Source organism: Myxocyprinus asiaticus, chromosome 3, assembly GCF_019703515.2.
Source record: "Myxocyprinus asiaticus isolate MX2 ecotype Aquarium Trade chromosome 3, UBuf_Myxa_2, whole genome shotgun sequence".
In the NCBI taxonomy this organism is placed as follows: Eukaryota; Metazoa; Chordata; class Actinopteri; order Cypriniformes; family Catostomidae; genus Myxocyprinus; species Myxocyprinus asiaticus.
In genome coordinates this window covers 54,869,848-55,390,345 of record NC_059346.1, presented here as the reverse complement: position 1 = coordinate 55,390,345, position 520,498 = coordinate 54,869,848, and the positions used below count along the sequence as shown (strand labels likewise).

The following is a 520,498-nucleotide window of genomic DNA, read 5'->3' as shown; positions in this document are numbered from 1 at the left end:
GATCACTATCCTTAAATAAAAGACAGTTTTTTTTGCATGATCAGTCATATTTTCAAAATCAATGCCAAAATTTCACAATTTCTGCCAGGGTATGCAAACTTTTGAGCACAACTGTAATTGGGCAGTTCACGTGTGAGGTTTTCTTTGTTAAAATCCCCAAGAATAATAATAGCTGAGTCCGGGTATTGTTGTTCCGTGTCTGTGATTTGATCAGCTGTTGCAGCACTGCATTCAAACACGCATTTGGTGCCATGTGAACATTCACCAGAATAAACGAGGAAAACTCCCGCGGCGGGTAGAAAAGCTTACAGTTAAAAAAGAACGCTTCCAAATTATGACAGCACATCCTCTTTAACATTGTTACATCTATACACCAACTTTCATTGATGGAAAAGCATGTACCACCGCCTCTCGTTTTCCCCGTTAACTCCGCAATGTGATCCGCTCTGAATAGCTGAAAGCCCGGCAGATGTAAAGCGCTGTCCGGAATGGCTTCACTCAGCCAGGTTTCTGTGAAGCACAAGGCAGTAGAGGTTGAAAAGTCCTTGTTTCAACACTAATTTGCCTCGTAGTTCAGCTACCATTTCTGGATGTTATAGGATAAGTCAGTAAGCATCAATTTGGAGTGTTTTGATTGGTTGCTTGAGTGATCTGGTACTGTTCTCTCACGTTGCGTCATCTGTGGTGATCGGTGGTTATTTCTAATGCATTCTCTCCTGGAAACCAACCCCTCTTTCTGTCAGAGGCATGCCTTCATACCAACCTTGAAGAGCAGAATGAAAATAGAAATCAACTTTAGTGACAGTTTTGGGTATATTTGCACTTTCAAATATATATATATATATATATATATATATATATATATATATATATATATAATCAAATCTTTGAAAGTGATTATATTTTAACTGAAAGGCTTTACCTTCACTGGTTTTGCACAGGACATTGATGACATCAGATGGATCCAAGCTAAGCTTATCTGCCTGTTTTGCTGTATATTGACTGATGCACTGTACCTGAGGACAGTCTATTATACACACACAAAAGTTAAGTATAGTGCACACCATAATATATATATATTGTGTACTACAGAGATCCAGGATATCATCAGGGAAGCTTTATATAAAGTGTCAGTCTAAAGAGATACTTGACTTGATATTTGAAAAACAATCATATCTATCTATCTATCTATCTATCTATCTATCTATATATATATATATATATATATATATATATATATATATATATATATATATATTGCCTATTTTTAAGATTTACCCATTTCAATTTCATAACAAAATTCCATCAAATTGAATTGTGTAATTTTTTACTAAATTAAAACTTCAAATATTAACGATTTTTATTTTGTTAAAGATTACTGAATTCAATTTGATGGAATTTTGTTATGAAATTAAAATGCGTAAAAGTTAACTCATATCGATAACTTGGAATGAGATCGGAGGCTGACAGCCTCAGGTTTGGAGCTACTGGCCGCCAACCACTTTCATCGAATGTAAAGGATCAGCTTGGACATTATGTTAAATAACTCTTTTGTGTTTCATGGTAAAAGAAAAATCACAGCTTTTTAACTGCAAATGGCAAGTAAATGACAATGTAAATTTTGGGGGGTTGCTGAAATATTCTTTTAAAAAATTCTTTAGCAGACACCTCTGGTCTCTGGGAGGTACCAATGAAATTAAAGCTCACCCCAATCATAATACATTTTCTCCTCTTCAAGTGCTACATTGATAGAGGAGAAAGCAGCTATCCACCTGTGCATATCTGACCTGTGGGAAGGGTGTTAAAAAGAGTATTAGAGGTGAGATGACAGCACAGAAAAACATACTGGAAGCCTGTACTTGAAAACACAAATTGCACTTTTGGTGGACCAAATGTTGGGATGTTTAGGATGCTCAAATAAACAAAGCAATATTTTGATTATGACAAAGAGACACAATGTTTACACTTTTCAGAGATATTAACCAACAAATGGCTTACTTATAGTTGTCTGGGATAAGAGAAAGTATTTTAACATAAAAAAAAAGCTTCACACCTTCATCACCTTTTAGCTCAGTTTCAAAATCAAGCTGCTTCTAACCTCTTCTTTGTGGTGATAATGAGGAGATCATTAAAGAGGAACATGTATAGAGGGGTGCATTTGTTACGGAGGCTTAAGAGAGACCCTCTATTACTCAGCTCTTGTAGTTCTCCCCGTTCCTTTAGACAGTGTCTTTTAGAGACAATAGGAATAGCCTGTGGATATCAAGGAACATATTATTTGTTTTTATTTGTTCTAACTTATTCTATCTCTCCTGCAAAAAAATAAATAAAAATCCTTTAATGCTGAAATAATATACTGCACGATCTGCCTCCATGTGCAGTCCAAGGAAACAAGGAACAAGCTGTGGAGATGAATTTGCTACAAGATGTTTTAACATGCTGTGTATAAAATAATTGAAACCTATCTAACCTTTACCATAAAAAAATAATAATAAAAAAAACTCTTTATTTTTTATTTATTTATTATTTATCTGGTATATATATATTTTATAATTTATTTTATTTTATTCTATTATAGACCTAGATCTAATTTAGTATGACTTTGAAGTATCTGATATAAATACTTGAATATAATGCTGTGTTTTTACTTGGAAAAAAATGTGACCTTATAAACTAATAAATTCTACACTGTAAAACCATTTTGTTGTTTCAACTTAAAAAAGTAAGTGTTAGTGCTAGCTTAAAATTTTAAGTTGCGTCAATCCCTTAAACTCTGTTGGACCCGCCGGTGGGTCCAAAGGGGGGCACTATATCGTGAAAAAAGTTTAAGCTTAAACGTTAAAGTCCCCGTGTACATAAGTCAGGCATATGAGGTATCCTTTGAAAGCTTAGAATCTGTAGAATCTAACTTGTCAGAGATGACCATCATTTATGTTACTTAAAATAACAAAATAAGGCCTCAAAACATTTGCGTCGCAAATTAGCGCCCCCTAGAGGTAATGGGGTAGAAATATTTATATGAAAATGAAAGTTATTCACATAGCACCTAAATGGACAACTCATATAGCTAATGAAAGCTCTCATTCTCAGCACCAAGTAGCCAAAAACTTTTATATCTGCTCTTACTTTAAGCAGTTTTCTAAAAAAATTGGCCATTTATTTTTTCATGTCTGTGAGCTTGCTTGGCTGAATAATCTAATATTATATCTTAGATGCCCAGAACAAAATATGCCAGCAGGAACAGCATGCTAAACAAATTATCACAAAAGCATGTTTTTGACTATTGATGATAAAATGTTATATATCATCGCAAACGGGATCTCAGTTTTCTAATGACACATAGATTGAGCTTCTAGTCCACTCAGAGGCCGAGATATTCAATGAAACAATGGGGGTGATGCATGAACTGAAAATTAGACTGAATATCTATTGACGAGCACATCTGTGAGGGCTAAAATGCATTATAGCGCCATCTACATTTCACATCTGCATTTTGTGACGAAAGGTGATGTATAGGGACAATTATTTTTTCAAGTGCTTGCTGCCCTCTAGTTGAATGAAATTAAACTTTTCAAAGTGAGGTTTTTCTCAAAAATGAGACCAATTTATTGCAATTAGTCCACAGTGTGTGTGAATTGTGAGCTATATATTTGAGTGTGTAAATGGTTAAGTTGACTTGTATCAATATCACTTGTTGAATGAGCTTATTGTCTTTTTAAGCAAACTTGACTTTCTATATTCAATCGATTTCATTTTAGATAAATTCAAAGTGAATAAAGAAGTTCAGTTTGCATTAAAAGAATTGGTAACCATAGTAGTTAGTGCTATCCTATTGTCAGAGGGAAAACAAACTACCATTTGATGGTAAATGGCCTGTCAATGATCAGAACCCTACATCTGATCCCTCTATTTTCCTTCAGACTTAACCAAAGAGACATGCCTTATGCTCAACCCTTTACACGCAAATCACGATAATAGTGACAATCAGCAAACACAAAAAAAGATGAGCCTTGAATTATTGCTACATGACAAATAACTAAAAGTGACAACAAACACATGCATAAATAAAAGCAGCAAACAGACAAAAACGTAAGAGAGTAACAATGCAATCTGCATAATTCATGCCGCAGTGCACGCAGGGAATCCGAATATGTGAGCGTAATGTGCGTAGTTCTCTTGACTTATATATTGTATGTCAGCTGAATAGTTTTTCTAAGTTTATTAATCACAAGTTTAGCCAACAAATACATGGGTAATTGAGTTATCTCAACAAGATCAATCCAGTGAAGTTATGCTAACTCTATATTTTTAAGCTATGATAAAAGGCAAAACATTTTTACAGTGTATAAAATATTTCCCCTTAATGAAAAAGTTCATTTCCGACACTGTTGCCAAACAATGTAACAACATGGCACGTTAATATAGAAGTGCAATCACAGGTATGTATATCGGCTGTAAATGTGGCTCATTCAATCAGATTTGTAGTAATGTTCAAGAGGTCATGCTATATTGTTAATATAGTCACAGCAAAAGGGTTTTGTTTAGTTTGGTTAGTTTAAAGCAAATGCTTTAAGTGTCATCTTTCTGCTAGAAGATAGAGTTCTTGACATGTAAACTAAGATTAATATTTGGTCTCTCTGGGTGCTGCACAGTCATAGCTGTTACTATATCATGTATTTTAAAACGGTTGTAATTCTGTATTGACCAATCAGCATCCAGGACCAGAACTCTCCAACTTACAATGTTGACTTTACCTCAGACACTGAAGCCAGGGCTCTGGAAGCAGTTTCCTCCTCTTTAATGTCCTTTGCAGTCCTCTTTAGAATATTCAAAAAAAAAAAAAAGAAAAAAAAAAAAAAAAAAGGTTGTAATAAATCCAAGTACTGGTATCTGATCATTTCATATTTATTGGGATAAATTACAGTAGTTATATTTTGAGAACATTAACTCTGTATGTCTGACCTGTATACGTATTTTGATGCGTGTGATTGACTGGAAGGGTAGCCGTTTGTAGAGTGTAGATGACTCCAGATGTTTCATCACGACTGAAAAATCTCTGTTACTCTCCCTGCCATTACCACACATACACATACACACATGAACAATATGCCGAATAACACTACATTTAATCACTTACAAAATAATTCCATGTAGTAATATGATTATATTCTTTGAAGCATCTTGGAAACCATGTAAATACAATGGTATAGGGACATCATAATAATTTAGTACCATGGTATGGTTAAGTTTCATGGTATTACCATGTGATACCATGTGATTTTTTAAGGGATCATACAGGCAGTATAACTCATGAAATTTTCTTTTCAGAAACAAACTGTAATTATGAACTACTGTAGGTTTTTACATTTTCTGAGGAAAATGTCGCTGTCACGATGCGAGTGTTGTGGGTAGTTGCCAGGGTGTTGCTATGCAGTTTCTAAGGTATTCTGAGTTATTATTTTTTTTAGCACATTGTGATTGCTAGGGTGTTCTGTGTGGTTGCTAGGTGTTTCTATATATGGCCCGGGTCCCTCCTTTAATGTAAGTCAAGAGGATTTTTTTTACCCATTCTATCCAGGTTTTGATTTATTTAGGATTTTTTTAGTCACAACATAATTCCCATATTTCCATTTCTATTATTCCATAGTTGTGATGACTTTACTATTATTCTAAAATGTGAAAAAAAAAATAAAAATAAATAAATAAATAAAGAATGAGTAAGTGACCCTAAACTTTTGAACAGTAGTGTATGTCTGAAGAACAAATGGTGCAGGCCAAAGTTGAATACATAGAGTTAAAGGGTTGTTCAAATCCCAAACTCTAAGTGTGAACCATTATTATAGAGATGGTTACTAGTAAACACCACTAACTGTATGTTTTCTATGGACCTGTATTTGTGAGCAGGTCAAATGTAGCCAGTGGCGATTTTGGCTTTAATACTACACGGGATCACGGCTTCCCCTAGAATTAGCAAATATATACCTGTCAGCAAATGAGCTGAGAATGGGATGTGCGTTTGTGGCTTTCATAGAATTGAACTTTTAAAATGAAGTTGAAAGTTTTACCAGGAATGGTTCTTCTGTGTTTGTGGTATAGGTTCTCTTGTGCTATAGGTGTGTGAGAAAGCACATGTGACTCACATTAGTCACTGTAGGTCTTTTCTTGATACTACTGATTTCGGATGTAGTCAGTAAAGACAAAGAAATACTTCTCTGAGTGCTCATAAATTATGTCACACACGTCAGATGTCACCACACTCTCATCTAATCGCTTCCACAGATCACCTTTAAACCTTAGAAAGTCAGGCAAGTAAATTAACGCAGTGTTCCCACAGTCATGGAAAACCTGGAAATATCAGGGAATTTTTCAAATTGTGTTCTCCAGGCATAGAAAAGTCATGAAAATGTCTATAGTGAATATACAATTTCTAGTTTTCCTCTTCTCTAAAATATTTAATCCACTAGATATTGCTCTTGTTGTGTAAATCTAGTTTGCAAGCCATAGTGATGTCTTATTTGTGAGTGAATTGCAAGTCAGTTCTTTTCAACAAATTATATGAAACAAATCGGTCTTCATCAGTGGTTCTCAGTTTTTTTGGTCACACCCCCCTTTGAAACAAGAGCAAACATTTCTTTCAACTTTGTGTCACGGAAAAGTTTTATTGAAAAAATACAGTGAAAACTGAAAGAATGGGTTATTTTGCTGATTATTGAAAAGTTACACTTTATGGAAAAAATAATCTGAAATAATCTAAATGAATTTGTCACAAGGCCTACATTGTTCTGCTATTTTCTGTATACTTTGTTGCATAAATACATAAAACATTTTAATTATGCATATACAGTATACTTGTAAAACATCCAAAAATAAAATAAATAAAAAGTGATACTGCTTACAAAATCTGTATCCCTCAATCTCAAATGATTGGAAAGGTCATGGAAAAGTCATGGAATTTGATTATGTTCTTATCGAGCATGGTCAAAAAGGGTGGAAAACTTGTTTATGTCTGCTCTTGAAGTGGTAGCTTAATGTTTAAAGATCTAGGTTTGTAATCCAAAGTGTTTCTGGTTCAAATCCCCAGAAGATACAATACACGGACTGGAGAATTATTGGATCTTAACATGCCAGTTCTTTATTCCTTTTGTCATGTTTTCTTAAGGAGTATTCCGGGTTCAGTACAAGTTAAGCTCAATCAACAGCATTTGTTGCATAATGTTGATTACCACAAAAAATAATTTCAACTCGTCCCTCCTTTTCTTTAAAAACTCTCACGAGTTTACAGTGAGGCACTTAGAATAGAAGTGAATGGAGCCAATTTTTTTGGATGGTTTAAAGGCAGAAATGTGAAGCTTATAATTTTCTAAAAGCACTTACATTAATTCTTCTGTTAAAACTCATGTATTATTTGAGCTGTAAAGTTGTTTAAATTGACATTTTTAGGGTTGTCATGGCAACTGTAACGTCTGAATGAAGTCACGAGAGCAGGATCTAGATGCAGCTGGTAAAGGAGGCAGGGCAAAGGAGGCAGGTAAAGGAGGCAGGGCAAAGATGGAGCCGGAGACCAAAGAGGCCAGAGCAGATCAGGCAAAAGGCCGGGAGACCAAGGAGACCAGAGCAGATCAGACAGATGGCCAGGGGACCCAGGAGACCAGAGCAGATCAGGCGGACAGCCAGGAGACCAAGGAGATCAGGGCAGATCAGGCAGATGGCCAGGAGACCCAGAAGACCAGAGCAGATCAGGCGGATGGCCATGAGACCAGAGTAGATCAGGTGGACAGCCAGGAGACCCTGAAGACCAGAGCAGATCAGGCAGATAGCCAGGGGACCCAGGAGACCAGAGCAGATCAGGCGGATGGCCAGGAGACCCAGAAGACCAGAGCAGATCAGGCGGATGATCAGGGGACCCAGGAGACCACCTCAGGGTAGGGACTGGATCAGGAGGCCTGGTTGGTGGCAACAGGGCTGAAACAGGGTCAGGAGGCCTGGGAGGCGGCCACAGACTAGAGACTGGAGCCGTGGAAGGCGGAGCTGTAGGAGGCTCGAGGGGTGAAGCCGTGACATGAGGAGCCTTCGGAGGCTCAAGACTAAGAGTCCTGGATGACTGTGAAATTACCTCCATGGTCGCAAACATGAGCAGAGAATCAGGAACGACTTCTGTGGTCGTGGGCACAGGCAGAGACTTGGGAACGACCTCTGTGGTCGTGGGCACGGGCAGAGACTTGGGAGCAGAAGCCCTTCTCCTCCTCCGCTTCCGGGTGAACATGTACACTGGCTCTGGGACGGACGAGCCTGGCAACGCTGGCTCTGGGATGGACGAGGCTTCAAGCTCGGTGGCCGTGGCAGGCGCGGGTGTTGGCTCTGTGGCCGTGGCAGGTGTGGAGCAAGGAGCCGCGGGAGGCATGGCTGTGACATGGCGTGGAGCAGACTCAGGCGTGGCTGTGACATGGCGTGGAGCGGACTCAGGCATGGAAGGCTTGGAAGCCGGGATCAGGGTAGGGAGAGGAGGATCCTCTGAAGCGAGAGTTTCTAATGTTAGCTTCACATATTCCTCCCAAGTGTAGTCTCCTGTCTCCTGCAATTCCCTCCAGTGGTGAGCTGTGAGTCTGATCTGGTAAATAGATTTCAGGTGGGAATCAGCAAAACCTGTGTAGCTGGCAACTGTGCTAAAAAGATGGGAGTATTCCCTTATGGGTAAATCTGCCTGGCTCAATTGAATGAAATACACCGCTAGATACATTTGGTCAGTTGTTCTGTAATGTCTGAATGGAGTCACGAGAGCAGGATCTAGATGCAGCTAATATTTAATAAGAATTGTCCAAAGTACAAAACAGGGTAAACACTGGAACACGGCAAGACTAGGAAACTGGGATCTTAAAAAAATGTTACATCAAACAGGAGCAAAACACACAACAACTGTCAAAGACTGAACAGAAATCAGGGCATTATATACACAAGGACTAACGAGGGAATGGAACACAGGTGAGAACAATTGGGAACAACTGACAGAGATGAGGGCAGTGCATTTTGGGAAGTGTAGTCCAAGGAAAACAGAAGACAGAGGATAAACACAAGGCAACACAACAGTGAATCATGGCAGAACCCCCCCCCCCCCAATGGGCGGCTCCTGACGCCCAAGGAAGGCTGGTTAAGGAGGCAGGGCAAAGATGGAGCCGGAAACCACCTGCGCACATCCCCGTAAATGCCCGGCCAACAGAAATGGGCTATTATACGGTTCAATGTTTTTACCTTTCCCAAGTGTCCCACCATCGGATTATATTGAGCCGCCTGGAATAACATTTCCCGACGGCTCTTTGGTACTAACAACTGGGTTGTATTTTCCTTTGTCTGAGTGTCCTGTGTCACTTGATACAACCGATCCTTAATGATTACAAAATACGGATATGCGAGAGCAATGTCTGGCTGGAGGCGGTGACCATCAATCACATTCACCTGATCAAACGCGTGCCTAAGAGTCCTGTCTCGCATCTGCTTCAGAGGGAAATTCCCTGCAGGGAATACTCTAAGGGCTGGGGAAGCCGGCACTTCCCCCTCCCTTACGTCATTCTGACGTGGAGCTGATGTAGATGGCCCTAGCTCCACCTCCCCAGCCAGTGAATTGCAAACCACACACCGAGACACTTTGTTACAGGACCCATTCACACAAATTCCCCTCAATAAAGCAGTAAATGCCAGCCAATTCGTACCCAATATTAGTGGATGGGTGAGGCGGGGACTAACCGCAGCCTCAAATCTATGCTTTTTCCTCCAGAATTTAATGATGAGGGTAACCAAAGGATAATCATTAACATCCCCATGCACACACCTTACCTTCACCCTCCTATCTGTGCCCAATGCCTCGTTTTGAATCAAACGTTGGTGAATTGTGGTTTGATTACAACCAGAATCCACCAATGCTTGATATGTACCTCCCTTAATACTCATAGGTATTATGTATGCTCTGGCTCGATCGAGGGCAGCCTGCGGCAAGTCAGGAACCTGGACCAATATTTCCAGCTCCATTACTGGGCATTGGTCCCAGAATTGCCCAGGGTTCCTGCGTCTCTGGCAGGCCGGCCTAGATGTTACACCTGCACTCACGGCGGCAGGTTCCACAACCTGGGGGGGAGAGCCTAGAGAGAGAGGGGTTAGTGGTAGTTGGGCAGACTCCCGGAGCCGGGCTGCCGGCATCGGAGGGGGAATTCCCCTTATCCTGGGTGCAGGAATAGGGTGAAAGGAAGGGGTAGGATGGGAAAAAGGGACAGAGCGAGAGAGAGAGTAACAGCGAGAGTGTGTGGGATCTTCTCTTCAGTATGCCGATATATGGTCCTCAGCCAGTTGGACGGCCTCCTCCAGCGATGCCGGGCGGTGGCACTGGACCCACTCCGCCGTTAATTTTGGTAGACGATGGATAAACTGCTCCAGCACCACTAGAATGACGACTTCCTCGTCATCATGGTCCTCAGCCAACAGCCATTTCCGGCATCACGGAGCTGTTGAGCGAATGCGAGATTTGCAGCTGGCAGATGTTGGGTCGCGAGTTGAGCTTCCTCGGACAACAGTGGAAGGAGCCTGGCCGCCCACTGGGCACTCGGCCACTTTCAGATCTCAGCAGTCTTTTCGAACAAGTCCAGAAAAGCCTCCGGTTCATCTTCTGCCCCCATTTTCATGAGGGTGACCGGAGGCACGGTGGCGGCTGTGTCCGGGGATGTGGTCGTGGCTTTCTCCTAGCATAGTTAGCTCTGGATCGCTTGCCAGTCCTCTGTTTGAGCCTGGAGAATCTTGTGGAAGTGACGATGCTGAACTTTACAAAGCTCAAGCAGGGCTTGATGTTGGGTATGCTGCATGATGGTGAGGTATTGGATGACTCTGACCAATGGCGAGGATTCCATATCAGCGTGCACTTCCTCCAAAAATCCCAGGTTTTGGCACCAGTGTAACAAGGTTCTAAATATGTTGTCAAGGAGGAAGTGGGGGACGGAAACTTCAACTCAAATGATGGGTTTTATATTCACACTAAATAATAAATACTGCTTTTCAGCACAGTCTTCCCAAACACATTAACACATTGATACACACAGGACCTGAGTGCCAGTCTCTCTCTCTCTCCGTCTCTGCTGTTCTCTCCCTCTTTATAGCTCTCCCCAGCATATCTGCAAAGAGATACAGCTGTTAATCATCAAGAGTGCTCTCAGGTGTGAACCTTACCGCTCTCTCTCTCTCCGGACGAACGCTTAACCATGCCCCAACCTCCACAAAGTACAGTAATACTAGATCCAGGACATAAGATGAGAGTGCAGAGAGAGTTTGGGTAATTGCATGATCAAAAAACTAATTAGCCAATGTCCACAAAGTGTTTATGTGTGCATAAACACAAGCTTCTTGACTAGCTTAACCAGCAAGACTTAACCAGAAAAATCTTGTAGACCAACTTCACCAGCATAGTTATAATAATTCCATTAATCCATTTCCATAGAATTTTTTTTAATGATAGTAGTTTTTTTTTTTTTTTTTTTTTTTTTTTTAGACTGAAAGACATAACTGGTACACTCTGTTTAAGGTACAAGGCCATCACTGGAGTGGTACTCTTGTCAGTAGTAGTGTTGTTAACCACCACTCAAATTGATAATTAAAATGTTTTTAACTTTTAATTGTTGCTTCCGCCCACCGCTGTATTTCTGTTTGAAATGTCCTAACTCTCACTTGCCGTTCGTTCCTCTGTTGTATACAAAGCTCACTTCTTGTGTGAACGCGCCATTGCACATACGTCACGCGACAGCTCCGTGATGGGTCGACTGGTAGCAGGAAGCGTTTTTTTAAAGTTAATAAAGTTTTAATTATCTATTTATTTTTTACTCAAACCTATCAATTTGCTTCAGAAGACATTCATTGATCGACTGTTGTTTGGATTACCTTTATGCTGCCTAAATATGACTTCTGGACTGTCAAACAGACAGCAGACTGATGGCACCCATGCGCTTTCATTGTATGGACAAGCAGAGCTGAAATGTGCTTTTAAAAATCTTCATTTCATTTCTACTGAAGAAGGAAAGACATACACATCTGGGATGGCTTAAAGGTGAGTAAATCATGAGAGAATTATAGTTTTTGGGTGAACTAATCCTTTAAACAGTACAGTTTGTATATTGTTAGTTCATGTTCGTTTAAAATGCATGAACTAATGTAAACTAAACTTTTAATTTAAAAAAGTAGTAGTATAAAATGTAGTAGTATAAAATGTTGAAATTAACATTAAACAATATTTATAAATACTGTAAAAGTATTGTTCATTCGTAGAATATTCAGACTGTTCATGTTAAACTGCATTAACTAACATTAATATGTACAACCACAAAGGGATAGTTCACCCAAAAATGTAAATAATCTCTCATAATTTTCTCACTTTCATGCCATCCCAGATGAATACGATGTTCTTCTGTTGAACACAAACAAAGATTTTTAGAAGAATATCTCAGCTCTGTAGGTCCATACAATGCAAGTGAATGGTGGCCAGAACTTTGAAGCTCCAAAAATCACATGAAGGCAGCATAAATGTAATCCATATGATTCCAGTGGTTTAATACATGTCTTCTAAAGCAATGCAATCACTTTGGGTGAGAAATAGATCAATACTTAAATCCTTTTTTATTATTTCAAAACTATTTTTATTATTACACCTATTATATTGCTTCTGAAGACATGTATTTAACCACTGGAGTCGTATGGATTATTTGTATGCTGCTTTCATGTGATTTTTGGAGCTTTAAAGGTCTGGTCACCATTCACTTGCATTGTATGAACCTACAAAGCTGAGATATTCTTTTAAAAATCTTCGTTTGTGTTCAGCAGAAGAAAGTTGTACACATCTGAGATGGCATAAGGGTGAGTAAATGATGAATTTTTATTTTTGGGTGAATTATCCCTTTAATGTAAAGTGTTGCTTAATAACTTGACTATACATCTAGTTCATATATTGTACAAAAAAGATTCCATGAGTAATACACTAATTTTTTACTCTTAAAAATACCCTTCTCCATTGTCTTTCTGTTGTCTCACAATGTGTCACTTACACCTTTGCACTAGCACATATTTTTTTTTTTTATTTTTTTTTTGCAATTTTGGAACTTTGTATTGCAGCATGTCTTATATCACTGTATCGCTAGGACGAATCACTTTTTATGTATTCCTCATTTGCAGGCTTAGGAATATTGCAGAATGTATTCTTGGCTGATTTTTGGGCAAAATCTGTGGGATAGACTTAAACATGTAAAATGCGTTAAGTACTGCACTCATATTGGTAGCTAAATTACACCAACTCTCTGTTCCCACGTCTATCTGTCAGTGGATAACCAGCTTTCTGACAGACAGGCAGCAGCTTGTGAGACAGGGTTAATTCACTTCCAGCACCTGTACAATCAGCACTGGTGCCCCCCAGGGATGTGTGCTCTCCCAACTACTCTTCTCTCTCTACACCAACGACTGCATCGCCAAGGACCCCTCTGTCAAGCTCCTGAAATCTGCAGATGACACCACTGTCATCGGCCTCATCCGAGATGATGATGAGTCTGCATACAGAAGGGAGGTTGAACAGCTGGCTGTCTGGTGCAGTCAAAACAACCTGGAGCTGAACACACTCAAAACAGTGGAGATGATAGTGGACTTTAGGAGGAACACCCTGAATGACCCCCCTCACCATTCTAAACAGCACTGTGGCAACAGTGGAATCATTCAGGTTCCTGGGCACTACCATCTCACAGGACCTGAAGTGGGAGACACACATCGACTCCATTGTGAAAAAGGCCCAGCAGAGGTTGTACTTCCTCCGCCAGTTGAGGAAGTTCAACCTGCCACAGGCTGCTGATACAGTTTTACTCAGCAGTCATTGAGTCTGTCCTCTGCACTTCTATAACTGTCTGTTTTGGTGCAGCTATGAAATCGGATATCAGAAGACTACAAAGGACAGTTTGGACTGCTGAGAGGATTATTGGTTGCCCCCTGCCCCCCCCCCCCCCTTCAAGAACTATACACTTCCAGAGTGAGGAAAAAGGCTGAAAAAATCACTCTGGACCCCACTCACCCTGCCCACTACCTTTTTGAACTGTTGCCTTCTGGCCGACGCTTCAGAGCTCTGAGCACCAGAACCGTCAGGCACAGGAACAGTTTTTTCCCCCAGGCTATCCATCTCATGAACAGTTAAAACTGCCCCTTTGAGCAATAATTAATGTGCAATACACAGCTTAGTCTTTTTATATTATCCAACACATCCAACCTCTTCTGCCATTACATTCCCTTGCACTGTATATAACCAATTTGTATTTAGATTTGCACTACGTATGTGTATGTGTGTGTGTATGTATTTATGTATGTATATGTATGTATATATATTCATATATATGTATGTGTGTGTGTGTATGTATGTGTGTGTGTGTGTGTGTGTGTGTATATATATATATTGTCTATTGTGTATTCTATATATACTTTTTTCTTTTCAATATTTATCTATTTTTTATTCAATTTTAATTATTTTTTAAAAGTCTTGCTGCTGTTTTTGTATTGTTGTGTACTTGAAGCTCCTGTCACCAAGACAAATTCCTTGCACTTGGCAATAAAGCTCACTTTGATTCTGATTCTGAAAGCATAATCAAATTAGCCAAAGTATCTGATAAATAAACACATGAGGTTCAGGAGATGCACAACTGACATTCTAAATTAAAATGTAAAAAAGACATCAATGCTGTACATTAGAGAGAGAGAGAGAGAAAAAAAGACAGTGACTGCTCTTTATCCAAATGATTTAGTACAATGAGGAACTTAAATGCCACTGAAGTGCCTAAATTTCCATCCAGAACATCTTGCTTGTAGCTACAACAAATGAAAACTCCAAGTTCAACATTTCAGCAAAGCAGTTCATTCCAGACTCCCCATAAAAAACACAGGACTAAATTTTCCTACATACAAATATTTTATTAATATTATCAACTTTATAATGAGACCGCTATGCATAGCTTTGCATATCATAAATCCAAAATCAGTGTGTTGACAAATAGTAAAGATAGTATCTTTTCAAATGACTAGAAAAATATATTTTAACCATAAAGTAAACAAACATAGTAAACTTTATATAAGCCGATACATGTTACTTTTCGGATCCTTCATTTAACATTTACTATATTTTGATTCCTCTTTTATGCTAACATCCTCCATGACCATTGGTAAACTGTAAGTGTACAAACACAAATAACATTATGTATAACAATGTTACCTTATGTACTGTATGTACTTTACAATAGCACCCAAAAAAAAAAAAAAAAAAAAATCATTGTAATATTTACAGAAAGTCAGTAAACTTGGTATGGTACTGTTTAATGTATAGTTCACATATGTCCCAGTAGAGTACATATTGTACAGTACATTTGGATTCCAAATGATTAGTTGAGCAGAACAGATTATCCTACACAACACCCCCTCTATCTCTCATACGTTGTAATCATGTATTACACGGCTTTCTGGAATACTTGATTCTGATTGGTCAATCCAGTCATTCTGTTGTCAAATATTTTTGTATAATGTTCACAAAACTGTATATTTGACTGCTGTCCTGGGAAACCAATGACCTACTCTGTGCTAAATTCATGTCTCTTGTATCAGTCTCTGTTGTCTTTATATTTCGTGCATAATAATAATAATAAAAAAATTAAATCAATATTTAATGTCCACATATTATTTATTTGGTAAATATAATAAGTGCGATAATGGCCAGCTGACTGTACATTACGCAAAATAAACCCCTTCGGAATGATACAAGACACGGTTGATACTTTTGGGGTATATTTTTTGCTATAACGACCGGCTGACTGTTTATTATACCTTACATAATTCATGCTTTTGTTATTCACTGTGAATCACTGTCAGTAATTTCCTTTGCTGCCCTGAGTTCTCTCTTTCACTTTCTGTTTGTAACTCTCGGCTTCACAGCAGCACACATCCACCGCCTTTCGCTTCCACATAGTTGGGATCCAGATCATTCGGCAGTTTTCCATTTGGTGCCCAGACGTTAAGCTCCCCGAACATCCCTGTCTCAATCATCTCATCCTGCCATGGAATCGGAACATTCCCGGTTGCAAATTCGCCATAGAATTCATTGTCTTTGTTGTCAATCACAACACCTTTGATGGTGCTGAATGCTCCCACATCATCAATGTCCTTGGCGTAGACCATCTTTGGATCCGGCACAAAGGGAGGAGGAAGCATACCTGAGTGAAATAGAGAAACAAATTGACATTTGAGATGTTCAAATCTTCGACTAGTTAAAACATTTTTTAAATCAAAATGGGATTTTTGTGGCTTGGAATCTAATAGCTTTGAGGTCACCTATAAGCTACTGTACTCCTAATAACTGAAAAATATACTGATTCTGTCGATAGGAACTATGTCAACACATAAAAGAAATCTATGCTCGTCAAGCAATTTTAATGGGTCTTTAAATAAAAAAATAGTTATTAGTTATGCATGTACCTTACAAAACCATACTGTAGAAGTACCATGATACAGTGATGGCATTAGATTGTTAATACTTTGATATACACCATAGTACTATAATTTCCATATTCAAATACCACAGTACACTTACACAAAAAAAGGTACTGTTTAAGTTACAATGTGTTAACTAATGTAAACTAAACTCTTAATTAAACATTTTTTAGAATAAAATGTTGAAATTAACATTAAACAATATTTATAAATACCGTAAAACCATATTGTTCATTGGTTGAATATTCAGACTGTTCATGTTAAATTGCACTAACCAACATTAAAGGGATAGTACTCCCAAAAATTAAATTCTCTCATAATTTTCTCACTTTCATACCATCCCAGATGTGTACGACTTTCTTACTTCTGTTGAGCACAACATTTTTTTTTAGAAGAATATCTCAGCTCTGTAGGTCCTTTCAATGCAAGTGAATGGTGGCCAGACATTTGAAGCTCCTAAAATCACATGAAAGCAGAATAAAAGTAATCCATACGACTTCAGTGGTTTAATATATGTCTTTTGAAGCAATGCAATCACTTTGAGTGAGAAACAGATCAAAATTTCAATCCTTTTTTATTGTAAAACTCCATTTTCACTTTCAGGAAAGAATGTGAAAGTGGAGATTTATAGTAAGAAAGAACTTAAATATTGATCTGTTTCTCACCCACACCTATAACATTGCTTCTGAAGACATGTATTTAACCACTGGTGTCATATGGATTATTTTTATCCTGCCTTCATGTGATTTTTGGAGCTTCAAAGGTCTGGCCACCATTCACTTGAACTGTATGGACTGACAGAGCTAAGATATTCGAAATATTTCAGCGTTACTCAAAGAACACTTTTTAGTGGTTTATGTTGTATATTCTAACTATCATTCCAATGAATCATACCAGCCTCCAATCGGCCTCAGTTGAGCTCTTTAAAGAAGGACTGCTTCTTCAGCTCAGCACACTCGTTGTTCTTAAAGCCAAGTCTTTTATCTGGATCTTTCTACATTAGTCCTTCACAGATGTCTTTGAACTCCTGGCTGAAGGTTGGGGGGTGTGAGACAGGGTCATTCAGGATACGCCGTGTCACTTCACTATTCTCCACCTGTGGTACAGGAAAAAGAGAAGGGGTGAAAGTTTGTACAGAAGAAAGAAGTCACACCATACATTGTTTTATTTTTTATTTTATGGGGTGGCAAGGGGATGTTATGATGACTATGAGGGGTGGCAACACCCAAGCAAGCTCCTATGTATAGTTCTTATAGATTAAGATACCAAGCTTGAATGCAACAAATACTGCTTCATTTATTGAAGTCACTATCAAATTACAAATGTCAATAAATTTGCAATACAATTATATTTCCACAGAGGAACCAAATAGTAATCATATTGCTGATGATCTCCTAACATTAAAGAAAATGTTTACATTAAAGGCTTTATATATATATATATATATATATATATATATATATATATATATATATATATATATAGTTGACCATATAACAATACAAAATAAATATCAAAATATCTGTCTCCAGAGCACCAAGACATTGAAAACATCAGCAGATTCTAAATGTTCCTTAGCTTGACATAATATCACGGCCCTGCTGTGACTGTGCTGTCAATTTTGTCTTGTTTTCCTGTTTCCAACTGTTTCTCCATTTTTTTTCATGTTTTCCAGGTGCCACATTGATCATCTCAGCCCCGTTGCCCTGGTGACGTGATTACCTAAATAGCTGATCATCTGTGACACCTGCCTCCCTCGTTACCCTCCTGATTTCTCTCCCTATTTTAGCTCCCTTCAGTCTTCAGTTCTTCAGTCATGTGCTTGATTGTTTTGTGTGTTAGTCTGAGTTGCTGCTGTTTGCCTTAGTCAGTTCCTGTTCTTGTGTTCAGTCTTGTTTGGTTAGTTTTCTCACAAGGGAGAGTTTCTGTTGCACTTTGTTATTTTATTTAATAAAACCCTTTGACTGCCTGTTGCATTTGGGTCCTATCTACAATTCCATGACTAAACAATCAAGCCAATTCTTGACCCAGCAGAGGTACAATGGCCATTTTTTTTCACCCAGCTCCTGTTATGAAGAAGCAGGTCTCATGACATCACCCAAGAAAAGATTTGGGTGATCCTTTCACTGGCCCAAGGACCCCACAGGTGGTGTTGGTTGTCGGGCTTAGATCAGCCGTTTTGTGCTGAGGAGTTGGGTGAGGTGTTTTTTTATTTTTATTTTTATTTTATTTTTTTTTGGCCCTACTGGGATTTGGTGGACCACATCGTTTGGCTCGTAGAGGCTGTCCTGTTCCCTGTGGCCATCGATGAGCCATTCAGTTCCTTAAGGCTGTTAACGAACCTGTAGACAGCCACAGAAAACTGAACAAGTCCGTCTAGTTCTCTGAGGCTATCAACAAGCCTGTCCAGGGTCCGCAGTGTTTTTGTGGTGATGTGCTTGCTAATGATAGCATTAAACCCTGTAAATTAAAGTGGCATTTGAAAACCAAACAACCAGCCCTAAAAGATAGGTCCCTTGACTTTTTTTTTTAAACAATAGCTTGATGGCCTTAAACAGCAAAGATTGACCATTAACAGACACACAACTGTCCCAATTAAATGCCTTTAAGCTTAATTCGCGGTCTAGCAAGGCATTGCTAAACTTGGAAAACCTCACACCATTGGTGAGACATTGGTTTTGCTTGCTGCCAAAGACTTGCAGAATCATGTTCGTAGAAAGCTTTGCAGTGCAATTCAATTCCCCTTTCAAACAACACCATCAGTAGCCGAATACTGATCTTGCCAATGATGTTAAACAGTTACTAGACTTTGTTAGGAAGAGCCCATACTCTGCAATAGAGCTGGATGAGAGCACCGATCTTTCTGGCAAGCACAATTACTCATTTACGTATGTTTTGTGAACAGCCAGAATATTGAGAAAAATCATGCTACACATCTGGCAAAGTGATTTTTAGTGTCTTGGATCATTTCATTCAAGATGCAAAAGTGAGCTGAGAGAAAGGTGTCGGGGTATGTACTGATGTGGTTCGTGCAATGATTGGGAGGTTGAGTATGTTGGTAATGCTTGTTCAGCAGGTGGCTACTCTGGCAAAATGGATCCATTGCATGATTTATTGTGAATCACTGGCAGCCAAACAAATCTGCAGTAAGCTGTACATATAATTAATTTTATCAAGGCATGATCATTGAACTCATGCTTGCTTGCTTTAATGTGCCAGGAAATGGGGTCTGAACATGAGCAGCTTCTCATGCACATGGATATCTGCTTGCTCTCAAGAGGGTGAGTGCTGCAGCGTCATTATGAACTTCGCAAAGAAGTGAAATAGTTTTTAATTAATGCTAATTCAGAGTTTGCAAAGCACTTTGACAACACTCAATGATTAGCCTTTCTGTCATACCTCTCATGATGCAAACCTTATGCTTCTTGCTGACAAAATCAATACTTTCATTCAAAAAAATGGACATTTGGCACGATCGTCTGATGAAAAAGATGATCATTTCATGTAGAGCGCCTCTGCATGTCCGCCCATAAAATAATAATTAAAAGTAAAAATTACTAATTGGTTATCAAGACACAACTATTGATTGATGATGTTGACACAACTGCGGTTACTAACTGACAACATCACAAAATTACATTGTGGCAACAAAACCAGAAATTTAACTTTTCTGGTTTTCACAACATTTTGTCTGTTGCCATGACAAAAGCTTAGTCATCAAATTACGGTGCAGTAACAATCATGTATTTTGGCTAGCAGGGTAGTCCTATCTATCCAGGTTTTTTTTTTAAATCCCAAGGACCCCCAAATATGATGATCCCTTTGTGAGTGACCCTCTTCCTAAAATATAAAGGCAGCTACATATTTTCATGAGTAAAGACCCATTAATAATCCCTGAGAAACATTTAATGTCAATGTGTTATTTTTATTGCCTTAAACATATTAAATTTGTATCTTAAGTTGGCACGTTGACTTTGACAGCCCTTAAAATACACTCTAACACTCCCCTGCGGCCCTCTGGTCCCCAGACCCCAGTTTAAAAAACTCTAATATATCCTACTTGTCTTGAATACCTCACCATGATGGACGTCAGTATGTTGCAGAAGTTTGGAACAAGCTGTTTTTGCTGCTTAAGTTGCAATTAATTATCTTTTTTAAATGAGTTCTGTAACTTACAGTATTTTTTTATAATACATTAAACTCGTATTTAAAATTGTCAAGAAAAATTCCATTTCTCATTATATGACCCTTTTACATTATTTGCAGTATAAAAGATGAATGTACAGTATATGCTTCCTGAAAAACTGTGTATGCGTGACTACAGTACATGTACCTGCTCTCCACGACACCTGAAAGGTCCCTTGGCGGCAACCATCTCATATATAGTCACCCTGAGAGTGAAGTAGTCTACAGTGTAATCATATTCTTTCTTCTGCAGCAATTCTGGAGCCATGAAACCTGAGGAGACACATCTGTTACTAAATTCTAACTAAGGCTTTATGCAATGCTTGTGTTAAAGCAAATAAATGACCTACCAATTTTTCCACACTCTTGTATGGAACTATGGCTGGTTCATAATAAAATGAAAATGTTTTGACGACCGCCCAAGTGAAATTTTGGTCTGCCGAATCAAATGTCATGATATTTATTTGCCGTTCATAAAATATGCTTCTCATCTAAAAGGCACATTTGCACAGTGCAATTAAAGCCTGGTTTCACGCCACTGTGGTGCAAGCCATTATAGAACCACTCATGCATCAAGTGATTCGCTCCGCTCTATCCTACTTTATCACTGGAGCGTGCATGTATCAACTGGGCTTACCTCGATGTCGCAGTGCAGATTACAAAACATATTTGACCCATTTGAAATCTAGTGAGAATTTTTTTTTCCCTTTCAAGAAGGTGACTTTGACGCAGCATTAGAAGCTGACTCTATGTGAGCACCCTACAAGGGGCATTGACATTGACAATTTTATTGGCTGGTGAAGCTTGACGCTCCGCCTATGCTGACGTCACCGTGAGCATATAAGTTGGAGCCCAGTGTCGCACAATAAGAATTTTCCTTCTTTCAGGGCAGCTTTGACATTTCTTGTGCTCTGGAACCCTACACCAAAGCTTCGCTGTTGATCTGCACCCCATCAGCAAGAACGAGTTCTCTTCTTCTCCCTGCTGTGTTCCAGCAAAGAAGCACCTCTTCAAAACTCTTCCAGGTTTGTAGAGTTTACATTGCACTCCTAAGAGTATATTGAAATAAACTAAAAGAGTCACTTGCTGAAAAGAAGGGGATATAGAGCGCAGAGATTTTTGGAGGGTTTGTTGCAGGCTCAAGCCTTACGTGCCTCCTTTTTCTTCATATTAAGCAGTTTGCCTGTCCAGTACGAGCACTGTATATAGCCTGGGCTAAGCCCTTGCTAACACAGAGCTCTCTGAGATTTACTGTTTATGGCAAACACATGAAACTCAACATGCTTTGCTCTCGGCTAAATGCTTTTGTTCTGAAAGCAGAAGCCATGTTCAGCAGGGATGTTCAACTTGAGACTGAGTTGCCTGAAGTTCTCACTTGAGCCCTAAAAACAGAGTCAACTGAACAAAGAATGTGTTGGTGCCCAACCAGTAATTTTCCTTCCTAGGAATAAAACTTGTCTCGGTTGCCATGTTGGCACACATGACAAGGTTCAAGCTTGAGAGAACCCAGCCATTTAAAAAAAGGCTCTTTGGTTCACCTGCCTTTGCAGTGCTTATGGAAAAACTCCATGCCACGAATTGGCACCCCGGTAACCAAGATCTCTTCCCAAGAAATTGTCAGGTCTATGGGCGACCTGGAGCCAGTGGAATGACACGCCTGGCTAAAATTGTCAGAAATTCGTTCTCGCTTTCCCTGCCATTGTGAGCCGTGAACGAGAATGTAACACAGGACGGTTAGCCCTGTTTTCACTGTTGCTGATGTCATGCCAGAAGATGACTGTGTCACAACACAGAGATTTTAGGTGTCATTCCCTGCTGTTGCAAGCCGGGAACATGTTTGTGGCATCACACAGATCATTTCGATATCTGTTTTTACTGTGTTGATGTCATGCCAGAGAACTGCCATGTCACAGCACAAACTTAAATCGTCATTGAGAGGCAGATATGCTGAATAGACCCTGTTGAGCAGTTTCTTCCATATTCCCAGGACAATGCTTCCACTTTCCCTGCCGTTGTATGCTGGGAACAAGAACACTATTTTCAGTCTTTGCTGTTGACGGTATGCCAGAAGTCTGCTATTCCCTAGTACAACTGACAGACCTTGTAGTGGCTGCACGAGGCACAAACATGTTCAGAAAAGTGCACCCCCTGATGGTGGGTGGAGTTCAGCCACCGGCAGCCACATTGAGCACAGTCGAAAACAAGGCTATGTGCTTTGGTTCATAACCTCACCTCAATGGCGTTTTGTCCTTTACCGTAAGGTGAGGGAGTCACCAATTTTACTCTCAGAGGTACAATATCTCCTCACCAAAAATGTGATGGTGGAAGTACCAGCATGCAAGGGACAGAGCGGCTTATACGGCTGTTAATTTTTTGGTCGCCAAATATGGGCTGTGGCCCATACTGGACTTGACGAGCTTGAATTGGACACTTGTGTAAGTCTCCATTTAAGGTAGTTACTCAGAGACAGATTGTCTCCTGTCCATCCACTGGACTGGTTTGTGTCAAGCGATTTGCAGACGCATATGTGCAGATATCCCCTTGCTGCAGGCCATTCTTGAGATTTACCTTCAAGGAGACTGCATTCCAGTTCAAGGTCCTACCCTTCGGGATGACCATGGCCCTTTGTACAAGTAAGAAATGTGGAGATGCGGCACTTGCTCCACTTAGGCAGAGCGATGTCTGTGTTACTTCAACAATTGGATGCTGATAGCTCAGTTGGAGGTACAAGTACAGAGATCTTTGAAGAAGAACTGAGTTTTATTGGAAAGATGTGGCACTCACCAAGATGGTCAGATGCCAAAGTTGTCACCAGAGACGTGTCCAACACAGGCTGGGGAGCCCTGTGCAATAGTCGTCCGGCATTTGGCTCCTGGAAAGGTGCACAAACAGTGCAGTCCTCTTGGCTCTGAGAGCCTTTTGGTCAGACCTCAAAATTCATGTTCTGATTCTTATGGACCGTAGTGCAGTTGTGGCGTATATAAAATGCCAAGGACGAGTACGGTCACATCCAATGTTGAACCTGGCGAGCCAAATTCTCCTCTGGAATGAGTCATGTCTCCTACCTGCGATGCACGTCTCCAGCCACCTGAACAGCAGAGCAGGTTTACTCTAGCATCAGGGTGCCAGACGGGGGAATGGAGACACCATCCTCAATTAGTTCAGAGGTATTTGGGAGGCCGAGGTGAATCTTCTTGCCTCCCTGGAGACCACACATAGTCGTTTGTGGTGACTCTTTGCTGATTGGTACTCCTCTCGGGGTGAGGATCCAAAGCATTGCCCTGTGCAGACAATACTCTCCTTCCTGCAAGAGCATTTGGATGTAGGACTCACTCACTCCATCCATGCTGTTCTGATAACACAGATGTCCTGTAAAGGATAGATGATCTGAGCAGCGTAAAAACAAACTGATCATCTCCACCTCCTGAGATGATTGCGGTCCTTTGGAGTGTGCAGGGCACTGTTAAAGACCTTTTATGACACTGTGGTAGCTTCTGTAATCATGTATGCTGTGGTCTGCTGGGGTGGAGACATCTTGGAGAGGGACTGAAAGAGACTTAATAAAGTGATAAGGAGGCTAGTTTTGTCCTGGGGTGTCCCTTGGGCACCATCGATGATACAGGAGATAAAAGAATAGTGACTAAGTTGTCATTCATCCAAAACAACACCTCTCATCCTCTCCATGAGACAGTGAGGGCCCTGGGCAGCACATTCAGTGGCAGACTCGTTCACTCTCGCTGCTCAAATAGAGCATTATCATATGTCCTGTCTTCCATCTGCCATAAGATTGTTCAACCAACATCACACATGATTTCTAGAGTGTTTTTTTTTGTTTGTTTTTTTTACTTCATGTGCAATATCTATTTATTTATTATTAATGTAATTGTGCAATATTTTAGTGCAAGACTAAATTGGTGCATTACTGTTTGCTTGTACTTATTACTTTGTGTATAATTTTTCTTTATAGTTTATCTTTTAACTAAGTGCTGTTGTAACATGGGAATTTCCCCTCAAGGGGATCAAAGGGGAAGTTTTCAATTAAAATTTCAATTCACTCATGAACTTGTCTTTGCCTATTCTGCTGACGGAAACTCCTTGTTGATGAGAGAGGTCTACGAAGAATGGCCAGACTGGTTCAAGCTGACATAAAGGCTACATTAACTCCGATAACCCCTCTGAACAATTTTAATGAGCATAATAGAAACTCAGAATGCATAACTCATCAAACTTTGATGCAGACGGGCTACAACAGCAGAAGACCACGTTGGGTTCCACTTCTGTCAGCCAAGAACCGAGAGCTGCCTCAGCTTTGGCTAGTGAAAAAATATGTATTTAAATGCAAAAATATGTGTATTTATTTATGTATTTGTCTTATTTATTAATTTTGCAGGTTTTGTCCTCCATATGGGCTGCCCACAGTCCGCTCAGTGCCAGTCTATACAAAAGGCTTCCAGTATGGGATGTCTTAAATTCTACCAAAATATGGGACATCCCGACTACTACGTGGCAGATGGCAGCCCTAATTAAATACAAAACTGGCAGCACTCTGACAAGTTCTAATCCGACTGGTTGGCCATAATAAGCTTCAATGTGGAGCAGACCTCATGCTGTTAGTCAAAGATCTAACTACCGGAGACTAACTGAAACATCCCCCTCCCTAACTTCATGACACTTACAGGTACACCTCTTTTGAACTCTCTGTCCTCCTTGTCCACGATCTTGAACATGCAGTTTTAGCAGTCCAGAAAAGGTAGCTAAGGTTCAGCTGGGAGCAGATCTGTTCAGTTCAGTGTAGTGCTACAAAACCTTTTGCAATAGTGTTTAATAGGTACAGTATGCATGCATCTTCATGCAGTATTTTAATTGTCATGTGTCCTGAATTTCCTGTGGTTTGATGCAGAATCTACTTACTGCCTACAGCCGACTATATGTAATCGGAACTTTTAACTGACGCCCCATGGTGACTGGAGAGGGAATGCTACATCCACCTAAACACCTGTGGTTGCAATCGTATTAGTGTTCTTATTAGAACTTGGGATTTAGTCTAGGTACCTGACTTGCCCGCTTAGGTAACACAGTCACAAACATGGAAGTGTCTTAAAGGCACATTTCTCTCACACTTTCATTATTTCAAGGGATACCACTATTTCTATAATAATAACAATTATGAAATATTGTAATTCTATTGAAATATATAATTCTAATATTTATTTTAATTATGTTTATTTGAAAAAGTGTACTGCCCCTGGGTAATATAATGGTTTCATTAGTATAGACTTGAATTATTTATTCTACTAATATCAGGATACTTATTGTATAACATTTTTGCTGTATTGCATTAATTACTATTGGTATCATTTTAGTCAAATCATTTGTTTTTTTTTTTCCATCCTCCAATTTTCTTTCGGATCCACTTTTTTTTTAATCATTTTTTAAGAAATTAAGCAATAGGTGGAAAAGGAGGTTTATGGTTATTCCTTACTTTTGTCAACACAAAGATTTATTTTTTTTATGTAGCTTGCGGTATATTTTTAAGTACGCATGCATGAATACACAAATGGTTTAAGTGTGTACAAATGAAAATTTCTCTGACCTGGGGTCCCAGCATATCCCTGTGCTTTGTCCTTCCCTGGTGGTAGTTCAACAGCCAAACCCAGATCAGACAGATGCACATGTCCTAAAACAGAGATATTTCTGAGGGACTTTATTAATCGCAAAGGATTAAGTCTTTGTGTATGAGCCTGAAGTTAAAGGAGCAGGCCTGAGCAGGAGAGGCAGGCAATTATAAGTATTTTTCTCACCTGCATCATCCAGCAGCACATTTTCAGGTTTGAGGTCTCTGTACACAATCCTGTGCTGGTGCAAATGCTCAAGTCCACAGATGATCTGAGCAGTGTAAAAACAAGCTCTAACCTCATTAAATCCTGGATTCTTCTCATCCACATTATACATATGGTACCTAAAGTAAAGAGCAAGGGAGGGAGTTAGTTTTACCCATAGAATGGTTAAAAATGATGTAATGTTTGCAGAATTCCAGCTTATAAAAGTTTTCTGTCTTTTTCTTGAAACCCTGCTGGAAAATCCAGCTGATGTTTTAGTGTTTTTTCAGATGCTTTCTCCTATCCCAGGTTAATATGCAGAGACAACAATAAGTAAGCTAAGTTGTAAATATAAAGTGTCAACACTGTGGCACTATAAAAACATTGTTCTGCATGTTTGAGCATCCCAACCCGCCTGATAAGGACACTGGCTCAACCAGTGGTGTGAGTTTGGGGCAGTACTATCTGTTTGCCTAGAACCAATGGAAGAGAGGAGGAGTGCTTGGGAAATCTTTTTGAAAACTTTTTCACCTTTAAGATGGTTGCTATATTTGGAACATGGTTGCTGTTTTCTAGCTGGTCCATTAGCTTGTAAAAACTGATTAGGAGGCTGACCAGCAAACTACCAATGAGGGTAAATGGCCATGTAGGGAAAAACAGGGTGTATTAATTTATGGTGGTCTGATTGAATGAATATTATGTGACTCCCTACCCTAAACCTTAATCCTTACAGATACTGTCATAAAAAGCAATTGTGAAATGAAAAACAGATGAGATTTTTTTGGTTAACGTCTTATAGAGCGCAACAGTCTGGTTCCGGAAGTAAAAATCCCATTCATTTATTATCCCATAGACTAACTGATTTTCAACGATAACTTACAAACCTTTAAAGACAGACCTACAGCGAGCTACGAAATAGTTCCTCGATGGTATATGCTTCCGTTGAAGCCATCCGTTTGCGTTATTTCAACTTAAAAATCATATTTGATTGCGTAATTCATGGTTAACAACTACATTACCCATGGTACAGCAGTGAAAGATCCACCAATCAGAAAACCACGGCCAACGAAACCTGCGAAACCTGCCTCGGAGCCACCGCCACGTAATTGAGTCGGTCTCCCTTCACCATTAGACTACTTGTATATTTGTATATATCAGAATATTTTGCAATAAAAGTCAAATATATTCTTTCTCTACTTATAATCAACAACCTAAAATCAAAAGTTTTATATATTTCCATAGTTTTTTATTCAATGATATAATTCGCAGTGCTTCATGGGATTGTAATTTTTGCCCTTATGAAAGATTGTAAGGACACAGACTTTTTCCTTTTTCTTTGTCCGATTTTCAAAACTTTTTAGCCTCAAAACAAAGTTTGTGATGTTGTGATTCACCTTGGAGCTAGCTAGTTTGTTTGATGGCTTATAACTCTTTTATGAAGGATTTTATAAAAAGTCTATGGAAGAAATGAATGGGGAAAAACTTCCAGAACCCAGATGGCTGAAAAAGTGGGCGGGCACTGTTGCGCTCTATAGAGTTTTAAATCAACAAAACTTACCTCTCTACCCTAAACTTAAACTTAAACCTAACCGATAGGGTCAGAAAAAGTAAATGTGGCATGAAACGTGCAATTACTTAAGCAACCAAGTCATTTTGTGAACTTTCTGGAGTTTTTCAGGAGTCCATTGCATAAGGTGCTGCACAATTTAATCATGCATGAACAAGCTTGTAAATGTAGTTGGCTATATTATGCCAATGTTAAAATGTATACTTTCCAAGTCGTGCTGTAGTAAAAGTTTTTTTAAGGTCATAATATAGATTTGTGTGAGGAACAAGGTGAAAAGAATAATTTGCCGTTTCACTCATGATTTGTGTGAAAGTAAATTAAAGTAATTTTTATTGTAGTTATTGTTGATTCTAATTAATCTATCAGCTCAGCCAGCTGATAAACCACATAAACCATCTAGGGCCAGCTAATGACGAGCTAGAAACCAATTGCCATGTTCCAAAAACACAGCTACCACTTTAAAATTGTATGTTGATGGATACTGCAAATGTGGTTTAAACCTGAGAAGTAACTTGTACTTCAGGTGATGACTGGGTGTATATTAAAGTACATACAAAGTTTTTCCCATTTCGATTTGTTTTGAATGGAGAATGTAATCAAAGAATGTTAACCTTGTATGTGTGCATGACCCACTGGCCTTGTGAGCCAAACCCAGTGAAATCGGTTTGTAAAGCAAAATGCTGCCACTCAGATAATCTCAACAGATTATGCTGGATTAGAAGGAAAGATGCTATAATTCTTACAGACACACCACCTGCATTCTGTACAAACACATTAAATGCAATTTTAAATGTTGCTTTTTCACTCTTACATAAGTGCAATGGTATTACTATAGAATTCTTTAAAGTACCTTGGAGTACCATGTAAATGATACATAAACATAGTAAACATGATTTAACTCACTAATAAAAAAGCACCATGGTATTACCAATGCATTTTAAAGTACCTTGGAGTACATGAATGGTACATACATATGGTAAGTGTTCAGTACTGTGGTATATCCAATTAGCATGGAATTACCATCTGATTTCATCACTATCATGGTATGACTACTGCACTTTATTGTATGTGCATTCATAGAAAGTGCTTGTAGAATGCCAAAACAAAAATTGCTATGCTAACAACATCCTGCCCTGATAGCACATGTACATCACTTATACATCTGTTTGATGTTTGTGTTTTCATCTGGAAGTTGTATTTTTATGTTGTTTGCTCATCTGCAATACATCTAAGACATACAGTATGTCCATAAGTATTCCTTGGATGTCAATGAGACATTCAGCAGATGTCTTTGAGATGTTTGTGATTTAGAATGTTTGTAAATCTGATCTTTTTAAGATGTTTATCAGATGTTAATTAGATTGTGATGCTTTCCAGATGAAAAGATCTAAAAAAGACATCTCGGAGATGTACATGTGCTATCTGGGTAACTTCTGCTACTAAGCTATGGTATCTTCTCTGAACTATTCAAAAGGAATACACAAATACTATGTGCAAACATGGACATGTAAGTAACACCTGAGGTCTCCTCCATTCATGATGGTCATGACCAGGCAGAGGTCTGTTTTGGTCTGGAAAGCGTAGGCCAGAGTCACAATGAAATGACTGTGCACTTTAGCCAGGATGCGCTTCTCAATAATAGCACCCTTTGAGACAAAATGGGATCAAAAGTTAAAACAGACAAGGTAAAACAAAGTAAAAGAGAAACATTATGGTACTATTGTGAAAAGTTCTTGGGATGGGTTGCTACTAGACTAAGTGTCAGGATGTACTAATATTCAGGCCCTAATGCCTCTTGATACAAAGACCCACTGCAAAGGCCAAAACAGAGAATTAGCTTGTGTCCTTCATAATTAGATCTTGTGCAAACACTTATTCTCTCTTCCTAAAGTCAATCCTTAGAGAGGTGCTTGTTAACCACATACCTTGCTTTTCTAAGGTATTTCAACTGTATTTTTCATCCACCTTTACATTTCTGCACATGGGAAACTAGGAAATCTACAATTCTTAATTTGTTGATTCAAAACTTGGGAAAGACAAAAAAATTCTCATTTCCCTATCTGTCACTCTCTCGAAGTTGTGTCGGTGTAGTGACACAAGGGGTCACTCTTGGGAGCCCCAAACACCTCTGCTTTTTGAAAAAAGGCCAATGGGAGTTGGCGAGTGGAATTTGCATACCACTCCCCCGGACATACGGGTATAAAAGGAGCTGGTATGCACCCACTCATTCAGATTTTCTCTTTGGAGCCGAGCGGTTGCATTCAGTGCTCTGAATTCAATTCTCCCTACCAATCACCTCAAACTTCTTGATTTTACAGCGCATTTCAGCGGCTTCTCCCCCTCTGCACTCGTGGAGTGCAGAGAACAGCCCTGGGTGCTTCGGCAGAACAACAAAAAGAGTATATTCTAAAAAGAGTATATTTTCAATTCTAAAAGAGTGGCACACACGGAACGTCTTTTTAAAGATGCCTTTCCGTTTGTGTGTTATTCCTGGTTGAGGTCATTATCTCTCCACTTCTGAAGGCCATGATCGCTGTCTTACGTGTCTGGGCACTGCCCACGCGGAGACTTCGTTCGTGGATGGGTCTTGTCCTCATTGCGAGAACATGACCATGGCAATGTTGCGGTTGCGGCTTGCCTTTGTAAGAAAGCAAGCCACCCCAGCGGCTCCCCACCTCGGTCCTTCTACCTACAGGTATGAGGCGCGTCGGTTAGCACTGGTGGCGATTTGGGGACTCCAATGGGACCACCTCTGCCGGGTAACCCCCCACGGACCTCCCATTCCTCAGCATGCTCACTTGCCCTGATCGGGCTCTCGGATGAGACCACCGGCTCGTCTCAGGGCGAGTTCGACCTCTTATTCGGGGCCCGGGAAGACGATGAGCTATCGAGCACAGCATCGGAGAGTGGGCTCGTCCACTCTGACGCGGAGGCTTTGGCTGGGCTCGATGGTGGGGCGGCCAAGGGGTATTCGGTGATCCGAAGGTGCCCGAAGCTCCCATTCAGGGCCTGTATGTTTACGTCATCTCTGATGGCTAAGGCCTACGGTGCCGCTGGACAAGCCGCCTCCACACTGCACGCCGTGGCTCTCCTACAGGTACACCAAGCTAAGGCACTAAAAGAGCTGCACGAGGGTAGTTCTGACCCGGGATTGATGCAGGAACTGCGCTCGGCGACCGATCTCGCTCTCCAGGCGACGAAGGTCATGGTGTGGTCTCTCAGGCAGGTTATGTCCACCCTGGTGGTTCAGGAACACCACTTTTGGTTAACCTGGTCGACACGAGAGAGGCTGACAAGGCACGGTTCCTTGATGCCCCCATCTCCCAGGTTGGCCTGTTCGGTGACACCGTCGAGGACTTTGCCCAGCAGTTCTCGGTGGTGACACAGCAGACGGAGGCCATCCAACACATCCTGCCCGGCGCGGCTCAAGACCCTGCACCCTGTCTGCTCGTCGCCAAGGGTGTCCTCCTGCAGCAACAGCACCGGCTCCGCCACAGCCCGCCCCCACAGCCCAGCACTGGCATGGAGCCCACCGCAGGAACCAGACGCCACCCGTCTCATGGCCGGCCGCCAAGAACCCGAAGAAGGCTTTGAAGTTCCCCTGAGATGGGCAACCCAGGGATGAGGGGACCCGCTTCTACGGAGCTGGTAGACAGACCACTCCATCCCCTGGTGGAGGGCCGGGAGGAGAATCTTTTGTTTCATTTTTTTCACCACATGCCCAAGAGGCTGCGGTACACAAAACTTCAAGAAAAGAGTGGTTTCCTTGTTCTCTGGGTCACATGTCAGGTGCGCATGGCTGTCGTCACGACCACCGTCCACCGTCCCATTTTGGCAGGTTTGGTGCTCCAGCGGCGGACCCCCTGCCTTTGCGCGCCCAGCTGTGGCACAAACATGCCCACACCGGGTTGGTTCCGACGGACTGCAGGGATGATGTTCCTCCTCCCCCCTCCTCGATCAATCTTATGGTGGGTGTCAGGAGCCAAGTAAGTGCTTCGATGTCTCTGGACTCAGCACGACCATGGGGTTCGAGCCCCCTCGACATGGCGCCTCGGGCTCCGCTCTGTCCCGCCGCGAGGCCCCACTCGCCGGTACGTCCGACGTGATTATCCCCTTGGTCCCCCTCGCCCGGAGTTTGGACGCGTGGCTCGCGCTTTCCAACCCGTCGCGATGGCTGACCCGGACCATCCGATTTGGCTACGCGATTCAGTTCACCAGGCATCCGCCCAGGTTCAGCAGCGTCCGCTTCACCTTGGTGAAGGGCGAGAATGCCGCTGCCTTGCGTGCGGAGATCGCTACTCTTCTACGGAAGGGTGCGATAGAGCCTGTCCCTCCGGCCTCCGGATGAAGGGGTTTTACAGCTCCTACTTCATCGTACCGAAGAAAGGCGGTGGGTTGTGGCCAATCTTGGACCTGCGAGTACTGAACCAGGTCTTACACAGACTCCCGTTCAAGATGTTGATGCAAAAATGCATTTTAGCGAGCACCCATCATCAAGATTGGTTCGACCTGAAGACCTGAAGGACGCGTACTTCACATCTCGGTCTTACCTCGACACAGACCCTTCCTGCGGTTTGCTTTCGAGGGCCGGGCATACCAGTACAAGGTCCTCCCCTTTGGCCTGTCCTTGTCTCCTCGTGTCTTCACGAAGATTGCAGAGGCAGCCCTTGCCTTGCACAGGGTCTGTACAAGTAGGCTCACTGATGGAAATGCGTATTTGCGTAATCCCGGGGGCCAGCTGTGTGCCAGCCCATCTATACTGAGGGATGCCTCGGTCAGGGCGTACCAAAGCGGGCAGTGGGAGGATTCCCGGGAAGCAAACAGGTCTACCTGTGCTTGACCGAATTGACTCCAAATCAGCTGGACCACCTGGGGGTGGAGTCTCCACTCTCACCTGAGCGTAACCTGTCATGACAGCACGTCCGCTGCGTTGTTGAGGTCACCCGGGATGTGACTGGCTCGTAGCGACTTGAGGTGCTGGTGACTCCAGAGGAGGAGACAGCGGGCGAGTTGTGACATGCAATGGGAGCGTAGACCGCCTTGATGGTTGATGTATGCTACCATTGCCGTGTTGTCTGTTCGGACCAACACATGCTTGCCCTGGATCAATGGCCGGAACCTCCGCAGGGTGAGCAGTACTGTCAACAACTCGAGGCAGTTGATGTGCCAACGCAGCCGCAGGCCAGTCCAGGAGCCTGCGGCTGTGTGACTACTGCATACAGCGCCCCAGCCCATCTTGGACCTGCTCTAGGGGAACCCCTGCCCATAGAAATGCAAGGTCAGTCCAAGGGCTGAAGAGGCAGCGACAGATTTGGCGTGATGACCACGCAATGTGTCCCGCAGCGTCATGCCCATCTCGGGACGCGAGTCTGAAACCAGTGCTGAAGCAGTCTCATATGCATCAACCCGAGCGGTGTGGCCACCGCTGAGGATGCCATATGCCCATGGAGCCACTGAAAAAGTTTCAGTGGAACCGCTGTCTTCCATCTGAACGCCTTCAGACAGTTCAGCACCGATTGTGCACGCTCGTTTGTGAGGCACGCCGTCATCGAGACTGAGTCCAACTCCAAGCCGAGAAAAGTAAGTTCCGGGACAGCTGGCCGGGTGTACCACTTGCGCATAGTGCCCTTCCCCTCCCATGAGGTGAAGACCTGCGCTTTTGACTCCCAGTCGTGTTCACAAGCTGTGATACCTGGATGACTTTCCTCCTTAGCCCTGTGGCAGATGAGTTTGTGGAGAAACTCGCTGCTGGCCCATTACGTGTGCTAATTAGGCCCTGTACTGAGGTAGGTGCTCCACATGTGCTGGTTCCCCATAGGTGACCCCATGTGATATCTTCCGCTAAATCGTTTCCCTGTTGGTAAACTGCATCTTCCTTGGGTAGAGGCCCCTCTGCCCCCGGTCACCATGTTTATAGAAACTCCTCCCCCCTCGGGTGGGACCTACCTTGGGACTTCTCTACATGACATACTTCTGACAAGACTCGGTAAGACCATGTGATGTATTTCCACTCAAAATACCCCCCCCCAGGCGGGGTGTGGTCTCCATGGTGTCTTCCTCTTGGGAGTGACACCACCCCGACATAGACATTTATGGCCCCCAGTCGGTTAAAAAATTCCACTCTTTTTGGGGAGAAAAAAAAGAGGAAAAGAGGCCACAGCTGGGCTAGCCTGTCCTTATTTTTTGGGCAGTCGACTTGTTCCCGAAGGACCATTCGATGCTCATAAGAGTGTTGGGGGAGTTTACGTTACTACCTGGTGCGCTGGCTTTTGAGGCACACAGCGGTCTGCCCATCTCGCACCGCCAGTCCACGTAACACAGTTCAGCTAGTTGTGGCATTTTGTATAGGGACCCCTAGTGTCACTACATCGACACAACGTTGAGTGAGTGACAGATAGGGAACGTTATCTGGTTACTTTCGGAACCTCCATTCCCTGACGGAGGGAATGAGACGTTGTGTCCTTCTCTGTTGCTGTTGAGCTGCTTTGTGGAGTATCAAGCAGAGCTTACAAGCTTATTTGCACTGAGCCAATACACTATGATTAGAGCTGCTTAATTCCATGTTCTCAGGTTAATCTAATCTCATGTCTCTACTGTATGTGTCTCTTTCCTTTTCTCTCAATTGTTCTTTTCCCTTCTATGTGGTGTAGTGGAGGGATTGCTCCACTAGCAGGTTTTTGTGAAATGCATACTTAACAGCACATGATGTTTGCAGTTCAGTAATCACAAGAGCTTCCTGTACAAAGTCTAAGGCTGTTTTCAGACCTGTAGTTAATTTACTTTGTTCAGAAATGGAATAAAATTAGAGGCTTTTCCACCATGTGGACAAATAGTAACCATTGCCAAACTATGCTGTTCGGTATCAATCCGGGTTTGTTGACACGGTTACATTTCTTTTTTCATTGTGGTGCTGCAAAATCAGGATTGGAATTAACTGACTGGTCAAGTGACCAATCATGAGTCTCCACGTTGCTAATGCTGTTCTACCAGCATGGTTCTCCTGTAGCTAACCTCGCTGATAAATCAGGGTTTGAGAACGGTTTGTAATTGTACCGTGCCGGACTGTATTCACGTGGAAATGCTACTGGAACCATTACTCACTGTGCACAGAACCATTCGGCCTGATGGTGGATAAGCATCTACTGGTACAATGTTGCATTTTCTCCTTGATTCGTTTTGCTTTCATAAAGTCGTGATCACATTTACCTTCGCATGGCAAAATTCTGCAAGTGAAGAAGGCGTAGATTGTTTAAAGCATGTGTGGAACCAGCAAAAAAACGGTTTAGCTTCTTTTTAATGTTGCATTTTATACTCTGGGAGAGTGAAGTTAAAAAGTAATTCACTGCTAAAATTGTCTTCGTCCAACAGCAACTTCCTGTTTGTCGGCGAATTCGTTTGTCAAAGTTCACCAAACTTGAACTCCATGCAAAATCCGTAAGGAAAAATTCTTGCCCACCGGAAGTCCATTGTGCGAAATTCCCAATCGTGTGGATTCCCATTGAGATGACTGTATTGCACCTGTGGAATTTTGCTGTGTGAAAGTAAATGTGACCACAACTTAAGGCAACATTTCCAAAGACAGCAGATTGTCCCCTCATTGGTCAGATTGTTTGCACACTTTTTAGAGGTTTAGCCTACCTAGTCTCATTAAAAATACATGATATGGACCCCCCCATAAGACTAAAAACATTTACATTTGGGGGTCCCCAGGTGTTTCATAAAAGCTAGAAAACCAGAAATATTATAATAATTATTATTATTATAAACAAATTATTGCCAAGTCACAATGCGACATCATCCATTATCTGTTCCAGTTTTCATAAGTAATTAAAATTAGATTTTTCCGTCTGAAAATTTTAAACACGCAGAAGTGCGCCACGTGTAGTCGGTTTTAAGGGGACCCTCCAAGAGTTCTGACACAATTCAAACACTGATAAAAAATCGCTAAAATCTATTTCTATTTGTAGATATATTCTGGTTTTTAACCGTTTTATTGTAAAGTCTAATCTCTCGTGGGGAAATTAGAATTTGTCTGTTGCGGTTATGCAAAATGCCACTGCATGGTACATTGAAGTGTGTGTTCCAATCAGAGGTTGTGCTATAAATAAATATTATCGGTTATTATTAGTTACTTTTGCATTGTTTCTGCATTAAATTATATATTATATAATTTAAAGATTTAAAAAAAAAGATTATATCTAGTAGAGAGTCGGCAAAAAGGTTTCAAGTATTTAATAGAAGGCAAAATCCACATTTTGATTATGAATTACAATAATGTGCTCCGCCACAGATTTCTTCTTCAAAGATCCATCAAGTATACTCATTGTTATCATGGGGATATGGTTTGGTTCTTTTGTCCGACGCATTCTCACAACATTTGAACCATTCCTGAGTTCACTTGAAACCAGAAATCTGTCTGATTGTTTTGGTGTGGATGCAAGAGCATAAAGTGCATGCCTAAACGAAACAAACAGAGGAAGAAAATTCACCAGGTTCCGAATCAAAAGCTCCAAATGAACTAGGTGTGAAAATGGCTCTGGGCAATGGATGAAACCAAATTTGGTTTGTATAGAGGCTCTACTGATAAACTAGCCCTCTCCCTTACATCATAACCTTTTCATTTCTTCAACCTCTTCTTGTTCAATTTCTTGTTAGCGTACATCTTCCCTGTTGCCTTCATTTGGCAAGCATGGACCTCACCAAACCCGCCTTTTCCAAGCACTCTGAAATCCATGAACCAATCCTCAGTAACAGGCTGACTCTCCAGCCATTTAAACTGTACATAACGCAGAAAGTACATGCTGTCCTTGAAGCCATTCAGTGCTTTAGCTTCCAGGTGGGCAAGGAGCTGATGTTCGCTCTCTTTAAACAGATCCCCCGGAATGTTCTTGTGATCCTCCTTCACCCTGCTTAATGCTTTATCTGGCAGGAAGTTGCAAAAGTTATTGGAGGATGACTCGTAGTATTTGTTGATCATCTTTTGTGTTTTCTGAGCTCTATCATTTTCTTGTGCAACATTGTAGTCTTCAATATCTTTCCAGAGGTCTACAGCATCCTTGTGAGCAGCTTCACTTTCGAGATATTGCTGAAAGAGCCATTTACCAATTTGCTGGCGTACGCACATGCTGTCAAATGCAGAATCGACTGTAGACTTAATGTGTTCGCATTGTCTTATGTGTGGAAGATTGAGCTTAGCACGGTATTTTTTGTCACGCATAGTTGCCGCGGCTGCTCCATCTATACTCCCACGTGCTGACACGTAGGCCGAGTTGGCCACCACAGTTTCCAAACCTCCAATATCCATGTCTGAGAGATAGAAAGATAAAGAGAGAGGGAGGCTGAGATTAAACAATGACTTATGAATCCTGCACTTATACTCTTGCTTGTACCTTTTAAGTATTGCTGAATTCCTAGATTAGCTTGTTCATGTGTGTTTGATTAGGGTTGCAGCTAAACTCTGCAGGATGGTGGCTCTCAAGTATTGGATTTAAATAGCCCTGGCCTATGCCCTTGTTCTGCTATATAATGTGTGTCAATAAATTGCGTATTTGTTGTAATTTCTTGCTAATTATCTTTCAATTTTCTGTAGCGCCATGGTTTCCTGTTCTGAGGTCTAAGGTACTTGCAAGATGGCCTCAGGCTTTATGTCAAGTAGGGATCAACCACTAACTTAAGAGTTACTGAGATCCAACTCCTGCCCATTGACCTTAAGCTGCGGTTGAGAGCAAGGCTTGTAACCCCCAGGTTCCTTGGAGTCTTCACAAATGGTTATCTACACACAGTAATCATTTTCATTTTTTCTACTCATACTTGGAAGTTCTGTGAAGTGCTGCCTTTAAAGAAACTTAAGATCCATCAACACCATCGGTGGCATGCTGTCGATTTCCACAGAAAATTACTTGCACTTACAAAAAAGTATATGAGGTGAATGTACCAGAGAGTTTAAAGGCAGAATTGCAAAATGTTAATGAAGAAATGTAAAGCTCATATTTTTGTTAAATAATTTACATGAGTTATTCAGTGAAAATGTTTATTATTTCATTTGTAAAGTTGTCTGAATTTTCCTTTTGAGGTGGAACTACTTTTCGGTTATGCATAACCAATGTAATTACTGTTTTGCTATATTAAACAGTCTGGTCATTCCCATTCAAATACCATTTGTCCAACATAGTTTGCAAAATTAGTGCATCTCTAATCATAGTGTTAAAAACTGTTTGCCAAAAAGGTACCTGGATTATATACTTTTACAACTTTTTAAAGTTGAAGAAAAGTAATTAGGAAGGCCAAGCTGAAGCTGACACAGCAGTTTTTAGTTGTGCAAACCTAAAATTTAGTAGTAATCAATTAATTTAACTAGATGCTAAAGGGGGTCGCACACCGAACACATCTGGCGGACGACACTGAGCGTTCTAAAATTCGAAACAGTCGTTTTCTATGAATGTACGCACACCGCTGCGGCCCGGCATCTGTCTGCGGTGCCCAACTACGTCTCCGGAGTCTGCTCAAATTTCTGCAGCACCACTGAGCGCAACTTGCATATTTTCCAATAAATTAGACCCAAATCATTATCAAAGGACATAGATTATTTAATCTAGCCTTGTTCATTCTTGAAAATGGGTAAGACCTTGGTAACTTTTGTGTGTACTCTCTGCCACCTGAACTGCATCGACGTGCCCTGTGTTTGATACCTGTGCCATTTGCTAGGCGCAGCGCGACGTATGGCGCTTCTCGTCTGGTGTGCGACCGCCTTAATGCTTGCATGCAAATTCAAAACAGCACGTGACAGAAGTATGTATTTCTACATACTGAAAGCGATATACTTTACTGTTACTAGTAAATAGCATACTTTTAGTGCATAGCACACTGTGTAATAGATGATGTAGAACACAGCCAGTGCTTTACCGATACAGTGCTCTTACTCTTGATATCTTTGCACTTATATCATGCAAAAGTTGCAAGGTGTATTGACTTTGCATAGTCATGGCATGAGTTAAAAGATTGGATTACAACTAATACGTGTAATGTACATGAAATGTTAAGGTTTTACAGTTACTGTATACTTTCAGAACAGTGTTTCATATTCTAAATGTTTATTAGTGGTACATTCACCCCATTGACTTCTATTGTAAAAGCATTACTGTGCACACATTTGTCTTTTGTTTTCACAACCTAAGGGGGGTTTCAAAGTTATTTTTTGTGGTAATCGACAGCATGCCGCATACTGTATTTTGTCCATATGCAGAGCTTATAGGTGAAGCGTGTAATTTTTTTTTTCAGTGCTCAAAGACAATTGTACCACTTTAATATTCAGAAAAAACTATAAGCAAGCCATTCATAATTACCCTGTCAACACATAATTACCCTGTGACCCTTTAGTACTACTAAAATGTGGCATCATGCCATTGGTTTAGGATTGTTGGTAATCTGTGATCCTTGTTCACAGTGATAGGGCTAAATAATGGGTCTGTTGTTGACTTTCTCAATGACCCTGATTCTTTCTCATCCAATTAATGCTCACCTTTAATGTCGCTGCTGAACTATAAAGCTGTGAATGCAGTGTCAGCCTACGAGGCATGAAATGGGTCAAATCAGCCATTGCTGACATAATTTTTACTAAAATAACATACTCTGTCACATTCAGGCTCTGCCCTTGGTCCTTATAAAGATATTACTTTTTCTTTCTGTGCGATGCTTTACAAACAACAGTTAAAATGTACTATAAATTTGTCTGTGTAATTAGTTTACATGTAGGTATTGTGAATTGATTTCATTTGGCTGTTAAAATCCAGTTTAATTTCTTTGTCAATTATTGCAATATCTAATTAAAATTAAACACTGATCACAAATCACAAAACCCTTTATGTCAGTGCTGCCCATTTTCTAATTAATTACATTGCATATTCCTTCCTTATTTTTCCAATGCCATATCATTCCAACAAACAGCAATAACTGCAAACTGAATGGGCCGCAAATAATTGTCCATTAAAATTCAATGTATGCTTTTTACAACTGAGTTTTGTCTCTGGAAATTATCACAATAAAAACAGGGTGGTTAAATCTTTATTATCCAATATAATTATTATATATCAATTTAAATACATTCACTAAATATTAGGGAGGTTGACGTTAAATACTTGAGATGCCCTCTGGTGTGACATGCTACACTGTACATCTAAATACATCTAAAAAATTGTTAAACAGCATTTTGCAATTTGTTTTATAATTATTACGCATGCAGTTTTTATGACCATATTAATTAAGAGACTACATGAAATACCTATTTGTACTTTTAAAAATTAATTTGTCACTCCACAGGATCATTTAAAATGAACTTTTGAAGGCAAAAAGTTGATTAAAAATGGTGAAAAACTTAAGAGAAATGCCGACCAGTCATAGCATGACAAATATACACTTTCTCTTGTATATTCATCTAAATTTTAACCTAAAATCTTGATGTTAATTAAAAAAAATTCACACACGTGTTTTGCATGAACTACCCATTAATTATACATAAGAAATATGTGAAAAAGCATCCATATGTGAAAAATACACACACATATTTTATACACACACACACATACACACACACACACATATATATATATATATATATATATATATATATATATTCTATCATACATCACTAATGTCCCTACCTTTGTCTTTGTAACTCTCTCTTTTGTAGGATCCCCGTGGCAAAGGAAATCAATTGTGGTTTAAAAATCCCCCTAAATCAAATCCAAAGCATTGGCCCCTCAGTCTTAGAACTCCATTGACAAGGTAAAAGCCTCTCTACTCCAGCAAGCATTATAAAACTCTGATAGCCCACTGTTATGGTTGCCCTCCAGTCAACATCATTCAATGGCTTGCCTCATTCTCTCTTTCTCTCCCCAGCTTCACTATCACTCTGGTTGAGAATAAGTGGGGAGACTGAGTTGGAGCTTATGGTCCATCTGAAATCCAAACTGATAGTTCATTAGCTTGTGTGGATTATGGTCTGTGGATTAGGGTGGAAAGGGACTTGTCAGAGTTTATTAGTGTAAGTCTGCTGTGGGTCAGATCAGTTACCAAGAAGGCACTGCAATGCCCCTGCTCAGGATGCTTTAATTCCTGTCAAGCTTTCTCTTGCTCCTTTTTATTCTGTAAAAAATCAACCACATTAGCATCTAGCTAAGTTCATTTCCTTAAATATGATTATTACTAAACTTTTCAGAATCAGAATGAGCTTTATTGCCAAGTATGCTTACACATACAAGGGATTTGTCTTGGTGACAGGAGCTTCCAGTGTACAACAATACAAAAACAATACAACAACAGCAGCAAGACATAGATAATAATAAAAAAATAAAAATAATAATTATACACATACGTACAGACACACACATACATACATACACACATACACATACGTAGTGCAAATCTAATACAATCTGTTATCTGTTATGTACAGTGCAAATACAAATCTGTTATGTACAGTACAAATGTTTGTTTTGTTTTTTGTTTTTTATTCTCTCTCAGAGGAATGAAATGGCAGAAGAGGTTGGATGTGTTGGTTAATTATAAAAAAGACTAAGCTGTGTATTGCACATAGTTATTGCTCAATGGGTCAATTTAACAGTTCATGAGATGGATAGCCTGAGGGAAAAAACTGTTCCTGTGCCTGACGGTTCTGGTGCTCAGAGCTCTGAAGCGTCGGCCAGAAGGCAACAGTTCAGAAAGGTAGTGGGCAGGGTGAGTGTGGTCCAGAGTGATTTTTCCAGCCTTTTTCCTCACTCTGGAAGTGTATAGTTCTTGAGGCGGGGCAACCAATAATCCTCTCAGCAGTCCAAACTGTCCTTTGAAGTCTTCTGATGTCTGATTTCGTAGCTGAACCAAACCAGACAGTTATTGAAGTGCAGAGGACAGACTCAATGACTGCTGAGTAGAACTGTATCAGCAGCGCCTGTGGCAGGTTGAATTTCCTCAGCTGGCGAAGAAAGTACAACCTCTGCTGGGCCTTTTTCACAATGGAGTCAATGTGGGTCTCCCACTTCAGGTCCTGTGAGATGGTAGTGCCCAGGAACCTGAATGACTCCACTGCTGCCACAGTGCTGTTTAGAATGGTGAGGGGGGTCAATGTCAGGGTGTTCCTCCTAAAGTCCATAATAATCTCCACCGTTTTGAGCATGTTCAACTCAAGGTTGTTTTGACTGCACCAGACAGCCAGCTGTTCAACCTCCTTTCTGTATACAGACTCATCATCTTTGGACCGATTTCAAATGGACCATAAACTTTTAGGTTTTTACAACTAAAAACAGCTGTGACAGCATCAGCTTGGCTTTCCTTGTTACTTTTCTGATCACATTCCTGATCTTTACATTATAGTAAGTTTCAAAATGTTAAAACCAGTAAAATAGACTTGATTAACTATCAGTGGGCCTGACAGATCTGAAAATTAGGGTAAAAATGTTTAATGCATGTTAATGCAATGTTATAAACAATAATAAAGAAATGATGGACTGAAATATACACTCACCGACCACTTTATTAGCTACACCTGTGCACCTACTTATTCATGTGATTATCTAATCAGCCAAACTTGTGGCAGCAGTGCAATGCATAAAATCATGCAGTCAGAGTCAGGAGCTTCAGTTAATGTTCACATCAACCATCAGAATGGGGGAAAAAATGTGATCTCAGTTATTTAGACCATGGCATGATTGTTTGTGCCAGATGGGCTGGTTTGAGTATTTCTGTAACAGAAAGCTGAGGCTGCAGTGGGCCTACCATCTGTGTACCTCAGCAGAAATCAAGATACATCAGACCAGGCTATGTTTTTCCAGTCTTTAGCTGTCCAGTTTTGGTGAGCCTGTGCCCACTGCAGCCTCTGCTTTCTGTTCTTGGCTGACAGAAGTGGAATCCGACGTGGCCTTCTGCTGTTGTAGCCCATTCGCCTCAGGGTTCGACATGTTTTGCATTCTGAGATGATATTCTGCTCACTACCGTAGCCTTTCTGTCATCTCGAACCAGTATGGCCATTCTCCGATGACCTCTCTCATCAACAAGGCATTTCCGTCCCCAGAACTGCCGCTCACTGGATGTTTTTGGCACTAATCTGAATAGAGAATGTTGTGCGTGAAAATCCCAGGAGATCAACAGTTACACAAATACTCAAACCAGCACATCTGGCACCAACAATCATGCCACGGTAGAAATCACTGAGATCAATTTTTTTCCCCATTCTGATGGTAGATGTTCACATTAACTGAAGCTCCTGACCCGTATCTGCATGATTTTATGCATCACACTTCTGCCACACTATTGGCTGATTACATAATCGGATGAATAAATGGGTGTACAGGTGTTCCTAATAAAGTGCTCAGTGAGTGTATAAACTGTATATCCAGTGTTGAGAGGGTTACTTTTGAAATGTATTCCACTACAGATTGCAGAATACATGCTGTAAAATGTAATTTGTAATGTATTCCGTTAGATTACTCAAGGTCAGTAACGTATTCTAAATACTTTGGATTACTTCTTCAGCACCGGTAGATTTTTTCACTTGTTTTGACTATAAAAACTCTGCCAGTACAGTAAGACAAAATACACATGTTAAAAATACATTCTCTGAAAAACCTAAATATCTTATGCAGTGTTGTTTCTAAAACAAGATAATCAAATTGATCTTGTTTTAAGGATTTTTAGATATTTTTAAAGGACCAAAAGTAGCCTTCAGGATTTGTTTCCTGTCACAGCAGGTAAGCCCAGGGCAGTCTCATAAGGGAGGTGTCACTGTTAATGTTTGGACTGCAATATGTTTTATAATACTTATAAATATGTATATTATTGTAATTACATTATATAATCTAATATATATTTTAGATCCCCTAACTCAACACAATTATTTGATTTACATTACACTATTATGTAGATATTTTTGAGCACCTAACCCCACCCCTTTGCCAAAGCCTAACTAATTCTCAACAATATAAAAGACATAAGCAGATACAAGTACAGTCAAAATAACTGTGTGAGGAACAGAGTGAAACTGAAGTTTTTACATTTGGCAGACGCTTTTATCCAAAGTGATATACAGTGCCCTTATTACAGGGACAATCCCCCTGGAGCAACCTGGAGTTAAGTGCCTTGCCCACACAAGGACACAATGGTGGTGGCTGTGGGGATTGAACCAACAACCTTCTGCTTACCAGTTCAGTGCTTTAGTCCACTACACTGGTGTTGTGTTTTTAATCACTGAAAATCTTCCTCCTCTGTGAAGGCCGTCACATCCATTCAAATGGTACATCCTAACTTGAGCTTGCCACATTTGGTTACGAGACACGCGAGAGCCAATGGCATTTGACATTGGTGACGTCAAACCTGTGTCATAAATATTTCTTGAGGTGGAATTTTTTTTTTCCATGTTAAAATGAGTGCAGGATTTGTTAAGGCTGACACCAGTGGACCATGAATGTTGAATAAAGACTTGAGTCTGTTCTTCACACAAAGCCATCGGAAGACTTGGAATTCACCCTGAAAGAAACAGGCCACAACAGCAGAGCAGAATACTGTATGTACAGAAAACAATGGATTAAACATTAACCACCGCAAACTAGTAAATGTTGCTGATTAAACTTTAACCACTGTGAATAAACGTTGCTAAGTACAAATGAAATAAAAACCATACCCCCAACCTATCATATCACGATGACCAAATTGTACCCCAACCCCAATGCCCTTCGTGTCAGTCTATCGACGCCAAAGGTTTCTCCCTGAAACCAATGCACTTGTTGGCCGTGTTGGGAAACAGACAGCAAAGGCTGCTTTTGGCTTCTACATATTGACATGCTGGGTTCTTGCACAAGCATCAGTATTTGACACCTTCAAAAGTGAGAACGTGTTGATATATCTTACGTCTTACATGGCTGATATTCTGACATTTTTAAATCATTAGCATTGGACCACTTGACTGATTTACAGAAGTTATAGCTTCCCCTTTTCCCTAAACCAACTTAAAGCATACGCTAAAATTAAGCGGAATTTTAGGGACCTCCTAAGACATGTGCCCAGGGGCCGTGTGGGGCCTGATCTGGCCTTAAAGAGCTTTATTAATGGATAAAATGTGTGAAGTTTTAGTCAATTTATCTCAACACACAAAATTCATAATTTTTTAGCAATATAGTGTACTGTATGTCTCATTTGTTTAATTAAATGGTATTATGCGTATATCTTCCTTATATTGGCCACCATGCTCTCTAAATATGGACATGAAAATCACATACTGATCGACTAAAAGTGTTGAAAGCTGCAAAAAATAAGCTTTGTTAAGAAAGTCACTTTCCAAAATGAACTGTCAAGACATATTAGCACAGGAACATTGAGGTAAGCTTAGATTTAAAGCACTGGTTAATTCATATCTGTAAAATCTGAGTAACTGCTCACAAAATACAAGCTCAGCTAAACAATACTAAATAATACTACTTCTAAGTGTTTTCAGATAGGATTTTGTGAAACTTGCTGGAATGAAAGAATTGCTGGTAACATATTCTAAAGACATTATATGTACTGTTATGAAAAACATGAGCAAAAGCTATGGCAGAGAAAGTGAAAGACAGGCCTAATAGACCTTATTCACGGTAGCGCCATCTTTGACTTTTAATGGGAATGACAACGAGGCTGTGAGGGATAGACTTACCATCTCTTCGATGGCACACATGACATAAAGTTGTAAAAAGCTCCTAGATCACATCTGATTTTCCACAACTCATGTTGTCTGGAGTTTATTATCAGCTGAATGTTCTTGGAAAGATGTTTATTTTTTTAATGTTTTGTCAGCGGTACGATCCAAAAACACTTTAAACTGCAGTACAGCCCACTGAAAAGACTGTATGTCTATCCCTCACAACCTCGTTGTCATTCCCGTCACAAATCAAAGATGGCGCTGCTGTGAATAAGGTCTTGTCCAGTCCTCCAGATCTCCATCCTCTTGTATGGGAAGAACTTCACACAAGAGTCATAGCATAACTACCCACAAGTATTCAACATCAGTAGAAACTGCTACACTATTTCAAATTATTTCTAGCAAGTCAGTCCACTGGCGACAACTTTGGAATGCTCTCATGCAGCAATATTTCTATGTAAACAAGTGGCATACAAGAGCAGCTCCTATCAACTTGAATGGGGAAAGATTGAAATCTCCAAAACACTTGGTCAGGATTATGATCAAATGACATATTTCAAATCAGCAGTAAAATATGAATCATAAACACTGGAATCATAAATTGTGCTACTTTACCTCAGATTACACACACACACACACAAACAATTCCCAGCTTATATAGCTAATGCACATGTGCGTTCTCGAGTTAATTGACAGGCGATGTCTGTATCTAAAAGGTGATTGGTTCTTTTACCTGTAAAGCGGGACTTCCTTTCGACAAACGTTGACCGTTGTGCATTCCAGTTTCTCCCATTAATTTTAATTTTAATAGAAGTGGCCTGTCTCTGCTAAATAGTCTCTGCTATTTTGAGAAGTCCAATATTTTGAGGTTCAGTGCTGTTGAACATTGCTTTAAAATGCTTTGTTGTGTACACTATAACATGTTTTTGTTCTCAAATCATTCACTTTTACAGGTTAAGTAATGTAAGATGGTACATTATGAAATAAATGTAATTTTAAGAATGTAATTACTGAAATGTTCAAAATATACATAAACTGGAAGGTTTTTGTGCATAAATGATTTAGACTAAACTTTTGCAAAATACAGTAGAGTCTGAACAGAAGGTCTAACAAGATTTTTTACATTTTAAATGGAGAAGAGATATTATGTGGTTGGATATATTAATGCTCTATATAATTAGGAGAGGAAGAATGCATTGTGGACTAAATGGATTGAAAAATGTCACAATACAGGGTGAAGCAGAACCGCACAGATGCAGATCACTCATTGCCTTGACTGACCTTAATGGTTTGCCAGAAGACAGCACTTGCAAAACATAATAAGCAAGGTAGGAGGGATCAGCAACTGAACTCTGCTGCAGTGCAATAAGGATATATTACTCTTTCTTATGCAGTATTACTCGTCAGCCAAATCCAAACATTTAGGGGTTGTATAGCTTGAGCAACCATTAAAATGTATACCTAAAGGTTTAGGATAAAATGTCGGCCAAATCCAAACATTTGGGGGTTGTATAGCTTGATGAAATGTATACCTAAAAATTTTAGTTTTTGAAATATGGTAACATACAGTTCCAAAAGTCTGAAACCACTAGTGAAAATGCTTCTATTTCCCTTTTTTTATTTTCACTTTTCATTACAAATGACATGATCAGCATAACAATCTGAGTGAAATGTTTAAACATTTACAATTTTCCTAATTCTTTTACAATTTGGAATGTCCTTCATTTACTTTTAACTCCACAAGTTTGTGCAAAACCTGATGATCCATATTCTCCAGCATGATTTTTAAGAATGTTCCTGTTCCAGATTGTTCAGGTCAAACCAATTTTCAAGTTATCAGGTTAACCCAGTCAGTAACTGTTACTAGCTGGTAAAACCGGATTTAGCACATGTTCTTTAAGAGGGTCAGGGAGCTATCTTATTGTGGAGAGAGAGAGAGAGAGAGAGAGAGAGAGAGAGAGAGAGAGAGAGAGAGAGAGAGAGAGAGAGAGAGAGAGAGAGAGAGAGAGAGAGAGAGAGAGAGAGAGAGAGAGAGAGAGAGAGAGAGAGAGAGAGAGAGAGAGAGAGAGAGCAGAAGATAAAGATGGATAATTAGGGGGCCTGGGTAGCTCAGTGGTAAAAGACGCTGGCTACCACCCCTGGAGTTCGCTAGTTCGCTAGTTCGAATCCCAGGGCGTGCTGAGTGACTCCAGCCAGGTCTCCTAAGCAACCAAATTGGCCCGGTTGCTAGGGAGGGTAGAGTCACATGGGGTAACCTCCTCATGGTCGCTATAATGTGGTTTGTTCTCGGTGGGGCACATGGTGAATTGAGCGCGGATGCCGCGGTGGATGGCGTGAAGCCTCCACATGCGCTATGTCTCCGTGGCAACGCGCTCAACAAGCCACGTGATAAGATGTGTGGGCTGACTGTCTCAGACGCGGAGGCAACTGGAACCTGAATGACTCCACTGCTGCCACAGTTCTGTTTAGAATGGTGAGGGGGGTCAATGTCAGGGTGTTCCTCCTAAAGTCCATAATAATCTCCACCGTTTTGAGCATGTTCAACTCAAGGTTGTTTTGACTGCACCAGACAGCCAGCTGTTCAACCTCCTTTCTGTATACAGACTCATCATCTTTGGACCGATTTCAAATGGACCATAAACTTTTAGGTTTTTACAACTAAAAACAGCTGTGACAGCATCAGCTTGGCTTTCCTTGTTACTTTTCTGATCACATTCCTGATCTTTACATTATAGCAAGTTTCAAAATGTTAAAACCAGTAAAATAGACTTGATTAACTATCAGTGGGCCTGACAGATCTGAAAATTAGGGTAAAAATGTTTAATGCATGTTAATGCAATGTTATAAACAATAATAAAGAAATGATGGACTGAAATATACACTCACCGACCACTTTATTAGCTACACCTGTGCACCTACTTATTCATGTGATTATCTAATCAGCCAAACTTGTGGCAGCAGTGCAATGCATAAAATCATGCAGTCAGAGTCAGGAGCTTCAGTTAATGTTCACATCAACCATCAGAATGGGGGAAAAAATGTGATCTCAGTTATTTAGACCATGGCATGATTGTTTGTGCCAGATGGGCTGGTTTGAGTATTTCTGTAACAGAAAGCTGAGGCTGCAGTGGGCCTACCATCTGTGTACCTCAGCAGAAATCAAGATACATCAGACCAGGCTATGTTTTTCCAGTCTTTAGCTGTCCAGTTTTGGTGAGCCTGTGCCCACTGCAGCCTCTGCTTTCTGTTCTTGGCTGACAGAAGTGGAATCCGACGTGGCCTTCTGCTGTTGTAGCCCATTCGCCTCAGGGTTCGACATGTTTTGCATTCTGAGATGATATTCTGCTCACTACCGTAGCCTTTCTGTCATCTCGAACCAGTATGGCCATTCTCCGATGACCTCTCTCATCAACAAGGCATTTCCGTCCCCAGAACTGCCGCTCACTGGATGTTTTTGGCACTAATCTGAATAGAGAATGTTGTGCGTGAAAATCCCAGGAGATCAACAGTTACACAAATACTCAAACCAGCACATCTGGCACCAACAATCATGCCACGGTAGAAATCACTGAGATCAATTTTTTTCCCCATTCTGATGGTAGATGTTCACATTAACTGAAGCTCCTGACCCGTATCTGCATGATTTTATGCATCACACTTCTGCCACACTATTGGCTGATTACATAATCGGATGAATAAATGGGTGTACAGGTGTTCCTAATAAAGTGCTCAGTGAGTGTATAAACTGTATATCCAGTGTTGAGAGGGTTACTTTTGAAATGTATTCCACTACAGATTGCAGAATACATGCTGTAAAATGTAATTTGTAATGTATTCCGTTAGATTACTCAAGGTCAGTAACGTATTCTAAATACTTTGGATTACTTCTTCAGCACTGGTAGATTTTTTCACTTGTTTTGACTATAAAAACTCTGCCAGTACAGTAAGACAAAATACACATGTTAAAAATACATTCTCTGAAAAACCTAAATATCTTATGTAGTGTTGTTTCTAAAACAAGATAATCAAATTGATCTTGTTTTAAGGATTTTTAGATATTTTTAAAGGACCAAAAGTAGCCTTCAGGATTTGTTTCCTGTCACGGCAGGTAAGCCCAGGGCAGTCTCATAAGGGAGGTGTCACTGTTAATGTTTGGACTGCAATATGTTTTATAATACTTATAAATATGTATATTATTGTAATTACATTATATAATCTAATATATATTTTAGATCCCCTAACTCAACACAATTATTTGATTTACATTGCACTATTATGTAGATATTTTTGAGCACCTAACCCCATCCCTTTGCCAAAGCCTAACTAATTCTCAACAATATAAAAGACAGAAGCAGATACAAGTACAGTCAAAATAACTGTGTGAGGAACAGAGTGAAACTGAAGTTTTTACATTTGGCAGACGCTTTTATCCAAAGTGATATACAGTGTCCTTATTACAGGGACAATCCCCCTGGAGCAACCTGGAGTTAAGTGCCTTGCCCACACAAGGACACAATGGTGGTGGCTGTGGGGATTGAACCAACAACCTTCTGCTTACCAGTTCAGTGCTTTAGTCCACTACACTGGTGTTGTGTTTTTAATCACTGAAAATCTTCCTCCTCTGTGAAGGCCGTCACATCCATTCAAATGGTACATCCTAACTTGAGCTTGCCACATTTGGTTACGAGACACGCGAGAGCCAATGGCATTTGACATTGGTGACGTCAAACCTGTGTCATAAATATTTCTTGAGGTGGAATTTTTTTTTTTCCATGTTAAAATGAGTGCCGGATTTGTTAAGGCTGACACCAGTGGACCATGAACGTTGAATAAAGACTTGAGTCTGTTCTTCACACAAAGCCATCGGAAGACTTGGAATTCACCCTGAAAGAAACAGGCCACAACAGCAGAGCAGAATACTGTATGTACAGAAAACAATGGATTAAACATTAACCACCGCAAACTAGTAAATGTTGCTGATTAAACTTTAACCACTGTGAATAAATGTTGCTAAGTACAAATGAAATAAAAACCATACCCCCAACCTATCATATCACGATGACCAAATTGTACCCCAACCCCAATGCCCTTCGTGTCAGTCTATCGACGCCAAAGGTTTCTCCCTGAAACCAATGCACTTGTTGGCCGTGTTGGGAAACAGACAGCAAAGGCTGCTTTTGGCTTCTACATATTGACATGCTGGGTTCTTGCACAAGCATCAGTATTTGACACCTTCAAAAGTGAGAACGTGTTGATATATCTTACGTCTTACATGGCTGATATTCTGACATTTTTAAATCATTAGCATTGGACCACTTGACTGATTTACAGAAGTTATAGCTTCCCCTTTTCCCTAAACCAACTTAAAGCATACGCTAAAATTAAGCGGAATTTTAGGGACCTCCTAAGACATGTGCCCAGGGGCCGTGTGGGGCCTGATCTGGCCTTAAAGAGCTTTATTAATGGATAAAATGTGTGAAGTTTTAGTCAATTTATCTCAACACACAAAATTCATAATTTTTTAGCAATATAGTGTACTGTATGTCTCATTTGTTTAATTAAATGGTATTATGCGTATATCTTCCTTATATTGGCCACCATGCTCTCTAAATATGGACATGAAAATCACATACTGATCGACTAAAAGTGTTGAAAGCTGCAAAAAATAAGCTTTGTTAAGAAAGTCACTTTCCAAAATGAACTGTCAAGACATATTAGCACAGGAACATTGAGGTAAGCTTAGATTTAAAGCACTGGTTAATTCATATCTGTAAAATCTGAGTAACTGCTCACAAAATACAAGCTCAGCTAAACAATACTAAATAATACTACTTCTAAGTGTTTTCAGATAGGATTTTGTGAAACTTGCTGGAATGAAAGAATTGCTGGTAACATATTCTAAAGACATTATATGTACTGTTATGAAAAACATGAGCAAAAGCTATGGCAGAGAAAGTGAAAGACAGGCCTAATAGACCTTATTCACGGTAGCGCCATCTTTGACTTTTAATGGGAATGACAACGAGGCTGTGAGGGATAGACTTACCATCTCTTCGATGGCACACATGGCATAAAGTTGTAAAAAGCTCCTAGATCACATCTGATTTTCCACAACTCATGTTGTCTGGAGTTTATTATCAGCTGAATGTTCTTGGAAAGATGTTTATTTTTTTAATGTTTTGTCAGCGGTACGATCCAAAAACACTTTAAACTGCAGTACAGCCCACTGAAAAGACTGTATGTCTATCCCTCACAACCTCGTTGTCATTCCCATCACAAATCAAAGATGGCGCTGCTGTGAATAAGGTCTTGTCCAGTCCTCCAGATCTCCATCCTCTTGTATGGGAAGAACTTCACACAAGAGTCATAGCATAACTACCCACAAGTATTCAACATCAGTAGAAACTGCTACACTATTTCAAATTATTTCTAGCAAGTCAGTCCACTGGCGACAACTTTGGAATGCTCTCATGCAGCAATATTTCTATGTAAACAAGTGGCATACAAGAGCAGCTCCTATCAACTTGAATGGGGAAAGATTGAAATCTCCAAAACACTTGGTCAGGATTATGATCAAATGACATATTTCAAATCAGCAGTAAAATATGAATCATAAACACTGGAATCATAAATTGTGCTACATTACCTCAGATTACACACACACACACAAACAATTCCCAGCTTATATAGCTAATGCACATGTGCGTTCTCGAGTTAATTGACAGGCGATGTCTGTCTCTAAAAGGTGATTGGTTCTTTTACCTGTAAAGCGGGACTTCCTTTCGACAAACGTTGACCGTTGTGCATTCCAGTTTCTCCCATTCATTTTAATAGAAGTGGCCTGTCTCTGCTAAATAGTCTCTGCTATTTTGAGAAGTCCAATATTTTGAGGTTCAGTGCTGTTGAACATTGCTTTAAAATGCTTTGTTGTGTACACTATAACATGTTTTTGTTCTCAAATCATTCACTTTTACAGGTTAAGTAATGTAAGATGGTACATTATGAAATAAATGTAATTTTAAGAATGTAATTACTGAAATGTTCAAAATATACATAAACTGGAAGGTTTTTGTGCATAAATGATTTAGACTAAACTTTTGCAAAATACAGTAGAGTCTGAACAGAAGGTCTAACAAGATTTTTTACATTTTAAATGGAGAAGAGATATTATGTGGTTGGATATATTAATGCTCTATATAATTAGGAGAGGAAGAATGCATTGTGGACTAAATGGATTGAAAAATGTCACAATACAGGGTGAAGCAGAACCGCACAGATGCAGATCACTCATTGCCTTGACTGACCTTAATGGTTTGCCAGAAGACAGCACTTGCAAAACATAATAAGCAAGGTAGGAGGGATCAGCAACTGAACTCTGCTGCAGTGCAATAAGGATATATTACTCTTTCTTATGCAGTATTACTCGTCAGCCAAATCCAAACATTTAGGGGTTGTATAGCTTGAGCAACCATTAAAATGTATACCTAAAGGTTTAGGATAAAATGTCGGCCAAATCCAAACATTTGGGGGTTGTATAGCTTGATGAAATGTATACCTAAAAATTTTAGTTTTTGAAATATGGTAATATACAGTTCCAAAAGTCTGAAACCACTAGTGAAAATGCTTCTATTTCCCTTTTTTTATTTTCACTTTTCATTACAAATGACATGATCAGCATAACAATCTGAGTGAAATGTTTAAACATTTACAATTTTCCTAATTTTTTTACAATTTGGAATGTCCTTCATTTACTTTTAACTCCACAAGTTTGTGCAAAACCTGATGATCCATATTCTCCAGCATGATTTTTAAGAATGTTCCTGTTCCAGATTGTTCAGGTCAAACCAATTTTCAAGTTATCAGGTTAACCCAGTCAGTAACTGTTACTAGCTGGTAAAACCGGATTTAGCACATGTTCTTTAAGAGGGTCAGGGAGCTATCTTATTGTGGCGAGAGAGCGAGAGAGAGAGCGAGAGAGAGAGCGAGAGAGAGAGAGAGAGAGAGAGAGAGAGAGAGAGAGAGAGAGAGAGAGAGAGAGAGAGAGAGAGAGAGAGAGAGAGAGAGAGAGAGAGAGAGAGAGAGAGAGAGCGCAGAAGATAAAGATGGATAATTAGGGGGCCTGGGTAGCTCAGTGGTAAAAGACGCTGGCTACCACCCCTGGAGTTCACTAGTTCGAATCCCAGGGCGTGCTGAGTGACTCCAGCCAGGTCTCCTAAGCAACCAAATTGGCCCGGTTGCTAGGGAGGGTAGAGTCACATGGGGTAACCTCCTCATGGTCGCTATAATGTGGTTTGTTCTCGGTGGGGCACATGGTGAATTGAGCGCGGATGCCGCGGTGGATGGCGTGAAGCCTCCACATGCGCTATGTCTCCGTGGCAACGCGCTCAACAAGCCACGTGACAAGATGTGTGGGCTGACTGTCTCAGACGCGGAGGCAACTGGGATTCATCCTCCGCCACCCGGACTGAGCAAATCACTATGCGACCACCAGGACTTAGAGTTGGACTCCAAATTGTGAGAAATCCCTCCCCAAAAAAAAAAAAAAAAAGATGGATAATTAGGCTAAGTGAGGTTTGACCTGTGACATAGATTCAAGAAAGGGTTTGGTGAAAAACCGTTATCTGTGCTAGAAAACAAAGATAATGACTTAACTGTCCACTAGGCACACCTGGAAATTTGGGCTGTTTCATTTCAACTGAAGCATTTGACACAGACAGAATTAAACTTATCTACACCTTTCACCATTGTGTGTGGTGTACATTTGTGAATGTGTAGGCAGGCCATTAAAGAACATTGTTTGGTGTAAAATGTTTGATGTTTGGTCCTATAATCTGGCTTAAACTTTCTAATAGATCAAATGGACTAACTAAGCACAGTTAGCTTCTTACACAGATAAACATGCGTACACATAAGCACCTTCCTCTGGTAATCAGACAACGATTCCACTGTGTACTGCACAGTCCAGAGAAACTACCTATAATATTTTACTAAGATGACTTTCATGTCCCCATCATATATGTTTGAATATAATGGATAAAATATATATATTTTTTAAATTGAAGATGGAAATCTTATTAGCTTGTTTTCCTTTATCACAGTTTCACTAAAGTAAAGTAAACAAGGGGGTGAATTTAAATTATTTCACTACTGAGCAGGTGTAATTTTTGCTATGTCCCCAGTGCTATGCAGTTCTTCTAACAAAATATTTTTTTCCTTTGTCCTCAATATCACTTTCCATCCTATTGGTCTTTTGGAATATCCCTTTGACTAACAAAAGCCAGGTCCTTAATGACAGGATCCGAACCCGGGTCTCTGAAAAGCCAGGTCCGTGATGAGAAGATCCGAACCCAGGTCTCCCTCGCTACTGACACAAAACACTTCGGGTCGTGCCACAAGGGAAGGTTAACAAACTGGAGCCGATGCAAAAATGTCTGATAGGAGATGCCGCTTGTCAGTGAGTCAGCATAATGTGGCCGATCCTAGGGTACTGGAACTGTCGGAAATAACATGTTGACGTCCCGAGGGAAAATGTTGTATGATGTTAGGATACTCTGACATAAAATGTTTTAGCCAGTCACAAAGTTCTGAATCAGCTGACGCAATTACTCCACACTGTTTAGTTGTAAGCCTGTTGTTGTAGGAAAGAATTGTCATTAAATTAGACAGACACTGAAATGAAAGAGCTTCTTTTCATCTGAGTGCATGAAGAAATTAGCAGATTACTGGAACATTTAGAGATTCAGTTAGAGATTCTTATGGTAAATATAGCTGTAAGCAGCGATGACTGGCCCGAGCACCATGGTCCATTCCCACCCGGTGACTTTCAGAAAACAATGCAAGGTGGACACATGCATTTGGCATTTGACATTATTCTAAAGACTTTTGAAGCAATTTGGGTAAATATAAGAGGACTATTTTAAAGTCTGTTGTAAAAGCCACACTTCCTGCTGCCAGGTGGTGGTGCTATGACCGTAACCCAAAATAGTCACATCCATGTGATTATCCCCAAGACTAAACATACATCTCAAGTTTGATCTAAATCACACATTGCACACAGACGATAGGAGACACTTCCTGTTTCCCATTTTTCGCAATTAATTTAATTCCTCACCATGTCAACACCATTTGATATACTGTATTAAAAATCTGTTCACAATTTAGCATCTTCAATGTCTTGTCATAATATTGTCTAAATGTGGTGACAGTCTCATGAATCCCCTAGGAGGAGTATTTTAAAGTTCAGAGCTTGCGATGTTCAGAAAATCCAAAATGGCCGACTTCCTGTTGGGTGGAGCTAAAGAATATAATTATGAAAGTTGTCCCCCTGCAACTTTGCCCAGCCCTAATGGTCGACGACTCTGATGTGTGGCAAAATTTCAAGAGTTTTCACGCATGTTAAGTACCCCTAAAGTACAGAAAACCTTGAAATAATAATAATAATAATAAATATAGCTGCAAGCAGTGATGACGGGCCCAAGCACAACTGGTCCATTCCCACCCGGTGGCTTTCAGAAAACAATGCAAGGTGGACACATACATATGGCATTTGACATTATTCTCACCAGTTTTGAAGCAATCTGATTAAATATAAGAGGACTATTTTAAAGTCTGTTGTAAGAGCCACACTTCCTGCTGCAATGTGGTGGCACTATGACCGTGACCCAAAATAGTCAAATCCATGTGATTAGCCCCCAAGACTAAACATACATCTCAATTTTGATCTAAATCACACATTGCACACAGAATAAATAAGATACTTCCTGTTTCACATTTTTCGCCATTAATTTAATGCCTCGCCATGGCAACACTATTCGATATATCAAAATCTGTTCGCAATTTAGCATCTTCAATTTCTTGACATAATTTTGTCTAAATGTGTTGACAGTCTCATGAATCACCTAGGATGAGTATTTAAAAGTTCAGAGAAGCAATATTCAAAAAAATACAAAATGGCTGTCTTTCTGTTGGGTGGACCTAATGATTATAATTATGAAAGTTGTCCGGCTTGATGAGAACTATATATGTACCAATTTTGGTGACTGTAGATGAAAATGGGGGTCCTACAGAGGCCGTCATACACATCCATTTTAAAGGGGACGATACAGAGCCCCCCTACACGCCTATATGTGAACTTTTGCCTAGACCTAATGGCTGATGACTCTGATGTGTGTGGAAAATGTCATGAAATTTTAAGCATGCCAAGTGCCTCAAAAACACCAAATATAGGAAGAAAGGAATAATAACAATTAATATGTTGTCATGGCAACATTATTTAAGATATCAAATATCCCTTTACAAATTTACATCGGCAGTGTCTTGACATTATTCTAAAAAAAATTTAAGCAATTCATGTAAACATACAGTAAAAGGGCTATTTCAAAGTCTGTTAAAAGTGCCATACTTCCTGCTGCCAGTTGGTAGCACTATGACCGTGACCCATAATAGTCACATCAATGTGATCAGCCCCCATTACCGAACATACAGCAGAATTTTCATCAAAGTCACACATTGCACACAGAAGATATAAGGCACTTCCTATTTCCCATTTTTCACTATGTTGACATCGTTTAAAATATCAAAAATCTGTTCATAATTTAGCATCTACAATGTCTTGGCATGATGTTGCACAAATTTGGTGCCAGTCACATGAATCCCCTAGGAGGAGTATTTAAAAGTTCAGAGTCTGCGATTTTCAGAAAATCCAAAATGGCTGACTTTCTGTTGGGCAGAGCTAATGACTATGAGCATGAAAGTTGTTCAGCTTGATGAGAAGTATATATGCACCAATTTTGGTGACTGTAGGGGGAAATGGGGGTGCTACAGAGCCTCCCTTACATGCCCATTTTCAAGGGGGCACTACATAGGTTTGTAATTCCTGGGGTCACATCTTATCTGCGTACAGGTGGTAGGCATGCCCCCAGAATTGGTCAGAATTCCTCTAAATTCTCAAAACTGTGTTATCATGTATTTTACAGTTAAGGTAATGAGACCTTTGCACCAGACACACTGAGACCTTTTCAATTATATGAAACATGAATAGCCAGACATATACTGTAATTAGACATTTGTTACCTAAAAGATTTGTGTGTTTTTAGGTGATTTTGAGCTGAGAGGGACACGAGGGGGAGGAGGACAGAGAACAGATGTCAAAGACAACAATGAGGCAATTCTTGCTCAGTTGGGTGTGAGATGGTATCTTTGCAAGAAAGTTTCTATGCTTATTTTCTCAGAGATCATACAGTTGCTGTTTGCCTCCCTGGGGAGTTCTGTCCTTTGAATGCAAACTCATTGGCACCCATTTTTTTAATTTTCTGCTACTTTGCATAATACATCAGAAACATACATATTGCAGCCCTCAGAAAAACACTCGGTACACGCATGGTCATAGTATTAGCAGCTCATTCATCAGTTCTCTGCATTTCAGACATGTCTGAAGGAGACGGTTCTCAGTTCAGTACTGTTGACAGTGAACTGTTGCGACTGGATTGTTTAGTCTGATTTGCGAAATTGCAAACTAGTTGAACGGTTCATTGCAGAAAAGAGGACTAGGAGCTAGTAAGGATGAACCGGACATTACTAGCTCACACACAGTTGAAAGCTAGAAGAGAGTCCAGACACACTTGTGGAGCTTTCAGTTCTGGATGATGCCCTTTTGGAGGAAAGGTATTGTAAGACAAATCTATAGCCTGAGACTGTGCTGAATCTATAGACTGTGCTGTGCTAGAGATGCTGACCACATACAGCACTGATTAATGTGTAAGGATGTCAGACTGGTTAGTGTCTGATATGGAAAGCTTTTGGTTTTAAATTTAAGTGGTCATGAATTAATATAGGAACGTAATGCAAGTAAGGGAGGGTGGTTGCCTTTACAGAGTGTGTTAAATTGTTTAATGCTCACCTAGACATGGATTACCCCGCTTTTACCATGGTCACTTCTCAGTCATTGAAAAGTTAAAGCTGTCATTAATTTTTGCGGCGCCAATTTCGATTGGAATAATGGAAATGGCGGTTAACTTAACTTTTGTTAGTTATTTTATCTGTAGGTTATTAGATCTAGAATTCTGCCTGTTCTAATTCAGACAGTAATAGAGTAGTGCAATAAGATTACATTTATTTGAATAAATAAAAAAAAATAAAATAAATTATGAATAATTAGAAAGCACATTAGTTTTCCAACCATCCATCCATCTTCTATAGCCGCTTGTCCTATGTAGGGTCACGGGTAGTGCTGGAGCCTATCCCAGCTGCCAGACCCTGCAGAAGTGTAGCTAGCTTATGATAATTTATTATTAGCCCCTGCTAAATGGGAGAGCCTTGTTTGTGCAATATCTTTGCAGAAGAGTAAACAATGCTTGTGAATGAGCCTTTGCTTTGTGATTGAGCCCTTGCGAAAAGGCCAGGCATAGTTTGTGCAATACCCCTGCAAAAACAAATAACGTTTGCATTGAGCCCTACGATAAGGGTGATGTTGTTTATACAAAGCAAACAATGTTCTGCATTTGAACCATACAATAAGGGTGGCGTTGCTTGTGCATACCCTGCAAAAGGACAAACAATGTTGCGTTCGAGCGCTACAATAAGGGCGATGTTGTTTGTGCATACCCTTGCAAGGAAACAGCATTTTGCATTTGAGCCCTACGATAAGGGCGAGCATTGTGATAAGGGAAAGCACTGTTTGTGCAATACCCCTGCAAAGATAAACAATGCTTTACCATGTGAAGGGAGAATAAATTGTTTATTTATCAATCACATTTGCAATGTCAAAAGACATGCCACAGTTGCATCACCTAGACAGCACATTTGCACTGCTTAGGAGATGGATTGAGCCACTAGTAGAAACACACCACAGTTGCAGTACCTGGACAGCACATTTGTGCTGCTTAGGAGATAGATTGAGACGATAGCAGAAAACACGCCACAGTTGAGGCACCTGGACAGCACATTTGCGCTGGTTAGGGGATGGATAGAACCAGTAGCAGGAGCACTGCAGTTATGGTGAAGCATAGACAAAAAGCTTTATGATTGCATTGCATATGGCCTTTTCAAAAAGGGTGAGCATGGATGCACTTACCAGAGAAACAAAGGAAAAATGACATGTGAACTGTAATATAGAGTGATGTACCAGAAGAAGGGGGAAAAAATTAAATTCCAGGCAATTACTATGATATAGTATGAAACGTAAACAACAGGCCAGTGCATATCAATCATTAATGAAGTTAAGGAATGGAAAATGCCTTTAAATGTTTCTTAGTATTTGAAATCTCCTTACTCTTTGAGATCTTAGATGGCTGAAAGGGACTGACGAATGCCATAAGATGCAGATCAAAAGGCAAATATGTAAATGTGAATAATGATGTGATGTTTGATACCGAGGCTTCAGTTGAAGCCTGCGTCAAACCAACAACATCTATGCATAATCCATTATGTGTGAAGCTTCAGTTTATTTAATATTTGGTATATGCTTGAAAACAAGAAGCGTTAATCCAGCACAGGTTTTATCCCAAAAAGTAATGCAAATACTTACCTGCTACTAAATGTTACAGCCCCCACCACAAACATTTATTGTATGGACCAAAATGTTCAAATTGCATATGTAACATAAAATAAATATGATGTTGTTAGCTAAAGCAGAGGAGCTTTAATGGGAGTTTTTGTTGACCAGCAGATGCAGAAAATGTAACTATATGCGAAAACTTGAGTAAAGATGCCTTGGAATTTCAAATGTTTGTTATAAAGCCCCATTGTTAGGAAGCTTCAAGTCCTATTACTAATTAAAAGGTTACAGTAACCCATGATATTGCAAATCTCTACACTGAAAGATGCCATAATGACTCTAATAAAACAGAACATGTAACATAACTGTAAATAGGAATTAGTACCTCCTTGTTTTGATTTTATTATTTTTTGGTATTAGAGCAGCAAATGCATTGTGCTGTTAATGAAATAGGAATGTAATGAGCAATGCCTACTGTTACAGCCCTGGGCGTTGATGCTATTTTTGTTCACCAGATGGCGTTGTCACTTCCAGGTTTTCTGAAGGAGCAGGTGTTCTGAATTGCCTGAGACTAGAGCTGGAATGAGCAGCCCATAAAAAGGCCCTTCTCCCCAGTGTGTTGGCCTCCCCTCACCAGCACCTTGAGATGTTTGCTTTGGTTTTCCCTGATTTTTTTTGTTCTTTATTTTTCTTTTCTTTTCATTTCTTTTTCTTATTACATATTTTGATTATGTTACTTTGACTTTAAAATAAATAATATTTTCTGTTTAAATCTTATCCACGTGTGGCCTCGCCTTCATGTTACTCTGCCTTGTGCTGTGTGGTTTGTAACATATGGGGGCTCGTCGTCCGAGATTGTAGCTGGGATCAGGTCAGTAATACCCTTAGGAATATTTTTCACAACACACTACGTGAGATGTATTGTGTTAAAATCTGGGTTACAGTATGAATGGGGCCAATCCGTAAATGTTAAAATAATCAATACAAAAGTATAGCCACAAGACTCAAACAACACACGTGTTAACATGATTTCAGTGATATAAAATCTCTGTTTAATATGTTTTTTTTTTTTTTTTTGTGATGAAATCTTGGCAACAAAGTTGTTATATTGGAAATGTAACTTCACAAATATGTTTAGTAAGTATTTTATCAAACTAAAATCATAGAGGGAGCTTTTTTTTAATTTTGAGATTGATTACATTGTGATTTTGAGGGGTACATTGATTGTCAGAGATGTCTCATTGCAATCAAACTGATAAACTATGCTGCAATGCTATCCTTATGATCATCAAAAGAGAGTGAAATTAACCGTGTTTTGAACACCTGTCTCTGCAAAATGTTTGCTAAACACGTTTTATTATCATTTAATGTAAGAACTTTGACTCGTTAATGGATATTATTTAATAAAATTTAATGTTTGTCACAGACTGTATACATCCCTTCCCTTGGTGCTGACATGTTTGCGTGAAGTAGCGCATACCTGCATCTCGAAGAAATGGGAGTTAAAGATTTCTGCATGAGTTTCCATGTTAGAAGTCAGATATAAACTGTCATTCCCAGTTGAAATGTGGAAATTCCGACTCTCCGAGTTGAATGGAACGCTTCATGAATAATCACAGCAACAACAATACGGAGCATCGTGGCTTTCCCCACATGAGCAAACACTTGGGGAGACATACACACACACATACACACCAGGCGTGTGGCAGTGGACTCAATGCTCTGCGAGTGTTTCAAATAGCTAGACAGAGCGTAGCTAAATGGAACAGAATGCAGCGTCTTCAAAACTGAACTTCAACTTAACAGGCATATTAAAAATGCAATGGTTATGGCGTCTCCTGTTAAGCCAACCGCGACAGTCACTTCAAAAACTGGTGCGCGCTTATTAAGATTACTATGGTAACGGAAGAACAGACAGACGCGCATTGTGTACATTCTTTCATTGAGTTGGGCAGCGTAACTTCACATAATGACAAAACATGATGCATTATATTTTGATTATGCAATCATTTGTACATTTTGTAACATTATTTTATAACAGCCTATAATAATGAATAGATGATACACTGAAACAACAAGATGCAATGCAGCAGCCAAAGACATTTGTCAGACATGTTATTATATATACAGTTATGTACATGTAATTTCCCCTTGAGTACCGTCCGAGTACTCAAATAGACAAAATGACCAAAATGCCCATCCCTAGTAATGACAGTGCCATGGGCAACCGTACTTCAGATAGTCATACCAGCTGGCTTGCGTGACTTGGTATTACGAATCGCTCGAGGTGATTTAACTGGACATTTAGGGGTTAAGAAAAACTATGATAGAGTGACGCGCTATTTCTTTTGGCCTCACTTAATGAGAGATGTGGCTAGTTTTCTTCAAACATGTCATACCTGTCAACTAACTTGCAAACCTTATCAGGTCATAGCGCCTGCGACATTATGAGTCCGTCTAAGGCGGGTTCCACATACCTTTTGACTGTCACGTGTCAGGCGACACGTTATCCGGCTGCAAATCCGTTATGACCCATTAACACCAAGTCAGTTGTGAAAGCGTTAACCAAATTCATTTCAATTTTTGGTATTCCAAAAACTATCCAAAGTGACGGGGTCAAATTTTACATCCCGAGTGTTCGCTCAAATATTGCAGCAGTTACCGGTTAACCATCAACAAAAGTGTTGATGAATTTTCCGGTGAAAATTTGGGTTAGGCCAAATCAAAAATTAAAACCTGGTTTGATCGTAGGGCTGAACGTAGAGAATTTTGCCCTGGTTATCAAGTGCTTGTGTTGTTAGTTATGTTACTTTGACTTTAAAAGAAATAATATTTTTGTTTAAATCTTTTCCATGTGTGGACTCCTTTTCATGTTACTCTGCCTTGAGCTGGGTGGTTTGTAACACTACCACTAGGTGCGGAACGCACGATATGATTGGTGAGAACCGAGTACTGTAGCAAAATGAAATATTGCCACTTGAAAATCGATATTGATGCAGACCATTTACTATTTACTACCTCACCACATATCACAAATGTTCCCTTTTCCTACTTTCTCACTTCTGTACACCCCACTTCTCATCCTTCTTTCTTAACCATAACCTCTCGGCTGTTCCTTTCGGTAAGCGGCTGACGAACTGCTCCAGTACCACAAGGTCGATGACAGCTTCGGCGTCGTGATCTTCTGCCAGCAGCCACCTCTGACAGGTATCACGGAGCTGCTGGGCAAAGGCAAACGGGTGACCACATTCGTGGTACGGCAGCGTATGGAAGCGCTGCCAGTATTTTTCAGGGTTATAGCCGACCCGCTGCAAGATGGCCCGATTTTGGTCGGCATACTCCTTCGCATTAGCAACAGAAGTTGTTTTCGAACTGCCAACCTTTGCGATTAGTGGCCAACCTGCTCTACCACCTGAGCCACAGCCGCCCGATGTGGGAGAGGGAAAGTGGTGGGGAGGAATTAACTCTGCTGACCCACTTGGTCTTATCCTGGGGTTTCTGGAGAGGGATTGAATGGGGAGGTGAAACCATGCCAAGCTAGCTGTTGGAGGGCCGGCTGCCACAGTTTTGCAGCTCGCCTCTCAAATTGCCTACATAATCTGCATTTACAAATGCACTGTCTTCTTTAGTTGGCAGTTAATTTATTGTCTTTGTATTCCATTTTAAGTGCGTGTAGTCCATCCTTTGACCAAGATGATGCAGGCAGAGGTCAGTGAGGGGCATCACAGTCTATATACAGTATACTGTTTATTTAATATATCAGTGGTTCCCAATCCTGTTCCTGGAGACCACCCAACACTGCACATTTTGTATATCTTTCTTTTCTGACACACCCATTTCAGGTCTGATTAATGTGTAAGGATGTCAGACTGGTTAGTGTCTGATATGGAAAGCTTTTGGTTTTAAATTTAAGTGGTCATGAATTAATATAGGAACGTAATGCAAGTAAGGGAGGGTGGTTGCCTTTACAGAGTGTGTTAAATTGTTTAATGCTCACCTAGACATGGATTACCCCGCTTTTACCATGGTCACTTCTCAGTCATTGAAAAGTTAAAGCTGTCATTAATTTTTGCGGCGCCAATTTCGATTGGAATAATGGAAATGGCGGTTAACTTAACTTTTGTTAGTTATTTTATCTGTAGGTTATTAGATCTAGAATTCTGCCTGTTCTAATTCAGACAGTAATAGAGTAGTGCAATAAGATTACATTTATTTGAATAAATAAAAAAAAATAAAATAAATTATGAATAATTAGAAAGCACATTAGTTTTCCAACCATCCATCCATCTTCTATAGCCGCTTGTCCTATGTAGGGTCACGGGTAGTGCTGGAGCCTATCCCAGCTGCCAGACCCTGCAGAAGTGTAGCTAGCTTATGATAATTTATTATTAGCCCCTGCTAAATGGGAGAGCCTTGTTTGTGCAATATCTTTGCAGAAGAGTAAACAATGCTTGTGAATGAGCCTTTGCTTTGTGATTGAGCCCTTGCGAAAAGGCCAGGCATAGTTTGTGCAATACCCCTGCAAAAACAAATAACGTTTGCATTGAGCCCTACGATAAGGGTGATGTTGTTTATACAAAGCAAACAATGTTCTGCATTTGAACCATACAATAAGGGTGGCGTTGCTTGTGCATACCCTGCAAAAGGACAAACAATGTTGCGTTCGAGCGCTACAATAAGGGCGATGTTGTTTGTGCATACCCTTGCAAGGAAACAGCATTTTGCATTTGAGCCCTACGATAAGGGCGAGCATTGTGATAAGGGAAAGCACTGTTTGTGCAATACCCCTGCAAAGATAAACAATGCTTTACCATGTGAAGGGAGAATAAATTGTTTATTTATCAATCACATTTGCAATGTCAAAAGACATGCCACAGTTGCATCACCTAGACAGCACATTTGCACTGCTTAGGAGATGGATTGAGCCACTAGTAGAAACACACCACAGTTGCAGTACCTGGACAGCACATTTGTGCTGCTTAGGAGATAGATTGAGACGATAGCAGAAAACACGCCACAGTTGAGGCACCTGGACAGCACATTTGCGCTGGTTAGGGGATGGATAGAACCAGTAGCAGGAGCACTGCAGTTATGGTGAAGCATAGACAAAAAGCTTTATGATTGCATTGCATATGGCCTTTTCAAAAAGGGTGAGCATGGATGCACTTACCAGAGAAACAAAGGAAAAATGACATGTGAACTGTAATATAGAGTGATGTACCAGAAGAAGGGGGAAAAAATTAAATTCCAGGCAATTACTATGATATAGTATGAAACGTAAACAACAGGCCAGTGCATATCAATCATTAATGAAGTTAAGGAATGGAAAATGCCTTTAAATGTTTCTTAGTATTTGAAATCTCCTTACTCTTTGAGATCTTAGATGGCTGAAAGGCAAATATGTAAATGTGAATAATGATGTGATGTTTGATACCGAGGCTTCAGTTGAAGCCTGCGTCAAACCAACAACATCTATGCATAATCCATTATGTGTGAAGCTTCAGTTTATTTAATATTTGGTATATGCTTGAAAACAAGAAGCGTTAATCCAGCACAGGTTTTATCCCAAAAAGTAATGCAAATACTTACCTGCTACTAAATGTTACAGCCCCCACCACAAACATTTATTGTATGGACCAAAATGTTCAAATTGCATATGTAACATAAAATAAATATGATGTTGTTAGCTAAAGCAGAGGAGCTTTAATGGGAGTTTTTGTTGACCAGCAGATGCAGAAAATGTAACTATATGCGAAAACTTGAGTAAAGATGCCTTGGAATTTCAAATGTTTGTTATAAAGCCCCATTGTTAGGAAGCTTCAAGTCCTATTACTAATTAAAAGGTTACAGTAACCCATGATATTGCAAATCTCTACACTGAAAGATGCCATAATGACTCTAATAAAACAGAACATGTAACATAACTGTAAATAGGAATTAGTACCTCCTTGTTTTGATTTTATTATTTTTTGGTATTAGAGCAGCAAATGCATTGTGCTGTTAATGAAATAGGAATGTAATGAGCAATGCCTACTGTTACAGCCCTGGGCGTTGATGCTATTTTTGTTCACCAGATGGCGTTGTCACTTCCAGGTTTTCTGAAGGAGCAGGTGTTCTGAATTGCCTGAGACTAGAGCTGGAATGAGCAGCCCATAAAAAGGCCCTTCTCCCCAGTGTGTTGGCCTCCCCTCACCAGCACCTTGAGATGTTTGCTTTGGTTTTCCCTGATTTTTTTTGTTCTTTATTTTTCTTTTCTTTTCATTTCTTTTTCTTATTACATATTTTGATTATGTTACTTTGACTTTAAAATAAATAATATTTTCTGTTTAAATCTTATCCACGTGTGGCCTCGCCTTCATGTTACTCTGCCTTGTGCTGTGTGGTTTGTAACATATGGGGGCTCGTCGTCCGAGATTGTAGCTGGGATCAGGTCAGTAATACCCTTAGGAATATTTTTCACAACACACTACGTGAGATGTATTGTGTTAAAATCTGGGTTACAGTATGAATGGGGCCAATCCGTAAATGTTAAAATAATCAATACAAAAGTATAGCCACAAGACTCAAACAACACACGTGTTAACATGATTTCAGTGATATAAAATCTCTGTTTAATATGTTTTTTTTTTTTTTTTTGTGATGAAATCTTGGCAACAAAGTTGTTATATTGGAAATGTAACTTCACAAATATGTTTAGTAAGTATTTTATCAAACTAAAATCATAGAGGGAGCTTTTTTTTAATTTTGAGATTGATTACATTGTGATTTTGAGGGGTACATTGATTGTCAGAGATGTCTCATTGCAATCAAACTGATAAACTATGCTGCAATGCTATCCTTATGATCATCAAAAGAGAGTGAAATTAACCGTGTTTTGAACACCTGTCTCTGCAAAATGTTTGCTAAACACGTTTTATTATCATTTAATGTAAGAACTTTGACTCGTTAATGGATATTATTTAATAAAATTTAATGTTTGTCACAGACTGTATACATCCCTTCCCTTGGTGCTGACATGTTTGCGTGAAGTAGCGCATACCTGCATCTCGAAGAAATGGGAGTTAAAGATTTCTGCATGAGTTTCCATGTTAGAAGTCAGATATAAACTGTCATTCCCAGTTGAAATGTGGAAATTCCGACTCTCCGAGTTGAATGGAACGCTTCATGAATAATCACAGCAACAACAATACGGAGCATCGTGGCTTTCCCCACATGAGCAAACACTTGGGGAGACATACACACACACATACACACCAGGCGTGTGGCAGTGGACTCAATGCTCTGCGAGTGTTTCAAATAGCTAGACAGAGCGTAGCTAAATGGAACAGAATGCAGCGTCTTCAAAACTGAACTTCAACTTAACAGGCATATTAAAAATGCAATGGTTATGGCGTCTCCTGTTAAGCCAACCGCGACAGTCACTTCAAAAACTGGTGCGCGCTTATTAAGATTACTATGGTAACGGAAGAACAGACAGACGCGCATTGTGTACATTCTTTCATTGAGTTGGGCAGCGTAACTTCACATAATGACAAAACATGATGCATTATATTTTGATTATGCAATCATTTGTACATTTTGTAACATTATTTTATAACAGCCTATAATAATGAATAGATGATACACTGAAACAACAAGATGCAATGCAGCAGCCAAAGACATTTGTCAGACATGTTATTATATATACAGTTATGTACATGTAATTTCCCCTTGAGTACCGTCCGAGTACTCAAATAGACAAAATGACCAAAATGCCCATCCCTAGTAATGACAGTGCCATGGGCAACCGTACTTCAGATAGTCATACCAGCTGGCTTGCGTGACTTGGTATTACGAATCGCTCGAGGTGATTTAACTGGACATTTAGGGGTTAAGAAAAACTATGATAGAGTGACGCGCTATTTCTTTTGGCCTCACTTAATGAGAGATGTGGCTAGTTTTCTTCAAACATGTCATACCTGTCAACTAACTTGCAAACCTTATCAGGTCATAGCGCCTGCGACATTATGAGTCCGTCTAAGGCGGGTTCCACATACCTTTTGACTGTCACGTGTCAGGCGACACGTTATCCGGCTGCAAATCCGTTATGACCCATTAACACCAAGTCAGTTGTGAAAGCGTTAACCAAATTCATTTCAATTTTTGGTATTCCAAAAACTATCCAAAGTGACGGGGTCAAATTTTACATCCCGAGTGTTCGCTCAAATATTGCAGCAGTTACCGGTTAACCATCAACAACAGTGTTGATGAATTTTCCGGTGAAAATTTGGGTTAGGCCAAATCAAAAATTAAAACCTGGTTTGATCGTAGGGCTGAACGTAGAGAATTTTGCCCTGGTTATCAAGTGCTTGTGTTGTTAGTTATGTTACTTTGACTTTAAAAGAAATAATATTTTTGTTTAAATCTTTTCCATGTGTGGACTCCTTTTCATGTTACTCTGCCTTGAGCTGGGTGGTTTGTAACACTACCACTAGGTGCGGAACGCACGATATGATTGGTGAGAACCGAGTACTGTAGCAAAATGAAATATTGCCACTTGAAAATCGATATTGATGCAGACCATTTACTATTTACTACCTCACCACATATCACAAATGTTCCCTTTTCCTACTTTCTCACTTCTGTACACCCCACTTCTCATCCTTCTTTCTTAACCATAACCTCTCGGCTGTTCCTTTCGGTAAGCGGCTGACGAACTGCTCCAGTACCACAAGGTCGATGACAGCTTCGGCGTCGTGATCTTCTGCCAGCAGCCACCTCTGACAGGTATCACGGAGCTGCTGGGCAAAGGCAAACGGGTGACCGCATTCGTGGTACGGCAGCGTATGGAAGCGCTGCCAGTATTTTTCAGGGTTATAGCCGACCCGCTGCAAGATGGCCCGATTTTGGTCGGCATACTCCTTCGCATTAGCAACAGAAGTTGTTTTCGAACTGCCAACCTTTGCGATTAGTGGCCAACCTGCTCTACCACCTGAGCCACAGCCGCCCGATGTGGGAGAGGGAAAGTGGTGGGGAGGAATTAACTCTGCTGACCCACTTGGTCTTATCCTGGGGTTTCTGGAGAGGGATTGAATGGGGAGGTGAAACCATGCCAAGCTAGCTGTTGGAGGGCCGGCTGCCACAGTTTTGCAGCTCGCCTCTCAAATTGCCTACATAATCTGCATTTACAAATGCACTGTCTTCTTTAGTTGGCAGTTAATTTATTGTCTTTGTATTCCATTTTAAGTGCGTGTAGTCCATCCTTTGACCAAGATGATGCAGGCAGAGGTCAGTGAGGGGCATCACAGTCTATATACAGTATACTGTTTATTTAATATATCAGTGGTTCCCAATCCTGTTCCTGGAGACCACCCAACACTGCACATTTTGTATATCTTTCTTTTCTGACACACCCATTTCAGGTCTGATTAATGTGTAAGGATGTCAGACTGGTTAGTGTCTGATATGGAAAGCTTTTGGTTTTAAATTTAAGTGGTCATGAATTAATATAGGAACGTAATGCAAGTAAGGGAGGGTGGTTGCCTTTACAGAGTGTGTTAAATTGTTTAATGCTCACCTAGACATGGATTACCCCGCTTTTACCATGGTCACTTCTCAGTCATTGAAAAGTTAAAGCTGTCATTAATTTTTGCGGCGCCAATTTCGATTGGAATAATGGAAATGGCGGTTAACTTAACTTTTGTTAGTTATTTTATCTGTAGGTTATTAGATCTAGAATTCTGCCTGTTCTAATTCAGACAGTAATAGAGTAGTGCAATAAGATTACATTTATTTGAATAAATAAAAAAAAATAAAATAAATTATGAATAATTAGAAAGCACATTAGTTTTCCAACCATCCATCCATCTTCTATAGCCGCTTGTCCTATGTAGGGTCACGGGTAGTGCTGGAGCCTATCCCAGCTGCCAGACCCTGCAGAAGTGTAGCTAGCTTATGATAATTTATTATTAGCCCCTGCTAAATGGGAGAGCCTTGTTTGTGCAATATCTTTGCAGAAGAGTAAACAATGCTTGTGAATGAGCCTTTGCTTTGTGATTGAGCCCTTGCGAAAAGGCCAGGCATAGTTTGTGCAATACCCCTGCAAAAACAAATAACGTTTGCATTGAGCCCTACGATAAGGGTGATGTTGTTTATACAAAGCAAACAATGTTCTGCATTTGAACCATACAATAAGGGTGGCGTTGCTTGTGCATACCCTGCAAAAGGACAAACAATGTTGCGTTCGAGCGCTACAATAAGGGCGATGTTGTTTGTGCATACCCTTGCAAGGAAACAGCATTTTGCATTTGAGCCCTACGATAAGGGCGAGCATTGTGATAAGGGAAAGCACTGTTTGTGCAATACCCCTGCAAAGATAAACAATGCTTTACCATGTGAAGGGAGAATAAATTGTTTATTTATCAATCACATTTGCAATGTCAAAAGACATGCCACAGTTGCATCACCTAGACAGCACATTTGCACTGCTTAGGAGATGGATTGAGCCACTAGTAGAAACACACCACAGTTGCAGTACCTGGACAGCACATTTGTGCTGCTTAGGAGATAGATTGAGACGATAGCAGAAAACACGCCACAGTTGAGGCACCTGGACAGCACATTTGCGCTGGTTAGGGGATGGATAGAACCAGTAGCAGGAGCACTGCAGTTATAGTGAAGCATAGACAAAAAGCTTTATGATTGCATTGCATATGGCCTTTTCAAAAAGGGTGAGCATGGATGCACTTACCAGAGAAACAAAGGGAAAATGACATGTGAACTGTAATATAGAGTGATGTACCAGAAGAAGGGGGAAAAAATTAAATTCCAGGCAATTACTATGATATAGTATGAAACGTAAACAACAGGCCAGTGCATATCAATCATTAATGAAGTTAAGGAATGGAAAATGCCTTTAAATGTTTCTTAGTATTTGAAATCTCCTTACTCTTTGAGATCTTAGATGGCTGAAAGGGACTGACGAATGCCATAAGATGCAGATCAAAAGGCAAATATGTAAATGTGAATAATGATGTGATGTTTGATACCGAGGCTTCAGTTGAAGCCTGCGTCAAACCAACAACATCTATGCATAATCCATTATGTGTGAAGCTTCAGTTTATTTAATATTTGGTATATGCTTGAAAACAAGAAGCGTTAATCCAGCACAGGTTTTATCCCAAAAAGTAATGCAAATACTTACCTGCTACTAAATGTTACAGCCCCCACCACAAACATTTATTGTATGGACCAAAATGTTCAAATTGCATATGTAACATAAAATAAATATGATGTTGTTAGCTAAAGCAGAGGAGCTTTAATGGGAGTTTTTGTTGACCAGCAGATGCAGAAAATGTAACTATATGCGAAAACTTGAGTAAAGATGCCTTGGAATTTCAAATGTTTGTTATAAAGCCCCATTGTTAGGAAGCTTCAAGTCCTATTACTAATTAAAAGGTTACAGTAACCCATGATATTGCAAATCTCTACACTGAAAGATGCCATAATGACTCTAATAAAACAGAACATGTAACATAACTGTAAATAGGAATTAGTACCTCCTTGTTTTGATTTTATTATTTTTTGGTATTAGAGCAGCAAATGCATTGTGCTGTTAATGAAATAGGAATGTAATGAGCAATGCCTACTGTTACAGCCCTGGGCGTTGATGCTATTTTTGTTCACCAGATGGCGTTGTCACTTCCAGGTTTTCTGAAGGAGCAGGTGTTCTGAATTGCCTGAGACTAGAGCTGGAATGAGCAGCCCATAAAAAGGCCCTTCTCCCCAGTGTGTTGGCCTCCCCTCACCAGCACCTTGAGATGTTTGCTTTGGTTTTCCCTGATTTTTTTTGTTCTTTATTTTTCTTTTCTTTTCATTTCTTTTTCTTATTACATATTTTGATTATGTTACTTTGACTTTAAAATAAATAATATTTTCTGTTTAAATCTTATCCACGTGTGGCCTCGCCTTCATGTTACTCTGCCTTGTGCTGGGTGGTTTGTAACATATGGGGGCTCGTCGTCCGAGATTGTAGCTGGGATCAGGTCAGTAATACCCTTAGGAATATTTTTCACAACACACTACGTGAGATGTATTGTGTTAAAATCTGGGTTACAGTATGAATGGGGCCAATCCGTAAATGTTAAAATAATCAATACAAAAGTATAGCCACAAGACTCAAACAACACACGTGTTAACATGATTTCAGTGATATAAAATCTCTGTTTAATATGTTTTTTTTTTTTTTTTTTGTGATGAAATCTTGGCAACAAAGTTGTTATATTGGAAATGTAACTTCACAAATATGTTTAAGTATTTTATCAAACTAAAATCATAGAGGGAGCTTTTTTTTAATTTTGAGATTGATTACATTGTGATTTTGAGGGGTACATTGATTGTCAGAGATGTCTCATTGCAATCAAACTGATAAACTATGCTGCAATGCTATCCTTATGATCATCAAAAGAGAGTGAAATTAACCGTGTTTTGAACACCTGTCTCTGCAAAATGTTTGCTAAACACGTTTTATTATCATTTAATGTAAGAACTTTGACTCGTTAATGGATATTATTTAATAAAATTTAATGTTTGTCACAGACTGTATACATCCCTTCCCTTGGTGCTGACATGTTTGCGTGAAGTAGCGCATACCTGCATCTCGAAGAAATGGGAGTTAAAGATTTCTGCATGAGTTTCCATGTTAGAAGTCAGATATAAACTGTCATTCCCAGTTGAAATGTGGAAATTCCGACTCTCCGAGTTGAATGGAACGCTTCATGAATAATCACAGCAACAACAATACGGAGCATCGTGGCTTTCCCCACATGAGCAAACACTTGGGGAGACATACACACACATATACACACCAGGCGTGTGGCAGTGGACTCAATGCTCTGCGAGTGTTTCAAATAGCTAGACAGAGCGTAGCTAAATGGAACAGAATGCAGCGTCTTCAAAACTGAACTTCAACTTAACAGGCATATTAAAAATGCAATGGTTATGGCGTCTCCTGTTAAGCCAACCGCGACAGTCACTTCAAAAACTGGTGCGCGCTTATTAAGATTACTATGGTAACGGAAGAACAGACAGACGCGCATTGTGTACATTCTTTCATTGAGTTGGGCAGCGTATCTTCACATAATGACAAAACATGATGCATTATATTTTGATTATGCAATCATTTGTACATTTTGTAACATTATTTTATAACAGCCTATAATAATGAATAGATGATACACTGAAACAACAAGATGCAATGCAGCAGCCAAAGACATTTGTCAGACATGTTATTATATATACAGTTATGTACATGTAATTTCCCCTTGAGTACCGTCCGAGTACTCAAATAGACAAAATGACCAAAATGCCCATCCCTAGTAATGACAGTGCCATGGGCAACCGTACTTCAGATAGTCATACCAGCTGGCTTGCGTGACTTGGTATTACGAATCGCTCGAGGTGATTTAACTGGACATTTAGGGGTTAAGAAAAACTATGATAGAGTGATGCGTTATTTCTTTTGGCCTCACTTAATGAGAGATGTGGTTAGTTTTCTTCAAACATGTCATACCTGTCAACTAACTTGCAAACCTTATCAGGTCATAGCGCCTGCGACATTATGAGTCCGTCTAAGGCGGGTTCCACATACCTTTTGACTGTCACGTGTCAGGCGACACGTTATCCGGCTGCAAATCCGTTATGACCCATTAACACCAAGTCAGTTGTGAAAGCGTTAACCAAATTCATTTCAATTTTTGGTATTCCAAAAACTATCCAAAGTGACGGGGTCAAATTTTACATCCCGAGTGTTCGCTCAAATATTGCAGCAGTTACCGGTTAACCATCAACAAAAGTGTTGATGAATTTTCCGGTGAAAATTTGGGTTAGGCCAAATCAAAAATTAAAACCTGGTTTGATCGTAGGGCTGAACGTAGAGAATTTTGCCCTGGTTATCAAGTGCTTGTGTTGTTAGTTATGTTACTTTGACTTTAAAAGAAATAATATTTTTGTTTAAATCTTTTCCATGTGTGGACTCCTTTTCATGTTACTCTGCCTTGAGCTGGGTGGTTTGTAACACTACCACTAGGTGCGGAACGCACGATATGATCGGTGAGAACCGAGTACTGTAGCAAAATGAAATATTGCCACTTGAAAATCGATATTGATGCAGACCATTTACTATTTACTACCTCACCACATATCACAAATGTTCCCTTTTCCTACTTTCTCACTTCTGTACACCCCACTTCTCATCCTTCTTTCTTAACCATAACCTCTCGGCTGTTCCTTTCGGTAAGCGGCTGACGAACTGCTCCAGTACCACAAGGTCGATGACAGCTTCGGCGTCGTGATCTTCTGCCAGCAGCCACCTCTGACAGGTATCACGGAGCTGCTGGGCAAAGGCAAACGGGTGACCGCATTCGTGGTACGGCAGCGTATGGAAGCGCTGCCAGTATTTTTCAGGGTTATAGCCGACCCGCTGCAAGATGGCCCGATTTTGGTCGGCATACTCCTTCGCATTAGCAACAGAAGTTGTTTTCGAACTGCCAACCTTTGCGATTAGTGGCCAACCTGCTCTACCACCTGAGCCACAGCCGCCCGATGTGGGAGAGGGAAAGTGGTGGGGAGGAATTAACTCTGCTGACCCACTTGGTCTTATCCTGGGGTTTCTGGAGAGGGATTGAATGGGGAGGTGAAACCATGCCAAGCTAGCTGTTGGAGGGCCGGCTGCCACAGTTTTGCAGCTCGCCTCTCAAATTGCCTACATAATCTGCATTTACAAATGCACTGTCTTCTTTAGTTGGCAGTTAATTTATTGTCTTTGTATTCCATTTTAAGTGCGTGTAGTCCATCCTTTGACCAAGATGATGCAGGCAGAGGTCAGTGAGGGGCATCACAGTCTATATACAGTATACTGTATATATACTGTATATATCAGTGGTTCCCAATCCTGTTCCTGGAGACCACCCAACACTGCACATTTTGTATATCTTTCTTTTCTGACACACCCATTTCAGGTCTTGGAGTCTTTACTAATGAGCTGATTAGTTGAATCATATGTGTTTGATTATGGAGATATCCAAAATGTGTAGTGTTGTGGGGCCTCCAGGAACAGAGCTGGGAACCACTAATATATATATAGTGAGTTCCACTATGCCTAAAAACAGCCCTGGTGCATACCATGTGAATGTTAGTGTTGTTGTAAGTTCAACTTTAAATCTGTTGTATACTGTGTTGGGTAAATTACTTTTGAAATACAGTCATACAAATGACATAACTAAAACTGTAATCAGTAATGTTTGTGTCGATCGGCTTGAAAGATGCATAATTTCATGTGCAGATAGCCCCTTGTCACAGGCTATTCTTGAGATTCGTCTTAGAGGGCACCACATATCAGTATCTGCCCTTCGGTTTGTCCCTAGCTCCTCGCACTAAATGTGTTGATGCAGCGCTCACTCTGCTGATGCTGAGCAGCATCTGTGTTCTGAATTACTTCGACGACTGTTTGCTTGTAGCGCAGTCAGAGGCAAAAGCATTCAAGCATGAATAAATGTAAAAGTAAATGAGCACAGGGACCTATTGCTCACACATTTGGAGTGGTTGGGTCTCAAAGTCAATTGTGTGAAGAGTGTATTGGTCCCCAGTCATCAAGTTTCCCTCTTGGAATGAAACTTGAGTCGATGACCATGTCAGCACATCTGACCGACAAACACACTCAGTCTATTCTCCAGTGCAAAGTCACCATCACCACATGGGGTTTGTTATGTATGAGGCCTCTCCAGTGCTGTGTCAACTTGAGAGGGCCACGTCATTCTTGACGACATGGTCGCTTGTGTCTTGTAGTGATGCTCTGCTGACTAGCCATGCTAACTATTTGCATGCTAACAGCTCCGTTTTATCTGAAAGTTGTTTGATCAGCCAAGAAGTGGCCAGACTCAAAGTTATCATGATGGACATGTCCAACATAGCGGGTGAGCCCTGTGCGACGGTCATCCAACCTTCAGAGTGGTGTACAGCTGTTGGAGTTGGTTGAGCCAACTTTTCTCTTCCATTTATATCAGATGAGGCACAGAAACAGCTCATGCTCTGTCCAGTGAGGGTGCTACACAAATACGTTGACCGTACAAGTCAGTTTATGCTCACAGATCAGCTCTTTGTCTGCTTTGGAAGCTGTTCAAAAGGTTTTGGTGTCTCCAAGCAATGACTTTCTCACTGGGTTGTCAATGCTATTGCGCTCACATATGATTCGCAAGGCGTGCAATGTTCCATGGGTGTTAAGGCTCACTCTACCAGGAGCATGGCCTCATCCTGTGGTTCAGCTAAGGGTGTGTCCTTCGAGGACATCTGTCTGGCTGCAGGCTGGGCTTTCCATAGCACCTTTGCCAGGTTTTATACAGCAACTTGAATATCTCTTCCAACTCTTCCCAGGTCCTTACTGCAAAGGAGGGCTGATTTCTCAGTGTTCACTACCTTGCTAGCTAGTGCATTGTATTCCGACTATCGGTCTCATGACTGTGTCATTCTTGGCTCTTTCCAGCCTGAAAAGTAATGTTTAATGTCTTACTACTCTGTTGGCTAGTAGCGTTTTTGTCAATTTGTCAGCTGTGGACTGCTCTGACCTTTTTCCCCACCATGGTGTGGATGGCTATGGTTGCACAGTGCTTTACTACCTGGTTTGTCTAGTGTCATTGTTGTATTGTTTGCCTTAAATGGTTGAATTCTATCTCCCTTTTCCTTCCTATTTGTCTACAGTATATGAAGAGGAGACTCTGTCGATGCCTTTTAACTACACTACTTGCTTATTGGCATTGCTTTGTGTGTGAATCATTAGCACGATGTGATGGTATATGATTCCCATGATGTCAGCAACTGATGCAGTGTCGAAGAGACCGACTTGAAAGGGAACGGTATGGTTACGACTGTAACCATGGTTCCCTGAAAGGAGGAAATGAGACACTGCGAACGCTTGCCGCACTTCTCATTTCTCGCTGTTAAGGGTTCGAGAGATGCGCTGTCTTCCCTTCAGTTGAAAATCCTGATGAAATGGCACCATGCGGTGATGCACGCATCTGGGGCAGAGCATCAAGCTCCATCTGCCAATAAATTGATGCAGTGTCCTGTTCCCTTCTTGGGAACCATGGTTACAGTCATAAGCATACCGTTAACTATGTTTTTTTTTTCCGATAACGTTGCAACATGCACTTTTAAGATTATCTTAACTAACATTGTACGTTATTTTACGACGGTGTAACGACTGTTTTGCAAACCATTACATAATGTAGATTGCTTGTTATTAAGTAGATCTTAAGTGCTTTGTTATGGGAGCTGTCCATTCAAAAAGGTGCTGAACTAAGGCAGAAACTTTTGCCAATATGTCCAGGAGTTTGTCTTCTCAACATGAAAATAATGCAGAAATACTGCCATAATTGGCTATGTATCTAGTCGAGACGACAAAAGTTATTAAATAAAACCAAATTTAACAAAAGAAAAACCTGATGGCTTCAGACGGGATTGCAGATGTAATGATGCTCAACTTCAAAATGAAAGTGACACAAGAAAATGCATAGAATGTTATTGCACGTGACGTGGCTGAAATTTTAACAGATGCACACAGATCAGGATTATAATGATGGTAATCAGTATTGGAATAGCTATTCCAGGCCTATCTCAATATAGAGAGACAATAAATAGAGGTCTAGGCTGTACATTTTCCTGCCATCAAGCAACATGCAATGTAAGATTGCGACGTAAAGAGATTAGGCTACTGGAACAGATTTGAACCAACCATTGGAGAAAGGATGGAGAGAGGGAGAGAGAGAGAGAGAGAGAGAGAGAGAGAGAAGGAATTGCTGATTGCACTTGTAACCCAGATGTAAAATCAGAGTAAATTATATTCTAAATTATAAGCTTAAAACTAACTAAAGTGCATATTTAACTAAAATATGTGAAGAAACTAAAGACAAGTAACTAGAAACAGAATGAAAACCAGAAGAAAAATATGCAAAATTGTATATTTATTATTAATACTTGCAAATATATGTAAAACATATTGCAGATAAACTTGACCAATAAGGGTCTGGATCAGCGCTGCAAATGTGATTCAGCCAATCTTGCTGTAGCCGTTGACTCCACCCTAGAGTTAACGCAGACAGACACAGAACAGAGGAAGAAGCGAAGAGCAACAAGATGCCGATCAACTGCGCTGTTAGGTATTTATAGCAGCAAAAGTCTGAAAAATAGAAAAGATTAGTTTAATCTTAAACTAATCTTAAATCTTCAACGAGGATAGTGGACATTTCATCATGGATGTTTCTGCACGAACTTTCTGGAAAGTTTGATGGCGAGCCAAAAACCCAAGAATCTTATTTGAACTGTGAATATTATCTGTTCGTGGATTTCCGAATAATCATCAATTCATCTCTACTTTCAATTCATTCGACTACCAATACATCCTTAACATTTAAAGTTGTAGAGATTAACATTAGTTAATGCTTACTTGAACTAGCAATGAACAAAAGTATATTTATTAACTAACATTAACCAAGATTAATAAATGCTTTAAAAATGGCTTGTTCATTAGTCCTATTTCATGATACTAATCAGAGTTGTCAAACCCATTCAAGAGCTTGTGGATTTTGAATGGATTAGCCATTTATGTATGTAATTGTGAAATATGTATGTCAGCCAATTAGGAATCAAGCAAGCATCTGGGTTAGGGAAGACAGGTGAATGGGTAATCAGGGAAGCACACAGGTTTTGAGGATGGCGTGTAAACGGGAGACATGATGTGTGATACATGTGTTGGAATGTTGGACTATAGAAAACATGAAACTGAATGTGCTGTTACACGGTACGTATGCTTAAACATAAATTCAGTCAAGTGTTGCTCCGTATATATCTAGCCTATGCACATTCTTGGGATCTATATTACTTTTAGATATTTTAAACCTCCCTGAATGTAGTCATTTGACTTGTTTGAAATAGAATTGATGTAACAAGCTAAATAATTGCTATTCTGTAACAGTCACAAATGTATGATATTGTCTATAAATGTATTCCAATACACACACAGGTCTAAAATATGTTACATTTTTTGATGTTTTGTGGTTTTACACCACTAGAGGGTACACTTGATTTCATTTGAGGTCACATCCGGTTCTGGCAGATGATAGGAAATCGACGCACGCTGAAATTGATAATTATAAAATAGATAAGTAGAAATGTTTATCTTACTTGGTGTTGAAATTACATTGAAATTTACAGATGAAACATATTCCATTGATGTTCCACATTCTGGACTTAAGATATTGTTAGGTTCTTCGACAGCACATGGAAGTCAATCTACAGTATTCCATCCATCCAGCTTCTATAGCAACTTGTCCTATATAGGGTCGCTGGTAGTGTTGGAGCCTATCCCAGCTGTCTCGGGCCAAAGGCAGGGAAACACCCTGGACAAGTGGCCAGTCCATCACAGGGCTAACACACAGACAGCCACATTCACACTCTCACTCACACCTATGGGCAATTCACTTAACCTGCATGTTTTGGACTGTGGGGGAAACCAGAGCACCTGGAGAAAACCCACACGAACACAGTGAGAACATGCAAACTCGAACTGGGACCTTCTTGCTGTGAGGCGACAGTGCTACCCACTGAGTCACCATGCCCCCATACATTACTGACTTTAATATTTTTTTTTACATTAGTTTGTTTTTATCATATAATAAGCTATTAACTTATAGCTATTAAGTTTAAGCTTCTTAAGTAGCCTATATTCTAGAAGATAAAATAATAACTGAAATTAAACACACTGTCCTGTTTAAAAGTTTACATAACCCTTGGTTCTTAATATTGTGTGTTGCTTTAATGAGTGGCAAAGCTGGATCTCAACATCATTGCACCACTATGGGGAAAACTTTAAATACATGCAAAGAAACTTAAGAACTTTCAGTATCGTGGCACCATGCAAGGGTCGGACGTGTGAATGATGAGCTCTGTGCACTTTGCTCATTTTTAATTATTTTTGTATCATAAACCGGTGAGATTCGATAGACCCTGCTACATAACTGTTCTAAGAAGTCAACATGTCAAAGAATTAAAACTCCTCGGGCTCTGCAGATATTAAAAGACACTTATGTGCTCAAGCTGATACCTCAGACAGGGCTGCAGACCAGGGACTTGGTTTGCATGGTGCAGTGGGAGCAATTCAGCGGCAACTGGCGAGCATGTCTGTAATGCTGGCAAAAGTCGTAGCAGACCTGGAGAATCTTGCTGTAATACTTCGATCGAAATTCTCTGAGTTGGTTACAAGAATCAGGGATGTCGAGAGACGGATCAATTATCTGGAGTCATCGGAGACTGAATTAGCTGCTAATCCGCTAGCGATCAAGATAGACTTGGAACGCGTTTGGGAAAAACTGGAGGATTTTGAGAATCGTAATCGGCGGAACAACGTCCGAGTTGTTGGAATTCCTGAGCATAAGAAAGGCAGAGATATGGTGAAATTCCTAGATGAGCTCTTTCCGAGTCTGCTTGACATAACAGGCCATAAGCTGGAAATCGAGAAAGCTCACAGTCCCGGCTTGCAAATCCGCTGAGGGAGACATGCCCCGATAAATTCTTGCCAAATTTCTGAGATCATCTGATAAAGATCTTTTGTTATGCGAGGCGAGGAGTAAAGGAAGGCTTTCTTGGAAAAACCACAGCATTTTCTTGTTCCCAGACTTGGAATTCGACGAGAGAAACGCGATGACTCAAGGAATGTAAGAAACTCTTACATCAACGGAAGGTCGCATTTGCACTGATGTTTCTGGCCAAACTGAGAATAGTTAATAAGGATGGCTGCAAAATATTTGCATGCCCACAGCAAGCGATGTCTTTCATAGAGACAATGGGGTGAGTAAGCCATTTGGTGATTTTCATGGTGCCCCCAAGTGAGCTTGTCTCACTGAACATACACTTGACTGTCTGAAGAAACTAGGTGCCTTTTTGTTTCTTTTTGAGTTGGTTCTGCCTAGCGGCTGGAGTTTGCTTTGTGGAATAACACTCCTTCAAGAAACTTTTGCATCGACGGAGGGTCGCTTTTGCACTGATGTTCCCGGCCAAATTGAGAATGGATACTAAGGATGGCCGCAAAATATTTGCATGCCCACAGCAAGCGATGTCTTTCATAAAATCGATGGACTGAGGAGGTCATGCTGTGTTTCTCACATTGCCTCCAAGTAAGCGCCTGTTTTGTTTCTTTTTGTGCTTGTTCGGCCTAGCGGCTGGAGATTTCTTTGTGGAATAACACTCCTTCGGGACAGTTATGGATGAATCTGCATGTTCCTTGTGTTTATGCCTCCTATTGGTTGAAGTTTGTTTTGTGGAGTATTTTTTGCAGGACACTGGAAGGATTAGGTCATCTGCTTCACTCATGAACAGCCGGCTCACTGAATATTCGTTTGACTGTCGTGTTTTTTTTTTTTTGTTTTTGTTTTTTTGTGCTGGTTCCGCTAGAGGCTGGAGTTTGTTTTTTTGGAGGAACATGCCTTCATTACAGTTTTGTGAATTAATCTACACGTTCTTTGGTTTATTCTGCCTGTTGGTTGGAGTTTGTTTTATAGATTATTTTCTGTTACGTAATTCTGTCTCACAAAATATGTATAGAAGCAGCGGACTTGAGCAATCCGATGGCAGAGTTGTTGCGGGGGCTCTCGTAGGCGTACATGGACTGTTTGAGTTTAGAGGGATGGACGCTGGTTGGCGCTGTCGTGCGCGGGGTTAATGTGCACATTTTTCTTTTTTCTGTTTTGTTCTGGGGAAAGTTCAGGGGTTGATTGGTGCACCAATGTGGAATGTGGTCTTTATAATTTTATTTTTGACACACAATCTAATTTTTCTAATGTCAAAATGTCAAATGTTAATATGAGTGGATTGTCTCTCTCCACATGGAATGTGAATGGGTTGGGGCACCCCATAAAAAGAAGGAAGGCTATTTCTTTTCTTAAACGTAAGAAATATGATGTAGTGTTTCTTCAAAAATGCATCTTTCCCCTCAGAAAGCTGAAAAATTTGTGAAGATATGGGGTGGACATGTTTTCTTTAGTGCTGACTCAAGTAAGAGCAAGGGAGTCATTACACATCTACAATTCAAATGTCTCAAACAGATTAAAAGATAAATTAAAAGTCATTATTGTTTTAGCAGAAATTCAGGGGCAAAGGTTGATTTTGGCTAATATTTATGCACCTAACGCTGATGATCAGGACTTTTTTTATAAATGTTGAAGGGATGTTGCAAGCCGCTAGCACCCCTCACCCCTCAAGTCCCTCATTTCATCTGTTGTTGATTGCTCAGTTGGAAACATCTTAGTCTCAGATCACGCCCTGGTGAGTTTAGAGGTGTTGCCACATTTGGAGAAAAAGAAATCATATAGCTGGCACTTTAATTGGACTCAAGATGGCGGCGAGTATGGCTGCTGTGTTGCGAGCTCCGACACAACACTGCAATTTTTTGTTTGTTTTGTTTACAATTCTATGTTTTTTTTGTCTGCCTTATTGTCTATGACAGACAAAACATTTTGGCCATTGGTTCTGCAATAGCACACCAAAAACCGGACTTTAAATACCTCAATGCCGACCCGCTGTTTACAAACACGCCAGCGGAGCCCTTTGTCTGGGCAGCCCGGCCGCGGAAACACAGAAGGAAAAGGGGAAATGGAGCCGGCGTTCTCATCAGAGTAAGACGTTGCGCAAATCGACCCCCGCTACCCAGTATTCTACTGGCAAATGTTCAGTCTCTGGACAACAAGCTCTGCAAGCTGAGAGCGCAAATCTCTTTCCAACGAGAGACGAGGGACTACTGCATTATCTGCCTAATAGAAACTTGGATGTCTGCTGAGATTCCAGATTCAGCCATCGAACCCACGGGGTTCTCCGTGCACCGAGCAGATGGAGCGAAAGACCTCTCAGTTAAAAGCAGAGGTGGTGGTGTATGTTTTATGATCAACAAATCCTGGTGTGATCAGAGGAACGTACATTCTATCAAGTCTTTCTGCTTTCCTGATCTGGAATTTCTCATGCTTCTGTGTCGACCATTCTGGCTACCGAGGGAATTCACAGCGGTCATTATCACTGCTGTGTACATCCCGCCACAAGCCGCCACAGACCAGGCACTCAAGGAACTGTATGGGAGTATAAGTGAGCAGGAAACAGCGCACCCTGAGGCCACGTTCATTGTGACCAGGGACTTTAACAAAGCCAATTTTAAATCAATTGCACCAAAATACCACCAACACATCAGTTTCAACACACGAGGGGACCGGGTTTTGGACCATTACTACTCTCCCTTCCGGGATGGCTACAAATCCCTCCCCTGCCCACCATTTGGCAAATCGGACCACTCTTCCATTCTACTACTGCCTGCTTACAGGCAGAAACTGAAACAGGAAGCACCCACTCTCAGGACAATCCAGTGCTGGTCAGACCAATCAGATTCCACGGTACAAGACTGTTTTGATCATGCAGATTGGGAGATGTTTCCGGTCCGCCTCTGATGAAGACATCGAGAGTTATGCTGATAGCGTAACGTGTTTCATCAGAAAGTGCGTAGAGGATGTTGTTCCAACCAAAACAACATGGATCTACCCCAACCAGGAGCCATGGATAAATAGCGATGTTTGCGCTGCTCTGGATGTGCAGACCTCCTTTTAATTCCGGGAATGTGGAGGAGCGTAAACAAGCCAGTTATGCACTCCGCAAACCTATCAGAGCAGCCAAATGCCAGTACAGGGACAAGATTGAAGGACAGTTTAACCACCAACTCTATAAGCATGTGGCAGGGAATTAATATCATCACGGACTTTAAAGGGAATAAAAACTCCGTGAACGCCGCTGCCTCTCTCCCGGATGAGCTAAATACTTTTTATGCTCATTTCGAGGGAAATAACACTGCCCTCGCAGAGAGAGCTCTCGCGGCTGAAGCTACAGAGGTTAGTTCACTCTCCGTCTCTGCAGCGGATGTAACCCAATCCTTCCAACGGGTGAATATCCGTAAAGCCGCGGGTCCAGACGGCATTCCGGGCCGCATCATCAGAGCGTGCGCGAACCAACTGGCTGGTGTTTTTATGGACATTTTCGACCTTTCCCTCTCCTTGTCTGTAGTCTCCACATGCTTCAAAACGTCCACCATTGTGCCTGTACCAAAGCAATCCAAAATCACTTGCTTAAATGACTGGTGTCCTGTTGCTCTGACCCCCATCATCAGCAAATGCTTTGAGAGACTAATCAGAGATTACATCTGCTCTGTGCTGCCTCCATCACTCGACCCATTGCAGTTTGCTTACCGCAACAACCGCTCCACTGATGATGCCATTGCATCTACAATACACACTACTCTCTCCCACCTGGAAAAAAGGAACACTTATGTGAGAATGCTGTTTATAGACTACAGCTCCGCATTCAACACCATAGTGCCCTCCAAGCTTGATGTGAAACTCCGGGCTCTGGGCTTAAACAGCTCGCTGTGCAGCTGGATCCTGGACTTCCTGTCAAGCAGACGCCAGGTGGTTAGAATGGGCAGCAACATCTCCTCATCACTGACCCTCAACACTGGAGCTCCGCAGGGCTGTGTTCTCTGCCCACTCCTGTATTCCCTGTACACACATGACTGTGTGGCAACACACAGCTCCAATGCCATCATTAAGTTTGCTGATGATACGACGGTGGTAGGTCTGATCACTGACAATGATGAAACGGCCTACAGAGAGGAGGTGCACACTCTGACATGCTGGTGTCAGGAGCACAGCCTTTTCCTCAGATGGGAACACAGTCCCATCAGTGGAGCACCGGTGGAGAGAGTCAGCAGCTTCAAGTTCCTCAGTGTCCACATCACTGAGGAACTCGCATGGTCCGTCCACACTGAGGCTGTTGTGAAGAAGGCTCATCAGCGCCTCTTCTTCCTGAGACTGTAGAGAGCATCCTGACTGACTGCATCACTGCCTGGTACGGCAATAGCACCGCCCACAACTGCAATGCCCTGCAAAGGGTGGTGCAAACTGCCAGACACATCATCAGAGGTGAGCTTCCCTCCCTCTGGGACAAATATACCAGGCGGTGTGTGAAAAAAGCTCGGAGGATCATCAGAGACTCCAGCCACCCAAGCCATGGGCTGCTCTCACTGCTACCATCAGGCAGGCGGTATCGCAGCATCAGGACTCACACCAGCCAACTTCATGACAGCTTCTTCCCCCAAGCAATCAGACTTCTGAACTCTTGATCTCTCACGATCAATATACATCAGCACTGCACTTTATTAATCTTATTATCTCACACTGGACTGTCATAAATTATATTCTCTCTTAACAACACACTGGCAACTGACTATCAACCAACAGCCTGAATGTCAATACAGTACAATACAACCTACTGTATATTTTATATATATACTATTTTTATTGCATAATGTGTATTCTATATTGTGTGTATGTGTATTCTATATTGTGTATATTGTATACTGTACAAAATTCTATATTGTGTTTTGTATACTGTACATTGCATATTATTATTTGTATATTGTGTTGTGTGTAATTATGTGTATATTAGATATGTAAATTGTGATATGTTTATTGTAAATTGGTATATGTCTCATCACTGTCATGACCGCTATGTTGCTCAGAACTGCACCCAAGACTTTCACCCACTATTGCACTTGTGTATATGGTTGTGTGACAATAAAAGTGATTTGATTAATGTATCCTTTTTGCAAAATCCTGATTTCCAACAAATGTTAAAGGCTGAAATCAATGTTTATATGGAGACCAACTGGTCTTCAGTATCCACTGTGGGTGTGGCTTGGGAGGCACTTAAGGCGGTTCTTAGGGGTCGGATCATACAGTGTGCCTCATTCATCAAAAAACCCAAAGCACGAGATCTCGTGGTGTTGGAAGGGAATATTAAAAGTGCCGAGGCAGAGCTGAAGCACTGAATGTCGTCTGATGGCCTCAGTGAATTGACCCGATTGAAATTCAGATATAATACTATTTTGTCGCAGAAGGTGGAGTTTTGGTTATTCAGGGCAAGACAATCATATTTTGAGTCGGGTGACAAAGCAGGGAAGCTTTTGGCTAAATATATAAAGCAGAGAGAGTCTTTTTCTACCATTCCCTCAGTGAAATCTGCTGGTGGTGGAATTTTTACCTCGGCCATTGATATTAATAATGCTTTTAAAGAATTCTATCCTGATCTCTATAGTTCCATGTCTTCATCTACTGATGAAAAATATTAGAAATTTTGTGGAACCATTAGAACTCCCTAAACTGACGACTGAGCAAAAAAATTCTCTTTATCCTGAGATAACCTTGGAGGAGCTCAGCGAGGTAATTAGGGCCTTGCCTACAGGCGCTGAATTTTTTAGATCTTAAGATACAGAACTGGCTCCACTTTTATTAGAAGTTTATACGGAATCATTAAAGAATGGAAGCTTCTGCCAACCATGACACAGGCTCGGATCAGTCCGATTCTTAAAAAGGACAAAGATCCAAGTGAGTGTAAGAGTTACAGTCCAATGCTAACTGATTAAGAAAAGTTATGACATCTCTTATACATATAGATCATGTAGGGTTTATTCGGGGCCACAGCTCTTCTGATAACATCAGGCGTCTCATCAGTATCATGTGGTCAGTGGCGAATGATCAGACTCCGGTCACTGCCATCTCATTTGATGCCGAAAAGGCGTTTGATATGGTAGAATGGGATTATCTTTTTAAGATTTTGGAAATGTATGGGTTTGGGAGTATGTTTATTGGATGGATTAAGTTGATTAATAGACACCTGGTAGCGGTGGTACAAACAAATGTATTAATTCTAGTTATTTTACTCTGGATAGGGGCACAATTAATCATTCACAAAATTATTAATTCCTTCTCTAAGTTCGCTTCCACCTGAGAGAGCCCCTCACTGGTTTTGTATTGAACAGGAAGTTCTTGCCCCTATTTTGCCATTGCAAAGCCTTTCTATTAAACTAACCGGAGTAGTTAAGTCACACCCTGTTATCTCGCATTTGCACTCGGTATGGACAAAAGTGTCCAGAGTGTTTAATTCAGACATTTATTTAAATGTTGCCTCAAGCATATGGATGAACCCAAAATTATGTATTGATAAGTCCCCTTTCTGTTGGTCAGAGTGGATTGTGAGGGAGGTTAATACGCACGGTGACCTATATGAGAGTGGAGTGTTGAGATCTTTTGAAAATTTGGTTCAACCTTGGCCATCTGCTCTGTATTGTTTTTGGGAGTATCTTACACCCTCCTAAAGTGGCAGATATTCTGGAAGTGGTGATTACTGCCTTTGGAAAAGGTCATGAGGCATCAGTGTATTATTCCCTGTTAATTCAGAGTCTGGGGGATGGAGCTTCAACTTCTCAAGTGAGTATAAGAGAAAGATTTAAACTTGGTATTGGAGGAGGGAGTGTGGGCTAGGATTCTAAAAAAGTCTACATCTAGAGATGCAAGGGTGCGTCTGATACAATTTAAGATTTTACATTGATTCTATTGGACCCCCTATAGATTGTATAGACTTGGTCTCAAAGACGCACCCACCTGCTGGCGATGCCAATCAGAAGATGGGGACACAACCCATGTTTTTTGGGGGTGTGTTAAGATTCAAGAATTTTGGTTGACGGTTCATAATTTTATTTGTGATGTGTCGGGTGCTCGGGTGTTTTCATTTTGCCCCAGGCTCTGTGTTCCAGGCGATGGTATGGTTATTGATGTAGGGGATGGGGTCATGATCGGAAGGCAGGTCATTCTTAGGGGATGGAGATCAGCTGGAGAGCCCTCATTTCTGGAGTGGTGCACGGAGTTGGGTAGGGTGGCGGCTTTTGAGGGGATGGTTTGTAGAAGGCTGGGCAACATGAGATTATTTAATAAAAAATGGGGTAGGTATTTGGATTTTTTGGAGGGCTTTCGGGGGACACGGTGGAGGGAGATGGGCAATATTGAATGTGTGTGTGCATTCTTATTGTTTTTTGTTGTTTTTTTCTGAATACTTTCTGTTGATTTTGTTTATTTGTGTGTAATTGTTGGTTTGCTCTCGGGCCACTGGGGTGTGTGTTTGTGTCGGGTGGTGGGGGTGGATGTTCAGAGGGAAGGGTTTAGGTTCATGTAGTTTGATTCCGTATTTCCTGTTATGTTTGTTTGATTTGTCATTGGAATCAATAAAAATTGTTAATAACAAAAAAATAACTTTCAGAACCAGGAGGATTTTTTATCAAGAAGAACAGACAGCTTTACTGCAGAGGACAAACCAGGGACTCCTAACCAACACAAAATGCTACAAACAGTGATTTGATGCAACACACAATATTATGAACTAAAGGTATTTAAACTTTTGAAGAGGACAATTTGTGTATACATACATATTTATTCATACAAATTTATAAAATAGTTCTGGCTCTAAATTATGATGGAACTAGCTGTGCTTGCTCAAAGCTGTTATACAAGTGCTGATACACACCTGTAATCACACATCAGTTGATTTCTATATATTAAGCTGCCTGACTTCTCCCCTACCTAGACCAGTCTCTTCTCTGTTAAGTTCTCCTTGGACATTTGTTCCCTTTTTTAATATTTTATGTTCTTTTTTTAATAAATAACCATCTGTCTGAGGCCTGATACTACACCCATTGTATATTTTTGCTCACATGGGATAGGGATGGGGAGAAGAGTGGAGGATGGGGATTGGAAAATGTTAAAAGGTGAATTCCAATTGATGTTCTCCGTGAAAAATTAAAAACATTTTTACACTTTTCTCTACACAACTTCTCTGACATTGATGTAATTCTTTTAGGGATGCACCAATACAACGTTTTCTTTCCCAATCCGATTCTGATACATGAACTCACGATATCGGCCGATTCTGATCTGGATCTGGAGCCGATTCCAGTTTTCTTTTTTCTTAATCAGTTTAGAGTATCTATGCCTCACTGTGTGGAATTGATTAGGAGTAGGGTAAGTGTGCCTGTTAAGCCCACCAAAATCGTAATAGTTTACCAGAAAGAAAAAAAAAAAAAAAAAAACATAAATAACATTTTATATTAATCTCTCATTTATAGTTTTATATGTAAATTTTAAACAAAAATGAAATACAAATATTTCATGAAATATGTGAAAAGTCTGAAATGGCCCATTTAAGCCCATGGTTATACCAATTCTGCCCACTTAAAAATATCAATAGTTTATTGTTTACAATTGGTAAAAAATATCCAACATGACTGGTAAACATATAGTACTTTAACATATTATTTACAGCAAGACAAGAATTCCTTTTATACTATGTAAAATACATCAGTAGGGGAACAGAAAATGTACTTCTAAACTAAATACATTCGTCACCACTTAAAACATTTAAGTTGTTTTTTCGTTTTTTTTACTTCTCAATGAACAGCGGACATCTAATGAACAAGGAACATCAAATAAAGAAATAAGCCACAAGAGGATGGTGCAGTGTTCCAGGTGCAGTGTTAAGTTTCTCTGTCACAAGAACTCTCTCTCTCTCTCTCTCTCTCTCTCTCTCTCTCTCTCTCTCTTAAAGAGATAATAAACATTATTGTTACTTTATCAAAATCAGCAAAGATTTCACTTCAAAAAGACATGTGCATAAAAATATGAAACACGAAAAACCCATCTATAATGATTCTAAGGTCATTTTGAGATATTCCTCCAACGACGCGCACAACAGCACCTCTGCTGAAAAAAAATCCTAAAGTCATTTTACAAGGACTTTGAACGCGGCTCATCCAATCAGAATTCAGGGTCAGAATTATCCTTTTTTTATATATACAAATTAACGTATTTTGAATTTACCTCAATCTAACAGCAGACAAAAGATAAAGAATACAGAATACAAAAAAAAACATGTTGATGAATTAGCTATTGGCATAAGTACAGCAAAAAGTTATTAAAAATGATATACAAGAAATGCCCCATTGAAGTACACTGAGCATAGTGGGATTAAATGGTACGGCATTGATTTCTGTCTTAAAAGACATAATAGTAGCTGAGGATATCCACACGAGTTTCCAAGCTGGAAGTCTGACTTCAAGTGATTTTCCATTGCACTTTTCCTAGTGAAAAGCTGGAATCAAAAAACGAATCTTTCCATTTCAAAATTAAGGGTAATTATTTTCAGTTATATTTCATAGCATGCATAGATCAAACCAGGAATCTCTTCATTTCACAAAGTATGCATAATTAACAAATAATTGATTGGAAATAGATGAAATATGTGTTAATTCGCTTGTCCTCTTCACACCAACTTTTTTCTGCCACTTCTTGTGTGGTCACTAGGAAGTGCTTGCACAAAGGCAAACCTAACTCAATTTTCGTTCATCTGATTAGCTTGCAATGAAAATAACACTAAAGTGACAAATATACTTATTCATATATAAAAAAGCAAAAAGAAATGAGGATTTCTTTTAATTTTATTTAACCTCAAAGTTGAACGTGGGCTTAAAGGGTACATGTGCTTAATGGGTGCACCCAGCTCTTTATGTGCAAAGAAACTCAAACCTATAACTATACATTATTTCATTATAAAATACACATAAACGTGTAGCCTAAGAAAAACTTTATTGTTAACTAGTACTGGATAATGCAGCAGCGTATTTAGCAGTTATTCCAGTTAAAGTTTTCAGTAGAAAAGAGGCCAGTTCTTGTTGAACATCTTTTTCCAACTTGCATCTGGACTCTGGAATGGATCTAGAGCTCCTTTTCTTTTAGTTGTAATAGGATACCAGTCCACTTTTCATTTACAGTTATTTTTTGGAACCCAGTCAACTTAAAGGGATAGTTCACCCAAAAATAAAAATTCTCATTATTCACTTACCCTGATGCCATTCCAGATGTGTATGACTGTCTTTCTTCAGCAGAACACAAATGAAGATTTTTAGAAGAATATTTCAGCTCTGTAGGTCCATACAATGATAGTGGATGGTGATCAGCACTTTAAAGCTCCAAAAAGCACAGACAGTCGTAATAATAGTAATCCATACAACTCCAGTGGTAAATGTCTTAAGCGAAATGATCGTTTTGGGTGAGAAACAGATCAATATTTAAGTCTCAGATGCACGTCCACGATGGGACTCAGTTCACACAGCCTCTCATGTGTCGCAAGCGCGTTGGCATAATAATCCATTTTTAGTCCACATGCCACTTATTAATAGTCACTCCAATATGTATAGAAATTTAATCTGCATTTATTCTGGAATACCCGTAGAGTGTCAGCATTCATAGACTTGCGCAATTAAAACCTCACAATTCAAAATAACTCAAAACCACCCATTGAAAACGTGTAATTCACTACTGATTGATGAGGATATTTACAAGTCCATAAGAATTGTAAACCAAGACAGAAGTGGCTCTTAATATAGTGTTAGTTAAGGGATTATTTTTTTGTATTTGAATTTAATAAATGAACATGGAAACCAAACATGACATCCATGTACTAAAGTCTTGTTTTTCCAGGTTTTTTCACATCTCTGTTTACACCTGGTCGCTCAAATGCGTCTCCTGTGACCACTTGTGTTCGGATTTGGATGGGAGGGTCTCTGATTTCATGACGAAATATGCTTTTTTTTTTTCTTCTTCTTCTTTTTTTGCTACTTCCATATGTGGTTTTTGTGATCAGATCACAAACCTTTTTGGACCCCCTTACACCTGTATTAAGCGCTGATCATTTGTGATCGGATAACCAAAAACGCATCTTAATACCAGATAAACGAGGTCATTGACACAATCCAGTCCCAATTGTAAAAAGCCTTAAAAACTACATTTTATAAGATAAACTGCTGTGTTGCTTAATCTAAAGTAAGTTTAAAACCGGTATTTACACAAACATATAACTGTTTCACACATCAGTAGCAATTCTCTGGAATTTAACGAGTGTATCAAAGCTCATTGTCTTCATTATTCAGATTCAAACATCTCTATCACTTCACCCCTAAACTAATGTTTAACAACTTCACTGCAAATAGACTGTTTAAAGTCAGGTTTATCCTCAACTCTGAAATGTAACACACTTCACCCCATTTATCTTAAACTTCCAAATGATTTGAAGGACTTAAACACTTTTTAGGATATTCATTTTTGACTATGTACAGTGGCCCCAAAAAGTAGTTGGACACTTGACACACAATTAGATGGCTGTTTGTCATCAATGCATTAAAGATTAAAATATGAAACCAAATGCCATGTATTTTAAAGAAAGATAGAACACTTTTCAATCAAAACATTTCACATAAAGAAGTTTGGGTTGCACTTTATTTTACAGTACATGTACTTTCAGTGTACTTACCCAAGAAAGTACTGAGTAATGTTAGGTAACTACATGTTCTTAATATGGGTTAAGGTTAGGTTTTGGGTTAGTACCTAGTAATTACTATAGTTGTTGTCATTATATAGTACGTAAATGTAGAAAAGTACTGTAAACAGTATACAGTAATAGCATATGGAAGAATCATTCTTTTTAAAAATAAAAGTTGTACATTGTCATGTTACACACCCCAAAATTGTTACTCCTAGTCATTTAAATTCAGAGTCTCCTAAGTAATTAGTTAATTTAATACAATAAGTTACATTCATTTCTCTAAAGCCTCAAACAGTGCTACACATTCAGTTAAAGCACCTTTAATGTAAGGCAAACAGTGACAGCTTTGTCCTATTATTCACTGCAAATATCTATGGCATTTATTGCCACATTAGAAAAAGCCCTTTATAAATATGACATGAAACATGACCAGCAGTTTAAACTGCTGTGTTGCTTAATCTAAAGTTAGTTTAAAACCGGTATTTACACAAACATATAACTGTTTCACACATCAGCAGCAGTTCTCTGGAATTTAACGAGTGTATCAAAGCTCATTGTCTTCATTATTCAGATTCAAACATCTCTATCACTTCAACCCTAAACTAATGTTTAACAACTTCACTGGAAATATTAAGAGATCAAGAACTGGCAATTGGATAACCAAAGGTGGCAGGATTATGCTTTGTTACTAATTTATTAATGTTCTGGCAACAAAGCGAATAGAAATAAATGAGAAAACCTTACATTAAAAGGCATCGACAAATATTAAGACAAAACAGACTGTTAGAAAAAGTAAATAAATGAATGTATTACTGTTTGATGTTACTGTGTTTTAACCACTCAGTTTGAGCGCAGTTTCATTCTGTTTAAAATAAGTCACATTTTATTCCTTCCTAACATGATTAACAATTAGCAGCATGAATGTTACAGCTGTCATAATTTAAAGTCATAGATCAGAGAACACAAATGAAAATATTTTTTGATCCAGTCATTCTATAACATTTTCCATGTGAAATTTACACATTTACAGTGAGCACAGTAGATCATTTGATTCATACTATCGTTACTATAAAAGTTGGCAAAACAGTTTAACCATCTGATGTTGATGCAATGTCTTGGGAAGGGTTTAAAAAAAAAAAAAAGCATGTTTACAGCTCACAAATTGTTGACAATGACCATGTGTTGTGGAAACATTATGGAAAAATATATTTGCATTAAAGGAATATTCTGGGTTCAATACAAGTTAAGCTCAATCGACAGCATTTGTGACAATGTTGATTACCACAAAAAATAATTTTGTCCTGTCCCTACTTTTCTTTTTAAAAAGCAAAAATTTAGGTTAAAGTGAGGCACTTACAATGGATGTAAATGGGGCCAATTTTTGGAGAGTTTAAAGGCAGAAATGTGAAGCTTATAATTTTGCAAAAGCACTTACATTAATTATTCTGTTAAAACTCATATTATTTGAGCTGTAAAGCTGCTTAAATCATAATTTATACTGTCATTTTAAGGTTTTAGAAGTTTACAGTGTTATGTCGTCAAGGCAACACTGTAAAATTGGATATAACTTTACACAGAAAAGGATAGTAAGCAATTTTATCACACCAAAATCATGTTAACACGCATATTGTTTATGTCTTGTGGCTATACTTTTGAAACAGCCAATATTTAAACGTTTACGGATTGGCCCCATTCACTTCCATTGTAAGTGCCTCACTGTAACCCAGATTTTTGCTTTTTTTTTTTACAAAAAGGTGGAACAAGACAAATTCGATTTTTGTGGTAATCAACATTACGCCACAAGTGCTGTCGATTGAGCTGAACTTGTATTGAACCCGGAATATTCCTTTTAACCTTTTGTTTAGCTTGTTCTAGTAACTCTTATTTAACAACTGAGCGTAGATATGATCTCTTTCCATTAAATCTCTTACAAAACATTGCTGGAGTGTAAAGTATTCAATCTTTTTGTATACAGTACATTCTAATTGAGATTTTATTGGTACTATTTAACCAGTGTTCACAAAGCACGACTGTATTAATATTCCACAAAAATCTATTTTTTTTTTTTACTAGTGTTGTTTGTTTAGGCACCCATCAACACTACTACTGCTCATACTTAACAGTCTGAAAAAAGTACTAAACTGTGGTGGGATTTGATTTTCAGGGGCATTTTTACCTTTATGAGGGCATAATTTTTCCGAACTATTTAAAACAAACTGTGTCTCATCCATTTACGTCAAACACTTCCATTTAATCGATTTACTGATACAAAGCCCCACTTACCCTAAGAATTAAATCAATATTAATTTATATTTTATTCTGTAATATGTATAACTAAGACTACTATAATAGAATATTAAGAACTGGCCATTTTTTGCCCCACATGTTTAATTTCGGGGGCATTTTTTATGCCACTCTGGTCCGAGCCCACATAAATTTCTAACCATTTGTGTAACTCATCCTGCACCATTTGTAACAAGGGCATGAAAGATACCTTCCATTGTTTGGCTTATTGAAGACCAATGTACTTACATTGAAGAAGGGACCAAAGAAATATCTAGGTATCAGAATACAATATATGACCAAAGGTTTGTGGACACCATCTTTTAATGAACATGATTGGCTATTCCATTAATTCAAGTGAAGATAAATCTTAATAAGAATTTTGTGCTTCCAACTTTGTGGTAACAGTTTGAAACATTTTCTGTTCCAGCATGACAATGCCCCTGTGCACAAAGTGAAGTCCATAAAGAAATAACATACTGAGTCTGATGTGGCAGAACTTGACTGGCCTGCACAAAGCCCAGACCTGAACCCCACTGTACACCTTAGGGATAAATTGGATGGCGACTGCGTGTCAGCGTCTATCACCCAACATCAGCGTCTGACCTCATTGATGCTTTTGTGTCTGAATGGGAGTAAATCCATTCAGCTACACTCCAACATCAAGTGGAAAGCTTTTCCAGAAGAGTGGAAGATTATAGCAAGTTGAAGTTGAAGAGTTGAATTAATCCCTGTGGTTTTGAAATTGAATGTTCAACAAGTACAAACTTGTCCACAAACCTTTGGACATTTATGGGACTTTTCCACTGCACGGCTCGACTCGACTCTGCTCGCTTTTTGGGGGTTTTCCACTGTGGATAGTGCCTGGTACTTTTTTTAGTACCGCCTCGGTCGAGGTTCCAAGCGAGCCGAGCAGATACTAAATGTGAGGTCAAAATCCTGCAGATCACTGATTGGTCAGAGAGAATCTATAAACTAGATGGCAGGTTAGCTTACCCTCGTGTGTCGTCTTTGAGCTAACACAGTGATGTCCTCGTCTGCGCTTTGGTGTATGATTTCCCAAACTCTCTTGTTTTTGTTTTTTTTTGCTGTATTTTGTCTTGCTGCCGTCACCCTCTTTTGAAACAAAGTTTGTCGTCTTGCTGTGAAAAACAGCCACATACCGAGAATCAAGAACACCATTCCTTTGATATCCTCCATTGCTCCTTTGTTGTGTGTTTGTGTCGCGTTTAAGATGATGTCACGGCAGTAGAGACGGCGCAACTATGACAATCAGCCTATAATCCCACCCACGTTGAGGCTGCACTAAACTGCAGTGGAAAAGCAAGCTCAGAAAAGTCAAGCGAGCAGAGTTGAACTGTAACGTGCAGTGGAAAGTGCCAGTAGTGTATTATGATTTGGAGGTGAGCTGTTTTGACTTGGACCAGTAAGCTATCACCTAGCAACTGCTCAGAACAGCCCAGCAACAACATGGAAACCATTTGGAAACATGTGAAAAAATCCATAATACACTACACCTTAGCAACAGCATAACAATGCCCTAGCAACCACTTAGAACACCCTACCATTGTGAAAGTGACTTTTGCAAGGGCAAGCATCTTCAAAAAAAAATTATTTCTTCATGAAAATTTTCTGCAGTTCGGCTCAAACTGCTTAACGTACAGACTCCATTCAAACTTTTTTTTGTAGAAGATATGTGTGTTATCCATTTTTGTTACCTTTGTACTTTTAAAGAAAATTAAGGTTAAAATTTAAAAAAAAATCTCCCATTGACTTCCCCACCTTCCCAATCGCTATTTAAAATCATACCACCAACAATGATGTCACTGTAATATTTGCATACTGGATTGCGATTGGTCTTTCTTAAATTTATTTGCATGCTGCAATTGTGATTGGTCTTTTCTTTCAAACATCTGTTTAACCATCTATACAGCGTATTAATGTCAATCTCTCTTTCCCTCTACCTATATTTGGGTTAACAACTATCATTTTACTTAGTACTAGGGATGCACCAATGTATCGGCCACCGATATTTATTAAAGGATTAGTTCACCCAAAAAGAATAATTCTCTCATGATTTACTCACCTCAAAGCCATCCCAGATGTGTATGTCTTTCCTTCTTCAGCAGAACCGAAATGAAGATTTTTATAAGCACATTTCAGCTCTGTTTGTCCATACAATGAAAGTGAATGGGTGCCATGATGCTGCTGGCAGTCTAAAAGGTATACTTAGGCAGCATAAAAGTAATCCAAATGCTTCCAGTTAATCAATTAATATCTTCTGAAGCAAATCGATAGGTTTGTGTAAGAAACAAATTGATAATTAAAATGTTTTTTAACTTTAAATCGTTGCTTATGCCCACCACTGTATTTCTGTTTGAAATGTCCTAACTCTCGCTTGACATTCGTTCCTCTGTTGTATACAAAGCATACACTTCCGACTTCTCGCATGAACGCGCCATTGCACTTGCGTCACGCGACAGCTCCGTAATGGGTCGACTGGTAGCAGGGAGCGTTTTTTAAAAGGGAATAAAGTTTTAATTATCTATTTATTTTTTACACAAACCTATCGAATTGCTTCAAAAGACATTCATTGATCAACTGTCGTTTGGATTACTTTTATGCTGCCTAAATATGACTTCTGGACCGTCAAACAGACAGCAGACGGATGGCAGCCATACGCTTTCATTGTATGGACAAAAAGAGCTGAAATGTGCTTATAAAAATCTTCATTTAGGTTCTCCTGAAGAAGGAAAGAAACATCTGGGATGGCTTAAAGGTGAGTAAATCATGAAAGAATTATCATTTTTGGGTGAACTAATCTTTTAACGAGTTATTGACCAAATTAAAACCATCGGCAGTGATAAGCATGAAAATAAGGTAAAATGTTTGTTAAAATCAGTATCAGCCAAAAAAAAAAAAAATAAATAAAAAAAAAAAGATTATGGGTGCACCTACTTAAAACGTTTACCCTATTCTTTTCCTGCCTAGTAAGCACTTGCATGTCCTTCAGGAAATGTCTAAACCAAGTTCTTACAGTATTAGTTATCAATCTCCTCTTAAGGCTGTCTGTAAAACCTTGTTCTTTTTGGGTGTCTTTCAAGTTCTAGCTGATCAGATAAGATATTCCACCTTTTAAAAAAGTTTGTCTAGAGCTTAATAAAATATTAAACATTAATATCTAAAATATTGGATAAGGCTCTAACCTTAAAGAACAATCTTAAAGAGCACCTATTATGGTTTTTCATATATTACCTTTCATGTAGTGTGTTATATAGCTGTTTGTGAATGTAAAAAAGTCTGCAAAGTTTCAAAAATCAAAGTGCACGAAATATGGAGTTACTGACACGATTCTGAACACCTGAAACGAGTCGTTAGTAATTCCAGAATTACTTTCTGTACTAACCAACGTAATTTGGTAACAAAAAACCCACCTCTGGTCTGTTTACATGTACAGCCAGTGCAGGCTGTTAGCCTGTTAGCTGTTAGCCTCTGCTAACCGGCTAACTCACGTTATTGTCAAACTACACATAAACTTACCACAAAGAAACGTCCTGTTCTCGTCGTGCTTACAATGGTGGTTCGGGTTATCGGACTCGGGCTCAAATTAGTAAGGTAAAACAGACATTTTTTTCAGACGGAGCTGAAACTCGGATATGGTAGTGGGCGTTTCCTTTCCGACACGCGCTGTAAGCATTAGACCAATCACAACAGACTGGGACATTTGACCAATCAGAGCAGAGTAGGCTCTCTGAAAGGAGGAGTTTAGAATGAATCCTTTAGAACGGATCATTGAACGAGTCGTTTTTGACACTGGGAAAAAAAGGTAATGCTGCAATTTAAATTATGAGCAAATTAAAGTGTATTTTGACCTTGGATGCGTGTAAATCTATTGTATGAGACCTTTAAAACATAATAGGTGCACTTAAAAATGACTTTAACCAGCAAATCAGGGATACATTATAGAGATAATGCTTTGCTGACTGGCATGCCCACATCAGGCTGTCGTGAGACGCTAGCTGTAATTGTGGTATAAAGTGCGCAGCTCGTTCCAGAAGAGCAGGGAAAGGATGGTATGAGGACCAAGCCGGAAGTATGAAGCTCCGAGACCTTTATATAGACCAGTCATACCTTCCTTCTTCAGTGTCTTAGAGAAACAATCCGCAAAACCTCTGTATAATACACCCTGCAGGGAAAAAGGACAAACAGTGAGCATAAATACCTTTCTGATGGTTTTATAATATAACTATCAACAGTCTGTGCATTAAAGTGCTAATGACACTGTATGGCTAAAACAAAGATCTTTACTCAGATTGCTGAATGTTGTGGAAAGATCACCTTGCCAAGATGGTCTACAGGCTGGTTGTAGAGGCGTGTGCTGACCACATCAAACGGCGTCATAGCTAATACAACCACTACACTACTGATCATACCAGCACTCAGAGCTATTAACCAACTGCCCTTAGAGAATATCTACAGATACAGGGAAAAGAAAAAAGAGAAATAAGCATTAATATCCAATATTACTTCCCCCTCTTCCCTGAGAATATATTTGTTCATTTCAGTTCAACTTTATTGAGAGTATTTTCTTCAACAGTTAAAAGGGATAGTTCTCCCAAAAGTGAAAATTCTCTCATCATCTACCAACCCTCTTGACACTTGTCTTCTGTCTAGCTCTCAAATTTAGGTCATTTAGAAGTAGCACGTTCACAATGCACGTGAGCAACTATGACGTTTTTGTGTAGTTCCTTCATTTACTTCACACTGATCACACTGACTACCCTCCGGTCGCAGATACAGGACTTTAAGGAAATTAGCTCGCTTTGGCAGAAGTTTGTCCCATCGCCGATGGGACAAAACTTCTGCCAAAGCAAGCTCATTTCCTTAAATGAAAAACCATTGCTGCTCTGAACAAATTAGCTCGATAGCACTAATCATTTGTATGCATGTACACGGGTTGGGGCAGGGGAATTTATTTTATATGTCATATGATGTAATGTGGGTATCTGTATGTTTTGTGTTTGTGGGGCAGACTGGTGAAAAACATTTCCCTCTGGGACAATAAAGACCATCTGTCTATCTTGATGGAATTATGGAATTAAGAGTGCTGTGTTTCAGGATGTAAGAAAACAAAGAAGCTCTCGCGTGAATCATTAATGTGCCAGATGTGAACAAGCAAAAGTTTCAGTGCATAATAACTTGTAGAGTGCACATGTAATATGGACCACTTTTTTAGGGCAAAGAGCAGTGTCAACAATCTGAGCAACAAGCTTCTCCTTTCGAGGTACACTATTAAAAAATGTTATGAGGTTAAAGACTGATGGCGCTCTGAATTCAGTGACAGGAGGTCGAAAGTTCTGCTGCTGAAATCTGTCTGTGCTTAGCGAAATTTGAACCACTGTCCCCAGTGGCTGAAGCTGGAAGTGATGTTGAGGTGAAATGTCCACACGGTGGCGCCAAAAGCAAGTTGTATTTTTAGTTGTAAATTATGTAATACAGTCAACAGGAATGCATGTTTTACTAACTCTACTCCCTATCCCAAACCTAAATCTAACCGTCAGTAGCGTGAAAATGTAATTTAAAGGCCTGTTCACACCAAATTTGTGACGATAATGCGAGACAAAAAAAGCCCCCACATTCTAAACGGCACTGACAAAGAGAACAGGAGAAAACATAAATTAGAAGGCTTTTAAATTCTCAGATCACAACACTTACAAAAATTTACCATGGATTTACTATAGTATCACTAACTGTATTAACCGTGGTATTTGTGGCAGAAAAAGTCTCTAAATGTATTAAGTTTTTCATAACAAAAATGCCATGTAGTGAGGAGCCATGCATGGTTTTACCTATGTTTACAATGAACTTATTACAAATATAATGGTTAAAAATATGGATATTATGGAAGAAATATGGTAAATTTTCATAATTATGATGGACCAAGCTATAAGTTTAAAATCTGTTTTCTAATGCTCTCTGATTGTAGGAAAATGTAAGTTGTTTTATTTTCTTCAGAAATTCCAAGAGATGACTGTAGTTTAATCAGTAGGAGCCTGATGAAAGTAATGTGTAAAGGAGAACTTAGTCACACTGTCAGAATATTTCAATTTATAAAAAATTAGGTGTTAATTTTTTTCCACCGATGTTACTGTTGTTAATATTAAAAAATTTACATCTGCATCCTAACCTCAAAATCAATGCGATACTGTCAAATGTGCATCTCAGTGCATAAAATATGCAATATTATTGGTAGTTGCATGGGTGCTACCAAAGCAGGTGCTGGTGCCACATTCCAAACATAAACCTAACCATCAGTAGCGTGAAAATATAATTTATCGTGTGGTTGTGCTGGAGGTGAAGCAAAAGAAGAGGGAATAAATGATGATAAAATGTTCATTTTTGGATGAACTACTATTAAATTTGCTTATTCATTATACTGAAACATACATTAGTCATTCTGTTGTCCTACAATAATATTTGAGTTTCCTTGATTGAAAAACAGATTAATTTCATAATTTACAGCGAGTCACATTATAACTCAAATACCCTTGAGCCAATGTAAGACTCTTCCTATGCAATCATTATACTACATTTTACATTTCTATGCATTTGGTAGATGCTTTTATCCAAAGCCACTTGCAGTGCATTCAAGGTTTTCATTTTAACAGTTTGTGTGAACCCATGATCTTGGTGTTGCTTGTGACTTGCTCAACCAGTTGAGCTACAGATACCCCTAGTGTTTTGCAGTAACATTTGTATGTAGGCAAACATCACACAATGTTCTCTGGATTGTTGATGCAACTGTACTATCAGGGGCTGTTAATTGCTGATTTATAATAAAAACTGAATAGTTCTTCAGATCTGAGGACTCTTAAATCCCACCAATAATTGTATATATTAATACATAGTATAGAAAAACCTTCACAGTTTCTCATGATTTGTGAGTACAACACCAATATCATCTAATCATTTGTTGGTCTTTGGCACAACAATGACATGACACCTTAAAAATCCTAAAGATCATCCTTCACTGTGTAATTTGTCTGTGCATAACTGAACATGGAAATGGATATTTCTCGTTTTCACGAAAAATTATATATGGTGTCTAACCTGAATGAGGTCTATAGTTGGTGACAAGCAGTAAATTAACTAACACTGACAAACTCAGAGACTGTCTGGTGTTTTACAGTTGAAGTCAGAAGTTTACATACACTTAGGTTGAAGTCATTAAAAAAAATTTTTTTAACCACTCCACAGATTGAATATTAGCAAACTATAGTTTTAGCAAGTCATTTAGGACATCTACTTTGTGCATGACACAAGTCATTTTTCCAACAATAATTTACAGACAGATTGTTTCACTTTTCATTGACTACATCACAATTCCAGTGGGTCAGAAGTTTACAAACACTAAGTTAACTGTGCCTTTAAGCAGCTTGGAAAATTCCAGAAAATGATGTCAAGCTTTAGACAATTAGCCAATTAGCTTCTGATAGGAGGTGTACTGAATTGGAGGTGTACCTGTGGATGTATTTTAAGGCCTACCTTCAAACTCAGTGCCTCTTTGTTTGACATCATGGGAAAATCAAAAGAAATCCAAGACCTCAGAAAAAAAAGTCTGGTTCATCCTTGGGAACAATTTCCAAATGCCTGAAGGTACTATTTTCATCTGTACAAACAATAGTATGCAATTATAAACACCATGGGACCACGCATCATACTGCACAGGAAGGAGACGCATTCTGTCTCCGAGAGATGAACGTAGTTTGGTGCGAAAAGTGCAAATCAATCCCAGAACAACAGCAAAGGACCTTGTGAAGATGGTGGAGGAAACAAGTAGACAAGTATCTATATCCACAGTAAAACGAGTCCTATATTGATATAAAATGAAAGGCTGCTCCGCAAGGAAGAAGCCACTGCTCCAAAACCTCCATAAAAAAGCCAGACTACAGTTTGCAAGTGCACATGGGGACAAAGATCTTTGGAGACATGTCCTCTGGTGTAATGAAACAAAAACTGAACTGTTTGGCCATAAAGACCATCATTATGTTTGGAGGAAAAAGGGTGAGGCTTGCAAACCGAAGAACACCATCCCAACCGTGAAGCATGGGGGTGGCAGCATCATGTTGTGGGGGTGCTTTGCTGCAGGAGGAACTGGTGCACTTCATAAAATAGATGGCATCATGAGGAAGGAAAATTATGTGGATATATTGAATCAAAATCTCAAGACATCAGCCAGGAAGTTAAAGCTCAGTTGCAAATGGTCTTCCAAATGGACAATGACCCCAAGCATACCTCCAAAGTTGTGGCACAATGGCTTAAGGACAACAATGTCAAGGTATTGGAGTGGCCATCACAAAGCCCTGACCTCAATCTGATAGAAAATTTGTGGGCAGAACTGAAAAAGCGTGTGCGAGCAAGGAGGCCTACAAACCTGACTCAGCCAAAATTCCAGCAACTTATTGTGAGAAGCTTGTGGAAGGCTATCCAAAACATTTGACCCAAGTTAAACAATTTAAAGGCAATGCTACAAAATACTAACAAAGTGTATGTAAACTTCTGAAGGGCAACAGCTCCTCTCCAGGAAGGTAGGGGAGTAAGTCATGGCGGAGGTTTCCCCAGTCTGAATCAGGCAGTGGAGGAGTATGACGAGGCGGAGGGTGTGGCTGGGCCGTGAGGATGCACGGCCGGCTCTGAGTCACCTAATCAGCCAGGAGGAGGATAAAGACAAGCTGGGGGTGCCAGTTCGAGAGAGAGAGAGAGAGAGACATACGAGGCCACTGTGTGTGTGCATCTATGTGTTTTATGTTATGTTTCAGTTCTTTTATGTCATTAAAGTTATATTGACTCTTCTGCCGGTTCCCACTTCCTCCTTGCCCATCCTGAACCCGTTACATATATATTCTGAAATACTTGGTGCTTTTATAGTGTAGAAAGCAAATATGACAAATCTTGTAAAATCCTGTAAAGTTAGTTTCCTACTTCCCTGTAAATTCCCTGTGCTTTATATAGAACTGAAACAAAAAATGTCCTTTTGTAACACTGTGCTTCGCAATACTGGACAGCATGAGGAAAGAGGGGTGTCAAATTACAGTACATCCACATCTAAGTCACAACACAGCAAACTTTGCTACTTGCTAATGCTTGTCAGTGGCAGGGGAAGGACATTCTCATTCTAGAGAGCATTTTATTAAACAACAGTTTGTACATGCCCCTAAAACAAGATGTGTCATCAATATTTTTGGCATGTTTTCCTGGAATTTTAAATGCATATACATGATATAGGTTTATTTTGTGAACTTTTAGGAGTTCAATAGCATATAGTAGCTAGCATTTACAGTACAGATGGCCTCAAAACTAATATAAAAAAGGATTAAAAAATGGTGGAAATAATAATTTAATAATTTTTATTTAATGGGGTTTTTAAAGCAAGCTAGAAATGTTGAGCTTGCATTGCTATCTACAGTGTTAAGAAATGTTAACAAATAATTGTATAATTTATATCTCGAAAGTCAAGAAAAAAAACTTACTAACAAAAATACTGACCTCTGTATTCTATGCAGTTACAACATACCAATCTTCTTCCCTTCCCAACTTATTTCTACTTTAAGTTAAACATCTTATGCAGTCTCACTTTATATTATGTAGTCTTTAACTACTATGTACTAACATTTAAATACGTACAATAGTGTATTTATTGTGTAAGTACATGTTGTTCTGCAAATTCACACAAGATTCACATTTGCTGCTATTGAGGTTGAGGTATGGCATATTTAGGGGTTTAGAGTCAGGGTTAGGTTTAGGTTTAGGATTAGGGATAAAGTTAATGTCATGAGGAATATAATTTTCCTTGATACTGTGACATATAAGAGGTCATTCTACTATAAAAAAAAACATACTGTAAATTTCAGAACTCAATACATATAAACGCATTTATTGAAACCAAGCTGCAAAATGCCTCATTCTCTACTTCTGCGACTTCACTTCATCACAAAGGGGACCATTAATTCATGACCACCTCTACAGCAACAACATCAACGACTACTTTACGTCATTGCACCCTTGGCCCCACCCACTGGGGCTTAGTTCGTAAACAGAGAGAGAGCAAGACAGACAGGCCTAGTGTGGTCTTCTAACTATTTCTGAACACCAAAGGTGACCCATCTGAACTATTCTGAATTATTTTTGTATATAAACATGCACAGACAGACATGTTTGACCGCTTGATACATGCGCTGCTTTTAAAAGATGCGGTGTCAAGTTACAACTCTGAAAATGTTATTGAAGGATGGGGCAAAGGGTTCGTACAGATGCTTCAAAGTTAAATTCAAGGACTTTTCAAGCACATTTTTATTTGTTTTAAAGGACTATGCTCAAGATTTCATTAAAACTAATTATTTATTTGTTAATTTTAAATAAAAATATTTTATTCATTCAGTTTATTTATTTTTTAAAACACCACTTATTACCAGTACAACATTTGACTCATTTCAATTCCCCAAAACCATATCAATTTTCTTATTTGAACTAAAAACAATTGTCTAACTACATTTTCTTTTCTTTTTTCTTTTTAATAATTTTTTCCCATTTTTCTCCCCAATTTGGCATGCCCAATGCCCACTACTCACTAGGTCCTCATGGTGGCGCAGTTACTCACCTCAATCCGGGTGGCGGAGGACAAGTCTCAGTTGCCTCCGCTTCTGAGACAGTCAATCCACGCATCTTATCACGTGGCTCGCTGTGCATGACACCGCGGAGACTCACGGCATGTGGAGGCTCATGCTACTCTCTGCGATCCACTCACAACTTAACACGCGCCCCATTGAGAGCCAGAACCACTAATCGTGACCACAAGGAGGTTTCCTCATGTGACTACCCTCCCTAGTAACCAGGCCAATTTGGTTGCTTAGGAGACCTGGCTGGAGTCACTCAGCACGCCCTGGATTCGAACTCGCGACTCCAGGGGTGGTAGTCAGTGTCAATATTCGTTGAGCTACCCAGGCCCCCTCTAACTACATTTTCTAACAGGAATATGATGATTATCATGTGAGCTATTGTGCATGCGAAACTGCAGTTTATTTTTATTTGCAAACTATTAGTATATTCTGGCAGATGTGACTGGGTGGACCAGCCATCAGTCTGGGTGGACCAGTGCTGCTCGTCATAGTAACATCAATATATTTGTGCATAACTTTATAAACATTTGTAATTTACCTCCCTGGAAATGTTTAAAGACATATTCATCCTAATTAACGACATAATTACATTCTGTTTTGCAATAGTTTTGTGCAGAACGATTGGGTATTTCTTTTAGACAATCAATGCTTTTGTGTGTGCATTTAAGTGCATTTGTAATGTTTATTTTTCACAAATTGTTCTGTGGTTCAAGATGAAAGCTTCCAGGATCAATGAACACAGTGGAGGCCGTATAGTCCTGCCAATGACATTAATTGATTATAACTCATCTTGTTATTGTGGAGAGCCAAACAAGGAGACATGTGGAACTTGCACTTTAGGGACATTCACCAATCAAGAGGTCTGCTCTTTACTCCTAGAGGTGATAACGGTGACAGAAAAGAGGTGCTGCACAACGCGTGGTGCGGGCCAGAGCGCCCTTGGGTGTCAGAAAGGAAGAGGAGATGATGAAAAAAAAGTCACTGGCATTTTATTTTATCTATTTATTTTATTATTTATATATATATATTTTATGCATTACTATTATTATTATTATTATTAACCTTGGCTGGGTTTCCTGATGCACTAAGTAGAATGTTAGCAGCACTTAAGTAGTACTTAATTTCTAAGGTGCGTTTCCCAAAAGCATCGTTATCTAAGTAGCTCATTAAAACGTTCGTAAATTAATGCTCTTGAACTGCTCTTAAGTCCATTAAGTGCAACTTAAACATATCTTTCTGGCATCTTTCACAGTTTATCAAAGACAATGGGACATTTAATAAATTGTTTTAATATATTTTGAGCCATTGTAAATTATTTCAGAGGATAAAAAAAGTGTTGAAAAAATCACTATGAAATCAATAGGCAGTCTCCACAGTCTGTACATGCGACATAATAGGTCTAAATTTACAAGACACGTAATACAGTACAACATTATATTAGCCTTCATTGATGGGCATAATTGTAATGGCAACAGAAAGAGGACATGATCTTATTAAACAGATTATTTAAGAAGACGTCTGTGAGTAATGTGACCACGCAGTTTAAAAATTAAATAAATATGCCTTAATAAATTATTTTAATATGGTTAACAGAGGAGAATAGAGTGAGAGTGTGCAATGAGAGATTCCCCCCCCTCTCTCTCTCTTCCTCCTCCTCTTCTTCCTTCCTCCAATGGCTGGTTCCAATTGGCCCGCCTGTAGTCTTTTTACAAGGCAGTAACAAATTGCATGATGCATAATGATGCCTAATTTCTCTAATTAAATTCTGTAATAGTTAGGTAATAATTTTTTGTGCCTCGACAAGGTTACAAACAACTGCATGTTTGTCAGTATTTCCACCTTATTTTCATGTTGAGAAGACAAACTCCTGGACATTCTGGCCAAAGTGATCCGCACCTTTGGACTGGACAGCTTCCGTAACGATGCACTTAAGTTCAACTTTATAACGAGCGATATACGTGCTGGTTTGGGAAACAGGCATTATTCTATCGTAAAATAATGAGCGACATCAGTTAAGATGATCGTTAAAACCTAAGTTGCAACGTTATCGGGAAACCCAGCCCTTGTCTATTAAGATGCCCTTAGCTCTGTGGCATTACTCCAGAGCACTCGTAAATCTATGAGCATTTTCAAGTACTACTTAAGTTATGATGGCTTTGGGAAACAGGAGGCAAAACTAAGATGAATCGTAAGATGTATTCTACGAGTTAATTTGGTCAATGCTAAGGGTTAGTGTCAGTCTCAGACAGCAGGAAATGACAACAGACCATTCATAGCAAGCATGATGTAAATTGCAGCATAAATTGCAAGAGCTGTCAGACAATCCATTCTGATTGGCTGGCAGCTCTCATGAGGTGCACAGGTTTTTATCACTTTATCAGGTAACAAAATGTTGTTTAGAAGTTACCAGGTTACAACAATAGGCACCTCTGTGGAAAACTATAGTCGAAAACTACTTGACTTTTGATTAGATTTGACAAAGTAAAAAAAAAAAAAAAAAAAAAAGTTAAGAGTACTGCTTTAAACAGATTTCTAAGCGATTATTTGAATGAGCTACCACTATGCTGCATGTCATGCCACATTAAATAATAAAAAAAAAACATTTGGGGTGCCTCCAAAGAAATTGCCTAAGGCCTCTCAATGTCTAGAACCGGCCCTGAATCACTGACTGCTGTGTAGGTAGACATAGGTATAATAAAGTAGGGTGATCAGAGTTTATTAAATTAATATGTAAGATGCAATTATTCCATTCATATGATTTGCTGGAACATATATTTTTTTTTTATTTAACATTGTACCATGGTGAAAACTGAGCCTTGTTTATATATTTATTTATTTATTTGCATTACGTCAATATCTGTGTATTAATGTCCGGTGCTGAAGTAAATAATTCCAAAAAACCAAAGACTTCTACATTGTCGAGGATTTTTAAAATCAGAAATGTAATTGACAGACATATAAAATGTAATAAAAATTCAAATAATTTTATCTAGGCTAACAGTATATTAATTTCTAGCACAGACATATCTGCCTATCTTCATTTGTAAAAGTCAAAGTTCAGTTTTCAGCTTTTCTAATGTTAGATAAAAAAAAAAAAAAAATTCCTGGGATAGGCTCCAGTACATTCACAACTTTACATAGGATATGTGGGAATAAATTAATATGTATTATTTACAAAAACAAAAAAATATTTTATATATATATATATATATATATATATATATATATATATATATATATATATATATACATGTGAATGTAATATAATATATATATATATATATATATATATATATATATATATATATATATATATATATATATATATATTACATTCACATGTATATATATATATACACACACACTGCTGTTCAAAAGTTTTGAAACACTTGACTGAAATGTTTCTCATGATCTTAAAAATTTTTTGATCTGAAGGCGTATACTTAAAAGTTTTTTTAAATGGATGACTTTGACCGAATAATAAAGAAAAGCAGCCAATAAGTGCCCAACATAGATGGGAACTCCTTCAATACTGTTTAAAAAGCATCCCAGGGTGATACCTCAAGAAGTTGGTTGAGAAAATGTCAAGTAAATTAAAGCAAATTCTTGGCAAAGGGTGACTACTTTGAAGATGCTAAAATATAACACAGTTTTGATTTATTTTGGACTTTTATAGTCAAAACATTATTCCCAGTTCCATTTCTGTTATTCCATAGTTGTGATGACTTTACTATTATTCTAAAATGTGAAAAAATTAAATAAAATAAAGAATAAGTAAGTGACCCTAAACTTTTGACCGGTAGTGTATGTGTGTGTGTGTGTGTGTGTGTGTGTGTGTGTGTGTGTGTGTGTGTATATATATATATATATATATATATATATATATATATATATATATATATATACACTATATTGCCAAAAGTATTCGCTCATCTGCCTTTAGATGCATATGAACTTAAGTGACATCCCATTCTTAATCCATAGGGTTTAATATGATGTCGGCCCACCCTTTGCAGCTATAACAGCTTCAACTCTTCTGGGAAGGCTTTCCACAAGGTTTAGGAGTGTGTTTATGGGAATTTTTGACCATTCTTCCAGAAGCGCATTTGTGAGGTCAGACACTGATGTTGGACGAGAAGGCCTGGCTCGCAGTCTTCGCTCTAATTCATTCAAGGTGCTCTATCGGGTTGAGGTCAGGACTCTGTGCAGGCCAGTCAAGTTCTTCCACACCAAACTCGCTCATCCATGTCATTATGGACCTTGCTTTGTGCACTGGTGCGCAGTCATGTTGGAACAGGAAGGGGCCATCCCCAAACTGTTCCCACAAAGTTGGGAGCATGGAATTGTCCAAAATCTCTTGGTATGCTGAAGCATTCAGAGTTCCTTTCACTGGAACTAAGGGGCCAAGCCCAGCTCCTGAAAAACAACCCCACACCATAATCCCCCCTCCACCAAACTTCACAGTTGGCACAATGCAGCCAGACAAGTACCGTTCTCCTGGCAACTGCCAAACCCATACTCGTCCATCAGATTGCCAGATGGAGAAGCGTGATTCGTCACTCCAGAGAACGCGTCTCCACTGCTCTAGAGTCCAGTGGCGGTGTGCTTTAAACCACTGCATCTGACGCTTTGCATTGCACTTGGTGATGTATGGCTTGGATGCAGCTGCTCGGCCATGGAAACCCATTCCATGAAGCTCTCTACGCACTGTTCTTGAGCTAATCTGAAGGCCACATGAACTTTGGAGGTCTGTAGCGATTGACTCTGCAGAAATTTGGCGACCTCTGCGCACTATGTGCCTCAGCATCCGCTGACCCCGCTCTGTCATTTTACGTGGCCTACCACTTCGTGGCTGAGCTGCTGTCATTCCCAATCGCTTCCACTTTGTTATAATACCACTGACAGTTGACTGTGGAGTATTTAGTAGCGAGGAAATTTTACGACTGGACTTGTTGCACAGGTGGCATCCTATCACAGTACCACGCTGGAATTCACTGAGCTCCTGAGAGTGGCCCATTCTTTCACAAATGTTTGTAGAAGCAGTCTGCATGCCTAGGTGCTTCATTTTATACACCTGTGGTCATGGAAGTGATTGGAACACCTGAATTCAATTATTTGGATGGGTGAGCGAATACTTTTGGCAATATAGTGTATATATATATATATATATATATATATATATATATATATATATATATATATATATATATATATGCTGCAACTTAAACTTTTATGATCAACTTAATTAACGCTGCTCGTTATTTTACATAGAGAACGCCTGTTTCCCAAAACAACACTTAAATTGCATGTTATAAAGTAGAACTTAAATGCTTCGTTACCGTAGCTGTCCGGTCCAACACTGAAACCTTGGCCAGTATGTCCAGGAGTTTGTCTTCTCAACATGACAATAATACGGAAATACCGACAAGCATGGAAATTATATGTAACCTTGTCGAAATGCAGAAAGTTAATGACGATCACAGCATTTAATTAAATAAATAATGATGACTTTGGTAAGATGAGGTTTCAGATTGATTGACAACTTTATAGAGATTAATGATAGAAATGTATGTATGTGAACGCGTGCAATGTGAATCATAATAAGGGTCTCTAATGTTGTCAAAAGTTTGTTTCTTTTGCTGGAAACTGAATGCACACGGTATTGTCATTTTTCTATTTCATAAAATGCATCACACATTTCTTTCTTTTCCTACATGAAGTTTTTGAATCAGTGAATGTAAAACCTGGTGTAGTACTTTTTGTCAATTAGTGCAAACTGTTCCTTCATTTACCTGTGCATTTGTCTTCTGGATTTTGGAAAATAATTATGTAACATTCTAAAATAATTTAATCACATTTTATGAATAATATTAAGCCTAATATTTGGATATTTACATTTACGCATTTGGCAGACGCTTTTATCCAAAGCGACTTACAGTGCCCTTATTGCAGGGACAATCCCCCTGGAGCAACCTGGAGTTAAGTGACTTGCTCAAGGACACAATGGTGGCGGCTGTGGGGATTGAACCAACAACCTTTTGCTTACCAGTTCAGTGCTTTAGTCCACTATGCCGCCACCACCACTCCATATATTAACAGGCCTACCAACTCCATTGATAAAAGTGTCATTAATTTGTTTACGCTAATAAATTCATTATAATGTAACATGGGGCTAAACAGAAAAGAAATTTAACGCTAAAAATTTTACATTTGTGAATGGCAATTGTTGTTAAAGTTACAAAAAAATGTCACTTTTTTGTGCTTCAGTTCTTAAACACAGTTTTCCCTTGGTACACTCAAAGCCTTGTTTCTGGCTTTGGCTTTCCAGTGATCCAAATATATAAATACAAGTTATTACACATTCATTATTCTCTGATAAACTGTGAAAATGAGAGAAAGATACATTTAAATTGCAGTTTTAGAGTGGTTCAAAGCCCTCTTTAATTTACGAAGTTTTTACTTTACTACTTTACTACTAATTCAGTGCATTTATTTTTTCGATTAGAGCAATTCACCATGCTTTTATGCTTCAAAGACTTTAGTCATGAATTTAGCTCCATAAGTTCAGACTTGCGCTAATGCTTGTATTAAAAATAAGTACAAAATAAATACATAAATAACTTTACATGTCATAGAAGTGGTGTACCAGATGAAGGGGACAAGTATTTTTTTCAGGCAATTGACAATTTCAAATATATATTTTCATTTAATATTTTTTTTTATATTTTAATATTTATACCTTTTTTAATTAATTCATTTTTTTTGCTATTTTAAAGCTTTTTCATGACTATAAAAGCCAAGGGACATCATATTTTGATACTGACCCAAATGTTGTCAGAAATAACCTATTTTGTGAGACACTAAGCTGTCTTTACACAAGGGGGCACTAGACGGCTCTCAAAAATGAATCCTCCATTGATCTGCATTGAAATCTCAGAATGTTTTACATCTCATATAATTTTTTCACTCTGGAGAGTAATCTTTAATTAAAACTGAGAGTTGAAAAGATTCATACTTGTTAAATCTGCCACAGCAGTATCTATAAAATATATTTTTGAAATCCTCCAGTAACAATTGATTGTGATTGGCCCATTCTGAACAGCGCTGCCAAAAGTAACAGGTGCCACGTGACAGCGGCGTCTGTGCACTGCTTCAGCAGTGGTCTACTGGTCTGTCGTCATGTTTTTCCAAAAATAAATACATTTCATTTATTAAAAAATGGCTATTTTCAAGGGTTTTCCAGGACTTAAATTTGAAAAAGCCAAATTCAAGTACTTCAAGCACCTTGTATGAACCCTGGGGTTCATTTAAAAACACTATTGGGTCTGATCACAAAATTGTAAGTAAACAGTTTCATTCATGAATATTTCATATGTCATTACTGTTCAATAATTTATTGTGCTGCTGTGCTTGAGTGAAAAGTTTAATCTATTCTGATGTAATGTGTTGGATATGCGTTATGTGTAAATCCTGAAATGTAATTTTATAATGTTGTGGAGCTTGTTCATTCTCTTCCGATTGAGTTTTAAATATGTCTGATTTCGAGGGGCTGCATGTTGTTAGCCAATCAGAACAGTGGGCTTTTACACTGAAGTTTTAAGGAGGTGCTGAGGCCAAAACCGAGCATTTCAGTCAGAGGGCTAGAGACAGTGTGGAAAATTATTATATGTTACTAAATTATGACTGTTTTGGTGCAACAAAAAAACCTTTACTAACATTATCAGTGAACCTCAGGGAAGATAATAAAATTATTAAGAGTATGTCATGACCCCTTTAACAGTGTAACTACAGATGTTATTAAATGCAGATACCTTAAATGTAGGTACAATGCAACAACACATATGTACATAATAAGTACACTGTATCAAATGCTTAAGTACATAGTAGTTGAAGACACCAATTTTAAAGTGGGCCCTCTTATGCTTACCTGTGTGTCAGTGATCAGCTCTTTAGAGGAAGAGAAAGTGGACAGTTGAGCAGCTGACCCCACGCTGACTCTTGGGACTGCTGCACTTGCCCCTCTCCACAAACCCAGAATGCCATGCTGTCTGTGGATGGCCAACAGTGCATGCATCATTCCCTAACAGCAAAAGAAAAACTTTTCAAAAGAGTCATACAACATAAACAATCACTATGTTTACATCATAACAGTGCTGTCTGATATTCAGACCGGTTTATGTCACCATGGATGCACAAATCTGCCTTTGAAAACAGAATATAATAACTCAAAGTTCTACAACATCAGCAGAATGGAAGATGAAACTACTAACTTCACATTCAAAGAAACTAATTAAAATCTGTCATGTGTAGTCATGTTTAGATGTTGAACATTAACTCACCCGATGCTTATACTGGTGTCCCACTGCAATTGAGGAAGTGGATTGACTCTGTAAATGTGTCTTTACCTGAGGTAAAGAAAAGAGACAGAAGGTAAACAGATGGTAAACTTGATAAACTAAAACAATAAGACACTCAAGGCCATGTATAACAGTGATTTTACCACAAGTATTGGGTGTTGGCATGACACAAAGAGAAGAATACCCCCTTAAAGAAATCATTTACCCAAGGAAAGAAAATGTTGTCATCATAAACAAACCCTAATGTCGCAACAGTATCTTTCTTCCCTGAGAACAAAGGGAGATGTTTGACAATGTCTGAACTGGCATTTTCCTTGTGACAAATGGTCAATTATACTGGCAAGCTCCAAAAAAGGGCAAAAAAGCACCATACATTTATGCATTTTTTACATTTACATTTATGCATTTGGCAGACGCTTTTATCCAAAGCGACTTACAGTGCCCTTATTACAGGGACAATCCCCCTGGAGCAACCTGGAGTTAAGTGCCTTGCTCAAGGACATAATGGGGGCCTTCAAACCAACGGCCTTCTGCTTACCAGTTCAGTGCTTTAGTCCACTACGCCACCACCACACCATACTATATTATAAGTCTTCTGACTCTATCTATATGATAGTTTTGTGTGAGGAACAGACCAAAACGTATGCTTTTATTCACTGACGATCTCCTCTCTGCTGCAGACTATGATGCTTTTTGGCAGTATAAATATCCATCCACTTTCAATGAATGACAAACTGAAGCTTGGAAATTCTGCCTCAAATTTTGTATTTCACAAAGGAAATTAAATAATATGGGGCTGGAATGACATTGTGTGAATGACGTTTTTGGGTGAACTATTTCTAGTAAACCCAGCCTGTTTCTATTTATTTTCCCTCTTAAAATTGGATATGAGCAGCAATAGCGAATGACACCGGTTATTTTAAGGTAAAGTTACACGATGTCTCTAAATTACACTAATTTGAACAGTACTAAAAGTGCACTTTATAATAGCAGGAGTTTATATTTTCATGTCATACAATTTAAAAACTCATAAGAGAAAATAAAAACTTAATTTAGTGTGTGATAAAATGGCAATCTTCACAGGGCCATCGCCAGAACATATGGAATAGGAAACACTATTATCTTACATGTACGGGTAAGCTAGTGATATTTTTCAAAGCAGTAACCACACCAAAATATCTTAATTAAACCCTCTGCTATTTAATCTGTTGAGGTCGAGACTGTTCAGTTTAAAAAGCTGCCGTTTTTAAATTTTAGCAACATTCCATAAAACATTTATTTCACGAACCATACTGTACGTTCCATTAAAAACAACGGTTCATATTAGTGATTATCTTCCTGTTTGATTACGTCTCCATACTATGCTTATTGATATTTATTGAAGTGAATCAAGCAAGAAAAAATACGCGTTTGTTTTTCCATCGGCATGGAAGCCATGTAGAGTCCCGTCCCACTAACAGTTAGGGTTATGATTTGAGTAGGAGAAACTGACCAGAGTTACAGAAAACTTCAAATCACGGAGCAGCAATCGGACACAGTCAGCAATCGATTAAGCGAGCTATATACGATTGAAAATGAATGATGATTTTTATAATTCCATTGATTTTCTACTCATGCCTGACAAGCAATTTTGGTGGGTGAAAATATGTAACTTGGGAAGGCACTACCCATTAATGGCCACTCCTGTTGACGGCCCTGAATTTTGACACAATCCTGATTAAAAATAAATGGAGTCGAGGAGTCGATTCCATTGACTCCAACAGCTGGAGTTGGGAATCGGAGTCGACTCCAAAAAACTTGAAATCGAACCCCCTTAATTTTAGATATCAACAAATTGGAGAGTAATTAAAGATATCTAAAAAGGCATTTTTTTTACTAGTTACAATCAGATATCAGAAATTAACATTGCCACTAGTGAAAACCAAATTTATGATATCCAAAATTAGCATTTTTACTAGTTGTAATTCAGTTGTTAATATCAGGAATGAACATTTGCACTAGTAACAATGTAATTATTGATATAAAAAATGTATCGTTTATACTAGTCAGAAGTGCATTGCTGATAATTGGAATTTCAACTTGTAAGAAATTAATTTTAGATATCCGTAATTACGTTTTGAACAGGAGTGAATGACAGATCATTGTTAACTTCTACTAGTAAAAATGCAATTACAGAACTCAAGAATGACAGTTTTTACTAGCTGTAATTTAAAAAAAATATATACATCAAGAATGTGTATTTCTGAGTGATGACCCATTTTCATATAAAGAAGTCTTTACTAGTGCAAATGTAATTACTGATATAAAAATGAGCATTTACAATAATAGTGATTACATGAAAACACGCTGCATGATTCCGCATCTGCTGGAATGCAGATGCGGAATTTCATATGAATAAAACAGAAGTTGCAATGAAAGTGAATGGTGACTGAGTTTAATCTACCTAACATCTCCTTTTGTACTCCATAGAATTTTTAACTGTGAAAGTTGTAATTAAAGGTTTATAAACATGTTTAAGCTGTTCGTTTTTCATGATAAACAATAATTATTTTTAAAAACACTATCAACATTAGCCTATCCACAGTAATGGTCTGACCTGTGCTTACGGCCTTATTTCAAATGCCACTGTTAAAAAAAAAAAATGGAAAACTTTCATAAAATACTGAGTGGCTAGTGACTTTGGAATACCACTAGCCACAGTGGCCAGTGAGCCATAAAGTTAATGTCAGATCCTAATTTTCACTAGTGAAAATGTAACCGTTTATAACAACAATTCACATCCTGCGCATGAATAAAAGTCAATTCGGCTTGCCATATTCCTGCACGTGATTCAATGTTGAAAAGGCTTGCCATAGATCATTTGTGCAGTTGCCCTTTTTTAAAGCTGCGTGCACCCTGTGCACCCTTTTATGTTCACCGCCAAACCAGTTGTCATTCAACAAGTGCCTAATACTTCGGTAACTAGTCAGAAACACACCCAGTCCATTTACTCACCAGGTAAATCGGGCTTCCCATGACAGCACCCACGACACCGGCAACGGCCCCGGCCAGAGTGCTCTTCGCAGCGGAGACCCTTCCGTCCGTGTGAATGTATCCCAAGGACTCGATGATGGCGAAAGAGCCCAGCCGGACCCCATTCATGCACAACTGATACACCAGCCCGGGTACCAAACCTTTCTGTAGACCAGTCAGTCCATCAATTTTACCTATCGTGTAAAACGCGTGAAATACATTCCTATAATAAACTTGATAGGTTCCTCGGCTCTTCAGCTCTCCTTGCAATTGCATCCGAGTTTTCACAACCTCCAACGGGTTTGTGAATAAGCAAGCACCGCACGCAGCCACGCCGCCGAGAACGAAATCCATGATTAAATCGCCCGGTGTACAAATGATGATGGGCACGTTGTCCGGGGGAATTTTTGGCTGACTTTGGATGATATTCTCAAGCGATGGACAAAACGAATAAATCAAAATGTTAAGATAACTGACTGAATCCCATTTTTAAATTTCATGTACAGCAAGTGGTAGACACGCATCCTCTGTAATCCTCCTCCATGTCATTGTGCGATTGCGTTCACCAGGGCGCGTCCATAGATGACGCCGGCCTCTTAACCAATCACAATACAGACATCGCCCAACCTTTCTTACGCAACCTCTGATTGGACGGTTGTAAACACAACGTCAAACGCCACCTCCACGCGGTGGACGCGCACGCCAGAAATAATCTATTCAAAGAAAATACATTATTTTGTTACGTAACCTCAAAACAAAGACTGTGTTGGTCGTAGGCCTTTTTTATTTTTATATATAAATAATAATAATAATAATAAAAAAAAAAAAAACACATTTGTTCAGACTCGCTTAACATGTTTTCCCATTAAATGTGGAAAGTTCAAGTTTAATAAGCCTGGTGAAGTAGCCAGCTTGTATTTTGGATTCACTCATTCTTCGTTATTACTATTTTCCACATTTTAGAATGATAATAAATTCATCGAAACAATGTAATAACACAAATGGGATTACCAGCTCAACCATTTAAAAATAGTTTTCTTAAGAAATACACATTTGTCTAAGATCTAATCTCCAGCATTTAATAAAATGCCTTGAAAGGTCTTTAAGATTTGTGAGAAACACATTCAGCCAAGTGTGTCCTGGTAGTACAGAGGAATCTACCATTATCACTGTTTAATGGATAGTATTACATTTTAAATGACAACAGGGACAGTAGGCTATTTGTGACAGAATGGGTCACATTGCTTGGATTTCTGTTCACTGAAAAGGGCTCACTGTACAAAAAGAGCTCTAATGCAAGATGCTCTTCAGCTTTTAGCACACCCTTCTTTTGTCCCTCCACCCTTCTCGACTTTCTGTGACCTGTTCAGATTTTGCCAGCCCACTCTCCGAGTAAAAGGAACCTCTGTGTACCTAAGATGGATCAAACACTTGCCATGCTGGTGGTACACTTTTGGGTGCAGAATTGTTCCAAATGCACTGAAAATAAATAAATAAATAATTTTTTTTTTTTTTTTTGGGGGTCAAGTAAATATTGCAGAAATGATTAAGTACTTTCTACATTGACTGAGTTAATTTCAGCATAAACTTAAAATTATTAAGTAAATTCCCTTGCTTATAAGTAAATATTATTTATGAATGTTTGTTTTCTTCACAATGCATCATCATGTTTTAATCCTAAAGTACAAAAACTTAAAATATATATTCTTCGCTAATTTTATTAAATTTCACTGGTAAATAAAATAAGTAAATTTTACTTAACTTTTCAAAGCTGGTGTTACCAGTTGAATAATTCATGAGCTTGCATGGTTTCACTGTTTGAAGCCATATCAACCTGTAGCTCAAGACTGGTTGCCCACTGAAGCTAAGCAGGGCTGATCCTGGTCAGTACCTGGATGGGAGACCTCCTGGGGAAAATGAAGGTTGCTGCTGGAAGTGGTATTAGGGAGGCCAGCAGGGGGTGCTCACCCTGCAGTCTCTGTGGGTCCTAATGCCCCAGTATAATGATGGGGACACTATACTGTAAAAAGGCACTGTCCTTTGGATGAGATGTTAAACTGAGGCCCTGACTCTCTGTGGTCATTAAAAATCCCAGGGCACTTCTTGTAAAAGAGTAGGGGTGTAACCCCTGGCCAAATTCCCCCCATTGGCCTCCTAATAATCCCTGCTGCTAATGTCTTGGTGCCAGATACTGCAGGACACCTTCGGGGGTCTTGCAGAGTCCATGCCTCGGCCGGTCGGTGCTGTTTTGGCGCCACACGGAGGACCAACAGCATATTAGGCAGGTGGTCATAATGTTTTAGCTCATCAGTGTATTTTATTTTAAACATTATATATAGCCTATAAATTAGGAGTGTAACCGTTACATTTTCTCAAGGTTTGGTTTTAATTTCTCAAAAAGCCTTTTTTTTTTTACCTTATTCATTGCAATATAGAAAACAGATATGATCAATTCTGCTGCCACTAAGACATTGTCAACTAATAAACACCATGACTGTTCAACATCACATACACCAGAGATGCCTTCAAAAACAAGATAAATATATACAATATTATACAACAGTTAGTTCAGGTCCTCAAATCTGATTGGACGAAAGGCATTCCAAGAGTGCTGATAGCTCAGACCATCAGCAAAGGGACGCTTTAATGTTTGTATCACTCCGCTTGTGTTCGTGTCATTCCAAACTAACGTGTAATCGTGTGTAAATGGCTCATTGCGACATCAAAATGAAAACGTCACAAAACAAATCATAATGCAAAAATATCACAGAAAAGGCTGAATATCCATTTTAAGATACAAAAATATGTCTAAAAATGGCATGGTCTCAGAAATACAATTATCATCTTAGAAATGGGTTTTGTTTCAATATTTCCTTATTTTGCTGAAACAGAAATTAAAAGCAATACTCACATCCTGTATCATCGACAACCTTCTCCACACAACGTAAAATTGCCTACCTTTTAACCACATTGTTGAACATGCTCAAACTGACCGCCGCTCACGTGTAACATCAGCCATACTCAAATACTCTTTGTTGATTATTTAATTCGTTACATCCTTTTGCAGTTTATTTCCCTCTCTAACTGTGCTGTTTCAGCAATACAGAGAACTGTCGTAAATACTTTTGAAAATAAACCCGGAACAATCTTTTAATAAAGAAGCCACTTCTGATATAACAAAAGTGGCTTAATAAAAGTGTGAAAACACGGCTATATTTTGCTTCATCTATTACTATGTATTTATTTAATGCACCTCCAGAAAATCAGATCATCAAAACATGCTCCAAATCTGACTCACAACAGACAAATGAGTGTTCTACTCATGACACCTAGTGGTTGTCTTATGGTTAAGGCTCTGGTCTGCTACCACAAAGACAAAAGAGGTTTGCTGCTTAACTGGTGTATGTTTACTGCCACTTAATTTACACGAATAGTGTATGCAAAATTTTATTTTAGCCCTATCATGCTAGCTGACTGTACATTCATTGGGGAGTTTCAGAAACATTTCAAGGGACAGGTGATTATGTAATCCAGATGAAAAAAATAAAAAATCTAAAGATGTTTGAGTTAAATCCACAATTTATTGACACATGTTTTAAAGAAGAAAAAAAAATGCAGTTTCATAAACAGAACTTTTTGTACACATTTAGTTCAGCAAGGCCAAACATTCTCGTGAAGTCATGACCCAGTCAATTCAAATAATTTTTTTAATTTTTTTATTGGCCATTCAGAGTGTTACACTAAAGGTAAAAGTCACCACCTTTACATTTATTCCAGCACATCTCCATACTGGGTGGCTTTGGGCTCTGCTGATGTTGTGACAATTGGAGTCTCCTCCTCTAGATAAAGAATAAAGAAAAAATTGGTCAGGTTTTTCCATTATAAAAGCCCAGTATTCAGAGGAGAAAACAAGCAACCACAATACATGAAACACTACATATAAAGCTCCATTCAAATGTATAAAGTGTCAAAAATAGCCACTTTTCCACCATCGGGCCGAACGGTTCTGAGCACGGTGGGGAATGGTTCCAGTAGCATTTCCACTTGACCACGGTTCGGCATGGCACAATTACAAAACATTCTCAGCCCGGATTTTTCTGCACGGTGCTTAATCGTGGTGGTGGTATGGCTTCAGTGCGTGGCGACTCACAATTGTCAATTTTCCAACGCTAGCTGGCAAAGTTTGCTATGATTAGGTTAATAAAATTGTATTTAAAAAAATAGTGTATGTTTAGTGTTTCTTCGTGATTTTACAATGATGGTTTAACTAGTACATTATTTTTTTTACACTGAAAAAAAAAATGCTTTGAATTTACATGATTTCATGTACATTGGTTCCACTTGAATCAATTACGTTACATTGACATATTTTTCCTCTTGATTTAGCTCATTAATTCTTTGTCAGAAAACATAATTTGTTCACATAATTTCAACATAATGAAGTTATTTTGAAATGACCCTCAAAGTAATTTTATTTGTCCCTAACATGATTAATTTCTTCAGTTTTACATAAGATTTTTGTCACATTACTGACTTATGTTATAAAGTTATGCTAGTTAGCTAACTTTTAGCTAGCAATAAAATACATCAGCATGCTAAATGCTAAATAGTATTTGCTACTTGAGTAAAGCAACATAGAGCATGGTGTTTGTGTACCTGTCCTCAACCTAAGCAAAAGCTCAGGTTCTAAATCCCAAAATAACATTATAAAAGGGATAGTTCATCCTACAAAAAATGAAAATTCTCTCATCATTTACTCACTCTCATGCCATCCCAGATGTGTATCACTTTCGTTCTTCTGCTGAACACAAACAAATATTTTTTGAAGAATATTTCAGCTCTGTAGGTCCATACAATGCAAGTGAATTGTGACCAGAACTTTGAAGCTCCAAAATGCACATAAATGCAGCATAAAAGTAATCCATACGACTCCAGTGGTTAAATCCATATATTAAGCAGCGATATGATAGGTGTGGGTGACAAAATGGTCAATATTTAAGTTTGTTTTTACCATAAATTCTCCTTCCTGCCCAGTAGGTGGAGATATGCACAAAAAAATGCAAATCTTAAAAAGTGAAGATTTATAGTAAAATAGGACTTAAATATTGATCTGTTTCTCACCCACACTTATCACATCGATTATGAAGATATGGATTAAACTACTGGAGTCTTATGGATTACTTTTATGCTGCATTTATGTGCATTTTGGAGCTTCAAAGTTCTGATCACCATTCACTTGCAATGTATGGACCTACAGAGCTGAGATATTCTTATAAAAATCTTTGTTTGTGCAGAAGAAATAAAGTCATACACATCTGGGATGGCATGAGGGTGAGTAAATAATGAGAGAATTTTCATTTTTGGGTGAACTTTCCTTAAACACTATTAAGTCTCCCCCTTTTCTTTTTGTCAATAATGTTCTAGTCTGGTCAGCCTTTACCTTTCAATGATTTTGTGTCCGGTGGCATGCACAACCTCTCAACGTATGATGTTAAACCTCTTGACTTTATCTCTTTGCTTTTTTTCCCTGACATGGGCTGTGTCTTTCCTGTACTCTAGCAGAGTAAATCCAGGGGGGAAAGCAGTCCTAAAAACTGGAAAATGCATTCATCCTCCAAAGCGTACTCGCTCCAATGTTTACCTCTCACGCCGTAGCCAACTGACATACTGTATCTGTCACAGACATTCAAGCATCACAGTGGAAAAAGAAACCATAACAGAATTTTTTCGCAATGAGAACCGTTCGGCCAGATGGTGGAAAAGCGGTTAATGTAAAGTGTAAAAAAAAAAAAAAAAGAAAGACGATTAGCCTAGTGGTACATTACAATATAGAAGAATCAATTATGACCATCACAAACTTTCTCCCAAATGAGATTGGAATTGCACTCAACATTAAAGGTGGAGTGTTTAATCTTTTCAATGTTAAAACTCTTTCTCTTATACCAGCTTAATAAGTAAGCCATCTGTTGGGAGATTCCCCTGACAACTTGAGCATCATGACCAGCACGATACTGTAACATTGGTTCAGCCAGTGTGGTGAGTTTGAGGCAGAACTATATGTTTAACTGACCAACAGCATATGGAGTGACTATCTGGAAAAAAGTCACTATTTTTGCAATTTCGTTTAGTGACACTAGTGGCAGAGAAACTACACACTTCATTGTTAATCAATCTCTTTATGCTGCTTTATCATTAAAAAAGCAACAAGCATGCAACTATGCACTTACTCTGAGAGTTTCTGTCAGGAACTTTTCCTGTCTCAAGGAATAACCACAAGTCCGAGCACCTCATGGTTTCCCAGCGTGTTACTGAATAGCTGAATACTGACGAGGCAACTGCAGACCAGAGGAAATATGAGTATCACCCAACTGTTTAAAATTGTGTGCATGGACTGTGTGTAAACAGTCTTCTCTTGCATGATGTTCTGCATCTGACTTACCAATAGACACTAGAAGGTTCCACTGTAGGGGATATGGGATTTTCTTCTGAAGTACTCGCTGTGCAAAAAATAAGCCAGCTGTGCCTGATAAATTGTGATATTAGAGATCTCATTTGTGATTTTTCTTTGCTATGAGTATTACAAACTGTTCATAATGATCAGATACAACTTTATTAACATCACTGTTACACTAACCGAGTATGAAGCTTGCCGTGCCTTTCATAAAAGCATAAGACTGACAAGCGGCATATTGCTGCAAACCCTGAGGTGGATGACAGTGAAATATTAGCACCATAGAATTATTATTATTATTATTATTATTATTATAGGGGAGACTGGGGTTAGTTGTCACACTGGTTGCATTCAACGAGTAAATGTTTTAAGCAATGTTTGTTTCAAACACCTAGTTTAAAACTGTCTTAAATTAATTTCTTATCATGTGAATTCAACCCACCAAACTAAACATCTAATTTCATAATTTAAAGAATTTAAATAGCTAGTCAAGACTTCAAAGTCTATAAACTGACAAAAAATATACCTCCCCTGAGGAATACTCCCATGAGTGAAAAGTGTGACAACTAGCCCCTGTGAATCACATGTGCATTAACACATTTAAGACTTTATGATTTAGGCTATTTTAGTACATAATGGTATCGTTCAGAATACAGTAATTAATTAACATTTATTTAAGGCATTAAAAAACAACATAGTATAATACTAATACATGTTACGTTGTAATATCAAATTATGAATGATAAATAAATATTTACGCACCGGATGCTTCGCTACAATCGCATCATCAACTTTAGTGAGTCCGAGGTTGACCATCACGCAAAAATGTATTTATTTATTTACAATTATGGGCTGTAACCTCCAAATTGCTCTGACAGCTTATTCAACTCCACTGTGTTGTTATCTAACTTCCGCATGTGCAGCGAGGAAATGATACGGCTCATAATACAGCGACGCCAAATGGACTGGAGTAGCTAATGCATTTGGTGTATAAACTAAAGCACACTGACAACGTGTCAATACAACAAAAATCACACAGTATTTATTCAGTTTTATTTATTAAACATCTGAAATGTATTATCTTAAATCTATGGGGGAGTTGTGGTGTTGTAGAGACCCTCCATTTGTTATGTGAGTTTGGTGTGTGATGGGTCATGTCTTCGTTTTTGTTGACTTTGGACCTTCAAAATGGTATTATTTCTGATAAAAAAAAAATAATAATTTAAAATTAAAAAAAGGAAAATTAATAAATCTAATTATGCAATTAACTTATTTTTATAGTAAATTGGCAAACACTATATAAAGTTATAAAAGTTTGCTTGAAAGTTATATGAAATCATTTTCAATCATTCACAGCAGTACACGATTAGCTTTGTTCTATAGTATGAAAATAGTTATTTAAGTTCTGATTATAAAAATGTATCAATAATTCAGATCATACTGGATAAAATGACATTCTTTTTGAAAAAAAAAAAAAAAATGGAATTTCAGTTTATCCAGAAGGATCTTATTTGATTTTTGGAGGATTCTTATTTGATCCCATTAAAGGAATATTCCGGGTTCAATACCAGTTCAGCTCAATCGACAGCATTTATGGCATATTGTTAATTACTACAAAAATTTATTTTGACTCATCCCTCCTTTTCTTTAAAAAAAGCAAAAATCTGTGTTACAGTGAGGCACTTACAATGGAAGTGAATGGGGCCGATATGTAAAAATGAAAATACTCACTGTTTCAAAAGTATAACCACAAGATGTAAACAATATGCATGTTAATATGATCAGGCCTGGTTCCAGATCAAAATCGCTGAGGGTGCTTCAGAAAATAGTTGGGGTGCTCTGTATAAAGTTGAGAATGTAATACATTTTTTTGTAGATAATGTTTTTTTTTTTTTTTTTTTAGAAAACCCTTAATATTTAATCCACGAAGTACACTGCCTTTTTTTAAACACACAGTCACATTTAAGTTTTCTCTGCACACATACAGTGTTGAAATGAAAGATAAATGACATAAGTAATGAAATTAAATATATTGGAGTGTATTTTACCTTATCCCAACAACTCACATATTTAAAAGATTGTTTCTCTTTCATGGTCATTATGGATGAAAGATATTACAAACTACATCTCTTTTAAAGAGAAAATATATGGCTTTGACTTCATAGTTTTACACTTGTGCACATCTTCTAATGATTTGAGAGATTTCAGAAGACATGACGATGTTTCTGTTAAGGGAACGTTGTGAGCAATGATGCTTCCTGCTTTTTACGGTGCATTCTGGGAATTTTTAGGGAGCGAATCTTTCAGTGCACTGGAATGATTTCATGATTGGGACAGCCCTAGAAATGGCTGACTCCCTGATCAGTTCCCTAACTACTGAACTAGAGAGCTGACTGAAACGCACTTTTGTATTGAACCTGGATTATTCCTTACTGTGGTTTTAAATTAAGTTAGAAATTTTATAAACTAATCCTGTAACCTTTGGGATTTTTTTTTTTTTTTTAAGTAGTTGTACAATTCATACTTGTCCCTTTGTCCTTTGTTTTGATGTTGCCTTGTCCATTCCAGATTAGACCAACTGAATGAGACAGGTTGGAGCAATCTCACATCCTCAGCTGGATTGAAACAGAAACATTAGCTAGCATATTCAATAATGGAATAATATGCCAGTGTAATTTTTACATCAAAACAGTACAACTTCTTAAGCCTGCACACAACTAATCAGAAAACGTATCAAGAAGACAAACTCACAATTTTGTTTGCTGATGCATGGAAGTTTTTCTCGGTCAGTGGGAACTTTTCTGCCTGAGCTCCATTGTAGCCGCCTGGCTATAGGGTCAACATTGAAGATACATTAGCATATTTGAATAAACATTTATTTACCCTCATGTCAATCTAAACCAATATGACTTTCTCGTTCTCTACTTCTGCAACTTCAATATGTCACTAGGGGGCTCATTAATTCATGACCACACCTACAGCAACAACATCAATGCCTACTTTAAATCAACGCACCCTTGGCCCCACCCATTGGTACTCAGTTCGTAAACAGAGAAAGAGCAGGACAGATGGGCCTAGTGTGGTCTACTAACTATTCCTGTACACCAAAGGGGACCGATCTGGACTATTTTGAATTATTTATGTATATAAACATGCACAAGATAGATGTCTTTGATCATTGTCATGTATCTCGTGATGCTTTTAAAAGATGCGGCGTCAAGTTACTACTCTGAAATGGAGACGCCACTGTTTCATCAGCTGCTCTGCCTCTTGTTGTTTTGAGCACAAAAATAGTGCTCAAAACAGGGTGCTCAAACAGTGCTCAACCTGGATGCTTTCTTGCATGTATCTGCACAATTTTTAATTGTTGTTGTATGTAAATATGCACTAGATGGATGTCTTTGACCGTTTTGATGTGTTTCCGGCGATGTGCACCATTGTGCACGATAATACTCTACAGTATGTGTGCGTCTTGTTTCATCGTACTTTTGTATGTACATGCGATTTTTTTTTTCGGCTCATATCAGTGTGGATTGCATTTTTTTTTTTTTTGGCTCATATCAGCGTAGATTGCTTTTGAATCAGTCATAATACAATTTAAGCTTTGCAAAGGAACAGTTATTGAAGGATGGGGCAGTTAAAAACAATATTGGACCCGATCGCAAAACCGTAAGTAAACAGATTCACTCATGAATATTTCAGATGTCATAACTGTTTGATAGTTTATGGTGCTGCTGTGCTTGATTGAAAGTTGAACAGTTGCAATGTGCAAAGATGCAATGTGTTGGAAGTGTAAATGCTGAAATTTAGTTTTATAATGTTGTGGAGCTTGTTCATTCTCTTCTGACTGAGTTTCAAATATGGCTGTATTCGAGAGGCTGCACGATGTTAGCCAATCATAACAGTGGGCATTTACACTGAAGTTTCAAGGAGACACTTGGGCCAAAACTGAGTGTTTCAGTCAGAGCGCTAGAGACAGGGTGAAAAATTATCATATATTACTAAATTATGACTGTTTTGGTGCAAAAAAAACTTTATTAACATTATCAGTGGACCTCAGGGAAGATAATAAAATGATAAAAAAAAAAAAAAAGAGTATGTCATGACCCCTTTAATATGCGCAAATGAGATTTGAAAGCCGTGGCGAATGGAAAGATTTTCAGAAGATGAATAACAACTTACATTTTAATTTGTTTCTTGCACAATTTTTGCGAGCCCATGATCACTGTATGCTTTCATTGTATGGTAAAAAGTTGCCTCGACATTCAGCTAAACTTCTCCTTTGTGTTCCACGGAAGAAATAAAGTGATTTAGGTTTGGAACGATATGAGGGTGAGTAAATGATGACAGAATGTTTATTTTTGGGTGAACTATCTCTTTACATAAAGACAAGGCAGTTGTTTATTATTACAGGTGCATCTCAATAAATTAGAATGTCGTGGAAAAGTTCATTTATTTCAGTAATTCAACTCAAATTGTGAAACTCGTGTATTAAATAAATTCAGTGCACACAGACTGAAGTAGTTTAAGTCTTTGGTTCTTTTAATTGTGATGATTTTGGCTCACATTTAATAAAAACCCACCAATTCACCATCTCAAAAAATTAGAATACATCATAAGACCAATAAAAAAAACATTTTTAGTGAATTGTTGGCCTTCTGGAAAGTATGTTCATTTACTGTATATGTACTCAGTACTTGGTAGGGGCTCCTTTTGCTTTAATTACTGCCTCAATTCGGCGTGGCATGGAGGTGATCAGTTTGTGGCACTGCTGAAGTGGTATGGAAGCCCAGGTTTCTTTGACAGTGGCCTTCAGCTCATCTGCATTTTTTGGTCTCTTGTTTCTCATTTTCCTCTTGACAATACCCCATAGATTCTTTATGGGGTTCAGGTCTGGTGAGTTTGCTGGCCAGTCAAGCACACCAACACCATGGTCATTTAACCAACTTTTGGTGCTTTTGGCAGTGTGGGCAGGTGCCAAATCCTGCTGGAAAATGAAATCAGCATCTTTAAAAAGCTGGTCAGCAGAAGGAAGCATGAAGTGCTCCAAAATTTCTTGGTAAACGGGTGCAGTGACTTTGGTTTTCAAAAAACACAATGGACCAACACCAGCAGATGACATTGCACCTCAAATCATCACAGACTGTGGAAACTTAACACTGGACTTCAAGCAACTTGGGCTATGAGCTTCTCCACCCTTCCTCCAGACTCTAGGACCTTGGTTTCCAAATGAAATACAAAACTTGCTCTCATCTGAAAACAGGACTTTGGACCACTGGGCAACAGTCCAGTTCTTCTTCTCCTTAGCCCAGGTAAGACGCCTCTGACATTGTCTGTGGTTCAGGAGTGGCTTAACAAGAAGACTACGACAACTGTAGCCAAATTCCTTGACACGTCTGTGTGTGGTGGCTCTTGATGCCTTGACCCCAGCCTCAGTCCATTCCTTGTGAAGTTCACCGAAATTCTTGAATCGATTTTGCTTGACAATCCTCATAAGGCTGCGGTTCTCTCGGTTGGTTGTGCATCTTTTTCTTCCACACTTTTCCCTTCCACTCAACTTTCTGTTAACATGCTTGGATACAGCACTCTGTGAACAGCCAGCTTCTTTGGCAATGAATGTTTGTGGCTTACCCTCCTTGTGAGGGGTGTCAATGATTGTCTTCTGGACAACTGTCAGATCAGCAGATTATGTAGCCTAGTGAACCAAACTGGGAGACCATTTTGAAGGCTCAGGAAACCTTTGCAGGTGTTTTGAGTTGATTAGCTGATTGGCATGTCACCATATTCTAATTTTTTGAGATAGTGAATTGGTGGGTTTTTGTTAAATGTGAGCCAAAATCATCACAATTAAAAGAACCAAAGACTTAAACTACTTCAGTCTGTGTGCACTGAATTTATTTAATACACGAGTTTCACAATTTGAGTTGAATTACTGAAATAAATGAACTTTTCCACGACATTCTAATTTATTGAGATGCACCTGTATATTTGTTTTGCATGCTGTAGCTCATTTGCTTTTATTTTCTGTATCTTTTTATTAGGTTTCTGTTCATAGTTCTTGTCACATAATTCAAACAATGATCTACCTTGGGTGATCATGACCTTCGGGTGTGTGAGGTCCCCTGGGGTGGATGACTGGGTCTGGGACCGGTGTGTGCTCTCAGATTGTTCCCGGTGAGAAACCATGAGATGGTCATTAGAGCTCACAGGAAACACAACAGCTGGACTCTCTTTGTCAGTCTTGAGCAAAACATTGAAATCACATCCTGTGCCAATTCCTACTGGGTCCTAAGAAGATACAATCAAAACCTCAACACCTCTACTAACACATTAATTTTTTTTGTAAAAATGCAACACAATAGGAATGACCCTTGATTGCACCTAGAAAGTCCATGAGTAACAAGGAGACGCCCTAAAAGGTTATAGTAAGTTATTATAATACCTTTGATGTGCGATTGGAAGATTTGTTTAGTTTTGGAATATGTATCTGGATGGATGATCGCCTTTCAAACACAACCAAGACAAATTGCACTGCTTAAGCAAGGAAGAAGAATAGTGATTGGTATAGTATCCAAAACAATTACAATAGTTGTTTATCATGTGCTACAACCTGTGCATGTGTTTTCTGAGGTCAAATGCTCTGTGCTGGCCTGTGCTGGAGTGAACTGTAGGTTTATGTCCAAGTATAGCTGGTGAATTCGTGGCCTTCTTTCTGACCTCACTTCTCTCTTGGCTGCTTGGAGAAGGAGTGGGGGTTTTTGAGTAAGTCTGATGGGTAGGGGAATGCAAATACCTGGGAAAATTACACAGACATCACAGGATAAACATGTGGAAAGAGATAATTCAGGGTTATTTATCACTTTTTTTGTATTAACTTTTGTATTTTTCGTATTAACCAATATTCTGCTAAATGACTGTAAATGTAAACTTGAACACTTTCCATGAATAAAAGGTGCAATAAATTCACAAGTCCCATGTTCTTTGGAGAGAGAACTATTATTAGATGTTAGATAAACAACTAGTATACTATTACTATTATTACGGATGCAAATGCAGGCAGAAGCTTTACGATGAATAACATTGATTCTGGGTTAAATTTCAGTCTGTTCCCCACACAACACTATCGTATGGCTTCAGAAGACTTGGAATGTAGACTTTTTTGTAATTTTCGGAGCTTGACAGTTGTGGTCACAATCAACTGTTGTTGTTGCAAAAGCTGCACTTCCCTTTTCAAATATTTCTAATTTTGTGTTCCACTGAAAAAATACAGTAACAGCATATGGGTTTGGAATGACATGATGGTTAGTAAATATTGACAGAATTTAAATTTTTGGGTGAATTGTTTCTTTAACTTTGGCCACCTAAATGACCCTCGTCAGGGTAGAGGCCATTTCTGGGCCACTGACTAATTGTCTGAGGTGATAAAAATTAGAAATCTTAAAAAAAAAAAAAATCTAGTTTAAAATCACACGTCAAGTTAATACAAACGTCATCTTGGTGTCTATGTTGGTTTCATTTTAAAAATAAATAAATAAATAAATAAAATTAAAATAAAAATCTAGAATTTAAAAGCATTTTCTAAAAATGTCGGTTACGCCATCTGACTGATGTGGTGAACAGAAGTTTTTCAAATACCAATATTTTAAAACAAAATTCAGTTTTACTGCTTTTTTTTTTCTTTAGGAATAATAATATAGGACTATTCCACACTACGTAAGCCAGTATTTGAGAAATATATATATATAAATGAGTATGAGACATATACGTATATGAGACTTTTATTTATTTTAACTGTCCAGACTGTTATACCACGTAGGTATTTTTTATTTTAAGCCCCAGAAAAAATGTCAAAATCACTTTGAACTCAGAAATTGAAAATAAGTTTATCATAGTAGAGGTGTATTCAATCAATTTTTTTCCGTGAATTGCATTTTTTATGTATTTTTTAATAATTTAATAGATCCGGACAAAAACATAAGCATCACATTGACCCATTGAATTTTTTGCAAATAAAAACAAAAAAAAACAAAAAAAAAAACAAACAAGGCTGTAAAGGAATAGATGCACAATCTGTTCAATGGGTTGTCCCGCTAAATACCTTGGTGTCAGTCATTCAGCAAAAGAAACTGGAAATCCATTAGATAAAAAACTCAACATCTATCTCTCACAGCCTTGTTTTCAATCAATTTAATACAGTGTCTACTCTAAATAAGATCCATAGTAAGCATTCAAAACAAAGAGAACAGGATTATTTTGCCCTTTTGTGATGTTGTTTTCGTGCACTCAGTAACTTTAGTCATTGTGCCATCTTGGACTTACACTGACACCGAGCCGCTTGGATGCAGCATCATTCAAATGCAATAGTTTTCATTTTCAGATGACATTGTAGAAATGTAGTATTCCCAGTCAGTCATGATTACTTTAATCAATGAGGGAAAGTGTCAAATAACAGGATGGATACTGAGATTAAGTAGTATTCAGCTGGTCATGTGATGTAACATGGCAGCCCCCATGTGAGGACCCTCTCCATGTAGAATAAAACAGCTTTTATAAGGTTACTGATATGACTGGAGTCTTCATTTTAATGTGAGTGGTCATGATTTCCTACATAGATTAAAAAATTACAATTCATGTCTTTAGGAGTTAAACTTTTTTAATGAGGAATAAATTACCGAGTACACCTTTAATTCACCTGTTTGAGTGCATGTATTCATCCCGAGCTGTCTTCTTAGTGACTGGTCTGCTCTGACAGCGCCCTCTGGAGGTAATGGCTGTTATAATGCAGGTGTAGGCTGTATTAGCGGACAAACGGCGGGCAGTGTATGCCCGCTCTGTGCCCAGGTATACCACACATCCATTCAGACTGAGCTCATATTTGAAGAGTCTCCCTAAAGGTACGACTGGAGCTCTCCAGTTGATCTGTATTTCATGACGTCCCAGGACAGCTATGGTCAGACTGGATGGAGCATGATCCTGATCGTCCGCTGTCCTCACCTCAGATCCTGCTCTAGGACTCTGTGTGTCTCCTGGACCAAGGGAACTCACGCTAAGCTGGTAGGAGGTACTAGGAGATAAACCGCTCACTACAGCCCTGTCAGACAAAATACAGTGAAGACACTTCTACTGAGTATACACTCTCACCAAAACTGCATGAAATTATCATTACAAAATAAGATTATAGTGATTATGTGAATCACAACATAATAGAGCGCAACTGTACCCGCCCACATTTGCTAGCTGGTTGCGCTCTATAAACAATACCAGCTTGCAATACACAAAAGTCTTTATGAATATTACTAAATTGCATTATTTTGTTATGAAATGAACAATGCTCCTTAAAGGTGAAGTGTGTAATTTAAATGTCAAAAAAACTCTATCCCAGTTTAAGTAAAGTTGATTGGATTGTGGAAATTGGGTGTTTCATACAATGGAACAATGCTAAGATATCTATTTGACTATTGGTTAACATTATCCAATAGCCCACGCAACCTTAGGTGATGTCAGGTGAAAAGGAAAGTTGGTTCAAAAATTATAATTATATTTTAGTGAAAGATTACGAAGACTAAATAAAATTTCTGTAAAAACATACATTGGTGAATCTTATACTGTACAATAAGACCAGGAAGTGTATTAAGAAAGTAAATAGTCAATTTTTATTGTTGACTTTATTGTGCAGAGATAACTAAAAGTAAGCCATTCATAGGTTGACTTCCTGAAGTGTGTAAACACTGTGGCTCTGAGGTGCTTTTAGAACATTTGTCTGAACGATGGGCGAGGTGTAACAAGCCAGTAGGAATGTCTGGGAAACCTGTTCAGATACAATAATTATTTTTGCAATTCCATTTGGTGCTGCTAGTGGTGCATAAATTACACACTTGACCTTTAATATGTTATTATGAAAGATTTATTTGACCTACCCTTGCAGAGTAGTGGTCTTCACCAGTGTGTCATTACAATAGATTCGGTATGATTTGGGTTTGACCTCTCCCTCCGGCTCTAACCAGCGTAGGTGTACTTGTGTAGCTGTGCAGCCAATCACACAGAGCTCCCGTGGAGGTCTGATTTTAGCGTCCAGCTGCTCCAGAGTAACATCCACAGCTTCACTGAAGGGACTGATGTCACCATCAGGTGTAGAGAGGTGGAGGCGTAGAGAGAGGGAATTCTTTGATTGGTTGGTAGAAACAGGTAAGGTCGCCTGACACATTGGGCCACGGTACAGCATGACATCTCTGTCAAAGAGACTACAGAAACCCAAAGACAAAATTATGGATATTTAATTATGTGAATATAAAATTATGGAGTTAATCTGAGCAAAGTGCATTCTAATAGAGTCAGTGAAGTTTTTTGTGCCAAAAACTATGGTAATGGTTTTTATGAAAACGTATTTTCTACCAACTCTCTCACTCTTAGAATTAAACAGGCTAATTTTTTCTACTGTCCTTTTAAAGGCCGGTTTACACATCTGTGTCAAGCCCATGCCGTAGGCTCCGCGTCGTGGTCTGTGGTGGTTTGCATTTATAGTTCTGCATTGGTGTGTCTGCATCATTCTCCGAGTACACATCCAAAATGCTATTATATTGAGAGAAAATGCCTTCATTTCTGAAATACACATTTCATTAATAAACAAAAGCAATGTCATTTGTGGATTTAAACATGTTTATTAAATTATTGTAGCATAAAAAATGAGTTCATCAAAGTATGTTGAGATTTAGATCCATACTGTATTTATTATACTTGTTTGCTATTCAGATAGAAAATAAATTAGGCATATACTGTATGCTTGCTCTTGAGTCACTTAAACAGTAATAAATCAATATTTTGGCATATTTTGACACATGAAAAAAATAAATTAAACAAATGAGTGAATTAATTAATTAATAACCACTCACTTGTTCAATACAAAATGGGTGTTGTTTTAAAGCTTAGAAGATGGATTTTACAATTCATATATTTTACAATGCATGGTTATATAAAATGCAATATAACCAACCCTTAATGGGTGCCTTTTAGTTTGTTGACCAATTAGGAGTGTTACGTTTTCATGACTTATGAAATATGATTATTTAACTGTCAAACATATGATCAAAACATCATACAGATTGGAAAGGTCTCGATTAGTATACAACAAATATTGTTTCACTCACATACTAAATATATATTGAGTAAAAGCACAGAGGAAAAAAGCACAGAGTTTAAAGTTGTAAACAGCTGTCTTTTTGTCATGTTTCCACTGTTCATGAAACATAAACAGTAAATTAAAACAGAAGATGCTCCCAATTAAAATGAGTCCAAATACAATGTGATATGATGCATAGATCTTAAAATAGTCTTGGAAAAAATGCGACGCTACCTCAGATATTTTTTTATTTTATTATCCTGGTCCCAGTCTCTGGTTACAATGCAGACCAATCCTAGCTGTTGTAGTCTGCATTGAAGTGACACATAGTTACATTTTTGGAGAAGTGCACATCAAGCTACAGCGTAGCTTTGACGCAGAATTATAAATCAGCCTTAATACTTCTATGTAAACACTTTCTGTTATGATTGCCTACAATCTTCAAATGTGGAATGAGTAACAATTATTACTTGAAGGCTGCGGGTTTGCTGTCGGGTCTAATATAGGCTGCGTCCAAAAGCTTAGGCAGCTGCATTGATGCCTCACTTCCCAGTCAGTCAATGACTTCACAGTCAGCGATTTGCACATGAAGGCACCTCATATGGACGCTGGTTTTCGGACACGGTCATGTCTAATGATCTTAAACTATTTCAAGTGAGCTTTAGACATACCCAGGCAAATATTTCGAAACTACAATGCTTATTTCTTGCTAGAAATGGAGTCATAAGTTGAAAAAATGTGGGGATTTGGGGATATCAAAGGCAGCAAAGTTTGAATATATACTGCCTTAAAAAAACGACCAGATGAAGGTACTCAGTAGACAGGAGTGATGCAAATACTGGATTTGGACGTGTCTTGATGCCTACTTACCTCCATATAAAGCCTCTGAAGGCTGCAATTTTCAGCTTTCAGATGCAGCCATAGTTTGCACTGCCCATCATTCAGTAACAGCCTTTTTGCAAAGTCTACATTACATTATGACAGGTTTGCAAAACAATCTGCACTGAAATGCAGTCTGTAAAGATATGACTGAAATGATACCTTGTTCCTTGTTTTTTCTGATTAACAATTTTATTGATTCATATATTAAACACAGAAAAACAAAACATATATACACAGAATCAATATTTAACCCTCACCATTACCCATCCCCCTCCCCAAACCCACCCTGGCCCTCAACAACATCCCAGTGGTCATACAAAAATAAAATATAATAATCACACATATTCACAACTACACCTCTCTCTCCACAGCCTCTCCCAGAGAGCCCTCCAAAAACGCCAGATATCTGCCCCATTTCCCCACAAATGAGTCCAATTTCCCCAGTCTTCTAGATGACCCTTCTTCAAAAGCTCCCCATCTCCGAGCACCACTCCTGAAATGGGGGCACTCCAGCCAACCTCGATCCCCTTAAAACTACCTGTCTGGCGATTATAACACTGGTTAAGAACTAACTCTTTATATGTCTATTCTCTACATCGATGACCACCCCATCGCACAAAATACAGAGTCTGGGGCAAAATGAAACCCGAGTGCCCAATATAGCACACACAAAACTATGAACCTTCAACCAAAATTCTTGGAACTTAACACAGCACCAAAAGACATGGGTTGTGTCTCCATCCTCTGATTGGCATCACCAGCAGATGGGTGTGTCCTTAAGACCAAGCCTATACAATCTAGAGAGGGTCCAATAGAATCGATTTAAAATCTTGAATTGCATAAGGCGCACCCTTGCATCTCTAGATGCAGACTTGACATTTTATAGAATCCTAGCCCACACTCCCTCCTCCAATACCAAGTTTAAATCTTTCTCCCATAATCTTTTAATAGCAGTTAAAGCTCCGTCCCCCAGACTCTAAATTAGCAGGGAGAAACACACTGATGCCTCATGACCTTTTCAAAAGCAGTAATCACCACTCCCAGAGTGTTAGCTGCTTTAGAGGGGTATATGCTATTCCCAAAAACAGTACAGAGCAGGTGGTGCAGCTGTAAATGCCTAAAAACCTGAGATATGGGAATCCCAAAATGTTGAACCAAATTTTCAAAGGATCTCAACACTCCACTCTCATATAGGTTACTGAGTGTAGTAACCTCCCTTACAATCCACTCTGACCCGCAGAAAGGGGACTTATTAATACATAATTTTGGGTTCAGCCATATGCTCGAGGCAACATTTAAATAAATGTCTGAATTAAACACTCTAGACACTTTTGTCCATACCGAGTGCAAATGTGAGATAACGGGGTGTAACTTAACTTCTCCGGTTAGTTTGAAGGCTTTGCAATGGCGAAATATGGGCAAGAACTTCCTGTTCAATACAAAACCAGGGAGGGGCTCTCTCAGGTGGAAGCGACCAATGAGCCAAATGTCTGAGACCAAACGCGTAATAATAAAACAAAATCTTGGGTAGGCCTAGCCCACCTTTGTCAATCGGCCTATGCAGCTTCAAACGAAGGACTTTGCTATGCTATCAAATTGCTTGAAATAAGAGAGGAGGACATCTATAAGGTGAGACTGTAGTAGGTAGTTGAATTTTGGAATACAATTCATTTTAATAACATTAACCTTCCCAATCATAGATAAATGTAATGAAGCCCACCTGCCACATCGCTCGAAAACCTTTTTATTAAAGGGTCAAAATTTACTTTTACTTTTAAATTTTACAAATAAATTTGCTGGGAATAAAATACCCAAATACTTAATGCCCTGTTTGGGCCACTGAATGGCGCCCACCTGAAAAGCCGTTACTGGGCAGTATGCTGTCAGAGCCAAAGCTTCGGATTTATACCAATTAACTCTGTATCCCGAGAACTTAGAAAAGGAATGAATAATTCTGTGGAGGCAAGGCATAGATCTACTAGGGTCGGAGATGAATAATAAAATATCATCTGCATAAAGCAAAAGCTTATGCACCACACCTCCCGCCATCACCCCTGGAAAATCATCCTCCTTTCTAATCACGGCTGCTAATGTTTCCAGGGCAAGACAGAACAATAATGGGGAAAGAGGGCAACCCTGCCGGGTGCCCCTATCCAGAGCAAAATAATCAGAAAATAATCCATCTGTTTGTACCGCAGCTCCCGGGTGCCTATAAAGTACCTTAATCTACCCAATAAACATATTCCTAAACCCGTACATTTCCAAAATCTTAAAAAGATAATTCCATTCTACCATATCAAATGCCTTTTCGGTGTCAAGTGAGATGGCAGCGACCGGAGTCTGATAATTCGCCACTGACCACATGATATTGATGAAATGCCTTATGTTATCAGAAGAGCTACGGCCCCGAATAAACCCCACCTGATCTATATGTATAAGAGATGTCATAACTTTACTTAATCGGTTAGCCAAAATTTTTGACAATATTTTAACGTCTAGCTGGATCAAGGAAATTGGTCAGTAACTCTTACACTCGCTTGTATTTTGTCCTTTTTAAGAATCAGACTGATCCGGGCTTGCGTCATGGTTGGCGGAAGCTTTCCATTCTTTAATGATTCTGTACAAACTTCTAGCAAAAGTGGAGCCAATTCTGTAGCATAAGATCTAAAAAAAACTTAGTGGCAAAGCCATCTGGCCCCAGAGCCTTGCATGTAGGCAAGGCCTTAATTACCTCGCCAAGCTCCTCCAAGGTTATCTCAGAATCAAGAGAATTTTTTTGCTCATTCGTCAGTTTAGGGTGTTCTAATGGTTCCACAAAGTTTTTAATATCTTCATCAATAGACGAAGATGTGGAACTATAGAGATCAAGATAGAATTCTTTAAAAGCATTATTAATATCAATGGCTGAGGTAAATATTTCACCACCAGTAGATTTCACTGAGGGAATTGTAGAAAAAAACTCTCTCTGTTTTATCTGTATAGCCAGAAGTTTTCCTTCATTGTCCCCTGACTTAAAGTATGACTGTCTTGCCCTAAATAGCCAAAACTCCACCTTCCGTGACAAAATAGTATTATAACTGTATTTCAATCGGGTCAATTCTTTGAGGCCATCAGACGACATTTGGCGCTTCAGCTCTGCCTCGGTACTTTTAATATACCCTTCCAACTCCACGAGTTCTCGTGCTTTGGATTTCTTGGTGAATGAGGTGTACTATATGATCCGGCCCCTAAGAACCGCCTTAAGTCTCTCCCAAGCCATGCCCACAGAGGACACTGAGGACCAATTGGTCTCCATATAAACATTGATTTCAACCTTTAACATTTGTTGGAATTCAGGATTTTGCAAAAGGGATACATTAAAGCGCCAACTAAATTATTTCCTTTTCTCCATATGTGGCAACACCTCTAAACTCACCAGGGCATGATCTGAGACTAAAATGTTTCCAGTTGAGCAATCAACAACAGATTTGTGAGCAATCACAAAATGAGAGACTTAGATATATTTTAAAAAATCCATTCTAGAATCAATCTTATGGACTGATGAAAAAAATGTATAGTCCCTTCCAGATGGGTTCAAAAGTCTCCAAATATCTGTAAGACCAAGATTTTTACACATCCTGTGAAGTGTCAGTGTTGCTCTAGGGGGCTTACACACTTTTGCTTCACTATGATCAAGGACTGAGTCCATCAAAAGATTAAAGTCTCCTCCCAATATTATATCATGAGGGGTACCCGCGACTTGCAACATCCCTTCAAGATCTATAAAAAAGGTCTGATCATCAATGGTAGGTGTGTAAATATTAGCCAAAATAAGACTATGCCCCTGAATTTTTGCTAAAACCATAATGACTCTTCCTAATTTATCTTTAATCTGTTTGAGATATTAGAATTGTAGATGTTTACTTATCAGTGTAATAACTCCCCTGCTCTTACTTGAGCCAGCACTAAAGAAAACATGTCCACCCCATATCTTCCCATATTTTTCAGCTTCCTGCGGGGAAAGATGCATTTCTTGAAGAAACACTATATCATATTTCTTACATTTAAGAAGAGAAATAACCTTCCTTCTTTTTATGGGGTGCCCCAACCCATTCACATTCCATGTGGAGAGAGACAATCCACTCATATTACCATTTGACATTTTGACATATTAGAAAAAATAGATTGTGTCAAAAATAAAATTATAAAGACCACATTCCAACATTAGTGCAACAATCAAACCCCAAACTTCCCCCCGAACCAAACAAACAGAAAAAAGAAAAACATGCTCATTAACCCCGAGCATGACAGCGCCAATTGGCATCCATCCCTCTAAACTCAAAAAGTCCATGTATGCCTACGAAAGCCCCTGTGACAACTTTGCCGTCAGATTGCTCAAGTCCAGTGTTTCTATACAAATTTTGTGACACAAAATTACACAACAGAAGATAATTTATAATGCAAACACCATCCAATAGGCAAAATAAACACAAAGAATGTGTAAATCCATCCACATAACTGTCCCGAGGGTTTGTTCCTCCACAAAACAAACTCCAGCCGCTAGCGGAACCAGCACAAAAAAAATATAAATAAAATAAAAAGGCCGTTCAGTTTCCTCGGACAGTCAAACGAATGTTCAGTGAGCCGGCCCATTCGACTGTTACATGAGTGCAACAAATGACCTAATCACTCCAGTGTCTTGCAAGAAATACTCCACAAAACAAACTCCAACCAATAGGAGGCATAAGCACAAAGAACGTGAAGATTCATCCACAATTCTGTCCCGAAGGAGTGTTACTGCACAAAACAAACTCCAGCCGCTAGGCGGAACCATCACAAAAAGAAACAAAAAAGGCTCAGTTTCCTCGGACGGTCAAGTGAATGTTCAGTGAGTTGGTCCACTTGGCTGCAATGTGAGTACCACAAAATAACTTACTCAGTTCACTGACTTTATGAAGACATCACTTGTTGGGACATGTAAATATTTTACAGCCATCCTTAGCATCTATTCTCAATTTGGCCAGGAACATCAGTGCACCAGAAAGTGACCTTCCATTGATGTAAGAGTTTCTTGCATTCCTTGAAACAATCACATTTCTCTCTTGTCGAATTCGCAAAGTCTGGGAACAAGAAAATGCTGTGGTTCTTCCAAGAAAGCCTTCCTTTACTCCTCGCCTTGTGTAACACAACATCTTTATCGGATGACCTCCAAAATTTGGCCAGAATTGATCGGGCCTGTCTCCCTCAGTGGATCGCCGAGTTGGAACCCTGTGAGCTTGCTCGATTTCCATCTTATGGCCTGTTATGTTGAGCAGACTCAGAAGGAGCCCATCCAGGAATTTCAATATATCCCAACCTTTTTCGGCCTCAGGAATTCCAACAATCTAGACTGCAAATCCGCAACTACGATTTTCCATATCCTCCAACTTTTCCCAGATGTGCTCCAAATCCGCCTTGGTTGCTAGCGGATTAGCAGCTAATTCCCTCTCCGATGACTCCAGATAATCTATCTGTTTCTCGACATCTCCCACTCTTTTAAACACCTCAGAGAATTTAGTCTCCATGCCAGTGATCAATTGACGTATTACAGCAAGATCCTCCAAGTCAGCAATGACCTTTGTCAGCATTGCCGACAAGTTCAACAATTCTCGCCGAATTTCCCTCACTTCTCCAGCCAAATCGGCTCCCTGGTACGCAGCCTTGTCAGGGGCGTCATCTTGAGCACGTAAGTGTTTTTTAGTGTCTCCAGAGCCTAAGGATTTTGAATTGTTTGACATATTATCTTCCTAGAACAGTTAAGGATCAGGGTGTATCGAATCTCACCGGTTTATGACATAAAAAGTATTAAAACCAGCAAAGTGCGTAGAGCTTGTGGTTCACACGTCCGACCCTCGCATGGCGTCACGTGACTCCGATCAAGTACCTTGTTAAAATCAAACATGCAAAGGGGTATGCAGAGCAGCAGGTGTGTGGCATGGGGGAGAGCAGTAAGGCTCATCACCTGGCTCATAATTATCTCTAACACCTGTCTCTCATTATAGTGATGGTGGAGGGAGACCTAAAAGGCACGCCAGAGCATCAGAGAGGAGAGAGAGAGAGTGACCCCGCCCCCCATGCCACAAGGTGCTACACACAGCCATGGGCAACACAAGGTTTGGAGAATTTTCTCATACTTCACTCTTATTGTTAAGTTCTCCTAGTATTTAGGAATAATTTTTTTATGTATATAGTATATACTAAGACTAATAATATAATCTATCCTACTTCCTTCTTATTGCTTCACCACAACTGGACAGTCAAGCAAAAAAACAAAACAAAAAAAAAAGGAACATTTTTGTTCCTGCTTCGGTTCAATATGTTTATTTTTGGACTGGAGAGGAAGTTTTATTTTAAAAGATGGAAAATTCTTGCTGTAAATATGTCACCTGTATATGACCTCCAGGCCGCTCTCAGGCTCACACCTGTCCCATGATACAGTGCAGACCGTTGATGACAGGTTTGTAACTGTTACTGATGCTGGTTTGGGCAAACGCTCCAGTCTCCTGAGGCACATGCTGACTTCCTCCTGCAGTTCTGGCCCAGTGGATGAGGACATCGAGAGCAACTGACAGCAAAGTGAATAACAGAGAAGCATCTAGTGAATATGTTATAAATGTAATTAATCTTATAAAACTGATAGTTTTGACCCTAAATTCTGATTCAATGAGCCTTGTTTAAAGCTGATGTAAATTGCACATGAATGAAGACATGGGACCATACATTCTATGGCCACATCCACACTAGGGCTAGATAATGCCAAACACCTCAATACGAGATTTATCACGATACATATGTAACGATTCAATATATTGCAATTGTGGCAGTGGGGGCGTGGTCAAGTGTCCGTCTGGAAAGAGAAAAAGCGGTAAGGGCGCTTAGACCTGAGCTAAATTATGTCTAACACCTGTCTCTAATTACAGTGAGCATGGGGAGAGCAGCATAAAAGAGCCACACTGTCAGCAGACCAAAAAGAGAGTCTTGAAGCTCTTCGTGAAGCTACAGTCTTGTTGGGAAGCTAAAGTCTATATTGTGAAGCTAAAGAGTATCATGAAAGTGTGAAGCTGACGTGTTGTGGCAAAAAAAACAAGTTATTCCATTAAAGAAACTCTTACCTGAGTGGATGAAACCTGGTTTCCCCTGTACTCCGAGTTAAAGTCGTTTACACTGGTGCCGAAACCCGGGAACCGTTGAAGATGGAAGGGAGTCACCCCTTAGAGTCCTCCCAGTTGGCGGAGATCCTCCAATCCCTCACTGGTCTACACCAGGCCCACCAACAAACCCTGCTTGAGCTCCGGCAAGACCAAGATCATCATATTTTTGAGATCCTACAGGCTCAAGCAGAGGACCGGCATGCGATCCGGAGCCTCCTTAGCCAGGAGACCGCCCCAGTCGTGACCCCAGACACCACCGCCCCTTTTCTCCCACCCACATTGCAGAAGATGGGGCGGCGGACGACCCAGAAGAGTTCCTGGACCTCTTCGAACACACCGCCGAGATCTGGGGCTGGCCGCCCGGCCAAGTCCGGAAAAGAATCACCAACTATTCCGGAGCCTGCAGCTGGAGAAGTCTGACCACCCGTTTGCCTTCACCCAATGGCTTCGAGACACCTGCCGGAGATGGCTGCTAGTGGGGGACCATGACATCGAGGGGATCATCGACCAGATGGTACTGGAACAGCTGGTGCATTGACTGCCAAAAGGGATGGTGGAGTGGGTCCAGCGCCACTGCCCGACGTTGCTGAAGGAAGCCGTCCGGCTTGGGGAGGACCACATGGCGGCGGTCCCGAGGGCAGAAGAGCCCTCCTACTCCCTCTCTCCTTCCTCTGTGTTTTCCCCTGTCTCTGTCCACTCCCCTCTCTTTCCTCTCATTCTGCTCTCTCCCCAGGGTCAGTTCCTGCCCCACGCAGGTGAGGAGGACTTCCGCCGCCAAAACCAGCTCCCAGGGTGTGAGGGACGAAACCTTCCCCGATGCCCCGCCACTCTTCCCCTCAGGTGGAGGCGTCCACCGACGCAGGTGTGGGTGTAGTGCCTGGGCCAGCGTGCTGGAGGTGCGGATACCTGGGCCACTTCCGGGATCAGTGCCCTCTGATGGAGCTGGGGACGGTGGTACGGGTCTCCGACATCCCGCAGGCTGCCCCCGACTGGTCCGGAGCGTGTCGGATACCGGTAAGTGTCAAGGGGGGCACTCACCGAGCATTGGTGGACACCGGTTGTAATCAAACCACTATCCACCAATGCTTGGTTCAACCCGAGGCTTTGGACACAGCTAAAACAGTGAGGGTGAAGTGTGTGCATGGGGATATTCACCAGTATCCTGTGGTGACCCTTGTGATTAAATTTCGGGGGAAATTGCATAGAGTGGAGGCCGCACCCGCTGATTTTGTGGACTGATTGGCCTGATTTTAGAAATTTGTTAAAGGGAAATTGTGCGGATGGGTCCTGCACTGAAATAAGGAGATGTGAAATATGTGATGCTCTGGCAGGGGAAGCGGAGCTGAGGCTGTCCTCGTTAGCTCCACGTCAGAATGACGAGAGGGGGGAGAGGCTGCAGCCCCTCCCATCCTCAGGGAGTTCCCCGAGGGGGATTTCCCTTTGGAGCAGTCGTGGGACAAAACCCTCAAGCATGCCTTTAACCAAGTGAAAGTGATCGATGGTCAACAACTCCAGCCGAATGTCGCACTTTCATATCCCTATTTTGCAATTATAAATGAGCGGTTGTATAGAGTGACGCAGGACGCTCAAACAAAAGAAGATACAACCAAGCTCTTGATACCGCAGAACCATCGGGAAATGGTGATCCAGATGGCTCATTATAATCCTATGGCGGGTCATTTAGGAGAAAGAAAAACACTGAACCGCCTAATAACCCGTTTTTCTTGGCCGGGCATTGGCAGCGATGTCTGCAGATGGTGTGCGGGATGCAGCGAATGTCAGCTGGTTAATCCACCGGCCACCCCAAAAGCGCCTTTGCGCCCCCTTCCGTTGACCGAGGTCCCCTTTGAAAGAATTGGAATGGACCTCGTTGGGCCATTAGAGCGGTCAGCACGCAGACATCGCTTTGTACTAGTCCTAGTGGACTATGCAACGTGATATCCGGAAGCAGTGCCTCTTCGCAACATCTCAGCACGCAGTGTTCCGGAGGCACTCTTCAAAATAGTCTCCCGGGTGGGGATTCCGAAAGAAATCCTCACCGGTTAGGGCACCACATTTATGTCACGGACATTACGCGAGCTGTAAGAATTACTGGGCATTAAATCGATTCGCACTAGCGTGTACCATCCACAAACGGATGGCCTGGAACAGTTTAATAAAACCCTTAAAAACATGATTCGGAAGTTTGTGCACGAAGACGCAAGAAATTGGGATAAATGGCTCGACCCCCTGTTATTTGCAGTACGGGAGGTCCCGCAAGCCTCCACTGGCTTTTCCCAGTTCGAGCTGCTGTATGGGCGGCGCCCGCGTGGTGTGCTAGATGTCTTACGCGAAGCCTGGGAGGAGGGACCTTCAAATAGTAAGAATGAAATTCAATACGTTCTCGATCTTTGAGCAAAACTTCACACTTTGGGGCAACTAACACAGGAGAATTTGCTCCAAGCTCAAGAATGACAGTGCCAACAGGGGAACTCAGTTAAGGGAATTTGCACCGGGAGATAAAGTGCTCGTATTGCTTCCCACATCAAGCTCTAAATTACTCGCCAAGTGGCAAGAACCCTTTGAGGTCACACGAGTGGGGGATCTCGATTATGAGGTTAAACGAACTGATAGAGGGGCGCACGTCAAATATACCACCTCAACCTCCTGAAATTATGGAGGGAGGCGGTCCCTGTGACATTGGCTATGATAGTTCTGGAGAGTACGGAGCTAGGGCCAGAGGTGGATTCAATACATAATCATTTCACTCCGGTCACTTGCGGAGACCACCTCTCACCATATCAACTCACAGAGGTTGCCAAGTTGCAGAAGGAGTTTGCAAACGTGTTTTCCCCTCTACCGGGTCGTACGAACCTCATACAACACCACATCGAGACCGAGCTGGGGGTGGTGGTACGTAACCGTCCCTACTGATTGCCCGAACACAAAAAGAAAATTGTCCGAGAAGAATTGGATGCTGTGCTCCATATGGGGGTAATAGAGGAATCCCACAGCAATTGGTCCAGCCCGGTTGTTCAAGTTCCTAAGAGCAACAGGTCTGTACGATTCTGTGTGGATTATAGAAAAGTCAATGTGGTGTCTAAATTTGACGCATACCCAATGCCTCGCGTTGATTAGTTGCTTGATCGGTTGGGCACTGCTCGATTTTATTCGACACTGGATTTGACAAAGGGTTATTAGCAGATCCCCTTGACACCAATTTCCCGTGAAAAAACAGCTTTCACCACACCGTTCGGATTATACCAATTTGTGACACTTCCGTTTGGTTTGTTTGGAGCCCCGGCTATGTTTCAGTGTCTCATGGACCGAACCCTCAGACCGCATTCAGCTTACGCCGCATGCAACATCCGAGGGTGGTTCTGAGATCGCTGCGACGGGCCGGACTCACGACAAACCCCAAGAAGTGCGCGATTGGGTGGGTGGAGGTACGGTATCTGGGGTTCCACTTGGGCCACGGGCAGGTGCGTCCCCAAATTGACAAGGCAGCGGCGATTACGGCCTGCCCGAGGCCCAAGACCAAAAAGGGGGTAAGACATTTCCTGGGGCTGGCTGGCTATTACAGGAGGTTTGTGCCTAATTATTCTGATGTCACCAGCCCGCTGACTGATCTCAATAAAAAGGGAGCTCCAGACCCGGTCCAGTGGACGGAGCAGTGTCAACAGGCGTTTATGCAAGTGAAAGCCACACTTTGCGGTGGGCCACTTTTACATTCACCCAATTTCTCTCTCCCTTTTGTCTTGCAGATGGACGCTTCAGACAGAGGGCTGGGGGCCGTACTCTCGAAGGTGGTGGAGGGGGAGGAGCGCCCGGTGCTGTACATTAGCCGTAAGCTCTCGCTGAGGGAAACTAAATACAGCACCGTAGAAAAAGATGTCTTGCCATCAAGTGGGCGGTCCTCACTCTCCGATACTACCTGTTGGGGCGGGCCTTCACCCTCTGTTCGGATCACGCCCCGCTCCAATGGCTCCACCGCATGAAAGATTACACACTCAGATTACCCATTGGTATTTGGATCTTCAGCCGTTTAAGTTCAAGGTGGTCCACAGACCGGGAGCGCAGATGGCTGCTGCCGACTTCCTTTCCAGAAATTGGGGGGAGTGGTAGGCAGGCCGGAGTCGGGCAGTGGGGATATGTGGCAGCGGGGGTATGGTCAAGTGTCCGTCTGGAGAGAGAGAAAGCGGTAAGGGCGCTTGCACCTGAGCTAAATTATGTCAATCACCTGTCTCTAATTACAGTGAGCACGGGGAGAGCGGCATAAAAGAGCCACACCGTCAGCAGACCAAAAAGAGAGTCTGGGTCTTGAAGCTCTCCATGAAGCTACAGTCTTGTTGTGAAGCTAAAGTCTTGTTGTGAAGCTAAAGTCTATATTGTGAAGCTAAAGAGTATCATGAAAGTGTGAAGCTGACATGTTGTGGCATCTCTGAAAAAAACCCAAGTTATTCCATTAAAGAAACTCTTACCTGAGTGGAAGAAACCTGGTTTCCCCTGTACTCCCTGTGAAAGTCGTTTACAGCAATATATTACCTAGCCATTAAATGTTCACCCCTTTGCTAAAAACTTGGGAGTGATCTTTGACACGGCTCTAAATTTTGAAAAACAAATAAGTGCTGTGGCAGCTTTTTCCAACTCAACTAAATTAAAATCATTCTCTCATTTAAGGATTTGGAGATAGTTATTCATGCCTTCATCTCATCCAGACTTGACTATTGTAATGCACTGTACATGGGTCTTAGTCATTCATCTCTGTATCGCTTGCAGTTAGTCCAAAATGCAGCTGCTATGTTGCTGACTGGAACAATGAAGAGGGAAAGTATTTAACCTGTTCTAGCATCTCTTCACTGGTTACCAGTCCAATACAGGATTCATTTTAAGATTTAGTTATTTGTTTTTAAAACTATTAATGGTTTAGTCCCATCTTATCTCTAAGAACTTCTTAGTCATCAACAATCCTCCAGGACTCACAGATCCTGTGATAAACTTCTCCTGCATACAGCACACTCATGCTTGAAGTTTAAAGGGGATCGTGCCTTCTCCGTAGTCGGCCCCAGACTATGGAATAACATACCTCTGGACATTAGATCTGCTCCTACGCTTCACATTTTTAAATCGCGTCTGAAGATGTATCTATATTCTTTGGCTATTGCATTAATGTATATTGTATTGTTTATTGTTTTTAATGTCAATTTTGTTTTTTATTTCCCCTTAATTCATTGATTTATTTGCCCATGTACAGCACTTTGGTATACACTTGTTGTCTTTAAATGTGCTCTATAAATAAATTGACCTTGACCTTGACCTACTGCGATACATTACAGTATAATTATTGGATGGTGATTAAACTGCGCTAAACACATCAGAGAGACTCAACACGTCCAAGAATGAGAGCGAATGTACGTTTTCAAGTTCACATTAGCGCCTTTGAACGCACCAAGATATTGTCAAACATAGAGTTTGACCATATTTAGACAATCTGTTGCCTTATTATTAAAAAGATATGAATACACAAAGAGATGAATAAAAATATCAATACAGGGATTGAAAGCATTGATACAATATCAGTGGCAAAGACCTAGTCCTCACTAATACTGTTAATACACTAATTTCTGTTGAAAACTCCTTTTCCGTTTCCTAACATCATAATTTTCCAATATGGTACTAGAGAGAGTGTTTTCAAATAATAATGTCCAAATTCGCGAATGAATACTCAAACCAGCCCGTCTGGCACCAACAATCATGCCACGGCCCAAATCACTGAGATCACTTTTTTTACTCATTCTGATGGTTGATGTGAACATTAACTGAAGCTCTTGACCCATATCTGCATGATTTTATACAATTCACTGCTGTCACACGATTGGCTGATTAGATAATCGCATGGATGATTGTTGGTGCAGACAGGCTGGTTTGAGTATTTCTGTAACTGCTGATCTCCTGGGATTTTCACACACAACAGTCTCTAGAATTTACTCAGAATGGTGCCAAAAACAAAAAATATCCAGTGACGGGCAGTTCTTCAGATGGAAATGCCTTGTTGATGAGAGAGGTCAACAGAGAATGGCCAGACTGGTTCAAACTGACAAAGTCTACAGTAACTCAGATAACCACTCTGCACAATTGTAGTGAGAAGAATATCATCTCAGAATGCTATTCTGAGATGCGGGTTGACGCTGTTTTGGTGGCACAAGGGGGAGCTACACAATATTAGGCAGGTGGTTTTAATGTTGTGGCTGATCAGTGTATCTAATGCGCATACACGTTCCTCAGTTGACTGACAAGCGATGTCTTTATCTTAAAGAATGACTTTCTTTTGTACATCCGCCATTTTGGGCATTCCAATTTCTCCCATTTATTTTAATACAAATGCTCCATCTCAGGCTAAATAGTCTCTGCTAATAGTGAGAATACTGTGATTAACAGCAATTTTACTAAATGGAGTTTCATAACAAAGTTCGGGAGGAGCATGTTCATTTAATCCGACCAGTCACATGCCAGAGTAAGCATACAGTTGTGCTCAAACGTTTGCATACCCTTGGAGAATTGGTAATATATGTACCATTTTTAAAGAAAACATGAGTGAGCAGACAAAACACATTTCTTTTATTTCTTATGGGATTCATATTCAACTGTAGGTTATAACAGAATGGCACAATCATAAAACTAAATGTGGCAACAAAGAAAAAAATGAAATGACCCCTGTTCAAAAGTCTGCATAGTACTGTGTATTGCCCCCTTTAGCATCAATGACAGCGTGCAGTCTTTTGTAATAGTTGTCTATGAGGCCCCAAATTCTTGCAGGTGGTATAGCTGCCCATTTGTCTTGGCAAAATGCCTCCAGGTCATGCAAAGTCTTTGGTCGTCATGCATGAACCGCATGTTTCAGATCTCCCCAGAGTGGCTCGATTATATTAAGGTCAGCAGACTGTGATGGCCACTCCAGAACCATGTGCAGCTTTCGTGCAGAAGAATGCAAATTGTCTGCCAGTATTTTCTGATAACATGCTGCATTCATCTTGCCATCAATTTTCACAAGATTCCCCATGCCTTTAGAGCTCACACACCCCCAAAACATCAGTGAGCCACCACCATGCTTCACAGTGGGGATGGTATTCTTTTCACTATAGGCCTTGTTGACCCCTCTCCAAACAAAGCGCTTATGGTTGTGACCATAAAGCTCTATTTTGGTCTCGTCACTCCAAATTACAGTGTGCCAGGATCTGTGAGGCGTGTCAAGGTGTTGTCGGGCATATTGTAACTGGGCTTTTTTGTGGCATTGGTGCAGTAAAGGCTTCTTTCTGGCAACTCGACCACACAGCTCATTTTTGTTCAAGTATCGTCATTTTGTGCTCCTTGAAACAACCACACCGTCTTTTTCCAGAGCAGCCTGTATTTCTCCTGAGGTTACCTGTGGGTTTTTCTTTGTATCCCGAACAATTCTTCTGGCAGTTATGGCTGAAAACATTTCTGGGTCTACCTGACCTTGGCTTGGTATCAAGTGATTGAACAGTACTGACTGGCATTTTCAAGGCTTTGGATATATTTTAATATCCTTTTCCATCTTTATAAAGTTCCATTACCTTATTACGCAGGTCTTTTGACAGTTCTTTTCTGCTCTCCATGGCTCAGTATCTAGCCTGCTCAGTGCATCCACATGAGAGCTAACAAACTCATTGACTATTTATACACAGACACTAATTGCAATTTAAAAAGCCACAGGTGTGGGAAATGAACCTTTAATTGCCATTTAAATCTGTGTGTGTCACCTTGTGTGGCCAAACATTCAAGGGTATGTAAACTTTTGATCAGGGCCATTTGGGTGATTTCTGTTATCATTATGATTTAAAAAGGAGCCAAACAACTATGTGATAATAAATGGCTTCATATGATCACTATCCTTAAATAACAGACTTTTTTTTTTTTGCATGATCAGTCATATTTTCACAATCAATGCCAAAATGTCACAATTTCTGCCAGGGTATGCAAATGTTTGAGCACAACTGTATATAAACAACTGCTTACATCCATGCTGTGATGATTCCTCCAGCATGTGGCTCTGCCCACTTACCCACGACAGATCCATGCAACAGTTTTGGATGACACACTACTCTGCGCAAAGCATTTGCCCTCATCAGATAAGCTCTTCCATCGCAATCGTTACGTTATTCACCAAGCTGCCGCAGCAGCCACAATTAATATTTCGTGGCAATGCTGGCTGCCAACTTAACCGTTGTCTTTCTTTTATTCTCATCTTTTCTCACCGAAGCAGACCTGGCGTCGAGGCTGCCTCCTATGACAACCCCCTATGGCTGTACACAAGTCCTCTCATCTTATTTTTCTGCCTGGAGTGGTTCCGATAGTGTGTGGCTGCCTCTGCGAATGGGCGCTGCTCCGGCTTCACGACACTTGAGCTCAATTACAACTTTAATTTAACGCGAGGGAATCAAAAGTTGAACAATTTAATTCAAACATTATTCCAATGCACTCCAGCGTTTCAATCCGGTTCTCCCGCACAGGTGATTCCTGTTAGACTGATTACCTCACCGTGCAGCTCATTAAGGGCGTGTTCCATTCAGTGATCGTTCCCATGCCCTATTACCTTCGAAGACTTTACCATCAACCGTGAGATATTTGGAGGACTAAGAAGTGGGGGGTCAAAAAATTCGGAACTCACTTTTAGGCCTTTATTATCAGAAATTCTGTTTTAAGTTGTCTTCCGACATACATGTTCTCCCTTCAGAGTGTCTTTCGGTGTGTGATTTATTCCATTTGGAACACAGGGGCAATTATGCTACAAGCAAACTTCCTTTCAAACGACCGCTACTGTAATTACAAACATCTTTCCAAATCAGTGCAGACATTTTAGCGCGAGCTCACTGCCACAACAACATCCACTCTGACCCTGCTACAGCTCACTAGGGCTATATACAGCTTCTGTCCGAACAGACCCGAGCCGAATTCGGCTCCGCAAGTGGCGGGTCGCACTCCGCGTCACAACTCGTTCAGGAATCATTCCGCTAACGTGTCTCGCCTCCTCGCAGCATTCGAGCTCGCCGCGCAGCTCCGATAACTATGAAGCAATCACTTCTGCAAACTTCTATTCATCTCTAGACTATAACATGACTTTCTCTCCTCCCGCCCTGGACAAACGTTTCATGCAGGTGAAATCAATCCATCATTTTAATTTCACAGACAAGTCTTCTCTACTTTTGTCTGAATCATTGGATTACAAACTCTTAACAAGCTTGGCCATAGAACCTATTTGCTGAATGACTTTAAAGTGTTTCAACAATCTGTCATAATCTTGTGCTCCACTCGAGCTTAAAATAACAAGTTGAAATCGCCGCCAGATGATTCGGCTTCACATTTTGCTTCATCCTCACAATATTTTAGTTTTTCTGTAGAATTTATTACAGGTTTCAATATAATAAGTCGTATTTATTCACCAAACTACTGCAAACGGCGCCCATATTATATTAAATCCAATTCTCAGGCACAAACTCCAAATGATTTCGTACGTCCTCATCAAAACGAGACGAGTCACCCTGTGCCAATAATACAGAGTTAATTGAATTACTCGCATTATGTTGGAGAACAATCTACAAAGCTACAAACCATACACTTAAGTTAAATACATATCAGACTACGGTATTCATCACCGCAAATCCTCACTTCAGGCAATGCGCTTAAGCTTGGTGACACTGCAACCACAACGCCCCTGCTATTGGCTCAATACATCTCTGAAGCAGCACAAATACATCCTTCACGTGCCACAACCGCGGCATGTCTTTCAGGCCATGCGTCTAAGCATCCATGGCTCCTTAACCGTGACGTGTTTTTTCTGTTTAATCATCCCATATTATGCCACTCATACCAAATGAACCATAACCCACCTAGTGACTGACAAAAATCAGGCTGTTTTAGGTCTTCCCTAAATAGTTCACCATAAGCCTGCATCTCTGCATCAATCAATTTCATTCAAATATAGCCTACAAAACGCCCTCCCATCGAGTGCCATGCTTGACGACTCAGGCCATTCGTATTGCAGAGTGAGTTCTCATAAACTTTTCACATGAAAACACAGACTCTTCCTGTTAAACGCCTTGTGGTCCCGTGCTTGAGGATTCAGCCCATTCATTTCACATAGGGAGTTATTTTAAAATGCAGCATATATCACTTTCATAAGAATCAAGTGTTTGTGGCAGAACTCTGCCTTTCTATGAAAGGAGGAAGTGGGAGCCAGGTGAATAATCCAACGTACGATTTTATTCTTCACACTACCACAACACTTTTCAGTGTCATCATATCATAACACCTTGCTTTTCAGCAGTACCAGTACACAAAACATACACACAGACAGTTTCGTTCGTCACTCTCTCCCGTCCGCCGCTGTCTCCTCTCCTTAAATACTCCCACTGATCCTCACTGGATCATGAGACCGGTGTGGCGCACAGGAGGAACTTATCTCCCTGGACGCCCTGCTCGCCACAGTGTTCTATCGTTGAATGCTGTGCATCAGCCTTGTCCGTACACATGGAAAGCATTCCCATTCGGATGTTGCGAGGACCCCCCCGGCTAGACCGGAAGCCCTCCCGTTTGTACCACTGTGAAGGCCCTCCCACTTACATGAATTCAAGGTCTCTCCCGTTCGGATCGCAGTGAGGGTTCTCCCGTGCGAATGCTGTGTGAGCTAACTCATGTTTATTTGTATCGTGGGCTCTCCCGTTCGTACCGCTGTGAGGACTTCCCTGTTCTAATACATTGAGGGCCCCTGTCCAATCGCAGGGTGGACTCGCCCGCACAAGTGGCAGCCGAGCCACACACCCGTGGGGTTAGTCCGTTTGCTGCATGGGCCCCTCCCGTCGAATGACTTGCGTCTGGAGGTGGCATAAGGTTGAGTCAGGGACGGGGTGGGCCCACCTAAGGTGGTAGGGGCCTGCTCTCACCACGGGCAGACCTGCCTGGGTGGTGGGAGGTTTACCCCCCTTCCTCCAGAGGGGCTGGGGCGGGTGGCCTTCCAGCCACGGGCATTGCAGAGCCCTCCAGTGCAACAGCAACTCCTGTGAGAGCTCATTGGCAGCAACCGCCACTGTTTCCATAGTGTTTCCGCCTATTTTCACTCTATTCATCCTCTACCAGTCTTGTAGCTCTCAGTTTCCTATCCCCCAAGCAGACCCTAGTGTGAGGCTGCCTCTGCAAGTGACAACTGCATGTTCTATCATCTGTGGCACTTCTGCCCCCCCCCCGCCATCGAAAGCCTCGTAGGTATCGTAGTGGCTGTCGTTCAGCATCTCAATATTCCTACCCAAACACTTTGCTTTCCGTGTTTCACAAGACTCCGACACTAGCGACTGGCTGCCCTGTCTTGGCTTCTTTTGGGGGGGTATTTGAGCTCGGGTCAGGTCTCGAGCCTTGAGCCCTCCTCCAGGGACAGCGAGCCAAACTCATTTACACTATCCTCATGGGAGGATTACATTAACTTGCGAACTACTGGAACAGATTAGACATTAAATGCTGTACTGGGACTTCTGAGAAAACTTTTGAGTGATGACTCAGTTGTGAATCGTTTTTTGAACTGGTTTAATAAGCAGTCCGAATGAACTAATTTGCAAAAAAGTAAATCAGACTTTCAAACACTATTTTCAAAATTTTTGGTGGAGGAAAACATCATTTCAGAGTGGATAAGGCATAAACTTAGCAAAATCAATGCGTTTTCAAAAATGTATTAGTGTGAAAGTGGTTATTTATTGAACATTGATATCTTTTATCATATTGCTGTTGTTGCTGTTTTATAAAATCAATAAGCCACTCAAGTACATAAGTTATAGTGGTTTTATTGTGGGTGAAGGGGTTACCTACTTCACATTGTACCAAAGATCCCCTTACTAATAATATTATTACTGTATCACACAGCCTCTCACTGCTTATTTCTTTAATAATCATATGCAATACATGCCAAAAAGTTTTAGAAAAATCAGGCAATTACAATTATAATTGGTGTCATGACAAACCATGTGTTTGTCTTTAGAGAATTATACATTACCTTCAGCTGCGCTTGTAGAGGACAGTGCGTTCTGATTAGCACCACTCCCCTTGGCCGGGACACCAACACTCTTATTGTCCTGAAGAGAAAGCAAGACAAAATTAAGGTAGAAGCACTTCTTAGATCAAAAGTAAAGTTTCTGTGCAGAAAAGTAAAACCTTTTTTGGTTTTCATATATGGGTGTTTCTTCAACTTCTGGCCATCAGATTTAAACTTTTTTCTTTATATAGTATATTGTTATACACTCACGACCACGTTATTAGGCACACCTGTACACCTACTTAATCATGCGATTATCTAATCAGCCAATTGTGTGGCAGCAGTGCAATGCCTAAAATCATGCAAATACGGGCTAGGAGCTTCAGTTAATGTTCACATTAACCATAAGAATGGGGAAAAATGTGATCTCAGTGATTTTGAGTGTGGCATGATTGTTGGTGCCAGACAGGCTGGTTTGAGTATTTCTGTACCTGCTGATCTCCTGGAATTTTCACGCACAACAGTCTTTAGAGTTTACTCAGAATGGTGCCAAAACCTGGTCCTGACCCGTATCTGCCTGATTTTATGCATTACGCTGCTGCCACACGATTGGCTGATTAAATAATCACATGAATAAGTACTGTAGTTGTTCAGGTGTATCAAATAAAATGGTCAGTGAGTGTATACAGGTCTCATTAAAACTCAACTGGACACTTTTTACCACAACCTTTACTTTTGGTTCTTTTCAGATACCTTATATGTAAATATTTTAGTCTTGTAGCCCTGTTCCAGACCCAGACTTTCAATATTAAACTATAAAAATCCATTATAAAAATATAAATTACATGTTCAAAACTATGAAAGTGAAATAAACAAAAACAATTTCAATATTTATTGTGTAAAAATTATTTCTATGAATTTTCAAAACTTAAAACTGTCCCACAGCCGTGAAGTCCTTTCCACCACACTGAACAATTTTGCCCCTATGTTTTTTTAAAAGTTAGTATACTTTACCAAGTTGACAAAAGTGTCAGTGAAGAGCATACTTGAGATGAAATATGGAGCAAGTGATGTTTGAATAAAACTCAAAATTCAAGGTAAATATCACTTGTGAGCAGAGAATTTTTTTTGGTTGTCCTTTTAAATCAAGCTGTAATTTTGCCAATTTACGCAAAAAGTGTCAAAATATAATTTAATTGTGTTTTAGGAGACATACATTTTTAGCTATTTTAGCTATGAAATTAGCCTTAGCAAGACAAAGGATTTGGCCATTTTATTTAATAAACGTTAAAAATGTCATTTCCACCACTAAATTCTGTTAAACACAGTACAGAATTTGAGATGTGCTGGAAATGACACTATTGTGGGAATTTTTTATGACTTTCAGAAAAAAATACATAAATCTCCTGTGATACATGCATGTACATACACTGTTGGACATTGTTATAAAATGTTTATATATATCAAATGAAAAATATTTTAAATGGGTCAAAAACATACTGTATGTTTCAGAACTCAAAACTTCCTCCTCACTGCAAAAATAGTATTTTTTTAAACTTAGCTGCCAAAACAGCTCATTCTCTACTTTCTCCACATTGTGATGTCATACTGTGGTAGACATTTGCTTCTGACCATCTCCACAACAACAAATCAACACCTACTTTACCTTATCACTTCCGTAACATGCCCAGTAGTGGTTAGCAGTGAGATGGCAAGGAGAGAGAGCAGGCCAGTCAAGAGCAGAGAGCCAAATATAACAGTGGGTTTTTACTGTCAAGTCTTATATGAGAAGCAGCACCAAAACAGAGCATTTCTGATAGAGGGTCAGAATGAAGGTGGAAAATGTGCACAAAAAAAACCCAACAACTTTACTAATATTATAAAATAACCTCAAGGAACATATTAAAATAATAAAAAAGGCATGTCATGACCCCTTTAATGAGACATTACTTTTTAGAAGTCTAAAAGTTCTAAAAGTGCTCGAAGTTAAAGAATCTCCCATGTATTTTTGCATATGGGCCTAAAACTTGTCTGCTATGCTGATGTGCTTATGGCAGAGATAAAAGCAGAATTCCCATTTTTGTTACATGATCTGTTACTGCTACCTCCTGAAATTATATCCTTACATACACAATCTGAGGTATAAAATACAGTTAATCAAAATCAAACAAATGACCCACATAGCAGCAAACCAGACAGTGTCTGGGTCTGTACTACGCAGCAGTTGTAAAAGACCATCCAGCACAGCAGTACATGAGGTGCTCTCCATCAATAGAGCATGACCATCTTCATCATTTGCTAAGCAACTCATTCCAAAACATGCTGTTTGTCCCATCTCAACTCCTGACCTGGTAGATATCAGAGCCTGCAGTCTGCTAACCTTGTGACAAATGAAAAAATAATGATTGTCATTGATATTTTATTGATTAAGTAATTAGAGCTATGGAGAGAATGCATGAGATTTTTCTTACCAGCTCATGATCTTTGGCTTCTCTCAGAATGAGGCTCTTGTTCTGTCCACTCTCACACAGAAGACCAACAGCAAATGCTGCATTCATTGCTGTGTCTGCAATCAGATGAAAAAAAAAATGTATTTGGTGTTTTAGATGGAGTCTAACAATTGGACTTACATTGAACCCTAGTCATATATAGGAACCAGAATACTTTGTGGGTGGGATCTATTGACTTGGGCCAGTAAGCATCCACATAGCAACACCACAGCAACACCCTGGCAACCACCCATAACACCCTGTCATCAAGGCAGCAACTTTTGTACTGGCAAGCACCACTCACATTGTCCTCAGAAAATATACACATTTTGGATGACATTGACCTTTGTGGCCGCATGATAGGCACTTTACTAAATGTCTGAAGGTCCTGGAGGCAGACGGGTGGGATAAAATCTTCTGACAGGCCTCTTCACACAGGGAAAGTCGCGCAAGGATAAGTGCTGCAGAGTTCACTGTATTCTCCCTCTCATTTGTCAGAAGAATGGATAAGCTCTCAAGGACCTGAGAGAACACATTTTGGCTCTGAAGCAACCATTGCCGCCCTGAAAAAGTATCAACCTAAAACATAAGAACACACAAGGCCTTTAAGAAACTGTTGATGCCTCTGTTGTAATAAATTGATGCAAGTTTTTTTCCTATTTTGAGTGCGGCCTCATTATTTTTTCACTCAGAACATTTAAATAAACATTCAAAATGCTGTACAATGCAGCATACATTATATTGGTATGCAGCCATACCAAAGAGGCTATGGCTCCAGTAGCATTCATCACACTATCAGGTTCATCTTTAGTCAGGATCTCAACAAAAGAACATATCAGACCATTGTCCCCTTCAGTCCACTTCTGAAGTTTTAGCACCATGGATTCATTTTCCAGCAGTACTGCAAAGATACAAGCTGCAGTACTTCTCAGCCTGTATGAACATACAAATGAACAAAAACATTAACAAATGTTCCACACAGAAATAAAGACTTTACCAAGCATAACTTGGTCATGTCACCCACTTTAAAAAAGCAAAAAGTCTTGCTAATTTTTGGAAAACTCCTATAAAAAAATATGTACAGGTAAATATCCTAATAGTAACTTGAAATACTTCAAATTACAAATCATCAGATTATTAGGGCTCAAGCACTGAATGTGTGGAGACCCTATTGTTCTTCTAAGAATTATTATTAGGGCCCAAGCACTGAAAGTGCAGAGACCCTATTGTTCTTCTAAGGATTATTAGGGCCTAGCACTGAAAGTGCGGAGGTCCTATTGTTCTTCTAAGGATTATTATTAGGGCCCAAGCACTGAAAGTATGGAGGTCCTATTGTTCTACTAAGGATTATAATTATTTTTTTTTTCAAGGTTTCGGGGGCTGTTGGGGCACTTAACATGCTCAAAAATTCATGAACTTTTGCACATGCGTCAGAGTCGTCGGCCATTAGGGCTTGGCAAATGTTCATACATGGGCATGTAGAGGGGTCTCTGTAGCACCACCTAAAAGATGGGCATGTTCGGGGGGCTCTGTAGCACATCCCTTTTGAGCTACAGTCACCAATCTTTGTACATATTTAGATCTCATCAAGCTGGATAACTTTCATGCAGACAGTCATAAGCTCCACCCAACAAGAAGTCAGCCATTTTGGATTGTTTGAAAAATGCATGCTCTGGAATTTGAAATACTCCTAGGGGATTCATGTTACAGGTACCAAATGTGGGCGACATCATGCCAAGACATTGACGATGCTAAAATGCGAATGAATTTTTGATATATCGAATGGTGTTGCCATTGCGACGCGATAAATTAATGTCAAAAAATGGGAAACAGGAAGTGTGTCTTATCTTTTGCATGCATCGTGTGATTTACATCAAAAGTGAGCCATATGTTTGGCCTTGCGGGCTGATCACATTGATGTGGCTATTGTGGGTCACGGTCATAGCACCACCAACTGACAGAAGGAAGTGTGGCACTTTTAACAGATTTTGAAATATCCCTCTTATGTTTACCTGAATTGCTTACATTTTTTTAGAATAATGTCAAGAGGGATTTTTGATATCTTAAATAGTGTTGTCATAGCAACGCATTAAATGTCATTATTCCTTTTTATGTAAATTCACATGTTTTTAAGGTACTTGGCATGCTTGAATTTTCATGATATTTTGCACACACATCAGAGTTGTTGGCCATTAGGCCTGGGCAAAAGTTAACACATGGGCATGGCTGGGGAGCTCTGTAGCACCACCTTTTGACAAAAGTGGTGGGGTCAGTTTCTTCTACGATCACCAAACTTGCTACATATATTGTTCTCATCAAGCCAGACAACTTTCAGAAATACAGTCATTAGCTCCGCCCAGCAGGAAGTCTATGGGCAGTCTAAAAGAACTATGGGCAGTGGTGGGTCACTGGTTAAGGCTCTCGATTACTAACCAGAAGGTTGGGGGTTTAAGCCCCAGCACTGCCAAGATGCCCTTGAGCAAGGCCCTTGACCCTATCTGCTCCAGGGACACTGTATCATGGTGTATCATCAATTTCACTGTATATATACAATGTGTGTGACAAAAATAAAGGCTTCTTCTTCTATCCAGGAGAGCAGAAGTAGACAGTGAATGGGGATCACAGCAAATATCTTTTATGCTCACCCATTTGCTCCAACAGCAAAATAAATAATCAACAATTAGGCTTTTACAGCATTGTAAAAGAAGATAAAAATATACAGCACTGGATAACAGCAGTAAGAAAAGAGAAACAGGCCAAATTTTCTGTCACTCCCTCAGCAGCTGTGTAAGAAGCCTCATCGCAGCTATGGTAACTGATTTTTTTTTACTTATTCCAGGGTAATATAACACAAAGTAAAATGTTTTCAATTTACACGTAATATTTAAAAAATTGTAAATATAAAAAAGTTTGCTACATTTACTTTCTTAAAGAAGGCAGAAATGCGTCATAACAGGTCTGTGAAAAGGGTCCATAGTATCCCTTGCGGCAACGTTGAGAATGCAATGCATACTTGCGTTGGGTTAAATGTTGCTCTCATACATTTTAGAATGCAAAGATGCGTGAAATCAAGCTGCGTTCATGTACTTGTGTAGATTATGTTTTGGCCCTAAAGTCTCTTCAATGGTATCCGCTGTATAAAGCTGTATAAAGCTCCTCAATCACAACAATTTTTCCACAACTCATGTTTTCTGCCGTTTTTTGTCAACTAAAATTTCTTGGAAAGATTAGGGTTAGGGTTAGATCCAAAATGATCCAAAAACACTTTAAACAACTGTAAAAGCCATTGAAGAGACTGGACGTCTATCCCTCACCTTGTTGTCATTCTTGTCAAAATTCAAAGATAGCTCTGCTGTGAAAATGTACACTCAACACTAAGTGTAAATAGCAACAAAAAGCAGCTTCTTTTCACTAGGTGCAAATAGTATTAGATGCTATTTACACCACCATGCTACAAATAATGGCAGATACTTTTTATTATATTATTTTAAAACTATTTATTATTTAACCATGGTTTTACTACAGTAATCATAGTACCACATTGGTAAGTTTGTAGTAAAATCTTAGTAAGCACAAAATTAAACATGGTTACTATATTAACACCATATTTCTGTAGTAACACCATGGTTAATTGCATTAAAACTATGGCTTCCACAAAAGGGACAAAAGGCGGAATCGAACCCGGCTCATCTGCATAAAAAAAGCACATCCATCCTGTCTTTACAACCCAAGCCACTGCAGCAACACAGGGGCTGCAGTTTGTCCACAATTTTTGTGTTTCCACCAGACTATTGAAGTGCAAATAACGGTGCTGTGTGGCAGGTGCTATTTTACACCTAGTGCTAGTAGTCACTCCATTATTTTATTGTAAAAAAATAAAAAACATTAAAAAACAATGGTCAGTGGTGTTATGGCAACACAAAACACAAAAGAAGGGTTTTGTAAAGCACTTTATTGCAGTGGGGGATATAGAATAACCACATGATGATGACTGTCTGCATGCTTTTCCTTTTATTAAATTTCACTTAAAATTGTCATTTTTGAAGGGGCCTTTTTAAATGTAAGCTATATTATGTTGATAAATAAATTAGAATATATTTACTTAGCAAAATTTCTTCAATAGTCAAATAGCCTTTTTCAAAATGTACCCTCACTTAAACCAACCTAATCATGAATTTGTCAGTGATTCCATTAACGTAACACCATTGACAAAAGAGCATGTCAGTCAATGGTCAAAATCCTACTAATTATTAAGGGTGACCTTGTGTGGAATGAGAAAGAAGGTTGTTCACCCTTGAGTTGAGTTCACTGTGAGGACACTGCCTCAACAGTAAAAGCAAAAGCCAGTCCCTCAGTGCCTTTAATCATTTTGGCCTTTCGGCAGAAAGACCTTTCAGAGGACTGTATTTATAAGAGGTCAAAGGAGACCCATTGAACTAAATGACTCCCATAAATCGAACATTATGAGCCCAACGCAATAGGCCATCACTGTTGCTGAGACAACAGTTTTGCAACGACCTGAGCACTCTTTTCAGGTTGGAGGGTTTCCAGATCGTATTTTGCCAAGTATTTTATCCTAAATGCCGAGATGATATGAGAGGAAGGGAAAGAGTATTTAAAATGGCAAACATGATATGTTTTAAATAATCTAATTTAAATGAAAGCAAACAACTTCCAAGCTAAAGTGTGTACTTTTTGCACTACTAGCAGCCTACTAAGGGCTTACTTATAGTTGTCCCCGCATATTAAGCCAGGATAGGTGAAAGTGTGGCCACCAGCTGCATTAAGTACTGCAGTGCATCTCCTCCTCATGGACTGCACCAGATTTGCCAGTTCTTGCTGTGAGATGTTACCCCACACTTCCACCAAGGCAGTTGCAAGTTCCTGGACATTTCTGGGGGGAATGACCCTAGCCCTCACCCTCCGATCCAACAGGTCCCAGACATGCTCAGTGGGATTGAATTCCGGGCTCTTCGCTGGCCATGTCAGAACACTGACATTTACATTTACATTTATGCATTTGGCAGACGCTTTTATACAAAGTGACTTACAGTGCACTTATTACAGGGACAATTCCCCTGGAGCAACCTGGAGTTAAGTGCCTTGCTCAAGGACACAATGGTGGTGGCTGTGGGGATTGGACCAGCAACCTTCTGATTACCAGTTATGTGCTTTAGCCCACTAAGCCATCACCACTGACATTCCTGTCTTGCAGGAAATCACGCAGAGAATGAGCAGTATGGCTGGTGGCATTGTCATGCTGGAGGGTCATTTCAGGATGAGCCTGCAGGAAGGGTACCACGTGAGGGAGAAGGATGTCTTCCCTGTAATGCACAGCATTGAGATTGCCTGCAATGACAACAAGCTCAGTCCGATGATGCTGAGACACACCGCCCCAGACCATGATGGACCCTCCACCTCCAAATAAATTCCGCTCCACAGTACAGGCCTCAGTGTAACGCTCATTCCTTCGATGATAAACGTGAGTCCGACCATCACCCATGGTGAGACAAAACCGCGACTCGTCAGTGAAGAGCACTTTTTGCCAGTCCTGTCTGGTCCAGCGAAGGAGGGTTTGTGCCCATAGGTGACATTGTTTCCGGTGATGTCTGGTAAGTACCTGCCTTACAACAGGCCTAGAAACTCTCAGTCCAGCCTCTCTCAGCCCATTGCGGACAGTCTGAGCACTGATGGAGGGATTGTGTGATCCTGGTGTAACTCGGGCAGTTGTTGTTGCCATCCTGTACCTGTCCCGCAGGTGTGATTTTCGGATGTACCGATCCTGTACAGGTGTTGTTACACGTGGTCTGCCACTGCGAGGACGATCAGCTGTCCTTCCTGTCTCCCTGTAGCGCTGTCTTAGGCGTCTCACAGTACGGACATTGCAATTTATTGCCCTGGCCACATCTGCAGTCCTCATGCCTCCAAGCAGCATGCCTAAGGCATGTTCACGCAGATGAGCAGGGACCCTGGGCATCTTTCTTTTGGTGTCAGTAAGCTGTTAGTGTCTTAACGACCATTCCACAGGTGCATGTTCGTTAATTGTTTATGGTTCATTGAAAAAGCATGGAAAACATTGTTTAAACCCTTTACAATAAAGATCTATAAAGTTATTTGGATTTTTAAAAAAAATTTGCTGAGTTTATGAAAATACACAGAAATATTAGTTCACACTTTAAATATATCTTATACAAAATATGTCAGAATTTTCAAAGCTTTTTTTTTTTCAGAATTGTTTATTTATTTATTTTTTTGGTGGGCATGAATGGAATGTGATGGTGATTGAGAGATACACCTCAAAAGCCTGATGAATCATATTTGATTTATGGATTTCAATAAAATAATATACAAAATTTAAACCAAGCACAAGCTGCTTATATTCCAGCAAATACTCATTTTAAAATATCAGTAACAATATAATCATTACTGTCACTTTTACTTTATTAAAATCAGCAAAGATTTCACATAGAGTGAATGCAGTACAAAAGTGGACATTTTTGGAAAAATTTTACAAATATTTTTCCATCAAGAAATGCCTGGAAACTTCCACCAGGTGGCAGAAGACATCTAATACATTGCAGGCAAATATCACATTTGATACTGGCAGTGTTCTAGGGTTTAGGTGAAAGAAATGGTTAAGGAATAGTAGATCTCTCTCATGTTTCTGTGTATGTGATGGAACTACTAAACCAACAAACTGTGTGGCTATCTGAGGACTGCAAACTATTGATTAACTCCCCTATAACTCCTTGACTATTATGAGCTCTTGATTTATAACATCAGTGATATGAGAGTTCACGTTTATAGCATCCATGACTACACAAAATAATTATGAATCGCCAGTAGAAGTATCGTTAATTCTCCTAACTATATCAATTATGAGATGTGTAGAACCAAGACATTTGTATAAAATGTATCTCTAACATGATATATTTAAGCTTATAAATGAGGTACTGACCATGAGGCAGATGAATTGAGTAGTTTTTGCAGTGCATAAATACAGGCTTCAGGGTTGCATTGCTGAAGAACCTTTTCAACAAGTTCACCTTTTCTCTCCTGAGCGAGCTCATTCAGAGTTTGCAATGCGGTGGATACATGATCAATACCTGGACACAGAAGCCAGGTCAAGGCATTTCCTTTATGGCAAGGGGCTGGACAGCAAGCTGTTGAGGTCATTTTTCAATAGACCTTTGTATAATGGAAACAAGACAACATAAAGAAAAAAGAATACATTACAATGGGAGGAAAGTAACCATTTTCATGCACTAGTTGGCTTCCCGTTAAAAACAGAGTACTGTGGTGGTATCATGGCAAGTTGATGGTATCAGATGGTAAACCATGGTACTTTGATACAGTACTATTATACTGAAGGAAATCAATATGGTATTAATATGGTACTATAAGGTTCTTTAAAGTATAACATGGTATTACAGCCAAAACAATGATGTTACCATGGAACAGCTTTAAAAACTTGTTAGTAAACTTGCCATGAGACCATGTCCAAAACCCATTGTACTTGTTTAGTCATTTTATAACTTTTTACAGGATATTTATCTCACTTACCAGATAATAAGAAGTTATGTCTTCTAATCAAAATTGATTTTAATTCAAACAAAAATCCGCACAAAATAAATAATATCACTCACTTCAAACAGTCCATCCTTCCAGACTTCATTCACCGCATGCAAACATTGTTTTGGTGGAGGTGGATGTGGGCAGGAAAATGCCATATTACGTTTACAGTGCATTGAAAGAGGAGTAGAGTGGTCTGTTAGCTGGAGATTTGGCTAATGCAAGTCCCACCCCTCCAGCCTGGTCCCTATGGAAACGTTTGGGTAAAGGTTATTCATGCATCCTATTTCAACACACATTAAACTGACACGCACTGCTTGGTTTGAGAAGATTTGTACGTTTTGCATGTAGAGTTCAAACCGAGTCACATATGGCCTTAGCTATGACGCTTAATTTATGTCTTTGGAGACTTTGAAAAAACTGGCCTTAAATACTTAAACATAAAGTGGCCCAAAGAGAATTTAAACACCATACTATATATATTAATGTCATTGCCTTAGTTAACACAATTTCAAAAGACCTGATAGGGACGATGTAGGACAATCACAACTTTCAAGCAAAACATTCCACAAAAAGAAGTTTGTTAAAACTGAGGCCTTCTGTTAAATTTAAGATGGATATTTCTGGTTGTCAAGCTTAGTGAAACTTGCACCTATCTGTTGCTGTGTAAGCATTTTTTTTTTTAATACCACACACAAAAATGTCCCTACTACTTGACACAATTTACTGAAGTAGGCATCCTGAAAAATCAGACTTGTCCATGGTATAATACATAGATAAATACGTAAATAAATCAAATACTCATTTTAAAATATCAGTAACAATATAATCATTACTGTCACTTTTACTTGATTAAAATAAGCTGTAATCTATCCCAACATAAGAGTCACTTTTCAGGCAAGACCGCCACCATTTTAAATAGATCGATATAAACATTGAAACCACTTTTTTCTTCTTCTCACAAATAACCACTAGAGGGAGCCATAAACAAGTGAAAATTACCACAGGTTGTTTGGCTAGTTGGCTTCAACAGAGAGTGAAACAGGAGCCGTCAAACATACATCTGATATTTGAAATGTATCATATTTGATACACATGGCTTTATAGGGTTAAAATACGGTCTTTCAAACTATTTGATACCAAGGACCCCCAAATATGATGACCTCGTTCTTTAGATATAAAGGCAGCTATATATTTTCATGTATAAAAAAAACATACTGTGTGAAAAAATAGCCAGCATCATATGCAAGACATGTTTCCTAAATTTTTCCAAATAATATAATTGGCCTTATATTGTTATTGTATTAAAACCAAAACAGATTTCAAACAGACCCCAGTTTGAAAACCCTTGTATTAAAAGTAATGGCTATGAAAATTGCTAAGCATCTCACAGCAAATTGCTGAGAAAAAGTGCAGCATAATTTAAGATGCCATTGGTTTAATATTATTTTATTTTTATCTACTGCAATGACATTCAAACATGTTTAAGTGTTTTTCTGGGCCACTATAAATGCTTTGAATGTTTTAATGCAAGGCAATTGTGCATGCCCACATGCAAAGTAAGATATGTGGCTTTTGACTCTTTAAGAACTTTCAATTATAACCATTTTATCAAAATTGTTAAACTTGTGCACAACTTCAACAGAAAGAAACAGTAGGACAATAGTTCTAGCCTCAAATGAGAACATAAGTACAGGCAAAACAGACACTTTTGCAACTAAACTTTACACATTTCTGATTTTATTTAATTACTTTATTCTTATATTTTACAGTGACAAGAAGATGGTCAATTATCATAAACTTTGTCCATTCACATATTTATATGGTAATAGCTTAGAAAAAAAAATTAAAAAAAATAACAGACACCCAAAACTGCCTTAGACTCCCACTTCTCTGCAAAGCTCATGGATCAAAGTGAGGATATTCAGTGCACAGTGTTCTACCCCAACCAGATAAATAAATTATGCGGAATACGCACACAGACAAAACTAACATGTATGTATCTGCGATACTTGCTTAATTGTATGTGTACGTCACAGTTTGGTAGAGATGCCCTTGACATAAAAGGAAGACACACTTGGAACTTGTGTGCACATTATTCTTTTTTTTTTAAGCTGATAAAAAAAAAAAAAAAGTTCTACTCACTTTGACAGTAAGATCATTAAGACAAAAGACTAATCATTAAATGACTGGGACCCAAATTACAACTTTAGACAAGTACATGTTGACAACATGAATAGACTTTCCATGTGGGTTTTCAAGTTTTTCCCAGGACATCCCTCTAAAATGAGTGCTTGTTATGGAAAGCGAAATTAAACATAACATAAGTGGGAAGAGTACATAGGATTGTAATGCTTTTGAAAAACACAATATGGGTACACAAAAAGTGAAACTGCCCCCAAAGTAGGCATATTCCCCAATACCGCCCCCAAAAACTTCCCATTGACAAATAAAGCAAAAATTAAAATAAAAAACACAGACAAACATTCAACCACTTCATCCATGTCCTTCAGTCAATAATGGCATTGCACACACAATACTGGTGGTGTGGTTTTGCACAGCTATCGGCTGTATACTTGAAGGTATGGCAGGTGGGTGACTATGTGATTAGTTATGTGCACAAGTCCAATCGGGAGAGGAAGAGGAGGAGGAAGGGTAGTACAGTGAAGAGGTCCGTTTTCCATCCTATTATCAGTCGTACAGCAGTTCTGTCCTTTGATACCAGCAGCTAATACTTCATGACAGGAGGGTTTATGGAAGGAGTGCATGACAGTCAATACTCAAATGCAGTCCACAGAAAAAGAGTTATGACGGCATGGTGTTTGTCTTCATTAAACACGCATCCATAGCAGCAAGTGGAGCCTTCGAGACCTCCCTCCAAACAATAAAAAACTTAATTTCCCGTAATCCCCATAGGCTGTGGAGATGTGAAAGTTCTGGGTAGTTTTTATTTTTCCCCCCAAGAGGCCTTTCCAAGCCAACAATATTGTCCCCTATCAGTCAGTTTTTGCAAACTCGAATGTCTCAGCCCACATACTTGAATTTGGGGTTTTGGTTGAGGAGGATCATCGCTCAGGCTCTGACTCCATTGCCAGAACCCGTTTGCGTTCGCGGCACTGCTTCTTATGGGCTGGCCAATCTCTCTGTTGACACTGCGAGCCACAGTAGCGTGCCACCTGACATCGGCCGCAGATGTTGAACTCTCTCAGCTGAAAAGGTACACAGAGACATTTCAGAGGTTTTCTTAACACAAATGAGCAAAATCATCACAGCAAACAGCATAATGTTGGAGGAATAGTTAACCCAGAAATTATAATCCACCATTTACTTGCCACTTTTTCCATCTCAAGTTTATATGACTTACTTTCTTCTGTGGAACACAAAGATATTTTAATGCCGATAAGATGTGTTTATATCCATACAATGCAAGTTAATGGCATCCTTCACTTTCAAGCTCCAAAAAAGACATGAAGGCAGCATAAAATTAATCCACACAACTCAAGTGGTTTAATCCATGTCTTCTGAAGCACCAGTTTTGGGTGAGAAACAGATCAAAATGTAACCAAAATTACACTTCCTCACGCTTCACGAGCACCTGGGCAGAGTGCCTGTTGAGCTCCAAATCAACATCGTGCCTAAAGAGTTTTAGTGGAAAAAGAAGTTACATTTTGATCTGTTCTTGCCCAAAACCAATTGAATCGCTTCAAAAGACATGGATTAAACACTGGAGTTGGATGGATTACCTTTATGCTGCCTGTATGTCCTTTTTGGAGATTTTAAGGGTTGGACACCATTGACTTGCATTGTATGTTACATTGTCAATTAAAATATATTTGTTTGTGTTCCGTAGAAGAAAGAAAGCCATACGAGTTTGAGACGGCATAAGGGTGGATAAATAATGAGAGAATTGTCATTTTTGGATGAAAGCCATATTGCAATGACAACTGTTCAAGGTTTCCACCCTTTCTGACCAATGAAAAGCTCTACACAAGAGCAATATCTAGCTGAAAACAATTTTTTTTTTTTTTTTTTTTAAAGAGCAGAGCCAAACTAGAAAATGTTTTAAAATGTAATTAATTTCCATGACTTTTCCAGGCCTGGAAAACACTATTTTAGAATTCCCTGATACAGTGCATTCAGAAAGTATTCAGACCCCTTCATTTTTTTCACATTTTATGCTAAAATGCTTTAAATAATTTTTTTCCCCACATCAATCTACACTTCATACCCCATAATGACAAAGCAAAAAACAGATTTTTGATTACTGCAAATTTATTAAAAAGAAAAAAAATTAAATATCACATAAGTATTCAGACCCTTAACTCAGTACTTAGTTGAAGCACCTTTGGCAGCGATTATAGCCTAAAGTCTTTTTGGGTATGATGTGACGAGCTTTGCACACCTGGATTTGGGGATTTTCTGCCATTCTTCTCTGCAGATCCTCTCAAGCTCTGTCAGGATGGATGGGGATCGTCAGTGGACAGCCATTTCAGGTCTCCACAGATGTTCGATTGGGTTCAATCCAGGCTCTAGCTGGGCCACTCAAGGACATTCACAGAGTTGTCCCTAAGCCACTCTTACGTTGTCTTGGCTGTGTGCTTAGGGTCACTGTCCTGTTGGAAGGTGAACCTTCGGCCCAGTCTGAGGTCCTGAACGCTCTGGACCAGGTTTTCATTAAGGATATCTCTGTATTTTGCTGCATTCAGCTTTCCTTCAACCCTGACCAGTCCCCCAGTCCCTGCCGCTGAAAAACACCCCCACAGCATGATGCTACCACCACCATGCTTCAACGTAGGGATGGTATTGCGCAGGTGATGAGCGATGCCTGGTTTTCTCCAGACATGATGCTTGGAATTGAAGCCAAACAGTTCAATCTTCATTTCATCAGACCAGAGAATCTTGTTTCTCACAGTCAAGGAGTCCTTTAGGTACATTTTTATGTGTCTTGCACTGAGGAGAGGCTTCCGTTTGGCCACTCTGCCATAAAGCCCAGATCGGTGGAGTGCTGCAGTGATGGTTGTCCTTCTGCAAGTTTCTCCCATCTCCACAAATGATCGCTGGAGCTCAACCAGAGTGACCATCGGGTTCTTGGTCACCTCTCTTACCAGGCTACCAGCTCTAGGAAGAGTCCTGGTTGTTCCAAACTTCTTCCATTTAAGAATTATTGAGGCCACTGTGCTCTTGGGAACCTTCAATACAGTCAAAAACATTTTCAGCCTTCCCCAGATCTGTGCCTTGACACAGTCCTGTCTCTGAGCTCTGCAGGCAGTTCCTCTGATCTCATGGTTTGGTTTTTGCTCTGATATGCATTTTCAGCTGTGAGAGCTTATATAGACAGGTGTGTGCCTTTCCAAATCATGTCCAATCAATTGAATTTGCCACCGTTGGACTCCGATCAAAGTGTAGAAATATCTCAAAGATGATCCAGAGGAATGGGATACACCTGAGCTAAATTTCAAGTGTCATAGCAAAGGGTCTGAATACTTATGTCAATGTGATATTTCAGTTTTTTCTTTTTAATAAATTTGCAAAGTTATCAAAAATCTGTTTTTTGCTTTGACATTATGGGGTATGGAGTGTAGATTCATGTGAAAAAAAGCATTTTAGCATTAGGGCTGAAACGATTAGTCGACATTATCGACAACTTTGACAATAAAAAAATTGTCGACAAAAATGTCCGTTGTCGAATAGTCGTTTGATCTCATTTAACTCAACATGAGATCATTTGAAACTCTCATGATGCAGCACTTCAACTAGCGCTTGATTGAGGAGAGGACAAATGAACAGCTCACAGTTCAGACACACTCCAAACTTCCCAAACAGATTAAGGTGATGTAGATTGCAAAGTATGAGGGAATTATAATACAAAAATAAAAAATAAGAAAATATAGAATCAGCCTTGAAGTGAAATAAAACGGAGCCGTACCTGCTGTTCCGCTTGAGCTAAGGAAGCGGGTTGTATAATTAAGCACAAACTCCGAAATTGGCATTTCTCTGTGCGGTCAGAGGCGCTTATCTGAGTCACATGAAAAACAGCACGAGAGAGTTTCAAACTTCTCCTGGCTAATACACCGTCTTGCGTGGAGACGCTCATCACTGGCACACGCTTGCTGCAGTTAGATTATAACATGATGCATTGCGACGTAGTGAATCATAATATGTTTCACAGTGGGTATGTTATCGTGAAGAAAATCTGCAATTCAAGCTCTATTAAGAAGAGGGAGTTTGTTTTTTGTGAGTTAAAGATGAAGTGACCAAAAAAGTGAGTGTAGTCTTATCTCATTATACAATGCAAAAAAAAAAAAAAAAAACATTTTTTTAGATTTGTCTTTTTTGGTTTGTTTTCCAAAATAAATATCTAAAACTCCTTATGTACATTTAATTCAGGAGCTATACTGCAGAAAAAAACATTTATCGGAGAATGTTGAATATAATATTTAATATTTATATATCTTAAAATATCTAAAAATCCTTAATACAATATTCATTTACCTGTGAAGCAACATATAAGATATTTAGACTTGCTTTTAGAGGATAGATCTTGAATATAAGTATATTTTGTCTTGGCAGAAGTATAAACAAGTGAAAATATACACATATACAAAATACACTTATATTCAAGATACATTCTCTAAAAACAAGTCTAAATATCTTATGTTGCTTCTCAAGTAAATGCATCTTGTTTTAAGGATTTTTAGACCATTTTAAATGGAAAACAAGAAAAAACTTGATAACAATAGGATATTTTGCAATTAATTTTTTTTCATGAATTAAACCATAAAAATCCAAGTATTTTTTTCCCCTTTAATTCAGTGAATGTCATTTAGAGGTATTTTTAAAAGATGATTTTGTCCTCTTTATTGTTAGTAAGAACGTTTAATACAACCTTTTAAGTCAAGGCACAAGCTGAATAGTCGGTGAAGAACGAATAATTCATTGTTGCAATAATTGCCCGTATAGTTGAATAATCATTCTAATAATCGTTAGATTAGTCAATTATCAAAATAATCCTTAGTTGCAGCCCTACTTAGCATAAGGATGCAACAAAACAAAATGTGAAAAAAAAAATGAAGGGGTCTGAATACTTTCTGAATGCACTGTATTTCCATGTTTTCCCATGACCGTGGGAACCCTGACTGTTATTTGAGAAATACAGATTTGATATTACCTTTTCATCCAAGAATCCTTAAACAGGGTTCCCACACCTTAAGACCAATGAATTTGGATGACTTTTACAGTTATCTGTAATTACTGGACATTTTATAATCATTTTAAAAGAGATTGCCTTTACAAAGAGCGATTTATAGCCAATGAAATAATGCTAGAGAACCAAGCATAAAAATACATATTATGACCAGTATTTAATAAAACATGCATAGCATTTTCTTTTTTCTATGCTATACTGACCCTCCTCTCAATGAGCGAGCAAGGTGGGTAGTGACACTCGTAGTAGGTGCAGGAGCACTCCTCCTCTTCCACCAGTTCTCCATTGGCATTGTAGTAACGCGTGCGACTCAACTCCAGATACTGCTCCTCCACTGGGTCTGCAGGAACCTGCTGGATGGCCAGCCAGTATAATGACTGCTCTCTAGAGAGAAAATGACATTTCATTCATGCATAAATTAGACAGCATCTCAAGTTGAGAACAGTAGCTGGACAAGTCGGCAATTTATAGTCCATTGACACCTATAAAGGTTGTCAAAATAATTAGTTTAAATTGCTTGCACACTTAATGACAACAGTCAGTTGTTCAAAATGCTGATATTGTATCATCCACATGTATAACTCTTAAGATATGAGATTGAAGTGAAGTCTATAAGGAAAACCTCCATCTAAATTACCTCTGTTTGCTGGACAGGTCTTCTGGTTTGGGACTCCATCCCACTGGAACGAGACGTAAGTTGTCTAGACGGTTGTCCACTGTGACTGAGTTAATGTGAACTACTTGGAAACTTGGAGCAATGCCACCTCTGTGCTTTTCCCTGTGAACAAGCACACCAAATGCAATGACTAGTTGTATATAGCCTCTTACAAATACAAAATAAATTTCATGATAAAACCTATAGGACACTTGATGCATCAAGGAACTATTTTAATAGTCAAATTGGTTATTTCAGTACACTCACCAGAGCAACTCATGCAGTGGTCGACCTGCCCATCTGCCCTTGCCAATGTCAAAGGCATATGCAAAGATTTTTGCCCCATTCCCATCAGCATCAACTTCCATGCGTGCCTGAAAATGAAAAGATTTAGACTACTAAGTAACAGTTTTCAAAAGACCTAATAAAACAAAGAGTATCCTTTTTGATAAAAACAAAAAACAATTTACTGACAAAAACTTAAAAAGAACATAATGGAGGTTAAACTAATTCAGAGTCAGCTAACTGAAATGGTCTCCTTCAACAAAGAGACAGTTATGGCACTTTTCCACTGCACGTTACGGTTCGACTTGACTCTGCTCGCTTTTCTGAGCTTGCTTTTCCACTGCAGTTTAGTGCCGCCTCAATGTGGGTGGGATTATAGGCTGATCGTCATAGTTGCGCCGCCTCTACTGCCGTGAAATCATCTTAAATGCGACAAACATTACTGATCATAAACAATAACACAACCGCTAGCTGTTAGCTACTAGCTCATTGTGCTGCATAAAGCAGTTGTTGCATGGTGATTTTACACAAGTGTAACAGTTAAATTGGCCTGGTTGTTTTAGAAGCAAGCTTTCCAGTAGCTGGTCAACTAAATAAAATGAAGCTTTCAAGCAGAATATAGAGCTGACGTAACAAAACGTACCATCCTCCATCGTGGATTCCAACAACGCAGAGTCCAGGGCATTCTCCCTCCCATTTCTCTCCGGTCTATTGCCATAGATAGTGTCCATCTGGTCGAACCATTCCACTTTCTTCTGTTTGAACCACTCCGGCTGTTGTGGTCCTTGATGGTTCTGTAGTCACTTTTACGTTTTTTTAACTTTTCCCTACACTGTTGGTAGGTCCGGTGGTAGCTGTGTGCGACAGCTGAGACACTTCCTGAAAGACTTCTTCGTTTCGTTCGTCGCTAACAAGAGGAACATCTGAACCTCGTTTATTGACCACGGCGCGGTTTTGCGCACAGCCTTTTCTTTTTACAATTCGAAAGTCGCGTGAACAAATGATATTGCTGTCGCTGTTGCTAACTTTAAAACTAGCAGGTTGATGTCCCGTGTCGCAAATCCAGTGACAATTCTCTCTGACCAATCAGTGATCTGCAGGGTTTTGACGTCACATTTAGTATCGGCTCGGCTCGCTTGGAACCTCGACCGAGGTGGTACTAAAAAAAAAGTATCAGGTACCAGGTACTATCCACCGTGGCAAACCACCAAAAAGCGAGCAGTGTCGAGTTGAGCTGTACCGTGCAGTGGAAAAGCCCCATTAGAGATTTGGTGTGGCATAATGGCTTAATAACTGAGATGGTAACAAAAAGGAACTATCCATGAACTATCACAGTGCCCTTAAGAAAGACACTAATCCCTTTTAACAAAAGTCACGCAAGTTGCTTTGTAAATAAGTGTCAACTAAATTTGAAATTAGTTTGAAATGAAGTTATAAAAGGTAAGCTCAAAAAGTCTCTTTATTATGTTTGATCATGAGTACCATATATCAGCACAACAAATCTTAAAGCTGAATCTAAATATGATATTGATAATAGTAGAGCGCAACAGTGCCCGCCCACTTTTTCAGCCATCTGGGTGAATCACAACATGAACTCTGAGGCAAAAAAGTATCTGAAAATCAGACAAAGTTAAAGGTACAAAGCTGTGTACTTACCATCTTTCATGAAGGCACAAACTACAATCCCATAAAGCATTGCGAATTATGTTCTTAAATATAAAACTATGGGAATATATAATAGTATTGATTTTAGGTTGTTGTTTATAAGTATAGAAACAATATATTTTACGTTTATTGCAAAATATCCCGGTATGTACAAATATTAGTAGTTTAAGGGTGAAGGCAGACCGACTCGATTACGTCATTTACAGTGTGTCACGGGAGCGCGTGCTCGCTCCGAGGTACGTTTCTATTTTAAACAATGAAGTTGAAATAATGCAAACGGTTGGCTTCAACTGAAGCATATACCATCGATGAACTACCTCGTAGCTCACGGTAGGTCTGTCTTTAAAGTTGTATAAGTTATTGTTGAAAATCAATTAGTCTATGGAATAAATGACTGGGATTTTTACTTCCGGAACCAGACTGTTGCACTTTATAGCCTTTTAAAAGAACTATTTAATATCAAAAGACAACACTCTAACTGCACAACCATACATGTAAGAATTTGCACACAAAGTAGGTTCTCACCTCAAAGGCATAGTTTTCCACTAATGGTATGTCTTGCTCGTCAATCAAAGTGTACTTTGTCTGAAAAACACACAAAAATGTTGTTATATTGCAGAGTGTCTACAAGACAACAATTGTTGATTTCCAAAAAATATATTAGCTATCTTGCCTAAAAGACTTCGATTTCCTTAAAGCTGTTATAAGCGAAGTCTGTATCACCAAATGGAATTGCAAAAATAATGACACTTTTTGACCACGAATTTCCATGGCCTTTTCAGTCATGTGTAATGACTGGATAAAGATGTTTTTTTTTAATTCACTAATGAATCATTCAGACCGATTTGTGAACCAGTTTGACTTATTCATTAAAAACAGGAATGCAATTGTAACCAGTCCTGCTTTTCCCACTCTGAACGGGACTCAAACCAGCGTCTCCGGCATGGGAGGCGGGCGTGCTAATGAGGAGGCTAAAGGCTACAGGCCCTAGTGTGAAGTCGCTAGTGCACCTCGAGACCAGCGGAGTGAGGTTTACACACTGCACAGCTACCTAATAGCTGGCTCCCGTTACACAATCTCATGAGAGATAAAATGTGAGAAAGTCATAGCAGGCATTCCAGGGGCATATTTTCAGTTATTTGTTTTATATATTTAAAAAAAAAAAAAAGTGTTTAAACTCAAGGTAATATGTACCAAAATTAAAAAGTTTCCCCAAACAATTTGGACAAATTGGCTTAAAAAAAGGTGACTTTAGCCAAAAGGTGAGTAGTTTGCATCTCTGAAAAAAAATAAAAATAATAATAACTCTCAAATTAAATATTACTATGGCTTGCAAGACGAATATCCAGCCAATTAAATATTTATGAGCAGAGCATAACTAGAAAATACTTATTTTAGAAATGTCCATGGATTTCCCATAACTTTAAAGAGTTATTAATTTCCATTACACTTTTAGGCCTGAAAAAAATAAAAAACCCTGATATTTACAGGTTTTTCCAAGACCATAGGAACCATTTCCAAACAGGTTTCCCCAAACAATCTCCACCATTTGCGATTGGTTGGACAAACTGGTAGTCCCGCCCCAAAACTCACGCCATTGGCAGACAGCAGCCGACAAGATTGTGACTGGCCAACACGCGCGGGCCACAGCCAAATTCTTGCTGTTCAGAGAGCTGTCATTAAGAAGAGTGGGATTTCTTAGCCAGGACACCTATTTCAGCGATATCTGTCAAGATATCACTTACAGCTGATTAACACGAATTTTTGCAGAGAAACACGTGTTATAAGTAAGGCAACCAGACACTTAACCGATGACCAACCGGAGTTCTATTCGGTCTCATGACAACATAAAAAGGCCTCCTTACATTGCATAGGCCGGCTGCCCTCTAGTGTCATGGCATGAGCGGCCTGGCATCGTGAAACAGCTTGATTTGTCCGGCTCACGATCAGATGGCGCACAGAAACAGCCTCAAAATAAAGGAGGGCGCTTTAATAAACCAGCTGACAGCACCAAGGGCTCTACCGATAACATTCAGTATGAGTGATAATAAGTATTGCTTCAATAAATGTTTGACAAACGGGACAGTGCTAATGCTCATCACAGCCGACATGCCGGTTTCGAGTCACGCTGCAAACGGTTCCTGGTTGAGGTATTACCAGACCACTCTTAGCCATATTGGATGCCACTGTCATTACTGGTGTGGATCGAGCATCGGAGATGTCCCCCATCTCATGCCAAAGCTTTATTAAAAGTGCAGACGGACGAATAAAACTTTCACGTTTACTGGTTCACAAGCGAGCTTTACTTTGAGCCGTCTAGCAGTGTTGTAGCTTCGCTAGCGGCACCAACACAGCAAAAGTAGGCGGCTCAAAAGCGACTAAACCCATCGGCTGATGAGCTGGCCAGTTTGAACACAAAACTGATTTCGACGACACGTATAAACCTAGAGTTTATATCCCCTCTGAACGAGGTATATACCATAAAAACATCGCCACTTATTTCTTCAGATAGAGTCATTTTCCTCACGGTTTTGAGGTCCCCTCCCCTTCGCGTCGCACATGGCAGACCCAGGATTCAGCTCACCTTCCCGGCCACACGGCCAAGTCGAACAATCCCAAGCTTGAAATCCGACATTAGAGGAGATGTCAGGTCCAGGCTGAAATGTGAGAGCAGGTACAACTGTATTAGGTTTAAAAATCTGATCCGGGCAACCCAACCCCGAGTACAAGTTAGTGTAATAGGGTCTGCCGTTGCCCGAGTCTTCTCCAACCGCTTCCTAACTAACCTCCGTGATGCACCGCTGCCGAGAGGCGTTGGAAAAACCTGCCAGCTTCTGGGGGAGGGACTAACAACATTTCAGAAGGTAAACCAATCGTCAAAGAGAACTGAGAGCGGTCTGACCAATCAGAGCTCTTATTCGTCGATGTTTTACGTTGACGTTTAAGGATAAACGTGAAAGTGTTTGACCGGTTCATCCAATCAGTATAGAGGATTTCACGGTAAAGCCCTCCCATTTATTTTGCCACGCCCATTTGTTACGTAAACAAAAACATGACGTTTCACAATCAGCGCGAAATTTTGCTCACCTACTATGCAGGTCGTGATAAAGTAGTTGCAATATAACCACATAATTCATAAGAAACATCAGAGAAGTTTATGTTATATTCGCATTAAAGTTAAATTTTTTGAGTATCCCAATGACAGACGTTATGAACTGAACTGGTTTGGAGTTTGAGTGTATAGAAATGACAGCTGTGGCACTATAATAACCCCAAAATAGTGTTTGACGTTAAAAAAAATAAGGACTTGAGGAAAATTAAGTTACGACATCTGCACATTTATCAACTAATTGCCTTTTTTTTTTTTTTTTTATCGTAGGCCATCATTTAATTAAATGTAGCCTATCATTTAAATTCATATGAGACATCTGGAAAAAATAAATACATTATATATATATATATATATATATATATATGTATATACACACACACACACACACACACTGACGGCCAACAGTTTGGAATAATGTAAAGATTTTGCAGTTTCGGAAGGAAATTGGTACTTTATTTCACCAAAGTGTCATTCAACTGATCACAAAGTATAGTCAGGACATCACTGATGTAAAAAAAAGTCATTTTTGATCAAATCTAGACAGGCCCCGTTTCCAGCAGCCATCACTCCAACACCTTATCCTTGAGTAATCATGCTAAATTGCTAATTTGGTACTAGAAAATCACTTGCCATTATATCAAACACAGTTGAAAGCTACTTGGTTTGTTAAATGAAGCTTAACATTGTCTTTGTGTTTGTTTTTGAGTTCCCACAGTATGCAATAGACTGGCGTGTCTTAAGGTCAATATTAGGTCAAAAATGGCAAAAAGAAACAGTTTTCTCTAGAAACTCGTCAGTCAATCATTGTTTTGAGGAATGAAAGCTATACAATGCTTGAAACTGTCAAAAACCTGAAGATTTCATACAAAGGTGTACACTACAGTCTTCAAAGACAAAGGACAACTGTCTCTAACAAGAACAGAAAGAGATGTGGAAGGCCAGATGTACAACTAAACAAGAGGATAAGAACATCAGAGTCTCTAGTTTGAGAAATAGACACCTCACATGTCCTCAGCTGACAGCTTCATTGAATTCTACCCAATCAACACCAGTTTCATGTACAACAGTAAAGAGAAGACTGAGGGGTGCAGGCCTTATGGGAAGAGTTGCAAAGAAAAAAAAACACTTTTGAAACAGAAAAACAAAAAGAAAAGGTTTGAGTGGGCAAAGAAACACAGACATTGGACAACAGAGAATTGGAAAAGAGTGTTATGAATCTTAACCCCATTGAACTTTTGTGGGATCAGCTAGACTGTAAGGTGCGTGAGAAGTGCCCGACAAGACAGCCACATCTATGGCAAGTACTACAGGAAGTGTGGGGTGAAATGTCACCTGAGTATCTGGACAAACTGACAGCTAGAATGCCAAGGATCTGCAAAGCTGTCATTGCTGCATGTGGAAGATTTTTTTGATGAGAAATCTTTGAGATTTTTTCAAATTGTAATAGTAATTTTTCACATTATTAACTTCCTGACTATACATTGTGATCAGTTGAATGTCACTTTGGTGAATAAAAGTACAAATTTCTTTCCATAAGAGCAAAATCTGTGCATTATTCCAAACTTTTGACTGCCAGTGTATATATTAAATTTGCATTTCAAGTGAATGCTGGTGAGAATAGCTCTTTTCTTTGGGTCTCAGTTGTTTGTGGAGATGAAGGTGAAGTATGAATTGGATAAGAACTGAACGTACCTGCCAACTGAACGATTGATTTAGCAGTGAAAATGCACTGCATGTACAAAGTGCTCAAATAATACACCTGGTATTTAGGTGTAAGTTTTAACAGAAGAATAAATCTAAGTGCTTTTATAAAATAATAAGCTTCACAATTCTGCCTTTGAACCCTCCAAAAATTGGCCCCATTCACTTCCACTGTAAGTGCCTCACTGTAACCTCAATTTTTGCTTCTTTTTTTTAAAGATTAGGAGGGACAAGTCAAAATAATTTTTTGTAGATTATCAACATTATGCCACACATGCTATCAATTGAGCTTTACTTGTACTGATCCTGAAATACTGTACTCATTTAACCCTTAAATGCATACCTCAGGTCTTTAGAGATCTTGGACCTCATTCCACCCCCTGTACCTCATCCATTTTTTGTAGTTGTGCCCAAACCTCTTTAGTATTCCTCAATCTATCTCTTATAAATAGTGTAACACACAAAAAATTCCAAATTTGCAAAAAAATAAAAAAATAAAAAAATAAAAAATAAGGTACCAAAAGTGTATAGCGTCTCTAGAGACCCGAGGTATGTAAGAGTGTTTTTTTTTTTTTTTGCACTTTCATAAATTATATTTTTTATGATTATTTCATATCTATTTAAGTTTACTATCATAGAATATCTATTTATTTGTGTATTACGAGATAAATTAGTATACTAATTATTTATATATTTGTATATTCATATAAATAAACACTATATAACGCTGACTTTCTGTGCAACAATTAACTATCAACAGTGGTGAATTATCAGTATTTCATATCCGTGTACACATACATAATATACTTGCTATTGCTTACTCAAGGTGGCACTGATGTTTCAGTAATTGACTTGATTTACATTTGGCATTGCTATTAATTTGTGCATCTATTTAGACTCAAGAAGTGCCTGAGAAAATACACATAAGTTACACATACATTACACATGTGTAGTTTATGTGTTATGTGTAGCTCAATATGTGTTTGACAGCCAGTTGCATCTCATGAAATTTCAATGTGAAAATAATGAATCCTATTCTAGATTTGTCTATGTTGCATTATCTATGTGATTTATGAAAAATAAAACATAAATATATTTTATTGTTTTCTAATTGTCATGAAAATATTTTTTAAATGTTACACTATCTGGTCATTTTGTACATTTGGTTTTTATAAATATAAGTGCCAGGTCTCTAAAGACCCGAATATGTAAGAGTGTTTGGGAAAATTACCATGTTTAAGGGTTAAACGAGAATGCACTAATAAAAAGTACCACACTGTAAAAAAAAAAAAAAAAATCTGTTAAATTTATGGTAAAATACCAGCAGCAGTGGTTGCCAGAAATGTACTGTAGGCCTAAAAAATATGGTTATCTTGTTTCAGGCTTTACGGGGTGTAATTTAGAAGCCTGTATATTTTACGGTATATTTATATAATAAAATTTTATAATTTCGATATACCAACCTTGTGGAACTATAACAGTCTGATTTTACTTTAAAATATATTGTTAATCACTTTAGTATCTAAAAAAGGCCACATGATGACTTAAAGTTAATCAAGAGTGGCCCTTCCTGGAACAATAATTAATACACAATATGTTGAGAAAGTGCACAGATTTATTCAAACATACACAAAACACCATCAGTGTAACACATGTGCCACTAAAATAATGCAATAAACATTAACTAACCTACATAAAATATAACACAGAAAACCCCAATGTACAAAACTGATATTACAAATAAGACAAACATAACTATTCCCATAAAATATAATGAAATATGATGGGTCATGCAGGGAATTCTGGGAACGACCGATTATTGTTTTTACCATAAAAAGTACATGTACTCTCTTGTTAAACAAAAAAAAGATATATTTTTACCGTTAATTATACGGTAAAATTATACTTTTCACATCATTTTCTTTTTACAATAATTTACCGTGAAATTACATGTATTGTCTTGTTAAATAGATTATAATCTTTTGCTGTATATGTTAAAGGTGCGCTAAGTAATTTTTTGAAGTATGTCGATGTGGCTTACATTGACTTACACTGACACATAGTGGCCTGGATGAAGCATCATTCAAACATAGTGTTTTCAGTTACCAATGCCATATAGAAATTCACTAAGCATAGTAAACCAGGATTCATTTAATCAGTGAATGAAAGTGTCCAATAACAAGGCAGTTACTGAGATTAATCCAGAAATATTCAGTTGGTCATGTGATGTAACATGGCTGCCCCCACGAGGCATGTAGAGTAAAAAAGCTTTTGTAAGGTCACTGACAAGGCCGGATGTAGGCATGGGCAGGAGTGGGCTGCGCCCACCCAAAAGTGAGTCTTGCCCACCCAATTGAACATTTGGCAAACACAGTATTAAATAAAATATTTTATTTTTTTACGATCTGTACATTGGTTTAAAGCAATTTGGGGGAAGTCTGTGTGTTGCAAACACTGAGGGTGGGCTGTAGACTGCCCCAACCAATCACAAAATAGCACCAGAAATTTGTAGTATTTTTCTGTTTTTGTCATTGGCCGAAAAAAAAAACGACGCTTTTACATTTAAGACTGGCTTGGCTTCACTCTGTTACAGATCAAAGACGGTCATGTGAGTGACAGCGGTAATAAGAGATATTTTTGTGCAATGTATAGGTTTTTAGTGCCTGTAAAGAAGCCTGGTGGTGTCTCTAGCTGTGACTATGTGGCTTCTGTTAATGCACCACTGGCTCCCTCTCCCCGCTCATCAAATATCTCCCACTCCCCAAAATCACACTGCAGTTGTAAGCAAAATACTGGACCTAATTTGTAAAGCACCATCCCAGCCAATATTAGCTGATGGTACCGATCGCAATCATGGCTTGAATACAGTAGTGTTTTACAGGACGCGTGCTTCTGTTTCCCCTGTTGAAAGTTCGGTGTCGCTGAGAGATGCTGTCTTCACCTCGCGTCTTAAGTCTTTTTTTATTTACATCTATCTTTTTACAGCGCTGTGGTCGTTTGTTGTTTATTGTTTGTCATTGCGTGTTAAACTACCCTGTTTTTGCCTTGAAAATAACCCTTGGTGCTGACATCCTTGGTGGCATTACTTTCCATCCATCCATCTAAATTCCTGCATATTTACCTAAATGACTTTACACATGTTTAGTTTCACCGGTAAAAATACTGCATCAATACCCTTTACTACCCTACAAAGGCCAAACTTGGCAAATAACACTGAAGCTGATAAAAAATGGCTTTAATTTGGATTTGGATTTTGTAGTGGCTGCATTTTCACATCAAGTATTATCTGAATTTTAGCATATGAGCCAAACTCAAGACCTGATTTCAGCCATATCTCAATTTTGGTCAAATTAGGTTCTTAATCTATCATGTTAGTGATGACCACATCTAATATATTTCTCTCCACTCCATCCTTGCATTCGTGGGGACTCTGGTTTGGCTTTGTAATTTGCTTTAAGGCTGTATTAAATTACTCTGAAAGTGCATTGCTGTATTTTATTTCTTAGTAATGTAGGTAGAATACCAGAATTAGGTTGTCAGGGCCCACTACAGGTTTATCTGTTTATTTATTTCAACATATTGTCTAATATGGGATATAAGTGTAAACAGTGGGCCTTATGATTATAGCAATTACGCCATGCTACACCGATTACCACCTTTAAAAGGCCAAACAGAACATAACATGGTATGTGAGGGATTATGTAAACAACGCGCTCGTCATTTAAAAGGACGTGAACAGCGCGCTCTTCTCTCATTGGCTGACGGGCGGAGTCTACTGAACCAATGAGCGCAGACTCCAGTTAAAGACACTGCAGTGAGGCACTGAACAAACTTCAGTCTGAATGGATGTTTGCCATGTAACTAACAGTCATGTTAGTCAAAATAACAACAGGGCAGTTAGAAGAGTTCTCTTGAGTGGTCAGTCGGAGCTCAGACGAGCTGTCCTTGGACATGTCACTGCAGTTGAACACAATTTAACGAGATGTTTTAAGGGCAATGGAGAGCGAACAGGGTGAATCATTTGCGCGCGGCGGAGATTCATCCGGCTCGGACACGCTGTCAGAAGGCGAGACGCGAGCCAAGACATATGAGCCTGAGTTACACTTTGACGAATTGAAATGTCACTCCTTATTTGTGGGTCTCGAGGGAACAGTGAAGGAGAATGATGCAAAGAAAAGAAACACGATGATGAAAGCGAGAAAGGGGGATCACCATGAAGGAGAAAATGAAGGGGACGAGGATGAACTGGTAAAGCACATAATGCACAATAACATACACACGCTTGCGCGAGATAACATCACAATGCACGTTCAGTTGTAGTTGTTATTGTCAGGTTTCAGGTATAGACATCGTTTTGAAGAGTTATAATTATGGGGAAGTACTACGTGTTGTGACTTTACCCCTTTGATCTTTTAAAATATACAAATTTGTCATCATAACTTGGTTATTCTATAAAGTAGACCCTGCTGAAAACATAAAATCTGTCAAAAACATGTTTGATAAACAACTCGGTGGTTGCTTATTGTTCGACCATTTTGTAAAAAGGTTGTTTGTTTTACCAAAATATTTAAATATTCTTTTTTTAAATTTTTTTTTTTAATGTCAGTGTATCTTCTCTTTGCACTTTAAGTGGCCCATTAAATGCCAAAGAAGGGTTTACAATACCAGAAATATCATTTAAGAAACAAATCTTAAAATTAGGAGTCTCTACTTGTTTTGAAACATGAAATATTACTTTGATGACAATTGAAGAAAATTGCTTTTAATTGATGCTATCCAACGCCAATGAAGTAAGGGACCCTCTATCCAGACTCTCAGTAAACCAAGGAACTCCAATAAAAAAAAGTGACATTTTCTCGTTTAAAGGAATATTCCGGGTTCAATACAAGTTTAGCTCAATCGACAGCATTTGTGGCATAATGATGATTCCCACAAAAAATAATTTCGTCCCTCCTTTTCTAAAAAAAAAAATCGAGGTTACGGTAAGGCACTTACAATGGAAGTGAATGAGGCCAATTTTTGGAGGGTTTAAAAGCTGAAATGTGAAGTTTATAACTTTATAAAAGCACTTACATTAATTCTTCTGTTGAAACTTGTGTACTATTTTACAGTTTTTACAGTCATTTTAGAGTTTTAGGGGAAACAGTTACGTCATCATGGCAACGAAGTTGCAAAATTTGATATAACTCTACACAGAAAAGTTTAATAAGTGATTCTATCTAATTAAAATCATGTTAACTCTCATATTGTTTATGTCTTGTGTCTTTACCTTTGAAACGGTGAGTATTTTACTGTTTACAGATTGGCCCCCATTCACTTCCATTGTAAGTGCCTCACTGTTACCTACATTTTTGCTTTTTTAAAGAAAATGAGGGACGAGTCGAATTGTTTTGGGGGGGGGGGGGGGGGGGGGAGAATCAGCATTATGCCACAAATGCTGTCGATTGAGCTAAACTTGTATCGAACCCAAAATATTCCTTTAAGGTTTATAAAAGGCCTAACATTTCTTAATAATTTAACAGACATGATTACCTTCTATAATGCTTAACAGATCATTAAGATGTACATTTTTAAATGTATGAAATATATATATTTTTTTTCTATTTTTAAAGAAAGTCCTAAATGTTATTCATGGACTGATATGCAAAGGAGAATTTTTTTTTTTTTTTTTTTTTAAATTATAAAATGTTTGTAAATTCCATTGTCTGTTATGTTGGATGTTATTTATTTTTTTTGGTGAAAGTTTGGTCGTTGAATTAGCAAAATATTGTGGTCCAAAAGGCATATAGGCTTTGTGATATTATGCACGACTATGAGAGCCGTGTAAACGCCTGTGTACTCACAGCCAGATCAAGTAAGTGGAAGGACAGGAGACAGCCACAGTGTTATATTAAAGCGCAGAAGAAAAACAGTGGCTTATGTCTTAACCACCATTTGTTTACATAAAGGGAGTCCAGCTGCAGCATGTTTATATACACTTCATGTGAACTGTCATTAAACAGCCTGATCTGGATGCACTTATCATGTTGTAGTGAGCACCACAATGGACATTAAATTGTCTGGGTTAGTGATTTCTTTTTAGTTGTTTAAAAGTAGTAAAAAAAAAATTTGTCATTACACAAAAAAGTAACGTCATATTATTTTCTGATATCATCACTGAACCATGGTACCACCACAGTACTTTTTTGAATGTCAGTTGATTATCCATTTGAAATATTTTAGGCCAGAACTTACAGAAAACTAATGTTAATGCTGTATTTTTTGGACTTGTACCATGGTAATATGTGTTGTCACGGTACCAAAATTTCAGTAGTCTGTACCGATACCAGTGAAATTTCACGGTTCTTGATACCAATTTCAGTACCACAGCAAAAATATGCTAATATGACAATGTGCTATTGAACACACCATTTTACATCATATCAGACAGATTCAGTCTGGCCATGCCATGCATATGCCTACATTTAGGATTCTCTTCTTTTGACATGACTTATCAGCATGCATCTGAGTAGTCAGAAGACATATCTTAAATCTATTGCTATATAATAATGAAACTTTTTGTATGTGGGAAATTAAATATTTACTTTTACTAAGGGATATCACTCATGCACAAAATTACTATTCTGAACCATACGTCTTGTACAGGACGTCTTAATTTCACCCTAAATACAGGACACTTCTGCAACACTGCTGCATAGTACCACAAACAGTGGCAAGAAAAAGGATGTGAACCCATTGGAATTACCTGCATTTATGTATAATATTGTCTTGAAATCTGGTTTGATCTTCATCTAAGTTACAATAATGAACAAACACAATCTGTTTTAACTAATAACTCGCAAATTATTGTGTTGTTCTTGTATGTATTTATTACATCCAAACATTCACAGTGTAGGCTGGAAAAAGTATATGAACCCCTAGACTAATGATGTCAACAAAAGCTAATTAGTGTTAGGAGTTGGCAAACCTGGCATCCAATTAATGAAACGAGATTGGAGGTGTGGGTTGGAGCTACTTTAACTTATTAAAAAGCACTCAAACATTTTGAGTTTACTATTCACAAGAAGCATCTACTAATGTGGACCATGTCTTGCAAAAAAAGATATCTCGGATGACCTACAATCAAGAATTGTTGCTTTGCATAAAGCTGGAAAGGGTTACAAAGTTATCTTGAAGAGCTTGAATATTCATATGTCCACAGTTAGACAAATTGTCTATAAATGGAGACTATTTAGATGACTCAGAGGGCACACTGCAGAATGCTCAATGAGGTAAAAAGTACCCTAGAGTGACAGCTAAAGAATTGAAGGAATCATTGGAACTGGTTAACATCTCTGTTCATGAGTCTATTATATGGAAAACATTAATAATGTATGGTGTCCATGGCTGGACACCACGAAGGAAGCCGCTGCTTTCCAACAAAAACATTGCTGCACGCCTGGTGTTTGCCAAAGACCACCTTGAATTTCCACAACACTATTTGGAAAATGTTCTGTGGACTGATGAAACTAAGGTTGAATTATTTGGAAAGAACATGCAGCACTACGTTTGGCGTAAAAGGGCACCGCAAACCATCATGAAAACATCATTCCAACGGTGAAGTGCAGTGGCGGGAGCATCATGATTTCAGGCTGCTTTGGTGCCTGGACCGCTTGCCATCATCGAGGGAAAAATGAATTCCCAAGTTTATCAAGAGATCCTACAGGATAATCTCAGTGTGGCTATGTGCCAGCTAAAGCTCAGTAGAAGTTGGGTGATGCAGCAGGAAAATGACCCTAAACATCAAAGTAAGTCCACTACAGAATGGCTTAAAAAAAAAAAAAGAAAAGAAAATCCACCTTTTGGAGTGGCTCAGTCAGAGCTCAGAACTTATCCCAATCGAGATGCTGTGGAATGACCTCAAGAGAGCCGTTTACACCAGACACCCTACGAATATGGCTGAGCTGAAACAGTTCTTTAATGAAAAATGGTCCAAAATTACTTCTAAACATTGTCCAGGTCTAATCCGCAGCTACCAGAAATGTTTGGTTGAGGTTATTGCTGTCAAAGGAGGATCAACCAGTTATTAAATCCAAGGGTTCAATTATTTTTTTCCACAGCACTGTGCATGTTTAATGGGATGTGTTCAATAAAGACATGAAAGATTATAACTGTTAGTGTTGTTAGCTTAAGCACATTGTGTTTGTCTATACTTGTGACTTTGATGAAGATGAGATCACATTTTATGACCAATTAATGCAGAAAACCAGCTAATTCCAAAGGGTTCATATACTTTTCCTTGCCACTGTAAATTGTATGCAGGCTTGGCAAAGCTGTCTTACACAGCTACAGTATGCAGTTAGTTCGACCCAATCCTGAACGCTTTAATCTGAACTCATCAACCCCATTTCAGGTCTCTTAAATAGCCTCTTCCTTTTTTCACCCTTCCCTCATGAATACTGCCCCAGAAAAGACAAGGACGTGAATGCAAAGACAGCTGCACTGTCCTGAAAGTTTATTTGATGCTTAAGGTGTGGCTTCAGAGACCATCCGAGGACAGCTTTTTGAGGTTTTAGTGGAAAACTTTTAGTGAAAGAGCAGCAAATAAAGTGCAGCAGTAGAGTTCCAGAAGTGAAAATCCCATTTATTTTCTTCATAGAGACCTTTTTGATTTTTAACAATAATTTATAAATCTTTCAAGACCTTCCATAAACTGTGGGATTGTTAAGTAATCTATGCTCCAGTAGAAGCAAAAAGTCTGTGCAATTTGAAGTTCATTTGAAAATAATCAGAATTTCTGGTGAAGAACTACCCTACCCTTAATTTTCAAGAGAGATCAACCAATCACATGTCATTGTTACCTTGTAAAATGTCCATATCCCTACTCTCACAAAATACTTAAATGTGGATATCAAAATCTGAAATTTTTTCAAAAAAACGTTAAAAGTGAAATTATTTCTGTGCCAATGCATCGCCAAAAGGAATTGCAAAAATAACTGTTTCCTCTTAACACCATAGTGTTACATTTGAGGTAAAATCAAACTACAAATGGCTTAAGTTGTCTTTGCATATTAAACTGGGACACGAGAAAGAAGGTATTACAAACAGCAGCTTTAACAGAAACAAAATAATAATAAAAAATCCTTAAATAAAGATGAACTTACATTGTTATAAAAACTGAAACTAAATAAAAATATATTTTCATGACCACAAAACTACTAAAAATAAAAGTAAAATGACTACCAATTTGTTATTCGTTTTTGATACATGTTATAACCTAGACGGCCCCAAGTAATTTAACACTAGACGTAGACCGATATATCGGTTTTACCGATTAATTGGTGCCGATATTTGCTTTTTGGAACTATCGGTTATCGGCAAAATCTATGCCGATAGTTGCCGATAGTTATTTAACCATCCTAACCCTAACCCTAACCCTAACCATCATTTCAAAATAAGAGTCCCGGTGTTTTTCAGGCTAGTTTATGCTTAATAGTCCTGTGTAATGCATGTTTTTTTTCTGGTTATTATTGGGATTTTGGTTGAACAAACTGCATCTGGGATTTTATTCATTTTGGACTCTTTCTCTTTGCTCGGCATAGTAAAGAAAGAATAAGATTTTTTTTTTTGACATTTTATAAATCGATTTAAAAAACTATCTGCCAATTAATCTGTTATCGGCCTTTCCCAACAACTTAGTTATCGGTAAAATCCACTATCGGTCGACCTCCATTTAACACTTAAACATTTGTAATGATATCTGTTCATATAATACTTTTTGGCAGCCTAAATAAAAACTAAATATGCTGGAAATAAATCATTAATGACCTCAACAGGATGCATTGTTCTCAGAATGATTTTTGAATTTTGTAATCAATCTGAATAACACTATCTATTAGTCAAGGAGCTCTCAAATGTATGCAAGTAAAACTCCATTTCTGGAGTTATAAATAAACATCCATTTATTTTAACAGGGTTTCTCGGACCTGGAAAGAGGATGTACAGAATTGGTGAATGGCTTATTTGCTAAGAGGATTTGCCTTTAATCTGTTTAGGGTTTCTCCTGTGTCCACTGTGGGTGATGTAATTCTAAACATTCATTTGATTCACTTGTGATGAGAGCAAGATAGCATTGGCTTTTTTGGGGGATCTTTTAATGGAACACCAGTGGCATTGAGAAGGAATTGGTACCAGAATGGGTGTCATTTGATGGGTGTAGGGTAAGAAATACTCAATTGGACTTTTAAAGACTAACTTAAGACATTTTTTCACAGTAATGTTCTGTTATAACTTCTGTTGTTGATGACATCTGATGTATCAATCATTTTCATTGATTCAACTCTTTTGGTTTGGGTAATAAGGACTCTGCTTAGTGTCGTGCCAGCACAGGTTTTTTTTTAAGACCTGTTAACATTTGTTTGGAAAGTATACTGAGGTAACATAAGTGCATCATACCATTTTGTAATGCAATCTAGTTTAAACTTCAGGGCCTGTAAATGCAAATCTTTGTTGGTATTTGATCCTGTGAAGTGATAGTGCTATCAGGCAGATTATTGGATACTGTTAATAATGCAGGATTATCAAAGACAGACACTAATCTAGGAAAGGTGAAAGTCTTTGCAGACAGAGTTTTCGTTGAGGTAAGTGTGTCCTGGTTGCTCAACACTCATTTTTCTGATTTTGTTTTTCTTAACACTTATTTTTTTGCTCTTGTAGCACGTTAATGACTAGAGTGCTTTTTTCTTTGCTCTTGGTGTGAACAGAACTTTTTCCTGCCATTTATTTTGTTCTTAGTGTGAATAGGCTGTTACATCATGTCTTCAGTGAGCACGAGTATATCACATGGCCAGACGTTAGTATATCACATGGCCAGACTTGTCTACTTTGCAGAATGTTCTGGGCAGGAGCAAACTACTTGGACAGGAAGAGATTGTTTGAATGACATGTAAAAGACCAACCACCGTTCATGGGGTCAGTTAAACCACCGGGTTTAACTGACATTAGTCTCTGCAGAAAAACTTTAAAAATTTAGGAAAATGTTTGTAGACTTTGATTAGAATATTTTGTCCATTCAAAATAAATGTTCAATTTTTAATTAAAAAACTTCAATTTCATAATAAAATTCCATCAAACTGAATTGTGTAATGTATAACCAAATTAAATACGACTTAAAATATGTATATTTTATTTATTAAAGATTACTCCATTCAATTTAATGGAATTACATTATGAAATTAAAATCCATAAATCTTAAGTTTTTTTTTTTTTTTGATAACTAAATGCAAACAGAAAAAAAAGTTTGTATATACAGTTGTGCTCAAAAGTTTGCATACCCTTGGAGAATTGGTAATATATGTACCATTTTTAAAGAAAACATGAGTGAGCAGGCAAAACACATTTTTTTTTATTTCTTATGGGATTCATATTCAACTGTAGGTTATAACAGAATGGCACAATCATAAAACAAAACGTGGCAACAAAGAAAAAAATTAAATGACCCCAGTTCAAAAGTCTGCATACCCTTAGTTCTTAATACTGTGTATTGCCCCCTTTAGCATCAATGACAGCGTCCAGTCTTTTGTAATAGTTGTCTATGAAGCCCCAAATTCTTGCAGGTGGTATAGCTGCCCATTCATCTTGGCAAATTGCCTCCAGGTCATGCAAAATCTTTGGTCTTCTTGTATGAACCGCACGTTTGAGATCTCCCCAGAGTGGCTCGATGATATTAAGGTCAGGAGACTGTGATGGCCACTCCAGAACCTTCACCTTTTTCTGCTGTAACCACTGGAGGGTCAACTTGGCCTTGTGCTTAGGGTCATTGTCATGCTGGAAAGTCCAAGAGCGTCCCATGAGCAGCTTTCGTGCTGAAGAATGCAAATTGTCTGCCAGTATTTTCTGATAACACGCTGCATTCATCTTTTTTGCCATCAATTTTCACAAGATTCCCTGTGCCTTTAGAGCTCACACACTCCCAAAACATCAGTGAGCCACCACCATGCTTCACAGTGGGGATGGTATTCATCCATGTGAGAGCTAACAAACTCATTGACTATTTATACACAGACACTAATTGCAATTTAAAAAGCCACAGGTGTGGGAAATTAACCTTTAATTGCCATTTAAACCTGTGTGTGTCATCTTGTGTGTCTGTAACAAGGCCAAACATTCAAGGGTATGTAAACTTTAGTTTCATAAAAGCAAATGTGAGATGAAAAATGCAGTTGCGAAGTTGTCTGTAATGCAAATGTTAAAATGTACCGCCTTGCAAGTCATGCACCATAGTAAAAGTGTTTTGATGTCATAAGATAGTATTGTGTGTAGAACAGGGTGAAAAATACGTGTTTATGAGCTGATAATCTGCCGTTTTACTCCTGGTTTGTGTGAAAGAGAGTAAAAGTCATTGTTGTTACAGTGCCTCTAGTGTTCATTTCACCAGGAAACTGCTGCAAGATGTACAACGAGCCATGTAAAAACCAATTTGAAAAATGTAGGTATAATAATGTTATTCTTTTAAAGTCTGTATTGTGGTTTCATGTTTGTTAGGGGACATCTGACACTGGCATACTGACAGAATACATTTTGGCGAGTTCCTTCATAATTGAACTTTTAGAAGAAGTGCAATTTCCTTTTCCTCCACATACGAAAATGTCAACTGTGTACTCACTCATGTTTTGTATGTTTAAGCCCAGAGGGAGAGTTTTCCAACACAGGAAACATGGCTTTGCTACTGAGACTTTGTAGGGTTAGTGACACCAGTAAATCTTGAGGGGGAAGGAATGGTGCAGTGTGAGGGAGAACACGCCTCTGTAAGGCCAGTGGGATCTTCTGTAACACAGGGACGTTCTGGCAAGATTGACCCAAGCAGCACAGCGCTGTAATGTGTGCCGTTTAACCTCCAGAGGAAAATGATTTAGCTGGAAATGAAGCAGGGGTAAAGGTTAAGGTCAGGCAGATGTACAGCGATGACGTTAGTTTTTGCACTGAAATGCTGCAAGTTTTTTTTCATTGGTACTGTCATTGTTTTTAATCATATTTTTTTTTTCCTTAAAAGGAAACCATAATTCACCAAAAAAAAAAAAAAAAAAAAAAAATGAATTCTGTCATCATGAACTCATTGTTCTGTTTGTCCAAACCTCTGAATTTATTTTTTCTAAAAGGTAATGTTAGTCAGAATGACAGCCTCAGTCACCATTCACTTTCATTGCATTTTTTCTACAAAGAATAAAAGTAAATAGAATAAAAGTGAATAAGGCTAACTGAGGCTAACATTCTACCTAAAATCTTCTTTTGTGTTCCGCAGAAGAAAGAAATGTTGATTTCAAACCTTAAAGACTAAAATTGCAATAAGTTTCAATTTGTTAACATTTGTTAATGCATTAGGGAATCATGAACTAACAATGAACAAAAATATTTTTGCTGCATTTATTATTCTTTGTTAATGTTAGTTAATATAAATTAAATTGTTCATTGTTAGTTCATGTTAGTTCATTAGCTAATGTTAACAAATGCAACTTTTGATTTTTTAAATGTATTACTATATTGAAATGTGGGTTAAAGACGAAAACAGGTTTTCAAGCATCAAAAAAATAAGTGTAATACAACCTTAAATTTGTACTTTTTTCTGTACATTAGAATGAGTCCTGTTTTAATTTTTTTTTTTTTTGAGCAAAAAATAATGGCTATCATACATTTTTACCATGATTTATAGTGGACGCCCACTAAAACTGTCATTCAGTGTAACAATAGTTTATATACAATAAAATCTTGTCAGGCATATTTATAACAACAATCATTTGATGACATATTAAAAGACTCTATTTAAGGATCATCGACAGCATAAGCAGAAGTTGAAAAAGAATAAGCATTTTATTCTATGAGGCATGTGAATAATGGTGCTAGCTGAACAACATGCATAACAAAGCCCTTTAAACTGAAAGGTACAACAGTTGGAAGTTTAAAAACCGACAGGTTGTGTAGCCCACTAGAAGAACAGATTGTACCTGAATAAACAAAACAAACATTGGTGGCAATACAATATATTAAATATCTCTCATTTTATTGAGAACTCAGAACTTAAAGAACGCACACACACACAGTTCTGCCTACTCAAACTTCTCCCAATCTGCCCTGTGTTTTCTTTGATTTTCCTGCCATTGCTTTCACCTCTTCTCAGCTGCAACATCTGATAAATTCCTGATTGCCGGGCGATCAGGATTTCCACCCAAGTCTACTTGCTTTCTTCTCTGATAGCTGAAATGCAGATTTCATGCAATTATTGACATGAACATAAAATTACTGACATGGATATAAACTCAGTGTTATTAATTATGAATACTTTCTGTTTGCCAACATAAATGACATGTACAGGATGGGTATTTTGGGTGGGGAATCCCTTCAGTGGCCTCTTTTGAACTTGACATAGGGAGGGGGGACTCTCTGTCCAGAAATAGTGGTAAGCTATTATTCTGACAATTGCAATCCTCCATACCTTTCTCGTCTCCTTGCTAAGAGCACTGCCCTAGCTACTGGGTCTGCCTTTACTTTCTGGCGGTGCCTAGCAACTCTCTCTTTGTTCGTGGGCGTCTAAAATAAATCAATTAATATTAATTATCTTTATTAAAAATACAAAAATGCATTAAAATATTAATATTTATAAAGTTTAACACATATGTCAGTGCTAAACATCCCTTATTTATCTGAAATATAAATAAAATGATTTAAACAGTGATACTGTCATTCAGTGTAATGTATATTGCAGGCTATCAACTGGCTACCTATATCAAATAGTGAGCTTGACCAGTAAAGTTAATCACAATTATTCACAACATCTAATTTTTCAAAAAATCTAACAATAAAAGTGTTTTTCGGCAATGACGTGGTTTTTTTAACTTGGGTTACCACACCATGAAAAGGTGAAATTATGAAATATTTAAGAGCAATAAACTCACCTTGCTGCATCACCACACGGTCTTCAGGGCGCCTTTTGATGATGTCACAGACTGTTGAATGACTATTAGTTTTGATGAGATTTCAAAATGGCTTTTTGATCCTGTTACACTGAATGACCTCTAACAAACTGCATATTTGGGACAAAAGTCCCCTGGTTATTTCAGTACTTAAGAAAAACAATAAGACACATTCCTTTTAATATAACACAGCCAACACTTATTTGAACATGCCAAGAAAACAAATATATTTTTTTACTTGGTATTCTATGTTTATTTAAAGATGTAATGGTAAAATCAAAGTTCGGACCATTACACTGAATGACAGTTTCGCAGTTTGGAACATTATTTCACCCATATTTTGACATTTTATCTCTGCAAAATTTATTTGAAACATTAAAGTAGACATTTTACTTGCATTTAATAGGTTTTCTATATATAAAATCACTTTTGTAAATGTAATTCATTGCGGACACAAAATGGGGACGTCTCGTCTTTGACCCATGTACATTAAACAAGATGAATAAATGCTGTAAAAGTATTGTTCATTGTTAGTTTATCTTAACTGTTATTAACTAATGTTAAAAAAATGGAACCTTATTGTGTTACCGAAAAATCCCGAAATGTACCATGTTCCTCCTAAAATAATTGTATGCTAATAAAAATAACACATGCTAACATTGTTTTTCTTTATGTGCAACATGTACATTTGTTACTAACGTTCATCTAAAAAAATTTGTTGTGGTGTTTTCCTGAAATGAGTAATTTATGCGCCACTAGCCAAATGGAATTGCAAAATCATATTGCCTGCATGAGCACCATAGCTCAGCGTGTCAGAGCATGAGTGCTAACCATTTGTCTAAAGCTCCAAATGGGACTGTAATAAATGTTTGATGTGATATATTGACCTGTTTCATGTGACATCACTGTATGACCATGTTGCCGTCATTTACCTTCAGTGTGCATAAGTCAGCGAAACTTTTTTTTTTTTTCTATTTATAAGCTTGATAAAGTGATACTGCTGTTTACCGGAGACAAATTAGATTTTTCTTCCAATAAGGTTATGTCTTTCAAGTGTTATGGCTTTGTTTTTCCAAAGTCAAACAGCAATGATGTGTAGAGAAGGGATAAAATACTTCATTCAGAAAATGTTTAGCCTAAAGCTTGAAATTTTGAAATTTGAAATTTGACCTCAAACATCTTTGACATGTCTGTTTTCATTACATGTGTAAATTAAATGTATAACATAATCGAGCTGGATACAATTAAACTGGAAATGCACATAGGATATTGTTAAATTCATAACACCCGGACTGTATTTGATCATTTTGTCAATATACAGTATATATTCAACTTTGTTATATTCAAAGTTGTAAGTAGCAAAAAAAAAAAATAAAATAAATAAATAATAAAAAAAATATATATATAATATATATTATTGGAATTTCACAACTTTCACTAACAAAAAACAAACAAACAAACAAACAAAAAAACATGTTTTTTTTTTTTTACTTTTACCATGCTGGTGCCATGATATTTTTAAATACCATGGTACATGAATGTGGTAATCATTCAGTACCAAGGTATAACCATTTTATACCTATTTATAGTTTATGTACGTAACATAGCATAAAGTGATGTGTAACCTCCCAGCCCCCTGTGAAACATGTTACATAAATCAACTTATGTGAAAAGATGACAACTCTGCTAAAGTATGTTACATGTAAACACTTTGTTGAAATCCTCAAAAGTCTAATGTCATGAGATTAAAGGTGCATGAAGTTATTTTTTGTTTGCTTTGTTGGTCAATACGACATTGGACTTTATACTGACACCTGTTGCCGTGGATGCAGCATCATGCAAAAGGGCAAGTTTTCGATTACTGATACCATTGGAATCTACATGGTATATTTGTACTTTTAAAGATTTATTTGTAACACTGCAGGTCTATTTAAAATTGACTAGTGGAAGAAAAGCTCTTATATATGCTTTCCCTTATACTGTCATAAAAACATTAACCTAAAATCTTAATGTTGATTTAAAAAAAAAAAAAAAAAAAAAAAATGGATTAGATATGCATCAACCAAACCAAATATGACCTCTGGAATTTGTTTCAAGTTATACTGGTGTCGTGGCTGGTGGTTATATGGTGTACACATCTGGTTTCAGAATATAAGCGAGGCTTTGGCTATTTTGGGCTGATGGGTCACAGCGGGGTTAGCAGTTCCTGCATATCTTATATAGGTCTTCAAGTTGATTCATTTCTGACAGGGACATATGAGCCAGCTCTGATCAGGTGCTGAAGCGACTTGTAGTGATGGAAAATTGGTTGCTAATGACATTAAAAGCGTTGGTTGGGGGAAATGATGGTGCTTTTGCCCTGCTGTTTAATGGGATTGAAGTTCAGTAGATCTGTTTTCAGGGTCTTGTTATGCAGAAATTCAGTAATACACAGAGGTGACCAGAAGGTCCTGAGATGACATCATCAGTGTAAACAAACACTGCTGTTTACACAAGGGTAAATTAACTAAATCTGTACAATGTATGTAGACAAACGGTGATCTCTTTGAAAGCTCAACAGCAAAATAACTGAAATTGAGTGCTGTGTTGGTCTCCTAAGCAACCAAATTGGCACGGTTGCTAGGGAGGGTAGAGTCACATGGGTTAACCTCCTCGTGGTCGCTATAATGAGGTTTGCTCTCGGTAGGCTGCGTGGTGAGTTGTGCGTGGATGCTGCGGAGAATAGCGTGAAGCCTCCATATGCGTTATGTCTCCGTGGTAATGTGCTCAACGAGCCACGTGATAAGATGTATGGATTGATGGTCTCAGACACGGAGGCAACTGAGATTCGTCCTCCGCCACCTGGATCGAGGCAAATCACTACGCCACCACGAGGACTTAGAGCGCATTGGGAATTGGGTATTCCAAATCAAAAAATCGAGAAAATCGAAAAAAAACAAAAACTGAGTTCTGTGTCGTGTATGATTTATGAATGTATGCTTTTCTTTAAGTAACACTTCACACACTTCTAGGGTGTGTTCACACTTGGCAGGTTTGGTTCGATTAAAACGAACTCCGGTGTGATTGCTCTGTTAGTGCGGTTCATTTGAACAAGTGTGAACGCTGCCATACGAACCTTGGTGCGCACCAAACAAGCAGACCGAAACCCCTTGAGTAGTGGGTCTCGGTCCGCTTCCAAACTAACTCTGGTGTGGTTCGACTGATATATGAAAGCAGCATGGACCAAAGATGTGTAAACGGACCAATAACAGGAAGTCATTTGCCTTTAATACTGACCTCAAGCATACCTGGTTCTTCTCATCATAGGAGCTATGTTGCCAAATACAGTTCGGTATAGGCGTCGTAACCGCCGTCAGCCGTCCTTGCAGCATATCTTCATTTGTGTGTGCAACGAAGGAATTCCTGGTGCTGTTTTGACTCCTTTACACATTTTATTAGCTCTTCGTTTGTTCTCAGCGGGTAAAAATACCACCATATATACATATATAAATCTAACGAGCGCATTTCGCCCAGCAGCCAGATTGTTTTGGATGTTTGGCAAGTGCCGTCGCAAAATTTACATCATAAAAGCTGCCCAATCAGGTTGTGACTTTTTCCTGATGCCTTTTGTTTTGTATCGTTAGGTTCGTATTAAAAACGCCAGTGTGAATGCTAACCGAACCAGGACTAAATGTATCATTTTCGGTCCGGACCAAGAGAACCAAACTGCTAGGGTGGGGGGGGGTTGACTGATGATAAACACTAGAAAATTATAATTCGACGTCTTATTGATATATAATGATCGGGAATGGAGTACTGGGCAACCGCGTGCAGCCTCAATGAATCTACGTTTTGAAGCCTGCACTGTGTTCCAATCGAGCCAGATGTCAATATTTATTGTGAATAAGGACTGAAATTTTGTTCTGTTTCTCACACAAAGTGACCATATCACTTCAAAAAGCATGGAATTAACCACTCGAGTCATAAGGGATTACTTTTATGCTGCCTTTATGTTTGTAAGTTTTGGACCCATTGACTTATATTGTATGGACAAAAACAAATCATGCATCCTTCAAAGTGTCTGCTTGTTATCTGCAGAAGAAAGAAAGTCATACAAGTTTGAAATGGCATGAGGGTGAGAATGAGAATTAACATTTTTGCTCGCACTCAGCAAGCCACGTGATAAGATGCGTGGATTGACTGTCTCAGAAACAGAGGCAACTGAGATTCGTCCTCCGCCTCCCGGAGTGAGGTGAGTCTCTGCGCCACCACGAGGAATAAGAGCACATTGGGAATTGGGGAGAAAAGGGGATAAAAAAAAAAATAAATAAAAAAAAAACATAGACAAAATTACACACTTCACATTAAAGCATGAATTAGATGGGTTAAATCATACTGTAACTTGCCTGGCGAAATAGAAGGGACCATCAGTATATTTTTACTTTGACCTTTTCCCTGGAGCAAGTCTTTGCACAAGCTTGGGAATGTTTTTTCCTCTTCCTAACAGCTAGAATTATGAACAGAAGTCATGGTCCAATGCATTTCTGCTCTGCTTAAAGCACCATTCAGGATTTAGGGGAAAGTTACTTCCTAACTTGACCCAGTGGAGTAATCTGCAGAATTAGTTGTTGTTCAGTGAAGGACCTCCTTGGGTAAGGGCTGGGTTAAAATACCTGTTAAAATAATATTTTAACACTGATTTAAGCCCTAATTTGTAATTGGGTGGAGTCAATGCAGATTTTGGGCCAGTCGGAGTTGACAGATTTAATAGAATGTCACACACTATACAACAGTTAGTTCTGGTCCTCGAAGCTGATTGGACGAGAGGCGTTTCAAGAGTGCTGAAATGCTTTACTGGGACGCTTTACTGTTTGTATCACTCTGCTTGTGTTCGTGGCATTCGAAACTAACGTGTAAGAGCAGTGCAGATGTGTGAATTTTCATTTTTCCTTGTGACATTAAAGATCTGAGCCAGCAGGTGGCAACAACTGTCTTGTGTGTACTATGAGCGAGTTGAGCTGACATTCAAATACTGTGTGTTGTCAGTCAGTGTGTGAATTTCTTTGAAGTCATTTGAAATTGTCTCACTTCTTGATCGCTCAGATTACTACTTCACTATAGCTGAGAAGCAGAGTTAAACTAACAGCTTCAGCATTACTGCCGATCACAGCTGATAGATGTAGTAATCAAACATGCTCAGGGCGCCTAGCTGATACAAGTTTCCGAGTTGGGAGAAAATGTAAACTTTCAACATGGCGGAGGAGAGAAAACATTCCGTGTGGTTTTTAAAATAAGAGTTAGAAATATAAAAGAATGAAACTGGCATATTCCATGTTTTCTCTCCGACAACAAAACACTTGAACGTGGGTAAAAAATATTCTTAGGATAATTCCAATAGCACGTATGGCAGCATCACTCCATGATATGAGCTACAGCTGAGGAATGGAGTTAAACTTACAGCTGCAGCATGTTCAACACTGCAACAGATGCAGGTTATCGTATGCTCAGTCACCCTCTCTGGTGGTGTAAGAAAGTAGTTCCACACACAAGGAATGTAATTTTTTTTTGACAGTCCTTGTCCGTTGAACTGTTATATGAAAGCAGTATCACACTCGCAGTCATGCTGCATTGTCCATCTATCAGCATGACTATGATTACCTGCTTGAGAGCTGGACATATAGCACTCCTGCTTGAGTGATATTGCTTTATATGATGATACAGACTCTGATTTCTTATTCTCAGACTATGATTCCATCTAGTCGAAGTATGTCAAATGTTTTTCATACTTAAGAGATGACTATAGAGGAAATGTAGTAGTGTATGATACTCCACGACTTAAATCTGAAGTCATACGCCGAGCAGCCAATGGAAATCAAGCTTGCAGGGTGATGAAGATCAGGAAATGAAGATGGCGATAAAAGCACTAACTAGCTAACTTTTAACACCACTCACAGTTGCTGATTTATGTTTCTGCCCGTGGGTGCCCTAACGACCATGCACGACCACTTCTACGCACGCAACAAATGCCCATTAACTATAAACATTTTTATTCTAAGTAATAGGAAGGAATATAAGGTTGTGCATGCTCAGCCTGCTCAATTAAAAAAAAAAATTCTCCGCGCAGCAGTGTGCTCGATGAATTCATTATTAAAGAGTTCAATCTGCAGTTGTGTCTCGTAAAAGCCCTCTGGATCCAGATCTACCGCCGGAACCGCAATCCCTAAGTGAGATCCACCAATCAGAGAAGTTCCCAGTTACCAATCGCTTTTTTCAAATTTTGAAAATTATTTGCTTCAAATCAAATGTCGTTAATTAATAATAGAGCTTTCTGGTTTGGGTCAAGGCTGAGAAATATTTATAATTTTTTTTTTTTTAAATGCCTATGGAGAAAATTAATGGGGAATATCTTGTGTTTTTCCGTGGGTGTTCGGCCATTCCCGTGGGTACCTGTGACATCACTCATGTCCATCTCACATTGCTGTTTCTAGAGAATATACTGGCTGCATCTTCCCACCAAAGACCGCACCCAGTTGTGCTTGGCTGTTTCTTTTGCGACTCAGAACACAGAGTAACAGCAACAGCAATGGCATCCCTGTACGTGTTTGTTTACATCTGTCAACTTGGTGCCTGAATTAGATGTTTTTTCCAGAAAGACTTGGCATGCTCACATGTGAATGTTTGTTTGTTTTTTCTGGCTAAAATCAGTGGCGATTACATGGGAAGTACATCTTCCCCTAACCTTTAATGAGCAATACAGCAATGGCGAGTTTAATATATGTCCAGTTTAGCTATATAAATTACATGTTACTCTTTGTGCATATTCAATATTTTAGTGTAAAATATCTTACCTCACTTTTGCACTGTTCTTTCATGAACGGTCTTTCATTTTATGAATGAGGGATGAGTCCGTTATATTTTGTGGTTAGAAACATTGTCACAAATATTGTTAATTGAGCTTAAGTTGTTTTGAACCCAGAACATTCCTTTTAATATAGAAATACTTTTTAGTTGAATTAGCAGGAAATATAGCTACATCTGAATATTAAAAAAATAAAAAAATAAATATGTAAGAGTTTGTATATAAAACCCATTCCTATTTCATACTAATTCAGTGTTTTTCAACAGCTAAACTAACTAACTAACTATGGAATATAATGCATTAAAATGTTCATGAGGAAACTGCTCTTAATATCTAATTGTTATGTAATACTGTAAAATTTCCCTTTGACCCTGCCTGAGGGAAAGAGGAATTGAAAGAAAAACACAAACAGACATCCATGGAGACACCGATAGCTTTTATTTGAAGATGAGTGCTTTAACCGTTTTGAAGTAACCAGCATGGCAGATAAAAGCAGTTTGATAAAGTATCTCTTCTATCGTGATACTCATTTGTATTTCCAGCATAATCCCAGTCCAACCCAACTGAATGAATTAATGATAGACAGTGGAAGATGTGTCATACAGTGTTACTCATCTAACCACGGAGAGTGGCGTATGTGCAGGTCCTTCAGTTATGAATATATTTCCATGTGGAAACGGATTGCAGTCTTGTATGGGACAACAAGTGCTGCTGATATCAGAGAAATGGACGTCATCCTCAAAAGCTCTTCAGATCACAACTGCCATTTCTCCTGTGGATTCATTAATAGAAACCGAATTTTCCTAGTTTTTCAGAATATGCAGTCAATGAAATCATAAAGTGATGCCCTTACTTAAAAGTACTGCACTATTTAACCACATGTAAATAAGCACATTTTACCACCCAATTCTCATTAGTGTAACATTGTTTCTTTTGATTTTAGAGTAAAATAGGTCCATGACATTTTCTTGACAGGTTTCTTAAGAATAACCCAGTGGTGGTATCAGATGGTAATACAACTCTATGATATAGACCATATATACAATGATTACCATATTCATATACAATAATATTTGCATGGTACACCAAGATAATTTAAAGAATACCAGGGTATTACATTTCCAAAAAACAATACATTACAACAGTACATGTACCTGGGTAATACCATGATACCATTTGGATATGTAACATGATAATACCGTGATTTTTTTGAGGGGTCATTTTCAGTGGTAATACCATGTTTTTTGGACATGAACCTTGGCAATACCATGATTTGTTTGGACATACTGTATAACATGGTAAAATCAATACATTGGTATCCCTTGAATTAACATGCATGAATATGGTAATCACACAGTACTGTGTATATGTGAAAGTAGTGTCCAAAAACATTGTGATACTTTGAAAAGAGAGAGCGTGTACCACAATTATTTTTTTTTTTTTGGGGGGGGATACTACAATGATAATAATACCATGGTTTATAAACATGTTCCCAGTACCATTCAGTGCCATGGTATATATCAAAGTAATATTGTATTAGCATCTGATACCATCACGGTACCATGGTACTATCACAGTACTTTCTTTTTTGTAAGGCAGATTTTTGTTTTGTGTGCAGTTTTGCAGGCATTGTTTCTAATTCACATTACCTGTTGCGTGTGCAATCTCTGTAGACCCTCGAGTGTTTAACATTGGTGGTCGGAGACAATGGGCTTACTTGTTTGAATCAATTCTTCCTCTTCTGTGTGCACAAATATCGACAATTCTCATCTTTTCCAGAGTTGTTAAGAATATTTTAAGTACTCTTGCAGCCTAAGCAGTCCAGTGTCTTCTAATGCAATAGCCTAAGCCACAATAGGCCATGTGTCACAGTGATTTAACCAACATGATTACACAGGCAATCAACGTAGCTTTCGAAAGTGCATGTACCTTGAAATCAACCCCATTCAGCTACATTTCTGAGTCTGACAAGCACCATCCCCCATCAGAAATTTTTCTATCAATTTAATTGTAATCGCCTTTCCCTCTAGTCTAGTCCTACCTGGGTTTCTAGAGCAGTCCTCGAGACCTGGGATCTGGTCTCATGGGAACCTAGAAGTAATTGCGTTCACGTAAACAATGGTGAACACATTTGGAGGATGTGTTTTAACCCTAAAACTACAACTTTACCCCACTGATGGTTAGGTTTAGGGTTGGGGTTTGGGTTATGGGGTAGAGTTAATAAAATATGCATTCCTGTTGACTGTATTAAATCATTCACAGCCTTAAAATGCATCTTACTTTTGGTGCCACCCTGTGGACATTTACCCTCAACACTTCCAGTTTTGGTCACTGGGGGGAGTGATTCAGATTTTTGGTAAGCACAGACTGATTTCAGCAGCAGAACATTCAACCTAGTGTTGCTGAATTCACAGTGTGATCAGTCCGATTTAACTACGGTTAAGGGGTGTTAGGCACAACAAAATGGCAGCAACAGCAATTTGGTAAAAGACATCAATGTTTAATAAATTATTTTAAAAAAGTATAATATTAATCACAATGAACAGTTATTATGTTATATATGTATAAGTTGGTTATGATTGTCAAGCAACATTGAAATAAGAAATAGATGATTAAAATTTAATTAAACTGATATGTTGAATAAGTGATGGAAAATTAGATTCATATCCAATCATATTTGAGAGTTGGTTCTGTGTTATAATGTAGTTCTTGCTGACGATAAAACTGCAAATATAAATAAATAAATCCCATAGACTTACCGGCCCGGCAGGAAAAAAATAAGTGTCAAAGTATTAATAACTACAGTCTTGACCAACAGAAAATAAATATAGTTTCAAAGCATAGAAGCTCTGATTTACAATGCATGCAGACATTATGACCTAAACTGAACAAGTGCTTTGAAATTTGCAGACAAACCAGAAGTGTTCTGTTTTGATAATTTATAAAGAAATTTGCACTGTACATATAATTGCAATCCGTAAAACAACAAACTCATCAAATAGCCATGTGTCAGTTGTTGTTGGAAGAGAAGAATACAACCAGCCTGTATTTTACTCACAGACAAAAATATAATGAGTAATAACTAAGTATGTCTTTGACATGTACAGTTGAAGACAGAAGTTTACATAAACCTTAGCCAAATGCATTTATACTCCGTTTTTCACAATTCCTGACATTTAATCGTAGAAAACATTCACTGACATAGGTCAGTTAGGATCACTACTTTATTTTAAGAATGTGAAATGTCAGAAAAATAGTAGAGAATTATTTATTTCTTTCATCACATTCCCAGTTGGTCAGAAGTTTACATACACTTTGTTAGTATTTGGTAGCATTGCTTTTAAATTGTTTAACTTGGGTCAAATATTTTGGGAAGCCTTCTACAAGCTTCTCGCAATGAGTTGCTGGAATTTTGGCCCATTCCTCCAGACAGAACTGGTGTAAATGAGTCAGGTTTGTAGGCCTCCTTGCTTTCACATGCTTTTTCAGTTCTCCCCACAAATTTCTATCAGACTGAGGTCAGGGCTTTTTGATGGCCACTCCAATACTTTGACTTTGTTGTCCTTGAGCCATTTTGCCACAACTTTGGAGGTATGCTTGGAGTCATTGTCCATTTAGAAGACCCATTTGCGACCGAGCTTTAACTTCCTGGCTGATGTCTTGAGATGTTGCTTCAGTATAGCCACATAATTTTCCTTCATGATGCCATCTATTTTGTGATGTGCAGCAGTCCCTCCTGCAGCAAAGCACCCCCACAACATGATGCTGCCACCCCCATGCTTCACGGTTGGGATTGTGTTCTTCGGCTTGCAAGCCTCACCCTTTTTCCTCCAAACATAATAATGGTCATTATGGCCAAACAGTTCAATTTTTGTTTCATTAGACCAGAGGACATTTCTCCAAAAAGTAAGATCTTTGTCCCCATATGCACTTGCATACTGTAGTCTGGCTTTTTTATGGTGGTTTTGGAGCAGTGGATATAGATACTTTCTACCTGTTTCCTCTAGCGTCTTCACAAGGTCCTTTTGCTGTTGTTCTGGGATTGATTCACACTTTTCGCACCAAACTATGTGCATCTTTAGGAGACCGAATGCGTATCCTTCCTGAACGGTATGATGGCTGCATGGTACCATGGTGTTTATACTTGCATACTATTGTTTGTACAGATGAACGTGGTACCTTCAGGCATTTGGAAATTGCTCCCAAGGATGAACCAGACTTGTGGAGGTCCACAATTTTTGTTCTGAGGTCTTAGCTGATTTCTTAGGATTTCCCCTTGATGTCAAGCAAAGAAGCACTGAGTTTGAAGGTAGGCCAGCCTGGATGGCGCCCCAGCCTGAATCGGGCGGGGGAGGATTGTGACGAGGAGAAGGGCATGGCCGGGTCATGAGGGTGCACGGCCGGCACTGAGTCACCTAATCAGTGGGAGAGAAGGAGGGAAAGAGGAAGGATGCACTTTCGAAGGATGCACTTTCCACGGCTCCTCCCTTAGCAGATGACAGCGCATCCCTCCTCCTTCCTGAGTTTTCGGCACCAGTGTAATGGGTAAGGGATGGGCAAGGAGGAGGTGGGAACCGGCTGAGCAATCAACGTAAACTTTAATGACAGAAATGAACTTAACATAAAACACATAGACGCGCACACACACATCGGCCGCGGGTGTCTCTGGCTCCCCTTTATCTCTCTTTCCTGCTGATAAGTTGGCTCAGTGCCGGCTGTGCACCCTCACGGCCCGGCCATGCCCTTTTCCTTATCACAGTAAGTTTTCTGTTTGCATGTGTAATTAGTTCTTATGTACAATTATTTTATTTTATTTGTTTGGAGAGGCTTTTTGACACTCGATGTTGTACACTAGGATAAATTATTTTTTTAATGCTATAACTTTTGATTGCTTTTTCATATCAACACAATGTTTCTCAGTTACAGTTGACATGATTGGGGAAAAAATAAAAGCAGTTTTTCAGAGCCACCTTATTTACACCCAGAGATACACCAATCTGCCACAACATTAAAACCACCTGCCTAATATTGTGTAGGTCCCCCTCGTGTTGCCAAAAAAGCACCAACCCGCATCTCAGAATAGCATTTTGAGATGCTATTCTTCTCAAGAACAATCATGCCATGGTCCAAATCACTTCAGATCACATTTTTGCCCATTCTGATGGTTGATGTGAACATTAACTGAAGCTACTGATTTGTATCTGCACGATTTTATGCACTGCACTGCACTGCTGCCACACAATTGGCTGATTAGATAATTGCATGGATGATTGTTGGTGCCAGATGGGCTGGTTTGAGTATTTCTGTAACTGCTGATCTCCTGGGATTTTCACACACAACAGTCTCTAGAATTTGCTCAGAATGGTTCCAAAAACAAAAAACATCCAGTGAGGGGCAGTTCTGCAGTTGGAAATGACTTGTTGATGAGAGAGGTCAACAGAGAATGGCCAGACTGGTTCGAACTGACAAAGTCTACGGTAACTCGGATAACTGCTCTGTACAGTTGTGGTGAGAAGAATAGCATCTCAGAATGCTTTTCTGAGATGTGGGTTGGCACTGTTTTGGCAGCACGAGGGAGACCTACAAAGTATTAGGCAGGTTGTTTTAATGTTGTGGCTGATCATTGTATATAATGTCAAATCAGAAAAATAAAATAGAAAAGTACATTTTTATCCCTCTCCAGCTCTCACTGCAACACAAAACTGTTAGAGATAATTTCCCACAGGTATCAATCCTTACCTCTCTTCCTCTCCCAGCCTCGCTCTCCACAGACGTCGCTCGACCATGCCCCCATCACCATCATTCATTTTTGGTATGCCACTGAAACAGGAAATCTTTAAAAACACCTTCAGAGCTTAAAGGGTTAAATGGACACCAGAAATCTGCTTATTGAGAGAAAGCTGCTTACGTGAAAGTGACGATGGCATTTTACATGCACTATGTTAGTGGTTAGTGGCATACCCTTATACATGCGGCTTGGTCAGTAAGCCATTTTCTCAACCTGCGATGCTTGTGTAAATGACAAACATGGCATCCGAACATTTTTATCCATTGCTTCACTTTATTTCCAAATGTTCGACATTGCTGCTGTGTTTGCTTCCTTAACATTTCATAGCAGCTTGAGCTGCATTGCATTGCTTGCGGTGCTGTGATTGGGGGGTTCCCTTTTACATCATATTCCGGGATTCCCCCAGCTCACTTGTGTAAACGCAGACAGGGACAGCAGTTGCTATTTTAAATTGATGTGTTCTAGTTGATTGTGTGTGTGTGTGTATGCATGTGTGATTTATTTATTTTTTCTTCCCAGTGTACTTCCCAGAAATGTTGAATTTGTGCCTTTTGATTTGTTATTATGCAATAATACATCCAGTGACATTAGTTTAGTTCATAGGCGTCATTTACAGGTGGGACATGTCCCTACCACTTTTTGCCGCTCTTGTCCCCATCACTTTTAAAAATAGCTTTCGTCAGTTGAGTGTCAAATGCAGAAAAAACATCTCCAGTTCTTGAGCATTCGTTCATGTGTGTTATAATAATTGGCGATCCAGCACTGGAATTCGTTATTTTTTGCGACTGTTATCAGTGGCGTTGAGTGACCTCAGGCGGCGACGTACTCTCATGCACATAGGCTCTATTTGCTCCGCTGTTGCGCTGCTTGTGCTCTTTATCCAGCTAATTCGGAAAGCAAAATGCAAACAATTATAAAATTATATTAGGGCAGACTGGAACCCGGAACTCCTTGTATTAGGCGAAAACTTTACCATGATACCAATTAGTCATTCTGGCTCATGTCCTACTGATCCATGTATTTATCCACTGACTAACACAATTCTAGTACTGACAATGTTAGATGTCAAATAAATAATTAGAAATATTTATTACAGTGCTTGAATTGGTCATCAAGAATGACTATTTATCGAAGGGTCACGTTACGCCATGCAAGGAGCAGACGTGTGAGCGACGAGCTCTGCGCACTTTGCTAGTTTTTTTTATTATTTTCATGTTATAATCCAGTGAGATTCGATACACCCATTTACATATTTGTTCTTTAAGGTAAACATGGCAAAGAAGTCAAAATCCTTGGGCTCTGGAGATATAAAAAGATACTTACGTGCTCAAGCTGAAACCTCTGATGGGCCTGCAGACCAGGGACTCAATTTGGATGGCATGGCTGGGGAAATTCTTTTGCACTGATGTTTCCGGCCAAATTGAGAATGGAAACGAAGGATGGCCGCAGGGTATTTACATGTCCCAAGCAAGCACTGTCCTTCATAAATACATTGGAGTGAGTAAGCCATTTGGTGTTTCTCATGTGAGTGGATTGACTCGCTGAACATACACTCGATTGTCTGAGGAAGCTAGGCGCCATTTTTGTTTCTGTTTGTATTGGTTCTGCCTAGCGGCTGGAGTTTGTTTTGTGGAATAACACTTCTCCTTAAAGAAACTTTTGCATTGATGGAGGATCGCTTTTGCACTGGGGTTCCTGGCCAGATTGAGAGTGGATGCTGGGGATGGCTGCAAAATATCTACATGCCCACACAAAGGATGTCTTTTATAAATTTGATGGACTGAGTAAGTCATGGTATATTTTTTTTATGTAGCCACCGAGTGAATTTGACTCTTGACCATCCAAGGAACCGGGATGCATGTTTTGTTTCTTTTTGTGATGGTTCTGCCTAGTTGTTTTGTGGAATAACACTGCTTTGGGACAGTTGTTGATGAATCTGTTCATTCCTTGTGCTTATGCCTCCTGTTGGCTGGAGTTTGTTTTGTGGAGTATTTTTGCGGGACATTGGAATGATTACGTCATCTGCTGCCCTTATAAACAGCCGGCTCACTGAACACTTGTTTGTCTGTCCGAGGAAACTTAACGGCTTTATATCGGCTGGAATCTGTTTTGTGGAGGAACACACCCTCGAGACAGTTCTGTGAATGAACCTACACGTTCTTTGTGTTTATTTTGCCTATTGGCTGGGGTTTGTTTTACAAAGTATTTTCTGTTATGTAATTTTGCCTCACAAAATTTGTGCAGAAGCACTGGATTTGAGCAATCCGATGGCAAAGTTGTGGCAGGGGCTCTCATAGGCGTACATGGACCTTTTGAGTTTAGAGGGATTGACGCCGGTTGGCGCAGTCGTGCGCTGGGTTAATGCACACATTTTTCTTTTTTCTGTTTGTTTGGTTCAGGGGGGTTTGGGGTTTGATTGTTGCACTAATGTTAGAATGTGGTCTGTATAATCTTGTTTTTGACACAATTAATTTTTTCTATTATATCAATGTCAAAAGTTAATATGAGTGGATTGTCTCTCTCCACGTGGAATGTGAATGCGTTGGGGCACCCCATAAAAAGAAGGAAGGTTATTTCTTTTCTTAAGCGTAAGAAATGTGATATAGTGTTTCTTCAAGAAACACATCGTTCCTCGCAGGAAGCTGAACATTTTGGGAAGATATGGGTTGGGCATGTTTACTTTAGTGCTGGTTCAAGTAAGAGCAGGGGGGTTATTACATTGATAAGTAAACATCTACAATTCTAATCTCTCAAACAGATTAAAGATAAATTAGGGAGAATCATTATTGTTTTAGCAGAAATTCAGGGGCAAAGTTTGGTTTTGGCTAATATTTACATGCCTATCATGGATGATCAGGGCTTTTTTATAGATCTTGAAGGGATGTTGCAAGCTGCTGGCACCCTTCATGATACTGTATAATATTGGGAGGAGACTTTAATCTTTTGATGGACTCAGTCATTGATCATAGTGAAGCAAAAGTGTGCAAGCCCCCTAGAGCAACATTGACGCTTCAGAGGATGTGTAAAAATCTTGGCCTTGCAGATATTTGGCGACTTTTGAACCCATCTGATAGGGACTATAAATTTTTTTTTTTTTTCATCAGTCCATAAGATTTATTCTAGAATAGATTTTTTTTATTTTTAAGTCCCTCATTTCATCTGTTGTTGATTGCTCAATTGGAAACATCTTAGTCTCAGATCACGCCCTGGTGAGTTTAGAGGTGTTGCCACATACGGAGAAAAAGAAATCATATAGTTGGCACTTTAATGTATCCCTTTTGCAAAATCCTGATTTCCAACAAATGTTAAAGACTGAAATCAATGTTTATATGGAGAACAACTGGTCCTCAGTATCTTCTGTGGGCGTGGCTTGGGAGACACTTAAGGCGGTTCTTAGGGGTCAGATCATACAGTATGCCTCATTTACCAAAAAATCCAAAGCATGAGAACTCGTGGAGTTGGAAGGGAATATTAAAAGTGCAGAGGCAGAGCTGAAGCGCCGAATGTCATCTGATGGCCTTGGAGAATTAATCCAATTGAAATACAGATATAATACTATTTTGTCACGGAAAGTAGAGTTTTGGTTATTCGGGGCAAGACAGTCATACTTTGAGTCGGGGGACAAAGCAGGGAAGCTTTTGGCTAGATATATAAAACAGAGAGAGTCTTTTTCTACCATTCCCTCAGTGAAATCTGCTGGTGGTGAAATTTGTACCTCGGCCATTGATTTTAATAATGCCTTTAAAGAATTCTGTCTTGATCTCTAGAGTTCCATGTCTTTGTCTACTGATGAAGATATTAGAACATTTTCAGAACCATTAGAACTCCCTAAATTGACAAAATTATCTTGATTCTGAGATAACCTTGGAGGAGCTTGACGAGGTAATTAAGGCCTACCTACAAGCAAGGCAAAAGTGGAGCCAAATCTGTAGCATAAGATCTAAAAAATTCGGTGGCAAAACAGTCTGGCCCTAGTGCTACAGGTTTTGCCACTGAATTTTTTAGATCTTATGCTACAGAATTGGCTCCACATTTCCTAGAAGTTTATATGGAATCATTAAAGAATGGAAAGCTTCCCCCAACTATGACACAAGCACGGATCAGTCTGATTCTTAAAAAGGACAGAGATCCAAGTGAGTGTAAGAGTTACCGTCCAATTTCCCTGATCCAGCTAGATGTAAATATTTTGTCAAAACTTTTGGCTAATCGATTAAGTAAAGTTATGACATCTTTTATACATATAGATCAGGTGGGGTTTATTCGGGGCCGTAGCTCTTCGGATAACATCAATATCTCTGTCAGTAGCAAATGATCAGCCTGCGGTCACTGCCATCTCACTTGACGGTGAAAAGGCATTTGATATGGTAGAATGGGATTATCTGTTTAAGATTTTGGAAATGTATGGGGTGGGGAGTACATTTATTGGTTGGATTAAGTTACTTTATAGACACCCTGTAGCAGCGGTACAAACAAACGGATTAATTTCAGATTATTTTACTCTGAATAGGGGCACTCGGCAGGGTTGCCCTCTTTCCCCATTATTGTTCTGTTTTGCCCTCGAACCATTAGCCGCCGCGATAAGAAAGGGGGATGATTTTCCAGGGTTGATGGCGGGAGGTGTGGCACATAAGCTTCTGCTTTACGCAGATTATATTTTATTATTTGTCTCTGACCCTATTAGATCTATGCCTTGCCTCCACAGAATTATTCATTCCTTTTCCAAGTTCTCAGGATACAAAGTCAATTGGTCTAAATCTGAAGCTTTGCCTCTGACAGCGTACTGTCCACTAATGGCCTTCCAGCTGGGCGCCTTCCAGTGGCCCAAACAGGGCATTAAGTATTTGGGTATTTTATTACCAGCAAATTTGTCTGATTTAGTTAGTTAATTCTGACCCTTTAATAAAAAGGTTTTTGAGCGATGTGGACAGGTGGGCTTCATTACATTTATCGATGATTGGGAAGGTCACCGATTGACAAAGGTGGGCTAGGCCTTCCCAAGATTTTGTTTTATTATGCGTTCAGTCTCAGGCATTTGGCTCATTGGATGCTTCTACCTGAAAGAGCCCCTCCCTGGTTTTCTATTGAACTGGAAGTTCTTGCCCCTATTTTGCCATTGCAAAGCCTTTATAGCAAACTAACCGGAGAAGCTAAGTCACACCCCATTATCTCGCACTTGCTCTCGGTATGGACAAAAGTGTCCAGAGTGTTTAATTCAGACATTTATTTGAATGCTGCTTCGAGCATATGGCTGAACCCAAAATTATGTATTGATAAGTCCCCCTTCTTCTGGTCATAGTGGATTGTGAGGGGGGTTACTACACTCGGTGACCTATATGAGAATGGAGTGTTGAGATCCTTTGGTAATTTGGCTCAACATTTTGGGATTCCCAGATCTCAGTTTTTTAGGTATTTACAGTTGCGCCACTTGCTCTGTACTATTTTTGGGATTAGCATACTCCTAAATATACCCTAAAGTGGCAGATACTCTGGGAGTGGTGATTACTGCTTTTGGAAAAGGTCATGAGGCATCAGTGTATTACTCCCTGCTAGTTCAGATTCTGGGGGACGTAGCTTTTGTCTCTATCAAGAGATTATGGGAGAAAGATTTTAATTTGATATTGATGGAGGGAGTATGGGCTGGGATTCTAAAAAAACGTCAAGTCTGTATCTAGAGATGCAAGGGTGCAGCTTATACAATTAATGATTCTTCATAGATTCTGTTGGACCCCCTTTAGACTGTATAGGCGTGGTCTTAAAGACACACCCATCTGCTGGCATTGTCAGTTGGAGGATAGAGACATGGCCCATGTTTTTTGGTGGTGTGCTGAGATTCAGGAATTTTGGTTGAAAGTACAGAGTTTTGTGTGTGACGTGTTGGGTATTCGGATTTCGTTTTGCCACAGACTCTGTGTTTTGGGTGATAGGGCGGTCATTTACGTAGGTGACAAATACATAAGATTGAGTCCTCACCAGTGCAATGATAGGCAGGCAGATTGTTTTAAGGGGTTGGAAGTCGGTGGGAGCACCCTCAATTCGGGAGTGGTGCGAGGAGATGGGAAGGGTGGCAGCCTTCGAAGAGGTAACATGTAGATGGCTGGGGATGTGGGATTCTTTTAATGGGAAATGGGGTAGATATTTGATGTTTTTGGGGGGCTTTCGGAGTGCGAATGTGGATAGAGGCATAGTTTTAGAGTTGTATGTTTAATGTGTGTGTGTGTGTGTGTGTGTGTGTGTATATATATATATATATATATAATTAATTTTATGTTAATTTATTTATTTATTTTTATTCTCTCTGTGTGTGTGTGTACTTATGTAAGACCACTGGGATGTTCGTTTGGGGTCGGGTGGGGTTCTTGATTGGGTAGGGGTAGTAGTGGGAGTTAAATGTTGATTAATTGTATATATGTTTTGTTTTTCTTTGTCTTTGAAGAATCAATAAAAAATGTTAATCAAAAAAAAAAAAAAACCAACAACAAAGATGTTGTAATATGTAAAAAAGATTCGTGATGTAATATGTGTTTTACCTGCTTTCAACTCAGTGTGGTTTACGAGACACATAATTCACATAGCAGCTCTCTCATAGAAAGAGCTCTTCTGCAGGGCTGAATGCTACTGAGATATCTGCACTTCATAAGCACCAATATTGCAGGGAAAGATGATTTATGTTCGGTGTTTTACTGATATACACCTTTAATCCTCTTAGAGAGGCCAGGACTACATTATTGTATCCTTGAGTTATGATTTAATTATATAACCGCTCAAATCACTGTCATGACTAATATGTTGTTCGGAACTGCACCCAAGACTTTCACCCACAGTTGCACTTGTGTATATGGTTGAGTGACAATAAAGGAATTTGATTTTATTTGAAATCTAATTTTTGAAATCCTGCTAAACAGTTCTATTTGTTCTGTGAAGATCTTGTTACTGAGAAATGCCCTTGTTTACATTCAGGGAATGGGGAAATAATAAACTTTTCTCTAACATCTCTGTCCCACAGAAATGAATTATGCTGTAAATATGAAGCATAGTTTAAACTGCAAGCATGGCCAAAATGCATGATGGGTATTTTACAACACAATTTGCTTTTATAATATATGGAAAGACACGATCTGCAAAGAAACTTTGGCAAACGGCCAGTTATGAGGTCATAGACATGTGTACAGTCTGTCATATAGAAATATTATCTTTGTGTCCAGCAGGCCTGGGCTAAAGATTACCACCTTATGAATACAGACAATGAGTAATACAATATGAGGTTCTGTTCCACAGCCAAAGAGTTTTTGTTTGCAGAGGGCGTTGCACTTCAGGATATTAAGTCCTTCAATAGGCCTAGTTTTTACTACATGCTATTTCTTGTTGCATGTATTGTCAAATAGATACCTTTCAAAGTGATGTGCATAAAACTTGGTTAGTTCTCTATATTGGATGTTCAAAAAAACTGCTCACTTTTTGTATTTAATAGGTGTAATATGAGAATATGCTCTTAAATATTTATCTATTTTATTGTGTTCAGTGACCTTTGGGTTTGGCTCAATTTAAAGACAGTGATATAACGGGAACAATAAAATATTTAATGAGACTGTGATCAACCAATAGACCCATTATGTAGTTCATATTTTAAAATCCAGCTTGGTTGACTGTAGTATATGAGGGGTTGATTCATATACCACTGTGATTTGTATGTTTTGTATTTATATTTTAATAATTAACATCATAGTAATTATGTGCAGTAAGTATTTTGTTTAAAATGTAGGTGTTAACATAGAATAGTCTGTTTTACAATCAGTGTTTTACATTGACAGATTCTCTGTTCTTTTGGGAAAACATAAGATTGTTTTGAACACTAACTTTTTTTGCTTTCTATGCATGATTATACTGAATCTTGAACAGGTGAGCAATCTATATAATATGGTCACATTCTTGATAAATGATTTAAGAAAGCAATATCAGAATTGCAATCGTGCTGTTATGGCTGTATATCAGCATGGCTGTGATTCGGCCGCCACAAGTAATCACAGCTGTGCTGATAAACAGCATGATTGCGATTCTGATATTGCTTTTATACAACAGTTCAACAAACAAGTTAATAAATAACTGGAAAAACTAAGGCCAGTCCCAAAAAATGCAATTGTGTATGGAACTACTTTCTCACGCCACGAATCAGGATCTGCCGTTGCAGACTGAGCATGTGTGATTTACCTGCATCTGTTGCATCCCAAATAGTGATAAACAGAAATGCTGAAGCTGTTCATTTAACTCTATTCCTCAACTTGCATATCAGGTTAGCGCCCTGAACGAGTGTGATTACTCTGTCTGTCGCAACTCTCAGCTGTGATCGGCAGTAATGCTGAAGCTGTTAGTTAAACTCTACAGGTGGATTCTGCACACTGGTGGTGGTTTGAGGAGAGTCCCCTGTTCACTGTGTAAAGTGCCTTGAGTGTAGTGTCAGAAAAAGCACTATGTAAATGTAACATTCATTCATTCATTCATTCATACTTCTTAGCTGTATTGCAGTGGTAATCTGAGCGATCAGGGAGCGAGAGACAATGCCTGATGACTTCAATGAAACTCATAGACCGTAGATCCCAGAATCTTTGCATAATGACTAAACAAACCAGCTCTTGCCTGTTGTGGTAGATTTATAGGTCAAGTTCAACTATGGGCTATTGTCTTAAAGTTGTCAAAGATTTGGGTCTCTTGGCAATCCAATGTTCAATGTTCAATCCAATTTGGGACTCCAATGTTTATTACCACTTTGAAATCTTGTGTACTATCGACGAAAATGAGATGTCATGAGAATTTACCAATCGTGTCCTCCATGTTTATTCCATATGTTCTTGTACAGTGTTCTCCCAAAGACCTTCTCACATGGGATTGTTTTGGATATGAGTATATCACTGCACCTCTTCTTGGCTTCTCCAAACAAGAGTGTGTAGGATCATGAATAATTTCCCTCCAAGGAGAGGGAGTTGCCTTCTAGTCCGAGAACACTCACTAGCCTCCATTTGTTTATATTTACGGGGAGGAACCTCTTCCTCTGCTCTGCCTTTGTTCAACAGCGAGGTGTTACTCAATCCAACATAGGTCTTTTCAACTCTGTTGGACAATAAGATGAAGGACGTTTATGTCATAAGGTGTGGTGTAGTGTTTGGGATTGGAACAGTGGAAAAAATATCTTGGCTTTTTTTTCCCCACTTCTTTTTTTTTTTTTTTTTTTTTTTTTTTTTTGTAGAGGGTTGACTGTTGTAACTTCCATTTTAGTCAGGTTGGAAACATTGAAATGTAGTGGTCGACCTATATATATATATATATATATATATATATATTTCGATATATATATATATATATATGTCGCAGAGGCCAAAATATCAATATTCAGTATTTTTTAATTATACAGCACTTAATTTAAAATAAATACATTTTCCTATTTGGCAGATTAGTTTCTCAAGCTGTGTGAGCACCGAAAATCGCATGCTTGCATGTAAAGAAACCGTATGAGACATGTAAACGACCAAATCACAGTTCGTTTTTTTTTTTTTTTTTTTTTGTACGTGCAATCGTGTTACTACATTAATAGACCGGCGTGCAAAAACATGTAGCTAATTTAAACTGTCCTACGCATCAGAGCTGCGACAGATGCAATTCTCACAAAACTAGCGCAAATACAGCGTTTTTCTTCCTGTGGAGCACTGGTATGTCTTCCTCTGAAACATGTATTCTATTAGCCTGGATCAAAACTCTGTTCCTCTGACTCACGAATGTTGCATGATGGTCAGTTCATGACACTCCAAACAGGCGATCCGGGCTTTGTAAACTGAAAGCTGTCAGTAGATTGCTTCTCGATGGATCCGCACTAGCACGTGAGCACAACTTCAAAGTAAAGGTGTTTGCTAGTGCGCATATACCATCTGTGACTGCTGGACTGCTGTGTGCACTGTTGTTATTTCCCTCTTAAATATGTCTCTACCATTTTTTTTTTTTTTTTTTTTTTTTTTTTAAGATTTATTTGGTTTATTTTTACAAAGTTATCATTTTGTGTGAAATTGAGTAAATATATGTAGTACTAAATAATTGTATTTATTTATTTATTTGCAATTTATATATATATATATATATAATATATATATTCATTCATTCATTGCAATTTCATGTACAAGTTATTTACTATATTAAATTGAGTAATAAATCTGCATTATATCGGCCTATCAGCCACCCTGCTCTCTGGATATTGGCATCGGCCATTAAAAAAATCCTGTTGCACGATTACAGCCATTGTGTGTTTTTACATCATTTGTTTATGTTATCCATTTAAAAATGTATTGCCTTTAAATTAGTTTATGTAAAAACATAATTTCCAGACACCACATTTGTTTGTGATGCTCTGTGGATTTCACCTAGTGAGAACCCTGTTTTGTAAAAAAAGACAACAACGCTTTGTTGTGTAAGGCTTGGGTTTCTGCAGTGATCACTAATTTGTTTATCACTGAGGGAAATAAAAGTCCAAATGTCTTTGCGTGTCAGGAGAGAGTTTATCTGCATGGTTAAATGGCTTGTTTTGTTCGCTGAGTGCTTGGGGGTGAAAGGCTAGAAAGAATGGAGCCTTGAATGAACTGAAAGTGGAAGAAATGGTTTGCTATCTAACACAGCCATTTAGCAAATTAAAATGACAATCATGATAATAGTGAGGGGAATTTCAGTGTATCGGAGGTAACGGATCATTAATAATTGATTCATGCTGTGATTGGAGACTTGGTCAGCATGAAATGGCATTCACTTATTTTACTTTTGTAATTGAGAATTAGGAATAACTACATTATGAATACTGCATAGTATAGGTTTTTAATAGGAAGTAGAACAGTAGGCATTATTCCATGATTAACGTTTCACATTATCATATGACATCATAAAGTTATACATAATGTGAGTGACATCCAGTTATGATCTTGAAAATAGTTATTTCGCACTTCAATTTGGTTTCCTTTTGGTAGTCTGATGAGTAAAAATGGATAAAAATGCATCTTTTAATTCACCACACTGGAAATGGAAGGTCAAGATGAGCACATTGCTTTGTGGTTGTGGAAAACAAAATTCTTCACAATGTGCTTTATATACTGCACATTTTGGCAAATGTCAAGGTCATCCAGATATTCCATGTATAAAAATCATGGTATTATGTTAGTATAGGATCACTTATAATTTTATGGGTACTTTAAACATTTGGATAATGTAGATATTTATAACTTAGTAGCAAGTTCCTAAGTATCACAATACAAAATAAATTGATAAAATCCCTTAACAAAATTGAAACTTTGTATCACAGCACTTCTCATTTTATTGCCTCTTTAGGATTATTTGCTTTTGCTCTATTCCTCATTTGTAAATCGCTTTGGAATAAAAGAGTCTTCTTAAGGAATGTAAATAAATTGCCAATAATGGATATTCTGCCCTGTGTTAAATATATTTGCATTGCTTTAAACTCTGCAATGCTATTCGTGATGCAATCAATGATCTAATCTATAATGGTTCCCAGATTAAGCTGGGTGTTGATCTCATCTCTTCCTCTCCTGCAGCCGGATAACATCCTCTACCCCCCCTCCATGACCTTCCGCAAGTCCAGTAACCCCGAGGTCTCTCACGGCTCCAGCTTAGCTCTGAAATTCAAACGACAGCTCAGCGAAGATGGTAGGCAGCTCCGGAGAGGAAGCCTAGGGGGCGCCCTAACAGGTAACAAACTGCCATTTGTGTACTTTGAGATATACAGGGGTCATAGCATGAAAAAGCAAAGTTTCCTTGTTACTTTTTTTTTCCTGGACAGAAAGCCCAGAACCTTATCTCATCATTTACGGACTCTCATGCCATCTCAAACTCGTATGACTTTCTTTCTTCTGCTGAACACAACAAAGATTTTTTGAAGGATTTTTTTGAAGGTGTTTTTGTCCATAAAATGTCAATAGGGTCTAAAAATGTCAAGCTCCAAAAAGGACTCAAAGGCAGCATAAAAGTAATCCATTTGACTACAGTGGTTGAATCCATATTTTCAAAAGCGATATGATAGGTGTGGGTGAGAAATAGATCAAAATTTAAGTCCTTTTTTACTATAAATTCTCCTCCCTGCCCAATAGGTAGCAATATACACGAATACTGCAAATAGCCAAAAACAAGAGAAGAAGAATGTGGAAGTGAAAGTGGAGATTTATGGTAAAAAGGGACTTGGATATTGATCTTCTCACCTGCACCAGTCATATAGCTTCTGAAGACATGGATTCAACCACTTTTATGTGCTTTTTGAACCTTCAAAAAACCTTCTGGCCACCATTCACTTGCATTGTGAGGACCTACAGAAATGAGAAAATCTTCATTTGTGTTCAGAAGAAGAAAGAAAGTCATACATATCTGGGATGGCATGAGGGTGATTAAATGATGAATTTTCATTTTTGTGGTAAACTATTCCTTTAACATACAGCATGTGTTAAAATCACACACAAACGCATGCTCAAAACAAAATTGTAATTGAACTAAATACATTCAAGCATTGTAAGAACCTCACTTTCATTCAGAACTCTTCAAGCCATTGTGAGAATAAGAAGAAACTTTTCAGTATTTTTCAGTAAACCAGAGTAAGTAATGCAGAATTTGCCAGCTGTGTATTTCATTAATGACACGAAGTTCAGTCAGAAAACTCTGACACAAGCTGGTACGTTCTTTCATTGTAATCTTGGTAACCAATCAAACTGCTTTTACAATTATGTCAGATATTTAAATTAAGCCTTACCTCTGTGTGTTACCAGCAAGCTGGTCTCATTACACAAGCTATGATAGCTTTCTTGGCGTTTACCCACCTCCTTCCCAGCATCACTTGTCTAGATCTGCTTCTTGGGGATTTCATGCATGTTTTGTTTCAGCCACAGCAGCATGTATTGCTACTGCTAAGACATGCACAGTCATGCTACAACAGCATGCAAGACTTTGTACTTGCTCTGCAGCAGTGTAAGCATATATAGTCCACCAAGACCAAACCTATTAATTTGCCATATCCACTGATAAACATGTTTTAAAATCATTCCAAAAGTTGTCTTGACTGAAAGATAGTGACTTGGTTTCTCAGAACTTCATTATGCAGTTGTCATTGGATGGAACATTGTGACCACAGTATTTGACAACATTCTGTTCTGTTGATGAGTGTATCTTTGTGTGTTACATGAGTACAGGGCACATGGCTGAAATGTGCTGAGGCTGTGAATTTGGCATTTCCTCAGTGTTGTGGACGATGACTGTGTGGAAGCAGGAATCGCAATTTTCCACCTACGTTTCCTTTTTTTAATTTTTTGTTATGAGGCCATAAAGAGCTTGTAATGCACAGACCTATGGGTTAGCTATAGGTCGTCTGGGATATGATATGGAAGCTTGCTTTAGATTCTCCAATTCTGAAGAAAAGCAGTTTCTGAGAAAAGAGTATTTTAAAAGGTTTTATCATTAAAAATTGATCTTTATAAATGTTTCTAATTTCTCCTGGAATGAAAATGGTAATGAAGTGCGTTTACATTAGCTATTCTATTCTATATGTTTCTATTCGTTACTATGTGGTACATTTTTGTTTCTATTAGTTTTTGCTCTATTAGTTTCTGTTTCTTTTATTTTCCTTTAGTTCTATTCTTGTTAGTGTTCAGTAGAGGTCGACCGATAGTGGATTTCGCTGATATGATAACTAAGGTGGTGGAAAAGACCGATAACCGATTAATCGGCTGATATTTTTTGTAGGGTACAGACATTGAGGCCACAAGAGTCCAAAATGAATAAAATCCCAAAAGTAGTTTGTGCAACCAAAATCTTAATTATAACAAGAAAAATTAAGATCTGGTGCATTGCGGGGGACTTTCACACCGGGGAATCTTATTTTGAATGACAGAGACTTGGCTAACTTACAATGCTCTACAAGCCAGTATTCACCACATTTAACTTTTTACAGTCTATATACTCTATATTCACCATATGAAGAGTTTATATGTATATATTTCACCAGATGAGGTTTATTGATGAGGAATAAAAAAAATTAGGAAATAAAATAAACTATCAGCATAGATTTTTGCAGATGACCGATAGTTACAAAAAGCAACTATCGGCAATGATTAATCTGTAAAACTGATATATCGGTCTACCTCTAGTGTTCAGTTTCTGTGCGTTAGGTTAATTCTTTGGGTTTCTATTTGGGCTTTATTTGTTTCTGTTTCTTTTCTATTTCTTATCGATCCAATTATTTAATAAAGGATTTTATTCAATTTTATTCAATTCTTTGACTTGATTCAAAATAATTTTATCATATTCCATTATTTTAATGGTTCGAATATGAACTAACAGCACATGTATAGTCATACATTTACCATAAAAGCATAGCAAACAAATGTTCAACATAAATGTTCAAAATTTGCAACTACCACTCTGCGTCGAAAGTAGAAATGTAATAATTAAACATTACATGTGTCAGCATGAGTCTGGTTTGATAAAATCTTGTCTGTGAAAGTTACATTCAATCTTTCAACTCATGTCATGACCATGTAAAGCAGTAAACTAGGTTACTTTTGCTTCACATCTGTGCAAGGATAACAGGAAGGGGCATGGAATGGATGTGACTAATCGTACAACACTGTTTACATTAAGCTGAGCTCTGCAAACTCCACCCACAACAATTGTGTATGTACTCACATTACCTGAAGCTGTCCACCTAGAAAAGTAGTCCCATCTCAAAAAGAGGATTTAGACAACTTTACAGCTCAAATAAAAGTGCATAACAAATTAAAAAAGCTTCCCATTTCTGCCATTAGAGCAGTGTGGGCTTGACATGCTAGTTGTCAAGGAGAAGGTTCTTTATTTAGCTTGAGAGGGCAGACAGCTCCTGATTCATATTTAAAGGATATCACGCCAGACATCAAGACAACACTTGCCCTCAATGAACACACCACACATAATAAAAAGTCAAGAGCAGGACAGATATGCACGGACAAACACAAAATACAAATGATGGAATAAATCAATTTTAATCACTTGAAGTTCCATTTAATACATTATATTGCATTTTATGTGTGTGGCAATATTTTTTTTTTCTATTATCCCATTAAAGGTAAATTAATTGAAATGATATGACATTATGATGAGGCTTCATGGTGGCCTCACAACCCCTGCTGTTTTGTTTATCCAGATTTTGTTCAGATTTATCATGCTTAACTCTATAGCAAAGTCTTTGATAAGCAAGGTGTTGGAACACACATTAATAGTTGGCAGCAAGCATCATTATTACTATTGCTAATATTTAGGTTTAGAAGTTCTGAAAAAACCCTAACCCCAATTATTTAACTTTGTAGCACAAATGGAGTTATGCGGAAGACATGAATGGTTCCTTATATTGTGTGGCTTGTTGAGAAAAGGTGTGTGTTTTTTTTTTAACTTTTCCAAACGAGCCAGACTTATGGTTTTGCGCCTGGCAGACAATAAAACAGGTGAAAAAATCCAGAATATTTGCACAAGAGGGACCAGAGCCATATCTAGGGACCAGAATATCATAGAGACTAGGTGGTGGACTCTTAATATTTGGACTAATAAGCAACCACCTACAGTAGCAATGCCCAAGCAACCACCCGGAACAACTAGCAACGCCCTAACAACCACCTCGAACACTTTAACAACCATATAACAATGTGCTAAAAGCACCCAGAACACCTTATCAAACATGTACCTATATGCAAAAAACACCATGAACACCTTTGCAAATGTAAATCAATGTGCTAAAAAACACCCAGAACACTTAGCAAGCGTATAGCAATGCACTAAAAACAGAGATCACCTTAGCAAACGTATAGCAATGTGCTAAAAAAACACCCTGAACACTTTTGCAAATGTATAGCAATGTGCTTAAACACACCTTTACAAATGTAAAGCAATGTGCTAAGAAAACACCCTGAACACTTTTGCAAATGTATAGCAATGTACTAAAAACACCCTGAACACCTTAGCAAATGTATATCAATGTGCTAAAGACACCCAGAACACCTTATCAAACATGTACCTATATGCAAAAAACACCATGAACACCTTTGCAAACGTAAATCAATTTGCTAAAAAACACCCAGAACGCTACGCAAGCGTATAGCAATGCATATGTGCTAAAAAAAAAAAAAAAAAACAAACACCCTGAACACCTTTTATAAATGTATAGCAATGTGCTAAAAACACACCTTTACAAATTTAAAGCAATGTTCTAAAAAAACACCCTGAACACCTTTTGCAAATGTATAGCTAGGGTGACCATACTTCCTCTTTTTCCCGAACATGTCCTCTTTTTCGGACCTTAAAGCGTCCAGCCGGGATTTCTAAATTTGCGAAAATGTTCGGGATTCGGGTTTAGTTGCATTATGATGTGCATCTGGTCTAATACTTCATTGTGTGCGCGCATATTTGCATTGCTTTAATCCCTCTTTGTAAGTCCCGCCTTCTCGTACACAATTGGTCAATTATAAGAGGCTTGCAGCAACTATTGGCCAAATTCCTGCCTGTCAATCTCTCCGCGAATGAGCAAAGCGCTGTTGTGTTCGGCATCAAACAGTTGCTTGACAGTAGCTGCAAATGACAGCTGAGTGGAAACAATGCCCAAACGAAAGTGCAAATTTACAGAAGATTTGCACAAAAAAATTCCCATGCTTTCGTCCAGGTCGAGATCCGTGGGAAGCAGAATGTATGACAAAGCTGGCATTTATGTGTTAGTTGCTAATAAAGGTGCAAGTGATTTAGAAGCACACATTAGCTCTGCGAAGCATAAAGGGTCAGCAAAAGGTGAAAGTTCATCAGGTAAATTAACGGACTACTTTTTGCGACCAGGTAAAATTTTCACATTGCTTCATTTTCCATGGCCATTCAAAATAATAGTAATAGTAAATGAAGGTACACTCATGGCATTAAATATTTTATTTTAGTACATGGACATTCAAAAGAATGTTACATTTTTATTTATTTATGTATATTTATGTTATGCTAATTGAGTGTCTTTTTTACTGTAAAGTTTGCATTCATAGTAACACTATTTTGAACCCTATTATTACACCCCAGTTCATCCCGTATTTAAGCTGGTCAGATGGCGTCACGGTGAAATCGTTCCAGATCGCCAATTTAACATTGATATAAGTTGGAAAATTTGCCTACGGTGGGTAAGGGACCGTCTGAAAAGTCCACACATTGTGCTAAAACATGCTAATACTGTGGAGGGTGTGGTAAGGGACTGTCTGAAATGTCCACAAATGGTGGTAAAGAGTTTTTTCTATATAAATGTTCAATAAGATCAAACAATGTATAAATACAATCATAAAGACAAGTACAGGTGAAGGAAAAAAAGAAACAAATAAAATAAATAAAAATGATTAAAAAAAATTCCAAATAAGTATAAACCATCCAAAATGTATACATAAGATAAAGAAGACAAATAATGTAAAACATTTAAATAAATATATTTTAAATATATAAACAATGTATTTTTTTTAACACACAAGTCTTGGGTCAGGAAAGTTCTCATTTTAGCATATAAGAAAGGATATAAAATTTTTATTAATAACGCATATTAACTCAACACATTTATTACTAAAACTGTGGAGGATGTGGTTAGGTTGTATATGATTCCCCTCCCCCATTTAAGTGTCCCTTATTTTAAAACTTCAAAAGTGGCAACCCTACCTTAGCAACCGAACAGTAACGTCTTAAAAAAAACACCCTTACAATTAAATTATTATAGAAAACAAATCAATTATTTTCAAAAAAAAAATAAAATAAATAAATATATATATATATTTAGAATGGTTTGGTTTAAGTACCAAGTCAAGTCCTTTTTATTTGTACAGCGCCTTTCACAGCACACATCATTTCAAAGCAGCTTTACAGAAAATCATGAATTAACAGAAAATGAAAATGTAATATCTATAAGGTCTTGGAGTCATCATTGTGTAGTTTGATAAAATGCAATTATGAATTGTTTAAAAATAAGTAATTAAATAATAATTGTATTTATAACCCCAGTGAGCAAGCTGAAGGCGACTGTGGCAAGGAACACAAAACTCCATAAGATGTTGGTTAATGGAAAAAAATAACCTTGGGAGAAACCAGGCTCACTGTGGGGGCCAATTCCCCTCTGACTAACAGCATGAATATAATGCCAATATTTCTTATGTATAGTGCAAGTCATGGTTTAAAAATATCAAAATCAAATCACTTTTATTGTCACACAATCATATACACAAGTGCAATAGTGTGTGAAATTCTTGGGTGCAGTTCTGAGCAACATAGCAGTCGTGACAGTGATGAGACATATACCAATTTACAATAAACTTCAGATTTACACAACCATTTAAAATCTAATATACACATCATTACAACACAATATACAAATAATAACATACAATGTACATTATACAATACACACAATATAGAATACACATTATACAATAAAAATTATATATAGTATATATAAAATGTACAGTAGGTTGTATTGTACTGTATTGACATTCAGGCTGTCGGTTGATAGTCAGTTGCCAGTGTGATGTTAAGAGAGAATATAATTTATGATAGTCCAGTGTGAGATAATAAGATTAATAAAGTGCAGTACTGATGTATGTTGATCGTGAGAGATCAAGAGTTCAAAAGTGATTGCTTGGGGGAAGAAGCTGTCATGAAGTCGGCTGGTGCGGATCCTGATGCTGCGATAGCGCCTGCCTGATGGTAGCAGTGAGAGCAGCCCATGGCTCGGGTGGCTGGAGTCTCTGATGATCCTCCGAGCTTTTTTCACACACCGCCTAGTGTATATGTCCTGGAGGGAGGGAAGCTCACCTCCGATGATGTGTCTGGCAGTTCGTACCACCCTTTGCAGGGCTTTGCGGTTGTGGGCGGTGCTATTGCCGTACCAGGCGGAGATGCAGCCAGTCAGGATGCTCTCTACAGTGCTGGTGTAGAACCGTGTGAGGATGTGGCGGTTCATTCCAAATTATCTCAGCCGTCTCGGGAAGAAGAGGCGCTGATGAGCCGCCTTCACAACGGCCTCTGTGTGGACGGACAATGTGAGTTCCTCAGTGATGTGGACACCCAGGAACTTGAAGCTGCTGACTCTCTCCACTGGTGCTCCATTGATGGTGATGGGGCTGTGTTCACCACAAGTCCACCACAAGCTCCTTTGTCTTACTGACACTGAGGGAGAGGTTGTGCTCCTGACACCAGCGTGTCAGAGTGTGCACCTCCTCTCTGTAGGCTGTTTCATCATTGTCAGTGATCAGACCTACCACTGTCGTATCATCAACTTAATTATGGCATTGGAGCTGTGTTTCCACACAGTCATGTGTGTATAGGGAATACAGGAGTGGGCTGAGAACACAGCCCTGCGGCGCTCCAGTGTTGAGAGTTAGTGATGAGGAGATGTTGCTGCCCATTCTAACCACCTGGTGTCTGCTTGACAGGAAGTTCAGGATCCAGCTGCACAGCGAGCTGTTTAAGCCCAGAGCCTGGAGTTTCTCATCAAGCTTGGAGGTCACTATGGTGTTGAATGCTGAGCTGTAGTCTACAAACAGCATTCTCACATAAGTGTTCCTTTTTTCCAGGTGGGAGAGAGCAGTATGTGTTGTAGATGCAATGGCATCATCAGTGGAGCGGTTGTTGCGGTAAGCAAACTGTAATGGGTCAAGAGAGAGAGGCAGCACAGAGCAGATGTAATCTCCGATTAGTCTCTCAAAGCATTTGCTGATGATGGGGGTCAGAGCAACAGGACGCCAGTCATTTAAGCAAGTGATTTTGGATTGCTTTGGTACAGGCACAGTGCTGGACGTTTTAAAGCATTTGGGGACTACAGACAAAGAGAAGGAAAGGTTGAAAATGTCCGTAAAAACACCAGCCAGTTGGTTCGCGCACGCTCTGATGACGCGGTCCGGAATGCCGTCTGGACCCGCGGCTTTATGGATATTCACCCGTTGGAAGGATCAGGTTACATCCGCTACAGAGACGGAGAGTGAACTAACCTCTGTAGTTTCAGCCGCGAGAGCTCTCTCTGTGAGGGCTGTGTTATTTCCCTCGAACCGTGCATAAAATTTATTTAGCTCATCCGGAAGAGAGGCAGCGGTGTTCATGGCGGAGTTTTTATTCCCTTTAAAGTCCGTGATGACATTAATTCCCTGCCACATGCTTCTAGAATTGGTGGTGTTAAACTGTCCTTCAATATTTTTCCTGTACTGGCATTTTGCTGCTTTTTCGGAGGGCGTAACTGACTTGTTTATACTCCTCCGCATTCCCGGAATTAAAAGCAGAGGTCCGCGCATTAAGTGCCGTGCGAACATCGCAATTAATCCAAGGTTTCTGGTTCGAGTAGATCCTAATTGTTTTGGATGGAACAACATCCTCTACGCACTTTCTAATGAAACACGTTACGCTATCAGCATAAACCTTGATGTCGTCATCAGAGGCGGACCAGAACATCTCCCAGTCCGCGTGATCAAAACAGTCTTTTAGCGCAGAGTCTGATTGGTCCAACCAACACTGGATCGTTCTGAGTGTGGGTGCTTCCTGTTTCAGTTTCTGTCTGTAAGCGGGCAGAAGCAGAATGGAAGAGTGGTTCGATTTGCCAAATGGTGGGCGGGGGAGGGATTTGTAACCATCCCGGAAGGGAGAGTAGCAATGGTCCAAAACCCGGTCCCCTCATGTGTTAAAACTGATGTGTTGGTGGTATTTTGGTGCAATTGATTTAAAATTGGCTTTTTTAAAGTCCCCGGTCACAATGAATGTGGCCTTAGGGTGCGCAGTTTCCTGCTTGCTTATAATCCCGTGCAGTTCCTTGAGTGCCTGGTCTGTGTCGGCTTGTGAGGGGATGTACACAGCTGTGATAATGACCGCTGTCAATTCTCTCGGTAGCCAGAATGATCGACACAGAAGCATGAGAAATTCCAGATCAGGAGAGCAGAAAGACTTGATAGAATGTACGTTCCTCTGATCACACCTGGATTTGTTGATCCTAAAACATACATCATCACCACCTCTGCTTTTACCTGAGAGGTCTTTCGCTCTGTCCGCTTGGTGCACGGAGAACCCCGCAGGTTCGATGGCTGTGTCTGGAATCTCCACAGACATCCAAGTTTCTGTAAGGCAGATAATGCAGCAGTCCCTCGTCTCTCGTTGGAAAGAGATCCGCGTTCTCAACTCGCAGAGCTTGTTGTCCAGAGACTGAACATTTGCCAGTAGAATACTGGGTAGCGGGGGTCGATTTGCGTGATGTCTTACTCTGATGAGAACGCCGGCTCTGTTTCCCCTTTTCCTTCTGTGTTTTTGCGGCCGGGCAGCCCAGACAAAGGGCTCCACTGGCGTGTTTGTAAACAGCGGCTCGGCATTGAGGATTTGAAGTCCGGTTGACGGTGTGTAATTGCAGAACCAATGTCCAAAAGTGTTTGTCTGTCGTAGACAATAAGGCAGACAACATCCAAGACAAAAAACATAAGAATTGTAAACAAAGCAAACAAAAAACTACTATGTTGTTTCGGAGCTCGCAACGCAGCAGCCATACTCAGCGCCATCTTGAGTCCAATTAAATATTAAACTAAGTAAGTGTTAAGAGTCAGTGTTTAAACAAAGATTTTATGAATGTAAGATTAATGACTGATGTCTTTGAAGTTCATCCTGGATTAACTGCAGAAGTTCACATAAATGCAATTGTCCTTGTTAGTTGGCTGATGAAGGGTTTTTTGGTAATTAATTGATAGTCTATGTATTCCATTTCAAGAGTGTAGTCCATCATTAGACTGAGGTGATGCAGGCAGAGATCAGTTAGGTGCATCGCAGTTCAGCCAGCCAGTAATTTCGGTGAGGTCTATCCTAAATCCAATGTTCAGGCAATGGCATATGAAGTATCCCATGTCTTATGGGATACTTAAACTGAGTCAGTGTGTCTGCATCTCGAACAGTGTTAGGGAGACTATTCCATAGTTTAGGAGCCAAATATGAAAAGGATCTACCTCCTTTTGTGGATTTTGATATTCTAGGAACTATTAACAGGCCAGAATTTTGCGATCGTAATGAACGTGATGGAATATAGCGTGGTAGAAGGTCACTTAATTACTGTGGAGCTAGACCATTCACAGCTTTGTACGTAGTTAACAGAATTTTAAAATTAAAACGAAATTTAACAGGTAGCCAATGTAACGATGATAAAATGGGGCTAATATGATCATATTTCTTGGTTCTAGTCAGCACTCTGGCTGCTGCATTTTGAACCAATTAAAGTTTATTTATTGATCTTGCTGGACATCCTCCCAGTAATGCATTACAATAATCTAGTCTTAAAGTCATGAACACATGAATTAGTTTCTCGGCATCGGCAACAGAGAGCATGTGTCATAATTTAGCAATATTTCTGAGGTGGAAGAATGCTGTTCTACAAACATTGGAAATTTGATTTTCAAAGGACCGATTGGTATCAAATATAACCCAAATTCTTCGCTGTTGAAGACGATGTAACAGTACATCCATCGAGAGTCAAACTATATTTTAGCGGCTTGTTTTTAGAGGTTTTTGGTCCAATAATTAGTACCTCTGTTTTGTTGGAATTGAGTAGAAGGAAATTTCTGGCCATCCAGTCTTTGATTTCATTGATACACTGCTAATTTGGAGAATTGTGAAATTTCTCAGGTTTTGAAGAAATATAAAGTTGGGTATCATCGGCATAACAGTGGAAACTTATTCCACTTATACCAAAAGTGTATAGAGTCATTAGAGACCCTAGGTATGTAATAGTGTTGTTGTTTTGTTTGTTTTTTGTTTTTTGCACTTCCATAAATTATATATTTTTTATTATTTCATATCTATATAAGTTTACTATCACAAGATATATATTTTTTCTTTGTTTATTACCAGATAAATGAGTACTATATTCATACAAATAAACACTGTATCACGTTGATTTTATGTGCAACAATTATCAGTATCCCATATTCGTGTACACATGCATATTATACATGCTATTTCTTACTCAATGTGGTCCTGTTGTTTCAGTGATTGATATGATTTACATTTGACATTGCTATTTGATGAAGAAACACTATTGAAGTAAACTATAGAAAGTTTAACACATGAACAGTATGATCATGAACATGAACAGTACTATTGTCATTTGGGTGTACTAATGAAATTATGTAATGTGCATCTATTTAGACTCAATAAGTGCCTGAGAAAATACTTATGTGTAGTTTGTGTTTTATGTAGCTCAGTAAGTGTTTGACAGCCAGTTGCGTCTCAGGTAATTTCAGTGTGAAAATAATGAATCCTGTTCTAGATTTGTCCTGATTTGTTGCATTATCTCTTTGATATATCAAAAAATATTTTATTTTATTATTTTCTAATTGTCTTGAAAATATCTTGAAAATTTTACACTAGATCCATTTTTGATGGATATACTTGCTGGGTCTCTCAAGATTGAAATATGTAAGAGTGTTTGGTGAAATTCCCATGCATTTAAGGGTTAATTCAAACGACACAGACATGCACTAGAGTCACAGATGCATTTAGGACCAAGGAAGTTTGGCTTATGTGTGGTATATATAACAAGAAAAGTAATACTAATTTTACATGCAGAACAGATCTGATATGAATAAAGGAAAACAATGCAACATAATTACTTGATGCAAACACACAGGCATTTAGCTTTTAACTATAAAGATAGTGAGTGATTTAGCTCATTCACATTTATGTAGGCTGTGTTCTATTCGTGGTTAAACTATTTTATGGAGCTATAAAGCACAATAAACACAATCGTAACTGGAGAGGAAAGCAATGACAATTAACTTCTGTCAAATGGATGCAAACGGTTATGGAAAATGACACAGAAAGCTGAACTCTGCAGCATCCAAAACCCGTTCGTCCGTCCGTCCGTCCGTCCGTCCGTCCGTCCATCCATCAGTCCGTCCACATGAACTTTCTTAATTTTAAGGCCACTTTTGTCCCTTCTATCTCACATGCTCCCCATCTGCTGTAAGAAGGCTCGTGTAATCTAAGACCTTACAGTTTCTGTATTACATTGGGTATTAATATAGTAATGATAATCAATTCTTAAATTCTGTAATCAATACATCAAATAAATTGCTCTAAAAACACCTAGAACACCTTCGCATGCCTGTAGCAATGCGCTAAAAACATCCTAAACACCCTAGCAAACATATAGCAATATGCTAATGTAACTGATCCTGCTCGACCCGCTCCGAGCAGGATTCGAACCGGTGTCACTGGCATGGGAGGTGGGCACACTAATGAGGAGGCTAAAGGCTACTGTCTTTAGTGTCAGTCACTAGTGCTTCTCTTGAGGCCAGTGGAGTGAGGTTTACACATACCGCACAGCTATCTTGTACCAGCTGGCTTCCGTTACACTAAAAAATACCCCAAACACATAAGCTACCATACATAGTAGCTATGTCCTAAAAAACAGCCAGAACATGTTAGCAACTGAATAGCAATTCTTTAACAAAAACCCAGAACATTATAGCAACAGTATAGCAATGCGCTAAAACCACCCAGAACACCTTTGTAACCTCATACAAACACCACAGCATTATATCAGAGTTTTGCTTGGGCAAATACCCCTTACATTTTCTTCAGAAAATGTACAAATGTAGTTGCAAATTGTAGTTTATGAAGAAGCCCATGAGCTCCATGCAAGTACCTTATTTGGCCTATAAGCAGTTATTCGAAAATAACACCCCAAAAGTTTGCCTTTTTAAATCTACAAAGTGATTTTAAAATAATGAGTCACAGATGTACACAGCACCCAATTTACCATTTAAACACAGTTCCCAAATTAGAAATCACAACAGCGTAAATTATATCTTTTTAAAATTGTGTTTAACTGTCTATAATTTGAGTCTAACAGATTTAATTTCATCTGACAACTTCTCAACAAACAAATTACATTTTGTATGGCAGCTCAGTGTTGTGAAAGTATATTAGATTATCAATCTGCTCACACTTAAAGCAGTGGGGGGCTGAAAAAGGATCAGTCAAGGTGAAGAGACATTCAACAGTACATTTTAATGTGCTGTGAAACAGTGTGAAGGGCTTGAATATGAGCTGAATATTGCTGATAAGACCCGTGTTAATTGCTGAGAATCATGATGTTCCAGAGGATATATCAGTTGCATTGGAAACTTTAGATTCAGTCTTATAGAAGTCTGCTAGTTGTTAGTCTAAATGTACAGCAAAAAGAAGGTAGCTGGTATTGGCAGCATACTGTGGCCCCAAAAGTATTTGGAAACTTAAGCCGCACTTGATGAATGTAATTTCATATCTTCTGTTGTTGACGCCCAGGGCTGTGTGTACAATGAAAGTCTCCTGTATTTTGAAGCAGATTCATCTGTCACATGGTAATATGACTAATGCTAATACTGATATAGCTAATGTTAGCCCAGTGTTTGTTAGGCTGGTAAATAATACCTTTGTACTTGTTTAAACATTTACAAAAGTGTTAATATTCTGCCTATGTCATGTCAATAATTTTGCATATTATTGGGCATATGCTATTTTATACATACATTTCAAAGTCAGATTGGAGGGACATTTATGTTTACTTTTATATGACAAACAATTTTGATACTGCTTTTAACATGCAAAATTTGACTCCTGAAGCAAAACCAGTTGAAATCCACTGCATTAGTTAACAAAATATCAAACCAAGTGGTATCTGCAAACAAATGATGCTAGATCTTTTCCCAGAACTTTACTTTTCTGAACCATTTCACAATTATGTTTTTGTATCCTAGCAGAGTAATCATAGGTGTAGTTAATCACACGTTCCACTAACATTTGACAACCAGTGTCCATATACTTTTTCTTAGTTTTGAACAGTATACAGCTGAAGTCAGAAGTTCACATACACTTAGGTTAAAGTCATTAAAACTCATTTTTTAACCACTCCACAGATTTTATAATAGCAAACTATAGTTTTGGCAAGTCATTTAGGACATCTACTTTGTGCATGACATGAGTAATTTTTCCAACAATTGTTTACAGACAGGTTGTTTAAATTATAATTGACTATATCAAAATTTCAGTGAGTCAGAAGTTTACATACAAACTCAGTGCCACTTTGCTTGACTTCATGGGAAAATCAAAAGAAATTAGCCAAGACCTCAGAAAAAAAAATTGTGGACCTCCACAAGTCTGGTTCATCTTTGGGAGCAATTTTCAAACGCCTGAAGGTACCATGTTCATCTGTACAAACAATAGTACGCAAGTATAAACACCATGGGACTACGCAGCCATCATACCGCTCAGAAATAGACACTTTCTGTCTCCTAGAGATGAACGTAGTTTGGTGCGAAAAGTGCAAATCAATCCCAGAACAACAGCAAAGGACCTTGTCAAGATACTGGAGGAAACAGATTGACAAGTATCTATATCCACATTAAAACGAGTCCTATAATCAAATCAAATCAAATCACTTTATTGTCACACAGCCATATACACAAGTGCAGTGGTGTGTGAAATTCTTGGGTGCAGTTCCGATCAACATAGCAGTCGTGACAGTGATGAGACATATACCAATTTACAATAACATCAAATAAACACAGCACAATTTAAACATCTGTTATACACATAATTACACTCAACAATATACAAATAATAACATACACTGTATAGTATACAATACGCACTATATAGATACACATTTCAATAAAAGTTAAAAATAAAAATATATAAAAAAGTGTGTGTGTGTGTGTGTACATATATATATATATATATATATATATATATATATATATATATATATATATATATATATATACACATACACACACACTGCGGTATCGCAGGTCCTGATGCTGCGATACCACCTACCTGACGGTAGCAGAGAGAACAGCCCATGGCTCGGTGGCTGGAGTCTCTGATGATCCTCCAAGCTTTTTTCACACACCGCCTTGTATATATTTCCTGGAGGGAGGGAAGCTCACCTCCGATGATGTGTCTGGCAGTTCGCACCACCCTTTGCAGTGCTTTGCAGTTGTGGGCAGTGCTATTGCCGTACCAGGCGGAGATACAGCCAGTCAGGATGCTCTCCACAGTGCAGGTGTAGAACTGTGTGAGGATGTGGTGGTTCATTCCAAACTTCCTCAGCCGTCTCAGGAAGAAGAGGCGCAGATGAGCCTTCTTCACAGCGACTTCAGTGTGGATGGACCATGTGAGTTCCTCAGTGATGTGGACACCCAGGAACTTGAAGCTGCTGACTCTCTCCACTGGTGCTCCATTGATGGTGATGGGACTGTGTTCTCTGTCTTTTCTTCTGAAGTCCACCACCAGCTCTTTGTCTTACTGACGTTGAGGGAGAGGTTGTGCTCCTGACACCAGTGTGTCAGGGTGTGCACCTCCTCTCTGTAGGCTGTTTCATCATTGTCAGTGATCAGACCTACCACCGTCGTGTCACCAGCAAACTTAATGATGGCATTGGAGCTATGTGTTGCCACACAGTCAAGTGTGTACAAGGAATACAGTAGTGGGCTGAGAACACAGCCCTGTGGGGCTCCAGTGTTGAGGGTCAGTGATGAGGAGATGTTGCTGCCCATTCTAACCACCTGGCGTCTGCTTGACAGGAAGTCCAGGATCCAGCTGCACAGCGAGCTGTTTAAGCCCAGAGCCCGGAGTTTCTCATCTAGCTTGGAGGGCACCATGGTGTTGAATGCTGAGCTGTACAGCATTCTCACATAAGTGTTCCTTTTTTTCCAGGTGGGAGAGAGCAGTGTGTATTGTAGATGCAATGGCATCATCAGTGGAGCGGTTGTTGCGGTAAGCAAACTGCAGCGGGTCAAGATTGAGTGGCAATACAGAGCAGATGTAATCTCCGATTAGTCTCTCAAAACATTTGCTGATGATGGGGGTCAGAGCAACAGGACGCCAGTCATTTAAACAAGTTATTTTTGATTGCTTTGGTACAGGCACAATGGTGGATGTTTTAAAGCATGTGGGGACTACAGACAAAGAGAGGGAAAGGTTGAAAATGTCCGTAAAAACACCAGCCAGTTGGTTCGCGCATGCTCCGATGACACGGCCCGGAATGCCGTCTGGGCCCGCGGCTTTGCGGATATTCACCCGTTGGAAGGATCGGGTTACATCCGCTACAGAGACGGAGAGTGAACTAACCTCTGTAGCTTCGGCCACGAGAGCTCTCTCCGCGAGGGCTGTGTTATTTCCCTCGAAACGAGCATAAAAAGTATTTAGCTCATCCGGTAGAGAGGCAGCGGTGTTCATGGCGGAGTTTTTATTACCTTTAAAGTCCGTGATGATGTTAATTCCCTGCCACATGCTTCTAGAGTTGGTGGTGTTAAACTGTCCTTCAATCTTGTTCCTGCACTGGCGTTTTGCAGTTCTGATAGTTTTTTGGAGGGCATAACTGGCTTGTTTATGCTCCTCCGCGTTCCCGGAATTAAAAGCGGAGGTCCGCACATTAAGTGCCGTGCGAACATCGCTATTGATCCAAGGTTTCTGATTCGGATAGATCCGTGTTGTCCTGGTCGGAATCACGTCCTCTACGCACGTTCTGATGAAACACATTATGCTATCAGCGTAAAGCTCGATGTCGTCATCAGAGGCGGACCGGAACATCTCCCAGTCCGTGTGATCAAAACAGTCTTGTAGCGTAGAATCTGATTGGTCCGACCAACACTGGATCGTTCTGAGGGTGGGTGCTTCCTGTTTCAATTTCTGCCTGTAAGCGGGCAGAAGCAGAATGGAAGAGTGGTCCGATTTGCCAAATGGTGGGCGGGGGAGGGATTTGTAGCCATTCCGGAACGGAGAGTAGCAATGGTCCAAAACCCGGTCCCCTCGTGTGTTGAAACTAATGTGCTGGTGATATTTTGGTGCGACTGATTTTAAACTGGCTTTATTAAAGTCCCTGGTCACAATGAACGTGGCTTCAGGGTGCGCGGTTTCCTGCTCACTTATTCTCCCATACAGTTCCTTGAGTGCCCGGTCTGTGTCGGCTTGTGGGGGAATGTACACAGCAGTGATAATGACCGCTGTGAATTCCCTCGGTAGCCAGAATGGTCAACACAGAAGCATAAGAAATTCCAGATCAGGAGAACAGAAAGACTTGATAGAATGTACGTTCCTCTGATCACACCAGGATTTGTTGATCATAAAACATGCACCACCTCCTCTAGTTTTACCTGAGAGGTCTTTCGCTCTGTCCGCTCGGTGCACGGAGAACCCCGCGGGTTCAATGGCTGAGTCTGGAATCTCTGCAGACATCCAAGTTTCTGTTAGGCAGATAATGCAGCAGTCCCTCGTCTCTCGTTGGAAAGAGATCCGCGCTTTCAGCTCGCAGAGCTTGTTATCCAGAGACTGAACATTTGCCAGTAGAATAGTGGGTAGCAGGGGTCGATTTGCACGGCGTCTTACTCTGATGAGAACGCCGGCTCTGTTTCCCCTTTTCCTCCTGCGTTTCCGCGGCCGTGCTGCCCAGACAAAGGGCTCCGCTTGCGTGTTTGTAAACAGCGGGTCGGCATTGAGGAATGTGAAGTCCGATTTTCGGTGTGAGATTGCTGAACCAATGTCCAAAAGTGTTTGTCTGTCGTAGACAATAAGGCAGACAACATCCAAGACAAAAAACATAAGAATTGTGAACAAAACAAACAAAACATTGCTATGTTGTGTCGGAGCTCGCAACGCAGCAGCCATACCCGGCGCCATCTTGAGTCCAAAAAATATCGACATAACCTGAAAGGCTGCTCAGCAAGGAAGAAGTCACTGCTCCAAAACCACCATAAAAAAGCCAGACTACAGTTTGCAAGTGCACATGGGGACAAAAATCTTACTTTTTGGAGAAATGTCCTCTGGTCTAATGAAACAAAAATTGAACTGTTTGGCCATAATGACCATTGTTATGTTTTGAGGAAAAAGAGTTAGGCTTGCAAGCCGAAGAACACCATACCAATGGTGAAGCATAGGGGTGGCAGCATCATGTTGTGGGTGTGATTTGCTGCAGGAGAGACTGATGCAATTCACAAAATAGATGGCATCATGAGGAAGGAAAATTATGTGGATATATTGAAGCAAATTCTCAAGACATCAGCCATGAAGTTAAAGCTCGGTCTCAAATGGGTTTTCTAAATGGACAATAACTCCAAGCATACCTCCAAAGTTGTGGCAAAATGGCTTAAGTACAACAAAGTCAAGGTATTGTAGTGGCCATCACAAAGCCCTGACCTCAGTTTGATAGAAAATTTGTGGGCAGAAATGAAAAAGCATGTGCGAGCAAGGAGGCCTACAAACCTGACTCGGTTACACCAGTTCTGTCTGGAGGAATGGGCAAAAATTCCAGCAACTTATTGTGATAAGTTTGTGGAAGGCTACCCAAAATGTTTGATCCAAGTTAAACACTTTAAAGGCAATGCTACCAAGTGTATGTAAACTTCTGACCCACTGAGAATGTGATAAAATAAATAAAAGCTGAAATAAATCATTCTCTCTACTATTATTCTGACATTTCACATTCTTAAAATAAAGTAGTGATCCTAACTGATCTAAGACAGGGAATGTTTTCTATGATTAAATGTCAAGAATTGTGAAAAACTGAGTTTAAATGTTTTTGGCTAAGGTGTATGTAAACTTCTGACTTCAACTGTATCTACATACGTGTGAAATGGTTTGCTTAAATTGTGCTTGTTATCTTTCTTTAACCTAAATGCCGCTTGGTTTGTTTTCTAATGAAGTGATATTCAGACATTAAAGGAATATTCTGGGTTCAATATAAATAAAGCTCAGTTGACAGCATTTGTGGCATAATGTTGATTACCACAAAAATGTAATTTGACTCGTCCCTCATTTTCTTTAAAAAAAACAAAAATCTGGGGCACTTACAATTGAAGTGAATGGGGCCAATCCAGAACTGTTAAAATACTCACTGTTTCAAAAGTATAGACACAAGACATAAACAGTGTGCATGTTAACATGATTTCAGTGTGATAAAATCACTTACTAACCTTTTATGTGTAAAGTTATATCCAATTTTACAATTTCGTTGCCATGACGATGAAACGCTGTGTACTCTAAAACCCTAAAATGCAGATTTAAACAATTTACAGCTCAAATAATACAGAAGTTTTAACAGAATAATTAATGTAAGTGCTTTTATAAAGTTATAAACTTCTCTGCCTTTTCAACCTTCCTAAAATGGCCCCATTCACTTCCATTGTATGTGCCTCACTGTGACCTCGATTTTTGGAGGGATGTCGAAATTATTTTTTGTGGTAATCAACATTATGCCACAAATGCTGTCAACTGAGCTGAACTTGTGTTGAACCTGGAATATTCCTTTAAGTGCTGCTTAAGTGTCCATATTTTTTTTGGGGGCCACTGTACAGCAAAAATGTGTATTTAGCACTAATTATATCTATAGATTGCTGGTGGGCAGTATGACCTTTGCCCCCAGTTATTCACATACTGTGTCTGTCATGTTGGACCATATTTGTTTGTGATGACACATCTATTATGATAGTGCAATTAAATTATAGAGTGGCACTCACATAATCCTCTCTGATCTTTACTATACATATTAAGTTATCAGTTAGTTCATTACCTTTCTAACAACATGAGTGGTTCATTATAAAAAAGAACACAAAATCACCAACCTCAAATGTCTGGAGGGAACCCCTGAAACTCCTATTGTAGCTTGTACTTGTGTGATGTAATGTTATACATTTTATGTAATTTACATATATTAACATTAACATTTACAATTAAACATTGACAGAGTGATTATGACCTTGCTTCGATGTGGATTTTAGATTACTATAATTGTCCATCTTAATGTATTGCTACTTGCCAAATAAATAAATAAAGGCTAATGAAATATTGATGTGATTTGAAATAATTTTATTATGTGAGAAGAGAGCACGGAGTGACATGGTTGAAGATTGTTAAAGGCAACGTTATAATATGTGGTTTAGCAATCGTTATATAAAAATATTTGACTGCTGTGATTAACCAATCAGAATCAAGTATTCCAGTTTGTAAAAAGTATGCAGTTACAATTAATTCTCTGGCGACACTTAAAAATGCTACACTACAAAAACGTAAATTGGTTAACGGGTAGTTACCTTAAAATATACTGTAAAAAATTATAATATATTTAAAGACAATACGTGTCGTTTTATGGTAAAATGTTGTAAAAATGACTTTTTAGATGTAAAAAGTAGGATTTTACTGTACAGTTAATGGTAAAATTTTATATTATGTTTAACAAGAAAGTACATGTACTTTTTACGGTAAATTATTGTTAAAATTACGGTAAAAACAATAATCTGGTGTTCCCAGAATTCCCTGAGTGACCTATCACATTTCATTATATTTTATGGGAGTAGTTATTTTCTTCTTATTTTTAATATCACTTATCTACATTAGGGTTTTCTGTGTTATATTTGATGTAGTTTAGTTAAGTTTTATTGCGTTATTTTAATTTCACATGTGTTACCCTGAAGGTGTTTTGTGTTTCTGTGAGTGGCACTGTCTCTACATGTTTATTGATCATTGCTCTTGGAAAGGCCACTCTTGATGAACTTAATGCCATCAGTTTTTTTTTTTTATAGTGTACTTTAAAGACATCTTTCTTTTTTCCAGGAAAGTACCTGCTGCCGTACGTATCAGCCCAGCAAGCATGGCCGGCCACAGGCTCTGAGACCACAAACCTGGTGCGCATGCGCTCACAGACCCTCGGCAAGTCTGCGCCCTCCCTCACGGCCAGTCTGGTCAGTATATCACACATTTCATCTTATTCCTAAAGGAATGGCTCTGAGACACAGGCATATGTAGCTTGTCTTTGCCATACTGGTTTGCCAAGATTAAGATGCTTTTTGCTGGACTGCAGCTGGTAATATTAATAATTCTAATACTTCTACACTGTCATTTTAGAGGTCAATAGCCTTTTGTTTATGTGCCAGCCATGAACATGATTTGCCACTTGCTACTGCTAATTAGAAGTAGGTGGTAGGCTAGAAGGTGGAGATTTTATACACTATAAAGCATTTTAATGGACAAAATGAATGAGGGGGCAAGATGATGTCATCAATATTTTTGGTTCGGTTTTACCAGAAGTGAAAGACTGTCAATTTTATGTGTATACCTGCTAAAATAAAATGTTCTCTACTTTTAGGAGTACACTAGCATATAGAGGAGCCCAAAGTTAAGAGGCTAAAAGCCACAAAACCCTTTTTTCCTTGCAAGATCCAAATGCAAACACTTAACAATGAATAATCCCTCAAATTTTCATGAATGTGTGCACATCTACCAGTTGAATTGAAAAAAATCTTCTCAAATGTTTATTACAATCCACACACAAATGCCTTTCAACTTGTGTCTGAAATTAAAAACTAAACGAATGTGCTGTGATTTGTACAGATACGGATATATTTGTGGATACAAAAGTTCCCTTTTGTACAAATCTTTCTCAATTTGTGCATGTAACCATAGGAAGATGTTTCAAATCAAACACAAAATGAACTTGTGAAGTGTTGAAAGCGCATTTGTGGATAAACTTGACACGCATGCATTCGTTAATGTCTATTTGTGACAACTCTTTCATTCATTTTAATTTTGAGACTTCCTTTCCGCTGGTTTTGCCTTAAACGATTAGTACACGTGTCTAAAGATCCACGTGTCTCCTTATAGGCCACAGAGTAAGGAGCTCTAGTGCTACTGAAATTGCTTATATCGCTTCTGTTGCTTCCCTGGAAATGGCATAATATGAATTATGATAAAATCTCATTAATATTTATCAGAGTTAACTTTATCAGTGAATGACAAAAAAACAGCCAGCTGTTTAGACAAACCCAATTAATCGTAAAGGAAAATCATTAACTTAGATCACAGATCTGTTCTAAAACAAGATGATGATGATGATGATGATGATGATGATGATGATTATTATTCATGAACTGCATTACTTCACAACTAACCAATTCAGTTTGTTAATAATTTTGATACTATATTCTTTCCATACAATTTTGTTGCATTGGATCTGTAACTGGGATCATTTGGTAGATTTGCTACTCAAACACTAGGAGGCAGTGCTGTATTATAGGCAGAGAATAAAAATATTGTTTTGTCCTGTTTTGATAAACTCCATTGTGATAAACAAAAAGGAACCCTTTAATTTCAGTACAATAGACTCACAGGATGTTGCCTTTTTACATGCTGACTTATGTAATATTGTGCTCTTGTCATAAAAGCAAACACAGAAGAGAGAAGCAGGTATTTTGTGGTGAATATACAGTACTGTGCAAAAGTTTTAGGCTCTTAAGATGTTTCACAAAAGCATTTGTCATAAGATGATATCTTCAGCTTTAGTGTGTCAATAGGAAAAATAGATTTTAGACTCCCAAACATTACTTTTACAAATACAAAAGATTAGAATACAAGAACAGGAAGACACCTGCAACAGATGTCGTGGCCCCCACAAAGCCCCCCACTGAACATAGTGTCAGTCTGAGATTACATAAAGAGACAGAAGTAATTGAGACTAAATAGACTGAAGAACTGTGGCGAATTCTCCAAGAAGCTTGGAACATCCTATCTGCCAACAACCAAGAAAACTGTGTCCAGGTGTAACTAGGAGAACTGGTGCTGTTTTAAATGCAAAGGTGGTCACACCGAATATTGATTTAGCTTTTTTATGTTTACTGGACTTTGTATGATGTTAATTGATAAATGAAAACTATTTATGGCATTATTTTTGAAGACATCCTCACTATGCAACATTTTTCACAAGTGCCTAAAACTTTTGCACAGTACTGTACGTCAAATTATACAGATTGTCTGTTTAAATTACCTGATATTAGGGTAATTCAATATAGATTAATAAAACAGTGTAGAGACCTGGGACAAAGATTGATGGACAGATGAAACGGACATTAACTTGTCTAGAATGAAGGAAAGAGGAATAAGGAGAGTGAATAGGGAAAATAATAACATTTCATGATCTGAAGCATACCACCTGATGTGAGGAACATAATGGTGGTGGTAATTTGGATGACTGCCACTGATGCTAGATTACTCACCTTTTATTGATGATATAACTGCTGACAAAAACAAAACAAAAAACATTTTGATCTGGAGTTAACAAAATCATCTTGTCTCTTTGATGAAGTCCAACCAAATGCATCAAAACACATTAGATGACACTTTGTAACCCCCAATATATTATTGAAGACACTTTGTGACCCCCTTTCAGAAAATTCTAATTCTTACCTGCTCATCTAATATGCCTGTCTGCTTTTCTCACCCTGAAAAAAACAACTGATCATTTGTACGGATGCCTTTAGCATCTTCACTGACTCCACATGACTTGTGTGATATATTTAATGTTTTCCAAATTTATATGAAAGTTTTGCGTGGGAAACAGACCAAAATTGCACATGTTGTCAGCCACTGACTGTGTTTTGTTAGACACAAAGTTTTATTCCTGCAGGGGGCGCTTGATGCTCTGAAAACTTAATCCTCCATGCATCCGCATTTAAATCTCTTAACATTTTAAATCCTTTTGGAGACATTTTACACTGGATAATTGTTTAATAAAAACTGATAATCGCAAGGATTAATTCCTGTGAATGGAAAACCGCCTCAGCATTATCTGTAAAATAATTTTTAAAAATCCTCATCCATTAATAATAAACAACTGTGATTGGCCCATCCTGGTCAGCGCTGAAAAAAGTACCAGGTACCACGTGACACCCCCATCAATGCTAAAGGGGGATTGCACGACACTAATAGGGCTATACAAACTTGTACAGTGGAGGAGGGACTTCAGTTTTTTGGCTGATTATGACAGACTCAGTCACGCAGTTGCAAGGTATCTGCATACTAAATTATTTTCAGCGTTGATAAAGAATATTTAAACAAGGACAGATGCATGACCTCCCACCCGATTCTATGCCAATGATTGAATTAATCAAAGGTTTTTTTTTTATTTATTTATTTATTTTTTTTTTAAAACCATATCAATCATCCAGAATGAAACCACAATCTCCTTGAAAGATCAATGGATTCTGTCTGTAAGCTGCAGAATACATGCACTCATTGGATATGTGTCAAGTACTAAATAAGATCACTAAGTTAAAGGGACTGTTCATCCAAAAATGAAAATGTATTAATTTGCTAACCCCCATGGTGAGTGGAAGTATAAAAGGTCCATCATTTGTACATGGTTGAGTGTCAGTTAATGTAAATACTACCAAATTACAGCTTTAAAAATGTGAAAAACCTAAATGGTTGAGTGTAGCCTATTATATCTTGTGAATATCTAATGAGAGAGTAATTATACATTATACATTCATTAATATTTTAACCTAAAATCATGAAGTTTATAAAAAAACAAAAAACATCCATAGACAGATAATGCTTCAACCACCCAGATATCTGCACTGGCAATTGAGAAATCCATATTGGTCGACTATAATGTGCTTTAGTTATGTCTGTATAGCTTTGTTTCTGAGAAGTTATGATGTAATAAAGCCATACTCAGTTGCTATTATCCTTGTGTATTTTTGACCAAAGAACTTCATGATTAGAAGACGTTTTTAACACTTTATTTATACAGAGAGGGTTGGATGCATCGAAAATGTTGTGAAAACCTACCACATCTTATTTGCCTCTTGTAAGTCTTTCTAAACGGAGGTTCTGCATCCATGTTGGGAGCCTGATTGAAATGAATGATCACAGAGAAGCAGGTCAATACAGAGCGCAAACAGAATGTCATTTACTTAGTGGCTGTATCTGATTTGCTTTCAGTGGGGCTTCCTGGGTCTCTCTCCCCTCCTGAAGAAACCCCTGACTAGGCCAGCTAAGCTGGTTCAAAAGACCAGTTAAAACGCCAGTTTGCTGGTTGCCAATATGCATACAGTGGTGTGAAATAGTGTTTGCCCCCTTCCTGATTTCTTATTTTTTTGCATGTTTGTCACACTTAAATGTTTCAGATCATCAAACAAGTTTAATTATTAGTCAAAGATAACACAAGTAAACACAAAATGCAGTTTTTAAATGAAGGTTGTTATTATTAAGGGAAAACAAAATCCAAACCTACATGGCCCTGTGTGAAAAAGTGTTTGCCCCACCTGTTAAAACATAACTTAACTGTGGTTTATCACACCTGAGTTCAATTTCTCTAGCCACACCCAGGCCTGATTACTGCCACACCTGTTCTCAATCAAGAAATCACTTAAATAGGACCTGCCTGACAAAGTGAAGTAGACCAAAAGATCTTCAAAAGCTAGACATCATGCCGAGATCCAAAGAAATTCAGGAACAAATGAGAAAGAAAGTAATTGAGATCTATCAGTCTGGAAAAGGTTATAAAGCCATTTCTAAAGCTTTGGGACTCCAGAGAATCACAGTGAGAGCCATTATCCACAAATGGCGAAAACATGGAACAGTGGTGAACCTTCCCAGGAGTGGCCGGCTGACCAAAATTACCCCAAGAGCGCAGCGACGACTCATCCAAAAGGTCACAAAAGACCCCACAACAACATCCAAAGAACTGCAGGCCTCACTTGCCTCAGTTAAGGTCAGTGTTCATGACTCCACCATAAGAAAGAGACTGGGTAAAAATGGCCTGCATGGCAGAGTTCCAAGACGAAAACCACTGCTGAGCAAAAAGAACATTAAGGCTCATCTCATTTTTGCCAGAAAACATCTTGATGATCCCCAAGACTTTTGGAAAAATACTCTGTGGACTGACGAGACAAAAGTTGAACTTTTTGGAAGGTGTGTGTCCCATTACATCTGGCGTAAAAGTAACACCGCATTTCAGAAAAATAACATCATACCAACAGTAAAATATGGTGGTGGTAGTGTGATGGTCTGGGGCTGTTTTGCTGCTTCAGGACCTGGAAGACTTGCTGTGATAAATGGAACCATGAATTCTGCTGTCTACCAAAAAATCCTGAAGGAGAATGTCCGGCCATCTGTTCGTGACCTCAAGCTGAAGCGAACTTGGGTTCTGCAGCAGGACAATGATCCAAAACACACCAGCAAGTCCACCTCTGAATGGCTGAAGAAAAACAAAATGAAGACTTTGGAGTGGCCTAGTCAAAGTCCTGACCTGAATCCTATTGAGATGCTGTGGCATGACCTTAAAAAGGCAGTTCATGCTCGAAAACCCTCCAATGTGGCTGAATTGCAACAATTCTGCAAAGATGAGTGGGCCAAAATTCCTCCACAGCGCTGTAAAAGATTCATCGCAAGTTATCACAAACGCTTGATTGCAGTTGTTGCTGCTAAGGGTGGCCCAACCAGTTATTAGGTTTAGGGGGCAATCACTTTTTCACACAGGGCCAAGTAGGTTTGGATTTTGTTTTCCCTTAATAATAACAACCTTCATTTAAAAACTGCATTTTGCGTTTACTTGTGTTATCTTTGACTAATATTTAAACTTGTTTGATGATCTGAAACATTTAAGTGTGACAAACATGCAAAAAAATAAGAAATCAAGAACGGGGCAAACACTTTTTCACACCACTGTATATGCTGGTTTTATCTGGTCATCATGGCTGCACTGGTCAAACTGGCCTACCTGCAACAATAATCAGCTTAACTAGCTTGTGCCCATAATAGACCAGCTTTAGTCGTTTTTATGTAGTACCTTTTGAACACTAATTAACAGAATTGGAGCTGACAGGATGGAAATAAAGAGCTAAAGTTAGCTATTGCTAAATGAGGGATTAAGAGTAATCTTACTTGATGGGTGTCAACCTTCATGTGAATTATCAGGGCTGGAAATTGATACAGATGTGATTCAATTCAGATTCACAAGCTATCGAATCAATTACAATTTCGACCATTTGGGTATATTTCAGTTATAATATCCATTTCGCTTATAAATGAAAGAAATTCTCAGCTAATGCTGTAAATACAGGGACCCTTCTAACTTACACATTATGAAAATATAAAATTTTCTGTATATACAATACAACAATACAATACAATATACAATACAACAGGGCCCAAACTATGCAGTTCAACCAAAAACTGAATTAAACTTTAAAGTAAAACATCGATCTTGGGATTTAAAGAATCGATATTGGGATCATTCAAATGAAGACTGCGATTAATCTGAATATCAATAATTTTACCCAGCCCTATTAATTAATTATATTTTTAAAACCATCTTTTAGAATTTTTGTATCTGTTTCTTTTACGATTTCAATTTACTGTATTTAAAATATGATTGAGTGTGACAAACCAATTAACACCACAAATCACATAATTTATCAAGTACACTGCTAATATTTATTGATGTTTGTGCTGATGAACTCTGGGGCATTTTCGGGCTGCCGCCTGCAATTTTTCACACGCAAATTTAAAAGCTCACCATTTACACATACTGTGTTCTATTCTAATTTTTCAGAAAAACCCCCAAATGAAAAAAAAAAAAAAGACTTCAATTATTCATAAATAATATTGTATATGTTTACAATCTTATGATGAATAGAAAAAACAATTGTTGTCCTAACTTTGTCAGCATGTAATTTTGGTTCTGTTTGCTCTCTCTCCCTCCAAAAATCTTATTTTATTCCACTAGATGGCAGCAAGAACTTGGAAACATAATTTTTCCTCTATCACCTTCCATCACAAAATGCCGATCTGAAATGTAGGTGGTGCTCTAATGCATTTTAGCCCTCATAATATGCTTGTCCATAGACATTCAGTCTAATTTTCAGTTCATGCACTGTCCCCATTGTTTCATTGAATATCTCGGCCTCTGAGTGGACTAGAAGCTCAATCTAGGTGTCATTAGAAAGCCAAGATCCTCCCCTTTGCAATTATATTTTAACATCAATAGTCTAAAGCTATTTTTCTGATGATTTGTTTAGCATGCTTTTACTGCTGGACCACATATTTTGTTCTAGACATCTAAGATATAACATCAGATAATTTAGACAAACAAGCTCACAGACATGTAAAAAATGGCTAATTTTGTAGAAAACTGACTAAATTTTTACAGTAGCAGTGATTGGTGCATAAGAGTCGTTTGTATTTGATGTCTTACAGAAATCATAGTTCACTTTGTGATTCTTTTGAAAATCTTTCAAACTGTGGTTTTAGGGCAACAAAAGTTCATTTGATATATGATTAGTCTATTTAAGTGCTATTTGAAAGACTTTTATATTCATATTTACCTCTAGGTGCTGCTTATTTTTGACGTGGATGTTATCAGGCCTTATTTTGTTATTTTATGTAGCATAAATGCAGAAGTGATGTTATCTATGAAAAGTTCAGATTCTAAGCTTTCAATCTGTACCGCATATGCCCGACTTATATATCTGGGGACCTGAACATTTTAAGCGTAAACCTTTCTCGCAACATGGTGCCCCCTTTTGGACCCGCCAGCAGCATCTGCTCAAAAACATAGTAGTGACATTATTTACAAATTCACCCCTATCGTCAGTTGATTGTGATATTGTGATAAAAGAAATCAAACTAATATGATTTCCATCTTTAAAAATCGTGAGTTTGATATTTTATCCAATGTATTAAAACATGATGGGGACATGAACATGTGCTGGGATAGGATTACCAGTTAGAAGCATTTTGGAATTTTAGCATGTCCAAGTTTAAGGTTCAGCAGGGTCTCTCTCTTTCTCTCTACTCTCTCTCTGTGTTTGGTATCCGTCTCAGCCGCTGAGTCGATGTTTGGCTTTATCAGGCCGATTACATGACTCTGCTTCTTAATAAGCCTCTCTGAAAATCAGTGTTGGTTGGGCCTTCCCGCTTTGCAGAGACTTCCATTGAATTGCTAATGCCCTTTCCCCCCTTGCCATTCCCGCGGTATCTTTTTAGATGTTCCCCCTCCCATAAAATACAAAGGGAAACAGGATGTCTTGAGAATGTTAACGCTGTTTTGTGAAAATGCGTGCCTGTGGAGGAGACTTGATGGTTCGCCTATGACCTTGAAAAGATATTCCTCACACACAGAGGGAACTTATCTATTTTCTCTTTGTATACCTCATGTGGAGGGAATGTTTTTTTTTTTTTTTTTTTGCTTTGGTCTGTTTGGATATTCAGTAACGTTGTAAACTGTATGTGTTGTCAAAGGCAGTTGGGATTAAAGAGAAATGTTGTTTTGTTGTCCTTTTTCCAATGATCACTGTGGATATCGCTGTTATTTATAACAGTGCATTTTGTGTTAGCTTACTATGCTTCCTGTGTTTATTAAATCTTGTTCATACAAACTGAGTTTTCTCAGGCAATATAAGAAGACTGGGTGGTGCTTCAGAAAATATATATTTGTCTAGGGCTATTGTGTTACTACTTGAAAATATGACTGACTGGTTCCTCTTCTACATATTATCTTCTACAGAAGGACTTTTAATTAAGTTGTTTTGATTTGTCATGTTAATTATTTGTGATAATTAACAAAAGTCTTCTGAAGCCATATGATAGCTTTGAGCTTTTTTAGACTGAAATTTAAATATAAATATAAATATAAATCCTTGTGAGTAAATAAATCTTTTTCTTTCTGTTGTTTGGTTTTAGTTTTTTGTTCTGTATTTTATGACAATAGCCTTTGAATTTGCAAACATAAACATATTACATAAATTTATGAAAACAATTGAAGAAATACATGGGTGTATTTGTATCCCATTAATTATTTATCCCACTACCAATAGTGTCTAATAATAAGTGGGTTACCGAGATAAAGTGATGTATTATTTAGCTGCTGTGATCTCAACATAGCGATCTCAATAATGTGATCTTAACATGGCGGCCAACATGAGGGTTTTGTAGAATAAAATGGCATTATGTAGAATAAAACGTCTTTTTTTAGGCCACTGATATGACTGCAAAACTTAATTTTTTTTAGTGTGCATCAATTTAAACATTAATCAAAAGTACTAATCATTTCTTTGAGTCAAACGTCTTTATAGAGGAAAAGGTTGCTTCCTTTAGTGTTTACCTCAAGCACCTTTAATTTGTAATTCACTGAAAAGCTCTTGCCCTAGCTCTCAGATCTCATTCATGATATAAATAAAGAGGTTTTTCGATAGACAAGAGGGTTAAATGATGACAGAATTTTCATTTTTGGGTAGGGCTGTGTAAAAATATAGATTTTCCAATGCATCAAAATCTTCATTTGAACGATCTCGATATAGATTCTTAAATCCCAAGATCAATCTTTTACTCTATGCATGACCCTCTTCTTAAGTCACACTTATTAATATGTGCTTATTTACAGATGCTCTTTACAGAACTGCCAGTTTTCTTAAAGATACAGTACCTTTTTTTAGCATGTGTTCAACAAATCAATGTAAATACAAATTATGCATGTAGACAGTAAATATGTGACTAAATATAATGTATGCAATACCAAAATGATAAAAAACGAATAAAAATATGGTTATTAAAATGTATATTTTCATGTTCTCCCTAGTTAGAATGTCTGCTGTATAAATAAAAGCATTAACTGGAAGATTATGTCTTTGAAATGAAAGCAACATTGACATAACTGAAAGCTTGTGAATTGGAAACAAATCGAATCGGGAAATCAGTATCAATACCCAGCCCTGTTTTTGGATGAACTATTCCTTGAAAAAAAAAAAGATCATTATACAAATAGATTCCTTAGTGTCCACAATCTGTGTCCAAACTTTTAGGAGGTGTTAATATTGTAACTACTGTACCAGATAGGGATGTAACGGTTTCAAGGTTTCACAATATACCTCGGTTTTAAAACGGATGGCAATCATACCTTTGAAATCTTCTCATTGACGGTATTGCATGAAGATAAAGACAGATTTTTAAAATCCAAATCAGTTTAATTAAGACCAAATCTGCGACATTTACACAGCACAATATAAACTTGTCTAGATAAAATAAATCTTTAAATTGCGCCTTCCTCGTGTTGCATTTGACTGTCACTCAATTTTAAAGGTGACATGCAGGTGTTGCGAGCGCGAGCACAACATACAGACACGTCCGAGCCTGAACCTTTATTTCCGCCGCCACAGAAGTTGAAGTCCGCTGTCTGGTATTACTTGGCTATGTAAAAGACCCACGAGGCACCATTATTGTTGATGGTTACCCAGTCTGTAAAGTTTGCCGCAAAAAAGTATCGGCTCTGGCGGGAAACACTTCAAACCTTAAGCACCATTTCCATGAGCACCATCCCACAGAATTTGCAGAGATGAATGTAAGTGGAAATACAGTACACAGGATAATAAATTATAGCCAGTTTCATAAAAACACCAGATTCAATGTAGTTTTACATGATTTGTAATGACTAGTTAGACTAAAGTTATGTTTATGCTTTCTGTCACATTCACAAATGCAGCAAACGGATTAAGACCTCGTTCCACTTTACGATGTGCCAACTGTTTGTTCTTTTGCCTAAGTGCAGCGCAACAGTAGGCCAAAGTGTTTGGTAATACTAATAATATGTTTTATTTGTAAAACATAGTACTAAATAGTGTTTACAAAATGCATGGCTTTTGGTGTGCAGGAAATTGACATTGACAATATGCATGCAAGAAATTGACAGTGAAACTGTGGCAGAAATTGTCAGTATTGGACAAAATGCCAATAAATAAACTGCACATGAATAATATATTTTCAATAGGTATTGTAGAATTGGAACTAAATCACAAATGCAACAAATTACTGAATGCATGCAAATGCATATTTTAAGTGTTAACATGGGCAGTAATCATTACAAATGATTACAATTCAATTTCATAAATCATAAAATAACAATAACAGAATATTTTTTGTTATAATCATCTGACTACTGTACATGTTGCCAAAAAAATAGTTATTAATGTTTACCTGTTTGTGATTTTCTTTCTTTTTTTTACCATGTCGGGTTAAGAGAGTATCCTGATGTTCAAGATCAAAAGTTAAAGGATTAAAGTTGAAGAAATCCAAAATATAGTTCAAGAATTGGTTGTAACTGAAATATTTATCTGTGTGATTATCAGAAATAGCCTATTTCGTAACCAAATATTGAACTGCTTTTAATATTATCAATGCACCTAAATACCGTGAAACCATAATACCATGGTAATTTTTGTGACTGTTATCATACCGTGAAAATATCATACCGTTACACCCCTAGTACCAGATAAGACCACAACCTACTTTCGTCTCATCAGTTTTTTCACTAGGTGTTTTGTGCTCCATAAATCAAATCTCCACAGCAGACCTTACGCTGTCATATTTGTGGCTGAAAGATTTTGAATCGACTCTTTGCTCTATTGACAGATCCATTGGGGACAATTGCTGTTTCTGTTAGTATCCAGCAGTTGTCTCACAGGGTCTGATACAAATGACAACTACAAAGGTTTTTTTTAATTCATTATGACACTGCGGGACTCGCATCAGTCATCAGAATTAAAGTTCTTCCCAGAGGAGAAGATCAGCAGTTCCCACAATTCATGGATGTTTCTGTTATATATGATTATTTATATATATATATATATAAAATTTATTTATGAACCATCAAGAGATGTATGGATATTTTTGTATTCACCTACCTACTTGAAATGGTTTTGCGAGGGTAAAAGCAGAACTTCAGGTATCAAATGGTGCATTCCAAACCCCACTTCTGCTCTATTCTACATAATTTTGCAGTGTAAGTAGTGCGAGTAGTATGTTTACACTGAAAATGCAACAAACAGAAGTGTACTACGAGAACCCGGATGATGTACTACTTCAACCAAAAAAAAGGAGTGTGCAATGTTGGACACGTCATGCACTCAAGGTTGCAGCTTTCCTTATGAAGCAAAAGATGAGGCTGTGAAGCTGGCCTGACAAACCAATTTAAATTAATGGTAAATGCTTTATGATCACCCCACGCTGTTAATATGTTCATTATTTGAGATATAAATGTTGAACTGAGTTTGGCTAACACGCTAAAGCTAGCAGCAACGTCACTTCCCCTAGCTGAAAAACATCGATTGCTTCCATGTAGGAAAAAAACAGAAGTGTTTCATTTGGGACGACACTACACTTTGAAAATTAATACTCTACATGGCTGAGTGCATAGTGTATATTGTTAGTGCATAGTGTATAGTGTGTCTTTTAGCATACAGCTTATAAGATCCTTTCTAACTCTAGCTGTTTTTTGTTGCCCTGGCTGAAATCCAGTAGGAGCTGGGCTGGAGATTTCATACTGGACTCTTGCCAAGACACAACCAGCACTTAACCATCTGTGCCACTTTAACTCTTTATCTGTTTGCAGTAGTAAGAGTGCTAATTCTTCAAAAACGCATCAGACCCTGACTTCATATGGGTTTGTCCTTTCCATGGAGTGAAGCGTTTGCGTTGCTGATTGTGGACCAGTTAGCCCAAACTAATCTTAACCTGTTCCATTATAAGAAAGAGCACAAAAATCTGATGTTTCATCAGTGTGGAAATGCCACTAGCTTCTGTCATGGCCTGTTATGTGTTTTGAGCATGATAAACTTTGACAGGAAATCAATACAGCTCCTCCTGGCCAGATTTGGAGATAAAGCGCCATAATCCTGATGTTGAGGCTTTGTGGCCTTGAGTCCCTCTTAATTGTTTTGGCCAGAGATGTGCTTTACTGATAGCACTGTCTTTTGTCTTAGGCTGTACTGTAGAGATTAGAAACCAGAACTGCAAGAAGGGAAGAATGGGGTTGCTCAGATAATATGCCGTTTGGGATAAAAAAAATTTGGGTTGCTTTTTTCTTTAAATAATATTTTGGCTATTGAACACTACAGATTGGTCTCTTCATGTGTCTTGATTAATTGTGCACACCCAATTGGATAGCAATCCATTCCATTTACATTGGGCCACAAATGTACTCCCCCATCTGCAAAAACAGAACTCCTTATTACACACTGATTGGCATTATATTGGCCATTAAACCACACTTCTCTCTAGATATCAACAATGGCCTTTGAAAAACCTGTATTGGGTTGACCATTAGCTGTCATGCTAAATGTTACAACCAGTTTAAAGTAGGATGTAAAATTACTTTCGGCACAACCTTTTTAGTGTCTCAGTCCTTTCTTGTCACAATTTGCATTGGTACATATATCTGTTTCCCTTGACCTTCAAAATCATCTCAGGAGGGTTATAAGAGGTGAAAGCCTCATTTAGTAAACCCCAACTGAATTACAGACATGCTGCATGTCAGTGTGTACAGAGGCAGACAGGAGTTAAATGGAAACTGTCTCTCTGATGTAGTGGGAGCAGTTGGGATGTTGAACCTTTGACTCACTGGCCCGTTCTGTTCTGAAATGATTTTCTGCTGAAATATCACTGCATTACCATCAGCTGAAATATGACATTGTGTGTCATATTTTGCAACCTTCCATTTGTTACAAGATGCTGAGAAATAATTGGAATAAGCACAATAATATAAATAAATAATAATAAAAAATGTTTTGATACTACAGCTTGGCACTAAATCTAAAAAATATCTCTACAAATATACTCTATATTTTGATATTTGTGAATTGGCTCTGACATTGCTTAAAATTCCCCAATCAGAATAATTTAATCAGAGTTTTGAATCGATTGATCAAAATGCCCAGTTTGAACTGATTCGTGGAAATGAATGGAACTTACCAACTCTAACACTATTTTGCTGTTGACATTTGTCTTAACACGCATATAAATCTCAACGTTGTGGCATGTTGTTTTGACATAATCTTATGTAATATGATATTTATGATTGTGGTTCCATTGCATGACATCACTGTGTGCTCGGATGTCATGCTAATACTGTTGGTGTGTGTGTGGGTGGGTTTGGGTGGTTTGAGGACTCTTTTTAGGTTACAACAGGTAATTACAAGGGTATTATGCTATAAATGTGGTTTATGAGGACATTTCTAGTGTCCCCATAATTCAAATTGCTTAAAAAACATACTAAACGATGTTTAGTTTTTTTGAAAGTGTAAAAATGTAGAAAGTTTTTTGTGAGGGTTAGGTTTAGGGGTAGGGTTAGGGGATAGTATCTATAGTTCGTATAATATAAAATTCATTATGCCTATGGAGAGTCCTCATAAGGATAGCCGCACCAACATGTGTTTGCGTGTGTGAGATTGTTCTCTGCAGGCCCTTGGCTAAGATCCATATGCCTCTAACAGACTCAGGTGGGCTAGAACGGACCTTACCTGCTGTAACTTTAGCGTGACCCTGCATGCTAACCTGGGCTCAACCACCAACTAACATGCTCATAGTTGTTTAGCATGTATCGTACAGGATGCAGGCAAATTATGTGATTTAACCAAGTTGGCCATGTTCATTGATCAACATCCTTTGTTTGGTCCTGGATTTACAATCCATTAAACAATTAATAACCCTAGTCTCATGTATCCAGACCTACAGTTGGCATCCATTCAGAAAAGGCTTACTACCGCCGCGATCACCGCATGAATGGGTCATTAGCAGCTCTAACCTGCTAAGGGGCACTATAACCATAGAATTTCAACAGGCCAGAGCTGAATACCTCAAAGCTGTTTCTCCCAACATAACGACCATTAAGTTGGAAGCAGTAAGGGCAAGTTAAGCTTGTTTTGCCAGCATCCATAAAAAAGAAAAAAAGAGGAGAAAGAAAAAGAACAACAAACTTGGAAACATTTATTTTCTGGCTAAACGTTGCAATGAAGACGCATGATACTGCAGCATTCAGCATTCTCGAGGACATCCATGCATTGGAGAGTTGTTTGTTTGCATTTATTCATTCACATTTAATTATAGAGAATTATCATTTGTGAGTATTTTTATACATATGCACAGAAGTTATGAGCAAGCATCATTAGACCGCATATTCCAACAATTGTGACTTCCAAAAACTGTTAAGACTCTAAACCTGTGCTTTCTTTTATTGTGCTGATAGGCTAGCCCATATTTTCTATTTTTAAACAGGATTATCAAATGAGAATTAATTATAATATATGTATACCATTGTGTCATATTATGTTATATTCTCCTGGCAATAAAAACAAAAGAAAAAGTGAACAGAATCATTATTTTTGGGAGCAGAATACTTATCAAATGAAATATTATAAAGTATTTGGAAATACAAATTGCAATTTTCCATTACATGAATTAGGGTGGAAGTTAGTACTGTGACCACATTATATGTAGAATATTTGTCTCAATAAATGCATTAAGAGTTTTACGCTACACATGTAATAACCAGAAACACTATGCAGTTCAAACCTTGGCGAGAGTCCAGTATTCAAACCTGTAGGTTACGAGGTTTGCTATTAATTAGCTGTCTTAGTATTTTATTAGTAGTTAATATTTGCTAACCAATGTTGCCCCAAAGCTGGATAAAATTAATTATTTATCAGAGTGATTATTTTTTGGAATGACTATTTGCTTTCAGATGTAACCCCAATAGTCTATTGGCAACATAGAAATACAAAACAAAGTGCATTGAGAGTGTCGCTCCTGTGACGTGGAGCATAACGTTGATGTGCCAGTGTCTGTACATGCATTTGGCGTATTATTTTTCCCTTTCTTAATATTTTCTTTGACTGTTTATAATAAAAAAATTACATAAAGTTAGTAATACTGTAGTAATATTGTAGTAACCATGATTTTTGGCAGATGATATTAACAATAATTTTACTACAGTAATACGGTGTTAATATAGTAACCATGTTAATTTTGTGTGTACAGATATTTTACTACAAAATACCATGGTTATACTATGGTTATTTTATCTGTATAGGACATCAGGACAGATCTGTGTTCCAATCGGTTTAGTGCATTATTTAGGACTTTAGAACCCTTTTAACACTTTTTATCAAGACATTTTTCTAGAAACTTTTTTAACAGCAACCAGAACAGTTCTGAATCTGGGAGTGGTGGTAGATGACCAGCTTAATTTTCCCGCCCATATCTCATCAACTAGGATTTGCACCCTTCAACATCAGGAAAATCAGACTTTTTCTGTCTGAATATGCTGCACAGCTCGTGGTCCAAGCACTGGTCATTTCAAGACTGGACTACTGTAATGCTTTGTTGGCCGGCCTCCCAGCTAACACAATTAAGCCACTGTAGTTGATCCAGAATGCAGCAGCACGTCTGGTCTTCAATCAGCCAAAAAGGGTGCATGTCACCCCACTCTTGATTTCACTCCACTGGCTACCTGTTGATGCCTGCATCAAATTCAAGGCTTTGACTCTGGCCTTCAGGACAGCCAATGGAACCGCACCCTCTTACTTCAATTCAATTCTCCATGTCTATGCTCCAACTCACTCTATGCGATCTATGAACGAGTGGCGCCTGGTGGTCTCATCACAAAGAGGCTCAAAGTCTATTTCACGATCTTTCGCTTTCCCTGTTCCACTGTGGTGGAATGAGCTTCCAACACCCACACAATCTGCTGATACCATCTCAAGATTCAAGAACTAGCTGAAAACGCATCTGTTCCGTGAGCCCTTAACCAATCTACACTAATTGCAGTTACTATTGAACTTAACTTGCACTTACTGTACACATACACACAAAAAATACTTTTGTCTCTTTCTGTCTCTTTCTTCTACGCTAGCACCTATACTACTCCAGCCACCTTGAGAGCTTGGCAGTACTACACTGTAGATGTTGTTGAACTTTGCTTTGTTCCTCATTTGTAAGTTGTTTTGGATAAAAGCGTCTGCTAAATAACTAAATGTAAAATGTAATGTAAAATGTAACAGACATACGCTTTAAACACCCAGAGCTTCAGCGATTCACACCTTAACTCGACGGTTGAAGGTGCAGTGGGGACTCATATGTATAATGTAATTAAGCTGAATAAAAAGCTTTATCGTGTAATCAAAAACACTGCCGCCCTACACGACTGTATAGCCAATGATTTTACCTTTAAAACACAATTGTTGTGACAAATATAAGTTAAATACCATGTAAAAATATATACAGCATAATATGAACAAATGTCCAACAATGATCTTACAGGACACAGTGTCAGTAGCAGCCACAGTGCAAAATAGCTTTTTGTGAATCTGCTGGATGTAGTTTACTTTCTACATGTATCCAAACAGACAGTAATAAGTCTTACACTTTTAGTCTAACACTGCCGACTAGCCGGGTCAATTATAACAAGGGCTGACTGCATTTATTAAATGCATTGTTGTTTTTTCATTAGGGCAAACAAATTAAATTATGAATGTTCACACTGTATTTTCGTTTTGATTTTCAGGAAGATAATTAAATATCTAAAATCTATGAAGCAACAGTTTTAATTTATTGAAAAAGGATGACATTCGAGCATTTTTTTTCTTTATATCAATTCATGAGCTAACTAAGCTATAACTTTAATGCTGCCATTAATTTTGCATTGTTAGATCGCCTCCTACACATCAAAATGTAAAAAATAAAATACAAATAATAATATTAACAATTTAATCATAATAACTGTCTTTTCATCACACTATTAAACAATGGTGACAGAAGTGTCCCTTTGTGCCTCCTGGCGGTGATTTTTCAAATGTGTCTTACGTGTGAGAATTTAAAGTTTTCACGTTGCGGTACTCCACGCGGTAGTTAGGCTCAATCTGGTTGCTTACCCATTGTATGACTAAAATTGCTAAAGGATCTTGAGGCTATTGCAGCTTAAACTAGCCAAGAATCACCCACTTAAGCCCTGGGTATACTTCCATTTTGACGAGAACGCTCAGCATCTGTGTACAGTCGAATGTGAGCCTGTCAAAGTATACTCCGTATAATTGTGTACGCAAACAGTTGGCACATGCGTGCTATGACTGCTATGAGACACCGGACTTTCTCTTCAGGAGTTTAAACCCATAAAGATGTATTTTTTTTTTCCCTTCAGACTCCAGTTATACAAATGCAGGTATCTCCAAACCTCCTCATACACGCACTCTTGACTTGCACATCCACTGTTGTTGTTTTTACCTTTATTTACTGTAGTTTAGTGGCGATTACATCATCTTCTAGTGCTTATTTGTGACAGCAATGGCTCAAAATGTAAGTGTTGCCTCCTTGTGGACCCACTAATTAGTGCAAATAACTCCAGGCGCATGCGCATTCTGTACGTTCAAAGACAAATTGGAATAGAAAAATCGGGCTGCACAAGTTCAGTTCCCATGCACTCTCCTGTTGATGAGATTTGCGTCACGTGTCCATTACAAGCTTTACAGGAAGAGCCATCTATATGACATGTAAAACCATAAATCACAGTTGGTTTTGTCATTGTGTCGATTAGGGGCGGGGTTATCTGAGATATATTATACTATAATAAAAGACTGGTGTGGGAAAACAAAATAAAACAATTGCACGGCCGTCTCCGTGAACAGTTATATAGAAGACACATGGGAAAATAGTGGAAAATGAGTAAAGTACAGCCCAGAAAAACTCTGAATATCTTTAAAAGATTCGATGACTAACCTGGCAAATTTTGGCAAATCCAGTGATTATTTCATCCTCAAAAGAGTTTGTTGTATAAACTTGGAACCTTGTGAACACAACTTTGTTTCCATGCAGACTGATAAAACACATTGGCGCTTATTGGATCAAGAAAACACTTTCCATTTTTTTTGTGCAATATGAATCAGATAGTTAATGCACAGACTATGGGTCAGCTGAGACTGAGAGTGCCCCAACCATAATCCTAAACCTAACCCTATCCGTAACCCTAACCTGTCCTTAAATTCAGAGAGAAATTATGGTTTGATAAGAATGTTGTTCAAGCCCCTAACCCAACCCAACCCTAAACCTAGCTCTAACCCTACCATTTAAACTAGAGAGAAATTATAGATTAATAAGAATGTTGTTTAAGCCACCATCCACAGCCCTAAAGCCAAACCTAACAATACCCTTAAAATCAGAGAGAAATTATAGGTTGATGAGAATATTGTTCAACACCCTATCCTAATCCCTTAACCAACTCTAAACCCAAATTAACAAAGATGTTGATTTGAAACATGTCCTGCTTGGGTAAATCCAGTGGATTCCTCATTGAATGTGCTTCCTACCATTCTGCAGGAAATAAGGTCTATGACGTGAGCTTTCGATTTTGTCAATGAAGATGTTTCAGCCAATTACGTTTTCAGTTCCTGCATGGGTTGAAAGCTTTGTTGACGAAAGCAATTTCCTTGAAAACACATGGGTACAAGGAAGTGTTTGCATTTGCCTGCAACTGGGAATGTTCCCAACATTGAATGAGAAATGATGGGTACTTAACCAGCACTGATCCTGACTGTCTTATTCTGCTTTAACTCTTAAAGTAATGTTGTAATTGTTCCCTTGCATCACGGTTCACTGTACTTGCTGAATTAAGACTAATTCTCTCAGGGTAATCTTCCCCAATTGTTCCTCTACAGAGAAGAGACATTCTTAATCCAACCTCTGTGCCTCAAATTAAAACATCAACTTCAGATTATGCTTCTTATCACCCTCGCACCAAATTAAAACTGGTCTCTTTGCAGGTAATATGTGGGAGATGAGTGGATGGAACCATGAAGAAGAATGTATTACATTTTTACACATTTGACCTTCTAGAATATTGTTGTACGTCTTCTACAGGTAGCTGTCAATCTCTGTTGTGCTGCCCCGGTAACTAGGATCGTTCAAGCTTCGCTGGAGAAACAAGGAGAACTAGGGGGAACCCACTTAATATTCACACTGCAGTCATGGTGAATTGAATGAATGAGTGAGAATGGCAGAGGGTTTGTGAGTGTGTTGGAGTGAGAGTGTGTTGGAAGGTGAGAAAACGTGTGAGGAGAGGGCGAGCGAAAAAATACACTGCAGACTGTGAAATTGACGATTGGGATTGGCACGAGTGCCATCACTTAGTTACATCTCTACATGTTAATAAGACTGCACTGCTGAATAACACTCCAGGAGAAAGAATGGGGAAATCGATGTTTTAGAAATACCACTGCAGCTGCCCATGAAATCACACTATATTGACTTATAGGATATGTAGCTGGCTCTGGGAATAAGTTGTTTTTGGAGGGCACCTTGCTAGAAAAAAAGGCCATACCAGCTTAAAGTTGGTTTGCTGGTTTGTTGATGGTCCAATGAGGTCTACAAGCTCTAACCAGCTTGACTTAGATGGTCTACCAGGTTGACCTTGGCTTCACAAAATGATCAATAGTGGGACTACCATCTTGCATAGCCAGACTTTTTGACTATCTGTATGTTCTTTAGGCATGCTGGTGAGTATTATGAATACATTCCTGGACATACTTCATTCGGGAATGTAGGCATTCTCCCATGAGTGCTCGAAGTGAGCCCGTACGCACCAGTATGCTGTACAGGCAATGAGGAGAAAATAATGTTCCAGCAGGAAAACTTGAGAAACCTGTCCGCAGCTTCTCCAGCAATTTTACATACTCCTACAGTTTAAAGGCATTACATTACATTACATTTATGCATCCCCCTGGAGCAACCTGGAGTTAAGTGCCTTGCTCAAGGACACAATGGTGGTGGCTGTGGGGATCGAACCGGCAGCCTTCTGATTACCAGTTATGTGCTTTAGTCCACTACGCCACCACTACTCAGTGGCGTGATCTTGGTTGATTAAGGATATCTCACTCTAAATCTGTGCAAACAGTTAATTAGCATATGGTCACACAATGGCTGATCGTTGATGGATCTTGATATGTAGATAAACTGGAAGGAAAGGAAAACAATGCTGTTATTATGCTATATAGACTTTACCACATCAAATAGTTTAATGTCTTATATTGTGCTACATGTGTCACACCAAACTTGTTTCTGTTGGAGGGAAGGAAACCTCTCTCCTCATTCCCTTCAGCTGTGGCTCATCACAATAACAAGGAAGTGCTTTCAAACTAGCTGTTACAGGATGACTTATATGCCCCTGTGCTCTCATTCTCTCATTGTGCAGTCCCTCCATCCTATTTCTGCCCAAAAATTGACTAAATTCACCCTGTGGCCGTGACCGCTGTTAACCTAGCCTTCTGACATTCAATCCAAACTCCTTATCTATGCTCCAGTTGAAAGACAAATAGGGACTCAATACTTCTTAACATCAGATCGCCAATGCTATTGACCGAACGTGGCGGCACCGACAGGATGACAGCTGCATTGTTTAGTAGTGGCAAAACAATGCATGACAGGATTTCCTGCGTATTCTCTCGCAGCATGCAGTTACTTCAGGCACCTAAGAATGTGCTTGCTTGGGATAAGGATTGGTCATGATGGTTGACTTATCCAACAACCGTTGACTCCTTTATCTAGATTTTTTCCCCCTGAATGAATTACATGATATGCCGATCATTTTTACTGAATAAAATTCATCTCAATTGCATTTAATTGTATATCACTATTTAGTGAAATATGCCCCCAAATAAAGAAAATTCAATGCATAATAATCAAAATAATTTATATATATATATATATATATATATATATATATATATATATATATATATATATATATATATATATATATATACACACTCACACACTACTGGTCAAAAGTTTTGAAACGCTTGACTGAAATGTTTCTGATGATCTTAAAAATCTTTTGAACTGAAGGCGTATGCTTAAATGTTTGAAATTAGTTTTGTAGACAAAAATATAATTGCGCCACCATATTAATTTCTTTTCATTACAAAACTACAATTTAATAAAAAAATAAAAAAATAAAAAAAAGTTTTTGAAATTGATGACTTGGACAAAATAATAAAGAAAAGCAGCCAATAAGTGCCCAACATAGATGGGAACTCCTTCAATACTGTTTAAAAAGCATCCCAGGGTGATACCTCAAGAAGTTGGTTGAGAAAATGTCAAGAGTACATGTCTGCAAATTCTAGGCAAAGGGTGAATACTTTGAAGATGCTAAAATATAACACAGTTTTATTTTGGATTTTGTTTAGTCACAACATAATTCCCATAGTTCCATTTATGTTATTCCATAGTTGTGATGACTTTACTATTATTCTAAAATGTGAAAATAAAATATAATAAAGAATGAGTAAGTGTTTCAAAACTTTTGACCAGTAGTGTGTGTGTGTGTGTGTGTGTGTGTGTGTGTGTGTGTATGTGTGTGTATATATATATATATATATATATATATATATATATATATATATATATATATAATATAAAGGGCTGTCAATCGATAAATTTTTTTTAAAACCCAATTAATAACATGAGATGGTGATTAAATAATCAAATTAATTGCAATTAATCACATATCACTGTTTGTCAAAATAGGCCCCCAAATAAAGGTAATTTAATATATAACAATCAAAATAATTATAAATATAACCATTCAGATAATTTAAGGACATTACATTGTGGCAGACGTGTTCAGCATTGATTAGACAATACAAAATGCGGCTTTAGAAGTCAATATATTGTTTACACCAGTGAGCCAAAACATTGACCACCTGCCTATTATGCTGTTGGTCCTCTTCTTGCCGCCCAAACAGCACTGATCCACCAAGGCATGGACTCTACAAGACCCCTGATGGTGTCCTGTGCTTCTAACACCAAGGCATTAGCAGCATCTTATCAAGTCCTATAAGTTGTGAGGTGGAGCCGCCGTGGATCGGACTTCAGCACATCCCACAGATGCTCAGTCGGATTGAGAGCTGGGGAATTTGGAGGCCAGGGCAAAACTGTGAACTCTTGATCATGTTCTTCAAACCATTCCAGAACAATGTGTGCAGTGTGGCAGGGTACATTATCCTGCCATCAGGGAATACCATTGCCATGAAGGGGTGTACCTGGTTTGCAACGATGTTTAGGTAGGTAGCGTGTGTCAAATAGATGTCCACATGAATAGCTGGACCCAGGGTTTCCCGGCAGAACATTGCCCAGATCATCACACTCCCTCCCCGGCTTGTCGTCTTTCCACTGTGCAACCTGGTACCATCACTTCCAAAGGTAAACAGGATTTATTGGACCAGGCGACCTTCTTCCACTGCTCAAGGTCCAGTTCCGTCGCTCGTGTGCCCATTGTAGGTTCTTTTGATAGTGTTGAGAGATCATCATGGGCACCCTGACCGATCTGCGGCAATGCAGCCCCTTACGCAGCAAGGTGCGATGCACTGTGTGTTGTGATACATTCGTCCCGTATCCATCATTAAAATTGTGCCACAGTAGATCTTCTGTCGGTTCGGACCAGATGGGATAGCCTTCATTGCCTTCGTGCATAAATGAACCATGGGCGCCCAACACCCTGTCGCCGGTTTATGGTTTGTCCCTCCTCGGACCACTGTCGGTAGGTACTCACCACTGCTGACAGGGAGCACCTCACAAACCTTGCCGTTTCAGAGGTGCTCTGACCCAGTCATCTGGCCATAACAATTTGGCCCTTGTCAAAGTTGCTCGGGTCTTTACTCCTGCCCATTTCTCCTACATTCAACATGTTGACTACGAGAACTGACCTTGACAAGTGGCCTTGTTAGGAGATGATCAATGTTATTCACTTCACCTGTGAGTGGCATAATGTTTTGTCTCATCAGTGTATATTTCCATATCATAAACATAAGCCTATTTTTGTCCATAATGTCCACAGTAATCCATTTTGTAATTGAGTTTGTCAATCTGTCCAATGTAGACTTTTTGGAGTGTTCTCACAGGACACGTTTCTTGCATTCCATCTGTACACACAGACAGACTCTTTTGGGGCGTCTTACTGTGGTTGCATCACGTACATTCTGTTGTGCTGACTGCGACCTGCAAAACCATGAAGGTGGTACTTCAAGCTTGAATCGCGTCTTTGGCAGAAAAAAATCCTAATATAAGGAAACTACGTATGGTCGGGGCTTGATAAATTGCTTTTTCTTTTTTAACTGATTGAATTAACGCAATAAATCTACAGCTTTATTTATTTTATTTTTTTTAAGCCTTAGTGCTTAACTTAGTGTTGCACAATAAAACACTCTTGGAAAAGTGGCGTTTTACACATTTAGCAATGCACATTCAGATGGACATCTATGGCCATCGTGTTGCGTCTCACACAGTTTTTGGAATATGCTGGCATGAGTGTTGCGTTTTAAAAAAAAATGCCTTGTCAATTTAAAAATAGTCCAACCTAAAAACATCTTGAGACCCCAACATTCTGTTCCATGCCTGGCATTAGCATTATAACGTTCATAAAGTATGTATGAACATTACATATGCGTATAGCACCAGAAATGTAGATCGGATTTCAATCCCATTTGTGGAGGCACATTTATTTGTCCAAGTGTAAACATAATGTTTTAGCAGTCTAATAGATCAAGACGCATTTGGTGACTAAGTGTAAATAGGCCTTTTCAAAATATATAGTTTTTCACATCCTTAGCTTGGGAGGGGAAATGAATCACTCCAACCTCTCCACTCCTCTTTCTCACTTGCCCCTCTTGCATGGTCTGTCTTTCTCTCACTCGCTCTGTTACCAAACACGCATTCATGATCTCTCTCTCTCTCTTTCACACACTTGCATTGTCTCTCCTCTTCAAACACGTACATGCTCACACATTGTCCTGAAGTTTAAAGAGAGAGAAACGGTGACATGTCAGCTGACCGAACCCTTCCAATCAGATAAATTCTGATGCAAGTCTGCCCTGATCAGATGGAGCGTGCCTGTAGGACCGCGGGAGCACTGGAGGAGGCAGTGCGTTGCAGTATGGATAAGTAGCAGCAAGACACACGCAGCGAGAGAGTGTGAATGAGGGAGTGTGCACTCTGCCGCTCTGGCATGGATGAGTCCAGCATTCTGAGGAGACGCGGGTTACAGGTAGGGCATCTAAAGTACCGGGGGGCGTTAGTGTTTGCTGTTTCATTGGGAGTTTTATAGCTTTTGTAGGAACACTTAAGTGTGTGGGATGAATAACAATAATATAGAGTTTGTGTTTCTGCAAGAGTACAGACATTTAGTCTCAGAGTGCACTGTTGGGATATGTACATTTTTACTGAAAAGGCTGCAAAGTGCAAAATTACACACCTGTCTGCAAATCATTTGTAATGTCAGAACTTTATAGTTTCATTTTAAATGAGAAATTTAAACTTCTTTAAGAAAAAAACTAACTTTTGTGTCCATTCAGTTTTGGAAGGTCTTTGTGCTAGACTGTTGAGTCAATGAACAGCCAGTGAAGTTGTATTTTATATTTATGTCAACTTTATACTGTTTTGCAATTTATTAAACTTTATATTGAGGCCTTTGACTGCAAAAAATAAATAAAGGCTTCATTCTTATTTCAAGACCTGGATAAACAGAATCTGCATTGATTGAGTAGTAATACTAAAATAATTGTATTATTCTTATATTTATGCCGCAAAATTAATTATTAACTTAATTGAATGTAAAGGTTTCAAAGCAGTTTAACAGTTACTGAAAAATAATTTATAATTTAGCCTCTCTTTTAGTTGCATGTAGGAACACTTGTTGGTGCGCATTTGTTAGCACACACTATGTTCTCTGTTGGCATTGGTGTTCTGCTGTATGATTCTATATTGGACACACTGTTTTCATTTGTCAGTCAAATATATGACTAAATGCTGTTCTACACACTATTATAAAAGCCTTAGGCAATGAGCTCATAAAGCTGAATTTTTTTTTTTTTTTTGACTGTTTGACTGGAACATTTCTCATGGAGTCTTTTTAGCTTTTTGAACTCATTGAGTTAATGTCTTAATTGTCAGGACAGCACAGATATTGAGTATGTTACATGGCTAAATTTAGACAGGTTGATGCCTGTGATGAGGTTGAGTCAATTAGCTGCTTTATGTCAATTACATTAAGGTAGCTGCAGCATGCAGGGCAATTGTTCTGAGACCCACTAAACACACAACATCACTTCTAATTGTGTATATGGAGCTTTCAGTTCAATATAATTATGTAATAGTTTAAATCTAAAAGCCTATTCACACCAAGAGCAAATATTAAAGGAATAGTTCACCCAAAAATGATAATTCTCTCATGATTTACTCACCTTTAAGCCATCCCAGATGTGTGTCTTTCCTTCTTCAGCAGAACTTTTTAGCAAGATTTTTATAAGCACATTTCAGCTCTGGTTGTCTATACAATGAAAGCAAATGGGTTTTGTGAGGCTGCTGGCTGTTTGACGGTCTAAATGGCATATTTAGGAATCCACAAAACTCCAGTCGATCAATTAATGTCTTCTGAAGCAAATCGATAGGTTTCTGTAAGAAACAAATCGATAAGGCCCACCTTTCGCCGACCTACGCTGCACTTCTGGTCTCGCCTGCCGGCAGGCTTTTCTCCGCCTCTCTAGAGCTGGGGAGGGGGACAAGGGGAGGGAAACAAAAAAGGTCCAGTGAGACAGTGAGAGAGAGAGAAAAAAAACTTGCTCGCTGGTTCCCAGACACGCCGTCGCCTGGTCCTCGATCACTTCTCCACCCTCTGCCGGATGACAGCCGCTCCTCCCCGGGTGGACCAGAGCAAGTCCTCCATGTTCTGGTGGCCGGTAGGGAGCCCCTCTGCCCCTGGCAGCAGCTCCACCGCTCCAGGCGGCCAGCAGCAAGCCCCTCCTCCGCTCGCGGATGGTGGCCATTCCTCTGTCTCCCGGTGGACGGCCGCGGATTCTCCTTTGGGCAGACGGCAGTGGCGAAGACTCCACGACAGCGCATCCCTCCTCCTTCCCGGGCTTCGGCACCAATGTAACAGGGTTAAAATGGGAAAGGAGGAGGTGGGAACTGGCTGAACAGACAAAAAGTATTTTTTAAATTTAAACTTAAACAAAAGGACACAAAACACAAACGCACACACGTCAGCTGCGTGTGGCTCTCTCTCTCTCTAACTGCCACATCCCGCTGCACTTATCCCTCTCCTCGGCTGATTAGCCCAATTGGGGCCGGGCGTGCATTGTCACGGTCTGGCCCTGCCCTCCTCCTCATCACAGGGACAAAGATTTTTTTTTTGGAGGAATGTCGTCTGGTCTGATGAAACAAAAAATTAACTGTTTAGCCATAATGACCATTGTTATGTTTGGAGGAAAAAGGGTGAGGTTTGCAAGCCAAAGAACACCATCCCAACTGTGTAGCATGGGGGTGGCAGCATGTTGTGGGGGTGCTTTGTTGCAGGAGGGACCTCACAAAATAGATGGCATCATGAGGAAGGAAAATTATGTGGATATATTGAAGCAACATCTCAAGACATCAGCCAGGAAGTTAAAGCTCGGCCGCAAATGGGTCTTCTAAATGGACAATGACCCCAAGCATACCTCCAAAGTTGTGGCAAAATGACTTAAGGACAACAAAGTCAAGGTATTGGAGTGGCCATGACAAAGCCCTGACCTCAATCTGATAGAAAATTTGTGGGAAGAACTGAAAAAGCATGTGCGAGCAAGGAGTCCTACAAACCTGACTCAGTTACACCAGTTTTGTCTGGAGGAATGGGTCAAAATTCCAGCAACTTATTGTGAGAAATGTGTAGAAGGCTACCCAAAACATTTGACCCAAGCTTAAATTTAAAGGCAATGCTACCAAATACTAACAAAGTGTATGTAAATTTCTGACCCACTGGGAATGTGATGAAAGAAATAAAAGCTGAAATAAATAATTCTCTCTCCTATTATTCTGACATTTCACATTCTTAAAATAAAGTAGTGATCCTAACTGATCTAAGACAGGGAATGTTTTCTAATATTAAATGACAGGAATTGTGAAAAACTGAGTTTAAATGTATTTGGCTAAGGTGTATGTAAACTTCAACTTTATATATATATATATATATATATATATATATATATATATATATATATATATATATATATATATATATATGGACAGTACATTCGGAAAGTATTCAGACCCCTTTTTCACATTTTGTTATGTTGCAGCCTTTTGCTAAAATGTTTTAAATAAAAAAACCTTTCACATCAATCTACACTCCATTTCTCTGGATCATCTTTGAGATGTTTCTACACTTTGATTGGAGGCCACCGGTGGCAAATTCAGTTGATTGGACATGATTTGGAAAGGCACACACCTGTCTATATAAGGTCTCACAGCTGAAAATGCATATCAGAGCAAAAACCAAGCCATGAGGTCAAAGGAACTGCCTCATCATTTTTTTTTTGGCTGCATTGAAGGTTCCCAAGAGCACAGTGGCCTCCATAATTCTTAAATGGAAGAAGTTTGAAACAACCAGGACTCTTCCTAGAGCTGGCCACCTGGCCAAACTGAGCAGTCGGGAGAGAAGAGCCATGGTAAGATAGGTGACCAAGAGCCCGATGGTCATTCTGGTTGAGCTCCAGGGATCATGTGTAGAGATGGTTATCCTTCTGCAAGTTTCTCCCATCACTGCAACACTCCACCGATCTGGGCTTTATGGCAGAGTGGCCAAACGGAAGCCTCTCCTCAGTGCAAGACACATAAAAAATCACCTAAAGGACTCTCAGACTGTGAGAAACAAGATTATCTGACCTGATGAAACAAAGATTGAACTGTTTGGCCTCAATTCCAAGCATCTTGTCTGGAGGAAACTAGGCACACCTCATAACCTGTGCAGTACCATCCCAACGGTGATGCATGGTGGTGGTAGCATCATGCTCTGAGGGTGTTTTTCAATGGCAAGGTCTGGTCAGGGTTGAAGGAAAGCTGAACACAGCAAAATACAGAGATAGCCTTAATGGAAACCTGGTCCAAAGTGCTCAGGACCTCAGACTGGGCTGAAAGTTCGCCTTCCAACAGGACAATGACCCTAAGCACACAGCCAAGACAACGCAAGAGTGGCTTAGGGACAACTCTGTGAATGTCCTTGAGTGGCCCAGCCAAAGCCCGGATTTGAACACAATCAAACATCTCTAGAGAGAATTGAAAATGGCTGTCCACCAATGGTCCCCATCCAACCTGACAGAGCTTAAGAGGATCTGCAGAAAAGAATGGCAGAAAATCCCCAAATCCAGGTGTGCAAAGCTTATTGCATCATACCCAAAAAAAACTTGAGGCTGTAGTCGCTGTCTAAGATGCTTCAACTACTGAATTAAGAGTCTGAATGCTTATGTCAATGTGATAATTCTTTTTTTTTCTCTTTTATATATATATATATATATATATATATATATATATATATATATATATATATATATATATATATATATAAATAAAGGTTTTTGCTTTGTCATTATGGGGTATGGAGTGTAGATTGATGTGGAAATAATAATAAAGCATTTTATCATAAGGCTGAAACAAAATGTGAAAAAAAATGAAGGGGTCTGAATACTTTCTGAGTGCACTGTGTATATTATATATAAAGTACATTTAAAATAAATAAAGAATATTCAGATAATGAAAATGCAGTACATTATTGTGGCAGAGGAGTGAAGCATTGATAAGACAATACAAAAAGTGGCTTTAGAATCCAATGTATTATTTATTTGCATATTATTGACCTTAAGTCAATCATTGGTCTACAGTTCACAGCAATCCATTTCACAGTTGAATTTCTCAGTCAGTACGAGATTTATTATGAGGGCTTGTCTAAGGATGCGTCAATGTCCACCTGCATCAGATGGATGCTTTTGGAGCATCTCACTTTGGTTGTGTTACTTCATAAACATACAGTTTTTAGGTCACTGTATCAAGTTAAACATAGTTTAATACTTAGAAAAACACATCTTGAGGTCCCTAAGTTCGTATTTGCAGTCCATCAAGTTGTGCTTTGAACGCAAGCACGTGTCCTCATGTTGTGTCTGCTGAAGGATTGGTTTGTTATCTGTATAAATGTGTGTTGCCTATACAGCTGAAGTTTTGCTTACTGCCCCCTGGAGAAAACAGGTGGTACTTCAAGCTTTTTTTTTTTTTGGCTGTTGTCACCAATGTCTCGGGGCTTCAACATGCCCGCCAATGACTTTGGGAGTGTTGAAGCGGGTTTCGCCCAAGGCGCCATACAATTCCCCCCCCGCGCGCCCCCCCCCCCCCCAAACAATGTTGTCAGCAGAACATATTACATATTGGACACTATATACTGGCAGGTAATTGGAATGAATAGACAGTTGTGGTGCTGCATTAGCTTTGTAATTACAGATGCAGTGAATGTGTGCACTCATAATTCTCATGGGGTCACCTCTCCCTGCTTTTGTTTAGTTGCATTTAAAAAAAATAAAAAAATCATGGGGTTTTGGTTTTAATGAGATGTATGAATGTGTGTGCATGTGTTTTTGTACACTTTTCTGAATAGTAATCTGGATTGTGCTTCAAGTGCTGGTTATTTTTGGAAAATCAGTCAATACCCTGTTGTGATAAACAATGAATACATTTAATGTGTTTTTTTTTGTTTTTTTTTGGTGAATTGCTGGCTTTCATATTTGATTTATGTATATAGTGAGCAGTCTTAGCCACATTCACAGATGCTAACAATGCCGAGAGCGGTTTGCTGTGCATGATATATGACGATAGATGAGGATTCAATAAACATGATTGATATTTTCTAATGAAAGGTGCTTGTGCCCTAATGGAAACATCAGTCAATTTTAATTTTCCACACTAAGAGCAATCATGGATATCATTCACAGCCTAAATGTGTGTTGCTGTTCATTTAGATAAGCACTGGACAGTAAGCTGTGCATTCATCATGAGCTCTGGAGAACATTTAAAGCTGAAGTGTATAATTTCTGTGCCACCGAATGGAATTGCAAACTTAAATGTTTGTTTTCAAACAGTTTTCTGAGTACACCACCCGTCTGCTGTTGATCAAACAAACAGATAGTCCCGCCCCAACCCACACACTTGGGGTTGAGTCAGTGTTATTGTGACGGTATATGGACACATTGCTCTATACAAAGGTATTTTTATAGCGCCACAGAGACACAGTGTTTACAGTTAGTGAGGAAATTAACCTACAAATAGATTACTTATAGTTGTCTCTCTAAGCATATTAAGCTGGGGTAAGAGAAAGAATTTTAAAAACGAAAAGGTTACACACTTCAGCTTTAACAAAGCATTAACTTTAAGATCAATTAAATATGTTTAATGCCATTTTAAGTATATACCTAATTTGACGATAGGTGTCCGACAAACTCCTGGCAAAAGTCATTTTCCCGTTTTCGTATGATGTAATTAAATTACACGAAGTCTCCTGAAGTCCATTATCATCTCCACTGTTTTGAGCGTGTTCAGCCTCCCATCTGTATGCAGACTCGTCACCGTCACGGATGAGGCCGATGACCGTGGTGTCATCTGCAATCTTCAGGAGCTTGACAGTGGGGGTCATTTGTGTACAGTGAGAAGAGCAGTGGAGAGAGAACGCATCCCTGAGGAACACCAGTGCTAATAGTGAGGGTCCCGGATGTGAGTTTCCCCCAGTCTCACTAGCTGATGTCTATCTGTCAGAAAGCTGGTGATCCATTGACAGATTGGGGTGGGCACGGAGAGCTGGGTCAGTTTGGTTGAGAGAAGATCAGGCATGATGGTATTGAAGGCTGAACTGAAGTCTACAAATAGGATCCTTGCATAAGTCCAAGGTCTGTCGAGGTGTTGCAGGATATAATGCAGTCCCATGTTGACAGCATTATCCACAGACCTGTTTGCTTGGTAAGCAACTGAAGGGGGTCCAGCATGGGACAAGTGATGTCCTTCAGGTAGGCTAAAACAAATATATTCAGAGGCAAATTTCAGCAAATTCAAAATGTGAGATTCATTGCATTTAAGCTGATTATTTAGGCTTTGATTCTGCACAAATGTCACATCAGATCCGTTTTAAACTTTTCCATTGTCATAACACTTGTCGCACTTCTTATTTTCGGTCTGATATATGTGAGAATTGAAAATTAACCCGGCAACTTCTTTGTCATATAAGAGCGACTATAGATGGTTAAATAGATGCTAGAAAAAAGGGCCAATCACAATTCACTGTGCTAATATTAGAGTGATGTCATTGCTCTTGGTTACATATTGAAAGATAAACACTCTAATATACATACCACACTCTTGTGTTAAAAAAAACTACATGCCGTGCAACCAATAAACAGAACAAAGGTTTCTCAACATGCTTTTGTTGTTGAAGTTCTTTTAACTTGACACAGCATCTTAACCTCATGCAAGCCCGCGTACACATGCGTGGACGTTGTATTTTGGCTTCGCTATACACAATGCATAATTTAAATTAATTTAAACCGACTGATCTAAGTTCAGGAGACTCTGAGCTGTCAATAAAGGGTTAAATTTGATGCACAGTTTCATGTGAGAACAATATGGTGCCGACCACAGCGTAGTTTGTCTTTGGGAGAAACGGCAACAAAACTACATCTGGTAAGAAACCTAATTAAGTTTTTACATTGAAACCTGTTTCAGTCAAATTAATACAGTCTCTAGATTCATCCGATATGCCATTTTTAAAATTTGAGCAATTTATCGCAAAAGGCCATGCTGCTAAACACAAAGTCATTCACTAAATAGGGAGCAAGGGAGCATCCTATAGCTCTCTGTGCAGCTATGTCAATCCAAGCTTCCTATCAAATGTTCAGTTTCAGGCTGCATATGATGTTTGGACCACTCAACATGTTTGGCAGACATGGGACAATGGTAATCAGTACATAGATTCAGAATTAATAATATACAATTTTATTTTAACATGGTTGGCAGTGATTGGATGATGCTGGCCATTACTTTGAATCAGAATGAGTTATGCAAATTTTTGATGTAATGTCTGTAACGTTTCAAAAACATGAATAACCAACACACCTGGAAAGATAATAAACATCTGACTTTCAATAGCTTGATATTATTAAAAATTTCACAACTTAGTCCCGCTGTCCACATATGTTGCCATACATTTTTAGGAAAACTATTTGCTCTGGAAATTATTATATATTTTTTTGCATGTTTATTAGGTGCTATTAGTTACAAATCAAAAAGGGAAATGGAAAATGCACACAGCAGTCACAAGATGCTAAAAAAGCAGCGAAATGTGTCACAACGGTCAGACGTCTGTCTAGAGCAGGCCTATTCAACTGGCGGTCCGCAGGCCAAATCCGGCCCGTTTGCTATTTTCAGTGGCTCACTTAAGGTTGTCAGTTGTCCTAGGTGTTGTTCACACCAAATGCGTTTTGTCTGTTCGCTCTGTTTTTCAATTGTTTTCCTATGTAAACTTGCACAAGACAGATGTCGCACCATGTCTCGATATTTTTACATTGTCTCGTGCAGGAGCTCCACATTTTTTTGACACTTTCAGAGGTTGAGCTACAAAAAGAGACTTTTATACATAATACTTTTTTCCCCCGAAATGTAAGAATAATGTTTATAAAAACAAAAATAGCATTTATAAGACTGAAATTATCTTGTTGGAAATGAGTCTCTACATAAGCGCTTCAGACCGGATTAATTGCAGAAAATGTGTAGAAAAAAAAAAGTAGCAAGAGTAATTTCAGTACAGTACGCGATTTGCACTGTAGTTACTGTAAGCACTGCAATTGTAATCAACAGGCAGCCCTACATGTTACCTAAAATATTTAAACTGAACATTACAACACTACTAATCCTGATGAGGAAACCATTCAACTGATGAGGATCATTCAACTAAAATGCTACTGCTGCTGCAGCAGCCTTTTTGTTCTGAAGTGTGATGTAGTTTAGAGCACCTACTTTATTCATGCCCACATCAAAAGCCCACCAGTCCAGCGCAGTGCGTTTCCAGCTCCTTTGGAATTTATCAGCACATATTTGTATGCTGGCTATCTGCTTTGTTGACACTGTGTTAATCCAGCAGTGGGAGCTCGACTCTTGGCCAGTAAATACACACTTCTTCACATATGCTTCTTAGAGTGCCGGAGAATCATAAATAAAGACAGACTTTAGAAATGCCGATACTGCTATGGCACTGAGGTGCTTTTCACCTCCAAATGTGCTAATGAAAGAAAGAAACTTCAAATGAGCTTAAAGTCTTCACAAAGTTTTTGTCAAACTTGAATGACCCACATTAAATAAGAATACATTTTCTCTAGACTTGACAAAGAAGAAATGAAAACATTTTTCTTTTGAGTTTTGCTCTTAAACCAGCCAGTGCAGCTGCTAATGTTTTGGTCCGGTACAATTGAGATTTCGAAATGGAAAATCTGATGAAGTGTGTCATTTTCATGACACGAGATACTAAATGGAATTGCAAAAATGATTTTTGATGTTTCTCAAATACTTACCCTGTCTAGCATTGTTCAGACAAACATATAGTCCTGCCTTCACATTCACACAACTGGTTGATCCAATGTTGCTGTGTCAGGCTGGTCGGGATGCTAAAAAAACAGAGCAATGTTTTGAAAGCATCACATAGCCGAAGTGTTTACACTTTTCAGGGGAATTAAAATGAAGTCATTACCCTTAGTTCATTGAATTAGATTTTTATTTGAATTTGGTTTTTACAAGCAATTTAACCTTTTTCATTCAGATTAAGTCACTTTCATTGAGCCAACATAATTTAGTTGGATTAGGTCAAAGCAATGTACTGTAGTTTTAACTCAACTTCAGTAGGTTTGTCAAACTCAATTTACTAAGGTTTTACTCAGTTTATTTTAGTAATCATTAGTATATGCCAGGTAAAAAGTATAAGGACATTGAAACTAAAATCGCACTTCATTTCAACATTTGTTCTTGCTATCCAGTCCCATGCAAAGCATACTGGGAAATGGAAATCCTTGCCCAGTTTCATCAATGCTACATAAACACCACAAAAAGTATTCATGTAGCCCTAACTCAAATAGATTAAGTAAACTTCCTTTTTACTAATTTAAATGGATAGAACGCATTAAAATCAAGTTGTGACGAAATGTTCTGTTGCTTTAGTTAATTTAATTAAGTAAACTGAACAAGCATCAAAAATCCTTTTTTTTTTATGTATGGATGGCTTACTTGGTTGTCTTTAAATATTAAGCTGGCACAGGAGAAAGTATTTAACAGTGAAAAAAATGACATACACAAACAGAGTAGGATTTCCATCATAATGACTATTCCATTGTAATAATATAACTGTCAATTTGATCCAGGGAAAGAAAAGTCCTGTCAACATACCTGTGTACTTTTAATTAAGTGGAGCAGACTTTGGTTGAGTAGATGCAGCCAGTGGCGGATTTAGGCATGGGCAACATGGGCAGTTGCCCAGGGCAGCATCTTGCGGGGGGCAGGGGGCGTGTTACGAGGCATCCACACAGACCCCGGTCAACAGCTTTGGGGGTGTGTTGAAGTGGGTTTTGCCCAAGGCGCCATACATACTAATTTCTATATATTTTACAGCCGCTAATCCCACACCTCCTCCTAAACCTAACCATAACCATTTATTAAGCATATAAAACACATAACAGGCAGATCAATTTAATCTCAATAATTTATTCTGAAAAATTGCAAAATTCAGTATAAAAATGTAGTCCAAAGGGCAATGCGCTGCATCCGATGTGCTCCCTGATGGCAAACAATAGCTTTGTGTGAGGTAGAGAGTAGAATTTAAATTATTAATCGCTGTAAATCTTTTCCTGATCCACACCATAACAGCGCTGTGATACCTCATTCGAACATATACATCGAAGAATACGGCAGTCAGAAACGGTCACGAGACACTAGAGAGCCAATGAGCATTCGACATCACTGCCGTAAAACCGCTGGTCGTAATGCTTGAGGTGACAGTTTTTTAGTTTTGAAAACCAAACCAACGTTGTGTGCGACGGCGGACGGAGACGGAGATCGTTGAATAAAAGGCTTGAATTTGGGTCTGTTCTTCACAGAAAGCAGTCTGAAGATTTGGATTATAGCTAACAAATTTATGTCCCATGGCAAACAAAAATAAAATTAAATGTTGAATAAATGATTAAACGATAACAGAGTTTTTATTCATTTTAACATTTTAAAGTGTAGTCTTGGTTAAAGTGACATAATCCTTTAAAATATTGTATAGGGCAGCAGAACTGAATGAAACTGTTAAAATGTCATATATTTTCAACTGCGTTAAATATGTGATGACATTTAACTAATCTCATTGATTATAAATTAAATGTATTTAACTGATTAATTCTATGAATTATTCAATATTAATCAATTCAAACAGTACACGTAAACATTTGTACGTTTCTATAGGTGTTAATACATAAAATGATGACATTTACATGCTGTCAATACGTCAGTATTGTACGTTTCGGTGTCTATGCAAATGGAAGAAAATGTACGTTTGCTAGAACCAAATTTTACGTAAGAGTACATACGAGTTCTCATGAGATCACGTTGGTTTTCCAGGCCTGGAAAAGTGGTGGAAATTAAAAAAAGGTCATTTAAAAGACATGCAAATTTCTAAAGTGAATATATATTTTTCTATTTTTTTCTCTGCTCTAAAATATTTCATGAGATAATGATATTGTGTAACGTAAAACTTGCTTACAAGCCATAGTGATGTCTGTTTTGTCAGTGAATCGTTCTTTTGAGTCATATATATATATATATATATATATATATATATATATATGACTCAAAAGAATGATAATATATATATATTATCATTCTCAAAAGAATGATAATATATATATATATTGAATAGGTCAAAAACGATTCACAAATCAGTCTAAATTATTTATTACCAATCTGTCTGTCAAAATAATTTCTAAATATTTGTATAATCACAAATGACTGGAAAAGTCATGGAACCTCACTGTGGGAACATGTGGGAACCCTGTAGCAGTCAATAACTTTTAAAAACAACTTTTTCAAAGGAACATTTGGGTCTTTCTCCACACAAAGCTATCGTATGGCTTCAGATGACTTGGAATTTAGTGCACGAGTCATATGGACATCTTTTATGGTGCTTTTTGGAGCTTGACACTATGAACTTGTAGGGAAAATGAATACATGAAGATTCTTCAAACATTTTCTTTTTTGTGTTCCGTTAAAAAAATAGCAGTACACTGGTTTGGAACAGTATGAAGATGAGTAAATAATAGCAGAACTTTTTCTTTAATCACTATTACTGAACAAAGCAACCTGTTGTAGCATATTACAAGGTCAATAGACAGTTCATAAGTGTAAGGCAGAGTATTTCCTGGCTGTGCAGTGAAGATTGACTCTCTAAACACAGACTGCTAAAACATTAATGAAAATATATGAGCTTTAGGCAGCAGTTGTTGCTCTCAGGTTGTTTTTGTGTGTACTGTATGATAGAATGTGCTTTGAAGTATAAAACCATTCTCTACAGACTTTGAAGTATAAAGTGTGCTTACAGCCCGTTGTCCCATTGTTGAAAAAAAAAAAATATATTCTTATCATTATATGAATCAAAATGCTTAGACAAAAGGGAAAAACACCAAAAACACAGCAGATAGGAGAGTGTGAAGTGAAGGTAGGCATGTTCTTGCTGGCTGTCCTATCAGCTGACCTTTAAAGATGATAAAGGAATTGTTCTTTGACCCGGTATGATCTCGAAGTGTCATGACCACATTATTAGTTGGACTGACCTCCATAGCACTGCCCTTCCCCTTCCCTGCACCTGTACCCTGACCACTGAATGCAGACCTGCGGACTGATCCAATACAAACTCCAGCTGAATGCTAAAGACGTTTTCATTTGTACAGGATGAACAGTGTAAGAAGTTTCTTACCACTGTATCTTGGTCTGGTTATGGTTTCAAATTTATAGAAATGCTGTTGTTATTTCACTGTGTTTAAGAGGATTTCTTTGGTAGAATGAGAACAATATTCGTCTATACATCTTTCATCAGTAAACTCTTTTTATAGCGATATGTAGCTTAATAACTGAAAATCCAGGCTCTCTGAAGTAAAACCATCAATCAGGCTTCAGACACTAATATATGAAATGTGCAGACAGAGACTTTGAAAGCTTATTTATTTTATTTACCCTGGATGTTGGAAATAAAGCAGTCCCAGCTCACTTTGCCTCATATGATTATACCATAATTAAGAGAAGAGAAAAATAAAGGAATAGTTCACCCAAAAATGAAAATTCTATCATTTATTTATTATATTATCTGTCACTGTATTTACTCACCCTCATGTTGGTATTGACCCCATTATCTTTCTTGAGTGGAACACAAAAGGGGATATTTTGCAGTATGTCTTAGCCACTCTTTTCCATGTAATGAAAGTGAACTGTGATTTTATTCTACCAAGCTCGAAAAGGATAAAAAAAATTACCATTAAAATACAACACCATCAAAATACTCAAAACAACTCATGTGCTATATTCCAAAGCTTTACAATACCTTTATGTGAGGAACAGCGATATCAGAGACAGTTTCACTGAGACGGACCACTTATAGAATAAATGGGAGAAATTGGAACGCCCATTATGGCAGTTGTAGAATAGGAAGTCCCACCTTACAGATAAAAGAGCCAATCACCTTTTTGATAGAGAGATCGGCTGTCAGTTTACTCAACAACGTGTATGCACATTAGCTGGACCAGCCTGAAAAATGGCATTTTAGGTGTGATCTGAGCTAAAGAAGCACAATTTATGATACCACAGTTGTCAGATTTTACTGCTGATTTGAAAATTGTTCTTTGATCGTAATCTTTCCCCATTCAAGGAAAGGAGCTTTTACGTGTATGCTGCTTCTATCCATAGCAAATAGTAGACTGAGAGTTTTCCTAAGATTGCAGACGAGTGGACTGACTTACCTTGAAAGGGATTTTGCCGATATTCCAGTTGTTTTTTGAAGAAAATGTTTCCGCTCTCAAATCTCCTTTACGCTTGGTTTCCATTCAAAACGTTCAAACGCGTTGCTTTGTGATCGCATGAGAGAACCAATAATGACATATTTGACAACAAACCTAACACAACTTATCTTGAAACGCATGAATGAGATTTAAAAGTTTTTAAAATGTTGGTCTGTACATCACCCAAATCAAATGTATGACTTCAGAAGTGGAATATAGTGTTCAAGAAAGAAATAAACTATACTCTTAGGGTGCTTTTTTTGTCCTTTTTGACCTTGGCAGTATAAATCACCATCAGCTTTTGTTGTATTGAAAAGAGAAACTTGGACAATCTGCTAAATATTACCTTTTGTGTTCTACAGACCTTAAGTTATACAGGTTTGGAATAACATGAGGGTGAATGACAAGATTTTCATTTTTGGGTGAACTATCCCTTTCATATCTGCAGATTAGTGTTTTTTTTTTTTTTTATTTATTTATTTATTTATTTATTTATTTATTTTTATTCATTTGGTAAGTCCTATAGAGTCTTAAGCAGGAAATGTTGCAGATTTCCCTTGCCATTGTACAGAGTGAGTTACACTATTTGCTTTGTTTCTGCATTTAAAGTGTTCCTCTTATCAGAAATCTTAATGTAAACATTGCTTCTCTTGGCCAGGGGCTCAGTACTGCTGTCCTTGGGCAAAATAACAGATGGCTGTTCCAGTCGACCTTCTGCTTTCGCTCTGTGTTCCATCAGAAACTCCAGCCTTGGAAAAAAAAAACAAAACAAAAAAAAAACCTTAATGAGTGTTGAATGAGGGGGGAAGCCCTTACTATCATACAACTCAGCATTTCACACTGGAAGAGCTGCTGCACTTTTGATCTTGAAATGGTGCAGAAATGCAGCAAATTCAAAGGGAATTATTAATATACTATCATGGCAAGGTCTTTAAAACAGTATTGTACAGCTTTGATGTTGTAGCGAGAACGTAGGAAGTCTCATGTCGTAAAACTTGTGGTCAAGACCTGCGAAAGGGCAGAAATGTTCTACTGAACAAAACTTCTCTATTGGATTAATCTGGTCTTTAACCATTGTTTAAGTTGGTGTTTGCTGGTTTAAGACAGTCCCCCAGCCTGGCCAAGTTGGTGCTCATCTGGTTACTCACAGTCTGACCAGCTGAAAGTGCCACAATCCCCTCTAAAGCCAGCCAACAGACCAGCCTGACCATGCTGGGAGACCAGCTAAGACCAGCAAACCAACTTAGGCTGGTTTAAGATTTTTTTTTTTCAGCAGGGACAGTGGTCTAGGGATCGGTCGCGATGGTCAATTAGTTGATTAGTTGTCCAACAACCGACTGGTTGTTTAGTGAGTGTGAAAAGTTTTAGATTTTTTCTTATATTGGTTTTGGTATTTTTAGTGCCGGTGCTCTAATTAGCTCACTGACAGCGTGCTGTGCTTTTGATATTAGACAGTTTGTGGTTCTATGGTAAAAACCTTTTGGGGAAGTTGCATCTTTAATTTCATTCCTTTCAAATTCAAGCATCACCTCTAGAGCCATACACATACAGATGGTCATCTTTGGTCGTCACATGGCGACTCATGCTATTTATTTATTTATTTTCATGCAAGAATGCATATTTTGTGAACACCCCTTATGAATTCATCTGATTGTGGTGAAGTGAACCCAATACTAGCCTTATTATCAACCTAGTCTGATAAAATCACATTACTGTACCTACATTTTAAATAAGTTTTACAATGCTCGTTGTACGTATCGCAGATGTGTCCAGGTGAAATGACCACTAGAGGTGCTACAACAACAATACATTTTATTCACTTTCACACCAATCATGAGTATAATATAAATATAAATACTATATAAAGTTTTCTTAAATACTTTTAGGCTTCTATTCTTGATACAATTCTATCTTATGACGTCAAAACACTTTTACAATAGCACATGACTTGTAAGGCGATACATTTTACCTGTGTTCAGTTGATTAAAATATGTAATTGCAATTAATCGCATAATTTTTCATAGAGTGTTGAAATTTGTCTCTATATATACTTATTTTCCTGTTAAAATGCATGTATTTCCTTCTTAAAAAGAAAACAAAATATGTTACAATAATGTATATAAAAATTTTCCAAACACAGCCTTCAATAGTGAAATGATAGAAATGCTCTAAAATAGCACCAATTCAAGTAACACTAAATGTTTCCCAAAGTTTAAGTGAGAGGTTGATTAATTGAAAGAACTAGTCCCCATAGGTTGAGTATTCATTGCAGTGGGCATTAAATCTCTTAATCCCTCATTCTCCACAATATGAATCAGCTGGCAGGATGTGACTATCCACTTGATATCCAGTGTAAAGCACCACTTTGAACTCCACATGAAAAGCTCTGCATAAAACAGGTAAGTTCGTAATGGCATACTACCCATACTACTTAATGCTCCAAAAGGGGCGGGAGCTCTAAACCGCCATTAAGGGGGAGCCCCTTACCTAACCCTTTCCCTAACCTTAACTGTGAGTGGAAGTGATGCCCCCTTTTGGAGTTGGCGCAATCCCCTTTTGGAGTAACCACAGCCCTTTCTGGAGTAACCCCGCCCTCCTTTCGAGATTCCGCCCCCATTTGGAGGTCTCCGGCCTGCAGCTGTTCCTACTTGAAAAGTATTATGATAGTATGCCATTCCGAACACTGCCAAGGTCTTGTTCTGCTTTTTGCATTGATATTGCGCACGTAATGATACTTTATCCGAATTGACCGACGGAGAATTGATTGATCAGCGGCAATGGACTTAATGTTGATATTGTTTGAACTCTGAGCGGCATGTCGACAGAGCGTAAAAGTTCCGCCCTTTTACAGCCAGTGTTTAGAGCGGAGCTGAATAAAATGTCAGAATCTAATATGAAAATGTAAAACAAAATGCAATAAGTACATTAAGGAAAAATTTACGTGTTAAACATTTTTAATAAATCGCATGTGTTAACACGTTAATTTTGACAGCTCTAATTTGAACTTTTACATTACATAACCAACTAAATTTACAAGGTTATTCAAGCATGATCATATTGCATGGTTGTTTAACTGAAAGAGCGATGCACTTGCAACACGATGGATCGGGGTAGGAGTCAAGAAGAACATGCAAATCAACATGTGAACCGAAAGTGTCATAGAAGCAACACAAATTGATGTGGTTGCTTCAGCGATTGCGTTTTTCACCTCACATTTGCTTTTTATGACACTATCGTTTAGGTTTAGGGTTTAGGGTGGGGAAGCAGGTTTTGTTGATTGAAAATGTGATCGAGCATTAAACTATAAAAAAAAAAAAAACTCATGTGTTTAAGAGAAAGTTTAACTCACTTTTAACACCACACAGTGGGCATTTCACCTCTGAACTGCCGTGATGCATGTAATGAACCACAATGTCATTTTGCTAAAATATTGCCATGATCAATATTTTCATGAGATTAGGCAGCTAATTTTACAAGGCTTCTTTAAGATTGGTTAGTTGACTAATCGTTCAGGCAACCCAATGACTAGTCAATTTTGAAATAATTTTGCACATACGATGTTTTATTGTGGTTTTTCTTTTGTCAAAAACATTTGCCTTTTGTAGTGTCTTACTGATAGGGTTGGGAACATACAGTATATCATATTTCGAAATATCGTGAAACAAAATATATGACTAACCAGATCGAGGCAAAACTCGATATTTTGATATTTGCACAAAAAAACAAATTCTGTCCATGTGATCGTAAATGAAACGACCCATGAAACATCAAAATCTCTCTGTCGCGTATTTCTACACTGTTTACCGGGTTAGCATAAGGTCCTTGAAGTGCTTAAGGTGCTTGAATTTATTTTTCAGAAATGTAAGTACTGGCATATACCTGGAATTTTGCCTTGTTGTGTTGAAAAGTGCATGAGATTAAACAGAACATTTCTTCTGTCTAATGTGTGTCAATCAAGGTGAGATCCATGCACTCCTCTTTCATTGAATAATGTATCTTTTAATGTCCTTTCTGTTCTTTACATTCAGTAGTTAATTAAAAAGTAGAAAGAAACATTCATTTTAATCACACATAGCACGGCTGCATTAAAGAAACCAAGAGACTTCTCTCTCGTTAACCTTCACTGAACTGCAAAACTGTGAGGTGCTCCTTGAACTCTTAAAGAGATGGTACCATTTTAGCGCTTTTTATACAAATTAATGCAAACTCGATGTAAATACTTGTAAATTGTACACATTATTTCAGTCATTGACACTATGTATACAATTTCTTGATATAATGTTAATTGTATGTAGAATTATGTTTTTAAAAAGTTAAAATGTAATTATAATCATGATGACAAACAAATCATATAAAAAAAAATGTACATACTGTATACACTTTCACATAATTTTTGAGTACAGGTTCTGTTCAGTTCTATTGCTTGTCATGCACCAGATTAGCCTGAATGTAGCCAACTATTCTTGAAGAATTATTTGTTTGTGATCTTTTTTATATATATATATATAGAGAGAGAGAAAGGTATATGAGAAGCTCTTTATTATTTGAATTTGTGTATTAAAGAACTTTATTCTGATGAGAAATTATAATGTGCATTTTGTAAAAATAAATAAGCACAATTTTCAGTCATAATTTGTCATTTTAGTGTTGTTATATCGCATCGAGATTATATCAAATCATGGACCTCATATCGTACATCAGACTGAATAGTGAGATAACCATATTGTCCCATCCCTAGTTACTGAGCTGCTCATTGTTGGATTGTGGAATTTTTGATAATGGTTAAGATTTCACATTGGAATTCCAAAGTATCAATTGAATTTACTGAAGGAAGATCTCTTCAAAAGCCCAAGGTTTTGAAGTTGATTCTCCGTGAATACCTGGACCATTACATTTGAAGGCACCATGACCTTGTATTGCTTATTTCAGTTTTCATTTATTCAGAGTTAAAAGACTGACTGTGATCCAAATCTGCATGCCAAAGCAGTAAATTATGGTCATAGCTTCAGAGGATCTAACAAAAGCAACTTACAAAACCATGCAGTATTTCACCAGTGCCTTTAAGCCAACTTGTGGTTGGGCAAAATAGCTTAAATTTGACATTATCAATCAAAAGTTTGGGTGCACTGAACTGAATTAAATGCTCATGATCATGTTGACTCATTATTTTTTAATTAGACTGCCAAGAGTTGAGTGGAGATGTTTTAATTCAAACAAATAACTATAATAACTAAAACTATAATAACTTCTTCCCCCTGTCTTAATGCAGTGTGGATATTTTCTACAGTACATCCACAATGTTTACAGTCTGACCCTCTTTAATTTCCACCCCATGAGATTATTAGTATTCCATTCAAACTTAATGGAAATAAGTCAACCTTTCTCGACTTTCCACTGGCAAATCTCTCGGTAGCTTTGAGAGTGAATAGTAATGCTATATTCATGTTGAGCCTTGGGTGAGTCTGCCCATGCAGTGCTGAATTCACGGTAAACCCTGGTAGAGCTGCAGCATTTCACTGCTGTTCCCCGCTGAGCTCAACAGCATGTTTCATTCATTATTTTTGACTAGCGTGAGGCTGCAGTATCTCAGGGTGCCGCAGTTCCATGCAGAGAAGCTTGAAGTCACAGCAGCACATCAGAACTTCAGAGTTAACTGCTGCGGCTGGAAATATGTCTAAAAACACGGTTGAAATGGGAAAGGAGGAGACGGGGACCGGCTGAACAATCAAAGCAATATTTTAATAGGAACTTAAAAAGACACAAAAACATAAACGCACACATGGCAGCTGCATGTGGCTCTCTCTCTCTCTCTCTCTCGAATGGCCGTATTCCGCTGCACTTATCCCTCTCCTCGGCTGATTAGCCCGATTGGGGGCAGGGCGTGCATAGTCACGGCCTGGCCCTGCCCTCCTCCTCATCACACTGTCATTGAATTTGAAGTAGAAAGTTCTGGAAATCTCGAAACGCAGATCCAGCTGAAATATGCATTTCAAGCTGAACACTTTTGTGTAACCTTTTTCTGATAACTAGGCTCAACAATAAGGACTTTTTATATGCCCTGCCAATATTTTCACTGCCCCCCCCAAAAATTTTTTTACATTTTAAAAAGTATTTTAAGGGTGCACTCAGTAACTTTTTGCTTGTGACACCTAGTGGCGTGGATGCAGCATCATTCAAAATCAATAGTTTTCAGTAACATATGCTATTGTAGAAGTTCACTATTCACAGTCAGCCATGATTAATTTAATCCAAGAGTGAAAGTGTCAAATAACAGGACGATTACTGAGATTAAGCGAGTAGTATTTGAATGGTCATGTGATCTCAACATGGCAGCCCCCATTAGGGGACCCTCTCCATGTAGAATAAAACAGCTTTTAAAAGGTTACTGATATGACTGGATTCTCCATTTCATGTGAGTGCTCATGATTTTATATATGTACATTAATGTATATGTATAATGTATGTATGTATGTGTATATATATATATATATATATATATATATATATATATATATATATATATATATATATATATATACGTGGGTAAATGCTTCATGCTGCAACCCTCCAATGTTCAAGCCAAATCTATGCCTTTGAGTGAGTGGATAAATAAATTGATCAGTAAGACATTAGCCAGCGTGCGTCTGGATGCATGAGATTATCGCAACCTGCTATCACTCAGTGACACTAATAATAGCCACAGTGAGCGTTCATTATAACATTAAAAATAAACTCCAGTGTTGGATTTCTTCTGCATTAGACACTTACCTGACGAAAGCTATTTTAAAAAGTGGTGGGGATGAAATTGGCAAAGGCAAAAAGTGGTAGGGATATGTCCCACCCGTCTCTCCCATAAATAATGCCTTTGAGAGAAAAGCTGTATTAACTACAGTAGATGACTTTTACTAAGACCCCAAGAAACTGAAAACAGTTTTCTTTCTGTGTTGATGTATCTTGTTAAAACAGGAAGTTGGGATTGGATATGTTCATGGGCGTAACTTTGTTTTTAAAAGTGGTGGGGACAGTTTTCATTAGGGGAGAGCAGGGTTGTGACGGCACGAAGTGGCAAAACTCATGAATATTAATTAGGCTAGGTGCAGATAATATAAAATTATTTTTTGCTGTTTTGATGGTCTTTTTTTTTTTTTCACTCAATTTGGAATGCCTAATTCCCAATGCGCTTTTAAGTCCTCATGGTCGCGTAGTGATTCGCCTCAATCGCATGACGAATCCCAGCTGCCTCTGCATCTGAAACCGCCAACCCGCGCATCTTATAACGTAGCTTACTGAGTGCGTTGCCACAGAGACATAGCACGTGTGGAGGCTTCACGCCATCCACCGCGGCATCCACGCTAAACTCACCATGCGCCCCACCGAGAATGAACCACATTATAGCAATCACAAGGAGGTTACCCCATGTGACTCTACCCTCCCTAGCAACCAGGCCAATTTGGTTGCTTAGGAGACCTGGCTGGAGTCACTCAGCACACCCTGGGATTCAAACTAGTGAACTCCAGGGGTGGTAGTCAGCGTCTTTTACCACTGAGCTACCCAAGCCCGATATAGTCATTCTTGATGACCAGTTTAATTATTGCAATAAATATTTTGCAGAATTAATTTGATAACTTCATTTAACACTGTTTGTTTTGGGATTTTGATAGTCAGTGGATAAATGCATGGATCAGTACAACTTTAGTCAGATTGACTCAATGGTTTCATGGTAAAGTTTTTACTTCTCTAGTACCAGGAGTTCCGGGTTCTAATCTGCCCTAAATATAACTTTTTATTTTTAATAAACTAAGATTGCATCTGTACGTGAGTGGATGTATATCATGAGCTACTTGCAATTTGCTTTGCAGTTTAACTGGAAAAGAGCGCGAACTGCAGAACAGCGGAGCGTGTAGAGCGTAGATTGTGTGTCTGGATGCACGCGAGAACATCGGCACCCAGTGTCACTCAACGCCATTGATAACAGCCGCATCGAAGACTCATCATAACAAAAAAATAAACTCCAGTGATAAATCAACACTTATTATAACACACACGAAGAAAATAGAAACTCCTTTCACTTACATAATGAAGCTATTTCAGAAAGCGGTGGGGACAAAATAGCAAAGGCAAAAAGTGGTAGGGACATGTCCCACCTGTCCCACCCGTAAATTATGCCTATGGACATGTAGAAGGGCTCGTGCACCATGAACCATGATTTGCTACTTGCTAGTCAGAAGTAGGTGTTCTTAGGGAGATGGATATTCTCATTCTAGAGAGCATTGTATTGGACGGAAATTTGGATACAAGATGAATGCAAACTTTTTTGTCCATTTTCCAGGAAGAGAGAGACTATACATTAAAATGTGTAAGTACTGTATGCTAAAGGTTTATTTGTCAACTTTATGGAGAACACTAGCATATAGGTGGTCTCAAAGTTAGCAGACATAAAATAGACTAAAAGTCACAAAGCTGCAACTTTGATTTCATGAGGTCTTTGAATGTCTGCCAACAAATGTATGGCAACAACACAATGTTAAAAGGTTTTATCTTGGAAAGTAAAAATGAAAAGCATTTTTGTCAGTAGTGGCCAGGGGCACATTAACACTTATACGGCTTATACGGGCTAAAGCTCAGGGGCCTACAACTCCCATGGGGCCCAGCGGGAGGAGCGCGTTTAAACACTTTCAGTGGGATATGTGGGGCGAATTCCAAACAGCGTTTTTGCGCCCTTGAAGGGCATTGTGGGAAGGGGATACCACACAAAGGGATGTTCCAAACAAAAGTGAGCAACTCAAGCCCACCTCGAAGGGCCCTTCCTTAAGGCCGTTAGTGAAGGGTACATGTGATGGTCACTTCGAGGAAGAAATTTTACCATTTATGATCACTTGACCCTGTTCAAACGCTCGGGCAAGCACTATAGCCCTTTCATAACAGATGCTTCTCCTCCGTAGTTCATACTCGTCCTCATACATAAGATAGTAGACAGCCATAAGCAGAGAGATACTCCAAAAACAGGGTCAGTTTTTTACTGTAGGCTAGTCTAAACCATGTGGTTTATTATTTATTTATTATTAAGACCTCTCGTGCACCAAATAACTTTTGGCGGGAAATGTTCATTTGTGTATTTTATAAACATTTATGTACAGATATATTACTATTATTAAAATAGCAACAGAAAGCAATTTTATATAAGACAAAAAAGGCAATGTTTAAAAAAAAATATTACAACAAGTATATTTATTTGCAACAACAAATTAACAGCAATAAATAAGAGATTCCTGTTGTTAGAACAGCTGTGAAGATAAAGTGGAAGTGACATATGTGTTCCATTACTACCTTCATCAAGGGTATCCCAAATGGCCATACATGAGACGCGAGTGCCCTGCTCTCTCCAGAGTTCCCACTTCAAGGGCTCAGCCCTTCGGAAGGGAATAGGGTATAGGGATGCTCATTTCCATTTGGAATTCGTCCACGGTTGTTGACATGGTGACAGTGCACAACCATTAAAGGCATCCGTGTAGTGCTTGTTCAATGCACAGCAGTTCCACTCCCACCCGCTCAACACCTTGAAGGGGGCCTCAACGGACCAGCGAGCACACAGCAGTTCCTTTCTTTCTTTCTTTCTTTCTTTCTTTCTTTCTTTCTTTCTTCTTGTCTTATTTTCTTTATCTTTCTTTGTCATTGCATGCATATATCTTTTATTTATTTATTTTTTTTATCTTTATTTCTTTCATTTTTTGTTCTTTCGTTTTGTCTTATATTTCTTTCCTTTCTTTCTTTTTGTCTTTTTCCTTTCTTTCCTTTCTTTTTATCTTTCTTACAATTTTTTTTATCTTTTTATTTTTTTGTCTTTTTATATTTCTTTCCTTTTTGTCTTATTCTTTTTATCTTACAATTTTGTATCTTTTTATTTTTTGTCTTTTTATATTTCTTTCCTTTCTTTTTGTCTTATTTTCTTTCTTTTTATCTTTCTTACAATTTTTTTTGTCTTTTTATTTTTCTTTTTATCTTACAATTTTTTATCTTTTAATTTTTTTGTCTTTATATTTCTTTCTTTTTGTCTTTCTTTTTGTCTTATTTTCTTTTATCTTTCTTTATTTCTTTCATTTGTTCTTATGTTCTTTCTTTTTGTCTTATTTTCTTTTAATGTTCTTACCCTTTTCTTTTCCTTTTTCTTTACTTTTTGTTCTCTCCTTCCTTCCTTTACTTCCTTAATTTCTTTCTTTTTGTCTTTTTTATCTTTCTTTCCTTTATTTTTTTCTTTCTTTTTTCTATCTTTCATCCTTTCTTTTCTTAATGTTATTTCATTTCTTTATTTTCTTTATTTTTCCTTCCTTTTTCTCTCCTTTCCTTCTTTCTTTCAGACCAATGTTTTACTGTTTTTATTTCTTTGTCATGGGAATCATATTTTCAATGTAGGTATATTAGAACCTGGGAAATACCATAATTCGCTCAAGTGCATATTTTAGATGCAGTTTTAGATACAACATATCTACAGTAGCCTCACTGTTTCTTTCTGATGAGATTACTGGATTAATTGCATGATTTGAACCAGTTAAAACAAAGCTGTTTCTAAGTAGGGTTTTAAATGAGATCCATTGAAATGATCAACTCAAATGCCCTCTGGTGGTGTCATGTGACTATTGCATGTGTTCATGAACAGAGAGGAAGGCTCTGAGTACTGCATCATCTACAGATGCTGAATTGGGAGTCTTGTAGCCTTTATAATATTATTATTATTATTATTATTATTTTATTAATTTTTTTTGTCCACCAGCGTAATAACAGATCTGTTAACAATTAAAGTCAGGTTAGGAATATAGATGCATTTTTCACGAGGACATAATTTGGTTGGGCTTTTATAAGGTAACTGATATGACTGGATTCTCCATTTCATGTGAGTGCTCATGATTTTATATACATGTTAAAAATTGAAATTCATTTCTTTAGGAGTTCTTCCTAAAGACCCCCCTCTTTTTAATTTAACATTTGGCCACAGTGGTAGCTCAGCGGTTAAGGCTCTGGGTTACTGATCAGAAGGTCGGGGGTTCAAGCCCCAGCACCACCAAGATGCCACTGTTGGGCCCTTGAGCAAGGCCCTTGACCCTATCTGCTCCAGGGGAGCCGTATCATGGCTGACCCTGCACTCTGACCCCAGCCTAGCTGGGATATGTGAAAAAGAAGAATTTCACTGTATATGTGCAAATGTATAATGTGTGATAAATAAAGAAAATTAAATTAAACATGTAATATTTATGGAATCTAAAATCATTTGAAATTATTAATGTTAATGAGTCTACAGTTTTGTAGATCCACAGTAACCTAGACCTAATTTAATCATGTTTTGATCTGTTTCTGTATATCAGGACATATAATCAGTGTTCTCCCATATAGGGTTAAATGAATGACAGAGGTTAAATATACATGCTGACTTTGGGACTGAATGCCTTCATCTGGAGACCTGGTAAAATGGGTCACCTGGCACCTGGTGTTACCATGGAAATCTGGGTCACCTGTTGCAATGCAATGACAGTAAATTACTAGACAAATTGATGCAGATGTGCCCATGTGTTATGATGTCTAATCGTGGCTGATATCCATGCTTCCTCCTGTTGTTTTTCAATGCAAAATCATGATGACAGATTGGGTCCCTCGTGTCAGTTTTTATAAGCTGAAATGTTTACAGGTGAAGTTTTTAGTTTCTGTGCAACTAACAGCAGTGAATTTGGTGAAAAAAATATTTAAAACAAAATAACATTTTAAGAACATTAAAAAAAAAATACACACTTCACTTTTATGTCGAGTGTACTCTTTACATGAACCACTATGTAATCTATAGTTTGTTTTTTATGCTTTCTTGCAGAAGGAGCTCAGTCTTCCCAGACGAGGAAGCTTGTAAGTAAACCTGCTTTAATTGTCTAATCAGTCACATTGCACACCATACAGCCTAGACAATTGTCATTTAAATGTCATGAATAAAATATTAAGCTGTGGGACATGAGTACAGTCATTCAATAGGTTGTATTGTTGTGTACAAAACATGAAAAAAAAAAATGTCTTTCCAAAGATGGACAAGAGGACAAAAACTCTGGGGAAACATTTGTGGTGAAGATTTTCATTTTTTGTTAATTCGGTTTCAAATTAATTAAGGCATCAACCCTGCCTAAAGTCCATTAGTCTAACTCAGATACATTTTTTTTTGAGTGCAAGAATTTCACGCAGCCTTTGTTGACTGTTTTGGAGTGAATTCTAAAAAGAATAAAAGCAACTCATCCTCATTTGGAAATGTCAGCTAAGCTGTTATGAGATCTTTTCTAGATTTTGCTGTTTATATTCCTGTGTTGACGATTTTAGAGACAAAAAAGTGCCTAGTTAGCTCATTTTTGAAAAAGAACAACAGTTATATGTAAATAACTTTCCCAATACTTCCCAATTTGAGGTTCTATTTAGGATTTGATGAGTAAACAAATCTAACGCTTCCCTCCTGTCCACATAAAAAGATTTTAAAAGCACAGGGGCTTTCTGCATTCAAATTTCAGTTTATCTTCTATATTTTTCCCAGTGGTTTGGACCTACTCATTTGCATGCAAATAATATGAAATAATACATTTTTGTTTAGAACTCGAAGCCACTGATGTTGGTTTGATATGGCAGACCAGCAGACATAATTTAATTTTGCATTGCTTACCCTGTTGTGCTCAAGGACTTGCATCTAGACCTGTCACAATTATTTCATAATCACAAGATCACATTTATTTTAACTTACCAGAATCACATTGCCATGCAAATAATGGAATTTTAAATTAATGCTAAAAATGCTCATTGCTGAAACCTGGTAAAGCAAATAGGCTTTTAAAAATATTTGAATATTTACAATTTTATTTAAATATTTATTATTTAATACTTATTATATCATTCTACTCTGTGAAAACTTTGTTTACAAAGAAATTATACTTTTATTTAAACAATCGTCTGGCGGGAAGACTGCTTTTGGGTCCTTAAATAACGTATAACGAGTGCAGAAGGTCAGCCGGTGGACTTTTTGTTGCCCACCTATGGGCTGGTGCCCTACGCAGACTGTGTAGTCCGAGTATAGGGAGCGGCGACCCTAATGGTCACCTTAACGTTAGTCCAGCATTTACTGCCTCGGCTTTTTACCCAAGCACTTTCATATAGTGTGATCTACCGCACTGATTACGCAAGCGTTTTTATAGAAAGCATATTCATATCTTGACTGCTTAATGAAACCTTCACTTCCTGTAATAATGTTGGCCTAGATTTCTTTGGGAATTGATTAATAAATCAGTGCTGGAATAAACAGTTATGTTCCAAGGGAAGCTTGGCTAACTGAAATAGCCTGTATTACTGACGGTTCACACAGCAGCGCATGAACACATCTGTCCATTACACCTCAGACATTTGAAAGTTTACACAGCTTGTTTCCATAAGCGCAAAGTCAATGTGCATTGCCAGGAAGTTTTAGTATTTTCCTGCAAGCATGCGCTAATTTGAGGCGCAAGTGGGTTTGGCAAAATTGCACGCTCAAGGCGCTAATGGGTTTGGTCAAGTGTAATTTATTTCAGAGGTTCTTCTCCAATTATTGCAGCGTCTGCGTCCTATTATATATTCCATTCCCTTAAGCACCAGCGATAAAAACAAAGACAGAACATTCATAAGAACTTGATAGTGTAAATGGACTGTATGCAATGAATTAGAAAAATAGAAATATGGACTTTTGTTCTTTTGTGCATTAACTGCATCCTTGTTGAATGTCAGGTATACTATTTCTATTACAGTGATACACTCCTTTTATACGCATGGAAAATGTGGTTCAGTATATGGATGCTCCATTAAATTATAGAGAATGTAAGTATTATTAATCATTTTCATCAACTGAAACACAAATCATGGCTAGTATTAACAGTGACTGTATCAGCACGCACTTCACTTTTACCAGCCGGCTTTGATTTTGAAAAATGTAATTAATTTATTGAAACATGAAAAAATTAAACCAAAAATATTTCTATATTCAAATTTCACTTCTAACGCAACTTAAATATAATCAAAATGAAATGGTCCAAAATAAATCATCCATTTGCAGTGACTTAAAAATCACTTTATGACAACTAGTGGAAAAATACCAATATAAATTAGATTATAAATATTTAGATAATAATTATTGAAAAATGAAACTCTAATCACATAAACTTGTCTTTCTTAAAACGGCTACATCAGTGATTGTCAGGGACATACAGTGGTAAGAAACCGTATGCATTAATTGGATATAAAATGTGATTTCATCTCACAAGTAAAGACAGTGTGCTTAAACTAACAACACACCAACAGTTATAATCTTTCATGTCTTTATTGAACACATCCCATTAAACATTCACAGTGATGTTGAAAAAAGTAAGCGAACCCTTGTATTTAAAAACTGATTGATCCTCCTTTGACAGCAATAACCTCAACCAAGCATTTCTGGTAGCTGCGAATTAGACCTGCACAACATTGAGAAGGAATTCTGGACCATTCTTCCTTAAAGAACTGCTTCAGCTCATCCACATTCTTAGGATGTCTGGTGTGAATGGCTCTCTTGAGGTCATTTCAAAGCATCTCTATTGGGTTAAAGTTTGTTTGGATCAATCTTATACTGCTAATGTGAAATTCCTTACTTGGTGCCAAGAGGGAAACAGAAGGAGGGGCCATATGACATTCATACACACCTTTAAGGTGCTGTAAGCAAATTTGTTTTCATTTTTTTTCCTTTTTCTCCCAATTTGGAATGCCCAATTCTCAGTGTGCTTTTTAAGTCCTCATGGTCGTGTAGTGATTCGCCTCAGTCTGGGTGGCGGAGGACGAATCCCAGTTTCCTCCGCGTCTGAGACCGTCAACCCGCGCATCTTATCACGTGGCTTGTTGAGTGCATTGCCACGGAGACATAGCACATGTGGAGGCTTCACGCCATCCACCACGGTAACCACGCTCAACTCACCACGCGCCCCACCGAGAACGAACCACATTATAGCGACCACGAGGAGTTTACCCCAGGTGACTCTACCCTCCCTAGCAACCGGGCCAATTTGGTTGCTTAGGAGACCTGGCTGGAGTCACTCAGCACGCCCTGGGATTCGAACTAGCGAACTTGCGAACTCCAGGGGTGGTAGGATTTTAGCCATTCTTGAACTTCCACGAGACTGAGCCGTTAAATTATTCAGTGACCCATGTACACAGTCTAGTGCTGTCACAGAGACTGGTGAGATATCTCAGGACTCTTATTTCAGTGATATCTTTCAAGAAGAAGAAACATTTTCTGCATACGATTCCATAAAAAAAATGCTTGCAGCACCTTTAAGTGACGTGATCAAAAATCACCATATACTTTGGTGTTTTGTGTGAGGTTTACTACATTTTAATTGGTTCCCTGTGTGCTTATCACTACACCAACATCCCATGCATTCCCTCTCCAGTTCATATCTCTCATGTGTGTCTGTAAACTCACAGATAGCTTTGCGCAATGTTGAAGAGCTTACAGGCTTTCACAGCACACCATGTGACTGCTGCGGTCTGCCACACCTGTTCACTGTAAACAGGTCATAACTGGAATGATTGAGTTATTAGGGCCAATAGACTATGGAAATGCAAGTCATAGGGTCTAAATATGGTCTAACTTTAAAGGGTTTCTTATAAATTAGGTATATGGGCGACTAAAATTGAGCCCATAGATTTCTCAGTCTCATGGTCATTATGTACTGCTGACAGTTTGATACCCGTGAGTGTTGAAAATGTTTTCCCATGTGTCAAATACTGACTTGTCACTACCATTTGTAGGAGTTAGTTAATGACATGGTGTCTGCAATTTGTTTAGTTACTACATGGTTTCATAACTGCAAATACTACACCATTATCAACTGTTGGATGAATTTGGTCCAGCTTACGTGTTTGTTTTGACTGTGTATCAGGTCAGGGATTTGATTTTCTATATTTAGAAAGCATGACAGTTGGCTGTTTTTATGATGAACCTCTAACTGGTGTCAGTTGTGACCTTACAGACGTGTTTGTGTGGTGCAAATCTGCACATTGCCATGTTCATGAAAATGCACTGGTTGTGAAATAATGGACTTTTAGTTTGCTAAAGGATTGTAACATTGATTCATCCATTTAAAATGAGGCTCTTTTTGAGCAAAATAAATTCTGTCATTAACTAACATTCATCTGAATTATTTTCCTTTTTCTGTGCAAAAAGCGAAAATAGTTATTTAGCAGAATGTCCAAGCTGCTATTTTCCATCTATTGAAAATGAATGGGAACTGGGGCTGTTAAGGTTCAAAAAGGACAAAAATGATAATAAATGTACCATAAAATTAGTACATACAACTCAAGTCTTTTAAAGCGGCTTTGTGTGAGAAAAATATAAGCTGTTATTCACAAAATCATTCCTTAGTTCTCAAATATTTTTCTTACAACACACAAGTTCACTTTTGGAATGGCTTGATCAAATCAAGATTTTCAGTATATGAAGACCGAAAATTTGGCGCAATTTTTTATTTTCCCATATAAATCAGCTTTGTGGCAAACTGTGGCAAATCTGCGGCTAGCAGTTGTAAACATTTGGTGAATAGTGCATTCAAATTCAGTTGTTTGTCATGAATTTACGGCAGATATTTCAAGCAAACATATGGCAAAAACACCTTTGTTTACTTTACATGTCCTGATTCAGCCTGTTTTATGCTTAGCACGTTCGTTCATTCTGTCCCATTCTGCAGCGCTCTTATCCTGTGTTCACTTGTCTTTTTAAACATTTATTTGTATGAGAGAAGAATTGAATGCAAGCCTAATGCCTCTGCGCATTTATCTGACAAAACACGCTCATCGTAAACTTCACTCCCAAGTCAGTTCCACTCTGACAGTTTGTTGGATGTATATGATAGATCTTCAAGGTATCAGAACCTGTCAGAACCAAATTTGAAGAAAAATAATATGTCATGGAATTTTATTGGCCTTTTGCGTTTGTGATTTATGGCCTGTCCGTTGTGACGGCAGCACGGGGGTTGTGTGATGAATGTGCTGTTACGGTTGTCTGTTTGTTTGAGCGAGCGAGTGAGTCAATGCAGTGGTCACATGATCAGCGGTGGGGTGGATGGGGAGGTTATGGATGTTTAGGTATGTTCTGTATGGGCCTCCTGATGTGTTTACTGAATGAGATGTGAGTCACCTGCTTATACAGGTAGTTGGTGGCTGTGAGATTTTTATTTTTTTTAATATGTGCCTTACTGATTGCAAAATGACAGCTCATTCTTTTTTTATTTTGTTTTAAATGCTCTATACCTACGTTAATGCTTTGTACTATACTGTGTCTTTAGATTTCAACTGAATTCAACATTGAGGTGGCAAACAAGGAATTATTCTTTGATTTTTGTTTAGGGTTTATCTGTGGTTTTTAGTATTTTTTTTTTTATTTTTTATTTTTTATTTTTTTTTTTTTTTATGTTGTTGTTGTTGTTGTTTTTGCTGCATTCTATTTTTTATTTATTTTATTTTTTTTCATGATTTGAAACATGGGGTCTGTTCCAAAACTTAGTGTGCTGCCTTGCTGTCTTCTGCCTACATAGGCAGCTGTCTTCTATGGCAGCATCCCTACTGAAATGATGCCTCATAAGAGAGCGAATTGGAACACTACATATCTGATTTCAGCTCCACGCATCATTCAAATGGCGCTCCTCATGCAAGACTTGACTTGCAAATGATTTCAATACAGGTAACATGAGAGGAACAACAAGCTGAGTTGGGGAGTAACGGAATACATCTAACGGGATTAGTACGTATTTAAAATACAAAATATAAGTAACTGTATTCCACTACAGTTACAATTTAAATCATTGGTAATTAGAATACAGTTACATTCAAAAAGTATTTTGATTACTGAAGAGATTACTTTGCATTTTATTGTCATTTGTTTCATTTAATATTTTGTCTATTTAGATGGAAAACATTTATACATATGAATGATGTGATCCAAAGTGCATTTGAACAGCGGTGAAACACTTTCTTATGATGTGTTACATTCATACAAGCAGACAGAGAAGTAAGTTTGAAGTAAGTTTGGAGCAGAAGAAATAGAAATAAACCTTGTGTAAATTGTCAGCTTTACGCTAAGCTAAAATGCTATTTCTAGCCATTTTACATGCACATGTTACCATCATATTTTTTATCAAGAAAATTCACGTTGGATCATAATTTCTTTTTTTCTAGTAAGACCTTTGATATTAGGGCAAAAATCACATTCTTGATAATAATTTTTGTGGTGTTTTCCTGTAAAAATATCTAAAAACCCTTAAAACAAGATCAATTTGATTTATCTTGTTTTAGAAACAACACTGCGTAAGACATTTAGGTTTTTCAGAGAATGTATTTTTAACATGTGTATTTTGTCTTACTGTACTGGCAGAGTTTTTATAGTCAAAACAAGTGAAAAAATCTACCAGTGCTGAAGAAGTAATCCAAAGTATTTAGAATACGTTACTGACCTTGAGTAATCTAACAGAATACATAACAAATTACATTTTACAGCATGTATTCTGTAATCTGTAGTGGAATACATTTCAAAAGTAACCCTCTCAACCCTGACAACGAGATACTCTAATGAGCATAAATACGCATAGAACACACTCATTTTGGGTAAGATATTCTGTTTTCTATCATATTAAACACATTTTTAAGAATATGTTTCTGTATTGAGTGGATTATAAATATATTTACACTGATGAGCCACAACATTATAATTGCCTGCCTAATATTGTGTAGGTCCCCCCGTGCCGCCAAAACAGCGCAAACCCGCATCTCAGAACAGCATTCTGAGATGCTATTCTTCTCACCACAATTGTACAGTGTAACAGTCAGTATCTGGTGTGGCCACCAGCTGCATTAAGTGCTGCAGTGCATCTCCTCCTCATGGACTGCACCAGATTTGCCAGTTCTTGCTGCGAGATGTTACCCAACTCTTCCACCAAGGCACTTGCAAGTTCCTGGACATTTCTGGGGGGAATGGCCCAAGCCCTCACCCTCCGATCCAACAGGTCCCAGACATGCTCAATGGGATTAAGATCCGGGCTCTTCGCTGGCCATAGCAGAACACTGACTTTCCTGTCTTGCAGGAAATCATGCACAGAACGAGCAGTATGGCTGGTGGCATTGTCATGCTGGAGGGTCATGTCAGGATGAGCCTGTAGGAAGGGTACCACATGTGGGAGGAGGATGTCTTCCCTGTAACGCACAGCGTTGAGATTGCCTGCTCAGGCAACAAGCTCAGTCCGATGATGCTGTGACACACCGCCCCAGACCATGACGGACCCTCCACCTCCAAAACGATCCCGCTCCAGAGTACACGCCTCGGTGTAACGCTCATTCCTTCGACAATAAACGTGAGTCCGACCATCACCCCTGGTGAGACAAAACCACGACTCGTCAGTGAAGAGCACTTTTTGCCAGTCCTGTCTGGTCCAGCGAAGGAGGGTTTGTGCCCAGAGGTGACGTTGTTTCCGGTGATGTCTGGTAAGGACCTGCCTTACAACAGGCCTACAAGCCCTCAGTCCAGCCTCTCTCAGCCTATTGCGGACAGTCTGAGCGCTGATGGAGGGATTGTGTGTTCCTGGTGTAACTCGGGCAGTTGTTGTTGCCATCCTGTACCTGTCCCACAGGTGTGATATTCAGATGTACCGATCCTGTGCAGGTGTTGTTACACGTGGTCTGCCACTGCGAGGACGATCAGCTGTCCTTCCTGTCTCCCTGTAGCGCTGTCTTGGGTGTCTCACAGTACGGACATTGCAATTTATTGCCCTGGCCACATCTGCAGTCCTCATGCCTCCATGAAACATGTACATGCAGATGAGCAGGGACCCTGGGCATCTTTCTTTTGGTGTTTTTCAGAGTCAGTAGAAAGGTCTCTTTAGTGTCCTAAGTTTTTATAACTGTGACCTTAATTGCCTACCGTCTGTAAGCTGTTACTGTCTTAACGATCGTTCCACAGGTGCATGTTCATTAATTGTTTATGGTTCATTGAACAAGCATGGAAAACATTGTTTAAACCCAATGTACATGTGCGTCACACGTGTTTTGGAGTGTCTTGGCTGCGTTGTGTCATATACATACCATTTTTAGGTCGCTGTGTCAAGTTAAATGAAGTTTGAAACTTAGAAAAACACGTCTTGAGATCCCTGCCTTCGGATTTGCGCTTCATCAAGATATGTTTGTACGCAAGAACGTGTTCTCATCTTGTGTTGTCTGCTCTCGGTAAGTGTGGTCTGTTTGAGCTGCGCGATGCCTAGTCAGTGAGTTTCGCTTACTTCCCCCTGGAAAAAACAGGTGGTACTCCATGCTTGAATTGCTTATATGGAAGGAATATTCCGGGGACATGATTAATTGCGCAAAATGTTTTAACACATTATTTTTTATATAATTAATCGTACTGAATGAATGCGTTAAATCGACTGCCCTAGGTTTAAGCTGTTTAAAATATGAGTTTGTTTTGCCCATTTATTTTCTGAACATGAATGGATCAGTTTAGCCAAATTCTGCCGAACTGCAGTAGGTGTTTAACCCTTGTGCGTCAATTTAAAAAAGTTACTCTGTGGTCCTTAGAGGACAAAAATGTCCACGTCAAAAAACTGCCATAATAATATTATATGTTAATATTATTTTCCACTTTCAAGGAGTAAATTTTTTTTAACCAACATCAGTCCTGATCATAACCAAATATTCATTCATTTTCAGGATTTTAACCCTTTAAATGCCAGTTTGTTTACATAATACCATTGTTGTTTTTTACACACACATACACACAAATTTCTCAATACACACATACAAAACACACTCTGACATCAATACCAACACACCCACACCATTTTAGCTGCATCATTTATTCAATTGGCCTGCAGTGCTCTATAATACAGCAAACAGAAAATAGGAAAAAAGCATGTATTTGCTCCATAGATTAAACATGAAAAAAATGGCGCCATCTCGTGGAAAATCTAAAAAAATTATAATTTTGAAGCCAGGGCTCCAGAATGAAAGCATAATATCATAGAATTCATGATTTTATGCTTTAATGGCACTGGGATCAAATATTACCATTTTAATGGGTTTCAATGGGGACATTTTTGTCCTGAAGGTCCTGAGTGTAACTATTTTGTGTACACAGTGTATTATAGATCTATTATAGGAACTGAGGTTGAAATATCAAAATTCCCCAGAAAATACACACCTTTGGCAAAATGTATGCTGTTGGCATTAACACAGCCAAAATGATCGAAAAAACGAAAATTAAAAAGACAAAAATGTCCCGAAGGTCGCACAAGGGTTAACTGGGTTCTGTACTTGCGACCTAGTTTCCTGCCACCAGCTGTTCCTGTTTGGTCTTTGATGTGATGTGCACTGTCATCTGCAATTGTGTGTTCCCTCAAGCCTGCCAGTTGTGATCAACACTTGATATTTTTGCTGAAATATAGCACAGTGGGCTCTGTAACTAGTTTTGACTTATTTATTTTTATCAAGTTGTTTGGTAATTTTTTGTTTCACTAAACTCACAGGCAAGAGCACTTCTAACTAAAAAAACGAGTGCTCTAACTAAAAAAAACTGACAAATGGTTATGAATGCTGGATGTGGCATTCAGGGTTACAGTAATCTCTGTATTGCACTCAAGCACAGGTTGCAGAAGGTACGAAGTACACTTTGCAACTCAATCCCATTTGTTTGCAGTCATGAAAGTGTTTAATGAATAGGTTTTTGTCCCCATAAAACAAAGGACTTGTGGTGTTCTGTAGACTTGAAATTAGATTTAGTTAATTACCCTCTTAATTTAGCTTGAACCCTAATTTCAAAGCACTACAAAGCTCAATTTATTGATTCTTTCACTATGTATTTTGTTCTAAAGCAGCTTTACAAAGAATAGTGCCATACAAACCTCGACAAAGGCAACAGTGGCAAGGAAAAACTGCCTAAGATGTTTAAGTAGAGGAGGAAACCTTGGGAGGAACCACGACTGGAGAAACACTCATTCTCGGTCAGGCAAATATTTCAACAAATTTATACAAGGCATACATACATACATGCATACGTGCACAAATATTACTGTAATTTGCACTCATGCATTTGGCAACACCTTTTCAACCATTTCCTGCATATTGTCCTGGACATTGTGTAATATATTATACATTATTACATGGTGTTGATCACTTGGTAAGTGTTCATTTTGGACCATGGCTACACATTTTCATCCATTTACAACATATTTGCCAGTTCTTTGTGTAAAATGTCTCTCTGTTTGCTTGGCATATTGATGTTGCTAGGCAAAAAGAGATATGAGTGCTTTGATGTATTTCCTGGCTTTGAATTTCATTAGCAGGTCTTTAGCAGAACTGGAGTTAAATTGCTTGAAGCTTGAGCTCATTATCGCATCAGTCTCCATGCAAATTTGTTCCCTGTGAGATTGACTTTTTAAACCCTGAAAAAAGAGTGAAACATTCTAGATTCATCATAATCACAAGGTTCAGCCTAGTTATTGAATATAATAATATTACCATGTGGTTTTATTTGGAGGAGTCTCTTTGAAACCTTTTGAGTTGCTGTATCCCTCAAAGCTTTCAAATTTAAACTAGATTTTTACTTGTGCCAGTGTTACAGTGTCACAATGACTTTTTGACAGTGACACCTCATCTGTTCATATCACATATCTCTACACTTTATTATAGATCAGGGCTTCATATCCATTCCATTCCATTCTCTCTCTTTCTTTCTCTCTCTCGCCCTGCTAGATAATTTCTCAATGTTATTCTGTCACTGTAGGCTGACTTTTCTTTTCTAAACGGAGAACATGCACGTGAAGTGAGGTTGAGATTGTCGCAACAAATACCAACAACACGTAAGCTCGTCAGTCATTAATTTATAGAACATCTGCAAATCTAACCTGATGGCATGCAGGTCAGTCATATTACTTGAAACACAGGGGGGCGCTAGAACACAGAGAAAAATTAGGCATCATTCACGATAGAGCGGATGTTTTTTGTGTCGCCAGACGTGGAAGAATGTCGCTAAAGCAGACTACAAAAGTCGCTAAAATTGTCGCAAGTCGCTTGCTGGCTCTTTTACTCGCCGAAGGGGTCAAAAAGTCACTAAATCTAGTGACAAAGTTGCTAAGTTAGCAACATTGTAAGCAATTGCTTTGCTTTTAGTAATTTTTAGCTTGTTGCTATGCGGTTGCTAGCGTGTTTGGGTGGTTGTCAGGGCATTTCTGTGCAGTTGCTCAAGTATTCTGAAGGTGTGTCCCAAACCGCACACGTCTTTTTTAGTGTTAGTAGTGTGAGTAGTATGGTAACACTGAAAATGCAGCTAAAAGAAGTGTACTTTAAGTACCCGGATGATGCATATTTTCATCCGTCAAAAAGTGAGCATGGAATGTTTGACACGTCATGCACTCAGCGCTCGCGGCTTGCCGTACATAGCAGAAGGGGCGGAGTTACCTGGCTGCACTGCTGGTCTGACAAAACAGTTTTGTCATTTACCATCACCCCAAACTGTGTGAATACGAATGTTGTTTAAGATATTGGGGGGCCTGGGTAGCTCAGCAAGTAAAGATGCTGGTTCTCGCTCTCAGTGGGGCGTGTGGTGAGTTGTACGTGGATGCCGCGGAGAATAGCGTGAGCCTCCACACACGCTAGGTTTCCGCGGTAATACGCTCAACAAGCCACGTGATAAGATGTGCTGATTGACGGTCTCAGACACGGAGGCAACTGAGATTCGTCCTCCTTCACCCAGATTGAGGCGAGTCACTGTGCCACCATGAGGATTTAGAGCGCATTGGGAATTGGGCATTCCAAATTGGGGAGAAAGTATCCCCCCCTCCAATATCCCGGCTAATGCACTAAAGCTAGCGGCAACACATCACATGCGCTTGAAACATCACTTCCATCAGCTGTTAAACAGTGAATGCTTCCGTGTAGTAAAAAATAATGTTTCGTGTTCCTTTTGTATGGTACTACACTTTGAAAATTCATACACTACATGGCTAAGTGCATAGTGTGTCGTTTGGGACACAGCTTAAGTGTTGTTAGCATGTACCTATGTGGTCGCTAGGTTGTTTTTAATAGTTGCCAGAATATCCACTGTGGTTTTTAGCACAATGCTATGCAGTTGCTTGAGTGTTCTGAGTGGTTGCTATTTGGTTTGTAGTTCTGAGTGTTTTTTAGCGAGTAGCTATAATGATGCATTTGCTAAGATGTTTTTAGCTATTTTTAGCTTGTTGCCAGGTTGTTTTGAATGGTTGCCAGGGAGTTGCTCTGTTGTTCATGAGGTGTTTTTTAGCATGTCGCTAAGTGATTGCAAGGTTGATTTGAATGGTTATGATAGAGTTGCAATTAGGGCTGGGCGATATATAGAATATTCACAATATAAGATTCACAAGGATTTGGCTGACAATATAAAATTAAGTAAAACTGTGAATATCGTGATGATTTTAATTTTCATAAATAGCGCATCAGTAGACTAATTTCACTATCCTTCTGGGCAGCACAATTAATCAAAATAACACCAAAATGGCAATATGGTCATATGTGATTATAAAATTGCAATGGGCTGCAATAAAAGACAGATAAACATAGTCTGTGTGCGCTTCAGAATAGGTGACGGGCTGTTCTGTGCATGCGCGGGACTTTTTAGCGCTTTTAGAGCAGATTACATGCATTGTAAAAGAGATAAAATACTGAATGTTCAAGCATTCACTCAGTTCCAAACTTTATTAACCGCTACAAATTATTATACTAATCTACAAAGGCACAGTATAACAAAAAAGCGAGTGGACAACAGCGCCTTACCAGATGCGATGCGTTGTAAACTACACACTGCACTTTTGGTGTCAAAATAAAAGCTTCATGTGTAGGTGAAGTAAATAGGAAAGAAATATTGCTTTTAAATAAAACAAATGTAATCATCAAAATAATAATGATAATTCAGTATTATAATAATAATCTTGACTGGGTCTCACAGTAATAAATTAGTATCATGCAATATTTAACCGGATTAAAAAAATAATAATAATTAATAATTTTTGCACACCTTGTTCATTTACAAAAAATGTTTTAGTAAAAATAAAGGTAAATAATGCTTTTTTTTTATTAAGCTACTATGTATTATTGTATATAAAATATAAAAGTGCATATCAATGACAAAGTTTAGATCTCATTCTGCCTTGTTCATTTAGTGCAAAACTGTGGGAAAACATGCCTTTTTTTATTTTTAAATAGATTTTTATTTAATGCCTTTAAAATATCAAATCTGCTTGGCTACAATGGCTGTTTGCATGAAATTATGGTTCCTCTGATTTAAAAAAAAAAAAAAAAAAATCACTTTTGAGCCATTTTAGAGCATATACATAATTATCGAGATATACTGTATATCGAATATCGTTAATAGGCTAAAATATCGAGATATTATTTTTGAAGCCATATCACCCATCCCTAGTTGAAATGCAGTTGCTAAGGTGTTCTAAATGTTTTATAATGTGTTGCAATGCGATTGGTAAGGTGTTGTGAGTGGTTGCCAGGGCATTGCTATGTGGTTGCTAAAGTGTTTTGGGGGTGTTTGTAGCACAGAGCTACACAGCTGCCATTGTGTTCTGAGTGGTTGCTATGCATTTAGGTGTTGGTGTTTCTGGGTGGTTGCTTACTGGCCCAATTCTAAAATCCCACCCCAAGTCTTTATTATATTTTGGCTGTGTTCCTTCCTATAATGATGGTCTTTTAAAAATGTTACCCATTTTCTAGGCGAAAACCGTAAATCCAGTTGCTAAAAATAGTTATAGCACATCTTTCCCTCAACAATATGATTTGAGATTTCATTCAGTTCCACTGCACAAATGATTTGGGACAACCTACATGCCAAAGTTTAATACTTAGGGGTTGTTGAAATCCCTAACCCATAGTATGAGCAATAGTATTAGTGATGCTTTACCAAAAACACTACTAATTAAAGGTTCTTCATTTGTTGTCAGTTGTGTCTCTTTAAACATTTGTTCTTTTGAGACACTCATGCAATAGTAATTTTGCAGAATGACATTCACAGTTATGCTGCATTTCAATGAAAAAACAACTTGAATGATGCTCTACAGCCCTGCTGCAGAGGCAAGTGCTGCATGTAGACTCTTTTCAGCTGTGCTTTGCTGACGTAAGGCTCCTTCAGCGGTGGAGGAGGGGCGTGGAGGTTTGTGTTTAGTGTTCGAGCGTGTGCAATAGGGGAGGGGAAAGAGGCTTGTCGCCCTGCCTCCCTGCCCTCCACAGGCAGTTGATGAGCGCATCTGACATTGGAAGTTGAACAACTAGGAGCACAGGGTCCCCCCTACCTTCTCCCCTGCGAGCAGCTCTCAACCGTTTCCTCTGCACCAGAGCCTGGCTTTTGACTCTTTGTCAGCGCATGGGGGTGTGGGCAGGCACGCAGCATGAATATATCATGTACACAATAGAGTGAGCGTCTGCACTGCAACCATGAAAGCCCAGCGGGAAAGGCTGAGGATTCCAGGTCTGACTTTGGAGTGAGTATTTTTTGTTCTCTCTCTATTTCCTGGCTGTCATGACAGCAGACTGTTTATCTGCAATGTGTCTGATGCTGTAACATTGACAGCACATCTGAGCTGAGCAGCATTACCACAGAAGCAATGTCTGCAGCATGGTAAATATGGGGGTTGCAAGCTCGTGCTGGATCCAGCTAATGTTTGTTGGCTTGTAGCATATTAAGTTCCCCTTTTATAGCGGCTTTGCATGTCATCATCTAATTGCTATGAGAGCACATTCATGTTTAGGAAGATGACATTGCTAGAGTAGATCAACACAAGATCATCCTCTAGTCACGGTGTGTCAGACTGGAGCCAGAGTGACTGTCACAGCTGGGCGACCTGCCTTTCTGTTTGGCTACGCTGGCATACATGTAGAATTGACTCTTAGTGTATTTATAGCTTTTGATCACCGTCACTTATTGAAACAAATGGCTGAATTACCCCCATAGAAGGCCCGTTTGTTGTCGACCTGTTAGCTGTAGTGTCTTTGATGCAGAAACATAAACAGTTAATCTCTCTGCATATTTGATTGGCTGTTGATGTTTTGCTGAGATGAGACGCATTTGTTTTTGTTTATAGAGGTCACCGGAGATGCATATTTATGAGTGTGATCAGGTGTTGCATCACAGCTGCTGTTGCTAAGGATACATATACATGCGTATCTCCTAGACATGTCTGCTCAGCAGTTTCGGCTAGCATGAATCGATTAGTTTGCTCAGTGAGAGTACATTCGTAGCACTTGATGAAAGCATCCCTGCTGGAAAAAAAAAACTGCACAAAGCAACAAAGGCTAGTTTGCAGTTCTTGGCCAAGCTGGTTTTCAGCTGGATTTAGCTGGTCTAAGTTTGTCACCCAGCCTGACCAGCTGAAAAAGATCCCCAAAACCTCTCTAAAATGCTTGATAAATGCATCACTGCTGGGAAAAACTATTTAAATTTGCCCAAGCTGGTTTGCTGGTCTTAACTGGGTTAAGCTGGTCTCCCAACTTGGGCTGGGCGATAAAACGATATCGATATTGATTGGAACTTTTTTTTTTTTTTTGATATCGATGATAATCTTTGTTTGGGGTTCTAAATCTAGAAGATTGGATCAGGTATGTATAGCTAAAAATGCAAGCAGCTCTGGAAAGTTATACCCACAACTAGCTAACTGAATCACAGTCATGAAAACAACCTGTTAGGAAGTATTAGCAGGCTAGGAGCTACATTGGATGGTCGGCCAGCTTGTCTCCCAGCTTAACCAGTTAAAAAAATATGCCCAGAACACCTCTAAAATGCTTAAAAAATGCATCCCTGCTGGTAAAAACTGCTTAAATTTGCCCAAACTGGTTTGCTGGTCTTAGCTGGTTTAACCTGGCCTTGCTGATCTCCCAACCTGGGCTTAGCTGGTGTCCTAGCCTGGCTAAGCTGGTCTAGCTGGTCTCTCAGCCTAGCCAAGCTGGATTTCAACTGGATTATGGTAGTCTAAGATGGTATCCCAGCCTGGCCAAGCTGGTGTTCTGCTGGTTTAGATGGTCATCAAGCTAGTCTACCAGACTGAATAGCTGAAAAAGGTGCCGGAAACCCCTCTTAAACTAGCCATCAGACCAGTTAAGACCAGATTGGGAGACCAGCTAAGAGCAGCAAACCATCTAAAGCTGGTTTAAGCTTTTTCTTTCTTTCTTTCTTTCTTTCTTTCTTTCTTTCTTTTTCCAGCAGGGATGACCTGGGGTGGAACTTATGCTTATAGATTGCTGTTTTTTTTTTTACGTTTGCGATCTTTGTTAGATGTCATAGAATAATTATTTTAGTACACCTTTATATCTAACAATAACATCTGAGGATGTTGGCAGCTAGTGTGCAAATCATCAAGTGCACCATCTGGCTTTGTTCCTCCAAACCATTTCAGGCATAGGTGATGTTTCTGTTGGAACAAACACCCCATGAAATGGACCATTTTTGTGGCAACCCCTACACAAAGCAGGGTTTGCAAGGCTGTTACTAGAATAGCCTTCAACGGCCATGCATGATGCTGCTCTGTGGATAATGCATGCCAGCACACATACAAGCTCTTAACTTCAAGGGCTACATCCTGCAACTGTTCTTGTCCATTTGGTTTTGATGAACATTCACAAAACTCAATCTGACTTTCAGCCTTACCCCTCGAAGCTTGAGCCCAACTCCCACAAGCCCTTGCAGCCCATGCAGCCCGCTGCACGCATTTCATTTTTGGAGGTAAGAGTGCGCTTCTTTTACATAGCCATTTTGTTTTGTGGCTTAACATGTGATTCGAGGCTCTGTGTTCCGCCACTGAAAATGAACGCATTGATTTCAGTGATCAAAACGGCATGGGGTCTTCCGTATTTTTTCTTTTGAGTTTTATTTTAATATCCAAAGCCTTTTAATGTGATTTTATTTTTAAAAAGGTGGGGGATAGGGTTGTTTTGTGTGCTTATATAACATTCTTAGAGTCACCCCCTTCCCCCAGCCCTTTTTGGTGAGTCTCTCATTCGCCCTCTTTTATGTGATAAATAGGATTTGCTGCTCTGGCCATTGAACATTTCTGTGGAAAGAACTCGGCACCATTTCTAGGAGAAATCAGGTCATTTCAAAACTTAAAATGAGGCACTGTGACTGTGATTACTTTTACTGCAGAGAGAAAGGGCACATCCTGTCCATTTCTTTAAAAAACAAAAAACGACTTTCTGAATGGTATTAATAATTTCATTTTGCAGACTTGACTGTACATTCAAGCAACCAATTGCAAATGATTGCAGTTATTATGCTTTAACAGTGGTTTTTATCTAGTTTTGCTTCAGAACCCAGATTTCACATTGTACATCAATCCAACATGGCACAAATTGTACCATGGTCCAACATTGAAATAAAACAGTGAACTGCATAGGCCCAACAGTATGCAAAATAGGACAACTGATTATTTTGCTTTAAAATGTCTCTTGAATTTTGATGGTTTCATGTACCAATAATTCACAGCATAAAACAAACATTGTTTATCCTTGCTGCAAATGAATCTGTATTTAAAGCAGTCTGGGTCATTTTGTTGTTTACCTTGCAGTTTTGTTCATGGTTTTTGAGGGTGGGGAGATGTCAAGCAACCTGTCCATGTTGACATCTACCAAATTTGCTAAAAGAAAAAAAAAAAAGGGTGGGTGGTGGGGGGATTGATTGGATGCACAGCCATTGATGTCAACAACAAAAGACATTGGGAGCATTTTCTCTTCCCTTTTAAAAGTTGATAAGACTATTTTGCCATCCTAACAATACACAATTGCTGTACTGTATGGTTAGTTGTATTTTATTATTTGCATTTAGCATTGTTTTCACCTGCTATCAGAACAGACCTGCAACACACTGTTTGGTCACAACATCAGTTAAAGGAATAGTTCACCCAAAAATGATAATTCTCTCATCATTAGGCGAACTATACATTTAAGAACCTCTGTTTAAATACATTTCATAACAAGTTTCAGGAAAAAAACATAGATGATATAGATTCATTTAGAAAGCCTGACAATGTCTGACTATGATCTTCAACCAACTTATTGAAGCTTTTAGTTTCATAGCTTTTCTGCCTTTTTGTTTCATATATTGCTATACTTTGTGGCCTGTTCTAGTATCCTCCATTCAGTGCCCTAATGATGAGAGACAGAACTGTGAACGCCACAGTCAATCCCCCTTTGTTTATCAAGTATGTTTTCTGGACTGATGAAATGGGTCATTGAGCTGTTTGAACTAGTTTGATTAGTTTACACACAATAGTCTAATTATCCAATGTACAGTGCATTCAGGAAGTATTCAGACCACTTCATTTTTTTCACATTTTGTTATGTTGCAGCCTTATGCTAAAATGCTTAAAATAAATAAATAAATAAATAAATAAATACAAATCAATCTACGCTCCATACCCCATAATGACAAAGCAAACACCAGATTTTTGATACATTTGCAAATTTATTGAAAAGAAAAACTAAAATATCACATTGACACAAGTATTCAAACCCTTTGCCATGACACTTGAAATTTAGCTCAGGTGCATCCCATTTCTCTGGATCATCTTTGAAATATTTCTACACTTTGATTGGAGTCCACTGGTGGCAAATTCAGTTGATTGGACATGATTTGGAAAGGCACACACCTTTCTATATAAGGTCTCACAGCTGAAAATGCATATCAGAGCAAAAAACCAAGCCATGAGGTCAAAGGAACTACCTGCAGAGCTCAGAGACAGGATTGTGTCGAGACACAGATCTGGGGAAGGCTACAAAAAAAAATTAGGTTATATTGAACATTCCCTAGAGCACAGTGGCCTCCATAATTCTTAAATGGAAGAAGTTTGGAACAACCAGGACTCTTCCTAGAGCTGGTAGCCTGGCAAAACTGAGCAATCAGGGTAGAAGGGCCTTGGTAAGAGAGTTGACCAAGAACCTGATGGTCACTCTGGTTGAGCTCCAGAGATCATATTTGGAGATGGGAGAAACATGCAGAAGGATAACCATTACTGCTGCACTCCACCGATCTGGGCTTTATGGCAGAGTGGCCAAACTGAAGCATCTCTCTTTGAAAGACACATGAAAGCCCACTTGAAATTGGCAAAAAATCACCTAAAGGACTCTCGGACTGTGATGAAATGAATATTGAACTGTTTTGCCTCAATTCCAATCATCATGTCTGGAGAAAACCAGGCACCGCTCATCATCTGCACAATACCATCCCAACGGTGAAGCATGGTGGTACCGTCATGCTGTGGGGGTGTTTTTCAGCGGCAGGGACTGGGGGACTGGTCAGGGTTGAAGGAAAACTGAATGCAGCAAAATACAGAGATATCCTTAATGAAAACCTGGTCCAGAGCACTCAGGACCTCAGACTGGGCCAAAGGTTCACCTTCCAACAGGACAATGACCCTAAGCACACAGCCAAGACATTGAAAAAGTGGCTTAGGGACAACTCTGTCCTTGAGTGGCCCAGCCAGAGCCCGGACTTGAACCCAATCGAACATCTGTGAGAAAGAAAATGCATTATGCCCCACCCAGCTTAATCAGACCTCTGCTAGCATTTTTGGTTTGTCCTCTCCAAATGAGAGCACCAAAAATGGTGCACCCATATATAGAGTTTAAACTCACAATGGCTGTGTCTCGTTTGGAAGGCTGCGTCCTCCGGAGGTCGCATTTGTCAGCCACATACATCATCGAGGCCGTCTCGTTTCAGAAAAGCGAGTAGGACACTTCGAATTCAGCCTTCGAATGCAACCTTCTTTCACGGGAATTCGGAGGACGCATGAGGTGTATCCTATGTGGGCTCTCACAGTCCACAATTCTTTGCTTCAACAGAAATGTCTAAAAAAAAAATATGATGTTCAAACACAAGTAATGTTAATTCCCAAGTTGAAGTACCTCAATAGATGGGTGCAGAGTATATAATATGTATAATTATATTAATATATAATTAAAGTACCTGTATTAGACTAAAAGTACACCTGTAAAATCTATTTTCTTTTCTCTTTACATCATTATAACTCTCCTAAAATGTACCTTTATACATTCCGTTCTAAAGGGACTTTGTTCCCTTCTCACTTAAAACACTCGCGCTTGTTAAAGAGTGGCGTGCTGTCATAGCGACCATGTTACATTCCGTTTCCATTTGTCCTATGAAGGCCGTCTCATTTAAATGAGGCTTGTTTAAAGGAGGACGCTCAGTATACTGCAGCCTTCAAAGGACGCGTCCTATCTAGCACGCAGCCTTCCAAAAGAGACACAGCTACAGAAGAGGTATGGCATTTTTGTAAATTGTTAAGTTAAAGGAATAGTTCACCAAAATATTTAAATTATTTTATCATTTACTCAACCTCATGTAATTCCAAACCCATATGACTTTCTTTCTCATGTGAAACACAAAGTTATTTAGCAAAATGGTCACATGGTGACCACGGCTGTCAAAAATGTCATATTTATTTGCTGAAAATCCTCCACTTTAGCGCTCAAACTTCATTTGCACTTTTTCTCATTCAAACATGCTACCTCAGGAGCCACTGAGTGCGTTTACATGCATGTTCTTAAAACGAATATTGCTTAAGCCGACGATGTGTGTGGCCTTGTAAATTCCTTAAACTGTGTTCCTTTATCGGGGGTAAGGTCATAAATGGCTTTGGAATAAACTGATCAGCACAGGTAGATTTTTACCCATTACCCTGATTTTACCTTTACCGGCATTCTTACCAGCTTATCCAATAGGCCTCATTCATGAAACTTTTGTAAATATGTGTGTAAATTGTTGTAATTTACACGTAAAATGGAGCTTCACAAAAACTTTCCTCCAGATTGATGAACGGATTGATTGATATCCACCAGATTTGTTAGTAAAAAGTGTATGTTAGTGAATTCCAAACATACGTAAAAAGAGCGCGTGTGCACGTTCATTCACAATTGTCATAAGCCACGCCCATGAAAAGTCATATAAGGAATGCTTCAGACTTGCTAGTAAATGAGAATAGGAAGCTTTTAACATCTAAGCGAACAGTAAATGTATTACTTTTTTTTAATAGCGTGTATTCACATAGTAAAATATTGATTTAGCAAACACTTGCGTGTTCGTTCTAAAAAGAAAGTGATTAACTTAGTCATCGCATGCTTTTGCTGTCATCGGAGGTTCTTCTGTGAAATAAACAGTCCAAGAGCTCAATAAAAAATGGTTTGACATGAAGATTAAGTGTAAAAATTTCAATTCATACCGAAAGGAGGATTTCCACCACCATTAACATTCTCTGGTTCAGTTGAGAACATCGCCATCATCATTGGAGAAACTTCTCGAGTAAATCAAGACTGTAACTGTGATACTTCTCTTGCCAATGGAGTAATCTTCAAAGAAATTAATAGAATTCCTGAAGGAGGTCTTTGACCAAAGCTATGACAGTTCAGGGCCTTTTCTATTTTTCTTTTTTCTTTTTTCTGTTGTATTGTGTATGCACCTTCCCGCGACATGTTTATTTATAGCTTTAACAACGCCAACATTGACCATACTTTATCAACTGTACGTGATTTATCGATTCCTATACAAAATTAGTGAAACCTAAATTATAGAATTCATATAAAATGAAGAAACTCTCCAACCAGTCATTTTAGAGGGCATTATTTTTTTTCTCGAGAAAATCAAACATAAACTGTGTTTTCAACGAACTTTTCAATTTATGAAGCAGAATTGGGAATAACGGTTTAAGTATATGGTTTAAAACCTTTTTTTTTTTTTTAAGGTTAATTTCACTCATTTAATTATTCTTTTTTTTTTCATTATTTATTCAATGTCTCTTCTATCAAAATGTAGTCATGGCAGTTTGTCTAAAAGAACACAAATCATTCAGATGACTTTCATACGATTTACACGTGGTCGAGAGCAGGTATTAATTTAGGTCGTACCAACTAACGTTTTGAACATACAAAAACTTGCATAATTCCGAGAATTTACATCAGAATGGCTTTACAAATGATTTACACATTTGTTCTACTCGTGTTTCATGAATGAGGCCCAATGTGCACAAGTGTTGTGCATATGCCTGTCACGTTTTGACTTCAAAAGCAGAGAATAACCAGATTTTTTCAAGCCTGTTGCAGTTTTCTTTCATTGTCGGTTAATAAACTGTTTTGGTAGTTATCAGTGTATTGGTGTGCATTTAAACATGCTCAATGTGCCTGTTTTTACATTAAAGATATCAAACATTTGTTCTTGCATGTCACTTGACTGTTTGCAACACTACTGAATGTTTTCAATTGAACACAAGTGCAAATGGGATTTGAGAACTATGGTGGAGTGGAAGTGAATAACAACTTAAATTTCTCACACAAACCTATTTATTTTATGGCATAAAAAGACATGGAAGTTAGCGTTCCACGGAAGAACATATCATAAGGGTTTGAAATCACGTGATTAAATTATGACATAATTTTTTATTTTTGATGAACTATCCCTTTAAGTTTCTGTAGGTCACTGGCCTAGAAGGAAGATATAAGAAGTCATAAGACTCAAGTTAGACTTTGCTCACAACATGCGTGACCAGGGTCCTCATGATTGGGTTCATATCTGACTCACTTGAAGGTCTGATTAGCGTTTACTGCCGATAGACTCAGTCATGTAGACCCTCCTGCTCGCAGGTTCTTTGTAATGGCTTCCTTCAAATCGCACCTTAGTGGCTAGCAGCCCCTCTGCATTCAACAGCTAATTGTTGAGACCCAGTGGCCCCGTTCCACCCCTCCAACTTCATCTGTCAATGTCAGAGAGACTGGGCCTCTCCTGCCAAAAGAGCAGATTGGCGAAAAGGACAGGATGAGATCAAAGGTGTTGATGTGGAAGAGAGATGATGCTTTTCTTCAAATGACAAGTCCAAAGGGATAGTGGCTTGGCTGCGGGACGCAGGACTTGCGCATGTTTTTGGTTGAAAAACAGTGCATTTCCGTTTCAAATGACCCGATGGGTTTTGGAGTGGGGCCAGACGGGGAGAGCTGTGATTGCATTCACTGCACCGTCTGCTGATGATGCAGTGCTGCTCTGACTCACACATCCCCCCCCTCCCTTCCTCTCCCCTCCCCGCCCCAGGATGTGATATGGTAGGTGCCTGTTACATGATATGGAGTCTACAGGATAGAGGCAAAGCCGTGCGACTTTCACAGCAAAACAAGAAGTCATCCTGCTGGAAGCAGTCCTTCCCTCTGTCCCAGAGGCTCCCTACATTCAAGTAGGAGCAGATTAACCTAAATAGGAAACAGCTCAGAAGATCTTTCTCCCTATTCCATTTGGGACACTTCAGAGGACACACGGCCCCCTGAAACTAGCCTGTGCATGCTGCAGCAAGTGACAGATGTGCATGGACAACCCTTTGTAGTTGCAGAATGTTGTGCTTGGTGGACTTGCTGGGGCTTGTGCTGGGTGCCTACTTCTCTTAGAAGCTAGGCACTTACCTTTTCCGAGGCAGCGAAGAGCACTTTGAGGGCATGACTTTGGGACCATGTCCGACTCCAGCTTATGGACCGTACTCTCCAACTTTTCCATGCCGCACTTTCTCAGTGGAGTAAGATTGCGGCGCTCCAAAAGGTAAACAAGTTGGGGTTGATTGCTTGTCGCTACTGAGAAAACAAAGTCATTTAAGGTTATAGACAAGAACAATACTGTAAATCAGGTGCTATGTTGTCTGTTGTGTTTGAATTCCTTTGTGAATGCAGAACTTGAGTACCTGTTGATTGTAATCAGAACAGTATAGTTTAGTCCATGTGGTGGGCACAAATGATGTTTACATCCTGGTGCAATTACTGTACATTTCCCTAAATATGCATGCTCAATGCGAGGAAATGGATTGTTCTGTAATTCCTCTTGGGAAGAGCTGGTTGAGTCTCTGTTATTTGACGTCAAGCGTTCGGATAAACAGTTCTTGCAGGAAATGCTGAAGCTGTGCTGAATCCTTTTCACCTGGCATGTGACAAGACAAAAACTTAACCAAAAAGGCAAATCAGCAATAGAAATATCTGGCATCAAACAGGCATGTGCTTTCCCGCTTGTCCTTTCATTTTAATCCTTGGAATGACCCATTTTACCATTTAGACGATCAGATTAGTATCCTCGGGTTGAGTACAGCATGCTAAATAGATTGGTCTCCTTTTTTTTTTTTTTTTTTTTTTTTTTTGTATACTGTAAATCAAATTTTACAGTATGTATGAAACAAAACATTTGTGGACCACATGCATGGCAAACAGGACCTTGCATTGTATTTTCGTTTCAGTGTTATGTTTATTGGTTTGTACAGGGTGGAAGTTTCAGTAATGAGTAATGTCTTTATCTACAGTATAAGAACTGTGATAATGGCACTCTATTACACCAGTAACACTGAGGGAGTTTCCTCCTGTATACCTTACTTTAAGTTGTGAAGAAAAAAAAAAAAGAAAAAAATCTAAATTGTATGATGTAGGTGTGATTCTATTATTTAGCTGACTTTAAATGTATGATATCTCTTTTTGTGTGTCCATCCATTAAAGATATCTTCATAATTCAGTTGTACTGACCTTGATTTAAGCTCTCAGAGTTCTAGAGCTAATAAGTAGGCATCTACATCCAATTTTTTCTTTCTTTTTTCTCCTACAGTGGTGTTTATAAAGGAAAAAACACCATGTGTTTTGTTAACATGATATAAAGATAAGAAACTACAGGCTTGTAAAGTAATATAGTAAACAGGGCCAGAAAAAGCTTCAAGAATAAATGTTCTTTTTTGTATCTCTACTTTAAATGTGTGGGACAGATGCAGATTGTATTTCACATGTGCATATGTTTGATTTTATGTTATTACTTAAATGATAGATTTCATACATTCATTTTGTTTTCTAATATTTAACTTTATACCTATCAAAAAGAAAGTTGAGAGACAGGAAAATAATGGTAGGGGAAGGGGACTGGGAGGTGGCACTGGCTGGATTCGAACCTGCATCCCTGAGAGCACCACAGCTCCTACGTTGCTTGGGCACATGCTCTACCACAACTCAGAATAAACAACAATGACAAGCCAGTTCAGCATGGACCTTCTCCAGTACTTACTTTTATATAGCACCTTAAAGGGTAGCTTCACAAGGTGCTTAACCAAATAAATGCAAAATACCATACAATATTTAAATGTAGACTATCAGCATATTTGACAGTTGCTTTCTCGCATTTTACCGCCTTCCTTAAGTGTTTATGGGATAATCAGGGAGTACTTCTATAAGGAAACTGTTCTTATCTGTATTTGGAATGTAAATGTTGCCTTGCATTTTCATTTTTATATGCCTTTATTGTGTTTTAGAGCTTTATGTTGGACTACAAGCATGCATTTGTAAGGACTTACACAATTAGCATTTCCAGAAGTCAGTAACAGGAGGGTAATGGAGGGTTACATAGGCAGTGAGTGACTGATACTTTTTCATGATTCAGTCATTGATTGTGTCGTTGACATTGCTTGATACCGTCATTTGAGCATGGGTTTCCTCCAGAAGTAACCCAGAGTTATGTATTTTCATCATCGCTACAGAAAGAAGCATGGAGATAGGTGCTCATACCATTCGTTCTTAAGCTGCTTGTGTGTATAAATGGCTGTATTAATAGCCAAGTAAGTCTGATCCTCTTTTATTGAGCACTCATGAAGCAGATATGATGCTGCATTCTGCATCATGGTACATATTTAAAAGAGCCTTATCATGAAACCCTACTCTCACTTTCAAAACATCAAATGTCCTCCTCGGTCCTCAAAGTAGAAGAAAAGATTTTCTCATTCAGAAATCTCCATGGTTGCTGACCATGTTTACATATCTACAGTCTTAAAATTACTAAGGATGGGAATTTCGAGTATTTTTATAGTCGAGTACTCTAGGGCTGCAGCGATTATTTTGATAATCTATAAATCTTCGATTATTTCTTCGGTTAATCAGATAAATAACTAATTGTTATTTCCTGTATTTTATTAAAATTACCATTTTTAAAACAGTAATGATAAAGGGCATAAGGATTTGATTTGATTTACTGTACTGAATGGTTTGAGCTGACAAAGTCACTGATCTGTACAATTGTGGTGAGAAGAATATCATCTCAGAATGCTATACTGATATGTTTTGGCGGCACGAGGGGACCTACACAATAATGGGCAGGTGGTTTTAATGTTGTGGCTGATTGGTGTATGTAGTTCTAAATCTTATACATACATAAATGATATCTGTACATTTGACCTAAGCCTGAACCCTTGCGTCCAATTATCCTTGTATTTACTTTTCTTTTTTTTTTTTTTGGTCATTAATGTACTTGTTTACTAATTTTTAGTCATTTTTATTTTTATTTATTTTTTATCCCCTTTTCTCCCAATCTGGAATGCCCAAATCCCACCACTTAGTAGGTCCTCGTGGTGGCGCGGTTAGTCACCTCAATCCGGGTGGTGGAGGACAAGTCTCAGTTGCCTCCGCTTCTGAGACAGTCAATCCACACATCTTATCACGTGGCTCATTGTGCATGACACCGCAGAGACTCCACATGTGGAGGCTCATGCTACTCACCGCGCGCCCCATTGAGAGCGAGAACCATTAATCGCGACCACGAGGAGGTTACCCCATGTGACTCTACCCTCCCTAGTAACCGGGCCAATTTGGTTGCTTAGAAGACCTGGCTAGAGTCACTCAGCACACCCTGGATTTGAACTCATTACTCCAGGGGTGGTAGTCAGCGTCAATACTCCCTGAGCTACCCAGGCCCCCTTGTTTACTAATTTAAAAGAATCTGTGCGTGTCTAGCAAGGTTATACTGGGGATACGAGATGTCAAGCAATTGTGGGAGTGGGTAATGTATAATGAATAATGACTTGAATAAACATGTTAAAAGGACTATTTAAATGTTACCTTTTGTAAAAAAAATTTTAACCTTACCAATGTGAATCTCCATCCTCTTTCATTGTACTGTATGTAAAAGAGCAACCTGGGCATTCTGCTAAATGTCTGCTTTCGTGTTCCAAGAAAATATATTCATTGACATAATTTTCATATTTGGTAGAACTATCCCTTTAATGGCTTCATGAATGTGATTGATTCGCTTACTGGCAGCTGCTCCTTACAGAATCACAAGGGCTTTTGTTTGGTTTTGCTTGGTTTTGTTTTATTGTTATGATAGGTTTGGCTATGCTTGGTTTTGTTGTTTTGTTAAACTTTTTAGGCTTGAAGTTTATAAATAAGTGAGTACGTGCCAAATAAAGTGATATTTAAATGTTAGACAATTTTTTATTGCTGTTAGTAGTTAATCCTTTATTTGTGCTAAGGCAAGCATCACTATTACTATTGTTCCTCATACTCCTGGTCGGTGATTAGAACAAACCCCTAACCCTAAGTATTGATAATCATGTGGTTTGTTGAGGAGCGGTGTCCTATTGGTTTTCTATGGGATCAGAATAATAATTTTTTGCCTGGTAGATGATAAAAAGTGTGAAATTTCCCATAGACCTACATTGAAGGGGGGGCTCAAGAACCACCTTGCAACCACCCAGAACACCCTAACATCTGCATGGCCCTGGCAACCTCCCACTACACCCTTGTATTGTGGTGGTGAGTTTTGCAAAGGCAAGCACCACCTCAAGAAAATGTAATAACCTTTATATTTTTGTGTGGAGATATATATATATATATATATATATATATATATATAATATAATGTTTTTTTTTTTTTTTTTTTTTTTTTGTTTTTGCAAGATGTGTCTCATATGCTGTGATGGGCAAATTGCAATTAAACAATCTGTATACTGTTTCACAAGCATAAGCCATATTGTATGGATATGAAAGATTAAGTTATTAACTAATTGACTAAGATAATTAATCCTCTTGAAAACCAATTTATTACTGTTTAAAGCTGTTAGCCATCTTGCTAACTTCCTAGCCACTGAATTAGACCCCTGTAATACAACCAAATGCCTTTTTCCCTAAACCCTGTCCTCCAAAGACATGATGCTACTTTTGTGCTGTTTTCAGAGCCGAGTTTGACATCCCAAGACACCTATTTCAGTGATATCTGTCATATAGTAGCAACATTAAAAAAGAAAAAAATCCTCATAACAGCTTTAATTTCATTATTGTTCTCTTGGCACAACCACAGAGCAGTATTAGAGGAAATTACATTCTGTATATTATTTGAAACCTTTTTAAGTCATTTGAAACCATTTCCAATTATGTGCTAATCTGTGGTGATGCTTTTAGGTAAAACATAACAGGTGGATTTACTGTATGCACTTGAAAGTATTGATGCCTCTCTAATAGTCCATATTGTGCAAGGATGACTAGACGATTCATTTTCTGTTGTCAATTCATTATAATAAAAAGGCTTTGTGTTTGGAGTGGGCTGGTAACCAAACACAATGTTTTGGTTTGTTTTTGCAGCTGTAGAACGAGCAACAGAAAGAGTTTGATAGGAAGTGGACAGTCGTCAGCTCTTCCTCGACCACACTCACCTCTTTCATCACACACAGGTAACCTTATTATTTCTGATGGTTTTGATGTCTGTAGAGTCTGCAAGAGTGACACAATAACACAGTTTCCAAACCAGGCATGGTGTAATAAAACTATGAACCACAGGCACCTTTTCAGTCGTTTGGATTCTTATTAACGACGCTTTTTTTTTTTTTTTATCATGCTAGTATGTTCCGATGACACCAGTAAAACATCTACTATAATATAATTATATTTTTGACTTAGGGAGGTCCTGTTGCGTCCCAATTGTTTGTCATGGTCATGGACTAACTGGACCATTCTAACCAGCCAAACTCTGACCCCTTTGGCAAGAGGGGCAGGTCCAATGAACAGTGACTCTTGTATTGAATAAATGAAGAAGCACTGCAGAAAAAAGCATCTTTAAGCAGTGTCTGATTCATGAGCTGACCACTGGATTTTCCACTTTCTCATTTTGCAGACTGCACAGCACACAAACTGCCACTGTACTGGCAACCTTTAAAGAGCATTCAGCATTACTCTTTAACTACATTATTATTATGTGATTTGAACATCATTTAAGCTATTTAGACATGAAATATAGAGGCATTGATGGACTGTTCAGAGTGACTTATTGAATGCCTGTCTTGTACAAAATACTAAATATAAAATTTATACTCAAAACTGCAGTGATGAACCGATATATCAGTGACACAATAATGAATCATTATTTGGGCTTTTTGAGATTATTGTCACCGGCCAATTAGCTTATGTCCAAAATCTACAGAAAGCCTTTTATAATATGGCTAATGCACATTTTCAGTTTTCATGTTTTAATTTTTTATTGTACTTTGAGGAAATGCATTATAAAATAAATGTTCATTATATTTAGGAAATGTTTTTGTATCTCATTTTCTGTTATTAATTTGTATTTTATAGAGGTAGTTGACGCTTATCCTGTCCATGAGTGTCTTTTTTTATGATAAAAAAAAATACTGATTTTAGGTTAAGATATACAGTATACAGCATATGAATGGATAAGGGAAAGTGCATAGTTTAGGTCCTGTAACTGGTCATGATTTAAAATTTGTATAATACGATTCGATTATTTTTTACATCACATCTATATATCACTAGACCAATAGTAAAATGAGTGGCATAAATGCAACAGTACTATTATTTTAACATATATGTTTTTTGTTATCTATCCATCTTTATCAGCTGTGTGTGAATAGTAAATGTATCACCACTAATAAACATCTACCATCAGCTAAAGCTCAGGGGTTTCTCTTTATCAATGCCGGAGGGGCAATACAGATGTGTTAATTAATTATTAACTCCTTCCATATTCAATCAAGTTAATTATCTTTAATTATTGCAGGGCTGAAGGCAGTTGGAAGCGGGACACTGACTCTAATGGCTGTGATTTGAGATCTCCCAGACCTTTGCATGTGCCCATATTGCCAAAAGCAATCCCAAAAACAGTGGGGTTCTGCTAATAAGTGCATTGAGCACATATGGTGACAGGCATGATGCAGGAGCCTCACAGTATCTGACTCGAGCTTAAAGGGACAGATCACCCCAAAATTAGAGTTAGAAATCATTATTTACTCACCATCTGTTTAAAAAAAAAAAGTCAAAAACCATCATTATCACCATAAACAGTACTGTTCATTCACTATTTTCCAATGCATCTAGAGCCATGTAATGGCTTTGTGGACCAAACTGAAATTTAAAGGAATAGTTCACCCAAAAAATGAAATTATCTCATCATTTATTCACCCTCATGCCATCCCAGAAAAATATCTCAGCTCTGTAGGTCCATACAATGCAAGTGAATTGTGACCAAAATTTTGAAGTTCTAAAAGCACATAAAGGCAACATAAAAGTAATCCATACAACTCCAGTGGTTAAATCCATATCTTCTGAAGTGATATTTTATGTGTGGGTGAGAAACAGATCAATAATTAAGCCCTTTTTTTACTGTAAATCTCCACTTTTACTATCACATTCTTCTTTTGTTTTTGGCGTTTCGCATTCTACGTGCATATCGCCACCTACTGGGCAGGGAGGAGAATTTATAGTAAAACACCTATTCTGTCTTTTTTTCTCGTGATAGCATAAGAAAAAAAAAGTCAGTATAACTTATAACTTAAAAAGGATAATGTATGGCTTCAGTTGGCTTCTGTAAGTTTGGAAACAGTCATTATTTTTGCAATTCCACTTTTTGCAGGTCCTTCTGCTGTTCACCAGTGCAGTGAAAGCTGAACATTTCTAATGGTTTTTGTCAGCAATATTCTTACTTTGAAAGTGATACATTGTCATTTCTTACTGAGCAGACAGGCCTGTTGACACAGGACAAAGTGTGAAACATCAAGAATGTAAACAAATTATTATTATTTATTTATTTATTTGCAGGCACAAGTCCTCAAGACAGCCCTAGAAACTTCTCGCCGAGTGCTTCAGCTCATTTCTCCTTCACACGCAGGTAAATGAAACATCCTTCAGACATGTTCAGCCCGCTTTTTCTTATTACCAGCAAATCTGAGGAAAGTATATTTAAGTATAAAACTTAATGTCATTCCATTAGATAACACTGTATTAAACCAAGTGTCATTTATTTGCAAGAACTATAGCACAAGTACACTTTTCAAGTAAACCATTTTATAAAAAGAAGTTTGTTAGGTTTTAAATGATAAAACAATTTATGTACTGTTCAAAATGAAGACCAAATTGAAACGTAATTGGAAAAAATTTTAATCGCTGAAAAGTGAAGTTAGTTCTGAGAAAAGACCTACAGTAGCATTGTTTAAATAAAACATCAAACCAAGTGTCATCTGCAAAGAAATTCTAAATGGTTTTAAGTGTGACTAAAGCATTTAAATACTTTCTGGGGTCGCTGTACGGTCCTCAATAATAATGTATTATGTTGTATACCACAACTTACCTTCCATATAATTGGTACCATTTATAACTTTTATACTACACACTTTGATGGATAAGTAGCTGTATTATTAGTATAGTAGTCCAGATCTGTCAAGAATATAAGGAAATGAACAGTAAGTATACAATATGTTCTTTGATGTGAAGAACATTCTGAGAACATTTGAATTCTTCCTCAGAATATGACGAGCCTTCTACAGCTCGAGATGAGAACACATTTAAAACTCGTTCAGAAGTTCAGTTTTTCAGCTGTCACATCAGCAAAGCTTTCATGCTGCTTGTCAAACTATGTTCTCTTAGACAGGAAGGGAAAACAAAGTCTTTTGTTCTTAAAAATTGCTGTTTCTTATTTCATTCCAATTATTTGTATTATTACTATTTATAATCCTCTAGTTTTGGCTACAGAACAGACAGGTAATTCCAAAGAGCGTATAGGGTGAATCTCATCATGAAACCTGTCATGTCCAGGTCACGTTTCGTGCCAAAATCACAAAAGGAAATGTGAAATGATGTTTTGCTTAAACAAAAGGCAGCCTATTTTAGGACTCTTGCGTATCCAGCACAGTATTACCAAAATAGAAACAAAGCTGCCAACAAATTATGACATTTATTTCATAACAGTTATATCAATTTCCTTCACAATTTTCATTAATGTAATGCGAAAAAAATTATGATATATTATCTCCATTATAAAATAATGCCACAATGCCAAAAATCATAATGGCCCTAAATATTCATTTTCTTCATGCAAAACATGATTTCTTATTTCTTTTGATTTAGGGTGAAATATTACCATGTTTTCATGAGATTCACTCTGTTGTACTTTTGTCACAGAAATCAATCATAGTGCATCAGGCACCTTCCCATGTACATTAACCTGTTTGCTGTGGGTGTCAACATCCAGTGCCTGCACGAACATTTTTGAGCATTATCTGTATCAAATCAACCCATGTTATGCTCCCAGTGTTTGTGCCGCTTGTCTTACTGTGATTGTTTTCATTCGGTCATTCAATCAGCTGGCTTAGAGACCCATAAGAAATTGCTCACAGAGTGCCGCTCTAAACCTAACTGCCCACAGCTCATGGATTATACTGCCACTGTCTTTCATCTGTTCTGCTTTGAAAATAAATGACACTCTCAGCATTTTTCCTTTTATCTTGTATGCCACTCACCTCTCATGTCTTGAAGCCAATGCAATGCAATGTACTGATGATGACCCCTAATTCAAAAGAGTTCAGGTGATTATGAACAGAAAGCTGTCTGTGTTTGCAGGACTGATGGGCGGCGCTGGTCCTTGGCATCCCTCCCCTCATCTGGTTATGGAACTAACACGCCCAGCTCCACCGTCTCTGTAAGTACCACACATGAAAGTGCCCATTGTATAAAGGTGCATGGATTTGTTCCTGGCAGGCAGCAGATGCCAAATTATACGCAAATAAGCAGCTACCACCTTGTGATGCAGTTGGATATTGTTGCGGAGTAGGAAGCCTACTTTTTCTTCTTTTTCTTTTCTTTTTCTATTTATTTGTCTTTTTTCTTTTTATTTCTTTTTTTTCTCTTCTTTATCTTCATCAAATCTGTCACTTTTCTTAATATACTGTATACTAAGTTGTATAAAAATAATAATAATAATAATAATAATAATAATATTAACATGTACTACTATTCTTAATCTATAATAAGTTGTATATAGTAAACTAAAATAATACATTTTAATAATTATATGCATTTTATTAGAGCTGTCCATAGTTAAAATAATCACAATTAATTTCTTGCATTTTTTTTTCTTTTTACATTACAATGAATAATCTTACATTTTAATTTGCCTTCTAAGTATATATATGATTTATGCATTCAGTTCCTCTTAAGTTAGAAAACAAATTAATATGTAACCAAGATTTTTACCACCATCGCAATGGTGGCCTTCACATTAACATTGCTTTGCTCTTAGGTTATGCTTCATACTTGAGCTTCAAAGACTGGGAATGTGTTAATAAATTAAATGGTGTTCAACATATTTAAAAAATCTTAAAAGTTATGTCTATGGTCCAATTTCCCTGATCCAGCTAGAATTTTGTCCAACATTTTGGCTAATCATTTAAGTAAGGTTATGACATCTCTTATATACATATATAGATCAGGTGGGGTTTATTCGAGGCCGTAGCTCTTCTGATAACATCAGGCCTTTCATTAATATCATGTGGTCAGTAGCGAATGATCAGTCTCCGGTCGCTACCATCTCACTTGACGCCGAAAATGCGTTTGATATGGTAGAATGGGATTATCTTTTTAAGATTTTAGAAATGTATGGGTTCGGGAGTACATTTATTGGTTGGATTAAGTTACTTTATAGACACCCTGTAGCAGCGGTACAAACAAATGGATTAATTTCAGATTATTTTACTCTGAATAGGGGCACCCAGCAGGGTTGCCCTCTTTCCTCATTATTGTTCTGTCTTGCCCTGGAACCATTAGCAGCCGCGATAAGAAAGGAGGAGGATTTTCCAGGGGTGGTGGCGGGAGGTGTGGTGCATAAGCTTCTGCTTTACGCAGATGATATTTTATTATTCATCTCCGACCCTACTAGATCTATGCCTTGCCTCCACAGAATTATTAATTCCTTTTCCAAGTTCTCAGGATACAAAGTCAACTGGTCTAAATCCGAAGCGTAGGCTCTGACAGCGTACTGCCCAGTAACGGCCTTTCAGCCGGGCGCCTTTCAGTGGCCCAAACAGGGCATTAAGTATTTGGGTATTTTAATCCCAGCAAATTTGTCTGATTTAGTTAGAGTTAATTTTGACCCTTTAACTAAAAAGTTTTCGAGCGATGTGGACAGATGGGCTTCATTTACATTTATCGATGATTGGGAAGATTAATGTTATTAAAATGAATTGTATTCCAAAATTAAACTACCTGCTACAGTTACTCCCTATAGATGTCCCCCTCTCTTATTTTAAGCAATTTGATAGAATTGTGAAGTCCTTCATTTGGAATGGTAAACGTCCCAGACTAAATTGGTCGCTTCCACCTGAAAGAGCCCCTCCCTGGTTTTCTATTGAACAGGAAGTCCTTGCCCCTATTTCATCATTGCAAAGCATTTCTGTCAAACTAACCGAAGAAGTTAAGTCACACCCCGTTATCTCACATTTGCACATGATTTGGACAAGAGTGGCCAGAGTATTTAATTCAGACATTTATTTAAATGTTGCCTCAAGCATATGGCTGAACCCAAAATTATGTATCAATAAGTACCCTTTCTGTTGGTCAGAGTGGATTGTGAGAGGGGTTGTTGCACTCGGTGAATTGTATGAGAGTGGAGTGTTGAGATCTTTTGAGAATTTGGGTCATCATTTTGGGATTCCCAGATCTCAGTTTTATAGGTATTTACAGCTGCGCCACATGCTCTGTACTATTTTTGGGAGTCGCACACAAGGCAGATACTTAGGGAGAGGTGATTACTGCTTTTGGAAAAGGTCATGAGGCATCAGTGTATTACTCCCTGCTGGTTCGGAGTCTGGGGGATGGAGCTTTAGCTTCTATCAAGAGAATATGGGAAAAAGATTTGAATTAGGTATTGGAGGAAGAAGTGTGGACTAGGATTCTAAAAAATGTCAAGTCTGCATCTAGAGATGCAAGGGTTCGTTTGAAGAAGGGGTATCTAGAGGATTGGGTAATTTGGACTTGTTTATGGGAATGTGGGGCAAATATTTGGCATTTTTGGAGGGCTCTCGGGGAGGGACATTGGAGAGAGAGATGTAGAGGTTATGTGTGCGATTTATTATATTTTATTTTTGTTAATATTTGTTTTTGTGCATCTATAATTATGTGGGACCACTGGGATGTTCTTATGGGTGGGGGGGGTAATAATAGAGGGGGTTAAGTATTGATTCTGTTTGTATATATTCTTGCTTTTATGTGTTAATATAGGAATCAATAAAAAAAAGTTAATGTAAAAAAAAAAAAGAAAAAAGTTATGTCTATGGTGTTTGATTTGGCTGTTACAGGTACATTTCTATTATAATCTCATGAATCACATGGCATGGCAGAAATCCGCTCAACACCGCTTTCAACACTAGAGAGCTGCTGCTTGGGGGTGTGTTTGTAATATGTAAAGCGAGTGTGTATTTTCTATCATTCTTTTCAGTATATATGCCTGACATTATCTGCTTCTCATTTGCGTAACTCATTTTCTCAACTTTTTGACGCTCTCAACCACCCTCAACACTTTCTCTGCTCTGCTGTCAATCCCACAATCCACTTCGCGAACGTGCCACTCGACTCCCGTAGGAATGATTTGAAAACGCCCGCTCAGCTCCGCTTAAAATGCGCCAATGGACACGTACGGTTGATTTTGGTGATTATGAAATTGTATGCTGTATACAATGAATGATACATTTTTCAAGCTTCATTGCTGTATTTTGCTGTGAAGCTTGATTTTTGGTTAGGGTCTGTGTCCTTGCATTTATATGCACAACTGAACTAATACTTGGCTGAAACTGTCTGCCGTGGGTAACAGATGCTGCATGACTGTCTCCCAGTCTGACTAATGTACCTGTGAGCAGCGGCAGATTTGTTTGCTGGTAAATATGTGACTAAATCTGCGCCAGACTGCCCACTCACACGTTCACTCTCTGGTTGTTGTTGTTTTTCACACACAGTCGCCACAGCTGCCCATCCTCACAAGAAGTGACGCACAATATGATGCTGGCACACCAGCCAATCAGCTTTCAGTTTACAGAAAAGTACTTCAAGCAGTACAACATAATAACACGATGCATAAAGTTTCCAGCAAAGTAACTTTTTTTTGTCCATACTGAAAGTGAAAATGCTGTGTGATGCAACAAGATCAGTATTATATTAGATTTGATTATCATGAATAAAATGAGTGTGTCTACTTATGGTATATTCTTGGCTTTTAATACAGCATGATGTCCAAAATAACCTAAGAAGTCACCACAATATATGTTTAAAAAGAGCGTTAATTGTTTCATAGTTGTCAATTTTAGATTAATTTTTAAAACTGTGCCTCTTCATGGTTACACCTCACCTCACTTAAATAACTACTTATTTCACTGAGGTCTCCATTCCTCAGGTTTTTAGGATTATGACCATGAAGAACCCAGTAAACCAGTAAAAATCCAGCGCTGCGTTTATCCTCCTCACCTGCATGCTCGCATATTTATGATGTGTGACATAACACATCAGTCATCATCTTTTGTTTGTTGTTTTGTTTTCATTTCATTTGTCTTCTTTTCTTTTTCAATGTATTTTCGTTTCATTTCCAGTCGTCCTGTTCATCACAGGAGAAGCTCCATCAGCTGCCCTTCCAGCCCACAGCAGATGAGCTCCACTTCCTGTCCAAACATTTCTGTACCGAGAGCATCGCTGGTGACGACCGCAGGAGAGTCAAGCCCATGCGGCCACGCTCTCGCAGTCTCAGGTACGAGAAGAAAAAAAATTCAAGTGAAAAATTCAAATGGCTTTAAAAAATCTATGGATAAAATGGCTGGTAAAATAAATCTTGACCAGCCACTGTGGGTGGTGGGCAAAAAAGTTCATTTCCATTCTGTTTGTATTGGTTCTTTTAGCAACTTTTACAATTTTAGAAAAATGTAGCGGAATGCAAGTCTGCAAGGTTTTTTTTATTTATTTATTTTTATATAAATGTATGAACTTAAAAGTTAGGTAATAAAAATTTTGAGATAATGCATTTATAAAGATGCCTAAATGTATATATATAGAACCCTAACCCTATATGCTAACCATTGTATGTGACAAGGGAGTCTGTGATATAAATATTTTATGACATGCTAGTATGATCAAATACTGCAGTTCTGCCTTTCAACATTCTTAAATGTATATACAGTAAGCAGTAATGTATAATGTATATATAAATGGCAAAAAAAAAAAAAAAAAAAAAAAGAAGTATGTGAACCGTTTTGGAATTAGCTTGTTTTCTGCATTAATTGGTCATAAATTGTGATCTCATCTTCATCAAAGTCACAAATATAGACAAACACAATGTGTTTAAGCTAACAACACACAAACAGTTATAATCGTTCATGTCTTTATTGAACACATCCCATTACAAATTCACAGTGCTGTGGAAAAAGTAAGTGAACCCTTGGATTTAATAACTGGTCGATCCTCCTTTGGCAGCTATAATCTCAACCAAGCGTTTCCTGTAGCTGCAGATTAGACCTGCACAACATTCAGAAGGAATCTTGGACCATTCTTCCTTAAAGAACTGCTTCAGCTCAGCCATATTCTTAGGATGTCTGGTGTTAACGGCTCTCTAGAGGTCATTCCACAGCATCTCTATTGGATTAAAGTCTGGGCTCTGACTGGGCCACTCCAACAATTTTCTGTATTTTCTTTTTTGAAGCCATTCTGTAGTGGATTTACTTTGATGTTTGGGGTCATTGTCCTTTGTGATGTCCTGTCATGGACACCATGCCTGTTCAATGTTTTCTGTATAGTAGACTCATGAACAGAGATGTTAACAAGTTCCAATGATTCTTTCAAGTCTTAAGCTGTCAATCTAGGGTTCTTTTTTACCTCACTGAACATTCTGCGGTGTACCCTTTAAGTCATCTTGGCTGGACGGCTACTTCTAGGGAGAGTAGCCACAGTACTAAATCATCTTCATTTACAGACAGTTTGTCTAACTGTGGACAGATGAATATCTAAGCTCTTCGAGATAACTGTGTATCCCTTTCCATCTTTATGCAAAGCAACAATTCTTGATCATAGGTCTTCTGAGATCTCTTTTTTGCAAGGCATGGTTCATGTCAGCAGATACTTCTTGTGAATCGCAAACTCAAAATGTTTGGGTGCTTTTTATAAGTCAAAGTAGCTCTAACCCACACCTCCAATCTCGTTTCATTAATTGGATGCCAGGTTTGCCAACTCCAGTCTCTAATTAACTTTTGTTGATGTCATTAGCCTAGGGGTTTACATACTTTTTCCAACCTACACTGTGAAATTTTGAATGATGTATTCAATATTTACAAGAACAATTCAATCATTTGTGTGTTATTAGTTAAAACAGATTGTATTTGTTAATTATTATAAATTAGATAAAGATCAAACCAGATTTTAAGACAAATTTAAATAGAAATGCAGTTAATTCCAAAGGGTTCACAAATTTTTCTTGCCATTGTAAGAGTACGATGTAGAAGTATGTTTTTCGAATTGGTATGCAGCCTTTCTCTTTCTCAAAATATTAAGATTAAGGTTTTTGCAAAACTTGGCTGGCTTTATAATTACCAGCAATTTTCGCTACGGCACCGCAAACTCAAAATGATAGGATGAGGGCATATTTAAAAGGATGTTTTCTTTGCATTGACAGTCCTGGAAGATCTGCGTCATGCTGTGACCATGAGATTATCATGATGAATCATGTGTATAAAGAAAGATTTCCTAAGGTATGTGTAAACTGCTTTTACCAAGCACCTTCAGTGTCATGTGATTGTTACTTTGACGGCTTAGCCTTTGGCACCCACTTAGATATTTGGGAAATATTTAGATGTAGAGATATTGTGAGCTCTCCAAAACCCACATAGTTACTGTATTATTGTATTTTTTATTTTTCCATTGAACTGTTGTTCTTCGATACTTGGTAAGGAAGCACAAACTATATGGTTACTGCAGTTGTTTGTTAGAATTATTCTGTTGCTATGGAGACAACAATATGACAACTTACTGAAGTTGTTGAAAATTACAGCTATACTGATTTGAAATTGAAATGTGGTAACTTTAACTGAAAGTAGAGAGCTAGTTCAAAGAACATAAGAAAAGTTATGTGTTTGGGCAGCAATTATTACAAACACATAGAAACTGTACACTTTTTTCACGTTTTCTGTGCTGATTGTAGGGGACCCTGCAGGGAAGTTAAGCTAAAATCAGCTTCTGTTGGTAGCTGGATTTACATGTTTTCTGGCTGGTTGGTTATGGTCATTAGATGGTCCAGGCAGGTCTAGATGTTTGATCAGGCTGTTGGACCTGCTTTAAACCTTGTAGACCATCTAGATCAAGCTGGTTAGACCTTATAGACCACCTCGCACCAGCAACAAACCTACACCATGTTTCAGAAAACAGCTTGTATACTCGTAAGCTGGTATATCTTGTTTCTTACCAACAGGATTTTAATTGGTTGCTGAAACTATTACCAAATTAGCCAAAGTATTTAAAAAGTAATCACACAGGGAATGGGGTGTGTGCAAACTTCATGTATGCCAGGCATTAAAATTCTGCAGACTTCTGCAGAGCTTTCAGAGGAGTTTTTTGGGTGCACACTGTAACCCGGAGCCATTATGGCCCATTATGGACTTGGCTGGTAACTTGGCTGGTAATCACAAACACTGTAGAACTGACTCCATCTCTCCACACCTCAGGCCACAGCTCAGATGGAGGAGCGCATCAAGGAGATCATTCAGAGCAACTCCCCTGAGAACGTCCTGCCTCTGGCCGATGGTGTGCTCAGCTTTGCTCACCACCAGATCATTGAGCTGGCCAGAGACTGCCTGGAGAAGTCTCGCCTTGGCCTCATCACCTCCAGATACTTCTGTGAGCTCACAGATAAACTGGAAAGGCTCTTTCAGGAGGTAAATGATGCCTCCAGAGGATTTGCCTCCTTTGTTGTTCTTCTTTTCAGTATTTGAAATTCTTTCCCCTGTGTAATGAAACTGCCAGACTTAAAAGAAAAATAGTCTTGCCTTTTAACTTGTTTCTCATTATTGCTTTCATTGATGCATGCATAGATGGCCACTTGTGATGTGTTCTGTCATTGTAAATGCAGTCGACTGAGCGATCGGAGAGTGCGGAGGTGACCTTCATCAAGGAGCTGGTGAAGAAGATCCTCATTGTCATCGCCAGGCCCGCACGACTCCTGGAATGTCTGGTAGGATCTTTGCTCAGTTCCTCTACAACAAAATTCCCTGGGTCAATGAGCCTTGTGATTTCTCCTGTCCCTTCAGAATGCTCTTATGCTCAGATTTTTACCCCAACATCTGGAATTGGGGTACTTGAGTTCTGACTTGGATTTGAGTCCGATTCACAAGTCCAATTTTAATGGCATTTTTACTCGGACTCGAGCCTTTCGGACTTGGGATTTTTTCAGAGTCCAGCCGAGTCCATGGCATTTGTGATGCAATGAAAAACAAACAAACAAAAAAATTACATAACATAGGGTGACCACCCTCTTTTCCCCAGACATGTCCTCTTTTTCAGACTTGAAAAAAGCGCCTGGCCGTGATTTCAAAATTGCCTCTAAATGTCTGGGATTTGGCTTTGTCTTTATGTTGATGTGCTCTCTTCAGTTAGTACTATCATACATTCCATGTTTTTGATTCTGCGCATCAGTTTTCACGCAAATATGTTATGTTTGATTATTCTGGCTGAGAGCAGCAGCGTGCACTCTTTCAGAGTACTTTTTTAACTCTCTCTCGCCTGTGCACCCGTGCTGTATGTATGTGCGTGAAAGAGATTGGCATTCGCCAGATGTTCTCTGCTGCTCTCATCCAGAAATATCAATAATGTAAGCACACTTTAAAAAGCACATTCCCTAACTCTGCAAATTATTAAATAGAACACGTTTTATCAGACTCATGCTTACGCAAAGTCATTTCTAACTGAAAATGTTGACTATATTGAGACAAAATCAAATTTACTACTTATCAGGAACATTTAAACTAATATGACGGGTGAAATAGACCGTGATGGAAATTGTTCAACTCAGTCCATCACATATTTGTAGCGCAACCTCTGTGTGTTACCTGTAAAGCTGGCACTTGCGTTTCAATGGCAAAAAGTCAGAAAATACAATGAAGAGCACAAATGAGGGTAGAAGTCTCTATTCACCTATTATCCATAGTAAATATAATGTGAAAAGAACGAAGTATCAGCCCAAGGTGAGTTTGATCTTGACTTTAGGGAAGTAGGCTACACCCGAACACAGCAGGAGGACTGCAAAGTGTGAAGTGTAGTACTGTAGTATATAAATATTTTTTTTTAATGGTATCTGATCTTTTCTGTTTTTATTTTATGTTGTTGTATTTAATTATGGGCATTATTAAATGTTTTAATATTACCATTTATTCAATGTATTAAATGCATTAAAATAAATTAATTTTATTAAATGTATTTCACCCATAATTTTAGATAAAACTAAACTAAATTGAATGGACAAATTGAAAATGAAGTAAAAATAATAACTAAATAAAAATGTGAAATAATAACTCTGATTGTAATGACTAGCAGCATTCACTTTCTTTAGTCTATGTTTGAGTGGAGGGGAAAAGCAACAAATAATTGACTCGGACTCGGCCTGTTATGGACTCGGTCTTGAGTCCGACGCGGCCCCTTTTGCACTCGGACTCGACTTGGATTCGATCATTTAAAGACTCATACTTGACTCGGGCTCAACTAAGGTGGACTCGAACCCAACACTAACAACATCTAACTCAATGTATTCAATTTAATTATTGGTGCACATTACATTGCCGAACGATTATGTTACTGACTTGTAATATATTATTATCATGCTGAGAATTACCGCAGATTTATTAACAGATAATTTGTGCAACATCTTTGTAAAGTTTTTTGGGGGGCTAGTTTTTTTAATCAGCTAACGGTAGTAGCAATACAATATGCTGTTTTCCATATTCTGTTTATGTTTCATGAATCAACATGACAAAAACATATCATATAGTCATTTTTGTTGTATGTTTACTTATTACTTCATATAACATGCATTGTAACAGGCGTAATTTAGGGGTGCGACGGATGGGACACATCCACTCCAGTAGTAGGGATACTACTTTTTGCCTGTGCCTATTTTGTCTTCACCACTTGTCTAATGCAGAAGAACCATTTCAAGTTCTTGAGCAGGAGTTTCCATTTCGTTATGATGAGTACTCATTGCGGATGTTATTAGTTTTGTTGAACGACAGCGGGTGGTGATGTGATGTTCTCTCGTGCATCCAGCCGTTCACTCTACTCCCGCCGCAACTCGTGCTCCTTTCCAGTTGAATTGCAAAGCAAAACGCAAATAGATGTGTCCCTGCTGATATTATACATCCGCTGACGTACAGACGCACTCTTCATTTATTAAAATAAACAGTTTTTTTTAGGGCGGATTAGAACCTGGAACTCCTTGTACTGGATGCGAAAACTTTAACATGAGACCAAAATAAAATTTACTGATCCATGTATTTATTCACTGACTAACAAAATCCAAGTATTGACAGTGTTAGATGTACATACCGTATGTAGTTATCAAATTAATTATATGAAATACTTATTGGAGCTCTTACTGTTTATCAAAACAGTAAAAGATTATTTGACATTATCTGCACATTACCTAATTAATATGCATGAGTTTCGCTTCATGATGTCACCCCCCCCCCCCCAAAAAATTAGTTTTTTCCCCACCACTTTTTAAAACAAAGTTGTTTTCAAAATAAAATCAGCACACATCTGTAGGATTGTCACAGAACTTAATTTGCTAGCAGCTCTAGTTTAAAGGTTTAAAAGGCAATATAGCCATATTTCCACTGTCACGACAAATGAGGCTATGGTAGTGTGTCCAGGGTCAGTTCCGTTCCCACTGTTACTTCTGGAGCTTCATCGTGCCTCCTTGGGGCCAATGACCACCGATTACCCACAGTCAGGTCAGAGGGTCAGCACAAAGATACTCATTTCCCAATTTTTCATATCTAGCTACCAGCTTACCTCAACAGATCAGTGGAGAATCGTGAGTACTGGTCAATAGACGTCAGGTCGGCGGCATCTGCTGAAACAAAGACGTGATTAAGTATATTGTCGCCGAACTTGCCAAGTTGTGTAGCCAGCGCAACGGTACAGGTTTGGGAAAAATGTAAAAAAATGTGGGCGCAGTACAAATCTGTTTTCATTTCGAGGGCTAGCTAGTCTCCAGAGAATGATACCTCATCTTAAGCTTCCCTCTTGCTTGTGAAATGGGAGGGTTGTATGAAGTTAGCACAGGGCGATGTATTATGGGCAGGTTTTAGGGCAATGCTGCAGGGCTATAGGCCCGATGAGGGGAATTCAGATTGATTTTAGTCTCACAGCTAATGGCTATCGAAGCTATTGGCCCCGGCTGACCAGTTGATAGCCCTGGCTCGCACTGGCCTGATGGTGGAGAAGCGGCTAAATAGCTGCGAATTATCTGTATCGGCTCAGAAATTCCTTATCCTTGCATCACTAATTTAAATTACCATGACCACTACCAAATGCTTTTGATTACAGAAGAACTCTAATTTTTCAGAACAATCTGGCTAACATCTTGGGTTTAAAATGAATGCATTCTGTTTTGTAGGAGTTTGACCCTGAAGAGTTCTATCATCTCTTGGAAGCTGCAGAGGGTCATGCCAAAGAGGGCCAAGGCATCAAATCTGACATCCCACGATACATTATCAGCCAACTTGGTCTGACAAGGGATCCACTTGAGGGTAGGAAAACCTCAATACATGGATATAATAATTCTTGTCTGAGCCTCATGAGACACCCATTGGCCGTTCATGGACCATTTTATAAAAAAAAAAATTCAAGGTCCATGACAACATGGAACACAAAAAGATAATTTTGTATTAATATTCCGGTCCCTCTTTTCAACACAGTTGCAGAGGATAGTGCCTCACTTTAAAGCTTCAAAAAAGCACACAAAAGTATCATAAAAGTAGTCTATGTGACTCGTGCATCATATTCCAAATCTCATGAAGGCAAGGTTTTGGTGAGAAAAACCAGATTTTAAATGTATTTTTCAGTAAAAATATTGACATCTGTGAGACAAGCTCAAGCACAGTGATTAACACGAGACTTTGTGTTGTTTAGTGATAAATAAATGCAAGTTCTCGCATGTACACCAAATTTTGCGGTTCATGGCATCAAATCTTTGATTAAAAAAAATATATGTTTTTTGCCGCAGTAGTAGAAAGTAAACAAGACACCTTCAAGCACAACTGTATGCTCTATCATAGTTACAGCTGTTTAACTCATTCACTGTTATTTGGAAACTATCGATTTCAGATTTACACACCTCTAAACTTCACATAAAAAAACGTGAAATGGGATTGGTCACTCAAGGAGGTTCTCTTATCGTCGACACGTTCGACACCTCACTATGGGACACGCCTCTTATGTGGTCATCCATAAAGCTTTATGCAGTCACGCCTAATAGGCTGCTGGCCAGTGCACCAGGGAAGCCCAGTCTCTTCCCTATATAATCAGTAACACTGGCCCAAAATGGCATCCTACATCTCTTTACTTGTGGCATCTAAGCTACGAGCCCTTTTCAGTGCACTTAGTGTTAAAAACTGTTGGCTAGATTTAACTGTCAGAAAGACCACTTGTTGTAGGATGTCAAGCCAAGTAAAACAAGAGTTGTACTGAAGAAAAAAACTCTTTACCAAGCAATATACATTTAAATAAGATCTCAACTTACCAGTTGAATATGGCTTCTCCCAAGAAGTCTGGTAAAACCAAACCGCCGTTTCGCACTTGTCCTGGAGCGTGTGGAATTTCTATGTCGGCCAGAGATCCACATGTTATGTGTCCAGCGTGTCTGGGCCTAGAGCACACCTAGGCAGCATTACGGACACTGGTCACCTGCACACAGTGCAGAAAACTCTCACCTGGAGTACTGTGCAGGAGAGCAATGTTCATGCAGGATGTGTGTCACGATCTCTTACAAGGAGGTGACATGATGGCATCCACCGAAGTGATGGAAACCTCACCTCCGATGCCGAGTTGGGCTGACCAGCTTACTCCATCGGATGAGCTTGGGGAGTCGGTCGGCTTCGAAATGAAGATTGAACCGTTCCCCAAAGTTTCCATCACCGCTTTGAGAGGGCTGTTAAACGAGGACGATGGTGATCTGCAGCTCAGACGGGGCAGGCTACCAACACGATCCCACTGCTCTTGGCCTACATCGCAGAGTTATAGCAGGATATGTAAGGAAAAGACATTGCAAAGCTCTCGACAGACTCTGCCAGGCTCAGTCCACAGGAAGAACTCTGGTTTGGCAGTGGTGGGCCAGAGAAGTCTATGGCTGAATTTGTCCATGATGGTTGAAAAAGATAAAAGAAAAGGACATTTCAGCCAGTGGGCACTAAGGGCCTGTTCAGGCCGGCTATGGCAGCGATGCAACAGTGGTTCAAAATGAGGGGAAAAAAGGCTTTCAGAACATTTGTGCCCTGCAGCACATGCCGATGCAGCAACAGGTAATGCGTCATCCCGCCTTTACCCAGGCGGGCCAACGAGAGGACAAACTTCTTGGCAGGGACCGAGAAGGGCTAAAGCGTCCTCATGATCAGGGTAAACAACCTTCTTCCTGGCAGCAAAAGTCTTTTGCTCAGGCAGCAGCGGGCCCTCCCCCTTCTCCCCCCTGTGACAGGGGGTAGAAGAAAGAAGCATAAAGTTTAGTATGTTCCGATGTTTACCTCAGTTTGCCTCTGCAATTCCCCTGGAGAGCAATGCTGAGATACTGAATTATACATCAGTCTTTGCACATATCCCAGGTTTGGTCAGAAAAAGTCACAAAATACTGTCACACACTCATTTCCCCTGTGTTGATAAGTCAAATAAAACAGAGTATTTGCGCAACTGGGCAAAGTGTACAGACTCCCAGTGGGTTTTAAACACAGTACAAAAGGGGTACAGACTGCAATTTGCAAGAAAACACCTGCATTTCTCAGGAATAAATCAGTCAAATGTTCAAAGGGAAAATGGCAAATTTTTAAGAGAAGAAATAAATTCTCTTCTTCTCAAAAGGGCAATTCAAGTAGTACAGACAGAGGAAACACAATGTTTTTTTCAGCCAGTACTTTCTCATTCCCAAGAAGGGGGGAAGTATCCACCCTATTTTCAAACAAATACCTGAGGAAATAGAGATTCAGAATGCTGACTCACAAATCCCTGCTTCATTTTGTACAGAGGGAAGATTGGTACACTTCAATCGATCTAAAGGATGCATATTTTCACATCCAGATCCATCTCCAACACAGACAGTTGCTGAGGTTTGCATTCGAAGACTTGCAAACTTAAGAGTTCTAAGTTCTTCCATTTGGCCTTTCTCTAGCGCCCCACATCTTTACAAAATGTGTGGAAGCAGCCCTAATACAGTTAAGACTACAAGGCATGAGAATTCTAGCCTATCTCGATGATTGGTTAATTTGTGCCAGGTCGAGAGAAATGGCAGAAGTGTATACGATGACCGTATTGGCTCATTTGAATGCTCAGGGTTTCGTGGTGAACCAGAAGAAGAGCTTGTTAACCCTGGCATAATTGATTGTGTTCCTGGGGTTGAATCTAAACTCTGTAACATATCGGGCATCCTTGTCCGAACAGAGAAGAGTAAGTCTGTTGAACTGTGTGGATCAGTTTCATCTGGGAAAAATAGTCTCTTTTCACCTGTGTCTGAGACTGTTAGGTCTTATGGCATCTGTTATAGCAGTAGTGCCATTGGGACTGTTGTTCATGAGGGATTTTCAGAGATGGGTGACTTCTCTGAAATTGAATTCCTCCAGTCTATGCATGAGGGTGCGTGTACTCGAGGCATCTACATGCCCTGGCGAGAAAATTATTGTTATGGAGCAATAAACACCTGCTATATCTCAGAGCTACACAAGTTCCAGGCCTGTTGAATATCGAGGTGGAGCTGTTGTCAACAGAAAACCCTCACCCAGGAGAATGGAGGTTCCATCCAGACGTGGTTCAGCAGATATGGCCAAATGGCCGTTGATCTTTTTGCTTCAATGAAAAATGCACATTATCTGCTGTTCTTCTTACTGAAGGAACAGGATGCTCCAGTAGGGGTAGATGAACTGGCACGTCCCTGGCCAGAGACTCTGTTGTTTGCTTTTCAACCAGTCAGTCTGATCCTCCCCACTTTGTCTATAATCAGATCACAGAGGGGGATGGTGCTTTTAATTGCTCCATTATAGCCAAGGAGGCCATGGACAGCAGAAATAATTCAGCTGCTATATTCGGACCCATGGCGCCTTCCTCAGCACAGAGACCTCCTCTCTCTAGTGGGAGGGATGAACTTCCATCCATATCCACAGAGGTGGAATCTCTGTGTTTGTCCCATGAGAGGTCTAACCTGAATGCTCTTGGCCTGCCCCAGAACGTGATTTTAACTATTCAGAGTGTTGGAGCGGGCTCCACTAGGTCTCTGTATGAGATGAAGTGGAGGTGATTTGAGGTATGGTGTCAGGAAAAACAAATAGTGCCATTTCTTTCCTCAGTACCAGACATTCTCACTTTTCTTCAAGAGATGCTAGATAAGGGGAAGGCATTCTCTACTATCAAGGTCTACCTGGAAGCTATTTCATCTTGGCATGTAGGGTTTAATGACAAGACAGTAGGTACACATCCAATAATATGCAGATTTATGAAAGGTGTGTGCTGTCTTCTGCAGTTCGTTAAACCTATGTTACCAACATGGGATTTATCTTTGGTTTTAGAAGAATTTGGGGAAGCTCCATTTGAACCATTGGAGGAAGCAGATATAAAGATTGTCTCATATAAGACAGTTTAATTGCTTGCTCTGACCACTATGAAGTGAGTTGCATGCATTTTCAGTTAACCCTGCATGTATCTGATTCACACAAAATTTTTCCAAGGTCACTTTATGCCCAAACATGGCATTTTGTGCCCATGATGATTAAACCTGGCTATTTATGTACAGAAATCAAGCATTCTACCCTCCTCTTTTTGGTTCTTCAAATGAAGAAAAACTGCATGACTTATGTCCAGTGATGGCATCGCAAATATATTTGAATAAGATGCAGAGCTTTAGATGATCTGAAAATCTCTTTGTGTGCTTCACAAACCCAGTGAGGGGTAAGGCACTATCAAAACAACGACTCTCTCACTGCATAGTGCAAGCCATTAGGTTGGCTTATTCAGTGAAGGGACAGTTGTTATCAGGAAGCATGAGAGACCATTCTACAAGGGGAATGGCTGCTTCTTGGGCTTTATTCAAGGGAATCTGCATAGAGGATGTTCGTGTGGCAGTTGATTGGGCTTCCGCGCACACATTCGTGAGGTTCTATAAGTTGGATATCACAAGATCCACGTTAACAGGCAGTGCTGGAGGCACAGTCTTTTAAAAAAAAAAAAAAAAAAAGAGGGATGGATAGACCCTAATTAGTCCAGGTGCCCTGATGGTAGGCCTGTTCTGATGACTAAATAAATGGCCGTTATCTATATCCCATAGTGAGATGTCGAACAAGTTGATCGAAAGAAAACTTTGGGTTATGGTTGTAACCTCGGTTCTGTGAGGGGAGATGAGTGAGACATCTCACCAGAGGGCCCATTATGCATCCGCTCAGAAAAGCTTTAACCAGGGGCGATTCTAGGATTTCAATCTCAGGGGGGCTCAGCCCCCAGTGACACTATTAGATGTGCATATTTAATGTATTCCATTCATTAGCAGATAGTTTTTTTTTGTTTTGTGTTTTTTACTGTGTTTACATCATTCAAGATATCTGGCATTTTCTATAATAAACACACAATTAAACAGTTAATTGTTTATTAATCTACAATTAAATGACATTGAAACTGTTTAAAGAACCATTCAAATACTCATTTTTTTTATTATAATTTTACATTTATTAACAAATCTAAAACCCAAAAAAATTATTATAGAAAATCAATAATTTCACACCTACTGTAGATTTAAACTTATACCAAACACCACAAAAACTATTATTACAATAAATATCACATTCAGCTTGGTCGTTCTTTAGTGGAGTGAATTAACTCCTGATGATGTTTCTCTGTATGTCATTCGAGTCTTTTGAATTTGTTCAAAAGAGAAAATCATTCTGAAAAGAGATATTAATTTCAATATAATAACCCTGGAAAAAATAAAGGTATTAAAAATATACTATATATATATATATATATATATATATATATATATATATATACACCGATCAGCCACAGCATTAAAACCACCTATCTAATATTGTGTAGGTCCCCCTCTTGCCGCAAAAACAGCGCCAACCCGCATGCTATACTTCTCATCACAATTGTACAGAGTGGTTATCTGAGGTACCGTAGACTTTGTCAGTTCGAACCAGTCTGACCATTCTCTGTTGACCTCTCATCAACAAGGCATTTCCATCCACAGAACTGCCGCTCACCGGATGTTTTTTGTTTTTGCACCATTCTGAGTAAACTCTAGAGACTGTTGTGTGTGAAAATCCCAGGAGATCAGCAGTTACAGAAATACTCAAACCAGCCCATCTGACACCAACAATCATCCATGTGATTATCTAATCAGCCAATCGTGTGGCAGAAGTGCAGTGCATAAAATCACGCAGATGCGGGTCAGGAGCTTCAGTTAATGTTGACATCAACCATCAGAATTGGGAAAAAAATTGATCTCAGTGATTTGGACCGTGGCATGATTGTTGGTTTGTATTTCTGTAACTGCTGATCTCCTGGGATTTTCACAAACAACAGTCTCTAGAATTTCCACTCTGTGCAGTTGTGGTGAGAAGAACAGTTGCGGGTTGGCGATGTTTTGGCGGCACGAGGGGGACCTACACAATATTAGGCAGGTGGTTTTAATGTTGTGGCTGATCGGTGTATGTATATGCAAAAGATTTGTTCAGATTTGTTCACTTATTCGTTCAGATAACTATTTTTGTAAATCACACTTTTACGACAGTAGGTGGCAACAAATGAACGTCTTTTATGTGTTTTGAGTCATTTAAACCACTGATTAAGCACAGAAATGTTCACGACTGAAACAAGTCTAATTATACTTTATTAAAATCACTGTCTACTAAGAGACTTTAACAGTGTTTTAATATCATAAGCATTTTCCCTGCAAATGACAACAAAGCATATCATTATGTGAACTGCTGTGCATGACCATCAAGGAATATACAAGAAAGACAACATAGCCTAAAAGTAATTACAGGTTGTATATGTCCTGATGTCATTTTAATGTCATTAGTCACTTAATTAATTCAGCCCCTTCCTCTCCTTGTTAAATGAGATTTTCGAACTAAACGAGCAACATGACTCCTCTCTGTCAATTGTCATAGTGCTGCATCCGAAAACAGGAAAATGCTGACTTCAGAGGCTGTATACGGAGACAGGGTGAAAATAAGGTGCTTTTCAAATTGTTCGGAGACCAGTTTTCTTAAGAGTTCCATTCATGCAAAACAGCTGCCAGTTAAGCCATTAACTGATAAGGAAGCAAGGCAGCAAGTCAGCTGCCTACATTTTTGGATGCAGCCAATAAGACACTGATTCTCACTCATTCATGAATTGAATGAGTAAAGGGGCGTATTCGTTCAGTGGGTAAAACCAGTGATATGCTTCTTCACAGCCCACGCTCAAATGCAATTGGATCGTACTTTAGTCAGTCTTTACAGATTAGAAAAGCCGCCAAAACGCCTCATGCTTCAATCAAGTGCAGCATTGCGGCTGCAGCTGTTTAAAAAAACTTACGTGCTGATTGCAGTCACAGATATTTAGGTGGGCTGAGATGGATTTTAGGGGGGCTGAATCCCTCCTAAAAAGGGTCTAGTAACGCCGATGGCTGTAACGTATGCCATTTTGGGCCAGTGCTACTGATTATATAGGGAAGGGGCAGGGCTTCCATAGTGCACTGGCTAGCATCCTGTTAGGCATGATTACATAGGGCTTTATGGATAACCACAAAAGAGACGTGTCCCATAGTGAGATGTCTCACTCATCTCCCTCAGAGATTACAAGAGTAACCCAAAGTTTTCACATTTACTGTTGCTGTATTAATTCATTTAATATGTTCAAGGTCAGGAGTCTAGGTGCAGAGCCTTTGATTTTAAGCCTTTGTGGTTTTTATTTCCTGTAATGTTAGTTGAAATCCTCGTACAGACCAGACATCCTTTAAAAAACTGCTGATTTTGTACTCAAGATTATCATTATTGGTAATGAGAACTGAAAACGCCTGCAGACCTTGAAGCTTCTGTCTTGCCTTCTCTGCCAAAGCAGTGTTGGTTACAAAGCCATTGAAGGCTTCCTAATCCTCCGAGAACATCCAAATCTTTTTGTGTGGTGATTGGAATGGAGATAGGGCAGCTGTTCTGAGGGCTTTCTGATGGGCTTAGCTATCTTCAGAGACAGCCGAACGGCCCTTTGGTTCATTACCTCCTGCTGTTCATCAGTTACTTCTGAAGTCTCCTGAGAACCAGCTCACTGGGACTTGTTTGGAGTGTCAGTTTTTGCAAGTAAATGTTTCATGATGTGTGTAGATATTGCCTCTGATTTCCACACCATTTAATTCATTTAGAAACCACAGGAGTCAGCTCTACCAAATCGTTTGGAAAAAGTGACTTGATCTTTTTTTTCAGTTTTTCAGTTAGTAAAGAAAACGAAGAAAAACAGTGCTTTATATATAAAAATGTAAAAAAAAAAAAAGCAAATTATATATATATATATATATATATATATATATATATATAATTATTATTATTTTTTTTTTTAATGAATGAATAGTTCACCCAAAAAAATGAAAATACTGTCATTATTTACTCAAACTAATGTTGTCAAACGCTTATGACTTTATTTCTTCTGTGGAATACATTAGGTGAATTTTTAAAAAGTTTTCACAGGGTGTATTTGCCATATAATGGAAGTGAATAGTGACTGTCAAGCTCGAAAAAATATACATAAAAACATGAAACCACAGTAAAAGTAATCGATACGACTCAGACACTATATTCCAAGTGTTCTGAAGTCATACGATCACTCTGTGCGATGAACAGAACAAAATCCAAGCCTTATTCACTCTCCAATCAAATCATTAATAAACTTTAAAGACCCAAATTCAAAGATGATATGTCTCTTTGGTTCTTGCATCATGATGTCTTGATGTTTGGTCACGAGATGCAAGATGAGAACCAATAAGGTTTTATATTATCACTGTAGTCGCCATATTTGATTTACATAGATTATTGGAGTTTATTTCATTCTGATCATCACACAAAGTGGTTATATCACGTCTGAACACTTGCAATGTGTTGTATGATTACTTTTACTGTTGTTTTTTTTTTTTTTTTTTTTTTTTTACTTTTTGGAGATTGACAGACTGAAATCAATATTCACTTCCATTTTATGGCAAACAAACCTGTGAAGACTTTTAAAACATCACACTCTAACGAAAGAAAGAATGTCACAGATTTTGAGGGTTATAAAGATGAGTATTGAGTATGAGTATACGAATTTGCATTTTTGTTTCTTATTTTGTTTCATTTTCCTTTAAGTTTACTCAAAAGATGATGTTTTTTCGTCCAGCTTCTAACAAATCTCTCTCTTTCTCGCTCTCTCTCTCTCTCTCTCTCTTTATTTATTTTTTTGCAGAAATTGCACAGTTAACTAGCTATGACAGCGGGATTGCAGAAACACCCGAGACGGATGACTCTGTTAGTGTAAGTAGTTTGAACAAACCAAATTACTCCGAAAGCAATAAAACATAAAAAAAAAAAAATGAGTGCTTAGTCTTCCAGAATTCAAAGAGGGAGAAAGTGTACAACATGTTTAACTGTGTGGACTTGTTAATTTCATCATTCATTCTTACATAACACTTGATCTCATCTAGTTGCACAGCCTGAGCGCAGCACTACGGTCCCGACGCAAACCCTGTGAACTCGACTTTGAGATGATCAAACTGATCAGTAATGGGGCTTATGGGTAAGTTGACCTAACAGCTGTATATAGATTACCTTGTTTTAAATTATTATACATATGGCTGTTGATTACATTTAGAATATGTTTTCTCTCAGTGCTGTGTATTTAGTGAGACACAAAGAGACCAAACAGCGCTTTGCCATGAAGAAGATCAACAAGCAGAACCTGATGCTGAGGAACCAGATCCAGCAGGCGTTTGTGGAGAGAGATATCCTGACGTTTGCCGAGAACCCGTTTGTGGTCAGCATGTACTGCTCCTTTGAGACTCGACGACATCTCTGCATGGTGATGGAGTATGTGGAGGGTAAGCTGTAGCACAGGCATTGTTTACACCTGTAGATGCATTTGAGATGCATGGGAATATCAGATGTAAACAGGGCCACACCTTTTTTCCCAAATCGAAAAAAGGCATGTTGTTTATGCACTAATTTGTTGTTCTCCATTCCGACAGGAGGTGATTGTGCTACTCTTCTGAAAAACATGGGACCTCTCCCGGTTGACATGGCTAGAATGTATTTTGCTGAGACTGTGTTAGCGCTGGAATATCTCCACAACTATGGAATCGTCCATCGAGATCTCAAACCAGACAAGTGAGCTTTGATCTTCGTCTGATTAGTTAGTGAAACAGAGCATCATATAATATAAAAATGAAACATACAATAATCCCTGATGGAAAATCCAGCTAAAACCAGAATATAATGTCAGCTGGTCAGCTAGTTTCTAGCTGGACATTTGTGGTCATTAGTTGGTCCAGACTGGTCTAGATGGTTGATCAGATGGTGGGCCTTGTTTAAACCTGGCAGACTGTCTTGATCAAGCTAATTAGAGCTGGTAGACCACCTTGAACTCATCTTCCAGCAACAAGCCTTACCACCCTAAGCTGGTATGACCTGTTTTTTCCAGCAGCGGTGACATCAGATAATACTATTATATAACTGATTGTGTTTAGAACTTTAAGACCTCAATGAAAATTTAATGTCTAGTCGTTCTGGTGATTGTTTGCACTTTGTCATTACATTGTTACAGTTTGTTGGTCACTTCAATGGGACACATCAAGCTGACAGACTTCGGCCTGTCGAAGGTGGGACTAATGAATATGACCACTAACCTCTATGAGGGGCACATTGAGAAGGATGCCAGAGAGTTCTCTGATAAACAGGTATACGTTTCTCTTTGAAAGTCCAGATAACTTGAAATTTAATTTAAAGATTGCATAGTCTTTGAATACATCTTCAACTGCACCTCAAAATCTTGGCATGTAATTGTGATTTTGTATGTTCGTAATTGATTATAATTTAATTACATGTCTGCTATTTTTACATCTGGTATTAAAGGAATAGTTTACCCAAAAATGGAAATTCTCACATCATTTACTCACCCTCATACCATCCCAGATGTGTATAACTTTCTTTTTTTTATGCTGAACACAAATAAAGATTTTAAAAGAATATCTCAGCTCTGTTAGTCAGTATATTGCAAGTGAATGGTGACCAGAACTTTGAAGCTCCAAAAAGCACATAAAGGCAACATAAAAGTAATGCACAAGACTCCAGTGGTTTAATCCATGACTTCAAAGCGATCCAAAGACCAAAATATAACTCCTTTTTTATTATAAAGCTTTATTACACTTCCTAGCGCCATCTAGTGCTCTGATAATGCGTCAAGCACTAGAAAGTGTAATCAAGCTTGAAATCATGATCATGCCTAGAGACTAGAGGTAGACCGATATATCGGTTTTACCGATTAATCGGTGCAGAGAGTTTTTTGGAACTATAATTATATATTTATCTGAAAAAAATGATGGGGATAGTTGCCGATAATTAAAAAAAATAAATAAATACTCATAGTAAGGCAAGACTAAGATTTTTTTTTTTTTTTTTTTTTTACATTCTATAAATCTATTTTAAAACTATCGGCCAATTAATCGGTTATTGGCCTTTTCTACCACTTTAGTTATCGCTATCGGAAAAATCCACTATCGGTCAACCTCTATTAGAGACTGCAGTGGCAGTTTTTTATAGTGGAAAAGGAGTTACATTTTGGTCTGTTCTCACCCAAAATCGATTAGATTGCTTCAGAAGATTACACCACTGGAGTCTTATGGATTACATTTATGCAGTGTTTTTTGGAGCTTCAAAGTGTTGGTCATCATTCACTTGCATTATATGGACCTACAGAGCTGAGATGTACTTCTAAAAATCTTTGTTTGTTTTCTGCAGAAGAAAAAAAGTCATAGACATCTGGGATGGCATGAGTGTGAGTAAATGATGAGAGAATTTTCATTTTTGGGTGAACTATCCCTTTAAAACAGTCTTGTGTGATCAGATCTCAAGTGGAGAGCGCTACATATACAGGTCCACATTGTGTTGTGATCTGATCACTCAAAACACTTTCAGAGTGTGGCCATATCACATTTCTAGTATAACTGCTAATGTGTCCTGATGTGTCCCATACAACTTTAAAGGACCGTCTACTCACCTAATATGTAATCATTGTGTCAAAGCAAGGGTTTTAAACTTTAAGCTTGTTACAGTGCTAAAATAAATAAATTGTCCAATTGGAAAAAATTGGAAAAGCCCATGCTCATGCACAAGACTTCATGGAACATCTTTGAAATGCCTGATTTCAATATGCATTGACACAGATCATGTGAAGCACAAACATCCAAAGTTTGAGGCTAAAATAATTCTATAAAATAACAAAGAGCATTCTGATTATGTTTGAACCATAATAACAGTGTTGAAATTGAAATAAAATTATATTTGCGATCAACAGTTGGCCATTTCTTTTTTTTTTTTGTGCCTTTTTTGAGCTATCTAGTGACACTGATAAAGTGATGTGTGTAGTCATGAAATCAAAAACCCTCTCCTCAACAAAATCCAATCACAAGTGGCTATTGGAGATGCATTTGAATCTATTTATGCAAGATGTAAACAGCTCTCTGTCTCAGCTGACCCCTTGTGATCGGATCACCTGAGACGGATATTAATATTAGGTGTAAACTGCCCTACAAAGGCAAACACAGCAACTACACCAACACTGAAATTAAGAAAAATGGCTTGAGAGTTTTTTCATTGTGTAGCCAAATGTGGATTATAAAATAGTCTAACTCTGTTTTCTCTGAATATGAGCATAGTTGAGGGAAACCCGTCTATCACAGGACAGTCTAAGAGACTACATTTCGGTCATAGCTCAGTTTTGACAATGTGTAGTTACAGTACTGAAGTTTGGCTTTGCAGGGCAGTAACCAGGGCCAAAGATAATTACTCTGAAACTTTTTGACACATTTCTCTGCAGGTGTGTGGAACTCCTGAGTACATCGCTCCAGAGGTGATCTTGAGGCAGGGCTATGGGAAGCCTGTGGATTGGTGGGCAATGGGCATCATCCTGTATGAATTTCTGGTGGGCTGTGTACCTTTCTTTGGAGACACTCCAGAAGAGCTGTTCGGCCAGGTCATAAGCGGTCAGTAACATTCTAAAATCTATTATGTAATAAAGACATGCATCATTCAGGCAAGAGCTTTAGCCGATGCAGATAGTGTTGCATAGTCTTAACTGTGTTTCTCATTAATGGCCATCAGTATCTCATAGGTTCGCAATAGGGCCCTGCAGAAATTTGGCTCCACCTGTCATTTTGCAGACCTGCTCTGGATTTATACCCTGCTATTTATATCAGTGTCATGACTTTGGAATCACATGTGACACTGTGGCTTTTATAGTAGAAGAATGAAATGGAAGCTTTGTTTCATTTCGAAGTTTTAGCAAGCATCACTGTTACTGTTGCTCATACTTGGGGTTAGAGATTTGAACAAACCCCTAACAATATCCCCTTAAACTCTGATGCAGTTTTGGGCTGCCGCCTGCAATTTTTCACACTCAAATTTAAAAGCTTACCATTCAATCACAATAGAAAGATCTGAAATGTAGGTGGTGCTCTAACGCATTTTAGCCCTCACAGATGTGCTCATCCATAGACATTCAGTCTAATTTTCAATTCATGCACCACCCTCATTATTTCATCGAATATCTCGGCCTCTGAGTGGACTAGAAGCTCAATCTATGTGTCAATAGAAAGAGATCCTCCTCTTTGTGATGATGTATAACATTTTATCATCAATAGTCGAAAACATATTTTTCTGATGATTTGTTTAGCAAGCCTTTCCTGCTGGACCACATATTTGGTTCTGGACATCTAAGTTAAAACATTAGAATATTAAGCCAATCAAGCTCACAGACATATAAAAAATGTCTCATTTTTTAGAAAATAGCTTAAGGTAAGAGCAGATTAAAAGTTTTTGACTACTAGGGGTTTACAGCAGCAGTGAATGGCGCATAAATGAGGCATTTGTATATTATCTCTACTCTCTACAGAAATCATATTTCACTTTGTGATTCTTTTAAAAAATATTTCAAAATTTGATAATAAACTGTATATTCACATTCCTGAGAAAGAGAGCTTTCATTTGATATATGACTTGTCCATTTAAGTGCTTTGTGAAAGACTTTTATATTCATATTAATATTTCTACACCTCTAGGGGGCTCTAATTTGCAATGCAAATGTTTTTAGGCCTTATTTCTTTATTTTATGTAACATAAATGTGAAAGTAATTGTATTTTCTGAAAAGTTTAGATTCTAAGCTTTCAAATGATACCTCATATGCCTGACTTATGTATACGGGAACTTTAACATTTTAAGCGTAAACATTTTTGCCAATATAGTGCCCCCCTTTGGACCCACCACCGAGTCCATAGAGTTTAAGGGGCTAAGTATTGAACTGTAGTTTGTAAGTCATGCCGCATGGTTTATTCAACAGGCATGAATGATACCTCAAATCATGCGGTATCCTTTGCCTTGCAAACGATAAAACAGGTGAAAAAATCCCATAGACTTGCATTAAAGGAGGTACTACTGTCTTCTCCAGGGCCCAGATTATCATAAAGACTTGACTCTATGGCCAGTAAGTAACCACCAAGCAATGCCCAGGCAACCACCCAGAGCACCCTAGCAACTGTATAGCAATATGCGAAAAAAAAACAAAAAAAACACAAAAAAAACACTCAGAACCCCCTGCAGCCATACAGGAATTCTTTATTGTTATATACTACTGGTGGCCATAGGACTTTAGAAGTATATAATGCCCCATTGCAAATAGATAGAGCTACTTTACATTTGAAGACCCCATGAAATTGTTGACGTACTTCCTTTAGAAACTGGAAGTTTGGACAGAACATAACGCTTGTCTCCTTATTTATGTATGTATTCATTAAATTTTTTTAGTTTAAATCAGAGCCATGATCCATGATTTGCGTTCTTTTGTTAGTTGGTGACATTCTCATTCTAAAGAGCATTTGATTGAATAAAAATTTGTATAAGCCCTTGAGTACAAGATGACTCATTAAAATGAAAACTGTGCATTTTAAATCCATTTATCTGCTATAAGATAATTGTATTAACTTTAAAGAATACACTAGCATAAACATGATCTCAAAGCCAATAGGCATGGACTAAAAGACACCAAACTCAAATTTATATTTCAGTGGGTTTGAGCAACATGCCTTTGACACACCCCATGATGAAGAAAACACTAAATGGTTTGTGTAGCCTTTAGTATATTCTCCAACATTGGGTTATCATGACTGTGAGTATTAATTAATTTGCCTGACAAAGGCACAGCTATCTGCCATTGCCTAGGGCTTAGATACATATTTATGCTCCTTAATGTGGTTCAAACATGTTGCCATAGAAACAGTCACAAAACAAAGAAAGCACAGCTCCTTATTTATTTCCCCTGCTGGCCTTTCAGCCAAAGTCCATGTCCCCTTTTTATTCTAATCTAATCTAAGTTCAGTTGTGTTGTTTCTCAACAATTGTTTGAATTATGATTTTGTCGAGGGCCTGGTCTTTGATAAGTTTCAAACATTGAACAACCTCCATTAGGTTTGTGTTCCATGAGTTATCACCTTAACAATGGCAGCCCAACAAAACCATAGAGGAGCTTCCATGTTGAATGAATTGCCCTTTTACCTTGTAAAAATTAGAGATCGACTGGTATTGTGTTTTTTTACAAGTAGTGGCAATTATTGTGGCCAATAACGGATATTAAGAACCAATTTTTGTTTTAAGATTTTTTACACAATAATTAATATCATTTGTTTACACCAATAAAAACAAAATTATAAGTTTGATTATGACTGTTTTTATTATTCATGCTTTTACTTTTATACAAAGTTGTTTTTCAATCTTAAGTCACATACAGTATTTTGAGCTATATCTAACTGTTAAAGCAGGGGTCAGGAACCTATGGCTCACGAGCCACAAGTAGCTCTTTGTTAAAAATCAAGTGGCTCGCCGGGTGTCTCACCATTCACCAACACATAATCGTTTAAAACTTTCTAGAAAAATTTTTCCTGCAGAAAGTGTGAGTGCAATTGCAAAGCTTGAAGTCAGTGACACTGTTTTTATTTCCTTTCTCCTGAATTTGTCGTACAGCCTGCTCCTGGTGGACAAGGTTTGAAACAAACACCCTCCAAATGCAGATATTTCATGTGGAGTATTTCGCTGATGTACAAGCCACTGTGGAAGGCGACCTGTAAGACTTCTCGGAGTGATATATTACAAGAAATTAGACACAAAGGTGTGATTATATTTTGAAGAACAGATGAAAGAAAGCCGCTGATACTCGTCTGATTTTATATGTGTGTGCAGTGAGCTCTGCTGTTCACGAGTGCAATGAAAGCACTTCTCCTAGACACGCACATGCATAAGCCATCAATGCTCATGTCTGATTCGCTGTTTGTTCAGAGGCGTGCAACGGGACCCTGTCCTTTTTGCAAGAATAATGTAGTCTATGAGAATGCAGCAAATGATCTCTGATCATCTCTTGAGGTGCTGTAAGTTTAGTTTGCTTCATCTCCAAGGAGCAGTTCGCTCTTACACATTGTGAAGGCCACTCTGCAGGTTCAGTAATATATGTCTTTGTATAAAAGAAACAAAGATGAAAGTGATTAAATCATAAAAAATTACAAGACTCATTCACCTTGACACTAAAATTGAGTTCTATTTTCTTTTCTTTAGGCAGCATTAACTGTATTACCAAAATGCAATACAAACGCATTTGGCAGCATTTTTTGGGAACACAAGGGAATTTATTAGGCTTATTTATTATGATGATTATTATAATTATCTTTACATTTATAATGGTCTTTAGCTCTTAATTTGCTATTAAGAATTTTCCACCTGATGTCGTTGACTGATGCTTGCATGATGGCAAATGGGGCCGTTGGAGATGGTAAATGTTTGGCTTTGGGGAGGTGGTTATCTATAAGATTTTTTAATCACTTTTAATAAAAAATAAATAAATAAATAAATAAATAAAATTCTGTTGCCATTCACTCATGCCATATGCTGTATGACTTTCTTATGTGGAACACCTAGGATAAAATGTGTTTTTATGAACACCTTGCCAAGATGCCCACATGGAAGCACAAAACCAGCAGTCTGTCAGTCAAACAGCATGTAGCTGCTGAACTGACTCAGTAATGTATACAGAATCAGAATGAGCTTTATTGCCAAGTGTTCTCACATACACAAGGAATTTTTTTTGGTGATAGGACAAACAAGTGCACACAGAACATTACACTGAGACACAGAATATAAAACCAGGTAAGAGTATAAATAGACATACAAATAATAGGACATATAACAGAATGGAATATGTACATGTGAAAGTGGTAAAGTATGTGCAAGGTAGGGGTATGTACAGTTATTGAATTAAAAATGTGAATTTACATTAGTACAAGAGATAAGTATTTATATCATTGCACTATGGAGGAGTCTTGAGGCAGTTTAATTGTTCATGTGGAAATTGGCCTGAGGGTAGAAACTGTTCTTGTGCCTGGATGTCCTGATGCTCAGTGCTCTGTAGTGCTGGCCAGAGGGCAACAGTTCAAAGAGGGAGTGTGCAGGGTGTGTGGGGTCCAGAGTGATTCTACCTGCACGTTTTCTCACTCTTGAGTGCGGAGGGATTTCTCCTGAAGTCCACTATCATCTCCACTGTTTTGAACATGTTCAGCTCAAGGTTGTTGTGACTGCACCAGAAAGCCAGCTGATCCGTCACCGTCGCAGATAAGGCAGATGACCGTGGTGTCATCTGCAAACTTCAGGAGCTTGACAGTGGGGTCTTTTGCAGTGCAGTCATTCGTGTACAGGGAGAAGAACAGTGGAGAGAGAACGCATCCCTGAGGAACACCAGTGCTAATAGTGAGGGTCCCGGATGTGAGTTTCCCTACTCTCACTAGCTGCTGCCTATCCGTCAGAAAGCTGGTTATCCATCGACAGATTGGGGTGGGCATGGAGAGCTGGATCAGTTTGGTTGAGACAAGATCAGGCATGATGGTATTGAAGGCTGTACTGAAGTCCACAAATAGGATCCTTGCAAAAGTCCCAGGTCTGTTGAGGTGTTGCAGGATATAATGCAGTCCCATATTGACAGCATTATCCACAGACTTGTTTGCTCGGTAAGCACACCAGAGGAGGTCCAGCAGGGGTCCAGTTTTGTCCTTCAGGTAGGCCAAAATCAGTCTATCAATTGACTTCATGACTACAGACGTGAGAGTGACAGGTCTGTAGTCATTAAGTCCTGTGATTTGGGTTTTTTGGGGGACCAGAATGATGGTGGAGCGTTTGAAGCAGCAGAGAACTTCACACTGCTCCAGTGATCTATTGAAGATCTGTGTGAAGATGGGGGCCAGTCAGCACAGACTTTCAGACAGGCAGGTGAAACACCATCTGGCCCTGAAGCTTTCATAGTCTTTTGTTCCTGAAAGACCCGGCACAAATCCTCCTCATAGATCATAAGTGAAGATTGAGTAGCAGGAGGGGGAGGAGGGGGGTTCCAGGTGGTGTTGGTGTTTGTGTGAAGTGATGATCTGAGCGGGGGAAGGGGTGTGAGACTCGGCTTTTCAAACCTGCAGTAAAACACATTCAGTTCATCAGCCATTAGTTGACTCCCAAACAGTGATCGAGAGTTCTAAAGCTGCACATGGGACAGAGCGATATGCATCCTTTACAGTGGTGTAGCAGTGATCCAGTATATTTCTCTCTGGTGGGGCTTGTGATGCGTTATTTGTATTTTGGGAGTTCATGGGTGAGGTTAGCTTTATTAAAATCTCCCAGAATAATGATAAGAGAGTCTGGGTGTTGTTGCGCTGTGTCTTTGATGTGATCAGCCAGCTGTTGCAATGCAACATGCTTGTGGATGTATATAAACACACCAGAATAAACAAGGAAAACTCCCACGGTGAGTAGAAAGGCTTATAGTTGATGAAGAGCACCTCTAAATTATCTTCTTCAATGTTGTTACATCTGTACACCAACGTTCGTTGATGTAAAAGCATGTTCCACCACCTCTCGTTTTTCCCAATATCTCCGCGATGCGATCCGCTCTGAACAGCTGAAAGCCCGGCAGATGTAACGCACTGTCCAGGATGGCTTCACTCAGACAGGTTTTTGTGAAACACAGAGCAGCGTAGTTAGAAAAGTCCTTATTTTTTTTTTTGAGTAAGCAGAAGCAGTTCATCCGTTTTGTTGTCTAGGGAGCGAACATTCGCCAGATGAATACTCTACAGCGGAGTCCTAAAGCCGCATTGACGTAGCTTCACAAGCACGCTGGCACGCTTCCCTCGTGCGTCTTTTGGATTGCTTGTAAAGCACTGCTGCGCCTAAGGTGTCTAATAAAACGTCTGAATAATCAAACACCAGCAAAAAATTATCAGGTATGCTCTGCCAAATATTCAGCAGTTCATCCCTGCTGATCGGGAAAGAGTGACAAAAAAAACATGACAAACAAACAAAAGTAACAAACGCTAGAGAGCTCCACACCGAAGCAACCATCTGCGGCTGTTGATTTAACATGTTGATTTAGTGTGATTAATAACAAATAACACGTTAAAAAATTTTTACGCAATTAATCATGTAAATTCTGTAATAAAAGTATGGATTTTCCTACCATACGAGCTACAAGTGGCCGGAGAAATCATCCAGTGTTCATTATGTACTTGAAACTGTTGTAGAGGTTATGTCAGCAAGTGAAATAAACTACTTTTTCAAGCTTGAAGTACATCTGTTTTTATGAGCCTCGTGAAAAGGTGGCAGTGCGCCTCAACAAACCTCAAAAGCAGCGCAGCTGAATGAGAACCGCTCACTGAGGAAGCACAACAGGTGGGCGAAACACAACAGAATACCGGAATCTTCAGACATGATTTTCAAAGTTTTCACTTCTTTGAACTTGGCACAGCTTCCTAAAAATGCAGCATTTATGATGCTGAATACCAGTGAGATGCGCCAAACGCGTCCGTCTGAGACACATGTAAATAGATCAACAATTAAAATTAGTGCAGACGGAGTGCAAGAACGCGTACTGTGAGAACTGTACTCAATGCAAAACGGATTGCTGTCAACTGTAGGTTCAATGATGTGTTAAGAGCCATCTGTCTCTTTACATTTAATTTTGTGACATTATATGTTTTAGCCAGCAGGTGGAGGCAAAATACCTTTTTTGTGTGTAATATGAGCCAGTTGGTGACGTGAAGTGAGTCAGCATCACTCAGTGTTCATATTCAACAACACTCCATGATCTCTCGTATTACTACTACACTACTAAAGCTAGGAAATAGCTTTAAACGGCTTTAAACTAACAACTTCAGCATTACAGTGCATCCGGAAAGTATTCACAGCACTTCACTTTTTCCACATTTTGAAATGTTACAGCCTTATTCCAAAATGGATTACATTTATTATTTTCCTCAAAATTCTACAAACAATACCCCATAATGACAATGTGAAAGAAGTTTGTTTGAAATCTTTGCAAATTTGTTAAAAATAAAAAATGGAAAAAAAAAAACACATGTACATAAGTATTCACAGCCTTTGCTCAATACTTTGTTGAAGCACCTTTGGCACCAGTTACAGTCTCAAGTCTTTTTGAGTATGATGCTACAAGCTTGGCACACCTATTTTTGGGCAGTTTCTCCCATTCTTCTTTGCAGGATCTCTCAAGCTCCATCAGGTTGGATGGGGAGCGTCGGTGCACAGTCATTTTCAGATCTCTCCAGAGATGTTCAATCTGGTTCATGTCTGGGCTCTAGCTGGGCCTCTCAAGGACATTCACAGAGTTGTCCTGTAGCCACTCCTTTGTTATCTTGGCTGTGTGCTTAGGGTCATTGTCCTGTTGGAAGATGAACCTTCACCCCAGTCTGAGGTCCAGAGCGATCTGGAGCAGGTTTTCATCAAGGATGTCTCTGTACATTGCTGAATTCATCTTTCCCTCGATCCTGAGTAGTCTCCCAGTTCCTGCCGCTGAAAAACATCCCCCATGCTTCACTCTAGGGATGGTATTGGCCAGGTGATGAGCGGTGCCTGGTTTCCTCCAGACATGACGCTTGCCATTCAGGCCAAAGAGTTCAATCTTTGTTTCTCGTGGTCTGAGAGTCCTTCGGGTGCCTTTTGGCAAACTCCAGGTGGGCTGTCTTGTGCCTTTTACTGAGGAGTGGCTTCCGACTGGCCACTCTACCATACAGGCCTGATTGGTGGAGTGCTGCAGAGATGGTTGTTCTTCTGGAAGGTTCTCCTCTCTCCACAGAGAAACGCTGGAGCTCTGACAGAGTGACAGTCAGGTTCTTGGTCACCTCCCTGACTAAGGCCCTTCTCCCCCGATTGCTCAGTTTGGCTGGGTGGCCAGTTCTATGAAGAGTCCTGGTGGTTCCAAACTTCTTCCATTTACGGATGATGGAGGCCACTGTGCTCACTGGGACCTTCAATGCTGCAGAAATTTCTCTGTACCCTTCCCCAGATCTGTGCCTCAATACAATCCTGTCTCGGAGGTCTACAGACAATTCCTTGGACTTCATGGCTTGGTTTGTGCTCTGACATGCACTGTTAACTGTGGGACCTTATATAGACAGGTGTGTGCCTTTCCAAATCATGTCCAATCAACTGAATTTACCACAGGTGGACTCCAATCAAGTTGTAGCAACATCTCAAGGATGATCAGTGGAAACAGGATGCACCTGAGCTCAATTGTGAGTGTCATGGCAAAGGCTGTGAATACTTATGTACATGTGATTTTTCTTCGTTTTTTATTTTTAATAAATTTGCAAAGATTTCAAACAAACTTCTTTCACATTGTCATTATGGGGTATTGTTTGTAGAATTTTGAGGAAAATAATGAATTTAATCCAATTTGGATTTAATCCATCCGGATGCACTGTAAGGCTCATCACAGCTGAGAGACACAACAGACTGACTAATTACACAAACGCAAGGCGCTTACATCTTACCGGAGTTTCCACATTGGAGAGGACAAAATGGTGGAGGACATTGCGGTTTCTATAGTAGTGAAAGGCTCTTGCGCACTGGCTACGGCGAACTAGGGAGGAATACCCCCGCTTGGACGGCTATTTTTCCACTGAGAAAATAGGATGAACTACACCAAAATTACATTATCTTCAGAAAGCTGACTAACAGACTACTGCATCATTAACAGGTGATCGCACATGCTCCATCTCTCTCTCTCAATCTCTCTCTCTCTCTCTCTCACACACACACACACACACACACACACACACACACACACACATCCTTGTTTCTCCAATAACATGTTAGAAACAGCCTAAGCTGTGATACTAGTAGTTCTGAAGTGATGTTTTTGAGAGAAATTATTCAAGCCACCCCCAAGACAGTAAGGATTTACAAAGGTAAGCTTTTCTGATGGCCCAGAATATTTAAAGATTACATCTATATCAGTTGAGTGACATATTCAAAGTCATAGTGTGAATATATAACCTAAAATTTCTAAATAGCAGGATTTTTTTTAAAGCCGTGTCATAATTATTCAACCCCTATTGCATGCAGCTGTTTCTTAAATATGTAAGGCTACACAAGTAATTGTTTTAAAACAAAATTAAGTCATTGATGACCTGTACAACTCAAAATGTAATTTATATGTTAAAGCTACACTATGTAACATTTTTAATGTTATTGAGAGAGTGCAACAAAAATCCATCTTCCTAACCATGTCTTTACCTAAATACACTTTGATAAACCTATAATAGTGATTTATATTTTAGAGCTGTCGGGACTGATTTCGCGGGAAATTGCATACACATATATATACTTGGCGTCATTTCTGTACACAGAGAAAATAAGCTCCGGCTACTGTAGCGTGTGTATGGGAGTAGCGAGAACCTGAAAGTTTGTCACAACGAACAAGAAAAGTGGTCTATTTGGCCAGAATATCTGGCAGTTATAAAAACTTTACAACGTTTGACCTTATCAGACTACAGACATTGTCTAATGTTAACGAACGTTGCCTAACTTTTGTAACATCATTTATTTCAAAACATCGATGTTTCCAATAAATCAAAACAACAGCATAAGATATGGCAATTATCTGCTCAGATGACATGCTTTCGGATATCCGTCTTTTTCTTTCATTATTTATTTGTCCATTCTCTTTGATAAGATGTCCTGTATCCTTGTGTACACCGGTGCCTCAAACCACATTCATCCGTGCAGAGGAGAAGAGACGAAGCACAACTTATGTCATTACCAAAACTATGTTTTTTTTTGAACCGCTAGAGTTAAGAGTTAAAATTTGCCAAAAAATATATATCTGTAAATCGCTACGACAACTAAAACTTGGGATTAATGAACATAAGTCAACTATTAGATGCCAAGATATAACGTCTCCAGTAGCAAGACATTTTAGTGAGATGGGTCATAACATTAAACAATTAGAATGCATAGGGATAGAGGAAGTTCAAAGATCTCGTAGAGGAGAAGGTTTAATTAATGAATAGTTAAAACGTGAAGCTTTTTGGATTTATACACTCAAAGCATTAGCCCTGAATAATCTAAATGAAGAACTAGACCTATCTTTTTTTCCTTTGATCAAATTATAATTAAACATTCAATTTATGATACATGTTCTTTGGCATAGGACATCAACATAAATTAAAAATGTGAACACTAACATTGATTAATGACAGTGTATACCTTATGTTTCAATGATTGGATCTTTCACATTTAACTGTTCTTGTTTAGTGATTGTATAAAATCATGTAGTTATATTTTGCAATGCTTGTGTGTGGCATGTGGTGATTTTGTGAATTTGCATTCAGATGTATCTGAGTCTGTAAACTGTATTGAGATTTAATCGTGTGTCTTTTATTGTTAGCACCTGGTGATCGCTTAACTGATTCTGTCTTGTGACAAATCATGATTGAATACGTAAAGTCATGTGATGAGTCTACAGAGATGTGGTTTGTATATAAAAAGAGGGTGAATACGATAATTGTTTTACACATTGAGGAAGGCCTGTACACCGAAACGTCTGTGTCTATTTCCCCTTTAAATGTCATGGGATAAAAACATAAACAGTTTAGTATTGGAGTGCGGATCATCTCTTCATTGTAAAACAAAATTAAGCCATCACTCTACAATGGTTTAGTGTCATAAACAAAAATGTATTTCTATGCAAAAAATGCAATTAAAAATAAGCTGTCACAAAAGCCAATAGAGGAGATTATTTCAGTACACAAGAAAGGCCGTGGCTAAAAGTACATTTCCAAGGCACTCCAATTTCCAGACAAAGTTGGCAGCACCATTCATACGTTTTTAAAATATGGTACAAAAGCAACCTTCTTGGGTGTGGAAGAAAGCAAAATTTCACCAAGGGAAATGTTGACTTGAATATTCAAGAAGGAATTTGGAAAGACCTGTGGAGTCCTGAAAGAAGGTTTTATGGATGTATGACACTAAACTGAAAATGAGTTTTAGACCCATGGGTCAGCATTATATCTGAAGAAAGGCAAGGTGATGACAAGAACGACACCATCCCCACAGTCATGCATGGAGGTGGGTCAGTCCTGTTATGGGGGTGTTTTGCGGCTGCAGGAAATGGCTATCCTAACTATGTGACTGACACCATATATTCTTTCAGGTATCAGGCCATTTTGGCAAAAATGTGATGCCTTTATTGTGAAAATTGAAGCTCGGTGATCACTGGACTTTCCAGCAAGACAATAACACCAAGGGTACATCCAAGTTGTCCAAAATCTGGTTCAGGGATAGGTCATGGAATGTCCTTAAATGGCCCTTTCAGTCCATCATTGAAATCCCATTGCAAACCTTTGTTGGGATTTCAAGGTAGCAGTGGTAGCACAGAAACCAAAGAATTCCAATGAGCTGGAAGCTTTTGCTCATGAGAAATGTGTAAAAAATCTAATAGAGAGGTGTCCGAAGCCTGAGAAAACATACCTGAAACATTTATTTGCTGTTATTAAGGATAAAGGATGCTCAACATATGATTGACTTTGGGGATTGAATATTTTTGGCATGACATTTGTGGAGAGAATTAGTTACTCTTAGAACTCTTTGTTCTTAAAATTACTCAAATGTGTCTTAAAAACTTACTTTGACTGTTTTCTGAGGTTTTAGTTGATGTGTTTTAATTCACACAACACAACCAGAACGTATTGCTGGTCAGGGGGGTTGAATAATTTTGATTGCAACTGTATATATATTATCATTTGTCATTTTTTGACTTTTAATTTTTCAGAAATTAACTTCTTAAACTTGTGTGATTAATAGTTGACGGTTTAACACAAAAAATATATTAAGGCAACTAATGCAGTATCCTTTATATATATATATATGTACTTCCTGAAACTTCACTTACATTTTTCCCCACTTCCTGTGTCCAAAATAGGCAATTGAAAGTATGTTGACCTCTCTGTTGCTTCCGTACAATGAAAGTGTAAGGTAACTGAAGCTGTCGGTCCCTAACATTCTCCTTTTGTGTTCCACAGAAGAAAAAGTCATATGGGTTTGTAAAAACATGAGGATGATTGAATAAATAATAAACAGAATTTTTATTTTCTGGTGAACTATCCCTTAAAGCCTAAGATGTTGTGCATTTTTCACTGTTGAATGAGTGTCTGTTACAAAGTAAAACAATACACTGAAGTTATTTTTCATGTATACACCATTGTTAAGACCCAACAAATGATGCCATATATCAGTAGACACAATTAAGTCGAAAGAGTGTGAATATCTGTACAAAATATTGGTCAAACCGCTAATCGGTCTGTCTTTATGAAAACCACAGTTATGATGTTTGGGAAGGTGTTGTTTCTGTGTTGTCACATTAAACTGTTGAGGATGAAACAGTTTTTTTTTTTTTCTCTCTACTCTCAGATGAAATAAACTGGCCTGAGGGTGAAGATGCTCCACCAGCTGATGCTCAAGAGCTCATCACACTGCTTCTCAGGCAGAACCCGCTGGAGCGGCTTGGCACTGGTGAGAGTCCACAGTTAACACACTCATTGGGCTTTGGCAAGTACAGTATATAAATTACAACTGCTGGCCAGTTGGACCAGAAACTTTGTTAAAAAAAATTGCATTAAAAAATGCATGGTTTAAATTGCTGTTTAAGAGCGATAATTTTACCCCTTGAGTCACGAGTTCGAATCCAGGGCGTGCTGAGTGACTCCAGCAACCAAATTGGCCTGGTTGCTAGGGAGGGTAGAGTCACATGGGGTAACCTCCTCGTGGTCGCTATCATGTGTGGTACTTGCTCTCTGTGAGGCGCGTAGTGAGTTGTGCATTGATGCCACGGAGAATAGCATGGGCCTCCACACGCACTACATCTCCGTGGTAACGCACTCAACAAGCCACGTGATAAGATGCATGGATTGACTGTCTCAGACTCGAAAGGCAACTGAGATTCGTCCTCCGCAACCCGGATTGAGGCGAGTCACAACGCCACCATGAGGACTTAGAGTGCATTGGGATTGGGCATTCCAAATTGGGGAGAAAATAAAAAAACGATAATCTGGCTTTTTCCGTTAATTTGAACGAATCAAATGAAAAAAAACAAATGGTTTTCATAAGAAAGGCCAAGTAACTATCTTTTAATGACATTTATCTACAGTAAGTGAAAAATGTGCCACCAGAAGTTTAGCTAGGAAACCAAAAGTCTTTTTCGTATCTCCAGAACTTCATGTGGCATCATTCCCGGCATTTAAAGGGGTCATGGCATGAGGAACCAAATTTTCCTTGATCATTTGGCATATAAGAGGTCATTGTACTATTAAAAACATGCTGTAAGTTTCAGAACTGAAAACTTCCTCCTTAATAGAAAAGAGCATTTATTTAAACCAAGCTGCAAAAATGGCTTGTTTGGAATTCGTGGAACTTGTGACGTCACAAAGACCAAATACATCTGCATATGCAATGCATATTTTTCTGTCATTGCACCCTTGGCCCCGCCCACTGGCACTCAGTCAGTCATACAGGTGAAGGAGGAGAGAGATAGGGCCTGTCATGGGAGATTAGTCCAAAGTGGACTTACACAGGACATCTTCATGTGCCTGTCTGGATTTAAATGTTTTTCTGCATAAACATGCACAGACAGAAGTCTTTGACCACTTGATACATATATCGGGCCACTTTTAAAAGATGCGGTGTCAAGTTACAACTCTGAAGAGGAGAAACTCTGTCATTCAGCTGCTGCCTCGCATTCTTTTGCCCATCTGCGCTATTTTTAGGTGATGGTGTATGAAAACATGATAGAATGATACTGGAAACTGGATGTGGATGTGTCTTCAGCATATTTTAGAGTGGATTATATGATCGGCTCATATCATACCGGTCATAATACGATTCAAGCTTTGCAAAGGAACTGTTATTGAAGGAAGGGGCAGTTAAAACACTTGGATACGATTGCAAAAAACGTGAGTAAACGGTTTCATTCATAATATTTCTTATGTCATGACTGTGTGATAGTTTATGGTGCTAACACCATTTACACCTGACACGTCCGTTGACGTGACACGATGTAACGGCTTGAGGCAGTCTGCACCGGGTGCATCCACACAAACTTTCTAAACCGTTTATTTGTGTTGTTGGCAGTAGTAGTGCCACCACGTGCAGTGCAAAATGGAACAGGACATCTGTTTACTGTTGGCGCGACACAACGAACGCTTCCATGGTAGACAGCATCATTGATTATAATGGGTTCTATTGCTTTTGACGCGACTCTTGCGTCCGGTGTAAACAGGGTGTGAGTGTTAAGTTGTGCTTGAGACGAACAGTTTAATATATTCGGATGCAATTTGTTGGATGTGCATTATGTGTAAACCCTGACATTTAGTTTTATAATGTTGTTGAGCTGGTTCATTCTCTTCCGAATGAGTTTCAAAAATGGCTCTATTCGAGGGGCTTGCATGATGTTAGCCAATCATAACAGTGGGTGTTTACGTTGAAGTTTTAAGGAGGCGCGTAGGACAAAACAGAGCATTTAAGACAGAGGGCCAGAGACAGGGTGGAAAATGATCATATATTAGTAAATTATGACTGTTTTAATGCAAAAAAAAAAAACTAACTAACATTATCAGTGGACCTCAGGGAAGATAATAAAACTATATAAAAAAAGAGCATTTCATGATCCCTTTAAGGTCATCACATTTCTTTCAATATTATGATACTTTCTCCTATCCCATATAATAGTAGAGTAATAAACAAAGACAGCTATAAGTAAACCATTCGCATTCGATTGAGTGTAAACACAGTGGTGCTATCAAAACATTGCTCTGTTTGTTTGAGCATCCTTACCAACCTGATATACTGCAGCAACATTGACTCAACCATAGCTGTTTTTTCTGACCAATGGCAGACGTTAACAAACAGTGTTTGGACCAATGGCAAACAGTCATTATTTTTGCAATTCCTTTTGATGTCGCTTCACCTTTCACCCACTAAAACAAAATGAGGAACAAATTCAAGATAGGTGTAGGAAGTTTTTGTTACAGGTGGCGTTTCATTAATAAACCCACTAGTGTATGATGCAGTATTTGACTCAATGACCTTCATTGTTTGTCGGAGATATAGCTACAAGGGACATTTTTAAATGATTACATTGTCAAAGAGACATTTTTTTAATATATAAAATAACGCAAAAATACGGTTACATGGCCATTTAAAACATAATTATGGTAATTTTTATTAATTCACATACCATTGGCAGGGTTCAAAAGTTACAGCTAATACAGCGACAGCCACAAATATGTGTTTCATATTGCTTACAGGACTGCTACCATCCTTCATATTATTACAGTAGGTCCTATTTTTGTCTGTAGACTATTTGAGGAATACCTGGAATGTAAAGAAAACTGTTTCTCTTATAAAGCCAATACAATTAAAACAGGACTCTTTTAGCCCAGCTCTCCATTCAGCCATTAAAGCAGACTTCCATTTTCACTCACAGAAAATCTCATTGCATGATTTATGTCTATGATGTGCACCCACCCGTGAAAAAGCCAAAGCGCAGTACTTTTCCCCTCATTTGGTAGAGTGTCCGTAGATGGATAGTAAATTACATTTTTAGACATTTTTAGACATTTTAGACTACATATTAGAATGAATGGCCATTGAGTACATTTCTTTTTTTCCATTACATCTCAAAAATCTAAAAGCACACAGCACTAAGGTTGGTCACGATACTAAGATTTCAGTGGTCGATATCAATACCAGTGAAATATCATGATTCTCAATACCAGTTTCGATATGAACAGCATAAACTAATATGCTAGTGAACACACTCCTTTATTTAAAATGTTAAATATTAATTTAAATATTATCAAATTAAATTAGAACTATGGCATGTAGCCTTCAAGGAATTATACTTTACGTTTTTACTAGTAATTATTCAAGAAAACTATTTTTTTGTTTGATTAAAATTAATGCAATGAATAGAATGCAAGGCCCAATGCGTAGATCTTATATTTTGACACATATATTTTTTGTCCTGCCTGTATACATTCACTGACTGTTTTTATGAATACCTTGCCAAGACGGGCACACTGATGCACAAAAGTCTCTGGAAACAAAAAGCTGACTTGTTATTGTGTACTGCTGGTATTGTAGATATATATATATATATATATATATATATATATATATATATATATATATATATATATATATATATATACAGGTGCATCTCAATAAATTAGAATGTTGTGGAAAAGTTCATTTATTTCAGTAATTCAACTCAAATTGTGAAACTCGTGTATTAAATAAATTCAATGCACACAGACTGAAGTAGTTTAAGTCTTTGGTTCTTTTAATTGTGATGATTTTGGCTCACATTTAACAAAAACCCACCAATTCACTATCTCAAAAAATTAGAATACATCATAAGACCAATAAAAACATTTTTTTTAGTGAATTGTTGGCCTTCTGGAAAGTATGTTAATTTACTGTATATGTACTCAATACTTGGTAGGGGCTCCTTTTGCTTTAATTACTGCCTCAATTCGGTGTGGCATGGAGGTGATCAGTTTGTGGCACTGCTGAGGTGGTATGGAAGCCCAGGTTTCTTTGACAGTGGCCTTCAGCTCATCTGCATTTTTTGGTCTCTTGTTTCTCATTTTCCTCTTGACAATACCCCATAGATTCTCTATGGGGTTCAGGTCTGGTGAGTTTGCTGGCCAGTCAAGCACACCAACACCATGGTCATTTAACCAACTTTTGGTGCTTTTGGCAGTGTGAGCAGGTGCCAAATCCTGCTGGAAAGTGAAATCAGCATCTTTAAAAAGCTGGTCAGCAGAAGGAAGCATGAAGTGCTCCAAAATGTCTTGGTAAACGGGTACAGTGACTTTGGTTTTCAAAAAACACAATGGACCAACACCAGCAGATGACATTGCACCCCAAATCATCACTGACTGTGGAAACTTAACCCTGGACTTCAAGCAAATTGGGCTATGAGCTTCTCCACCCTTCCTCCAGACTCTAGGACCTTGGTTTCCAAATGAAATACAAAACTTGCTCTCGTCTGAAAAGAGGACTTTGGACCACTGGGCAACAGTCCAGTTCTTCTTCTCCTTAGCCCAGGTAAGACGCCTCTGACATTGTCTGTGGTTCAGGAGTGGCTTAACAAGAGGAATACAACAACTGTAGCCAAATTCCTTGACATGTCTGTGTGTGGTGGCTCTTGATGCCTTGACCCCAGCCTCAGTCCATTCCTTGTGAAGTTCACCCAAATTCTTGTATCGATTTTGCTTGACAATTCTCATAAGGCTGCAGTTCTCTCGGTTGGTTGTGTATCTTTTTCTTCCACACTTTTTCCTTCCACTCAACTTTCTGTTAACATGCTTGGATACAGCACTCTGTGAACAGCCAGCTTCTTTGGCAATGAATGTTTGTGGCTTACCCTCCTTGTGAAGGGTGTCAATGATTGTCTTCTGGACAACTATCAGATCAGCAGTCTTCCCCATGATTGTGTAGCCTAGTGAACCAAACTGAGAGACCATTTTGAAGGCTCAGGAAACCTTTGCAGGTGTTTTGTGTTGATTAGCTGATTGGCATGTCACCATATTCTAATTTTTTGAGATAGTGAATTGGTGGGTTTTTGTTAAATGTGAGCCAAAATCATCACAATTAAAAGAACAAAAGACTTAAACTACTTCAGTCTGTGTGCATTGAATTTATTTAATACACGAGTTTCACAATTTGAGTTGAATTACTGAAATAAATGAACTTTTCCACGACATTCTAATTTATTGAGATGCACCTGTATATATTCGCTTTATGGTGTTTCGTCTGGTTAGGATGCAGAGTAATGCTGAATCTAGAGCTGAACTTTGATTTGCTGTGTGTATTTCAGCAGGAGGGGCATACGAGGTCAAGCACCATCAGTTCTTTCACAGTCTGGACTGGAACAGTCTGCTGAGACAGAAGGCAGAGTTCATCCCTCAGCTTGAGTCTGAGGACGACACCAGCTACTTTGACAGTGAGTGACAGTCTGCCATTAAAAGTGTGGAGTCATCTCCCTTCACAGTGCATGCAGAACAGGGCTCACAGCCACCACAGATCTGAGTTTGTTTTTATTTCTAAGAGAGGATCAGATGTTCCCAGGCTGACAGATTAGTCACATTAGTACAGGACAGTTGGGTGATGTCATTTGTTTGGAACAACATCAGCTATTTTCTCTATCAATGTGTCAGTATCATTTCTGGATAGCTTTCTGTCCAAGCGTGTTATGAAATGCTAAAATATTTACCCTATAAAGAAGTGCGTATCATATTTGATACATGATTTTCCAAAGCCTCTGTATTATAAATATGGCAAATACATTGCTGAAAAACCTGTTGTACTGTATGCAGCACACTAGCTGTCTACTGCCTCTTGGTGAAAGTTTATGTGCTCACCTTGTAATATCATTACAAAAATGATGCACATGTCTTTTTGCAATGAAATTTTTGCTGCTGATTTGGATAAAGCAAATAACAGTAACGTTTATATTTTTAGTGATGTTTCAAAATGAATATTTGCTGAATTGAAGCCACTTGTGCTTGATGAAACATTATCTTATAGAATTTTGTACTTTTTTTATTTTTATGGAAAAGCCACTTTGAAATGTATCAAATATGATACAACAGGCTTTACATGCATATGTAATTTTATATATGCAGCTTGCTCTGCCTTTATATAAAGCTTTGTATATAAAGATTGTTTTACGTTGTAAGCTATTATGATGTTGTCTTACTATAACATAGATTTATGAACATACTGTGGTGCCACATTAAAGGGATAGGTCACCCAAAAATGAGAATTGTCATCATTGTCTGCTCACCTTTTTTGCCTTCTGACATGCATATATAACAGAGTTTCTACTAAGAAATTTTGGTGCCGGCCAACAAGTCCAGAAATAATAACGTTTGCCGGACAAATTGGAAAAAATCTGGCCATCTCATTTTGGGGTTAATTATATTCTGTAAACGTGATGGACTATGCATAATAATGCAATATAGGCCAATAATGACACAATAAAAAACAAAAACACGATATTCTATGCTTTTCTATAAAGTTAAAAAAAAAAAAAAAAAATGCTAACAAAACAACTAAACTGAAATTTCCATATCTTGTTCTGTGTGGAACACAAAAAGGAGATATTTAACAGAATATCCTAGCTGCTCTTTTACATACAATGGTAGTGGGTGGCAGCTAGTGACTGTCAAGATCCAAAAAGGATAAAAGAGGACCAAAAGAAGTCCATACAACTTGGGCGCTATATTCCAAGTCTTCTGAAGTCACATGATATCTTTGTATGAGGAACAGATTATAATTTCATTCAAAAACATTTAGGCACATTCAAACCTGGCACATCACGATATACACGAAAACTGATTAAGTTTGTTTTTGGTTTCTTCTCCTTTTCCTTTCTATAGTTTTGAATGTGCAGCACTTCTAGCTGTATACAAACAAAGAAATTCTAGCATGAAACAGGAGCACACCAGGAGAAATCAAACATGACAGAATTTTCACTTTTGGGTGAAATGTACCTATAAAATTATTTTGAATAATGGAGTCTTGAAATAACACGCATGAGAGCACCTTGGCATCACAGCTCAATGTGACACATTTTCCCCTTTTACTCACAGCACGATCTGATAGGTACCATCACTTAGAAACTGAGGAGGAGGAGGATGCCAATGATGAAGATTTCAACGTGGAACTGCGGCAGTTTTCCTCATCCTCACACAGATTCTCCAAAGTGAGTTCTCTCTCTCTTGTTTTCTTTCACACACCTGTCAGTCATCCTGAGATGTGATACATACAAGAGGGGATCATTTTGGTTGCTATGCTGATTATTCTGCGGGTTTAAAACGTCTACAACTCCAGTGCTGTCACTGTCTGCCTCTCGCATGGAGTTTAGCTTGTAGATCTACTAGCATTTACTTTGGCGACCGAGATCTATTTCTGTCTTACAGGGAACAAAAGCACATACTACAAATACTCATAGCACATTGTTGCTCACAGGCATACAGGGTTTTGGGGCAATGCAGTATCAGTAGGTTCAAGGAACTATCATGTATGCAGTGAAAGTATCTGGTGAAACCTCTTTTGTTTTAGATCGTGATTCTCAAAATGTATAACTTTGTCGCAGATTTGATTTCTCTTTTGCATGTGCCCTATAGGTATTTTATTGATTGTCAAGAATACGTAGAACAGAGATAGCAGACAGTACAAAAGATATCTCGAGTACAACAAAATAACTGGGGGAAAAAATAATACAATTTGTAAATAAAAAAAATGATACAAATGACTAAATATACAAAAAAATATTAAAATAGAATTAATATAATTAATAAAAAAATATATACAGTATATATAGTATAAATACTAATATATATATATATATATATATATATATATATATATATATATATATACTGTATGTATATACAGTATGTACATATATATGTATGAATAAATGTTAAACTTATATAGTATATTATTTCTTATAATAAATATTACCCTCTTCAATCAGCTATGCATTTAAATTACTCTCTATGTCCGTAAAGAATCATCATCAGAAAAACAAAACTTTCCAAATTGACCAAAACACATACATTTTGTTCTATATAAATAAGGTAATTTTAGACTTTTAATAAAATCCTTCATAAAAGAGTTGTAAGCCAAGAACAAATCCAACCAGCTCTGAGGTGAATTACAACATCAAAAACTTTGTTTTGAGGCAAAAAAGTATTTGAAAATTGGACAAAAAGCCAAAGGTACAAGACTGTATACTAACTGGGCACAGACTTAAATCCCATGAAGCATTGTGAATGATGTAATTGAATAAAAAAAATATGGCAAGATATAAAACTATTGATTTTAGGTTGTTGCTTACAAGTATAGAAACAATATATTTTACATTTATTACAAAATATTACAATATTTACAAATTAGTGGTCGACCAATATATCACCGAGACCCATAAATCAGACGATATTCTGACTTTTTTAATTATCTGCATCGGACGATAAATTTTCCCGTTTGGCCGTTTTTTTTTTTTTTTTTTTTTTTTTTTTTTTTTTTTGGGGGGGGGGGCACCGAAAATCACCTGCTTGCATATGAAGCGACTGAGACATGTAAACGACCAGTCACGGTTCGTTTTGTTGTTATGTGCCATCGTGTTACTACAAAAATAGACCGGTGTGCAACACAGTCTCATTTAAACAGTCCGCATATCAGAACTGTGGCAGAAACGTTTGCGCACATAATGTTAAAATGCTCATCTGTTTCATTCTCCCTCTCTCTCCTCAACGGTTCCCTGTAACTTTTAACTGTCTTGTCTAATGAGAAAAAGGCAAATATCAATAAAACTAATAACATATACATCTGCAAATATGCGCATATCTCATTTAAACAGATGTAATAAACCAACCTCACACAACTTCAGCAGATCCAGCGTTCTGTGGATAGCTCATATATCTTCCTCTGAAGTACGTATTCTAACAGTCTCTCCTCAGCAGTTCCCTATAACTTTTCTAATGATAAAAGGCAAATATCAATAAAACTTGTATTACAGTATATACCGTTTGCAAATATTCAGATATCTCATTTAAACAGATGTCATTCATGAACCTCACGAAAATCTTAGCTCTCATCTAATATCTTCCTCTGAAGCGCGTATTCTATCAGCCAGAATCAAAAACTTCAGGATCAGGATCAAAAGTTCCTCTCCTTCACAAATCATGATGGTCAGTCCGTGACATTCCAATTAGGCGATCCAGGCTGTTTAAACTGTCAGGAGATTGAGGCTCGCGCTGGATCCACATGAGCGTGTTAGTGCAACGTCAAGGCTGTGTCCGAAACCCGGAAAACGCTGCCTCTGGAGGCTGTATACAGAGGTATGATGAAAATAACGTGCTTTTCAAACTGTTTGAAGATCAGTTTCCTTAGGAGTTCCATTCATTCAAAACAGCTGTCAGTTAAGCCATTAACTGATTAGGCAGCAAGGTAGCAAGTCAGCTGCCTAAGTTTTCGGAATGTAGCCCGAAGTAAAAGCACTTCACGTGTGCAATAAGTAAATGTCTTATTCACTATCACTGTATGTACACTTAGTTTATTCTGTATATTTGAGAAAATGTAATTGCTAATGTGGACATGCCATCCGTGGTTGCTGGGCTACGGTGTGTACTGTTATTTCCTCCCTTCTAATATATTAACAATTTCCTCATGTGCTAATAAATTACTAAAATTTGATGACTAAACAGAAATCAGAAGAAACTGCTATCTACCATTTAAAATACAATATTATTTTTTTAGTTTTGTGTGAAATTGAGTAAATATAGTGCTAAATAAAAGATATCATTTTTATGTTTTTTAGCAATTTTATGTTTGTTATTTACTATATTAAATTGTGTGATATAGTGGCATTATATCGGCCACCCTGCTCTCTGGATATTGGCATCAGCCATTAAAAAACCCATATCAGTAGACCACTAGTAAAAATATATAAGTAGTTTAAGGGTGAAGGGAGACCGACTTGGTTACATCATTCACAGTGCATCATGGGAGTGGGCGATTTGCTCTGAGGCACATTTCGTGGGCTTTGTTGGTCGCAGTTCTCTGATTGGTGGATCTATCTCAGCTGGACCATGGGTAATGTTGTTATTTACCATGAATTTCACTATCAAACATTTGAAGTTGGTTTTAAACAATGAAGTTGAAATAATATAGACTGGTGGCTTCAACAGAAGCATATACCATCGATGAACAACCTCAGAGTTCACAGTAGCTCTGTCTTTAAAGGTTTATAAGTTATCGTTGAAAATCAATTAGTCTATGGGATAAATGAATGGGATTTTTACTTCTGGAACCAGACTGTTGTGCTCTATTGAAAAATGAATTGCTGTCGACTGTACTATTATGTTCTATGATATGGGAATAAAACAAACAATATATTGACTTCTTGTCACTTTTTGTATTGTCTAATAAATCCTTTACTCATCTGCCACAATGCAATTTCCATCTGAATTTTAATAAGTATTATATATATTTATAATTATTTGACATATTATGTATTATTTACATTTAATTATTTTTATTTTGGGGCCTTTCTGAGCAAATATTGATATATGTGATTAATTGCAATTAATTTAAATCCATGTTTCCCAAACTTTTTTGCCATAAGTACCCCCACAGCACTATAAGTAAGGCTGAAGCATCCCATCATTGACACAAAACCAAAGATGTGTACCAAAGACTACATTATCATTAATATTGATTATTATTAAACATAATAATCAATTATATTTGTGGTATATTTCAGTTATAATGTCTATTTGCATACATATGAAAGAAACTGTCTCTTAGCTAATCTTGTTAAATATACAGGGGACCTTCTATATTGGTACATTACAAAATATTAATTAATTCAAAGATTATTTTATCATTAGTTTTTCATAATTTTGGTCACATTCCATGTATCTATAAATATGATGTCTTGAAATTGCAATATTGGGACTGCTTAAATAATGACCCCATTTATTTGGAAATCTATATTTTTACCCATCCCTAATTTTATTATTTTTATTTTAAGCCATACATGTGTTTTGTTAGGTTCAGCATATTAAAATCCAAATCTTTTCACGTACCCCATGGAAACTGCTTATGCACCTCCTGGGGTATAGGCCTAGCAAGACACAAACTCAATCCTTTTAACTAGAGGAATCTTTTTTTATTTATATTTTTATTAGATTTTCTTGCTTCAAGATTCATTGTCACTCTAGTGGTTTTACTCTGTGACATGCATGCGTCTATATTAATTTAAAGGTCCAATAGACTTAAGTGATGCATATATGCTGTGTATTTGTGTGTCTGTGTGGTGTGTAGGTGTACAGTAGTCTGGATCTGTCTCGAGGACAGCTGGAGGAGAAAGGAGAACAGACAGAGAAGAAGACAGAAAGTCCACTCACCGTTGACTCACTGAGCTGGACTCCAGATTTCACTGAGATGTACGTTACCTGAACACCCTCTCACCTTCTCCATTAACACAAACTTAAAAACAAAGCCTACCATTTGGTGCAAACTAAATGTACAAACATCCTGGATTCAAATTGAATCTGGTTATAGACTCAATGTTGGTCATTTAAATACTGTGTTAATCTAGTACAAATAAATGGCCAGAACATTTATTTAGAAAAACTTTATTAATAAATAAAATGTTAAAGGTGCAATATGTAACAATTTTCATGTAATATTCGCCCTTTTTTTGCCAAAGCGTGAACGGCTTGTAACGCAACTTAAAAAATGAGCCCTTCCCGGACTTCCTAGGTTGCCTATTAAAGCCTGTAGACTGATTTTCATGCGAAGGGAATGGGTCGCTTTTGCCGGGGAAATCCAAAGGATGTGACGTTTATGCGTGCTCCCGAGAGCCTTGCCTCAGTAATCGCTTCTCTTCCACTATTCACCGGTGATAACAAACTGCAACACTAGGTAACGTTATCTTAGAGATGGAATCCAGCAAATGTCCGGCTCCCAGTACAACACCGACTCCTACACAAACTCAGAGTAAGCCAAAAAACAACAACATTTATTTACTGAATCCCGTCTGGCTAAGCGTGCACGTGATCGTGGTCGGGCGAAAACTAGAGTGAACATCGGCAGGGCATTTGATTCCTGGAGGGACCTTCGTTCGGTTTTGGCGATCAAAACCGACCCTGAATTGCCGTTCTTCTTATTGGACAGGTAAGCTTGCAGTGAGATATAGTGCCATAAGGATTGATCTGTGTCATTTTAGCTAAACTACAATAACACATGAAATGAATGCTAGATAATGCAAAAAGACCCACTCATTAGTGTAACTTATACAGAAAATATATTCAATCTATTATTATAAAACAATAGCGCATCGATATATTAAAATGACAGTTGTGATGGAATCACATCAATACTGAATTGTGTCAACATATTTATAATATACAGTCTATTTTATAAACAGCTACTGTCATCATCCACCAAATTTAGCTAACAGCTATTGATAAAGCTTGCTAGCTAGCTAACGCCAACATAGGCTATCGTATAAATGCAGTCAATGTATCATGCAAAGAAAAGTGATTACTTCAAAGTACAGTCTTGCATAGTCAGACCTATATCCACACTTTGTTTTAGCCCTGTTCCAGCACTGGAGAGTCAAATATAATATACAGTCTCAAAGTTTTTATTAAAACAATCATAACATTTTAATTATGCTACCTCATCTGTCAGCATGATGCCGGTGAATCACGTTCAGTCTCTTTGTACGTTATGTCATTGTTTTGGATGCTCGCTCGCTCGCTCGCGTCCCTATGGAGTGTGTTCACGAGCACAAGCTCGAGCAACAGGTAGCTGGCTGCCGTTCACTTAACGGCCACGGGTGTCATTAATAACAAGGGTTTCTGAATATTACATACTGCACTTTTAATGTTGACATTAACATTTAGCATATAATATGCAGTTTGGCTGGAAAATCCAGTTAAAACCCAGGCTCTGATGATAGCTGGTTATACCTGTTCCAAGCTGGTCATCATGGTCATTAACTGGTCTAAGCTGGTCTAGATGGTTAATCAGTTGGACCACCAGCTAGTGGGGCTGAGGTTGACCTCTTGGATAAGCTGGTTAGAGCTGATAAGACCACCTAGGACCAGAAACAAACATGTTTCTTCCAGCTGGGTCATACTGTTTTCCCTTGTTTCTCTTCTCCAGCCCATCTCTCTCTCATTCATCTGACACCGAGAGCACCAGCCTGAGTAGATGTTCGGGTCTTCTCCCTAAGTTTGCCATCTCTGCAGAAGTGGAGGATGTCGAGGGCTCCCTGGCTCTGGAAGATCCCAGTAAAGTGACATTCAGTATTGGGGAGCTGCCTCAGGATGAGCCGGATCCAACCACACCCTGTAGCACCATCAGTAACTGCACCCTCTCAGGTACAGGGCATGCCAGTGGACATACAGTAAATGAGTCGTGCCACAGAATGTTGCATTAAGAATGAATGACCCTGTAAAAGTTATAATATATGAGGAATAATTGACTTAAGATGGTTGAATTACAGAAAAAATGTTTACTCAAGGTAGCAATGCACTACAGTTAAATGTTTTACAGGTGGTTACACCTCAGCCATGCATTACATTTGCAGTTATTCCACTTACTCTTTATCACAAATACCATGTATACATGTGTTTATCTAAAAACGTTTTTTCAGGTGTTTGCCACCAATTAAGTTTATTAATTTGAAAAGATTCACAAAATAATTTTGACTGTAATGTGGTCACTAAACCTGAATACTTTATGAACCTGCAGTTATAGAAAATATATAAATAGGATATAATACAGGAATATGTGTCAGCCAAACAATATCAAGAATCAACAATGCTTTGGTATATGATGACAAAACTCACATGCACACTTCTCTGCACAGATTTTCTTTGCTGATTGTGTGGGAAAATCTTTGGAATTCAGCTGAAAAGATTAAACATGTACTGTATAATATATTAAATAGAGCTGAGAGCAGTACACTTTTATTTGTAGCTGAAAGCCTTATAAAATTGGCTGAAATATTTAATACATACATGCAAGTAGGTCTGTCGTAATTATTAAATAGCCGTTGGATCGCAGTTAATTGAGGTAAGCATGATTATTGTGCACTTCAAATTCCAATCGCATTTAACTATCCAAATAAGTCAGTTTTAAGCGAATATAGAAATGCCATGTAAGCCGCGTTTTGGTGTTGCATTTTTCCGGTGTTTTTGCATTTATGTGAGCACTTCATATAAACTCTGATCTCAATAAACGTCACCGTTGACCGCACTCAGAGGAGCTCCTGAAGAGCGCGTGAAGATAAACCGCCTCTGAAGCGTTGTGAAGTACGCAGCTTCTGCGGATGGTCACACCAAACTCCTGCGAAAATGTAAATGAGGATTTTCATAGGGAATGCAAAGTGCTCGGGTTTCACTCGAATGTTCTTGGTCGTTGCTGGGTTCATACTCGCTGTGTTAATGACATGCAGTGACACAGGACAAGACACCCACTTACTGTATTTTTGTGGAGATGATAGAATGAGAAACATATTTTAAAATACACACAGTCTCATGTGAAATAAGGGTTTGTGGGTTTAATTGGAGAGTCTTATTATAAGGTGTGAAAGTGAAGAATTTAGGACAGAAATATTGTACTATTGCATCATTTAATAAAATATACAATACATCTTACTCAGGTCGGCTGGGTTCCAAAAACAAGTGTAAATGTAAAATGGATCAAGGCTAAAGTTTACCAAAAAGCGAGACTATTTGGTAATATTTTGATATTTAAAATATTCTTTTTCATGTCATTCTGCCCCTGTTTTTTCCAGCTTTTTAAAGTCTTAAAGGATATCATATATCCCTATTTTATTATGATTTCAAGTTAAATATGAATGTGTTTAAATCACACATACACCTAAAGAAGTATGACAGATTGTATGACAGTTAATCGTTAAATCCCTAAAACAGACATTCAGTCGTCATAACTGCAGTTATTTGTTTGACAATTAATCGCCAGCCAAATATCATAATCGTGACAGCCCTACATGCAAGGGATGGGAGATATATAGCATTTTACGAATTGCAGTAATTCAAAATTTGTGGAAAACTTACAGCGTAATTCTGAAACAAATTCTGTACAGTCCATTCCATGCATTTAAAATGTACCCATTTTACGCAATATTAGACATTTGGTTTAAACTGGACGAGTATGTTTGGTCCTAATGCTTTTTAAGGTATTTTATTACTATCAATATCATTATTATGATTACATATTTTGCCTCTTTTATCATTCTTTGAGTAGGCAGTTTCTCAGAACACCTGGATCAGGTGCCGTCACGAGGAGAGGGAGTGGAAAGTCCGGATAGTTCTTATAAGGCCTCCTCTGAAACGGGCTCCTTCCTGAGTGCTCCCAGACCAGAGGCCACAGAAAGACAGTGTGCAGTCAGCAAAGTGCCAAAATCAGTGTCTACCAGTGCTCTGTCTCTCATGATCCCTGGAGGTCAGTGTGTGTGTGTGTGTGTGTGTGCTGTTTTGTAAATGTGTTTGTGACAGATTGTGGGTGCGTTTAATAAATTTAATGACCCGTCTTTGTATATAAGATCAATGTAATGTGGTTTTTAATTTTGCACATTTTACTATACATTTTCATATGATTTCATTCAGTAATTTGTTTAATTTTATTTAACCCTTTAAGCTCTGATGGGCCCGCCGACGGGCCCACGAGAAAAAAATAATCGTCAAAATATTAACAACCACAGTCTTGACCAACAGACAATAGGTAGTGTTTGAAAGCTTAGAAGCTCTACTTTACAATGCACCTAGGCATTATTACCAAAACTGAACAAGTGCTTTGAAATTTGCAGACAAATCAGAAGTATTCCGTTTTGATAATTTATTTAAAAAAAATTGCACTGTACATATTATTGCAATCAGTAAAAACATCAAACTGATCAAACAGCGATGTGTCATATGTCATTGGAAAGCTCTCAAAGAGCAGAATACAACCAGCCTATTTGTTTTACTCACAAAAATATTGCGAGTAAAAGCTAAGTATATTTCTTTGACAATTATGTTGGTGTTGCTTATATGCCATGTTTTTGCTTATAACTTCATGAAAAATAAATGGAACATAAAATATCACATACAATTATTTAGAAGACGTCTTTTAAAATTATCTTTCAAATGAGCCCCCACACAAGTTAATCGGATGCACAGATCATTAGATAATCCACACAAAGCACGTAACATATGAACACCAGGAGATGGCGCCAAATAAATGACAGAGATTCAGTGATGGAGACACATTGAGTCAAATGACACTCATTCTGTGAAATTTCATTACTAAAATCATGTCTCCATGCTATGCATACCTTAAGTCATTGTTGTGCTTGCATGTGTATTTAGTTTTTTATGTACAATTATTATGTTTTATTTGTTTGAAGAGGCATTTGGACACGGAGATGTTTTTGGACACAATGATAAATTATTTTTGTAATGCTATAATTATTTACTTTGTCGTATCAACACAAACTTTTTCTCAGATACAGTTGACATGATTTGGAACAAAAAAAAGCTGTTTTTCAGAGCCACTATATTTACACCCAGAGATATATCATGTCAAATAGGATTTTTTATTTTTTATTTTTTTTATTTTTTTATAGCAGTTTCTCAGGCTGAAAGGCTCAGAATGTGTCATATTCTATATCATTAAAAAATCTGAAAAGTTTTCTTTACAATGATACCAAACACTTGACCCTCCTTGTTTGTATGTTTTTTTTTTTTTTTTTTTACATACAAGCCATGTGTTATGAAAGGTGATTGCTTGCTGTTGCAGGGTGCTAATGATTCGTTTATTTTTGTAATGTGTTGTGCCTCTTTTCTTGCTCCTTTTAGATGTTTTTGGTGTGTCACCATTAGCAAGTCCAATTTCTCCATACTCGCTGTCATCTGACCCCTCCTCCCGAGACTCCTCCCCCAGCCGAGACTCCTCCCTCTCTTGTGTCGGCTGTCGTCAGCCAATTATCATCCACAGCTCAGGGAAGAAGTTTGGATTCACTCTGCGAGCGATCCGGGTCTACGCCTGTGACAGTGATGTTTATACCGTTTATCACATGGTCTGGGTAAGAGCTCCTCTTATTCACTGAAGAAAGATTTTTTACACTGCGTCCTAACCAGGCGCAACGTGACAAATAATTTTCTGTCCACACTGATTAAAAAAATTAAAAAATTTATGTTTAATATAAAGCTATGTGCAGTGGGATTTTGGACCAATTTAATTTTACTGTGGGCGGAGCTACTTAGCACAACATAAATACAAACCAAGTGAGCAACAAAATGTATTGTCACTTGTAGCAGACATGGCTGGATAGGACAGAATGCAAAATAACATATAATATATTTGTCTCTTGATGGTTTAATTTTTCTGTTGGATTTGAATGTTTTGGTCTGTCTGGTTACAGAATGTAGAGGATGGTGGGCCTGCTCATAAAGCTGGTCTTAAAGCTGGAGACCTCATCACTCATGTGAATGGAGAAACAGTTCATGGACTGCTTCACACTGAGGTGGTGGAACTACTGCTGAAGGTGCAGAAACCAGCCACAATATCATAACCACATCACTCTTTTTGTATTTTGTCCTTTTCATTCAGTGTTAAGGAAAGTCTATAGACAGTGACACTTGTATTTTATATTGCAGAGTGGAAGTAAAGTTGCAATATCCACAACCCCTTTTGAAAACACTTCAATTAAAACTGGTCCAGCTAGAAGAAATAGTTACAGAAGCAAAATGGTTAGAAGAACCAAAAAGCCCAAGAAGGAGAAGACACAAGATAGGTAAGAAAACAGAATATCGCTAATACAACATATTTATGTATTGTCTATTTCTGGTTGCCTGATATTTACATAATCACAAAAAACAAACTAACTACACAAACATCAGTACTAAGATTTCTCCCACCTGCCACTAGATGTAGCTGTTGCTGCAGGATGTTTTTTTTTTTAGTTGAAAATAGTGCCTGTGTTCAGAGTGGAATACAAGTGTACTGCATACTGTGCAATGTAATATATATATACTGTCACAGTTTTTAAGTATAGTATGTAAACAGTATGTTACAATAAATGTTTCAAGCACACCACAATGTGGCATGTTTAATTAATAGTGTGGTGTCCAGTTTTCATATTGAAATTTTGTGTAAAAGTGTTGGGTCTTTTGGCTGTCAGATCAAATAGGGAGTCATGAAATAGATTACATTTCACTACAATTATCACTTTTTATATTGCTGATTTTGTTGAGTGCATTGCAATATGGGATACAGTATTTCATGCAGTGTGCTCTGGTTTTATGCTGTACATTTCGGCCAGTGTTTGTATTGTTTTTAGTCACATGTAATTTTGGTCCATCAGTCCTGTGTCATTCTTCTCTCTCCAGGCGACGATCAGTATTCAAACGTTTTGCCATGCAGCCCTCTCCGCTCTTACACACCAGCCGCAGTTTCTCGTCACTAAACCGCTCGCTGTCCTCAGGAGAGAGTCTGCCTGGATCTCCCACACACAGCCTCTCACCACGCTCCCCTATAGTTGCCTTTCGCTCAACACCCGATTTCAACCAGTCAGGTTAGTGTCTAACTTTTATTATTTCAAATTTGTTGTGCATGTAATGAGTGTTGTGAATACTTTTGTTTTTTCTTGCTGTTTTCAGTGTTGTGCTATCTCAGATGTTTATATGTGACTTGTCTCAAACTCTGTATAAAAAGTATGTGAAAGGATGTGAAGAAGTTAGCATTGTATTCTGCTTCTTACAGGTGGCACTTCATCACAGAGTAGTTCCCCCAGTTCCAGTGCTCCTAACTCACCTGCAGGCTCTGGTCACATCCGGCCCAGCACTCTGCATGGCCTGGGGCCTAAACTCCCTGGACGGCTCCGTCAGGGCCGACGCAAATCAGCAGGGAGCATTCCCCTCTCTCCACTGGCTCGCACACCCTCTCCAACCCCTCAGCCTCAGCCCACCTCCCCTCAGCGCTCCCCATCTCCCTTACTGACTCACACAGTGGGCAGCTCCAAAACTTCTCAGGCATTCCCTGCCAAAATGCACTCACCTCCCACGATAGTCCGGCATATGGTGCGACCTAAGAGTGCTGAACCTCCTCGGTCACCACTCCTGAAGCGAGTCCAATCAGAGGAGAAGCTATCCCCCTCTTTTGCTGGAGACAAAAAGCATTTATGTTGCAGAAAGCACAGTTTAGAGGTCACCCAAGAGGAGGCCCAAGTAGAATCCTCATCTAGAGGGGAGCATACCCCACCATGCATAGAGGAGAGCACTTGCTGTGAGCCGCCCACCATTACTCGTGTGAGGCCAGCTGAGCAGGGTTGCTTAAAGCGGCCTGTAACCCGCAAGGTTGGCCGACAGGAGTCTTTAGAGGAGCTTGACAAGGAAAAGCTGAAGGCCAAAGTCGTGGTGAAGAGGCAGGACTGGGCTGAGAGACGAGAGTCTTTGCAAAAACAACACATCATGCAAGATGTAGAAGGTTCTGCATGTTCACACCTTGCTGACGATAAGGAATGGGGCATAACAAGACCCAGTGTGAGACCCCAAGGTTCAGAATCTGGATCCCTGGAGAAATTTACTAATGCTACCTTGAAGGATGTGCTCTACAAAAAACTAAACCCAAGAGTTTGTGAGAGCATATCAGAGTCTCTCAGCAGTGAGGACTGCGCATCACTTCTAAGTGAAAACGTTAGGTCACCTTCATGTCAATCAGAAAGACAGATGTCACGGCCAATGAAGGAGGGTAATAAACCAGACCGGTTCGATTTCAAAGCCCCCAACATGGAGTTTGCTAGGAAGAGACAGTCCTTTGAGGAGAGGGAGGACTCTTTGTGTCGAATTTCCCCTGGTGTTCATGAAAGCATTCACTTCAACACCACCAGGTCCAAAAGTCTTCAGCTGGATAATTCTTTGGTTTTAGAACATGTGAAAGGGGGAATGGGCAACATTCACAGCACTTCTGGAATTGGTGCCGATTGTTTGTCCTCTAAGCTATTCAGTGGAAGAGGTGAGAGTGCTGTTGAAAAGCTTCAGATGATCTCTTCTGAAGGTCCCATCAGGAAGACCTCATCAGAGTACAAAATAGAGGGACGACTTGTGTCCTCTTTAAAGCCACTTGAGGGCACGCTGGACATTGGTCTACTTTCTGGGCCTTGGGTTTCCAAGACTGACACATGTCTCTTTAAAATGGAAGATAGCCATTTTGAAAGTGGTATATTGGCAGGAGATCCATGTGTAAAACAGCTAATTCAACAGAAAACTACAGAGAAACCGAAAGGTCCACAGGCAGGGACAACAGGGACTCCTAACTATAAGGACCATGTGAATTTGAGCAGTAAAAACTTTACAAAAGAAGAATCCATGTCCAATAAGGACTGTATAGTTGGTCCTATTTGCAGTGAAGCTCAACATGATAGAAATAAATTTAATGATGGAATGAAGTTGCAAATTACAACCTCTAAAGTGGAGTCCAATCACGAAAGTGTGAAATCGGAGAATAGGCTAAAGACAGCTCAGGAGATGAGGGCTGCACGGCACATTGCTCATTTTGCATGTGGGAAAACGCCCTCCATCAGGGAGGTCAGCAATGAAGATCAGGAAGACGATATAGAAAACCCTGAGGAGACATCTTCAAACCAAACTGAAACTCAAAAGATACAACCTAACCTTGTTTCTTCTTCTGTTATTCTTCAGATAAACTCTTTCCAGCAAACCCCAGAAGCTAAATCTGGTGGTAATCATAGTGGTCTAAGTGAGGCACCATCCAGTTTACCAAAAACAGTGTTGTCTACAGAGATGGGTGGCCCACAAAGCATCAGTAAAGACAAACCAGCCAATACAAACAAAACTGTGATCATTGTAAAGCAGACCTATCAATCCAGACAGATTACAGGCAATGCACTTGGAACAAGCCCAACCTTGGCTGCAACCCAGACTCCATTAGATAGAAAGAACAGGCTGGGTAGCACCAAAGACTCTCTTGAATTTAGTTCTGGGAATCCTCAAGATTTAAATGGAGACAGATCAGCAAGCACAGTAAGAAGTTTAGACAAAAGCGTAGAGACTACATTCAGAGACAAAACGGGTGGCACACTAACCTCAATTGCTGGCCCAGAGCAAGCTAACCTACAGACGCATTTCACTGAAAAAGCCTCCATCTCACAAAATATATCTATATCTCCCTCTGTCCCAACAACCCTGTCAGTTGTGTCTTCTGTCTCAACACCTGTAGAAGCACCCGAAAGTCCTGTTATTAAAAGACCTTTGTCTCTAAAGCCTACCCTTCAAAGAAAAGCAACACCATCATCCATTGCTGCCCCACTGAAGGCCACGTCTGCCACAGATTCACAGGCCCAATCTGTCCTACAAATTTCTGCATTGGCCGAGGTGAAAACAACCACCGTCCAAGCTACACAGTCTGAAAAAATATGTGCCAAAAGCTCTGTTGGTTTGCCAAATGGACAGACAGCTCAACTCTCCAAACAAATCTCAGACAGAACACAAAATTCCAGTGTGTCAAGTGGTAGTAAAGAATCAAGTGTGCCGTCTCAACAGTGCTTCAATAAAAACAAGGTTCAAGTAAATTCTGAGGAGGAAAATAGCCAATCCAATTTGAAGGTGAAGGTTGTTAAAACCATGCCAACATCTGGAGACAAAATGGCAGGCTCAAGAGATAAAATGGCACCTAAAAAGGACTTAAAATGCAGTGCGACTGAAAATATTGCTAGTGACTCTAACCCTTCAGTCAAAACTGAAGTTTCAAAGAGCTGTGAAAAGCAAGAATCCCTCATCAAAAGTCAAGTAGATGTAAGTACTGCATTGAAGCAGGACACTGGTGCCAGCCCACCAAAGACTAAATATTGTGACACTACAACTAGAGACACTGTGCAGTCTGCAATTAAAACAGAAGATAAGCAGAAATTCAAGAGCATTCTTAACTTAGACAACCAGAAAACCAGTAAGCAAGTAATGGACATTTTAATGACAGAGACATGTCAAGCCCAAACTGCAATAAAACAGACACAATCACCTGGTAGTGCTATATTGAAACAAACTCCATTGAGTTCCAAAAACAAACCCAGAGTAGACTCTCCGCTTGTTACACAATCTATTGGTAAAGCAGTTGAACATAAGGGTAAGCAAGAGAACAAAGCACAGCTACAACAAGTTGGCAAAGAATTCATAGTAAAACCAAAGGAGCCGAGAGAGTCTGTTTCATCTACACCTAAAGCCCAGCCGCAGAAAGAAACCTGCATTGGTTCTCAAGGTGTGCCAGTGTTGCCTGTTCCTGATGTTAAAATCCATGTTTCTAGTGGGTCTCTTCCAGGTAAGGGCAGTGGTGGCACAGCTGAAATACTCAGAACTTCTTCTAAGGGACAAATGAAGCTCAGAATTGATGTTCCAAGGTCAGACTGTCTCAAGGGCTCTAGCACTAGCGAAGCCATAGGGGCTACTGCTACTATTACATCCAGTCCTGAGGCTAAACATGCCTCCAATGAGTCAAAGGTGACTGAAAAACCGATTTCATCTAGTCGACAAGAGCAAGTAGAGAAGAGGAAGGAGCTCTCTCAAGAACCTTTGTCTGCACCCAAAACTACCCGTAAAGACTCATCAAGAGGCATAACGTTGGCAAAGGATAGCACTACTGAAAAAGATTCAGTCCGTTCTAAACAAACAAAGGATCCGCAACGCATTTCTGCTTGTAAAAAGTGATAAATTATTGTAGTTGCCAAGGTTATCGAATTTTAAAAGGACTATGAGGATATAATCATCATTTTTGTCTATATGTAATATCATCAAGCCTTACTATATGAGGACCGGTGAAGCTGTTACTTTGGGTTTTCTCGAGAAACCATATAGAGATTAATTTGTTTTTGTGTGTTGTGAACTATTAAGCTTTGTTTAAATAACATGTCAAAAAAAGTTTAGGCTGAATGTAGATTTGTTTTGCTGCTGACTCATGGTCACTTTTTAGATCTCGCAAAAGCACCAGTATTTATTGTTGGTGTATTGTTGCGTTGCCATGTGAGTAACAAGTGGCGTGTGCAATAATTTTGGAGAGGTGAGTGGAGATGCTTTTTTAAAGGCTTAAATGAACTGTGTCATATCTGGTTGAGAGGAGTCTGGTACCAAACGAAAAGCACCTCAAATGTAGAGCTGAGGTGCATGTAGCTTCATGCTCATTCAAACTAAAGTTATCATGTATTACGCTGGTTTTTGAAAAACATACGTAGCAATGGTGCTATTAATGTGGCTTACACTCTGCAAGCAGAACACTAAAATTGTATTTCTTTATTATTTTTCATCTGGTCTTTTTTTTTTTTTTTTTCTTATCAGCAAAGTTTTGTTTTGGGTTGTGGTGCACAGAGGAAAAGCACTATGTGCTGTGCTTCTCACCTAGAACTGTTTTATCTTGGAATCATCTTGTGGTTCTGGAATCGTAGTGGAAGGGGCCTTAGAGGTTTTTGGGAGGAATATGACTTGCTGTTCTTAGCAGGTTTTGGCGAAATTCACATTCCTTTCACATACATTTCTAAGGATTAATTTGTATGCAATATATTGTAAATACAGCAGCATTAATTGTACTGAGGGGTCAGTTAAAATGAGTGTTGTATGTTTTATATGTATATATTTTGCTATGTCATATGTTTGTATACTGTACTCAAAGTCATCTGCTCATTAAATCCACTGATAATGGAGCCTAAACTAGAAGAAAATCATAATCTCATTTTAAAATGAAGTATACTTGAAGTTTCACTTTGGTATGTTGGGGTTAACCACATGGATTTTCTGATATGTATTTTAAATGACGCAGCAGAGTTGCTCTCCGAATGTTGTCTTTAACATTGTACTTGATACCGCTAACATTGAACTCAAGCATTTACATAAAACAGGGACAAGATGTAGCACATTATGTAAAAGGCAAGTTTTAGAAACTAAAGGATAACCCGTGAGGTTTGCTGTGTAGGTTATATTTACAACCTGTTTTTCCAAATAAGTGAAATGTCAAGCTTTTAGGGCTAACATTTGCCATTTGGCATTAATGTCCCCTGGTTTGGTTAAAGGGGCTAATACAGGTATAATCAAATGTACTTAAGTGATTACTTGTGGTAAGTCAGGGCTTTTGGTAAGTGTCAGGTGTTTCACCCCATGTATTTTTCATTGTTCAGTCAGTGCTAACCTGTTCATATGCAAATTACAACACTTAGAAATGGGAATTGTGTAATACTTAAAAGTATTTTTGCTATTGACTTCATATCTCTAGTCATGCAAAAGAATTGTTCAGTGCATTTCTTATATATCCGAGGCGTTTCAAACTCTATCAAAGTAATCCCTTTTTCTTCCCATAAGTTTAAAAGCATATTTGTAATTAGTTACGCTTGATCTATAGACAGTTGCATAGTGACCAACGAAGGTTAGCAACAGAAAAGAGGAGATTGTGAATTGTTTTCTCTTTTAATACTTGGTCTTACTGTTAAACCTGACATAGCTCTACAGGTATATATGCAACACATAAAGCAAAGTAACCGTATATCTACAGTACCGTCCATTTAAGTACACTTGTATTGCTAAACACCTATGGTATATTACAGTATGATATTAAAGTACTTACAATATTAAAAGTGTTTATGTAAGCAAAGAGAATATAGATGAGCTGGACACACAAACATGTTTAAGTATCTAAATATCAGAATGTACCATGTGACGAAAAGCTAATAAAATGGATTGTAGAGATTTTAAACTATTAGCAGACGGAAGTTTCTGTTCCTCATAGACTTGACAAATGTAGTTAAGTCTGAAGAGATACAGTGCACCTTAAAATTAAAAACGCAATGCTTCCTGGGATTTTAGGGAAGAGTTTCTCAGCATAATATGAACTTTAGTGATAGAAAATGTGAATGTTTTATATGGCATATGCATTGTCTATGATCTATTATCAATAGTATAGCAATGAATTAACCCCAAACATTTTTGTTAGAACATAATTATTCTTTCCCTTGCCTTTTCTGACAATTGATGTTTAAATCCTAAAAGAAGCACATTAAATGTTTATTTACAACTACTTCATGGATGTATATTTTGTACATTGTGTTATTTGCCAAATTAACATGCTATGTCACAGGACATTATGCTGTAATCGATGTGTGTGAGTTTCTCTTAGTATACACTTGCCGTCGAAGACTGTCGGTGGGTAGCCTAATTGTTTGTTGTCTTTCCAGTTCAAAATGTTCTTGCTTGTTTCCTTGAGTTTCCTTTCTTTTCTCTGTATATGTGCGAAAACAGTGTTTATCTAGATGACCCTGCTTATCATTATCTTTTAGGATCTGTGCAATAAGAGATGTGGTTTTGAGTTTTGTATATCACCCACGGAAAGCTCTATGGATGTCATAGATGTTGTATACTATACAAATATTTATACTTCTAAAGTTGTATAATACTGAAAATAAATAGGCATGTCAAAATTACCATTTTCTATTGTGTTTATTGTCTATTTGCATTTTAAATGACAAAGTTCAGGCTAACTAATCAAGGAAGTAGAGTTAATAAGTCACTGTAAAGGAATGTTAAATCTATCTTTTCATAAAATGTCCATATTGAAAGCTTATGTTTATGACTTTTTAAGAGGCCAATGTTTCATTGGTAAGACTTTACAATAAAGTTCCCTTTGTTAACATTATTAAATACTTTAGCGGTTGAAATTAACACAAAAGTAACATGTATGCGATTCATTAAAAATGTTTAACCTTTTATTTTTTCTTAATCGCGATTAACGCATTTACCAATTTTCACATTCAATTCTTACCATTTATTCAGCTCTGTGTGAGTACTGAACATTGGTTGGAATAGAGCAGAACCTTTGCGCTGTATCCGGGGTCATTACACTGATGCACACACCTCAAACACACACAATACAAGCCTGGCCACCCCATTGGCCACCCCGCTCGCAACTGCCGCTTTGGTCATTTTTTGTCTTGGGCGCAATTTAGTTTTTAGAGGTGGAACTGTCTCTGTACAACCGCAACAAACAGGAGTCTTAACATGTGCACACACCAAGGTCGCGGCACCTCTCTGTCCCAGGTGTCGCTATATTCCCCCCCGACGATACGGAAATGCTGCCTGAAAATTTCAGTGCCACTACAGATTGATCGCTGGCCCGTGCCAGGCCACCCCTGTGAAAAACTCCTGGCTCCGCCCCTGTCCTCAGCGTCGCATTCCAGACAATTCGGATGAAGTATCATTATGTGAATAGTGCAAGCGCTAAAAACAAGACAATGCCAGCGCTTTTCATAAGGAGTTCAATCTGGCAAATCATGTTAATGCGGCTTCATGATTGCTGTATCAAAGTGGATAGCCACTATTAATATTGTGGAGGATGAGTTTTAAGAGATTTCATGCCCCCTGCAATGAAAATGCAAACTACAGGGGCTAGATATTTAAAACTTAGACTTTGGGAAACAAATGTTACTTGTATTGGTGCTATTTTAGTACATTTCTATCTTTATACTGTGGAATGCTTTATATGGAAATTGTTAATAAAATATGATTGTTAGATATTGTTTTCTTTTCTTAGAAGGAACTAAATGCATTTTGACAGGAAAAAAAAGTATATATAGTGTAAGATTTCAGTACTTTCAAAATCTGAAATTAATCGTGATTTACTATGAATTGTGATTAAATATTTTATATGACTGACAGCACTATTAAATACATTAGGTATCATGAACTAACAATGAAAAATATACACTGCCTGGCCAAAAACAATAAAAAAAATCGCATACACTAATATTTCATTGAACCGCCTTTAGCTTTGATTACGGCGTGCATTCATTGTGGCTTTGCTTCGACAAACTTATGCAGTGTCACAACATTTATTTCCATCCAGAGTTGCATTAATTTTTGCCCGGATCTTGTATTGACGACGAGCGAGTTGAATCACTCTGTAAAGTCTTCTCCAGCACATCCCAAAGACTTTCAATGGGGTTAAGTTCAGGATTTGAGCCCAAGCATTGTCATCCTGGAATATGCACATGCCGTCAGTGAAGATAAAATCCATTGATGGGACAACCTGGTCATTCAGTGCATTCAGCTAGTCAGCTGACTTCATTTTACTGCTGCATAACGTTGCTGAGCCTAGACCTGACCTATCGATTTTTTTACTATGTGACTTCAAGCATTTTAGTGATCTCCGATCACAATCATTCAAGATTTTTTTCTGACCACAATTCTTCCGTGAAGCTAACGGTTCACCACTATCCTTCCAGGTTTTAATAATGTGTTGGACAGTTCTTAACCCATTTCCAGTGATTTCAGCAATCTCCTTAGCTGTTTTCTCTGCCTGATGCAGGCCAATCATTTGCAAACATCTTTTCCACGACCACGGGATATGTCTTCTGACATGGTTGTTAAAGAAAAGAGAATCTACACACTGCATCGGTTAGGGTTAAAATAATTTTTTACTAATTTTTTGACATATTAATCACTGCAATAATGATCCAATCATAGGCTCTTAATTATCTGCTTATTTAAATCCAAACGGCGACTTTGTTTTGGCCAGGTAGTGTATTTTCACAGCATTTATTAATCTTGGTTGATGTTAATATATATATATATAATCATTCATTGCTAGTTTATGTTGGTTCATCCAAAAATGATAATTCTCTCATCATTTACTTACCCTTATGCCATCTCAAACTCATATGACTTTCTTATGTGGAACACAAACAAACAAATGGAACACAGATGTGTTTTATATCCATGCAATGCAGGTCAATGGAGTCCAAAACTTTTAAGCTCCTAAAAGGAAATAAAGGCAGCCAACTGTAAAAGTAATCCATACAACTCGAGTAATTCAATACATGATTAAATACACAAGGTTGTCGAGTGAGAAAAGAAATCTGAATATTACTGTATTTAAGGTTGTGTGTATCTTGCATAACTTTCCTTAACTCTCCTGATGAAGCAGAAAACAACAGATGCAATTACAATTGCAACTACAGTTATAGCAAATGCAAGTATACCTACAGGAAATTCACATTGCAAATGGACATCTATAATCCTTGTTCCTATGGCAATACAAACTGTCTCCATTAAGTGTCTCACTTTGATTTCATTGTCCTTAACCCAGCTGATAAACTTAAAGTTGCTACAGTTGCACACCAGAGGATTAAAGCTCAGATCAACATTACCTCCGTTTCCCAAATCCATAACATTTCCAACATCCACTGTCACAATGGCATTAATGGCAAAGTTAAGTTGGAGAAACTTCAATGAATAGAATGCTGAGGTACTGAGTTTGTTCAGCTGGTTTTCACTGAAGTCTACTTGCTTGAGTTGTGTGAGCTCTTTAAACAAGTTCTCCCTAAAGGCAGTGATTGTGCATGCAGATAGAATGAGAGTTTCCAGAACTGGAATAGGTTTGAAAAGCTCTGTTTAAGAATCCCTCCTTGAATGCGGCTCCCCTTCAAATTGCACATTTGTGAGATCTGTGTTTGACTAGGATAGATTTAGAGTTCTAAGATTCTGTAGACTACTGAAAGGTGAGCTGTCATTCAGAGTGTAGCTTGAATGACTACAGTCCAAGTGCTCCAACTGTGGCGTCGCATTGAAAGGCTGTGGATTCCAGCGCATGGATGAGCCATAGCTGAGATTGAGGACTTTCAGGTGACAGCTGATCATTACAACAAGGTCCAGTGGGGTTCACTTGACTGGAGCTGAGATCCAGCTCTTCTAGCCTTCCAAGATTCTCAAAGCATCTACTGCTGAAATTGATTTTCTTCATGTTCTCACTAATGGATAAGTTTGTAAGCTTGGGAAAGTTTCTGAAATTGATGTGGCAGACATCCAGAAAGCTGTTCTCATCTAACACCAGATGGGACAAGGTGGACAGGCCAGTCAAGTTGGAGGGAAGTGAGCCTAGGTGAGCTCTGGTAAGGTCTAGCTTCTGAAGGCCATCAAGACAACGAAATGTGGAATTACTCAGGTCCGAGAAATGCTGGATCTGGAAATCCAGATCATTCACGGAGATGTTGCAGAAAAATTCTAGCGCAGAAGATATTATGTGCACCTTTGGATCGGTTTCATAAATTCCCAGATTCAGCCTGTTGGTTTTAATGCCTTCAAGGCCTTTCAGTAGCACAGAAATGTCCATCTTTCCCAGGCAGCCACTGAAATCCAGACTGTCTAAAGACAGTGACCAAAAAGCACCTGGTTCTACGTAGACAATATCATTTCCTTTGAAGCTAATGTTCATCCCGACTACATTGTAAAGTGGTTTTAAATCATCTGCAGTTATTCACTCAATAGAATTCTTGTCTAGCTGTAGCCTCCTCAACATTTGCCAATGGAAACTGCTTAGGACATCTAACGAGCGAATGTCACTTCCTCCAAGATCCAGAACCTCCAAATAAGAAGAAGTTCTGATGGGAAGTCTGATAGGCTTTTTATCTTTGACTGAGCTAGACTGAGATATTTCAAGGCCTGTGGTCCAAAAAAAGCTCTTTCTGCGATGAACGCAAGTGGGTTTCCAATTAGGATGAGAACTTCCAGGTTTGGCTGTTTAAAAATGTCTTCATACATGAAAGTGATGCCGCATCTGTATGTATAGGGATTAGAAATAAATTTAGCATTTAAATATATACTGTATCTAAACACTACAGATAACTTCAGTAAAACTAGCATTTCTCTCAAATTGTCAGCTCTAAAAAGTTTAGGCTCTGGAGCCTTTGAAAAGTAAAGTTGTACAGAGCAGGAAGGTAGTTGAAGCTGAATATCAGAATTCTGACAGAATTTGGTACCTCATCTAGAATGATCTGAAGGTCCAAATCACTGCGGTCATAGCCATCATCTATCTAAAAACAAAGAAGAGAAAAGTTAAACATGTAAGTTATTTTGTATGTACACTGCTGTTCAAAGTTTGGGGTCACTTGACTGAAATGTTTCTCATGATCTTAAAAACCTTTTGATCTGAAGGCATATTCTTAAATGTTTCAAATGAGTTTTGTAGACAAAACTATAATTGATGAAATCACAACATAATTTCCAGTTCCATTTCTGTTATTACATAGTTTAGATGACTTTACTATTATTCTAAAATGTGAAAAAAAAAAAAAAACATTAAAATAAAGAATGTGACCCAAAACATTTGACCTGTAGTGTATGTCCTTAAAGACATTTTTTTTTTTTTTTTTTTTGTGAATAAACAATTTTTGTCAGAACATCATGTTGAATACTATTAAACATTAACTATCATAAGTTTACCTGTCGGCATTGTCTCCTAGCCCATGGTGTTGATTCACTATAGGCTAGAAAGAGTAACATTACAGTGAAACACAACATGAAGTCTCTCCATTGTGCATTAGGCAAAAGAGAACAGTGTCACTTTTTCATTCATACATTATATACAGGTTTAATAGGGGAACTTAATGTAAAACTAAAAGTATTCAGCCACTGCCTCCCATATTCTCCATACAATTGATGTTGTACTGTTAAAGGTAAAAAGAATGCCATTGTGCTCACATCCAGAAAGCAAATAAAGGCTTGTACAGTCATGTGTAAAAAGTTCACCTCTTCCGGCATGGTATTAAAGATATGATCTTTACCACCAATTTAACTTGGACTATAAATAAATGAAACTCAGACTGCAGATCTTACATTATTTAGTTCATAAAGAAAGCAATGTGTGTTGAAGCTAGGTACCTCATACGGCCGTAACGTTTTCTTTAGTTTGTAGCTTTTCTTTAGTGACAGTGCTTCAATTCATAACCTCAAAAATGACCTCAGTAACATGAAGTCATTTGTTTATGCAAAGCTCTCTAAAAGGAATAGTTCCCCCAAAAAAGAAAATTCTCTCATCATTTACTCACCATCATGCCACCCCAGATGTGTGACTTTCTTTCTTCTGCAGAACACAAACAGAGATTTTTAGAAGAATATCTCAGCTCTGTAGGTCCATACAACGCAAGCGACTGGTGACTACAATTTTAAAGCTCCAAAAAGGAGATGAAGTCAGCATAAACATAATCCGTCAGACCCCAGTGGTTTAATCCATGTCCAAGGGCGGCGCCAGCTAATTTTGATTGCTGGTGCTGAAGAGCTGCTAAATCATTGACAGAGGGAGCTAAGCTTTGGTCACAAAATACTGTATGTGCAAAACCCGGCATGACCAAGCGATTTTATTAATATCAGTTTGCATGTGGTGACAACAGAAGTGAAATCTCTATCCTGCAGTCTCAATAAAACAGGCAACACACTTCCAGGGGTGTTTTCGGCTTTTTACAGTACTGTCTGTAGCACAGGTACAGCAAAATAGCGTACCCTTATTTGGGGACATGATCCCCCAGGAGAAACTTTTTGCAAAAACAGCACTAAAGTGTTTAATTCTGGTGACTTTTGGAGCAGCATTTTTAGCTTTTCACAAGTGTATATATATTGTGGAGCAATTAATGTAACTACAGGCTACGAAGCATTGATAAAAGACTTATTCACACAGCACAACCAGCACTAGTTAAAGTTTCTCAAAATCTGCTAACTTTCAAAATAAATAAATAAATAAATAAAATTGCCTGCTGTGGCAGGACCATGGTATTGTGAAGGTATCAGATGGTAATACTGTGGTGCATTGGTGTAAACCATGGTATTTACATAGTACTCCAATGTACATGTAAAAAAACATGCAATGATACTTTTTGATAACTGTTTGGTTGGAAAAATGGTTTTACCTTGATTATGCAATCGTTGAACTTAAAGACCCTGTGAAATCAAAATGGAAGTTTTATTTTAGCTGAATGTACAGATACAAACATGCATACAGACATACGAGTACAGACCCAAATTCAGGCCTATATGTGTATAATGTAACCTATGTGCCTTAGAAAATATTTAATATTTTCTATCTATCCTGACTTATGGCAGTAGAAAAGGTGTACTTAGTTTTGTTGAGTAAATTATGACTTTATGCCTTTATCTCTGTAATCTGAGGCGAAATTTGTAAAGTTAGCATGACCAGCCAGTTGGTCTTTATGCCCTTATACTGTTTATAAAACTATTGAACTACAAATGGCTGTGCCCTCTTTTTCATGACCATATAGGCTTTATCTGCTGTTGTATTTGTATTTCAGTATTTATAAAGTAATATTCTAGTTCTAACTACGGCTATCACTCACTTAGCAATTACCATTTTTAAGACTATTTCTTATGTTGGACCATTAAATCACCTAATTGCAAATAATTTTCAAGTTTATTAGCTAGGCTCATGAATATGCCAAAAACTCTCACCCCACCATTTTCAGATCAAGGTCTATTTTACAGTTCCTTCTTACATGTCCAATCAACGTGCCCCTCATCAGGCCTTGCAATAGAAACATTTATCCATCAAGGGGCGTTATTTCGCCATCTTTGCCCTTCTTTGTAAGGGGGGCGAAAAGTTGTGACACTGGCTGTTACGTAATCCTTACATCCAATTGAGAGATAAAGATGACGCTCATTGTTTTGTATGTATATATAGAAAATAAATCTTTTACAGATTAGTGTCACAGTGCGGCCAGAGGATTGCTGTGTTTTCAAATCCAAATGTAATACACAAGACATGATTCCAGATAGGATTGTATGGCTTTCTGTGTTTACAGTGTGGGTCACCAATTGGTTTAATGGATTTGTATTGATATATGCATTACATAATTGTAATTTATTTCATACAATATTTGTGTCTTTGTGTTTTATCTATTCATATGTAATCTACCGTTTCTATCATCTCTATTACAGGTTCATGAAACTCCTCTACTAGTACAGAGGTAAACTTTTTCACCACTGTTTCCTCACTAGTTTATCAAGAGGAGCTCGTAAACAGGGTTGGGAGGGTTACTTCTGAATGTATTCCACTACAGATTACAGAATACATGCTGTAAAATGTAATTTGTAACGTATTCTGTTAGATTACTCAAGGTCAGTAATGTATTATAAATACTTTGGATTACTTCTTCAGCACTGGTAGATTTTTTCACTTGTTTTGACTATAAAAACTCTGCCAGTACAGTAAGACAAAATTCATGTTAAAAATACATTCTCTGAAAAACCTAAATATCTTATGCAGTGTTGCTTCTAAAACAAGATAAATCAAATTGATCTTGTATTTAAGGATTTTTAGATATTTTTACAGGAAAACACCACAAAAATTATTATCAAGAATATGATTTTTGCCCTAATATCAAAGGTCTTACTAGAAAAAAAGAAATTATGATCTAACATGAATTTTCTTGATAAAAAAAATGATCGTGCCTGGTAACATGTGCATGTAAACTGGCTAGAAATAGCATTTTAGCTTAGCGTAAAGCTGACAATTTACACAAGGTTTATTTCTATTTCTTCTGCTCCAAACTTACTACAAACGTACTTCTCTGTCTGCTCGTATGAATGTAACACATCATAAGAAAGTGTTTCACCCCTGTTCAAATGCACTTTGGATCACATCATTTATATGTATAAATGTTTTCCATCTGAAAGGACTAAATATTAAATGAAACAAATGACAGTAAAATGCAAAGTAATCTCTTCAGTAATCAAAATACTTTTTGAATGTAACTGTATTCTAATTACCAATGATTTAAATTGTAACTGTAGTGGAATACAGTTACTTATATTTTGTATTTTAAATACTTAATCCCGTTACATGTATTCCGTTACTCCCTAGTAAGGCTTGTAAGAATGCTGAATAGTTATTGACAATATCCGTTGTAACATTTAAGGGAAAGTTTGGACCATTTAGCCATCACCAAGTTACTAAGAAGTTCAAGGAGTTGAAAAAGGGAACTATGGAATTGATGTGGGCTACTGACGTCTGAAAAATTATCTGGTCTACAGCAACGACAAAAAAGATGAACTAAAACAAGGAGGTATGAGAATGACATTATGATGTTAGGAACATGCTTTTGACTCATTTGAATCACGTTAGCAATAAACATGGCAGTTTCATCAAAAGTGGACATTTTTTCAAATTTCCCTTGAAGGTGCACTCAGTTACTTTTTTTTTTTTTTTTTTTTTTTTTGTCATTTTGGACATACAGTGTCACTTAGCGGTGTGGACACAGCATCATTCATATTCAATAGTTTTCTGTTACAGATGCCATTGTAAAAATTCACTATTCACCATTGCCATTGTTAATTTAATCCATGAGTGAAAGTGTCAAATAACAGGGCGGTTATTAAGATTAAGCCAGTAGTATTTGACTGATCATGTGATTCAAACATGGCAGCCCCCATGTGCGGACCCTCTCCGTGTAGAATAAAACAGCTTTTATAAGGTTACTGATATGACTGGAATCTTCATTTTAATGTGAGTATTCATGATTTTTTACATATGTTTCAAAATTACAGTTCATTTCTTTAAGGGTAAAACTGTTTTATTGAGGAAAAAGTTTTATTGAGTGCACCTTTAACTGCTTTTGTATAGTATGACATTGATTTCAAGTATTGAGAAAACTGCGGAACATACCATGCGCCTGTGAGCAAAAACAAATGTTTACATGTGACCCTTACAAAAAGTTACCATTGGAACCATAGTTTCCACCAAGATACCTTAGCTGCAATTATTGTTGCAACTGTAAAACTGTAATATCTTATTTTCTGAAAGATTTTTACACTTTCATGGATGTGCCACGTTCATTTATTATGATCTTACAGTAGTAACACAAACTATAGTATTTTAAACTGCTCTGTGGCTGCCATGGCAAATTCATGTAATTAGTTAAGTTTGCATTAATGCATTGGGCAGGCAGTTTCATCCAAAGTGACTTACGTTGCATTCAAGGTAAACATTTAATACATATGCATGTTTCTTGCAGGCGCCATTTTCTACCAGTTGACCATTCTAATAGACCGGAATCAAAATAGAAGCTGCAAATCAGTGTTATAGCATACCAAAAGGCAAATTTGACTCGAACATGCCTTTTTTTTTCTTTTTTTTTCAGGATAGTCATGTACATTGTGCCAAATGTTTTCATTCGCATGCCTTATTCGAGTTGAGTGAACAATTAAACACTTCAAACATTAAATAAAAGTCCTGATCCTGGTACCTTTTGCATGTATTTGTTTAGCATGCAAATTTAATGGGGCCCTTTGTACATCAGTTTGGAAAATTTTTTTATTTTTGGATTAATACTGCTGGGAATAGAAATACAGGCAATCTGCCATTGTTAAAAGCTGCAGCACAATAGCACACTGAAATCACACTCCCTCAATGTGACACAGAAACAGAATTACGGCAGGAGCTATTCAGCCCAGCACCCACATCAGCTGCTTGCCCGACCTGCAGTCATGATGCTGCAGATGCACTTATGTCCACTCGCAGATATTACTAAGCAGAAAACAAAAATCCTTCCACCCAGACCCTAATCCTCTTAAAGATTGTTAATGCCCTCCCCCTCAAAGCGAGCTTCAATGAAATGGGGCAGAAAGCAGTGCAGGGAATTGAGGACAATTGTGGCACCTGTCATTGGCGCATGAGTCAGATGTCTCATATGTGTGGAGCGACGTACAAAGAGCAGACAGCAGGACTCCTCTGACCCAAATCGCTAAATTAAACATCAATGAGTGAGCTTCATTGGGAGAAGCTTTCAAACCAGATCCTTAATCTCGCCCGACTATATTGAAATCATTCTGACAGCCCCCTCCTCAGAAGTGAATGCAGGAATAAAGAGGTGAACATCCCTCCCTTTTGCCTTTTATTCACTGCTCATGTTGTATTTTAGACGACACCCTACTTTCCGCTGTCCTTCTAACACTCACGCACATACATTGGCAGTCAAAAGTATGGACACACTTGTTCTTCATGACTTTAAAAACCTTTTGATCTGAATGCTTATACCGACATGCTTTGGATGGATGATATGGACCAGATAATGAAGGGTAAAAAAAAAATTTTTTTAAAGAAATTTCAAACATACATGGGAACTCCTTCAAGAAGTTGGCTGAGAGAATGCCCACAGTGTGAACCTTTTTTGCTGTAAGTTTCCCCACAGCACCATCAGTAAGGCTCAAGTACCACTCCATCAACACAATAATGTAATGTTGTTAATTATACAGGACAGGGTACATAAATACTTTCAACTTGGTACATAAATATTAATTTTAAAAATGTTATTTTATCATTAGTTTTTCATCATTTTGGTAGACAGTATATTAACTTGTATAAAATCAGTAAACATGTAGGCCAAACTATATATACATACTACAGTATTTACACTGATATGTAGTACAAACACTAAAACAGTACTGTCTCTTTAAGAAAACCAGCAGTTCCACGTTTTGTTTTGGTTGAGCGAATTTTAATGAAAATGGTGTGGCATGGTTTCTTTATTATTATTTATTTCTTTTTTTGATCAACAACTGACTAAAGAATAGAAATTATATTAAAATAAACATTATCAATATCAAATGGATTGCATGGATCTTGTCTTTGGACACACATTACATGGAACAAGTTAAACTAAACTCTCAACACACAGTGAAAGGATTTTGTTGCAATCTCGGGATTTTAAGAATGGTTCAAATGAAATCAGATAGTTCAAATGAAGATCACAATTAGAAAGTCTAAATTTTTACCCAGCCCTAATCCCTGTTTTTTTTATTTTAAGTCATACATACAGTATAAATTCAACATAACAAAATCCAGTTCTTTTCACAGACTCCCTGGAATCAACCTGTTTTAGAATTGAAGTCAGGATTTTTTTTATATCATCTCAAATATTGCCCAATGTTTATGGAAAATCAGATAATCTGAAAGTTGGCTGGAAAAGACAACAGACTTTTGCAGACCGTATCTGTCAGTTTATATTCATGTGTCGTCAGACGGCTCTTGACTTATCCAATATGGTGGACGCGCCGACGTATTGCCGTCCATAGAAACAGCTGCTAAAAAGGTTTCTACATATAGATATCTATGATACCGTCACTCTGGATTATACTATTGAATCTGGCTCCTTTATTATTAAGAATATTGTGTTTGTTGTTGCTTGTTTTGTTTACATGTAATTTTATGTTTGAGCATTTGCTAAAAGTGCTATATTAAAAGTTATTATTATTGTCATTATAAGTCATAGTAACATAGCAGCACCGATGAGGGGGCGACCCGCTACATGTGAACTTAAATGTTTTTTATTTCATTACTGATATGACTGGAGTCTTCATCTCATGTGAGTGTACATAATTTTCAACATATTTCTAATAAATGCTATTCAGGTCTTTGTGTAAAACATTTTTAATAAGCAAAAACCTACTTATTGCACCTTTAAATAAGAAAATAGCTGCCAGAGAGTGTTCCCGAGATGGCCGCTGAGTGGACTGACTTGCCTTGATAGGTACTTTGGTATTTGTCATGGTGGCATCAACCAATGTACACTGGCGGCCAAAAGTTTGGAATAATGTACAGATTTTCATGTTTCGGAAGGAAATTGGTACTTTAATTCACCAAAGTGGCATTCAACTGATCACAAAGTATAGTCAGGACACTAATGATGTAAAAAACATAAAAACAAAATATTTGAAAAAAGTCATTTTTGATCAAATCTAGACAGGCCCCATTACCAGCAGCCATCACTCCAACACCTTATCCTTGAGTAATCATGCTAAATGGCTAATTTGGTACTAGAAAAATCACTTGCCATTATATCAAACACAGTTGAAAGCTATTTGGTTCATTAAATGAAGCTTAACATAGTATTTGTGTTTGTTTTTGAGTTGCCACAGTATGCATTAGACTGGCATGTAGCAATATTAGGTCAAAAATGGCAATAACAACAAAAAAGAAACAGCTTTCTCTAAAAACTCAGTCAGTCAATCATTATTTTGAGGAATGAAGGCTATACAATGCTTGAAATTGCCAAAAAACTGAAGATTTCATACAAAGGTGTACACTACAGTCTTCAAAGACAAAGGGCAACTGGCTTTAACAAGGACAGAAAGAGATGTGGTACAACTAAACAAGAGGATAAGTACATCAGAGTCTCTAGTTTGAGAAATAGACACCTCACATGTCCTCAGCTGACAGCTTCATTGAATTCTACCCGCTCAACACCAGTTTCATGTACAACAGTAAAGAGGAGACTCAGGGGTGCAGGCCTTATGGGAAGAATTGCAAAGAAAAAGCCACTTTTTAAACAGAAAAACAAAAAGAAAAGGTTAGAGCGGGCAAAGAAACACAGACATTGGACAACAGATAATTGGAAAAGAGTGTTATGGATCTTAACCCCATTGAACTTTTGTGGGATCAGCTAGACTGTAAGGTGCGTGAGAAGTGCCCGACAAGACAGCCACATCATGACAGTCAGTGTATATCTGCAAAAACTGTCATGTGCATGTATCAAATGCTGCTCTGTGGGTCCCAAAGCCAGTAAAATGTGATTTTTAGGAGGAAAATCTTTCTCATAGCCTCGAAGAACTTTGCTATACACACAATCTTGAAGGTTGTTGAAGAGATATAAACAAACAAGGTGTGTAATACTTTCCTTTTAAATGAGCCAAGGCTTCTTGAGTAATAATGTTTCTGCAGTCAGAGGTTGCATAAAAAAAAAAAAAAAAAAAAAAAAAAAGTTATAATAACCAAAAGCACAATAATAAAACCATTGACTGAGGTCTTTGCACATGAGAAGATATCTCTCAGAGTGATTACCATTCACACTGACACATCTGTCCATTTTGTCTTGCCAACATTTTGTGGTTGCACTGTCATAGTTCATGAAAAAGGCATTCTCAGTTTTGCTTAATTTAAGTGTCAATTTTGTCTCAGATGTTTCTCCTAAAAGGAGAATTAAAAACAGAAACAAATGTGAAAATTGATGACATACAGTAACAATATAGCGCTATAACATTAATGTGGATAGCAAAATCCAGATAATTAGGTCTTGGAAGAATTTGATGTGAAATGTTTGAGTTCATATTGAGACCTTTGGCTTTTGATTGCAGATTTTGTTATACTGACAAATCTGAGCACAATTTAAAGATCGTTAAGAGGTCTCTCAAGAAACTCAAGAGGAAACACATGTGAGATATCTGAGAAGCAGGAGACAAAAGTCTCCATTAGATCTCCATTTAACCTTATTGCTGGAGAAAAAATTAGATAGAAATCTCATTGGTGTTTTTCCCCTTAAAAATAATATATGACTACCAATAGTTTACAATATTGCTAGTATCAGTAACAGCATCTGTTAAAAAGGAAAATGTATTGCTTGAATTGCAGTTATTGCACCCTATAGAATACTCCACTCCTCTCTTTGTGTTATTACAGCTTCCAGAAGAAATTTGTCAATTTTTCTCCTTGTATCCTCCACTTTCACCTTGTCTATCAGCCTCACAAACCATTATTCATTTCTAAATTTAAGCAAAGCAGTTATGAATAATGCATTTCGGAGGGGCAACCCATCTAAGAGAGGCAAATGGAACAGGGAAGTGTGCACACAGTAAATTAAACAGGATGGCCAGCATTTTGCACACTACATCACTGATGTCACAATACATTTCTCAGCCATGCCAGGAGTGGATGTATGTTCTAACTGGTTGACTTTATGTAATCTGTACATGCAAATGGATGATCCATAGCAGATGTCCATTGGCAAGGCCTAAATGCTCAGTAAAACTGAATAAAAAATGCACATTTAGAGTGGGGTTTAAAAGTCCACTTGTGAAAATGTGTTTACTTTACATTTTTGACATTATTTAAATACTGTATATACACTGCATTCAGAAAGTATTCAGACTACAAAAATGTTTTGGCCGCATTGAAGGTTTCCAAGAGTGGCCTCCATAATTATTAAATGGAAGACGTTTGGAACAACCAGGACTCTTCCTAGAGCTGACTGCCTGGCCAAACTGAGCAATCGGGGGAGAAGGGCCTCGGTAAGAGAGGTGACCAAGAACCCTATGGTTGAGCTCCAGAGATCATGTGTGGAGATGGGAGAAACTTGCAGAAGGACAACCATCACTGCAGCTCTCCACTGATCTGGGCTTTATGGCAGAGTGACCAAACGGAAGCCTCTCCTCAGTGCAAGACACATAAAAAAGCACCTAAATGACTCTCAGACTGTGAGAAACAAGATTCTCTGGTCTGATGAAATGAAGATTGAACTGTTTGGCCTCAATTCCAAGCGACATGTTGTTGGGCCTCATGTATTCAGATAGAAGACAAAGGCAGGCCTAACACAGTCGTAAAACCTAACTGAGGCCCACACACTCCATCATAAATCTTACTGATAAAAACCACGCCAAAATCAAACAAAGGGAGTCCAAAACAGACTACAAATCCCATGAAGCCTTGCTCACTAAAGGATCGAACTCTCAACTCCTATTGGATGAGGCACACAACAGAACGCCCCTCAACCATGACGTCATCGGGAGTAGAAATAACTCTGAGATCCTTCCGGGATTTGCTTCCAGCAACTTTGCTCGCCGTGTGTAGACGCAGCTCATCGCTGCTCTCAGGTATAGCCTCGTGGCACAAGGAAGTAACATCCGACTTGAAACTGTGGCCATACAATCTCCATCTCGCCGGACGAGTTGAGATTACTCTGTGTTCCACCGAACACTTTAACGGATCTGAAGGAGACCACCGAGCAATCCGCATCTTCATCCGTTTGCCTGCAGAAGTGAAGAAAAAAGATTTCTCTTCCCTCTTCAATCAAGTCGACGTCGCTGATTTCTCCGCCAGCCCGCCGAGAATCAGCAGCCGTACCGCCCGCCGACAGAGCAAGGAAATGGCCTCCCGTCATCACCCGAGCCTCGAGGAACCGAGTCGGAGTTAAAGGACGGATGAACACACATTCGTCTGTGTCCTCATACGATTCAAGTAAGAGGTTTACGTCTGGGCAGAGATAGAATATTATAGTGTGTTATTCTTGTGTTCAAGGTTATTGCTTGTACAGTTTACGGACTGCCAAGTCCGCTCATTGCTGCTAATAATACTCAAGGTATTACTGTAATGTACTGTTATCACGAATAATATCTGCTGTGTAGTAGTCCAACCACATTGGACTGTTGTGTATTTCCACCATCGCGGGTGAGACCGGCACACTGAGTTTATCCATTAAAGAATCAAAGACTGTGGGATGGTTTACGAGCCGTCCACCGCGTCTCTGAGTGATAAACTAACAGCTGCTTTCTCTCTCACGATCGCGAAACTGGCTTTGGTGCCGCCACTTTATTCTCTCTCTCTCTCGTACTAACCACACACACACGTGACCCCTCACAAACATTCTCGCACACACTTTTGGCTAGTCGATAACTTCGTGATAAAGCTCAGCTTTGTCCCTAAATTATCGTACAAGCGGAGACACGCGGTAAACGGGCAGACGCCATTAGCCGGCTTCTCTCCGCCCACATTTGCGGCCATATTCTCTGGCCAGAAATCTCACGTGACGTACTGTCCACGAGGGTCACGTTCGCCAATTTGTGCGGGTCACACCTTACACACACATTCACACACACACACCTACCTTCCTCTCATTTGTTATAGGCTTATTTTAGTTACCATATCTAATCATATCACTGTTTAGTTTGTAGTTGTAAGTCGGAAGTTTATTGACTGCATTGTATTGATTATTAATTGATATTACTGCATAAATAAACTTTGTTATATTTCAAAGAGAAGTGTTTTGGTTTGTTTTGCATACACCTGTGTCAAATGCTGACAGGGGATGTCAATAATCGGATTCAAGCCTAGAAGGTCAATATTCTTCGGATGTCGATTTTCCTAAGAGAACGATCTAATATTGAGACTGTTATACTATCTGGTTATTAGTCCCTGATTCCAGGGTGGTGCCCCGGCGATATTAATCCTTATTAATATTCTATTGATTTTTGATAATTGATAATTATCTTTGATGATTGTTGAATTTGAAGGATCAATAAGCTAGTGTTAATTTTAATCAATGTTTCATTGATGTTAATAATTAATGATTATCTTTGATTGTTGATTTAAAGGATTAAAAAAAACTAACATTGATTCTAATCAATGTTCTACTGATTTTAATAATTAAGAATTATCTTTGATAATTATTAATTATTGCTAATAACCAAATCCGCTCCTGAACGTGGCGCACTACATTTAATGGTGCGCCGTGTGAGGTTTTAATGAGTTAGATTCTATTATTTAATTTAAATATTAATTAATAACTAAAGAAATAATTATTAATTATTTCTGATAGTAACACTGATCTAAACAACCAGTAGAACCTACAATGTCTGGAGGAAACCAGGCACCACTCATCACCTGTGCAATACCATACCAACGGTGAACCATGATGGTGGTAGAATCATGCTTTGGGGGCTTGTTTTTCTGCGGCAGGGACTGGGGGACTGGTCAGGGTTGAAGGAAAGCTGAATGCAGCAAAATACAGAGATATCCTTAATGAAAACCTGGTCCAGCGTGCTCAGGACCTCAGACTGGGCCGAAGGTTAACCTTCCAACAGGACAATGACCCTAAGCACACAGCCAAGACAATTCAAGAGTGGTTAGGGACAACTCTGTGAATGTCCTTGAGTGGCCCAGCCAGAGCCTGGACTTGAACCCAATCGAACATCTGTGGAGAGACCTGAAAATGGCTCTCCACCAATGGTCCCCATCCAACCTGACAGAGCTTGAGAGGATGTGCAGAGAAGAATGGCAGAAATTCCCAAATCCAGGTGTGCAAAGCTTGTCACATCATACCCAAAAAGACTTGAGACCGTAATTGCTGCCAAAGGTGCTTCAACTAAGTACTGAGTTAAGGGTCTGAATTCTTATGTACATCAATGTGATATTTCAGTTTTTTCTTTTTAATAAATTTGCAGTTATCAAAAATCTGTTTTTTGCATTGTCATTATAGAGAATGGAGTGTAGATTGATGTGAAAATAATAATAATTTAGCATAAGGCTGCAAAATAACAAAATGCAGAAAAAAATTACTCTTATGAGCCATTTCATTTGAATCTACAGCAGTAAAGGGTGACCAGTGTAGTCCAATTCCCGAACAAATTACTCTAAAGAGCTGGTTCTTTTGAATATACAGTGAGACCAGTTTTGTTCGATTCCTGAACGAATTAGTCTTATAAGCCGATTCTTTTCAATCTACAGCACGAAAGAGTAACTAGTGTAGTCCATTTTCCAAATGAATGACTCCTGTGAGCCGGATCTTTTGAATCTACATCACGAAACATACAGTGTGACCAGTGTAGTCCAATTTCCAAACAAATGACTCTTATGAGCCAGTTCTTTTCGAGCTACAGTGTGAAACATACAGCGTGACCAGTGTAGTCAGATTCCCAAACAAATCAGTCTTATGAGCTGGTTCTTTTGAAAATGCAGCAAGGATGACCAGTGTAGTCAGTTTCACGAACGAATGACTCTTATGAGCCGGTTCTTTTGAATCTATATTGCAAATCACACAGCGCAACATGTGTTGTCCCATTAATGAACAAATGACTCTTATGAGCTGGCTCTTTTGAATCTACAGCTCAAAAGGGTGATCAGTGTAGTCTGATTCCCTAAACAAATGACTTTTATGAGCCATTTCTTTTGAATCTATGTTGCATAACCCACAGCAAAACAAGTGTAGTCCGATTCATAAATGAATGACTCTTCTTATAAGCCGGTTCTTTTGAATTTACAGCACAAAAGAGTGACCAGTGTAGTCTGATTTCCAAACTAATAACCCTCAAGAGCCAGTTCTTCGAATCTTCAGTGCAAAACACACATTTTAAATATATAAGTAGGGTTGAGAAGAGACCAGAGTTTAGTCCAGTTCCCTGTTGTGATAATCACACGGCCACCAATTAAAATGTAGTGGGCATCATACAAGACATCAAAGTATGTGGGGATTTTTAATCACACGTCACTAAGGTGTATGTGTGTATTTAATAATTTCAGATGGCCCTCCATTTATTAAGGAATTTCACCTTAACAGTATAAGAATGATCCAAGCTGACCATTCAATAAATAAGAAATATGTTAATTGGATAGAGTTGATTATCTGAATAGTCTGAAGGATTTGTGAGATTAGGCCTAACCTTTAGAGCCCTTACTGTATTATCAACAGGAAGGAATACACAGTAATAAAAATTTATTTTGCAAAAAGATAAACAAAAAAAACCTAACAACTACTAAATGGTACTAATATGCTTAAATATACTGTACTACAAATGGATAAGAAAAGTAAAGTGCATAGGATGGAAAGATGCAAGTGGTTGAATTGTATGTAGCAATGGCAGAGTGTGATTGTTATAATATAAAGACAAATGCTATATATAATAAGATAAAATGCTGTTTCTCTGCTAATTAATAAGGTAAAGACTTTATCTATAATTAAACAAATAATTTAAAGATTATTTGTAAAACATTTAGTACACATATTATGCAATCTAAAGAACATTATAAAATCATAAACTGATAGTATACACTAATGCTAAGGTCTCTGGAAAGAAGTTTGGGTAGTGATATTTATGTTCTGCTTTATCGAGTGATGAGTTCAGTGATGGCGATGTCTTCCACTGGTGGTTCAGAGCCACGTTACAGTGGGGAAGGAGCTGGATTCCATTTCAACAGCCATGAACATGAAGTGCCGCTGATCTCCTGGAAGCACAGAGAGGGTCTTTACTAACTGGAACACACAGATGAAGCCCTTATGTCAGTGCAGAAGTTCCTCTTTTTGGAAAACGCAAATGCAGGATACTTGAAGAGAAGGTTTGCTCACAAGATCTTAACATTGTCGCTGGTATATCTGTAATTATCTCCCTGATATGGGGACTTTGAACTTGCTGTTGTCTATTGGAGTGAGACTTGGTACTTGGTCGATCTGTTGCCAGAACATGGGATGTTTCTGTTAGTGTTTCTCTTTCTTTCATGCTGGAGATTTAGAACATTGTTGTAACTGTTCATGTCTTGCGGCCGCAGACTTAGAACTTTTATGTTTCTTATTCTGTTAGTGTCTCTCAGGATGGGAGAACTTGGGATCTATCTGTTGCTTTTTCTCTTGGAGGAAGATTCTGAAATTGGTGAACAGTTACTGCCTCCTACCTTGCTGGACGGAGACTCAGAACCAATGTTGCATATTCTGTTATTGTCTCTCTGGAAGGGAGACTCCAAATGTGGATTTTTATTCTGTTGGTGCCACTCTGGACAGTCCTTTGTAGACTGGATACTCAGAACTTTGGATCTATCTGTTTCTCTCTCTCTGGGAGGGAGACTAAGAACTTGATGGTCTGTTACTGCCTCCTACCTTGCTGTCTGGAGACTCAGGGTGTGTCTGTTGGAAGGATACTTTTATACCTTCCTGATAAGGAGTAGTGTGACGAGGAGGATCGCATGGCCAGGCCGTGATGACGCACTCCCAGTGCTGAATTGACATAATCAGCTGGGAGGGGGATAAAGACGAGCTGGGAGACCCCAGTTCGGGAGAGAGAGAGACACACGTGGCCACGCTGTGTGTGTGTTTATGTTTGTTTTATGTTGTTTTAAGTTCAGTTACATCATTAAAATTATGTTGACTGTTCTGCCGGTTCCCGCCGCCTCCTTGCCCATCCTGAACCTGTTACAAATAGATTCCAGTTTGGTGCCTTTCTGTTCTAGTGTTTTGATTGGATGTTGACATCAAGGGTGGCACACACACCATGTGGCCACCCTTCTTTCTCAATGTTAAATATATTTGCATAGTCTAAAGTTCACAGTTAAAACTGTTTTTTTCTTTTTAGTGAAAGAAGAATGTACTGAACCACAAGTCTTTCATGTCATCATATCTGTCTCAGAATGAACCACAGAACTGAGCTACTGTTTTTTATACTTAAGGATTATGAGATTTATGAGACCTAATTACTGAATGGTTGCTAATATGACAATGTGTAGTTTTATTGTAATTAGTGGTTAAAATAAATTAGACTAAAATATATACTGTATATAAATATAGAATATCAATATAGCAAATTAATAAAATATCTTAATTAAAAAGTCTGTCTAAACACACCTTTTGCAAGAATCTGCTCTCTTAAAATATGAAGTTATCTCATCTTTTGGTTACAGGGTGCTATGGGCAGTAAATTCAATAACAATTACATTTCTTACTTCCAAATATTTCTTCCTCAGAAGTACCAAAAGAATCGTTATTGGAACCATTAAGGAACCAGAATCTTAAATCCTTTATGATTGCCATCCCTATATATGACTGAGAGGTTGAATTGAAAAAATTAAAAACAAGGACAATGCATCCATGTGAACTTCTGCAGTTAATCAAGTATGAACTTCAAAGACATAAGTCATTAATCTTACTTTCATAAAATCTTTGTTTAAACACTGACCCTTAACACTTACTTAGTTTAATAATTTTAAACCATGGCCTGCTCTATTCATAAGTAATATTGGCATTATATTCATGATGTTAGCCAGAGGGGAACTGGCCCCCACAGTGAGCCTGGTTTCTCCCAAGGTTATTTTTCTCCATTAACCAACATCTTATGGAGTTTTGTGTTCCTTGCCACAGTCGCCTTCAGCTTGCTCACTGGGTTTCTAAATACAATTACTATTTAATTACTTATTTTTGAACACAATTCACAATTGTATTTTATCAAACTACACAATGATGACTCTAAGACATTATAGATATTATAGTTTCATTTTCTATTAACGCATGATTTTCTGTAAAGCTGCTTTGAAATGATGTGTGTTGTGAAAGGCGCTGTACAAAAAAAAAATTACTTGACTTATAACATTTTCAGATGTATTTAGGCTTGTTTTGTTTTACTCAAGCTGGCATGGACTCCACAAGTTTGAGCAAAACTTGATGATCCATGTAATCCAGCATGATTTGGGAATGTTCCATAGAGCATCTTGTGTGCTTTAAAGGAGGCAAGAAAATATGACCTTTGTACAAAGGAGTTAGCATGGCAAATGTCACAAATTTGCTTACATTTGATTGGCGATCTCGAAATAATGTAGAAACTTAAATATTTTGTATTCATTTTAGGTCATATCTTTTCTTGTACATTTTTACAATCCTAAAACTTTGTGTTTGAGAATTTCCAGGTTTAAATTCCAGATTTTCAATGTGGACTTTTGGACCTCACTGTTTTTCATGAATAGCAATCAAACAAGCTATTGTTGTAGACAGGGACATTTGTGAGAACTGTTACAATGGCCCCATTATGAAGGCAACAGTATTTGCCTTTGATTCATTGTCCTGCAGGATCCAATGCCCATTTGGTGATATCTAAATTCTATCACTGTAATGTTGGCACAGTCCCTGCACATCATGACCAGTATAAATGGACTGATAACTTGAATACAAAGCTATTTTGAGAGCAGTATTCTAAATATTTAGATCACTTTAGACATTTCTTACTGGATTTTGTTTTTCACGAGCTAAAAATGGTCTAAAGAAACTTCACTGTCTCTCTGCTTTTGGTTAAGTAAATAATGTGATTATGTATACTAACGTTATTAAAATTCAGGACGTTTGGTGACAGAGTATGGCAGTGCTTAACCTTGACACAGATCGGTTGTATACACAGCAGTCGGAGCGACAGATAAATCGTCTGCCTGTATCAACTTCAGATGGAATTAGTTCAAGAACATTTTGTGCAATGGGTGCGAGCCAAGCTTCAGCAGAACAGTCCCATGTCGCAATTATCGGTCAAAGCTCCAGTCTTAAATATGGAAATGCTGGCTGTTCGTACTAACAGACAAGAATAAACATATCAGTCCAAGAGAATTTGTTACAGGAGACTTTCTTAAAAAATAAAAAAAGGAAAGGAAAACACATATAATGTTAACATCAGGAACAGTGGTGTGTGGGAAAGACTGGGAATAATGTGTGTTTAGTTGGCTGGAAGAGCACAGAGAACATTCCAGATGCATATGAGGATAAAGTGGGATTTGTCCAGAGCTTTCAGCATTCATCCCAGTCATTTATCTACTCTTTACTTTTGGATAGTGAGCTGGCAGACCTATACTACATATCCTATAAGACTAGCATTATATCTGTTTCAGATTTAACTTATAGCTACATGTTTAAGCTACTAAAGCAAATAACATGAAAAAAAAAATAAAAATAAAAATGACAAAAATTGTTTAGGTTATGATTGATAGATTATGATTTGGGTTATGTTTAGGTTAAAATGGAAACCACAGATTTAGATTTTTAGATTATCTGAAGAAAATGTGAGTGGTGCTTGCCAGTCATAAGGTTGTTGCTACAATGATAGGGTGTTATGGGTGGTTGCTAGAATGTTGCTAGTTGGTTGCAAGTGTGTTTCGGGTTACTTACTGGCCTTTGTTAGGAGAAAATGTTCTTAGTGCATCCTTTAAACTAGATGTCTTTTATATTTTTTCTGAGAGTGTAAACTGATAAAGAAGTTGGCAAATTAAGTTTTCAGGAAGTTTTCAAATTTTCAGGAGTTATTCTCTTCCTACGTTAAGGAAACTGTAAATTTTTACGTTCCTACAACCACATTGTAACGTTTGGAAACTGTTTTAAGAACATAAATTTGTTAGCTAGGTTGAATGTTTAGTCTTAATAGATGTGTTTCAAAAGAAACTCTCTTCACAGTGCCAGCTAAAGCATGTTCAAAGAAACTCTCTACATGAAAGACATCCAAATCACAAAAACATCATGCAACCAAACACTTGCAAACACATTGTGACATGTTACCGTTGCCAATAAAAGCGAATGTGTCATAATAATGTCATATTATACTTTTGAATTGCTGCTTATTTGATTGACTAAAACCAAATCTAGCATGTGAATAGTGAATGATTGCAGTCACAGCTTTTATAACAGCCTCTGGCCTTTTGACTGATGTTGCTAAACAATGTGCCACCTGCCAAGTGGGGTATACATTTCACTCTATGTATGCAAATTGCAACCTCACATTCATGAAAAGAGTCAAATCTGGAAAAATGTGGGAATAGTAAACTCCCACTTAACTTCAAGTTTGTCAGATGTATTAGGGAAAAAAACAGACCAAAGTATCATGAAACCGTTAACATCCACAAAAAGCCACATACCTCAATTCAGCGGACATGTAAAGGGAACTGTGAAATTTGATGGAAATTTACAGTTGAAATTCGGCTGGTTATGATGACTGATGGCAGTCCTGCTGTGAGGGCCTTTTTATGTTAATGACTGGAAATTGTGAGTGACAGGTGTTAGGTGCTTGCTGTGTTTTTAGAGTACATGGGAAGGCAAATAACTGAAGGTTTGGTTTATTGTTGGCTACAGCGAACTACATTAATGTACAGACAAACATAAACACCCTGAATGTAAAAATGGTTAACCAAACAGTGGTGATATTTAACTCAATAATAACTACATTTCACTTTACCTGATATTTTGTTACAGATATTACAGAAAAAAAAAAAAAGAAAGAAAAAAAACCTATGATTTTTTGTATTTGTTTTGTTTTTTGTTATTTACAGTTTTTATTGATTCCATCCACAAGACAAACACAACATAAAATACGGAATCAGTTATATACATATAAATATATACTTTCAAAAAACAAGAATGCACATACACATCAAACTAAAAATTAAAAATCCCTCTCCACTGCCCCTCCCCGAGAACCCTCCAAAAAAAGCCAAATATCCACGCCACTTCCTATCAAACAAATTCCATTTTCCCAGCCTTCTAAAAATCACCTCCTCAAATGCTGCCACCCCGCCAATCTCCCTGCACCACTCCCGAAACAAGGGTGCCCCAGCTGTCTTCCACCCCCTAAGGATAATTTGCCTGCCAACCATAACTCCGGCTAGGACCCAACTTTTTAAGTGACTATCCCCAAAATTAATGACTGCCCCATCACCTAAGATGCAGAGTCTAGGGCAAAATTTATTGTCCAATATGTCACACATAAATCTCTAAACCCTCAAACAAAATTCTTGGATTTTAACACATCCTCAAAAAACATGGATTGTGTCCTCGTTTTCTGATTGGCATCACCAGCAGGTGGGTGTGTCTTTAAGGCCAAGTCTATACAATCTAGAGGGGGTCCAATAGAATCGATGTAAAATCTTAAATTGCATAAGGCACACCCTTGCATCTCTAGATGCAGACTTGATGTTTTTTAGAATCCTAGTCCACACTACCTCCTCCAATTCCAAGTTTAAATCTTTCTCCCATAATCTCTTGAGAGAAGTGAAAGCTCCGTCCTCCAGACTCTGAATTAGCAGGGAGTAATACACTGATGCCTCATGACCTTTTCCAAAAGCAGTAATCACCACTTCCAGAGTATCTGCCGCTGTAGGGGGGTGTATGCTATTCCCAAAAATAGTACAAAGCAGGTGGTGCAGCTGTAAACACCTAAAGAACTGAGATCTGGGAATCCTGAATTGCTGAACCATATTTTCAATAGATCTCAACACTCCACTCTCATATAGGTCACCGAGCGTACTAACCTCCCTCACAATCCACTCTGACCAACAGAAAGGGGACTTATTAATACGTAATTTTGGGTTCAGCCATATGCTCAAGGCTACATTTAAATAAATGTCTGAATTAAACACTCTGGACACTTTTGGCCATACCGCGTGCAAATGCGAGATAACGGGGTGTGATTTAACTTCTCAAAATGCAGAGATTTATCTGTATTGTTTTTTTTTTTTGTTTGTTTGTTTTTTAAGTTATGTAAATTTTCAACACTACACTCTTACCAGGTGCTGACATAATATTTCTCGTAAATGGCTAATGGATCATTCATAACAACTGCCTAAAGCATTTGGTCAATAGCCATGATCACTTGGTCAGAAAATGTTAACCAAACTGTATTGCAGAAAATCACATAAGAGTTTATTATTATACTTTTTTTTTTTTTACAGGTACAGGTACTAAAAAAATTGAATGCAAACAATTTAATCTGTCCAATTAAATAGTTACTGTACAATACAGCAGTAAACTAAAATTAAGAAGTTAATAACATAATAAAAACATAAAAATAAAGTAATAAAAGCAGAGAAATAAAGTTAAACCAAAATAAATAAATAAATAAATAAAAAATCAAAGTTGTAAAATTGCTGGTGTTAAAAAAATTAATCTGATGTGTGCATAAAAAAACTAAAATAGGAAAACTTTAGGAATCATACAGGCCTAAATCTCAACCATTGTGTACAGTGGTATTACTACTGATACCTTCTCTTTTGTCTGGCTTAACTGCACAGATGAAGTACTAAGTACACATCTGCCTGCAATACGTTCCACAGATAGAAACATTGCTACAGAGTCAGTCTGTGTGCCCTGCAAACTCCATACCTCCACAGGGCTCCCAAAAATGTTACCTTTACAACCACATGCTGTTAGGTCAATGTGTGATGCAACGTGCATATTTTTCAAGTCAGGAATCTTGGTGTCATTTTGGAGTCAGACCTTAGTTTCAGTAGTCACATCAAAGCAATAATTAAATCAGCCTACTATCATCTAAAAAATATAGCCAGAATTACCGTAGATGTTTTGTATCCAGTCAAGACTTGGATAAACTTTTAAATGCATTCATCACCAGTAGGGTGAATTACTGCAATGAACTTCTCACTTTAAATCACTTTGAATTGCCATTGTGTATGAAATGTACTATATAAATAAACTTGCCTTGCCTTGCCTTGGCAATATGTGGAGGTGTTCAACAGCTTTTTTGCAGCCAAGGCTTTAAGGTCTATACAGAAAAGACTTTAAAAAATAAACTTACTCTGAGAAATATTTACTAATTGACCCCCCAGTTTGAGATAAATGACCAATAGGGGTGACCATTTTATCCAAAAGGTGAAAAAAATGCAAATGTGACTCAGGTGTGAAAATGTCTCCTGACAGACAACTTAAGGGGATTACTTTCCATGCCAATATATATAGCCATAACATGGAAGGAAACTTCAGTCACTATACATCCGAAATGGTATATAATCAGATGTATACGGGCCTGTGGAATTTGAGACTTTACGAAATTCAGCGGTTAATACAGGAGTCTACTGGTCTGGATACAGCTCTTTTCATGCAGTGTCTCAACTAGTTCATGCAACAACAACAACAGCTGAAGAGTTTGATGTTTTGGAAGTATTTGGTGTAGTCCAAATACATTTTGGGGCCACTGTACAATACATCAGTCCTGTGTTGTGTTTTGAAAGCAGAGGGTTGTGTCACTAAACGTCATTTTAATGTCAGCTTAATAAGGATAATATCATACTATGTACTTTTGATACAATGCATTTGCATCAAAGCATTTGATACAATGTACTTATTATGTACATATGTGTTGTTGCATTGTAATTGTTGTTAACCTTACACCTAACCCTAAACCTAACCCTACCCCAGTCCTTACCCTAAACCTAACCCTACCCCAGTCCTTACCCTAAACCTAACCCCTAACCCTACCCCTACTCATAATACTACCTGTACCTCAACCTCTGTAGCAGCAAATGTGAATCTTGTGAGACATTTGCAGTACAACATGAAATTACACAATAAACACATTATATTGTATGTATTTTAATGTTAGTACATAGTAGTTAAAGACACCTAACTACTGTAAGTGGGACCATAACACCTTCTAATTTCACCAAGGTTATGTAACCTGTTGCCTGAGGGTACATTTACACGACAACGATGTACTAAAAACAGAAAAGTTTTTCCTTTGCGTTTTCAAAAAGTACAGACGACAACATTGTCAAAACGATCCCCGTTCACACGGATCCACGAAAATGACTAAAAACTCTGTATTATGCATGCCAGGCCAGTAGTTGGCGATGTCACTTTGTAAAGAAACACTACGCGCCTGCGCACATAAGCATTCTTCCACAGAGCGGTGAATACAAACAAAGAAGATGACGAAAGCATCGAGCAATTTTGTCTGGACGGATGATGAGGTTGCTTTATTACTACAAGTGACACTGGACTATAAAGCATGCCACCTTTTTAAGGACTCCAACTGGTGATCTCATGTTGGTCTGTTCACCCTGGAGGTAAGACAAAGTTCTCAAAGTTGCCTATAGACTAAACACGTAATACGCGTGCGCATGACGTCGTCGTTTTCACAATTCGCGTTTTTGTATGTTTACACGGAGACGATAACGGCAACTGAAACCCGTTTTCAAATGTTTGCGTTTTCAGGCCCCAAAACGCCGTTATTGTGTAAATGAACAGCCAAAACGCATAAAGTTTTCCGTTTTTAGTTGAAAACATTGTCATGTAAACGGCCCCTGAGGCTATGTTGTTCCGGATAATGTAAGTGGAAGAATCACCAGTTTGTTTCTTTGTTGAAGGAAACCTTCATTATGGATCTGAGATGGGGCTTGTCATCATGTTTATAAAACGATCAAAGCTGTTGGAGCTTAAATATCATTGGAAGTGTTTGATTTCATGGGGTGCCATGGCCACTGGGATACTGTATGTGTCATCTGTGAGCTTCCAGACCAGGTGGCCGCTGACACCCACATGTTTCATATCATATCATTTGGCTGTCTATCAGGAAAGTTGCAATTCAACATAAACCTCAGCCTGAATGGGGCTTATAATAGCTCACCCCATTCATTCCTGAGGTGAGGCTGGAGCAGTGTTTGCACATTGTAGAGGACGAATGCCTTTTGAAATATTATTGAGCATTGCAGAATCTTAAAGAGCAAACCTGTACTGTGATGGTGAATTGATGAACGGGCTGTTAACCGAGGGCTGGAATGCTGTCATGCAGTAATGATACTGGTGATAAGGCAGGGTCAGCTAGAGAACTTTTGACCTTTTGGGTCTAAGCTGAGTTTTCACACTGCTGAAGAACCTTCTTGATTATTTGCCCCTCTTAAACTTGGCCCAAAACCATCATATAAATAAACTGCACTGCCAACACAATAAGGCAGTTGCTACAAAATGTCAAATCAATTTTCGGCATTGTAATGTTGTTGTAAGTTTGAGCCAAGGAGTCCTATAATACCTTGAGAAAGCTACAGTATTTGTTAGCACTCCCATCTCAGTGTTAGTTGCTTGGCTGGCATGAACCCTTTGGAAGTACTTGATTTGAAACCTGCCATGTTCGCTCATGGGAAACAGGGGTTGCGTTGACCTAAAATTCTCTGTCATTTCCGGTTTTCAAACGTTGACCAAAATTTCCAGATGCTGTCCAAAACAGTAATTACCAGCAAATTCATCTCAGGTGAACCTCCTTACCACTTCCTCTCTCCCCAGAGGGGCACTCGACCACACCCTCGCCTCCACAACCCTGTTTACACCTGTATTAATGCTGACCACTTGTGATTGGATCACCCAAACGAATCTACCAGGTGTAAATGAGGTCATAAAGTGGACTGCAGTCTTACACAGTATGTGAAGGATGGTGTAGTGGTTAAAGCTCAGTGCTGATAGACACAAGGTCATTTGTTTGATCCCAACCAGGTGCAAGAAACAAACTGCCATTTTACCATTGTCCCACTTGATTTTTCCATTTTCTCAAGAGAAAGAGAGTGGTGTTTGCCAGTACAAAACTCACTGTTACAATGCTAAGGTGTTGTGGGTGGTTGCAATGCAGTTGCTAAAGTGCTTTCTGAGGTTGTTAGTGCATTGCTATTTTTAGGGTGTCCTGGGTGGTTGCTAGGTGATTATTTACCTGTCCAATCAAAACAGCACAACCTCAAGTCTATAGCTGTGTCCCAATACACTATGCACTTACAGAATACACTATGCACTCAGTTATGTAATGTATACATTTTCAAAGCGTAGTATCATCCCAATGGAACACTAATGTTTTTTTTTTGTTTGTTTTTTATTTTTTAACTACAGTTTATTTTTAAATAAACATTCGCCATTTAACAGCTGAAGGAAGTGGCATTTCATATGCATCCGATGTGTTGCCACTCAGTTCAACACTTATGTCTAAAATAATTAACATATTCACACAGCGTGGGTGATGGTAAAACATTCAACCCACATTTGTAAAGTGCTGTCTTTACTGAAGTTTCGCTAGTTGCTACATTCTCCATTGTTTACAATTGTTTTGTTAGACCAGCAACACATCCAGGTAACTCCGCCCCTTCCGTATGAATGGCAAGCCGCAAGCGCTGAGTGCAGGAAGTGTCCAACATTCCATACTCTGTTTTTGATGGTTGAAGAAGTGCATCATCTTAGTACACTTCTTTTTGTTGCATTTTCAGTGTTAACATACTACTCGCACTACTTACACTGTATGGCGTAGAATAGTGCAGAAGTGTGCAGTTTGGGACACACCTTGTATAATATTCTGGCCCCTGGATATAACCTCAGGTATCTGCAATTTCATTTTATCCAGCTTATGGGGGTTTTTGGGTTACAGATTCTACAAAATATAAATTACCATATTCCCCCAAATGTTGTCCCAACTAGCCTAACAGAGATGTCTGAACGAACAATTTCATATTGAACAATGTTGCTGATTTGCGAGTTCCCAGCATGCATTACAACATAAATAATTTATGCTGTTAGTGTTATAGGCTTTTTTTCTTTTCTTTTTTCTTTCTTTTCTTTTCTTTTTTTTTTTTTTTTTTTTTTTTTTGCTGTTTGCTGACTTTTGTAATGCTGTTATTGTTGCCACTATTAGTTTGTTGTGTGGTGATGTTAAGAACTCATCTTTTTCCTTAATGAGGTTTGTTGATTGTCACCGTTATTGAGGTTTGTGTGTTAAGGGCTGAGATCTATTGTGTGTCAAAAAACTGTACAGACTGACTTGCCTTGCAAGACATACATTTTTTTCAGAGGCAAATATTGCAGTTAACTCACCGTACATTTAATTTAAAACCATATATAAGATTGAAAGGGTGACAATTTTTCAAAAGTTCTCATTGGCTGAACAGCATAGTTGTAGATTAGTATTTCTCTCAACAAGAATTTTTGCATTTAATGTAAAACACATTCAAATTGACAAAACAAAGCAATGTTACTAAGGACAATTATTAAAGGAGTCGTATCATGCTTTTTTGTTTTATTTCTTTTTCTTGAGGTTCATTTATAATGTCAGTAAAGGATTTTGCACAAAAGCAGTCATTATTTATTACTAAATTACCTTTTTTCATACTGTCTCTGGCCCTCTGTCTGAAATGCTCAGTTTTCTGTGCTGTCCCCTTTAACACTTCAATATACACGCCCACTGTGTTATGACTGGCTAAGATTTTTGAAGTGCACATGATTATGACTTTTATATATATCTTTCAAATCTTTTATATCTCTACTTGGTAACTTTGGCCAGAAGGCTTCATGATTCCTTGTAAGCCTTGCCTCTGGTGCAGCTGTGCACATAGACTTCTTCTGGGTCTCGCTGTAAGGGCCAAATAAAACAATAATAATGGCTGTTTATCTAAGGCTTGGAAGCCATGCATTGACCTGCGAATGACCAGCTCTTTCCTGGGAAACAGAGGAAATTTAATGAAACTGTGGTGTGAGTGTTTGGCTTGAACAATGTGGGCATAGCTCTAGAAACCCAAAACCCAACTTTTCATTGGGTTTGGCTCCTAAACTAATAATAAGCAAAGTTCATAGAGTAATTTTGAAAAATCTCTCCTTTCTATTTTCTTGACATCTTAATGAAATGGTTGCTCTGTGCTAATGCCAACCCTGACAAACTCCTTTTATCATTGCAACACTTAATTTTTAATCATATGAGTTGCAAGCTGCTCATTTTTATGTTAATTAGAGGTCTTTAAGTTAATTCTTGAGCTCTTGCAAAAATGGATTGTTATTTGAGTAACTTTACTTGCAACTTCTCACCACAGCACCAGCATATGTTGTGTTTTGGATGCTGGTGTCCACCACCACAGAGTGCTCAAAGGAATAATTCACCCCAACGTGAAAATTCTGTCATCATTTATTGACCCTCATGTAATTCCAAGCCTATATGACTTTCTGTTTTATGCAGAACACAAAAGAAGGTGTTTTAATGAATATCATGGCCTGTCTTTTCATTATAATAGCAGTCAATAGTGACTCATTTTAAAGTCCCTGTGAAGTACTTTGACGACCACGGTTCGATTTGGTGTTCTGACGTATTTCCTACTGAAACAGGAACTGGGGTTGGGACATGTCGAACAACTCGTCCCATTTTTAAAAATAGCCAGTAGGCTTTAGTTTACAGACACCCACACACACATACCCATTTCCATCATGCTGCTAACATCAGAGCCGCTTACAGGGGAAACTTGAGAAGCGATCTCAATCCTGGCCAGCTTTTCCTCTGACTTTTAGGATCAAACGATGATCTGACAGCATTAATCCATAACCACCCCACAAATGCACACAGCACATTGCGGTATTTCAACAAGGCTGGAGTTGTTTTGCAAGATGAACAACAAGCAAGTGAGTAAAAGATAATATATTTAAGTTTTGAATCACAATACACTAAGCATAAGGATTAAAGAACACTTACTGGTGCTGTACATCCCTCCTGTTTGGAACAACTCTACAGCATGGATTGTGTTCCCTTCGAAGTGCCCTGCGAAGGCATTATCAGTGCCAGTTAGAACACAGCCAGGTATAGTAGACTCAAGATGGTGCCGAGTATGGCTGCTGCGTTGTGAGCTCCGACACAACATTGTAGTTTTTTGATTATTTTGTTTACAATTCTTATGTTTTTCGTTTTGGATGTTGTCTGCCTTATTGTCTACGACAGACAAACACTTTTGGACATTGGTTCTGCAATTACACATCGTAAACCGGACTTCAAATTCCTCAATGCCGACCCACTGTTTACAAACATGCCAGCGGAGCCCTTTGTCAGGGCAGCCCGGCCGTGGAAACGCAGAAGGAAAAGGGGAAATAGAACCGGCGAGTAAGACGTCGAGCAAATCGACCCCTGCTACCCAGTTTTCTACTGGCAAATATTCAGTCTCTGGACAACAAGCTCTGCAAGCTGAGAGCGCGGATCTCTTTCCAATGAGAGACGAGGGACTGCTGCATTATCTGCCTTACAGAAACTTTGATGTCTGCAGAGATTCCAGATTCAGCCATCGAACCCACGGGGTTCTCTGTGCACTGAGCGGACAGAGTGAAAGACCTCTCAGGTAAAAGCAGAGGTGGTGGTGTAGGTTTTATGATCAACAAATCCTGGTGTGATAAGAGGAATGTACATTCTATCAAGTCTTTCTTCTCTCCTGATCTGGAATTTCTCATGCTTCTGTGTTGACCATTCTGGCTACTGAGGGAATTCACAATGGTCATTATCACTGCTGTGTACATCCTGCCACAAGCCGACACAGACCGGGAACTCAAGGAACTGTATGGGATTATAAGCAAGCAGGAAACCGCGCACCCTAAGGCTGCGTTCATTGTGACCGGGGATTTTAACAAAGCCAATCTCAAATCAATCGCACCAAAATACCACCAACACATCAGTTTCAACACACGAGGGGACCGGGATTTGGACCATTGCTACTCTCCCTTCCGGGATGGCTACAAATCCCTCCCCCGCCCACCATTTGGCAAATCGGACCACTCTTCCATTCTGCTTCTGCCCGCTTACAGGCAGAATCTGAAACAGAAAGCACCCACCCTCAGAACGATCCAGTGCTGGTCGGACCAATCAGACTCTACGCTACAAGACTGTTTTGATAACGTGGACTGGGAGATGTTCCGGTCTGCCTCTGATGACGACATCGAGCTTTACGCTGATAGTGTCACGTGTTTCATCAGAAAGTGCGTAGAGGATGTTGTTTCAACCAAAAAAATATGGATCTATCTGAACCAGAAACCTTTGATTAATAGCGATGTTCGCGCGGCACTTAATGCGCAGACCTCCGCTTTAAATTCCGGGAACGCGGAGGAGCATAAACAAGCCAGTTATGCCCTCCAAAAAACTATCAGAGCAGCAAAACGCCAGTACAGGAACAAGATTGAAGGACAGTTTAACATCCACCAACTCTAAAAGCATGTGGCAGGGAATTAACATCATCACGGACTTTAAAGAGAATAAAAACTCCACTGTGAACACCGCTGCCTCTCTCCCGGATGAGCTTAATATTTTTATGCTCATTTCGAGGGAAATAACATTGCCCTCGTGGAAAGAGCTCTCGCGGCCAAAGCTACAGAGGTTAGTTCACTCTCCGTCTCTGTAGCAGATGTAACCCGATCCTTCCGATGGGTGAATATCCGTAAAGCCACGAGTCCAGATGGCATTCTGGGCCCTGTCATCAGAGCGTGCGCAAACCAACTGGCTGGTGTTTTTACGGATATTTTCAACCTTTCCCTCTCTTTGTCTGTAGTCCCAACATGCTTTAAAACATCCACCGTTGTGCCTGTACCAAAGCAATCCAAAATCACTTGCTTAAATGACTGGTGTCCTGTTGCTCTGACCCCCATCATCAGCAAATGCTTTGAGAGTCTAATCAGAGATTACATCTGCTCTGTGCTACCTCCCTCACAGGACCCATTGCAGTTTGCTTAATGCAACAACCGCTCCACTGATGATGCCATTGCATCTACACTACACACTGCTCTCTCCCACCTGGAAAAAAGGAACACTTATGTGAGAATGCTGTTTGTAGACTACAGCTCAGCATTCAACACAATAGTGCCCTCCAAGCTTGATGTGAAACTCTTGGCTCTGGGCTTAAACAGCTCGCTGTGCAGCTGGATCCTGGACTTCCTGTCAAGCAGACGCCAGGTGGTTAGAATGGGCAGTAACATCTCCTCATCACTGACCCTCAACACTGGAGCCCCACAGGGCTGTGTTCTCAGCCCACTCCTGTATTCCCTGTACACACATGACTGTGTGGCAACACACAGCTCAAACACCATCATTAAGTTTGCTGATGATACGACGGTGGTAGGTCTGATCACTGACAATGATGAAACAGCCTACAGAGAGGACGTGCACACTCTGACATGCTGGTGTCAGGAGCACAACCTCTCCCTCAATGTCAGCAAGACAAAGGAGCTTGTGGTGGACTTCAGGAGAAGAGAAAGAGAACACAGCCCCATCACCATCAATGGAGCACCAGTGGAGAGAGTCAGCAGCTTCAAGTTCCTCGGTGTCACACCACATGGTCTGTCCACACTGAGGCTGTTGTGAAGAAGGCTCATCAATGCCTCTTCTTCCTGAGACGGCTGAGGAAGTTTGGAATGAACCGCCACATCTTCACATGGTTCTACACCAGCACTGTAGAGAGCATCCTGACTGGCTGCATCTCCGCCTGGTACGGCAATAGAACCGCCCACAATCGCAAAGCCCTGCAAAGTGTGGTGCGAACTGCCAGACACATCATCGGAGGTGAGCTTCCCTCCCTCCAGAACATATATACCAGGTGGTGTGTGAAAAATTTTCGGAGGATCATCAGAGGTTCCAGCCACCCGAGCCATGGGCTGCTCTCACTGCTACCATCAGGCAGGCGGTATCGCAGCATCAGGGCCCGCACCGGCCGACTTCGTGACAGCTTCTTCCCCCAAGCAATCAGACTTTTGGACTCTTGATCTCTCACGATCAATATACATCAGCACTGCACTTTATTAATCTTATTATCTCACACTGGACTGTCATAAATTATATTCTCTCTTAACAACACACTGGCAACCGACAGCCTGAATGTCAATACAGTACAATACAACCTACTGTACATTTTATATATACTATATATACTATTTTTTATTGTATAATGTGTATTCTATATTGTGTATTGTATACTGTACATTGTATGTTATTATTTGTAAATTGTGTTGTAATTATGTGTATATTAGATTTTAAATTGTGTTGTGTAAATCTGAAGTTTATTGTAAATTGGTATACGTCTCATCACTGTCATGACTGCTATGTTGCTCATAACTGCACCCAAGAATTTCACACACTATTGCACTTGTGTATATGGTTGTGTGACAATAAAAGCAATTTAATTTTGATTTGATTTGATTTGAACAGATGTAGTGGGAGGGTCCGTTTTAGTTCTAGAAAGCATTTGACTGGACAAGGTTTCTGAACCTCTATGTGATGTTATGGGTTTTGCTGCATCTTTATAGGCGTAAAAGAGAGACTACAGATTTTAAAGGCTTCTGAAAACAAATTTTGTCAACATTTAAAAGTATAATATCATATAGATGACCTTAAAGCTAATAGATATGGACTAAAAGCAGCAAAACTTTAATTTTGATTTCACAGACCTTTAAGTGTGTTCCAGCTAAAACATGCATTGATTAGTGCTAAAAACAATGCAAGTTCTCGCTTAAACACGTGCTGAGATATTAATATTCATAATTTAAGTTAATTAATAGTCATTTAATATTTATATTTATTTGGAACTAAATTAGGTTTCGTGTTAAAATACTTTCTCCTTCCCCAGCTTTATATGCACAGACAAATATAAGTAGGTTAATTTACTCAAAAAAAAATGTGGCTTTATAAAAATGACTCGTTCAGCCTGACACAACAACATTGACTCAACCAATGCCGTGAGTTGGGGGTGGGACAAGATGGAGGCATATTCAGAAGGCTGTTTGAAAATAATGTTTATTTTTGCTTTGACCATTATCATGCACCTTGCTTGACATAAAAGTCATTATGTCAAGTTATAACTCTAAAAAAGAGACCCCGATTCTGCTTCATATTGCTGTTTGCTGTCTTGCATTTCTGCTGTTTTGAAGGCATCCTGGACTGTTTTTTCACCCATCTGTGCTATTTTTAATTGTTGGTCTTTTGTAAACATGCACTAGATGGACATCTTTGATCATATTGATGTATTTCCGCACAACACGATGTGCGCTGCGTTTTAAGAGTGGTATAAGCACAATTTTTAAATCGTCTCATTCTGCTGCTGCTAATGACTGGGAGAAACACATGCAGTCCTTTGTGTAAACAAACCAGGAAAATGCAAGATGTCGCTCAGGTGAAGACCAGCATCTCTTTTGGCCTTTTGAAGCTGGTTGAAGCACCCCAACACCACCGTAGATTGTATTGCGTTTGCGTATTCAGAAGTTTTCACCGTGGATTGTATTACATTTGTGTATTCAGAAGATTTCAGTGTGGATTGTTTGTGACTACCAGTCACAATATGATTCAAGCTTTACAAAGGAACTCTTTACTGAAAGATGGGGCAGTTAAAATTGGACTAATGGACCACAAAACCATAACCAATTCTATTCACAAATGTTTCAAATTTCATTACTGTTTGATAGTTTCTGCTGTGCTTGAGTGATCAGTTTGATACATTCAGATGGAATGTGTTGGGTGTAGGTTGTCTGCTAACCCTGAAATGTAGTTTTATAATGTTGCGTGGAGTTTGTTAATTTTCTTCAGATTGAGTTTCAAATATGGCTGTATCAAAAAGGCCACATGATGTTAGGCAATCACAACCGTGGGCATTTACATTAAAGTCTTAAAGGGCCAGACAATGTTTCAAATAGAGGGCTAGAGACAAAATGGAAAATTATTATATATGTTTAAATTATGACAGTTTTTTTTAAATATAATACAACTATATAGGTCAACTTATAGGAATTATAAAGGCCTATTTTTATTATCTAACATATACTCTTATATAATAATAAAATACAAACATATAATTTAAAGACATAAAATAGATAAATGAATTAAAATAATAAATAGAAAAAAAACAAAAATCAATAAATTACCTACAAGTATTTGTGTGCACAGCCACAAAGTTGGCAGCATGATTGTTTTCAAAAGGGAATGGAGATATTATATTTAAGGGGAAAATTGTCTACCTTGGCCCATCGTCCCACCTCCCTCCTCTTCTACAACCTCTTCATCTTTCTCATTGACACCAAAGGGCGCTGTCGCCAGCACCGAAGCATTGTTGTGTAGCATTATTGTCACCATTTTAGGAGCAAACAGCAGATAGCCTCTAGATCAGTGAAGGTATATACATGTACCATATATTTATACTCAATATCTATCTGTCGATTGATTGATCGAAATAACGTGAGGAAGGCTCAGTAAAAGAGTATGATGGGAAATCTCCTCTCAGACACCAGGCCAAGATCTTTAGCCCAGAGGAGCACCAAGCCTCCAATGTGGGCCCACATCAGGTATAAATAGGCAGACTGAGGAGGATTTAGGCCTGAGGCTTAGCACAGATCAGTCAAGCATTCTGTAGATGCAATTCCAGCACCATGACAGAGGGGAGTCACCCAGGGCGGTATTAGGGTCAATGTAAAAGATGTGATTAGTAAGGCTTAAGCAGGGTCAAAGGCAAGATGCGTTACATGAGAGAGAGAGTTCCATAGAGATCATGTTATTTAAACAGTACAGATTTTTTCTAATGAAAAAATTAGTTTTGTAAAGAGATTCATACAATTTGTGTTTTTGTATGACAAAATCCCGCCTTTCAGTTAAAAGAGCCAGTTGCCTTTTTGCACCTTAGCTGACCCAGTCTGGACTGAAAAAAAAAAAAAAAAAAAAAAAATTATATATATATATATATATATATATATATATTTTTTTTGTTTTTTGTTTTTTTTTTGTTTTTTTTTTTGCATGATTTGAGCTAAAGAAGTGCATTTTATGATACCACTGCAATCAGATTTAGATTTTTGAGGCCATAACTTTGTAGGTCCAAAAAGCACATAAATGCAGCATAAAAGTAATCCATATGACTCCAGTGGTAAAATCCATATCTTCAGAAGTGATAAGGTTAACATGCTTCAGCTGATACTAATATGTCTGATGGGAGATGCCGCTTGTCAGTAAGTTGGCATTCACATTCATTCCATGGTGAACCTTTGAAAGCACATGCATTTGTAAACATAACATTCTCTTTGCACATGAAATTACTAAATGTTGTGTGTGAAAATATGCATAAACCACTCCTTCAACATGACAATTTTTTTTTTTCAGTAACCCTCCATTAAACTTACTAAATTGCCTACACATTGGTTTCAAATGGAGGAAGAATAGCTGCAATTTTTACATTCATCCCAGGGTGCCTGCCTGAATGTGCAGCATATTAATGCAGGGACACAATCGTTCTTCTGTTCATTTGCAACTACTTGCAATCTTTCAATACTGCTGTTATTCTTCACGCTCTGGTCTGTGTTTATGGGAAAGGAAAGTAACCCAAGGACTGTTATGTAAAGCCAATCCCAACATACTCTGGCCACAGCTGGTATGTCTTGCATAAGAATGTCATCTGGTGAGAGCCAGCATTGCCAATCCAGTGGCCACTCAAGCTCAGATTTCCCAGGCAGTGATAGGTCCTGCCATTGCCTCCAGTGGATTAGCCTGGATTTCTGTAAGTATGGGACAGAAAGAGATCACTCAGATTTAGGGCTCAATTCATGAAAATGTGTGTACTGTATGTAACACTCCGGTCAAAGTACAATGTCTGACAGAAAAATGGACTAATCCTCCATTCACCATTTTGTGGCCTTTCAACGTTTGGATGTACAATGAAAAATCTCAAATAGGAGAAATCTGTAAAGGGTACTCAAAATGTTCTGTTGAATAAGTTTACTTTTGCTGTGGGGTTCAGCTCTTAAAATAGAAATAAAGCAACTTTGTGCATTCAACAAGAGTGCATTCAAGGTATACCTTTTATTGGAATGCGTGTTCCCTGGGTATCAAACCCACAACCTTGATGTTACAGTAGATTTATTTTCTACCAGCTGAGTTTAGTTGCATTTTGATACAGTAATCGCTTTGACACATTTAAAGTGATTCTTACAAAACATATCAAGAAAATGTCCTCGTCATATTTAAAATGTGTGCAACTGTCATGAAAATAATGTCACAATATAAAAAAGTCTTAATGGCCCAAAAATAAATGAGATTTTCTATTTGACAAATATAAATTTCTTATTTGTTTCTTTTGATTTTAGAATAAAACAGGACATTTTCTTGACAAGTTTCATGAGAATCACCCTTTCATTGCTTGCTATTTGTTGACCCTTGTGCCCAGAGCTAATAGAAGCCAAGCGAAAAGTCTTGTCCAGAAGGTTCGGATTTCATAATAGCTGGAACAGCTATTATTTCAGAATACATGTTCCAACATGCTGGTTACAATTCACCAGTACAATTGCAAACAATGTCTACCCTATTTTGTTATACATTTTATAGTGAACTCGTTACAGAAAGCCGTTCATTACGAGAAAACTGCTTATGAATTGAAATAGTCATTTGGATTTACATGCACTGTGTTATAGGCTTTCTCTTAACTCTGTATACATGCGGCTCAGTCAGAAGGAACTTTCTCCACTGCAATGTAATTTCCCAGTTTGTGTAAATAACAACCATGGGATCCAAGGAAGACTCGCCTGTGGCGATCGCTACAGAGGGGGAACCCCCCACCCCCACTAATGGGCCCCACCCTTTGCTTGGGACGGCCCTGGACTCATGAGTATGTTACGCAGCAGGCAGCCACTGGAATGAGGCATTCACTTTCCCTACTTTCTATTGCCAATGCAATGGACAAAATAATCTTCTTTTTAACTTTAATCCTCATTGCCCATTACTTTGATCTAGCGAGCATAATTAGGCAATCATTCCTTGGATTTTGAATACTTGGGAGAATTCACCAAGAATCAGTTGTGCCTGCTGATAATGTTGTTTATTTGCACATGCTGTCTGCGTTAATATCTTTAATAAGAAACAATGTAGGATAAGCCTAATTTACATAGGCAATGACATTAACTTAATTTACACTGATGAGCCAAAACATTATGACCACTCACAGGTGATGTGAATAATGTTGATCATCTCCTAACAAGGCCACATGTCAAGGTCTGGGTAGATTAGATGGTAAACAAACAATCAGTTCTAGTAGTCAACGTGTTAAATGCAGGAGTAAAAACCTGAGTGACTCTGACAAGGGCCAAATTATTATGGCCATATGACCGGTTCAGAGCATCTCTGAAATGGCAAGGCTTGTGGGATGCTCCCGGTCAGCAGTGGAAAGTACCTACTGATAGTGGTTCGAGGAGGGACAAACCACAAACCAGCGACAGGGTGTTGGGCACCCAAGCCTCATCGATGCATGAGGGCAAAGAAGGCTATCTCATCTGGTCCGACGGTCCGTTGCAGACCAGATACACCTCTTCATGGCAATAGTATTCCCTGATGGCAGTGGCCTCTTTCAGCAGGATAATGTGCCCTGCCACACTGCACACATTGTTCGGGAATGGTTTGAGGAACATTAAGATTAAGGTTTTTCCCCAGACTCCTAATTCCCCAGATCTCAATCTGATTGAGCATCTGTAGGATGTGCTGGACCAACAAGTCCGATCCATGATGGCTCCACCTCGCAACTTACAGGATTTGAAGGATCTGCTGCAAATGTCTTGGTGACAGATACCACAGGACACCTTCAGGGGTCTTGTAGAGTCCATGCCTTGGGGGTCACGCTGTTTTGGCAGCACATGGAAGACCAAAAGCATATTAGGTAGGTGGTCAATGTTTTGGCTCATCTGTGTATTTAGTACCTGTAGGTAGAACATGCAGGTGTTTGTGCTAAAATACTGTGCTTTAAATAGATGCAACTGTCTGATGAATTCTCCCCTATTTTTACATATTTAATGCAGATGGACTAAAATATCTCAGTAAATTCCTTTGGTGTCATTTTTTCATTTCTTATTGGATCAAGGAATGTGTGGCATATATGCATCATAATTAAAATTCACTGATCATGATATACTATGTAATGCAGAAGTCAGCCACTGAACACATCTGCATTTTTACTCTACATACATTCTGTTGCCAGTCTATTGTAACATTCCATCCTCTTATTAGGGGCTACAATACAAAAACAGTATGTTCTGTATATTTCTATTGATGTTTGTTGCATTCTGGGGGTAGGGGTCTTCTTATAGCTAGATTTTTGTGGGGCAGTGCCTAAAACCAAGAAAAGCATATAAAGTCTAGATTCACTTTATGCTGCTTTAATAATATCAGGGTAAAACAAAGGATGCACACAGAATTTACTAATATACTAATTATAAAATGACTATTATAAAATTAACCAGAGGTCTTTAGGTTGCATACAAGGCCTACATATGAAATTGGTAATTAGGAAATGTATCATTTTATTTCAGTTTGAGGACTGAATCCCAAAGACATCATATAATTCACATTAACGTTCCCTGTTCATTACAGGTGCATCTCAATAAATTAGAATGTCGTGGAAAAGTTCATTTATTTCAGTAATTCAACTCAAATTGTGAAACTCGTGTATTAAATAAATTCAATGCACACAGACTGAAGTAGTTTAAGTCTTTGGTTCTTTTAATTGTGATGATTTTGGCTCACATTTAACAAAAACCCACCAATTCACTCTCAAAAAATTAGAATACATCATAAGACCAATAAAAAAAAACATTTTTAGTGAATTGTTGGCCTTCTGGAAAGTATGTTCATTTACTGTATATGTACTCAATACTTGGTAGGGACTCCTTTTGCTTTAATTACTGCCTCAATTCGGCGTGGCATGGAGGTGATCAGTTTGTGGCACTGCTGAGGTGGTATGGAAGCCCAGGTTTCTTTGACAGTGGCCTTCAGCTCATCTGCATTTTTTGGTCTCTTGTTTCTCATTTTCCTCTTGACAATACCCCATAGATTCTCTATGGGGTTCAGGTCTGGTGAGTTTGCTGGCCAGTCAAGCACACCAACACCATGGTCATTTAACCAACTTTTGGTGCTTTTGGCAGTGTGGGCAGGTGCCAAATCCTGCTGGAAAATGAAATCAGCATCTTTAAAAAGCTGGTCAGCAGAAGGAAGCATGAAGTGCTCCAAAATTGCTTGGTAAACGGGTGCAGTGACTTTGGTTTTCAAAAAACACAATGGACCAACACCAGCAGATGACATTGCACCCCAAATCATCACAGACTGTGGAAACTTAACAGTGGACTTCAAGCAACTTCAAGGCTATGAGCTTCTCCACCCTTCCTCCAGACTCTAGGACCTTGGTTTCCAAATGAAATACAAAACTTGCTCTCATCTGAAAAGAGGACTTTGGACCACTGGGCAACAGTCCAGTTCTTCTTCTCCTTAGCCCAGGTAAGACGCCTCTGACATTGTCTGTGGTTCAGGAGTGGCTTAACAAGAGGAATACGACAACTGTAGCCAAATTCCTTGACACGTCTGTATGTGGTGGCTCTTGATGCCTTGACCCCAGCCTCAGTCCATTCCTTGTGAAGTTCACCCAAATTCTTGAATCGATTTTGCTTGACAATCGTAAGGCTGTGGTTCTCTCGGTTGGTTGTGCATCTTTTTCTTCCACACTTTTTCCTTCCACTCAACTTTCTGTTAACATGCTTGGATACAGCACTCTGTGAACAGCCAGCTTCTTTGGCAATGAATGTTTGTGGCTTACCCTCCTTGTGAAGGGTGTCAATGATTGTCTTCTGGACAACTGTCAGATCAGCAGTCTTCCCCATGATTGTGTAGCCTAGTGAACCAAACTGAGAGACCATTTTGAAGGCCCAGGTAACCTTTGCAGGTGTTTTGAGTTGATTAGCTGATTGGCATGTCACCATATTCTAATTTGTTGAGATAGTGAATTGGTGGGTTTTTGTTAAATGTGAGCCACAATCATCACAATTAAAAGAACCAAAGACTTAAACTACTTCAGTCTGTGTGCATTGAATTTATTTAATACACGAGTTTCACAATTTGAGTTGAATTACTGAAATAAATGAACTTTTCCACGACATTCTAATTTATTGAGATGCACCTGTATGTATGTAATGCAGCAGACAGCAATGGAATGCATCTGCATTGATGCATTTATTCACATTTCCACTTCCTTCATTCTATTGCCACTGTAATTAATTCCCATTTTCCCTCTTTCTAGTGCCCCCAAGCCATCATGGCCCATTGATTTGATCTAACAAGAAAAATGTTGAAAACAGATGCTGTGCACTTTGAATATTTCTACTAATGCATATTGCATACAGCAGTGGGTGACTGCACTGTGTCCATGCACACTAGCAATGTGCTAACAAGCACAGATGGGCACTGATTAGATGCTAATGCACTTATTCTGGTAAGTGGGGTTAAGTGCATAGTGTCTTCCCGCCTTTAATATATACAGTGGATTTGTTGATCAGTGTCAGAAAGAGAATGAGTGAACTTGCACTGCACACAAATAACAAATAGTGGCATTATATTCATGATGTTAGCCAGAGGGGAACTGGCACCCACAGTGAGTCTGGTTTCTCCCAAGGTTATTTTTCTCCATTAACCAACATCTTATGTAGTTAGTGTTCCTTGCCACAGGCGCCTTAAGCTTGCTCACAGGGGTTCTAAATACAATTATTTAATTTCTATATACATTTAAATCAAACTACACAATGATCACTGCAAGACTTTTTTGTTAATGCATGATTTCCTGTAAAGCTGCTTTGAAACCATGTGTGCTGTGAAAAGTGTTATACAAATAAAAAAGACTTGACTGATCTGGGCTGGCTTTTGGACATGTGTGCCACAGCTTTTCATACAATCAGCCCCAGAGTCTGCCCGCCTGAGCCATTAGTGAAAGAGGCTTTGATAACACTAATAAGCCGTTGTCAAATGGAAGACACAGAAGTCAAAACTTTGGATGATTTGCTGGCCCAACCTCTCAGTGCAATGACACAGAGATAGTGTACGGTTAATGAAAAAGGATAGTCCCATTAAAGGGACGATCAAACATCATTAATTTATGTGCTTTAAGTTCACTGCAAATTGCACTCTTAAAAGGCTGCCCAGTCATCATTTTCACCTGGGCTTATTTGTAAGACATGAATTTGGCTTTAAAAAGTTAATTTTTGTATGCATGTAAAATGTTTGTAACTCTTTACAATAAGGGTGTAATTGTAAACATAGTAAATGCATGGGGTTTCATGAACTAACACTGAACAATGTTTTCCCCTTTTTTCTTTTTAATGTCTTAATGTTAATTTAATCAAAATACAATTGTTAATTTTTAGTTCATAGTGCATTAAATTATCCATATATATATATATACACACAACTTTTATATAAAAGGATATTTTACAAGTTAACTGTATAGCATTAAATGGAAATACTGAACTTTACTGTATAAGCACTTTTGCGCCAAAATATATTTATTATACCATAACACTAGTCCGTACAACAAAGCTGTTGTGTGGCCCCAGAAAGCTTTGAATACAATGCACGAGTCATATGGACTACTGTTATGATGTCTTTATACGGACCCTTTAATAGTGCTTTATAGTATTTGTCCTCTTTGAATCTTGACAGCTCCTGCTCACTATAAACCGTTATTCTATGGAATAGAGCCGCATAAAATATCTATTTTTATGTTCCAAGAAAAAGTAACCGCATATGGGGTTTAAACATCATAAGGGTGAGTTTAAAAAAAAAAAAAAAAAAAAAAAAAAAAAGACAATTTTCCATTTTTAGGTGAACTACTCATTTAACTGGTGGCTCATTTTTCTGAGCACAAACCTGACAGTACACTCAAAATAAAACTGGTCTCTTTAAAAGTAGACTCTTAGGAGGTGCTGTACAAAATTCAGAATTAAAGACAAAGAAACTTAGAAAATCTTAAATTGACTAAGTTATTACCTCCATAACGTTCGCTCAGCAATGACAGGCAGACGAAAACAATGATGATGTGAAGAAACCAAGTTCAGTTTATTTACAATGGCATCCAAATGTGAACCATAACTAGACTTGACACAACATTACACAAACAATACCTAGCCCAGAACAATGGCAAACATAAGGGCTGAATACACAGACATGGGTAACAAGTAAACAAGACAACCAATCACAAGACTGAACTAATAATAAGACAATGAAACATGAACCAATGACATAACAGAACTGAATACAAGATAACAAGACTAATGAACACAAACCAAAGAGAACAAAACACATGGAACAAGAGAGGATCACATGAGGGAACAGATCACATGACATGGCAATGAAACAGGAATTAAACTTTCAAAATAAAAGACATGAACACAAAACATGAACAAAACACATAAACGTGACAACCTAACAATATTTGCATAAAAAATATGAGACTGTCCTTGCCAAAACCTAAAAGCATAATTGAAGCCACAAGTCACAGGTCTTACCATGTTCTAGCTCTAATCTATGGGTGATAACCAGAGGTGGTTAGAGTAGCCAAAAACTGTACTCAAGTAAAAGAACAATTACTTAAAATTTACTCAAATAGAAGTAAAAATACTAACATAAATAATTACTTGAGTAGGAGTAAGAAAGTATCCAATTAAAAGAGTACTCAAGTAGAGAGTAACTCATTACTTTCACAAATGACATAATAGACGTTAACTCCCCTATATTCCATTACACAATACACATTTAACATATATTATAGAATTATTAATATTATTAATGGAAATTCTGTCATCATTCACCATCATGTTGTTCCAAACCCGTATGACTTTCTTTCTTCCGTGCAACACGAAGTAGATATTAGACAGAATGTTTGCCTGAGTAACTATTTACTTACAGTGAATTTATATATATATATATATATATATATATATATATATATATATATATATATATATATTGAAAGTGAATGGTGACTGAGACTGTAAGTCCCTGACATTCTGTCTAACATATTTTGTGTTCCACATAATACAAAGCGTCACACTGGTTTGGAACAACATGAAGGTAGAGAAATGATGACAGAATATTAAATTATGGCTGATCTATCACTTTAAAGAGATAGTTCACCCAAAAATGAAAATTCTCTCATCATTTACTCACCCTCATGCCATCCCAGATGTGTATGACTTTCTTTTGCTGAACACAAATTAAGATTTTTAGAAGAATATTTCAGCTCTGTAGGCCAAAATTGTAATGCTCCAAAAAGCACATAAAGGCAGCATAAAAGTAATCCATAAGACTCCAGTGGTTAAATCCATGTCTTCAGAAGTGATATGATAGGTGTGGGTGTGAAACAGATCAATATATGTCATTTTTTGCTAGACAGCAGGGGCGATATGCAGAGAAGAATGTGAATCACCAAAAACACAAGAAGAAGAATGTGAAAGTGATCTGTTTCTCATCCACACCTGTCACATAGCTTCTGAAGATACTGATTTAACCACTGGAGTCTTATAGATTACTTTTATGCTGACTTATGTGATTTTGTTTAGCTTTAAAATGTTGCCACCCTTTCACTTGCATTGTATGGACCTACAGAGCCAATAACTTTTTCTAAAAATCTTCATTTGAGTTCAGCAGATGAAAGAAAGTAATACACATCTGGGGTGGCATGAGGGTAAATAATAAGAATTTTAATTTTTGGGTGAACTATCCCTTTAAGGGCTCTTGTCAGATCTGGATGAATTTGTCAATAAGAGGAGAGGTTTGGAAACATTTCTAGTAAATATTGCGGTGAAAATGTCCCACAAGGACATTATATATGATGCTGAAATATAAACCAAAGCAAGATCATGCTTTAGTAATGCCTTCTTTCACTATTTCATAGCTTTTAAAGTCCTGTGTGGATTCTTACTTCAGTGTAGTTACAGTTTTCAGTGTCATAAGTATTTAGATCATTAGTTCTGTACAGCAGTACCGCCGCTCTCTAAATGCCAGAGTACGCAGCCTGTGTAGGGCACCAACTCTGGTCGCTTAACACTCACTGTGTCTGAAACCGCCCCCTATCCACTATATAGTGCACTATTTTGAGTGTCTGCTTTTTTGTAGGAGTGTCTGAATTCTGAGTGAGCCACTCATTCCCTACTTTTGTCCACTCATTCTTACCCACAATGCACTCTAATTTCAAGTGTACATTTGATGTACTCTCGACAATGGTTAATTTCCCACAATCCACCACGGGAAAGACGTACGAGCTGGGAGATTGCTGCTTCCATCACTCCTGCAATGTTTTATTTCATGCTGAATGCAGTAAATTACTTTTCGACAAATCATTACTTGATTAAAATAACATAATAACATATAGAGAGGCAAAACATACAGATACAAGTACATAAAATGTACTTTTTATTTTGATAAAATATCACCTCTGGTGATAACACTCTACTTGTGCTTTATAGGTAATTTTCTTAGACAATGTTAAATGAATTTTCTAAAAAGCTACTTCAAAAGCCTGCCAGATTACCACATTAATTAAATTCCTTTACAATATACTCACATTTGCTTATAGTCTTAAACCTGATATGCTGAAAACTACTCTGTTAATGTTTTCACATTCAAAATTATGAATGACATACAAATTACATACTATACATTGTCAATTCAAAACACAGAATTTTGCCAAATTGTAAATAGTTTGCACCATTGGAAATTACTGTCAGTCTGTACAACATTTCAATCATAAAACAGTGGGCAAATATTGCATGTTTATTTAGATACTTACATCTCACATGACTCTAACACTCTTAACCTGAACTGCTGACACTGATGCGTGATGCTGGAATAATCCGCGAGGTTCCTACTCAACTTCTTAAACTTGAGTCCCACCTTCATCGATTTGATTGGCTATCTCAAATTACATTGATGAGCGGTGTTAAACTACTGTTCACGCTAAAAATATATGTTTTTTTAAACCATTATGTTATTCCTGCAACAACTTAATGACAAATAGACAGCGATGCATAATGGAATGCATCAGAACAGCAACAAGGAAATTAATTATTGGGAGGGACTTGTCCCCATCAATGTATATTGTGGTTACAGCCCTGGAATAAAGACTTTTTCTGGCAAGTAGTATAGTTCACTTTCCTAAGTGTAGTTGCCAGGCAACATCTTGAATAAATATATAGAATTCAACTGATGTGGTGTCATAAGTTTATGTGTATTGGCAATTTTATAGTAAAAATCTTTCAATCAGAATTTTGTGTAAGAACTATCTGTTTTATGAAATAAACATTATATACACTGCCTGGCCAAAAAAAAATAAAATAAAATTGGCGTTTGGATTTAAATAAGCAGATACCTGTGATTGGATCATTATTGCAGTGATTAATATGTTTCCACTGGCAACAATTATTTTAATCCTAACTGATGCAGAGTGTAGCTTCTCATTTCTTAAACAACCATGTCAGAAGACATATCCCGTGGTCGTGAATAAGATGTTACTGTGTTTCAGAAGGGGCAAATTATTGGCCTGCATCAAGAAAAGGAAACAACTAATGAGATTGTTGAAATCACTGGATTTGGGTTAAGAACTGTCCAACGCATTATTAAAACCTGGAAGGATAGTGGTGAACCGTCAGCTTCGAGAAAGAAATGTGGTCGGAGAAAAATCATGAATGATCGTGATTGGAGATCACTAAAACACTTGAAGTCACATCTTTAAAAATCGATAGTAGAACTCATGGCTATCTTAATAGTGAAAGTAAGAGCATGTCCACATGCACAATGTGAAAAGAACTTACAGGATTGGGACTAAACAGCTGTGTGGCCACAAGAAAGCCACTTGTTAGTGAGGCTAATCGGAAAAAAATGACTCCAATTTGCTAGGGAGCATAAAAATTGGACTGTGGAGCAATGGAAAAAGGTCATGTGGTCTGAATTCAGATTTACCCTATTCCAAAGCAATGGTGTATTAGGGTAAGAAGGGAAGCGCATGAAGCGATGCACTCATGCATAGTGCCCACTGTACAAGCCTCTGGAGGCAGTGTTATGATCTGGAGTTGCTTCATTTGGTCAGGTCTTGGCTCAGCAACGTTATGCAGCAATAAAATGAAATCAGCTGACTACCTAAATGTACTGAATGACCAGGTTATTCCATCAATGGGTTTTTTCTTCACTGATGGCACGGGCATATACACGGACGACAATTCCAAGATTAATCGGGCTCAAATTTTGAAAGAGTGGTTCAGGGAGCATGAGGAATCATTTTCACACATGAATTGGCCACCACAGAGTCCTGACCTTAACCCCATTGAAAGTATTTGGGATGTGCTGGAGAAGACTTTACGGAGTGGTTCGACTCTCCCGTCATCAATACAAAATTAATGCAACTCTGAATGGAAATAAATGTTGTGACACTGCATAAGTTTGTCGATGAATGTGCGCCATAATCAAATCTAAAGGCAGTCCAACCAAATATTAGAGTATGCAACTTTTTTTTTTGGCCATGCTGTGTTATATTTACCAAATCCATACTGAAATTAAAGAACATTCCAGGAAATTCAGACTTCTACTTACTTTCTTTGCTCAGTGGTTTAATTTCTGTTTTCCTCACCAATTTAGTAGCAATCAGTGGAGTCACTGAAGAGTATGACTAATTGCTGGTGCCCATATTTGTTTCCACAGCACATATTTGTGGAATAGAATATAGAAGCCTATCTGTTTTAATGAATTATTTTGGTGTTGCAGTTTTTGGAGTGCTGTATCAAAAAATATGTAATTCAGTCAGTGGTCAAGCTGTCCCTGACTGTATAGTATAAATCTCACTGAAAATGCAGTTTAGTGATACAACATACGCTACTGTATTCATATTTTTGCATCCTAATACATTGATTCTCAAGTGTCAAGTTTTATCTTGATTTACAACAGTCTCAATTTGGTTTATTTTACAAAAGAGAACAAAAATCCTTAAAATCAAACAGTAAAAATTATAGTTTTTTTGTATTGTCATTATGCATTTACTATAGTAAGCCGGTCATTATTCATCATACAGTGCCAAGAAAAAGTATGTGAACCCAAGCTGCATTTATGAATAAATTTGTCTTAAAATCTGGTTTGATCATCTAAGTAACAATAATGAACAAACACAATCTGTTTTAACTAATAACACAAAAATTACTGTATTGTTCTTGTGCATATTGAATACGTCATTCAAACATTCACAGTGTGAAGAAATCATTGGAACTGGTTAACATCTCTATTCGTGAGTCTACTATACAGAAAGCATTAAACATGCATGGTGTCCATGGCAGGACACCACGATGGAAGCCACTGCTTTCCAACAGAAATATTGCCGCTTGCCTGAAGTTCACATTGACACTTCACAACGCTACTAGAAAAATGTTTTGTGGACTGATGAAACTAAGGTTGAATTGTTTGGGAAGAACACACAGCACTATATATGGCATAAAAAAGGCACTGCATACCAGCATGAAAACATCATCCCAACAGTGAAGTTCAGTGGAGGGAGCATTATGATTTGGGGCTGTTTGCTGCTTTGGGGCCTGGACAGCTTGCCATCATCGAAGGAAAACGAGTCTGAAAATGAAGTTCATCAAGATACCCTACAGGGTCCTCAGGGTGGCTGTGCACCAGCTGAAGCTCAGTATAAGTTGGGTGATGCAGCATGAAAAATTACCCTAAACATCAAAGTAAATCCACTACAGAATGGATTCAAGAAAATTCACCTTTTGGAATGGCCTAGTCAGAGCCCAGACCTTAACTCAATAGAGATGCTGTGGAATAACCTCAAGAGAGCTGTTCACACCAGACATCCTAAGAATATAACTGAGCTGAAGCAGTTCTTTAAGGAAGAATTGTACAAAATTTCTTCTGAACATTGTCCAGGTCTAATCCGCAGCTACAGGAAACGCTTAGTTGATGTTACTGCTGCCAAAGGAGGATCGACCAGTTATTAAATCCAAGAGTTCACTTACATTTTCCACAACAATGTCAATGTTTAATGGGATGTATTAAATAAAGACATGAAAAATCATAATTGTTTGTGTTGTCAGCTTAAGCACATTGTTGTTTGTCTATACTTGTATAGATGTATAACATTTTATGACCAATAAAAGCAGAAAACCAGCTAATTCCAAAGGGTTCAAACAGTTTTTCTTGCCACTGTATTTAATGTAGTCTGGTATGCATTCTTTCCTTGCATAGTTTTTTCATGGTTTTAAAGGATGAGGGCATGTCAGTCAATCTATACATGTTGGCATCTGTGTGATTTGGCTAGTTTCTACCAAATAACAAATGAGTTTGCACCAAAATAGAGCTTGATTGGATGCACAGCCTTTGACGTCAACAACAAAAGATAATGGAAGCATTTTTTCCTCCCTTTTAAAAGTTGATAAGCCTATTTATTTTTGCTATCCAAAACTATGCTTGATTTTATGATTAGTGGCATTAAATTATTTGCATTTAGCATTAATTTTCCCCTGCTGTCTGTGACCCTTTCAAAGAATATGCTCTTTTTGACCCTAACTTGAGAATCACTGTCTAAAACCAACGATCAATGCATTTTTGTTCAAGACACACTGGTCACAGTTTAGAAACAAACATTTTCAATGTAAAAAGCAAATTCTAAATCATACTTGCAAATGCATTTGAAGTAATATTTAATCTCATTAACAAATATTTAGTGACAATATCAATCAACATGTTTATATAAAAGTACACAGCCCAACATGGTACTCATTCCAACAGTATTTTATTGCAGGCTATCTATTTTTTACAAGTCACAACACATTAAAACAACAACCATAGTAGTTGTTTATGGTTTCAAAATGGAAAGAAGATGAAATATATATTAATCAGGGATTCTCCTGCTTGTCCAGACATATGACTCCTTGACATAAACGTTTGTTTCAGCAGACACTGTGACATAATACAGCAGGTGTTATCAGTTCATTTAAGCTTTACAATGAGGAATTACTGCTGTCACCTGCCATATTCCATCGACAGTGTTGAAACATTGTAGAAGTAATGACCATGTCCTTTTCCCAGAGCTAGCACACAAGGTAGAGACATGTGTATTGATTCTGTAACCGAACTTCTTGTATATGTTTCCTTGCTTAGACACATCAAGTATCTAGGTAAGCATGCACCCTTTTAATCCCCTGGTATGTGTATATTTGAAATAGTTTGTACCTCAGATGTCCAAGACTCAGAGACTCTTGAATGATGGAAAGTAGTCTGATCATGTGTTGGAAGCTTGGCTGGTTTTGGAGAAAGGGACAGCAGATGTTCTGTGATTACAGGCTTGGGCTCTAATGACCTTGGAAAAAAAGTGTGAAAGCTCTGCTTGTCTGCCTTTCTCTCTCATTACATTTATTATCTAAGCTATGAGCTATGTTATATATGATATATATATAACACTTGAGCTATATTATATATTACAGATTAACTTCTTTAATTCTTTTATGTATACATTTTATTCTTGTCCCAGACCTAGATGTTTAATCATTACAATTAAAAAAAAATAATTTAAGTTACTACATAATTATGATAATCAAAGAGTGAAAATGTCATTACTAGTACATAATTGCATTTTGCCAGATTCACATAATAACCTGATATTGATTACTCTATGGCGGCAAAAGCACAAACGATAGACACCAATATTCTTGAAATAGTCAAATACATTAACCCTTAAATGCATGGGTGATTCACCAGACATTATTACATATGTCCAGATTGCATGAAATTTTCAAAGCATTTTAAAGACAATTAGAAAGTAATGGAATAGAATATATTTTTGTTTTATTTTTCATATATCAAAGAGATGATGCAACAAATGATGAAACGGGATTCATTACTTCCACATTGAACTGCTGTCAAACACATATTGAGCAACACATAACACATAAGCTACACATACACTGATAAGCCAAAACATTATGACCACCTGCCTAATATGCTGTTGGTCCACCGTGTGCACCAAAACAGCACAGACCCCTGAAGGTGTCCTGTGGCACCTGTCACCAAGATATTAGAAGCAGATCCTTCAAGTCCTGTAAATTGTGAGGTGGAGCCACCGTGGATCAGACTTGTTAGCCCAGCACATCCCACAGATGCTTAATTGGATTGAGATCTGGGGAATTTGGAGGTCAGGGCAACACCTTGAACTCTTCATCATGTTCCTCAAACCATTCCCAAACAGTGTGTGCAGTGTGGCAGGGGGCATTATGGGAGCTACTGCCATCTGGGAATACCATTGGCATGAAGGGGTGTACCTGGTCTGCAACGATGTTTAGGTAAGTGGCACGTGTCAAATTGACGTCCACATGAATGGCTGGATCCAGCGTTTCCCAGCAGAACATTGCCCAGAGCATCACACTCCCTCCATCGGCTTGTCGTCTTCCCGCAGCGCATCCTGGCATCATTTCCCCAAGTAAATGGCGTACACGGCTGTCCACGTTATGTAAAAGAAAACTGGAATCATCGTACCAGACGACATTTTTCTACTGCTCCAAGGTACAGTTCCGATTCTCACATACCCATTGTAGGTGCTTTTGGCTGTGGACATCATGGGCACTCTGACCGGTCTGCAGCTACGCAGCAGGGTGCAAAGCACTGTGTGTTGTAACACATTCCTCCCGTAACCATCATTAAAATTTTCTGTGACTTGTGCCACAGTAGACCTTCTGTCGGTTTGGACCAGACGGGATAGCCTTTGTTGCTCTCGAACATCGATGAGCCTTGGGCGCCCAACACCCTGTCGCCGGTTTGTGGTTTGTCTCTCCTTGGATCACTATCGGTAGGTACTCACCACTGCTGACTGGTAGCACCCCACAAGCCTTGCCGTTTCAGAGATGCTCTGACCCAGCCGTCTGGCCATAACAATTTGGGCTTTGTCAAAGTCGCTCAGGTCTTTAATCCTGCCCATTTCTCCTGCATTCAACACGTTGAGTACGAGAACTGATTGTTCGCTAACCATCAAATCTAGCCAGACCTTGACATGTTGCCTTTTTAGGAGATGATCAACATTATTTGCTTCACCTGTGAGTGGTCATAATGTTTTGGCTCATCAGTATATATTTTCTCAGGAGCTTATTGGGTCTAAATAGATGTACCACTTACAGAATTTCAGTAGTACACCCAAATTACAATAGCCAAATCATACTGTTCATTGAGTTACACTTGCTAGAGTTTACTTCTTCGTCAAATAGCAATGTAAAATGTAAATCAAGTCAATCAAGTGAAACAACAGCACCTCCTTGAAGAAAAAATAGCATGTATTTTATGTATGTTAACACACATATGAGATACTGATAATCACCATCATTGTGCAGAAAATCAACATGATATAGTAGTCATTTGTTTGAATATAGCACTCATTTGTCTTGTAATAAACAAAGAGATAGATCCTGTGTTACTAAAGACCTGAGGTATGCATTTAAGGATTAACATTAAATAATCATAAACCATTCTTCCACCAAGTAATATAGTATATTATTTTAACTGTAGGCTGTTTACAGTTGCTAATCTGCATTAATACAACTTCACAGGTGTGTGTTTATCAACATTTTACAAGGGCTTTGAATCTTTCTCATCTAATTGGAATTTGGAGTAGGAACTATCCGTTTTCTAAGAAGCATTTTATAAAATGGTAATAGTTTATATATCTCCTCTCTGATCACAGTGTACTACTTTTTTTTTTCTTCTTGTTTTTAATAAAACATTGTAAAGTTTCCATTTGAAATTCCAATTTAAATTTATGCCTTAAACTCCCCTTTTTGGCCAAATGAATCAGGTTTATAAGGCACTATAAAGTGATAAAACAAACTCAGAAGAATGGCTCTTTGGAGTTGCATCCACTTGCCCTAACAGAGATACAGATCTGGGGTGAAAACTTCACACAGGAAGCCATGAATCACATTAATCGGAGCAGTTCAAGTAAAGAAAAACATTGCTTGCCTTAAATGTTCTTCCAGTTACTCTTATCTTGTTCAGTGTTTTATCTGAAATACTTCAAACTGCTGAGATTTCTCAGTACATTTTTATTTTAGAATCAGAAAGGAATGATATCTGTTAGACTCTTATCATGCTAAACGAAAACAAGAATAAAAGTATTTTGCCTGTTTGCACAAAGATTGGGCAGCGTTAAAATACAGTGGGATCCAAAAGACTGAAACCACTAGTAAAACTGCTACTTTTTTTGCTTCGTTTCTAATTATAAACAGATATTGTCATTAAATATCACATTATCAGCATAACACATTAAGAGAAAAGTTGAATTTCAGAATTTCTTAGTATTTGGTATGTCCTCTTTTTGCTTTCTGACCTTCTGTACAAAGAAGTTAACATATAGTCAATGTCACAAATTTGCTTACATAAGATTAGTGACCCAGAAATAGTGCAGAAACGTAAATATTTATTTTACGTCATAGCGTTTCTTTGTTTTACATTATTCAAAACCCTGAAAGTTTCTGTTTATTTCAAGGTCTAAATTAGATTTTGAATCCCAGATTTTCAAAGAGGACCTTCAAACACCACTTTATTTATGTGCAGTATATACCTGTGCAAACTTTTGTTTACTCCACAACCATGTTACATGCTTATGCAAAATTACATACTTTATGTTCAATGTCAATCATGTTAACGCCAGCATCCAAATTTAATACTAATTCAGTCATCCTAGTTACGGTATGAGGGAGCTCATAAATACTTCTTATATGGTATCAAATTGCAGTGCATGCCAATTCTTTCCACCAGGGTTTTTCCAGGTCTTACGCCCCTCATGAGAATCAGTGCAGACTGTGACCCAAAGGGCAACACTTCAGCCCAGTTGCGCAGCTGTAAGAGGCCTACATGCCCCCCAAACGCTCAGATTTCTCGAGATGTGAACCCTCCGATGAACTTATCCATTCTAAATTGGACATGCTTTAGAAATTTTAGGGAGCCCATTCCTGAATAACGGCTTGATTTCCATTGACATTCCTCACTGGCTTCAGTTCACATGTATAAGAAAATAATCCGGCACCAATGAATGACTGAGGACAATGGCACACATTTCATCTCGGATGAAACCGCTGGCTCGTCTCATGGCGAGTTCGACCTCATATTCGGGGCACGGGAAGACGATGAGCTCTCGAGCGCAGCATCGGAGAGCGGGCTCGTTCAGTCCAATGCGGAAGCTTCGGCTGGGCTTCCTCCCTCAGGTACGGTCGCCTAGTCGCAGGCCGACACGGAGCTGGCCAACATGCTTGCCCGTGCAGCCGCGATCGTTGGGTTAGAGTGGAACCCTCCACTCTCCCCTGAACCCTCACGGCTCGACGATTGGTTCCTCGGCTCGGAGCGCCGCTCATGGCCGCGCCTGGCCCCGGTTCCTTTCTTCCCAGAGGTGCATAAGTAGCTGACAAGATTGTGGAGGGCACCTTTCACGACCCAATCCCGGTCTCTCAGCTCCCCCGCCCTCACCACCCTCGATCGTGGTGTGGCTAGGGACTATTCGGGGATCCCCTAGGTGGATAAGGCGCCCGAAGCTCCCGTTCATGTCGTCTCTGATGGCTAAGTGCCACTGGACAAGCCACCTCCACCCTGCATGCCATGGCTCTCCTGCAGGTACACCAAGCCAAGGCACTGAAAGAACTGCTCGAAGGTAGTTCTGACCTAGGATTGATGCAGGAACTGCGCTCGGCGACCGACCACGCTCTCCGGGCAACGAAGGTCATGGCACGGTCTCTCAGGCGGGCGATGTCCACCATGGTGGTCCAGGAACGCCACCTTTGTCTCAACCTGGTCTAGTTGAGAGAGGCTGACAAGGCGCGGTTCCTTGACGCTCCTATCTCCCAGGTTGGCCTGTTCGGCGACACCGTCGAGGACTTTGCCCAGCAGTTCTCGGCGGTGAAGCAGCAGATGGAGGCCATTCAACATATCCTGCCCCGGCATGGCTAAAGACCCAGCACCCCATCTGCTCGTCGCCAAGGGCGTCCTCCTGCAGCAACAGCATCGGTTCCGCCGCAGCCCGCCCCAATGGCCCGGCCCCGGCGTGGAGCCCACCGTAGGAAGCAGATGCCACTCATCTCACGGCCGGCTGCCAAGAACCCAAGAAAGGCTTCAAAGACCCACTGCTCTGGACCTGGTGAACAGACCTATCCATCCCCCGGTGGAGGGCTGGGAGGAGAATCTTTTGTTTCATTTTCATTTAATTTCGCCGCATGTCCAAGAGGCTGCGGTACCCAAAAGTTCAACAAAAGAGAGGTTTTCTTGTCACATATCTGGTGCGCACGGCCATCATCACGACCACCAACCACCATTCCTCTTCGGCAGGTTTGGCGCTCCAGTGGCAGCCCCCCTGCCCCTGCATGCCCAGCTGTGGCACAAACATGCCCACACCGGGATGGTTCTGACGGACTGTGGGGATAATATACTTCCTCCCCCTCCCCGACCGATCCTATGGTGGGTATCAGGAGCCAGGTAAGTGCTTCAATGTCCCTTGACTCAGCACGGCCACGGGGCTCAAGCCCCCTTGATGTGGCGCCTCAGTTTCTGCCCCGCCACGAGGCCCCACCCGCCAATACATCCAACGAGATTGTCCCCTTGGTCCCCCTCACCCAGAGCTTGGACGCATGGCTCGTGCTTTCCAACCCGTCTGATGGCTGATCCGGACCGTCCTACTTGGCTATGTGATTCAGGTTCGCCTCTTCAGCCCTTGGACCGACCTGTCATTTCTACCGGCAGGGGTTCCCCTAGAACAGGTCTCCAGGCACGTTGCGGTTATGACGGACACCTCCAAGATGGGCTGAGGTGCCGTATGCAATGGGCATGCAGCCACCAGCTCCTGGACTGGCCCGCGGCTACGTTGGCACATCAACTGCCTCGAGTTGTTGGCAGTACTGCTCACCCTGTGGAGGCTTCGGCCGTTGATCCAGGGCAAGCATGTGTTGATTTGGACAGACAACATGACAACGGTGGCATACATCAACCGCCAAGGAGGCTTACGCTCCCGTTGCATGTCGCAACTCGCCCGCCGTCTCCTCCTCTGGAGTCAGCAGCACCTCAAGTTGCTGCGAGCCACTCACATCCCGGGTGACTGCAACACCGCAGCGGACACGCTGTCATGACAGGTTACACTCAGGGGAGAGTGGCGACTCCACCCCCAGGTGGTCCAGCTGATTTGGAGTCGATTCGGTCGAGCGCAGGTAGACCTGTTTGCTTCCTGGGAATCCTCCCACTGCCTGCTTTGGTATGCTCTGACCGAGGCACCCCTCTGTATAGACACGCTGGCACACAGCTGGCCCCCAGGACTACGCAAATATGCATTTCCCCCAGTGAGCCTACTTGCACAGACCCTGTGCAAGGTAAGGAGGACGAGGAGCAGGTCGTCCTGGTAGCACCCTACTGGCCCACCCAGACATGGTTCTTGGACCTCACGCTCCTCGCGACAGCCCCCCACCCCTGGCGAATTCCCCTGAGGAAGGACCTTCTTTCTCAGGGACGGGGCACCATTTGGCACCTGCGACCAGACCTCTGGAACCTACATGTCTGGCCCCTGGACGGGACGCAGAAGACCATTCCAGAGCTCTACGATTACATTTTACTAGTAAGAATGCAATTAAAGAACTCTACAATTGAATTAGTGAGATCTGCGATTATATTCTTATTAGGAAGGATTGCAATTAAAGAACTCTGGGAAGTATCATTTGTTGCTGTGTGCCTACCGACAACTAGTGGTAGGTAATTGCACAACAACATTACTGAATTACAAATTGCAGTGCATACTGCTGCTCAAATATAAGAAATAATCAAATTAAAACAGGGGTGTGGATTAACTATGTATTCCACTGGTATGCTAATGTGTTTTTTGTTTATTTAGAGGTAATTTTTTCAACATTGACACTGTAAGGGATTGTATTAGGTTAAACTGTAAAACATTAAAGGGATAGTTCACCCAAAATTTTTAATTCAGACAGTGACTACGTTTACATGGACACCAGAAAGCAGGTTATTGCAAGAATGCAGCGTATTGCGAGAAAGCAGCATTCTTGTTTACATGCACTGTATAAGCAGTGTACTCTTTACTCCCATATATATGCAGCTCGATCAGTAAGCAGATTTCTCCAGAGCAACGTTAATTACCCCGCGACACTTGTATAAATAACAAACATGGTATCCGAGAAAGACTTCACTATTTTAATCTCTGTTGCTTTGCTTTATTTCCTGATATTCTAGAGTTGTTGCTGTGTTTGTTTCCTAAACTTTCTATCGCAACCTGCAGCGGAATTGCGATTCAGTAGTGGTCTTTCCCTTAACCCTGGAATAACCCGCTTTCTTAAGTGCATGTAAACGTGGTCATTGTTTACTCACCCCTGTGTTGTTGTCAGGGTTGGGAGGGTTACTTTTGAAATGTATTCCACTACAGATTACAGAATACATACTGTAAAATGTAATTTGTAACGTATTCTGTTAGATTACTCAAGGTCAGAAATGTATTCTAAATACTTTGGATTACTTCTTCAGCACTAGTAGTTTTTTTCATTTGTTTTGACTATAAAAACTCTGCCAGTACAGTAAGACAAAATAGACATGTTAAAAATACATTCTCTGAAAAACCTAAATATCTTATGCAGTGTTGTTTCTAAAACAAGATCAATCAAATTGATCTTGTTTTAAGGATTCTTAGATATTTTTACAGGAAAACAATACAAAAAATATTATCAAGAATATGATTTTTGCCCTAATATCAAAGGTCTTACTAGAAAAAAAGAAATTATGATCTAATGTGAATTTTCTTGATAAAAAAATATGATCGTGCCTGGTAATGTGCATGTAAAATGGCTAGAAATAGCATTTTAGCTTAGCGTAAAGCTGACAATTACACAAGGTTTATTTCTATTACTTCTGCTCCAAACTTACTTCAAACTTACTTCTCTGTCTGCTCGTGTGAATGTAACACATCATAAGAAAGTGTTTCACCGCTGTTCAAATGCACTTTGGATCGCATCATTTATATATATAAATGTTTTCCATCTGAAAGGACTAAATATTAAATGAAACGAATGACAATAAAATGCAAAGTAATCTCTTCAGTAATCAAAATACTTTTTGAATGTAACTGTAGTGGAATACAGTTACTTATATTTTGTATTTTAAATACGTAATCCCGTTACATGTATTCCGTTACTCCCCAACCCTGGTTGTTATAACCCTATATTAATTTCTTTCTTTTTCTTAACACAAAGGGAGAAATTGTGAAAATAAATTGTGCTCAGTTTTGTCATACAATGGCGGTTTATAGTGGAAAGAATATTTCAGATGTCTAATAAATTATTCCATGAGACTCATGATTGTTATGAAAGCATACGATAAGGTTTGGTGAGAAACATTCCGAAATCGAATGTATTATTTAGTGAAACTGTGGACCAACCGTTGATCTCCTGTGCGCACGAGAGCAACAGTTCACACAGCCCCTTCACAGCATGGGGCGCACAAGCAAAAACTAATTTTGTTTATCTAAAAACAGGTCAGCCACAGCAATAGTGACAAAAGAACACAACACAGCTGCACAAAAACTAGAGAAAAAAAGTATTAAACATGTCTGAAGAGTTTGTAGTCGAAGCGTTTGTAATTGATGCGTTTATATGCCCAGCCTTATTTTTTTTAAATAAATCAGAAATCAAACAGAAACATAGAGGAGGCTATAGGCAGCTACAGTCACACCGTGCCCAAACCTGACAGCAAACAACACGCAATAAAAGGCATCTTTTTTATGTTAATCAGAGTTTTTGTCCTAACCAGCCCTGATGAGCAACAGAACATTCTATTGATCGCTTGTTTTCCATTTTTGACATTGCGTGGGTAACTCCGTCTGCTGTGAATTGGGACCAGTCCAAAAATGTTCTCATAACAGTATATTACTTGATTTTGGTTTTTGCAGATTTCTCACTCTCTTCAGGTCTGTCACAAATACTCACCAGTTTAAAATGGAGAAGAGGTGACTGAAATTACCGCCTCTTGCATCTCTCTCTGTTTGATTGAGGACTCAATCAAAACTCTAAAAAAAATAAGGCTGGGCATAGAAATGAATCTATTCTTCATCCACAAACTCTTCAGACATGTTTAGTAAGTTCTATTCTCTGGTTTTTGTGTAGCTGTGTTGTGTTCTGTTGTCACTATCACTGTGGCGGACCTGTATTTAGATAAACAAAAATAATTTTCGCTAGAACGCCCCATGTCACAAGGGGGCTGTGCAAACTGTTGCTCTTGTGCCCTGTCATGAACACGCACAGGAGATTAATGGTCGGTTTCACTAAATAATACATTCGATTTCTGTTTGTTTCTCACCAAACCTTATCGTATGCTTTCATAACAATCATGAGTCTCATGGAATAATTTATTAGACGTCTGAATTATATTTTTGTGTTATTTTGAAGCTTGAAGGGGTAGTCACCATAAACTGCCATTGTATGACATCACTGAGCACAATTTTTTTTCACAATTTCTTTGTGTTAAGAAAAAGAAAGTCATAAAGAGTTATAACAAGACAGGGGTGAGTAAACAATGACTGAATTTTCATTTTTGGGTGAACTAATCCTTTAAACTTGTAATTAAATGATTGACCTTTTTGAATGGACACTTCACAAAGCAGTCCCACAAATTCATATGGGCAGTCTATTCGCACAGACATTGCAAAGCATGCCATAATTTCACGTGGGCAGCCTGTTCACACAAACACATAGCAAAGCAATGTCACAAATTCACATGGGCAGTCTGTTTGCCCAGACACATTGTAAAGCAATGCCATCATTTCACATAGGCAGTCTGTTTGCACAAACATCGCAAAGCAATGCTATATTTTCACACAGGCAATCTGTTTGCACAGACATATCACAAAGCAATGCCATCTTTTCATATGGGAAGTTTGTTTGCACAGGCACATTATAGAAAACAATGCTTCCCCTCTCAAGGGTAATAATTTTGCACAGACATATTGTTTTTGCTTACATGTATTGCCCTTGCCAAGAATAGTCTGTCCACACAGACACCTGGCTCATAATTTCAGCCATTGTCCCTTTAAGGGTAGTCGTTCACACCGATGCATCATCCAGGCATTGTCCCCCTTTCGCATGGGTTGTCGGTATGCACTTTCATATCGTTAGGCATTCCCTCTTTTTTGCAAGGGTCATCACTTGACACACTCTCAGTGTTCACTTCCTTTTAAGTTATTGTATGTTTTTAGCTAAATCATTCTCCAGGAATCTTAGGTATGGGGAATTTCACAAACGCTAGTCTACCCTTCTACAAGGCAAGGCACAATTACATGCACATTTTTCATAGGTAGTATGTATGCTAAGTCACATACATGGTTATATTTGTATCATTCATATTTCTGCTTATTTCAAAATTGTCCTTCACCTTCTGAAGGTTTGTGGTTGAATTAATTGGTTTAATTCTTCTTTTGCGGGGGACAAGTTCTAATTTCCTTTTCAAACAAGCTTCTCTCACCTGCCGGCTTCGTCTTCCAGCAGGATCTGACAGTTAGAGTGAGTGCTGAACCATAGGAAGGGGCTTGCACCAAAGGAAACTATTCTTTTAGTTTATTCACATTCATTCGGATTAACACAAAAAGTCGAAGTAAAAAGGTTACCAAAATGTGTGAGAAAAGGTTTATATACAAGATGAACAGGCAGCCAATGATAAGTATAATGTTTAAACACAGGTGGAGTTGGGCTGATGGCTATCATGTTGTGTGAAACTGATCAGATGGTCTTTTAATAATACATTTGCTGTATGTTCCCTTGCCCAAGCTGATGGCTATCATAGCACAATGGGTTCACACAAGGTTTATACCCCTCCACTCCTTACTCACCCCAACCAGCTGAAATACAGTAGAATAGAGAGGGTTGCTCATTAACCCTTTCTAACTCTTAGGTGACTGCGAGTGAGTAATCCTTGAAAGTCAGTCAAACTCTTAATGTTCTTTCCACTGAATGATAATGCAAATCCTGTCTAGGGCCACAGTCTGTGCCGCTGAGCTGGCTAAGGGGCTTTCACAGCATAGCTGTTTATTTGTTGATTATAATCACTGATTATATCATTGCATCTGATGCTTCACAGCCCTGCATGCACTTTAGCACACAACATAACAAGCTCTCAATACACTACCAGTCAAAATTTTAGGCACACTAATTTCTCATAATCTTACAAACCTTTTGATCAAAAGACTTAAATGATTTAAATTAGTTTTGTAGACAAATTTAATTTGTCAGCATATGAATTTCTTTACAAAATTTTTTTTTTAATTTCAAATCTGTACCAGATAGTGAAGGAAAAAAATGAAATAAGATAAAGCATGTATGGCAACATCAATATCTCAATATAACTCAATACTTAATATCAGCACAGCTATGATGTGGCCTTGTGTAATCACTGGGTCACAGCCATGCTGATATTCAGTACAACAGCATGATTGCAAGTATGATATTGCTTTTATACAAGTGTTATAGAAACAAAAAAAGTAATATAAAATAACTTACACTTTAGTCACAATGTAGCAAGTCATTTTTGTCTACAATCCAACCAATGATTCACCATAATGAATTGTACTTCCCAAAGCTACATATAAGTGGATCGTGTATTTTATATGAACTGTCTGAACAAACCAATTAATTCGATTCACAAATGTTTTGGACATTAACAAGAAGAAAAATCCCCAGCAACCACCTGAGCATTTTCAGAGAAAAACTCTCGCAGCACGTTGCATTGAATCCAGCTTATCTGCAAAACTGATCAATTTAATTGTTAGACAAAGAGAGAGACACAAGTTGAATGGCTATCCAATTACATGTCAAAGGACCAATCAGCTTACACAATGCAAGCTGATTGGCTGAACATGTCACAAGAGGGCAAGCCAATTGGTCAACAGATAAGTTCAAAAACAGCTTGTGCCACATAGATTTACATAAACTTCAGTCATTCGTATGAATTTGGAACAACAAAAGGGTGAGTAAATTATGACAGAATTATCAATTTGGGTGAACTATTCCTTTAAAATTGTTTGGTTAATGCATATTCCCATCCTTACATTTGTCTTATTTCATAATTTTGTTGACTTTACAATTATCCTAAAATGTGGGAAATAGTAATAATAAAGAATGAGAGTGTGTCTCCAAACTTTTGAAACTAATTAAAGTCAAACTATTTCCAAACAGTTAGCTGGATATGACTGGATGAAATTATTTCTTTTTTATTTTCACACGTCACCATTCTTGAACATTTGATTTGACTTGAGAAACTTCAAGGCTGTTACCATAAATAGTTCAATATTTCCTTATATTGTGTGCCAAAGCGTTCAGCTGGAGTTTACATGTTCCTCCTCCTGCTCAGGGTTTGTGTGTGGTCTTCAGCTGGCCAACTGTGTGCATGTCTGTAAAGAGCCGGGTCAGAGAGTGCAAGCAGGTTTACAGGTGAGGAGCTGAGCTGTGGTAATTCTCAACTAACCTCTCCTTTACCTTATCCTCTGCTTTATCCATGTAAAGTCACCATATGTGTGAAATACAGTGGGTTCAGTCTCACCAAGTACCTTTGACCTGTTAAGTTAGGATTTTTTTCAAGTCAGTGACAAAGGTTAAAAAACTTTCATTTATACTGGAAATAGCTCTAACTAGCAACATAAAGTCATGGCAAATTTAAGTGTATTCGCCTGAAGTGACTTTATTCTATGTATTTTGTGTAGTATTCTGTGCTATCAAAGTCTTAAAGTAGTTCACTCAAAACGGAAATATCTGTCATTATTTACTCACCCTTATGTTGTCTCTTATGGCTTTCTTTCTTTCATGGAACAAAAAAGAAGATATTTTGAAGAATGTTTAGGCCACTCTTTTCCATTCAATAAAACCATACAGTGACCTAGCAAAAATGACACAAAAATTACCTTAAAAGCATGATGAATGCGCTGTATTCCAAGTCTTCTGTTGCCATGTTATGGCTTTGTGTGAGGATCAGTGTTAGGTAAATTACCCAAAAAAGTAATCCACTACAAATGACCAGTTACTTGTCTAAAATTGTAATTAGATTACTGACTATATGGATTACTTAATCGAAAAATATATCTAATATATTACTAATTACTTTTAAGATGCAAAAAGACACATATGAACATAAATGTTTTACATCTATACTACATAAATAACAGCATTTTAGAAATATGTGTAACCCAAGAAATGTACTTTAAACTAATAATTTGAAAGTCAGTGACATGTAATCAGATAACAAGAATTTAACATTTTATGCAAAGAAATTTAATCATTACTTTTTTATTTAAAACGTTATTTGATTACAGTTATTAATTACTTTGCAATTAGATTGCACCCAAAACTGGTGAGGATTGACTACTTTAATGTACTTTTATACTACTTTTTTTGTCCTTTATAGAGCATTTTTTAAAGACAGTTTAATCAGCCCATCCTGCTTACACATTCTATCCTGTTTTCTTTATGGAATAAAAACATTATGAAGTAAGAGTTGTAGCTAGTGAGGTCCAGTGAATTGTGGTTTTGAAATGGAAATTCCATATTATTCTACAGTGCATTCAGAAAGTATTCAGACCCCTTTTACACATTTTGTTATGTTGCAGCCTTATGCTAAAATGCTTTAAATGATTTTTTTCACATCAATCTACACTCCATTCCTCATAATGACAAAGCAAAAACCATATTTTTGATAGTAAGTATTCAGACCCTTTGCTATGATACTTGATATTTAGCTCAGGTGCATCCCATTTCTCTGGATCATCTTTTAGATGTTTCTACACTTTGATTGGAGTCCATCTGTGGCAAATTCAATTGATTGGGCATGATTTGGAAAGGTACACACCTGTCTGTATAAGGTCTCACAGCTGAAAATGCATGTCAGAGCAAAAACCAAACCATGAGGTCAAAGGAACTGCCTGCAGAGCTCAGAGACAAGATCATGTCGAGGCACAGATCTGGGGAAGGCTACAAAAACATTTTGGCTGCATTGAAGGTTCCCAAGAGCACAGTGGCCTCCATAATTCTTACATGGAAGAAGTTTGGAACAACCAGGACTCTTCCTAGGTCTGGCCACCTGGCCAAACTGAGCAATCAGGGGAGAAGGGCCTTGGTAAGAGAGGTAATCAAGAACCTGATGGTCACTCTGGTTGAGCTACAGAGATCATGCGTGGAGAAGGGAGAAACTTGCAGCACTCCACTGATCTGGGATTTATGGCAGAGTGGCCAAATGAAAGCCCCTCCTCAGTGCAAGACACATAAAAAAGCACCTAAAGGACTCTCAGACTGTGAGAAACAAGATTCTATGGTCTGATTAAATGAAGATTGAACTGTCTGGCCTCAATTCCAAGCGTCATGTCTGGAGGAAACCAGGCACCGCTCATCACCTGCGCTGTACCATCCCAACGGTGAAGCATGGTGGTGATAGCATCATGCTGTGGGGGTTGTTTTTTCAGCGGCAGGTACTGGGGGACTGGTCAGGGTTGAAGGAAAGCTGAACGTAGCAAAATTCAGAGATATCCTTAATGACAACCTGGTCCAAAGCACCCGGGACCTTAGACTGAGCTGAAGATTCACCTTCCAACAGGACAATAACACTAAGCACACAGCCAAGACAATGCAAGAGTGGCTTAGGGACAACTCTGTGAATGTCCTTGAGTTACGCAGCCAGAACCCAGATTTGAACCCAATCGAACATCTCTGGAGAGACCTAAAATAGGCTGTCCACTGATGGTCACCATCCAACCTGACAGAGCTTGAGAGGATCTGCAGAGAAGAATGGCAGAAAATCCCCAAATCCAGATGTGCAAAACTTGTTGCATCATACCAAAAAGACTTGAGGCTATAATCGCTGCCAAAGGTGCTTCAACTAAGTACTGAGTTAAGGGTCTGAATACTTATGTCAATGTGATTTTTCAGTTTTTTCTTTTTAATACATTTGCAAAGTTATCAAAAATCTGTTTTTTGCTTTGTCATTATGGGGTATGGAGTGCAGATTGATTGGATAAAAATAAATAATTTAAAGCATTTTAGCATAAGGCTGCAACATAAAATGTGAAAAAAATGAAGGGGTCTGAATACTTTCTGAATGCACTGTATAGGAAGAATCCCAGTAAGATGCTCGGGAAGCAACACATGATCTCTACTAAATTAACTTCATACGACAATAGCTGATACAGATCACTTTACATACAGACCTTATGTGTCAGGTTATACCATGTGTACATGGTCGTGGAAAGAACATAAATAACAGTGTGGTAGTGGGGGCGTGGTGGAGTGCAAAGTTGTGAATGGAGAGTGATATCGGGAGATGAGAATGGTAAGGATCATCACCTGTCAATGATTGTCTCTAACAGCTGTTTGTCATTGCAGTGAGAGTGGAGACAGAGTTAAGAGCAAGCCAGACGCCAGTGGATGGGAGAGATAACTGCACACAAACCCGCTGAGCCTGTGTGGCATGAGAGTGTTGCGAAGAGTGTTTTTTTGATTGAGTAGAAAATAAATACCTTATTGAATTGAAGTTCACCGTTCCCGATTCCTCCTTTCTCACCCCAAGAACCTGATCCTGTTACAAACAGTATGGCTTTAAATTACTGATATGAAGGATTTATGTCCACTGTTTCATCTTGGGATGTGATGTAAGAGGCAAGACCAACATAGCTTGACAAACTCATGGACAAAACAAACAAAACACATGTATGAAAATTTTTATATTAGTATATCAGTTAAGATAATTTCATATACTGTATACAGTACTGTGCAAAAGTCTTAGGCACATTAGATGTTTCACAAAAGCATTGTACTGATATATATATATATATATATATATATATATATATATATATATAATATGTGTGTGTGTGTGTGTGTGTGTGTGTGTGTGTGTGTGTGTGTGTGTGCGGTGCGGCATCCGTTAGTCTCGAGAGACAATGGAATTTCTGCACCCATGCAGAGTGTCCAGTTAGTTGTTACTGCAACATCTGCTGTGGCTGTATAGTCCCATACGTGAATGTTGTGTCAGCTCTCGGCTGGAGATGTTTTTCCTTTCGTTTTGCTCGTCTCTCCTCGGCGAGCTGCCGCAGCTTGTCTTCTCCAACTTTCAGTCCAGTGGTCAAGGAGTGTCTCCAACATGACCTGTCCTGGGCAAGTTCTTCCCAGCTGTTGATGTCAATATTGAGATTTTGAGGTCTCTCTTGCATATATCTCTGAAACGGAGATGGGGCCGACCTGTAGTTCTCTTGCCAGTGTCAAGTTCTGAATATAGGATGTCCTTTGGGATTCTTCCACCACCCATCCTGCATACATAGCCTAGCCATCTGAGGTGACGCTGGCAGAGGAGAGTGACCATGCTTGGGGTTTTGGCGTGTTCCAGCACCTCGTTGTTGTCACATGATCTTTCCAGTAATCTGAAGTATGCATCGGAGGCAGCGCATATGAAAGGTGCTCAGTCTTTTCTCTTGTGAAGAGTACAGGGTCCAGGTTTCACTGGCATAGAGGAGAGTGCTTAGCACGCAGACACGGTACACAGCAGCTTTTGTGTTGATGGTCAGCATGCTGTTGTTCCACACTCTCTGCGACAACCTGGCCAGGGTTGTGGAGGCCTTGCCAATCCTCTTGTCGAGCTCTATATTGAGCGAGAGGTTGCTGGTGATGGTGGAGCCAAGGTAGGTGAACTGTTCCACAAACCTTCAGTTTGTAGTCATTGATGATGATGCTGGGTGGGTCCGCATCTTGGGCCATCACATTTGTCTTTTTGAGGATGATCGTTAGACCGAAGTCATTGCAGGCCTTAGCAATGCGGTCCATTAGGCACTGTAATTCAGCCTCTGTGTGGGTGGCTATGGTGGCATCATCTGCAAACAGCATGTCCCTGATGACTGCTTAACATACCTTTCTCTTTGACCTCAGTCTGGCCAGATTGAATAGCCTTCCATCAGACTGGGTGTGCAGGTAGATACCCTCTGTTGAGGTTCCAAAGGCATGCCTCAGCAGACCTGCGAAGATGTTGAAGAGTGTCGGAGCGAAAATGCAGCCTTGTTTGACTCTGCTGCGGATGTCGAAGGCATCAGACGTTGAGTCATCGTACTGCACTGTGCCCTTCATGTCATCTATCAGCAAGCTTCTATAGTCTGTTTAGAATAATGCGCGCAAAGACAATACTGAGAAGAGAGATTCCCCTGTAGTTGTTGCAGTGCTTCTTCAGTTGCACCAGGGTGGGTTTCTCGTCCAGTTCCACCTTGAGAGGGAGACTTTCAATGTCATTGAGGGCATCTTCAGTGACGTGGTTCTGCCTGGAGTAAAGTTCGGAATAATATTCTACCCATCGCTCCATCTGCTTGCCCTTGTTCTGGATGGTCTGGCCTATGTCAGACTTCAGTGGCGCTGTGACCTTCTTTGTGAGGCCCATGGCTTTCTTGATGCCATCATACATGCCCCTGATGTTTCCAGTATCGGACGATAACTGGATGCTCTGACAGAGCTGGAGCCAGTAGTCGTTGGCACACTGCCTTGCTAGCCTCTGTACTTTATTCCTGGCAGATCTGTATGCCTGCAGAGTCCTCTTGTTGGGGGAACGCTTGTATTCCAGATGGGCACTGCGGTGTTCCTTTATGGCTGGAGTGAGTGTGGCGGAGTTGGCCTCAAACCAGTCGTTGTTCTTGGTCCGCTTCTTTCCAAAGACCCGCATGGCCGTGCTGTGTACTGTATCTCTGATGTGGTCCCATCCGTCTTTGGCACTACCTCCAGGGGGATCAGAGTCCAGCACGTCGGAGAGAGCTTGGGTAAAATTTGCTGCCTTGTCTGGGTATGATGTCTTGCTCACATCAATGCAGGGTCTGCCCTCTGGCTTAGAGCAGTGGATCTTTGGCTGTAGCCTCATCTTACAGCACACCAGCGAGTGATGAATGTCGCAGTCAGCGCTATGGAGGGTACAAGTAAGGAGGACACACTTCAAGGCAGTCCGCCTGGTGATGATCAGGTCCAGCTGGTGCCAGTGTCTGGAGCGGGGGTGTCTCCAAGACACTCTGTGCTGAGTCTTTTTCTGGAAGAATGAGTTGGTGATGCAGAGATCGTGGTCCGAGGACATTTCCAGGAGTTGCTGCCCATTCTCGTTCATCTTCCCAACACCAAACTTTCCAAGACAGGAGGGCCAGGAGTCATAGTCAGCTCCCACTCTAGCATTGAAGTCACCCAGTAGTATCAGGTGCTCTTCTATGGGGAAGTGAAAAAAATAAATAATGCAAGTAAGCATGTCCCTGTACTGTGATGAGGAATACTCCTTCCATCTGAGCGATTCAAGCTTGTAGTACCACCTGCTTTCTCCAGGGGGCAGTAAGCAAAACTTCAGCTCTTTGGGCAACGCACTTATACAGAGAACAAACCACACTCATCGACAGCAGACTAAACAAGACGAGAACACGTTCTTGCATTCAAACACAGTTTGATGGAGCGTAGATACAAAGGCAGGGATCTTAAGACGAGTTTTTCCAAGTTTCAAACTGTTTAACTTGACACAGCGACCTAAAAAAATATGCTCAGCTTATGACGCGACGCAAATGAGATGCTCCAAAAGCGTCTGACACAGGTCTACATTGATGCATCCTTAAACAAGCCCTTATAATAAATCTCAGACTGATTGACGAATTCAGTTGCAAAATGGATTGTGTGAACTGTAGGCCAATTATAGGCAGATGACATAAATTCAGTAATATGGAAATAAACAAAATATTGCATACTAAAGCCACTTTTTGAATTGTCTTTTTGGTAACACTTTACAATAAGGTTCTATTCGTTAACATTAGTTAATGCATTAGGTATCATGAACAAACAGTTAAAAATATATTGTTTACAGCATTTATTAATCTTTGTTAATATTAGTTAATAAAAATACAATTGTTTATTGTTAGTTCATAGTGAATTAACTAATGTTAACAAACACAACTTTTGATTTGAGAAATGTATTAGTATATGATGAAATTAACATTAACTAAGCTTAATAAAAGCTGTAAAAGTATTGCGCATTGTTAGTTCATGTTAACTAATGTTATTTAACCTTATTGTAAAGTGTTACCATCATTTTTATTGCTTCACTCATGTGCCACAATGATGCAATGCATTTTAATGATCTATATTATTATTTTTTATAATATATATTTTATTTATAATGATTTAAATTTAACAATTTATAAGTATTTAATCATTATTTATTGAATTATTGTTATTTGAGGGGCTTTTTAAGCAAATATTTATATATGCGTTCAGTTACGATTAATTCGATTAATTAATCGGCATCGATTGACAGCCCTAATATTTATACACACAGTATATGAAAGCATCTTACAGTATGTTTATATATATATATATATATATATATATATATATATATATATATATATATATGTATATATAAAACTAGACACCAATTTCTATTTTCTGTTTACAGCATAAACAATTGCCATTTTGCATTTTGTTGGAGCTTGATTTGCTCATTATAATGTATTATCAAATATGGGATTACCTACTGTTCAGAGGAAAGTGGGGAGACGTAGGCTATGAAAAAAGGCTATGGGAAAAAAATAAGCTTTTTTGAAAGACTGTGACAGTTATTATTTCAGGCACCTTAAATTATTTTTCTTGGCAGCTCAAAAGCCCATTCACCTGCTCTACAAAATCTCTGGATATAAAATAAAACATAAACATAGAAATGAAACGCATCATAGACGCTATATGGTATAAACACAGTGGCGCACACATCATTCCGAACTTCCTGTGTTGCAATATGATGTATTTATCTGGTCACCTGAAAGAATCCTTCTCTTGATGGAGCTTTGAACTGAAGTTGAGGCTACATTATCTGGGGGAAACCAGGGCTGAATCTCAATCCTGACGGGCCCCTGGGCACACTTCTTTGGAGACTATATTTTTACCATTTTTAATGAAAATGCTTAGAATGAAATGGGTGTGAGACACTTAGTGCAACAAACACTGAGGTATGTGTTACAACACTCCCCTGTTTCCACTATATATCTATTTATGCAGTATTCCCAGAGAGCTGTGGGTGTTATGTGGAGTTTTGCATTCATAGAATATTTAAAATCCTCATGCGCAGCTGTTTCCAGTTCCCTGAAACCAGAAGATTGAATTACCTCAAGGCCTAATGACTGGGGCAGCATACTCTTTTTGATTTACATGCAATCACATGCACAAAACAGAAAATGGAATGAAGAATACATGGTCTCTTTTAATCGGATTCTAATGTATGGAGCAGTGCCAAGGACTCTCTCTTTAAGATCCCAACTTGGTATGTTCATGTAATGTGCATTTATGATTACCGTAACACTTTACAATAAGGTTCCATTTGTTAACATTAGTTAACAAAACTAGTTAACACGAACTATCAATGAACAATACTTTTACAGCATTTACTACTCTTGGTTATTGTTAGTTACAACATATACTAATACATTTTTTTAGAACAAAAGTTGAATTAGTTAACAGTTAATGCATTATGAACTAACAATGAACAATTGTATTTTTATTAAGTAACATTAACAAAGATTAATAAATGCTGTACAAAATATATTGATCATTGTTAGTTCATGATACCTAATGCATTATCTAATGTTAAAGAATGGAACCTTATTGTACAGTGTTACCATGATTACTATGAATTCTTTCACTCTGGGATGTTAACTTCACTCATTGAGGAACACTTGCATTGTTTCAAAATGGAAAGCTTCTAATAAATATATCTATTAAATCTAAAAACTGATTTAGTCTGTGGACACTTTGTCAACATGAAACCAAAATTGACCCTGCTTACTTAAAACAAATTAATGTCATTGCAATCTTTCATCAAAATGTACTAACTTGCACTGCCTCTGACATAAAAGTCCTTTTTGGCTAATGTCGGCAAGCCCTTTTATTTTTCAACCCCTGCGCTCCAATCCCCTGTCATACAGAAACCACTTTTCACGACCAAATCAATTCCCAATGGATACAATACATTTTATCATTGAATATCCTTTTTCATTTGGAAATATGCCAGATTACAAAAGTTAATTGTGCAGCGAACAACTAATGTCAAACTAACATTTTACAACCATAAAGCATCCAGAGCATCCATTTGCTTGAAATGGTTGCTTGTGCTATCTTTCATTAAAATAAATGCCACTTTGTTACTTTTGGGGGCCCTGTCTAAAGGAACACAAAATATATTTTTACTAATTGTGCACATATCTGAGAAACATGTATAAACAACATGAAAAAAAAAAAAAAAATCTCTGCATTGCTATATTGTATATTTATTACAGGACTCAAAGATAAAAGTCTCTTGAGTCTGGTTATATCTAAGACAGGGAAAGTGATTAAAGAGGAATTGCTATGTGTTATCTAAGTCATAGGTTGACTATCAAAACAGCCCATTTGGCATATGATTACTTTTCATTATACAAGTACTTAAACAACTTCCTAAAAATATAATCACACATGCAAATGCCTCACCATACAGTCTTTATAGCATATTTGCAAAGGGAAGATCACCAAGCAATGAGATGAGTTGAACACCTTAGACTGAGACTTTCCATGTAATACCAGCATAAAGAAAATTATAGGCTGAATAGAAAGAAGTTAGAAATGCTTGAATATTAAATATTTGCGGGATGATTAAAAGGCATTTTGCAAACATTGCAGTTGTTCTCTGAAAATGCTGTGTAAAATGTTAATTGTGGATTTTTCATGGGGTTGGAGTGAGCTGGCAGGGTCTAAAACTTTAAATGAAATCAGTGAAACTTCAAATGAAGTTAGGAGTTTTGATTTACTCAATATACCCAATCATGTGATGGAGGGAGATTCATTACTCTGGCAAGGTCTCATTGTAAAATGTCGGCCCAGAGGAGAATTATTATTGCTCAGAGGTTACTCTGTCACAGCTCAGGAGTCTTATTTGAATCAGTCATTTAAGTATCAACTTTGTCTCAAATGACTCTCTAAAAATGGCTAAGGAGTAATAAAATTTGAAACAAATGAGACCATTTTTGTTGACATACAGTAAGATTATAGAGCTATAAAAGTATTGCAAATGGCATAGCTCAGATCATTTGGTTTTGGAAGAATTTGATGAGAAATGTGTTTATATTAAATGTCTGACTCTCGATTGCAGACTGAGCACAGTTTGAGGCATTGTTGAGATCTTTTCTGAAACTCTATAGGAGACACATTCAAGATTACTAAAGTCTTTATCTCAAGCGAAAAATCTGAGAAGCATTAGACTTAAGCAAGTCTCCATTTGTGAAAAAATTGATACAGTATTAGATCTAATTTGTGAATGAACATTGAATGAACATTAAATTTATATAGCGCTTTTCTGACACTACACTCAAAGTGCTTTACACAGTGAAATACGGGACTCAACCACCACCAGTGTGCAGCATCCACCTGGATGATGCAACGGCAGCCATAGTGCGCCAGTACAGTCACCACACACCAGCTATTGGTGGATGAATTTACTTTCCTCTGCATTCACAAAATTGAGAATGTTGCAAATATATTATTGGTGCACGCTTTTAAAGAAAGTATTAAGATGCAATTAAGTTTTTATTTATTTAATACCCTGCAGGAGGGTAGGCTGCTTATGAGAATTGTTGAGCCCTTGTGAATGGGTGAGCCTTATTTGTGCCATATCTTTGCAGGGGGTAGACAGTGCTGATTAGCCCTTTGAAAAGGGCAAATATTGTTTACCCTATACCCTTTGCTGAAGGATATACAATGTTTGCGTTTGAGCCCTTCGATAAGGGCAAACATTAATAGCATAGCTTACCTGAAGGATGAACAATGTTGCATTTTAAGGTGACATTGTTACACAATACCCATTGCTGAAGATGATTAACATTTGATACGAGCCCTCCGATGAGGGCGGACAATGTTTGTGCAGTATCTTTGCCAAAGGATAAACAATGTAATGTAAAGGCCCTACGATAAGGGCGATGTTGCTGTGCAATACCCTTTGCCGAAAGATAAACAAGGGTGAATGTTATTAGTGCAATATCCTAACCGAAGTATAACAACGTAATGTGAGGGCCCTACGATAAGGGCAACATTGCTGTGCAGTACCCTTTGCCGAAAGATAGATAACATTTGATTATGAGTCCTCCGACAAGGACGGCCGTTGTTTGTGCAAGATCTCTGCCAAAGGATGAACAATGTAATGTGAGGGCCCTATCATATGGGCAACGTTGTTGTGCAAAACCCTTTGCCAAAAATAGATAACGTTTGATTATGAGTCCTCCGACGAGGATGGCCGTTGTTTGTGCAAGATCTCTGCCAAAGGATGAACAACATAATGTGAGGGCCCTACAATAAGGGTGTTGTTGTGCAATACCCTTTGCCGAAAGATAAACAAGGGCGAACGTTATTTGTGCATGGATTTGTACAATGGTGTACTTCACTGTACTTAGGACCTATTTTGTTGGACAAAAAAAATAGTGATCCACATTTAGTTTCGACCATGAAAATGGGTAAATTTGAGAATATATATGCATGGAGTCACACTGAGAGCCCTGTATCCTTGGGATTTCACCAAATTGATCCCAAATTTTATTTTTTTGTTTGTTTTGTGAATGGCACTAGTTAGAAGGCAGATATGATTGTACGGTATCCTTGCTGGAGGATAGACCTGCTTGAAATTGAAAATGTGTCTGTGCAAGCCTCTGCAAAGATAACCATGCTTTGCCATGTGAAGGGAATTAAATGCTTTATTATAAATCACATTGCTGTATCCTGGGACGCTCCTTGGAGATGGAACTAATGAATAATGATGTGATGTGTGATGCCGAAGCTTCTGTTGAAGCCTGTGTTAAACCGCAACGAGTATGGATGATCCATACCTTGTTAAGCTTCAGTCAATTCACATTCAGTATCTGCTTGAAAGAAGCATTAATCTGGCACAATTTTAACCAAAGGTAATATGAATGCCTTACTTACCTGCTACTAAATGTTACTGCCCTGACCATGAGCACATATGCAGAAAACAGAGAAAAATTACTGAATTGCATTGATGACTTAAAATAAAATGTACTGTTGTTAAACTAACATAGAGTATAATGAGGAGCTTGAGTTGACTGAGATGTATTTAATGAACTGTATGCGGAACTTGAGAATGAAGCTGGAATTCAAATGTTGAGAAGGCCTAATTAGAAAGTTTCATGATCCTAACACTGATAAAAGAATTAATGGTAAGCAGTGCCTGTTATAATACAAATCTTTACTCTGTAGAGCCAGAATGACTTCTGATGAACAAAACATGTAACATAACTGTAGTTAGGAATGGTACTCTTTGTTTTGATTTAATTATTTCTTGTATTGGCAGCAAATGCATTGTGTTGTTAAAGAAATGTAGAAATGTTTTGAGCAATGCCTGCCACTAGGTGTCAGAGGGCATGCAGCAACAGTGATACTTCCCCTTTAAGGAAATCTAGATGTGGAATGTGGTGAAGAAAAATGCGTGATTTAATGCGATAGGAGTGCAAACGCAATGCAAGAACATCATATTACGGATATAATCAGACCCTATACATTGGAGTACTTGTGCATAAAGATGTACTTCCCCAATAGGAGGACGCTCAGGCATGCAAACACTGAGGTAACGCAGCCACCGTGATGCTGAACGCACGATCGCCTAATATGATCGGTGAGGACCGAATGCTCCAGTAAAATTAATATTGCTGCTGAAACGGTATTGATGCATTAAGGCTTATGATGAACTGTGAATTGAGAACAATGGAGCAGAAGGCCTGGAACCCCATCTACCACCAGCTATTTGCAGTGACCTTTGTTTCCCAAAAGAAGAATAGACCGAGAACTTAGTGTATTTTCCTATGTAAACCGGCTGGTGACGAGCATGACATCAAGGTGAGTAATAAACCGACATGAAGCGATTGTTGCTTGGAGAAGCGAGGCATGTAGTCTGAATTATGTTTTACTTGCATGCACGAGAGTAAAAACACAAAGTATGCGAACAATGAGAGACAGCTGGCCGGCTTTTAAAGCAGATGCTGTATTGTGATTGGATGAGATGCCTGATAGATGAATCCTGATATCTCACTGCTAGAACTACGATCACGTTTACATAACTGCTATTATTGGCTGTGTCTCTTTCGGAAGGCTGCATGCTAGGTAGGATGCGTCCTTTGAAGGCTGCAATATACCAAGTGTCCTCCTTTAAACAAGCCTCATTTAAATGAGATGGCCTTCGTAGCACTAACAGAAACGGAACGTATCATGGTTGCTATGACAGCACACCACTCTTTAACAAGCACGATCGCTTTGAGTGAGAAAGGAACAAAGTCCCTCTGGAAGGGAAGGTATGAGGTACATTTTAGGAGAGTTATAATGATGTAAAGAGAAAAGAAAATAGATTTTACCTTATACTTTATTTTAATTATATATTAATATAATTATACATATTATATACTCTGCACCCATCTGCTGAGGTACTTCAACTTGGGAATTAACATTCCTTGCGTTTGAACATCATATTTACGGGCAAATTGGCGTCATTTTTTTTTAGACATTTCCGTTGAAGCAAAGAATTGTGGGTTGTGAGTGCCCACGAAGGATACACCTCATGCATCCTCAGAATTCCTGTGAAAGAAGGTCGCATTCGAAGGCTGAATTTGAACTACTCGCTTTTATGAAACAAGACAGCCTTGATGACGTATGCGGCCGACAAATGCAACCTCTGGAGGACGCATCCCTCCAAACGAGACTTTGTCTCTCTGGTGGAAGCAGTTTCAGGTCAGAGAAGAGTTGAAGTAGCATGGGAGTAGAGTGACCAGTAAGGAAGGGGTTGGGGGTGGGGGTGGAGAGAGAGAGAGAGAGAGAGAGAGTTAAAAGTAACATTTTGAGTATATTGGGAAAACAGATGTTGAACCCCAGTGGATGCTCTCTGATTTAGCTGCTCTGTTACAGTGATAGTGTACTATACTCCTCTACAGTAAAGCCTTACATTTTTCAGTTCAATGTTTTTTGAACAATACATTTTTGATGGTATAACAATGAAATGACTAATTTTATGCTTCCTGATAATGTCTCCTAAGAGAAGCATTTACAAGGAGAACAGCAGATGACCTAATACAGGACCTTGTGGCACTCCGTACACTACGATTATGGGAAAGAAAAATTGTGAGTGGTGCTGCCACAATGCTGGTTTTGTGGGTGGTTACCAGGGCATTGCTTTCGCTATGCAGTTGCTAAGCTGCCTGAATGTTTTTAACACCTTGCTATGCAGTTGGTAGTTGTTCTGAGTGGATTTTATCATGTTGCTGTCCAGTTGCTATGGTGTTATGGATCTTTGCTAGGTGGTTATATTGGCATATGAGCCCCCAAGTTTCTATGATATTCTGGTCTATGGCTCAGGTCCCTCTTTCTTTTATTTTGTAATGTGGCTGTCCCAAATTAAATTTGAAGAATTAATAAAGGTGAATTGAATCAAATTGTTCAGGTGCCAGACAAGTCAAAACTTGTCCAATATATATATATATATATATATATATATATATATATATATATATATATATATATAAAATCAATTTCAATTTCCTGGTAAATAGCTCATAAACCACCGATACACAAAAGGAATGCTGTCCAATACCCACAATAACACATTGAATATGGACTTAAATGACACATTCACTAATTGAAGGTTTTCAGGTAAAAAAAAAAGGAAAACGTTATTTAAGAAAACATAGAAAAAACAGTTACACAATGTTCACTTTTCATACAGTATTTGTATTTTTTTCTCTCAAAATGGCAAAAAAACTAATGAAAACACAAACAGTACCAAGGAGATTGCTGCTTAAATTCAGTTCAGACTTTCGTTTGATTTCACCAAAAGAGTCCTTGATTCACAATACGTCTGTGTGTGCGTGTGTAGTGAGCGTGTATGTGTGTGTGTTGACTGCATGAAGCCGGCTACGTAGCGGCCCCACCACTGAACATTCTGGGCCTGGAAAAAAGTTTGGAGTCTTTGCGTGGGGTTAAAAGAGGATGGACAACAATGATAATACCTGTGGCAGGTGAGACAGGTTGGAGTAATGTTGCACCAGGCAGGCGAACCGTGCAGAGCTCAATTCCTCCGTCACTTTGCGATCGCACCCGGTCAGCGCACACAGAGAATCCAGTAACAAATGGCAGTGACTAGCCTTCAGGTAGCGTGTGTCCCGCTTAGATAACCTGCACGTTTTTATTTTCTTCGCTCCCCCTCTTCCGTTTTTTCTCCTTCCTTCCTCATTGGTTTCTGCCCATTTGGAAAAGTGGAAGAGACGGTATGGATTTTTCCGTATCGCCACAAAGTCAACAGTATATTTTCACCCATTTTATTATCTGCCAAGTGAAAATCATATGTCTGATCGATTAGAAAATGAATAGCACACCTCTCCTCAAAAAGATGCACAACTTGAAGGTATCTTAAATGTTGCAGGACAAGTTACATGTCAAATTTTTATAAATGTTTTAGTAATAGTGATTCTTGCTTTAGCAAGCACAGCTAATGATGATTCCTGCAGTAAACTTGTGCTTGTAAAATGTACTGAATTTTAGTAACATCTGAGACATAAATGAAAAGAAATATATAGAGCAGGGGTCGGCAACCTTTTTGACATGGAGGCCATTTTTTATTTTCCTGGTCAATGGCTGTGCTGAATATACTTTGAATAGACTCAGATTTCTGAACCCCACGATGTGGGTTTATGTTCCCTATCTGTCACTCACTCGACGTTGTGTCGATGTAGTGACACTAGGGGTCGCCCTTGGGAGCCCAAACACTTCTGATCTTTGAGAAAAGGCCAATGGGAATTGGTGAGCGGAATTTGCATGCCACTCCCCCAGACATACGGGTATAAAAGGAGCTGGCTTGCAACCACTGATTTAGATTTTTTCTTCGAAGCCGAGTGGTTGTGTTTCAGCGAGATGAATTCCTCCGCCGATCCATTCACCTTGAAAGCTGTTGGATTTACGCCGCATTACAGAGGTTTCTCCACCTCTTGCACCGATGGTGTGCAGAGAACGCCCCTGGGCACTTCAGCAGCTAAAAGAGTATATTCTTCCTAATATAAGAGTATATTGTATAGTGGCACAGACGGAGCTTCTTTTTAAAGATGCCTTTCCGTCTGTGTATAATTCCTGGTTGCGGTCACTATCTCTCCTCTTCTGATGGCCACGATCGCTGTCTCACGTGCTTGGGCACTGCCCACGTGGAGACATCGTTCGTGGATGGGTCATGTCCTCATTGCGATAACATGACCCTCGTAAGAGGGAAAGCCACCCCAGGGTCTTCCCGCCTCGGTCCTTCTACCTACAGGTATGAGGCTGCGGCGGTTAGCACTGTGGGCACCTCGATGGGAGCTTCTCCACCAGGAAGCCCCCATGGACCTCCCATTCCCCAGTACACTCGTGTGCCCCAGTCGAGTTCAGGGACGAGACCGCAGGCTCATCCAGTCTGATGCGGAGCTGGCGGCCATGCTTGCCTGGGCGGCTGCGAGCGTCGGGCTGGAGTGGAGCCCTCCACTACCCCCTGAACCCTAACGGCTCGACGATTGGTTCCTGGGCTCAGAGCGCCGCTCACGACCACGCCCCGCCCGGGTTCCTTTCTTCCCGGAGGTGAATGATGAGCTCACGAGATCGTGGTGGGCACCTTTCACTGCCCAGACCCGATTTATGGGCTCCTCCGCTCTAATTACCCTCGACGGTGGGCCTGCCTGGGGGTACTCAGCGATTCCCCAGGTGGATAAGGCGGTTGTGGTGCACTTGTGCCCGCAAAATGCCGCCACCTGACGGAACCGTCCGAGACTCCCATCCAGGGCCTGTAGGCTTACGTCGTCACTGGTGACTAAGGCCTACGTGCCGCTGGATAGGTCCCCTCCACCCTGCACGCCATGGCTCTCCTGCAAGTACATCAAGCCAAGGCGCTGAGAGAATGGCACGAGGGTAGTTCTGACCCGGGATTGATGCAGGAGCTGCGCTCGGCGACCGATCTCACCCTCCAGGCAATGAAGGTCACGGCACAGTCTCTCGGGCAGGCGATGTCCACCCTGATGGTCCAGGAGCACCACCTTTTGCTCAACCTGGTCGAGATGAAGGAGGCTGACAAGGTATGATTCCTTGACGCCCCCATCTCCCAGGTTGGCCTATTCGGCAATTGCCCAGCAGTTCTCGAGGGTTAAGAAGCAAACGGAGGCAATCCAGCACATCCTGCCACTGCGTGGATCAAGATCCCGCACCCCGTCTGCTCGTCGCCAAGGGCGTCCCCCCACGGCAGCAACACCGGCTCCGCCGCAGCCCGCCCCAGGAGGCTGGCCCCGGCGTGGAGCCACCTGCAGGAAGCATACGCCACCCGTCTCACGGCCTGCCACTAAGTCGTGGACCCTGGATGTCCTTCCTCCTTAGCCCTGTGGCAGGCGAGTTTGTGGAGAAACTCATTGCCGGCCCAGTACGTGTGCTAAATTGGCCCTGTACTGGGGTAGGTGCTCCACATGCCCTGGTTGCCCATATGTAACCCAGTGTGATGTATCTTCCATGACACGGTTCTCCTGTTGGTGAACCCGCGTCTTCCTTGGGCAGAGGCCCTCTGCCCCTGGTTGCCGTGTTTGTAGAGCTCCTCCCCCCTGGGTTGGACCTACCACGGGGACTTCTCCACATGAGACACTGCCAACAAGACTCGGTAAGACCATGTGATGTATTTCCACACAGTTTCCTCCCCCTCTGGCAGGGTGTGGTCTCCGCGGTGTCTTCCCCTTGGGAGTGACACCCCCACAACGCGGATGCTATATGGCCCCCAGCTGAACGATTTTTCCTTTTGGGGAGAAGAAAGAGAAGAGGCCGTGGCTGGGGCAGCTGGTCCCCATTTTTTGGGTAGTCGACTTGTCCCCGAGGTGCAGGGGACCGTACGATGCTCGTAAGAGCGTTGGGGGAGGATATGTGACGGCCGGGTGCACTGGCTACAAGGCACACAATGGTCTGCTCGTCTCGCACTGCCAGTTCACGTGACACAGTTCAGCTAGTTGTGGCGTTTTGTATAAGGACCCCTAGTGTCACTACATCGACACAACGTCGAGTGAGTGACAGATAGGGAACGTCCTGGTTACCTTCGTAACCTCCGTTCCCTGAAGGAGGGAATGAGACATTGTGTCCCTCCTGCCACAAAACTGAACTACCCGCTGAAATGGCCAGGACCTTGTCTCGGCTCCTCAGCACAAAACCTGAATGAGAAGTTGCAAGCCAGCTCCTTTTATACCCGTATGTCCGGAGGAGTGGCATGCAAATTCCACTCGGCAATTCCCACTGGCCTTTTCTCAAAGATCAGTGGTGTTTGGGGCTCCCAAGGGCGACCCCTTGTGTCTCTACATCAACACAACATTTCATTCCCACCATCAGGGAACGGAGGTTACGAAAGTAACCAGGGCGTTTTCTCTTTTAATCGTTTAATGTAATTTTGAGTGTGACCATGGTTTAAGGAGGGTGTACCTGTTTGCTGGGTTGGAAATCTCACAGATTAATAGTGGATGTTTTCCTTATTACATCACACGTTGTTCTGAAATAAAAAAGAAACAAATGAAACATGGAATGTAGGATGTCATCCGCACAGCCTGACCGAAGCAAAGCGGGCACATTTAACTGAACGAGTCTGTTGGCTACACTGCAGTCTTGTCACATTTTTACTTTTTGTTTAGCCTCCCATTCAGCTCATGAAAACATGATGCGTGATCATGAGGAAAGATTACATCAAGATTGGAATGCAGGTGCGTAATTTATATAAATATAATAGTCTACACCTCTCTCGCCGTTGCTGATGTGCCAGTGATTAACCCTCTGCATTCCAATGCTAGCACGTGTGCCATAGGATAGCTGAACCTTTATATAGAGTGTAACATAATTTGCAAGTATATTTAAGCAAAGTTTTGTGCAAAATCACGTTTAGCTGTATTTCAGCTGAGGATTTTTGTTGTGCTTCTTGCCTAATTCAGACAAAAACTTGACTAATCTTTGCAGGGATAAACATAACGATTCAATTCCACATTCTGGGGCAGGTTTTAAGGCCAATGTTTTAAGCAGTGGCTCTATGCCAGTCAGGAAACAGCTTTAGTCACCAATTTTTCAAAGATCTATCTAAAACAAGTTGACAGAATCCAAATGACTATTGAAATGTAAAATTAAAACATGCCACGATGTAAGCTATGAACATAGTGCTTTAAAGGTGGATTCATTAACTTTTTTTTCACTGTAAAATGCTTTTAAAGAAATGAATAGTACTACATTTGAAACAATATATTTACGGTCCAGGTCATTAACTGATGCAAATTCGTGTGAGATGAAGACTCCAGTTACATCCCTTACATGCCTGAAGAGGTCTACTAGACAAGTAGAGCTGTGTATCATTGGCATAGCAGAGGTAAGAAAACCTGTGTGCCTGAATGAAAACCTGTGTGCCTGAATGATGGGCCCCAGTGATGTTGTGTATATTGAGAAAAGGAGTGGGCCAAGCACTGAGCCCTAAGGTACCCCAGTAAGTAGTTGATGTGATTTGAACACCCCACCTCTCCAGGAATGTAAGTGATTTTTTTAAATTCTAAGCTTCATATTTCTGTGAAGCTTATTCACATCCATTGTAAGTGTCTTAGTGTAACCCAGATTTTAGCTTTTTTTAAAGGAAAGGAGGGACGAGTCAAAATTAATTTTTGTGGTAATCAACATTATGCCACAACTGCTGCCAATTGAGCTAAACTTGTATTGAACCCCAAATATTCATTTAATGTAGTTCTTAGATATATGATGATTGAGAAAATTCATAATTCCTGGGAGAAAAATAAATAAGTAATATAACCTCTCTCCTTGATTCAGTTTTGTACCATGACTCGACTTGATTTGACTATTAACAAGACTTGACTTGCTTGAGGTGAACCACTGGCTCGACTTGTCTTGCTTGACAGTATGCAATGCTGACTTAAGACTTGACTCAGTACTTGAAGGTAAGCACTCGAGACTGGCTTGCACATGTGTGACTTGCTTCCACCTTTGTTACATACCCCATATGCCTGTGAATAGGGTATTTCTACAATTGCATTGTATCCTGAAACTTTTTCTCTCGCATAATGTTGCATCCAGATGATAAGTGTCAATATGAAGTCCAAGACCACTGTCTTATATAGGCCAGTGAAACATAAACAAAAAATACTAAGTGCACCTTTATACTGTATATAAGCCCTTAGAGAGTGAAAAAACACAAATGTATTTACAAATGTATTTGCTCCATAAACATACTATCATTACATAAGATGGGCCAAAACACTGCATACAAGCTTTGCATGTCACAATGCACGTCCTCACAGCTGTAATGCTCATCATATGTCCACAAATGCATTTGATTGAGTGAATGTTTACTCTCCCAATTTCTCTTCTCCTGCATTTAAGAGGTGTCCATGAAGGACGGTTATATATCTTTGCATGATGACTCAACCCACTATATTACCAGTAGTTGACAAGAACATGCAGCGTACCAAATGTTCCCAAGCGACCTTGTTTTGCTTCTGAAAAGCCCGCCCACACACGCTCTGTGCTCACAATTTGAAGCCTTCTTCTACCTCCAACCATAACACACAGGGCCACGCTCCAATCTGATGGGCTACTTAGTATGCACGAGGCTCATGGCAGATGTAACACACAGTCAGTCAAAAACAACCTGTCCTGTTGTGTTAAAGGCATGAGAGCCGCTGGTTGAAGCTGAAGATGCCCAGAAGATATCTTTTATAGGTAAGAAGACTGTAGTTTGCACCAAACTAATCCCAACTGAGTGAACAATTAATAGATTCAAAGCAAATTGAAGCGTAACAAAGCCATTTTACCATCTTTTCTTACTTATGAATTGTTGGAAGAAAAATTGATTTGATTTTAAAACAAATAACGCTTGCAGGGCAGGGTGTGGGGAAAAGAACAGCCTGAACTCTGAAGTCATTATTGGCAACGAGCTGTGTGCAGTTTCCTTTAAATTGTGATGGAAAAACCAATTCGACCAGTTATGTCTTTTGAATGATTTGAATGCATTTAATTGGTTACAAATGTGCTATTTGTTAAATGCAATTACATTAAAATTGCAGTACAAATTTACAGAACACAATGTACTGCATGCTGCTATGTGTCCTTTTACAGAAAATAGAGCTAGAACAACATATACTTTTTTAAACTTGGAGCAAACAAAAACAAAACGAATGAGATATCTTTAATATCCCAGTTGTTTCTCTTAGAAAGCATGTTGTAACAATTGAAATGAAACTGTTCTCAAAAGCTCTTTTTGTTCAATCAAATCAACAAACACCTGCTATTTTTTAAACTTAGAGCAAACAATACAAAATAAATATTGTACCAGAAACCAGATCCCTTTAACATCTCAGTTGTTTCTTTAAGAAACTATGTTGTAACATTGACAAAATTATTTGATAAAACTGCTCTCAAAAGCTCTATTTGTTCAGTCAAAGCAATAGACGTCTGCTGCTTTTTAAACTTAAAGAGCAAACAAAACAAAACATTGTGAAACACCACAAATGAGTTCTCTTTATTATCCCAGTTGTTTCTCCTCAAATTCAATTAGATTAAATAATGAGATTAAATCAGTGAGATTAAACAGACTTTTGCGCAAATCTGCCTCTTCTCAGTTATTTCTTTTGAGAGAAAAGACCACAGTAATCTCACATGTCTCCTCCAGTGCCTCAAATTGGATTTCAATGTTCTGTGCTCTGATTTGCCAAAAATCTGCAGCCAATATGATTTCATTATAAACTCACATAACATGACTGAGATCTCCATTAAGTCTCAATTTTTTTTTTAAGTGTTTAGTTTGTTTGTTTGTTTAGGTTCTGTTCTTGCATTGTAAATTGATGTGCTGCTTTAAAATGTAAGATAGCAGACTGGTTGATTGAAACTTTTTTACAAGCTGGAGGAGAGTCAAATCTGTTTACAGGATCTGGTTCTAAGTTCATTTTGTATGCATCTTTGGTGTATAGTCATAAATATTAATTATTGTCAGAAATCTGTGTGAGCAGATGTTATATACTTCTGGGTGAAGCAGCAGCAGTATGCAGCTACTGTATAACTGACAGTCTTACACATACAGTAACTTAAAAAAATAAAATTATTAGTCATTTTAGTAGTATTACATGAATGTCAAAGAAAGGGATAATTTACGGGATAATTTACTTCATTATACATGTTCATTAATGTTTTTAAAATACCACATGTTGTTGATTCTCAACACTGGCTCCACATATCAGGTAATTATACACAGAACACCGGTTACTTAAGTATGAATCTGGCTATGCTCAAAATAGCATACTACCAAACTACTCTTACTATTTCTGCAATATGTATAATGTGCCCCGTATGGACATTTCCTTTATGCATGAAATACCTGGGTGGCTTACTACATTTGCCCAAATGAGTGGTAAAATATTGTATATATCATTGCACTGCTGAATTTCACTTAAATTAAATGCAACATTTACTGAATTAAATATGCAATGTAATAAGGTCATATGACAACGTCTTCAAAATGATTATTGTTGCATAATGCATACTGTTTCACATGCATTTTTAAACAATAGTAGGCAGTATACAGTGTAAACTGTGCAGTATGTTATATCTGTCCTGTGACAGACCTCCTAAGACAGAGATAAGACAAAAGTGAACCCTTGTGTCCAAGTCATAATATCAACAATCACAGACTGTCCTCATATATATATATATATATATATATATATATATATATATATATATATATATATAACCATCTTCTTGCCCTCTGGTCATTAAATAACACTTGGAAATTGAGATAAAAAAATTAAAAAAAAGCATCGTTCAGTTCTTTTTTCAACCCCTGAACTAAGAACATAATATAAATGGACATTTAACTGATAAGACTGTTGTTTTGATGGAGTGTTTTTTTTTTTTTTTTTTTATTTTATGTTCTGTTTGTGTGATTCTGTGATGTGCACTTTGGATGGTGAAAGCAGGTCAGTTGTCATTCAGCAGATGGAGGAGTACAGTACAGTACAGTGGGTGTGTCTCAAGCAGCCAATCAGTAGCTGTTTCATCAGAAGCAATAAAATACTTTTACTCCCACAGCTCCATGTCTTTGGGGAACAACATTAGTGTTTTCCAACAGCAACATATTTCACATTGCCGCTTTGTGTAAGTATTCAAACACCCTTTATACACTTAGTGGCCATTAAAAATATTTGAACACTTAAGAAACACTTAAAATGTATGAATGTCATTGCATTAGATAACAAAACGTTTCATAATAAAGAACTTTGTTTAGTTTTAAATGATAAAACAAGAGCTATACTGTTCAAAATTAAGACAAAAAGTATTAGGTAGTAGGACATGTCCATAGTTAATGTGATTTAGTACACCTGAGGTTTCTCTGTTAGGACACGTGTGTGAACTTAAGGGAAATTACGTCATACTTTCACTAAAAATCCCCTTGGAACCAGTTGATTAATGAGAAATCTTTTATAAATGTAGTCTAAAACACATAGTTGTAAATACGTAATCTGTGTCGGTCTCATAGATTTTTAAAAAACATTTATAGCATGTTCTAAAAAATAAAAAAAAGATTTAATGACTTTATGGCAAGTGTCATAAATTTTCAAGTGGTGTAACCATCAAGTAAAATGCATTAAAATACTTTCCTTGCTCCTTGAATACACATGAGTGACAAGTTAATCATTAATTTAAAAATAGTTCCCAAACAATTTTTCCAAGGTAATTTGTTTTTTAGAAATATAATGAAATATTGAGCCATGTATATCAAAACTTTTCTAAGGGTTACACCAAATGACCAGAACAAAATTTCAGAATAAAAGCATAATGACCATGATACTCAGTCATCAGGATCTTCTCTGTTTTATGGATATCTGGTCACATGAAAACAAAATGGCTATACCGGCATGCTGGTTACACCACTTGACTCTGAATTGGTGACAAGTTTTTCAAATATTAGTACTATTTTACAAAAAAAATCGCTTTACTATTGTAACACAGTTCAATGGAAAGGAGGAGGCGAGAACCGGCCTGACAATATAAATAATATTTTAATCCAAAACTGAACCAACAGACACACACACACACACGTGTCAGGCAGCTGACCGTAACACTCTCTCTCGCAGTGCTGTCTCCAGTCGCCTTTATCCCTATCCGGCTTAATCAGCCTAATTGGGGCCGGGTGGACAGAATCACGACCTGGCCCTGCCCTCTGCCCTGCCACATTCCTCCCTCGTTCTCTCAGGCCGGGGAGCCCCTGGCATGACGTACATACCCCCCCCCCTTCCCTGGGAAAGCCCCATCTGCTGGCAGGTCATCCCCGTCTACCTGGATCAGGGAGGGGACAAGGGGAGGGAAACAATAACAAAAACAAAAAAAAAAAACATGGTATCTACACACTGTAACAGTGATCGCACCAAAAAAAAACACAATAATAATATTTAAAAGAGAGGGAAAGGCCAACGCGGAGCGGGAGAGAGAGAGAGAGAAAAAATAATAATTTACTCGCCGGTTCTCCGATATGGCATAGCCTGGTCCTCGGCCACTCCTCCACCCTCTAGCGGACGACAGCCGTGCCTCCCCGGGCATATCGGAGGCAGTCCTCCGACCCCTGGTGGACGGAATGACCCGCCAGGTTCCGGTGGACGGAAGGGGTCTCCCCCACCCCTGGCAGCAGCCCTGACCGCTCCAGGCGTTCGGTTAGGAGCCCCTCGTCACCTTGCGGTTGGTGGCCGTCCCTCTGCTCTCAGGCGGCCGGGCTTCTCCGTCCCCCGGCGGATGTCCGCGGCTGCTCCGTGGGGGTGGATGGTAATGGCGAGGACTCTACTATGCGCATCCCAACTCCTTCCTGGATTTTGGCACCAGTCTAACACAGTTCAATGGAAAGGAGGAGGCGAGAACCGGCTTGACAATATATATAATATTTTAATCAAAAGCTGAACCAACAGACACACACACACACACACACACACACACACACACACACACAGGTGTCGGGCAGCTGCCCGTAACTCTCTCTCTCGCACTGCCGTCTCCAGTCGCCTTTATCCCTCTCCGGCTTAATCAGCCTAATTAGGGGCCGGTGTGTGGAATCACGACCCGGCCCCACCCTCCGTCCTGCCACAACTACTGTATCTTCTTCAAAAGTTTCAGCTTTTAATTAAACCTTTTTTTCTGTTTCTGAATGGTTAAACCCCTTAGATATGTTTGACTTAAACCCCCAGTTCAAAATGACATAATTATTAATTCTTTTGATTTTGATTATTAATTATTGATGCCGGCGTGCTATCATGAAGGCTAGCATCAGTTGGAGGCTAGCATCAGAAGTGAGGTTTACACAAATCACACAGCTATCATGTACCAGCTGGCTCTCATTACACTCAACCCCCGAAACTTCACTCCCATCCGGGTCTTGGCACCACTGTAACCGGTCCTGCCTGACCCACTCTGAGCGGGATTCGAACCGGCATCAGCCAGCATGGGAGGTGGGCACGCTAACGAGGAGGCTAAATGCTACAGCCCCCAGCGGCAGTCACTAGTGCACCTCTTGAGGCCAGGGGAGTGAGGTTTACACATACCACACAGCTATCACTTACCAGCTGGCTCCCGTTACATTAGCATTTAACAGTGTTGTGTTTTAATTAGTGCTGTCAGTTGATTTACATTTTTAATCGCGATTAATCGTATAATTTTTCATAGTTAATCTCAATTAATCGCAGATTTTGAAAGTGCTGAAATTTTACTTTATATATACATTTCTTTTCCTGTCAAAATGCATTTATTTAACATTTTCTAAACAAAGCATTTGGCTGTATAAACATAGAAATGTACTAAAATAGCACCAATTCAAGTAACATTAAATGTTTCCCAAAATCTAAGTGGGAGGTTGACTAATTGAAAGAACATAGTTTAAGTTTTTATTGCAATGGGCATTAATTCTCATAAACTCTAATCCTCCACAATATTAGTCTGCTGGAAAATTGTGGCTATCCGCTTAGCTACAGCAATCATGAAGCCGCGATCAGGATTCGTGTCAGGACGTCAACGGCAGCGTCAGTCACCACTTTGAACTCCACATGAAAAGCGCTTGCAGAAAAAAATTTCTCATTCTGCATTTTTGTGATAGTTAAGACTTGACGTGCTTCTGTGGTTATTAAAATGAGTCTTGCATAGGCATAGCCTTGCATTTTCTATCGCAAATCCCATCTGGGCTGTTTTGTACAACAAATAGCATTAAGACGTCCTTTCTCCATATTTTATTACTGACACGGAAGCACTGTAGTGTATGTTTGTGGTGTGTGCGTCTTCTGGAGGACACACCACATAGGTTCCGCCCTTTAAAACCAGTTTTTGATGCTGGTTTATGCTGTATTAATGGTAAAAGCGTTAATTGCGATCAAGAAAAATGTACTTGTCAAACCTTTTAAATTAATTTAATGCGTTTACGCATCAATTTTGACAGCTCTAGTTTTAATGTTAACATTTTTCCAAATTGACTGAGATAACAGAACATTGATCTTTAATATGAGGTCTGTATACCCCACTGTGAGGAATGATATCAGACTGCAAGTTTACGATGGCCACCTTTTACTTCAGAGGCTAAAGCACCGGGTATACAGTACTTAGTTTTTGCATGTTCCAGATCAGATCGCGCCCGGCCGACCGTGTTGCCTTTCTGAGTATATATTTCTAACCACAAACAAATAGCTTTATGACTCTTTTAGTACAGTCAATGGCCAGCGCATGTGGAGATGATGTGCACAGACGAGGACCCATGTGTTAGTCAAGAAAATCTAGGCGGTGCGCAGTCAAGCCGCGCATCTGTGCTGATGACGCGATTTGTGCCACACATGCTGCGCGGGGTATTCGCAACGCGGACACCCGAAGTATACTCCGGCCTTAATTGATGTTGATATTTCTGTATATGTAAAATAATCTAATCCCAATCCCAGGCATTGTAGTACAAGGTTTTCAGCCTTGAAACCTTCTGTCTTTCCATTATAGAATCATTCTAAACCTTTATGAATAAACACTGAGCAATATCTGTGCATGTCCATCATTCTTCCAAAGGGATACAAATAAGAAATGTGATGTTGGGTTCAGTTAAATGTTCATGTCTTGCTGGAATTGTGTAGTTAAAGCTTTGGTAACACACATGTTTTTGCTTAAAGCCTGGCCTGTCTGTCACAGTCTATGAGCAATGAGCCATCTACAATATCCTTAAACTACAAGTGCATTTTTGTGACAAAACAATGAAAGACTTATTCATTTTTATATACTTTGTTTAAGCTAAACTGTAGCATTCCTCATGCATAAGTTTTTGCTTTGGTTTGAAGCATCAGCTGGTTTTACGAATGCAATTTTCTTTCCTGTGTGTGACATATTTCCTGTTGAAACAGGAAGTTTACTTGCTATTGCTTTTTATTGGACAAAAGTGTGTATACACCCCTATGAACAAGATGAGTCATCAATATATAATTTGTTTCTTTTTCGAGTAAATATACAGTATCTAAATATCTAAAACATAACTGAACTCTGAACTGTATCACAACAACAGTTAAATAAAATAAAAAATAAAATAAAATATTGGCTTACAAATCAAGATTGTTATAATAAGTGGCTTCCTAAAAACACGACCAAAGAGAAAAACAGAAAATATTTCATCAATCTCTATGCTTGGTTAAGCCAGTCCAAAGTCCCACAATTTTTCTGTCCCCCCTTTCTTGTACTTCTGTTCTATCAAACTGCATGAGTCTTTTTTTTGCTTTTTTTTTTTTTATTATTATTATTATTATTATTATTATTATTATTAGTTTCAAAATGGGATTGCTTTAATCTTTTTTATACTGGATGGTTTTCTTGAAACTAAATTAAAAAAAGAACACAGATGCTAAAATATTTTATGAGAGGGATGAATCACATGCCACAGCAGTTGGAGTTTGACCGCCTCTGCTTGTGTAGCACGCGATAATGACCACAGCTAGTCAATTCGGTGGAGACTGCACTCTGTGCTTTGCTGTCTCTGGTGCCAGATTTTATCTTTCATGGAGCCAGATGGCCATTTTTACATTTCTCTTTTAAAATGTGTCATCATAAATTCTTATTTAGTCTATTTAACCCCTCCAAATACTGTTTTATGTTCAGTTTTTTGCCTTCTTGTGAAAGTTTAGGGGATGGGGGAGCCAGCAAGCACCACAGGTGCCCGTTCAGTCAGCTTCTCTTTTGTGAGAAATGCATAAGCCCTGCCAGCCACCACAGCCCTTCTGAAGAAACACAACTCCAATGGCTCACAGTAGCAACTAATTTGTGTTATACTGTGGTTATAGGAATACTAGCATACACACAGTAAACACTTTCTTTAAAATTAAGTACTTTATAAAAAAAAATGTTTTTTAAAACAAAACAAAATGCCAACCTTTTTTAAAAAATTACAGTGGACCAAATCTCTGGAAATAGGTAAATTGGAAGTGATCTATGCCCTTAAAGGTATAGTTTACCCAAAAATGAAACTTTTTGACAAAACATTTGAACACACACACATACATAAAAACCCTCTTTTCAATACAATGCAGTGATTAGTGACTGCTTTCAAGCCTCAAAAAGGACATAAAAGTATCATAAAAGTAGTCCATACTACTCGTGGATCATATTCCAAGTCTTCTGAAGGCATACGATAGATTTAGGAGAACTGCATGAATGCATGGACAACTTGTATGATCCTTTTGCAGACTTTTTTTTACGTTTTAATCTGGAGTCACTATCCACTGCCATTGTATTAAAAAGGGAGTTAAACATTCTTAAAAATGTCTTCTTTTGTGTTCCATAGAAGAAAGAATGTTATACAGGTTTGGAACAACATGAGGATGAGTAAATGATTACAGAATCTTAATTTTTGGGGTAACTATACCTTTAAAGGAATTTTACAGGTTTACTATAAGTTAAACTATAAGTTAAACTCTATTGACAGCATAATGGCATAATGCTGATTACCACAAAAATAATTTCGACTCGACCCTCATTTATGTAACAAAAGCAAATATGGCAGTTGCAGAAATGTGCTTACAATGGAAGTGAATGAAGCCCGTCCATATAGGCCTATGCTAAAATACACACTGTGGTTTCAAAAGTAAATTTATCACACTAAAAATATATGTTAAGAAATATAATGTTTCCATCTTGCAGCTATACTTTTAAAACAGTGTGAATTGTATTGTTTATGGACTAGGCCCATTTACTTCCATTGTTAGTGCCTTATTGTAACTGAGACTTTTGCTTGTTTTTATAATAAAGGAGGGAGGAATCAAAATTTTTATCAACATTATGCCACAAATTTTGTAGATTGAGCTTAACTTGTATTGAACATTCCTTTAAGACAGTACAACCCATTGAACAGACTGTGCTTGTACCTCTCATGGCCTCATTTTCAAATGCGTCAAATTAAATATGGTGACTAACCTGACTAAGGTTGTTTGTAATGAACAAAGCTGTCTACACTGTCGTGCACTTACAGTATATTGTAGACAGCTTAGTTGATTATAATGGAAGCAATCTAGTTTTGTCACACACTTGTAATGTAGACAGTCATCTAGAGAGTTTTAACTTTGAATAATTGAAGTTTGAGCCTGTCCTTGCAGTATCAGTTCCCCATCCGAATCAGAATGTATGAATGGTGCTCAACCATGTGTTTGAGTTCCTCTGTGGTTGAGATCAGGAAGCTAGACTGTAAAAAATCTGAGCTGTTCACAAAGTCTGTGAACTCTCACATTGCCAACCAACAAAGGAATGAGACAGTTTGAATCAGAGAATAGTTTCACTTGAATGAATACTGATCACATGTACACTATTATTGTCATATACAGAGCACAAACAGGCCAACTGATTTTTACTTCGTCAGAAAGATGTCATAAAAGCTTTGTTGAATTTGTCTGCTCAGCAGTAAACCTGTAGGAAAGAAAAATCACACATGGTATCTCTCTAAGATCTCAGGTGTTTCTCCAAGACAGCAATAAGATTAATTATAAAACAAATTGAGAGATTTGCTTAAGTCTCCTGGTTTTCAGATTTTTCTCCTGAGAAAAAAGACACCAGTAATCTCACATTTGCCAAGTTACCAGTATGCAGTCAAAATTCAGAGATTTCAATATGAACATTTCTAATCAAATTCTCCCAAGACCCAGTTTTCTGGGCTGTGCTATCCACAATAAAGGGATAGCTTTTCTCTCATCATTTACTCACCCTCATGCCATCCCAGATGTGTATGATTCTCTTTCATCTGCAGAACACAAACGAAGATTTTTAAAAGAATATATATTTTTTTACTACAGTATAAATCTCCACTTTCACATTCACTGTGAAAGTGAAAGTGGAGATTTATGGTAAAAAAAGGACTTAAATATTGATTGTTTCTCACCCACATCTGATTAACCACTGGAGTGTTATGGATTACGTTTATGTGGCCTTTATGTGCTTTTTGGACCCTCAAAGTTCTGGTCACCATTCACTTGCATTGTATGGACCTACAGAGCTGAGATATTCTTCTAAAAATCTTTGTTTGTGTTCAGCAGAAGAAAGAAAATCATACACATCTGGTTTGGCATGAGGGTGGGTAAATGATGAGAGAATTTTCATTTTGGTGTGAACTATACATGTAATGTTATAGCTCTACATTTGTTGTATGGCAACAATTGCCTCATTTGTTTCTATATGTATTTCTCCTAAGAAACTTTAGGAGAAACATTTGAGACTCCATTGATAAGGGTGTTTTCAGACCTGTGCAACAGGGACTAAAATTGTTACAATGTTGCATTTTCTCCTTGGTTCGATTTGCTTTCACAAGGCAAAACGGACCAAGATTGTTAATAAAAGTCAAATGTGAGCAAACAGTCCCCTTATTAGTCAGAATGTTTGTGCACTGTTCCGGGGTTTAGCTTATATATTGACATACTGGTAAAAATATGTTGTTTTCAAATATTGTGTCACCTTTATGCAAAACGTCACCACATGGTCAGAGGTTGCACTACAAATAAACATTATCTGTCATGCGGATGGATATGAGTTGTAAAATTTCCATCATAGTTATTTACTTTTATTTAGGGGGGTTGTGCTGACGGCCCTGCACATGGTTATAATAGAGGTATTGGTTGGATTGTTGGTCCGTTGGGTTGAATTGCATTCTCACCACAAGCGAACCATCCCAGAATTTGTTAGAAATTGGACCGAGACTACCTCTTCGATGTGGACCGATTGTTTTGGTGCTGATCTGAGTGTGAATGCTGTGTTCATATATGCCTAAACAAACTGAACTAAGGGAGAAAATGCACAAGGTTCTGAAACAAAAGCTTAAAACGAGCCAGGTGTGAAAACGCTCAGTTTTAAACTGAGAACTGCATTAAATCTCCTGAGATATAAAAGAGCAACTGAGTAATAGAATTCCTCTGGGATAAGAAAATGTATTCTGCACACTTTGAAAATAGTTTTTTCTGGGCATTTTGTCTTGCTTAACTTCTTATAACATGTGTTATTGACAGAAGTTATTTTACCATGTGCCCTTCCATTGGTGTACATGTGTACCATCTCCATTGTCCCCAATTAAACTCGATCCACATCAGTAATGTAATCTGCACTCATAGAGCCACCTCATTGCTTTAAACCAACACTCAATAAATGTCATAGTACACTTATCACAGAGCCACTACCTATTTAGGCTAAGCTGTGGTTAAACTTTTCAGTGTCCTCCTTAAAAATGCAACTACGATAGAATGAAGTGTGCTCTTACTGAAGACAAAGCAACTTTTTGACATCTGTCATTGAAGACTTTTGGTCTGGATGTGTAAGGGGAATATGACACTAACTTAATACTTTAGAATTACCACATTTTGTCAGAGGTTTCAAACACTCGCACCACACATTGTAACCAGATTCTAAACAGTTCCTGTTTTGGTTTAACTCCAGCCAGTGCAAAGTTGTACTCATCATAGCAGTACGGGAAATGCATATGTAAAATCATTTCCTCTCTTAAATGGGTCAGAATAGGGACAGATGGATTAAATGACATGCTTCCTGCCTCCTCCTCCACGTGACGCGTGACCTTACCAACGAGCTTACGTCATCCCTCTCATGAACGTACGTCACAGTGATGTAAGGAAACGAACATTTGTAGTTAAAAAGTATATAAGTATTGTTTTGTTTCTAAAAATAATCAATCTTTTGCATTCAGAGGAACTTTATTTGTTGACTGGAGTCATGTGGGTTATTTTGATGCACCCTAAATATGCATTTTGGACCGTCAAAAAATGGAGTACATTCACTTGCATTGTTTCGAGGAGGAGGTCTGAAATGAAATCCTGAAAGTCTTAAATTCTGTTCTGATGAATAAAGAAACTCAGATACATCTTGGATGGCCTGAGGGTGAGTAAATTATCAGCAAATTTTCATTTTTGGGTGAACTATTCCTTTAAGTCTAAAAACGCTCAACATAATTATGCAAATGCAGAAGAGTCATCTTCAAATGTCAGTAACATTCAGGAGGTAAAGGTTTGGCTGTTTAGTTTCGTCAGTTAGTGCCTGCTGGTAGATACCCTAACTACACCATTATGTGGGCAATCAGACTGATCTCACTGTGAAATCTGTGACAGTAGGTCAAAAGTTTTGCTGTTGAAATCTGTCTTTGCTTACCAAAATTCAATACACTGCCCCCAGTGGCCACAGCTGGAAGTATTGGTGAATGTATGGGCACGTGTAAGCTCCAGTTTCTGTGTGAAATGTCCAAAGACAAGCGAGTTGTAAAGTGAGTTGTTTTTAATTGTACAGTCAACAGGAATACATATTTTATTAACCGTACTCCCTTACCCGAATCCCAACCCTAAACCTAACCATCAGCACAGTAAAATTGTAATCTTAAAGGGAAAATGCAATCTCTGAATTGCGCTCATCATTGTTTACGTGAATGTGGTGAATTCCTGGTGTCAGTGAGACCAGAACCCGTTACTCTGAGGTTGTAGCGCCACTACAATTGATGCAAAGATGTCTAATGGGGGATGGCACTTGTCAGTAACTTGCTACAATGGGGTCGATGTCAGGGTACTGGAACATTCGCTAGCAACAAGTCAAGTTTCTGTGTGATCATGTTTTCTACATCAAATTTGTAGATGTTTTACACTTTTTTTACTCCTCTTTTCTCCCCAATTTGGAATGCCCAATTCCCAATGCGCTCTAAATCCTCATGGTGGTGTAGTGACTCGCCTCAATCTGGGTGGCGGAGGATGAATCTCAGTTGCCTCCGCGTCTGAGAATGTCAGTCTGCGCATCTTATCACGTGGCTTGTTGAGCGTGGCTGTTTTAGTGTCTGTAGCTTTAAATGCAAAGGAACTGCTGCTCCCCACACCCCTTTCTGAAAGTGGGTTGTGCCTTTCCTGCTGGTGCCATGGATACCCTGCAACAACATTGCAGGAGAATTTAAACAGTTAAAAAATTATTAATAACACAGAGAACACACTAAGTCAATCATCTTACTGTATTGTGCATAACAAAGGTCAAGTTATGAAATATGAAAAACAGCTAATGCTGTCGAAAATACCACTATCGTTTCATAATAATTTTTTAAATAATGACCATTTTTATTACACAGAAAATCTTCATTGCATGACCACTCAAGCAGGACTGTGGAGGACGCCAATCAGTTTATATTGTAACCGAAACAGAGCTACAACTTCAATGTTATGGAATAAGGTAGTTAGGGACTTGTTGTTATGTTACACAAAGCACAATGTTTTCACAACAAGCGTTTTTCGTGCAACATGCAAACAAGCAAATTCAGAAAGCCAAATTGCAAACATTAAAAAAGTATAAAGTGCGAAACTTATGACTTGCAAATCTGAAGTTGGGTTACGGAGAGTTGGTATCGATCCATCCTTGATCCTTAGCTTTGAAGCAAATCCAGCCTTGTGTTGACCATTGTTAATGAAGCAGTCCGAGTTAGCACAAGCAGCTCTAGCGAGGAGATAAATATGGCAGACTGTGCACTGCTCGCTAAGGTTTTAATGAGGGTGGATCTAAGCTACTCGGGCAGATCTCTTCACCAGCCGTGGGTGGTACCTTTCCCCTTTTGACGTCATAATGGGCTGCAAACCTGAATGGCTCGTTCGGAGACACTGATTTTTATTTATGGGGAAAGGAAACGAGGGGATGGTCTTTTACTATATTTTGTGGTTGTCTACACACACTGGGGACACATAATTATGTTCAAAAAAATTTAAAAAAGTAGATTTTGCATAATATGTCCCCTTTAAGGGTTTATTTCTACTTGATCTGACCCTTAAAAATAACTTTTGTTGGTGTAACCTAATGTAGGCAGGTTAATTTAGTTACGTTGAATAATATTTTTGACTTGAATATAACCAGTTAATTTCAATATCAGTACATTAAGCACATTTGATTTTTTGGAGGGCTCTTAAAAGTGTGAAATAGACTTTTGTGAAGCAAAGATTGCAACGTCTAGGTTGCATACTTCGGTGCTGCATGCATCAGCCAAGCAACTGCCATTAAGATTAATGGTAATGCTAACGGATAGCTGTCTCCATATATTATTGAACTCCTTGGTGCCATTAAACAGAATGTGTTATTATTTAAGTAGCTATGAACATGTTTATAAAATCTAACTTGCTCAGAAAGATTCTCCTCAAACTGTTGCTCAGGCATGACAGTAGTTGAATTACAAACTACTAAAAGAGAAAACTGACCATAGAAGATCGATTATACTAATATCTGATATAGCACACCTTGCTTGCATTGTGTTATCAGTTGCAGTCTCATTTCAGAAAGAAACTGAAGTTGAAATTGAAGCTTGCGTTAGCTATAAGCGTTTTCGTACTGTGTAGAGTTTGTTTCAGGCTATTGACCTTATTCGCCAGAGAAACTATTGTGCAGCCATCTTGAAAAATATTTAATGGATCTTCCTGTGTAACGATTGTTATGGGATGCACATGCACCTGTGGTGTCTATGTGTAAGATGCTAGCTAAGTGGATTTACAGGTTGCAGAGTAGAAATCGAGATTTTAAAACAAGAGCACTTCATTCATAAATACAAAAGATCCAACCCTTAAAAAAATCTGTTCTGGCAAACTAGCTGCAAACTTGAAGTGCAGAAATCTACAACTCCAAGAGCCCTTACGAAAATCGAGAGTTCATGGCAAATTTGCCACAAACTTGGGACAAATTGTCCATTGTTGCCAAAGGTTTGCTGGAGGTTCACCACTAACGGCAAAGAGCTGCAAACTTTGGTGAATCACAAGCTCATTTGCATGTGAAAATAAAGAGTGGCAAATTTGCAGCAAGTGTGTGGCTAGTTTAGATTTTTTTTACATTTACATTTATGCATTTGGCAGATGCTTTTATCCAAAGCGACTTACAGTGCACTTATTACAGGGACAATCCCCCCGAAGCAACCTGGAGTTAAGTGCCTTGCTCAAGGACACAATGGTGGTGGCTGTGGGGAATGAACCTTCTGATTACCAGTTATGTGCTTTAGCCCACTATGCCACCACCACTCAAATTTTTGTAAGGGAGATGGTGGTGTGTTATTGTGCCCTTCAAGTGGACTTGGAAAAATCGTAATTATGATTTGAATGACCCAGCGAAGTCGGAAGTTCAAGTGGGACACTCGGAATTCTAGATGATACCCGAGTTGCCGAGATGGGAGGAGTCCTAACCTTTCAACATGGCGAAGGAGAGTACAGTTTCTGTAGTGAATGACAGGTTTTGTTCATTTTGCTAAATACAGCTAATTGTTAGTGCTTGCCGTTTTGGTCATATTCATTTATGTATATCAGCAACCATTTTATGCATGTTGTAAATTTTTACACCTTGGAAATAGCTTGTATTTGACCAAAATGTTAATTAATTAAATATATCCTTAATATTAAATATATCTTCAAAAATAACTACCCATAAAATCTAATAAAGAGCTAGTAAAGTCCTGAATCAACTTTATGCTGAATTAATAACCAACATTTGGATAAAACAGAGAGCAAGGCAAGTTTATTTATATAGCACATTTCATACACATTGGTAATTCAAAGTGCTTTACATGGAAATTATAAAGAAAATAAAAGATACATAAAGGTCTATTTTAAAATCTTTTAAGAAAAATAAAAAAATAAGAATGAGCACACACTCATTGCTCTTGGCACTTTAGCTGTAATAAAGTTCAAAATGAATTAACCTGGCGTCGTCCATGTTTCCTGTTCTTTCTGACAACAAAGCACATGAACACGACATACTAGTAATTACCACTTCAGAAGTGGGAAGTAGGAAAATTCTGATAGCACATGAAGGCTGCATAAGTCACAAAAACATGATGGCACCCAGGAGATGTACACAGCTAATGATAAACGTTCACTTTTAAGCAAATAAAATGTATAAATTAGTAGAAGTTCCTACTTTACCTAAAAATTATTAGCAAATATATGCAAAGAAAGGTGTGTAAAACATAAATTATCTCCTCTGTTGATAATCGTACACCTGCAAAACAAATGCTAGCATTGTTTATCTTCCACAGTGTGGTTGCAGTACTGACTTCTTTGTTGACAATCGAACAACTGCAACTGAAACAGTACAAGTGCCATTTTGCTTCTCTATATGTTATATTCTGAGTGTTTGACGTTGGAACACCTTTATGGTCAGAAGTCAGAGATATCAAGCAGAAATACAAGGCTTCACTTTGAATGGAACGCAGTACTGGAGTCAGTTATCACATCAGCCAAAACAACCATAAAGGGCATTAAAATATTTTAAATGTGCGTCAAACCTCCAATGAAGATGAGTGATTCCTTAAAAGTCTGCTCTTGACCTTTGGGGCGATATCTTTTAATACTTCAGTAAAGCCATATCATTTATGTAAACAATCTTAGTTCCATTGAAAGGCTGGATTTATCTGTCCATTCTATTTAGAATTAAATTAAATGATGGGGTCTTTACTCCTTATAAAAAGGAGCCGCTGATTGCCTCATAAACCTTTGATTCCACTTCCCATCCCACAGAGGTGGAAAATAAACAATTTGTAAATAAGGCAGATAAATTACAAATGTCAGTACCAACAAATGAATGTGTCAAGGTTCTAGTTTCTTTGTTCTTGTGTCTGATTGTTGTACCCTAACACTGTCTAGGAAGTAATGAGACAGCACTTCCTCTTATGCAGTTCCATTCTCATGTTTTCCACTGCAGTGTTCAAAGTGATAGTCCACCTTCATTTTAGTTCATTCTGAGAAGAAATGATTTTTTTCATTCTGGCTCCAGCGTTTCCAAATGGTAAGTTAGAACGAAATTAAAGAGCAATTACTGACGCTCTTTTTAAAATGGAGTACTCTGTGCTAAGAGTGATATACCAGTTGCAATGTTGCCAGTTCTTGCAAGAAAAACAAGCGACCTAAGGTGTGTTTCCCAAAAGCATCATTGGCCGACTATAGTCGCAAGTTCCATTGTCACCAACATAGTTCAATGATTTGGTGTTTCCCAAAACCATAGTTCCAGCGAACATTCGCAAACAGCATAGAAAAGTTGTTTTGTTGGAACTACAGCTTTCCACCTGAGGTTAGAAGTATAGTTACTTGTTAGTTTGTGGTGTCAATGACATTTGACTTCGCTAATACTTATGACTAGTGTGTGCACCAGTTACACAGTGCATACACGTTGTGTCTTTAGCAGCTTTCTCACAATAAATGGCTTGCTGGTGGCTATGTAAACAAGTAAACTGTAATTTGACATCCATACAAATCTTCGTGGAAATTATTACTCAACCCCCTGCGTAACGTCCTTAACGACAGCTCTATATTGTTGAACCAACATGGTTTAAAAGATGGATGTGCAAACTACGGTTTTGAGAAACTGTGACTAGCTAGAACATTTCTCCAACAATGCATTGTACTGTGGTTGTTAAGCAGTGAGTTACGTCATTGTACAAGAAACGCACCCCTGGTCTGGAAAAACAAGCTCAAAATAAGCCACTTGCCAAACCAAAATAAGCGAAAATAATCAATCCAATTTTTTCCAGTGTGGGGGATTGGTCAGAATAGAAATTATTATAATCATATTATACAGTGGGCTATTTTAATGATTTTTAAAAAAATATATTTAATATTAAATATATCTTCAAGAATAATTACCCATAAAATCTAATAAAGAGCTAGTAAAGTCGTGAATCAACTTTATGCTGATTTAATAACCAACATTTGAATAAAACAGAAGGCAAGGCAAGTTTATTTATATAGCACATTTCATACACATTGGTAATTCAATGTGCTTTACATGGAAATGATAAAGAAAATAAAAGATACATAAAAGTCTATTTTAAAATCTCTTAAGAACAATTAAAAAAAAAAAAGAATGAGCACACACTTATTGTTCTTGGCACTTTAGCTCTAATAAGCCATATGAAACCGAACATTAGTTTGTTTTGATTTTCATCCCTTGAAACTTTTCTAGTCTCCGCTTCTGCACACATTGATTCAAATATTCAAGATATGTTGCACCAGAACCAAATTAAAAAGAAAATGTCAGTACACCACAGCTCCAAAAATAGAAATGTAATATATTCCCACCTTTGTGACGTTTCAAGCCACTCAGCTCTTCATCAGACCAAATGCAATTGGTTCTCATGTGTCTCACAAACCAAATGTGATGCGCAGAAGTGCACATGAGATTTGAGAACCAGTGTTGAGGGAAAGATTTTTAGTTAATAATTACTTTTCATTTCAGTCTGTTCTTCACTTACAGCTATTGTTTGGCTTCATAAGACTTGGAATATAGCGCGTGGGTGATTTGGACTACTTTATGGTGCTCTTATGCTGCTTTTTTACATAAAAAATGCACTTACATTTTTTTTTTCTTTAAAGACGCTCAGAAGTTAGGCAAACCTTATATGTCTCATCATCCAGCTAAAATTACTTTATGCATCTGACTGTTTAACATATTTACCAGGTATTGTGGTAGTAGGAACATGAATTTGAAAATGTCTTTGAACTCATGTAATTCCACTACCAGGAAGTGTGGAGAAGCTTTCGGGAATGAGAAAAACCACCATCTGCAGTCTTCTCTTCCATTTAACAGTGAAGCTTGTGCCAGCAAACATGCACACACACCCACACACATACATACACAGAAGGCTTTAATGCACAGTGCTGCTATACACCCTGTACATTCCATATATGGCTTATGTTTATTTCATTGTGACATATAGGTCATTTTGTTTATTCAGTCTTAGAGAAAATTAAAATTGTCTAGGAGTTTTCTGGACAGTTAAGTACAGTACATGCGCAAGTGCTTAATAATGTTTAATCTGTTTTCCTGTGCAAGGATTTTCTACGGAAAGCCCCAAGAGACTAATAAGAATCATGTTTCTGGTTGCACAGTAGTTTATTGTTTAATGATGCTTTATGTTGAAAGTAATCAGATAATGTAATATGGGCAGTACTAAGGGGGAACACACTTCCCATAATAGTATTTCTCATTTCTGTGAACTCTCAGATGTTTGCCTTTAGAGGGCAGATATACATTATTCACTCAGCATATTTGTACATAATGACTTACAATTATCGTAAAAAAAAAAAACAAACAAAAAAAAAAAAACATTGGGAAAATGGAAAAAACATTTAACTTTTATTTAACTTAAAATTTAACTTACACTTGTAATACATTGATTGTCTTTTTTTTTTCATCTGTTGTGTGATTAAATATATGTTAAATACCATGTTCACATTCATGTAGAATGTACAATGTAGTTTGTGTAGTATGCTAGTATAGCAAGTTGTCATTCAGCCGATGCCTTTATCCAAAGTGATGACATTATACAGTATCTATTACAGGGAGAGTCCTTATAGAGCAAAACATGATGGTTTGATGACTAGTTTACAGCAAGGGCACAATGACAATAGCTTCTGGACCACTTCTTAGTGTGTTTGAACCTGCAACTTTTCTTCTCAATTTGATCTCAGTTCTGTCTAGGAGAAACAATGGAATTTGTGACTTTTCTTTGTGATGGGCTAATGCACCAAATCTATCATGGCATTTATAGCACATATATATATTACAATACAATACAATACAATACAATACATGTATTATATAATACAAAACTCTGCATGATGCTAGGGTGTTCTGGGTGGTTGCCATAGTGTTGCTATGCAGTAACTAGGGTGTTCTGGGAGGTTGAAAGGGCATTGCTAGATGGTTGCTTTCTGGACAAAGTCAAAAGAGCCCAATCTTGATCATATTCTGATCCAAAGATATTGCTCAGGTCCCTCCTTCAATGTAAGTTTATGGGATTTGTTTGCTTGTTTCATCCTCAAGTCTAATTACTGTACTTCAAAAAATAATAGCACACCTCTCCTATACAGATAGCACATTCGAGGTATCATTCATGTCCATAAACTTAGCAAGCACTACTAATTAATCTTCTTTACTTCATTTACATGTATTAATTTAGCAGACGCTTTTATCCAAAGCGACTTACAAAATGAGGAAGGATACATTATAAGCGGTTCATCTTAAGGAGACAGTAATACGAAAAGTGCTGCATTAACAAGTTCGATTGCATCAAAAATTTACTATCCAAGACAGAGATTAGAGTCCAACACTAATTTCTATTTATTTATTTATTTATTTTATTTGTTTTTTTATTGTTATGAGTGTATGGTCAATTGCTTATGAAAAAGTTGTGTCTTTAGCCATTTTTTGAAGACAGAGAGTGAGTCTGCTTCACGGATGGAGTTGGAAATTCCTCCAATGAGGTACAGTGAAGCCGAATGTCCAGGAAAGTGATCTGGTGCCTCTGTGTTGGTACAGCAAGGCGCCACTCATTTGCAGACCGCAGCCTTCTGGTGGGAACGTAGCTCTGCAGGAATGATTTTAGGTAAGTTGGCGCAGACCCAGTGACCATTCTGTATGCTTGTATCAGAGCCTTGAACTTGATACATGCCGCAACTGGCAGCCATTGTAGAAAGACAAGGAGGGGTGTACCATGTGCTTTCTTTGGTTTGTTGAAGACCAGACGTGATGCTGCATTCTGGATCATTTGCAGAGGCTTGACTGCACTTGCAGGAAGGCCAACTAAAAGAGTATTACAGTAGTCCAGTCTAGATATGACAAGAGATTGAACAAGGAGTTGTGTAGTATGATCAGAGAGGAAGGGTCTTATCTTCCTGATGTTATAGAGTGCAAATCTACATGATCAGGCAGTTTCTGAGATGTGGTCAGGGAAATTGAGTTGGTTGTCGTTGGTTACCTCTAGATTTCTGACCATTTTGTATGGTGTTATTATAGATGAGCCCAGCTGGATGGTGATGTTGTGCTCAACAACAGGGTTTGCAGGAAAGATGAGGAGCCCGGTATTTGCTAGTTTGAGTTGAAGGTGGTGTTCCTTTATCCAGGCCGAGATATCTGCAAACAGGCCGTAATCTGAGCAGTCACTGTGGGGTTGTTGGGATGGAAAGACAAGTAGAGCTGCCTGTCATTGCCGTAGCAGTGGTAAGAGAACCCATGTGCTTTAATGATACTATCTTTATACTATGTACACCGGTGGTTCCCAACCCTGGTCCTGGAGTACCCCCAACACTGCATGTTTTGGATGTCTTCCTTATCTAACACACATGATTCAACTCATCTGCTCATTATTAGAGGCTCCATGAGCAGAACTGGGTGTGTCAAATAAGGGAGACATCCAAAATGTGCAGTGTTGGGGGTACTCCAGGACCAGGGTTGGGAACCACTGATGTGTACTATAATGAAGCCTATTCCAATTTACTGAGGAAAAAAGAAGAGATGACAGGAACTGATGTGGAAGAAATTATTGTGACGTGACACAGTCAAGTTTCAAACCTACATCTGCACAAGCACCACCGCTTAATATGTATGGAACTAACTGTGCTAACTGTTATGCCACAGATCCAACAGTATTTGACCTTATACATTGGATTATTTGAATCTGTGGCTGCCGTGTCATCTACAAAGTTACTGACGTGTTTGAAGAGGAGGTGAAAAATACCTTGGCTGTTTCTCCAGCTTTGGGTTTAGCGGAGCAGTGTGGTATGTGTCTTCAGCAGCCTGTGGCTTTCCTGCCTCTTTCTCTTATCTTCTATCAGCACTCACACTAAAGTACTTGTTGACTATCTAGGCCAGGGTTCTGCAACCTATGGCACACGTGCCAGCATTGGCACGTGGAGGGGTAATTACTGGCACGCCAGCAATGGTGAGAGCTAGACTATTTTATTTATATAAATTCCGCACATGCATTCCAATCTACATCTTGATGTAATCCTTCCTCATGATCACGCAGCATGTTTTCATGAGTTGAATGGTAGGCTAAACATAAAGTTCAAATGTGACGAGACTGCAGTATACCCAACAGACTCGTGCAGCATGTGCAAGCCATTCGCGCATCACGAGCTGGCAGCGCTTCACTTTTGGTAAATCACGCAAGTAAACGCGGCCACTTTGCTTCGTTCGGTCTGCGCGGATGACAGCCTACATTCCGTTTTTCATTTGTTTCTTTTTGCTTTTAGAACAACATGTGATGTAATAAGGAAAACAACACTATTAATTCTTGAGATTTCCAACCCAGCATACAGGTACACCCTACTTAAACCATGGACACCCTCAAAATTACATTAAATGATTAAAAGAGAAAACATAATCCCACATCGTGGGGTTCAAAAATCTTTTCAAGTCTGTTCAAAATATAAATTAAACCTGGAAATAAAGTTTTAGGTTTTTGCAGGTGTGATTCACCAAAAAGGGCTGAATAGTTGATTGGCATGTGACGCGCAAATGGCTTGCACGTGCAGCGCGAGTGTTGTCACACTTTAATAGTGTTTATGAGGAAGGATTACATCAAGATGTAGATTGGAATGCAGGTGTGAAAAAACGTCATATAAACAAAATAGCCTGCTCCTCTCTCGCTGTTGCTTGCATGCTTGTGATTACATGATTACAATATAATATAATAATATAAAAAATATTTAAGATTCCACACAATTTCGTGATCAGCAATCAAATAAGCAAATTTGTGACATTCTCATTTTGCACAAAAGGACAGGTTTTCTTTCATTAAATTGCTTAAGATGCTCTGTGAAAATTCACATGTAGGATCATGATTATATCATAATCATTGGGTTTTGCACAAAATTTTCACTCAAACTGATTGTCGTCGGCAAAGACATTGACCAGGAAACTAAAAAATGGCACTCCAAGTCAAAAAGGTTGCTGACCCCTGATCTAGGCCAAGAGTGTGAAGGATAAACAACGTCAGGAGCAGAGTTTAGCTAAAAACAGGTGGGTGGCTCAACCAGTGAGAAAGGTAAAATATTTCCTGGACTGGTCTAACAAGATGCTGGCACCGACATCTGAGAATACAGTTACATTTGCTATTTATTTTAGTACATTCCCAATCAATTACGGTGGCAGGTTTTGGAAATGCTTTTCTTATTGCTTATAATAAGGATGCCTGTGAGTTTGCAAACCATCAAGACATTTGTTTAGAATTAGCATGGATCAAGTCATTCGCATGTTTGACCTGTGTATACATTTAACTTGAGAAGGGACATTACCCTCACAGTCATCATTACTAAACATCTTGTACTCACACACAGTGTGGCGTCGCAGATGCCTGATGCTGAAGGCTTGTTTATTTGTGGTGTTTGCTAAGGCGAGCACCACTGTTAATATTGCTTATACTTAAGCCCAAAGTATATTTTGTTTTTTTACACGTAGCTATGCTAGTGTATGAGAAAAGGGCGAGTTATGGAAATTTTGTCATCAGCACGTCCTGTATGCATGCAGCCTGATTTTTCTTACCGTGCGTCCTCTGTAGGCGTAGTCTGCATATGGGCCTGAAATTAGTGGGTCCTCAAGGTGGCTGCACTCACCATTGGACCATTGCTTTCATGAAGAAGTGCAAGAAGACAATGTAAACACCGGTGAACAGGAGACGAATGTGGAAACAACAACAGTGGATATGCACATTAAGAGCGAATGTGTGAGGTCAGGAGATACCTGCATTTGTATAACTTGAATCTGAAGGATTGTAAAAACCTCTCCTGAAGAGAAATAGTCTAATACTGCGTAGCACTCATAGTGTGCATGCATCAAATGGAGTACACTTTGAAAAGTCAGAGCATTTACTGTATGCATACACTAGGTTACGCATAAAAACTGTATTACTTAAAAAGTATACTTTGGGCTTTATGGTTTACCCAAAGTATTAAACATGAGATGGATTTTTCATCCATTTTAGGTTAAGATACCTTAAATTGTGTGGCTTATTTTTTATTTATTTATTGATTTTCTCCCCTTTTTCTCCCCAATTTGGAATGCCCAATTCCCAATGTGCTCTAAGTCCTCATGGTGGCGTAGTGACTCGCCTCAATCTGGGTGGTGGAGGACAAATCTCAGTTGCCTCCGTGTCTGAGACCGTCAATCCGCGCATCTTATCACGTGGCTTGTTGAGCACGTTACCGCGGAGACATAGCGCATGTGGAGGCTTCACACTATTCTCCACTGCATCCATGCACAACTCACCATACACCCCACCAAGAGCGAACCACATTATAGTGACCACGAGGAGGTTATCTCATGTGACTCTACCCTCCCTAGCAACAGGGCCAATTTGGTTGCTTAGGAGACCTGGCTGGAGTCACTCAGCACGCCCTGGATTCGAACTCATGACTCCAGGGGTGGTAGTCAGCATCTTTACTTGCTGAGCTACCCAAATTGTGTGGCTTATTGAGGAGAGGTGTGTTATTATTATTTTTAAGTGATTCTATTTTTGGCTGGCGAATGATAAAAGGCAGAAAATCCATCTCATGAAATTTATGGGACTATGGCCAAGGCCGTGGGAAGTAGGGGTGCTACAGCTGTCTGGTATAGAGATGATGGTTGTTGTCTTTTTTTAATAAACACATTAAAACATTTTGGATATGTTTTCCTAAAAACTGTATGCTTAAGTCTTGATAAATAATTTACAACACTGAATAGTGTCATAATTATTTATAAACCATGAGGGCCTTCATCTCAACAACCCCGGAATGCCAAGCCACGTTTGGACTATTTTAACTATTGGAGCACCTAGCCACACATCTCGTGGTAACGCTTTTGGTTTATTATAAGCTGCCACCAAACAGTTTAATATTAACAGTTGTTGGTACATTTTAACATTACACTGATAGGCTATACACTTGCAAAAATGTAATCTGCTATGTTCTTGCGTGCTGTGTAATTTGGGCTTTTGAACCTAAAATGTGGATATGTTCTGTTTAAAATGGACCTGGTAGTTACAAGACTGGCATATATTTGATTGATATTATAGTATGTTTAAAGATTATGTGCGAGTGTTATGAATGCACTGATAATATAGTGCACTAAGTTCGATTGTGCTTTCGTGTTGGATGATAATGGGAAAGCTGCCCTTCCGGGGGGTTCATTGTGTGTGCACGTGCACGGCGCACAGAGGTGTGTGAGAGAGAAGTGAGGGAAAGATTTTGAGAAACAATTGTTCGTTAGCTTTATGTTGCCACTTACCCGTTGTACGGCCAAGAATAAATCTCAGAAAAGTAGAACGACTGCACTCGTTCATTAACAGTGATTGTTACAGTAATATAGTAGCCTACGTTACTATATTACAAGGTGACGTTATGCATGTAATAAAAAAAGAAAAGAAAAGAAAAAACATTTGCTGAAACCTGCTCAAATGATTCTCAGAACACCCACTGCACACTGTGTATTAAGTAAAGTCTATTTGTCTGTGCCAGTGCTATGTGTGGCCCTTAAAAACCAATGTACATAGGGTGACCAGAAGTCCCGATAAAATCGGGACAGTCCTGTTTTCACGAGTCGTGTCCCGCGTCCTGATGGAGTGTCAGTCAGGACGCCTTTAGTCCCAATAATCTGTTTTAACCTAATATTTTACGAAAATGATCAGTGCTATGCTTCGTGCATTTCCTGTTTTTAAAAACTTGCGACGAATAATAAGACAATCATTCATTCCCAAAGTCTCAGTACCAGCTGTGATTTTATTTTTCCACTGTGCTATTTTGCTCATGTTCTTAAAGCCAAAAACCAGGGAGGGAGAGATGATAATAGCACAGGTCAAGGTAATCAAATAGCAAAAAAATGTAAATAAATAAAATGCATCCCCATCCTAATATACATCCTCTGACATACCATCAGTAAAATCGCAACCCTGTATCAACGAGCCATGTGATGTCATAAATCACTATACGGATGGGATTCGTTTTGTGTGGGGCCGTTTTAAGATTGCCAGAGCTTCTCATTGATTTTAATCCCATCCAAAACGAGCATATCAGTATATTTCCCGGACAACAATAAAGATTACATTGTTTTTATCTTCTATAAAATGCCCTAAAAATAACCCAGGAAAAGATGGCCCACTGTGAATTGACATGCTGGTAAAAAGTCAGTGAATCTGCGCTGTCTGTCAGCACTTTAACTATTGTTGTTTCTAAAGTTCACTGTGTCTAAAATCAAAGACAACAGAAAATGAAAAGACGTGCTTCACATACTCAAATAAACACTTAAGAAAAACATGCATCAACCCATATATGCAACAGCCAGCGTTAACTATGTAAAGAGAAAGAAAGTATCATATTTTCTTTTGGTTAGGAAATGTGTTGTCCCGCATTTTGGGATATATTTTCCAGAAGTAGACTACAAATAAAATTACATAACTTGAATGTATTGTTCTGATTTTTGTCATGGTCATCTGGTCACCCTACATGTACATGCAAAAATGCACCTCCCACTACAGCACCCCCAACATAAATCATCTTCCCATGGCCCTGACTGTGGCAACATTTTTGCAAAATTATATTACATGGTTCATTACACGTATTTTAGCAGTTCAGAGGTGAAATGTCCACTGAGTGGCGCTAAAAGCTAGTTCTCCAACACAGATGAGGTTTTTAAGGTTGATGCTCTATTGAGTTTAAAAAAAAAAAAAAAAAACTGACCTTCCTACCCTAAACCTTAAACCTAAACCTAACCGATAGAGTCATAAAAGCAAATGTGACACAAAAAACAGAAGAGATTTTCAGGATTAATTCTCTATTGAGTTTTAAATAAACAAAACTGACCTCCCAATAGGGAGCACTGGGCATTTTTCCAGTGGGCTGCTGGGTAATTTGGGCCTGCCCGCTGCGGTGCAAGTACTGGCCTGTCCTACAGGCGATATAAGTTGCCGCCCTGGGCTCCAACATGTCCGTGCGGACCCCATTACAGAGTGAATATTCAGTAAACTCTGTAAGGTAAAGCCAAACAATAGACCTTTTTCACAGACTGTGATGACGAGTTTCCACCTTATTTAGCAGCGAAAATCTTACCATTTTTAAATATTGAGTGTAAATTTGTAACATTATACTTATTGTTCTATTACCCTGGAATTAGTTTTAAAAATTAATTACCACAGCTGCGAGGTGGTTTCTATTATAGCTGCTGAGAGAGTGACAGTAAATTTGGCATCTTGACATCTGACTGTCTTAATCCACCGCTCTCTATTTTTTTTATTCAAGTTATTCAAACATAATAGTGGATCTTTTCTTTTGGTCTTGGAGCAAATGGGTAAATGAAAATAATATTTGTGTGATCTCCCATTTACTCCCATTCACCGCTGTCGAAGTTTACCCTGCAAACGTTTACTTTCGTGTTCCAAAATCCGGAGTGTGAAAAGGTCTATTGCTTTTATTTTGAAATAATGGAATGGATTTTATTTTTAAATTACTTACACATCGGAACGCATAACCCTTGGTGCGCATTTACTCTGTACCTTGTGTGGACTTAAATATTTGACATACAAATCACAATAATGGTGACAACAAAAAACAACATATTAAGTGTAAGATGAGCTCTGAATAATCACAAAATGACAAATGACTGCAAGTTACAACAAATGCAATAATAGCAGCGTAAATCAAATAGGCAAAGATTAAAGCTATGAGCAGTACATAGTCATTTGCATAATGTATTCATACCTCAAAGCATTAATGGGAGCTGAAGTTCGGCTTAAATAATGCTGATAAACGCCTGATAAAAATGCAGAAAATAAGTCATAAAAATATTACTTTGTGGCTGTTTGTGTCTTTGAGGCTTACTTAGTTTAAAGAATAGCAGAATCAGTGCTTGTCAAAGCATAGGGCTTTTCACATTTTCTCAAGACTAATCTGGTGAAGGAATTAAAACACTCCAGATATAAAGACGCAACAAAAGGGAAAATATGAGCAATTAATCTGCAAAATAACTGCAAATATCTACACAAGAGGTATTCTATATATATATATATATATATATATATATATATATATATATATATATATATATATATATATATATATATATACATGTGATCTCATATCAACCTCATATTAACAGACAATAGTTTCTTTGTACTTCTAGAAAAAAGTGATTAAGATCTATAAAAACATCTGTATGTAATGTTATTTGTCTGAGCTATAAAGTGCTAATTTTTAGTGCTTTCTCTAAAAAATCCACTCATCACATTTAGAGTGTATATGTTTTAAAGTTATGACAGGTTTTGCATCGGTGTGGCCCATTGTCATGACTAGCAGTCAATAGAAATGTCTTTTTTTCAACACAAAAATTTGAAATTGCGCCAGAAAATGAAATCAATGAGCTGGTGTGTTATGGTGTGGTGTGTTGTGGGCCAGGTTTGGTGGGCCGCTCTGTGTCAGAAAGTCCAGGGCCAATTTTTAGTCCCAGTCCACCCCTGTCCCAATCCTAAACCTTAAATCTAAACCTAACCGATAGTGTCATAAAAAGCAAAGGTGACATGAAAACGCAATTGCTGACTGTAGTGAATGTAGTTGTTTATATAATGCAAAAGTTAAAATGTATCACCTTACAAGTCATGTACTATAGTAAAAGTGTTTTAAAGACATAATAAAGCATTGGAAAAGGGTGAAAAGTAAGTGTTTATGAATTGATAATCTGCTGTATCACTTGTGATATGTGTAAATGGGAATAAAAGTCATTGTTGTGACACCTCTAGTGTTTATTTCACCAGGAAGCTGCTGCGATAAGTACAACGAGCCACATAAAAATCATTTTGCAAAAACGGTGATATAGTAACCAGGTTGCCTCTCTTCCTTGTCTGTAAAATGGCAAAAGACAAATAATTTTAGATAGTTAATACAACATAGGGAACATAAGAAAGAGAATCAAACTAAGATGTATGGTAAAAATAAGTCTTCGAATCAGCAAACAACCAAGCACAACTCAAGAAGGAAGCATGGGCGATGTGAGTAATTTAATGAAATGGAGAGGCATATCATCATAAGTCTTTGGTGTAGGTGAGTCACGATCAGTGTGAATAAGGGTATAGTTTCATGTGGTCTGCAGCTTTTATCCAACCTCTGCAAAGTAGCAAAAAGCTCATGGAGAGCTCTCAGTCATGATGCACTTATGATACAAGGATTCCAGTAAACAGGAGGAGCTATATTTACCATCTCCCATCACAAACCATTTTATGCCTAGTTTCCTTGGATACATAATGAACACAGTGGATGGGTCAGCAGTTGCCTATAATTACAAAGTGATTTATCATGCTGAATTTAATCTGAGGAATTTAGATCTGCAAAGTGTTTGGGAGACTAATTAGTGGTGTTGCTAGGTCAAGCATCACTAGGCTATTACCAAAGGTGGGCCAATGGGACAGGCAAGGCAGGCTCCAAGCTGGGAAAGCCCCCCCCCCCCAACAACCAATGATTGTCAATGCTTAATAGACTAGAATGACATTTAACTCCCATAGGTGGCTCCCATTCCTTTAGCTATGATCAAATTCAAGTAAGAGCGGGATGCAGGCATCAATAAGAGGACGTCCGACTTACTAATCTGGGAGTCAGAAGAGGAAAAAAGAAAGAGGAGGAGAAGAAGAAGCATGAGAGTTCTGACTGGTACAGAATCTTTCATATTTACTGAATTATCCCTTCTCACGAAAAGATTGCCAAAAGCCACGCAAGTCGTGATGAGTATTGTTTACATTCACTGCATGTTATTCTTCATACAATTCTTATTTAATCATGAAAAAATATAGCTACATCATTAGGAAGGTGTAATCTCCAGATTTTATATTTCACCTCTGTATTATGATAGAAATGTTACAGTAAGAATAATTCCTTAAGTTAAATAAGGAGTACACTGACATGCAAAATCAAAAGGAGAGTTACGGACACAAACATGTAATAAAGGCACACATGCCCATTAAAGCAAGCTCTCGTCTTTTTGTCATTGCGAGGCTTTAGCAAACAATGTCCATTAGACGTTGTTGTCCAAATATGTGTGCATTTAGAGACAATTTTATGGATTCTCACATTTATTTCAAATTTCTTTAGAAATAGATTTGATTGTCTTTCAGGGGCAGATTCATTAAGAATGAATTGTGCATGGTAAAAGCGCTGTTTTTTTGCACACGCTCTCTGCGATTGTTTAGCACCTGATTTAAAAAACAAATTATGCAGATCAGGTAATGGCGCAAACACGCCCGCAAACTCACCGTTGAGCACAATTTACACGTGCAATTCTGGTCTCGTGGTCCGATTCTGAGTGCTATATTAGCAGAGGACGCCGCAGACCACCGTATTTGACACGCCCTGCCAGTACTGTACATCATCACTGTGATCCAGACACCTGGATCATCTCTAAACATGGCAGAATGTGCACTTAACAACACCGCACGTCTGGATGTATGCCAGGTTATAACGCTCTTCTCCATCATTTGATATAGTCAGTTGAAAATGTTCACAAACATCTCTGCCTACTTTCATTTGGCGGCAATAGTGCGGACTAAATTGCTCCAGGCAATTCTTGTGAATGAAGCCAATCTACAATGAGTCACAGAAAGAAGATATGTTAGCATGGAAAGGAATCAGTGTCGGCACTACGGGGGGCCCCAGGGGGCCGTGCTCTCCCCCCATTCTGACCAGTGTGCCACGTGAAAAAGTCTCTATAATAGAAGCAAAAACAAAAAGGAGAACGGATGGATGATAATAGCCCCATACAGTACAAAGGGATAATCAAAAGATAATCAAAGATAATCAAATCACAAAATAATATGTGCCCCATGTGCATACAGTCTTCATACACTGACATGCAGTTTCTTACCCCTAAAAACAAGAAAGAAATCATTGTGTGTTTGAACTTGAGCTCTTTATCACTCTGTAGCAAAGTTCAAACCAGCAGAAGTCGTGTAAGTAAATTGTATTTGTTTATTATATTTTGCCTAAAATGTGTGAAGTTTCAATCCTCTTTATCTTTGATTTTCCTGATTTTTAGATTAAGTTTATCTAATTTTATTTTAGTCTATTTTAACAGAAGGGGAGACAAAAGAATATTCAAATAAAATGGCTAATAGCCTTTTAACTGCTCATCTTTGTTACGAGGGAAAAGAAGCAACATTAATTTCAGAGCTAAAAGGGCGCTTAAAATGCTTCTTGAGTTGCTGTCCGTGTGCAAGGTTCTGAAATGTGTTTGAGGATGAGGAGCCAGTATACAGAAGATTTTAATGCATGGCAGCAAGTTATTTACATTTTTCCTTCTCTCTCTGACGAATGTATAATGATATTATTAAATGATCATACAGTTTAGCTATCACAGAGTATGTTTTAAATAGTCTCGGTTACTGTCGTATCCTCCGTTCCCTAATGGAGGGAACGAGACGTTGTGTCTATGTAGTGACACTTGGGAGCCCCAAACACCTCTAATCTTTGAGAAAAGGCCAATTAGAATTGGTGAGTGGAATTTGTATGCCACTCCCCCAGACATACGGGTATAAAAGGAGCTGGCTCACAACCACTCATTCAGGTTTTGTGCTCAGGAGCCGAGACAAGGTCCCAGCCATTTCAGCGGATAGAACCGCATTCTGGCAAGAGGGACACAACGTCTCGTTCCCTCCATCAGGGAACGGAGGTTACGACAGTAACCGAGACGTTCCCCTTCTGTCACTCACTCGACGTTGTGTCGATGTAGTGACACTAGTGGTCCCTATAGAAAAACGCCACAACAGCTGGACCGTGTTACGTGAACTGCCGATGCAGGTGCAAGCAATCTACTGCGTGTGTAATAGCAGGTGCATCAGTCCACATGTAACCTCCCCCAATGCCCCACAAGACGTCATGTAGTTCCCCACATCCCAGAGGGGGGGAAGCATCGTAACTAGCGTGAGAGCAGGCCGTGCCAGCCATGGACTTTTCCCTCTGTTTTCTCTCCACAGAGTATTAGATTCGGCTGGGGCCATCTAACGCTATTACACGTGCCGGGGAAGGTGTTCTTTTCCTTTCCTATTCTTTCAGGGGGAAAAGACCCCGCGGAGACCACATCCCGCCCGGAGGGGAGGTAACATGTGGCAATACGTCATGTGGGCTCACCAGCTGCACATGGAAGAGGAGCGGTGGTAGGTCCTGCCTGGAAGGGGAGGAGCTCTACAAACACAGTGACCGGTGGCAGAGAGGGCACTGCCCAAGGGAGATGCGGGTCTGCTGACAGGGAAAATACATCACGGGGGTTACCGGAGTAACCGGCACCTGTGGAGCACCTATCCCAGTACAGGGCATATTAGTACCCATAGTGGGTCCGGCTGCGAATTCCTCTGCCGAATTCGCAAGCCACAGGGCTAGGGAGGAAGGACATCCAAGGTTCACGGTTTGTGAACTCGCATGGGAGAAGATGCGCACGTCTTTGCCTCACTGAGGGGAAAGGCGCTATATGCAAGTGATACACCCGGCCAGCTGTTTCGTATTACCAAACTTACCTGTTCGTACCTGACAAAACACGGGACGAAACTGGCTCAACCCAGAGATTGTAAAATCTCGCAAAGGTATTGGGTGTTGCCCAACCCGCTGCTCTGCAGATGTCTGCTAGAGAGGCGCCATTGGCCAGTGACCAAAAGGATGCCAGACTCCTTGTAGAGTGTGCTCGTAGTCCCAAAGGGGCAGGCATGGCCTGGGCTTGGTATGCCAGAGCAATGGCATCCACCATCCAGTGGGCAAGCCTCTGATTGGAGACAGCGTTACCTTTCCGCTGTCCGCCGAAGCAGACAAAGAGCTGCTCAGAGCATCTAAAGCTCTGCGTGTGATCCAAGTAGATGCGCAAAGCACGCACCGGACACAGCAATGACAGGGATGGGTCTGCCTCCTCCCAGGGCAGCACTTGCAGGCTCACCATCTGATCCCTGAAGGGGGTCATGGGAACCTTGGGCACATAGTCTGGCCGGGGTCTCAGGACCACGTGAGAGTCTACCGGACTGAACTCCAGGCAGGTATCGCTGACAGAGAACACCTCAGGTCCCTAACCCTCTTGATGGAGGTGAGCGCAATCAGGAGGGCCATCTTCAAAGAGAGGACTTTCAGCTCGACTGACTCCAGCTGCTCAAACAGGGCTCTCCGAAGGCCCAGGAGGACCACGGAGAGATCCCATGAGGGAAAGAGGTGTGGCCTAGGAGGATTCAGCCTCCGGGCACCTCTCAGGAACCTGATGATCTGGTCTTGCCTCCCTAAGGACTTACCATCCACTGCGTCGTGGTGTGCCGCTATGGCAGCCACATACATCTTCAGAATGGAGGGGGACAGCCGCCCCTCCAGCCTCTCCTGCACTAAGGAAAGCAATGACCCGACTGTGCCTCTCTGGGGGTCTTCACCTCGGGAAGAACACCAACTTGTGAACAAACACCACTTCAGGGCATAAAGCTTCCTCTAAGAGGGAGCCCTGGCCTGAGTGATCATGTCTTCCACTGCTGGTGGCAGGCCACTTAGGTCTTCTGCGTCCCATCCAAGGGCCAGACGTGGAGGTTCCAGAGGTCTGTGCGCAGGTGCCAGATGGTGCCCTGTCCCTGAGAGAGGAGGTCCTTCCTCATGGGAATCTGCCAGGGAGGGGCTGTCATGAGATCCGAGAACCAAGTCTGAGTGGGCCAGTACGACACCACGAGGGTGACCAGTTCCTCGTCCTCCCTGACCATGCACAGGGTCTGTGCAGTAGGCTCACTGGGAGGAACGCGTATTTGTGCAGCCCCCGGGGCCAGCTGTGTGCCAGCGCATCTGTCCTGAGGGGGGCTTCCGTCAGGGAATACCAGAGCAGGCAGTGGGAGGATTCCCGGGAAGCGAACAGGTCTACCTGTGCTTTGCCGAATCGACTCCAAATCAGCTGGACCACCTAGGGGTGGAGTCTCCACTCTCTGCTGAGCATCGCCTGCCATGACAGCGCATCCACTGTGGCATTGAGGCTGCCCGGGATATGAGTGGCCTGTAGCAACCTTAGCCGCTGCTGACTCCAGAGGAGGAGATGGCGAGCGAGTTGCGACATGCGACGAGAGCGTAGGCCGCCATTGGTGATTTATATATGCTACTGTCACTGTGTTGTCTGACCAGACCAATGGCAATAGCCTCCGCAGGGCGAGCAGTACAGCCAGCAACTCGAGGCAGTTGATGTGCCAACACAGCCGTAGTCCTGTCCAGGAGCCAGTGGCTGCATGCCCGTTGCACACGGTGCCCCAGCCCAACTTGGAGGCATCTGTGGTGACCACGACACGTCTGGACACTTGCTGTAGGGGTACTCCTGCCCGCAGAAATGCAAGGTCTGTCCAAGGGCTGAATAAGTGGTGGCAGAGTGGCGTGATAGCCACGCAATGTGTGCCGAGGTGCCATGCCCATCTTGGGATTCGAGTCTGAAGCCAGTGCTGAAGTGATCTCATAAGCATTAACCCGAGCGGCGTGATTCGGGCAGAAAAAGGTGCCCTCCATGACCTCATCAGCTCGTTGTGCACTTCCGGGAAGAAAGGGACCAGGGGGGGCGCGGCTGTGAGTGGCGATTAAAAAACATCATTCATCTGTAATGGATATCATGAATCATGAACATGGGTTTGGGATTACTTTAGTAAACCTTTGTTAGTCAACACCACTGCATCCACAGATGCAAGTTAAGACTTTACTATGTAAAGGAGAAGCCCTAAATCAACACTGTCCAGAAGCGCTGCCAACTTCTCTGGGCTTGGTCTCATCTTAGATGGAAAGTAGAACAGTGGAACTGTGTTTTTTGGTCAGATGAGTCCACATTTCAAATAGTTTTTGAAAAACACAGCCATTGTGTTCTCCGGGCCAAAGAGGAAAAGAACCATCTAAGCTGTTATTAGCTTCAGGTCCAAAAGCCAGTGTCTGTATGGACCAGGGGTGTGTTAGTGCCCATGGCATGAGTAACTCGCACATCTGTGAGAACACCATGAATGCAGACAGATATGTATGTACAAATTTTGGAGTAGCATATACTGCCATCCAGCACTGTGTTTTCTAGGGACATCCCGAGATTTTTAAGCAGGACAAATTAAATTCCACATCCTGGCCGTATAGAGTGGGGGTGCTAGATTGGCCTGCCTGCAGTCCTGACCTGTCTGTAATTGAGAATGTGTGGTGCATGGTGCATAGAATACAGCAACCAAGACCCCGTACAATTGTGCAGCTGAAGACCTGCATGATGGATTAATGGTGGTAAATTCCACTTTTTAAACTTAACAAACTTGTGTTTTCAGTGCCTAAATGCTTAATAAGTGATTAGAAGAAACTGTGTTGTTTCACAGTGGTAAACACTCGACTGTCCCAACTTTTTTGGAGTGTGTTGCAATCATCTGATTTGAAATTACTATACATTAAAAAAAAAAAAAAAAAAAAAAAAAAAAAACAATGAAATTCACAAGGTAAAACATCATATAAAGTTTTGTTGTAATGCTTTCAATATAGCAAAGGGTGAATATAATTTACAAATCACCACGTTTTTATTAGCATTTTACTGTCCCAACTTTTTCAGAACTGGGGTTGTACTAACAACCTAACAAAGCCCAGGCAATTAACACCCTAGCAACCACATAGCAAAGTACTAAACACCACTCAGAACACCTTAGCAGCAGCACGTTGTCATATTGAGTTTTGCATCACTCACATTTTCATTAGAGTACAAGGAGTAACATTAAGAGTTACAACCCGTGTTGATATCCATTTCCTGAAACAGCACTTTGGAGAAACCCATTATTTAGAAAACCCCTGTGGATTAGGCAATATTTTAGGGACTTTTGCTTCACAATGAGAAGAGGTTCCTCATTTAAAAGCACAGCACAGCATTGGCTTGTCAAAAGATTTAAACAGTGGAGCTTGTCAGTGCCTGCGGATCATGAAGTACAGGTTATAATCAGTTAAGCCTAATAAAAAACAGAACATTCAGTGTGTTGACACTAATGTCTTGGCACTATTAAGAGGAACAACCTGAATAACATTATGCTTCCATATACAAAATAATTTGTTCAAATCTGCACAAAATAAAATCACATTGGTTTCTGTCTTAACCATGCTTCTGGGACTGAAGAGAATGCATAGAGCAACACTAAAATTTCTGCTTAGTCTGTGCCCATCACCCAAAACCATGTCAGTACTAAACTAGGTCAACCCTTCCTTTCTCAGATCAGCCAGATCACTTTACTGCAGCTCTTTTCTCCCCCCATCCAACCCCAACCCCTTCACTGTTTCCTTTGTCCTCCTCTTCCCTATATATCCCTGTCTTCCATTCCTGCACACACCTGGAAACTGTGTGCGTGTGCATGTGTGTATACTTCACTTCTTTTCTGCCATTCCTCTCTGTGCATTGTTTTTACACATGTTTGACTGCAGGGTGAGAGGCCAGAGGGCTTGAGATTGGCTTGAGGTCACAGAGCAAACAGAGAGACAGAGGCAGTGAAAAGCACATGGACTTGAGATTCAGCTGAGACAAGCAGCTACAGTTGTGAGCTGCAATAGTTAGAATCACAATGTGTTCAAATTTACAATACCCACATAGCATATTACAAGGCATGTGTTGAAACATGTTATGAGGCATTTTAGAGTAAGCTAATAGTTATTGTACGTTCTTTTGTTTAGATGTGGTTAATTATAATCAGAACCTGTCAGAAATTCGATCAATTATTATTCATAGCTACCATATCAGTGTACATTTGTTCACATTTGGAAAGATGCAGAAACAATGACATGGATGTATTGACAGCATCTAAAAAAAAAAAAAAAAAAAAAAAAAAATGACACATTTACAACTTTGGAAATTTAAAAATATTTATGAATCACTTATATTATAAATATTTTGTTTTATGGTGCTTTTGTGTTGTATTTTATGGCCTTTTTTTTTTAGCCGCAGCATTTTCTAAAAAACTGCTTTTGTGCCCCACGGCAAACAAAATAAAAATAATTAGTAATTAAGTAATGATTACAGAATTGTTATTCATTTTAAAGTTTAGTGTTGGTTAAACTGATTTAATCCTTTGAAACTAGTTGAATACGGCACCAGAAATCACACAGAACAGAATTAAATCATTGTAATGTCAAATTCAGGAAATGTGTCTACTAAGTTAAATAAATGTGATTGCTTTAAACATTTAACTGGTCTCATTGATTATAAATGAAATCATTTTAACCTATTAATTCCATGAATTTGATATTCATGGATTCAATAAGGATTTGTAATTATTTGTACTTCTCTAAAGTTGTTCGTACATAAAATAATTAGGTTTTAGATGCTGTCACAATATTTACATTTTTTTTGGTTTATGTCAATATTGTGTATTCAGTGTCTATACAAACATAAGCATGTGCTAGAACCACACTTTACATTGGAATACATACAAATACTCTTGAGATCAGATTGAATTATTAATTGTCATTTAAATTAATGAGATACTGTATTTAGTAGAATGTCCAAGCTGCTCTATACCATACATTGAGTTTTTGTCAAATAAACAAAAAAGCATCATAAAAGTGGTTCAAACAACTTGTATGCTATATTATAAATCTTCTGAAGCAATATGATAGCTTTGTGTGAGGAACAAATTGAGAATACCTGTTAGTGGCTGGTTAAGTAGTTATTGCAAGTAGTATATTGTAATAGTTTTGATTAAGTAGAATTAAGTAGTTGTTGGTTGTAACCATACACTGAATTTTTTTAAATTTTTTTATTTTGATGTAAAGCAGAAAGGATTAAGGACTTTCTAGAATGAATAAGTTAGTTTAAGTGTGAACTTGAAAATATTAAGTAAATTCTACATTTGTACTCAATTCAAACATGTAAAAATTATTCTCTAGCTTAAAAGTAAATATTATTTATGATTGTTTGTTATCTTTACAATGCATCATCTTGTATATCGGTCCTAAAGTAGAAAACCTTGTCATATTTATTTGCTAATTTGATAAAATTTCACAGGTAAATTAAATAAGTAAATGTACTTAACTTTTTGAAGCTGGTGTTCCCAACACTGAATAATTAATGAGCATGCATGGCTTAACTGTTTGCAAGTTTATTTACACCATTTGTATTGTTTAATTTAATGTTACTTTTGGTAACTTCTTGTTTTGTGAAGTCTGAAGTCCTTTTCTACTCAAAATTATCTGTTGATTGTCACCGTCATCATGTTTTGTGCACCAAGTGTTCAGGTCTGTGTATGCACCTCCGTGTTCTGTCATCCATGTGTCATGTGGTACATGACTATATAATTAAAAAAAATAAAATAAAAACTGAAGGGCTAGGACACTTTTAAAAGCATGGCTTAATTCAGTGCTGCATTGCTTGAGTAAAATGTGCAAATAAAGCATGAGTAAAATTTATTTGAAAAAGAACATTTGCAAAGGTAACTTTATTTGAGAATTTCTCATTCAAAGCCACATGGAATATTTTGCTAACACTTTTCAATAAGGTTCCATTTGTTAACATGAACCAACAACGAGTAATACTTATTTAACATTTATTAATCTTAGTTAATCTTATATTTATAAAATTGAAAGTTGTATTTGTTAACATTAGTTAATGCACTATGAACTAGCATGAACTAACAATGAACAATAGTATTTTTATTAACTAACATAAACAAAGATTATTAAATTATGTAAAATATATATTGTTCATTGTTTGTTCATGATACATAATGCATTAACTAATGTTAACGAATGGAACCTTATTGTAAAGTGTTACTGAATGTTTTGCAGCCTTTTACTTAAAAATATGGTCTGTTAAATTTACTGGCAATATTTGGGTGGAAATTGCTTCCTAGGTCTTTTTAAGTAAACCCCACTCCAAACCATTTTCAGTGTAGGAATACCTGTGTTTCCCATTGTGAAATTCCCAGATTAATTTAACTGTACATAAGTTTTAAGTGCCTACTTTTTCAAAATAAGATACTGGATTCCCATAGTTTAGGCCAAATCCTTAAGCAGAACCACACTGGTCCATAAATAATGCTTAGGTTTTTTCTTCTTCTGTAAGTCCAGCATGAAAGTGTAAAATGATTTATACGGAAAGCTGAACATCGGTCATGATACAAAGCTCCAAAACTCTTTCATCTTTTTCCACCGACATCAAACGAAACTGTCAGTTTCAAAGACACAAAGATGAGCACTGGAAGAATATTCTTGACAGTTTTTTTTTTTTTTTTTTAATACCAACATTTGAAAGGTAACCAGTACAGGCAGGAGCCATATGAGCCTGAGGCACTTCTTTGATTTGATTAAGTATACATATGTTGATTTGTACAAATGCAGGGGACCCGTTTATGTGTGCCAGATCCACCTGGTAATGTACAGTATATTATGTACCCATCTTTCAGCTCAAAAAGGCTTGTATTGCATTAAAGCATAACAGGACATTTAAATTGAGGTTTGAAAATAAATAATTAGACATAAGTAGTTACTTCTTAGAAGCACAATATTTAATCAGAATACTGATAATACCTTTTCTACTTATTTGCATTTGTCTTTTGTCGTAATTACTTCTGATTACTATTTTTTTCAATTCAAACATATCTTTTCTTTTTGGTTGTATTTAAAAATATATCATTAAATATGCTTAAAGGATTACTTCACCCAAAAATGAAAATGTAGTCATTGTTAACTCACCCGTGTTGTTATAACCTTATATGACTTTCTTTCTTTTTCTTAACACAAAGGGAGAAATTGTGAAAAATGTTGTGCTCAGTGATGTCATACAGTGACAGTTTATGGTGACCGTTAATCAGAGTTTTTATCCTAACCAGCAGTGACGAGCGACGGTACATTTTATTGATCACTTGTTTTCTATTTTCGGCATCACGCGTGCATCTCTGTCCGCTGTGAACTGGCACCGGTCCAAAAACTTTCAAAAAAAATAAGGCTGGGCATAGAAATGCATCAATTCTCTGACTACAAACTCTTCACACAAGTTCTGTCCTCTGTTTTGTGTGCAGCTATGTTTTGTTCTGTTGTCGCTATCGCTGTGGAGGACCTGTTTTTAGATAAATAAACATCTTTTCACTTGAACGCCCCAATGTCGCTAGGGGGCTGTGTGAACTGTTGCTCTCGTGCTCTATCATGAACGTGCACAGGAGATCAATGGTCAGTGAACATTTTCACTAAATAATACATAAATAATTTATTACTGACTTCTGAATTATACTTTTGCATCTTTTTGAAGCTTGAAGAGGTGGTCACCATAAACTGTCATTGTATGACATCACTGAGCACCAAAAAATATTTTCTCACAATTTCTCCCTTTGTGTTAAGAAAAAAGAAAGAAAGAAAGACATATAGGGTTATAACAACACAGGGATGAGTAAACAATGACTGCATTTTCATTTTCGGGTGAACTATAACTTTAAAATACAACATTAAAAATGTCTATATGTTTGTTGACAATTTATATTATGATGTAGTGAAGCTGCTGAGATAACAGTCTAAAAGTTTGAAATAAAACACTGGGCTTACTGTCCTTTTATAATGCATAAATAATTCACTCCAGAGAATAAATGAGTGAATGAATGAATTAAATGTTTTTCTATCACTATGTGTCTGAAAAGCAGCTCTTTCAGTTCCAAGAGAACAAAAATCTATTCAAAATATGAGCTGTACTAGGTTAATTTGCAAGTTAGTAAAAGTAGTTGGGAATTTTTTTTTTTTTTTAATATCACTGTGTGTTTAGATCAATGATGTAAATTATTTTTCCTATAATGGCTTTACTAATCTTTACAGGAAACTTGTAAAGTTGTAAAACTTAATCTACATTGCAGTTATAACTGCAGCACTCGATGCAGGTTTAAATAAATAAATGACTTTCGCCAACAAACAACAAACTTTACTATTCTAAAAGTACAATATAAAAAGGATCATTGATTATTTTGCATTATTTTGCATCAGAAACAATTTATTTTCCATGGATGTGATATACAGCATTTGTAGAATTTGTTGTTGCTTATTTACTGTAGCTTTTGCATTAATTTACTGCATCAACCTCAGTGCATAAGACTGAACACTAAAAATAAGTTACTGATCTGTTTGATCTGTGTGCTGTGAGAGTGTGGTTACAATCACTCTTTTAAAATTACAGGTCAGAGGGCAAGTGAAGTGTGATTAAAAGAAAAAAATACAGAAAGTTGAAACAGAGGGCAACATAAATCACGGCTTAAGGCTAGTCTTTAGGGGTTTAATTTGAACCTTTAGCTTCTGTTTTATTTGATTTTTTTGTTGTTGTTCTCTACTTTTGATAAAACATGAATCCTTCTCAGAGGAGAATTTTAGAGGTTGCTCTTTTATAGCTTTCGGAGTCTTAGATGTTTATACTAAAAGTCCTTAAATAAAAACAGAAACAAATGAGACAAATGTTGACATATGGCAAGTGTATAGAGCTATCAATTTAATGTGGATAGCATAGCTCAGATAATTTGGTCTTGGAAGAATTTGATGAGAAATGTTTGAGGTCATAATGAAATCTCTTATTTCTTTATTGAGAACAGCCTGAGACATTGTTGAGATCTCTTCTGAAACGTTTGTTCTTCCTGTCTAGGAGAAACTATTGAAATATTAAAGAGTTCCTACATTCCTACATGAGCTGTTGTATACATTTATTGTGCAACATACATACCTTATAAGTTTCATAGATGAATGTATGTCATACGGATTTTGAAACAACATGAGGGTGAGTAAATATTGACAGAATTTTCATTTTTGGGTGAACTATCCCTTAAAGCAAACAGGCTGCTAAAGTTTGAGAAACAAACTGATAGTGTGTGCAGCTCCTCTTTCGATCTCTTCATACAGGAATAGGAGGAGTTTAGGAGTTACATTTATTTAAATCATGGTGGCAACGGTTATTTAAATCAATAAAAGATGCAAATTCTCTTTCTCCTATCTCAATTATAAGTGAAAACTGTTGGGCAGCACAGCAGACAGAAGATTCATCAGTCAAAGCTCCAACCAGGCTGTCTCCTTCCAACGAGTCTTTTCAAATACAAGCATCTCATAGTCTGCAGCCCACTGCTGGCCTTTTTCAGAAAACAGTACCTTCCCATGCATGGCAGTAGTGATATTTGGTTCAAAGTACACTATTGGTTCAATTGCATGCTGTGGAGCTTTGTGACTTAGATGCCGTCATTTAAGTGTGTTTTTTCAACTTCGACCACTCTTATGTCCCAGGGGTTGATTTTTATTAAAAATAGTTTTACCATGTTGTCGTCATTTATTTTTGCTACTTTTGTTCTATGAAAATCAACTGGTAACACTTAACATTAATATTCCCTTTGTTAAGGTCTTCTAAAAGGGTTCAGTAATGACAATTAAGCCATTTACAAATGCATTATAAATAATTGATATGCAGTTATAACATCACGAATAAGAGGGTGACTTTCATGACATACCTGTGAAGTAGTGTTCCTGTTGCTGACATGAGTGTTTGTAGCCTGCTAGCCTGCTTAGCATAGCTTATTCTTATTCTCATACTTTCGTCGTTTTATCCTTTGTCATTTTACCGCGAGTTTTGGGTTTTTCCGCTTTTCTACTGTTTCATCTGTGTGTATTTTACCTGTTGCTGCTGGCGCCTAGCTCGAGTCTGTGTTTGTTGCCTGCTAGCTTTTTTAGCATCGCTTATCTATCTGTTTTCAGCTTTTAATCCTTAACATCTGCCATTTTTCAACACGCATCAGTTTTCCCCCGCATTATTCTCTTATCGCGATTCAACTGCGTGCATTTTCCGCGTGTATCCGCTTTCTGTTTTTATCTGGATTAAACTGCGTGCATTTTACATCATGCACCCATTTTTCTCCTCTGTGTTACACAGATTATGCATTGATCTCAAAGCACCGCTTATCAAGAACAACCATAACAACAAACAATTGCATGAGAGATTCACATCGATCTCAATCCCTCACTGCTCAGAAACAACAACAATCAATTGCGGTAAATCATGGCATCCGCTCATGTTATTTCTTCTTGCATTGCATGTCACATGTTTACAATAGCTTCTTCCATCAGCAGTGAGGGATTCACATGTGATAAATGTAAGGAATTAGTCAGGCTGACGGAGAAGATTCATGAGTTAGAGGCACGCATCCGAACGCTAGTGGAGGTCAGTGAGAAAGAGAAGCCGGTAGATACTGTTTCGGATGCGGGCAGTACAGAGAGAAATACACACACTTTGGTTCCGGCTCTAGAGCCCCCACAGCAGGGCGTTTGGGTGGCGTCTCGCCGGCATACTCGCTCAGCAAAGTGACACCACTCTCCCGTTCCTGTTAGGGTTTCCAATCGATTCAACCCACTCAGTGATGCACCCATGAGAATCATGTTGAAAGAGCCTTGGTCATAGGTGATTCTACTGTAAGGAACGTGGAAATAGAGACTCCAGCCACTATTGTTAAATGCATTTCGAGTAACAGAGCTTAAACTGGATGAATATAATAGTTTAAATGAATCTACTCCCCCAGGTTATTGTTATAAACATGAGCCTCGTCTGAAGGGTTGAGGAGGAGGTGTTGCTACAATTTACAGTGAAGTTTTTGGTGTTACTCTGAGGACAGGATATAAATGTAAGTCTTTTGAACTAAAAATGCTTAATGTGACAACGTCAGATATAAATAAAATAAAAAACTCTGTCGTCTTTTACCCTTGCTACAGTACATAGATCACCCAGGCCTTATTCTGATTTCCTTGGTGAATTTGCTCATTTTTTTTTTGTAGATAGAGCTTTAATTGTTGGTGACTTCAACATTCACATAGATAATGAAAATGACACATTGGGATTAGCATTTATTGATATTCAACTCTCTTAGACTCTAAGACTCTCTTAGAGTCAGACAAAATGTGACAGGACCAACTCATCGCCATATTCATATGCTAATGTAGGGCTTTACTGGTAGTTTAGATCAGTGTTACTATCAGAAATAATTAATAATTATTTCTTTAGTTATTAATTCATATTTAAATTAATTAATTTAATCTAACTCATTAAAACCTCATATGGGTCTCCAGTAAATGTAGTGCGCTACGTTTAGGAGCGGGTTTGGTTATTAGCAATAATTAATAATTATCAAAGATTATTATTAATTATTAAAATCAATAGAACATTGATGAGAATCAATGTTAGTTTTTTTTTAATCCTTTAAATCAACAACTATCAAAGATAATCACCAATCATTAACATCGATGAAACATTAATTAAAATTAACACTAGCTTATTGATCATTCAGATTCAACAATCATCAAAGATAATTATCAATTATCAAAAATCAATAGAATATTAATAAGGATTAACATTGACGAGGCACCACCCTGGAATCAGGGACTAATAACCAGATAGTATAACAGTCTCAATATTAGATTGTTGACATCCGAAGAATATCGATTTTTGGGAAAAAACAATGAATGAAGGCTTGAATCCGAGCACTGACATCTCGTCAGCATGACACAGGTGTATGCAAAACAAACCAAAATACTTCTCTTTGTAATATAAACAAAGTTTATTTATGCAATAATATCAATTAATAATTAATACAATGCAGTCAATAAAGTTCCGACTTACAACTACAAACTAAACAGTGATATGATTAGATATGGAAATCAAAATAATCCTATAACACATGAGGGTGTGTGTGTGTGTGAGAGCGAGTGTGTGTGTGTGTGTAAGGAGGGACGCGCACAAAATGGCGGACGTGACTCCCGTGGAGAGTATGTCATGCGAGACTTCCGGCCAGGGAATGTGACCGCGAATGTGGGCGGAGAGAAACCAGTCAATGGCGTCTTCCAGTTACCGTGTGTATCCACTTGTATGATAGCTTAGGGACAAAGCTGAGTTTTATCACGAAGCTATCTACGAGCCAAAAATGTGTGCCAGAATGTTTGTGAGGGGTCGCGTGTGTGTGTGTGTGGTTAGTATGAGAGAGAGAGAGACAGAATTAAGTGACGGCCCCAAAGCTGATTTCGGGATCGTGGGAGAGAAAGCAGCTGTTAGTTTATCACTCAGAGACGCGGTGGACAGCTCGTAAACAGTCCCGAGTTCTTTGATTCTTTAATGGATAAACTCAGTTTGCCGGTCTCACCCGCGATGGCGAAAATGCACAACAGTCCAATTTGGTTGGACCACAATACAGCAAATCAAATTCGTGATAATTAATACCCTGAGTATTAATAATGAGCGGACATAGCGGTCCGTAAACTGTACAAGCAAAAACCTTGAAACCCAAGAATAACACACTATAATATTCTATCTCTGCCCAGACGTAAACCTCTTACTTGAATCGCATTAGGATGCAGAATGTGTGTTTATCTGTCCTTTAACTCAGACTCGGTTCCTCGAGGCTTGGGTTATGATGGGAGGCTGTTTCCTCACTCTGTCGGCGGGCGGTACGGATGCTGATTCTCGGTGGGCTGGCGGAGAAATCAGAAATGTCGACTTGATTGAAGATGGAAGAGAAATCTTTAATCTCTTCACTTCTGCAGGCAAACGGATGAAGATGCAGATTGCTCGGCGGTCTCCTTCGGATCTGTTAGAGTGTTCGGTTGAACACAGAGTAATCTCAACTCGTCCAGCAAGATGGAGATTGTATGGCCACAGTTTCAAGTTGGACGTTACTTCCTTGTGCCACGAAGCTGCACCTGAGAGCAGCGATGAGCTGCCTCTACACACGGCAAGCAAAGTTGCTGGAAGCAAATCCCGGAAGCATTTCAGAGGTATTTCTACTCCTGATGATGTCATGGTTGAGGTGCGTTCTGTTGTGTGCCTCATCCAATAGGAGTTGAGAGTTCGATCCTTTAGTGAGCAAGGCTTCATGGGATTTGTAGTCTGTTTTGGACTCCCTTTGTTTGATTTTGGCATGATTTTTATCAGTAAGATTTATGACTTGGTATGTGGGGGCCTGAGTTAGGTTTTACGACTGTGTTAGGCCTGCATTTGTCTTCTATCTGAATACATGAGGTCCAACACTAGATTTAATTCTGTCATATGGAGTTGATGTTGATACTATAGAAATTCTGCCGCAGAGCGATGACATCTCGGATCATTACCTCGTCTCTTGTATGCTGCAATAAGCTAATGTTACTCAATCTACACCATGCTACCGTTCAGGTAGAATTATTCTTTCGACCACTAAAGATAGCTTCACTAATAATCTTCCAAATCTATCTCATACACTCAGTAAACACCAAAGCCTAGAAGAACTTGATGAAATAACAGAAAATATAAATACAGTCTTCTCTAGCACTCTTGATATTGTCGCCCCCTTTCAAAGAAAAGAAAAAAGCCCTGCACCATGGTACAATGATCACATTCATGCTCTCAAGAGAGCAGCTCAGAAAATTGAGCGCAAGTGGAAGAATACAAAATTAGAGGTATTTTGTGGTGCATGGAATGATAGTGTCTGTAGCTACAAACAGGCACTAAAAGCTGCCAGGTCTCATAGAAAACTCTTAGGTGTTTATTCACTACTGTGGCTAAATTGGTTAGGAATAAAGCCTCAACAGAACCAGATATTCTATCACAGCACAAGAGTAATGACTTCATGAATTTCTTTACTGATAAAATTGAAATAATCAGAAACAAAATTGGAATTATGCAATCATCTGTCACAGTACCTCAGAAAACAGTGTCTCATAATATTCCCCATGTGCAACTTCAATCCTTCGCTGTCATAGGTCATGAAGAGCTAACAAAACTTATCGAAACATCAAAAGCCACAACATGTATGTTAGATCCAATACCAACCAAGCTCTTAAAAGAGGTATTCCCTGTAATCTCAGAACCTCTCCTTAATATTATTAACTCCTTGCTATCCCTGGGACATGTCCCAAGAAACTTTAAAATGGCAGTTATCAAACTGCTTATTAAGAAGCCACAACTTGATCCTGGAGAACTGACTAATTATAGACCGATTTCAAATCTCCCGTTTATGTCGAAAATACTAGAAAAAGTAGTGTCCTCCCAACTAAGTTTATTTCTACAGAGAAATAGTATATATGAACAATTTCAGTCAGGATTTAGGCCCCATCACAGTACAGAAACTGCACTTATCAGAGTTACAAATGACTTGCTCTTATCATCTGATCGCGGCTGCATTTCACTTCTAGTGCTTTTAGATCTTAGTGCTGCCTTCGACATCATAGATCACAACATTCTCTTGAATAGGCTAGAGAATTATGTTGGCATTTGTGGAGTTGCATTAGCATGGTTTAGGTACTATTTAGCAGCCTGCTACAACTTTGTCTTTGAAATGAGGAATTGTAAAATCAAACAAAAGTTTAGAATGGAGTAACACAGGGATCAGTTTTAGGGCCTCTGCTTATGCTTCCCCTGGGAGATATTATCAGGAATCGTGGAATAAGTTTCCACTGTTATGCCAACGATACCCAACTTTATATTTCTTCAAAACCTGATGAGATTTCACATTCTCCAAATTAGCAGAGTGTATCAGTGAAATAAAAGATTGGATGGCCAGAAATGTCCTTCTTCTCAATTCTAACAAAACAGAGGCACTAATTATTGGACCAAAAACCTCTAAAAACAAGCCGCTAAAATATAGTTTGAATCTCGATGGATGTACTGTTACATCGTCTTCAACAGCGAAGAATTTGGGTGTTATATTTGATACCAATCTGTCCTTTGAAAATCAAATTACCAATGTTTGTAGAACAGCATTCTTCCACCTAAGAAATATTGCTAAATTATGACACATGCTCTCTGTTGCTGATGCCAAAAAACTAATTCATGCGTTCCTGATCTCAAGACTAGATTATTGTAATGCATTACTGGGAGGATGTCCAGCAAGATCAGTAAATAAACTTCAATTGGTTCAAAATGCAGCAGCCATAGTGCTGACGAGAACCAAGAAATATTATCATATTAGCCCCATTTTATAATCGTTACATTGGCTACCTGTTAAATTTCATATTCATTTTAAAATTCTGTTAACTGCGTACAAAGCTGTGAATGGTCTAGCTCCGCAGTACATAAATGACCTTCTACTACGCTATATTCCATCACGTTCATTACGATCGCAAAATTCTGGCCTGTTAATAGTTCCTAGAATATCAAAATCCACAAAAGGAGGTAGATCCTTTTCATATTTGGCTCCTAAACTATGGAATAGTCTCCCTAACACTGTTTGAGATGCAGACACACTCACTGAGTTTAAGTCTAGAATAAAGACTCATCTATTTAGCCAGGCATACACCTAATTTATCCTTCAACTCACAATTAGGCTGCTTTAGTTAGGTCTGCCGGAACCAGAAACCAGAAACATTGATCATGATCTATAACTCTGCAATAAATTGAATGGCATCTATGCTAATATTATTCTATTTGTTTCCCTGTCTCAACCTCGGGACTCCTATCCTGAGGTCACCAGAACCAGCTGGATCCAGCTCCATTCCTGCTTCGTGTTGGACTCCACTGCTACGTGTCACTGAGTGATGATGACTAATAGCAGCCGGTGCCAGCCAAACATCATTTCAGTCTATTACGATGGACTTCAGAGGATGAACTGATGCCAACTCCAACCATAAGACATGGGATCATTCATATGCCATTGCCTGAACCTTGGATTTAGGATAGACCTCACCGAAATTACTGGCCGGTTGAACTGCGATGCACCTAACTGATCTCTGCCTGCATCACCTCGGTGTAATGATGGACTACACTCTTGAAATGGAATAAATAGACTATCAATTAATTACCAAAAAACACTTCATCAGTCAACTAACAAGGACAATTGCATTTATGTGAACTTCTGCAGTTAATCCAGGATGAACTTCAAAGACATCAGTCATTAATCTTACAGTTCATACAAAATCTTTGTTTAAACACTGACTCTTAACACTTACTTAGTTAAATAATTTTAAACCATGACTTGCACTAGACATAAGTAATACTGGCATTATATTCATGTTGTTTAGCCAGAGGAGAACTGGTCCCCACAGTGAGTCTGGTTTCTCCCAAGGTTATTTTTCTCCATTAACCAACATCTTATGGAGTTTTGTGTTCCTTGCCACAGTCGCCTTTGGCTTGCTCACCTGGGGTTATAAATACAATTATTATTTAATAACTTATTTTTGTGAATTTTATCAAACTACACAATGATGACTCTAAGACATTATAGATATTACAGTTTCATTGTCTGTTAATGCATGATTTTCTGTAAAGCTGCTTTGAAACGATGTGTGTTATGAAAGGCGCTATACAAATAAAAATGACTTGACTAGTGTGCCGTTTTACCTCACATGTTATAAATGCTTAATAACACTTATTCAACATTAGTAACCTATGAAAATGTACCTTAATGCAAAGTGGACGCATGTAGAATTTATTAAAGGGGTCATGACATGAGGAATCTAATTTTCCTTGATCTTTTGACATATAAGAGGTCATTGTACTTTAAAAACATACTGTAACTCAAACTTCCTCCTCAAAGCATAAAGAAGAATTGTTGAAAACAAGCTGCAAAAAAGACTCGCTCTCTACTTCCTCGACATTATGATGTCACACTGTGGTAGACATTTGCATCTGACTGCCTCTACTACAACACATAAATGCCTACCATACCTTTAATCACTTCCGTAGCCCCACCCAGTAGCGGTGAGCAGTGAGATGGCAAGGAGAGGGCAGGTCAGTCAAGAGCAGAGAGCCAATCATAACAGTAGGCATTTATTGTAAAGTCTTAAAGGAGAAGCAGCACCAAAACCGAGCATTTCTGACAGAGGGTCAGAATAAGGGTGGAAAATGATTTTGTGAAGAAAAAAAAACCTTACTAATACTACAAGTGAACCTCAATAAATATTCAAAAAAAAAAAAAAAAAACAAACAAAAAAAAGGCATGTCATGAACACTTTAAGGAGTTGCCAACATTAAAAACCTATGTACATAAAGTTCTGTGTGGCTTAATGATCATCAGGCTATATGTGATATATACTGTGAATGAGCATGAAGATTTTGATGAGTGTTTTTGCAGAGGATTTTTGGTAAATAGGACTAGATAAGTTGGGACACCACTCGGAGTAGCACCATTCTTCTGACATCAACGTGACAAGGAAAGTGACAACACAAGAAATACAGTAATAAATCTAACACAAAGAGGACTGTAGCAAAATTACATATTCCCTCCTTTTAATCTCACTATAATAGTCTGTTTTTGCAGCACTGTGTCATAAAACATGAATAATAGAATTTGTGGTTTTGATTAATATATGTATGAATAAGTGTGTTTATTAAGCATTTATAACATATAAGTTAAAATGCTCACTATTTGTCAGGGATTGCATGAGTCACACTTTTTATTCATGTTGTTATAACTGCATATCAATGATTTCTAATAATTAATAAATTAGTTATTAGTCATTAATGAACCCCTTTATAAATGCTAAACAAAGGGAACTTTGATGTAAAGCGTTACCAAAAACGTATTAAACATTTTTTTTTACCTATGATAAAATCTTAACAAAGAGAGAAATATTGTGCATAATTTCCAATTTTTCAAATTCTGCAAAAAGTGTGAAAATATTTTTTTATTGTGTGTAGGA

At 38.7% G+C, this 520,498-nt stretch overlaps 5 protein-coding genes, 2 long non-coding RNA genes and 2 pseudogenes across 10 annotated transcripts; 3 read left to right on the top strand and 6 right to left on the bottom strand.

Moving 5' to 3' along the window:
• Positions 1 to 12,891: 12,891 nt before the first annotated feature.
• LOC127419026 (rhodopsin kinase GRK1-like) lies at positions 12,892 to 37,402 on the bottom strand (annotated as a pseudogene).
• A 6,980-nt stretch (positions 37,403 to 44,382) lies between these two features.
• LOC127419062 (uncharacterized) lies at positions 44,383 to 67,113 on the top strand. Of its 2 annotated transcripts, XR_007893598.1 has the most exons (6): positions 44,383 to 44,647; positions 46,991 to 47,085; positions 53,014 to 53,108; positions 55,035 to 55,211; positions 57,853 to 57,949; positions 66,345 to 67,113. It is a non-coding gene; the product is annotated as an uncharacterized LOC127419062 (long non-coding RNA). The 2 variants fall into 2 exon arrangements; XR_007893599.1 differs by lacking the exons at positions 44,383 to 44,647; positions 46,991 to 47,085 and adding an exon at positions 50,557 to 50,678.
• Positions 67,114 to 97,608: 30,495 nt separating this feature from the next.
• Positions 97,609 to 117,457, bottom strand: LOC127419040 (solute carrier family 25 member 35). The gene is made up of 5 exons (XM_051660078.1): positions 116,881 to 117,457; positions 113,869 to 113,934; positions 113,457 to 113,609; positions 99,192 to 99,326; positions 97,609 to 99,039 (listed from the first exon to the last, which is right to left on the bottom strand). The coding sequence occupies exons 1-5, from the start codon at positions 117,250 to 117,252 to the stop codon at positions 98,869 to 98,871; spliced, it is 897 nt and encodes a 298-aa protein (XP_051516038.1). The 5' UTR covers positions 117,253 to 117,457; the 3' UTR covers positions 97,609 to 98,868.
• Positions 117,458 to 120,459: 3,002 nt separating this feature from the next.
• On the bottom strand, positions 120,460 to 124,265 carry tmem141 (transmembrane protein 141). The gene is made up of 5 exons (XM_051660130.1): positions 124,112 to 124,265; positions 123,533 to 123,599; positions 123,338 to 123,421; positions 123,126 to 123,233; positions 120,460 to 120,737 (listed from the first exon to the last, which is right to left on the bottom strand). Exons 1-5 carry the CDS (start codon positions 124,163 to 124,165, stop codon positions 120,667 to 120,669), a joined length of 384 nt encoding a protein of 127 aa, XP_051516090.1. The 5' UTR covers positions 124,166 to 124,265; the 3' UTR covers positions 120,460 to 120,666.
• A 175-nt stretch (positions 124,266 to 124,440) lies between these two features.
• On the bottom strand, positions 124,441 to 164,758 carry LOC127419023 (uncharacterized). Its single transcript, XM_051660043.1, has 16 exons — positions 164,668 to 164,758; positions 163,980 to 164,209; positions 157,780 to 157,954; positions 157,366 to 157,600; positions 157,004 to 157,098; positions 156,713 to 156,912; positions 154,554 to 154,632; positions 141,752 to 141,930; positions 133,267 to 133,590; positions 132,042 to 132,440; positions 129,960 to 130,142; positions 129,792 to 129,852; positions 129,436 to 129,637; positions 126,101 to 126,178; positions 125,874 to 125,964; positions 124,441 to 124,549 (listed from the first exon to the last, which is right to left on the bottom strand). The coding sequence occupies exons 2-16, from the start codon at positions 164,195 to 164,197 to the stop codon at positions 124,477 to 124,479; spliced, it is 2,592 nt and encodes an 863-aa protein (XP_051516003.1). The 5' UTR covers positions 164,198 to 164,209; positions 164,668 to 164,758; the 3' UTR covers positions 124,441 to 124,476.
• Positions 164,759 to 166,303: 1,545 nt separating this feature from the next.
• On the bottom strand, positions 166,304 to 177,213 carry LOC127419052 (zinc finger MYND domain-containing protein 19-like). Of its 2 annotated transcripts, XM_051660106.1 has the most exons (6): positions 176,987 to 177,213; positions 174,928 to 174,987; positions 172,720 to 172,826; positions 172,435 to 172,575; positions 172,001 to 172,181; positions 166,305 to 167,802 (listed from the first exon to the last, which is right to left on the bottom strand). In XM_051660106.1, exons 1-6 carry the CDS (start codon positions 177,035 to 177,037, stop codon positions 167,659 to 167,661), a joined length of 684 nt encoding a protein of 227 aa, XP_051516066.1. In that variant the 5' UTR covers positions 177,038 to 177,213; the 3' UTR covers positions 166,305 to 167,658. The 2 variants fall into 2 exon arrangements, with proteins under 2 accessions (XP_051516076.1, XP_051516066.1); XM_051660116.1 differs by lacking the exons at positions 174,928 to 174,987; positions 176,987 to 177,213 and adding an exon at positions 173,381 to 174,890 and having other exon boundaries at positions 166,304 to 167,802.
• A 5,856-nt stretch (positions 177,214 to 183,069) lies between these two features.
• LOC127419013 (microtubule-associated serine/threonine-protein kinase 4-like) lies at positions 183,070 to 385,389 on the top strand. The gene is made up of 29 exons (XM_051660033.1): positions 183,070 to 183,463; positions 218,363 to 218,516; positions 239,445 to 239,572; positions 290,238 to 290,269; positions 318,872 to 318,960; positions 321,338 to 321,407; positions 323,135 to 323,213; positions 327,148 to 327,302; positions 329,214 to 329,289; positions 330,259 to 330,468; positions 330,663 to 330,764; positions 334,203 to 334,335; positions 343,250 to 343,317; positions 343,488 to 343,579; positions 343,672 to 343,880; positions 344,028 to 344,166; positions 344,603 to 344,735; positions 346,874 to 347,039; positions 359,834 to 359,935; positions 365,304 to 365,429; positions 367,081 to 367,193; positions 371,324 to 371,445; positions 373,175 to 373,392; positions 375,287 to 375,484; positions 376,879 to 377,105; positions 377,445 to 377,567; positions 377,680 to 377,816; positions 378,412 to 378,596; positions 378,785 to 385,389. The coding sequence occupies exons 1-29, from the start codon at positions 183,212 to 183,214 to the stop codon at positions 382,738 to 382,740; spliced, it is 7,794 nt and encodes a 2,597-aa protein (XP_051515993.1). The 5' UTR covers positions 183,070 to 183,211; the 3' UTR covers positions 382,741 to 385,389.
• Positions 385,390 to 387,702: 2,313 nt separating this feature from the next.
• On the bottom strand, positions 387,703 to 390,363 carry LOC127419033 (CD180 antigen-like; annotated as a pseudogene).
• Positions 390,364 to 470,186: 79,823 nt separating this feature from the next.
• LOC127428231 (uncharacterized) lies at positions 470,187 to 520,242 on the top strand. 2 transcript variants are annotated; one of them, XR_007895063.1, is made up of 3 exons: positions 470,187 to 470,333; positions 515,275 to 515,662; positions 518,332 to 520,242. It is a non-coding gene; the product is annotated as an uncharacterized LOC127428231 (long non-coding RNA). The 2 variants fall into 2 exon arrangements; XR_007895064.1 differs by lacking the exon at positions 470,187 to 470,333 and having other exon boundaries at positions 514,135 to 515,662.
• The last annotated feature ends 256 nt before the right edge of the window (positions 520,243 to 520,498 follow it).

Excerpts from the sequence above, each read along its gene's own strand:
- LOC127419040 (XM_051660078.1), bottom strand. The coding sequence starts at position 117,252 with ATGGATTTCGTTCTCGGCGGCGTGGCTGCGTGCGGTGCTTGCTTATTC. Across the intron at positions 113,610-113,868 it reads GACACCAGTATAAGCATCGG|GGAATGATGCATGCACTGTT; the intron begins GTGAGTTAATGT and ends TTTTGCTGTTAG. Across the intron at positions 99,327-113,456 it reads AGCTGATCACTGACACACAG|ATATTCTCTAAGGGCAGTTG; the intron begins GTAAGCATAAGA and ends CTGTATCTGTAG.
- tmem141 (XM_051660130.1), bottom strand. The coding sequence starts at position 124,165 with ATGGTCAACCTCGGACTCACTAAAGTTGATGATGCGATTGTAGCGAAG. Across the intron at positions 123,234-123,337 it reads GAACCTTCTAGTGTCTATTG|TTGCCTCGTCAGTATTCAGC; the intron begins GTAAGTCAGATG and ends TCTGGTCTGCAG. Across the intron at positions 120,738-123,125 it reads TCCTGACAGAAACTCTCAGA|AGGAGGAGACTCCAATTGTC; the intron begins GTAAGTGCATAG and ends TTCTTTATCTAG.
- LOC127419023 (XM_051660043.1), bottom strand. The coding sequence starts at position 164,197 with ATGACCTCAACAGCTTGCTGTCCAGCCCCTTGCCATAAAGGAAATGCC. Across the intron at positions 133,591-141,751 it reads GGCCTGGAGGTCATATACAG|TCTCTTTGACAGAGATGTCA; the intron begins GTGACATATTTA and ends GGGTTTCTGTAG. Across the intron at positions 126,179-129,435 it reads GAAGGTCATGATCACCCAAG|CCAGGCGGCTACAATGGAGC; the intron begins GTAGATCATTGT and ends TTGACCCTATAG.
- LOC127419052 (XM_051660106.1), bottom strand. The coding sequence starts at position 177,037 with ATGTCGGATTTCAAGCTTGGGATTGTTCGACTTGGCCGTGTGGCCGGG. Across the intron at positions 172,827-174,927 it reads TGGAAAACTATGCCTTTGAG|GCACGCATGGAAGTTGATGC; the intron begins GTGAGAACCTAC and ends TTTCATTTTCAG. Across the intron at positions 167,803-172,000 it reads GCTCGCTCATTGAGAGGAGG|CTGAGAGAGTTCAACATCTG; the intron begins GTCAGTATAGCA and ends GTACCTTTTCAG.
- LOC127419013 (XM_051660033.1), top strand. The coding sequence starts at position 183,212 with ATGGAGAGCGAACAGGGTGAATCATTTGCGCGCGGCGGAGATTCATCC. Across the intron at positions 343,580-343,671 it reads ATCAGTAATGGGGCTTATGG|TGCTGTGTATTTAGTGAGAC; the intron begins GTAAGTTGACCT and ends GTTTTCTCTCAG. Across the intron at positions 377,106-377,444 it reads CCGTTTATCACATGGTCTGG|AATGTAGAGGATGGTGGGCC; the intron begins GTAAGAGCTCCT and ends GTCTGGTTACAG.